The 576716-nt window shown below is 45.2% G+C and overlaps 2 protein-coding genes across 2 annotated transcripts; one reads left to right on the top strand and one right to left on the bottom strand.

The window, feature by feature from the left end:
- Positions 1–114466: 114466 nt before the first annotated feature.
- Positions 114467–556835, top strand: COL22A1 (collagen type XXII alpha 1 chain). The gene is made up of 65 exons (XM_088478826.1): positions 114467–114751; positions 152824–152970; positions 159016–159582; positions 228476–228550; positions 242633–242750; positions 255303–255426; positions 255579–255854; positions 258573–258653; positions 261583–261696; positions 263322–263357; positions 266485–266538; positions 272497–272535; positions 296816–296869; positions 298181–298234; positions 301389–301442; positions 303113–303166; positions 306893–306937; positions 327911–327964; positions 329550–329603; positions 333096–333140; positions 333329–333358; positions 334952–335005; positions 342586–342639; positions 350891–350944; positions 367430–367483; positions 382233–382286; positions 384244–384297; positions 387580–387633; positions 390234–390278; positions 391727–391789; positions 394984–395037; positions 397026–397067; positions 398832–398864; positions 404591–404644; positions 412101–412154; positions 424003–424056; positions 424665–424718; positions 428346–428399; positions 430413–430517; positions 431473–431517; positions 452844–452921; positions 454384–454419; positions 460180–460233; positions 463161–463205; positions 464690–464737; positions 467669–467782; positions 471883–471936; positions 485448–485501; positions 487394–487447; positions 491264–491317; positions 502096–502149; positions 504990–505043; positions 508868–508921; positions 523884–523928; positions 526452–526505; positions 528019–528072; positions 530854–530907; positions 533029–533100; positions 535772–535807; positions 539312–539356; positions 539642–539821; positions 542068–542134; positions 552383–552565; positions 553401–553478; positions 555153–556835. Exons 2-65 carry the CDS (start codon positions 152877–152879, stop codon positions 555338–555340), a joined length of 4866 nt encoding a protein of 1621 aa, XP_088334952.1. The 5' UTR covers positions 114467–114751; positions 152824–152876; the 3' UTR covers positions 555341–556835.
- Positions 406479–407754, bottom strand: LOC148517331 (uncharacterized). Its single transcript, XM_088478827.1, has one exon. It carries the CDS (start codon positions 407752–407754, stop codon positions 406504–406506), a length of 1251 nt encoding a protein of 416 aa, XP_088334953.1. The 3' UTR covers positions 406479–406503.
- Positions 556836–576716: the final 19881 nt, after the last annotated feature.

The following is a 576716-nucleotide window of genomic DNA, read 5'->3' as shown; positions in this document are numbered from 1 at the left end:
AGGAATTGTTAAACTCACCGTACAAGCCACAAATTTTTTATCTTCATTATAAAGATAATTATACTGTATTATCCTAGTTTTTTCTAAAGGGCATGGCATTAACTGACATTAAAAGTTTAGTATATCATCTTAAGTGTTGCATTTAAACTCCATGAAACTCTGTTTAATGTCCTTTTGTTGGACATCAGGAGATGGAGAAGAGCACGTTGGACGGATATACGCTCTCCGGGGTGCTGGGCCAGACGCTAAAACTGTACCATCTTAGCGGATTTACAGTACAGTAACTGACATAAAAAACAATAACAAAAGCTAACGATGTAAGGTAGAAGAACAATTAACTATATCTAAATGATTATTCCAAACCAGTAAACAGCAACAAAATAACACAATAAGGTACAGAACTATGATGTCACAGCGCTACCTCCGACCCGGCCAACCGAAATGCGCTACTGCGCATCTTGTCTGCGTGTCCTTTGGCTCCATTCTCCATTCTGGAAGGACTTGCTCCTGAGTGTCTCTCCTGTGCGGAACGTTGGCCTGATTCTACAGAGGACGCAGTTTTGCATCCTCACGCAGATTCCCAAGCAGCAGTAGGCGTCTCTATGCTCGGATATTTTCGCTATTGCGTTCTGTAAGAGACGGCAGCTGCGATGGCATTCAGGTCAATCTCGGAATTAGGCCCTTAATTAAATGATACTGTGTTTCCATCTTTCTCCTAAAATGCTGGTCCATGGAGAAAAATCCTCCTTTAAGATAAGCGCTTTGAATGTAACAAAAAAGCACCTGCAATCTACCCACAGACGCATTCCCCTGTGACACTGATAATTTTCGGTGCATTGTCATTATACCTGCTTAATTTTAATTGCCATAGCTAATGGACCATGGGCTGCTCCTTAAGTGTAGTGAATTCTATCATACAGAACCACCTTTGTAGATATCACAGTTGGGGGGTTCACAGGTCTTGCAGACAGAAAGCTGGTCCGAAGAGCCGTATGTCAGTGTATTGTTGTGGAAAGTGTTGCTGGGTCAGGGCGTAAGATGAAAGGGAGTGTACAGTAGAAGGGAATACTGGGGCAGAATCTTGGTCATGGGTGTATAACAAATATACTTCTTTGTACTAATTAAACTGTAGTGTTCAGAATACCTGTATATAGAACTTTTCAGAGGTATGTAGCAGCTGTGAAACCAATGTGGCTGGACCTTAACATATTGCATGCAATACATCCCGACATCATACATGCCAACATTTCACTCCCTCCTCCCGGGTCGCGGTGAAAAGGGGGTGTGGCCCGGCGGTGACGAGCATTTTGGGGCCGAGCATGGGGGCGTGGCATCACAATTGCATCATCGCGGCTCCACCCCCTCTTCACAATGCTGTTATTAATGGCATTGAGCGGCAGGGGGCGAGCCAAGATGACGCGATTCAGCGCGAATCGCGTCACCGGCCTCTCCGCTGCCGGGATTTTTATAGTAAGTGCTGGGGGGGGGGCAGACGGGTCGCTGGTGCCCGGGAGGCTTGCCTGCCTTCCCAGGAGGTCGGGAGCGGCACCCGATTTTCGAGAGGCTCCCGACCAAATCGGGAGGGTAGGCATATATAAGGGACACTTATTTAATTCAAACAAAAAATGCAAAGGACAGCTCTTCTGAAAACATCTGTGCTTTGCGTTTAGGGTAATTCCGAGTTTATGATCCGGGAGTCCTATTGCACATGTGCGGAAATCGACCTGCGTAAGTGCAAGCTGTGGGTAAGGGGCAGAAGGGGTCTTTCTAATTCCTCTCTGTGGATTTATGCGGAAAGAAGCTCATATAGATGGCGTTGCCTATCGGGCATAGCCTCTGGAAAGTTCCGCTTTCCTGAGCTTGGCGCAGACCAGCATATTGCAGTCTCTTAGAATTCTCCAATATCTGCTACAGACCACTGTAATGCATTTAGCAGGGGTTCCCAAACTTTCTCTGTTCGAGGCACCCTTAGGGTCTGCATAATTTTTCAAGGCACCCCTAAGCCAAAATAATTACAGAGAAGGTCCTGTTTTTTAAGTAGTTGGGTCAAAATAACGTAATAAGTATTTAAAAGAAAGATAAAAAAAGAGAAAGAAAAACAGTGCTATTCTTACTCATTGCCCCCTCCGGTGCTCCTATTGCCCCTCTATAACAGGATCGTTGTATCCTCATTATTCCTTTATACTGTTCCTTGGTTTATTCTGAAGCAACTCGCTCTTTACTCTATAAATCTTTCCCCACTTAGGGCCTGATTCAGATCCGCTCGGTAAGATGCATACTCTCGCTGCTGCCGATGTTATGCAGTGTGTATGGATCACAGCGAGCATGCGCATACCTTAGAGAAAGTTCACAGTGCACTCGCTTGCTGCGCATAGACAGCCCAGCAGAGTGAGTGACAGGGGAAGCCGTTTGTAGGTGGTAACAGGGGCTGGCCATTAAAAACGGGGGAGTGGAGGTGCAAACGCAGGCGTGCCTGAGCATCTCAATGGCGTTTTAGAGGTGTCCATAATTATAAGACAGCATCATAGTACACGTCACCTGGCTTGTTTTTACACTGAAGTGCTCACAGTACTTGCGGCAGGGTATGGTCAACCTCAGGCGCTGCGATACCATCTGATAATACCCAATGTACCGATGGTTGCATACACTTCCTGTACATGACGTGCACAAGTGGGCGTCTTAAGACAGGCTGGAGGGTGTCTGAATACACTATGTGATCACTCTCTAACAAATATTAGGCGTGCTAATGCATTGCTGTGCAATTTACATACACATCGTGCAAGCGATCACATCTAGCATGCGGCTCTGAATCAGGCCCTTAGTCCTTTCACCACAGAGTTCTCTGTATTATATTCACTTTATCAAAATAGGATCACACAGCACAAATGCTACAATAGCTACAAAACTATATATTCAATCACACATATAAAATGCAGTTTAAATATATATAAATATGTATATTCTAATTGTTCCATGTAAGCAATGTGATATAATAATAAGATACTTATTCACTTGGAGTTCATAGGCCTTAGTAGCTCTTCAGCGAACAGTCCCAACAAGTGTGTGCCCAAACTCACTGTTCATTACCTTATCTGGATATTAGGTGTAACTTGACTCACAGGAAGTGGGGGTAGTAATCTCCTGATCAAGTGTGTGTGTGTCTATGACCAGGTCTTTCATGTGTTAAATGAAAACAAGCAAAATTGGTTTCTACTCACAAAAGGTTAAGAAATGACCAGTATCTGTGAGAACCATACAAGATGTCTGCTACTCCTTAAATCAGGGGTTCCCAACCACGGTCCTCAAGGCACACTAACAGTCCAGGTTTTAAGGATAGCCATAATTGAGCACAGTCAACTTAATTAGTACCTCAGTTATTTTGATTAAACCATCTGTGCTTTAGCATGGATATCACTAAAACCAGGACTGTTAGTGTGCCTTGAGGACCGAGGTTGGGAATCACTGCCTTAAATGGTGAATAATAGAATTCTCCTATAACAAGTCCCCCTGATGGCAGTTGCCTGTTCTTAACCAATAAACTGACATCTGTATATTATGTATATGTCACCATTTTAGTGTGTGTATGTACATCTGTTCAAAGAAGATGAGTTATGACAATGTACTTTTTACATTTCAGAGTAAGAAGTAATAAAAGGGTTGAGAAGCAGAGTTTCTCTCAGTGTTTCTCTCCTACGCCATAGATAGATGGAAGCAACTTGTTTTTTTGTATTTATGCAAGGACAAAAAAAATCTTCCTATGTGAGCAGCAGGCCCTTTCCTAATGTCCTTCATCATTTGAAACTAAATGCTTGTAGTTGTTTCTTTGATATTAAATTCTTTGTCAAATGAGGTGGGGAGCATTTCTAGGGTGTAGTCACCTTTGGACATCCGGTTTGGGTCATCTGTGTCCTGGTCCTTCTGATCTGTGTTCCGTCCAATCATCTTAGGGTCTAGTGCCTGATCATCATTTAGTCATCAGCCAGAAATATAATCTGTCTACAGCTGGGCCTCCTCTTTGCCTAGGGCATTTGGAATGCCTAGGGGCATACATTCCAAGCCTAGGGCCAGCTCGCTCGACAGTGGGCAATTGTGGGATCGGGACCTACCGCAATCGGAGCTCTCAGCTCAGCTCTGGTCGGGTGGCAGCTCTCACAGAAAACAGTAGCGGAAGCGGGGAGCAGAGACAGTGGGGGCAGTGGGCAGTTACAACATTAGCCGCACATGCCCAGCTGCAGCAGCTCCTCCTCTCATGGGCCCTTGAGAAGTCCACCAGGCTGGGCCTGTCTGCAGGGAGACACACAGCGGGTGGGGGTGCCAATGCTCTTGCTGGCACAGGGCACCAAAATATCTAGTTACAGCTCTGTGGATGAGGATTGCAATGGGTGAGGGGTGATGGATGTTGATGGCTGCTGCTGTGATCTGTACTGCTGGCTGATGGGTGCTGTGCTGGGAGAGGGGTGTTGGGTCAGAGGTGGAACTAGCGACGGTGCTAGGAGGCACCACCCACAATCTTGCCTATGGCATCAAACTGGTTAGGCCAGCTCTGCTTTGCCCCCTCCATGTCTCTCCCTTTGCCACCCTCCATGTCTCTCCCTTTGCCCCCATTTATGTCTGTCCCTTTGCCCCCATTTATGTCTCTCGCTTTTACCCCTCCATGTCTCTCTCTTTTTCCCCCTCCATGTCTCTCCCTTTTTCCCCTCCATGTCTCTCCCTTTTTCCCCCTCCATGTCTCTCCCTTTTTCCCCCTCCATATCTCTCCCTTTTTCCCCTCCATGTCTCTCCCTTTTCCCCCCTCCATATCTCTCCCTTTTTCCCCCTCCATGTCCCTCCCTTTTTCCCCCTCCATGTCTCTCCCTTTTTCCCCTCCATGTCTCTCCCTTTTCCCCTCCATGTCTCTCCCTTTTCCCCCCTCCATGTCTCTCCCTTTTCCCCCCTTCATGACTGTTTGCCCGTCTCCATGTTTCCCCCCTTACTCACCTTTAGTTGTGATTGCCAGTGCTGTTCTCCAGCATCTCTCTGTCTGATCTCTCACAACGCACTGCATTGCAGGACCCCTTTCAGCAACAGGCCGCCTCAGGATTCACTGCCTGTTGCTTTACAGTAATAGCTCTCCCCCCACTCATAGCAAACCCCCCACCACCACCACCGCTCTGACAATCTCTCTCCCAGCATTACACAAAAAAATACTCTGACTTGCCTCTTTAGGCTACCGCAGCACCTAGGCCGCGGCGCACAGTTTGGGGACCACTGGCGCCACAAGGTGGGTGTGGGGGGTGCGGGCCGCACCCGGGTGTCACCAGCCGAGGGATGACGCCAAAGTGCTGGCTCCCCTTAGTGACAGGAGCCGGGTGCTGCTTTATGCACAGCACTCTACTCCTAGCACAGTAAGGGAGCTGGCACTTCACACAGGCCGGTCCGGAGGGGGGACAGCCTGCACGCCGGCACCCCTGGTGTGACAAAAAACGGGGTTTCGGGCCGCAAGGCCAAGACCCCACCCGCAAGGCCACGTTTATTTGCCAGCAGTACAAACTCCCCGCAGCGGGTGAAGACAGAGGTAGGGACGCCACTGTTGGGAACCAGAGCCGTAACTAGACTTTTTGGTGCCCTGTGCCAGAAGGAGCATTGTGCCCCCTCATTTTTCAAAGGGACGTAATGCACCCAAAAAAGGGCCATGGCCTCATGGGGAAGGGCCACGGAAGAGATAGGGGAGGCCAGGAGATGCAATAAGGGAAGCTACAGGTGAGAATGATAATAAACAGAAATTTGACAGGCCCAAACAGCTCCCCCTGACCTGTGGTGCCCTGTGCGATGGCACCGGCCGCACTACCCTAGCTACAGCCCTGTTGGGAACTACTGACATATGGGGTTAATACATCCCGCTGTAAGAATTTTAGAAAAAAAAATTACTAACAGCTTACAGTTTTACTGACACATTATCATGCTTTGTCAAACAGTTACAGAAATTAAAGAAAAGAGAGCCCTCAACTCAATTACAAACTTATTGGTCATACGCCATGTATTATTGTGGTGTCAGGAGTCGTTTTAGATTTTTGCTGATTTTTATTTTTTCCCTGACCTTGAAAATTATGCTTATTTTTTTACTGACTGTTAGTGCATTTACTGACGGTTGGCTCTGTATTGGTGTACCCACTGTAGAGCAGCAAATGAGATGGTATGCTACTTGATCAGGATGCGGCCAGCATGTTAACGGTCACAGAGTCGACATTCCTAATGTTGACAGTTATGATGTTGACATAATTGAAATGTTGACAGCTAACACGTCGACCTCTGCAAAATGCCAACATGTTCACAATGTCAATAAGTGAAGTGCCGACATTAGGTTTAGGGCTAGTTTTAGTGTTAGGGACATACCGTAGTTATTGCCACAACAGCAGTTTTGCATCATTATCCAGAACCTTCTGCCTTAGCTGCAGTCACTGGGATAGGGATAGGGTTCGGATTAAGGTTAGACTTAGGGTTAGAGTACTTCCCTCCGCAGCCGCGTCCGCTGGGCTGTGGAGCAGGCGCAGTGTGAAATCAGATGCATTGGAATTGTTTTTCTCTTTGTTGGTTTCAGTGGTCCGCAAAACAGATTTGCGCGTCACTCTTCCCCAGTTCCATTGGGAGTAACCTGGCTTCCTACATCAGTATAGAAGTATAGATTTGGAGAAGATGGGCCTGATTTAGAGGTGGACGCTAATGCAGGTGCGACTGCCTCTTTTTCAGCAGCGCGACTTTGCGTATTAAGACCTTTCACCCTTACACCAGCCCTATGGAGGCGCAGAATGTCCGTCTCAACATGGCCGCCAAAATCAGTGCAACTACGGAAAAGCTGCGGTCGCTGACTGCCACACACCCGCATCTGGCTAGCCGCCCACCTGTTACCTGCCAGGAACAACCCCTATGCAATTTCCTCTCTCTGCGACTAAATTTGTTCTGTGTACCCTGGTGGCAACAGGGACGCAGGCGCAGACTGAAAACATTGCCCGCTTCTGTCTGATGCCGCCTCTGAATCAGGCGCGGCGAGAGGAAATATGTTGTCCATTGGGAAAACACTTTCTGGCAGGAATTTTGGAAATGTAATGGTCATTCCCAGCTGTGACTGGGCGGTGGCTATTCGGACATATGGAGATGCATCGTCTTTTGGGCGTGTTATGGGAGCGTCGCAGAAGTGGTTGCAAGGTCAGACGCTTATTCGCTCACATTGGAGGTCGCACACTGACAGAGACGTTGTACATAGCGTGGGGCTGGTGCAGCTTTGGATGATGCATCTGATGGTGGCGTCTGAAGGAGAACAAAGTGTGCGTCTCAGTCCTTGCGGAGTCAGAGCAACACTTGTACACAGTGTTGGACTGGGGCACAAAGGGCCCACCAGGAAATACAATGGTAGGGGCCCAAGCTTAAGGGGTGCGGCCAGCCACCAAAGAGGGTGTGGCTAGCCACAACAGATGGACCTGGCCAACCATTATGCAAGAACAGGCCCCTTTATAAAAGAGGAGACTGGGGTATGTCAGCACCACCCACTTTGATTGGCAGGAGGGCTAATCTTAGTTTCCATAGAAACAAATCAAGCACCCACGTTCATCTATGACCCTGCTTCACCCCTAGAGGAGGGGGTGGGGCCCTCAGGCAGTAGGGCCCACTGGGGAATTCCCCTGTACCCCTGTGGGCCAGTCCGACCCTGCTTGTCCAACATGGGAAGGGCTGATACTAGCATTATTATAAAATTTCAGACATGACTACGAAAAATGACGTTGAAGTGGTCACAGCAGCGACTTTAGATTAGCCCCTATGCAGGGCCGGCTCCAGGGGGAACCGCGCCCTGTGCAGGACGGTAAGTCGTCACCCCTTACCTGAAAATGGGGGCGTGGCCTATGGTAATAAATTAAGTTATTTGGGGGCATGCCCGTATGGCACGCCTTCTGTTAACGTCAGGCTGGGAGCGGGCCCAGCACTACGTCAGTAGCCGGGCTGCCCCCGGCCCTCTTCCTGCACTGAATAGATGTCATGCACATGCACACGACATCCATTCCTCTTCTCCGGGGCTGGCACCGGGTGGAACAGCGGGGCAGTGCCTGAAAAATGGGACTGTCCCGCTGAAATCAGGAATGGCTGGGAGGTGTATGCCCTCTATGGGGTGGCGCTCATTTTTGCCGGCCTTGCCCCTATGGAACTGGAGCACGGATGAACGCAAGATCCGCAGGATTTAAATCATCAATTATTTTAAAGGCTGCGGGTCTGATTCAGAGATATATGTTCATCCAATGATGAACATACATCTCCGATTGTTAGGGGTCTGCTCCTGTGCAGAATGGGTCCTGCGATCTCACTCGCAGACCCCCTAAGCCGCAGAATAATTGACAGGCTGCAGTGCTCGGGGGGTGGTTCGGGAGCGTACCTGGTCACTGTTCCCCATTATCCGGGAGGGACAAGGGCAGGGTCTGCATCGACGGACGCAGATTTCTGGCCTTTAATGTTACCAGCTTCAGCTGCCGCAGCCTGACCAAAGCACAATCATCACGACCAATGGTTGCAATGTTGATCACAGCCTGCGACGTCGGCCGCAGTGTTGGGATCGCAAATGCAGCAAGCAGGTGTTTGACCCCATCTTCTGCATTTGCATCGGAGATGAACGGATTTCCGCAGCCACCTGTGTGCGGCTCTGCAAATCTGTCCATCACTGAATCATGCCCTGAGTCCGGCAGTTTACCTTTTAAAAAATATATATATATGAATTTAAGGGGTCTATTTACTAAGCAGTGTTAGGAGACAGAGTGAAAAGTGATAAGAAAGTGATAAGGTGCCAGCCAATCAGCTCTCAACTGTCAGTTTTCAAACACAGTCTGTGAGATGGCAGTTGGGAGCTGATTGGCTGGCACCTTGTCACTTTCTTATCACTTTTCACTCTGTCTCCTAACACTGCTTAGTAAATAGACCCCTTAATTCTCTTGCAAAAATCATGGCACATCCGCTATTTTTGACAAATCACACTTCATTGCATTTCCCCCCGAGTAATGTCAGTAACGTTCTTTTGGGGGCTTCACAGTTGTGATTAGTAAATATATCTCACTTACCGTAATCATTCTCCATGCTATATTATACATACTGTATATTATATACTGTAGTGTGACGTATGGTATATCTCCCTGATGACAGCACAAGGAGTTTCCATTCCTTTCCCCAGCGCTGTCTCTAGCCAGGAATTCCAGAAGCTTGATGCACAGGACCCCAATGCCTTTGGCATGTGAACATAGGACTTCTTAGCGCAATATCTGGGTGTAGACAGCTTTGCTCAATGTACCTGGATCAATATCAAACAATGTTACTCTAGGGAAAATTACACCCTTAGAAATTAATTTGTGTGAAATGAGAATGGAACATTTACAGGAATGTGCATTTATCAAACCTGTAACACGATGTTTTTATATTCTTCTGTCATGTTTTCACCTCGGGGTTCCCAGTCGTATCCATGTAAGTGCACTCAGGTGCCTACCTGTGAGAGCACACAGCTTGTCCTGGATCATCACTGCTTTGTACTTCAAAATAATATCCTCCCTCATTGCTCTGAGCCTGAATGTACGTCTTGCTGTATAGAAACTGTTAAGGGGTAAATTTACTAAAGGTCGATTTCAATCAATTTAGATTAAACTCGACCTTTAGTAATTTACTAAAGTGAGAGTTTTTAGGAGTGGAGCTGTTGCCCATAGAAACCAATCAGATTATACTTAACATTTAACTAGCACCTTCTAGAAGATAATAGCTAGAATCTGATTGGTTGCTATGGGCAACATCACTTCTAAAACTCACTGATAAAAACTCTCACTTTAGTAAATGTACCCCTTAGAGTCAGTATTTGTCTGTTCTTTGCATCAGAGAAGGACTAGAAAAGTGGGTCAGGGGGGCAATATAGCTTTTGCACTGGTTCCTCTTTTTGGGACAGTGTAATTTGTCATCTATTTCAGGGTAGGATATGAGTATAATCAGTGCTATTTTTCTGGAAAAAAAGGTGCAGCAACTGGGGGTGGTGATATAGAAAAACAATTATATATTTATTATATATATAATATATTATAAATACATAAATATATATATATATATATTATATATATATATTAGTTAGAAAAGAAGGCAATCAAAATGAACTTTAAAATAAAACTTATCTAATTGAAAATACATTTTGGCCCAGGACTTTACGTCATATTTAATGTGAGGTTCCTGCTTGCTTCTGCTGAAAAATAGCACTAAGTTGCCCATCTTGGCACATTCACTCCTGAAGAAGATCAAGGCCCTCATTCAGACCCGCTCGCAAGTGCTATGCGCTCGCAAGCGGGTCGATGGTGGGGCGCCGCGCGTGCGCAAGCCCCGTAGCGAGTGAGAAATTCACTCGCTCCGGGGCTCGCTACAAACGGGGCGGCTGTCAATGTTTATCGACAGCTCGCCCCGTTTTGTAGGCGGGGAGAGGGGGTGGCTGGACAAACGGAGGCGTTCCTAAAGGAACGCCTGCCATTTGTGGGCGGCCCTACTGACATCACTCGTGATGTCAGTAGTGGGCATCCTGCTCTATTTCAGCAGGAAGCCCACTGGGGCTTGCGGCAGATGAGACCCTACCATAAGGGTCTCGTCGCGACCATCACCTGGCCGCTCGCAAATGCTGTGGGTGGTCACCCACAGCTTAGCGAGCGGCCAGGAGGCCGGTTTAATAAAAAAAAGCGGCCGCCCTCATTCAGTGCGAGCACTCGCTTTTTGCGAGCACCTCTGAATGAGGTCCCAAGTACTGTATGGACAAAGCTCCACAGACATAGGCACCAGCTCTGTGGTCGCTTGTAAACCCCAAAAGTTGTGTCGCTGCTTAAGGAGACTTCTTTCTTTTCTGTCTTTTTTGATTCCTGGATGGCGGACAAGCATCCAATTACGGAGTTGCTGATATCAGTGTGAAACTCCTTAATTAGTCTCTGCTGCTGAGCACTGTCCCCTGGCAAGAGCAGTGTATATTCTCTGGCACATGGAATGAGGAGTGCAGGGCCCACAAGGGCCTGGGGATTAAAATGTTCAAGGGCCTATTGTGAGGGAGGCGGTGTGGTCAGTGCCATGTGGGTGTGTCTAGTGCTGTGTGGGTGTGACCAGTGCCACGTGGGCATGTACAGTACATCCCCTACACTATCAGCCCATTTGTCTCCCTAAATATATAAAAGTATAAAAGTTGCATCAATTTGTGAGGAAAAAAGAAATACAATTTTAATTCTTACGATTTATGTGGCCAACTGGTGGCCGGTCATCATCATGCTTTCATGATGATGGGCCTATTTTTATGTGGAGGCTAGGAGCAGGAGTCCCACCCACCCCATTGTTAATCTGGCCCTCTGGGAGCCTGTTCTCCTGGTTCCTGTGAGGAGGAGGGTGCACAGTTTGGCCCCTGGTACTCTCCATCACCCGGTAGGTGGAGTGTGTACTCTCTGACCACTGGTAGAAGGAATGTGTAAGCTCTGGCATCTGGTAGGAGGAGCAGGAACTCTCTAGCATCTGGTAGGAGGAGCATGTACTCTGGCCCCTGGTAGGAGAGGCATGTACTCTCTGGCTCCTGGTAGGAGGAGTGTGTGCTCTCTGGCTCCTGGTAGGAGGAGTGTGTGCTCTCTGGCCCTAGTAGGAGGAGTGTGTGCTCTCTGGCCCTAGTAGGAGGAGTGTGTGCTCTCTGGCCCTAGTAGGAGGAGTGTGTGCTCTCTGGCCCTAGTAGGAGGAGTGTGTACTCTCTGGCCCTAGTAGGAGAAGTGTGTTCTCTCTGGCTCTTATAGGAGGAGCATGTACTCTCTGGCCCTAGTAGGAGTAGTGTGTGCTCTCTGCCCTAGTAGGAGTGTGTACTCTCTGGCCCTAGTAGGAGAAGTGTGTTCTCTCTGCCTCTTATAGGAGGAGCATGTACTCTCTGGCCCTAGTAGGAGGAGTGTGTGCTCTCTGGCCCTAGTAGGAGGAGTGTGTGCTCTCTGGCCCTAGTAGGAGGAGTGTGTGCTCTCTGGCCCTAGTAGGAGGAGTGTGTACTCTCTGGCCCTAGTAGGAGAAGTGTGTTCTCTCTGGCTCTTATAGGAGGAGTGTGTACTCTCTGGCCCTAGTAGGAGGAGCGTGTACTCTCTGGTCCTAGTAGGAGGAGCATGTACTCTCTGGCCCTAGTAGGAGGAGTGTGTACTCTCTGCCCTAGTAGGAGGAGTGTGTACTCTCTGGCCCTAGTAGGAGAAGTGTGTTCTCTCTGGCTCTTATAGGAGGAGCATGTACTCTCTGGCCCTAGTAGGAGGAGCGTGTACTCTCTGGCCCTAGTAGGAGGAGCATGTACTCTCTGGCCCTAGTAGGAGGAGTGTGTACTCTCTGGCCCTAGTAGGAGGAGTGTGTGCTCTCTGGCCCTAGTAGGAGGAGTGTGCTCTCTGGCCCTAGTAGGAGGAGCATGTACTTTCTAGCCCTAGTAGGAGGAGCATGTACTCTCTTGCCCTAGTAGGAGGAGTATGTACACTCTGGCCTTAGTAGGAGCATGTACTCTCTGGCCCTAGTAGGAGGAGTGTGTGCTCTCTGGCCCTAGTAGGAGGAGCATGTACTCTCTGGCCCTAGTAGGAGGAGTATGTACTCTCTGGCCCTAGTAGGAGGAGCATGTACTCTCTGGCCCTAGTAGGAGGAGCATGTACTCTCTGGCCCTAATAGGAGGAGCATGTACTTTCTGGCCCTAGTAGGAGGAGTGTGTGCTCTCTTTCCCTAGTAGGAGGAGTATGTACTCTCTGGCCCTAGTAGGAGGAGTATGTACTCTCTGGCCCTAGTAGGAGGAGCGTGTACTCTCTGGCCCTAGTAGGAGGAGCATGTACTCTCTGGCCCTAGTAGGAGGAGCGTGTACTCTCTGGCCCTAGGAGGAGCGTGTACTCTCTGGCCCTAGTAGGAGGAGCATGTACTCTCTGGCCCTAGTAGGAGGAGTGTGTACTCTCTGGCCCTAGTAGGAGGAGTGTGTGCTCTCTGGCCCTAGTAGGAGGAGTGTGCTCTCTGGCCCTAGTAGGAGCATGTACTTTCTAGCCCTAGTAGGAGGAGCATGTACTCTCTGGCCCTAGTAGGAGGAGTATGTACACTCTGGCCCTAGTAGGAGGAGCATGTACTCTCTGGCCCTAGTAGGAGGAGTGTGTGCTCTCTGGCCCTAGTAGGAGGAGCATGTACTCTCTGGCCCTAGTAGGAGGAGTATGTACTCTCTGGCCCTAGTAGGAGGAGCATGTACTCTCTGGCCCTAGTAGGAGGAGCATGTACTCTCTGGCCCTAATAGGAGGAGCATGTACTCTCTGGCCCTAGTAGGAGGAGCATGTACTTTCTGGCCCTAGTAGGAGGAGTGTGTGCTCTCTTTCCCTAGTAGGAGGAGTATGTACTCTCTGGCCCTAGTAGGAGGAGTATGTACTCTCTGGCCCTAGTAGGAGGAGCGTGTACTCTCTGGCCCTAGTAGGAGGAGCATGTACTATCTGGCCCTAGTAGGAGGAGCGTGTACTCTCTGGCCCTAGTAGGAGGAGTGTGTACTCTCTGGCCCTAGTAGGAGGAGCATGTACTTTCTGGCCCTAGTAGGAAGAGTGTGTGCTCTCTTTCCCTAGTAGGAGGAGTGTGTGCTCTCTGGCCCCTGGTATGAAGAGTTTATACTTATCCTCATTACTTGCAGCTCTGTGTGACAGGCAGATACTGTAGTAACACAACAGAAAGGTTTCCCAGAGAGGAAATAACTTGACCTGTTCCTACAGCATTGACTGAAAAAAGAAGTAAGGTGTGTAAAGGAGAATAGCCTTTATGGCAAATAAAAGTCAGAGAGCAACTCTAAATTCATAGTGGAGTACCTTATGGGGGCGTCGTTGTGATAACTCAAGCATCCATTATCATATTGGCTCCTATGTCCTCTGCCAGTAGGACCATAAGGTCATATTTGATAGACTACATAGACACAGAAACACCACCAGCCATCATTTTGGACCATGGGAGGAAAGCGGAGCACCTGGAGGTCATCACAGGGAGAACACTTCAACTCCAAGTAGGTCAGACCGTGGTCAGCAAGTATGGAAATGCGGCCACATGGACCACTAGGACTCCAGTAGGCTGAGATAGAACAGAAGTCTAATTATGGCACCCCTGATATGATGTAAAGGGCATGATATATAATATAACGTAGGAATGAGGATAGACAGTGGAAAAAGTATTTGTTGATCAAAATAATTGAGAGGTTAGTTATTCCCGGAACACAACATACAGGAACTTTTCTTGCTGTGAAAATATTCCATCCATGTAAATTGCTTGTAAATGTTCCCTGTACAAGGTGCTCTCGTCCCCTCAAGCAGCAAAGAGATATATTATGGTTACTATTTATTGGCAATAAGAAACGCTGGGGAAGCAGAAAGTACAGAGTATGATCATGTTCTGGAGCTGCTGAGCAGAAGCCAGAGAATGATGTGTTTATTACATAGCTGGAAGATCTGCACGTTGACTCGCAGCTGCATAGGAACCACAAGGCACCATGGCTCCGAGGGGGTAATAATCTGCAGGAGACAAGAATGTTCTATTTCACCTAGATGTATCCATGGTTATCCCAACTGGATTTACTCTTGATATTAGGTTCTACTTAGAGTTAGAGCGTTACTGATTCAGAAATGGATGTTTATGCGATCGCAGCTGCGATATCGCACTGAATACAGCTGCGAGAATATGCTAATAGCTCCAACAGAGCCATAACTAGACTTTTTGGTGCCCTGTGCCAGAAAGAGCATTGGCGCCCCCTCATTTTTCAAAGGGACATAACGCACCCAAAAAAGGGGAATGGTCTCATGGGGAAGGGCCAGGGAAGAGATAGGAGAGGCCAGGAGATGCTGGGGATGAAATAAGAGGAAGCTACAAGCAAGAATGATAATAAACAGAAATTTGACAGGCCCAAACAGCGCCCACTGCCCTGTGGTGCCCTGTGCTATGGCACCAGCCGCACTACCCTAGCTACGGCCCTGAGCTCCAAAGCTTACCAGAGCATAAGGACGCCCACCACTACCTTCTCATCTGCATACGTCACTTACCTGCGTAAATATTGGTAACATCGGCGCACATCGATGTTACCATCTTGCCCTTGCAACAGGTCTGATCTGCCGCAGTTGGGTCAGCTCTCCTATTACACAGAGGGCTCTCGTGCTGCGTTTGTAAACGGCACGCCCATGTAACTGCGTTTAAACGGTCAGACACGCCTGTGTTTTTTTCTGACTACCCTTCTGTTACCACCCCCAAGCGCTGGCAACCTGTCACTCACTTTGTGATGGATCCTTCTGTGGGTCCGTAATCACAATAAGATTGATGCACACACACAGTGGGGCTTATACGCACAAGCAATGGCAAACCATCACTCCATCTGCGTAAAAATCGCCATTGCGTCCATCTCTGAATCAGGCCCACAGTCATTTAGACAAAGGTTTAAGTTTACTAAGCGGCACATTTCAAAGCCCCCGTGTCTTGCCCCTTTAAATCCAGTAGTAGAAAATGCGAAAGCTGTGAAACGAGCAGCTAAGTGAATAGACCCCAAAGACTTTTTGGATGCTTTACATGCAGTTTTATGTGTTTAATACTGGGAAGCCATATAGATTACAATAGTCTGAGATATGACGGCTTTCCATGGCCTGGGAGACTTTACTGAGCAAAGTGTCGCCAGTTACAAGTTTCCCCACAGACTGAACCAATCAGAGCTTTGGGAAATTCTGTATTTTTTCTATAACATGGGCTGAAATCACTACTTAGGACTAGAGACGTGCGGTTAGGTTTTTCAGAATTCCGAATCCACCCGAATTTTGTGAACTCGGGTAAATCCGAACCGCGGTTCTAATCTCCTGAGGAGATCCGGGTAAATCCGGGTCGCAGTTCCGATCTTTTTTTCGGTTCGGATTTTAAGTCTGAATTTCGGGTTTTGGATTGCATAAATTACATGATTTTAGCTATTTTTAAAACTTTTTATCTATTTTTTATTTTAAAAATCCAGATCCAAAACCAAAACACTTGAGGGAGGTTTGCAAAACCAAATCCAGATCCAAAACCTTGAAGGAGATACAGATCCAAAACCAAAACACGGGGGGTCGGCGCCAGGGGCGGATTGGGAATTGAAAGTGGCCCTGGAAAAAATCCGGAAAGTGGCCCTATGCGCGCACCTGAAAAAGTGGGTGTGGCCTTGCGGAAAGGGGTGTAGCCGCATGTTAAGTGCTATGCCTGCAAACTACTCCCCTTATTTCCATCATGCTGGGGGCATGCCAACCGCCCCGGGAGCTGATGGATATGCCCCCAGACCCACTCCCCAATGAATAATCACAGCATGTGAATAAATATTTTCTTACCTATATGATTTCTTTGCAACAGGGAACCTGGACAGGCAGTGTCTTGAGTCAGTATTCACTATTCATGCTGGAGATCACATGATCCGGAAGCCGCCTGTTCGCGTAAGAATAAAGCCAATGTCATCAACATGCAACAGAGGTTCTCATCAGTACCACCCCCTGTATCTCAACAGCACCATCCCCCTGTCACTCTCCAATACCATCCACCTGGGTCTCTCCAATACATTCCACTGTCCAGCTCCTTTTTGCCCCAGCACCATCTCCTCTGTGCCCCCAGCAAAACCCTCTGCCCTCACAGCACTCCACACAGCCCCCTTCAGCACCGTCTCCCTCATATGACAGCCCCCTTAACATCACAGCGCCTCACAGCACAGCTTCCCTCAACACAGCCCCTCGCAACACAGCCCTCCTCAGTACAATCTCCCTCATATGACAGCCCCCTTCACTGCTCAGCTCCTCACAGCACAGCTCTCTCAAGACTCCATCTCCCTATTATCAGCCCAGCCTGACCTGTCATGTCATGTCACCTGACAGCATGCATGCAGCACATGGTCTCCCAGTCCACCCAGCAGCCAGCCAAGCCCCATTGGCAATGGCTACTGCCATTGTTCTTCCCCAGCCAAATAAACCCCTGACCTCTGGTGGCTAGCCCCCTTACACAGCGTCCCCAGTTAGCAGCCCCCTTACACAGTGTCCCCAAGTAGCAGCCCCCTTACACAGTGTCCCCAAGTAGCAGCCCCCTTATACAGTGTCCCCAGGTAGCAGCCCCTTTACACAGTGTCCCCAGGTAGCAGCCCCCTTACACAGTGTCCCCAAGTAGCAGCCGCCTTATACAGTGTCCCCAGGTAGCAGCCCCCTTATACAGTGTCCCCAGGTAGCAGCCCCCTTATACAGTGCCCCCAGGTAGCAGCCCCCTTATACAGTGTCCCCAAGTAGCAGCCCCCTTACACAGTGTCCCCAAGTAGCAGCCCCCTCATACAGTGCTCCCAGGTAGCAGCCCCTTTATACAGTGCCCCCAGGAAAGCAGCCCCCTTATACAGTGCCCCCAGGTAGCAGCCCCCTTTATACAGTGTCCCCAGGTAGCAGCCCCCTTTATACAGTGTCCCCAGGTAGCAGCCCCCTTATACAGTGTCCCCAGGTGGCAGCCCCCTTATACAGTGTCCCCAGGTAGCAGCCCCCTTTATACAGTGTCCCCAGGTAGCAGCCCCCTTTATACAGTGTCCCTAGGTAGCAGCCCCCTTATACAGTGTCCCCAGGTAGCAGCCCCCTTTATACAGTGCCCCCAGGTAGCAGCTGACAGGCAGCACCACACAATACGTGGGCGGGACTTTTGGCAATTGGGCCTGTGTGTACGGGGGCCGGGGCGGCGATCGCCTTTATTGCCCGCCCCCCCTGGATCCGCCGGTGCTGAGGCCGCTGTCACCCGCAGCCCCATTGCCCGCCCCTGCTGCAGCTGCAAAGATTGTCTCCTCTCCGCTCTGCCCTCTCCCCAGGCTGTGAAATTAAACTTTACACTTCACAGCCTGGGGAGGGAAAAGTGGCGAGGAGACAATCAGGCTAACAGACTGCCTGGGCGGCCCCCAACTCCGCCGCAGCTTGCCTCCCTTGATGTCCCGCCCCTGGCCGCGGGTCCACGCCACCTTCCTCTTGAATCCTCCGCGACGTGTGACACCGACAGCATGTTGGGCGGGGTTTAAATAGGCTGCCGCTGGCCTCTCTTCTCGCGCGAGAGAGAGAGGCTAAGACAGGGGCCAGACAAAGCTTACAGGCAGCCGGGTTCCTGTGAAAGTCTGTGCAAGCCCGGCGGGTGACGTAAATAAGGGGGCGGGGCCTCACAGAAAAGCGGCCCCACGTCCATTCGGCCCACCGGGATTCTTCCCGCAAAAAATACCTGCCAATCCGCCCCTGGTCGGCGCACATCCCTACTTAGGACGCAGCTAGGAGTTGCCAGGTCAGGCACAAATGCTGCCCTGTAATTTTTAGCTCACATCATTTATTCAGGACAAAGAGAAAAATGTGATTTGATAGATTTGAAGATCTCTAGTGTTATAGGAAACATCTGTTCCACCCTTACAGTGGATAGATAACCAAACTACTAAATGTGTTCTATTGTTAGAAAGAGTTTTTAATCATAAGATGTTATGTTATTGTCAGCCCTTTTGTGGTGTACAGCCGTGCGTCTGAATTCGCAGGGACCGGGGCTCCCACTTTGTACGCTTTAGATGCAGTCATCGGACGCACCGTCAGGACTTGCACCATCCCGGTGCTATGGGGCTGATTCAGACCCGCTCGCAAGCGGGTCGATTGTTAGGCAGCGTGCATGCGCGAGCCCCGGAGCGAGCACACAAAGCACTCGCTCCGGCGCTCGCATCCAAAAGGGGCGGCTGTCGATGTTGATCGACAGTTCGCCCCGTTTGGAAGGCGGGGGCGGAGGGGTGGCTGAGCAAATGGAGGTGTTCCTGTCGTTTGTGGGCGGCCCTACTGACATCACTGGTGATGTCAGTAGGTGGACTTCCTGCTCTATTAGAACAGGAAGTCCACTGGGGCTTGCGGCAACGAAATCCTACCGCAAGGGTCTCGTCACAAGCCCGATGGTCGCGATGGTCTTGACCATCGCGACCATCACCTGGCCGCTCGCATAAGCTGTGGGTGGTAACCCACAGCTATGTGAGCGGCCAAGAGGCCGCAATTAAAATAAATAGCGCCCGCCCTGATTCAGAGTGAGCGTTTGCTTTTAGTGAGCGCCTCTGAATCAGGGCCTAAGTGCAGAATATCTATTATGGCCTCCAATAGACATGACCAAGCATGTGAGTCTATGCACAGTGAGCGGTTGCTCACTGTGCATAGACTGCTCGTTAGACTGAGTGACAGGACAAGCCATTTGTGGGTGGTAACAGGGGTTGGTCGATAGAAACGGGGGAGTGGAGATGCGAACACAGACGTGCCTGAGCGTCTCAACGTCGTTTAAGAGGCGTGCATAATTAACATAGACCGTCATAGTACACGTCACTTGATTGAAAATCACAGTGAATCACTCGCAGTGCTTGCGGTAGGGTATGGTCAGCCACAAGCGCTGCGATCGCATCCGATGGTGCTCGATGTTTCCGATTGTTGCATACACTTCCTGGAGATGACATGCCTTAGTGGGCGTCTTAAGACTGGCTGATGGGCATCTGCGTACAGAGGGCGATCGCACGTCAAGACATAGTGGGCGTGCTAATGCCATGCCGTGCGATCACCTGCCTTTGCTGAATTTGCATACGCTGGGTGCGAGCAATCGTATCTAGTGAGCGAGTCTGAATCGAGCCCTTAGTTCGAATCAGTACCCCAAAGTGATTCTGAACTTGGATTCGATTAGACTCAGAACCCCAAATTTCGGTTGTTGTCGGTTCTCTGAAAACCGGACCCACACATCTCTAGAGATAACACGCCCATCAGATGGGACGTTTAATGCATCTGTTTAGCTACTCCCAGTCGCTGCCCAGGAGCGATCAATACATTCCAGAGTCAGTGCGGCTCAATCTGTCCTGCGACTCCTCGGATGCATGCACTGTGTGACATTTTAAAGATATGGGGCCTATTTATCAACGAGTTTTATCATACATAACGAGTGATAAAACTCAATGTATATGATAATGTATTCTTTTTCCATTTACAATTCACTTTCAAATATTTGTTTCCATTCTTAAACATTTTTTTCTACTTTGCTAATTTTATTCAGCCCTGGAAGCCCGAGACAGAACTACCAGCACAGTGCATGTGTGTGATAAGCCAGGGCCGCAACTAGGGGGGGGCTAGAGGTGCACGTGCACCGGGTGGGGATTGCGGGGGTGTGTGAAAAAAGCTGACTCCTTACTGGACATCTAGTGTCTGACTCCTCCTTGGCGGCAGCCATTTTTGTATGGCCGTTTTCAGCAGATTCCATGCGGACTAGCCGTCCGCATGGACTCTGCTGAAAACGGCCATCCAAAAATGGCCACCGCCAAGGAAGAGACAGATGCTAGAGGTGCACACAGTGTTCCCGGAAGTGCCGGGAACGCTGCCGCTGCCGGGAGAAGATGCTGAAAGCTACATCTTCTCCCGTGAAATCCCCTGGCAACGAGCAGAAACCCACCTGGAAACGAGCATAAACCCCCCTGGAAACTAGCATAAACCTCACTGGAAACGAGCATGTAACCCCTGGCAACGAGCATGAAACCCCTGGCAATGAGCATGGCACCCCTGGTAATGAGCATAAACCCCCTGGCAATGAGCATGAAAACCCCTGGCAACGAGCATAAAACCCCATGGCAATGAGCATAAGACCCCATGGCAACAAGCATGTAACCCCATGGCAACGAGCATGTAACCCCCTGGCAACAAGCATGTAACCCCCTGGCAACAAGCATGTAACCCCCTGGCAACAAGCATGTAACCCCTGGCAATGAGCATGGCACTCCTGGCAACGAGCATAACTCCCCTGACAACGAGCATGAAACCCCCATGGCAATGAGCATGAAACCCCATGGCAAAGAGCATGTAACCCCTTGCAACGAGCATAAACCCCCGGGCAATGAGCAGGTAATTTTAAAGTAATTAGAAGCCTTACTGTGGGATATAAAATGGTGTCGGGCAAATATGTAAGTGGCACTTTGGTAATAGGCAATACAGTGTGTGGCATAATGTGTAATGGGCATTATGGTGTGTGGAATAATGTAAGTCACTATACCAGGGACGTCTGAGTTGTGCACTGCCTTATGGAGAAGCAAGGACAAAATCCAGGTACAGGAAGGGAGGGGGCGCAAAATTGCTGCCTTGCACCGGGTGACGGATATCCTAGTTTCGGCCCTGGATATGCCATGACCCGAGTCAAGTGTGTGCAGAAGAACCTTAACTCATTTCCCCAATATCCCTGCAGAGATTAGCATTACTAAGCTGCCCTTGTGACATATTAATCATAAATAGCAGAAATAGAAGGTTTTCTAATCCTGCAATAAAAAATGTCTTCAGTCGACACGTTTTGTTGAAAAAGACCCCTCATTTAGAGTCATTTTAAGGTATTTTGTCATTTCAGAACTTCTAAAATTGGTAGTATACAGTATACATGAATGTACCTGACTCCTGCCTGGCCCAACTTATCTGAGTTCGTTTGGGCTCCAGAGAACATATAAGTTGTTGTGGTGCATTGTGTTCTACTGGTTGACCAATTCTGTTTCATTGATAGGGAAACATAAGGTATACATAGGTGGCCTCAGCTGCATGAAGCACATCTAGGCCTGTCGTATACCGGCCCAAAAAAGTTTAAAATCTATACAACCTGGGGGGCTTTAACATGACCCCCAGCGCTACCCACCCATTGCCATTACCAGCATTAATGGACATAATTCATCTGCTTCAATGCACTCGGCAGGTCACTGATTGCTAGACTTCCAAATCAGAATCCTCAACAGAACCCAGGGCCTGATTCAGAGCCGGACACTAATAGCGGACGGTCGTTCCAAAAAAGGGGCCGGCTATTTAAATTGAGCGCTCGCTCTTTGCGGTCTGTTGACGCCTCTATGTCTGAGCGAGCGAACGAAACATGCGCCCGCTATTTCGTAAACACGCCCCTTGGCCGCTCACATCATACGTCATCTCCGCTATTTATTAGATTAATTGAGTACATCGAAAGGTGTATGAACTGCTCGCAATTCTTGTGGTAGCATTTTCCTACCGCAATCATGCGAGCAGTTCAGGCTAAAAGACAACCAAGTGACGTGGTCGATGACGCTGCTTTGTTAATTATGCACTCCCATTAAACGTCCGTTTTGACCGTTTGGCACGCCTGCGTTCGGATCTCCACTCCCCATTTTCAATCACCTTCCCCTGTTACCACCCACAAACGCCTCATTCTGTCACTCAAATTAGCAGGCATTCGCTATTTTGCGAGCACACGATTTACGACCGCACTGACTGGCTGGCGCATGCGCATTACAACCCATACGCATGTGCAGATGTGCGAAAATCCTTCGGAGCGAACTAGCGGCCGCTTACGAGTGGCTCTGAATCAGGCCCCCAGGCCTCAGGCTGTCACCACTAACCTCCAGCACTGATAACTCATGCAGGGAATTCTGCATCAGCCAGCCCCTTTGAAATCCTGCTCAGTGCCTGAGTATCTATTGTTTTTATATATGCTTCTGCTTCAGAACTATACTTTCTAGTATAGTTTGCTTCCAGTGTTGTTTCAACTCTGGTGTTCAGTCTCTTTAACTGCGGCACATCCATAGTACCCGCATTTCCATCTGTGGTGTTTATACACTGGGCCGCGACCTTGGTCCTTCACTGAGTCGGTGATACCCTCTTTCAGGGATCACTGGTGAAGTCTTAGACTTCGCACCAGTGTATTTGGCTGTGCCAATTTCACCTATGTGCATTTATGATCTATGTGCATGTGTGTAGTCTGATACACTCGCTGTCTGGTTTTGAGCTCCAGAATGAGTGCATATACTCTGTGTATCTCATTGCATGCTACATGCTGTTCCCACAGTGCTAACACATCTCTGCCTCTCATTGCACGCTATGCGCTATTCTCACAGTACCAACATATCCGTGCCTCTCATTGCATGTTACACACTGTTTTCTCTCAGTGCCAACACATCTCTGCCTCTCACAGCTTGCTACTCGCCGTTCCCACAGTGCCAACGCATTTGAGTATCTCATTGCACGCTAAGTGCTGTTCAAACAGTGCCAACACATCTGCGCCTCTCATTGGCTGAGATGTACTAACCATGCGGTGTACATCCCGCTAGTCACTGCAAAGACACTAATCACATATGGACTAATATATGCGATTAGTATCACAAAGGACAGCTCTTGTGATAAGAGCTGCCCTTTGCAAAGCTGCTGCCACCGCCGGGTGAGGGGGTCTTCAAGGTTCTCCTCCCCCTCCTAGCCTCGGGAGCTTCCTGCTGAAAAACCTGGCATTACCCTCTACATCGAAAGTCGGATGGACAGGGCTTAGTACATATGAAAATGTGGTAAAAACCCAGAAAACAGGGTTTTTACCGCACTTTTCTTTTAGTACATCCCGGCCATTGCATGCTATCCACTGTGCTCTCAGTGCTAACTCATCTGCGTTCCTTATTGCACACCACGAGCTTTAAAAAAAGTGCCAATGTATCCATGTACTGTATTGCATGCAACACCTCTTGGAGTATCACGGTTATACCCCATTCGGTGTGTTGCCCTGCAGAAACAAAATCCCAAGGCGGCACACCCATGCACTTATATATAGTAGAGATGTGCGCACACTCCCGTATTTTGGTTTTGGTTCTAAATCATCATCGTGTTTTGGTAAAACCACCCTGAAGTGTTTTGGGTTTGGTTTTCCTTTTGGTTTTGGATCTGTTTTTTTTTTTTTAAATTGAAAACAGCTGAAATCATTTTAATTAGAGCTGTTTCTGTAGTATTAACATCAATAACATTAATTTCCAATCAAGTCTGACCACCTCAGCATTTGTGGGAGGTAACGGGGGATGGTTAGAATACCGCAGGCATATGTGACCTTTTAACCACTGTTTTCAGGGCGCGCATAAACTAGCCGCTGTGTCCTTGCTGGCAGCAGGAGAGCCCTCTGCATGTCTGGAGAGATGCTCTGTCTGCGGCACCTTAGACTTACTCAGAAGACTAATGGCCCCCTAATCTGCGTTCTGTGTGCCTGATTCAGCAAGGGTCGCTGATGCAATCGCGGCAGCAAGCGCATATGCAGTTCTGCTGTGAAATTATGCAAATGACTGCGCTCGCAATGCCACCGCTGCAGCACATCATAAAGATGCTCACTTCCCTTTACTCATATCCGTAATACCTTGCAAGTCTGCAAAAACATCGGTACCATCGAATACCATCGGAGCCTCACCCGTCAACACCCACAGATGGCACTTCCTGTCAATCACTCTGCCATGGGTCTGCGTTCACACTGCCATCTCATTCCTAATCGCAGTGGCTAGTTCGTGCACGTGCACTGCCATGCATACGCATGCGCAGATCGCAAAATTCGCCCGACTTCGTGCGTCTTAGCACTTGTGACCATTGCTGAATCAAGCCCAATGTTTACGGTTTTATACGCGAACGGTGGCTGTGAGATGCTTTTGGTGAGCGTCTCTTTGCCGTGGTTGGCGAGTGGGTCATTAGAATATTTTTGGGATTTGCATGCAGATCTGAATCAGGCCCAATACTGTTTTCACCGATATTTGGCAAAGGCGGCAGCGAGCTGGCTGGCTAAAAAGCGAGAGAGCAGCGGCACGAACACGCGGCAGTGTAAAAGAATATATCAGATCTATGAAGAACAATTGTAAGTAAGAGCAGCTCACTTCAAATTCACTTCTAACAAACATACACAAGAGCCTGTTTGCACTGAATTGCAGGTGCTACCAGTGTCTGAAGGTGCCTACACACATAGCGATATTTTACACAATTTGCCCGATTCCGACCAATCGTGACGACAAATCATGTCAAATATGCCCAAATCGTGAGTAATCACTCACGATCACGATGCCAGTGCTCGTCCCCGCTGGTCGCACATCGCATCTGCAGATCTGCCATGCTGTAGGGCAGATCTGACAATCTGGGACACAATGCACTGAAAAAAAAGAAAGGATGCACGATAGATCATTTGTACATACAACAAATCATGTGCCAAATCGTGAGCAGGACTGCCGGGGAGCTGCCGGGGGAGTTTCAAGGGAAATCGTACACATCGTCGGATCGTGAGCACATCACTATGGCCCTCATTCAGAGGCGGTCGGAGGATTCAAGCGGTCGCTCAGAAACTGACCGGCCGCCTCTGTTTCGGTCGTTAGGCTGTGGGTTTACACCCACAGCTCTAACGACCGCTAGGGTGTTGGTCGTGATGGTCATAGACCATCGCGACCATCGGGGCTTACGACGAGACCCTAGGGTAGGGTCTCATTTGTCGTAAGCCCCGGAGAGCTTCTAGCTCTGTCAGAGCCGGAAGCTCTCCACTGACATCACTAGTGATGTCAGTGGGGCCTCCCCCAAATGGCAAGCGTTCCAATGGAATGCCTCCGTTTTGGCTGCCACCCCCCCCGGCCTGCCTTCCAAACGGGGCGAGCTGTCAATCAACATCGACAGCTCGCCCCCTTTGGAAAGAGACCAGCTACGACCAGCGCTGTCGGTCGTAGCGGGTCTCACGCATGCGCACGATGGAGCCGGCTCCCTCGTGCGCATGCGGACTGGACAAACATCGAGGCGGACGTGCGGTCGTAGACCGTACGGCCGCCTCCGAATGAAGCCCAATGTGTGTAGGCACCTTGACAAACATACACAGTGACAAAGATAGCTGCATTTTTTTTACATTTTTCCCACTTGTGGGTAAGTTCAGACGACCAATGGGAGACTGAGATGTTGTAAACAAGTATGATTTTTTTATTCCAAACAACAAAAATTATCAGACCGGCGCTGGTAAGCTAATTATGATTAACCAAAAACAAAAAAACAAACAGCTGCCCACACCTATGGGTCTGTGGGCCTGTGGGAGCACCGTCGTGCACATGCGCAGGACCCAAATAACGATGGGGTAGCCGTCGTTATGGGTCTCGCACCAAAGGGGGCGTACTGTCGATGGTGAGTGACAGCACGCCCCCTTTGGTGGGCGTGCCCGGGGGAGTGGCTGCCAGACGGAGGCGTTCCCATGGGAATGCCTACCGTCTGGGTCTGGCCCCACTGACATCACTAGTGATGTCAGTGGGAGTGCTTTTGGCTCTGATAGAGCCAAAAGCACTCCTGGGCTTGCGGCAGCGAGACCCTACCACAGGGTCTCATCGCAAACCTGATGGTCGCGATGGTCTTGAGGAATGGTCATCGCACTGAGGAATCTGTGGACCAAGGTCACTATGGCCATTACCAGGGTCTACAAAAAACACCTCTTGATCCTTCCATGCATTCTACAGGTTAACATGGTAAATCTGCCTACCGCTACGGTAGTCAGGTTAAGAGACTTCATAATTTACTTTGCCAACCTTTCTAATTACTTCAAATGCCCCTTGTCACTTTGCTAGCAATTTACTTCCCTGAGTAGGCAACAACAAAAGGACTTTAATCCCAGGTGACAAAACTCGAGTTCAGGAATTTACGGTTATAGAGAAGTTTTTGAGTCTCCTGTGCATTTGCCAATTGACATACTGTAGTAGGTCTATGCGATTATGCATCTGGACCACATATTGAAGGATGCTTTCACCCTCTCTTGGTTGTTCTTCTCATGCTTCCCGCAAAAGGTCGAGAACACCATGTGGCTTCCTCTCATAAAGAAGCTCAAAAGGGGCAAAGTCAGTAGAAGCCTGGGACACTTCTCTGATTGCAAATAACAAATAGAGTAAATAGTCTCTATAAACTTCTTTAACATAGACTTTAGGTTACGGTTGAATCTTTCGACAAAGCCATCCATTTGGGGATGATATACTGAGGTTCTGACAGATTTCATTTTCAACAACTTTAACACCCACTTCATTAACCTAAACATAAAGTTTGACCCTTGGTCGGTAAGATTTTTTTAGGTAATCCAACCCTGGAAAAGAGCCCTAATCACTACCTGTTTGGCTTTAGCGACCCTTAAGGGAAATGCCTCTGAATAACAGATGGCATAGTCAACCACAACTTAAATGAATTTATAGCCTTTAGACCAGGGGTCTTCAACTTTGGCCCTCCAGCTGCTGTGGAACTACACAACCCAGCATGCACTGCCATAGTTTTAGCATGCTGTTATATCAAAAAGGTGGCAGTGCATGCTGGGATGTGTCGTTCCACAGCAGCTGGAGGGCCAAGGTTGAAGACCCCTGCTTTAGACGGTGGTTCAATCAGACCCACTAAAACAACCTTTATGTTTTCAAAAAGCCCTACAATTGGGAGAGGGATCAGCGGGGCAGGAGATGGTTGGTTTACTGTTGCCTTTTGATACTTTGAACAAGCTGAACAGAACCTCAGCATAAACACCTGGCCAATAGAACTGGGAGGTTATTCTGTCCACCATCTTATCCCGTCCCAAATGACCACCCAAGGAACTTCATGGGCTAAAACCAGAACCTGCTTTCTGAAATGGCCCGGGACCACAGGTTGTCATATCACCTCCCCTGTTTGTTTGTGCTTATCTAGTCAATATAAAACCTCTCTAAGCAACACAAATTAGGGATATTTTACTTCTGTTACATGTGACAAGAGGACACCATCCGCTGAAAGAACACGTTCAAAGGCCCTTTTTAAAGCAGGATCTTCCCATTGGGCCTTTCTTAAATCAGGCTGAGGCGCAAGGGGAAGTGTTAAGACCTCTTCATTAATACTACTTAATTGACCCTCAGCATTATTCCCCGTGCTATGAGGATTAGGCAGGCTGCTAGACACAGTGTCCCTAGACCTCTCAACATTACCATGGACATCAGCATGTACAGGCACATTAGTAATGACAGGTTAATCAGAATTATCAGATACATTAACATGAACAGGAACATCAGCATTTACAGGCACACTGTGAGCAGTAGCATTATGGGAAGAGACCTTTTTTCCCAAAAAAACATCATGAGCAAGCCAGTCTCTGTGATCCCTTCTCCTTTGTTTCTTAGATTTAGGAGCCTTTACCCGAGAAAGAAACAAATCAGTGGAGAAGGGAAATGTCTCTCCAAGGGTTGCTGCAGGCAGAACGAGAGCTCAAAAATGAGGCCAATCATGACCTATTAGCACAGGGGCTGGAAACCAAGGACACATACCCACGCATAGTTTGGCAGTCTTTCCCCTGATTATCAAAGGGACCATGGCAACAGGAAAGGCCTGAACATCTCCATTTACACAATAGATACTGACTACGTAGTTTGTGGAGAAACAACAACTTTGGGGACAACAAATCCCTTTGTATCAGGGTAGTAGCAGAGTCCACCAAGCCCTCGACCAGTCTATTACCGACTTGCACACGTACCTGTATTCTAGGTGGAAAAGGGCCGGTCTCTATAGCTGTAAAGACACCAGAAAAAGAGCAATCCATCTGTGGACATGCCCATTCTTGATGCCCACCTTGGCCACATGAGGAACACACTTGAGCTGGAGTTATTGGGGAAGTCCTCCACTCTGGACCTCCAACTTCTGGGAAATGGGCAGCCATCACCTTCACCATAGAATGACTACTGGGCCAAAAACCCTCTTTAAGTGAAGAGAAAGGTGAAGCTGTGGACCTCAATTTCCCCAGAGGCATTGTTTGTGAGGAGTACTGGTGCCTATCCAAATCCATACATGGGGGCACCTTATCCAGAGAAAACACCTGCTGGGGAGACTCTGGCATAATTAAAGAACAAAGGTTCTCCATACAATCCTGCGTGAGCAAGGCATTTTCCACTAGCCGGACTGCGGAGTCCAAATCCTAACTCAGTGCAGCTGGACCCAGCAAGCAACTTGGGCAGGGAAAGGTGCAACAAACTGTTCTCAAGTGACCAACTCTACCAGCTGGGCGGAATTATGTAGGTCTGGCTGCAGCCATTTAACTGCGAGGTTGGACAGTTTCTTGGCCAGGACGCGTGGCCTTCCATCAGGATCATAAGACACAGACCTGAATTTCCGCTGGTACAATTCTGGAAAGAGGCCAAGCCTATCCACTATGGCAGCCTTCACTCGGTCATATATTTTTGCATCTTCCAGGGAGAGGGCTGCATATGCAGCTTGGGCCTTTCCCGTTAGCAGTGGGGCAATCCGTATGGCCCAGGAATCTTTGGGTCATGCTTTGCAAGGTACCAACCCTTTCAAAAGTGATGAGGTGGTCTCTTTAGGATCCCTAGCACAGGACCCATTTTATCCCACTCTGACATCACAATGTTGCGGGTAAGTTCAGACGACCAATGGGAGACTGAGATGTTGCAAACATGTTAGCTATTTATTCCAGGCTTGAAAAGACAGAGCCAGTGCAATGTCTTCTTACATAAAGCACACACAGTTCATGAACAATTATTCTGCTTACATGAGACAGCAGTTCAAATGAGCAGAGTATTCCCAGCACAGTCATGGTTCAGATTGTCCAGCATAGAGAGAGCTGCTGAAGGTGCAACATCTCCCTCACATTTCCACTGACTAACTAAACTTACCATGTCTTTATACTTTAGCTGGTCTTAATTGAGGTAAGGGTGTGATTCCTCCCTGGCTAAGGGAGGTTAACCCTTTCCTCAGAATGTGGGAGAGACCCACTCTGTCACACCCACCCACTTCATCTACCTACAACTCTCTCTATTGGCGACATGAACTACAGATCTCTATACACTCTAATCTGTGAAATGGCTCCTGAAATCAAGAGGGAGCACATGCAATCCGAAACACGCAAGATCCGTTTTTTGGGATCCAAGATCCTAAGTTGGACCCGATTCAGGACTCGGTTCTACTCGGAACCCCAAGGTGATCTGAGGCAGAACTTGGTTTGACTAGGAACCCCAAAGTTCGGTTGTGTTCGGTTTTCAGCTCATCTCTCTAATATAAAGCCATTCCCTTCCTGTTAGGGATACACATTTATCTATAACTGTTCCAGTCCTTCTCATATGCATCAATTGAATGATACTGTATGTAGGTTCTTTCAAACTACAGAGGCTTCCAAGTAACCTTCCAACCTCCCAATATCCTAACTGTATGCTGGTGTCAAGTCAGTGCTATCCCTGATACCTAATGAATTGTTGAGCAAGTAGAGCTGTATAATGTGATGATCGATTTTAGACCCAATATCAAATATGTCAATTGAGTTGGCTGTATGAAAGATAAACCAATTATTACTCCTTAATAAGTAGACTCCATGGGGTAGATTTGCCCATAGCAACCAATTAGATTGTACTGTAGCTATAATTTCTCTATTGCATACTAGAAAATGATAGATAGAATCTGATTGGTTGCTATGGACAACAGTTCCACCTGTCTGTTTTAGGATGAGTACACACTAGGATGATATCAAGATGATTTGCCATATTGGAACAACAAATCATCTACATCGTCTAGCGTGTGCCCTTAATTGTGCACTCCTGTGGACAACATATGATATTGCTTGACTGACCATGCTGCATGGTCAATCAAATGATATTGTGTGTTCAGAAGTGCATTGTAATGAAGAATAGAACGAGGTATCATTCCATCATTCATTACATTGTGTAGTGTGTACTGGCAATCTGTGATGGTCCAGGATGAAGGAAAATTGCCCCGACCACCTGCATGATTGCTGGTTGTTGTAATGTGTACCCAACCTTTGAAGCTTTGTAAATCTACCCCCTAGTAATGGCTTTGAGACTCCTCAATCTAGAGATGTGCGGTTTGGTTTTCCTGAAATATGGACACACACGAACTTAGATGTTCCGAGTTGATTCAAGTCACAATTTGTAATCACTTTGGGGATCCCATTAGAACTGAGAAGCTCATTCAGACCTGCTCGCTAGATGGGTTTGCTCGCACCCGGTGTATGCAAATTTGTGAAGGCAGGCGATCGCACGGCAAGGCATTAGTGTGGTAACCACTTTTTACTAACGACCCCAAGTGTGGTGTGATACAAAGGGTACCTTACCCATCTGGTTTATCCCTTGGTTCTTGTCAGTCATCAGGCGTTATTACAGGCAACAAAAGTATTTTACCATAGGAATTTACAGACAATGCAGGAATTTATTGTCAAATAAAGTAAGTATCAAGTTTTATGACAATTCTTATAGTTCAGCAATTAGAAATACAATTCTTATTATACACTTTGAACAAGCAAATGACCTTTGGATCCATAAAGTTTTATTTGAGCGGGAATGTGGGAACTTCAGATCATACTGCAAAACAAGGGGTTAAATGCAGGCGTACATATCACATAACATTCGCACATACTGGCAAGTGTGAAGCCAGAATAACCCTCAGTTAGTTTGTGTACAAACAAGGACAATGTTGCCTACCCTTCTGTTGCATGCAAGAGATTGTCTAAATAGAAGTCAATGGCCCTCATTCAGAGCCGTATGCTCTGAGCAGAGCGCACGCTCTGAATGAGGGCCGGGCTCCATTTTCATGGAGCGTCCTCCTGGACGCTCGTATAGCTGTGGGTCACCACCCACAGGCTATACGAGCGTGCATTGTGATGGTCGCGATGGTCGAGACCATCGCGACCATCGAATTTGCGAGCCGGAGCCTGCGGTTGAGCTTTTCAACCACAAGCTCCGGAGTGATTTTGGCTCTATCAGAGCCAAAATCACTCCCACTGACATCACTAGTGATGTCAGTGGGCCGGCTTCTGACGGGAGGCGTTCCCGTGGGAACGCCCCCGTCAGGGAGGCACGCCCACCAAAGGGGGCGTGCTGTCAATCAACATTGACAGCACGCCCCCTTTGATCGGACACAACGAGCGAAGGACTTTCCTTCGCTCGTCGCGTCTGGCGCATGCGCACGACGGAGCTCCCTCCATCGTGCGCATGCTCAGTCCATAACATCGACCCACTTGCGAGCGGACAGCCGCTCGCGAGTGGGTCTGAATCAGGCCCTATGTTTGCAAATGGTGCCCAGGATAATTACTGTGGTTGCAGGTATCAATTCTCCTAGCAGTGCTGCAATTGGACTGTACCAAGTGACCAAGTTCATGTCTTCTGTCTTTTATCTGTCCTTAATGGACTCAGTTGTAGATACTTGAATAAATGGCTGCTGTTTATTCCTGACTCCCTCCAAAAGTCTCACAGATGCTTTACACTGGATTGTGGGTTTGAAATGCTTGAACAGCAGCAAAAGATATGTACAGACTCTGTTTGTGCTGCTATGGGGAGGATGAGTTACTCACTGCAAGGCTTCATATCACCATTATAATCTCCATTGCCTGCAAGGTGTGGTGCAGGGTGCAGTGATCCAAGATTCTGACAGCCCTGCTCTACACTTCAGCCATCCGGATAGCAGGCTCAGACTCCTTCTAGTCCCTCCAGCTCTCCACACAGCTTTGTCTTCCCACCTAACAGGCTCCGTCTCCTCAGTTCACAGGTCAGGCTGCCTTCCTGCTCCTCTCTCACTCTGGGCTCTCATTAACTTAAACAGGAGGGAGTTCCCCCTAAAACTCAGTTGGAAGAGTCCTGATCACATGACCTCTCCTGCAAGTTTATTACACTAAGTTCCATGGAAAGTGCCATTATGTCCTTGTTTAAGGGGTAGTTAATTGTCATAAACACACAGCAGTAAAACACCATCACTGTACTATAATACCTAGATATCTATATATTAGGGGTGAGCGGGTTCGGATTTCTGAAATGCGAACTCCCCCGAGCCCACCCGATCCGAGGCCGGTCCGAGTCAGGCTCGACTTTTCCCGCCTGACTCGGATCTGAAATCGAGGCAAAACGTCATCATCCCGCCTTCCGGGTCTCGCGGGTTTTGGAACCTATATAAGGTACCCGCGTCGGCGCCATTTTCTCACTTGGCTGTGGACAGTGAAGAGGGAGGGTGGGAGTTAGGGCTGGCTGGGCTGTGTAGTGTAGTGTAGTGCAGAGCAGTGTTGTGCTGTGCTGCTGTTGTTAATAGGGGCTGTGTCCACTACTTCAAAGTCCATAGGGGCTGGCTGGACTGTGTTGTGCAGTCAGTTGTCCATAGGGGCTGTGTCCACTCCAAAGTCCTGTGCAGTGTCCCAGTCCTAAAGGGGTGCTGTAGTGTTGTCCAGGGGGTGCTCTGTCCGTCAGGGGTGCTCCCCCCAAGTGCTAAAAAAAAAAATATTTTTTCTGTGTTTGTGAATTGTGTGCACTGTGGCTGCACGTGTATCAACAAAGGAGCAGCGCCAAGCGTGCGCCTGTGTCCCATTAGTAAAGGGCCAGCTGGCTTGTCCATTAAAGGGTGCTGTAACCCCCAAAGTACACTCCAAACAAAAAAAATATATATTTTCTGTGTGTGTGAATTGTGTGCGCAGTAGCCGCACGTGCATCAACAAAGTAGTACCAAGCGTGCGCCTGTGTCATAAGTAAAGGGCCGGCTGGCTTGACCGTTAAAGAGTGCTGTAACCCCCAAAGTACACTCCAAACCAAATAAAAAAATATTTTTTGTGTTTGTGAATTGTGTGCGCAGTAGCCGCACGTGCATCAACAAAGTAGTGCCAAGCGTGCGCCTGTGTCCCATAAATAAAGGGCCGGCTGGATTGACCGCTAAAGGGTGCTGTAATCCCCAAAGGGCACTCCAAACAAAATAAAAAAAAGATTCTGTGTTTGTGAATTGTGTGCACTGTGGCTGCACGTGCATCAACAAAGGAGCAGCGCCAAGCGTGCGCCTGTGTCCCATAAGTAAAGGGCCGGCTGGCTCATTTCTTAAAGGGTGGTGTAACCCACAAAGTGCACTACTCTCCAGCAAAAATAAAAAAATATTTTCTGCGTTTGTGTGCGCCTTAGCCGCACGTATATGTCAATATAACATAAATGGAGGACCAAACTTTCTCCAATAAAAATAAAATAGGGAAAGATCAAGAACCACTTCCTCCTAGTGCTGTTGCTGCTGCTGGGAGTTGTTCATCATCCCAGAGAGGAAGTAGGAACACCACTACTTTTACTAAACAATTGACCCTCCAACAGTCCCTAGTGAGGAGGATGAAGTATGACAGCAGTCATCCTGAAGCAAAACGTATAACTGAGGCCTTGACTGCTATGTTGGTGTTAGACGTGCGTACGGTATCTGCCATTAGTGCAGTGGGATTTAGACAATTGATGGAGGTAGTGTGTCCCCGGTTCCAAATCCCGTCTAGATTCCACCTGCATCCTCAAAGCAGCAGCGACAAGCGTGCGTCTGTCTGTTAAAGGGTGGTGTAACCCTCAAAGTGCACTCCACAAACAATAAAAAAATTCTTCTTTTTTTTTCTGTCTTTGTGAAATGTGTGGGCTGTAGGCGCACCTGCATCCTTAAAGCAGCAGCGACAAGTGTGCGTCTGTCTGTTAAAGGGTGGTGTAACCCTCAAAGTGCGCTCCACAAACAATAAAAAAATTCTTTTTTTTTCTGTCTTTGTGAAATGTGTGGGCTGTAGCCGCACCTGCATCCTTAAAGCAGCAGCGACAAGCGTGCGTCTGTCTGTTAAAGGGTGGTGTAACCCTCAAAGTGCGCTCCACAAAAAATAAAAAATTCTTTTTTTTCTGTCTTTGTGAATTGTGTGGGCTGTAGCCGCACCTGCATCCTCAAAGCAGCAGCGACAAGCATGCGTCTGTCTGTTAAAGGATTACATCGGTGACAGCATCCAAGTAGGCATGTCAGACAGTCCGTACCTGTACTGGCAGGAAAAAGAGGCAATTTGGAGGTCCCTGTACAAACTGGCTCTATTTTACCTGAGTTTCCCCCCCTCCAGTGTGTACTCCGAAAGAGTGTTTAGTGCAGCCGGGAACCTTGTCAGCGAAAGGCGTAGGAGGTTGCTTCCACAAAATGTGGAGAAGATGATGTTCATAAAATGAATTATCAACTCTTCCAGGGAGACCAGCCTCCAGAACTTACAGAGGGACCTGTGGTTGTGGATTCCAGCGGGGAAGAATTAATACTCTGTGAGGATGAGGATGTACACAACACTGAAGAGGGTGAGGAATAGGTGGATGAGGAGGATGAGGATGACATCTTGCCTCCGTAGAGCCAGTTTGTGCAGTGACAGATTAATTGCCAGCTTGTTATGTGGGGGCCAAAACGAACCAATCATTTCAGCCACAGTCGTGTGGCAGACCCTGGCACTGAAATGTTTGGTTTGTTAAAGTGTGCATGTCCTGTTTATACAACATAAGGGTGGGTGGGAGGGCCCAAGGACAATTCCATCTTGCACCTCTTTTTTTCTTTGAATTATGTACTGTTTGGGGCCTAGTTTTTCAAACTGCCATCCTGTCTGCCACTGCAGTGTCACTCCTAGATGGACCACGTGTTTGTGCCGCCCACTCGTATCTCTTAGCACAGTCATCCAGCTACCTCGGTGCAACCTTTTGGACATAAAAACACTATTGTGAGGTGTGAGGTGTTCAGAATAGACTGGAAATGAGTGGAAATTAAGGTTATTGAGGTTAATAATAGCATAGGAGCAGAAAAACCTACAAATTCTGTGATTTTAGCTGTTTTTATGCTTTTTAAAAAAAAAATACAGATCCAAAACACAAAACCCAGAACCCAAAACACGGAAGGGTGGTTTTGGCAAAACCAATCCAGATCCAAAACACGAAGAAAGATCCAAAACCAAAACACAAAACACGAAAAGTGGCCGGTGCACACCCCTACTATATATATTCACAACAGTACTTATTTTCACCATTTAATATGTACATTATGAAGTTACATATAACCAATAACTAGTTAGGTGGAAGAAAGGGCTCTTTCTCCCTGTTTAAAGTAGGGGTGAGCGGGTTCGGATTTCTGAAATCCGAACCCCCCCGAGCCCCCCCGATCCGAGTCCGATCCGAGTCAGGCTCGACTTTTCCCGCCTGACTCGGATTCTGAAATCGAGGCAAAACGTCATCTTCCCGCCTTCCGAGTCTCGCGGGTATTGGATCCTATATAAGGTACCCACGTCGGCGCCATTTTCTCACTCGGCTGTGGACAGTGAAGAGGGAGGGTGGGAGTTAGGGCTGTGTAGTGTAGTGTAGTGTAGTGCTGCTGTTGTCCACTACTTCAAAGTCCATAGGGGCTGGCTGTGTTGTGCTGTGCTGCTGTTGTTAATAGGGGCTGTGTCCACTACTTCAAAGTCCATAGGGGCTGGCTGGACTGTGTTGTGCAGTCAGTTCTCCATAGGGGCTGTGTCCACTCCAAAGTCCTGTGCAGTGTCCCAGTCCTAAAGAGGTGCTGTAGTGTTGTCCAGGGGGTGCTCTGTCCATCAGGGGTGCTCCCCCCAAGTGCTAAAAATATAATATATTTTCTGTGTTTGTGAATTGTGTGCGCAGTAGTCGCACGTGCATCAACAAAGTAGTGCCAAGCGTGCGCCTGTGTCATAAGTAAAGGGCCGGCTGGCTTGACCGTTAAAGGGTGCTGTAACCCCCGAAAGTACACTCCAGTCCAAACCAAAAAAAAATTATTTTCTGTGTTTGTGAATTGTGTGCGCAGTAGCCGCACGTGCATCAACAAAGTAGTGCCAAGCGTGCGCCTGTGTCATAAGTAAAGGGCCGGCTGGCTTGACCGTTAAGGGTGCTGTAACCCCCGAAAGTACACTCCAGTCCAAACCAAAAAAAAAATTATTTTCTGTGTTTGTGAATTGTGTGCGCAGTAGCCGCACGTGCATCAACAAAGTAGTGCCAAGCGTGCGCCTGTGTCATAAGTAAAGGGCCGGCTGGCTTGACCGTTAAGGGTGCTGTAACCCCCGAAAGTACACTCCAGTCCAAACCAAAAAAAAAATTATTTTCTGTGTTTGTGAATTGTGTGCGCAGTAGCCGCACGTGCATCAACACAGTAGTGCCAAGCGTGCGCCTGTGTCATAAGTAAAGGGCCGGCTGGCTTGACCGTTAAGGGTGCTGTAACCCCCGAAAGTACACTCCAGTCCAAACCAAAAAAAAAATTATTTTCTGTGTTTGTGAATTGTGTGCGCAGTAGCCGCACGTGCATCAACAAAGTAGTGCCAAGCGTGCGCCTGTGTCATAAGTAAAGGGCCGGCTGGCTTGACCGTTAAAGGGTGCTGTAACCCCCGAAAGTACACTCCAGTCCAAACCAAAAAAAAATTATTTTCTGTGTTTGTGAATTGTGTGCGCAGTAGCCGCACGTGCATCAACAAAGTAGTGCCAAGCGTGCGCCTGTGTCATAAGTAAAGGGCCGGCTGGCTTGACCGTTAAGGGTGCTGTAACCCCCGAAAGTACACTCCAGTCCAAACCAAAAAAAAAATTATTTTCTGTGTTTGTGAATTGTGTGCGCAGTAGCCGCACGTGCATCAACAAAGTAGTGCCAAGCGTGCGCCTGTGTCATAAGTAAAGGGCCGGCTGGCTTGACCGTTAAAGGGTGCTGTAACCCCCAAAGTACACTCCAGTCCAAACCAAAAAAAAAATTATTTTCTGTGTTTATGAATTGTGTGCGCAGTAGCCGCACGTGCATCAACAAAGTAGTGCCAAGCGTGCGCCTGTGTCATAAGTAAAGGGCCGGCTGTCTTGACCGTTAAAGGGTGCTGTAACCCCCGAAAGTACACTCCAGTCCAAACCAAAAAAAAATTATTTTCTGTGTTTGTGAATTGTGTGCGCAGTAGCCGCACGTGCATCAACAAAGTAGTGCCAAGCGTGCGCCTGTGTCATAAGTAAAGGGCCGGCTGGCTTGACCGTTAAGGGTGCTGTAACCCCCGAAAGTACACTCCAGTCCAAACAAAAAAAAAATTATTTTCTGTGTTTGTGAATTGTGTGCGCAGTAGCCGCACGTGCATCAACAAAGTAGTGCCAAGCGTGCGCCTGTGTCATAAGTAAAGGGCTGGCTGGCTTGACCGTTAAAGGGTGCTGTAACCCCCGAAAGTACACTCCAGTCCAAACCGAAAAAAAATTATTTTCTGTGTTTGTGAATTGTGTGCGCAGTAGCCGCACGTGCATCAACAAAGTAGTGCCAAGCGTGCGCCTGTGTCATAAGTAAAGGGCCGGCTGGCTTGACCGTTAAAGGGTGCTGTAACCCACAAAGTACACTCCAGTCCAAACCCAAAAAAAAATTATTTTCTGTGTTTAGCCGCACGTATATATCAAATCGATATAACATAAATGGAGGACCAAACTTTCTCCGATAAAAATAAAATAGAGAAAGATCAAGAACCACTTCCTCCTAGTGCTGAAGCTGCTGCCACTAGTCATGACATAGACGATAACATGCCATCAACGTCGTCTGCCAAGGCCGATGCCCAATGTCATAGTAGAGGGCACATACAATCCCAAATGGCAAAGTTCAGGAAAATGACCTTGAAAAAGACATTTAAATCAGCTGAAGAGAAACGTAAACTTGCCAATATGCCATTTACGACACGGAGTGGCAAGGAACGGCTAAGGTCGATCCCTAGTATGTTCATGACTAGTGGTTCAGCTTCACATGACGATGGAAGCCCTCCTCCCACTAAAAAAATCAAAAGAGTTAAGCTGGCAAAAGCACAGCGAAGAACTGTGCTTTCTAAGAAGATATCACAAATCCCCAAGGAGAGTCCAAGTGTGGTGGTGGTTGCGATGCCTGACCTTCCCAGCACTGGACGGGAAGAGGTGGCTCTTTCCACCATTTGCACGCCCCCTGCAAGTGCTGAAAGGAGCACCCACAGTCCACTTGCTGATATGCAAATTGAAGATGTCACTGTTGAAGTACAACAGGATGAGGATACTGGTGTAGCTGGCGCTGAGGAGGAAGTTGGCGAGGAGGATTCTGATGGTGATGTGGTTTGTTTAAATCAGGCTCCGGGGGAGACAGTTGTTGTCCGTGGGATGAAAAAGCCCATCACGGTCATGCCTGGGCAGAAGACCAAACATTCCACCTCTTTGGTCTGGCAATATTTCTATCCAAATCCGGACAACAACTGTCTTGCCATATGTACCATATGTAAAGGTGAAATAAGTAGGGGTAGGGACGTCAACCACCTAGGAACATCCTCCCTTATACGGCACCTGCAGCGCGTTCATAAAAAGTTACTGTCAAGTTCAGAAACTTTGGCTAAGACCGTAAGCAGTCCAGGGACACCTAAATCCCGTTGTCCTGTTGTATCCAAGCGCCTGCAAACCACACCGTCAACTCCCTCCTCGTCAATTTCCTCCTTAGTTAGGATCGGAAGTAGTCCTGCAGGCCATGTCACTGGCATGACTGACTCTCCTATCCGGGATTCCTCCGGAGGATCCTGCATTGCTACGCCTACTGCTGCCGCTGCTGCTGTTGCTGCTGCTGGGAGTCGTTCATCATCCCAGAGAGGAAGTAGGAACACCACTACTTTTACTAAACAATTGACCCTCCAACAGTCCTTAGCGAGGAGGATGAAGTACGACAGCAGTCATCCTGAAGCAAAACGTATAACTGAGGCCTTGACTGCTATGTTGGTGTTAGACGTGCGTCCGGTATCCGCCATTAGTGCAGTGGGATTTAGACAATTGATGGAGGTAGTGTGTCCCCGGTTCCAAATCCCGTCTAGATTCCACTTCACTAGGCAGGCGATACCGAGACTGTACAGAAACGTCAGAAAAAGTGTCCTCAGTGTCCTGAAAAATGCTGTTGTACACAATGTCCACTTAACCACGGACATGTGGACAAGTGGAACAGGGCAGACTAAGGACTATATGACTGTGACAGCCCACTGGGTAGATGTATCACCTTACGCAGCAACAGCAGCAGCGTCACCAGTAGCAGCATCTCAGAAATGCCAGCTCGTTACAAGGCAGGCTACGCTGTGTATCACCAGTTTCAGTAAGAGGCACACCGCCGACAACCTCTTAGAGAAACTGAGGGAAATCATCGCCCAGTGGCTTACCCCACTTAGACTCTCCTGGGGATTTGTGATATCTGACAACGCCACCAATATTGTGCGGGCATTACATCTGGGCAAATTCCAGCACGTCCCATGTTTTGCTCACACAATAAACTTGGTGGTGCAGAATTTTCTGAAAAGCGACAGGGGCGTGCAGGAGACGCTTTGGGTGGCCCAAAAAATTTCTGGCCACTTTCGCCATTCAGCGACTGCGTGCCGAAGACTGGAGCGCCAGCAAACACTCTTGAACCTGCCCCGCCATCACCTGAAGCAAGAGGTTGTGACGCGGTGGAACTCAACCCTCTATATGCTTCAGAGGATGGAGGAGCAGCAAAAGGCCATACAAGCCTATACATCCACCTATGACATAGGCAAAGGAGGGGGTATGCACCTGACTCAAGCGCAGTGGAGAATGATTTCCGTGTTGTGCAAGGTTCTCCAGCCCTTCGAACTTGCCACACGTGAAGTCAGTTCAGACACTGCCAGCTTGAGTCAGGTCATTCCCCTCATCAGGCTTTTGCAGAAGCAGCTGGAGAAAGTGAAGGAGGAGCTAAGACGGAGCGATTCCGCTCGGCATGTGGGACTTGTGGATGAAGCCCTTCATTCGCTTTGCCAGGATTCCAGGGTGGTCAATCTGTTGAAATCAGACCACTACGTTTTGGCCACCGTGCTCGATCCTAGGTTTAAAGCCTATGTGGTGTCTCTCTTTCCGGCCGACACAAGCCTGCAGAGGTGCAAAGACCTGCTGGTGAACACACTGTCAGCTGAAGCGGAACGTGACACGTCAACGGCTCCTTCTTCACTTTCTCCTGCAACTGGGGCTGCCAGGAAAAAACTTAGGTATCCTAAGCAACCCGCTGGCGGTGATGCAGGGCAGGCAGGACCAAGTTTGGACATCTGGTCCGGACTGAAGGACCTGGCAACAATTTCTGACATGTCTACTGTCACTGCATATGATACTGTCACCATTGACAGAATGGTGGAGGATTACATCGGTGACAGCATCCAAGTAGGCATGGCAGACAGTCCATACCTGTACTGGCAGGAAAAAGAGGCAATTTGGAGGCCCCTGTACAAACTGGCTCTATTTTACCTGAGTTGCCCCCCCTCCAGTGTGTACTCCGAAAGAGTGTTTAGTGCAGCCGGGAACCTTGTCAGCGAAAGGCGTAGGAGGTTGCTTCCACAGAATGTGGAGAAGATGATGTTCATCAAAATGAATTATCAGCTCTTCCAGGGAGACCAGCCTCCAGAAGGTACAGAGGGACCTGTGGTGGTGGATTCAAGTGGGGACGAGTTAATACTTTGTGAGGATGAGGATGTACACACTGAAGAGGGTGAGGAATCGGTGGATGAGGAGGATGAGGATGACATCTTGCCTCCATAGAGCCAGTTTGTGCAGGGACACATTAATTGCCAGCTTGTTTTGTGGGGGCCCAAACGAACCAATCATTTCAGCCACAGTTGTGTGGCAGACCCTGGCGCTGAAATGATTGGTTTGTTAAAGTGTGCATGTCCTGTTTATACAACATAAGGGTGGGTGGGAGGGCCCAAGGACAATTCCATCTTGCACCTCTTTTTTTTCTTTGCATTATGTACAGTTTGGGGCCTAGTTTTTCAAACTGCCATCCTGTCTGCCACTGCAGTTTCACGCCTAGATGGGTCACGTGTTTGTGCCGCCTTTGTGCCGCCCACTCGTGTCGCTTAGCATAGTCATCCAGCTACCTCGGTGCAACGTTTTGGACATAAAAACACTATTGTGAGGTGTGAGGTGTTCAGAATAGACTGGAAATGAGTGGAAATTAAGGTTATTGAGGTTAATAATAGCATAGGAGCAGAAAAACCTACAAATTCTGTGATTTTAGCTGTTTTTATGCTTTTTTTAAAAAAAATACAGATCCAAAACACAAAACCCAGAACCCAAAACACGGAAGGGTGGTTTTGGCAAAACCAATCCAGATCCAAAACACGAAGAAAGATCCAGATCCAAAACCAAAACACAAAACACGAAAAGTGGCCGGTGCACACCCCTAGTTTAAAGACTGGGGTGCCACATTAGCATGCCCGCTATGTCTTGGCGTGCGATCGCTCTGTGTACGCAGACGCCCACCAGCCTATGTTAAGATGCCCACTTGTGCACGTCATCTCCAGGAAGTGTATGCAACCATTTGTACATCGGTTATCATCGGATGCGCTCGCAGGCCTTGTGGTTGACCATACCCTGCCGCAAGCACTGCGAGCACTTCAATGTAAAATCCAACCAGTTGACGTGTACAATGATGCTGCCTCTTAATTATGCACGCCTCTGAAAGGGTGTTAAGATGCTCAGGCACGCCTGCATTTACACCTCCACTCCCCCGTTTTTTAATGGCCAGCCCCTGTCACCACCCACAAACGGCTTCTTCTGTCACTCACTCTGCTGGGCTGTCTATGTGCAGCGATTGAACGCTTCCCGATCTCTCACAGTGGTTCGCGCACGTGCACTGCAATGTGTACGCATGCGCAGATTGCGAAAATTGGCCAGCTACGAGCGAGCGCATCCTAGCGAGCGGGTCTGAATCAGGTCCTGAGTCCCCAGGTCTGCTGTCAGTGCGAAACTCGGATTTAAAAACTGAACATGGTGATTGGATTGCATGTAAACAGTGATTTTAGTGTTTTTATTCTTTTTTTTTTATTGATTTTTATAGAATTTTAAGGAATCCAAAAATGAACCACATTTGAATCCAAACCAAAACACTGGAGGGTGGTTTTGCCAAAGCCAGTACCAAAACATGATAATGAATTAGAATCAAAACAAAAACACGGGGGTCCGTGCACATCTCTACCTTAAACATTGGTGGCTGTTCCATGTAAATATCCTCCCTGGGCTCACCATGCTGTCCCTGTAGGCAACATCCTGATTGTAGTGAGCTTGGCTACTCGAGCAATCGTCTCATTATAATTCTCTTCTTACTTTGCGAATATCCCTTGGCCACTAGTCTGGCTTCATACCCTTCAGCATGGCTATCTGTGCTTCCCATAACTTTGACTCACACGCTGCTGCGACCTCTTTAGCGTTATTTGCTCCAGCTGTGTCTACGACCTTATGCTACTGCTAGTATTAGTCCTTCCCCTGTTGTACAAGGGTGCGTCTGAGTGTACAAGGACTGGCACGCCCACATTTTCACCTACCCCATGCTATGCGCAGACTCTACTGTACATCAGAGTCTACTCACTTGTGCCGCTGGCTAAGCGAGGGGGCCCGGACGGAATCTGTGCGTGGACCCCCTGCTCACTTATTTATTTATTATTATTTATTAACAGTTTCTTATATAGCGCAGCATATTCTGTTGCGCTTTACAATTGGAAACATAAATTGAACAAAACTGGGTAGTAACACACAGATATATAGGTACTAAGGCCCTGCTCGTAAGCTTACAATCTATAGGGAAATAGGCATTGATACACAAGGATAGGTGCTATATATTGCAATTTTGGTCTGGCCAGAATGCAGAGTTTCTTGGTGGGCTGCATGATCCAGTTACACAGGAATGTTGGCCAAATATCAGGAGGATGTGAAAGAAAGACAATGTGTGAGGTTATGTGTGGACTGTGAAAGGGGAGGTAATTAGATATGGAAGCTATGAAGGTTATGTGGGCGGTTCTGGAATCTGATAAGCTTGCCTGAAGAGGTGAGTTTTCAGGGAACGCTTGAAGGATTGGAGACTTGAAGAAAGTCTTATTGTGCATGGTAAGGCATTCCATAGAGTGGGTGCAGCCCGAAGAAAGTCCTGTAACCGTGAGTGGGAGCAAGTATGCGTGGGGATGAGAGACGCAGATTTTGTGCTGAGCGGAGAAGTCGGGTTGGGAGATATTTTGAAATGAGTGAAGAGATGTATGTTGGTGTGGTTTGGTTAATAGACTTAATACGCCACTGGTTCTGTTCTTACTTTCAGCTACCACTTTTGCTCTGGTGTATACGGCAGAGTCTTTTGATGCTTTATGTCGTGTTATCTAAAGAAGTTCTACACTTTATGTCTTGTAAGTTTACCTCCATTGTAGCCTAAAAATGGGAATTGATTTCACTGAAACTTGCTTCTTGCCATTGTTACATTGTCCTGTAAGTTCACAAATGCTCTTTGCTCTTTATTAAATAGGCGACTGTATGCCTTGAGCTGTCATATGCGCCCACAGCCTCCTGGTGTTTTTAATTTCCTAGGATCACCCATGTCACAGGGTATGAGACTGCAAGCTCATCAGGCTCAGCTCCTACTTATTTTAGGAATTGTTGCTCCCATGGCTTTAGCTTTTATACAACAGTCGCACCTTATACAGTAATTGCTGGACAAGCTGATAGTACTGTATAAAAGTCAGGTCTGACACTTGCAGTGTGGTGTGCTTTCCAGGTGTATGAGCCCCAGGCTGCATATGAATGCCGTTATTGTGTCTGTCCTGTTCCTTTGCTGTGTTAAGACAATACAGGTGTTCATACACTTTTACTCTGGCTGTCACCTTTTTTTCATTCAGGATAATACACTTGTCAACTTAAGTGATAAGGTACCAGCCAATCAGCTCCCAACTGTCATTTTTCAAACACAGCCTGTGAGATGGCAGTTAGGAGCTGATTGGCTGGCACCTTATCACTTTTCTCTCTGTCTCCTAACACTGCTTAGTAAATAGAGCCCTGAGTATTTTAGCCTCCCAGGCTAGGTACATACAGCAAGTCCTTTACTGGTACTCTCAGATTGTTCCTTATTGTGTTGGAGCTCATGAGTAGAGTGTGACTGATTCTTTCAGAGGTGAAACCATACCACCCAACCGACCCAATTTCAGCAGGACAGTCCCACTTTTCAAACACCGTCCCGCTGTCCTACCTGTGGGCCGCAGTGTCCTGCAGACAGCCAGGAGGTAAGAGAAATCAGCAGCAGCGTGACAAGTAATGGGGGGTGACACGCCTCCAAAAGTCAGTGGGTGTGGCTTAGCATACACAAGGCCACACCCTCTTCTGCACGCACACCTTAGGTGCGTGCATAGAGTCCCGCTGCAGACTTTAGCAATGTTGGGAGGTACGGTGAAACAGTTTCCATCTGCCTGATCAATTATCGCTTTGTGATGCATTCAAGTTCAGTCATGAAGTTTCTATCATTGATCATGTAATTAGTTGGTTCCAAATTTATGTACGGTATCAACTATGCAACGTGAGAGCTTCAGTGACCTTCAAAGTTCTACTCCATTGATGTCTGTATGCATCAGTGAGTGTGGTACTAACCTTTCTGCTTGGACCCTTGTGAGAAAGTTTCTTCATTTGTCCCTACTTCTTGTATGTAAAACATTCTTCTGTGTGATTTTATATCTGCAGCATAATGCCCATTCCGGTGTCTCTTTTCATGTTATCATGTATTTTAATTTCTACAATGATGTTCATCTGTAAACCTGGTTTCCACAAAGTCTAGTGTTATTTTAGGGCTTGTTCACAGTGTGGTAATCAGTGTACTGTATGTGTCAGGTAGACTGCACAGACGCATGGCTAGTAAGTGGCTCTGAGCCATATGTCATTTTTCTGTTCTTTTTCTTTCTTTACTCCCTTTGAAATACAGTGTTGAATTGCTTACATGCAAACTGGATAATTCATCGGAAGTTTGGTTGTATCATTTTGTTGTAATGTGTCTGGGCCACCTGTTGCAGAATATTCATCTTTGTTCAAACATCAACACACAGGGCAGATTGTGAGATAAAGTTTACTGTGACCAGTACAGGTACATTTCATAACATAACATGGAGGATTAACATTAAGTAGGTATAATAGAGTACACTTTTGCTTGGGGTTCAATGCCACCTACTTTCCCTTCAGTAACACTCAGTAAAGTTGTTGCCATACTCCAACATGGTCCAGCAGGCCTCTGATGTCCCAAGGCTTCTACACATGGTGCTGTCAATGTGGCTTATCTAGTCATAATGACTAACACCAGTATCAACAGAAGCTTTTGGCCTTAAGCCCTGAAGTATCACAGTCGCTAAAAGGTTAGTTTCTGCCAAACAACAGGAGCACTGTTTGCCAGGGGGAGAAGGAGATACTGCAGAACTAAATACATTTGTGTTTTTGTGAGAAAAACTTTACTGTTAAGCACTTATTTTTACAATAAATCAAAGTATCTAATTTCATTAGGACAGGATCTCCTGCTTTTCCTAGATATTGACAAGTTAGAGGTGATGGAGATAGAACAACCTTTAGCCAATCAGATTGTTAAAATGTTGCCAGCACTCGATGTAGGAATGTGCTGATCTCATACATGTATTATTGTGGAGTGGGCTGCATATGACAGGGGAATGGATGCAGCAGGAAGAGTTATATAGTGCAAGAAGCAGGGTCCCCCTGCAGCACAGAGTATATCAGGAGATGAGTGATGTGTTAGTGAGGACAGGGCTACATGTGACAGGGGCAGTGACATGATGTGAGAAGGGAAAGGAGGGAGCAGAAAGCCACAGACTAAGAGTTATATAGTGGAAGGAGCAGGATCCCCCAGCAGTACAGAGTATATCAGAGGATGAGTGATGTGTTAGTGAGGACAGGGCTGCATGTGACAGGGGCAGTGACATGATGTGAGGAGGGGAATGGAGGCAGCAGGAAGCCACAGGTTGAGAGTTATATAGTGTAAGGAGCAGGGTCCCCAGCAGCACAGAGTATATCAGGAGATGAGTGATGTGTTAGTGAGGACAGGGCTGCATGTGACAGGGGCAGTGACATGATGTGAGAAGGGAAAGGAGGGAGCAGAAAGCCACATACTGAGGGTTATATAGTGGAAGGAGCAGGATCCCCCAGCAGTACAGAGTATATCAGGAGATGAGTGATGTGTTAGTGAGGACAGGGCTGCATGTGACAGGGGCAGTGACATGATGTGAGGAGGGGAATGGAGGCAGCAGGAAGCCACAGGTTGAGAGTTATATAGTGTAAGGAGCAGGGTCCCCAGCAGCACAGAGTATATCAGGAGATGAGTGATGTGTTAGTGAGGACAGGGCTGCATGTGACAGGGGCAGTGACATGATGTGAGGAGGGGAATGGAGGCAGCAGGGAGCCACAGACTAAGAGTTATATAGTGGAAGGAGCAGGATCCCCCAGCAGTACAGAGTATATCAGGAGATGAGTGATGTGTTAGTGAGGACAGGGCTGCATGTGACAGGGGCAGTGACATGATATGAGAAGGGAATGGAGGCAGCAGCAAGTCACAGACCGAGTTATAGAGTTGAAGAGGCAGGGTCAACCAGCAGCACAGAGTATATCAGAGGATTAATGATGTGAGTAGTGGGGATACTGCAGCAGTGTCATGAAGTGATGGAAATGGAGACATAGGCCAAATAATGATAATTAGACTTGAGGGTGATAGGCAACGTGGTGTGTAGCCTTCATTACATAAAAGGTACAAATTACCAGGGCTGCAAAAACTGTAAGTATTAAAGCAAAACTAAACATAATTGTATAGAATTTTAAGCTTTCAATATAAACCAGCTGTTAAGTGACTGTATGTGCAGCGTTAGGCTCTCCCCAGTGCATATAAATCAGACGAATTAGCAGAGATACAATGTGACAAGTTACTTTAACAACAGCACCGAAATCAGAAGATTCCAGCTGATACAGGCATCCAGACCAAGACTGCTGAGACATCCGGTGGGAACCGCTGCTGGGGGGGGGCATATCCAAATGGGGCATGGCTTCATCTTATTGGGTGGCTCTTGTATAAACTTTTGCGGTGGCAGTGTCACCAGGGATGGCCGGGCCGTGGCATCTTGGGGGCATGGTTGCACCTCCCCGGAAAGCTCCACCCCCTGTTCCTTGGCGACCCTGGTCCAGACACCACATTGGACTTTGCATTGATCACCATAGTAATTGTAGAGTTCATTCATGGCCTTTGAAGAAACCAAATAAAGAATGGATGCCATTTGCATTATTTAGATTTCTCTATGCCTCAGTGTGTACTGTGTGTGAATGTCCATGTGTGCAGACATACAGACAGATAGACAGACAGTCAGACTGACCGACAGACAGACAGACAGACTGATGAAGAAACAAAATGGATGCACACCACAAAACTCCATGGTTTTTGCACAAGTGCGTCAAGGTGGTCCGTACAGCGCTGCTAAAGTAACATGTCTACCCTCCGCTCTTGGGGGGTGATTCAGCAGAGGACATAACTGCTATCGCAGCTGCTAACATGGTAAGCGTCACACCTCCTGCATGCAGTACTGATGTGAGCTGCGTCCGTGAATGTAGCATTGGATAATCTGCGATCCCATAGGCCGGGTGACTGACCCATGGGTCACGCAAACCGACTACCAGCAGATGCAACAAAGAGGCCAGGAATTCTCCATCTGCCAACGGAGATCCTGGCCTCTTCCCTCCCCCCCAACGCCGGCGACACGCCTGTGTTTTTAGAAATAGAGGCCATCGCCGCCCCCTCTCATCTGACAGTCTGCTGCCACTCTGTGCGCGATCATGAAGGACCCGTTCTGCACACGCGCAGGTTCCCGACTGGGAATCTGTATGCAGTCACACATCTGTGTCCTCTGCTGAATCACCCCCTGGTGGACATCTACAGATACTACAAATGTGTAATGTATAAGGAAACATCTGTGGAGTCGCACTGTACAGTGTAAATGTCACATTAAAGACCCACCTCCTGCCACTGTAGAAACACTGTTTTCGCCCGGATATAAAACATTTCAAGTTTCTTTTAATAAATTACTTCTTGGTTTAGCCTAATTTATCATGAGTGGAGAATGGAAATGTGGATTTCTTTATTACATAGCTGGAAAGGTTAGTCTGCCTCATGAGCTAAAGTGTTATTTGCTGGGGCAGTGATAAACATAATGTAATAAAATGTGATGCTTGCAAAACAATGCAGCTGTGCAGTTACTGTATGTGCAGGGTAAGGCAGTAAGAAGAGACCTGCAGCCTTAGGCCATCCGGTGCTTAGCAGAGTGAGGAATGAGCAGAAATACAGAGAGTGACATGACAGTGTAACAACAGTACAGAAAGTGAAACATTCCAGGTAATAGAGGCATCCAGGCACCGGATCGCACAGTGCAGTGATCACATTTCTCATTCCTCAAGATCAGAACCCTGGCCTTACAATGCTACAGTAGCTGGAATGCTGTCTACGAACAACATCTGTTAACATGACACGGCAGCACAATAGTTAACATTGCTGCCATGCAGTGATGGGTTTATAGGTGAAGATTATGGGGCCCATTTATCAAGGATCGCTTTTGCAATGCGATCAGGACATGCCAGTAACGCCCCTGATCGCATTGCAAAAAGTGATCCTATCGGCCGGATGTATAATCCGGGACATGCAGGGACATGGACTTCCAGCGATGTCTCCGGAGACTGGCCGGCTAGTGCAGGGGGTGGTGCGCATGCACAGTCATGTGGACTGCACATGCACATCCGCCATAGCCGGGGAGGGTCCCTTTGGATCCCTCCGCTGGCTAATAGTGCACGGTGTAGCCCATAGGCTACAGCGGCTAACATCATCTTCAGATGGCGTTAGCTGCGGGGACCAATATATAGAATGCATCGCATTCCAGATATTGGTCAATTTAGCAGCATCGCATCCCCCATAGAAACCTATGGAGGAGACGGCTGCCAGCGGCAATGAATGGATCTCAGGAGGTATCAGAGATACCTGCTTTTCGGGGATTTTACCTCAAATAAACTTTGATTAATGGACCCCTATATGTGTTTGCCTGGGCTTCATCCCGGTACCCCTTTTTTCCTCTGACACATCAAACAAATGTAAACTCCTCTGGGGTAGGGGATGATGCGAATGATTACAGTGTATAGAGCTACGTAACAAAATAAAAAAAAACGGTGCCAAAATACCATTAAATAATGCAAGTCCATAACTAGGGGTGTGTGATCAGTGCCATTGCCCAGGGTGCAGGGCCCTGGGGTGGTGACTTCGCCGCCCTATGGCACCAGCATTTGGCTTGCCTGCTGCCTGTAATTTAACGCTGCTGGCAGAATGCTCTCAAAGCATGTTTACAGTTCTACAACTGACAGCGTTAAAATGCTTTCATTCGCATTTTCACGGGGTCGGCATACTGGTGCCAAGATTTTTGGTGCTGACAAGAACATTGACTGCAATGTTCTTGTCAACATAATGTACCAACACCCTTTTTTATTAAAAGCTTCATTAGCTTGAGAAGACAGATCTTTTGTACATGTGTCTCTATTGCACAATTGATCAGTTTTATTACATTAGTAGAATTGCTCCTGTGAATGTACTATGCCGAATAAAGCTTCAAAGTTGCCCCATTACAATTAAAGGCTCAGGGGTTTATTGACTAAGCGTGAACGGTAATGATTTTAATAGCAAAACACAACCCAAATAAATCCCTAAGACCCAGCTTCCTCTACATTCACATACAGTCCAAGTCCTTTTGCTGGGCGGATAAAGGTTCTTAGCTACTCACTATTCCACCCTCTCCACCACAATCTCTGATACACAAGTCTCCAGTTTGCATGTGGATGTAATAAGTAACTGGCACATGACTGAACTACTGTAAGCCTGCACTCAGCCAACCACCAGGAAAAAGATACATGAATATTAAACTATTGCACACCCTGCAGACACCACAATCCTGATGAGCTAATCTGTGAGTAACCTGTAAAAACAGGCCACTAACAAAAACAAATATATTTCTGACCTCAGGCACTTATGCAAAAGAAGCACCTATCATTAATATTGGGATATAGAGGGGCCTAATCATCACTTCATTTTTACAAAATCAGGTGAAAACTTTAATTTTCACCTACAATTGTAAATATTAAGCTTTCGAGCCATTCATCAAGAAGGTAAATCAGGAGATATCACAGATATCTCCTACTTACCTTTCTCTAATGGAATGGCCCGCTGTCCCCATACACTAGTATCACAGATATCTCCTGCTTACCTTCCTCTCCTGGAATGGCCCGCTGTCCCCATACACTAGTGTCACAGATATCTCCTACTTACCTTTCTCTCCCGGAATGGCCCTGCTGTCCCCATACACTAATATCACAGATATCTCCTGCTTACCTTCCTCTCCCGGAATGGCCGCAGTCCCCATACACTAGTATCACAGATATCTCCTGCTTACCTTTCTCTCCCGGAATGGCCCGCTGTCCCCATACACTAGTATCACAGATATCTCCTGCTTACCTTTCTCTCCCGGAATGGCCCGCTGTCCCCATACACTAGTATCACAGATATCTCCTGCTTACCTTTCTCTCCCGGAATGGCCCTGCTGTCCCCATACACTAATATCACAGATATCTCCTGCTTACCTTCCTCTCCCGGAATGGCCCGCTGTCCTCATACACTAGTATCACAGATATCTCCTACTTACCTTCCTCTCCCGGAATGGCCGCTGTCACCATACACTAATATCACAGATATCTCCTGCTTACCTTCCTCTCCCGGAATGGCCCGCTGTCCTCATACACTAGTATCACAGATATCTCCTACTTACCTTCCTCTCCTGGAATGGCCCGCTGTCCCTATACACTAGTATCATAGATATCTCCTGCTTACCTTTCTCTCCCGGAATGGGCTGCTGTCCCTATACACTAGTATCACAGATATCTCCTGCTTACCTTCATCTCCCGGAATGGCCTGCTGTCCCTATACACTAGTATCACAGATATCTCCTGCTTACCTTCATCTCCCGGAATGGCCTGCTGTCCCTATACACTAGTATCACAGATATCTCCTGCTTACCTTCATCTCCCGGAATGGCCTGCTGTCCCTATACACTAGTATCACAGATATCTCCTGCTTACCTTCCTCTCCCGGAATGGCCCGCTGTCCTCATACACTAGTATCACAGATATCTCCTACTTACCTTTCTCTCACGGAATGGCCCGCTGTCCCCATACACTAGTATAGAAAGAAGTTTTTTAGGCAAGTCCGCACAGAGTAAAAAACATAGGGCATTTCAAACATTCACCTAGATATATATTTTTTAAGTTCTCCCTAAACTAACCAAAAATGTATTAAAATTATAGTTGAAACAGAACCACCATCTAAAAAAACTTTTTTGTTGGTGGCAATCCTGTTTGGTCAGTGGTGCTCCCCAGAGCCATATATAATCTTTGAAGTAATAAAAGGAAGAAAAAAAGAGAAAACTCTGTGTGGGGGCACACTTATAGGGAGAAGATACATTTAAAACTTAACTTTTAATAAATATTACTGATAAAAAAGGAGTTAATAATAGAAAAATACAAAATCAACTATAGTTGATCACTGCTGCATTAAAGCGAAAATATTAACTAAATCAATTCATCAAACAGTATCATACTGTAATCTTGCTGCCGGTTATAAGTAATGCTCTTCAAATAGTCAAAAATATAGTCGGTAAAAATTCCTATATATAATATAATTTATCTCCCACCAGACCTGCTATTATATACCTTATTCAGCTGGTGTATTGTACAAGGTATATGCTCCTACCTAGATATTTAATATTGAATACATATATCTCCACAACATATTATAGGCCTATTGATAATAGCATAGATGGATTATCCACATAATAAAAATCATGCCGACTCTACATGTAGGCATAATATATAAAACTTCACTATTATCTCCCATATGACAATTAGAAATAAAAAAAACACAAAGAACAGAGAAAAGGAAAGAGAATAAAGATAAGACACACTGATATTCACAAAATATACACATTTCAAGGTGCTACTTTCTCAGAATATAGAGACAATTATCCACACATTGAAAAGATGTTAAATACCTGCAAACAATAAACTCATAAACAAGTATATATAATCCAAACAGATGAAACTAATACCTCTTAAAATAATCCATGACTTTACAACCATCAGATCTGTGCATAATATCTGCAGAGACAATATTTCAACTGATATCAACAGAATAACTAAATATCATGGGTGCACCCTCTATAGTAACTGCGAACAATTTTCTATAATGGACAACACCCTAATATAATGTTGTATATATCTTTTTAGTGGATTATCACATTATCTGCAGTATTGCAGTTTTAATGAGAGTAGAACCAGTTGGTAACTGTATTTGTAAGCAATGGTATGTATATTATTGCTTTTTAAATATTCCTTTTATTGGTCATCATTTCGTCTGCAATATTGCAGTATTTTAAAGGAGAGATATTTATGCACATAAATCCTATGATTGTTCCAGATAAATTCTGTGCTCAATCAATACATTGAAGTTTAGGAAGAAAGGATCCAATTAAATTCAAAGCGATATATTATTCGGTTAATGAGTAATCGTATGCATTCTCTGTTATGCCGGTATATGTATCCTCTGTAGGTCAGTCTTTTATTAGAATTTAAATCCAATTTGAGATATTATCAAGTGGATGTTAAATGTGTAGTCCAAGATTATATATAATCCCAAAAATTATCTTTAGGTATGTCCCAATGGATTCTTCATTAGTTTTGAAAAAACATATCCATATTTAAACAGACCTACCTTCTATTAGGATTAAAGTGTGATGTTCACAGTATATCCAAACCATCGATGTATATATTTGTTATATAATCCTGAATTAACAAGAATTTATAATTTAGTTTGATAGATAACTCTGATATCCATCAGGGAGAGATAAGTGCCGATGTCTGAATAACAAGTCCCCTTCTGCTGTTTACCATCATGGGATATACCGCAGAGGATAGAAACTGAGAGAGGGGACTGTTTGCATCGTGAAGAAAGTATGGAGAGCAGTGTGCAGGAAAGAATGGTGGCAGTCCGCCCAGTTACCCCTAAGGTAGCGCAGGGATGTCAACTCCACTTACCTAACCAGCGCTGCTGTCCTGAATGGCAAAGAGAAGGGAGAGAGGAAGTTGTGAGCAGCGTATCCCTGCAAAGTGGAGAGCCTCCCGGCTTGTAAGTCACATGGGCGCCCTGTCCGGCGCTGCTGTCCCTGGTGACAGAGGGAGGAAGGGAGCTTGTAAGCAGCATATCTGTAGGGAGATGGGAAAGCCTGCCGGCTTGTCGGTCACGTGTGCGCACCACGTGACCGCTTGGCTGTATACTGACACGCGTTTCGCTGTGCTTGATCACAGTGCAGCTTTAGTGTATCCAAGTCCAGGTTCTCCTGATATTGCCTGGCTCATTAAAAGAAACCAATCAGGACATCCATGTTTAGATTGACATCTAATGCAGCCAATACATTTACTTTATTATTTAACCAGTCATAGGTAGTCCTAGTCATGATTGAAATGTAACCGATCCAATCACAGAAATTGTTTGATTGGCTGACATTCAGTATAGCCAATCCATATATTATTATTCTGTCCATTTTTATGTCCTTTACTTTGTCAATCAATGCATTGTATTAATAAGATTATTATTCCATTTAATCCTTTAAGCCATTTTACTTATGTTTCATATGGTACTTGAACATTCCAACATGAAAAAATATGTATATAGCATCCACTATACAGATATCTCCTACTTACCTTCCTCTCCCGGAATGGCCCGCTGTCCTCATACACTAATATCACAGATATCTCCTGCTTACCTTCCTCTCCCGGAATGGCCGCAGTCCCCATACACTAGTATCACAGATATCTCCTGCTTACCTTTCTCTCCCGGAATGGCCCGCTGTCCCCATACACTAGTATCACAGATATCTCCTGCTTACCTTTCTCTCCCGGAATGGCCCGCTGTCCCCATACACTAGTATCACAGATATCTCCTGCTTACCTTTCTCTCCCGGAATGGCCCTGCTGTCCCCATACACTAATATCACAGATATCTCCTGCTTACCTTCCTCTCCCGGAAAGGCCCGCTGTCCTCATACACTAGTATCACAGATATCTCCTACTTACCTTCCTCTCCCGGAATGGCCGCTGTCACCATACACTAATATCACAGATATCTCCTGCTTACCTTCCTCTCCCGGAATGGCCCGCTGTCCTCATACACTAGTATCACAGATATCTCCTACTTACCTTCCTCTCCTGGAATGGCCCGCTGTCCCTATACACTAGTATCATAGATATCTCCTGCTTACCTTTCTCTCCCGGAATGGCCTGCTGTCCCTATACACTAGTATCACAGATATCTCCTGCTTACCTTCATCTCCCGGAATGGCCTGCTGTCCCTATACACTAGTATCACAGATATCTCCTGCTTACCTTCATCTCCCGGAATGGCCTGCTGTCCCTATACACTAGTATCACAGATATCTCCTGCTTACCTTCATCTCCCGGAATGGCCTGCTGTCCCTATACACTAGTATCACAGATATCTCCTGCTTACCTTCCTCTCCCGGAATGGCCCGCTGTCCTCATACACTAGTATCACAGATATCTCCTACTTACCTTTCTCTCACGGAATGGCCCGCTGTCCCCATACACTAGTATAGAAAGAAGTTTTTTAGGCAAGTCCGCACAGAGTAAAAAACATAGGGCATTTCAAACATTCACCTAGATATATATTTTTTAAGTTCTCCCTAAACTAACCAAAAATGTATTAAAATTATAGTTGAAACAGAACCACCATCTAAAAAAACTTTTTTGTTGGTGGCAATCCTGTTTGGTCAGTGGTGCTCCCCAGAGCCATATATAATCTTTGAAGTAATAAAAGGAAGAAAAAAAGAGAAAACTCTGTGTGGGGGCACACTTATAGGGAGAAGATACATTTAAAACTTAACTTTTAATAAATATTACTGATAAAAAAGGAGTTAATAATAGAAAAATACAAAATCAACTATAGTTGATCACTGCTGCATTAAAGCGAAAATATTAACTAAATCAATTCATCAAACAGTATCATACTGTAATCTTGCTGCCGGTTATAAGTAATGCTCTCCAAATAGTCAAAAATATAGTCGGTAAAAATTCCTATATATAATATAATTTATCTCCCACCAGACCTGCTATTATATACCTTATTCAGCTGGTGTATTGTACAAGGTATATGCTCCTACCTAGATATTTAATATTGAATACATATATCTCCACAACATATTATAGGCCTATTGATAATAGCATAGATGGATTATCCACATAATAAAAATCATGCCGACTCTACATGTAGGCATAATATATAAAACTTCACTATTATCTCCCATATGACAATTAGAAATAAAAAAAACACAAAGAACAGAGAAAAGGAAAGAGAATAAAGATAAGACACACTGATATTCACAAAATATACACATTTCAAGGTGCTACTTTCTCAGAATATAGAGACAATTATCCACACATTGAAAAGATGTTAAATACCTGCAAACAATAAACTCATAAACAAGTATATATAATCCAAACAGATGAAACTAATACCTCTTAAAATAATCCATGACTTTACAACCATCAGATCTGTGCATAATATCTGCAGAGACAATATTTCAACTGATATCAACAGAATAACTAAATATCATGGGTGCACCCTCTATAGTAACTGCGAACAATTTTCTATAATGGACAACACCCTAATATAATGTTGTATATATCTTTTTAGTGGATTATCACATTATCTGCAGTATTGCAGTTTTAATGAGAGTAGAACCAGTTGGTAACTGTATTTGTAAGCAATGGTATGTATATTATTGCTTTTTAAATATTCCTTTTATTGGTCATCATTTCGTCTGCAATATTGCAGTATTTTAAAGGAGAGATATTTATGCACATAAGTCCTATGATTGTTCCAGATAAATTCTGTGCTCAATCAATACATTGAAGTTTAGGAAGAAAGGATCCAATTAAATTCAAAGCGATATATTATTCGGTTAATGAGTAATCGTATGCATTCTCTGTTATGCCGGTATATGTATCCTCTGTAGGTCAGTCTTTTATTAGAATTTAAATCCAATTTGAGATATTATCAAGTGGATGTTAAATGTGTAATCCAAGATTATATATAATCCCAAAAATTATCTTTAGGTATGTCCCAATGGATTCTTCATTAGTTTTGAAAAAACATATCCATATTTAAACAGACCTACCTTCTATTAGGATTAAAGTGTGATGTTCACAGTATATCCAAACCATCGATGTATATGTTTGTTATATAATCCTGAATTAACAAGAATTTATAATTTAGTTTGATAGATAACTCTGATATCCATCAGGGAGAGATAAGTGCCGATGTCTGAATAACAAGTCCCCTTCTGCTGTTTACCATCATGGGATATACCGCAGAGGATAGAAACTGAGAGAGGGGACTGTTTGCATCGTGAAGAAAGTATGGAGAGCAGTGTGCAGGAAAGAATGGTGGCAGTCCGCCCAGTTACCCCTAAGGTAGCGCAGGGATGTCAACTCCACTTACCTAACCAGCGCTGCTGTCCTGAATGGCAAAGAGAAGGGAGAGAGGAAGTTGTGAGCAGCGTATCCCTGCAAAGTGGAGAGCCTCCCGGCTTGTAAGTCACATGGGCGCCCTGTCCGGCGCTGCTGTCCCTGGTGACAGAGGGAGGAAGGGAGCTTGTAAGCAGCGTATCTGTAGGGAGATGGGAAAGCCTGCCGGCTTGTCGGTCACGTGTGCGCACCACGTGACCGCTTGGCTGTATACTGACATGCGTTTCGCTGTGCTTGATCACAGTGCAGCTTCAGTGTATCCAAGTCCAGGTTCTCCTGATATTGCCTGGCTCATTAAAAGAAACCAATCAGGACATCCATGTTTAGATTGACATCTAATGCAGCCAATACATTTACTTTATTATTTAACCAGTCATAGGTAGTCCTAGTCATGATTGAAATGTAACCGATCCAATCACAGAAATTGTTTGATTGGCTGACATTCAGTATAGCCAATCCATATATTATTATTCTGTCCATTTTTATGTCCTTTACTTTGTCAATCAATGCATTGTATTAATAAGATTATTATTCCATTTAATCCTTTAAGCCATTTTACTTATGTTTCATATGGTACTTGAACATTCCAACATGAAAAAATATGTATATAGCATCCACTATACAGATATCTCCTACTTACCTTCCTCTCCCGGAATGGCCCGCTGTCCTCATACACTAGTATCACAGATATCTCCTGCTTACCTTCCTCTCCCGGAATGGTTCACTGTCCCCATACACTAGTATCTCAGATATCTCCTGCTTACCTTCCTCTCCTGGAATGGCCGGCTGTCCCCATACACTAGTATCACAGATATCTCCAGCTTACCTTCCTCCCCCGGAATGGCCTGCTGTCCCCATACATTAGTATCACAGATATCTCCTGCTTACCTTCCTCTCCTGGAATGGCCCGCTGTCCCCATACACTAGTATCACAGATATCTCCTGATTACCTTCCTCTCCCAGAATGGCCCGCTGTCCCCATACACTAGTATCACAGATATCTCCTGCTTAACTTCCTCTCCTGGAATGGCCCGCAGTCCCTATACACTAGTATCACAGATATCTCCTGCTTACCTTTCTCTCCTGGAATGGCCCGTTGTCCCCATACACTAGTATCACAGATATCTCCTGCTTACCTTCATCTCCTGGAATGGTCCGCTGTCCCCATACACTAGTATCACAGATATCTCCTGCTTACCTTCCTCTCCTGGAATGGCCCGCTGTCCCCATACACTAGTATCACAGATATCTCCTGCTTACCTTCATCTCCCGGAATGGACCGCTGTCCCCATACACTAGTATCACAGATATCTCCTACTTACCATCCTCTCGCAGAATGGCCTGCTGTCCCCATACACTAGTATCACAGATACCTCCTACTTACCTTTCTCTCCCGGAATGGCCCTGCTGTCCCCATACAGTAGTATCACAGATATCTCCTGCTTACCTTCCTCTCCCGGAATGGCCCATTGTCCCCATACACTAGTATCACAGATATCTCCTGCTTACCATCCTCTCGCAGAATGGCCTGCTGTCCCCATACACTAGTATCACAGATGTCTTCTACTTACCTTTCTCTCCAGGAATGGCCCGCTGTCCCCATACACTAGTATCACAGATATTTCCTGCTTACCTTCCTCTCCCGGAATGGCCCATTGTCCCCATACACTAGTATCACAGGTATCTCCTGCTTACCATCCTCTCGCAGAATGGCCTGCTGTCCCCATACACTAGTATCACAGATGTCTTCTACTTACCTTCCTCTCCCGGAATGGCCCGCTGTCCCCATACACTAGTATCACAGATATCTCCTGCTTACCTTCCTCTCCCGGAATGGCCTGCTGTCCCTATGCACTAGTATCACAGATATCTCCTACTTACCTTTCTCTCACGGATTGGCCCGCTGTCCTCATACACTAGTATCACAGATATCTCCTACTTACCTTCCTCTCCCGGAATGGCCGCTGTCACCATACACTAATATCACAGATATCTCCTGCTTACCTTCCTCTCCTGGAATGGCCCGCTGTCCTCATACACTAGTATCACAGATATCTCCTACTTACCTTCCTCTCCCGGAATGGCCCGCTGTCCCTATACACTAGTATCACAGATATCTCCTGCTTACCTTTCTCTCCCGGAATGGCCCTGCTGTCCCCATACACTAATATCACAGATATCTCCTGCTTACCTTCCTCTCCCGGAATGGCCCGCTGTCCTCATACACTAGTATCACAGATATCTCCTACTTACCTTCCTCTCCCGGAATGGCCGCTGTCACCATACACTAATATCACAGATATCTCCTGCTTACCTTCCTCTCCCGGAATGGCCCGCTGTCCTCATACACTAGTATCACAGATATCTCCTACTTACCTTCCTCTCCTGGAATGGCCCGCTGTCCCTATACACTAGTATCATAGATATCTCCTGCTTACCTTTCTCTCCCGGAATGGGCTGCTGTCCCTATACACTAGTATCACAGATATCTCCTGCTTACCTTCATCTCCCGGAATGGCCTGCTGTCCCTATACACTAGTATCACAGATATCTCCTGCTTACCTTCATCTCCCGGAATGGCCTGCTGTCCCTATACACTAGTATCACAGATATCTCCTGCTTACCTTCATCTCCCGGAATGGCCTGCTGTCCCTATACACTAGTATCACAGATATCTCCTGCTTACCTTCCTCTCCCGGAATGGCCCGCTGTCCTCATACACTAGTATCACAGATATCTCCTACTTACCTTTCTCTCACGGAATGGCCCGCTGTCCCCATACACTAGTATAGAAAGAAGTTTTTTAGGCAAGTCCGCACAGAGTAAAAAACATAGGGCATTTCAAACATTCACCTAGATATATATTTTTTAAGTTCTCCCTAAACTAACCAAAAATGTATTAAAATTATAGTTGAAACAGAACCACCATCTAAAAAAACTTTTTTGTTGGTGGCAATCCTGTTTGGTCAGTGGTGCTCCCCAGAGCCATATATAATCTTTGAAGTAATAAAAGGAAGAAAAAAAGAGAAAACTCTGTGTGGGGGCACACTTATAGGGAGAAGATACATTTAAAACTTAACTTTTAATAAATATTACTGATAAAAAAGGAGTTAATAATAGAAAAATACAAAATCAACTATAGTTGATCACTGCTGCATTAAAGCGAAAATATTAACTAAATCAATTCATCAAACAGTATCATACTGTAATCTTGCTGCCGGTTATAAGTAATGCTCTTCAAATAGTCAAAAATATAGTCGGTAAAAATTCCTATATATAATATAATTTATCTCCCACCAGACCTGCTATTATATACCTTATTCAGCTGGTGTATTGTACAAGGTATATGCTCCTACCTAGATATTTAATATTGAATACATATATCTCCACAACATATTATAGGCCTATTGATAATAGCATAGATGGATTATCCACATAATAAAAATCATGCCGACTCTACATGTAGGCATAATATATAAAACTTCACTATTATCTCCCATATGACAATTAGAAATAAAAAAAACACAAAGAACAGAGAAAAGGAAAGAGAATAAAGATAAGACACACTGATATTCACAAAATATACACATTTCAAGGTGCTACTTTCTCAGAATATAGAGACAATTATCCACACATTGAAAAGATGTTAAATACCTGCAAACAATAAACTCATAAACAAGTATATATAATCCAAACAGATGAAACTAATACCTCTTAAAATAATCCATGACTTTACAACCATCAGATCTGTGCATAATATCTGCAGAGACAATATTTCAACTGATATCAACAGAATAACTAAATATCATGGGTGCACCCTCTATAGTAACTGCGAACAATTTTCTATAATGGACAACACCCTAATATAATGTTGTATATATCTTTTTAGTGGATTATCACATTATCTGCAGTATTGCAGTTTTAATGAGAGTAGAACCAGTTGGTAACTGTATTTGTAAGCAATGGTATGTATATTATTGCTTTTTAAATATTCCTTTTATTGGTCATCATTTCGTCTGCAATATTGCAGTATTTTAAAGGAGAGATATTTATGCACATAAATCCTATGATTGTTCCAGATAAATTCTGTGCTCAATCAATACATTGAAGTTTAGGAAGAAAGGATCCAATTAAATTCAAAGCGATATATTATTCGGTTAATGAGTAATCGTATGCATTCTCTGTTATGCCGGTATATGTATCCTCTGTAGGTCAGTCTTTTATTAGAATTTAAATCCAATTTGAGATATTATCAAGTGGATGTTAAATGTGTAGTCCAAGATTATATATAATCCCAAAAATTATCTTTAGGTATGTCCCAATGGATTCTTCATTAGTTTTGAAAAAACATATCCATATTTAAACAGACCTACCTTCTATTAGGATTAAAGTGTGATGTTCACAGTATATCCAAACCATCGATGTATATATTTGTTATATAATCCTGAATTAACAAGAATTTATAATTTAGTTTGATAGATAACTCTGATATCCATCAGGGAGAGATAAGTGCCGATGTCTGAATAACAAGTCCCCTTCTGCTGTTTACCATCATGGGATATACCGCAGAGGATAGAAACTGAGAGAGGGGACTGTTTGCATCGTGAAGAAAGTATGGAGAGCAGTGTGCAGGAAAGAATGGTGGCAGTCCGCCCAGTTACCCCTAAGGTAGCGCAGGGATGTCAACTCCACTTACCTAACCAGCGCTGCTGTCCTGAATGGCAAAGAGAAGGGAGAGAGGAAGTTGTGAGCAGCGTATCCCTGCAAAGTGGAGAGCCTCCCGGCTTGTAAGTCACATGGGCGCCCTGTCCGGCGCTGCTGTCCCTGGTGACAGAGGGAGGAAGGGAGCTTGTAAGCAGCATATCTGTAGGGAGATGGGAAAGCCTGCCGGCTTGTCGGTCACGTGTGCGCACCACGTGACCGCTTGGCTGTATACTGACACGCGTTTCGCTGTGCTTGATCACAGTGCAGCTTTAGTGTATCCAAGTCCAGGTTCTCCTGATATTGCCTGGCTCATTAAAAGAAACCAATCAGGACATCCATGTTTAGATTGACATCTAATGCAGCCAATACATTTACTTTATTATTTAACCAGTCATAGGTAGTCCTAGTCATGATTGAAATGTAACCGATCCAATCACAGAAATTGTTTGATTGGCTGACATTCAGTATAGCCAATCCATATATTATTATTCTGTCCATTTTTATGTCCTTTACTTTGTCAATCAATGCATTGTATTAATAAGATTATTATTCCATTTAATCCTTTAAGCCATTTTACTTATGTTTCATATGGTACTTGAACATTCCAACATGAAAAAATATGTATATAGCATCCACTATACAGATATCTCCTACTTACCTTCCTCTCCCGGAATGGCCCGCTGTCCTCATACACTAATATCACAGATATCTCCTGCTTACCTTCCTCTCCCGGAATGGCCGCAGTCCCCATACACTAGTATCACAGATATCTCCTGCTTACCTTTCTCTCCCGGAATGGCCCGCTGTCCCCATACACTAGTATCACAGATATCTCCTGCTTACCTTTCTCTCCCGGAATGGCCCGCTGTCCCCATACACTAGTATCACAGATATCTCCTGCTTACCTTTCTCTCCCGGAATGGTTCACTGTCCCCATACACTAATATCACAGATATCTCCTGCTTACCTTCCTCTCCCGGAAAGGCCCGCTGTCCTCATACACTAGTATCACAGATATCTCCTACTTACCTTCCTCTCCCGGAATGGCCGCTGTCACCATACACTAATATCACAGATATCTCCTGCTTACCTTCCTCTCCCGGAATGGCCCGCTGTCCTCATACACTAGTATCACAGATATCTCCTACTTACCTTCCTCTCCTGGAATGGCCCGCTGTCCCTATACACTAGTATCATAGATATCTCCTGCTTACCTTTCTCTCCCGGAATGGCCTGCTGTCCCTATACACTAGTATCACAGATATCTCCTGCTTACCTTCATCTCCCGGAATGGCCTGCTGTCCCTATACACTAGTATCACAGATATCTCCTGCTTACCTTCATCTCCCGGAATGGCCTGCTGTCCCTATACACTAGTATCACAGATATCTCCTGCTTACCTTCATCTCCCGGAATGGCCTGCTGTCCCTATACACTAGTATCACAGATATCTCCTGCTTACCTTCCTCTCCCGGAATGGCCCGCTGTCCTCATACACTAGTATCACAGATATCTCCTACTTACCTTTCTCTCACGGAATGGCCCGCTGTCCCCATACACTAGTATAGAAAGAAGTTTTTTAGGCAAGTCCGCACAGAGTAAAAAACATAGGGCATTTCAAACATTCACCTAGATATATATTTTTTAAGTTCTCCCTAAACTAACCAAAAATGTATTAAAATTATAGTTGAAACAGAACCACCATCTAAAAAAACTTTTTTGTTGGTGGCAATCCTGTTTGGTCAGTGGTGCTCCCCAGAGCCATATATAATCTTTGAAGTAATAAAAGGAAGAAAAAAAGAGAAAACTCTGTGTGGGGGCACACTTATAGGGAGAAGATACATTTAAAACTTAACTTTTAATAAATATTACTGATAAAAAAGGAGTTAATAATAGAAAAATACAAAATCAACTATAGTTGATCACTGCTGCATTAAAGCGAAAATATTAACTAAATCAATTCATCAAACAGTATCATACTGTAATCTTGCTGCCAGTTATAAGTAATGCTCTCCAAATAGTCAAAAATATAGTCGGTAAAAATTCCTATATATAATATAATTTATCTCCCACCAGACCTGCTATTATATACCTTATTCAGCTGGTGTATTGTACAAGGTATATGCTCCTACCTAGATATTTAATATTGAATACATATATCTCCACAACATATTATAGGCCTATTGATAATAGCATAGATGGATTATCCACATAATAAAAATCATGCCGACTCTACATGTAGGCATAATATATAAAACTTCACTATTATCTCCCATATGACAATTAGAAATAAAAAAAACACAAAGAACAGAGAAAAGGAAAGAGAATAAAGATAAGACACACTGATATTCACAAAATATACACATTTCAAGGTGCTACTTTCTCAGAATATAGAGACAATTATCCACACATTGAAAAGATGTTAAATACCTGCAAACAATAAACTCATAAACAAGTATATATAATCCAAACAGATGAAACTAATACCTCTTAAAATAATCCATGACTTTACAACCATCAGATCTGTGCATAATATCTGCAGAGACAATATTTCAACTGATATCAACAGAATAACTAAATATCATGGGTGCACCCTCTATAGTAACTGCGAACAATTTTCTATAATGGACAACACCCTAATATAATGTTGTATATATCTTTTTAGTGGATTATCACATTATCTGCAGTATTGCAGTTTTAATGAGAGTAGAACCAGTTGGTAACTGTATTTGTAAGCAATGGTATGTATATTATTGCTTTTTAAATATTCCTTTTATTGGTCATCATTTCGTCTGCAATATTGCAGTATTTTAAAGGAGAGATATTTATGCACATAAGTCCTATGATTGTTCCAGATAAATTCTGTGCTCAATCAATACATTGAAGTTTAGGAAGAAAGGATCCAATTAAATTCAAAGCGATATATTATTCGGTTAATGAGTAATCGTATGCATTCTCTGTTATGCCGGTATATGTATCCTCTGTAGGTCAGTCTTTTATTAGAATTTAAATCCAATTTGAGATATTATCAAGTGGATGTTAAATGTGTAATCCAAGATTATATATAATCCCAAAAATTATCTTTAGGTATGTCCCAATGGATTCTTCATTAGTTTTGAAAAAACATATCCATATTTAAACAGACCTACCTTCTATTAGGATTAAAGTGTGATGTTCACAGTATATCCAAACCATCGATGTATATGTTTGTTATATAATCCTGAATTAACAAGAATTTATAATTTAGTTTGATAGATAACTCTGATATCCATCAGGGAGAGATAAGTGCCGATGTCTGAATAACAAGTCCCCTTCTGCTGTTTACCATCATGGGATATACCGCAGAGGATAGAAACTGAGAGAGGGGACTGTTTGCATCGTGAAGAAAGTATGGAGAGCAGTGTGCAGGAAAGAATGGTGGCAGTCCGCCCAGTTACCCCTAAGGTAGCGCAGGGATGTCAACTCCACTTACCTAACCAGCGCTGCTGTCCTGAATGGCAAAGAGAAGGGAGAGAGGAAGTTGTGAGCAGCGTATCCCTGCAAAGTGGAGAGCCTCCCGGCTTGTAAGTCACATGGGCGCCCTGTCCGGCGCTGCTGTCCCTGGTGACAGAGGGAGGAAGGGAGCTTGTAAGCAGCGTATCTGTAGGGAGATGGGAAAGCCTGCCGGCTTGTCGGTCACGTGTGCGCACCACGTGACCGCTTGGCTGTATACTGACACGCGTTTCGCTGTGCTTGATCACAGTGCAGCTTCAGTGTATCCAAGTCCAGGTTCTCCTGATATTGCCTGGCTCATTAAAAGAAACCAATCAGGACATCCATGTTTAGATTGACATCTAATGCAGCCAATACATTTACTTTATTATTTAACCAGTCATAGGTAGTCCTAGTCATGATTGAAATGTAACCGATCCAATCACAGAAATTGTTTGATTGGCTGACATTCAGTATAGCCAATCCATATATTATTATTCTGTCCATTTTTATGTCCTTTACTTTGTCAATCAATGCATTGTATTAATAAGATTATTATTCCATTTAATCCTTTAAGCCATTTTACTTATGTTTCATATGGTACTTGAACATTCCAACATGAAAAAATATGTATATAGCATCCACTATACAGATATCTCCTACTTACCTTCCTCTCCCGGAATGGCCCGCTGTCCTCATACACTAGTATCACAGATATCTCCTGCTTACCTTCCTCTCCCGGAATGGTTCACTGTCCCCATACACTAGTATCTCAGATATCTCCTGCTTACCTTCCTCTCCTGGAATGGCCGGCTGTCCCCATACACTAGTATCACAGATATCTCCAGCTTACCTTCCTCCCCCGGAATGGCCTGCTGTCCCCATACATTAGTATCACAGATATCTCCTGCTTACCTTCCTCTCCTGGAATGGCCCGCTGTCCCCATACACTAGTATCACAGATATCTCCTGATTACCTTCCTCTCCCAGAATGGCCCGCTGTCCCCATACACTAGTATCACAGATATCTCCTGCTTAACTTCCTCTCCTGGAATGGCCCGCAGTCCCTATACACTAGTATCACAGATATCTCCTGCTTACCTTTCTCTCCTGGAATGGCCCGTTGTCCCCATACACTAGTATCACAGATATCTCCTGCTTACCTTCATCTCCTGGAATGGTCCGCTGTCCCCATACACTAGTATCACAGATATCTCCTGCTTACCTTCCTCTCCTGGAATGGCCCGCTGTCCCCATACACTAGTATCACAGATATCTCCTGCTTACCTTCATCTCCCGGAATGGACCGCTGTCCCCATACACTAGTATCACAGATATCTCCTACTTACCATCCTCTCGCAGAATGGCCTGCTGTCCCCATACACTAGTATCACAGATACCTCCTACTTACCTTTCTCTCCCGGAATGGCCCTGCTGTCCCCATACAGTAGTATCACAGATATCTCCTGCTTACCTTCCTCTCCCGGAATGGCCCATTGTCCCCATACACTAGTATCACAGATATCTCCTGCTTACCATCCTCTCGCAGAATGGCCTGCTGTCCCCATACACTAGTATCACAGATGTCTTCTACTTACCTTTCTCTCCAGGAATGGCCCGCTGTCCCCATACACTAGTATCACAGATATTTCCTGCTTACCTTCCTCTCCCGGAATGGCCCATTGTCCCCATACACTAGTATCACAGGTATCTCCTGCTTACCATCCTCTCGCAGAATGGCCTGCTGTCCCCATACACTAGTATCACAGATGTCTTCTACTTACCTTCCTCTCCCGGAATGGCCCGCTGTCCCCATACACTAGTATCACAGATATCTCCTGCTTACCTTCCTCTCCCGGAATGGCCTGCTGTCCCTATGCACTAGTATCACAGATATCTCCTACTTACCTTTCTCTCACGGATTGGCCCGCTGTCCTCATACACTAGTATCACAGATATCTCCTACTTACCTTCCTCTCCTGGAATGGCCGCTGTCACCATACACTAATATCACAGATATCTCCTGCTTACCTTCCTCTCCCGGAATGGCCCGCTGTCCTCATACACTAGTATCACAGATATCTCCTACTTACCTTCCTCTCCCGGAATGGCCCGCTGTCCCTATACACTAGTATCATAGATATCTCCTGCTTACCTTTCTCTCCCGGAATGGCCTGCTGTCCCTATACACTAGTATCACAGATATCTCCTGCTTACCTTCATCTCCCGGAATGGCCTGCTGTCCCTATACACTAGTATCACAGATATCTCCTGCTTACCTTCATCTCCCGGAATGGACCGCTGTCCCCATACACTAGTATCACAGATATCTCCTACTTACCATCCTCTCGCAGAATGGCCTGCTGTCCCCATACACTAGTATCACAGATACCTCCTACTTACCTTTCTCTCCCGGAATGGCCCTGCTGTCCCCATACAGTAGTATCACAGATATCTCCTGCTTACCTTCCTCTCCCGGAATGGCCCATTGTCCCCATACACTAGTATCACAGATATCTCCTGCTTACCATCCTCTCGCAGAATGGCCTGCTGTCCCCATACACTAGTATCACAGATGTCTTCTACTTACCTTTCTCTCCAGGAATGGCCCGCTGTCCCCATACACTAGTATCACAGATATTTCCTGCTTACCTTCCTCTCCCGGAATGGCCCATTGTCCCCATACACTAGTATCACAGGTATCTCCTGCTTACCATCCTCTCGCAGAATGGCCTGCTGTCCCCATACACTAGTATCACAGATGTCTTCTACTTACCTTCCTCTCCCGGAATGGCCCGCTGTCCCCATACACTAGTATCACAGATATCTCCTGCTTACCTTCCTCTCCCGGAATGGCCTGCTGTCCCTATGCACTAGTATCACAGATATCTCCTACTTACCTTTCTCTCACGGATTGGCCCGCTGTCCTCATACACTAGTATCACAGATATCTCCTACTTACCTTCCTCTCCCGGAGTGGCCGCTGTCACCATACACTAATATCACAGATATCTCCTGCTTACCTTCCTCTCCCGGAATGGCCCGCTGTCCTCATACACTAGTATCACAGATATCTCCTACTTACCTTCCTCTCCCGGAATGGCCCGCTGTCCCTATACACTAGTATCATAGATATCTCCTGCTTACCTTTCTCTCCCGGAATGGCCTGCTGTCCCTATACACTAGTATCACAGATATCTCCTGCTTACCTTCATCTCCCGGAATGGCCTGCTGTCCCTATACACTAGTATCACAGATATCTCCTGCTTACCTTCATCTCCCGGAATGGCCTGCTGTCCCTATACACTAGTATCACAGATATCTCCTGCTTACCTTCCTCTCCCGGAATGGCCCGCTGTCCTCATACACTAGTATCACAGATATCTCCTACTTACCTTTCTCTCACGGAATGGCCCGCTGTCCCCATACACTAGTATAGAAAGAAGTTTTTTAGGCAAGTCCGCACAGAGTAAAAAACATAGGGCATTTCAAACATTCACCTAGATATATATTTTTTAAGTTCTCCCTAAACTAACCAAAAATGTATTAAAATTATAGTTGAAACAGAACCACCATCTAAAAAAACTTTTTTGTTGGTGGCAATCCTGTTTGGTCAGTGGTGCTCCCCAGAGCCATATATAATCTTTGAAGTAACAAAAGGAAGAAAAAAAGAGAAAACTCTGTGTGGGGGCACACTTATAGGGAGAAGATACATTTAAAACTTAACTTTTAATAAATATTACTGATAAAAAAGGAGTTAATAATAGAAAAATACAAAATCAACTATAGTTGATCACTGCTGCATTAAAGCGAAAATATTAACTAAATCAATTCATCAAACAGTATCATACTGTAATCTTGCTGCCGGTTATAAGTAATGCTCTCCAAATAGTCAAAAATATAGTCGGTAAAAATTCCTATATATAATATAATTTATCTCCCACCAGACCTGCTATTATATACCTTATTCAGCTGGTGTATTGTACAAGGTATATGCTCCTACCTAGATATTTAATATTGAATACATATATCTCCACAACATATTATAGGCCTATTGATAATAGCATAGATGGATTATCCACATAATAAAAATCATGCCGACTCTACATGTAGGCATAATATATAAAACTTCACTATTATCTCCCATATGACAATTAGAAATAAAAAAAACACAAAGAACAGAGAAAAGGAAAGAGAATAAAGATAAGACACACTGATATTCACAAAATATACACATTTCAAGGTGCTACTTTCTCAGAATATAGAGACAATTATCCACACATTGAAAAGATGTTAAATACCTGCAAACAATAAACTCATAAACAGGTATATATAATCCAAACAGATGAAACTAATACCTCTTAAAATAATCCATGACTTTACAACCATCAGATCTGTGCATAATATCTGCAGAGACAATATTTCAACTGATATCAACAGAATAACTAGATATCATGGGTGCACCCTCTATAGTAACTGCGAACAATTTTCTATAATGGACAACACCCTAATATAATGTTGTATATATCTTTTTAGTGGATTATCACATTATCTGCAGTATTGCAGTTTTAATGAGAGTAGAACCAGTTGGTAACTGTATTTGTAAGCAATGGTATGTATATTATTGCTTTTTAAATATTCCTTTTATTGGTCATCATTTCTTCTGCAATATTGCAGTATTTTAAAGGAGAGATATTTATGCACATAAGTCCTATGATTGTTCCAGATAAATTCTGTGCTCAATCAATACATTGAAGTTTAGGAAGAAAGGATCCAATTAAATTCAAAGCGATATATTATTCGGTTAATGAGTAATCGTATGCATTCTCTGTTATGCTGGTATATGTATCCTCTGTAGGTCAGTCTTTTATTAGAATTTAAATCCAATTTGAGATATTATCAAGTGGATGTTAAATGTGTAATCCAAGATTATATATAATCCCAAAAATTATCTTTAGGTATGTCCCAATGGATTCTTCATTAGTTTTGAAAAAACATATCAATATTTAAACAGACCTACCTTCTATTAGGATTAAAGTGTGATGTTCACAGTATATCCAAACCATCGATGTATATGTTTGTTATATAATCCTGAATTAACAAGAATTTATAATTTAGTTTGATAGATAACTCTGATATCCATCAGGGAGAGATAAGTGCCGATGTCTGAATAACAAGTCCCCTTCTGCTGTTTACCATCATGGGATATACCGCAGAGGATAGAAACTGAGAGAGGGGACTGTTTGCATCGTGAAGAAAGTATGGAGAGCAGTGTGCAGGAAAGAATGGTGGCAGTCCGCCCAGTTACCCCTAAGGTAGCGCAGGGATGTCAACTCCACTTACCTAACCAGCGCTGCTGTCCTGAATGGCAAAGAGAAGGGAGAGAGGAAGTTGTGAGCAGCGTATCCCTGCAAAGTGGAGAGCCTCCCGGCTTGTAAGTCACATGGGCGCCCTGTCCGGCGCTGCTGTCCCTGGTGACAGAGGGAGGAAGGGAGCTTGTAAGCAGCGTATCTGTAGGGAGATGGGAAAGCCTGCCGGCTTGTCGGTCACGTGTTCGCACCACGTGACCGCTTGGCTGTATACTGACACGCGTTTCGCTGTGCTTGATCACAGTGCAGCTTCAGTGTATCCAAGTCCAGGTTCTCCTGATATTGCCTGGCTCATTAAAAGAAACCAATCAGGACATCCATGTTTAGATTGACATCTAATGCAGCCAATACATTTACTTTATTATTTAACCAGTCATAGGTAGTCCTAGTCATGATTGAAATGTAACCGATCCAATCACAGAAATTGTTTGATTGGCTGACATTCAGTATAGCCAATCCATATATTATTATTCTGTCCATTTTTATGTCCTTTACTTTGTCAATCAATGCATTGTATTAATAAGATTATTATTCCATTTAATCCTTTAAGCCATTTTACTTATGTTTCATATGGTACTTGAACATTCCAACATGAAAAAATATGTATATAGCATCCACTATACAGATATCTCCTACTTACCTTCCTCTCCCGGAATGGCCCGCTGTCCTCATACACTAGTATCACAGATATCTCCTGCTTACCTTCCTCTCCCGGAATGGTTCACTGTCCCCATACACTAGTATCTCAGATATCTCCTGCTTACCTTCCTCTCCTGGAATGGCCGGCTGTCCCCATACACTAGTATCACAGATATCTCCAGCTTACCTTCCTCCCCCGGAATGGCCTGCTGTCCCCATACATTAGTATCACAGATATCTCCTGCTTACCTTCCTCTCCTGGAATGGCCCGCTGTCCCCATACACTAGTATCACAGATATCTCCTGATTACCTTCCTCTCCCAGAATGGCCCGCTGTCCCCATACACTAGTATCACAGATATCTCCTGCTTAACTTCCTCTCCTGGAATGGCCCGCAGTCCCTATACACTAGTATCACAGATATCTCCTGCTTACCTTTCTCTCCTGGAATGGCCCGTTGTCCCCATACACTAGTATCACAGATATCTCCTGCTTACCTTCATCTCCTGGAATGGCCCGCTGTCCCCATACACTAGTATCACAGATATCTCCTGCTTACCTTCCTCTCCTGGAATGGCCCGCTGTCCCCATACACTAGTATCACAGATATCTCCTGCTTACCTTCATCTCCCGGAATGGACCGCTGTCCCCATACACTAGTATCACAGATATCTCCTACTTACCATCCTCTCGCAGAATGGCCTGCTGTCCCCATACACTAGTATCACAGATACCTCCTACTTACCTTTCTCTCCCGGAATGGCCCTGCTGTCCCCATACAGTAGTATCACAGATATCTCCTGCTTACCTTCCTCTCCCGGAATGGCCCATTGTCCCCATACACTAGTATCACAGATATCTCCTGCTTACCATCCTCTCGCAGAATGGCCTGCTGTCCCCATACACTAGTATCACAGATGTCTTCTACTTACCTTTCTCTCCAGGAATGGCCCGCTGTCCCCATACACTAGTATCACAGATATTTCCTGCTTACCTTCCTCTCCCGGAATGGCCCATTGTCCCCATACACTAGTATCACAGGTATCTCCTGCTTACCATCCTCTCGCAGAATGGCCTGCTGTCCCCATACACTAGTATCACAGATGTCTTCTACTTACCTTCCTCTCCCGGAATGGCCCGCTGTCCCCATACACTAGTATCACAGATATCTCCTGCTTACCTTCCTCTCCCGGAATGGCCTGCTGTCCCTATGCACTAGTATCACAGATATCTCCTACTTACCTTTCTCTCACGGATTGGCCCGCTGTCCTCATACACTAGTATCACAGATATCTCCTACTTACCTTCCTCTCCCGGAATGGCCGCTGTCACCATACACTAATATCACAGATATCTCCTGCTTACCTTCCTCTCCCGGAATGGCCCGCTGTCCTCATACACTAGTATCACAGATATCTCCTACTTACCTTCCTCTCCCGGAATGGCCCGCTGTCCCTATACACTAGTATCATAGATATCTCCTGCTTACCTTTCTCTCCCGGAATGGCCTCCTGTCCCTATACACTAGTATCACAGATATCTCCTGCTTACCTTCATCTCCCGGAATGGCCTGCTGTCCCTATACACTAGTATCACAGATATCTCCTGCTTACCTTCATCTCCCGGAATGGCCTGCTGTCCCTATACACTAGTATCACAGATATCTCCTGCTTACCTTCCTCTCCCGGAATGGCCCGCTGTCCTCATACACTAGTATCACAGATATCTCCTACTTACCTTTCTCTCACGGAATGGCCCGCTGTCCCCATACACTAGTATAGAAAGAAGTTTTTTAGGCAAGTCCGCACAGAGTAAAAAACATAGGGCATTTCAAACATTCACCTAGATATATATTTTTTAAGTTCTCCCTAAACTAACCAAAAATGTATTAAAATTATAGTTGAAACAGAACCACCATCTAAAAAAACTTTTTTGTTGGTGGCAATCCTGTTTGGTCAGTGGTGCTCCCCAGAGCCATATATAATCTTTGAAGTAATAAAAGGAAGAAAAAAAGAGAAAACTCTGTGTGGGGGCACACTTATAGGGAGAAGATACATTTAAAACTTAACTTTTAATAAATATTACTGATAAAAAAGGAGTTAATAATAGAAAAATACAAAATCAACTATAGTTGATCACTGCTGCATTAAAGCGAAAATATTAACTAAATCAATTCATCAAACAGTATCATACTGTAATCTTGCTGCCGGTTATAAGTAATGCTCTCCAAATAGTCAAAAATATAGTCGGTAAAAATTCCTATATATAATATAATTTATCTCCCACCAGACCTGCTATTATATACCTTATTCAGCTGGTGTATTGTACAAGGTATATGCTCCTACCTAGATATTTAATATTGAATACATATATCTCCACAACATATTATAGGCCTATTGATAATAGCATAGATGGATTATCCACATAATAAAAATCATGCCGACTCTACATGTAGGCATAATATATAAAACTTCACTATTATCTCCCATATGACAATTAGAAATAAAAAAAACACAAAGAACAGAGAAAAGGAAAGAGAATAAAGATAAGACACACTGATATTCACAAAATATACACATTTCAAGGTGCTACTTTCTCAGAATATAGAGACAATTATCCACACATTGAAAAGATGTTAAATACCTGCAAACAATAAACTCATAAACAAGTATATATAATCCAAACAGATGAAACTAATACCTCTTAAAATAATCCATGACTTTACAACCATCAGATCTGTGCATAATATCTGCAGAGACAATATTTCAACTGATATCAACAGAATAACTAAATATCATGGGTGCACCCTCTATAGTAACTGCGAACAATTTTCTATAATGGACAACACCCTAATATAATGTTGTATATATCTTTTTAGTGGATTATCACATTATCTGCAGTATTGCAGTTTTAATGAGAGTAGAACCAGTTGGTAACTGTATTTGTAAGCAATGGTATGTATATTATTGCTTTTTAAATATTCCTTTTATTGGTCATCATTTCGTCTGCAATATTGCAGTATTTTAAAGGAGAGATATTTATGCACATAAGTCCTATGATTGTTCCAGATAAATTCTGTGCTCAATCAATACATTGAAGTTTAGGAAGAAAGGATCCAATTAAATTCAAAGCGATATATTATTCGGTTAATGAGTAATCGTATGCATTCTCTGTTATGCCGGTATATATATCCTCTGTAGGTCAGTCTTTTATTAGAATTTAAATCCAATTTGAGATATTATCAAGTGGATGTTAAATGTGTAATCCAAGATTATATATAATCCCAAAAATTATCTTTAGGTATGTCCCAATGGATTCTTCATTAGTTTTGAAAAAACATATCCATATTTAAACAGACCTACCTTCTATTAGGATTAAAGTGTGATGTTCACAGTATATCCAAACCATCGATGTATATGTTTGTTATATAATCCTGAATTAACAAGAATTTATAATTTAGTTTGATAGATAACTCTGATATCCATCAGGGAGAGATAAGTGCCGATGTCTGAATAACAAGTCCCCTTCTGCTGTTTACCATCATGGGATATACCGCAGAGGATAGAAACTGAGAGAGGGGACTGTTTGCATCGTGAAGAAAGTATGGAGAGCAGTGTGCAGGAAAGAATGGTGGCAGTCCGCCCAGTTACCCCTAAGGTAGCGCAGGGATGTCAACTCCACTTACCTAACCAGCGCTGCTGTCCTGAATGGCAAAGAGAAGGGAGAGAGGAAGTTGTGAGCAGCGTATCCCTGCAAAGTGGAGAGCCTCCCGGCTTGTAAGTCACATGGGCGCCCTGTCCGGCGCTGCTGTCCCTGGTGACAGAGGGAGGAAGGGAGCTTGTAAGCAGCGTATCTGTAGGGAGATGGGAAAGCCTGCCGGCTTGTCGGTCACGTGTTCGCACCACGTGACCGCTTGGCTGTATACTGACACGCGTTTCGCTGTGCTTGATCACAGTGCAGCTTCAGTGTATCCAAGTCCAGGTTCTCCTGATATTGCCTGGCTCATTAAAAGAAACCAATCAGGACATCCATGTTTAGATTGACATCTAATGCAGCCAATACATTTACTTTATTATTTAACCAGTCATAGGTAGTCCTAGTCATGATTGAAATGTAACCGATCCAATCACAGAAATTGTTTGATTGGCTGACATTCAGTATAGCCAATCCATATATTATTATTCTGTCCATTTTTATGTCCTTTACTTTGTCAATCAATGCATTGTATTAATAAGATTATTATTCCATTTAATCCTTTAAGCCATTTTACTTATGTTTCATATGGTACTTGAACATTCCAACATGAAAAAATATGTATATAGCATCCACTATACAGATATCTCCTACTTACCTTCCTCTCCCGGAATGGCCCGCTGTCCTCATACACTAGTATCACAGATATCTCCTGCTTACCTTCCTCTCCCGGAATGGTTCACTGTCCCCATACACTAGTATCTCAGATATCTCCTGCTTACCTTCCTCTCCTGGAATGGCCGGCTGTCCCCATACACTAGTATCACAGATATCTCCAGCTTACCTTCCTCCCCCGGAATGGCCTGCTGTCCCCATACATTAGTATCACAGATATCTCCTGCTTACCTTCCTCTCCTGGAATGGCCCGCTGTCCCCATACACTAGTATCACAGATATCTCCTGATTACCTTCCTCTCCCAGAATGGCCCGCTGTCCCCATACACTAGTATCACAGATATCTCCTGCTTAACTTCCTCTCCTGGAATGGCCCGCAGTCCCTATACACTAGTATCACAGATATCTCCTGCTTACCTTTCTCTCCTGGAATGGCCCGTTGTCCCCATACACTAGTATCACAGATATCTCCTGCTTACCTTCATCTCCTGGAATGGCCCGCTGTCCCCATACACTAGTATCACAGATATCTCCTGCTTACCTTCCTCTCCTGGAATGGCCCGCTGTCCCCATACACTAGTATCACAGATATCTCCTGCTTACCTTCATCTCCCGGAATGGACCGCTGTCCCCATACACTAGTATCACAGATATCTCCTACTTACCATCCTCTCGCAGAATGGCCTGCTGTCCCCATACACTAGTATCACAGATACCTCCTACTTACCTTTCTCTCCCGGAATGGCCCTGCTGTCCCCATACAGTAGTATCACAGATATCTCCTGCTTACCTTCCTCTCCCGGAATGGCCCATTGTCCCCATACACTAGTATCACAGATATCTCCTGCTTACCATCCTCTCGCAGAATGGCCTGCTGTCCCCATACACTAGTATCACAGATGTCTTCTACTTACCTTTCTCTCCAGGAATGGCCCGCTGTCCCCATACACTAGTATCACAGATATTTCCTGCTTACCTTCCTCTCCCGGAATGGCCCATTGTCCCCATACACTAGTATCACAGGTATCTCCTGCTTACCATCCTCTCGCAGAATGGCCTGCTGTCCCCATACACTAGTATCACAGATGTCTTCTACTTACCTTCCTCTCCCGGAATGGCCCGCTGTCCCCATACACTAGTATCACAGATATCTCCTGCTTACCTTCCTCTCCCGGAATGGCCTGCTGTCCCTATGCACTAGTATCACAGATATCTCCTACTTACCTTTCTCTCACGGATTGGCCCGCTGTCCTCATACACTAGTATCACAGATATCTCCTACTTACCTTCCTCTCCCGGAATGGCCGCTGTCACCATACACTAATATCACAGATATCTCCTGCTTACCTTCCTCTCCCGGAATGGCCCGCTGTCCTCATACACTAGTATCACAGATATCTCCTACTTACCTTCCTCTCCCGGAATGGCCCGCTGTCCCTATACACTAGTATCATAGATATCTCCTGCTTACCTTTCTCTCCCGGAATGGCCTGCTGTCCCTATACACTAGTATCACAGATATCTCCTGCTTACCTTCATCTCCCGGAATGGCCTGCTGTCCCTATACACTAGTATCACAGATATCTCCTGCTTACCTTCATCTCCCGGAATGGCCTGCTGTCCCTATACACTAGTATCACAGATATCTCCTGCTTACCTTCCTCTCCCGGAATGGCCCGCTGTCCTCATACACTAGTATCACAGATATCTCCTACTTACCTTTCTCTCACGGAATGGCCCGCTATCCCCATACACTAGTATAGAAAGAAGTTTTTTAGGCAAGTCCGCACAGAGTAAAAAACATAGGGCATTTCAAACATTCACCTAGATATATATTTTTTAAGTTCTCCCTAAACTAACCAAAAATGTATTAAAATTATAGTTGAAACAGAACCACCATCTAAAAAAACTTTTTTGTTGGTGGCAATCCTGTTTGGTCAGTGGTGCTCCCCAGAGCCATATATAATCTTTGAAGTAACAAAAGGAAGAAAAAAAGAGAAAACTCTGTGTGGGGGCACACTTATAGGGAGAAGATACATTTAAAACTTAACTTTTAATAAATATTACTGATAAAAAAGGAGTTAATAATAGAAAAATACAAAATCAACTATAGTTGATCACTGCTGCATTAAAGCGAAAATATTAACTAAATCAATTCATCAAACAGTATCATACTGTAATCTTGCTGCCGGTTATAAGTAATGCTCTCCAAATAGTCAAAAATATAGTCGGTAAAAATTCCTATATATAATATAATTTATCTCCCACCAGACCTGCTATTATATACCTTATTCAGCTGGTGTATTGTACAAGGTATATGCTCCTACCTAGATATTTAATATTGAATACATATATCTCCACAACATATTATAGGCCTATTGATAATAGCATAGATGGATTATCCACATAATAAAAATCATGCCGACTCTACATGTAGGCATAATATATAAAACTTCACTATTATCTCCCATATGACAATTAGAAATAAAAAAAACACAAAGAACAGAGAAAAGGAAAGAGAATAAAGATAAGACACACTGATATTCACAAAATATACACATTTCAAGGTGCTACTTTCTCAGAATATAGAGACAATTATCCACACATTGAAAAGATGTTAAATACCTGCAAACAATAAACTCATAAACAGGTGTATATATAATCCAAACAGATGAAACTAATACCTCTTAAAATAATCCATGACTTTACAACCATCATATCTGTGCATAATATCTGCAGAGACAATATTTCAACTGATATCAACAGAATAACTAGATATCATGGGTGCACCCTCTATAGTAACTGCGAACAATTTTCTATAATGGACAACACCCTAATATAATGTTGTATATATCTTTTTAGTGGATTATCACATTATCTGCAGTATTGCAGTTTTAATGAGAGTAGAACCAGTTGGTAACTGTATTTGTAAGCAATGGTATGTATATTATTGCTTTTTAAATATTCCTTTTATTGGTCATCATTTCTTCTGCAATATTGCAGTATTTTAAAGGAGAGATATTTATGCACATAAGTCCTATGATTGTTCCAGATAAATTCTGTGCTCAATCAATACATTGAAGTTTAGGAAGAATGGATCCAATTAAATTCAAAGCGATATATTATTCGGTTAATGAGTAATCGTATGCATTCTCTGTTATGCTGGTATATGTATCCTCTGTAGGTCAGTCTTTTATTAGAATTTAAATCCAATTTGAGATATTATCAAGTGGATGTTAAATGTGTAATCCAAGATTATATATAATCCCAAAAATTATCTTTAGGTATGTCCCAATGGATTCTTCATTAGTTTTGAAAAAACATATCAATATTTAAACAGACCTACCTTCTATTAGGATTAAAGTGTGATGTTCACAGTATATAGAAACCATCGATGTATATGTTTGTTATATAATCCTGAATTAACAAGAATTTATAATTTAGTTTGATAGATAACTCTGATATCCATCAGGGAGAGATAAGTGCCGATGTCTGAATAACAAGTCCCCTTCTGCTGTTTACCATCATGGGATATACCGCAGAGGATAGAAACTGAGAGAGGGGACTGTTTGCATCGTGAAGAAAGTATGGAGAGCAGTGTGCAGGAAAGAATGGTGGCAGTCCGCCCAGTTACCCCTAAGGTAGCGCAGGGATGTCAACTCCACTTACCTAACCAGCGCTGCTGTCCTGAATGGCAAAGAGAAGGGAGAGAGGAAGTTGTGAGCAGCGTATCCCTGCAAAGTGGAGAGCCTCCCGGCTTGTAAGTCACATGGGCGCCCTGTCCGGCGCTGCTTTCCCTGGTGACAGAGGGAGGAAGGGAGCTTGTAAGCAGCGTATCTGTAGGGAGATGGGAAAGCCTGCCGGCTTGTCGGTCACGTGTGCGCACCACGTGACCGCTTGGCTGTATACTGACACGCGTTTCGCTGTGCTTGATCACAGTGCAGCTTCAGTGTATCCAAGTACAGGTTCTCCTGATATTGCCTGGCTCATTAAAAGAAACCAATCAGGACATCCATGTTTAGATTGACATCTAATGCAGCCAATACATTTACTTTATTATTTAACCAGTCATAGGTAGTCCTAGTCATGATTGAAATTTAACCGATCCAATCACAGAAATTGTTTGATTGGCTGACATTCAGTATAGCCAATCCATATATTATTATTCTGTCCATTTTTATGTCCTTTACTTTGTCAATCAATGCATTGTATTAATAAGATTATTATTCCATTTAATCCTTTAAGCCATTTTACTTATGTTTCATATGGTACTTGAACATTCCAACATGAAAAAATATGTATATAGCATCCACTATACAGATATCTCCTACTTACCTTCCTCTCCCGGAATGGCCCGCTGTCCTCATACACTAGTATCACAGATATCTCCTGCTTACCTTCCTCTCCCGGAATGGTTCACTGTCCCCATACACTAGTATCTCAGATATCTCCTGCTTACCTTCCTCTCCTGGAATGGCCGGCTGTCCCCATACACTAGTATCACAGATATCTCCAGCTTACCTTCCTCCCCCGGAATGGCCTGCTGTCCCCATACATTAGTATCACAGATATCTCCTGCTTACCTTCCTCTCCTGGAATGGCCCGCTGTCCCCATACACTAGTATCACAGATATCTCCTGATTACCTTCCTCTCCCAGAATGGCCCGCTGTCCCCATACACTAGTATCACAGATATCTCCTGCTTAACTTCCTCTCCTGGAATGGCCCGCAGTCCCTATACACTAGTATCACAGATATCTCCTGCTTACCTTTCTCTCCTGGAATGGCCCGTTGTCCCCATACACTAGTATCACAGATATCTCCTGCTTACCTTCATCTCCTGGAATGGCCCGCTGTCCCCATACACTAGTATCACAGATATCTCCTGCTTACCTTCCTCTCCTGGAATGGCCCGCTGTCCCCATACACTAGTATCACAGATATCTCCTGCTTACCTTCATCTCCCGGAATGGACCGCTGTCCCCATACACTAGTATCACAGATATCTCCTACTTACCATCCTCTCGCAGAATGGCCTGCTGTCCCCATACACTAGTATCATAGATACCTCCTACTTACCTTTCTCTCCCGGAATGGCCCTGCTGTCCCCATACACTAGTATCACAGATATCTCCTGCTTACCTTCCTCTCCCGGAATGGCCCATTGTCCCCATACACTAGTATCACAGATATCTCCTGCTTACCATCCTCTCGCAGAATGGCCTGCTGTCCCCATACACTAGTATCACAGATGTCTTCTACTTACCTTTCTCTCCAGGAATGGCCCGCTGTCCCCATACACTAGTATCACAGATATTTCCTGCTTACCTTCCTCTCCCGGAATGGCCCATTGTCCCCATACACTAGTATCACAGGTATCTCCTGTTTACCATCCTCTCGCAGAATGGCCTGCTGTCCCCATACACTAGTATCACAGATGTCTTCTACTTACCTTCCTCTCCCGGAATGGCCCGCTGTCCCCATACACTAGTATCACAGATATCTCCTGCTTACCTTCCTCTCCCGGAATGGCCTGCTGTCCCTATGCACTAGTATCACAGATATCTCCTACTTACCTTTCTCTCACGGATTGGCCCGCTGTCCTCATACACTAGTATCACAGATATCTCCTACTTACCTTCCTCTCCCGGAATGGCCGCTGTCACCATACACTAATATCACAGATATCTCCTGCTTACCTTCCTCTCCCGGAATGGCCCGCTGTCCTCATACACTAGTATCACAGATATCTCCTACTTACCTTCCTCTCACGGAATGGCCCGCTGTCCCTATACACTAGTATCATAGATATCTCCTGCTTACCTTTCTCTCCCGGAATGGCCTGCTGTCCCTATACACTAGTATCACAGATATCTCCTGCTTACCTTCATCTCCCGGAATGGCCTGCTGTCCCTATACACTAGTATCACAGATATCTCCTGCTTACCTTCATCTCCCGGAATGGCCTGCTGTCCCTGTACACTAGTATCACAGATATCTCCTGCTTACCTTCCTCTCCCGGAATGGCCCGCTGTCCTCATACACTAGTATCACAGATATCTCCTACTTACCTTTCTCTCCCGGAATGGCCTGCTGTCCCCATACACTAGTATAGAAAGAAGTTTTTTAGGCAAGTCCGCACAGAGGAAAAAACATAGGGCATTTCAAACATTCACCTAGATATATATTTTTTAAGTTCTCCCTAAACTAACCAAAAATGTATTAAAATTATAGTTGAAACAGAACCACCATCTAAAAAAACTTTTTTGTTGGTGGCAATCCTGTTTGGTCAGTGGTGCTCCCCAGAGCCATATATAATCTTTGAAGTAACAAAAGGAAGAAAAAAAGAGAAAACTCTGTGTGGGGGCACACTTATAGGGAGAAGATACATTTAAAACTTAACTTTTAATAAATATTACTGATAAAAAAGGAGTTAATAATAGAAAAATACAAAATCAACTATAGTTGATCACTGCTGCATTAAAGCGAAAATATTAACTAAATCAATTCATCAAACAGTATCATACTGTAATCTTGCTGCCGGTTATAAGTAATGCTCTCCAAATAGTCAAAAATATAGTCGGTAAAAATTCCTATATATAATATAATTTATCTCCCACCAGACCTGCTATTATATACCTTATTCAGCTGGTGTATTGTACAAGGTATATGCTCCTACCTAGATATTTAATATTGAATACATATATCTCCACAACATATTATAGGCCTATTGATAATAGCATAGATGGATTATCCACATAATAAAAATCATGCCGACTCTACATGTAGGCATAATATATAAAACTTCACTATTATCTCCCATATGACAATTAGAAATAAAAAAAACACAAAGAACAGAGAAAAGGAAAGAGAATAAAGATAAGACACACTGATATTCACAAAATATACACATTTCAAGGTGCTACTTTCTCAGAATATAGAGACAATTATCCACACATTGAAAAGATGTTAAATACCTGCAAACAATAAACTCATAAACAGGTATATATAATCCAAACAGATGAAACTAATACCTCTTAAAATAATCCATGACTTTACAACCATCAGATCTGTGCATAATATCTGCAGAGACAATATTTCAACTGATATCAACAGAATAACTAAATATCATGGGTGCACCCTCTATAGTAACTGCGAACAATTTTCTATAATGGACAACACCCTAATATAATGTTGTATATATCTTTTTAGTGGATTATCACATTATCTGCAGTATTGCAGTTTTAATGAGAGTAGAACCAGTTGGTAACTGTATTTGTAAGCAATGGTATGTATATTATTGCTTTTTAAATATTCCTTTTATTGGTCATCATTTCGTCTGCAATATTGCAGTATTTTAAAGGAGAGATATTTATGCACATAAGTCCTATGATTGTTCCAGATAAATTCTGTGCTCAATCAATACATTGAAGTTTAGGAAGAAAGGATCCAATTAAATTCAAAGCGATATATTATTCGGTTAATGAGTAATCGTATGCATTCTCTGTTATGCCGGTATATGTATCCTCTGTAGGTCAGTCTTTTATTAGAATTTAAATCCAATTTGAGATATTATCAAGTGGATGTTAAATGTGTAATCCAAGATTATATATAATCCCAAAAATTATCTTTAGGTATGTCCCAATGGATTCTTCATTAGTTTTGAAAAAACATATCCATATTTAAACAGACCTACCTTCTATTAGGATTAAAGTGTGATGTTCACAGTATATCCAAACCATCGATGTATATGTTTGTTATATAATCCTGAATTAACAAGAATTTATAATTTAGTTTGATAGATAACTCTGATATCCATCAGGGAGAGATAAGTGCCGATGTCTGAATAACAAGTCCCCTTCTGCTGTTTACCATCATGGGATATACCGCAGGGGATAGAAACTGAGAGAGGGGACTGTTTGCATCGTGAAGAAAGTATGGAGAGCAGTGTGCAGGAAAGAATGGTGACAGTCCGCCCAGTTACCCCTAAGGTAGCGCAGGGATGTCAACTCCACTTACCTAACCAGCGCTGCTGTCCTGAATGGCAAAGAGAAGGGAGAGAGGAAGTTGTGAGCAGCGTATCCCTGCAAAGTGGAGAGCCTCCCGGCTTGTAAGTCACATGGGCGCCCTGTCCGGCGCTGCTGTCCCTGGTGACAGAGGGAGGAAGGGAGCTTGTAAGCAGCGTATCTGTAGGGAGATGGGAAAGCCTGCCGGCTTGTCGGTCACGTGTGCGCACCACGTGACCGCTTGGCTGTATACTGACACGCGTTTCGCTGTGCTTGATCACAGTGCAGCTTCAGTGTATCCAAGTCCAGGTTCTCCTGATATTGCCTGGCTCATTAAAAGAAACCAATCAGGACATCCATGTTTAGATTGACATCTAATGCAGCCAATACATTTACTTTATTATTTAACCAGTCATAGGTAGTCCTAGTCATGATTGAAATTTAACCGATCCAATCACAGAAATTGTTTGATTGGCTGACATTCAGTATAGCCAATCCATATATTATTATTCTGTCCATTTTTATGTCCTTTACTTTGTCAATCAATGCATTGTATTAATAAGATTATTATTCCATTTAATCCTTTAAGCCATTTTACTTATGTTTCATATGGTACTTGAACATTCCAACATAAAAAAATATGTATATAGCATCCACTATACAGATATCTCCTACTTACCTTCCTCTCCCGGAATGGCCCGCTGTCCTCATACACTAGTATCACAGATATCTCCTGCTTACCTTCCTCTCCCGGAATGGTTCACTGTCCCCATACACTAGTATCTCAGATATCTCCTGCTTACCTTCCTCTCCTGGAATGGCCGGCTGTCCCCATACACTAGTATCACAGATATCTCCAGCTTACCTTCCTCCCCCGGAATGGCCTGCTGTCCCCATACATTAGTATCACAGATATCTCCTGCTTACCTTCCTCTCCTGGAATGGCCCGCTGTCCCCATACACTAGTATCACAGATATCTCCTGATTACCTTCCTCTCCCAGAATGGCCCGCTGTCCCCATACACTAGTATCACAGATATCTCCTGCTTAACTTCCTCTCCTGGAATGGCCCGCAGTCCCTATACACTAGTATCACAGATATCTCCTGCTTACCTTTCTCTCCTGGAATGGCCCGTTGTCCCCATACACTAGTATCACAGATATCTCCTGCTTACCTTCATCTCCTGGAATGGCCCGCTGTCCCCATACACTAGTATCACAGATATCTCCTGCTTACCTTCCTCTCCTGGAATGGCCCGCTGTCCCCATACACTAGTATCACAGATATCTCCTGCTTACCTTCATCTCCCGGAATGGACCGCTGTCCCCATACACTAGTATCACAGATATCTCCTACTTACCATCCTCTCGCAGAATGGCCTGCTGTCCCCATACACTAGTATCACAGATACCTCCTACTTACCTTTCTCTCCCGGAATGGCCCTGCTGTCCCCATACAGTAGTATCACAGATATCTCCTGCTTACCTTCCTCTCCCGGAATGGCCCATTGTCCCCATACACTAGTATCACAGATATCTCCTGCTTACCATCCTCTCGCAGAATGGCCTGCTGTCCCCATACACTAGTATCACAGATGTCTTCTACTTACCTTTCTCTCCAGGAATGGCCCGCTGTCCCCATACACTAGTATCACAGATATTTCCTGCTTACCCTCCTCTCCCGGAATGGCCCATTTTCCCCATACACTAGTATCACAGTTATCTCCTGCTTACCATCCTCTCGCAGAATGGCCTGCTGTCCCCATACACTAGTATCACAGATGTCTTCTACTTACCTTCCTCTCCCGGAATGGCCCGCTGTCCCCATACACTAGTATCACAGATATCTCCTGCTTACCTTCCTCTCCCGGAATGGCCTGCTGTCCCTATGCACTAGTATCACAGATATCTCCTACTTACCTTTCTCTCACGGATTGGCCCGCTGTCCTCATACACTAGTATCACAGATATCTCCTACTTACCTTCCTCTCCCGGAATGGCCGCTGTCACCATACACTAATATCACAGATATCTCCTGCTTACCTTCCTCTCCCGGAATGGCCCGCTGTCCTCATACACTAGTATCACAGATATCTCCTACTTACCTTCCTCTCCCGGAATGGCCCGCTGTCCCTATACACTAGTATCATAGATATCTCCTGCTTACCTTTCTCTCCCGGAATGGCCTGCTGTCCCTATACACTAGTATCACAGATATCTCCTGCTTACCTTCATCTCCCGGAATGGCCTGCTGTCCCTATACACTAGTATCACAGATATCTCCTGCTTACCTTCATCTCCCGGAATGGCCTGCTGTCCCTATACACTAGTATCACAGATATCTCCTGCTTACCTTCCTCTCCCGGAATGGCCCGCTGTCCTCATACACTAGTATCACAGATATCTCCTACTTACCTTTCTCTCACGGAATGGCCCGCTGTCCCCATACACTAGTATAGAAAGAAGTTTTTTAGGCAAGTCCGCACAGAGTAAAAAACATAGGGCATTTCAAACATTCACCTAGATATATATTTTTTAAGTTCTCCCTAAACTAACCAAAAATGTATTAAAATTATAGTTGAAACAGAACCACCATCTAAAAAAACTTTTTTGTTGGTGACAATCCTGTTTGGTCAGTGGTGCTCCCCAGAGCCATATATAATCTTTGAAGTAACAAAAGGAAGAAAAAAAGAGAAAACTCTGTGTGGGGGCACACTTATAGGGAGAAGATACATTTAAAACTTAACTTTTAATAAATATTACTGATAAAAAAGGAGTTAATAATAGAAAAATACAAAATCAACTATAGTTGATCACTGCTGCATTAAAGCGAAAATATTAACTAAATCAATTCATCAAACAGTATCATACTGTAATCTTGCTGCCGGTTATAAGTAATGCTCTCCAAATAGTCAAAAATATAGTCGGTAAAAATTCCTATATATAATATAATTTATCTCCCACCAGACCTGCTATTATATACCTTATTCAGCTGGTGTATTGTACAAGGTATATGCTCCTACCTAGATATTTAATATTGAATACATATATCTCCACAACATATTATAGGCCTATTGATAATAGCATAGATGGATTATCCACATAATAAAAATCATGCCGACTCTACATGTAGGCATAATATATAAAACTTCACTATTATCTCCCATATGACAATTAGAAATAAAAAAAACACAAAGAACAGAGAAAAGGAAAGAGAATAAAGATAAGACACACTGATATTCACAAAATATACACATTTCAAGGTGCTACTTTCTCAGAATATAGAGACAATTATCCACACATTGAAAAGATGTTAAATACCTGCAAACAATAAACTCATAAACAGGTATATATAATCCAAACAGATGAAACTAATACCTCTTAAAATAATCCATGACTTTACAACCATCAGATCTGTGCATAATATCTGCAGAGACAATATTTCAACTGATATCAACAGAATAACTAGATATCATGGGTGCACCCTCTATAGTAACTGCGAACAATTTTCTATAATGGACAACACCCTAATATAATGTTGTATATATCTTTTTAGTGGATTATCACATTATCTGCAGTATTGCAGTTTTAATGAGAGTAGAACCAGTTGGTAACTGTATTTGTAAGCAATGGTATGTATATTATTGCTTTTTAAATATTCCTTTTATTGGTCATCATTTCTTCTGCAATATTGCAGTATTTTAAAGGAGAGATATTTATGCACATAAGTCCTATGATTGTTCCAGATAAATTCTGTGCTCAATCAATACATTGAAGTTTAGGAAGAAAGGATCCAATTAAATTCAAAGCGATATATTATTCGGTTAATGAGTAATCGTATGCATTCTCTGTTATGCTGGTATATGTATCCTCTGTAGGTCAGTCTTTTATTAGAATTTAAATCCAATTTGAGATATTATCAAGTGGATGTTAAATGTGTAATCCAAGATTATATATAATCCCAAAAATTATCTTTAGGTATGTCCCAATGGATTCTTCATTAGTTTTGAAAAAACATATCAATATTTAAACAGACCTACCTTCTATTAGGATTAAAGTGTGATGTTCACAGTATATCCAAACCATCGATGTATATGTTTGTTATATAATCCTGAATTAACAAGAATTTATAATTTAGTTTGATAGATAACTCTGATATCCATCAGGGAGAGATAAGTGCCGATGTCTGAATAACAAGTCCCCTTCTGCTGTTTACCATCATGGGATATACCGCAGAGGATAGAAACTGAGAGAGGGGACTGTTTGCATCGTGAAGAAAGTATGGAGAGCAGTGTGCAGGAAAGAATGGTGGCAGTCCGCCCAGTTACCCCTAAGGTAGCGCAGGGATGTCAACTCCACTTACCTAACCAGCGCTGCTGTCCTGAATGGCAAAGAGAAGGGAGAGAGGAAGTTGTGAGCAGCGTATCCCTGCAAAGTGGAGAGCCTCCCGGCTTGTAAGTCACATGGGCGCCCTGTCCGGCGCTGCTTTCCCTGGTGACAGAGGGAGGAAGGGAGCTTGTAAGCAGCGTATCTGTAGGGAGATGGGAAAGCCTGCCGGCTTGTCGGTCACGTGTGCGCACCACGTGACCGCTTGGCTGTATACTGACACGCGTTTCGCTGTGCTTGATCACAGTGCAGCTTCAGTGTATCCAAGTCCAGGTTCTCCTGATATTGCCTGGCTCATTAAAAGAAACCAATCAGGACATCCATGTTTAGATTGACATCTAATGCAGCCAATACATTTACTTTATTATTTAACCAGTCATAGGTAGTCCTAGTCATGATTGAAATTTAACCGATCCAATCACAGAAATTGTTTGATTGGCTGACATTCAGTATAGCCAATCCATATATTATTATTCTGTCCATTTTTATGTCCTTTACTTTGTCAATCAATGCATTGTATTAATAAGATTATTATTCCATTTAATCCTTTAAGCCATTTTACTTATGTTTCATATGGTACTTGAACATTCCAACATGAAAAAATATGTATATAGCATCCACTATACAGATATCTCCTACTTACCTTCCTCTCCCGGAATGGCCCGCTGTCCTCATACACTAGTATCACAGATATCTCCTGCTTACCTTCCTCTCCCGGAATGGTTCACTGTCCCCATACACTAGTATCTCAGATATCTCCTGCTTACCTTCCTCTCCTGGAATGGCCGGCTGTCCCCATACACTAGTATCACAGATATCTCCAGCTTACCTTCCTCCCCCGGAATGGCCTGCTGTCCCCATACATTAGTATCACAGATATCTCCTGCTTAACTTCCTCTCCTGGAATGGCCCGCTGTCCCCATACACTAGTATCACAGATATCTCCTGATTACCTTCCTCTCCCAGAATGGCCCGCTGTCCCCATACACTAGTATCACAGATATCTCCTGCTTAACTTCCTCTCCTGGAATGGCCCGCAGTCCCTATACACTAGTATCACAGATATCTCCTGCTTACCTTTCTCTCCTGGAATGGCCCGTTGTCCCCATACACTAGTATCACAGATATCTCCTGCTTACCTTCATCTCCTGGAATGGCCCGCTGTCCCCATACACTAGTATCACAGATATCTCCTGCTTACCTTCCTCTCCTGGAATGGCCCGCTGTCCCCATACACTAGTATCACAGATATCTCCTGCTTACCTTCATCTCCCGGAATGGACCGCTGTCCCCATACACTAGTATCACAGATATCTCCTACTTACCATCCTCTCGCAGAATGGCCTGCTGTCCCCATACACTAGTATCACAGATACCTCCTACTTACCTTTCTCTCCCGGAATGGCCCTGCTGTCCCCATACACTAGTATCACAGATATCTCCTGCTTACCTTCCTCTCCCGGAATGGCCCATTGTCCCCATACACTAGTATCACAGATATCTCCTGCTTACCATCCTCTCGCAGAATGGCCTGCTGTCCCCATACACTAGTATCACAGATGTCTTCTACTTACCTTTCTCTCCAGGAATGGCCCGCTGTCCCCATACACTAGTATCACAGATATTTCCTGCTTACCTTCCTCTCCCGGAATGGCCCATTGTCCCCATACACTAGTATCACAGGTATCTCCTGCTTACCATCCTCTCGCAGAATGGCCTGCTGTCCCCATACACTAGTATCACAGATGTCTTCTACTTACCTTCCTCTCCCGGAATGGCCCGCTGTCCCCATACACTAGTATCACAGATATCTCCTGCTTACCTTCCTCTCCCGGAATGGCCTGCTGTCCCTATGCACTAGTATCACAGATATCTCCTACTTACCTTTCTCTCACGGATTGGCCCGCTGTCCTCATACACTAGTATCACAGATATCTCCTACTTACCTTCCTCTCCCGGAATGGCCGCTGTCACCATACACTAATATCACAGATATCTCCTGCTTACCTTCCTCTCCCGGAATGGCCCGCTGTCCTCATACACTAGTATCACAGATATCTCCTACTTACCTTCCTCTCCCGGAATGGCCCGCTGTCCCTATACACTAGTATCATAGATATCTCCTGCTTACCTTTCTCTCCCAGAATGGCCTGCTGTCCCTATACACTAGTATCACAGATATCTCCTGCTTACCTTCATCTCCCGGAATGGCCTGCTGTCCCTATACACTAGTATCACAGATATCTCCTGCTTACCTTCATCTCCCGGAATGGCCTGCTGTCCCTGTACACTAGTATCACAGATATCTCCTGCTTACCTTCCTCTCCCGGAATGGCCCGCTGTCCTCATACACTAGTATCACAGATATCTCCTACTTACCTTTCTCTCCCGGAATGGCCTGCTGTCCCCATACACTAGTATAGAAAGAAGTTTTTTAGGCAAGTCCGCACAGAGGAAAAAACATAGGGCATTTCAAACATTCACCTAGATATATATTTTTTAAGTTCTCCCTAAACTAACCAAAAATGTATTAAAATTATAGTTGAAACAGAACCACCATCTAAAAAAACTTTTTTGTTGGTGGCAATCCTGTTTGGTCAGTGGTGCTCCCCAGAGCCATATATAATCTTTGAAGTAACAAAAGGAAGAAAAAAAGAGAAAACTCTGTGTGGGGGCACACTTATAGGGAGAAGATACATTTAAAACTTAACTTTTAATAAATATTACTGATAAAAAAGGAGTTAATAATAGAAAAATACAAAATCAACTATAGTTGATCACTGCTGCATTAAAGCGAAAATATTAACTAAATCAATTCATCAAACAGTATCATACTGTAATCTTGCTGCCGGTTATAAGTAATGCTCTCCAAATAGTCAAAAATATAGTCGGTAAAAATTCCTATATATAATATAATTTATCTCCCACCAGACCTGCTATTATATACCTTATTCAGCTGGTGTATTGTACAAGGTATATGCTCCTACCTAGATATTTAATATTGAATACATATATCTCCACAACATATTATAGGCCTATTGATAATAGCATAGATGGATTATCCACATAATAAAAATCATGCCGACTCTACATGTAGGCATAATATATAAAACTTCACTATTATCTCCCATATGACAATTAGAAATAAAAAAAACACAAAGAACAGAGAAAAGGAAAGAGAATAAAGATAAGACACACTGATATTCACAAAATATACACATTTCAAGGTGCTACTTTCTCAGAATATAGAGACAATTATCCACACATTGAAAAGATGTTAAATACCTGCAAACAATAAACTCATAAACAGGTATATATAATCCAAACAGATGAAACTAATACCTCTTAAAATAATCCATGACTTTACAACCATCAGATCTGTGCATAATATCTGCAGAGACAATATTTCAACTGATATCAACAGAATAACTAAATATCATGGGTGCACCCTCTATAGTAACTGCGAACAATTTTCTATAATGGACAACACCCTAATATAATGTTGTATATATCTTTTTAGTGGATTATCACATTATCTGCAGTATTGCAGTTTTAATGAGAGTAGAACCAGTTGGTAACTGTATTTGTAAGCAATGGTATGTATATTATTGCTTTTTAAATATTCCTTTTATTGGTCATCATTTCGTCTGCAATATTGCAGTATTTTAAAGGAGAGATATTTATGCACATAAGTCCTATGATTGTTCCAGATAAATTCTGTGCTCAATCAATACATTGAAGTTTAGGAAGAAAGGATCCAATTAAATTCAAAGCGATATATTATTCGGTTAATGAGTAATCGTATGCATTCTCTGTTATGCCGGTATATGTATCCTCTGTAGGTCAGTCTTTTATTAGAATTTAAATCCAATTTGAGATATTATCAAGTGGATGTTAAATGTGTAATCCAAGATTATATATAATCCCAAAAATTATCTTTAGGTATGTCCCAATGGATTCTTCATTAGTTTTGAAAAAACATATCCATATTTAAACAGACCTACCTTCTATTAGGATTAAAGTGTGATGTTCACAGTATATCCAAACCATCGATGTATATGTTTGTTATATAATCCTGAATTAACAAGAATTTATAATTTAGTTTGATAGATAACTCTGATATCCATCAGGGAGAGATAAGTGCCGATGTCTGAATAACAAGTCCCCTTCTGCTGTTTACCATCATGGGATATACCGCAGGGGATAGAAACTGAGAGAGGGGACTGTTTGCATTGTGAAGAAAGTATGGAGAGCAGTGTGCAGGAAAGAATGGTGACAGTCCGCCCAGTTACCCCTAAGGTAGCGCAGGGATGTCAACTCCACTTACCTAACCAGCGCTGCTGTCCTGAATGGCAAAGAGAAGGGAGAGAGGAAGTTGTGAGCAGCGTATCCCTGCAAAGTGGAGAGCCTCCCGGCTTGTAAGTCACATGGGCGCCCTGTCCGGCGCTGCTGTCCCTGGTGACAGAGGGAGGAAGGGAGCTTGTAAGCAGCGTATCTGTAGGGAGATGGGAAAGCCTGCCGGCTTGTCGGTCACGTGTGCGCACCACGTGACCGCTTGGCTGTATACTGACACGCGTTTCGCTGTGCTTGATCACAGTGCAGCTTCAGTGTATCCAAGTCCAGGTTCTCCTGATATTGCCTGGCTCATTAAAAGAAACCAATCAGGACATCCATGTTTAGATTGACATCTAATGCAGCCAATACATTTACTTTATTATTTAACCAGTCATAGGTAGTCCTAGTCATGATTGAAATTTAACCGATCCAATCACAGAAATTGTTTGATTGGCTGACATTCAGTATAGCCAATCCATATATTATTATTCTGTCCATTTTTATGTCCTTTACTTTGTCAATCAATGCATTGTATTAATAAGATTATTATTCCATTTAATCCTTTAAGCCATTTTACTTATGTTTCATATGGTACTTGAACATTCCAACATAAAAAAATATGTATATAGCATCCACTATACAGATATCTCCTACTTACCTTCCTCTCCCGGAATGGCCCGCTGTCCTCATACACTAGTATCACAGATATCTCCTGCTTACCTTCCTCTCCCGGAATGGTTCACTGTCCCCATACACTAGTATCTCAGATATCTCCTGCTTACCTTCCTCTCCTGGAATGGCCGGCTGTCCCCATACACTAGTATCACAGATATCTCCAGCTTACCTTGCTCCCCCGGAATGGCCTGCTGTCCCCATACATTAGTATCACAGATATCTCCTGCTTACCTTCCTCTCCTGGAATGGCCCGCTGTCCCCATACACTAGTATCACAGATATCTCCTGATTACCTTCCTCTCCCAGAATGGCCCGCTGTCCCCATACACTAGTATCACAGATATCTCCTGCTTAACTTCCTCTCCTGGAATGGCCCGCAGTCCCTATACACTAGTATCACAGATATCTCCTGTTTACCTTTCTCTCCTGGAATGGCCCGTTGTCCCCATACACTAGTATCACAGATATCTCCTGCTTACCTTCATCTCCTGGAATGGCCCGCTGTCCCCATACACTAGTATCACAGATATCTCCTGCTTACCTTCCTCTCCTGGAATGGCCCGCTGTCCCCATACACTAGTATCACAGATATCTCCTGCTTACCTTCATCTCCCGGAATGGACCGCTGTCCCCATACACTAGTATCACAGATATCTCCTACTTACCATCCTCTCGCAGAATGGCCTGCTGTCCCCATACACTAGTATCACAGATGTCTTCTACTTACCTTTCTCTCCAGGAATGGCCCGCTGTCCCCATACACTAGTATCACAGATATTTCCTGCTTAACTTCCTCTCCCGGAATGGCCCATTGTCCCCATACACTAGTATCACAGGTATCTCCTGCTTACCATCCTCTCGCAGAATGGCCTGCTGTCCCTATACACTAGTATCACAGATGTCTTCTACTTACCTTCCTCTCCCGGAATGGCCCGCTGTCCCCATACACTAGTATCACAGATATCTCCTGCTTACCTTCCTCTCCCGGAATGGCCTGCTGTCCCTATGCACTAGTATCACAGATATCTCCTACTTACCTTTCTCTCACGGAATGGCCTGCTGTCCTCATACACTAGTATAGAAAGAAGTTTTTTAGGCAAGTCCGCACAGAGGAAAAAACATAGGGCATTTCAAACATTCACCTAGATATATATATTTTAAGTTCTCCCTAAACTAACCAAAAATGTATTAAAATTATAGTTGAAACAGAACCACCATCTAAAAAAACTTTTTTGTTGGTGGCAATCCTGTTTGGTCAGTGGTGCTCCCCAGAGCCATATATAATCTTTGAAGTAACAAAAGGAAGAAAAAAAGAGAAAACTCTGTGTGGGGGCACACTTATAGGGAGAAGATACATTTAAAACTTAACTTTTAATAAATATTACTGATAAAAAAGGAGTTAATAATAGAAAAATACAAAATCAACTATAGTTGATCACTGCTGCATTAAAGCGAAAATATTAACTAAATCAATTCATCAAACAGTATCATACTGTAATCTTGCTGCCGGTTATAAGTAATGCTCTCCAAATAGTCAAAAATATAGTCGGTAAAAATTCCTATATATAATATAATTTATCTCCCACCAGACCTGCTATTATATACCTTATTCAGCTGGTGTATTGTACAAGGTATATGCTCCTACCTAGATATTTAATATTGAATACATATATCTCCACAACATATTATAGGCCTATTGATAATAGAATAGATGGATTATCCACATAATAAAAATCATGCCGACTCTACATGTAGGCATAATATATAAAACTTCACTATTATCTCCCATATGACAATTAGAAATAAAAAAAACACAAAGAACAGAGAAAAGGAAAGAGAATAAAGATAAGACACACTGATATTCACAAAATATACACATTTCAAGGTGCTACTTTCTCAGAATATAGAGACAATTATCCACACATTGAAAAGATGTTAAATACCTGCAAACAATAAACTCATAAACAGGTATATATAATCCAAACAGATGAAACTAATACCTCTTAAAATAATCCATGACTTTACAACCATCAGATCTGTGCATAATATCTGCAGAGACAATATTTCAACTGATATCAACAGAATAACTAAATATCATGGGTGCACCCTCTATAGTAACTGCGAACAATTTTCTATAATGGACAACACCCTAATATAATGTTGTATATATCTTTTTAGTGGATTATCACATTATCTGCAGTATTGCAGTTTTAATGAGAGTAGAACCAGTTGGTAACTGTATTTGTAAGCAATGGTATGAATATTATTGCTTTTTAAATATTCCTTTTATTGGTCATCATTTCTTCTGCAATATTGCAGTATTTTAAAGGAGAGATATTTATGCACATAAGTCCTATGATTGTTCCAGATAAATTCTGTGCTCAATCAATACATTGAAGTTTAGGAAGAAAGGATCCAATTAAATTCAAAGCGATATATTATTCGGTTAATGAGTAATCGTATGCATTCTCTGTTATGCCGGTATATGTATCCTCTGTAGGTCAGTCTTTTATTAGAATTTAAATCCAATTTGAGATATTATCAAGTGGATGTTAAATGTGTAATCCAAGATTATATATAATCCCAAAAATTATCTTTAGGTATGTCCCAATGGATTCTTCATTAGTTTTGAAAAAACATATCCATATTTAAACAGACCTACCTTCTATTAGGATTAAAGTGTGATGTTGACAGTATATCCAAACCATCGATGTATATGTTTGTTATATAATCCTGAATTAACAAGAATTAATAATTTAGTTTGATAGATAACCCTGATATCCATCAGGGAGAGATAAGTGCCGATGTCTGAATAACAAGTCCCCTTCTGCTGTTTACCATCATGGGATATACCACAGAGGATAGAAACTGAGAGAGGGGACTGTTTGCATCGTGAAGAAAGTATGGAGAGCAGTGTGCAGGAAAGAATGGTGGCAGTCCGCCCAGTTACCCCTAAGGTAGCAAAGGGATGTCAACTCCAATTACCTAACCAGAGCTGCTGTCCTGAATGGCAAAGAGAAGGGAGAGAGGAAGTTGTGAGCAGCGTATCCCTGCAAAGTGGAGAGCCTCCTGGCTTGTAAGTCACATGGGCGCCCTGTCCGGCGCTGCTGTCCCCGGTGACAGAGGGAGGAAGGGAGCTTGTAAGCAGCGTATCTGTAGGGAGACGGGAAAGCCTGCCGGCTTGACGGTCACGTGTGCGCACCACGTGACCGATTGGCTGTATACTGACACGCGTTTCGCTGTGCTTGATCACAGTGCAGCTTCAGTGTATCCAAGTCCAGGTTCTCCTGATATTGCCTGGCTCATTAAAAGAAACCAATCAGGACATCCATGTTTAGATTGACATCTAATGCAGCCAATACATATACTTTATTAATTAACCAGTCATAGGTAGTCCTAGTCTTGATTGAAATTTAACCGATCCAATCACAGAAATTGTTTGATTGGCTGACATTCAGTATAGCCAAGCCATATATTATTATTCTGTCCATTTTTAAGTCATTTACTTTGTCAATCAATGCATTGTATTAATAAGATTATTATTCTATTTAATCCTTTAAGCCATTTTACTTATGTTTCATATAGTACTTGAACATTCCAACATGAAAAAATATGTATATAGCATCCACTATACAGATATCTCCTGCTTACCTTCCTCTCCCGGAATGGCCCGCTATCCTCATACACTAGTATCACAGATATCTCCTGCTTTCCTTCCTCTCCCGGAATGGTCCACTGTCCCCATACACTAGTATCACAGATATCTCCTGCTTACCTTCCTCTCCCGGAATGGCCAGCTGTCCCCATACACTAGTATCACAGATATCTCCTGCATACCTTCCTCTCCCAGAATGGCCCGCTGTCCCCATACACTAGTATCACAGATATCTCCTGCTTACCTTCCTCTCCTGGAATGGCCCGCTGTCTCTATACACTAGTATCACAGATATCTCCTGCTTACCTTCCTCTCCCGGAATGGACCGCTGTCCCCATACACTAGTATCACAGCCATCTGCTACTTACCATCCTCTCGCAGAATGGCCTGCTGTCCCCATACACTAGTATCACAAATACCTCCTACTTACCTTTCTCTCCCGGAATGGCCCGCTATCCCCATACACTAGTATCGCAGATATCTCCTGCTTACCTTCCTCTCGCAGAATGGCCTACTGTCCCCATACACTAGTATCACAGATACCTCCTACTTACCTTCTCTCCCGGAATGGCCCGCTGTCCCCATACACTAGTATCACAGATATCTCCTGCTTACCTTTCTCTCACGGAATGGCCCGCTGTCCCCATACACTAGTATCACAGATACCTCCTACTTACCTTTCTCTCCCGAAATGGCCCGCTGTCCCCATACACTAGTAACACAGATATCTCCTGCTTACCTTCCTCGCACGGAATGGCCGGCTGTCCCCATACACTAGTATCACAGATATCTCCTACTTAGCTTCCTCTCGCGGAATGGCCCACTGTCCCCATAAACTAGTATCACAGATATCTCCTACTTACCTTCCATTTGCGGAATGGCCCGCTGTCCCCATACACTAGTATCACAGATATCTCCTGCTTACCTTCCTCGCACGGAATGGCCCGCTGTCCCCATACACTAGTATCACAGATATCTCCTGCTTACCTTCCTCGCACGGAATGGCCGGCTTTCCCCATACACTAGTATCACAGATATCTCCTACTTACCTTCCGTTTGCGGAATGGCCCGCTGTCCCCATACACTAGTATCACAGATATCTCCTACTTACCTTCCTCTCGCGGAATGGCCTGCTGTTCCCATACACTAGTATCACAGATATCTCCTGCTTACCTTCCATTTGCGGAATGTCCTGCTGTCCCCATACACTGGTATCACAGATATCTCCTGCTTACCTTCCTCTCCCGGAATGGCCCGCTGTCCCCATACACTAGTATCACAGATATCTCCTACTTACCTTCCTCTCCCGGAATGGTCGCTATCCCCATACACTAGTATCACAGATATCTCCTACTTACCTTGCTCTCCTGGAATGGCCCATTGTCCCCATACACTAGTATCACAGATATCTCCTGCTTACCTTCCTCGCACGGAATTGCCCGCTGTCCCCATACACTAGTATCACAGATATCTCCTACTTACCTTCCTCTCGCGGAATGGCCCACTGTCCCCATACACTAGTATCACAGATATCTCCTACTTACCTTTCTCTCCCGGAAAGTCCTGCTTTCCCCATACACTAGTATCACAGATATCTCTTGCTTACTGTACCTTCCTCGCACGGAATGGCCCGCTGTCCCCATACACTTTTATCACAGATATCTCCTGCTTACCTTCCTCGCACGGAATGGCCGGCTGTCCCCATACACTAGTATCACAGATATCTCCTACTTACCTTCCATTTGCGGAATGGCCCGCTGTCCCCATACACTAGTATCACAGATATCTCCTACTTACCTTCCTCTCACGGAATGGCCCACTGTCCCCATACACTAGTATCACAGATATCTCCTACTTACCTTCCATTTGCGGAATGGCCCGCTGTCCCCGTACACTAGTATCACAGATATCTCCTGCTTACCTTCCTCGCACAGAATGGCCCGCTGTCCCCATACACTAGTATCACACTCCTGCTTACCTTCCTCGTAAGGGATTGGCCGGCTGTCCCCATACACTAGTATCACAGATATCTCCTACTTACCTTCCGTTTGCGGAATGGCCCGCTGTCCCCATACACTAGTATCACAGATATCTCCTACTTACCTTCCTCTCGCGGAATGGCCTGCTGTTCCCATACACTAGTATCACAGATATCTCCTGCTTACCTTCCATTTGCGGAATGTCCTGCTGTCCCCATACACTGGTATCACAGATATCTCCTGCTTACCTTCCTCTTCCGGAATGGCCCGCTGTCCCCATACACTAGTATCACAGATATCTCCTACTTACCTTCCTCTCCCGGAATGGTCGCTATCCCCATACACTAGTATCACAGATATCTCCTACTTACCTTGCTCTCCTGGAATGGCCCATTGTCCCCATACACTAGTATCACAGATATCTCCTGCTTACCTTCCTCGCACGGAATTGCCCGCTGTCCCCATACACTAGTATCACAGATATCTCCTACTTACCTTCCTCTCGCGGAATGGCCCACTGTCCCCATACACTAGTATCACAGATATCTCCTACTTACCTTTCTCTCCCGGAAAGTCCTGCTTTCCCCATACACTAGTATCACAGATATCTCTTGCTTACTGTACCTTCCTCGCACGGAATGGCCCGCTGTCCCCATACACTTTTATCACAGATATCTCCTGCTTACCTTCCTCGCACGGAATGGCCGGCTGTCCCCATACACTAGTATCACAGATATCTCCTACTTACCTTCCATTTGCGGAATGGCCCGCTGTCCCCATACACTAGTATCACAGATATCTCCTACTTACCTTCCTCTCACGGAATGGCCCACTGTCCCCATACACTAGTATCACAGATATCTCCTACTTACCTTCCATTTGCGGAATGGCCCGCTGTCCCCGTACACTAGTATCACAGATATCTCCTGCTTACCTTCCTCGCACAGAATGGCCCGCTGTCCCCATACACTAGTATCACACTCCTGCTTACCTTCCTCGTAAGGGATTGGCCGGCTGTCCCCATACACTAGTATCACAGATATCTCCTACTTACCTTCCATTTGCGGAATGGCCCGCTGTCCCCATACACTAGTATCACAGATATCTCCTACTTAGCTTCCTCTCGCGGAATGGCCCGCTGTTCCCATACACTAGTATCACAGATATCTCCTGCTTACCTTCCTCTTCCGGAATGGCCTGCTGTCCCCATACACTAGTATCACAGATATCTCCTACTTACCTTCCTCTCCCGGAATGGTCGCTGTCCCCATACACTAGTATCACAGATATCTCCTACTTACCTTCCTCTCCTGGAATGGCCCATTGTCCCCATACACTAGTATCACAGATATCTCCTGCTTACCTTCCTCTCCCAGAATGGCCCGCTGTCCCCATACACTAGTATAACAGATATCTCCTGCTTACCTTCCTCTCCCAGAATGGCCCGCTGTCCCCATACACTAGTATCACAGATATTTCCTGCTTACCTACCTCTCCCAGAATGGACAGAATTCATCAAGCTCCGACAATATAATATTATTGGAGCTTGAGTACGGGAGCATTCGCCATCTTTAGATGGCGTATGCACCCACTTGTGGATTGCAACCCATTCCTTCCATACGGGAAGGCGTTCCAGGTTGCAAAGAGGGATCCTTTAGGATCCCTCCGCCTCTGTCTGGCTCCTTCCGCTGGCTGTCGGGGCTCTTGTGCGCATATGTGCCCTTTAGGATGGAGCAGTGAAGCCGCCCGCGGGGACAGCTGATTTCGCATCAGTTGTCACCGCGCCGGATCAATGATGAATTGCTCCGGATTCCGCGGCGAGTTAGGACCACAATAATTAACATCATGAATAGGCCCCATACTCTCCCTATTAGAGGCTGACATTCACACCTTTTTCAGAGGTATTGGGCCTGCTTCAGTAGTAGACGATGTCTGGGGATGGGCGAATTGCCCCAATCAATCGTTAGTGTATGGGGGCCTTTAGTCACCTAAATGGTAATATTAATAATAATAATAATATTAATAATAATAATAATAATAATAATAGTATGGACACAAAGGTCTCATTGTTGTGCTCAGGTTAACAATGACCTGAAGACTTGTTATATCATTTACATATATATTTTTAAAGAGCATTGAAATAAAAAAAAAATCAGTGATCAGCCTCCTTCAATACGTGTCAGTTGAGAAGTTGCTGGTCGCTAAACTTGCTGTACTTTTAATTAAATGTCAGTTCTCTAATTAAAGAATGGTTCATTCATATACAGCTTCCGTGCATGACTGTACATTTTCTGGTACCAAACTTTGGGACCATAGAAGCAAACAGGGGAGGATTGGCCGAATAATTTACCGGGAGGAATCCCGCTGGGCCGATGGGACTGTGGGCCCGGTCTGCCTGTTGCATGGCCCCACCCCCACTAGCGCATCATGCATATTCAAGCCAGGCTGCCTGTCAGCGGCCCGGGTACTCCCAGCCCACTCTAAACCAACGCTGAAGCACTTACGCGTGGTAGCGCTGGCGGAGTCCATGATCATTGGCTGGAAGTAGGGCCGGCTCCAGGCACATTCAGTGTCACAACTCCCGTATGGTTATGGATGCGGCCCGTATTAGGGAGTTGGCTAGACCTAAGCCTGAGGCGCTAGTCTAATGTGCCTGCGGTATTCACCAGGGACCCTCGCAAAAAGGTATGGGCTTGGCTGCGTCCGACACACAGGTCGCGGCCCTCAGGATAGGTTCCCTTATACAGGTGCTGGTAAACTCCGGATGAAGTGGAGAAGACATATAGCTTAGTCGACAGGCCGGGTCAGAACCAAACGGACATAGATGGTACCAGGGAGCAGGCGTAATCAGGTCACAGGAAATAGCCGAAGTCAAAACCAGATATCAGATGCAGTACCAGGGGTCAGGCGAAATCAGGGTCACAAATGAAGCCAAGGTCAGGAACAGGTAACGGAATATCACAGGAACGCTGGAGTCTGGTAAATGAGCCTGATAGCAGTGGTGGATTTCTGCACAAAGGAGCCACAGGTTAGAACTGAACTCTAGGAAGCAACACTTTGCTCTGGCACCAGAGGGAGTTCTCACAGGGGATATGACTCTGCTGCAAGTCCCCGATAGGCTGCTGAGGTCAGCTGAGGCAGGAGCACTCTCACTGGAAGAATGCTATCAGCTGACATAGTGCATGATGGTGATGTCACTGCATGGTTCCCCTACAAGGTCAGGCAGAAATCCTGACCTGCAGCAAATGGCGAGGTAAGTCACACAATTTGTGCAGAGTGTGACATTCAGTCTATGCAGCCGTGAGGAGGATATCCCCCCTCCACCCACCTGCAGTAGAGAAGAAGTTGTTATGGCCAGGGAGAGGGTGCACGCGGAGGAGAAGTACGGGATGGCACTGGGTGCAGAGGCACCTAGCACCAGCTGTGGTTGGAGGGAGCTGTACGCGTGCAGAAAGGGGCTGTGAGCAGGGTCTGCTGGTCTCCCAGGTCTCGGCAGCGGCTGGATCCGGAGTAGAGATGGGGGCTGATGAGCTCGTCACGGCTGCTGTGGGTTTGCTGGGCCAGGCATGCTGTCTACTCATACTGCAAGACAGGTTAGTGCTCTAAAGCCCCAAGCCCAGTAACCCCCTCTCCCCAGCCCTGTGCCCCCCATACAAATGACCCCACATCACAGTGTATCTCCTTTCTCCAGCCCAGTGAACCCCACCATCTCTGACCCGTCCAAACCATTGTCTCCCACCAAGCCAGCTCAGTGTCTCCCCCTTCCTAATGGCTTGCGGGCATGTCATGTCACATGAGGCCACTCCCCTTGCCACAAGACTACACCCGCTTTTTTGCACGCGCCGTAGGGCCACTTTTGGATTTTTTCCAGGGCCACTTTCATTTCCCAATCTGCCCCTGGAAGCAAAGGTAAATAATTGCAGTGGTTGCGCAAAATAATTAGCTGCTCAATAAATGGTAACTGAGAAAATAAACAAAGAGAGATGCTACTGACCCCTGAAAGGAAAAGCACAGAGCGCCCAAGCCGAAGTGACAGAGTGAAAACGCCTCCGCAGCACCACGAGACTACTCGCCCGAACAGCTGATTACAGACACCGGAGGGGCAGCATCTAGGGTAAGACTAGGGATAGTTTTTGCTGAAGCTCCCGCAATACCTTGATAGTAATATCATTCTATTTAATATGTAACAATTACATTGTAAATACATACACAAACGCTCTCTCTTATTTTGGGACCACAGAACATGAAAGTGTCTCATTGTTTATAAAAATCGTCTATTTATCAGACCTTAGACGTAAATGGGACTATATAAATATTACACAACAATATAATGTGACACTTAGCACCAGCTGGGTCTGCCCCCGTTCCTGACACCGATATACAATATATTACTGTGGGATTTCAAAGTTCAAAACTGTAGTTACCTATTAGCCACTTAGTGCGATCGCTATGATGTGTGATCTTATCTCCTGTAAAATATTACTGCAGACTCCAGTAATCTATGGAGCTCAATCACCAGAAAGGGCCTATTCCCAGACATAATGATGAATGATCTCCGCCTGATCATCCCTATCACTTCTACGTTACCATTCCGATCAGACTGGAATGCATTCCCATGATGAAAGAGTATAGGAAGACTACATTATCCAGTGCAAGTGTCAGTGCAAGCAGCATGTACTGTACTGTATATAGGGACCTCTCTAAGGCTGCACTGTCTACCACAGAGCAAAATGTTTTACTAAGACCCCCTCCCCCCTGATCCAGAGCCCGGGGGGCTGCTCTGTACAGATGTTTCGTTATAACAGGGCTCCTCCATTAGGGTTCAATTAGCCACAAGGTTCCACCTGCACACAGCGACATGGCACTCTGCGGGATATAAGTGTAGGAAAATCGTGTTTGTATTCGCTCTCACCCCACCGAGGTGCGAACAAAAATAAGTTATGTTTTACTAACTGCAACTCCCAGAACTGCGTCAGCCGCACATCACGCGAGGATGCGATCAGGGCCATCTCTTCCATTGGGCTTGTTGGGCAGTTGCCCAAGGGCCCGAAGCTTGTAGGGGCCCGCCAACCTCCCCCCCCCTGCAGCCGCGGACAGTTGGTAAATTTGTGATATTTTTATAAGCCGGCCGCCGGTGCACTGTATTTTGATCTAACCTCCCCCTCCCGGTGACGAGTACTCACCTCAGTCCCAGTTTAACTTCATTCGCCGGCTTCAGACCAGTCAGACAGAGGCCCTGATTCAGACCAGCTGAGCGCTCGCAAGCGGGTCGATGTTGGCCCAGTGCGCATGCGCATGAGGGAGCCGGCTCCGTCGTGCGCATGCGCGAGACCCGGATAGCGACGGCCAAGCCGTCGCTCCGGGTCTCACACCAAAGGGGACGTGCTGTCGATGGTGAGTGACAGCACGCCCCCTTAGGTGGGCGTGCCGGGGGCGTGGCTACCCAGACGGAGGCGTTCCCATGGGAACGCCTACCGTCTGGGGCCGGCCCAACTGACATCACTAGTGATGTCAGTGGGAGTGGTTTTGGCTCTGATAGAGCCAAAAGCACTCCAGGGCTTGCGGCAACGAGACCCTACAGGAAGGGTCTCGTTGCAAGCCCGATGGTCGCGATGGTCTTGACCATCGCGACCATCATTTTGGCCGCTCGCTATAGCTGTGGGTGGTCACCCACAGCTATGCGAGCGGCCAGGAGGCCGCTCTTATTTTCAGAGGGACGGCCCTGATTCAGAGCGAGCGCTCTGTCAGAGCGTCCGGCTCTGAATCAGGGCCAGAGTCTCTTTGCATGTGTGGGAGATCTGATGGGCATGCAGAAGGGTTTAATTTTATTGACCATTAAATTTTTTTTACAGAGAATGGGTGGGTAGGGGCCCCAGTGCATTGCTTTGCCCAGGGCCCACACTATTGTTAAGACAACCCTGGATGCGATGGAATCTTACAGCTAATTCATTGCACCCAAAGTGAGATAATGATCAGATTGATAAGGAAAATGCAGCCTAGGCATTCTAATAATACACAGACCCACATTCTCTTACGCAGTCCATCTTCCTGCAGCCACCATTTTTAACAAAACGGCCCGTTTCGCATTTTATATTATTGCCCCTTTAAATGCCGCTCTTGAAACCGCTGAAGAGGCGACTTCTTTGAGTAGCGCTGCATAGTAATTTTACCCCTATGACTTGGGGCTCTATTTACTACAATCCGCATTTGTAATGCAGATTGTAGTGTGATATTACCGACTGAATTCGCATTGCGAATCCCCTCCGGAGCCTTATCACGGTATTTTCGCAAAAAATACCGTGACAAGTGCCCCGTGCATGCGCTGACCGGCCGCCGCTGCTACCTCCCCTGTCAACCAAGCCCCGCCCCCATCACTAAGCCCTGCCCCCTGCGATCGCAGACCCCCCGCGAGCCCCCCATCTTTACCCCCGCGACCCCCCCTCCCTTAATTACACTTACCTGCAGTTATCGGGCCTCCGGTGATGTCCTCTGTCCGTGGCTCCGGTCAGCTGACATCCCATACTGCACTGGGACCCTGTCAGGTGATGACCGGGCCCCAGTGCAGCATGGGAGACCAGCTGACCAGAGAGAGGACATCACCAGAGCCCCGAACTCTGGTCCCTGGACTCAGGTAAGTTTGTTTGTTTTTCCTTTTTTTTACAGTGAATCAGTGAATCTGTTTAGACCACACAGCTGATCACTGGGGCCGGCTCCGGGCTCTGCTCTGCACGTTAGAGCGGAGCAGGAGTCCATTAACCAGGGGAGACCCTGGATAACGCCACCTCCAGGTGGCGTTATTATCACAGGGCTTTCCCTGTATTTTTTCACATTTTCACATTTTATTTTTAGTAACTTGCGCACAGATCGCATTTCCCATTACAATTATGGGAAATGCGATCTGATTACTATAAATAAGTGATACGAATGCTACTCCAATTGCCCTTTAGTAACTGTAGGTGATACTAAAATAATGTTAATTAATAGAGGCCTTGATCTTTAATCGGTTGTTACTTCAATCCCACTGTTCTGCTTTTCTTGAAGTGAACTACAGTAGTAGCCTCAGTGAGGGCCTGAATAAGAGGTGGGTACAGCAGCGATGTCGGACGCAAGAGGTCGATGTTTTAAGTCTGTGCATGCGTCCAGGTTGCACTGCGCAATTTTCCCGATGGTTACTGCCGGGGTATGCAGATGGAATTTGGATGCAGAGGGAAGCAATTTCAGTGAGTCGTAACAGGGTGCTGGCTATCCAGACGCGGACGCGTTGCCGTCAGCGACTGTGGCTTTTTCCACAGTCGCACTGATTTCGGCGCCCATGTTCAGACAGACATTCTGCGTCTCCATATGGCTGGTGCAATGTCCAATGGTGTGACCGATATCGGCTGCGGCATTAGCACAATGATGCAGTCGCGCTGCGTAAAAAGATGCAGTCACCGCCGCGGCATTAGCATTCACCTCTGAATCGAGCCCTGAATGTTCTGAATTATGTGAATATGAACAATGTGAACAAACTGAATTATTCCCAACCTTCTAATGCGGGGATGGGAAACCTCCAGCCCAGGGGCCGTATAAGGCCCTCAGAATAATTTTTCATGCCCTCTGAGTTTTTTTCTGCTAGCCTAGAATGGCACACTATAGCCAGAATCTATGCCGCAGTGCTGCCTGGAGTGTCCTTAGGGCGCTTCAGATGTCACACCGCTGCCCTTACATCTCCCCGGAGCATCCCCAGTATGATCCGGGTATTGCTGTAATCTGGCGATTGTGGCCCCGTCCTCCCCATGAAGGGGTCGTGGTCTGCACTGGCCCATAAATAATGTTATATATATCAAAATGGCCCTCGGCACAAAGAAGGTTCCCCACCCCTGCTCTAACTCCTCTCCACCTCAACATAGCCTAATCATGCATGGCAATGCTTTGAGAATTATATTTTATGCTTTCTGATATGCTTAACCCCATCCCGTCCTCCATTGGCACATGAATATCCAGTGCTGACTTTGTGCTGTGTGGATGTCAGTCTATATTTCCCCAGTTTCCCCAATATGGCGGTCGCACACTGCAGCGTGAGTTCCCAAAATCTGCACCAAGCAATAAATAACAGCATCAGGTAGCAGTGGCTGTGGCCAGGAGATGGCCACCAGATCACACAGTGGGTGCTCAATGGGGGAATGTGGGCTTACCCATTGTTTAAATGGAATCCTCTGACATCACAGTAGTGAGGTCACTAGGGATTCCCTCCAATGAGGGTTCTACAAAGGAGATCTGCTTTGATTATCAGCTCACATAACAAACCGACTTACCCATTGGCTGGTTCCACGTGGGTCCCAGCCAATGAGCGCAACATGTAAAGCGGCCGCTGATTGGCTAGCGGCCCGTTAGAAATTACAGATGATTTTGGTCATCTATTTCGCGAGGTGTAAATATATGTAACAGCATATACTTACTCATGTTCGGCGTGGTTCGGGTAAGTCGGTTTGTTGTTTTAATAAGACCCTGGATGCTACGGACAGCAGCGGCAGGATGGAGGTGAGCATAGGATCTTTTTGCAGGTCATTCCACACGGATTTTCTACATTGAAGAAGAGGACAGACCGGCTGGTACAGGTAAGTATGTGTGATTGAGGTATGTGTGTAATAAACTTGTACTATATACAGTGTGTGTGTTGTGTCTTTATTTAACTATTTACAGTGGAGATACGGGTGCCGGCCGCCTGCTGGCACTTGTAGTTCCACAAGTGCCAAAGGGCAGGCATGCTGGCACCTGTAGTTCCACTGTAAAATATAATAGTTTACTTCGATTTTACACTTTATTATCCCCGAACCCACAGCTCAGGGGTGTGGGAAGAGCCCCGGGCTTCAGACCAAGCCTGGGGTTTTGGGAGAGGGGGGACCCCTTTTTTCGTAGGTTCCCCACCTCCCCTAAGATCCCTGGCTTGGCCTGACCGGTTTGGGGTGAGAATGCTTTGGCCCTGGAGACCCGGTAATAGGGTCTCCTGGCTGTGGCATTACACCTCGGTCGGTTTGGGTCCGGTGCTGGTTTTAAATATAAGGGGACCCCTACGCTGGCCCTGCAGCCTGTTGCTGGTTCCTAAATTATGGTGGAACCCTACTCATTTTGTTCCCCCGTAATTTTTGGAACCAGTACTGGCTGACAAGTACGGGGCTGGTTATGCTTTTGGGGGGGACCCTACGTAATTTTTTTTATTAAAACTAACATTATTTTATCTATTTACAGCCAGAAACAGACACAAATCACAAAGTGCTGATATGGTAATGCGGGGGCATCGCGCCTCATGCTGCATTACATAACCGAGCTGCGTTGTCCAACGTAACATCGGATACTCTGTGGAACATCGGCCAGCTAAAGTGACCCATGGGGTTGCGCTGCTGGCCGTTGCAGCTGTGAGGAAGAGGCCAGGAAATTTCCATCAGCCGATGGAAATCTTGGCCTTTTCCCTTCCCCCCCAACGGTGGCGACAAGCCTCTGTTTTGGGTAATGGAGGCTGTCCCCACCCCCTCCCCGCCCCCAAACAGTCTGCTGCCAGTTTGCGTGCGGGCTCCCAGACCTGTTCTGCACATGCGCGGAACAGGTCTGGCGCCTGCCCAGTGGGCCTGATTCAGAGGCGCTCGCAAAAAGCGAGTGCTCGCTCTGAATCAGGGCGGGCGCTTGGTTTTTAAGTTGCGGCCTCTTGGCAGCTCGCATAGCTGTGGGTTACCACCCACAACTTATGCGAGCGGCCAGGATGATGGTCGCGATGGTAGGGTCTCGTGGCCGCAAGCCCCAGAGAGTTTTCGGCTCTAACAGGGCCGGAAGCTCTCTCACTGACATCACTAGTGATGTCAGTGAGGCCGCCCACAAACGACAGGCGTTCGCTTGGGAACGCCTCCGTTTGTGAAGCCACCCCCCGGCCACGCCTACAAAAGGGGTTGAGCTGTTGATCAACATCGACAGCCTCCCCTTTTGTAGAGAGTCCAGGAGCGAGCGCTTTTTGCGCTTGCTCCGGGGCTCGCGCACGCCGAGCGTGCGCACTGGCCCACTATCGACCCGGTTGCGAGCGCACAGCGCTTGCGACCGGGTTTGAATCAGGCCCAGATTCCACAACATCAGGAATCTGCGATCAGCAGTGCACTAGCTAAATCAGGCTGCCGGTCACCTAATACGTTTAGTTACAATGTAAGGACTGACACAGCGGAGCAGCAGAAGATCAGCCTAGCTGCTGCATTCATAAGAGATTGTAGGGGTGAAAGTCTGTTTTTGGGAAATACCAGTTAGGAGGCTATTGCAATAATTAATGTGGGCGATAATGAGCGTATGAATTAAATATGTAAATATATGGGTGTATTCTGGAATTGTTTTTTTTAGATGTATGCACGTAGAGATGAAACCAAAATCTGTAGGAGCTTATTAGTTTTCCAAGAGACAGTGTATAGAATAGAGAAGAGCAGGACACCTAGAACTGGACCTTGCGGGGGAGGAGGGGCGTGGTCTGATCACGGGAGGCGTGGTCACGCCTTCTTAGAAAAAAAAAAAACTATTTTGCAGTGTTGCATGTTGGGGAGGGGGGCAAGGGGGCGATCAGTGTGATCGTTCCGCCGACAGGCAGAGGAGAGTAGACTACTGCTGTTTCCTTGGTCTCCCACTGCAGCCCATCACACAATAGAAGGTGCTGGGCTGCTAACAGGTAAGAGGGAGGGCAGGTCAGCGTCGGACCCGGGCCCTCCAACAAGGCTGGGCTGGGTAATTAGTACTCACCTCCCCTCTCTGCGCCACCTGGTCACAGTGTCACATGCAGCAGAGAGATCTAGGAGAATTAGAAGGGAATAATGGACTTTAGATTCAGCAGTGATGAAATCATTCACCACCTTAGTCTGTGTGGAGTGTTAAAAATGAAAGCCGGACTGAAGAGGGTCCCATAAAGCCTCACAAGAAACAAGATCGACCTGGGCCCTGAGAGACTGGACAGTGACCAGAGATAGAGCTATGGTCAGAATAATTCATGCAGGTGTGACTAATCATGTACGATACCAGAGAGAGATTACAGATGTTAGTGACATCAGGATGAGTGCTAGAGACAGCAAACAGCTGATTTGTGAACTGACAGGGTGAATTATTTTCCGGGATGCTTTGCACCTACTGCATGATGTTGAGAGTCACCTGGAATAACAGGCATTGTCACCGCGCTGTGTTACAGTATAGAAGATTACACGTTGAAAGAGCCATTTGCTCATAAAGTCATTTGTTTTTCACTATTTACATCTAGTTACATATAGAGCTGAACGGCTCATCCTGCCTGTCCTCATATATCCGCATCCCCGCACAGAGGTTATAGGCTAATGATCAGGTATAAAGGAACATTAGGCTGTAATGGGATAAGATATATTTGGGGTCAGCTGGGGCGTATTTGTAAAGTCACAGGAGGTGTAAAGTGAAGACAGAAGACAGGCTCCTGGAACATGAATGAACACATCCTCAGAACATCGTGTCACATTCTTCAGGTTGGCCAAGATCAGCTCCCCGGGATTCACGTTTTATGTACATAAGAAATAATTAGAAATATCACAGTCACGGGGTCTAATCCAATCATCTGAGTTGTTACATTCTTCATATGTGACACTCCCGGTGCTGTCACCCTGAGTATCTGTAGTTTGTAAGGTTTATTATCCTATAGCCAAAGCATACTAGCCTACCTATGTTTTCTTCCTCCTAACCGGGAGAAGCCTGAAGAGGAGATGCAGGTAATCCCTCGGGGAGCAGGACCAGGCTCTTTGCATCATCAGTCCTGTCTCCATTAAGGCTTAATGCTGCTAATTCAGGGTCGGCTCTACCATTAGGCAACTTTAGGCAGCTGCCTATGGGCGCCTGCCACTAGAGGGCGCCGCTCGCTTCCCTATAGTTACTGAATGATAGACAGAGTAGTGACAGCAGTGTGTATACATTGTGAGCGGCGGCTTAAACCCAGCCGCCACAGCCATGGCCACCGCTCTGGCAGGGCAGGCACAGTCACAGACACGCCGCCCTGCAGGTGCCCACCCGGCGGCCGCGAAACTCATGAAGCTGGCCGTGGCCATCGCGCTATTGCTGTTCTCCACAGCAGTCCACTCCGGCGGCACTGGCAGCACAGTCACGTGATAAGACAGGCCGCCTTGTTGGTTGTGAATCCAGCAGCGGCAACCGGGCTATGTCACAGTAGGGAGTGGGACTGAGAGACAGACAGTGTGTAACTGCAGTCTGCAGTGTCCCAGCGCTGCACAGACACTGTCTGTCTCGTGTCTCCTCACTCCCTGGCCAGCCCCAAGCTCCAGCCGCAGCGTAGGGTTCAAGGCACCACTGGGCAGGCTGCCTGCCTACTTTGTCAAATTGTCAGTGACACTCACAATTTAGTTGGGTATCAGTGCTGCAGCCTGCCAGGCAGTGATGATGACATGACATAAAGTGTTGCTGCCAGGCTGCCGGCCAATCACCCGCCCCCTAGTAATTTTCCTTTATGCTCCTCAGGGTGCTGTCCGGGCAGAGAGCGATGTGTCTCGGTCTGACTATACGTAATGTAATAATCATCATCATTTATTATCATGACAATATTTATGTCATATATATTTAATATTTTATTAACAAGCAATGTATAATGTATATTGTGTATGTGTGTCAGTAAGTGTATTGGCACTGTATACAGTATATTATTATATACTGTCTACAGCACCATTACACTGACACATACACAACATACATACATTGCTTGTGCTGATAAATCAATAAATCTAACAGTAAACCTATTAATTTGTAAAGTCAAGTTTGTATTGGAGCAGCTGGAGGGAGGGTATTGGGGGAGGTTGGGGCGGTATTGTGTAGCTTTGCCTAGGGCGCCTAGAAACTTTGCACCGGACCTGTGCTAATGCTTGTCCGTGGGGAGGGGGCTGAGCTAAAAATGAAATTCCTTGTTTTACATCCCTACAATTCCCTTTATTTTCTCCCCATCCTGTCCACATCATTAGGAAGTGGGCAGGATGCAGGAGGAGATCCACCCACTCTTCCTGGGGTCCGGGTGGACTACCTGAAAAATCTGGAGTCTCCCGCATCTTCCTGGAGAGTGTGTAAGTATAAGCAATAGTAAATTGGGCCTGATTCATGGTGGGTGCTGCTGCACGGGCTCCGGCTCTTCGCTGTAATACCACCAGTGATTCACGTCACGCCACGACCGGAGCACCATCGACACACCAGCCCTATGGCACATGAAGTGTCTCCGTCTGGCTATGGCCTATGTGGCTGTGCATCTGAGAATGTAACCGCACTCACTGGCACTCCCATAGCACGCCCTTGAGACTTTTTATGCGTTCAGGTCACCTGCCAGTCACCCCTCAGGAACACCCGTCACTTTGTCGCCCCATTTCTGCTGCCGTCTATCCCGATGGCAACAACACCTCTCAGCGTACACTCAGCGAACTGTGGGCCCGATTCCGACCCGCTTGCTAGATGCGTATGCAAATTTGGCAAGGCAGGCGATCGCGCGGCAAGGCATTCGCACGCCCACTATGTCTTAGCGTGAGATCGCTCTGTGTATGCAGACGCTCACCAGCCTGTTTTAAGACGCCCACTTGCGCACGTCATCTCCAGGAAGTGTATTCTATGCAGCCATCGGTAACACCAAGTTCCATCAGAAGCGTTCGCAGCACTTGTGGTTTACCATTCCCTACCGCAACTACTGCGAGCGATTCAGAGTAAAATTCAGCCAAGTGACGTGTACTATGACGCTGCCTGTTAATTATGCACGCCTTTGAAATGGCGTTAGGACGCTCAGGCACGCCTGCGTTCGCACCTCCACTCCACCATTTCTAGCGGCCAGCCCATGTCACCACACACAAACGGCTTCTCCTGTCACTCATTCAGCCGGGCTGTCTACGCGCAACGAGTGAATCGCTCGCACTGGTTCGCGAACGCATCCTGGCGAGCGGGTCTGAATCGGGCCCTGTGTGTGAATGGTATGCGCCTCCGGATCAGGTCCTGAGTGTATCACATGCATCTTCATATCATAGAAATTGATGCAGCACAATTTAAGTTGATGCAGCGCTGATAATGATGAACAGGTGTAAGTTCTCCCAAACTACAGGGAAAGGGACCCCAACATTCCCACAATGGGGAGAGAGGTTTTAATGATGTCTTACATTTCACAGAGTGACAGAATATAGTGAGTGACACATTAGATGAAATATGACAGCGGCACCGAGCAACTTCTGACTAATCATCTACAGTATGATAAAAGATCTGTTCATCAGACTGTTACTGTCTGCAGCACAGTTCAGACTCTGACACAGGCCCGTATTCAATTTGAAGCAAAAAGCCACTTTTGCGTGTTTTTGGCGAAAACTTTTCGCCGATGACGTCATTTTTGCCTGTTTTGATTCCACTCCGTATTCAATTTGGAAGACTTTCCGCCTAGATGGAAAGTCAATGCAATGTAATAGGCGAAAAAGTTTTGCCTATGAATGCCAGGCAGAAAAAAGTGCAGAATTGGGATTTTGCGGTGCAACGTTGCGGGGACCCCCGTGCAGCCTTCAGACAGTCCCTCAAAGGTAAACTGTGTCAAATAAAAAAAAAAAAACACTTAAGAACACTCCAAAAAATGACTTTGAATTTGGGGGCATAAAAAAAAATGTTGGGGGACAAAGTTAAAAACTAGCAAACTTGACTCTGGGGGGGTCCCCAAGTATACCCCAGGTGGTTTTTTTATTGCAGGTGCTTGCGGCAGGTGGATTTTTCACGATTTTTCCAACTTAACTTTAGCAACTTTTAAATATGCTGACCCCCATTTTCAAGTACCCCAAATTTGCTGGGATAACTTATTGTCTTGAAAAAATACTCCTGAATACTATTCTGCACCACTTATACAAAAACGCTATTTAGCAGCTATTGAGCCCGTTTAAAAACACCAAATACCTTCAGCGAGCCAAATCGGGGGGTACCATAGCTAACCCCCATGTCAGAGCATCTTTTGGGGGGTGTTAGGCTGATTTCCACAAATCTGACAAATACTTTCCGCCTGTCCAAGTTTCGTCGGGTCCCGTTTTCGCGTACTTCCATATTGAATACGGGGTAAAGCGGACACGGACGAGATACCTTCCCGCTTACAAAAGACGCGATGTAGGCGAAAAGTCTGGGAGGCGGAAAGGTATCGCGGATCAGCTCAAATTGAATATGGCTCATAATCTGTCCCATTACAACATTCTAGATCTCATTCAGTAAAACAGAAACATAGTGATTACAATTGAATGCACTAAATATTATTCAATGTCCCCTAAATAACCACCAAATGGTTACTTTTACATATTGGAGCCAGCAGAGCAGACACCCCCATCTTCCTGAGCAGTAATAGTTTATTTAGACATAAATATCTGAATCCATAAATACACCTGATGGTTCATTCCTGCACCAGGTGATTACATTGTAACCAGCTGAAACACAATTCTTATTTCCAAATTTTATGATGTGGTGGGGGGATCAGTATACCCCCCTATGCTGGGGAATGTGGGGGTCACTATGACACAGTTTGCTTGTAAAACAAGTCTCTTTGAAGCCCCTATGAGGCTCAGGGTGGGATCAGGTGGCTTTAGCAGCTCCTGCACCCAAAATTACCAGCACAGAATCCCATAAACCCCCTCCCTTCATTCCTGTCTGTCCCTGTGTAGTTATTTCAGATGCTGCTGTAAGAGGACAGAAATACCCAGAAATTGTCTATAATTGGATGGAGAGTTGTCAGTCGGTGCTGGTTTCCCCCACTGTTCTCCCAGGGTGGCTCCTGAAACTCAATCCCAAGTCCCAGCCCCTCCTCTGTACAGTCCCAGCTCAGCCTCCCCTGTCTATCCCAGTGTAGCCGCTCAGACCTCCTCTCAGCAGCTCATTCCCTGCCTCTGTCCCCCTCTCCATCCCAGAATCATTGTCCCAGCAGCAACCACCAGCCAACTCTGGAATTTCATATATGCTACACAGCCCACCTGCCCACCTCTTCTGCACACTTGGATTTGGGATGTAGTTTGATCAACACTGTCCCCCTTATCTTGTGAGACATAGAGGGGTCTCCTGTACTGTCCCCATGCACATCCTGTGAGTGACAGTCTTACACTGGGGTCCTTGCACAGTCTGGGACTGGTCTTGTGGAGTAGGTGAGTTGCATTTATTCAATAACTTTCACCCGCTGCATACTGTGAATAATATATTTGCCTCCAGATATTTGGGCAGTGTAAGATACCCATATGTGCTGAACAGTCATTGCAGTAATTGCAAAATACTATCATACAGGGAGATATGTCACATTTTGTCTTTCGGACCTGCATTATTATACCTTAAAGTGACTTTATTAGCAGAACAATATCACATGAGTTTTAAGGGCAGTTGTTGAAATTCAATTGGAAAACTATTGCCGAGTTTTGGAATTGTTCAAGTTGATTTCTAAGGTTAGGACACAAGAAGCAGCTGCTGTCTGTGATTTATAAAAGTCACTTTTCAGTTTGCGAAAATTAATGTCGGGTTCGTCAAAATGAGATGAGCTGTAAAAATACATGAAGTTTAAAGTGTACCTGGAATTATTATCTAGAGTTTCCCCAGCCAGACTGTATTGAGAATCTGCTACAGTGTAACATGAGTACTAGACAAGGTCTGATAGGTATTGATTTGGTTTGTACTTGGAGAATTCACTCTGACAAATCCCTTCTGAAGTTTAAAGCAGAGTTTATCAGACACAGGGGGCCTGTTTCTACCGTACACAACTGTGAATGCAATAGCGATTACACACACAGTTCAACTGCGATAGTATGCTAATTAATTGCGGTCACAATGCCCTCGCAGGCGCAGTATAACATAAGGATGCCCACTTTACTTACCACACAACTGTAATGTTTAGCAAGACTTGCACAAGCTCTGATCTTACTCAGAAATTGCTAACTTCCACGCACGCTCTCAGGCTGCGTACAGCATCGCAGTGGATAATTTATGCATGCCTATGAAACGGCGTTCAAATGCACGGGCACACCTGCATTCGCCCGACCACTCCCTCGTCACCACCCACAAACGGCACTTCCTGTCAATCAATCGATGGGTCTAATCGTAATCGCAGTTGTGTACAATAGTGAGTCAGGCCCACAGATCATAGTATTGTCTCAGCCCTGTTTGTGCTTGTATCCAGTAGTTGGAAAATGATCATTACATATTTAATCGGATAAAACTCTTAAAGCAATGCCCTAAAGTGGATCTCACTATTCGCTTCCCCAAGTTTGCACCTGTTGCAGCATTTTATACCGTTGCCTTTGGGGCACAATATATTTAATAATGTAACTACTGTATTGCAGATACTGTATGACTGCTGTCACACTCTGTATAGTGTTTGTAAAGAGTGTTACACATGATAATTGTAACTGATTGAGAAGTGCTGATTGTGGGCCTGATTCAGAGAAGCTCGCTTGCGCTGTGCGTTCGCAAGCGGCCCGATGTTCTGCATATGCGAATGCACACACTTTGTTCTGCGCATGCGTGAACTACACACTGTGATCGCATCCCTCTCGCTCGCCCAGCAAAGGCAGCCCAGGGTAATGAGTGACAGGAGAGGCCGTTTGTGGGTGGTAACAGGGGCAGGACACTAATAACGGGAGGTTGGAGATGTGAACGCAGGTGTGCCTGAGTGTTTCAACGCCGTTTTAGAGGCGTGCATAATTAACAGGCAGCATCATAGTACACGTCATTTGCTTTTTTTTACACTGATTTCCTTGCAATGCTTGAGGTAGGGTAAAGCTACCTCAAGCGCTGCGTTCACATCCGATGGTCCTCGATGTACCAATGTTTTAATACACTTCCTGGAGATGACGTGGTGCTGTGAGCGGGTCTGAATCAGGCCCTGTGTGCTTTAACAATAAAGTGCTGATGTTGTGTAGAAAGTTCTCCTTAGAGAAAGTGTAATATGTACCTATGGTGGGTAGTTCATAAATAACAGGAGAAGGTTATGTTGGGGTCTTATTAACAAGGCCACAATATTGGTGGATATACAGTATGAAGAATAATAATCACACCTGTGATAAATGGCAATAATCTATAATGGCTACTACAGTACTTACGCTTTAAAAGAAAATATACCATGTAGTGAGTGTAATTTTTTGTGTATGAATGGCCTGTTATATAATAGCAAAGTACATGAAATAAGGCCGCAGGGGGGGTGTATTTTGCATGACTGAACCTCCGCTAAAATAGTTCATAACTTGTATGGAAAATACTTATATACTGTATGTTACAAGACGCAACAATGCAAAATAGAGAAATTATTTCTAATCCTAGGAGGACATTTATGAAGGGTAAAATGCTTTGCAGTGCAGAAGCAAGGTTTGACGGTCGCATTCCGCCATTTGCGCAAGTCCACAGAGGCGCATTGGTTTTACGCAACAAGATTGTGGCATTTGCTGGAGAAGAAAAGTGTGTAAAGGCTGAGGGCAGGACTGGGGGCTGTATTCAGAGGCGGCCGTACGGTCTACGACCGCACGGCGGCCTCGATGTTTGTCTAGTGCGCATGCGCACGAGGGAGCCGGCTCCTTCGTGCGCATGCGTGAGAGCCGCTACGACCGACAGCGAGGGTCGTAGCGGGTCTCTTTCCAAAGGGGGCGAGCTGTCGATGTTGATTGACAGCTCGCCCCGTTTGGAAGGCGGGCCGGGGGGGTGTCAGCCCAAACGGAGGCGTTCCCATGGGAACGCCTGCCGTTTGGGGGAGGCCCCAGTGATGTCAGTGGAGAGCTTCCGGCTCTGACAGAGCCAGAAGCTCTCCAGGGCTTACGACAAGTGAGACCCTACCCTAGGGTCTCGTCGTAAGCCCCGATGGTCGCGATGGTCTCTGACCATCGCGACCATCACCCGAGCGGTCGTTAGAGCTGTGGGTGTTAACCCACAGCCTAACGACCGCAACAGAGGCGGGCGGTCAGGGTGCAAGTGGTCGCCCAGTTTCTGAGCGACCGCTTGCATCCTCCGACCGCCTCTGAATGAGGCCCTGGGTGTTGGAGAGAGTATTCCTGGCATGGGGCCTGATTTAGGGATGTACGCTAATCTCCTCGCGACTTTGTCTTTTTATGCAGATACTGTGAGATAATATGCAAATTCCACAGCCGCTGGGATATGCATTGAGACGCCCACCAGCGACTTTGCCAATCCAAGAGGCTGAGTAATGGGTCACAGCATCTGCGTAAAAAGTTGCAGCATCGGTCGCAGACCAGACGATCATCGGCCTTCTGAGTATATATATATATAGCTACTCAGAATGAGTGATGGAAGACAGCGGCACCAGTGAAACTAAATGATAATAATAATAATAATAATAATAATAATAATAATAACGGCGTACAAACACTCAGTCGCTGGATCCAACATGCCTAAAAAAAATTTGCGACACATCGATGTTTTTCAACCACCCCTCCGTTACCACCCACAAACGCACTCTAAGGGGTAAAGTTACTAAAGTGAGAGTTTTTAGAAGTGGAGATGTTGCCCATAGCAACCAATCAGATTCTAGCTATTATCTTCTAGAAGGTGCTAGTTAGATGTTAAGTAGAATCTGATTGGTTGCTGTGGGCAGCATCTCCATATCTAAAAACTCTCACTTTAGTAAATATACCCCTAATTGTCAATTACTCTGCTTCTAAACCCTCTGTGCGAGCGACATCGCAGAGGCATTGGGATACTCGCAGAGACAGGCTGATACTCGCATTAGCGTAAATGAATTAGCAGGCTGCCGCGGCTGGATGAGAGAGCGGCCTTGCATGCGTCTGACTCAAAACCAGGGCCTTAGTGCATAGCTAACTGAGGGCCGGATTCAGAGATGCACGCTAACCCAATGGCTGGTGCACATCTCCGATGGTGGGAGGACTGCGCATGCGCAGGTTGTGTACTGCGCATGTGTAACCCTCCATCTGGGAGGCAGAGCGGGGAGCGTCCCTGGGCAGCGTTCCCGGAAACGGCGGCAAGTCCCTCCTCCCCTTTTTCCAGGAGGGACAAGGCCAGGGCCTTCATCGTGGACGCAGACTTCCTGGTTCTGCAAGCTGCCAGGACCACAGTCACCACCGACGAATGTTCCGTTGCTGATTCAAGGCCGCGACCTCGGTCGCAGCACTGGGATCACACAGATGCAGCGAGGAGGTGTCTGACACCTCCTTCTGCATTTTGCATTTTAAATGGAGGGAACTGCACTGCCGCGTGCGTACGGCTCTGCACTTCTGCCCATCTGTGAATCAGGCGGGGGGTACTTTAAGAAGATGAAAAGTCCCGGCAACGTTTTCGCAACTGGCAAATGAACTAAGCAGCACCATGGCGCACATGACCAAACAGACTGTCACATGATAATATGTGACATGGTCATGTGACAAACATACCCAAACCATACAATGGGGTAGATGTATGATAGCGGCACTTAACGTGCCACTATAACGCTTCCCGCTTCGCCTCTTTACCGAGGCGAAGCAGGAAGCACTACCGATGAGATGTAAGAACATCTTATCGGCCGGAGAGGGGGAGTGTTAACTCCCCCCCTCCGGCGCTACCCGCTAGAGACAGCAGCGCATCAGCCTAGTGCTGATGCCCTCTGTCTGTGTCCCGGCCGGCTCCACTGAGCATGCGCGGGATCTCGTAAGTATCGCGAGATCCCCACATGCAGCCTGGAACCAGCAGCCGCCGCAGCAGGGACAGCGCTGTCCCTGCTGTGGGGATAGGCTAGCGCCAGGCTGTAGCTGTCGATAACGACAGCTACAGCGGACCGAACGGTCAGGCGATCTGACCGTTCGTACATGGCCCTGCCGCTCGGCGCTGCTATCTTGTAGATAGCAGCACCGATAATGGCATTTACCACCAGACCCCCGATCATACATTGGGGGGAAGCGATATCAGCGCACATAACGTGCGCTGATACCGCTTCTAGGCTTCGTACATCTACCCCAATGCCCTTTATAACCAGGTACCAGGCTGCTGCTTAATCCCAAAGCCAATCACAATCCTACACAATACAGTCAAATACAGTCAAGCCAGGATTTCCATTCCCTTTGGACTACAGAAGTTATATATTTTATTAATGTCCTTTATTTCTATAAATATATAAGTAACGATTTTGTTTTTCAGAGGAATACATACATGGCAATAAGTTATGATAGAGCAAGTCTTATTCTGGCCAAATGACATAACACATAGCAGCCTGATATAAATACTGTATATACATTACACCCAGAGACTTACATTAGTGTCAGCTATCATAATTATCCTTTATGTAACCAGTACCAGATTATTAAGCAGCGCTTTGCAATTAGAGAATGTTTAATCATTCACAACATTAGTCCCTGCCAGAGGAATCTGCAGAGCGTAGAGAGATGTGCTGAGCGCTGTTTTTGTTTTGGATTTAGGCAAAAAAAAATAGAATATGTTTTTTAAAAAAACAGCTAAAATCATGTGATAATGTAATTTACGCAATCCAAAATCCGAAATTCGGATTTAAAATCCGAATTCCGAACCACATAAAGATCAGAACCGTGACTTGGATTTATCCGGATTCATGAAATTCGGGTGTATTCGGATTTTTGGAGAACCAAACCGCACATCTCTGCATCAAGTTCTCCATCCTACAGTATACAGATATGTTCACATACAGTACACCGATCTTAAAATCACGGCAAATAGCTCAATTTGGCACGCTGCGGATTTTGCGATTTAGTGGCACCGTGCTTCCAGCCAGGGGTTTTTCACAAAATAAGGGTTTTATTCGCATCACTAATGTGACCAATGTACAGGCTGTATTCTTTGTGATGTCAGTGTTTTATAATGAATTGGGAGGCTGTATTTTCTATGATGTCATTGGTTCATGATGAATCGGAGGCTGTATTTTCTGTGATGTCATTGGTTCATGATGAATTGGAGGCTGTATTCTCTGTGATATCGCTGGTTCCTGATGAATTGGAGGCTGTATTCTCTGTAATGTTGCTGCTACATTATGCATTGGAGGCTGTATTCTCTGGGATGTCATTGTTACCTAGTGAATTGGAGGCTGTATTCTCTGTTATGCTATTGTTACATTGTGAATTGGAGGCTGTATTTTCTGTGATGTCATTGGTTCATGATGAATTGGAGGCTGTATTCTCTGTGATACCGCTGGTTCATGATGAATTGGAGGCTGCATTATCTGTGATGTCACTGGTTGATGATGAATTGAAGGCTGTATTATATGTGATGTCACTGGTTGATGATTAATTGGAGGCTGTATTATCTGTGATGTCACTAGTTGATGATGAATTGCAGGCTGTATTCTATGTGATGTCATTGTTACATAGGGAATTAGAGACTTTAGGCCTGATTCAGACCCGCTTGCGAGCGCTGAGCGCTCGCAAGTGGGTCGATGGTGCCCAAGTGCGCATGCGCATGACGGAGGCGGCTCCGTCGTGCGTATGCGCGAGACCCAAATAACGACGGCCAAGCCGTCGTTATGGGTCTCGCACCAAAGGGGGCGTGCTGTCGATGTTGATTGACAGCACGCCCCCTTTGGTGGGCGTGCCGGGGGCGTGGCTGCCCAGACGGAGGCATTCCCATGGGAACGCCTACTGTCTGGGGCCGGCCCCACTGACATCACTAGTGATGTCAGTGGGAGTGCTTTTGGCTCTGATAGAGCCAAAAGCACTCCTGGGCTTGCGGCAGCGAGACCCTACCACAGGGTCTCGTCGTAAGCCCGATGGTCGCGATGGTCTTGACCATCGCGACCATCATTTTGCCCTCGCTATAGCTGTGGGTGGTCACCCACAGCTATGCGAGCGGCCAGGAGGCCGCTCCAAAAAGGAGCAGGGACGGCCCTGATTCAGAGCAAGCGCTCTGTCAGAGCGTCCGGCTCTGAATCAGGGCCTTTATCCTCTGTTATGTCACTGGTTTACGATTAATTAGAGGCTGTATGCTCTGTGATGTTACATAATGAATTGGAGGCTGTATACAGTGATATAAGGAGCTGAATTTGTGTAAAAGGGTTGGGTACAGGATGCCAGCATTTGGGATCCCGGCAGTCAGATTCCCGACACCGGCATACGACACCTGTTGGTAGGTATACCGACACCTGTTGGTAGGTATCTTAACCCTCCCCCTAACCTTTCCTCCCGCAGCCTAAGCCTAACCTCCCCCACACTGCAGCCTAAACTTAACCCTCCCCCCACTAGTACCTAACCCTCCCCCTAACCACACTACTTACCATAGAGATCCCGGCACCGGGATGCTTGTGGTCAGGATACTGGTGCCAGGATTCTGACTGGTGTCGGTATTCCGGCACTGGCAGTGACTACATCCCGCGTAAAATTGCATTTGTGTCAGTCATTAGTGTCTGTATTGGGGCATTAGATGTAGGTCTACATAACTGATGTGCATAATCCCAAAAGTCTGTATACTGTACTTCTCTATTGTCCATATTCATATAGATAGTATATCCATATAAGTAAGTAATTATTAATATGAATACTCCATCAGTCAGTTCCAAAAATTGTTTGGCCTATCAGCGTGAACCCTGGCGCCTGCGTGCAGCCTCACTAATGTCACGTGAAAGCAGCTGGTGAAATTTGGGGTATGGGTCAAATGAAAATCTGTAGATCATGATGACATCAGCAAAAGTTTTAAAGCATGACGAGAGACTTCGCTATGATAATATCGTAGTATAGTTATTCATTTACTATTTTATTAACTACATGTAGCATGAGATTGTGCGTCTTCACGGAGGAAATCGCTTCGTGCAAATCTCCGGTTTTCATGTAAACCTATAATTACCTGGCTTAGCGTAGCGCTGTGGTTAAGAGGAGGGACAGGCAAAGTCATTGGTGGAGGACACTCAGGGTCTGAATTTGATTAAAGCTACTTTGATGTATACAGCAGAATGGGCAAGGAGTGGATTATGCCGTGGAGAGAGAGGGATACACTGCACAACTTCATTCCTGCATTCCAGGGACAGAGATTATGCAAAGTCTGAAAGCAGATTATTGAAGGATCAGTTTGTTTAAGAAAATAAAAAAAAGGTCAAACGTATATTGCTGGCGTTAGTTATCGGAAAAGATGGCGGTTGTGTGCGGGTTACTTACAAAGTGCCGTTTGTGTTGACAATGAGTGAACCCATTTGTGTACATGTAAACATTATTTCATTAGTCTTATATTTATCATTGTCTGGTCAGGTAACCGGGTAAGTTTCATCAGCTTTACTCTGCTCTGATTTGTTTTTGTTAGTCAAATGGCTGATAGTCCAGTCGATCATCACAACTTTTAGGGATATTTCTGAGTATATCTTTAGGCATCTCCTGGTGGCTCCAGAGGTAAAGCTGCAGCACAGTCAAAAATTCAAATAGGGGAGCGACACCAACTGCCAGTGTATCCCGGCCGGCAATGTTTGGTGGCATGGGGTGGCAGTTGGGGAGCCACACCAACTGCCAGTGAGTCCCAGCCGGCGATGTTTGGCAGTGCTTGGGGTGGCAGTTGGGGACCCACACCAACTGCCAGTGAGTCCCGGCAGGCGATGGTTGGCAGCGCTTGGGGTGGCAGTTGGTGTGGCTCCCCTATTTGAATTTTTTATTGTTCTGTAGCCCCACCTGTGGAGCCACCACTGGCATAAAATATTGTCTGAGGTTCATTTGGCAAGGAGCACTTTTTCTTAACAATCAACTTCCCCTGATCAGTCGTTTGATCCCAGTCTTAATGTGGGCAGCAATAGAACTGGGAGCGGGCTGGACCTGTGTTTTGGGCTGGGATCTGACTGGTCGCGCAGTATTTGTTGCAGCCACGCATTACAGTCACACCACCTCCAATGAGAGCCCCAAAGGACCAATAGAATGATGGCTAGCAGGATAAACAGAGGTTTGCATGCAATACGATTCATAGTACAAACTAAGCAGATTTTAAAGTAGTTATTTTATTTCCGTGTCTGTCGCACACTAAGGGCTATTTGCGTGCGCTCGCTCTGAATCAGGGTGGTTTTTTTTTTTAAGTTTCGGCCTCCAGGCCGCTCGCACAGCTGTGGGTGACCACCCACAGCTTGTGCAAGCGGCCTGGCGATGGTCGCGATTTTTGCGACCATCGGCATTGTGAGTAGACCCTATGGTAGGCTCTCAGCACTCGCAATGCCGAGTGGACTTCCTGCTCTAATAGAGCAAGAAGTCCACTACTGACATCAGAAGTGATGTCAGTAGGGCCGCCCTCAAATGGCAGGCGTTCCTTCGGGAACGCCTCCGTTTGTGCAGCCACCCCCCCACACTTGCCTACAAAACGGGGCGAGCTGTCGATCAACATCGACAGCCGCCCCGTTTTGTTGTGAGAACTTCACTCGCTACGGGGTTTGCGCACACACGTGGCGCGCACCTCGCGTGCGCTCTGAGCCACCATCGACCCGCTTGCGAGCGCTTTGGTCTGAATCAGGCCCTAATGGTGCGTACACACTGGGCGATTAAAGTGGACGACTGAACGATAACGATATCGTTATCGTTCAGTCGTCCACTTAATCGTCCATTTTTAACACAAAAAAGATGAACGATGACGACGACGCGCGTTCCCGCGGGTCGTTCGTCATCCTCGTTCATCGGGCTGACATGCAGGCCAACCTGACGACCTCGTCAGGTTGCTGCATGTCAGGGAATGGGTGAGAGAGCCCGGCGCTGAACGATATCGCTAATGATATCGTTCAGCGGCTGTGCTCAATGTCATGAACGACATTGAGCACAGCCTGCCGGGGACACACTAGACGATATCGCTCAGGGAGCATATCGTCTAGTGTGTATGCACCTTAAGATCACTACTCAATGGCACTATACTAACGTAATCATATTACAGGCTGGATAATGTATCCAAGAAAGTTTTCCAGTGATTCATTAACATGTGCAACAAAGTAATCTTCTGCTGAACGCATCAAAGCATCCGCCAGATAGAGACAGACTGTAACATTTCTTATAATAGACATCATTTAACAGATTATGACATTTCTGTCTCTACTTTGCTGTAATGAAATGATCAATTCCTATATTATTTCTGTCACCAGCATCTCTAGGATGAAAATAATGAATGTATTTTATTTAGTTTTGCTTTTTTAATTATAAGTGCTTAGAATGACGAATGATGCCTGGAATATGTTAATCTTAATAAACCGCTAAATCACATGACATGATACCGTTGAAAAAAAAATCTTCGGATTTCCCCATTATTCTTGTACTGATAATAACTAGGATATAAACTGCCTGAGATACTTTAGAGGCTCCCAGCAAATTAAACTTTCAACAGCAGTAATCGGACCAAGAGCATACGCTAACTGGGATAACTTTCCTTTATTGGCTTGTACTGTATGTGCCTTCATTCAGTTTTAAAGTTTTAGTTGCTTTGTGTTTTTGTTATGACTTTATATCATTATCTTCTGACTATAACACAACACTGGATACAGAGGCTGTTTCATTACACATGCAATCGTCCGATTGTTGCGATCTGCAGTGCGTGTGCACAAAGACTCCACTGCGATTGGACGGTGATCGCAGTGTCTATGCAGACCCACCGCAGAGTGATTGACAGGAAGTGACCATTTGGGGGAGGTGATGGGGGGGTGGTTGGTGAAACACAGGCGTGCCAGTGCGTTTGAACGCCGTTACAGGGGCGTGCATAAATTATCCACTGTGATACCATATTTAGCCTGAGGACCACGTGCGATGTGGTTAGCAATTCCTAAGTAAGGTCAGAGCTTGTGCAAGTGTGCGTGAGGCTCCGATGGTACTCGATGTTACCGATTATTTGGTAGACTTGATAAGTTTTACAGATGTGTGTATGGTAAAGGAGGCGTCCTTATGTTAGGCTGAGACGGCATTGCGATTGCAATCATTAGCATATCTTCGCAGTGAGACTGCGTGAGTAACCGCTGCTGTGGTAGCAATAGCGATCCTTACTGAATCAGGCCCACAAATAAATTTGGAAACCACGTTTGTGACAACTATCAAAGATGTTTTCAATAAATTAAAGAAAACCACAGAAAGCGCAGAATCAGAAATCTCTTGGAAACGTGCTGGGCGTTCCTGAGTCGTGACTGCGAGGCGGCTAAACAGAGATGTGCGGAGATGGTCCATCTTTATGGGCGTGTTATGGGAGTAACGTAGGCGTGTCGCTAAAGTGTTACGTACATCCACGTTCAAACGTTCACTTTGGAGGCCATACTCAGATGGAGAAACTGGTCCCTCCAAAGGGCGAGTGCAAGTTTTGATAGTGGCATCTAAAGACACTGAACTTGTTCATCAGTACACTGCCTGCCTGTCCCCTGACCTTGTTCATCAGTACACTGCCTGCCTGTCCCCTGACCTTGTTCATCAGTACACTGCCTGCCTGTCCCCTGACCTTGTTCATCAGTACACTGCCTGCCTGTCCCCTGACCCTGATCATCAGTACACTGCCTGCCTGTCCCCTGACCCTGATCATCAGTACACTGCCTGCCTGTCCCCTGATCCTGTTCATCAGTACACTGCCTGCCTGTCCCCTGACCCTGATCATCAGTATACTGCCTGCCTGTCCCCTGACCTTGTTCATCAGTACACTGCCTGCCTGTCCCCTGACCCTGATCATCAATACACTGCCTGCCGGTCCCCTGACCCTGATCATCAGTACACTACCTGCCTGTCCCCTGACCATCAGTACACTGCCTGCCTGTCCCCTGACCTTGTTCATCAGTACACTGCCTGCCTGTCCCCTGATCATGTTGATCAGTACACTGCCTGCCTGTCACCTGATCATCAGTACACTGCCTGCCTGTCCCCTGACCCTGATCATCAGTACACTGCCTGCCTGTCCCCTGACCCTGATCATCAGTACACTGCCTGCCTGTCCCCTGATCCTGTTCATCAGTACACTGCCTGCCTGTCCCCTGACCCTGATCATCAGTACACTGCCCGCCTGTCCCCTGACCCTGATCATCAGTACACTGCCTGCCTGTCCCCTGACCCTGATCATCAGTACACTGCCTGCCTGTCCCCTGCCCTTGTTCATCAGTACACTGCCTGCCTGTCCCCTGACCCCTGATCATCAGTACACTACCTGCCTGTCCCCTGATCATCAGTACACTACCTGCCGGGAGGGTAGGCAAGCCTGGCGTACACCTCGGATTCAGGTGGATAATACAATACATGTGAACTGTAGATATTTGTCATATTTAAATTCTCAGAAGATCAATTTCTGTAGCTGAAATATGAAAAATCCGAACAATAATTTAAATGTGATGATCTGTCTGGAAGTGACATCACAGCACCTGACCTGTTCTCTGCCAATGATACCGTCTATATAACATAACAATATATAAAGCATCAATAACAACAACAACACAATAGTTTCTTACCTGAACACCACAAGGCAGCATACCTATAGTCTGTGCATGAATACATATCTAAAGTATTTCCTTAGCATGGAGGGCATGTGAGTGCATGTCCTGCACAGAGATAATTACCTGCAGCCTTCTCACTCTCAGAGATCACACGCATAGCCCCATTGTCCAACTTTGCTTTCAATCTTTCACTTTTACAGAGAAACATGATCTATGTTATAATAACACAGGATTGTCCAATCTGTGCTGCTTTATAAGTTGGTTAATCATATTCCTTACTAACTGGCCTATCATTTGTGGTAGGATTGCTCTGTACAGAGAGCTATTGTATATATTATATATAATATAAGTGCAGGGAAGAAAATGTACAGAGGCCCTGATTCAGAGCCGGACGCTCTGACAGAGCGCTCGCTCTGAATCAGGGCCCTCCTTCTGAATTTTTAGAGCGCTCGTATAGCTATAGCGAGCGGCCAGGAAGATGGTCGCGATGGTCAAGACCATCGCGACCATTGGGCTTGCGACGAGACCCTTGTGGTAGGGTCTCGTTGCCGCAAGCCCTGGAGTGCTTTCGGCTCTATCAGAGCCGAGAGCACTCCCACTGACATCACTTGTGATGTCAGTGGGGCCGGCCCCAGACGGTAGGCGTTCCCATGGGAACGCCTCCGTCTGACCAGCCACACCCCCGGGAAGCCCACCAAAGGGGGTGTGCTGTCACTCACCATCGACAGCACGCCCCCTTTGTAGCGAGACCCATAGCGAGAGCTTGCCCGGGTCTGAATTAGGCCCAGAGTGCTGAATATATTTTATAGGTGTAGGGAAGCAGGGCAGCCATCAGAAATTGGGATGCCCGGGACTAACAAAACCGGCAGGTCTGATCTGACTCAGAAATTGAACCTCTCGTCGTACCGCAGTGAGCACTCAAGCTGCGAATGATGTCGCCGAGGCTCATTTATGCACGCCCAGGAAACGGCGTTCAAATGGACAGGCACGCCTGCGTTTCTCCGACCACTCCCCCGTCCACACCCACAAAAACGCTGATGTCCCATCACTCATGCTGCGATGGCTTTGTATCTGCCTGCATGATCGCACTGCGATCGCAACTCCAACCTGCGCACGGGCACTGCGGTGCATACTCATGTGCAGTGCGCACCATAGACCGATCTGCAGACGAGGTTGCAATTGTGATCCGTGATGAATCAAGCACTATATCTATTATCTAGTAGGGAAGCACTATACAGAGAGTTATGTAAATATCATATAAATGTAGGGATGCATTGAACAAAGACTATATCTATTATATACAGTAGTTATAGGAAAGCACTGTACATCAGCGCGATGATGAATAGCCACGGGAGGGAGCTCCCGCAGTTATCCAATTCAATGCGCTGTGTGCCTTGTTGGGAAGCCGGTAAGTCAGAGAATGCTGGTTCCCGCGACTTAACCTGGGTGTTAAGGCGCGGTAACCGGCATTCTCCAACTAAAGTGCCACCGCGCGCGGCTGTTAGTGCTGCGCTAAGCCGGCAAACAGCTGCGTGCCCGGCACTTTTGGCGGATTTCTCCTCGCATCCCCAGGGAGGTGCGAGAAGAAATCCATTGCCCGCCCAAACAGCGCGTTGTATTGAATATTCTCCATTTCGCTGAATTGAATTCTCCCCATAGAGACATCAATCATCATTTGTTAGATACCACAGGTGATTTGATTGTACAGTCAAAGGCAGTGGTCCAATGGCTTACAATTCATTTAAATTTCACTACCGTATGTGCGGTCACGGTCTGCTCTTCTCTGTGCATGATCATGAAACATTACTGATTTTCTCACATTAGAAACCATTTACCATTGATAGAAATCCTTTAGATGAACAACCATACTGACTCTGTGACATCACCATCCAATCACACACTAACCTGCTACATACACTGTGTTACTGCACTGCGCTTATTGTATGACATCACCATCCAATCACACACTAACCTGCTACATACACTGTGTTACTGCACTGCGCTTATTGTATGACATCACCATCCAATCACACAATAGCCTGCTACATACACTGTGTTACTGCACTGCACTTATTGCATGACATCACCATCCAATCACACACTAACCTTCTACATACACTGTGTTACTGCACTGCGCTGATTGTATGACATCACCATCCAATCACACAATAGCCTGCTACATACACTGTGTTTATAGCACTGCGCTTATTGTATGACATCACCATCCAGTCACACAGTAGCCTGCTACATACACTGTGTTACTGCACTGCGCTTATTGTATGACATCACCATCCAATCACACACTAACCTAATACATAGACTGTGTTACTGCACTGTGCTTATTGTATGACATCACCATCCAATCACACACTAACCTAATACATAGACTGTGTGACTGCACTGCGCTCACTCTGTGACATCACAATCCAATCACACACTAACTTGCTACATAGACTGTGTGACTGCACTGTGCGCACTATGTGACATCACCATCCAATCACACACTAACCTGATACATAGACTGTGTGACTGCACTGCGCTCACTCTGTGACATCACTATCCAATCACACACTAACCTGCTACATAGAGTGTGACTGCACTGCGCTCACTCTGTGGCATCACCATCCAATCACACACTAACCTGCTACATAGACTGTGTGACTGCACTGTGCTCACTCTGTGACATCACAATCCAATCACACACTAACCTGCTACATAGATTGTGTGACTGCACTGCGCACACTCTGTGACATCACCATCCAATCACACACTAACCTGCTACATAGAGTGTGTGACTGCACTGCGCTTACTCTATGACATCACCATCCAATCACACACTAACCTGCTACATAGATTGTGTGACTGCACTGCATTCACTCTGTGACATCACCATCACATCACACACTAACCTGCTACATAGATTGTGTGACTGCACTGCGCTCACTCTGTGACATCACCATCCAATCACACACTAACCTGCTACATAGAGTGTGTGACTGCACTGCGCTCACTCTGTGACATCACAATCCAATCACACACTAACCTGCTACATAGATTGTGTGACTGCACTGCGTTCACTCTGTGACATCACCATCCAATCACACACTAACCTGCTACATAGATTGTGTGACAGCACTGCACTCACTCTGTGACATCACTATCCAATCACACACTAACCTGCTACATAGAGTGTGTGACTGCACTGCGCTCACTCTGTGACATCACCATCCAATCACACACTAACCTGCTACATAGACTGTGTGACTGCACTGCGCTCACTCTGTGACATCACCATCCAATCACACACTAACCTGCTACATAGAGTGTGACTGCACTGCGCTCACTCTGTGGCATCACCATCCAATCACACTAACCTGCTACATAGAGTGTGTGACTGCACTGTGCTCACTCTGTGACATCACAATCCAATCACACACTAACCTGCTACATAGATTGTGTGACTGCACTGCGCACACTCTGTGACATCACCATCCAATCACACACTAACCTGCTACATAGAGTGTGTGACTGCACTGCGCTTACTCTATGACATCACCATCCAATCACACACTAACCTGCTACATAGATTGTGTGACTGCACTGCATTCACTCTGTGACATCACCATCACATCACACACTAACCTGCTACATAGATTGTGTGACTGCACTGCGCTCACTCTGTGACATCACCATCCAATCACACACTAACCTGCTACATAGAGTGTGTGACTGCACTGCGCTCACTCTGTGACATCACAATCCAATCACACACTAACCTGCTACATAGATTGTGTGACTGCACTGCGTTCACTCTGTGACATCACCATCCAATCACACACTAACCTGCTACATAGATTGTGTGACAGCACTGCACTCACTCTGTGACATCACCATCCAATCACACACTAACCTGCTACATAGAGTGTGTGACTGCACTGCGCTCACTCTGTGACATCACAATCCAATCACACACTAACCTGCTACATAGATTGTGTGACTGCACTGCGCTCACTCTGTGACATCACCATCCAATCACACACTAACCTGCTACATAGATTGTGTGACTGCACTGCGCTCACTCTGTGACATCACCATCCAATCACACACTAACCTGCTACATAGACTGTGTGACTGCACTGCGCTCACTCTGTGACATCACCATCCAATCACACACTAACCTGCTACATAGACTGTGTGACTGCACTGCGCTCACTCTGTGACATCACTATCCAATCACACACTAACCTGCTACATAGACTGTGTGACTGCCCTGTGCTCACTCTGTGACATCATCATCCAATCACACACTAACCTGCTACATAGACTGTGTGACTGCACTGTGCTCACTCTGTGACATCACCATCCAATCACACTAACCTGCTACATAGAGTGTGTGACTGCACTGCGCTCACTCTGTGACATCACCATCCAATCACACACTAACCTGCTACATAGATTGTGTGACTGCACTGCGCTCACTCTGTGACATCACCATCCAATCACACACTAACCTGCTACATAGAGTGTGTGACTGTACTGCGCTCACATTGTGACATCACCATCCAATCACACACTAACCTGCTACATAGATTGTGTGACTGCACTGCGCTCTCTCTGTGACATCACCATCCAATCACACACTAACCTGCTACATAGATTGTGTGACTGCACTGCGCTCACTCTGTGACATCACCATCCAATCACACACTAACCTGGGACAATTTCTAAACTGAGCCGTCTTTGTAACATCTGTACTATCGAATTCTTCCGAGCTTTTTCTGACCAAGGCAGCTGGTGGGGGTTTCCTAAATTAGCGTAATCCAGTGAAATCCAGTGTAACAAATACAGATGCAGGAGTACATTACTCACATGTATGATGTTTTATATGCTTACCCTCTACACAGCTGTTTCTCAGACTGAGAGTTTAGGAAGTGCCTGTTTTGTGCCGTTTTTAATATATTTTATGTCACAGCTGTCAGAGCCGTCTTCCGTCGTGTTTTCAGGAGGACAAATCGAGTTCTTTGGCTGTGAGGAAGAATTTCATCTTTACATGACGTTAATGTATTGGTTTTCACACGCCCTCCGGCAACTTTTACAAAATACAAGTTCACACATCATATATAGCTATTCAAGGCCAACCAACGCACACAATGCTGTCTGGATGGTGTGAAGGCATTGATGAAAACACATAAGGGGGAGGAGGAATGTAAAGTAGTGCTATTCTGTCTACGGGTTCAAACTGGCTGCAAAATGCCGTTGGTTACGGCCTCCAAATATGTCCGGGGGTTTGTGACGGGCATGAATGGCAACAATTTGCGCCAAAATCTGTCAGAGGATGTCTCTGGCTGGCGATATCTGTCCGACTGGAATAAGAGGTACAATAAACATATGTATAAAGTTGTTAGTAATTAACACTTACGGAATTAAGGGGCCCCAGACAATGAATTAATTATATTTATGTTAATTTATTTAGGGCAGGATGCTCTTTCTTGATTATATAATGGGCCAATAATATGTTAATTGTAGCCATATTAACTTATTAATAATGGAGGCAGGTGCAACTTATTAATAATGGAGGCAGGTGCATGCAGGCACTTGTAGTGCCACGAGTGTACAATATAATTGGTGCTTCCAACTTTAATTACTAAGGGCCTGATTCAGAGCCGGACGCTCTGAAAGAGCGCTCGCTCTGAATCAGGGCCAGTCTTTTTTTTTTTAGAACGTCCTCCTGGCCGCTCGTATAGCTGTGGGTGACCACCCACAGCTATAGCAAGCGGCCAGGAAGATGGTCGCGATCGGGCTTGCGACGAGACTCTTGTGGTAGGCTAACAGAGCCGAAATCTCTCACGCTGACATCACTCGTGATGTCAGTGGGGCCTCCCCCAAACGGAGGCATTCACATGGGAACGCCTCCATTTGGGCAGCCACTCCCCCGGCCCGCCCACCAAAGGGGGCGTGCTGTCACTCAACATCGACAGCACGCCCCCTTTGGAGCAAGACCCGGAGCGACGGTTTGCCCGTCGCTATCCGGGTCTCGTGCATGCGTACAACGTAGCCGGCTCCGTCATGCGCACTGGGCCACCATTGACCTTCTTGCGAGCGCATAGCGCTCGTGAGCGGGTCTGAATCAGGCCCTAAAAGCGGCCCAACTTAACATAAAAATATTATTGGCCCGTTATGTTTTAGAAATAATATTGGCCCTTTACTATTTATTCTATATTATATCGTTTGTGCAATAAAAATGTTATCTATTTTATTTTTTAAATATTTATTAGGAATTGGCGGCAATTATTTTTCCATTAAATAATTGCGCCACACAAATATATTATGTAATTGTTTGTCCCCCTTAATGAACTGTTAATTAGACTAGTGACAATTAAATACACACGTGCAGTAAATTATGTTCCTTTATTATGTTGTGGCTGGACACAGGGGCGTATCTATAATGGGTGCAGGGTGTGCGGGGCACACAGGCCCCTGGCTCCAGGGGGGCTCCGCACCACACGCCCTGTACCCATAATATACTTACCTCTCAAGAGTCCCACGTCGGTGCGGGGGTCCGGCGCTGTAAAAACATCTGGAAAATGGACGCAGCGGCCATTTTCCCGTTGTTTGCGCATGCGCAGTACCGGGAAATGGCTGCCGCGGCCATTTTCCTGGTGACCTGCGCATGCACTATAGACTTTGGGCACACTCTAGTGCCCAGAGTCTATAACTCTGGCGCTGGCCGCGCACAGCTCAGAACGCTGCCGGCTGCCGAACGGAGAGGAAGGGACCCATGACGGAGACTGCACACGGGCCCCCGCCTCTCTAGAAACGCCCCTGACTGGATAGATAACTCATACTGTACTTCATGCAGTTTCAGCAATCTTTCCAAAAAGAGGCACCCCTAGCGTTTGGTGATATTTTTTTTTTTTTTGCCGGTGATTTGTGAACTCATTACATCTGACTGTTGGTAATCACAACACTGAAAAATCAACTTTTATCTAAACGAAGCCGACAGTTTGTAATATGGCTTTTACACCGCCGCTTCTGCTCGTGTTATTACCTGGTCATCCTGGGTCGCAGCGCAGTGTAATACCCCTTTCACACTTTCTCCAAAAATACGGGTTATTACCCGTGAACGCGCTACAAACCCAGTTTACAGTGCAGTGTGAAAGGGACAGGTTGAAATAAGTCGGGTCGAGTGAGCCTGCATTTCAAATCTGGTCACGAGAAGGGTTGAAAGTGTGTTCAACACGGCTCACGAGGCAGTGTGAATGGGTAACCAGGGTCGATGCAACCCGGCTCCCGTCCTCTGCATAGGAAGAGCTGGCGCTAAGCGCCAGCGCACCACGTGATGGCGGTGACGTCATTGGCCCAACATTAGTGCTGGGTCAGTTCGCCAGTCTGAAACGGGTCTCAGCCGGGGTACACCAGAGATATGCGGCATGAAACAAAAACCTGGGTGCTACATACAGATGTGAACGGGGTTATAAAGGGGCCAAGTTGGGATTCAAAATTGAGTGACCCGACGATCCAACCCAGGAATCTTGCAGGGTTTAACTCAGCAATGACCCGCATAACCCTGCAGTGTAATCGGGTAACTCGGGCCATCCGATCCGGATCCCGTATACTACTTGGGTAGATCCGGATTTTCTGGCGCTTGGAGGTGATGTCATCGATATACCTCAGAGAGTACTACCATTGCCAACCAGACAGCAAAACAATTTGCCCATAGTCTTGCCGAAAGTGACTACATATGTGTTGACAATGGCAGCCAGCGACCTATTTGGCCTTAATTGAACATACATTAATATTGACAATTGTGGAGGAAGGTGAGAAGCCCCGGGGAGCTTCCCATTCATCGACTAGGTTTTGAGTGAAATGATCCTTCAAGAACAAAAAGATAGTTTCCTTTAATGTACTTCTAATGAGTCTTTGTTATTAGAAAGTTCTTTATTCTCCGTGTTCTTTATGACAGACTATAGGATCTGGCTCCTGCTGGGCCCAGGATCACGCTCTACAAGTCTATGTGTTTGCTGAGTGTACCACTCGTGTGGTTTATTCACTGCCTGCTACAGATTTATACGGAGAGTCGCCTTTATTCTCTGTTCCTTATTGTGTCCTCTGCTGAATGTTGTGATTGTCTGCGCGTTTGAGGAGGTGCTATAAGCAGCAGCAGGTGCGGGACGAGTGTATATAATCATCTTTGCACTCTGCCATTTTCTTTGTTACGCGCACTTCTCAAGTAGTATTTGTCTTATGGATATAGGTTACTGTATTAACCCTTTCGCGGGTGCACATAAGAAGCAAAATTGCAGCATTTTCTGAATAAAACACACAAACCGGCTTATCTCTGTGATGCTACGACCCTTTATGAAAGGGGGAAATGTACTAAGCCTTGAAGAGAGATAAAGAGGTGAGAGATAAAGTACCAACCAATCAGCTCCTGTCACCGTACAGGCAGTGTTTAAAATAGTGATTTGTTGCATTTATGACGCAGAAGAACTACATTGCATCAAAGCATTCAGCAAGATACATTTGCTAAAATAAATACACAAATTAGGGGTGAGCAACATTGTCAGACCTGTTCCGTGAAGCTTTTGGGCGCAAAATTTGGCCTCTAGTGTCCCCTTTCCTACCCCAACAACGCCACAGAGTAGAGTGAACTGACCGTTGTTCCAGCAAGTAAGATGGACAATTTTAGTATATTTGCCCTGTGTACTTCTCCATGAAGATCAATCATCCATTTCCTAAGAGTTGTTACTTGTTAGGAGCTGTATTCTTTTCTTCCTATTGGGCTGTCTCTTTTTCTCTGTGGGGTCTATGCAGAGTCGTAACTAGACTTTTTGGTGCCCTGTGCCAGAAAGAGCATTGGCGCCCTCCCTCCCCCTATTTTTCAAATAGGGATATGAGATGTGCACCCGAAAAAGGGTCATGGCTTCATGGGGAAGGGCCAGGAAAGAGATGGGGGAGGCCAGGAGATGCCGGGGATAAATAGGGACATAATATAGTGCACCTGAGAGAGGGCCATGGCCTCATGGGGAAGGGCCAGGGAAGAGATAGGGGAGGCCAGGAGATGCTGGGGATAAATAGGGACATAATATAGTGCACCTGAGAGAGGGCCATGGCCTCATGGGGAAGGGCCAGGGAAGAGATAGGGGAGGCCAGGAGATGCTGGGGATAAATACGGACATAATATAGTGCACCTGAGAGAGGGCCATGGCCTCATGGGGAAGGGCCAGGAAAGAGATAGGGGAGGCCAGGAGATGCTGGGGATAAATAGGGACATAATATAGTGCACCTGAGAGAGGGCCATGGCCTCATGGGGAAGGGCCAGGGAAGAGATAGGGGAGGCCAGGAGATGCTGGGGATAAATAGGGACATAATATAGTGCAGCTGAGAGAGGGCCATGGCCTCATGGGGAAGGGCCAGGGAAGAGATAGGGGAGGCCAGGAGATGCTGGGGATAAAAGAAGAGGAAGCAACATGTCAGAATGATAATAAACAGAAAACTGACAGGCCCAAACAGTGCCCCCTGCCCTGCGGTGCCCTGTGCTATGGTACTGGTCACACTACCCTAGTTACGGCCCTGGGTCTATGTACTAAGATTGTAGAGACATAAAGTGGAAAGAGATAAAGTACCAACCAATCAGCTTCTAACTTTCATTTTGTTCTAGCACAGTCTGCAGAATGACAGTAAAGTTGGGTACACACAATCCGATGGTGTGTGCCGATCCGACATAGCGATTATCGGATTGGTGGAGACAGGGGCGTATCTATAAGGGGTGCAGAGTGTGCGGTGCCCACGGGCCCCTGGGTCCAGGGGAGGCCCGCACCACAGGCCCCGAACCCATATTTATTATACTTACCTCTCTGAAGTATCATGTCGGCTGTAGCAGTGCTACACAAAACCCTTGGAAAGTGGCTGCGGTGGCCATTTTCGGGCATTTTGCATATGCGCAACAGGGAAATCGCTGGGAAAATGGCTTCCGCGCAATTTTCCCAGTGACCTGCTCATGCGCAGTAGACTCGGCACAAATCCCCTACTAACTAGAGTAGGGGGCCCCGGACGGCGAATGAACACGGGCCCCCTCCTCTGATAATACGCCCCTGGGTGGGCACCTGTACACACTGAGCAATGTCTTGCCCATTGTGTGCTTTCTTTGATCTTTACAATGGAATTGTGAGGTCAGGAACAATATGGCGTGTGCAGCATACTCCTGTCCTCCCGATGTAGCCATCGCAGGAGCACTTACAGCAGTTTATTAACTATTGGTTGATCGGCCCGATACTTGGATAGTGTGCACCTGGCTTTAGAAGCTGATTGGTTGGTACTTTATCTCTCTCCAAGGCTTGATACAACTAACCCTGTGTAACTTTCCTAAACTCCCTAATGGTTAAAAGTTTGCAGATTTCATTGAAAATTTCAGCAACCTTAAATAATTTACCTCATGAATAAACACCTCAGACAACAGGATGTGGTGTTAGATTTTGATGACAATTATTTGACATAAATAATGTGGGATGTAGTTCCCATTCCGGCGGGACGCCGACGCTCAGAATATTGGCGCTGGAATCCCAACAGCAGTCGGAATCAGAAGTTTAGGGTTAGGCTGTGGGGGGGAGGGTTAGGCTGTGGGGGGATGGTTAGGCTGTGGGGGGAGGGTTAGGGTTAGGCTGTGGGGGGAGGGTTAGGGTTAGGCTGTGGGGGGGATGGTTAGGGTTAGGCTGTGGGGGGATGGTTAGGCTGTGGGGGGAGGGTTAGGCTGTGGGGGGATGGTTAGGCTGTGTGGGGGGAGGGTTAGGCTGTGGGGGGGATGGTTAGGGTTAAGCTGTGGGGGGGAGGGTTAGGCTGTGGGGGATGGTTAGGCTGTGTGGGGGGAGGGTTAGGGTTAGGCTGTGGGGGGGAGGGTTAGGGTTAGGCTGCGGGAAAAGTGGGTAATGGTTAGTGGGAGGGTTAGGGGTTAGGGTTAGGACATTTACCTAACTGGGTCGGGATTCTGACTGTTGGGATGTTGCTATAGGTTTTCTGATCCCCGGCATCCCGTACCCAACCCAATAATTTAAATTGCATCATTGAATTAGTGGTAGTATGGTGCAGCTTAAATGAATGGATCACAGGACAAACAAACACGTGGATACTGTACAATCTGAAGTGCTGTGTTCAACTCTCCTGGCAAAGCAGTCGGGCGGCTGCGTCATATCCCATATACAGTATAAGGAGAGCGCACCCAGCTTATAACAATAAGCAGCCAACTAAACTGCAGTTTTTTTCCGCCACGCAAACAAAGAACAATGAATAATAGGTATAACGAAAGGGACAGGAGGGAGAGATTTCCAGAAGCAAGAGGGGAGTGCTGCCAGCCTGCGGGCACTAATGTAACATTCATAGTCTCAACCTCTACACCCAATAGGCTACATTCAATTGATCAATGAATATAATCACAAAGGGGAGTTAACATTAATCTTAAAGGGACCCCGCTCTGGGGTTTAACCCTGCTCGGGCTCTGTATGGTGCCTTACGCTCTGCTTCTCACTCACTCCCTGCGCTGCTTCTTTCTCCCATTCCTCTGTGTTTCTCTCTGTCTCTCCTTCATTATCACTCACTCCCCAGTCCCCACCCAGTCCGGACACCCCTTTCGATATAGTGCTGTCCCAACGAAGAAGTGACTTTCGGGAGTCCTAATGCGCAAGCGCGGCCATGGGCTAGCAGATGCGCCAGCCGCAGGGGGCGGAGAAGGATCCTTCTGCTGGGAACCTTTATAATACATAAAGAGATCCATATGTATTGAGGTACACCCAGTGGCATCACTAGGGGGTGCGCACCACACCAGGTGTCACCCTGCAAGGGGGTGACACCAAAATCCTACCCTCCAACATGACCCATTCCATTAGGTACAAAACACTCTGCTCCTGGACTTCCCACCTAATGTATGATTGCAGTCACCTGTGTTGAACTGAGTAATAGATGAGACAGGTGTTCCAGCACAGGTGGCTGCAATCATAAATTAAGAGGGAAGTCCAGGAGCAGAGCATTGTGTACCTAATGGAACGGGTCATGTTGGAGGGTGTGCAAAATGCCAGCTCCTCCTCAAAATGCCAGCTCCTCCGGCACTGTGATTCATTGTGCAGCATCTGGCTCCCGATCACTAAGGAGGAGCCGAAGGTGCGGGGAGATTCCCGGGGGGGGGGGGGGGGGGAGCCCGGACCACAAGAATGATAAAACCAGGGATGTGCTGCGAGGTCACTCTCCTTCCCCTCAAGGCCATCACCCCTATACGGACTCGAAGGTTGGCTAATTGGCACACTGGGTGTCACCATCCCATTGACACCACTGGGGTACGACATGCAGTAAGGAAGCCGACGGTCAAAATGCCGACCGTAGGCTTCCCGACTGTCAAATCCCGGCAAGATACTAATGACAGGCGTCAAAATCCTGACGTCTGTCATCAAACTTACGCCGGGAGCCCAACACGCGGCATACCGCACAAAGGTAAGCCGGGCGCGGACAGCCGTGGAGGGGGGGTTAGGTTTTAGGGCTCCTGGGGGGACTTAGGGATAGCCCCCCCACCCCGGGATGATTAGGTGTAGGCTAGGGGAAGTGGGGGTTAGGGTTAGGCACCCCGGGGGGAGGTTAGGGTTAGGTACATCCCCCGGGAGACTTAGGTTTAAGATGCGGGGTAGGGGGGTTTAGGTTTAGGCACTTACAGAGGGGTTAGGCTAATATCGGGGGAGATTAGGGTTTGGCATTCCTAAAGTGGGTTGAAGGTAGGGGGTAGGGTTAGGGGTACTTACCAATATTAGCGATCAGGATTTTCACCCCTGCCGGACTTCCGGTGTCGGGATTAGAACATATGCGGCCTGCGGTATTACATATGATTCCCTGGGGTACACCACTGAAAATTACACTTTGAGTTTTTACCGCATTTTACGGCTTGATGCATCTCGCCCTATGTAGTACTACACGAGGATGGTTTTTTTTGGCCACCAGGAGAAATATATAGTATAGACATCTGTAATTTATAAGAATTCATCTCCAAGAACTGGAATAACACAAGACTCTTTCAGTAAGTAATACTTTACAAAACCCATAACAATGATTTTGAATAAATACAAAATAGCAATATTTCAAAATAAATTATATATATTTTTTTGCCATACAAATTCTTTTAGAAAGCAAAGCAGATTTGCAGAATGAGTCTAGCATGATGCCGTTTTTTTTGTTTTATTTTGGATTGTTCTTTGCGTTACACTCATTGAAAAGTGTCACATATAATGCACAATGACAACAAGTACCGATTACTGTTTCCCCTACATGAGAAGTACAGTGTGTACCCCCATGAATTGATACCGTGTAAAGAGCTAAAATGTTACCGTCAGCGTCTTTCTCTATAGCTCGCAAAGTGTTTTTGTGAGTTTTTTTTGCTCCTGAAAGAAAACAATGAAATCAGCGTGAGTCTTTGGTTCTCCGTGACATGTGTGACACGGGTGTACTGAAAACAGCTTTCTTCTGAGAACACGACTTCAGGGAGAGCCGGCTTCCCTTCCTATTCCTGCATAAGGTTCTGAGACGCATAATGAGATCCTGTATTGTGTATATATACTGTAATTTATCAAGGTGAACCGACACAATAGTAATCAGATGCACTGGAGATCATGTTCATTAACTATTCTGAAATGTTAAGGACAAAGGGGTATATTTACTAAGCAAAACACAAAATATTTGAAGATTTTGCCTGTCAAATTTTAAAAGGGGTAATAATAGGATATTCATAATCGGGCTTATTTTGTTTTAAATATTATTGCCCTTTTAAATTGAGGATTTTAATTGTACTAATTGTGGCTCTTCTTACCCCCAACTGCACTAACGGTCCATATACAGAGCCATTAAAAAAGTGATTGGGTGGTTCTGCTTTGGAACAATAGAGATAATTCCATGAGAGTTGCCTTTATAGACTGTCTTTGGTATACTGTAAAGCTGGGTATACACTAGACGATATTTGGAACTATTTGCCCAATGTATCTTCAGGTTGTCCCTACATGCAGCTCATTCGGTCAATCTCGTCAACAATTTACAGCAAATCGAGCAGTGTGTACTCTCAACCGAACGACCAGTCGATATGTTAACATTATATAGTTAACGATGAGACGATCGAACGTCGCACGGTATATTGTTTGGTCATTTGTTAAATTACACAGTGTGTATGTACTATATCGTTTGTCCGGGAGTTCAAGGGAAATCTGGACAACCATTGCGTCATTTGCTGGTTGTCTTATGTGTACCCAGCTATAAAGTTTGTCATATTTCATTTTGTTTTGCATCCTAATTACTAACAGAAATGTCTATACTCTGAAACAGAGGACCTCATTCAGAGTCGGTCGTAGCGGCCGCATGGTCGTACGCCACCGATGTTCGCTAAACTGCGCATGCGTAAAGTTCGCAATGCGCGTGCGCAAACTAACTGCTACGATCAGAAATTTCTCTCACAGTCAGGTCGGTAGTTTGAGTGACAGATGGAGGCGTTTGTGGGTGGTAACAGGGGAAGGTGCTTGAAAACGGTGGAGTGGAGATCCGAATGCAGGTGTGCCTAATTATGCGAACAGCGTTTTATGGGAGTGCATAATTAACAAAGTAGTGTCATGGCACATGTGACATGGGAGGTTTTTACACTGACATGATCGTAGAGCTTAAGAGAGGGTATGGTCAACCTTAAGCTCTACGACCAGTTCCGATGGTCTCGATTAATCCTTATATGCCCGGAGATGATGTGTAATGCGTACGAGAAGGGGGCGTATTTTTTGGTCTTCCGGCCGCTTCCTCCCCTTGATCGGCCAGCTACCGATCCGATCTAAAGGACGCAACTTGCGAGTGCATCATTTGCATATCCGGCCCCTTTTCCCGTACGACCATGCGGCCGCAACGACCGACTCTGAATGAGGTCCTGAGTCTCCAGTGGAAAAAGTGCTGAAATTTTGGCCCCATAGTTTGGCGTTGGGTAGGGGGGCTGCAGATTATTGTTAGGTGATAAAACGGATTTGCAATTTATTTTAATCTGCACAATATTTTGTTGACAACTTGACATATCTAATTTTGAGACAAAGTAAAAAAAAAAAAAAATATATATATATATATATATATATATATATATATATATTATACAGCCATGGCCAAAAGTTTTGAGATAAGTATTGGTTTTTACACAAAGTTTGTCGCTTCAGTGCTTTTAGACCTTTTTGTCAGATGTTACTATGGTATACTGCTGTAAAATTACAAGCATTTCATAAGTGTCAGAGGCTTTTATTGACAATTACATTAAGTTTATGCAAAGAGTCAATATTTGCAGTGCTGACCCTTCTTTCGCAAGACCTTTGCAATCCACCCTGGCATGTTGTCAATCAAATTCTGGGCCACATACTGACTGATGGCCGCCCATTCTTGCCTAATCAATGCTTGGAGTTTGTCAGAATTTGTGGGTTTTTGTGTTGTCCACCCGCCTCTTGAGGATTGATCACAAGTTCTCAATGGGATTAAGGTCTTGGGAGTTTTCTGGCCATGGACCCAAAATTTCAATGTTTTGTTCCCCGAGCCACTTAGTTATCACTTTTGCCTTATGGCAAGGTGCTCCATCACGTTGGAAAAGGCATTGCTCGTCACCAAACTGTTCTTGGATGGTTGGGAGAAGTTGCTCTTGGAGGATGTTTTGGTACCATTCTTTATTCATGGATATGTTCTTAGGCAAAATTGTGAGTGAGCCCACTCCCTTGGCTGAGAAGCAACCCCACAAATGAATGTTCTCAGGATGCTTTACCATTGGCATGACACAAGACTGATGGTAGCGCTCATCTTTCCTTTTCCAGACAAGCGTTTTTCCAGATGCCCCAAACAATCTGAAAGGGGATTAATTAGAGAAAATAACTTTACCCCAATCCTCAGCAGTCCAATCCCTGTACTTTTTGCAGAATATCAGTCTGTCCTTGATGTTTTTCCTGGAGAGTAGTGACTTCTTTGCTGCCCTTCTTGACACCAGGCCATCCTACATCTTTGCCTCAATGTGCGTGAAGATGCACTCACACCTGCCTTCTGCCATTCCTGAGCAAGCTCTACACTGATGGTGCCCCGATTCCGCAGGAGACAGTCCTGGTGCTTGCTGGACATTCTTGGGCGCCCTGAAGCCTTCTTCACAACTACTGAACCTCTCTCCTTAAAGCTCTTGATGATCCGATAAATTGTTGATTTAGGTGCAATCTTACTAGCAGCAATATCCTTGCCTGTCAAGCCCTTTTTGTGCAAAGCAATGATGACTGCACGTGTTTCCTTGCAGGTAACCATGGTTAACAGAGGAAGAACAATGATTTCAAGCTCCACCATCCTTTTAAAGCTTCCACTCTGTTATTCTAACTCAATCAGCATGACAGAGAGATCCCCAGCCTTGTCCTCTTCAACACTCTCACCTGTGTTAACGAGAGAATCACTGACATGATGTCAGCTGGTCCTTTTGTGGCAGGGCTGAAATGCAGTGGAAATGTTGTTTTGGGGATTAAGGGCCTGATTCAGAGCCGTTCGCTATTTGTGGTCGTTCGTTCAAAATCAAGGGGTGGCTATTCAAATGATCCGTTCGCAAATTGCAGTCTGTTCCCACCTCTAAGTCTGAACGAGCGAGCAAAACATACGCTCGTTTTTTTGATAAAAACGCCCCCTGGCCGCACGCACCATACGTCATGTCCGCTATTTATTAGATTAATCGAGTACATCGTACAGCGTATGAACTGCTCGCTATTCTTGTGGTTGGTGTTTTCAACCGCTATTTTGCGAGCAGTTCTGAGTTAAAAAAAACCCAAGTGACGTGGTCAATGACGCTGCTGTATTAATTATGCACTCCCTTAAAACGCCCGTTTTGACCTTTAAGCACGCCTGCGTTCGGATCTCCACTCCCCGTTTTCAAGCACCTTCCCCTGTTACCACCCACATACGCCTCATTCTGTCACTCAAAATAGCAGGCCCTCGCTATATTGCGTACCAACGATTTTCGGCCGCACTGACTGGTTCGCGCATGCGTACTAAAAACCGTACGCATGCGCAGATGTGCGAACATCGCTCGGAACGAGCGTACTGCCGCTAGCGAGTGGCTCTGAATGAGGGCCTAAGTACATTGTAATGGCAAAGATGGACTTTGCAATTACAGTAATTGCAATTCATATGATCACTCTTCGTAACATTCTGGAGTATATGCAAATTGCCATCATAAAAACAGAAGCCTCAGACTTTGTGAAAACCAATAAGGGCAACTAAAACGGTGCAAGGTCTACACCACAAACGTACCAGGAAAGACTAAAAGATCTTAATATGTATAGTTTGGAGCAGAGAAGGGAAAGGGGGGACATGATAGAAATGTTCAGATATATAAAGGGTTTTAACAAGGTAAAGGAAGGAGACATTCTTCAAAGAAAGAGAAGTATTAGAACAAGAGGACATGTTCTGAAACTGGAGGGTGGTAGGTCCAGGGGAAATCTGAGGAAAAATGACATCACAGAAAGGGTAGTGGACAAGTGGAATAGCCTCCCATCAGGGGTGGTAGAGGCTAAGACAGTAGAGCAATTTAAACATGCATGGGATAGGCATAAGGATATCGTTCAGAAGAAGTAAGGATCAATAAGGGTTGAGGTAACAATATGTTTAAAAATGGGGCAGACTAGATGGGCCAAGTGGTTCTTATCTGCTGTCAAATTCTATGTTTCTATGTTGCTATGTTTCAATACATTTGCAAATAAGTGTAATTAATAGAGACTGTCAGTTAGTTGGTTATTTTAGCAGCAGTCATATTCCCCTATACTCCCATCAGTTCTCAGTTCCTGTCATCACTACACTCTGCCTGTCAGAGATTTGTGCGCGCCTTCCTTGCACCCGGGATAAGTGTTTGAGAACTGGCAAAGTTGTAACATAATTTCCAGAGACACTTTTGCTGCTTCTAAGTACAGTATGTCAGATGCAGTGTGGTCTAAGACAACAAGTACAGCACATACTAATTATTACATGTTTAATGGACTTGTTTCCTAGGGATCTATTCATTATGTTAATTATCGGGGTCCTGCCGGACCCCTATAATTAACATTTCAACGCGTGGCGAGCGCTGGAGCTATTCATCATTGCTCCGACTCGGAGACAGCTGATCCAAAAATCACCTGTCTCCTGAATCCTTTCACTGCTCCTTTCTGAGAAGTGAAACTAGTGCGCCTGCATGAACTAGAGTTCACCCAGGTGCACAATAGTCGCGGCTAGGGAAGGAGCGGGTTGCGGGAGCAAACACCATCTGACGATGGTGAATGCTCCCGCAGTCAAGCTCCAAAAATATTAAATTTTCGGAGCTTGATGAATTAACTAGTGTATGGGGACAGCATGATGCTAGTGTATGGGGACAGAGGGCCATTCCAGGAGAGGAAGGTAAGCAGGAAATATCTGTGATACTAGTGTATGGGGACAGCGTGATGCTAGTGTATGGGGACAGAGGGCCATTCCAGGAGAGGAAGGTAAGCAGGAAATATCTGTGATACTAGTGTATGGGGACAGCGTGATGCTAATGTATGGGGACAGTGTGATACTAGTGTATGGGGACAGCGTGATACTAGTGTATGGGGACAGCGTGATGCTAGTGTATGGGGACAGTGGGCCATTCCGGGAGAGAAAGGTAAGCAGGAAATATCTGTGATACTAGTGTATGGGGACAGTGGGCCATTCCGGGAGAGAAAGGAAAGCAGGCGATATCTGTGATACTAGTGTATGGGGACACAGGGCCAGATTGTGAGAGAAAGGAAAGCAGGAGATATCTGTGATACTAGTGTATGGGGACACAGGGCCAGATTGTGAGAGAAAGGTAAGCAGGAGATATCTGTGATACTAGTGTATGGGGACAACGGGCCAATCCGGGAGAGAAAGGAAAGCAGGAGATATCTCTGATACTAGTGTATGGGGACAGAGGGCTAGATTGTGAGAGAAAGGTAAGCAGGAGATATCTGTGATACTAGTGTATGGGGACAGCGGGCCATTCCGGGAGAGAAAGGAAAGCAGGAGATATGTGATACTAGTGTATGGGGACAGAGGGCCAGATTGTGAGAGAAAGGTAAGTAGGAGATATCTGTGATACTAGTGTATGGGGACAGTGGACCATTCCGGGAGAGGAAGGTAAGCAGGAGATATCTGTGATACTAGTGTATGGGGACAGCAGGGCCATTCCGGGAGAGAAAGGTAAGCAGGATATATCTGTGATACTAGTGTATGGGGACAGCGGGCCATTCCGGGAGAGGAAGGTAAGCAGGAGATATCTGTGATACTAGTGTATGGGGACAGCGGGCCAATCCGGAAGAGGAAGGTAAGCATGAGATATCTGTGATACTAGTGTATGGGGACAGTGGGCCATTCCGGGAGAGGAAGGTAAGCAGGAGTTATCTGTGATACTAGTGTATGGGGACAGCAGGCCATTCCGGGAGAGGAAGGTAAGCAGGAGATATCTGTGATACTAGTGTATGAGGACAGCGGGCCATTTCGGGAGAGGAAGGTAAGAAGGAGATATCTGTGATACTAGTGTATGGGGACAGCGGGCCAATCCAGGAGAGAAAGGAAAGCAGGCGATATCTGTGATACTAGTGTATGGGGACAGCGGGCCAATCCAGGAGAGAAAGGAAAGCAGGCGATATCTGTGATACTAGTGTATGGGGACAGCGGGCCAATCCGGGAGAGAAAGGAAAACAGGAGATATCTGTGATACTAGTGTATGGGGACAGAGGGCCAGATTGTGAGAGAAAGTAAGCAGGAGATATCTGTGATACTAGTGTATGGGGACAACGGGCCAATCCGGGAGAGAAAGGAAAGCAGGAGATATCTTTGATACTAGTGTATGGGGACAGAGGGCTAGATTGTGAGAGAAAGGTAAGCAGGAGATATCTGTGATACTAGTGTATGGGGACAGCGGGCCAATCCGGGAGAGAAAGGAAAGCAGGAGATATCTGTGATACTAGTGTATGGGGACAACGGGCCAATCCGGGAGAGAAAGGAAAGCAGGAGATATCTGTGATACTAGTGTATGCGGACAGCGAGCCATTCCGGGAGAGGAAGGTAAGCAGGAGATATCTGTGATACTAGTGTATGGGGACAGCGGGCCATTCCGGGAGAGGAAGGTAAGCAGGAGATATCTGTGATACTAGTGTATGGGGACAGTGGGCCATTCCGGGAGAGGAAGGTAAGCAGGAGTTATCTGTGATACTAGTGTATGGGGACAGCAGGCCTTTCCGGGAGGGGAAGGTAAGCAGGAGATATCTGTGATACTAGTGTATGAGGACAGTGGGCCATTCCGGGAGAGGAAGGTAAGCAGGAGATATCTGTGATACTAGTGTATGGGGACAGTGGGCCATTCCGGGAGAAGAAGGTAAGCAGGAGATATCTGTGATACACAGTGGAATACTTGTCGCTGCTATTGTTGTTTTATGTTGGTTAATGATTTCATATGCGATTTGCTCCTAACTACACAATTACTGCATAATAATTATAGGAGCCTCATATCACTACTCTGTGCTGCTGGGGACCCTGCTACTCCCACTATATAACTCTAATTCTGTGGCTTCCTGCTCCTCCATTCCCCTCCTCACATCATGTCACTGCCCCTGTCACATGCAGCCCTGTCCTCACTAACACATCACTCATCCATACTTGCCTTCCCTCCCAATTTGGCCGGGAGCCTCCTGAAAATTGGGTGCCGTTCCCGGCGCCCCAGAAAGGCAGACAAACCTGGCAGCCGACGACTATCCGCTCCTTCCCCCCACCGGTTGCAATAAAAACAAAATCGCGTCATCGTGGCCTCGCCCCCTGCTTCACAATGCCAAAAATCTCGTAATTGTGCAGCGGGGATGGGGCCAAAATTATATGAATCTGTGTCAACGCCCCGCTCCCTCCCCCATTGCGGGGTAGTTTCCCCTGCCGTGCCTCTACCGTGCCATGCCCTCATGCTTGTCCTGCCTGGCTGCACCCTCCCAGATGGGGCTGTGAGAATGTCGGCAAGCCTGCACTCAAGACATTTGGGACGCCTACACCAAGTATTTAGGAGCTACTGTACAGTAATAATGAAACAGACATGTAAGTTACTGTAGACAGGAAGGTTTGGGGGCACCAGCATATACTGTAGAGAACATAGGGGGTCATTCAGACCCACTCGCGAGCGGCAGTACGCTCGCAAGTGGGTCGATGTTCCCCACTGCGCATGCGCACGACGGAGGGAGCTCCGTCGTCCGCATGCACGAGACCCGGGGAGCGACGGGCTTTCCATTGCTCCGGGTCTTGCACCAAAGGGGGCGTGCTGTCGATGTTGATTGACAGCACGCCCCCTTTGGTGGGCGTGCCGGGGGTGTGACGGTCAGATGGAGGCGTTCCCATGGGAACGCCTACCGTCTGAAGCCGGCCCCACTGACATCACTAGTGATGTCAGTGGGAGTGATTTTGGCTCTGATAGAGCCAAAATCACTCCAGGGCTTGTGGCAGGGAGACCCTACCGCAGGGTCTCCGTCGCAAGTCCGATGGTCGCGATGGTCAAGACCATCGCGACCATCTTTTTGGCCGCTCGCATATGCTGTGGGTGGTCACCCACAGCTATACGAGTGGCCAGGAGGCCACTCCATTTTCATGGAGGAGGGCCCTGATTCAGAGCGAGCGCTCTGGTCAGAGCGTTCAGCTCTGAATCAGGCCCATAGTTAGAAAAATTCTAACTGCAAAAACCAAATCAGTATTGTACTTTGTAAGCAGATTGGGCAGCGCTCACTTTGATCGTACTGATGAAAGGTAGCGTCCAGGACCCTAAGTTGATTTTGGCAGCAGGTCAGCTTGTACATTATATTAACATTTTTGAACCAGATGAATCATTCGTAAAACCATAGTTTTCAGCTGTAAATTAAGGGACGTTTTTCTATTGATGTGGGGTATTTGGACCTTGTGAAATGTTTCTACTATTTCAAGCTGTGGCATTACTCCGGTTACACATAGCTTTGCTGGGCCTACTGTCAACTTTAAATTAGAAGCTGGATCCTCTGAGGTCAGTGCTGCCATTGCCTTTGAAGATGAGCTCATGTTTTTTTTTTTTTTAAATGCTTTTACCTAAATATAACCGGGGTGATAATACAAGTGTCGGCACTGTGCGTCAGTGGTAGATGGCGGCTTTATCCCTTCCTCTTCTGGAGAGAACGTTGCCAGCTTCAATGTGGTGAGAGGCGAAACCCCAACTAGGACAAGACCCCAAAGAACCCGACACCCTTCTCAGGTATTAGATCTATATTGTGAGTTGGGGGCCAGCAGGGGAGGGTCATATTTCTTTACAGTTCACAATAAATACGTTGGCATCACAGTAATTAAATGTATCTACATAAGTGCAGAGCATTAATAAATTATCTAATGAATCAAAATAAAATATGAAATTATCTATTAATATAAGATTAAATGAAGAGATTATATTATGTAATTAAACTAAGCCATGCATTGTTCTAACAAGTTGAGCTAGCATCGCAGTATACAAAAGCAATATATTATCCTATAAACATGAACAAAATGATTGCAGACTGTATCACAGCACACGAAATGTTGTGAGGGGGCCACAGTACTTCGGCATTTCTAGATCATCTGGCTACCCCCGTCACCTTCTCCAGGTCCTACTGGGAATTCCCTAACATGCTACGCTGTCTTTTACTGTCTTACTATGATAATGTAAGCTCACGATCAGACCTCCTTTACCCTGTGTTCTCTTCTGAATTTATTTTGACATTTCAATTTATGCCTGTCCTGTGTAAGGCTCCTTACTAATCAGTTATTATAATGGTAATAGCTACCTCACACCATAAGCATTGATAGTTATAGTAAAATTAAATAGTAAAGAAAAGCTAGTTCACACCAAACCTGCTTTGTATTTAGGGCTCGATTTAGACCCACTAGATGCGTTCGCACGCAGCCAAAGTATGCAAATCCCGCGATCGCACGGCAAGGCATTAACATGCCCACTATGTCTTGGCGTGCGATCGCGGTATGTATGTAGACGCCCAGCAGCCTGTCTTAAGATTCCCACTTTCCCACGCCATCTCCAGGAAGTGTATGCAACAATCGGTAACAACGAGTTCCATCGGAACCATTCGCAGCACTTGTGGCTGACCATACCCTATGGCAAGCACTGCGAGTGCTTCAGTGTGTATTTCAACCATGTGACGTGTACTATGACGCTGCTTCTTAATTATGCACGCCTCTGAAACGGCGTTAAGACGCTCAGACACGCCTGCGTTCGCACCATCGCACCCCCATTTTCATCGACCATCCCCTGTCACCACCCATAAACGGCTCGTCCTGTCACTCATTCTAGCGAGCTGGCTATGCGCAGCGAGCGAACGCTTCCCGATCGCATGGACTAGTTTGTGCACGCGCAATGCGACTTATACGCATGCGCAGATTGCAAACAGATCAGTCTAAGAGGCCTGGCCAACATGTGACTCTCCAGCTGTAGTGAAACTACACATCCCAGCATGCCCTGCTAGCAAAACTGTGGCAGGGCATGCTGGGACTTGTAGTTTCACAGCAGCTGGAGAGCCACAGGTTGGCCAGGCTTGGATAATATACCTTTCTCCTTAGCTAATAATTCGCACCAGTGGGGAATAGTGTGTGGCATTTATGGTACTTGTTAATGTTTATCTCAGGCAAAGTGTCTCTGTTCTGCAAAGCTTACGTATATTTTGGCCTACGCTCTGCACCAGATCTGGTGAGCCAGGATGAGAACCACGACAAGCACAATTTAGAAAACATTATTATTCTAAAACTAACAATCTAGTCCACATTCTACAGTCTCAATCTGCTTCCCCTGCCCTTACTTCTGCTTTACCCCTCACCATGTGATTGTAAACTCTAACAAGCAGGGCCTCTCATCTCCTGTGTTCTTGTCCACTTTCTCCTCATTCTCCTTGGCTTTGTAACATTTTGCATCACGAATGACCTGTAATACACTTTATGTTACTTCTGTACCTTTCTTATGCCATCTTACATAGTATGCTTAATTGTTAGGTGTTATTGCATTTATGATTCTTGAATGTTTTTTTTTTTTTAATTGTTTTTTTCTGTTTTATACTTGTTGGACCTCTAAGTTTGTTGTACTATGGCCCTCATTCAGAGCCACTCGCTAGCGGCAGTACGCTCGTTCCGAGCGATGTTCGCACATCTGCGCATGCGTACGGTTTTTAATACGCATGCGCGAACCAGTCAGTGCGGCCGAAAATCGTTGGTACGCAATATAGCGAGGGCCTGCTATTTTGAGTGACAGAATGAGGCGTATGTGGGTGGTAACAGGGGAAGGTGCTTGAAAACGGGGAGTGGAGATCCGAACGCAGGCGTGCTTAAAGGTCAAAACGGGCGTTTTAAGGGAGTGCATAATTAATACAGCAGCGTCATTGACCACGTCACTTGGTTTTTTTTAACTCAGAACTGCTCGCAAAATAGCGGTTGAAAACACCAACCACAAGAATAGCGAGCAGTTCATACGCTGTGCGATGTACTCGATTAATCTAATAAATAGCGGACATGACGTATGGTGCGTGCGGCCAGGGGGCGTTTTTATCAAAAAAACGAGCGTATGTTTTGCTCGCTCGTTCAGACCTAGAGGTTTCAAACAGACTGCAATGTGCGAACGGATCATTTGAATAGCCACCCCTTGTTTTTGAACGAACGACCGCAAATAGCGAACGGCTCTGAATCAGGCCCTATGATCTGTTTCCCCTCTGTACTTATAACTGAACAATAATTACTTTTTAGGTCGGAAAAATATTTGTTTTCTCATTACTTTTGGGAAGATGTATCAAAGCTTGGAGAGAAATAAAGTGGAGAGAAACAAAGTACCAACCAATCAGCTCCTGTCATTTTTCTCACAGCCTGTAAAGTGACAGTTAGAAGCTGATTGGTTGGATTTATCTCTCTCCAAGGCTTTGTACATATACCCCATACAGGTGCGCCGAGAACGGGGGGGAAGCGGGTACTAATTACCCAGGCTCGGGCTTGCTGGAGAGGCCAGGCGAGGGCCCGGGTCCAGCGCCCCCCCCCTCCCTCTTATAGCAAAGCAGCCCAGCACACGCTGCTGTGTGCTGGGCTGCACTGGGAGACTGCTCGCGGTTGCTAAGTAGCAACCACAGCAGTCTCCTATGCCTGTGGGGAGAGCGATCACAATGATCGCGCCCCCTACTGGCTATGTCTTGGGCTGAGGGACTCACAGCGCTCCCCACCCTTCCCCCAGCGCGGCACTGAAAACATTTATTTTTTCCTCTAAGGGGGCGTGGCCACGCATTCAGTGATTAGGCCACGCCCCTTCTCGCCCCCTTGGGCTCGGCTGTCGGTGCCCCCGACCCCATATCTATCTCCACTTTATCTCTCCAAGCTTTGATACATGTCCCATCTATCTTTTTTTTATGCTTTCAACTTTTTTTCTTTCTTTTTAGTTTTATTTTAATGGTATCTTATCTTTTGAACTGTTTTCTGTTTCTTTCCACTTTTCTTGGATTTTTCTTTTCTAGAAACGCCATCCCATGATTGGAAATCCCCTTCTGCATTATACACAACCTTTCTTTGTTTTTTATACAGAGGTTATGACTTTGTTGGTTGAGGTCCTTTAAATATTTTTACGCTTGAACATTACTTTTTGACTTGGACAGTTTGGTTTTCACTGTTTGATAAGCAGGTGGAATAACTATTGGTGTTTGCTACATTATACTGTACACCAAGGATAAATGGATACTGTCATTTACTTACAGTATCTCTAAAACAAGACACTCATTTATACAGTGTAATCTCTAGCACAATGCAGCCAGTGACTAATTACTTGTGCAATGTTTTCTCATCACACAGGGGAATGTTTTAAATGAACCTGAACCCTTGTAAGGAGGATCCGGACTGGAACAATGTGGGCGGCCGCAGGGTATCGCACGCCCTACTTACTACTACTGACACTGGTCCTGGTGTTTGGTGGTGGGGACTCTCAGGCGCAGAGAGCCGGTATGTTATTTCACTCCGATTCGTGTGTCACCCTTTTTACCATAAAAGTCATTGTTTTTTCCCAAAATCCATAACGCACAATACTTACAGTCTATATAAATGAAGTAAGAGGGCGAGCTAGAATAGATCCCAGGACTGTTGTACCTCATTTGGAGCCTGAAAGGAAATACAGAGTAAGGGGAGATTTATGAAACCTTGGAGAGAGATAAAGTGGAGAGAGGTACAGTACCAACCAATCACTTCCTGTCATTTTTCAAACACAGCCTGTAACATGACAGGAGCTGATTGGTTGGTAATTTACCTCTCTTCACTTTATCTGTCTCTAAGCTTTGATAAATTTCCTCCATAACTTCTGCAAAACTCAGGTCACATAAGGCTCCTCATTTTTCATTTTAACATTATACTGCAGGAGCCGTAGGAGAATATGCCATTACCAATGCTCATACACTATTCATCTGTGGTTAAAGAATGTTCTTATTTAGCTGGATGATTCCATACAGCATAAAGAAGCACATTTTGGTATAAAAATATATAAAAATATCATCACTTTATTATAATAGCAATATAATCTGTCTGACACATATAAAATCAAAATCTTTCTTGCTGCCACCACTGAGAGGCAATATATATATATATGAACAAGGGGGGGGGGCGCAAGAGAGATGGCTCCCCCCCCCTCAAAAAAAACAGTTCAGAGGCGCCAGGGGAGACAGTCAGAATAGTCTGTACAGCCCCTGCACTGCACGGAGGAGGGGGAGGTGTAATATGTGGTCTTTAATTTAAAAGGCTGCACAATCATACCACTTCCTCTGTGCAGTGCAGGATCTGTGCAGGCTATTACTATAATGTACAGCTCTTGACTCCTGCTCCACTACCCTGCCGCCTATTCCTCCCTGGTGGTCCCACGCTCCCCTTCTTCTCTGGTGCCGGCCTCTTCCTCCCGCAAGTGCTACTGACCCACCTCCACCCAGCAACAGGTAAGTTGGAGGGAGGGTGGTGGGGTGGACTCCAAAATTTTATTATTTATTGCCCCCCCCCAAACATAAAATCGTTAGTGATAAACAGTTGCAACAATGCAAAATGTTGTAAATATTATCCCCAATCTATAAGGTGTTCATTCATTTATTGTGATCAAAAACATAATAACCTATTATGCTAAGCTTAACTTCTAAATGAAATAACCACACAGACAACGATAGCTTAGTTCAAATTAGGGGTGAGCGGGTTCGGTTTTACTCGGATCTTTTTATTGGCTATAGCCGAACACGTGTTTTGGGTAGCGAATGAAATCGAGCCGAAATTGCGGTAAAGTGGCGATAAGAACCGAGTAAAACCGAGTAAAACCGAACCCACTCACCCCTAGTTCAAATTAGAATTGGTATATTTATTAAACTGCAAATTTATTTTAATTAAAGAGGGTGGCAAAAGAAGGCGCTACCACTACCTAGCTCTAGCCCAAATAAATCTTAACATAAAAATTGGGGGACGACTAAAACGCCCCCACCTCTCAAATATGCGTAACCTGCGCTGTGCAAGTCTCGCCGCCCCTTACTTTGGCACAGTCCGGACACTTCCGCTAAGAATAGTGCCTGATTGTCCAACCCACATAGGTAGGACCCACTCGCCGTCCTTCAAAAGGGCAAATGCCTCACAACGACCGCTTACGCCACATGTGGCCGCTGGTTAGTAGCGCCTTCCCGCCCACTGATCTAAGAAACTTTAGTAAACACAAACAACACAAAGACAAACACACGGTTTTGGGTGGGGAGGGAGGGGTTTCCAACTGAAAAAGAGGCAGAACCTTATTCAAATTCCGCCTTAAATAGTACAGCCTAAAAGCACCCGCCCCCATCAACCGTAATTGGCTGACCCTAAACGATAACAAAAATACTTCACAAACTAGAATCTGCCTAGCAACAGCTTCTCTAGGCTACCCATCACAAAAAATGTAGAACTCTTAAATAGTCTCCGGCTTAGGCATCCCTCGTCTAGTCTTGAGAGATACTCATTCCTTTTAAGCTAGCTGTGCACGACCCTTATCAGCATCCGTAGTGTCATAAATTTTAACTGAGCAAATAATAGCTTAAAAGGGTTATTTTTTTGTACAAATAAATGGCAAAAGGAAGTACTGGGTAAAAGTTCTGATAGCTTATATTATAATATGAGTAACTTTGTAAAAAAAAAAAAAATCTAGATTTTGAGCAATTTTAAGTACCCCGTGTGACCGTTGATTCCAAACGATTCTGAAACTATATATAAGCCCCCAGCGAAAACAGAATGCGAATACGACTGCGTTCTGAACAGTACGCATCTGATTGCACTTCCTCAGCATTCTGGACCTCATTCAGAGTCGGTCGAAGCGGCCGCACGGTCGTACGCAACCGATGTTCGCTATACTGCGCATGCGTAAAGTTCGCAATGCGCGTGCGCAAACTAACTGCTACGATCAGAAATTTCTCTCTCCTTGAACACAGCCAGGTCGGTAGTTTGAGTGACATATTGAGGCGTTTGTGGGTGGTAACAGGGGAAGGTGCTTGAAAACGGGGGAGTGGAGATCCGAACGCAGGCGTGTCTAATTATGCGAACAGCGTTTTATGGGAGTGCATAATTAGCAAAGTAGCGTCATGGCACATGTGACATGGGAGGTTTTTACACTGACATGATCGTAGAGCTTAAGAGAGGGTATGGTCAACCTTAAGCTCTACGACCAGTTCCGATGGTTCTCTATGGTCTCGATTAATCCTTATATTCCCGGAGATGATGTGTAATGCGTACGAGAAGGGGGCGTATTTTTCTGTCTTCTGGCCGCTTCCTCCCCTTGGTCGGCCAGCAGCCGATCCGAACTTAGGGACGCAACTTGCGAGGGAATCATTTGCATATCCGGCCCCTTTTCCCGTACGACCGTGCGGCCGTTTCGACCGACTCTGAATGAGGTCCTCTGTCCGCAAGAACAACAATCATTGGCGCTTACTGCTACCCCATGCTAGGAGCAGGGAATGCTGCAGAAACAGGCGTCCACTCTATATACGGACGACTGTATATAGACGACTCAGATCAATGGCTGTGATCCATATGACCCAGAATCGCTAGTAGGTACTGAAAGATGCGTATTCAGCCCCACAACGCATGTGCAGTTTGCTAAAAGTCGCAGGAATGGCTCCTTTACAATTTGCTTATGACTCACAAACAGTCCCCAAATCCTACTTTGTACCCAAGGCCGAAACCTCTACTACAGGGGTCAGGGAACTTTTTTACCTTTTACCCCAAAATATATTTAGATACACCGACGTTACTCCCTTGATTTGAAAGGAAGGAAATCATATAGTAGTGCCCCCATATAATTCCCCTGTAGTAGTGTCCCCATAGTTATGCCCCTGTAGTAGTGCCCCCATATAATGCCCCTGTAGTAGTGCCCCCATATAATGCCCCTGTAGTGCCGCTTGCTCCTCGGAACTATGGGAGAGACGTCATGACGTCTCTCCCATAGTGTGCATGGAGAGAGGCGGAAGCTGTAGTTCAGAAGAGAACTCCAGCCTCCGGCTAACGCGGCGCTGCAGGGAAGGAGCCTGGCGCCCGCTGGTAATAACATCTCACGTCCGACTTAGAGCCTCCCTGCGGCACATTCTAGAATGATTCATATGCATGCCCGGCTGTCCGTCCATTACCCCTGGGAATTAAATTTTTACCCCATGTAGGGTAATTTACCCCTGTTCCCTGACCACTGCTCTACTGTGAGGCCCCAGCCCCAGCCCCAGCCCCAGCCTTGGCCTATTTATAATCTTCTCTAACTTTTGGATTCTTTCAGTTTAATAACATTCTGTTTTTATTCCCGAGATGCAATGTTAGTAAGGGATCTAAAAGTCCAGCCTGCATGATACAGGACTCACTACTGCATAGATCCATCTCTCCAAATCGTCAATGTTCTATGTTGTGAAACAGCAAGTCATAGGACGCTGGGACTTATAGTTCAACCACAGAGAGCCGCTGGTCTCCTAAGCCTGTGCTATAGAATCCACATATTATCAACCTGCTCATGTCTGTTTCCTACCGATATATCTGGATTCCTAAAGTTCTGCCCAATTCCAGCTTCTTTGAATGCTTGGCCAAACACGTGGGCGCCTTTCACAATGTGACGTGTCTGATAAAGGTCAGACAAAGATTTGACTTCCATCAGTGGCCTTTTCAATCTTTCTCCCAGACGCAGGAAACAAAGGGGGGATCAGAACAAAAACAGAATGAAAAGGAATCTCGGGGCAGGGGGAAGAGGCTCACTATAGATGCAGAGAGCGAACCAAACAACAAAAAGATTTTTGTTTGTGCAGAGCTTGAAATTGAAATAAATGTTGTTCAGTTTTCCTATTATTCAAATATGAAATTGCAGTGAACATTAGAAACGCGTATACTGAGGCGCAGGTCACGGTATTTGATCATTCCAAAGAAGAAATAAAAATCTAAAGTAATTATTTTGAATGATATTTATAAAACTCCCCATAATACATATGTTTATCTATTTATTATATGTATACAGTATGTGTCTAAATTTAGTAATTTACACAATGAAAAAGTAGCAGCAGTGAAGAAATCGTTGTGCTATAAGGACCTCATTCAGAGCCGCTCGTAAGTGGCCGCTCGTTCGTTCCGAGCGATGTTCGCACATCTGCGCATGCGTACGGATAGTAATACGCATGCGCGAACCAGTCAGTGCGGCCGAAAAACGTGTGCTCGCTAAATAGCGAATGCCTGCTAATATGAGTGACAGGAGGAGGCGTATGTGGGTGGTAACAGGGGAAGGTGCTTGAAAACGGGGAGTGGAGATCAGAACGCAGGCGTGCTTATAGGTCAAAACGGGCGTTTTATGGGTGTGCATAATTAATACAGCAGCGTCATCGACCACGTCACTTGGTTATTTTATAGTCAGAACTGCTCGCAAGATTGCGGTAGGAAAAACCAACCACAAGAACAGCGAGCAGTTCAGACGCCGTTCGATGTACTCGATTAATCTAATAAATAGCGGACATGACGTAGGATGCGAGCGGCCAGGGGGCGTTTTTTCCAAAATTACGACCACATGTTTTGTTCGCTCGTTCAGACATAGAGGCGTGAACAGACCGCAAAGAGCGAATGGTTCATTTAAATAGCCACCCCCTTTTTCTGAACGAGCGAGCGCAAATAGCGTCCGGCTCTGAATCAGACCCAAAGATTGAAATGCTCAGGAGAGGTTTTAATCTAGATATAGATTCAGAGACGGACGCTAATGCCGCCGCGGCTGTGCGAAAATAATGCGAAAGTCACAGCTGCCGGGATTTGTGTTGCGATCCTCACCGGCGGCTTCGCAAATCCACGTGACTGCTTCCAAAGACGCATCACAGTCGCAGATTAGCGGATCTTCGGAATTCTGAGTAACACTATGGTTGCGCAGAAGGGGGCACGGGAACTGAGACACCTTTCACTATAATGGTTCTATTAAGCAAAGTGTAGACTATATATACACTTTTATTAAATCACGGTGCTACATCTTTTTCAGGATGTTGACAGTTTTGCAGTACATCGTTGTCTCTGTTACAACAGATATCTATTTTGCCTGTGGTTGTCGGTTCTCCACCACATAACACAAATGAGAGATATACAGTAACCAAACAATTGAGATGTGCGGGTCATGATTTCTGAAATCCGAACCCACCCGGATTTAAGGGTTCCGAGTAGAACTGGGTCAAGGTTCGGATTCACTTCTGTTGCCGGTTCGGAACTCGGATTTATAAAACGAACTCAGGATTTGGATTTGGACATTTTAGCTATTTCTTTTTAATTTATTTTATCGATTTTCATCCGAATCCAAAACCAAAACACTTGAGGGTGATTTTCCAAAACCAAAACATAAAAATGAATCTGGATCCAAAAACGAAACACAGGGGTCGGTGCACATCTAAAATGAGCACCCTGCTAGGTGGTATAGGGTGGTGTTTCCATTATGAATGCTTTTATTGAAGTATATTGTATATAAAAAAAAAATCTCTGACCCTTCTGTGCAATAATTTTATTTTTCAGGTTGTAAGAACGTCCATTATGATTTGGTCTTTATCTTGGATACATCTTCAAGCGTAGGCAAGGAGGACTTTGAGAAGGTCCGTCAATGGGTTTCAAACTTGGTGGACACTTTTGAGATTGAACCCGACAAGACTCGAGTCGGAGTTGTACGGTACAGCGGCAAACCCTACACGGAATTTGACCTGGGGAGGTATCAGACTCGTGAGGATGTCAAAGAAGCAGCCAGGAACATTAAATATTATGGAGGGAACACCAACACGGGGGATGCCCTTCGATATATTACAACGTACAGTTTTTCTGGAGAGGCCGGTGGGAGGCCCACTGAACGAGCTATTAAAAAAGTTGCCATCCTTTTGACGGATGGAAAGAGCCAAGATCTGGTGTTGGATTCGGCCACGGCGGCACATAAAGCTGGAATTAGGATTTTTGCTGTAGGCGTTGGGGAAGCTCTCAAAGAAGAATTGGAGGAGATAGCATCGGAGCCTAAATCAGCTCACGTGTTCCACGTATCCGACTATAACGCCATTGATAAAATAAGAGGGATATTGAGAAGAAGATTGTGTGAAAGTAGGTGGCAATTTTATATTTCGGTTGATTTAAAAAATTTGCTTGTGTCCTACACCCCAATAACCAGACCTGTTTTACAATTCTCAGAATTATAGAAGTGTATTGCGTGAGACGACTGGAGCGACTACTGTCCGGCGTAGTTTTCCCTCAGTTTTACTACTTTTTCCTCAACTTTGCTACTTTTTTTTTTCATTGATCTTTTTCCTTAATTTTGTTCCATAGTTGGCATATGGTGTCCTATGTGCTTAGGATTCGTTTTCTTTATGTTGCAAAGGAATTGGATTAAAGTCGCAAATTACGCATAACGATGCATGTCACCAGTCATTCCCATGAGACCGGTATTTTGCCTGTTTAAATTGGATTGTGTTCATTATTCCTTCATTGTGCTACTTGTTTCAGCATCGTGTACACACATCGGCCAATAGGGCGTACTGCGCATGCATCGCAGTGCGTGTGCACAAGGTTAGCACTGCGATCGCACTGCGATCACGCACACAGATAGAAAGCCATCGCAGAGTGAGTGATGAGGTCAGCATTTGAGGGTGGTGACAGGGGGAGTGGTCAGAGAAACGCAGGCGTGCCTGTCCTTTTGAATGCTGTTACATGGGCGTGCATAAATTAGCCACTGCGACGGCATAAGCAGCTTGTGTACTCACTGCGTGGAACGAGGCTTGCCATTTCTGAGACAGGTCAGAGCTGTACCGATATATACGCAGGACTGCGAGGTATTACGGATGTGAGAGAGCGACAGTGGGTGTCTCTATGCTGGCTGAGCTGTGGCTGATGTTACAGATGTATACACAGGACTGTGAGGTATTACAGATGTGAGATAGCAGCAGTGGGCGTCTCTATGCTGGCTGTGCTGTGGCTGGTGTTACAGATGTATACACAGGGCTGCGAGGTATTACAGATGTGAGATAGCAGCAGTGGGCGTCTCTATGCTGGCTGTGCTGTGGCTGATGTTACAGATGTATACACAGGGCTGCGAGGTATTACAGATGTGAGATAGCAGTAGTGGGTGTCTCTATGCTGGCTGAGTTGTGGCTGATGTTACAGATGTATACACAGGACTGTGAGGTATTACAGATGTGAGATAGCAGTAGTGGGTGTCTCTATGCTGGCTGAGTTGTGGCTGATGTTACAGATGTATACACAGGACTGTGAGGTATTACAGATGTGAGATAGCAGTAGTGGGCTTCTCTATGCTGGCTGAGCTGTGGCTGATGTTACAGATGTATACACAGGACTGTGAGGTATTACAGATGTGAGATAGCAGTAGTGGGCTTTTCTATGCTGGCTGTGCTGTGGCTGATGTTACAGATGTATACACAGGACTGTGAGGTATTACAGATGTGAGATAGCAGTAGTGGGTGTCTCTATGCTGGCAGTGCTGTAGCTGATGTTACAGATGTATAGACAGGACTGAGGTATTACAGATGTGAGATAGCAGTAGTGGGTGTCTATGCTGGCTGAGCTGTGGCTGATGTTACAGATGTATACACAGGTCTGTGAGGCATTAAGGATGTGAGAAAGCAGTAGTGGGAGTCTCTATGCTGGCTGAGCTGTGGCTGATGTTACAGATGTATACACAGGACTGTGAGGTGTTACAGATGTGAGATAGCAGTAGTGGGTGTCTCTATGCTGGCTGTGCTGTGGCTGATGTTACAGATGTATACACAGGACTGTGAGGTATTACAGATGTGAGATAGCAGTAGTGGGTGTCTATGCTGGCTGAGCTGTGGCTGATGTTACAGATGTATACACAGGACTGAGGTATTACAGATGTGAGATAGCAGTAGTGGGTGTCTATGCTGGCTGAGCTGTGGCTGATGTTACAGATGTATACACAGGACTGTGAGGTATTTTTCGGATGTGAGAAAGCAGTAGTGGGTGTCTCTATGCTGGCTGTGCTGTGGCTGATGTTACAGATGTATACACAGGACTGTGAGGTATTACAGATGTGAGATAGCAGAAGTGGGTGTCTCTATGCTGGCTGAGCTGTGGCTGGTGTTACAGATGTATACACAGGACTGTGAGGTATTACAGATGTGAGATAGCAGTAGTGGGTGTCTCTATGCTGGCTGTGCTGTGGCTGATGTTACAGATGTATACACAGGACTGTGAGGTATTACAGATGTGAGGTAGCAGTAGTGGTTGTCTCTATGCTGGCTGAGTTGTGGCTAATGTTACAGATGTATACACAGGACTGTGAGGTATTACAGATGTGAGATAGCAGTAGTGGGTGTCTCTATGCTGGCTGAGTTGTGGCTGATGTTACAGATGTATACACAGGACTGTGAGGTATTACAGATGTGAGATAGCAGTAGTGGGCTTTTCTATGCTGGCTGAGCTGTGGCTGATGTTACAGATGTATACACAGGACTGTGAGGTATTACAGATGTGAGATAGCAGTAGTGGGTTTCTCTATGCTGGCTGTGCTGTGGCTGATGTTACAGATGTATACACATTACTGTGAGGTATTACAGATGTGAGATAGCAGTAGTGGGTGTCTCTATGCTGGCAGTGCTGTAGCTGATGTTACAGATGTATAGACAGGACTGAGGTATTACAGATGTGAGATAGCAGTAGTGGGTGTCTATGCTGGCTGAGCTGTGGCTGATGTTACAGATGTATACACAGGTCTGTGAGGCATTATGGATGTGAGAAAGCAGTAGTGGGAGTCTCTATGCTGGCTGAGCTGTGGCTGATGTTACAGATGTATACACAGGACTGTGAGGTATTACAGATGTGAGATAGCAGTAGTGGGTGTCTCTATGCTGGCTGTGCTGTGGCTGATGTTACAGATGTATACACAGGACTGTGAGGTATTACAGATGTGAGATAGCAGTAGTGGGTGTCTATGCTGGCTGAGCTGTGGCTGATGTTACAGATGTATAGACAGGACTGTGAGGTATTACAGATGTGAGAAAGCAGTAGTGGGTGTCTCTATGCTGGATGTGCTGTGGCTGATGTTACTGATGTATACACAGGACTGTGAGGTATTTCAGATGTGAGAAAGCAGTAGTGGGTGTCTCTATGCTGGCTGTGCTGTGGCTAATGTTACAGATGTATACACAGGACTGTGAGGTATTACAGATGTGAGATAGCAGAAATGGGTGTCTCTATGCTGGCTGAGCTGTGGCTGGTGTTACAGATGTATACACAGGTCTGTGAGGTATTACAGATGTGAGATAGCAGTAGTGGGTGTCTCTATGCTGGCTGAGCTGTGGCTGATGTTACAGATGTATACACAGGACTGTGAGGTATTACAGATGTGAGATAGCAGTAGTGGGTGTCTCTATGCTGGCTGAGCTGTGGCTGATGTTACAGATGTATACACAGGACTGAGGTATTACAGATGTGAGATAGCAGTAGTGGGTGTCTCTATGCTGGCTGTGCTGTGGCTGATGTTACAGATGTATACACAGGACTGTGAGGTATTACAGATGTGATATAGCAGAAATGGGTGTCTCTATGCTGGCTGAGCTGTGGCTGGTGTTACAGATGTATACACAGGTCTGTGAGGTATTACAGATGTGAGATAGCAGTAGTGGGTGTCTCTATGCTGGCTGAGCTGTGACTGATGTTTCAGATGTATACACAGGACTGTGAGGTAATACAGATGTGAGATAGCAGCAGCGGGCGTCTCTATGCTGGCTGAGCTGTGGCTGATGTTGCAGATGTATACACAGGACTGTGAGGTATTACAGATGTGAGATAGCAGTAGTGGGTGTCTCTATGCTGGCTGTGCTGTGGCTGATGTTACAGATGTATACACAGGGCTGTGAGGTATTACAGATGTGAGATAGCAGAAGTGGGTGTCTCTATGCTGGCTGAGCTGTGGCTGATGTCACCGATATATATGCAGGACTGCGAGGTATTACGGATGTGAGAGAGCTACAGTGGGCGTCTCTGTGCAAACATTAGCATATTTTCACAGCAGAACTGTGTGCGTAATCACTGCTGCAATAGCGATCCTTAGTGAATCAGGCCCTTAGCTCACAATAGTGTACCCGAAAATGGTCACGACACTCCTGCAATTCACTCCCCATAACGCGCCCCAAACGGTCCCTGGATGTCAAGCTCCTAAATTTGCTCCTAAATCTGAATCAGGAAAATCCAGAAATCTTTACATGCTCAGAAATTTGTTTTCATTAGTGTCTATTTCTCTACTATTGCAAGTGAGGATGTATTGTAATGTAACAGGTTATTTGTATTATGTTGCTAGTTGTGTTTCAATTGTGTGTGTGTTGAATGTAAAGTTTTGTACTTATGTGCTGGATAGTTACTGATAGACGCTGCAGCATTTCACTGGCTCTCTCACTCGTACTTTACAGTATCTCTGTTCTTATATGGTGATATGAGAGCTGCAGCCCATCCGTCTATCTGATATGGGAATCAGCTGAATGTGCCTTTGATGCTGTTGTGGGTTATCTTAGGTTATCGCTGTTTTCTCTCTCTCTTCTTTCTTCCTCCTCAGTACCAAAGAGTTAGGGGCACAAGCTCGGGATCAGAGGGATCCTGCACTGGTCTGTAAGAGACCAGGAAAACCGCTAAGAACATTTCATATTAACACGCGTCATTTCACGTAAATAGTAAAAAGTAATTACTTTTTGCTTCTGACAATCTTGGGAGAAATCACGATTGATTTGGCTTTTGTAAAAGTTACAGCATCATTAGACCCGTTGTAAAAACAACTTGTTAGAATAAACTGAGCCTCAATGTAAATATTGTGCAAAACAATTAAATCGATACATTTGTTGATAGTACTGTAAAACTCATGTGTTCAGTATAGTTTCTCTTGATCTCAACCTGGTCTTTCTAAGATTGGACTAAACTTTAGTGATTTCATATTTTATGAGGATTATTAGTGACAGGAGACATAGGGCATAAATCAGAGAGGACGCTATAGCACAGCAGCTGCGACGTTAGTACATAGCGGTTGTTCCATAATGCGGTAATGCCGCAGGAGGCATCTAGTGGAAAAAGACGCCTGCTGCCGGAAGTGCAGATCCAAGGGCAACCCTTAGTTTGCTCAGGATGGTCGATGTTTTCACACTGCTGAGGCCAGTGATGCTGTATCGGAAGGTGCAGACGCTGGCCTCAATACACCTCGACACACCCCAAAAACGGGCCCAACAGACCCCTGTTTTTGAGAACGTTGCCTGTCACTGCCCAGTCCCCGCCCCCAAACAGCTGCAGCATGTCATACTGCGGTTTAGAAGGGAGCGATCTCGCAATTTCACACTAATCGGAGATGTGCGCAAATCTGGTCTTGTGCTGTATATTTATATCATCAGAGGAGTTGTACATTATAATTGCCTTAACACAGGACATAGCTCTGCTGTACTCTGCATACTGGATACAGATGAACACAGAACAACTTTTTATCATTTATTTTTGTCATAAAGGTGACAAAAATAAACAGCTCTGTCTAATGGTGCAAAGAAGAGATCAATGAATAAAGCCAGAAAGTAAAGTTATCTGGTAAAAGTCATGAGTGAATGTACAGTACAAGATAATAAATGAAAGTTACCTGAACTCAGAAAACCCATTTAATAGGATAATGTTACGGAAATCACTTTTACTGTTTTCAGCTCTTAATTTGACAAATAATTATGTGAATATTTCATACTGCATGAAATGATTAAATGTAACTGTAGAAAATAAATCTTGTTTGTTCACCAATTGTGGATAGAATATTAAGAAAAATTGACACTGTACAGTGCGTGAACAGACATATCCATGTCTAATGCAATCGGAGGTGGAACTTCGACTGGGGAGGCCTATGCAACATTAATTAATACTACTTTCCAACTGCCTTAAGCTTGGAAGACAGCACTTAAACTAATTAACTTCTTTGCAGCGCTAATGCTGGGTACACACTATGCGATATGTCGTTCAATCAGCCAACGAACGACATATCACAGGGCATCGGTGGGTGTGGATGACGTAGTTTACAGACATATCACATCGGCCCTGCAGTACAGCCAATATATATATATCAGCACATCTGGCTGTGTGTACAGACAACTCGCCGCCCGCCCGTACACTTGCTGCAGGGACCTGCCGGTGACTGACATCTCAAATGGGTAGGCAAATTTAAATGCACGCCTAGTTGTAATGTCAGCACAGACACAATGAGCAGCAGGTTGGTGTGTATTGGCTTACCAATCGGCCGCTCGGTCTGCGGAAACCCTGGGTCAGCGGACAAGTCGCCCAGGTGTGTACCCAGCCTAAGGATTATCTGGTTTGGAACGTGCACCAACATTGTTGCAACAAAATAGCAATCAAACAGTCTACCAAATTATAGTGTAACTAATAGGAAAGGGTGGAGGGGGATGTGAGAGAGAGTACAGACTGGGATCTTTTTAATCTGAATTGGTATAAGTCAGCAGAAATCCCAGGCTTGCATGTATATAGGTAAGTAAGAGCTTTAATAAATGCTTATTTGTCTACCATAAGGGAACAGAAAAATGAAAAACAATAAATTGCTAATAATCTTATTATGGATCCATGCTTTGGATAATAAAAGGATCGCACGTACGTAGGCTGCTTTAACTCTGTCACATCACATTTGTATTTACTATCAATGTTCCAAGTCTCCTTATATGTTACATTCATAATTAAGAGAACATTTGATTTATGTCTCAACCTTGTCTAGTCTGTAAGCCAAGATACATATCTGTCTGATCTCGGTTGCTGGAACTGTTCAAATGCAGAAGCATTACGATTTCACAAGTTCAGGAAGAATGCTGGATTCTTGTATGTAAAACTTGTTCTCCTTGATCATTAAAGCCCAAAATGATTAATGGGACTAAACACATGTACAGACATAAGTGCGCCCTAACTTGTTCGGCAGAATAGAGCCTGGCCAAAGGATTTCGCCTCAACTAGTTTATAAAAATAACTGGTCTTTCAGCAGCATAAGTCTCAGGGACCCCACATGTTACTATAATTACTATTAATGGCGTTCAGCCACATGCAGGGTGTTTCACTATGAGACAACACACATTACATTATTACTTAACTGTTTACCTACAATAATTCGGAATTAATTACTGTGCCCATAAAATGTGCTCATTTTTTTTAATATAAATACTATATACTTACAGCTGCTCAAAACAGCGCATCAGATACAATGTGTGTTTTTTTTTTCATTCAAATATTTACAATACTGTAGTTCCCAGAACTATTGGCAACAATAGTTTTATTTCCACTAAATCAGTTTATGAATCTTTTATTCGTAAAGTTAATCAGTAATACCTTTTGTGTATAAAATAGTTGCGTTGGTGATAAAATGTTTCTTTAATCTGTGGTTGATACTTTAAAACAAAAATATTATTGTTAAAAAAATTTAATTGAAAACTACTTTGAGCAGTTTGCCATATCAATTATTCTTCATTGTAGCAATCCGATGAATTTGGATGCATCCCAGGTTTCTGTCCACGCGCGTCGCATTGGCTGTGATCGCGTGACATAACACGGCAAGAATAACCGTAAAATGGCATCTGGTGTCGTAAGGCAGATGCCGTGGCCCATCTGTGACACACTCAATCCTCGGTGAGCGTCGCCGTATTGTATAGTACATTCCCTGATGGTGGTTATGTTACTTGTGTCTGCTGACATCATTCTGTAGAACACTTTTATTTATAATCTGTCACCCACACACAGTGGAAGAAAGGCTGCTATTTTCTGTACAGCACTATTCCTCCTGTGGATGCAAACTCTCCATTTCCGGAATCGCTATGATTCCCCTAGCCTAAACCTAACCTCCCTGGAGCGTGCCTAATCCTAAGTCCCCCCGGGAACCCTAAACCTAACCCTCCCCCTCCCCCACGGCTATCCGCGCTCCATGCCCGTCGTCCCTTCGATCGGGATGCCGAGCGCCGGTCTCCTTATGTCGGTAAACGCCTTTCATTTAACCCTTACCGGGATTAAGCAGTCAGGAAGCCAGCTGTTGGGATTAGGTCCGCCGACTTCCGGACTGCATACCCCATTTCCTAGTACCCAGTGACATAGAATCACTGAACTCTGCTATTGTGCCGCCCATGTTGTCGGGAATACTAGTTCAGGCTGTAAAACGTCGCTCTGTTGCAGCAACAACTTTCTCAATTCATAGACGCTGAAATGGGAGGAGCCTACACTGACTGAAGTGGTACTTTGTCCTGAGCGGGAGTGGTTGGGTGGAAAGTTGGCATGTTTGCTTTAATATGGGCAGAGGTTGCACAGATCAGGCAAGGGGCTTATTTTTACCTGAACCTGCCTCTATAAATGTTGGGAGATAGACTTGTGAGTGCAGGGCCGGCTCTACCATTAGGCAGCTTTAGTCAGCTGCCTAGGGCGCCTTGATCTGTGAGACACCACTGAGTCACAGTTGTACATAATGCAGATGGCAAATGTGGAACTTATATGACTCCGCCTCCCTGAGGTGTCGGGAAGGCGGTGATGGTGGGAGGTAGTAGGCTAAAGTTTTGCCTAGGGTGCTAAAAAACCTTGGATTAGTTTGAATTTTCCCGCCAAGTTCGGATTTTTCCCGCCAAAAAAACGGGACTCGGAAACAGGCAAAACGTCATCTTTCATGGACAAACATCATCATTCCTGGACAAAAGTCCATGAAAGATGATGTTTGTCCATTAAAGATGATGTTTTTCCTTTTTCTGAGTCCCGTTTTTTTGGCGGCACCAAGCTCCTACTGACAGTGAGGGCAGAAATTTGATGGGCAGTGTCCCAGAACTAATAGACGAATGCAAGCTGTGAATTTCTGCCTTACACCTCAGAGCATTTTCCTACTCATGACTTACAGGAGACTCACAAATGTTGGCTAATTTTCCTGCACTCCTGGAAGGGGAGAGATAGCCATCGCAAAACCAATCATTGGCAACCATCAATGTTCCGGATCTGACGGTGTTATACTCTATAAATAAATAATAATAATAATAATCATAATAATAATTATAATAATAATAATAATAACCTCCCAAAACACTGGGGAAGTGGGCGGTATAGAGAATTGATTATGGCATTCACAGTTATTAAACCCCGCCCCACACTGTGTGATGCCATAACTCGCATTCGGCTGCAGAAGGCAGAGAAAATGACGGAACAGCTATGTTTTAGGCACACATTATACAACTGTCCTGATAACATGCATCATAAATCCGGTCTGGAATGTGAGCTGTAATAAATCAGTCTCAAACACAAGAACTTACCAAATGGGATCTGTCTGTACTAAGGAATGCAAACTGAGATCATCAGTGACAGCACTGTATACCTATGTCCGCAATAAATGTTTTCTGAAAATCCATTGTACACTCTGCTGGGAATTTTAAGTTTTTACAGTTTATTTAAATATCAACAGGAGACTAAAAAACTGACACATTAATTTTTTTTTAATGAGCATAAAATAGAAACTACAACAAAAGCAACATAAATAAAAGTAGGGTAGGTACAGTGTTGTTATACATTTGTTATATTAAGAATAACAGAAGCAATTAAAAAAAAATCATTTTAAAGAAAGAAAACTTAATTAAAATTAATCGACAGTACATTACTTTTGGAGAACAACAATCTGTGCATTTAATAATACTCGGGTAAGGGGATCATACAGTATGTCACCATTTAAGCATTATGCTTGTAGCGGCAACATGGAAAAAAGGTTTAAATACCTTCTAGGACTGACCTAGAACGGTGCTAACCTAATATTATGCATGTGGTGCTTGTCCTGGCTGGACTGAGTAACGGGATGGGGGGGGGGGGGCATTGAGAAGATATGAGGGCACATATTATTAATATTTGCAGCCAGTCCCCGATATTAAGGATTACAATTTGCGGCAATAAGGATTCTTTATCCACTTGAATGTATTTATTACTGAGACGCTGGCACAGGGACTCCGAAAGGAGCCCGTCCTGGCGATGAGTAAGTGAGTGATCACATACGCGACCACTTTGCTTCCTGCTTCGGGCGCATGCGTGGATATGTGTGCGAGCAGGCAGCACTGGGGAGGGATCCTGCACATCCCTCTCCCGGTAAATTCTGCAGAATGTACCCCTTAGGCTATAACAGGCGATCGGTGCCGCCTCCTAGGCCCAGCACCCGGGCAGTGGCACCAAACACACGGCCTTGCCTGGCACTCACATATAGCCAGGACCACAGTTATATTTGGGACATACCTGCCTGCCTACCTTCGCGGAACTGCCTGGAGGCTCCTGGGTCCTCAGCAGCGTTCACTACCCATCTTGGGCCTGATTCAGGGGTGCACGCTACTGCAGCCGCGAAAGCGTCATTTGCCGTTATGCTGCTGATGCTACCGATTGCTGCTTTTTACTGAGCCACCCACCAGCTGCGGCGCTTGGCATAAAGTGGCACGCCATCGAACACTACTCCTGCCTGGAGGCGCAGATTCTCCGTATGAACATGGCCGCCTGTGTCAGTGCCCACCTGCGTCTTTAGCCACACAGTTCCTGACGGCAACACACCCAAGATATGCCCGCATCTGGCCATCCACATCCAATGTTGCTTCCCTGGAATGCCCACTGAAATCAACAGGATACACATTTCTTCTGTGGCTCCCGGCGGTAACCATCAGGATGCATGCGCAGATGGATAACATTGGCCGTCTGTGTCCTACTCTGAACCAGGTCCTTTGTGGCACAGGCGACCAAACCTCTGCATTGGGGATGATGCTAAGTTGGGAGCAAAGCAAGAAAAAAGAAGCAAGTACTGTTGCACCTGGGTAACGCCAGGTGGGGCAGATATACAGGCAGGGCTGGCAACAGGAATCATGGGGCCCGGTATACCCATTTTTTTAGGGGCTCCCCATCCCAGACCAGTCGCTGGATAGTTCTGTCTTACCTATATGCGGTTTCTCTGGGGAATCTCTATGCCCTCAAGTTTCCCTTCATGCCCTCACAGTGTCCCTCCATGTCCTCAGTGTCCCTCCATGTTCTCACAGTGTCCCTCCATGTCCTCAGTGTCCCTCCATGTTCTCACAGTGTCCCTCCATGTCCTCAGTGTCCCTCCATGCCCTCACAGTGTCCCTCCATGCCCTCACAGTGTCCCTCCAAGTCCTCAGTGTCCCTCCATGTTCTGACAGTGTCCCTCCATGCCCTCACAGTGTCCCTCCAAGTCCTCAGTGTCCCTCCATGTCCTCACAGTGTCCCTCCATGCCCTCACAGTGTCCCTCCATGTCCTCAGTGTTCCTCCATGTCCTCACAGTGTTGCTCCATGCCCTCACAGTGTCCCTCCATGTCCTCAGTGTCCCTCCATGCCCTCAGTGTCCCTCCATGCCCTCACAGTGTCCCTCCATGTCCTCAGTGTCCCTCCATGCCCTCACAGTGTCCCTCCATGTCCTCACAGTGTCCTCCCATGCCCCACACTTACCTTAGTCTATGTTTGCTTGCCACAGCATCTCTGCTTGGGTGTCTTTTCTTTGGGTCAGTGCCACTCCTTAGCTCGCCAAGCACTAGATCCTCTCTTGCCTTTCAGTGCTGGCTTGACTCTGCCGACTACTTGATTCTCAACGGACTCAACCTAAGCAGCATGGGGGCTGGTATTATTATATATAAAGTATGTATACAGATCCAATGATTGGCACTCCCGTATAATGATTGGCACTCCCGTGGCTGTCATTTAACTTATATCAGACTCCTCAGATCACTGTATGAGAGATACGAGGAGTCATCAGACAGCCCCGCCCCCACCCCAGTGCTGACTGAGCAGCTTCTCCAAGCCCCACCCCCACCCCAGTGCTGACTGAGCAGCTTCTCCAAGCCCCACCCCCACCCCAGTGCTGACTGAGCAGCTTCTCCAAGCCCCGCCCCCACCTCAGTGCTGACTGAGCAGCTTCTCCAAGCCCTGCCCCCACTCCAGTGCTGACTGAGCAGCTTCTCCAAGCCCCTCCCCCACCCCAGTGCTGACTGAGCAGCTTCTCCAAGGCCCACCAGCCAGCACTGATTCAGACAGACTTCGTGAGTGACACAGACCAGCCGAGTTGCCAGCCCTACTGCCATGTGTATATGCAGCTTGCGGGGGTGACAGATGAGGTACTCTCCAGGGACATCGAGGCCTGGTACAGTTGTACTCTTGCCCCCCCCATGTCGCCGGGCCTGTATACAGGGCCTGATTCAGTGGTCGGTACAATGTCAAGGCCGCATACAGTTGCCAATGTGCATTTCAGTGGGCGTACCTGCATAAGATATAGTGGTCAATCCAATTAGGTGCGCACTGCGAGTAGCGAGTTTGTTCCATGAAACTCGACGACTTCACATGAATTGTCCAAATCAATAAAAAATTACTATTCGTGGTACTCGTAGCGGGGTTTGCGAATTGTCTGGCAAATGCGATGTGAGAAAAGTGTATGAAAAAGTGGGGAGACCCTCCTGGACTCCCCCAAATTGATAATTTTGTTAGCAGGCCCATATAGAAGGCTGTTAGTGGGCATTAGGAAAGTACTGAAGGTTTTTAAATGGTGTCAAATGGCTGATTTGTGCTTTTTTAAAACAAAAATGCAAAAAAATTATAAAAAGCAATCTTTTTTCATTTCATCTCAAACGATTTAAATGAAAAATTTTAAAAAAGGAAAAAAAAGGTGATTTTTTGGTACTTTGAGGGCACTTTGTAAAGAAAAATGATAAAAAAAACATTTTTTCAGTAAAAAAAATACTGTAATTAAATTTGGGGTGCCTAAAATAATAAGATAAGATGATAATTTAAGGGTAATTTGAGGCAATTTTTTTAACTCCAAACATTACATGTAATTATTGGACTACTTAAGCTAATTGGAAACTTCCAATTGCCTAATTTGTCATTAGAGGTGGTGTCCAAGAGAATCAGCATGGTGTCCCGACATTTTACCCTTAAAATAAAGATTTTCCTTTCCATCTCTCACCCTCAGGGAGGTGCGAATGGAAAAATGCAAAGTCACTCTGACTAATTCTGTGCGAGTTGCTAAATGGATTGCAAAGTAAATTTGCTACGAAAAAACAGCACCTTGCACCTCGCAATCTGCACCTAATTAGATTGACCCCATAGACGTGCGTCCGTCACAGAATTAGGCCCAAAATGTGCAGAGAGATTAGATTTGGGAGTGGCGTGTCCTAGCTCACGTCTAGATTGCAGTGTGACAATAAAGCTGTCCAGCATGTGTAGGCTACATGCAAGTGCAGACAATATTTATCCTGCATGCAAAAACAATAAATGTACCCCCCCCCCATTGCATTAATGTATGGTTTGTCCATGTGCACTGTTATCACTTGCTTTGTTTTGCTTTGCTCAGAGTTTAGTCTCAGCCCCATTGTGAGACCTGGACTGTGCGGGAAAATCAGGATTATAAAAGTTTATGGAAAAGGGAGAATTATTTGTATATCAAAACTAACCCTTTATAACTGTTAAGGACACAGACTTTAAGGCCTACTGTATGCATTAAACAGATCTGGCATGGACAGGACTTACATTGTAACACTTTTTAGCACCTAAGCTGCTACTTCTTTCTAATGTAACACCTTTTAACACCTAAACTGCTCTGTATCGCTTACTGGTGATGTTCTGGGGTGGTTTGGGTGTATTGGCCTGGAGGGTCCCAAGTTCTGGACTTGAACCTTAGGAAGGGACCCACCTAATGAGGACGCCATGACGTGGTAGGTGAGCTTGCATTTTTGCCCAAATATGCTAAGAATCTTATTTATACTCCATGTTGGATTTGTTGAGTTTATTATAATTGTCCTGATTATCAGTATTCTTAGTGCTTAGAGTATGCACCTACATCTTCCTTTTCTCTGTGTGTATCCATATGCTGCAAGGACCTTTCGTGATAGTTTGTTGCATTGACAATGCTTTTCTGGGCAGTCCACTATAGCTTCCATCTTTCTTTTCCATTGTGGAAGCTGGAGGATACAACAAGCCATCAGGTGACCTCCGGAGTTTTCATTATTATTGATCCAATAATGCTACAAACAGCCCTAGTTATTAATGGCTTAACAAAGTTGTCCTGACCAGACTGGAGATCATCTCACTTTATTTTGGAAGGCACCACTAAGTCCCTCGTTCCTGTCAGCATCTATCAGGTTACCGGCTGCTCATTGGGGCCCTGTTGCTGTATTTATGGCCTGCGGAATACCAGTCATGTCTGTGTAGATCAATTTCAGGGCAGAAAAAAAGGGACGTATTATAGGAAACCTCGCGGAGATCCAAACAGGTCTCCTTGTCACACTGACAACGCTTTTATCTAGAATGCGCAAAGCCAAAAATAACAGGAGATTGCAGCAGTATAAATAAAGGATTCTGGGATCATCTAAGGTTACAGCACATAGTGAGCTGCAACACTGGAACTATTCATAAAAATATTGCTGGAATGGAGAATTAAGCACAATTACAAAGACATGGAAATAGATTTTCACTTAAATTAGGTTAGGGTTAGCTTCCTTTAAATAAATGCAGTTTCTATGGCAACCTTAGTACATTTGTGCAACAGCATAATATGGCAACATCAAAGAGAATTGTAGTTTAATTAAATATTACCTGTACTGTACCTTATCCTTGCAACTACTGCAAGCATCAGATTGGCAGACCAGTCAAACAACATTTAAACACAATTTTCCCTTGGTGAGCCCTGGCTCTAATCTTACAGGCTCACCTTTCTATAAGACCAGGGGCGGGATGTACTAAAGGTGAAAATACGGTAAACCCCCCGAAAATGCAATTTTCAGGTGTTAAACCCGGAAGTGCCTCTGTCCGGGGGCATCATCGCAACGGACAGCTCCTATCGGGAGAGCTGTCCTTTGCGATATTCTTGGTACATACTGTGGTATGTACCCGAAGACAGGTGGGGTGTACCGCATTGCGGAAGCAATGCTTAGTACATCCCACCCCAGATAGCTTGTCCAGCATTGATTGCCCCGCCCACAGGAACCAGCACCTCTATAAACTGTAAACTCCCTCCCAGCATTAAAGTAGGAACAGAAATAATGACCAAACCAGGCAATTTTCTCATTTATTTCTGTTGCCGCTTTAAGGGCCCTATTTATCAATATTCTTTTTACTACAAAAAATTTGAAAAAGTGTGTTTTCACATTCTTTTCACATTATTTTAGTATCACATAAATGTATTAAAGGGCAATTGGAGTAGTTTTTGTGAAAAACTGATCTATGCCCATAAATTCGCATATATTTAGTATGCAGATCGCAGTCCCCATACTTGTAATGGGAAATGTGATCTGCATGAGATTTACTAAAAATAAATTGTAAAACAATAATGGCCGTATTCAATTTAAGCGGACACGCGATACTTTTCCACCTCCCGGACTTTTCGCCTACATTGCATGTTTTGGAGGCGGAAAAGTATTGCGCACGTGCCCGCATATCCCTGTATTCAATTTGAAAGTACGCAAAAACGGGACCCGGCGAAACTTAAACAAGCGGAAAGTACTGTCAGATTTGGGGAAATCAGCCTGACACCCCCCAAAAGATGCTCTGACATGGGGGTTCACTATGGTACCCCCCGATTTGGCTTGCTGAAGGTATTTGGTGTTTTTAAACGGGCTCAATAGCTGCTAAATAGTGTTTTTGTATAAGTGGTGAAGAATAGTATTCTGGAGCATTTTTTGCAGAAAATTACTTATCCCAGCAAATTTGGGGTACTTGAAAATGGGGGCCAGCATATTTGAAAGTTGCTAAAGTTAAGTTTAAAAAATTGTGAAAAATCTACCTGCCGCAAGCCCCTGCAATGTAAAAAACACCAGGGGCATACTTGGGGACCCCCCAGAGTCAAGTTCGCTAGTTTTTAACTTTGTCCCCCCAAATTTTTTTTTTCACCCCCAAATTCAAAGTGACTTTTTGGGGTGTTCTTAAGTGTTTTTGTAAAAATGTTTGATGCAGTTTACCTTTGGGGGACTGTCTGAAGGCTGCACAGGGGTTCCTGCAACGTTGCACCCCAAAACCCCAATTCTGCACTTTTTTCCGCCTCCTATTCATACGTGAAACTTTTCCGCCTATTACATTGCATTGGCTTTCCGCCTAGGCGGAAAGTCTTTCAAATTGAATATGGTGATACTTTTCCGCCTGGCAAACTGACGTCATTGGCAAAACTTTTCCGAGGATTCCGGCTTTTTGCCTCAAATTGAATACGGGCCTAAGTGGGAAAGCCCTGTGATAATAACGTCCCCCCCCCCCCTGGTTCTGACAGGCAGGGAGCAGAGCAGAGCTGAGAGCCGGCCACCGAGATTAGCTAATCACTGGGAAAAAAAAATGTTTAAAACATAAAAAAAATCTTACCTGATTCCAGGGGTCCAGTGATCGGAGATCTCTCTCCTCCGGTCAGCAAGTCTCCGGGCTCCTGCCCTGTGACCCCGGTCAGCTGTACTGTAAACCGGCATCTCAATTTACAGCATCTATTGACCGGGGTCACAATGCAGGAGTAGCCCAGAGACCAGATGACCGGAGGAGAGAGCTCACCGATCACTGGGCAGGTGTTAGCAGTGAGGCAAGGGGGTAGTGGGGAACCTGGGGTTAGGGGCGTAGCGCTAGCTGGTGGGCGTATGGGCAGAGACATCTCACCGCAATTAAATTGCAGATTTTTATAAATAGGGCCCTAAAGCCTTCAGCCCCCAATCATTGTTGTCTTTGATAATCGACGTTCAGTTAATCTACCTCCGGGTGTTGACCTACCTGCATTCAGGACCCTCTAAACACAAATGGTAAATTTTGTACTCTGCTCTCTCTCTCCCCCCTCTTTCTCTCTCTCTTTGTCTCACTTGCTACCTCTCTCACACTCCCTCCCTTTCTCTCCCTCTTTCCCTCTCTCTATCTCTTTCTCTCTCTCCCTTATTCTGTTTCTCTCCCCCTCTTTCTCTCTCTCTCTCACTCCCTCTCTGTTTCCCTTACTCTCTATCTCTACCTCCCTCTTTCTCTCTCTATCCCTCCCCTCCTCTCTCTTTCTCCCTCTCTCTCTTCCGCTCTGACTCCCTCTTTCTCTCATCCTTCCACCCTCTCTCTCTCTCTCACTCTCTCTCTCCCTTCATCTTTCTCTCTCTCCCTCCCCTCCTCTCTTTCCCCCTCTACAGGTATCTCTCCCCAACTCGCTTTCTCCCTCTCTCTCCTCCACTCTCACTCTCTCTCATCCTTCCACCCTCACTCTCTATCTCTCTCCCCACTCTCTCTCTTCCTCTCACTCTACCCCTCTCTCTCCCCTCCATCTCTCTATCTATCTTTCTCCCTCACACTCTCATTCCCGCTATCTCTCTCCCTCTCTCTTCCTCTCGCTCTACCACTCTCCCTCTTTTTCTTTCCCTTCTCTCTCCCCCTCCATCTCTCTCTCTATCTCTCTTTCTCCATCTCTCTCCCCACTCTCTCTCTTCATCTCGCTCTACCCCTCTCCCCCTCTTTTTTGCCTTCTCTCTCCCCCTCCATCTCTCTCTCTTTCTAGCTCTCTCTCTCGCCCCTCTCCCCTCTTTCTCTCTATAGGGCCCATTTATTATTGATCACTTTTGCAATGCGATCAAGGCATGCCAGTAACGCCCCTGATCGCATTGCAATTAGCGATACTATCGGCCGGATGTATCATCCGGGACATGCAGGGACACGGGCTTCCAGCGATGTGTCTGGAGACCGGCCGGCCACTGCAGGGGGTGGTGCGCAGACACAGTCCCATGGACTGCACATGCACATCCGCCATAGCTGGGGAGGGTTCCAGTGGAATCCGTCCACCGGCTAATAGTGTGCGGTGTAGCCCATAGGCTACAGGGGCTAATGTCATCTTCAGATGGTGATAGCTGCGGGGGCCAGTGTCGGGAATACATTGCATTCTGGATATTGGTAAATTTGGCAGCATCGCATCCTCCATAGAAACCTATGGGGGAGGCGGCTGCCAGCGGCAATGGAGGGATCACAGCAGGTATCGGAGATACCTGCTGAGGTCCCTCCTTAATACAATACGGGGGATACTTAGTATTTGGGGTAAACCCCAGAAAACAGGTGTTTTCGGGGATTTTACCTCAAATACACTTTGATAAATGGGCCCCTTTGGCAGGCAGAACACACTCAATACAGTAAACAGGAGTATATACACATATATAATAAAATAAGTGCTTATACTGTATTTGCTATTTGTGAGCTGTTGGTAGCTGAGAATGGGAGCGCTGTTTCTTACATAGATCTACTGAATAGTGGACAGTCTCAGGCTGTAAATGTGTCCCTGAAAATAACTCTATTTTTAATTTTGATTTACTGCTCAACGTAAATGCTCTGATTCTATATATAAGATGCAATTCTCACCGTTATCTTTCTCAAGGCGTCATAACATGCAGGGAAGTAAATTGTAACAATATAATGAAATGGCAAGATACACATATATATATATATATATATATATATATATATATACAGGGCTGCGGCCTTGAAACGTCAACCTGAAATATATGCTTTATCTGCTAAAAAAAACCCTCTGAGTGCCAGTTCATGTGGATTTGGTATTTTTTGCTTTCTGTGCACCGGAGGACATTTCTTCATTGATTGAGTGCCGGCAGTCGTTGGATTTGTATATATATATATATATATATATATATATATATATTGTGCTACTTGTGATTAATTAACTCGGTAGACTGGGGTCAGTGGTGCAGTGAGTAGGTGCAGAATTAGAGTCCACACACAGTAGCATTCCAGTTAAATAAACATAAGTGATGCTTTACTTCCAGCACGTGAAATCAGGAAACAGAAAACTAATAAATAACCTAGCCCTTGTTTAGGGCACTAGCTCACTTCTTGAACCCTCTCTACTGAAGCAGCTAATCTGCATGAAAGTCTCTCACAGTCTCTGAGATCTGTGGTCTTTCCTGCCACATGCAGGACTGGACACTGGCCTCCTGGCATGGTATAGCTTTCTCAGCTTGTTGGCTGCCGCCTCTCACAAGGACAGTGTCAGAGCTATAGGGATCTCCCTGCCTCCTTGCAGGTATGATCCTGACCAGCTGGTGTGCTTCACTCACACTGCAGCCCCACCTGGACTGTCTGGCTGTGTCCACCAGCAGCCTCATCCGGGCTCTGGTCATACAGCAGCCATTATACATCTTCCCACAATCCTTTTCTACTCTGTGTGGGCGGACCTGTCCTGCCCCACACAGAATCTGCTGTTCACCATGGCCACCTCTGGTGATACTGCCACAATATATATATATATATATATATATATATATATATATATAGACAAAAAGGGGGTGAGGGAGCGGCGCCTTCAGTGTGACAACTTTATAGCAGGGATATTAGGACCAAGTCCATGAGGTCCACACACAAAGTCTATCCTTGTAGTGTCTTCGTGTAAATCCCACGATGTAAATCTAAAAAAACCCAGAAAAATAAAACAAACATAGTGTAGTCTGCAATAATTTAATATAAATATACGTTCAGAAAGTGCTATCGTGCAAAAGTGGTGACATATAAACAGTAGCCGTGTGTTAGAAACAACAAAGCTCCAGCACCCCGAGTATATATAAAAAATAGCCTTGTACCAGCTGTTTACTTGTCTCATGTCAGGGTAATAGGTATCTTTCTTTTGGTCCTTTTCTAGGTCCAGGAACTAGGTCCAAATGCATATGCAAACATAGAGAAAAAAGGAAGGCCTCCAATAGTGTAATAAGTTTAACACATACACTTTAATGGAGAAAACAACAAAAAAGACTCGTACAATATAGCAAGATTAAAAGGGCTTATCTGTGAAAACAGTGTGGAGGTGTAGCAGGAGGTCCTACTAGGTGCTGATATTAGGACTTGGTCCTAATATCCCTGCTATAAAAGTTGTCACACTGAAGGCGCCACTTCTTCACCCCCTTTTTGTCTACATTATCTAAGTGATTTTTCTGAATAGATCACATATTGGAAAGTGCGGCAGCCACCTTAAATAGGGAGTGTGTTTGAGATATCCCATGTGGTTTTATTTTTTCACTATTTTTATTTCATATGTATTGTTTATGAGCTTTTGTGCGCCACTTATACCACTTTATATCATATATATATATATATATATATATATATATACTATATAGCATGGACATGATTTGTATAACAATAGGTCAGATTGGACGTGTATAATAACTACATGGTGACATTCCAGAGTCAAACAGTAAAGGGGCCTATTAGATGACTTTTTGAACGATCCGACCAAAACCAGGAGATATTGGTCGGAACGTTCAGAAAGTCGTCTAATGGATAGCCAGCAAGGACCAGCGATGCGCGTGCATGCTGGGTCCTTGCTGACCACTGACTATCTGTGGAACATGCAGGTCAGCCTGACAACGATTGTCAGGTTCCACATGTTCATAGATAAGAGGTCGGAATTCTGCACTGAGTGACGTTCAGTGATGCTGTTCAGTGCGAGCACCACACCCGGCGACCTTAAGGACTGAACGCCAGACGTTCAGTTTTTCAGGTCGCCTAATGGATAGGCCCCATAACAGTTATTGTTTCTTGTTGTCTGTTTGTTCTATGGGAAGAAAGGATGGGGGAGGGGGGTAAGGGCCTGGTCCTCTGCCAGGCTCTCAGGGCTCTCTCACCTGCCTTGACAAGTGCAGCATTCAGTCAATGACAATGGAAATGGTGAAGATGAAGGTGCTGGTAATTACCCGGCAGTCATAAAGCTATAGACTGTGTTAACACCTCCAGCCCTAAGTGGCCTGGGGACAATGAAAGCGGCTGTCAGCATGCAGCAAAACACTCCGAGTAAAAATAAGCCCCACTTATCTCAACAACTCCAACTTTTATCAGCCAGCGATGAAAAGTACAAACCTCCACAATCCTTCCCTCATTCAGCCAGATCCTGTCAGGCAGCTGCGGATTCTGTTCCAGCCGTCCAATTATAAGTACTTTATATTCAGATAATGTTGCTGTCCAAATGATTCTGCCGATTGGATAATCTCTTGTTAAGTGTTTAAACGCTCCATTTTGCTATCAGTCTAGACAGATAGATTACACAGAGGCCTCCCGGTGTAGGTATAATTATTATTATTACCAGTTATTTATTTAGCGCACACATATTCCGCAGCGCTTTCCAGAGAATATCTTACCATTCGCATCCGTCCCTGACCCAATGGAGCTTACACTCTATATTCCCTACCACATGCTCACACACATACACACTAGGGGTAATTTGTGTTGGGAGCCAATTAACCTACCAGTATATTTTTGGAGTGTAGGAGGAAACCAGAGCACCCGGAGGAAACCCACGCAAGCACAGGGAGAAGATACAAACTCCACACAGTTAGGACCGTAGTGGGTATAGAACACACGACCTCAGTCATAGTGGGTATCGAACCCACAACTGCTGTGTGGCAGTAATGCTAACCATTACACCGTCTGTGCTGCAAGGTTATGAAGATGCGTGAACTAATTGTGAAGCACGTGGTGGACAACTGGGAGGAGTTCTACATCATGCCCCACGAGAGCAAGGGAACAACTACACCAGCTCCATGGAGTACCTCCTTGACTAATATCCTAACCCTTTACATATGGTGGTTTATGTGAACTGGTGGCAGCTGGGCAACTGTTGGAGTTTGACTTCGAGGTTTACCGCAATGGTGAGCTCTGTGAGAGTTTCGGTGCTGAACATCACACCCAAGAGGAGGCTACACTTTACGCAGGATCTCTCTAGGGGCCATTGCGATGAGTACCTGTCATGTGGACCTCAAAAAGTGTGCGCCACACCACTGTTCCTCCAGCCTGACTCCACCTCACACTTCTCACTGGCATCACCTCTTCCTGTCGCCAAGAAGGCTCCTACCAAACGTCAGATACACCCACGCTAAAAGGAGGAAGCAACTTTAGAATTCGGCAATGTAATATGCACAGTTTAATCCTACTAGCACGCCCCTTTACACCAGAGGCATAAAATAAACTAAGTATATACAGTAAGTTAGGTTAAGATGGTACGAAGGAAATTAAAATATCTAATGTCTACCCAGGTAAAACCGGGTACGTCATCAACTATATACAGTGTTTATATAAATATAATATGTTTTTTTTACAACATAGCTTGATGTAAGATATTATAATTCTACTATGCACAGACTGAATGCTTCTAGAGTTCTAAGAATAAGTGACATGAGAGGTGCACATGTTCCCTGTACAATGCAGCTGCAGGCTACACTACTCAGGTATAGGAGCCCATGATGAAAATGCAAAAGTCAATGAATTGCCGCCCTCTGGGGCAGAGTTCTTGTGAAGAGTCACCACCAGGTCTCCTCCTTCCTAATTATATGGCAATAAATTATGGAGATCCCTCTAGAAGTGGCTGACCCAACTATCTGACCATCTTTACAGTCATGGGGCCACTGTTACTCATTATTCTCAGCAACAAGTCTGAGCAACAAGTCTGAGCAAATTGTTCTCAGAAGCAAATAACAGTTTGTGTAATATTACTATTGCAGTTTGTGCTGAGGGAAAGGGAGAGATTAGAAAGATATGAGAGATAGATAAATAGATATCACATAGATAGAAATCACATAGATAGATATGCAATAGATGAATAGATAGCTATGTGATAGATAGATAGATAGATAGATAGATAGATAGATAGATAGATAGATATGAAATAGATAGATAGATAGATAGATAGATAGATATGAAATAGATAGATAGATAGATATGAAATAGATAGATAGATAGATATGAGATAGATAGATAGAGATGAGATAGATAGATAGATAGATAGATAGATATGAAATAGATAGATAGATAGATAGATAGATAGATATGAGATAGATAGATAGATAGATAGATAGATAGGAGATATATAGATAGATAGATATGAGATAGATAGATAGATAGAAGATAGATAGATAGATAGATAGATAGATATGAGATAGATAGATAGATAGATATAAGATAGATAGATAGAAAGATAGATAGATAGATATGAGATAGATAAATAGATAGATAGATAGATATGAAATAGATAGATAGATAGATAGATAGATAGATATGAGATAGATAGATAGATAGATAGATAGATAGATAGATAGATAGGTAGATATATATGAAATAGATAGATAGATAGATAGATAGATAGATATGAAATAGATAGATAGATAGATATGAGATAGATAGATAGATAGGATATATATAGATAGATAGATAGATAGATAGATAGATAGATAGATATGAGATAGATAGATAGATAGATATAAGATAGATAGATAGATAGATAGAAGATAGATAGATAGATATGAGATAGATAGATTGATTGATAGATAAATAGATAGATAGATAAATATGAGATAAATAGATAGATAGATAGATAGATATAAGATAGATAGGAGATAGATAGATAGATTGATAGATAGATAGATAGATAGATAGATAGATAGATAGATAGATAGATAATCATACTGTACATAGGGAGGAGCAGTGGACTCTCACAGGAGAAATGAAGGATTTTTTAAATGCTTATTACAGCTGGGATGGGACTAGTCAGCTAGAGAAAAGAATCTGTAATAAGAATATGATTTATAATATATAGGGTTACAATTGATATTGTATATCAGTGCAATTGGCTGTTTTATACTTGTACACACAGTAAATATTACCTTTCCAGTAAAACTTTGATATAAGAGGAACCTATTCAATTTTATTCCTATTCAGGAACTAAAAATATTGTTCAGTAAAAATGACCCAAGTTGTCCAGGGTGCGGGAGACAGTTTGGTTTGGCCGGAGTTATTTTTATGTGAAATTACAGTTCTATGGTTACACGTCTCGCAGTGAGTACAAGGCAGGCTCTTCTTGGCAGAAGACTCTCTGCAGCTGAACTCCTGTAAAAAGTAAAAAGTTCAGGAAAGAAAAAGGCTGATTCACTTTCAAGTGCAGAATTACCTTCTGACCTGATGTCAGACACCTCAGGGCTCATTCCTTAATAGTTTAGTCACTACTACAAAATGTATCACGGTCTCTTCTGGAAAATATATTCCAGTATTGCAAAGTTACAGTACATACAGTACAGGCATTTATATATAAAACAGTGTATAGAATCTTACAGTTCACACTCTGCAGCTTTATCTCACTTCAGTAATGTAAATACTATATTATTAGATGACTTGGAAATAATTGTTGTTAGCAGTACCACTGACTTCAGTACAACTCAATCATCAGGATATGGCACAAACTACTACCAAACTACCCAACTTGTGTTCTGGTCCTCTTATCAGGGATAGCCTGCATATCAGTGATATTACTATTTCCTTGTGAATTAGTAAATTATAGGTTCCATTCTCAGTGATGGCAGTACTTCCTAGTGAATTAGTAAATTATAGGTTCCATTCTCAGTGATGGCACTACTTCCTAGTGAATTAGTAAATGATTGGCGCCATTCTCAGTGATGGCACTACTTTCTAGTGAATTAGTAAATGATAGGCTCTGTTTTCAGTGATGGCCCTACTTCCTAGTGAATTAGTAAATTAAATTATAGGCTCCATTTTCTGTGATGGCACTACTTCCTAGTGAATTAGTAAATGATTGGCTCCATTCTCAGTGATGGCACTACTTCCTAGTGAATTAGTAAGTGATAGGTTCCATTCTCAGTGATGTCACTACTGCCTAGTGAATTAGTAAGTGATAGGTTCCATTCTCAGTGATGGCACTACTTCCTAGTGAATTAGTAAATTAAATTATGGTTCCCTTTTCAGTGATGTCACTACTTCCTAGTGAATTAGTAAGTGATAGGTTCTGTTTTCAGTGATGGCAGTGCTTCCTAGTGAATTAGTAAATGATAGGTTCCATTCTCAGTAAAGGCACTACTTCCTAGTGAATTAGTAAATGATAGGTTCCATTCTCAGTGATGGCACTACTTCCTAGTGAATTAGTAAATGATAGGTTCCATTCTCAGTGATGGCACTACTTCTTAGTGAATTAGTAAATTATAGACTCCATTCTCAGTGATGTCACTACTTCCTAGTGAATTAGTAAATGATTGGTTCTGTTTTCAGTGATGGCAGTACTTCCTAGTGAATTAGTAAGTGATAGGTTCCATTCTCAGTTATGTCACTACTTCCTAGTGAATTAGTAAGTGATAGGTTCCATTCTCAGTGATGTCACTACTTCCTAGTGAATTAGTAAATGATAGGTTCCATTCTCAGTGATGTCACTACTTCCTAGTGAATTAGTAAATGATTGGTTCCATTCTCAGTGATGACACTACTTCCTAGTGAATTAGTAAGTGATAGGTTCCATTCTCAGTGATGACACTACTTCCTAGTGAATTAGTAAGTGATAGGTTCCATTCTCAGTGATGACACTACTTCCTAGTGAATTAGTAAGTGATAGGTTCCATTCTCAGTGATGACACTACTTCCTAGTGAATTAGTAAATGATTTGTTCCATTCTCAGTGATGTCACTACTTCATAGTGAATTAGTAGGTGATAGGTTCCATTCTCAGTGATGACACTACTTCCTAGTGAATTAGTAAGTGATAGGTTCCATTCTCAGTGATGACACTACTTCCTAGTGAATTAGTAAATGATTTGTTCCATTCTCAGTGATGTCACTACTTCCTAGTGAATTAGTAGGTGATAGGTTCCATTCTCAGTGATGACACTACTTCCTAGTGAATTAGTAAGTGATAGGTTCCATTCTCAGTGATGACACTACTTCCTAGTGAATTAGTAAATGATAGGTTCCATTCTCAGTGATGACACTACTTCCTAGTGAATTAGTAAATGATTTGTTCCATTCTCAGTGATGTCACTACTTCCTAGTGAATTAGTAGGTGATAGGTTCCATTCTCATTGATGACACTACTTCCTAGTGAATTAGTAAGTGATAGGTTCCATTCTCAGTGATGACACTACTTCCTAGTGAATTAGTAAGTGATAGGTTCCATTCTCAGTGATGACACTACTTCCTAGTGAATTAGTAAATGATAGGTTCCATTCTCAGTGATGACACTACTTCCTAATGAAATAATAGTCAGAATTTTAAGGAGTATTTGGTTTTAGCTCACAAAATAGTTGCCTGCAATGTGAGAGCATGGTACTGTAGGTCCACTGTAAATTAATATAAGCTGATAAACCCAAGCAAGCAGGTAATGGCATAGAGAATCTTATCACTGGCGGGGTCTACTCCAATATCAGAACCCCCATTTTCTATGGAGATAGGAATTTTCATTCTTTGAGAAATGAAATAGTATGTGAGATGTTTGTTACATTATATCATATCCCCCACTAGATACCTTATATACACAGTATCGCACACGCAAAACCCTCTGAGGAGCTGCCATTCTCTGATTTAGGGCCGCATTCACTGTAGAGAGTGAGACAAAGTTGCCTTTGTCTAAGAAAGAAAACATTTAATCCGTATGGGGAGACATCTGGGTGCTTAGAACCCGCACTACTTTCAGAATAGCTTTTTATTTGCCCCGCAACAGGTCAAATTAAAATGATGAGCTCCATTGTTTTGGGGCATTTTATCCATTAAGTCTTATTGGGCGTTTTTTTCACTTGTTTTTATTTTGTTTTGGGCATTGCGAATGCGTGCAAGTGGACAAGACTGACGTCATAACGTCTCGCCACCCCCCCATAGTGATGAGAGGGGCTGTCCAGCCTGTGAAAAGTGGCTGTGAAGAGAAGCAGCGTTCAAGTAAGTAGGAATGAAGTTTAGGGGTGAAGGAGAGGGGCACAGAATCAATCAAGCTATAATAAAGAGAGGAGGTCACAAAATGACTTAAAGCCTTAAAAAAAAAAAAGCCACAAAACTTTATAAAAGTAAATACTGGGAGTGGAACTTTAAAATATATTTGATCCTTTTTTTTTTCCTAAGTTCTTTTTTTTCGCCGCAAAACTGGAACATCCGGCCGCAAAGTGTCTCTAACTTTTGAGAATGTCCCAGTCAAAAAATAATAATAGGTGAATATCCCTGGTCTGCAAAACACAAGTGGATATGTTTAGAAACTGCTGTACTGTGTGACAGTATATGCAAATTCTCAACAGGCAGCCGAATAGTTTATAACAATTTATGCAAAAAAATCTGCAATTCATCTTATGTGCATCCAAGTGTGTATGATATATTTTATATAACCGTGTGGCTCAGTTGTAGTCATGTTTGTAGAATACTTTTAGGTGTTTGCTATTAATAAGGAAGCTTGTGGCCTCAGGGCCAGATTCAGAGGCGCTCGCAAAAAGCGAGCGCTCGCTCTGAATCAGGGCGGGCGCTGGTTTTTTAAGGAGCGGCCTCCTGGCCCCTCGCATCCCCTTTGGTGCGAGACCCGGAGCGACGGATTGCCCGTCGCTAGCCGGGTCTCGCGCATGCGCACGACGGGGCCGCCTCAGTCGTGCGCATGCGCTGTGGGCCACCATCGAACCAGGTTGCGGGCGCTCAGCGCTTGCAAACGGGTCTGAATCAGGCCCTCAGTCAGCTGTAAAATGAATGAAGGTTATGGCGAGCACGAAATTAAGGGCCGGCAACCTCGCGCATGCCAATTTATCTCTTAGGCGCTTAGTAGGCGAAATAGATTGTAAGCTTTGCAGAACAGAGACACTTTGCCTGAGATAAACATTCACATATGCCATAACTGTACAGAAGTAAACCCCAGCAGATTTATCTGGTCATGCTTTACCTAGTGTGGGACTTGTGAGTGTTAGGAATGTGTGGAAGATCTGTAATGGATAACAGCAGCACTCCCATTTCTCAGATTACCTGTGTCTGCTCAGGCCAGTGACTTGTCTTGTCTTGTTTACACTGCAATCTCTCCACATAGTGATATAGTAATGAGGAATGGACTAGTGAACAGCACAAATGATGTACTGCACAGGGCTAATTAATTATAGTGAGTGATTAGCGAGTCCCTGACTGATTCACAGGATTCCGTGCACTTCCTCATCACTTAGGGTTCTGTATATAAGTGTTTTAGGGTTCTATTCATTATCCCTTCACTTCTACAAAAGTAGGTGAAAGTTTCTACTTTTGTAGAAATTAAGTACGAGAGCCATTCATTATTTATTTATTACCAGTTATTTATATAGCGCACACATATTCCGCAGCGCTTTACAGAGAGTATTTGGCCACTCACATCAGTCCCTGCCCCAGTGGAGCTTACAATCTATATTCCCTACCACATGTACACACTGGGGTTAATTTGTGTTGGGAACCAATTAACCTACCAGTATATTTTTGGAGTGTGACAGGAAACCGGAGAACCTGGAGGAAACCCACGCAGGCACAGAGAGAATATACAAACTCCACACAGTTAGGGCCGTGGTGGGACTCGAACCCATTACCTCAGTGCTGTGAGGCAGTAATGCTAACCATTATAAAGGGTAACCCAGGGTATCGGATATCCCGGTGTACCTTTCAGTCCTGATCTGGCCCGTATTCGCCAAACTCCATCAAGCTCCAAAAATAATAAATTTTCAGAGCTTGACAGCGGGAAATTTCGCTAATTTCAGATGGCGTTTGTTCCTGGACCAGCACTCTGTGGGAAATAGGTCCGAAGTTGCAAAGAGGCATACGACTAGATCTCTCCGTCCCTGTTTGGCTCCTTCCAGTGGACCCAAATTCACGCATGCGCACTAACAAGTCAGACCGGCCAGTGGTCATTTTTTTTTACTGCTACAGAAGTCGCTGTGATATGGATCCCGGGGTCAGATGATTTCCAGATCAGCTGTCCCCACACCGTTTTATTAGCCACTGCTGAAACTCGCAGCGAGTTGGATACTTAATTATTGGGGACCACCCGGTCCCCTGATAATGGATAGGCCCCTAACAGTGTTATTTAACCATGAATTAAAATATCTGATATATCACCATCGAGCTACCCCAAAAGACTTTGCTCATCCCCCTTTCTTGTTAATGAGGCGTTCTTTCCAATCTATAGGCCACTTGCATGAAACTCAGACCCTAATCACAGTGATCCCGTGGTTGCACGCACTCAGTATGCGGCACGTCTAGCGACTTTCAGCAAAATGTGCATGCATTATAGCGAGCCTATGAATTTTTGCATATCCCCAAATCCTGGATGCTTCTCTCAGTACGTGAAATGGGAGTTACTGGGTGTCCACTGGGTGACAACTGGGCGTATGCATGGAAGAGGATCGCCTCATCGGAGTGTCGTGGGCGTGTAGCCAGGGTTGTGTTCTATTCTAAGTCATGTGTATGCCGGGGGAATTCCTATTTTACATGGATCCTTTGCACACAGCATGGGGTAGGTGTAAGTCTGGATACTATTGACAACAGCTGCGCCTGCAAGCAGAAAATGGTGGGGAGGCACGATACGTACACATGAAAACATGCATATAGTCACATTAGTAAGCATATGGAGTTATGTGTGACTCAAAATCAGGCCCTGTATGTACAATGACAAGCACAATGTAAACAGCAGATTTGCTAAATCGCGTATGGCCAATTTGCGCGCTCCTGCTATCGTTAGTGATATCTTCCGGTCGGCCGGGACGATATTGCATGCGGCGTATCTCCTCCCTGGCTGACTACCCCTCCATCTGGCCATCTCCCTAAGCACTTTCAATCACAACCTCTTTTATTTACACACATTTCAAAATACTTTCATACCTGGGACTCAAACCCATCACCTCTCACATGGCAGTCAGACGCATGGCTCCAGTGTGTACCCAGCTTTAGAGGAAGGGGCTCTTGTGCAGCTCCTCCCCTCAGCACAAATGCACAGATGTGTGAAGACTCTGGCACTGTGCCATACTGAGCTGCCCATTTGTGGGTCTCTGGGAACCATGGCGCCCGCGACAAGTTCCCAGTTTTCCCAGCTATAGGCACCAACTGTGATATGGGACTCTGGAGATGTAAGTACTGTATACTAAATGGGTGCAGAGTGTGCAGTGTGGGCTGTATTCAAGGGCCCATGTGCACCGCACACCATGCACTCATTATAGACACGCCACTGGGCCCAGTTTTCTTTGACACTCCCAAATGAATTGGACATATTGGGCCCTATTTTAGATTAAGGAGCAAATCTAAAAAAAGAACAATTTGCACCGTGGCAAAAGCATGTTGTGGGGCAGATGTCAAATGTGCAGAGAGATTCATAGTCGGGAAGGGGCGTGTCCTAGCTTCATTTCAGTGTAAAATTAACCCTATCCAGTGTTTGTTCGCTACGTGTAAAGCAGCCAATATTCACCCTGTATGCAAAGAATGAATACATTTGCACCCCTTGTATTGCAGCAATTACCCCAGGAGAAATTTTCCCTTTTAGCTCATTTTTTTTTTTTTTTTTAAATGTCCTTATTTCTACATCAGGCCACGTTGTCTACACTGGTTTGAAAAGATAGTTCATTGAAATATGTTGCAGCCTACTTTTTCCAAAAACAATTTGGGACCACATTAACAAAAGTGGAGTTAAACTATGTTACTAACTTTACTCACTACTTAACATATTAACAAAAACATAGGGGCATATTCAATTGGGTGTGAGAATAGCAAAAAAAACGCACCTAGGGGGTACCACCGGAACGTGCTCTGGCACCCCGGTGGTACCCCCCTGAGGACTAATTTCCAGTTAGCTTAATTAGTCCTTAATTACTTACCTTTGGCAGCGCTGTCTTCTGCATCTTGCGTCGGAAGCCGGCTCTTCTGCAGCAGGGTGATTATGTGAGTGTGTGTGAGTGTTTATTATTGTTTGCAAGTGTGTATGAATGAATGTGTGTGTGCTTGAGTATGTGTGTTCATTTAACCCCCAGTTTCTGTGGCCCCCCCAGTGTCTGTGTACCCTCCCCCGGAATGGGTCCTGGGAGAACTACATCTCCCAGCAGCCCTTGCCCCTCCCACCAGCGCCTGGAGCCTCCTAGCAGTCCCCGGAACTCCTAGCCGCCCCCGGGACTCCAGTGAGAAGATAGAGAGGAGGCCACTGGGAGCCGCAGAGACCACCGGAGACCCCGGGGCAGGTAAGTGCAGATTTATTTATTTTTACGCGGTGCAGGTTTGTCAGAGCTGTAAACCCCGCAACCACTTTTTTTCAAATGGATACCGTGGGTATCGGGAGCGTGCATACCCGCGGTAATCCAAAATTGGGCACGAGGCACAAGGTTTTTTACCTCGCTAAACCTCGCACCCCCATGTGAATATGCCCTATAAAGTGTATTTTATGACTGCAAAAGTGACAAATGATCTAAGTACGTTGCGTGATAAGTTTAACTTATGTAACCTCCATAATAAATGCCAACAGTAAATATGGTTTTTAAAAGCTAAGAATGAAGAATGTTAATGGCATATAATTAATGCTAGAATACTTTACATGCCTTACCATTATCTTCAGGTGCACAAAAGTATTCAGCAATGTTTAAAAATGTGTCTATAAATCTGTTACTTTTAACATGTTATTTGAAGACACATTTGAACATTTAGGGGTCAATTCATATAGGAGTAAGATGTGTCCTTTGAGCTGTTTTCATGGCGAACTTGCACCGCGAATTGCATTTGCAGTCTAATTCCAAACTCGCATTACACAGCAACTTTGCATTTTTGGGGGGCACACACGTCTGAGCCGGTGAGAAGGTAGGGAATATCTTTATGTTAAGGTAAAAATGCCAGGACACAGGAGTTTATTCAGACCCGTTCGCTAGGCAGCGAAACTATGCAAATGATGCGATCGCACACTAAGGTACAAGGACGCCTCCTATGTCTGAACGTGCGATCGCCAGGTGAAGTTAGATGCCCACCAGCCAGAAGTAAAGACGCCCACTTTCAGACGTCATCTCCAGGAAGTGCTTTAAAACATTGGTAGCATCGCTCGATATCGAACCACTGCGCAGTGCTTAAGGTAGACTCTAGGCTACCGCAAGCACTGCGATCTCCGCTGCCTTTATTTCTCTCGTATGACGCATAGCTACGTGTTAATTATTCACACCCTTAAGTTGTGGTAAAAACGCCCAGCCACGCCTGTGCTAGTGCAAGCACACCCCGTTTACACAGACCTGCCCCAGTCACCACCCACACACCCCCCTTTCTGCCACTCAAACTAGCGCTCTGGCAATATGCAGAGAGTGAATATCTCCCGAACGCAGTGACTGGTTTGCGCGTGCACACTGCGACTTATACGCATGCGCAGTTTGCAACAATCGTGCGGCTGCGATTGCTCGCAGCCTAGCGAACGTGTCTTAATCGGGCCCACAGTGCAGAACCCCCTATGAATAATCCTGTACTGGGAGGGTTTAAATACTATAATTTGGCCAACTTTCAGGGTTTCAGGTGAATTAATCAAAAAAGGTCAATTATAGGTTAAATGATGAGGGACAGTTGTGTGGAGGTGTAAATGATGTGGGACAGATATGTGGAGGTGTAAATGATGTGGGACAGGTATGTGGAGGTGTAAATGATGTGGGACAGGTGTGTGGAGGTGTAAATGATGTGGGACAGGTGTGTGGAGGTGTAAATGATGTGGGACAGGTGTGTGGAGGTGTAAATGATGTGGGACAGGTGTGTGGAGGTGTAAATGATGTGGGACAGGTATGTGGATGTGTAAATGATGTGGGACAGTTATGCGGAGGTGTAAATGATGTGGGACAGGCATGTGGAGGTGTAAATGATGTGGGACAGGTATGTGGAGGTGTAAATGATGCGGGACAGGTGTGTGGAGGTGTAAATGATGTGGGACAGGTATGTGGAGGTGTAAATGATGTGGGACAGATATGTGGAGGTGTAAATGATGTGGGACAGGTATGTGGAGGTGTAAATGATGTGGGACAGGTGTGTGGTGGTGTAAATGATGTGGGACAGATATGTGGAGGTGTAAATGATGTGGTACAGGTATGTGGAGGTGTAATGATATGGGACAGGTATGTGGAGGTGTAAATTATATGGGACAGGTATGTGGAGGTGTAAATGATGTGGGACAGGTATGTGGAGGTGTAAATGATGTGGGACAGGTGTGCGAAGCTGTAAATGATGTGGTACAGATATGTGGAGGTGTAAATGATGTGGTACAGGTATGTGGAGGTGTAAATTATGTGGGACAGGTATGTGGAGGTGGGACAGATATGTGGAGGTGTAAATTATGTGGGACAGGTATGTGGAGATTTAATGATGAGGGACAGGTATGTGGAGGTGTAAATTATGTGAGACATGTATGTGGAGGTGTAAATTATGTGGGACAGGTATAGTGAGGTGTAAATGATGTGGGACAGGTATGGTGAGGTGTAAATGATGTGGGATATGTATGTGGAGGTGTAAATGACGTGGGATATGTATGTGGAGGTGTAAATGACGTGGGATATGTATGTGGAGGTGTAAATGATGTGGGATATGTATGTGGAGGTGTAAATGATGTGGAATATGTATGTGGAAATGGAAATGATGGGGATTATGTATGTGGAAGTGTAAATGATGTGGGATATGTATGTGGAAGTGTAAATTATGTGGGACAGGTATGTGGAGGTGTAAATGATGTGGGACAGGTATGTGGAGGTGTAAATGATGTGAGACAGGTATGTGGAGGTGTAAATGATGTAGGACATATATGGTGAGGTGCAAATGATGTGGGACAGGTATGGTGAGGTGTAAATGATGTGGGAAAGATATGGTGAGGTGTAAATGATGTAGGACAGGTATGGTGAGGTGTAAATGATGTAGGACAGTTATGGTGAGGTGTAAATAATGTGGGACAGGTATGGTGAGGTATAAATGATGTAGGACAGGTATGGTGAGGTGTAAATGATGTGATACAGGTATGATGAGGTGTAAATAATGTGGGACACATATGTGGAGGTGTAAATGATGTGGGACAGGTATGTGGAGGTGTAAATGATGTGGGATATGTATGTGGAGGTGTAAATGATTTGGGATATGTAAGTGGAGGTGTAAATGATGTGGGACAGGTATGTGGAGGTGTAAATGATGTGGGATATGTATGTGGAGGTGTAAATTATGTGGGACAGGTATGTGGAGGTGTAAATGATGTGGGACAGATGTGTGGAGGTGTAAATGATGTGGGACAGGTATGTTGAGTTATAAATGATGTGGGACAGATGTGTGGAGGTGTAAATGATGTGGGACAGATGTGTGGAGGTGTAAATGATGTGGGACAGATGTGTGGAGGTGTAAATGATGTGGGACAGGTATGTGGAGGTGTAAGTGATGTGGGATATGTATGTGGAGGTGTAAATTATGTGGCATATGTATGTGGAAGTGTAAATGATGTGGGACAGGCATGTGGAGGTGTAAATGATGTGGTACAGGTATGTGGAGGTGTTAATGATGTGGGATATGTATGTGGAAGTGTAAATGATGTGGGATATGTATGTGGAAGTGTAAATGATGTGGGATATGTATGTGGAGGTGTAAATGATGTGGGACAGGTATGTGGAGGTGTAAATGATGTGGGACAGGAATGTGGAGGTGTAAATGATGTGGGACAGGAATGTGGAGGTGTAAATGATGTGGGACAGGTATGTGGAGGTGTAAATGATGTGGGATATGTATGTGGAGGTGTAAATTATGTGGGACAGGTATGTGGAGGTGTAAATGATGTGGGACAGATGTGTGGAGGTGTAAATGATGTGGGACAGGTATGTTGAGGTATAAATGATGTGGGACAGATGTGTGGAGGTGTAAATGATGTGGGACAGATGTGTGGAGGTGTAAATGATGTGGGACAGATGTGTGGAGGTGTAAATGATGTGGGACAGGTATGTGGAGGTGTAAATGATGTGGGACAGGTATGGTGAGGTGTAAATGATGTAGGACAGGTAGGGTGAGATGTAAATAATGTGGGACACATATGTGGAGGTGTAAATGATGTGGGACGGGTATGTGGAGGTGTAAATGATGTGGGACGGGTATGTGGAGGTGTAAATGATGTGGGACAGGTATGGTGAGGTGTAAATGATGTAGGACAGGTATGGTGAGGTGTAAATAATGTGGGACACATATGTGAAGGTGTAAATGATGTGGGACGGATATGTAGAGCTGTAAATGATGTGGGACAGGTATGTGGAGGTGTACATGATGTAGGACAGGTATGGTGAGGTGTAAATGATGTAGGACAGGTATGGTGAGGTGTAAATAATGTGGGACACATATGTGGAGGTGTAAATGATGTGGGACGGGTATGTGGAGGTGTAAATGATGTGAGACAGGTATGTGGAGGTGTAAATGATGAGGGACAGGTATGGTGAGGTGTAAATGATGTGAGACAGGTATGGTGAGGTATAAATGATGTAGGACAGGTATGGTGAGGTGTAAATAATGTGGGACACATATGTGGAGGTGTAAATGATGTGGGACGGGTATGTGGAGGTGTAAATTATGTGAGACAGGTATGTGGAGGTGTAAATTATGTGGGACAGGTATGGTGAGGTGTAAATGATGTAGGACAGGTATGGTGAGGTGTAAATGATGTAGGACAGGTATGTGGGGTTGTAAACTATGTGGGACAGGCACGGGCGGATTGGGTTGGAAAACCAGCCCGGGAAATTTCTGAAAGCAGCCCTAATGGGGGCGGATCTGTAGAGGAGGTGGGGTCTGTGGAGGAGACGGGACACTCCTCATCAGGCCCGATTGTGAGTCAAAGCAGTCGCGGCTTTCCTTGTGTCTATTGCTGCTGTTGAGTTTGGGACTTTAAGCTAATGCCGCTACAAAGCCTTTCGTGCACCTGAAGGTGTGAGGTCTGAGGCCCACTTTCAATGTCTACAGACGCTGCAATCATGCTTTGTGTATCTTTATACTCCATCATTGGTCAGTGAATCTTGCACAAGCCCATTGCTAGAAAAGTTAAAAAAGATTTAGAAGGATACTAGTGAAAATCTATTTATTGGTTAAACACACTGTTTACACAGATCAGTGCAGCGGTCTCCTCACTTGCTTCCGTGTTTGTGCCCGGTGGCAGCGGTCATGTGAATCAGACCGGATGATCACGTGACATGGGAGTGTTGGCAGTCGGAGGTGCGGTGTTGCCGTAGGGTCTGCTCCAATGCTTTTTGTATCCAAACGCATTTTCAGCCTTGCGGCCTTCCTCTGGGGTAGTGTACAGAGGAAGGCCGCAAGGCTGAAACAATCTGGTTCACATGACCGCAGCCACTGGGCGCAAACCCAGAAGCGAGTGAGGAGACTGCTGCACTGCAGGCAGCGGTCTTAAGCTGGCCACACATCTAAAGATTATCTGTCCAACCAGCCAACTAGTTGATTGGTTGGAATGAAAATCTGGTAACGTATGGGAGTAACTGATGATCAGCAATTTGCTCCTAAATGCCAGAAAACAGATGAAAATGACGTCAGACAAGTTTGTTAAACGTTTGATCTAAACAATGTGTTCAAACAACAGTTTTTGTCCATTTTCTGGCGGTTGGGAGCAAATTGCTGATTGTCATTTACTCCCATTCCTTACCAGATTTTCATTCCAACCAATCAACTAGTTGGCTGTTTGGACAGATAATCTTTAGATGTGTGGCCGGCTTTACACTGCCACACAGATCTACCATCGGGCAGGAAGGAGAGAAGGCGCTGCGACTCAGCCCACAACAGGCGACACCGCACAGCTCCAATCCAACCAGCAGGCACGCCAGCAAGAGTTGTCCAATCTCAACGGTCCAGCCACCCCAGGCAAAGCTTTTTAATTGCATCTCAAGCAAGGGAAGCCAGCACACCCTGTTAACTAGCAGGACTCCACCTCGCAGGCTCCATTAACGCAAGTCTACAGGTAACAAGTGTTGTCATCCAGCAAACCACGTCCAGACGATATTGGAAGCTGGTTCCTCGTTTCAAAACAGAACCACGGTACTTTCTACTGACAGGTTTGTACAGAGCCGTAATTAGAGTTTTTTGGTGCCCTGTGCCAGAGAGGGCATTGGTGCCTTCCACCCCATATTTTTAAAATAGGGACATAAGTGCATCCAAAAAAGGGCCATGGTGTCATGGGGAAGGGCCAGGGAAGAGATAGGGGAGGCCAGGAGATGCTGGGGATAAAAGAAGTGGAAGCTTCAAGTGAGAATGATAATAAAATTGACAGGCCCAAACCGCGGCCCCTGCCCTGCGGTGCCCTGTGCCATGGCACTGGTCGCGCCACCCTAGTTACGTCCCTTGGTTTGTATGCACCTGATATGCCAGTTCTTAACTTTTCTGATGTACATTTGATGATTCCTAAGTAAACTATTGTGCTTTTAGCATTCTACACTATCTGTGCCTAGTTTATTTTTGTCTTTGAGGTATATAGATATTGTCATTTTTACTGCCTTTGGGCCTGCTTCAGAGATGTACACTAATGCATCCGCAGCTGCAAATTTGTACGCAGCTACTGTGCAAAAATATGCAAATGGTGCTGCTGCCTAGATTTGTATTGAGACGTGTGCCGGAGGCTTTGCTAATCCCAGGAGCTAAATGGCCGAGGGGGACGTATGAAGATGCAGCATCTGTCGCAGATTAGTCGATGATCAAAGTTCTGAATAGCTATATAGTTGCGCAGCATGGCCACTGTATCTAAGATGCAGGTATTTTTGGTTCCACTGCCCGTTAACTCCCCCAAAAGGCCTCTGCCTGTCAATCACTTCACGATTAAGTCCTCACTACAACTGTTGTCACTAACTAATCGCTGCCCGTGTGCAGTATGACTGTGACGTATGCCCTGGGTCACTTCTGTATGATGCAGTCAGAACAGCAGTGCCAGCTGTACCTCACCTTCAGTGTTGCTGCTGGAGCCATGAGGAGTGACTCATGGAGCCGAGTGAAGGCCCTTTGGAGGAATTGCTGCTGCTAGGCACAGGGCCGGTGCTAAACTTCTAGGCACCCTAGGCAAAACTTCTGCATGTGCCCCCGCCCCCTTCCCCCCCCCCCCCGTACTTATTTAGCGCCTCAGCTGAAAATGACTTTGCATCGGTGGAGGGCGGATAAGTTTTGTGTTAAAAAAATATATATATATACAGTACTACATATACAAATAAATGAAACACAAAACTGATCCGCCATTCCACCTGTGCAAAGTTATTTTCACCTGAGGGGCTAAATGAGTACGAAGAGGGGGTGCCCCTTATGCAGTGCCCCCAGTAGTAATAATGCCCCCTGTAGTAATGCCCCAGTGGTAATAACGCCCCCATTGGCAATGCCTCTAAAAGTAATGCCCCCTGTAGTAGTGCCCCCAGTAGTAATAATGCCCCCTGTAGTAATGCCCCTAAAAGTAATGCCCCCTGTGGTAATGCCCCCTGTAGTGCCCCCAGTAGTATAGGCCCTTGTAGTGGCCCCAGTTGTAATGCCCTTGTAGTGCCCAAGTAGTAATACCCATTGAAGAGCCTCCAGTAGTAAGGCCCCCTGCAGTGCGTGCCCCCCCCCACACACACATAAAAAAAAAACAACACTTACCTCAAACCCCGCTCCAGTGCCTGCTGCCGTCCGTTCTCGACGCCCGCTCCTTGGAACTATGAGAGCGATGTCATGACGTCACTCCCATAGTGCACTGCGGTACACGGAAGACGGAGCTCAGGAGTGAGCTCCAGCCTCCGGCTGGCGCCGGGCGGCGGGATAGAACGGGAAGGGGGGGTAGGGAAGGAGCCGGGTGCCCGCTAGTAACACAATCTCAGCGGGCACCCGGGAAATGGGGAGGGTGTGATCGGAGGGCTGTGCGCCCTCTAGTGGCTGGTGCCCCTAGGAAGCTGCCTAAGCTTGCCTAGTGGAAGCACCAGCCCTGGCTAGGCAGGCGCAGCAGCTCCCCCTCACCCATTTCACTCATACTATACAATGAGTCGGAACAAGCGGCTGATGGGCTGCTGGGGAGTGGTACCATTTCAGGCCAGTTTACGCAATGGCGGGGATCCACCCTCTTTAATTATTTTAGTCAGATTTTCTAGCGGGCTGTGGCCCAGGAGCACCGCTTTTGCTGCCACTGAGCCTTCAATTACAATTCTAATTCAATTTAATACATTTTCGGCTGTGACCTCTTTAAATCCATATACTGTATGCCTCCCAGTGTTTATTTCTAGTTATTTGTTAAGAGTAGAGCGAAACGTTTTACTAAAATAATATAATAATACCGCTGATTATTCCGCCTCTGCCTGCATTGAGCTTCTCCTGCACATGCTGCCCAATAGCAGCTGTGTTCTAATAGCAGTAATTGTGAATCGGCCGCGGAGCGGCAAGGGGGAGGAGAGGGGTGAGGATGGGATCAGACCAGCCCAGTCCTGAGCGGCCCAGCGGGAAATGTCCAGACTTCCCGGTGGCCCAATCCGCTCCTGGGGACAGGTGTGATAAGGGTTTGTATGGATGGGAAAGTGCTTTATCTACATGTAGGGGTGAGCTAATCGTGTTGTTTCAAACGTTTTACAAAATGTATAAAAAGCCCTGAAAAATTCCAAAAATACTGTAAAGCTGCATACATACACAACGATATTTTGAACGATCGTTTAACGATAATCGTTTGAAGAAATTGTTCACTTTCTGAGTCAAACGATGAACGGTTATCGTTCATGCGGGTTCACGTTTGTAGTTCGTAGTTCAGTCAGACTTGTCAACTCAACGATTTTCATTAAGGGAATATGCAAAAATCGTTTGTAGTTCAAAAAAATCGTTCATTACAAAAAATCGTTGGTAACAAAATCGTTGTGTGTGTATGCAGCTTAAGACTTTCATGTGATGAACAACACTTGCTGGCTATAATTTTCCTCCACCATGCAAATATCAGTCATTTGACACCTTTTAAAACTTCCGCTACTTTCCTTATGGCCACTAATAGTCTTCTACTTGGTCCTGCTAATTAGATGACACTATTTGGGGGTCCAGGATGAATTCCCCACTTTTTCACGCACTTCTCCCTGGTCGCACCTTGTAGAATAATCACGCGACACCGCTATTTCTGATTGAATCTCTCAGTGTGCGTGTATTGCCTCCATGTATGATTTTCATGATGCGAGTTTGCTTTCACAAACTCACATCTGACTGAGTTGATAGGTTTTATTGTATGGTAAATTTGGGCCATCTTTTGTTAAGGCCACACTGAGTTTGAATTGAGGGACCTGGGTTTAATTACATGATATTTGTATAAAAGTCACTTACAGTACACGTCACACACAATTCTAAAAAGCCAAACCCCCCCAAAAAACCTGCAAGAGCAGTAATTAGTTTGTACAATTATTGGTTCAATTATTGGTTAGTGATGGTGAAAACACAATTGCTGGTTTGGCCAGAGATTTTGCCTCCTGTTCAAAGGCAGGAAATGTCTGAGGCGATGATATTACAGGCAGCACTAACTACAGTCGCTCCGTGATTGTACGGCTTGAGTTAACGCCATTGTTGGGTACTGACCGTTTATCTATTTTTATCGTCGTAGGTGGTTATTTCTGGGGTACAGCTTGAAATTATAGGACTTGTAGAAAACCTGCTGTTATAAAGTTTGTAGTGGAATTTCACAGTGTGAGGTACGCGGCATGGAGCGCTGACTGGCAACTTTCTTACAAGCGAGAGAAGGTGCCTGAAAGTTCAAAGTGACTTTTCCTTTGCTTGTTAGCTGGGAAATTCAGCTGTTACCATTAGAGGAGATCGGGCATCCTCTGGCATTGAGACAAACATAAGCAAGTGGCCCAGGCTAGCAGCAATGGAAAAATGGCAGTGATAAAAACTATGCAAGCTACTTTTAACTCATGTCGCTGTGACAGAAGAGTGCAGCGGCACAATTTATAACAGCCCCCCGGTTATTTCACCTTTGCTTCTAGGTAGAGAAGACTGATGCAGCTTCCCAGCTACTGGCTCAGCCCCAACTATAGCAGCCCAAGGGTTATAACAGCCCAGGTGTGGTCCCGCACACCTCTAACTACAGCTAACTATAATAACTTAAATTAGCACTAGTGCATGAAATTGTATGTTGAAAACCAAGAAAGACACTGGGGCGTATTCAATTAGGCTGCGAAAAGGCGATGTCATTTTCGCATGCTTCAATTATCCCCGTATTAAATTTCAATGACTTTTTTGCTGGTTCGAAAAAGTCGGGGATGTTTTCACCAGCCTTTAGCTGGCGAAAAAAAGTGCAGAATTGGGGTTTAGGGGTGCAGGCTTTAAAAAAAATAGCCTGCACCCTTGGAAATGACCCCAAAAAACATTCTGTGTTAAAAAAATAAAAATAAAAAATCGGGACACCCCTAAAAATTTTTTAAATTGTTGGGGTAAAAAAAAAAAAAAAAAGTGGGAACAAATCCTAAAGTACCGTAATAGATTCCAGAGGGGTTCGGAAATATGCGGCAGGTGTTTTCTTCATTGTAGGGACTAGCAGCAGGTGCATTTTTGCTGAATTTTTTTAAATAACTTCAGGGACTTAAAAATATGCTTACCCCCATTTTCATGTATCCCAAATTTGATAGGAATAGTTATTTTAACAACAAAAAAAAACAACGAAGTGCTCTTCTTCACCCCTTCTTCATAGCCGCAAATATGCACCTGCCGCGGCTATTACAAACCCCGACTTCCATCAGCAGGCAAAAATGGCAGTAGCCATAGTGATCCCCCATGTCTGGACATCTTTGGGGGGTCCTAGGTACATTTCCCAAAAATTCCCGATTTTTTTTGTAGATGGTGCGAAAAGTGAATGTAAAAAAACAGGGATAATTTTTCACTTGCCTTTAGCAGCCGAAAAAAAGTGCAGAATTGGGGTTTAGGGGTGCAGGTTTCAAAAAATTAGCCTGCATCCTTAGGAATGCCCCCTTTAAAACTAAATGTGCAAAAAAAATGTCAACAAAAAAATCGGGACACCCCAAAAAATTTATTTAAATTGTGGGGTGAAAAAAGAAAAAAAAAGGCGAACAGTGTTTAAAAATAGCCAAATAGGTTCAGGGGTATTCTGTAAGTATGCGACAGGTGTTTTCTAGAATAGGCTATTAGCAGCAGGTGTTTTTTTGCAGAAGTTTTAAAAAATTTCTTTAGGGACTTAAAAATATGCTAGTACCCATTTTCATGTACCCTAAATTTGATGTGACCACTTTTAAAAACGAAAAAAAAAAGCTAAGTGCTCTTCTGCATCACTTCAATGTCGGGGAAGAAAACACCTGCCGCGACTTTGTTTGGCAGGCAAAAACGGGGGTACCCATGATCCCCCAGGTCTGGACATCTTTAGGGGGGGATCCTACAATTATTTCCCGAAAATTCCCGTATTTTTTCGCCGATCAAAGTTTCGCCTGTTTCCGATTTCGCCTACATTGGAATTTAATACGGGGAATAGCAGGCATGTGCGCAATACTTTTCCCCCTGGAAAACAGGCGAAGGAGGCGAAAAGTCCAGCAGGTGAAATTGAATACAGACCATTGTTGTTGCTATTTGACAGATACTGTAGGTCAAAATGCAACACCTACTAAAAGCAAAATATGTAACTATGGAAATAAAGAATCGGCTGAACCAATGTCAGACTGGAGCATTAAGGGCCCACAGGAGGGGGGGGGGAGAAGAAGGGGCCCATGCTTAAGGAGTGTGGTCAGCCACCACAGAGACTTGGCTAACCATTAGAGCAGTGGCTTCCAACCTCGGCCCTCAAGGCACACTAACAGTTCATGTCTTAAGGATATCCATGCCGATGCTTAAATCAAAGTAACTGTGGGTACTAATCACCTGTGCTCAAGTATGGCTAACCCTAAAACTTGGACTGTTAGTGTGCGTGAGGACCAAGGTTAGGAAACACTGCAATAGAGAATGTATGGTCTGGGCCCCTTTATAAATATATATAGTAATGCTGCATGCATGATAAAGTACCAGAGTGATAACAGCAATGCACTTTAGTGAATAAACCACTGTCCAGGGAACGCAAAGTAATGTAACATATGTATATACTTAAGCACATGATGGTGGACCTGTCTATACATACCACATTAATGCGCTGTACATGTGATAAGAGACCCCACCACATACATGCCTACTCTCCCGGGAATCGCGGGAGGCTCCCGATTTTTCGGGTAACCCCCCGCGATCCCGGAAGAGTAGGCATATCTCCCGCATCCCGCCCACTTCCTAGTGAAGTGGGCAGGATGGGGAGATTTTACCTGAAATTATCGGGTCCGTCGGGAAGGGGCGGGGCTAAATTAGGCAAATAGCGCCATTTAGCCCCGCCCCTCCTCACGGACCCGCGAATCATGGGGGTTTTCTGTAAAGGGGGCGGAGCCTAATGCAGTCTATCGTCTGGCCCCGCCCCCCGAAGAGGAGGGCAGCAGGTCCCCTCCTGCTGCTCCCGGAAAGCTGCCCAGCAAAGTAGGTAAGTATGCCCCACCAATGACTGGACAGTGTTTAAACTTCAATGAGAACTGCATTTGGTCCAGTGGCAGACTTTACATGCAGCCCCCCTCCCAGTAAAATCTGCCATCCCCAAATGAGTCCATGCACCGGCTTCCATTGGCAGCGCTACCTTCCAATCACACACAGGACAGGTAGTCTCAGAGAGAGGTGTTTTCTCCCCCTGGAACTGCCTGTCCGGGCTGTGAGTTACAAAGAGAGTGCTTCCAATAGGAAACCACTCCCCGGCCTATTGGGTAGCCCTACACGGGCTTCTAGGGGCTGCAGGCGATGCAGAGGACAGTGGGGCCATCGGTAAATCCCCTGATGTTTCTATGGTTACAGATGGTTCTAAGCAGCGATGTAACAAGGCTAAGATTCGCCCTTTGCCAGTCCCGTCTCCTAAACACCCGACATAATTACGTTATGCGCATGACGTTATTATTACGTCACGCAGAGAGGGAAGCGCAGCACGGTAGAGAGGATGCTCTGAATGGCTGCACAGACTGCAGCTAGAGGACGCTCCGGTGGGCACTGCCGTAAAGATCCTGGCTGCAAGATGTGTTTTAGGCATCCTGTTAGCCAGAAGCAAGGGCCGTGGGGCGGCGACGGTGCCATTCACGGAGCCCTGTGCTATGTGCGGCAGAACCGGTCGCAAACCATTAGTTACGGCCCTGGTTCATCTATTCAAACATCTGTCCAAAGGCAGCAACAGCGTCTCCGTCAATTGTAAACAGGCAATTTCCCAGGTCTTACATCACAGCAGAGTTTCTCGGATGGCGTCCTGAAGCACTAAAATGACAGGGAAAATATTTGGTCCAGGCCAGAGTTGCACACAAGTCAGCAGCAATGACACCAGCATCGCACGCACTAAACTATATTGGGATATTTGCCTGCATGCTCAGTTGTACGTAGCTATGCGACCTTACCGCCCCTAGCCATATGATTGGTTTCATAGTCATCATTAGTATTAGTGCACACTTGCAACAGCCCTATCCTTGGTGCAAGAGGATGCTTCTGAAATCAGACGGGTCCCTGGGTACGCACAAGTCAGCATAAGCCACAACAGAAGGTTTGCTAAATTCCCCCCTAAGTCATTCATGCAGCTGTGTTTCAGACATGGTAAACATGTAATCATAGCTGGCTCCGAGGACTAGGGCTGCGCAACATTGATCTATATCAAACGTGGTCACCAGAGCACCCAGGGACAACATGTGGCCCTCAGTATGAATCACATGTGGCTGCCCTATTTGTTCCTCTTCCCACTGATATTGACATTTAGCACAGCGCAGTCACCCAGTCTATCTAACTGGATGGTGATGTCACATTGTGAGCACTGTGCAGTCATAGGGCGGAATTCAATTGTTTCCTGCCCCCATCGCGCCCGACAGTGCTATTCAATTGTCACTCCTGTCGGGCGCGATTAGCTATCAGCGCTCCATTTCAGCTCTCAGCCCCGGGGGGGGGGGGAGAGCTGAAATGTGCGAAAAGTGACCTGTTTGGGCACCCAAACATCACTTTTCGTGGTCGCGCCCAGCACTTTGGTCTGGAGTAGCTGCTTAGCGCGAAAAATGGCAGCAATTGAATAGCGGCCCGCGATCTCCTGTCACTTTAGACGGGAGATCCGGACCGCGTAAACAATTGAATTCCGCCCATACAGTCTATTTAGCAGGTTAGTGTATGATTGGATGGTGATATCACAGAGTGAGCACAGTGCAGTCACACGGTCTATGTAGCAGGTTAGTGTGTGACTGACTGGTGATGTCACAGAGCGAGCACAGTGCAGTCACAAAGTGTATGTAGCAGGTTAGTGTGTGATTGGATGGTGATGTCACAGAGTGAGCACAGTGCAGTCACACGGTCTATGTAGCAGGTTAGTGTGTGACTGGCTGGTGATGTCACAGAGCGAGCACAGTGCAGTCACACAGTCTATGTAGCAGGTTAGTGTGTGATTGGATGATGATGTCACAGAGTGAGCCCAGTGCAGTCACACAGTCTATGTAGCAGGTTAGTGTGTGATAGGATGATGATGTCACAGACTGATCGCAGTGAAGTCACACATTCTATGTAGTAGGTTAGTGTGTGATTGGCTGGCCCTTAATATAACATATTAATGACAGTATAATATTGGCAGGTCTGCTCTTATTTCCAAACATTTTCTCAAACTTTTTGACAACAAATATTTAAAAGTCAATCATGAAAATGAAATGAACTGCAGTGAAGCCAGTCTTGTAACAGAATAATAAACAGATTTCTGGGTCGCGGGCCTGTGCCCAAGTGTAAGATACGCAACTTCGCGTTGGGCTCTCAGGACCGAACACATCAAAAATGTGCTTTAAAACTGCAATGCTTAGGAGACATTTTTTGCCTGTTGCTAAGGTGTTAGTCATCGTCATATTTCCAGTCAGCTGGGGGCAAGGATCACTGATGCATTCCTAATTTTACCATATGAGCTGAACATCCCCTCAAGTAGCTCACACAGGCGTTTGTCTAAGAGCCACATTTTCCCCTATTAGACGTCTAATAAAGACCCAGGAGCCAGGCAGATTATTTCTGCTAACTATTTGCTAAAGGTCACGCTTTTGTTTTGTACATCTTTCTCTGATGATAATCATTAAAGCACTCGGCTGCTCTGAGCTGTGTACAGACATATGTCCCTGGCCTGCTTACTTATTCTGGTCTGGGAATAAAGGCCACAAGGAGAAAGTTATTAAATTAACTTGAAGATGTACGTAGCTGGATGCAGGGGAAAGGCAATCAAATGCCATCCAGTTTCTTAATGCAGATTATGATGTGGTATTAAATAGACTTTACTCTGAAAGTCCAGTTCATCCTAAAGTGTGTGTCATATGCGCCAAGTGTTGGTAGTAACTAGGAAGCCATTCACTCACCTAGGGGTATATCATACTTGCCGACATTCAGCTCCCTCCTTCTGGGAGGGAGCTGAATGCCTGCAAACAGCGGGGGGCATGGCCGTGCAATGTGTCCTTTTGGGGGCAGGGCCAGGGGTGGGGCCACACGATTGCATCATAGTGGCCCCACCCCCTCCTCGCAATGCCGATAATAAAGGCATTGTGAAGCAGGGGGCGGAGCCACGATGACGTGATTCAGAGCGAATCGCGTCATCGGGTCCCCCCGCTGCGGGTGTTTCTAGTAGGTAGTCGGGGGAACAGGCAGGAGCCGGGAGGCTTGCCTGCCTATACGGGGGGTCAGGAGCTGCACCCGATATTCGGGAGGCTCCCAACCAATTTGGGAGGGTAGGCAAGCCTGTATATACACCCCCTATACACTTGCGAATCATGGCATTATGCAGTAAGGGGGCGGGGCTGTGATCTCAGTCCATCAGAGGAGGGAGGGGGGAGTGTCCTGAGTAATTGGAAAAACCGCTGCACCTGCATGTGACACTGCCCTGGGTCCAGGAGGGCCCACACTGCTCACCCTGCATCCATAGACTATACTTACCTCTTGGCTGACACTGCAGAAATTAACTGGCAAATGACTCCTGGACCATTTTCCAAGAACTATGCACAGTAGAGAAGTCACAGAGAAAATGATGCCGGTGCCCTGTTCCCAGAGATATGTGCATTCACAGGGCCTGATTCAGAGCCGGACGCTATTTACGAGCGGCTCTGAATCAGGCCCTCAGTGTCTACAGCCCAGTTTCCCAACTGCGGTCCTCAAGTAACCCTGCCAGTGTATGTTTTACAGATCTCAGTATCACTACTGAAATAATCAGCATCGCCTGGGAATCTTTCAAAAGTGTCACCTGTGCACCAACTAGGTGATCTGTAAAACATGTACTGTTAGGGGTCCCTGAGGGCTGGAGTTGGAAAACACTGGTCTACTGAGTCCACTCGGCAGAAGAGGGGGGTCCGTACGGAGACTGTACATGGGCCCCCTCCTTTCTTAAAACACCCATGGCATTTGACACTATGGGCCACTATGTCATGCATTAATAATCTGCAGACATATGGGGGAGATGTACTAAGCTCTGGAAAGTGATAAATTGGAGAGTAATAAACTACCAGCCACTCAGTTCCTAACTGCCATGTTATCGGCTGTGTTTGATAAATGGCAGTTAGGAGCTGATTGGTTGGTACTTTATCACTCTCCAATGTATCACTTTCAAGAGCTTAGTACACCTGTCGCATTGATTTATGTGTTAGTTTTGCAAAGAAAATCGTAACATCAGGTGCAAATTCAGGGTCTAATTCAGAGATGGCTGGTGATGCAGCCGCACACGCAGCCATTCTCGCAATAGCTGTTGCGGGAATATGAAAATGCTGATCTCAGCCTTCCCTTTGTGCGGGATGGTACGATGGAGTGTATGAGGACTGAGGGCCTGATTCAGCAAGGATGGCATTTGCATAGCTGCACGCAGGCAGCACTCAGGCAGCACACAGGCAGCACTCAGGTAACACACAGGCAGCACGTAGGCAGCACACAGGCAGCACTCAGGTAACACAAAGGCAGCACACAGGCAGCACTCAGGCAGCACGCAGGCAGCACTCAGGTAACACACAGGCAGCACGCAGGCAGCACACAGGCAGCACTCAGGTAACACACAGGCAGCACTCAGGTAGCACACAGGCAGCACACAGGCAGCACACAGGTAGCACGCAGACAGCTTTCAGGCAGCACGCAGGCAGCATTTGACAGAGGTCACAGGCTGGGCTCACCATCGCAACCATCGGTGGTAAATGGTGCCGGGCCTCAGCTTACTCAGGCTGGCCGGCTTGTGAGCCCCGGACACTGCGTGAATGGGAGTCTTCTTACGTGCACTGCTGAATCAGACCCTGAGACACCACTTTCAGGCTGCACGGTCTGTGCATTTGCGATGGAGTTTGCAAACACTCCAACATCGACGCAACATCGGTCGCACCATCGCCATTTGCTGTAACCTAGGGTCTACTCTAGCTACTCAACTAAACATGAAGAATTGGACTTGAGATTGGCAATTCAGCAGCGCTCCCAGCCACGCCAGTGACACTCTCATAACTCGCCCATGAAACGGACCCTTTTTGCAATCACTTTAGGTCACCTCACAGTCTCCACCCTGATACACCCAGAGATCGCAGACCCCTCTTTAAGTGTTAGCGATTCTGTACACTTGGGTTCGCGTATGCGCAGTAAGGGATTCCTGGACTTTCGCTCATGCACACTAGCAAAACATTGTGGGAACATTGGAATAGCATTCGCCTCTGAATCAGGCCTTCAATTATAAATGTCAAGTTTTGGGTATTGCACATTAACCCTGCAGTGCCTGGTCTATGTGAAGTACACAAAAAAGTGGGGAAATCCTGAACCCAAAAATGTGGTATATAAGATAGCAGACGGCCATTACAACAGTGGAGGAGGCTGGTAGTGGCCATAAGGACAGTGTAGGAGGCTGGTAGTGGCCATAAGGATAGTGTAGGAGGCTGGTAGTGGCCATAAGGACAGTGTAGGAGGCTGGTAGTGGCCACAAGGATAGTGTAGGAGGCTGATAGTGGCAATAAGGATAGTGTAGGAGGCTGTTAGTGACCATAAGGACAGTGGAGGAGGCTGATAGTGGCCATTAGGACAGTGTAGGAGGCTATTAGAAGCCATAAGGACAGTGTAGAAGGCTGTTAGAAGCCATTAGGACAGTGTAAGAGGCTATTAGAAGCCATAAGGACAGTGTAGGAGGCTATTAGAAGCCATTAGGACAGTGTAGAAGGCTGTTAGAAGCCATTAGGACAGTGTAGGAGGCTATTAGAAGCCATAAGGGCAGTGTAGAAGGCTGTTAGAAGCCATAAGGACAATGTAGGAGGGTGGTAGTGGCCATAAGGATAGTGTAGGAGGCTGGTAGTGGTCATAACTACAGTGTAGAAGGCTGCAAGTGGCCATAAGAATAGTGTGGGAGGCTGCAAGTGGCCATAAGAATAGTGTGGGAGGCAAGTAGTGGCCATAAGGAGGAGGAGGCTGATATTGGCCATAAGGAAAGTGTAGGAGGCTATTAGAAGCCATTAGGACAGTGTAGGAGGCTACTAGAAGCCATAAAGACAGTGTAGAAGGCTGTTAGAAACCATAAGGACAGTGTAGTAGGCTGTTAGAAGCCATAAGAACAGTGTAGGAGGCTGCTAGTGGTCATAACTACAGTGTAGGAGGCTGTTAGAAGCCATAAGGACAATGTAGGAGGCTGTTAGTGGCCATGAGGACAGTGTAGGAGGCTACTAGTGACTATAAGGACAGTGTAGGAGGCTGGTAGTGGTCATAACTAGAGTGTAGGAGGCTGCAAGTGGCCATGAGAATAGTCTAGGAGGCTGGTAGGGGCCATAAGGACAATGTAGGAGGCTGCTAGTGACCATAAGGACAGTGTAGGAGGCTGCTAGTGACCATAAGGACAGTGTAGGAGACTGCTAGTGACCATAAGGACAGTGTAGGAGGCTGGTAGTGGCCATAAGGACAGTGTAGGAGGCTGGTAGTGGCCATAAGAATAGTGTAGGAGGCTGGTAGGGGCCATAAGGACAGTGTAGGAGGCTGCTAGTGACCATAAGGACAGTGTAGGAGACTGCTAGTGACCATAAGGACAGTGTAGGAGGCTGGTAGTGGCCATAAGGACAGTGTAGAAGACTGAAAGTGGCCATAAGGACAGTGTACAAGGCTGGTAGTGGCCATAAGGACAGTGTAGGAGGCTGGTAATTGAGTAATGCTGGGGTCTTGAGTTTGATTAGGACCAGGATGTTATCTGCATGCGTGTAAGTTCTGTCTATGTTCGGGTGACTTTTTTCCCACAATATAAACAGATAATGTTAAGTTAATTAGCTGATGACTAAATTATTTGTAGAGTTTATGTGCCTGTGTTATGGTACTGTAAATAAATTGTAATCAGGACCTGATGTACCTGAGTAACGTCTTATTATTGTATCATGCTGTGGTTCTCCAGGTTCCATTTATAAACTGTAATTTAAGTTTGTACAATAACATCATCCTTATGACATTGCAAAAAATCTGCATCAGTGAAATATATGAAAAAACTGTAGGCTGTAGTCAAAAGCAACACAGCCTAGTCTAAACTATGGGTTAGATTTTTGAGTCAATACAGAGAGCATTCTAGTGACTAATTTACAAAACAGAGAGCACTCTGTTGACCCATATACAATACTGAGAGAATTTGTGACCCATACTGTATATAATATAGGGAGCATATGAGTGGCCCATATACAATAGAGAGTGCATTCAAGTGATCCATATGCAATGTAGAGAACATTGACTAATATAAAATATATTTCTAGTATCTTTCAATACAGAGAGCATTCTAGTGACCCATATACACTACATCGAGCATGTACAATACAGAGAGTATTCTAGTCACCCATATATACTACATCGAGCATGTACAATACAGAGAGCATTCTAGTGACCCATATACACTACATTGAGCATGTACAATACAGACACTATTCTATTAACCCATATAGATCACAGAGAGCATTCTGCTGACTCATATACAATACAGGGAACATTCTAGTGATCCATATACATTAAACAGAGCATTCTGGTGACATATACAATTCATATAACAATATAATGACCTATATACAACAAATAGAGCATTCTATTGACCCATACACAAAGCTAAGCGCATTCCAGTGACCCATTAACAGTAAAAAATATTCTAATGATAATGACCACTATACAATAGATAATAATTACAGTATCATGATAAATATATGACACAAAGATCAGTCTTGTGAAGCATATCCAATACACAGGGCATTTTAATACAATACAGAGATCATTATGACTAATAAACAATATAGACAGAATTATGGTGACAGAAACACAATATGAAGAGCATTCTGGTAACCACTATAAAATAACAGTACATTGAATGTTGGATCTGCTCTAGAGGCCACTATACAATGCACGCCAGCAAATCTCTGCTGTCAGACTCTCCCCCCCGCCCCTACGCATATGTGACATCAAAAAGAGGCGACCGGGACCAGGATGCCGAGCAGATTTCTAGGCTGCAGGGTTCATTCCAGTAAAAGTATTGTCCTGTCCCTCCTTCCCCAAATCTTTGGAGGCAATATAGTGTAGGCCCAGGAAGATATAAAAGGCAGAAGCACCAAGGAAGCTGTACAAGGGGAAACCACCAAATCTCAGCTGACTATAAGACGTATATCTGGGTCTGTATTAGCTATCTAATGCAGACCCCATTTTTTGTAGCTGATTTTAATCAAGTCCATGTCCCCATGGGGTGCCTAACCCTAACCCCCCCCTTCCCCTAGCCTAAACCTAACCTCCCGGAGGGTGCCTAACCCTAAGTCCCCCCCAGGAACCCTAAACCTAACACTCCCACCCCACGGCTATCCGCGCTCGGCGCCCGACGTTCCTTCGATCGGGAAGCCGGGCGTCGGGCTCCCGGCGTATGTCTAATGACAGGCGTCGGCATATCAACGCCTGTCTTTAGGCACTTGCTGGGATATGACCGTCGGGAAACCGGCTGTCGGGATTAGGTCCACCGGCTTCCCGACTGCATACCCTGAGAGAGGAACAGGTTACATAGTTGTCCAGAAGGATACATTGTAGACCAGAATAATAGGACTGTATAAGGTGTACACAATGTTTCTTTACCGTTATGAGATTTTTGAAACTTTTGCGGCTTTGGCATTTGTAGCTTCCTGCTATTGTGCTGTCTTCAGTTTTGCTTTTGTGGTGTTTTATCTCTCTCACAGCATCAGCACATGAAAGGAAACACGATTCCGCATGTTTCTATATGAAAGAGAATTTATTTTGCTTTATCTCATCCAGAAGAAAGTTGTGTTACATAAACAATGTTATGATGATGACAAAAATGTACATTCCTGCGTCCCGTTCACACTTATCCTTCTACACCTGTGACGGTTGTGGTTTATCTAGATATCTGTAAGGAAACATTTATGGTATTCTCTCTTATGTTCACACATGACACTAAAAAAAGGAAGATCATATTATGGGGAATAGCTGCTGCAATCAGGGGTGCTGAGAGAGAGGGTACAATAATGCCCTCTCTAGTGCCGCGGCATCTGCGTATTCACCACGGACCCGCTTGCCTTCTCTAAGTATCTGGTCCCAATATTTTTCTTCCCAACCCTGGCAGCAATAAGCACTGATCATGAATGTCATCTGAACCTGTTGCATGTTTGCTGTGGGGCCCATTAATTGCATGCCTACCCGTTATACCACTAGGTATCACGGTATACAATTGGGAAACCGGCTGCCTTAATACCGGCAGCCGGCTTTCCGACTGTCATATCCCGGCGAGGGTGAAATGCCGGGCGTCTAGATGACATTTCCCCGACGCCGGGCACCGTGAGCAGACAGCCGCGGGGGGGAGGGTTAGGTTTAGGGCACCCGGGGGGGGACTTAGGGATAGGCACCCCCCGGGAGGGTTAGGGTGAGGCAATGGGAGGGAGGGTTAGGCACCACTGGGGGGGACTTAGGGTGAGACCCCCGCCCCCGGGGGACTTAGGTTTAGGCAGCGGGGAAGGGGGGGTTAGGGTTAGGCACTTAGAGGGGGGGATTAGGGTTAGGCACTTGGGGGGAGGTTAGGGTTAGGCACCCCTAAGGAGGGTTAGGGGGTTAGGTTAGGTTAGTTTATACTTACCTTAGGGACGATCGGGATTTCCAGCGCTGTCGGGCTTCCGCTGCCGGGCTCTGCTCATCTGTCGGCCAAGCTGCCGGGAATCATGGCCGGCGGTATCTCATACCGATTCCAGTACCACATCTGTTATAGGGTCCAATTGACAAGTCCAAATGGTATGGCAACGCATTTTGCATCTTCATGGCTCTGCCTCTGCAGCGTAATGCCATGAATTGTGGCATCTCACCACAAGGATGGGGCCAGAAAGTAAGGATGACACTGGTCAGGGAGGACTCCCCAAAAATAAGGAGTTTCGTACAATGCCTGGGATAGTAGTCAAATATGGCCCAATCGTCAAATGGCCTAATTTGGTCATCCACCTTAGTAACAGCTTGGTCAAGTGGTGTAATAACAAACTAACTCCATGACTGCATTAGTTGGCAAATTGTCTGTTTAAATTTCAATGTAAGATATTTGTAAGACAATGAGATTGTGGACCTGTACACTGAGGGGTTCCACGAAACAAACCGCAGGAAGCTCTTTACAGCGTATAAGGAATTGTCTTGATAACTTTGGGGTTAAATCTGTTCACTAAGCAGATATAGGGCTGAGGATACGGGGCTCTCTCAATCACCCAGACACCGAGCAGATGAAACCAAAGTGATGGTTTAATTTTCCACAGCACACAGAAGTAGATAATATGTATGGACAAGCGGTAAGTACAGTGAACAGGCAATAAACAGGTAGCAGTCCAGACAGAGGCAGTCCCAGTAAAGTACAACGTCCCAGAACAAATCCACAAAATAGCTAGAGACCCTCAGTCCCCACAGTAGAAACTATCACTGATCACACTTGCAGTGAACAGCGCAAAAGTCCACTCAATCGTTTCCAGAACCCCACACGTAGAAACTATCAGAGATCACACAGCAGTGATAGTCCCTGGGTCAAACCAAGCGTTTCCTGGATCCCATCCAGTAGAAGGTAATCACAGAACACACAGCAATGAATAGCGTATAGGTCCTTGCAGAGTTTCCAAAGTATAATCCACAGAACTGGTGATGCGTTCCACTAGCTCCTTGGCAGAGCGAGGCCTCTTAGCCAAAGTCAGCGACTAACATGTGGAGCTTCCTTTGGTGACCTGTTTTGAAATCTTCCAATTTCCCAAGATATTGTGACCACCCAGGGGGTATTGCACCGTTTGCTGATTGGTGCGCGTCCCTTATGCTGTCACTTTCTCCTACCTCCTCTGGGTATTCCCTGATGAACACCTGCTGGGATGGTTCCGTTCCGTCTACCAGATTCAAGTGAGGCACAAAACAGGCAAATGGAAGGAGGAGTAAATCCTGAGCGTTCCCTGGGGAGGTGGGAATTAACTTAGAGGGTCTTTTGTTCTGGGAGGTGTCACCTTGCTTTAGTGGTTACGAATAACACAGACATATGGACCAGGCTAACATCAAGGCTTATCCAGTATTAAACATTACAATTATTTACATTATTACAGTACATGATATACATGCTAATGGAAATGTGTGTCCTAAGAATGATCACACATACACTAGGAGACGGGAAGGGGAACACAAAGGACTAAAAAGTAAATTGATCTCTTCAAGGACTGAGATGCTGTCAGTACATTTGTAACACACATCTCATGTCCTCACAAGGGCCATGTTCAATTAGCTGTGAAAAGTCGGAATCCGTGGAAAAGTATCGCGGATGACGTAATTTTGCCAGGTGGAAACTTTTCGCCGTATTCAATTGCAAAGACTTTTCGCGTACGCGAAAGGTGAAAAAGATACACCTCTGAATAGCAGGTGGAAAAGAGTGCAGAATTGCGGGTTTGGGGTGCTAAGGTGCGGAAACCACACTGCACCCTTGGGACAGCCCCCCAAAGGATAACTGCGTAAAAAAAAAGCTTAAAAAAAAACCGAGGAAAACCCCAAAAAATAACAGGGTCTCTCCGGGGGACTTAGGGCTAGACACTAATCCCCCCCCCGGGAGGGTTAGGCTAGGGGTATGGGGGATTTGGGTTAGGCACCCCTGCGGGACACTTATGTTTAGACTGCGGGGAAGGGGGGATTAGGTTTAGGCACTTATAGGTGGCTTTAGGGTTAGGCACTTGGAGGGGAGGTTAGGGTTAGGCACCCCTTAATGGAGGGTTAGGGTTAGGGGGGGTTAGGTTAGTGGATAGGTAAATACTTACCTGATTAGAACCGCCGGTCTTCCAGCATCGGGACATGCGTCTGGCGGTATTTCATACCGATCCCAATTTTAGGTTTAATCTGCAACAATAGGAATTATCACTGTTTGATACATTTTCCCCAAAGTGAAAGTCACAATATTCCAATTGTCACTTAAAAGCAGACATTCTGCAGCGAGGAGGCAGCTGGTTCTGCATTGAAAGTTATTGTCCTCATTCAGGTACAGTAGTAATAATCTGCCCACAGAAGGGTGCACTGTACTTTAAAAGCAGAGGCTGCAGCTGCTTTTTAAAAATATCCCTGAAAGGCAAATTCTCTGTTTAGGACGCTGCATGTTAAACATAGTATTTATACTATATTATAAATAACCCCGTCAGAGGGCAAGAGGGATTTCTGTTTCGCCAGCTGTTCTGCTGTCAGACAGATTGTCCAGCACAGTGAAAGTCTCCTTTCCTCTGTGTAATGTGAGATGTTTAAACTCTTTCCATGTTGTTCTATCATCTTTTACAACAATTGTTTTCCAGGGGACACTCGTATGGGTAATTGATGACACTGCTGGGTTAATTCATAGCCAGATTATCCTTTAGCCAAGATAGGTTCCAGCCTAGGAACCAAATGGTACCCAGGGGCACAGATTACTGCAGTTTATTTTGATGTTTAGCAATTGGTAATGGGTAAGTTGGCCCAAACCATTTTATTGTCTGTGGGTTTTAACCCGGCTCTGGGTTCATCTTTGAAGTCGACAGCCAATAAGTTTTTTTTAAATGTGTCTGGCTGTTACTGAAGTCACCCCCTCTGAGATATATGGATGCACCTAAGGGACATGTAAAAATCAAATCATTCTGCCGGGGAGAACAAATCTTTTTCTACTTGGTAATCTTCTCCTCTTCAGCCCCAAATTTGATGCAGTAATTCCAGCTACAGGAGCAAACGCACAAATATACGTAGGTGCATAAAAACTTGAAACAAACCAAAAGTTATTTGTGCAGAAGACGTGAGTTTCTTGTGCAATATATTTGTGAGTTAAGAGCCTGATTCCGAGATTTACACAATGACAATATTTTCATAGATGCAGCGATTGTTAGCCATTGCGTGTGCGCTATTGCCACACTGCACACACGCAGCGATTGTATCGCGAATAGCCTAATACACAGGGCTGGATGAAGGCTTATGAGGGCCCTGGAGCAACTAAGTTGTGGGGGCCCCCTCCAAAGCCACACGGCGCCTGTGCCTACCCTACCCTCTACCCCTGTAACCACAAGGCGCCTGTGACTGTCCTGTCCAGCACCCCCCTCCAGCCCCATATGGAGCCTCTCTTACCTTATGTGTCCTGGCCGGTAGAGTTGCTCCTGGTTTCCCTCCTCAGCATGATGGACGTGTGTCATATGACGCTGAAATTAAATTAATATCAATCCACAAAAAAACATTTTTTTTTTTGTGTGTATGCATTAGCAACTTAGCTGCACTATTATTGTATGGTGACACTGCCGCAGTTTATCATCCACATATTTGTGTGCAGGTGGTCTGTCTGCATTTGTCAAGGGTGCTTTGTTGTCCATAAAAAAGGGGTGCTGTCTGTGTTGTTCATCAAGGGGCTGCTGCCTCATTCAGGGGTGCTCTTCCCCAGTGTAAAAAAAATATTGTTCAGTGACACTGCCGGTCAGACCGCAGTGTAAGTTTGTTGATATGGAGGACGATCAAATGAGAGGAGAGCAGGAACCACATACCAGTCTTGCAGCTGCTGCCAGCAGTCATGATGACAATGCAAGGCCGTCTACTTCATCTACGAAGGCCGTTGCCCAAGGGCTTAAGTCAAAATCAAACAAGCAATGTTTTACAGTGTTAAAGAAAAAAAAAATAAAAGCTAAGTTAGCTGCAGAGAAACAAAGAATTGGCAATATGCCATTTACTACACGAAGTGTCAAGGAAAGGATAAGGCCTTCGCCTTTATTTATGACTGGTGGTTCTGCATCTTATGACGATGTAAGCCCTTTTCCCTATAGAAGTGCCAAAAAAATTAAAATCGCTAAGGCACATGAACCAACTGTGTGCTCAGAAAATTCACAGATCCCCGAGGAGAGTCCAAGTGTGTCCGTGGTTGCCATGTGTGAGCCTGACCTTTGGATCCTCCTTCCACCATTTGTGTGCCCTCTGCAAATGTGGGGATGAGCAGCACAAGTCAAAATTCTGATGTAGAAATTGAGGATGCTCCTGTCAAATTGCACCATGAGGATGAGGAGGATATTTCTGTATTTGGCACTAGCAAGGATGATGAGGATGTTGATGCCAAGGTTGTTGTTTGTGTAACTCAGGCAACAGTTGTCACCCATGGTATGAAAAAGCCCATTGTTGTCATGCCAGGGCAAAAGACAAAAAAATCCACTTCTCATGTGTGGAATTATTTCTACCCAAATTCGGACAACAGTTGTCAAGCCATCTGTATCGTTTGCCAGGCAAGAGTGAGTAAAGGTAAGGACCTTAACCATCTATGAACTTCCTCCCTGTTACGTCATTTGCAGCACATTCATCAAATTCAAAGTGTTTTTCAAATTCAGAAACTTTGGCTAAAAACATAACAATCAGTCCAGTGTCTCCTAGCTGCTCCCTTCTCTCCCTTCTGCAATCTCCACCACCAACACCTGCATCATCATCAACATACTCAATCATGATCGGAAGTAGTCCTGCATCCAATTTCATAAGAATTACTGACTCCTCTCCTAGCAGTGATTCCACAGAAGGATCCTTGAGTGCTATGCCTGTTGCTGCTGCTGCTACTGTGAGTGGATCTTCATCCCAGAAAGGGACCAGGAAGAAGACTACTTTTAGAAGTTTAACAGAACTATTAACTGTCAAACAATCCTTTGCAATGGGGAACAAGTATGACAGCAGTCACCCAGTTGCACATCGGATTACTGACGCCATAACAGCTATGCTGATATTAGATGTGCGTCCAGTATCCATCATTAATACAGTGGGTTTTAGATAGTTAATTGAGTTCCTGTGTCCCCGCTACCATGTTCCTTCTAGATTCCACTTCACTAGAACAGCAATTCCCAGTCTGTACAAGGACATTAAAAAAAAACCTTATTATTGTCCTCCGAAATGCCATTGTGCCCACTGTCCACTTAACCACAGATATGTGGAGAAGTGGGACAGGGCAAACTAAAGATTATATGACTGTGACAGCCTACAGGGTAGGTAAATTGTCTTCAACAGTGCAAACAGCAACAGCAGCAGCAGCATCTAACAAATGCCAGCTCATTCAGAGGCAGACTACTCTGTGTATCATCAGTTTCACTCAACTCAGGGAAATCTTTGCAAAATGGCATAGCTCGCATGGACTCTACTCGGAATTTGTAATTTCTGACAATGCCACCAATATTGTGCGAGCATTACATCTGTGCGAACGTCCCATGTTTTTCTCACACAATTAATTTGGTGGTGCAACATTTTTTTAAAAATGACAGGGGCATGCAGGAGATGCTCTTGGTGGCCCGAAAGATTTTGGGACATTTTCGACATTCAGCAACTGCGTATCGAAGATTGCAACACCAGCAAGCACTGAAGACTTTGCCCTGCCATCAGCTGGTAGTAACTAGGTGGAATTCTACCCTCTATATGCTTCAGCAGATGGATGAGCAGCAAAAGGCCATCTAAGGCTACACAATGGCCTATGACATAGGTAAAGGAGCAGGAATGCACTTTAGTCAAGCGCAGTGGATAATAATTTATTGTGCAAGGTTCTCAAACCCTTTGAAATTGCCACATGTGAACTTAGTTTAGACACTGCCAGCTTGAGTCAGGTCATTCCCCTAATCAGACTTTTGCAAAAGCAGCTGGAGAAACTGAAGGAGCAGCTGAAATGGAGTGATTCCGCTAAGTATGTCGAACTTATACATCAAACCCTTCATTTGCTTCGCAAGGATCCAAGGGTCATCAATCTCTTGAAATCAGATCACTATATTTTGGCGACCATACTTGATCCTAGGTTTAAATCATACCTTGTGTCTTTCTTTCTGATGGACATAAATCTGAAATGATGGAAAGAGCTGTTGGCTAAAAAATTGTCAGCTCAAGCGGCATGTGACACGGCATAATCTCCTCCTTCAGTTTCTGCAGCTACCAGGAAAAACTAAATTTTCCTAAGAGACCCACTGCTGGTGGTGATGCAGATCAGTCACCAAAAACTAATGACATCTGGTTGGGTCTGAAAGAACTGCCTACAATGAGTGACATGTCTACCGTGACTTTGCCTGATACGGTCACCATTCAGAGAATGGTGGATGAATACTTTAGGGATAGCATCCAAATACTAGGCATGTCACACAGTCCGTTTCACTACTGGCAGGAAAAAGAGACAATTTGGAGTCCCTTACACAAAGTAGCTTTGCTTTACTGAAGTTGCCCACCCTCCAGTGTGTATTCTGAAAAAGTTTTCAGCGCAGTCGAGAACCTTGTCAGTGATCGGCGTAGGAGGTTACTTCCCCAAAATGTGGAAAAGATTATGTTCATCAAAATGAATTACAAATTCCACGAGGAAGACCTTTACCAGCAATTAAGTAAAAAAAAATACAGAGGCGCTTGTAATGGTGGATTCCAGTGGGGACGGATTCATATTGTGTGAAGAAGAGGATGTACACACTGATGGGGATGACGATGACGACATTTGATCTTAACTATGTTGTAAAGCCAGTTTGTGTATGGGATCATTGCCACCAATATCCACTGCGCATTGGCAACTTGTTTTGTGGGGGTCCAAACAAACCAATCATTTCAGCCACAAGTGGCAGTCCCTGTCGCTGAAGTGATTGGTTTGTTAAACTGTGAATGTCCTGTTTCATATATACAACATAAGGGTGTGGGGGAGGGCCCAAGGACAATTCCATCGTGCACCTCTTTTCTTTGCATTATTTGCTGTTTGGGGCATTGCTGTCTGACATTTTTAATTTTATGGTTTATGAATGTCCAAAACTGTAATAGCCACAGACAGCATCTCCTGTATGCCCCTTTCATTAGAAAAAAAAAACTCTGAACCAACAAGTTGATGGGGTGGATCTTCCTGCCAGGATGTGTGCAATAAAATGCAAATACGTTTAATACAAAAATTACTTTATATTGGTCACATACATACATATTATTTACATGGTACATACAGAACGTAAAGCAGGCTAACCTGAAGCACACCACCTGTTGTTGACAAATAACTTCCAATAGGCCCAGCAAAAATCCCAGGTGCTGTGAGTTCTAGTTCAGCTGGAGAACTACAGGCTGCTTTCCTCTTATGTAAACAGCAAGTCTTGGTCCCATTATCCCTAACAACCTCCCTGAGTACAAAATAAGCATCTGTTTACAGTATGTTCTAGCAGAACCTCCACAAGCAAGGCTACATAATTTCTATTAGATGTATACAAAATTAAAACACCTCCTCCAGATGAAAGATGTCTTTTAGGAACTGAAAAACTTGATCCTAGATTGATCCTCCCTCCTACATTTTTTTTAGGAATCAAAACATTAAAATAAATAAATTAAAAACTAATAAATCCTTCCGTCCTTTCCTTGTCTTCAGTCCATAAACAAATTCCAACTCCGTTGGACCTCTGACCTAGTTAAGGAAAATTTTCTTGTTTTTTAAAATTCCTAGGGGGTCGTATAGTTTATTAAACTGCCATCCTGTCTACCATTGCATTGCCACTCTGTGCCATGTTGGCAGTTGAACTGCCACATGTTAGTGTCACCCACTGCTGTCGCTTAACTTAGGCTTAACTTAGTCAACCAGCTATCTGGATGCAACCTTTTGGCCCTAAACTAGATGAAGAAATCAATATTGTGAGCTGTAAGGTGGTCAAAATTGACTGGAAATGACTGGGAATAAATGTTATTGAGGTTAATAATACTGTAGGAACAAAAACATGCCCAAATTATGTGATCTTAGCTGTTTTTATGATTTAAAAAAAAAAAACAGATCCAAAACCAAAACACGCAAGGGGCGGTTTTGGCCAAACAAAATCCAGATTCAAAACACAAGGAGATACAGATCCAAAACCAAAACACGGGGTTGGCACACAACCCTAGTTTGTTCCATGCACATCGGTCAACCCTAAGGTTGCTCAAAATGGCCGCCACATCTTTGCCGACGAGGCCAGTAAATCTGCACTGGAAGACGTTGACACTGGTCTCGGCACTCCCACAAAACGGAGGCTAATTCCCATCTTGATAAAGTGTTAATAAATGATCACTAATCTCTGAATGACATAATGGGCCAAATGTAATAGAGAGTTTAGAAAATGTGAGCGTTTTCTCACACTTTTTAAACTCAGCCAATGTAACAGAGTCCGAGAACATGAAAACTTGCTTGTTTTTCAGACTCAAAAACACTCACGATTTAAACTCTCATCCAGATGTTTTCCCATTTTGAAGATAAAACTCGACCAATGTATTAGTGTGAGAGTTTTACTGCTAAACTTTCACATTTTCTAAACTCTCACCCTATTACATTTGGCCCAATGTATTTCAATAGTCACAAAACATGTATATTAGTGATACATGAAAACCTATTTCACAGCATAGAAACAGCATCATGACAGATTATATATTTTATTACAGCATTATACTTTATTCCTGCTCTGTATATATGGTTTTCAGACTCCTGGCTTCCCTGGTAGAAGAATGTTTTCCCTCCTCCCAGCCTGTCATTATGTAACGCAATGTGACATATCTGTGACAATACAAGAGATTAAGCCTTGACAAGACGCCTTCCTAGAAAGCGAAATATCCTTCTGACAACTCGCCCGCCTCTATGTGCACAAAGGAAACTATTTGGGATGAGAACCGGTGCACAAAAGGGGGAAGGTTGAACCAAATATTCTTTTGTCCATGTTCTTTGTTTTGATCAGAAGGATTTTGTTGTTAGTTCACATTTAATAGATGGATTAGGAAGCTGAATATCCCACGAGAGAGCCCAAAGATACATTCAGTCTTCTTCCCATCGCACAAGAGGTGTCCTCCAATTCCCATATTGAATTCTTTTAGAAGTTGTTTCATGCGTGCACAGTAGAACTGAATGCCCAGGCTTTTATTCAGTTGGCGAATAACCCCTTATATCTATCTCCATCTCACGATATCCCACTGATGAAAAAACTTTATTTTATTTTATTTTATGTTTTTTAACCCTGGTTGGTCCATTCATGAGGATTCTTCTGAAATAGCCATGGGAGGCTGTCTCTGGGGAAATCCAACAAATAGTTTCTCCCGTGGGGTCTTTTGCCTACTAAAGCCAGTGGTAACCATTGCATGTATTGGCACAGGCCCTAACTCCAGACAAAACAGATGTTCAAATGTCCATAGCCAGCCGATACCAGTCACCATATATATCTCCCAGTCCTGCCAGCCTGTACCACTTAGCTACACCTACAGAATTGTATTAATACATTGCAGTAATAACTAATATTCATATCACAATAAGCTGTGTTATTGCTGCGTCTTCATAAACAGACCATTGACGCACGCAGGGGGGGTTTCTGAGTACCTGGAAACCCCAGCTAATGGGACGATTTTGTCCCTGAGACCCACATATCTGTTCACATGGAGAAGAGAGACCAGACAAATGGGAGATTTAAAAAATAAAAAATGACAGGACTCGGAAATATGTAGTGAAGTCAGTTGCCAAGGCATGCTGAAGATTGTAGTTCTACTGCATCTGAAGAGCCACCAACTGCCTACCATTGGTTTCTAAATTGGGCACCATGAGGTTGATTCTCGAGCGCTGCCACATGTGTGCGTCATTTGCCGGTGTAGCAGGTGTGACCGCAGCAAGCCCTTCCCTGGTGTACAACCGTGCGTCTGCCTGTTGAAGGACTGAGACGCCCACTTCGAACGACTTTATATGCAATCATTGGATGCACCATCAAAGCTTGCACACGCCTCGTGCTAGGTGCGCAATCACCGTCAGAGTACGGCCTCCATTGTCAGCGATTAAGTGTCTGAGTTCACGACCAGATGAGCATCACGCCCGCGACTATCCATAACACGCCCATAAGACTGTAATTCTTCATTCGTCTGAATAGCCACCTCCAAGTCACTGTCTGGCATATTTACAAGATGCTTCGGATATAGTGCGTCTCTTTCGCAACTGCGCCTCTGCGTATACACACCGTGGGGTGAATACTCCTTTGTAGCCTATGGACTACATTCCACAAAAAGTACTGGGACAGGGATCCAGTGGATCCCTCTCCAGCACTCCCCGCTCGCACATGCACAGTCAGCAGTAGCGCACCAGGGTCCAAAAATTTTAATTAAAGTGATGGCATTAGCAATTATTGATAAATATAGCACTATGTTTTAAAGCAACAAAATCACAAATCCTTTCATGTGTTGGCATTATATATATAATTTAAAAATTATATATATATATATATATATATATATATATAATAGGATAGAGATGGCAAATCATTGCTATTCGTCTATAAATGCTGGATCATCAGTCAGCATCGTTGCAGAATTCCTTCTTCTGTAGAAGTTTGGTTGCTTAGGATTGGAGCTGATTGTGGATGGGTTCATTATACGGAGCTGAGGAATACAGGGACATGACACATTGTTGCAGTGACACCTGCTGGTCAGATACAGCTTGCCTTCAGCACTCAATCCTGCAGATGTGTCTTTTTTTGTGTATGTACTCAGGGCCTGATTCAGAGCCGCTCGTAAGCGGCCGCTCGTTCGCTCCGAGCGATGTTCGCACATCTGTGCATGCGTATGGGTTTTAGTACGCATGCGCCAACCAGTCAGTGCGGTCGGAAATTGTGTGCTCGCAAAATAGCGAATGCCTGCTAATTTGAGTGACAGGATGAGGCGTTTGTGGGTGGTAACAGGGGAAGGTGCTTGAAAACGGGGAGTGGAGATCCGAACGCAGGCGTGCCAAACGGTCAAAACGGGCGTTTTAAGGGTGTGCATAATTAACAAAGCAGCGTCATCGACCACGTCAGTCGGTTGTCTTTTAGCCTGAACTGCTCGCATGATTGCGGTAGAAAAATGCTACCACAAGAATAGCGAGCAGTTCATACACCTTTCGATGTACTCGATTAATCTAATAAATAGCGGAGATGACGTATGATGCGAGCGGCCAGGGGGCGTCTTTTCAAAATAGCGAGCGCATGTTTCGTTCGCTCGCTCAGACATAGAGGCGTCAACAGACCGCAAAGAGCGAGCGCTCAATTTAAATAGCCGGCCCCTTTTTCTGAACGAGCGAACGCAAATAGCGTCCGGCTCTGAATCAGGCCCTCAGAGCTATCTCTTTCTGAGTCCCACAGCTACCTGTAGACGTACAATGTTGCACCTGAGGGACTTTATAAACCCAGCAACAAAATAAAAGCAGCTGCAGACAGACCTATTGGCTGAGAATTGTTAAACTTTAGCATCAATGAAAAATTCTAAAAGGTAAAGCGGGAATGAGTGAATAATTCTAGCAGAGTTTGTTTTAATCTCAGTGTCGCACAGGGGTCTAGTAATCCAGTAATGAAGCTGAGAAAAGCCCCTTTTTCTGGAATTATCACAGGGGAAGGTTTCTTTCTCACCATTTCTCAAAGAGATTAGCATCAGAGATATGATAGATTTCTTTGATGAGGTGCGAGGGAACATTTGGGATGTCGGCCCTAATGTAATGTGGGTATTCCCCTGATTTTGCACCATGTAGATAGTTACAGTACTGTACAGTAGGTGCCCTTCGTATTTGTTCCCCCATTTATCTACGAAGGTAACACCAGCAGAATTTTTTGTTTAGTATCACTGTGATACAAACAAAAAATTCCCCTGGTATTTACCAATACTTACCCTTCCGGCGAGGTCCAGCGAAATCCAGCGAAGGTCTCCTCGTCTGCGGGGTCCTCCACTGGACTGAACGATGCTGTGACAAGCAGCGGTAATCAGAATCCAGAAAGGAAGTGATGGCCCATTTAGAGAGCACCAAAGGGGTTATGCTGCATTGATAAATAAAGCCCTTAATGTTTGTTTTCCAAGACGAACAATAGAGCCCGGTGTTGCCATTTAATTTATTACCGTGTTAAATCGGCAGCCGAGATCACCAGAATTGCGCTGCTGCTGATAACTGAAAAGAAATTAGAGGGCAAGAGAAAGGAGTTTCGTACTAATAAGATACATTATACTAAACAGAGTATCTAGCCATTTATATTAGACAGGTAAGTAATGTTTCCTTGGAAGAAAAAAAGTTAGATCTTCTACATTGACATATTTATAAAAAAAAGATATAGGCAAAGATTTTACACAAAGATATACCCTTTAAGGGAATCGGTATGATTTACCGCCGGCGGCATGTCCGGCGGTTGGAATCCCGACACCAGCATCCCGGCAGTAGTGGAAATCCCGGTCGTCCTCAGGTAAGTATTAGCTAACCTAATTCTACCCCCTAACCCTCCCTTAGGGGTGCCTAACCCTAACCTCCCCCCCAGTACCTAACCATAATCCCCCCTCTAAGAGCCTAAACCCTTCCCAACTGCCTAAACCTAAGTCCCCCGGGGGAATGCCTAACCCTAACCTCCCCCAAGGGGTGCCTAACGCTAACCCCCCCTTCCCCTAGCCTAAACCTAACCTCCCGAGGGGGGTGCCTAACCCTAAGTCCCCCCCGGGAACTATAAACCAAACTCTCCCCCCCCGCGGCTATCCGCGCTAGGCTCCCGGCGTATGTCTAATGACAGGCGTCGGCATATCGACGCCTGTCTTTAGACCCTTGCTGGGATATGACAGTCGGGAAGCCGGTTGTCGGGATTAGCTCCGCTGGCTTCCCGACTGCATACCCCTTTAAGTTGGGGAGTACATATTACAACATTTGAGGAGGGGGGCAGGCACTAATTACCTAGCCCTGTTGGAGGGCCCTGGCGGGGATCCGGGTTCGCCGCCTCGCTTACCTGTCAGCGCCAATGCTGATCTCAGCAATGTAGCAGTCTCCTCTGCCTGGACTTGATGTGATGGGGATGGGAGGTAGCGATCGGGCTGATCACAAGCCCCCACTCCCCTGGATCTGCTCTCGGCTGAGGGGACCATGGGGCCTCAATTATTATTTTTTCATACCTTTTTTGTTTGTTTGGGGCATGGCCACATCCCGCACAATTAAGCCACGCCATCTACAGTACTCGGGGCTCACCGCCACTCTCTACAGCCCTGCTTATGGTCAATATCAATACTGGCCTGACATTAGGGGGTTTATGTATTAATAATCGTGGTACTGCTGCGATTATTATGTGCCTAACATTTTCATTTTTATTAAAAAATATCACAGCTATGTACTACGGGGAACTCGCAGTACTATGGGGAACTCGCAAGGACAGCGGTTGCGGTAACCGCTGTCCCCGTGAGTTATATTTCCGCCTTTTAGAAGTCTTCACAGAAGTGATAGACTTCCCCGGGGGAAGCTGACACTGCGCACAAGCACATCGTCAGCTTCTGGAACTGGCCGGGGGCTGCGAGGTAGAGATTAAAAGATCTCTCTCCTGCCTCTGGAGCCCCCATAGACTTTCAGCAGTTTATACCATCTGAAGATGATGTAAACTTCCGGGGCTAATCTCCTGAAAAGCTTTGCTTTTTGGAGTTTAGTACATAGGGGGTCAGATCGTAGTCCCCATTGATAATAATGCAATCTGCAGCGAAAACTCCGGCATTATGCTTTTAGTACATAGGTACAATACATAAAATTACGCAGTTTCTGCATAATTTTATGTAAAAAACGGCTTGATACATAGACAGTAAAGTTCTTAATTGTCTGCATAATGATGTAGGTGTTGTGTCAAGCATGGGATAATACTGGGTTAGTCACTATAAAAGGGTTAGTCACAATAAAATAACACATAGGGGTAAATTTACTAAAGTGAGAGTTTTTAGAAGAGAGTTTTAAAAGTGATGTTGCCCATAGCAACCAATCAGATTCTAGCTATTATCTTCTAGAAGGTGCTAGTTAAATGTTAAGTAGAATCTGACTGGTTGCTATGGGCAACATCACTTTTAAAACTCACTTCTAAAAACTCTCACTTTAGTAAATTTACCCCATAAAGTGGACATAGATAAGTGGTTCAGTTTTGGCTCTTATCTTCCTGCCAAGTTCGGATCTCAGATTGAGGCAGAGCGTCATCATTCACGGACAAAGATGAAGTGTTACCTCGCTCATCTCAAACGTAAACCTCTGCATTCTCTTACTGTATACTTTGGTGCTTTGGGCCATTGTCCTGTTCATGCCCCCCTGATGTAAGACGCAGAGCCGTTACTAGATTTTTTGGTGCCCTATGCCAGAAAGAGCATTGGTGCCCCCCTCATTTTTCAAAGGGACATAATGCACCCAAAAAAGGGCCATGGCCTCATTGGGAAGGGCCAGGGAAGAGATAGGAGAGGCCAGGAGATGCTGGGGATAAATAGGGACATAATATAGTGCATCTGAGAGAGGGCCATGGCCTCATGGGGAAGGGCCAGGGAAGAGATAGGGGAGGCCAGGAGATGCTGGGGATAAATAGGGACATAATATAGTGCACCTGAGAGAGGGCCATGGCCTCATGGGGAAGGGCCAGGGAAGAGATAGGGGAGGCCAGGAGATGCTGGGGATAAATAGGGACATAATATAGTGCACCTGAGAGAGGGCCATGGCCTCATGGGGAAGAGCCAGGGAAGAGATAGGAGAGGCCAGGAGATGCTGGGGATAAATAGGGACATAATATAGTGCACCTGAGAGAGGACCATGGCCTCATGGGGAAGGGCCAGGGAAGAGATAGGGGAGGCCAGGAGATGCTGGGGATAAATAGGGACATAATATAATGCACCCAAAAAAGGGCCATGGCTTCATGGGGAAGGGCCAGGGAAGAGATAGGGGAGGCTGGGAGATGCTGGGGATAAATAGGGACATAATATAGAGCACCTGAGAGAGGGCCATGGCCTCATGGGGAAGGGCCAGGGAAGAGATAGGGGAGGCCAGGAGATGCTGGGGATAAATAGGGACATAATATAGTGCACCTGAGAGAGGGCCATGGCCTCATGGGGAAGGGCCAGGGAAGAGATAGGGGAGGCCAGGAGATGCTGGGGATAAATAGGGACATATATAGTGCACCTGAGAGAGGGCCATGGCCTCATGGGGAAGGGCCAGGGAAGAGATAGAAGAGGCCAGGAGATGCTGGGGATAAATAGGGACATAATATAGTGCACCTGAGAGAGGGCCATGGCCTCATGGGGAAGGGCCAGGGAAGAGATAGGAGAGGCCAGGAGATGCTGGGGATAAATAGGGACATAATATAGTGCACCTGAGAGAGGGCCATGGCCTCATGGGGAAGGGCCAGGGAAGAGATAGGGGAGGTCAGGAGATGCTGGGGATGAAATAAGAGGAAGCTACAAGCAAGAATGATAATAAACAGAAGTTTGACAGGCCCAAACAGCGCCCCCTGGCCTGTGGTGCCCTGTGCGATGGCACCGGCCGCACTACCCTAGCTATGGCCCTGCATTCATTAATCACTGGCAAAGGGAGCCAGTTTACCCTCAAAATATATTTTTTTTAAATCTACATTGACTCTGTGTTAGATGTCTCCATTACTACAGTCAGGTTGCCTCTTCCCCCATAGCTTACACTTTTGATGCTTGTTACAGAGTTACTTCATGATGAGAGTTTTTGCATTTGGGAGGGAGTGACTTATCCTGGTTGTATTTGCCTGAAACACTCTAGGAAGAAAAAAATGCAATTACAGTATAGTACGCGCTAAAGTAGCCGCCCCCCAGATGCGTCTCACTTAACACGTATGATCATGGACGTGTGTGTGAATTATACAGGAGTAAGACATGGAATACACGTGTAACTGCAGGAAATAAGTCTCGATTTTGACATAACCCATACTGTATGCCTGTAACTATCGCCCGTTGTCTCAGAGGGTTTTAAGTTACACTTCATATAAACTCTAGTTTCTCTGCTTTCTTTCAGATGTTCTTTGCCCCAATGTCCGAGTTGAGGGTGACCGGTTTAAACACAGGAATGGGGAAAGAGATGAAATCCCAGGTATGTTAATTAACCCCTAAATGACCGTGGGGCTTTGCTTCTTCTTGGTTAGACACATTTTTTTTTGCTACTGTAAGTGCTGGTTAAATGACAATGGCCGGATTAAAATAGCCTGAGAGTCGCGGGCAGCGGCAGTATATTTTTAAATGCTGTTTTAAATCTCATCGTATAAAACTTTTAAATTACAAAGATAAATAATCTTTTCATTTGTTAAGGTTTTAAGAGGTAAATGCCACAAACATATTAAATCAAAATACGCTTCTCCGCGATTATACTTTCAGACGATTAATGTGACTATTTTTGGTGGCCGCTTCTGATATATCCTCTCGTTTGCGTTAACTTTTAACTCATCGGAAACGAAGACGTTTTAGTTTTAATCTTTGCACCATGAGCTAACTTGGGTCTCTCTGTCCTATGTGATCACTGTAGGGATATAGGGGTCTATGTACTAAGCCCTGGAGAGAGATAAAGTGAATGGAGATAAAGTACCAACCAATCAGCTCCTAACTGACATTTTTCAAACACAGCCTATAAAGTGACAGATCAGATCTGAATTAGTACGTAGACCCCATTGGGCCTGATTCTGAGTCACACACAAAGTCTATTGGAGGACGTCCATCTGCGAGTTTACGCGAAGCATAGGCAAACAGGGTTTCCAGGTTGCCTGGAAACCCCTCTCCCTAGCCTACACCATGACCACAATAGAATTTTACTAGTGCTGCATGTTCTTCTAAGTGTCACAAATGAAATAATTAGCACCACCTGTGGATCTTTTAACATGTGTCAGCCGGTAATAAATACACCTGTGAACCAACTAGGAGATCTGGAAAACATGCACTGTTAGGGGTGCACTGCTATATGCCATCAATGGGATTAATTATTAATATTGTATAATAATACACTATCCAGTGCATAAGGAGACCGATATGTACATATATGTCCAGGGCAGTGCTAGGTTCTTCTGCTGCTCCTTCCAGACTCCCGGACTTGCTCCCATTCAGAGCCGTAACTAGACTTTTTGGTGCCCTGTGCCAGAAAGAGCATTGGCACCCCCCTCATTTTTCAAAGGGACATAATGCACCCAAAAAAGATCCATGGCTTCATGGGGAAGGGCCATGGAAGAGATAGGAGAGGTCAGGAGATGCTGGGGATGAAATAAGAGGAAGCTATAAGTGAGAATGATAATAAACAGAAATTTGACAGGCCCAAACAGCACCCCCTGCCCTGCGGTGCCCTGTGCGATGGCACCGGCCGCACTACCCTAGCTATGGCCCTGCTCCCATGCTCTGGAATGATGCCCACATCTGAAATAAAAACATTCAGCTCAGGCAGGATGGCCCTACTGCCGCATCTAATGGCTTAATGTGATCGCTGGGTCTGTATATGCTGGAAATATGACACACAATACACTATGTATGACACGTATTAATGCTGCATAAGTGCTTAGGCTCTCCTCATGGACTGGCCACACTCGCTCTAAAATCAGGCATTTGGAAACCCTCCCTCTAGAAATCCTGCGTTTGCCACTGCAAAGCGCCTGCAAACTTCTTCCCTGTGGCCGCTGAGATGCCCAATTTTAGCGCCTACGCCACCATGAATGATTGAACCAGCCCTATTGCAGTTTTCTCCATCTGACCACAGCCTCCTATGCCTGTGACTGTGCGCCTGGGAACGCAGCCCCTTGCATTGACACCCCTGCGACACTCCCATAATACGCCCACTGAACAGCCTATTGTTGCTTACACTACTAGCCACCGCACCAGGAACGCCCATCGCTTTTCCGACACATTTCTGATACCATAGCGGTTATGAGAACTCTTGTGGTATACGCAGTTGCAAATGATCACTCGATGAACATCGGAAATCAGATTCAGGCCCATAGGATGCATATACACCCATGCATAAAGACATGATCACCCAGTGGAGAAATGTTCATGGTGGTTTAAGACCCTCTGTCTAGTCCGCATGACTCCAGACCTCCTATTGAGACAGTCAGATGGTTAAGGGCCCATGTCAAAGATGACTGCTGGTTGTTAAGGAGTAACCAGGGCTGGCTCGAGGCACGTTTGACCAGTGTGGTAAAACAGGGGTGCCCCTATAGAGAGCGCACCCCTCCCAACCATCCAAATTTCAGCGGTACAGGTCCGTTTTTCGGACACTGCCCCGCTGTTCCACCCATGGGCCGAAGTGTCTCGCAGGCAGTCGGGAGGTAGGGCACCCCAGTGCCATAGCTGTGTGGTGGTGCAGGAACCTGGAAAAGCTGAATGGATGGCGCGCGCATGCGGTTACCTGGCGCCGCAGTCCATACCATGCACAGGGCGTGGCAGACCTGGGAGTAACCATCCCTAAAAACACACACAGTATATTGGAAACCCCTTGAAATCCTCATGATGAATGTAGCATGGGGGATCTTGGGGGAAGGTTACGTCAGATCGGCTAATATTTCATAATTGCTGGGACACTTCATCCTCGTTTTGCCCAATATATTTGTGAAACAAGAACTAACGATTCAACTGCTCTCTTGCACCATGGAAACATAGAAGCCTATTTATAAAATTGTTTTCCCCCAAAATTCATCATAAATAACTAGCATTCAGGTGCCAGGTGTGTTACACAAGATATTTCTCACATATCTCCTGTCATAAACTAATATATGAACGTCGTGTCTACTTTACCAAGCCCCGAAAAAGCTTAAGTATTCTGAGCTTGGCTCCGATAATGCTACTTATTTTATGGCGCGAGCAGATCTTTCTCTAGACTCCTTCCGATTATCTTGTGCGCATCTACTCCCAGAATAGCGGCAATAAGATATGTTATGTGAAGGCTCCTAAATAGGCCCCCGGAGTGGGACCGGTCTCTCCATTACAAGAGAAGCTGCAGACATCAGCTGCACTGTCACAAAACCGGGACTTAGTCACTCTTACCCCGTCCGGTGGTCCTTCATAAAGGTGTCCCAGATCGCTGTCACTTTAATCTTCTTGGGTGCAGCCATGTTGACTCTGATCAAGTGACTACCAGTATTCAGTCTTTACTCGTCTCATTCACTAATATGACCGCCTCATCCTTTCCCTGACAAGAGCGCCCTATTTAAGCCTACACCTGACACTAGCACCGTGTCGGAACAATTTGTAGTTCAATACTCCTGTATGGTTCCCAGAGATCTCACTCACTAGTGAGTACTACATCCAATCCACTGCCTGAACCTGCGCTATTGGATTCCTACAAGCTGCTGACTCTGAGTCGGCTTCGTCCACTCTGCTGTTTCTTGCTTCCAGCCTGCACCTATCAGTCTGTCCTAGCACCAGTCCCAGTCCAGCTCAGCTACTGTCACCTCTGGTCCCAATCCGGTTCAAGCCTGCGGTTCCACTTTGGCTGACTGCAATCCTTTCAGGTTCCATTCCTGGTCAAGTCTGCGGTTCTACTCTGGCTGTTCATTCCGGTTCCATTCCAGTTCAAACCTTCGGTACCACTCCGGCTGGCTACTGTCCTCTCCGGTCCCATTTCGGTTCAAGTCTGCGGTTCCACTCCGGTTCGCTGCTATCCCTTCTGATTCCATTCCAGTTCAAGCCTGTGGTTCCACTCCAGCTCAGTGGCTGTTACCAGTGGTCATAGGGGTCTATTTACTTAGCAGTGTGAGTGAAAAGAGATAAGGGGCCTGATTCAGAGCCGGTCGCTATTTGCGCTCGCTCGTCCAAAAAATAGGGGTGGCTATTCAAATGAACCGTTCGCTGTTTGCGGTCTGTTCACGCCTCTAGGTCTGAACGAGCGAACAAAACTTGCATTCGTTTTTTGGGAAACTACGCCCCCTGGCTGCTCGCATCCTACGTCATGTTCGCTATTTATTAGATTAATCGAGTACATCGAACAGGGTATGAACTGCTCGCTATTCTTGTGGTTGGTTTTTGCTACCACAATTTTGCGAGCAGTTCTGGCTAAAAAAAACCCCAGTGACGTTGTCAATGACGCTGATGTTTTAAATATGCACACCCATAAAACGCCCGTTTTGACCTTTAAGCACGCCTGCGATCGGATCTCCACTCCCTGTTTTCAAGCACCTTCCACTGTTACCACCCACATACGCCTCATTCTGTCACTCAAAATAGCAGGCCTTCGCTATTTTGCGAGCACACGATTTTCAGCTGCACTGACTGGTTCGCGCATGCGTATTACGAACCGCACGCATGCGCAGTTGGGCAAACATCGCTCGGAGCGAACGAGCAGCCACTTGCGTCCGGCTCTGAATCAGGCCCTAGGTGCCAGCCAATCAGCTCCTAACTGCAATCTCACAGGCTGTGTTTGAAAAATGACAGTTGGGAGCTGATTGGATGGCACCTTATCACTTTTCACTCTGTCTCCTAACACTGCTTAGTAAATAGACCCCCTAGTCTGGTTCAATTCTCTGGATCCAATCCGGTTCCACGTCTGCTACCTCCAGTCCCAATCTAGTAAGTAAGGTCCAAGCCTGTGTCTTGCTACTATTTCCAGCCTGCATTGTAGTCTGAAGTCTCCTGGGCATCTAAAGACTTTCCTAGTGCAGCCAAGTCTACTGTTTACAGTGATCCTGGCTTCAAGCAAGTCCCCTGGGTACAACTCCCTTGCTCATTGCGGGTTCAAGTTGACTATACTTTCACTGTACTTCAGATTACCTTTCTGCTCTGCACTTTACATTGCTTACTCTTAGCATCGCTGCTCCTGACCTACTCTGAGTCCCTCTATTCACTATACCATCGCTACCTCTATCAATGGTGGTTATTGTACTGGGTGTCCTCTCTTAGAGTGCTAGGGTTCGTGCTGAGTTTCTGCTCCAGTGTTCACAGTTGCTGGGGACTGGGTACTAGATCTAGATTCCACTTTGAGGGTCTAAGCTCCAGTGACCCAGCTCTGGTAATCAGTTTGTAGCATCTGCTAGCAGATTCCAGACGGGCTACCGATTACCTTTTTTCTTCGCTGTTCTGTTCCCTGACCTCTCGATCTCTGGCTCTGGCCCCTTATCCCTGTATTCAGGGTGAATGGTTGAATTTCACTCCAGGAGCAAACAGGGAGCCTTTCAGGTGTCCCTGACCTCTCTGAAGGCACCAGGCATTTACCGCATAGGTCTCCACTCCATTAGTCGACCTCTGATTCAACTCAGGGGCAGAACTATGGAAGACAATGGAGCCGCCTGCTGGATCTCAAAACCCCAAATGTGACATGCACTGCTTGCTCATTTGACCCCCTTGCGACCCGATCTCAACCAAGACTTTATGGGGCTGCAAACAAAAATGTGCGTGTACGGAGGTACCGTAAGTGCAGCACACAGCCACATTTACTTGTTGGCGGGTTCGAGTGACTCACACCTAATTGGATTGAGATCTAAAGTTGCATACACACACAACGATTTTGTTACCAACGATTTTATGAACGATTTTCTGTCAGATTATCTGTCAGATTTTTTAAAGTGTAATGAACGATTTTTTTTGAACTACAATCGATTTTTGCATATTCCCTTACTGAAAATCGTTCAGTTGACAAGTCTGACTGAACTACAAATTACAAACATGAATGCGCATGAACGATAATCGTTCATCATTTGACTCAGAAAGTGAACGATTTTTTCAAACGATTATCGTTAAACGATATCGTTTAACGATAATCGTTCAAAAAATCGTTGTGTGTGTATGCAGCTTAAGAATAATAGATTCAAAATCTAGCCATTTCCTATCAATGCCCATGATCAGGGAAAACACAGTGCTACAATTAGGGCAGGATGATTAACAGCACCCGACGTAATTTCCCTGCAGATGTAACCAACAGGTTCTCTTTAAACCTGAATCTAATTAAATAAATGATAGTTTCCCTTTAAAAGTTGTTTTGTTACTGATGACCAACTTTCTTATTGATTACTAATATGAACAGACATTAGTACAACTGTAAAATCTACATAGTCATGTTATTGACTCCTTAGAAGTTTCCTCCATTTGCTAATGTTTTTATAAGATAAAATATTAGCTGCAAAGTTATCACTAAATGTATCCAGGTCACTCAGAGACTAATTCTAATAATAATAGTTCTCAGTGACATCTCCCATTTTTTTTTAGTCATTAAAAATATATTAAAGAAAGCAAAATAACCGAACCAACGTTATCCTGGTCTGTTACCCCTAAAGACACATGTAATCTGTCTGAGGATACACGATACGCAGTGAGTCACTGAGAGATTGGATGGTTTCATTATGGTCAATATCACAAAGCAAATAATGTAATGGGACTCTGGGGGCCCTAATCGTGACTTCTCACAAATTCAATTATGTACCTCTCAGCAGCTCTCACATTAAATGTATGGCTGAGGGTTATTTCTAGAATCATTGAACGGAAAGAAGAAATAAAAGGACAACATGTTACCAGTTCTAGGATTATAAATAGTCCACTAAAAAAACAACTGGACTGGTTTAAAATCACCATCTTTCTGTCTGCACTATTTGTGCTATGAAAATAGACGTCATACTTTGCTACGACCATTTACTGCGAATTGAATTGTGATTTCAGGTGCTAAAAACATACAGAAGTAAGCAATAAATATAAAAGAATGTAGTAGAGATGTGCGAGTTCGGATTTACTCGGTTCTTTTCGCCAAAATGATCACAAGTTCGGATTTATTTTATTGGCTATCCAAAACACGTGATAGTCGATAGCCAATAAAATTCCATTATTGAGATCCGAACATATCCGAGTAAATCCGAAACCCTTTTAATTATAGAGCAGTGATATCATTACAACTGCAGTTATCACATCATTATACAGTGAGGATTTAGGACCTCATTCAGAGTCGGTCGTAAGCGGCTGCTCGGTTGTACGCATCCGATGTTTGCAAACCACGCATGCGCATGGTTAGTTGTGCGCATGTCCATACGAGACATTGCGATCCAAAATGCTGTCGATCATACGGCTTACGAGCAGGAAGTGGCTTCCGAGAGTTGATTGACATGAAAAGCCGTTTGTGGGTGTTTACAGGAGTGGTGGTCTAAAAACGCAGGCGTGCCTCAGCGTTTTGAGGGCGTTTTAGGGGCTTACATAATTTACCTGCTACGACCGACATAGAAGGCCGGAAGTAGTAAAACATCGCTCTGCGAGCAGGTTAGAGGCCTGGCTGATCGTACAGCTTGAGGTTGCGTATGTGCTCTCTCAAGCCCCAGAGTACAATCGATACTATCGAACGTTATTGATGTTAGGATTGATGTTTCTATTTTGAGTCACACAATGCAAGCAGCTAATAATCGTTTGTTGAAGCTAATAACACTGCTCATTGGCTTGTAATTGATTCAGCTGCATTAGCATTAGCGAATTATAAGAATAAATAAATTTCATGGGGATGGCTTATTCTATGCGTTTTTTTGTTAATTTTAACATGCATTTAACAACAACACAACATTATTATTCCATAATCCGGGTTTAAAATATTTTTTATTTACAAACGCACTACCAGTAAAACATCAGGATGAACTAAATGACATTTGAACAATACAACACAAGCGGCCGCAACCATCAAAAGAAAATTAACATACAGCGACTGACAACGATTGACTCGATCGATAGCTTCTATCACTCGCTAGCTAGAGGAGGTGCATTGTTCACGTATGGGTGTCACTTTGGTTGCGACCGACCGGCCGTGCGATTGCTTCCTCTTTCAGTTTCTCGGTCGTTAGGCGTACGACCGAGCGGCCGCTTACGACCGACTCTGAATGAGGTCCTTACTTTGAGCTAGATGTTGTCCTCAGCACAGCCTTGTTTTTTTTCTCTCTCTTTAATTCCTGCCTGTCTATTCACCTCTCTCTCTCTTTTAGTGCCCCCCTCCCCAATTTTCCTTCTACTCTAGCTCCCCCTTTTACTCCATCTCCCTCTTTCCCCTCAACGGTCTATGGCCTTTATTCAGAGGCGGCCGTACGGTCTACGACTAGGCACCCCCCCCCGGGAGGGTTAGGCACCCGCGGGGACTTAGGTTTAGGCGGCGGGGAAGGGGGGGTTAGGTTTAGGCACTTAAAGCGGTGATTAGGGTTAGGCACAGGGGGAGGTGTTTTGGGTTAGGCACCCTAAAGGAGGGTTAGGATTAGGGGGTAGAATTAGATTAGTTTATACTTACCTTTAGGACGATCGGTATTTCCTCCTCTGTTGGGCTGCCGTTGACATGCGGCCAGCAGTAAATCATACCGAATGCATTTGGGATGTCTGCTGCGGTCACTCCATCTTAAATCCTGGTGATCCCTAGATTTTGCGAGGCTCTTTCTCTTAATTTCAACTTAAAAATATCCCCTTTAGTCTCTTTCTATAAATGTTTGGAGACTGTGTGTTATTCTGGAACTTTCTGGAAGTAAGATCACTGACACTAATGGGAGGGGTCAGAGCACAGACCCACTGTCATTACATGCCATTTATATCAGCAGTCGATTTTATTATATAGATTTAAATTTTTGGCAATAACATTTTATAAATGTTTGCACTTCGATCAAGTGGATCAGAGAGTACCTTAAATCTTTTATATGTGATAGTCAAGTTTTTCCTCATTCAGAGTAGGTTCTTCTCTTACAAATGGGGCATTTTCAGCTCCTTGCCACCTACATTAGGGTCTCTTTTATAAATCACTTCCCAGCTTCACTTTGTATTAAAACATCTTGATAGATCCCCATGGCATATCCCTAGATCCTTATGTCATCTTCTGCGTCAGAATGTGGCCTCCTTTGCAAGCAATTAAGGCCCTCATTCAGAGCCACTCGCTATTTGCGGTCGTTCGTTCTAAAACAAGGGGTGGCTATTCAAATGAACCGTTCGCTCTTTGCGGTCTGTTCACGCCTCTATGTCTGAACGAGCGAACAAAACTTGCGTTCGTTTTTTGGAAAAATACGCCCCCTGGCCGCTCGCATCCTACGTCATGTCCGCTATTTATTAGATTAATCGAGTACATCGACAAGGGTATGAACTGCTCGCTATTCTTGGGGTTGGTGTTTGCTACCACAATTTTGCGAGCAGTTCTGACTATAAAATAACCCAGTGACGTGGTCAATGACGCTGCTGTTTTAAATATGCACACCCATAAAACGCCCGTTTTGACCTTTAAGCACGCCTGCGATCGGATCTCCACTCCCCATTTTCAAGCACCTTCCCCTGTTACCACCCACATACGCCTACTCCTGTCACTCAAATTATCAGGCATTCGCTATTTTGCGAGCACATGAATTTCGGACGCACTGACTGGTTAGCGCATGCGTATGACGATACGTACGCATGCGCAGTTGGGCTAACATCGCTCGGAACGAACGAGCGGCCGCTTACGAGCGGCTCTGAATCAGGCCCTAAGTTCCAATACATTGCTGAGACCTGCGTCTCAATCACTATTGCAACTCTGTGTCCACACACCATGGGAGGCGTGCGCTGAACGACTTTCTAGCTACTTAGACGCACGCGCACTTGAAAAACATCAACCGTACATGCGAATAACGTCATTACCTCCAACTCAGAATTCAGGCCCTTACTGTCTAGCACAATAATCATCTACAGATGTTTCAGCTTCTTCTCACACCTAAGTACACTTCCAGTTACCGGAGGCGGCTCCTGAGAGCACTGAGTAGGTCTGCTAATTAGTGTGTGCTGTGGGGACCCTATAAGCTCCCTGGCACAAACGAAAGGCCTGATGTAGCGCGCTTGGGTTGCATAAATGAGCCCCTCTGTGTCGGAAATATGCCATATGGATATTTTTCTTATGTAGCTCAGGTTGTAGATGGGAGCACAGATTGCTTTTGTGCTGCTAGCAGGATTCAGTGAATGATTGTGTAGGAGGAAGCCTCCCTATGCACTGGCTCAGGTCATGCTCTGAATATCCAATGGGCAAACCACCACCGCGGCCATGTAAGTGGTGTTTTACAGAAGTCTGAGTTCCACATATGCGGAAATTGCCTCAGTAAATCAACACTTGGCACATGGGAAAATATAAATGTGCACATTGTCATAAGTACTCTGAATGAGTAGAACGCTACATTTGATTTTCCAGTGCATGGTACAGTAGGAATGAATATAACAGGAACTGTCAGTAAGTAACCTTCCTCCTCCGTACATGACACTGGTATGATAGAACCGACAGTAATAATCAACATTGTCGTTAGCGACTCATATTGTAAAAGTAACTTGAAACATACTTGCCTCCTCTCCCGGGACTGTTGGGAGCCTCCCGAAAATCGGGTGTCGCTCCCGAAACACCCCGCAAGACTCGGCAAGTCCCCCGGAATGGCTTGCCGCCACCCCGTAAAACCCCCACGCCAGCTGCAAAAGTGGGCGGTCCGGGGGAGCGATGACCCGATTCACGCTGAATCGCCTCATCGTAGCGCCGCCCCCTGCCTTATAGTGCCAGTAATATTGGCATTATAAAGCGGGGGGTGGGGCCACTATGACGCGATCGCGTCGGCATGGCCCCGCTCTGCCTACTTGAACCACCCCCACCCTCCCAGCTGGACGGACCTGCCAGCCCCCTCCCGTCCCCCTGCAGAAATGTCAGCAAGTATGAGTAGAAATATATATATATATTTTTATGTACATTTCCCAAGGTGAGAGACCGCAACGTCACCCTATCCATCAATCTGACTGTATATACTCAATTTCCCCACAGGCTCCATGATATGACATCATTCATTCATAAAAGGATGCAGTGTCGGACTGGGGCATGAAGGGTCCGCCAGGGAATGCAATGGAAGGGGCCCAGGCTTAAGGAGTGTGGCTACTGACCAGCGAGGGTGTGGCCAGTAAAACAGAAGGACTTGGACAACCATTAGACAGGACATGCAAAGGATAGGGCCCCTTTATTAAAAAAAAAAGAGGATAGGGGTGTGTAAGCACCACCCACTTTGATTGGCAGGAGGACTAATCTTAGTGTAGTTTCCATAGAAACAAATCAAGCACCCAAGTTCATCCATGATCCTGCTCCACCCATAGAGAAGGGGGTGGGGCCCTCAGGAAGTGGGGCCCACCGGGGATCTCCCCTGTACCCTTGTGGGCGAGTCCGACCCTGAAAGGATGACATCCCCAGCATCACAGGATGATGACCACCAGTATTAATTTCCTCTATAGTGTATTTACCTTTGGGGAACACTATGGGCCTCATTCAGTGGTGCCAGCAGCCACGTCAGCATATTTATGCTAATCCCATGACCGGTGATCTTCCTACTGAGACGCCTACAGGCAGTGGCGCTAAGACGTCTGAACATGCCATCCTGAGCCAGAGCTATTGCGGATATAGCTGTCAGCGACATGCCCGTATCTGGCTAGCCACCCCATTACCTAGCAGGAGCGCACACTGAAATCCACAGCTCTTGCATCCAAATTCTTTCTGCATCTCCGTGCGGTAACGATCAGGACTCATGTGCAGTACTTCCAACATCGGCCAACTGCGTCCGTATCGCTATTGCGTGCACTTAGCGTGCACCTCTGAATAAAGCCCTATAATCAGGCCGTATAGTCAGGCCATATTGCTTAGACTCAGTCGACTTTTACTGGATAATTGTTACTAGAGATGTGCAGGTTTGGTCCCCAGAGAACCGACAACAACGGATACTAGGGTCAAACCGAGTTCTGGTTCGGATTTTCCTGCGGTTTCGGAACTCGGATTTAAAACCGAAGTCGGGTTTTGCATTGCATGTAAACATGTAAAAAAAAAATTTATTTAAAAAAAAAAAAGAGTACAGGACTTCATTCAGACCAGCTCGCTCGATGCGTTCGCTTGCTCGATGCGTATGCAAATTTGGGAAAGCAGGCGAGCGCACGGCGAGACAATAGCATGCCCACTATGTCTTGGCGTGCGATCGCTTTGTCTATGCAGACGCCCACCAGCCTGTCTTAACATGCCCACTTTTGTACGTCATCTCCAGGAAGTGTATGCAACCATCGGTACCATCGAATACCATCGGATGCGATCGCAGCGCTTGAGGCTGACCATACCCTACCGCAAGCACTGCGAGCACTTGAGTGTAAAATCCAGCCAGGTGACGTGTACTATGACGTTGCCTCCTAATTATGCACGCCTCTGAAATGGTGTTGAGACGTTCGCACACCTGCATTTGTACCTCCCTTCCCCCGTTTTTAGTGGCCAGCCCCTGTCACCACCCACAAACTGCTTCTCCTGTCACTCACTCTGCTGGGCAGTCTATTCGCAGCGAGCGAACGCTTCCCAATTTCTCGCAGTGGTTCCCGCATGCGCACCGCAATGCGTACGCATGCGCACAATGCCAACCATCGGCAGCTACGAGTGAACGCTTCTTAGTGAGCGGGTATGAATCAGATCCACAGATCCAAAACCAAAGCACGTGAGGGTGATTTTGCAAAAATAAAACTAAAACACAAAGATGAATGCGGATCCAATACCAAAACACGGGGGTCAGCGTACATCTCTAGTTTTTACCTTTATTGGGGCAAACACACATTCATCGCAGTCACCGCGTTTCTAGAGAGGAGGGGCCCCATGTGCAGTCTCCGACACGGGCCCCCTCCTCTCTGCCCGGCGGCCGTCAGCGCACTGAGCTGTACATGGAAACGACGGGAGAAGGGCCACCGCGGCCAGTTTCCCGTCGTTTTACAGCGCCGGACCCCCACGCCGACGTGGGACTCCAAAGAGGTAAGTAATATTATGGGTGCAGGGTGTGCAGTGCGGTGCGGGGCCCCCCTGGACCCCGGGGCCCGTGTTCCCCGCACACCGTACACCCATTATAGATATGCCCCTGATTCACCGTAATCCACAGCCACCAATTGGATTTTACTTTTCTAACTAATTTACCATAGACTGCTAAAAGCTGTAGTCTGATTGGGTGCCGTGAATGACGTTTGCTCTTTTATTAAATAAGCCCATTTGTGTTTTTAGTGGTTTTCTCCTATGACTGTCTCGGACGTATGTAAGAGATATATATTATTTCACTTATAAATCTAAGTATCTCATTACATTACTTTTCCATTATCTAAGCACCATGCAGAGGTAAACATATTAATAACGTTGAACATGTCTGTGATTCAGATATATATTATAACTTAGAAGGACCTGAATTCTGCTTGGCGTGAACCACTATTTTAATAGTAATTATTTTGTACTAGACCACCAAACGTATTTAAATAAGATCTCTTTGTTTCCTATGCGAAAGCCTAATATTTCAATGATTAATGTGTAGACCCATTGCTTGCATAAAATTTCAGCTAATGGTACACTTCAGGGGAATGAGTAATACACATATTCATTCTGCGACGTGACCTTTATATGAGTGCAGAGGTCGCGATCTCTGATTCGTTTCCCAGAGACATAATTGCCCCCGGGGCCACCATACATCGAGGTAACAAATAATTGTTCTGTTGCAAACATTGCCATCAGCATCTGACGCTATACATTAATAATGCTCCTTTTTTTTTTTTACTTACATTTTTTTTATTAAGATTTCTGCAAAAACTGTATCCGAGAAAATAAATATCAACCAACAAAATGTACATTTTTATTATTAAAAAAAAAAAAAAAAAAGAACCCCAGAAAAATAATATTTTAGCATTATTGAGGCCGGAAGGATAACAGAGTCTGTGATTTATTTAAATTGTCTTTAACAAGATAGTTATAGTGATAGTTCTCTTGTATTGATCTTCTTGGGTGTTCCCAGAACTTGTAGGTAATAATATATTATACTTGTCATAGGTCCTAAATCCATATATATTCAAGAGGCTGTTCTGATGTGTCAAATGGGTAGTTCGTTCCAGCATTTGACTTCCTAGTAAGTCATAGGCAGACTCGTCATGGTGTCCTAGGAAGACCCTTATTTTAAAGTGGGGACCCCTCTCTTTAATTGAGTTGCTAATAGATCCCTGGTTAAAAAAAAAAAAAGTAAAAAATAAAATGCAATTAAGCAAACAAAGGTAATATTGCGTTCTTATTACTAACCTCTACATAGGCCAAGCAAGATGTAATAAGGAATCTAAACAGAATAGAGATATGCACATTTGTTTCCATGTTATATTTGTTATTAGTATAATGCTGTGGTCACGTTGCTCATAGTCATCTAATCTTTTGTTATTGCTCTTATTTATCATCTTACGACAGGTTTCGACCTCATGGAGTTATTCAACATAAAAGACGTAGTTGGACTCGGAGCGAAAGAGAGCGGCGTTCAGAGCTCCTATGTACGTCTCGGAACATTCCCCATCGTCCAGAGAACTGAGTGAGTACAACCTGTATGATTAATGCACAAACCAAACGGAAAATGAGTCACAGCAAGCCCAGATGGAGGCTTGTGGGGGCCACAGGGCAACTCATTTGTGGGGTCCCCTTCCATTAAAGTTGTCAAAATATACTGGCGGTGTTCTTACAAGTATAACATGTAAATACTTCCAGCACCAAAACTTTGTGGAAAACACTGTAGTGCCCCAGGTCACATTATGCCACAGTGCCTCTAGTTCACATTGTACCACAGTGCCTCTAGTTCACATGATACCACAGTGCCTCTAGTTCACATGATACCACAGTGCCTCTAGTTCACATGATACCACAGTGCCTCTAGTTCACATTATGCCACAGTGCCTCTAGTTCACATTATGCCACAGTGCCTCTAGTTCACATTATGCCACAGTGCCTCTAGTTCACATGATACCACAGTGCATCTAGTTCACATGATACCACAGTGCCTCTAGTTCACATGATACCACAGTGCCTCTAGTTCACATTATGCCACAGTGCCTCTAGTTCACATTATGCCACAGTGCCTCTAGTTCACATTATACCACAGTGCCTCTAGTTCACATTATGCCACAGTGCCCCAGTTCACATTATACCACAGTGCCTCTAGTTCACATTATGCCACAGTGCCTCTAGTTCACATTATGCCACAGTGTACCAGTTCACATTATACCACAGTGCCTCTAGTTCACATTATGCCACAGTGCCTCTAGTTTACATTATGCCACAGTGCCTCTAGTTCACATTATACCACAGTGCCCCAGTTCACATTATACCACAGTGACTCTAGTTCACATTCTGCCACAGTGCCCCAGTTCACATTATACCACAGTGCCTCTAGTTCACATTATGCCAACACAATGACCACAGTTCAAATTATGTCAGTTTCCCCAGTTCACATTATGCCACAGTGACCCCAGTTACAATTATGCCACACAGTTTCCCCAGTTCACATTATGCCACACAGTGCCCCTAGTTCACATTATGCCACACAGTGCCCCTAGTTTACATTATGCCAGTGACTCTAGCTCACATTATGCCACACAGTGCACCCAGTTCACATTATGGTACACACAGTGCCCCAGTTCACATTATACCACACAGTGCCCCCGGTCCACATTATACCACAGATACCCCAGTTAAAACTATGTCACACAGTTTCCCCAGGTCACATTATGCCACACAGTACCCTAGTTCACATTATGCCACTCAGTAACCTAATTCACATAATGCCACCCAGTGACCACAGTTCACATTATGTAACCCGACTACTATCCCGATATACTATGTCAAAATTGTTATGCTCTGTTTCTGCAAATGTGTTAAGCAATGTACAGTGCTGTGGGCCCCAATAATGATAATTTTGAAATTCAAAAATTTTTCTGCATGAGGTTAATGTCTACAAAAGTGAAAAAAATATTGCATGAAAATACTGCCTATTATTATGCTTAGATTACATCATAATTCACCTGAGCCTCGCATTTACTCACCCTACTATTAATGGTTTTACCCTTTTGTGTAGCTAAATAACTATGACAGTAAGGTGACATCAATAAGTTGTACGAGACAGAACTGAGCATTTATTCTTATTTCTATCCTCTATTCTGCATGGAACGCCCCAACCTATCCATACTCACCAATGTACACCCATTATTGAGTCTTGTTTTGTAAATTTTTTTACCACTTTCATTGGGAGTCAATAAAAGTGCAATTAAATGACAATTAAAGTACAGATGTGTAATGACCCCCGTGTTTTGGTTTTGGTTTTGGATCTGGATTAATCTTTATGTTTTGCAAAACCATTCTCAAGTGTTTTGGTTTGGGTTTTGGTTTTGGATCTGGGTTAAAAAGAAAAAAAAATGAATAAAATTTTTTTTAAAACAGCTAAAATCATGTCATTTTTGCAATCCAAAACCTGAAATTCGGATTTAAACTCCGAATTCCGAACCGTGGGAAGATCAGAACCGCAACTTAGATCTGTCCGGATCACCTCAGGAGATCAGAACCACAACTCTGATCTGTCCGTATTCACAAAATGCAGACGGATTCGGATTTCTGGAGAACCAAACCGCACAACTCTACATTAAACACTTCCATACATTGACAGAATTTCAGGCATTATTATTTAAATCTGTAATGCAGCTAAGTGCAAGCTGTTGCTCTCTGTTATCAGTCTTTAACCACTTGCCTGGCGCGGTCGCATAATTTGTGACCACGCCAGGCTGTGCGTTACCTGAGATGGTCGCAAACTATCCAACCAACCGGAAACACCCACTGGGTAGCTGACGAAAAATATTCTTCCAGCAGCCGCCAATAGCAGAGAGACCTCCCGGCCCCTTTTCATTCCTGCACCCTCCCACAGCATCTGCCGTGCTACCGATTACTGCTGATAGGGCAGCCCGGCAGTACCCCCCCACCTGGCGGTTGCAGAGAGGGAAATGTAACTTTGTGTTGTCACGATGGTCCGAAGATTGATATTCCAATATGTAGCCTATTAATATTTAAAAAACTCTATATTAATGTTATGTATTTTTTTTTTTATTAAATCTTTTTTTTTTTATAAAATCGTGTTGGATACATTTTAAATAGATGTTATTGATCTAATTCAATTATAAAAAAACACTGGTATTTCTGAGTGATTTTTTGGAAAAAAATATTAGCCAGTTAAGTGGTTAAGGCAGAGGATCCCAAACACAGTCCACAAGGCACCCCAACAGTCCAGGTTTTAGGAATATTCATGGTTGAGATTAGGTGGTTAAATCGAATTGAATGAGGTATTAATTAAGTCAGCTGTGGTCAAGTATGGATATCCGTAAAACTTGGAGTCTTAGGGGTAAATTTACTAAGAATCGAGAATGGTTGAGATGCCAATCTCGGGGGAGTTCAGGCATGTTTTTCAACTCTCAAATTTACTAAAGGCAAAGTCGGGTGAGTTAGAGACAGATTTCTCTCTTCTCACTCGTAAAACTCGGGTGAGATCGCAAGCTCAAATCAACTCACCATCGGGCCAACTCGGAAGTACTTTTCACCTAAAAGATACATCTCACAAATTTACCAGGAATCGAGATGACAATCTCAGGTGAGATGACAGCAAACTCTCTGCCAAATTTAAGTTTTAAACACTCACCTCCAGAGCTGCGAGTTTGGCTGAAACATACACAAATCATTGTGATTTGTGTATGTTTCTGGTTGTAAATAGTTTAAATAGGGGATATTTAAAAAAAAAAAAAAATGATGTTAGGTCCCCCCAAATGGCTAACCATCCCCGGACTTGCCAGCCTGTCCTGGTACCTAAAATTACGGGGAACAAAACAAGTAGGGTTCCACCATAAATTAGGTAACAGCACCAGGCTGCAGGGTCAGTCCTGGTTTTAATTATAGGGGGGAAAAACATTGTGCAGGGGTCCCCCTATAATTAAAACCAGCCCTTTCTAGTGGGGGGGCTGATACCACAGCCAGGTGACACCTTTCACCAGGCCCCCCATGCCGCAGCATCAGTCCTGACCGCTAGTCAGCCCAGGTCCTCAACTCTCCAGATCCCTGGGGAGTTGAGGACCCCCCCAATAAAAGGGTCCCCCTCTCCAGGGCACCCCTGGCCTAGTCTGATAGCCCGGGTCTATCCCCACCACCCCTAGGTGGTGGGTGGCGGATTGATAGTGTATGTAGTGTGTAAAAAAATAGAAATATCAACATTGTCTTTACAGTGGAACTACAGGTCCCAGCAAGCATCCCCCGCATGCTGGTACTTGGAGGACCACAAGTACCAGCATGTGGGGCATTAAAGGCCCGCTGGTACCTGTAGTTCACCTGTACAGAAATGTGTAAAAAAACACACAACACACACACCGTGAAAGTACAGTTTTATTACTCTCTCTGGCTGCCATGACAATAATAGGCCCCGGGAAAGAGTTACAGTAAATTAGTAAGTCCCCCCAGGCTGATCACTGTAGACCAGGGGTGGGCTATAAGTGTCCCCCCAGCTGTTGTAGAACTACGCATCCCTGCATGCCCTGCCACAGGTTTGCTATTTAGCCATGCTAAAACTGTTGCAGGGCATGCAGGGATGTGTAGTTCAACAGCAGCTGGAGGGCCCACAATTACTTTAGACCCTAAGATCAGAGCCATTACAGGGCACAGTTTCACACTGTGCCGGCTCTGTCCCCTCAGCATGTGATGTCATGACGTTGCACGCATGATGTCATTATGACGCATAGAAGGAGGCGTGATCGGCAACTCAGACAAGTGCAGCGCTGATCAGGCATCCTCAGCATGCCCGACTGGCTGCATTAACTGTGCAGGGATCATCCATGAGACGCTCCGCGCGTGCTGCAGCAGCAGCCCTGACTGCAGGGTGTCATTACAGGAACCTTGCTAGCCAGGAGCAAGGACCTTGGGGCGGCGACGGTTCCGACCCACAGATGCTCTACTCTCTGTGGGCAGCTATAGCTAGTTACGGCCCTGCCTAAGATGCTAGAAATATTATATCAGTACATGGAATAATGTAACTCCTAACCTGTTGTCAATGATATGTTATATGTTATTTACAGCTTGCCCCCAATTAGCATATTAATAATTGGGCTTTCTTGCCCCCCCGGTGTAGAAGTCCTACTACAGTAGTTTATGTTGCTGTGCTTCTATCCACATGCATTCCTGACACAACGGCTCTTTCAGTCCTGCGGCCCCTATACCAAAGGTCTAAGGTGCATTATTCTCCAGTGATTCATTTTATCAAGTTACATTGAGAACGATGTTTCCATTTGTAATCATACTACAGTGACAACTACATCATTCTGCCTTTTTCTTGACTTTGTTTTGTGGCCCTTTTGAAAGACATAGGACCTCATTCAGAGCCGATCGCAAAATGCGAGCGCTCGCTCTGAATGAGGGCGGCCGCTTTTCTTTTGAAAGGCGGCCTCCTGGCCGCTCGCTAAGCTGTTACCACCCACAGCTTTAGCGAGTGACTAGGTGATGGTCGCGATGGTCGAGACCATCGGGGCTTGCGACGAAACCCTTGCGTTAGTCTCGTCTACCGCAAGCCCCAGGTTGCTTCCTGCTCTAACAGAGCAGGAAGCACCCTACTGACATCACTGGTGATGTCAGTAGGGCCACCTACAAACGGCAGGCGTTCCATCAGGAACTCCTCCGTTTTTCCGGCCACCCCCCCACCCCGCCTACAAAAAAGGGCGACAGCCGCCCCTTTTGTAGCCGCCCCTGCACGTGCGCAGGCCCTCACCATCGACCCGCTTGCGAGCGCATAGCACTTGCGAGTGGGTCTGAATGAGGTCCATGGTTTGTAGAACTAGAGACTGAGATATTTTGTGGGCAGGATTAGGAGATGGCGATGCCTGCGCCATTGTTCTTTTCACTTTGCTTACTCAATTTTGTTGCACCTTCCCGAATGTGTTCACCCCAACTGTCCCAAATCAGGCAGGAAATTCCCGATGAGGACAGTTTTGTCCTGTGGGTCAGAAAGTTGGGAAGAATGACATGTTCACTGGAGTGGTGGTCATTCTTTGTCTTCTGCCTTCATAGGACAACAAGGAGTAGGGTTAGATGACGGTGGCCCATCATTTTAATGGCCCTTTATGGGTGTTACGGATCTGGGCATCAAACAGATCTCCCTCCGCTCTCCGACCACCAATATAACCCATTTACAGATTAAAATGACACATTTTTATGTCTTCCCATGAAAGTTATAGAGCAGGTTCTCTTCTCTCTGTCTTGTACAATACACGACAACTGCCGGTGATTCATATAAATTATTATCGGAGCAGCCACTGTGAGATTCCATCACACCCACCTAGTTCCTCTTTGGGAAATACCGATGATGCTTTATTTATTGTATGAACACAAGAAGCGCAGTGTAAAAAGGCCAAATGTTAATAATACAGTATATTTAAAGGCGAAGACGCAGAACTGATCTAAGAGAAGGTGGAAAGTGTTTTATTCTTCCCAGGAAACACATTTTATCATGATTTATTTTTTGTCATTCGCACCTGTTTGATCAGTTCTGAATTTGATAAAACTGTGTCGATTTTTCTATTTTTAAGAACTGTGAAACCCACTATTATGCATCACATTACGGGGGGAGATATATCAAAGGTTGGAGAGAGAACAAGTGGAGAGCGATAAAGGGTCTGATTCAGATATGTACAGTATTCCAGGGAATCGGCTGCATAATACCGTACTACTAATATGCTAATGACTGCAGGCGGCGGACAGAGGGGAAAAGACGCCTCCTGCCGACATCACAGGTTTGAGTTCTACGTCTGAAGATGCAGCATCGGATAAACTAGGGATGGCCATCGACGTTTTAAAACTTTCATGGTTCCTGGACAATGTCAACTAGTTTTGTCATTGATGGCAGAGAACCAATGGCGTTTTTGTTTTTTTTCTCTATACATGATGGAGCCTAGCCCAACCCCCGGCGGCCGCTAAGCCCCGTCCCCATTTGATTGGCCCACAGCCCGGCAACTCCCGGCAGTTGTGGCCATCGAGGGGGTGCAAACCATTAATGGTTCACCATAGACGATTTGTGCGCCATCCGTAGGATCAACATCGCGACCATCCTCCAATGCAGAACCTGGCCTCAGCACTCCCAGGAAACAAGGGTGACGCCCCCATTTCCGGGATCGCAGGCCAGCGATTCGCCATCCCCTTCCACAAGCGGCTGCAACATGTCAATTATGGTGCAGCTATAGGACACACCATAATTTAGTTCGTACTATCGGAGATGTACGTAAACCATGGGGTTTAATATGGAAGGCCATTATATATAATGCAGTAAAGGTCTTTGTATTACATATGGTATTTTTATCCTCATAGTTAATTTATAATTTTATCACAGAACAAAGGAGTAAAGGATTGAGGCTTCCCCTGAGCATTCTGGGTAGAGATATGCAAATTGTTCCCTACCTTTTATTTTTACATTGAATTGCTTTAATTTGATGCCAGATGAAACTTACTTACATTAATGCATTCCTGCGTGACTTTCCTTACAAATGATACAGCTCTCATTATATTATACTGGTTTGTCTCTTTATGATCGTCAGTACAGGATTAGATTGTCTGCCTGCTTTGGTGTTCTCCTAAGTTATTAAGGCACCTTTTTATTTTGGTGTTCATTGAAGACCACATTCAAATGGCAAATAAATAATTTCTGTGCCTACAAAAAAAAAAGTCACTCCTGTGTTACATTTCTTTAAACAGAAAAAAAAAATAACCTGAATAATAAATTTAATTTAGAAGATATTGGCTCTGATTTTCTGATTTGTAAAAATGTGATCGTCATGAGAGGGGACACAGAACGGCGCCCTGTACTCTGAGATATTGAACATCAGGTGGCTCATGAACATCTGATAATCTTTTAATGTGTCTAATCAGCACACTTGTCACAATCTGCTCTCTGGGAGTTATATCAGGGGCACTGCCATGTATAAGAGATGATATATCTGTGAATCATTCCTCCCAGAGGTAAACATGTCCTTTGTATTGCTCCAAAAATAGACACCATAGCAAGATGCACACTCTTATCAATAGCAAGTAATCTATATATATATTATATATATATATATATATATTAGGGGTGTGCACTGGCCACTTTTCGTGTTTTGTGTTTTGGTTTTGGATCTGGATCTTTCTTCGTGTTTTGGATCTGGATTGGTTTTGCCAAAACCACCCTTCGGTGTTTTGGGTTCTGGGTTTTGTGTTTTGGATCTGTATTTTTTTTAAAAAAAGCATAAAAACAGCTTAAATCACAGAATTTGTGGGTTTTTCTGCTCCTATGCTATTATTAACCTCAATAACCTTCATTTCCACTCATTTCCAGTCTATTCTGAACACCTCACACCTCACAATAGTGTTTTTATGGCCAAAAGGTTGCACCGAGGTAGCTGGATGACTATGCTAAGCGACACGAGTGGGCGGCACAAACACGTGACCCATCTAGCAGTGACACTGCAGTGGCAGACAGGATGGCATTGAAAAACTAGGCCCCAAACTGTACATAATGCAAAGAAAAAAAAGAGGTGCAAGATGGAATTGTCTTTGGGCCCTCCCACCCACCCTTATGTTGTATAAATAGGACATGCACACTTTAACAAACCAATCATTTCAGCGCCAGGGTCTGCCACATGACTGTGGCTGAAATGATTGGTTCGTTTGGGCCCCCACAAAACAAGCTGGCAATTAATGTGTCCCTGCACAAACTGGCTCTACGGAGGCAAGATGTCGTCCTCATCCTCCTCATCCACCGATTCCTTGGATAAAACAGGAAAAAGGGATTTAGGTGTCCCTGGACTGCTTACGGTCTTAGCCAAAGTTTCTGAACTTGACAGTAACTTTTTATGAACGCGCTGCAGGTGCCGTATAAGGGAGGATGTTCCTAGGTGGTTAACGTCCCTACCACTACTTATTTCACCTTTACATATGGTACATATGGCAAGACAGTTGTTGTCCGGATTTGGATAGAAATATTGCCAGACCAAAGAGGTGGAATGTTTGGTCTTCTGCCCAGGCTTGACCGTGATGGGCTTTTTCATCCCACGGACAACAACTGTCTCCCCCGGAGCCTGATTTAAACAAACCACATCACCATCAGAATCCTCCTTGCCAACTTCCTCCTCAGTGCGAGCTACACCAGTATCCTCATCCTGTTGTACTTCAACAGTGACATCTTCAATTTGCATATCAGCAAGTGGACTGTGGGTGCTCCTTTCAGCACTTGCAGGGGGCGTGCAAATGGTGGAAAGAGCCACCTCTTCCCGTCCAGTGCTGGGAAGGTCAGGCATCGCAACCGCCACCACACTTGGACTCTCCTTGGGGATTTGTGATATCTTCTTAGAATGCACAGTTCTTCGCTGTGCTTTGCCAGCTTAACTCGTTTGATGTTTTTAGCGGGAGGAGGGCTTCCATCGTCATGTGAAGCTGAACCACTAGTCATGAACATAGGGAAAGATCTTAGCCGTTCCTTGCCACTCCGTGTCGTAAATGGCATATTGGCAAGTTTACGTTTCTCTTCAGAAGATTTAAATGTTTTTTTCAAGGTCATTTTCCTGAACTTTGTCATTTGGGATTGTATGTGCCCTCTACTATGACATTGGGCATCGGCCTTGGCAGACGACGTTGATGGCATGTTATCGTCTATGTCATGACTAGTGGCAGCAGCTTCAGCACTAGGAGGAAGTGGTTCTTGATCTTTCCCTATTTTATTTTTGTCAGAGAAAGTTTGGTCCTCCATTTATGTTATATTGATATATACGTGCGGCTAAGGCGCACACAAACACAGAAAATAATGTTTTATTTTTGTTGGAGACTAGTGCACTTTGTGGGTTACACCACCCTTTAAGAAATGAGCCAGCCGGCCCTTTACTTATGGGACACAGGCGCACGCTTGGCGCTGCTCCTTTGTTGATGCACGTGCAGCTACAGCCCACACAATTCACAAACACAGAAAATATTTTTTTATTTTGTTTGGAGTGCCCTTTGGGGGTCACAGCACCCTTTAACGGACAAGCCAGCCGGCCTTTTACTTATGGGACACAGGCGCACGCTTGGCGCTGCTCCTTCTTTGATGCACGTGCAGCCACAGTGCACACAATTCACAAACACAGAAAAAATATTTTTTTTTTAGCACTTGGGGGGAGCACCCCTGATGGACAGAGCACCCCCTGGACAACACTACAGCACCCCTTTAGGACTGGGACACTGCACAGGACTTTGGAGTGGACACAGCCCCTATGGATAACTGACTGCACAACACAGTCCAGCCAGCCCCTATGGACTTTGAAGTAGTGGACACAGCCCCTATGGACAACAGCAGCACGGCGCAGCACAGCACAGCACAACACTACACTACACTACAACACTACACTACACAGCCCAGCCAGCCCTAACTCCCACCCTCCCTCTTCACTGTCCATAGCCGAGTGAGAAAATGGCGCCGACGCGGGTACCTTATATAGGATCCAAAACCCGCAAGACCCGGAAGGCGGGATGATGACGTTTTGCCTCAATTTCAGATCCAAGTCAGGCGGGAAAAGTCGAGCCTGACTCGGATCGGCCTCGGATCGGGGGGGCTCGGGGGTGTTCGGATTTCAGAAATCCGAACCCGCTCACCCCTAATATATATATATATATATATATATATATATATATATATTTGCACACATCACACACACAAACACACAGAAGGGGAGCATAGGCAAGTACAGCAGGGGAGGGGTGGGGTCCGGTAGCCTTGAAACCCCCTTCCCCAACCCACGCCATGACCACAATGGAAATAGTAATATAATAGAATGTTACTAGTGCTGCATGTTCTTCTCAGTATCTCAAATGAAATAATTATCACCACCTGTGGATCTTTTAACATGTGTCAGCCAGTAATAAATACACCTGTATACCAACTAGGAGATCTAGAAAACATGCACTATTATAGACAATCAATAGGGTTAATTATTAATACTGTATTAATAATACACTATCCAGTGCATAATGAGACCAATATGTACATACATGTCCAGGGCAGTGCTAAGTTCTTCTGCTACTTCCCCAGCCTCCCGGACTTGCTCCATACTCAGGAATGGTGCCCGCATCTGAAACAAAACCATTCAGCTCAGGCAGGATGGCCGTAATGCCACATTTAATTGCACTGATCCTGTATTTGCTGGAGAGAGAAGGAGAGACTTTGGGGCCTAGTTATCAAGGACTATTTGTGGCATAACGGGTATATTCAGGGGTGTCCGCAAATATGAAGTACCCGCTAATATCTGAGATATCTTCTGCAATTACGCCAGTATGCATGAAGAAAAATGCAAAGGACAGCTCTCTCGGTTAGAGCTGTCCTTTGCGAATGAGGGTCGTCCGGGTCTATGACCCAGAAGTCCCTCTGGCGTCATTCTGCGTATGCACAGAATAACACATGCACAGTGAGGCTTCTATAGGGTAACGCCATCTGAAGATGGCGTTATCCACTGCTCCCGAGCGGGCTTGGTGCACATGAAAAATGTGGTCAAACCCCCAAAAGCAGCATTCCCAGGTGTTTGTCCGCACCTCTCCCAATGCTGCATCCTGCACACTGTGAGTGTGTGTGGGGGGGAGGGGGAGGGGAGGCTCTCTTTGGGATCCCCAGATCAGGCTTGACGTCTTTCTGGCTGCCCCTTCTGGGAGGGAGCAGCCAGATCAACATGACAGGGGGCATGGCCAGCTCAAGGAGGCGGGGCCGGCCAGGCTGTGAGTATTTGTGGGTGGTGCGGGGGCAGAGCCACACAATCGCGTCATTTTGGCCCCACCCCCTGCTTCACGATGCCGGTAATATAGGCATTGTGCAGCAGGGGCGGGGCCAAAATGACGTGATTCAGTGCGAATCGTGTCACCTGCCCCCCCGCTACGGGGGATCAGAGGTAATTGCAGGGGGGATAGGAGGGGTGGGCGGCAGCCGGGAGTATTGCCTGCCTTCCCGGGAGGTCGGGAGCGGCACCCGATTTTCGGGAGGCTCCCAACCAAATCGGGAGGGTAGGCAAGTATGCCCTTGATGGACCACCCCCCTTCCTTGAAAGCGGCGTTAACTCTGTTATATCTCACCCTTACTGCTTCTTGCCATGGCAGAAGGGATATGGGAGTATTATGAGAAGAATTATGGAGAATGAAAGGTTGGAAAGTTACAGATTGTTACTATACCGGCACGGCGTAAAAAGCAAAATACAAAAAAAAAGATTTAAAAAAAAATTGTCAGTACAATAATTTACAGATTTAGGCACGATCAGACCTTCCCTAATAATATTATTATAAATAATGCAGTAAAGGTCTTCGTAGTACAAATGTTATTTTTATCCTCATAGCTAATTTATAATTTCACACAGAACAAAGGAGTAAAGGATTGAGGTTTCCCCTGAGCATTCTGGGTAGAGAGATGCAAATTGTTCCCTACCTTTTATTTTTACATAAAATTTCTTTAATTTGATGCATGATGAAACTCACTTACATTAATGCATTCCTGCATGACTTTCCTTACAAATGATACAGCTCTCATTATACTGGTTGTCTCTTTATGCTCTTCATCAGTACAGGATTAGATTGTCCGCCTGCTTGGCATCGCAGCATGGATGGCGCAACTAGTGTGCCCGAGTCTATGGCATTGCGCGTGCTAATGCAAACGCACACCATAGACTTCAATGAGGCAAACACCGGCTGCCAGTGCTCGCAGCCTGGCGAATGCTGTGCTATGCCGCGATGCGTACAGACGCATCGCGTCAAAGATGAGCGTGGCTACATCTGTACATGAGGTGGCGGAATAATAGTTGCAGCTGCTTGTGAGGGCACATGTTCATAGATAAAGACACTGCACTCATTGTTTTGTTCACATTTAAATCATTGCTCCTTGGCCACTGCGAATAATTATCTATAAGCACATAATTGCTGAATCATTGTCCGTTTAGTAAATAATAGCAATCTGCCGGTAACTATTACACTGTACATAATAATGAATGTGGAACGTTGGAAGAGTAGACACAGACATCCATTCTCCTTGTTTGTTTCCCAGGGATATCTTCATACAAGGATTGCCAGATGAGTACGCGTTTGTAACAACATTCAGATTCAGGAAAGCGTCCAGGAGGGAGGATTGGTACATCTGGCAGATCATTGACAAGTACGGAATCCCGCAGGTAACGTTCATACATTACACAATGTCCCTCATTGGCCTAGAGCTGAACGGTGTTAGGACTCTGATAATTTGTCATGATTACCCTCAGACCTTATCCTATTATATAATAAAAAAAGCAAATCACTGCATTAATGGATGTCGTTGGTGCACTAGGTGTCGCTGCGGTTGGATGGCGAGAACAAAGCCCTGGAGTACAGCTCGGTGGGAGTTATAAAGGACGCGGTCAGAGCAAGCTTCCGCAGTGCACAAGTCAACGAACTGTTCGATCGGAACTGGCACAAGATCGCCCTCAGCGTTCAGGCGAAGACGGTGACCCTGTACATTGACTGCAGACTGGTCATGACTTTGCCCATTGAGGAACGAGAAAATATTGACATCCAGGGGAAGACCGTGATTGGCAAGCGTCTATATGACAGCGTTCCTGTTGACGTAAGTAAGAGTGTCCCGGCAGTAAATAATGGTGCAGATTTAAAGGACGATTTAAACGATAACAATATCATTTGATCGTTTAAATCGTCCTTTTTTTGCCCCCTCAAACGACCAAACGATGCGCGGGCACGGATGGTCGATATCGATCTCGACCATCAACCGTGCATGCATTCCAACCTGGTCGATATCGACCAGGTTAGCCTGGTTACTATAGGGACCCTCGATCGTTGATCGAGGGTCGTTATAGTAGTTGGGGGAATGGTGCATGTGCTGGATGTTCGATAATGATCATCCAGCACATGTAGGACAATCAGACAACGATATCTGATCACTGTCTGATCTGACCGTGTGTATGGTCCATTAGACTTATTTGCATAGTTGTGAATGATGCACTCTTAGGGGGTCTGAATTCTACATCCCAATAAAAGTGTTCACCTCACAAACAGCTGCCCTGAAGTTCTGGCTTAACTGGACATGAGCAGAAGTTTTTATGCTGATAAATACAGTATATGGCACTGTCATTTTCACATATCAGTGTGAGAACGCTATAGTTCTCTGTTTCACTGATTTGGAATCTTTGTGCGAGAAGGTCCCATGTTTGCCTACAATAGCGGCCGGTCTCATTCCTGCTGTATTTACCCGAATAGCTGGTCTCAGGCTTCCTTGGCACTGGATACTGAAGTGTCTTGCACACACTGCAGTAATATCGGGCCATGGGCCCCAATACCAGACCGATAACTAAAATCTGATTCGGGGGTAGATGTAAAAACCTGTGGAGAGAGATAAAGTACCAACCAATCAGCTCCTAACTGTCATTTTTCAAACACAGCCTGTAATGTGACGGTTAGGAGATGATTGGATGGTACTATCCACTGTATCGCTCTTCAAGGCTTAGTACATCTCTCCCTAGGTGTGTTGGTAAATGTGGCTGGAAGGTGATCGGTATTGACCTGTTCGTGCCGGCTACTTCCATGAAACCAAAATAAATATCACTGCTTGGGTTGTGCAGCCGCCAGCTGGCTCTCACCCAAGATGGACATTAACTTGTCGCTCAGTGCCCAGATGAACGGGTGGGATTGGTTGGTGTGAAAAAATACAACTTGTTTTATATAAGCTACAGTATATGGAGTTGATGGCTTTAAACCCAAGCACTGAAACCTTTTTTGGCTAAACTATTGTTTAAACGTACTTAAACCTAGAAATAAGGACACATACTGTAGTACTGTATTTGGAAAGCTGAGGTAACAGCATTAATAACAATCAAATGCCAATTTTATGAATTTTGGGTGGCAAGAAGGCACTGAACACCGGTAACAGCCAATCTGTAATTACTATATAAATATAACAGGGGCAATACTATAACAGCCCCTGCCGCAACCTGGGTTACCAAGGAACCATCTTCCTTACTTGGCCAGTAATAACCCTGCACCTGACACAGATGCCAGGGCCACTCCTCAGGTATAGACCTTCTCACCATGAGCAAAGGGGAAATGCCCACCAACCACACTTGAACACAATATGGCCACCGGCGAGCAGTGTCTTCCGGCCTATCTGCGTCTCCTCTGAATGAGCTTATGATGATTAAGGACAAACAACACAGAACACATAACACGTAACGTACAAAACACAAAGGGAGGAAGGATGGGGATTCCAGGATTCCAAAATGGAGAGAGGTCAATTTCTTGTCAGTGAGAAAACTTATGTAAAACTAAAGTCCGCACTTTAAACTTACTCTAATTGGCTCAACAAACAACAGGAACAACAACAAACAAAAGATCAGCCAATCAGCGCTGTCAGTACCTAACAATTACCAGCCACAAACTAATGATGCTTATTTTCGCTTTGCGCCTAAGCGCCCCTCACTCACTTTAAGAGTTACAGATAACATTCACAAATATATACGTGCAGTATACAGTAGCTAAAGTTTCCATCCCTTGACAGAACTTGGGGTCTGCAAACATTGGGTAAAAGTGGTTTACAATGAGATTATTGTATGAAAATATCTCTTTCTAAAGACAAAACTTTATCACAAATACCTTCAGTGTCTGCTACATTATCACTTTCCAGTTTAAAGTTTGCTGGAGTGGGTGTTAAGCTGGGTACATGCTTGCCGATGTACCCAGCCATGCAACGCCCGACCGCGCAATATATATCAGGCGGTCAATACACAATGCACGATGTGGTGACCGATCGTCCGATATATGTCGGGCACTGGCTCCATCCAAAAATGCCGGCGTTGTCATCTGGGTCGTTACATCGGTCCTACATGTAGGCTGACGGAACGACCCCGATGGACTACCCATGGGAGCGCGCATGGTTGCGCATAGTGGGTACACACTGGGTGATGTGGACTATAGATCAGCCCGATCCGCAGGATTGGGCGACATAACGTCTAGTGTGTACCCACTTTCAGTCCCTTAACGAATAGCCCCCCAAAAAATGTCTCTATCACCTCCAATTGCTACAACATGGAATGCTCATTTTCAGGGCCACACAGCAGCACCATTATTAATAAATAGGCCCTAAATCTGGGTTTGTTACTGGCGATAGACGCATCAAGGGTTACATATACTAGTAACTGAAATATAAAGCCACATAAATGTTCTATAAGTGATTATTTCACATTGCTGTGTTCGCTGGGCACAACCTGGCCTGGACAGATGCCGGATTCACCCCCCGCCTGCTGTTATTTATCTGTAAACGTCTTTGTTTTTGCAGTTCGATCTCCAGCGCATTGTAATATACTGTGATTCACGGCACGCCGAACTCGAGACCTGTTGTGATATTCCTAATGGACCGGTAAGAAGTTCTATTTATACTTGGCTATGAGATAATGATATTTTCAGTTACTGAGTAAACAGGATACAAAATACAGCAGCTATAATATTCTCTGCATATGATATTACCCACTGCTGTACATACCTAAACCCTCTACAAAAGGGAATAATAATCTACATCATCACAGCGTACGCAGTCATGCAGTGACAACAGAATCGCAAGGAGTAAAATGTTTCCTAGAGACATGGTCTGACCATCATTTTTATCACTTAATATGCAAAACAGGGCAATGCTGTGACCACTCTCCAGCAAATACATATAAGATAAAATGCATTAGTTACATCCCTCGAGATATTTGATGAGATATTTGATGTGTATGAAAGTCAGTTGTACTCATATTATAATCAGGCATGTTTATACCTCCCAACATCCCGGATCCAAGAATCCAGAAATATTTATGGCGATATCATAACGGGGTCATGAGCACATCGGGCAGGCCTAGCGCTCACAGAAGGCTGCCACGTAGTCGATTTCCCCAGCCCTGGAAACAGCCATCGGCACCTAGTACTGGGTGATGCAGGGCACCAGTGTTACCTCCCACTTTTCTCACCATGGGGCAGTCATATCCGCAGATGGGACTGCAGGACTGAGACCTCAGTTTGGACAGTTGGGGGGTATGCATGCTGGGAAATGTGGTAGGAATATCATTAATGTTATGCTGCATGAGCAGTCATCTTCCGCTGTCGGCTGTCTAGGCCTTGTCTTCAACTTCTCCCTCTCTTTCAAACCCAACATTCAGTCCCTCTAACGTATATGACGCTTCCCCCTTTGTAATATCTATAGGATAAGGCCTTTTCTCACCCTGGAGGCAACGAAGATCCTCATCCACTCACTGGTCATCGCAACCTCTTCTTATAACCTTCCTGTCTCCCGCCTCTCTCCACTCCATCCTAAACCCTGCTGCTCAGCTCATCATTTTCTCCAACCACTCTGTCTCCTCTCTCTGCCAGGTCCTACACTCAGGGTCGGACTGGCCCACAGGGGTACAGGGGAAATCCCTGGTGGGCCCCACTGACTGAGCATCCTGTTGGGGTCAGGTTCTTGATTGTGCACTTAAATTACATAAATCAGAAATTGGGTGCTTGGTTCGATATTATCCCTCCTGTTAATTAAAGTGGGCGTTTCTGACACATCCTTGTCTCCTTCTTCATAAAGGGGCCCTGTGTTTTGCAGACTAACTATATCCTCTCTAATGGTTGGTCAAGTCCCTCTGTGGTGGCTGGCAACACCCCCTCTGGAGACTGGTCACACCGCTTAAGCATGGGCCCCTACCACTGCTTTTCCTGGTGGGCTCTTCATGACCCAGTCCGACACACCCCTTCGCAACAGAGTCACTCCAGTCCTCACACACCTATAAAGCCCTCTCCCCCTACATCTCTGTCCTCATCTCCCGCCCACCCATTCTGCTCTGCCAATGACCTCCGCCTTTCCTTCCAACTGATAACCTCCTCCCACTCTTGCCAGAAGGATGCGCTGCTCTCCACCACTGGAACTCACTTCCTTTCCCTATCAGACTCTCCACCTCTCTGCAAAGCTTCCAACGGTCTCAAACCCCATTTTTTTATCTGTCTAATGGCTGTTTTTATAACCCACCCTTTTTTTGCCCTTGCAGACAGCCTGCCTGTCTGACCCTACCCTATAGATTGTAAGCTCTCACGAGCAGGGCCCTCTTCCCTTGTGTATTCTTCCTCTCTTCCTTTCCTTACTTATGCCATCATCTGCTCCCCATTGCTAACAGTGACACTGAATCTGTCTGCTGTGCCCATTAATTTGGGTACATGTTCACGCAATGCTTTGGTCTTGTGGTTATGGTGACTGTATATAAATAAATGTTAGTTACTGCCTACCATGTTTATATTGTTTGTATCCTGCCATGCTCTGCTTTGTTTGTACTGTCATTGTTATGTCATTTACGTCCTGTTATGTGTACACAGTGTCCCTCATTCAGAGCCGCTCGCAAAAAGTGAGCGATTGCTCTGAATGAGAGTGGCCGCTTTTGTTTTAAAAGCCGGCCTCCTGGCTGCTCGCTAAGCTGTGGGTGACCACCCACAGCTTTAGCGAGTGACCAGGTGATGGTCGCGATGGTCGAGACCATTGCGATCATCGGGGCTTGTGACGAGACCCTTGCATTAGGGTCTCGTCTACCGCAAGCCCCAGGTAGCTTCCTGCTCTAACAGAACAGGAAGCTCCCTACTGACATCACTGGTGATGTCAGTAGGGCCGCCTACAAATGGCAGGCGTTCCATCAGGAACGCCTCCGTTTGTCCGGCCACCTCCCCACCCCGCCTACAAAATGGGGCGAGCTGTCGATCAACGTCGACAGCCGCCCCGTTTGTAGTGAGCCCCGGAGCGAGTGAATTTGTCACTCGCTCCGGGGTTTGCGCACGCGCACTGCGAGCACTGTACGTGCGCAGGCCCTCACCATCGACCCGCTTGCGAGCGGGTCTGAATGAGGGTGAGTATCTACATTGCACTTTGTGAAGCACAATTTGTGAATCCTGTGCCCTAAAAAATAAAGGATAGTCCACATAATAATCCTATATGATCAGCACCTTGCACAATGGTTAGCCGCAGGTGCTGGTTCTCACGGCTGCAACAAACGGACATGACAAACTTGCAGGGCTGGGGGAACCTGGCGTACAATGGGACTAAATTACTACTAATAATAATCTTCCAAGTGCACTAACAGGCTCTAGTGATGCCGGAGTAGATTGTCAGCTGAAAAGTTGTATTTCTTCATCTAATATGTCCATTCAGCTCCCAGTGACTGTATCCACCAGTGCGTAGTCAGTATTCGGCTACTTGTATGCATACACAAAGGGTACGATATGACGGAATGGGGTATACTTTGGCCGAACCTCTTAACATCCTGTTTCATTTTTCTTTTTAGTGTGTGGTTACTGTAATCACTGAGCTGCCTCCTGTTGTACCAACACCCACCGGGCTGGAACAGAGGGGCACTGAGAATGCCATTAACTGCTCACACTGTCCGTTTGGGGAGAAGGTATGTTACTGTATTGAAAAGATTTACCTCAATGAGTTTTTTATACTGTACAGTATACGATTGCCACAGTTACACTGGCTACAAATAAAAATATAAAAAAATAATTAATGATCACAATCAATATACTTGTACTTGATACAGGAGTTAGGTCTCTGAAACGTTGACCTCAAGCTGCGTGTCAGTCTTCTTTCTTTGGTACATGTTCCCTGAGTGCCGTCCAACCTGCCATATATATATATATATATATATATATATATATAGCAGATACAAAGAACCAGCACATCCAGTAAATTAATGCAAAAAAAAATCTGTATTCAGATAGCAGCAAAGAGCGGCAGCATGAGTGATAACAGTCACTGATAGAGTCCAAACAGGGTGAAGTATAATTAAATGGTATACTTAATAGAAACCAGGGTGGTCACCAAACTGTCAGTATGCACCTCACCGGACCCTAGAGCAGCAAGCCTAATCTGTTTGCTGCTCTAGGGTCCGGTGAGGTGCATACTGACAGTTTGGTGACCACCCTGGTTTCTATTAAGTATACCATTTAATTATACTTCACCCTGTTTGGACTCTATCAGTGACTGTTATCACTCATGCTGCCGCTCTTTGCTGCTATCTGAATACAGATTTTTTTTTGCATTAATTTACTGGATGTGCTGGTTCTTTGTATCTGCTATCCACCACCACCATATGTACCGTGCACTCCCTCAATGACTCTTTTAATGAGTGCTACTGGGATTTGAACTCATATATATATATATATATATATATATATATATATATTTACACACACACTATACTGACTACTACACAAACTATGGGCAGAAAATCAGAAATGTATTCAGGATTTATATTGATACAAATGAAAAGAATAGTTCAGGTTCTCTAGTAGACAGTAGACAGCTCACAGAATTGGTGACAGTTGCTTCTTTTAAATGGATGAAGGAACGTGTATCGTGTTCTCCCTCCATGAACTGAAACTGTTTAACAGCATTACTGTTACATTGTACATACTGTCTGGGTCATAGATTTGAAGCCTTGAATAAACATAGATATTAAATGTTAGATCCTTCCCAACCCAAATATATCATTTTAACTTTATTTGGGAGAACTACTGTAAGTGGCCATAAACCCAAGAAATAAACATAATGCTATTTGAATCCCATGTATCAGGCACTTTCTCTCTCATACATTGAATTGGCCAAGATTGTATTTTATACAGATTTACATCAGTTCCACAGTGTCGGTGTCATTCTGTCAGCTGCCATTACCGATGTCTCTGACACCCGGATACAGTCTAGCACCTGCATCACCCTGTGTTGCTGCATATACTGAGAGCAAGGACATTTGTTTTGTTTTTTCAAAAATTGTCTTAGAGAACCAGCAAATTATGGAGCTGTTATTGGTCTATCATACATTGCTGTTAATTTATTTATCCGAATCAGTGACCACAGATGGAGAATAGACTTTCCAAGAAATATGGTAGCGAGTTTCTGTCAACTGTGCAATTATATTTAAAAAAAGAAATCTAATCTGGTAGTAATGGGACAGTAATGCCATGTACATTGTTATGTATGATAACTCAAGTAAAGTGTTTCAATTCGTATCTTCTGTCTGTTTAGGGTGAAATTGGTCTTCCTGGTCCTGTGGGTCCAAAGGTGAGAATTAGTTGTACAGTATGAACAGTATTTTAAATTATTTTCTTTCAATGTTTTCACTTTTGTTAGATATGTACCAACCAAACATCATATAAACCATATACAGTATATACTCTGAGTGACCTATTTATTATGGCTACCAGGTGAATAATGCAGAGTAGCTATTATTCCATACATAATAAAGGCAAAGCTATGCAGAGACTAATGAAGTGTATGGCTCATGATATTGGGCGATATAATGGACTTTGAACCTGGAACGATTGTTGGCGCTGCCGGAGCAGTGTGAGCAGCTGCACTGGTGAATTGTTTGAGGGCGGCAGTTGTTAAAGTGCACACAGAGTGGACCAGCAGACAGAACTCAGTATGAGTTCAAGGGGATGTAATCAGGATGCCGGCAGTCGAAATGCCGACCGCCAGAATCCCGACAATGAAAGCCCGGCATGGGACTAAAGATAGGTGTCTAAATACAGATGCCTATCATTAGCGCCACGTCGAAATCCCGACACCCGGCATACCGAATGTAGATTTGCCGGGCATCGCGACGTGTTAGGGTTAGGATTTGGCAAGGGGAAGAGGGGGTTAGGGTTAGGCACCACCAGGGGGAGGTTAGGGTTAGGTACCCCCCGGGAGGGTTAGGTTTAGGGTGCGGGGAGTGGGGTTAGGGTTAGGCACCACAGGGGGGGGGGCTTAGGCACCACCCCCTGAGTCTTAGGGCTAGGCACCCCCAAGGGAGGGTTAGGGGGGGAAAGGGAAGGGGTAAAGATACTTACGAGACAACGTCAGGATTTTGATCTGTTGGGCTTCTCTCGTCGGGATTTGAACCGGCGGCTTGTAAGCCATCGGTATTTCATACCCAACCCAGTGCAAGGCCTTTGGTTGTAAACGGTTACTGGGTGCTCGAGCGGAACAGAGAGCAGAGAGTGGGCAGACTTGTTCAGTCCCATAAATGGGCAACAGTGCATCAAATTAGGCATAATTTGAATCAGGGAGCAATTCATACGGCCTCTCGATGAACAGTACCCCGCACATTACATGGCACGGGCTTCAGCAGAAGGCTTGTCCCTGCGTCATTGCTGTCTGCTGCAAACATGGTGAGACGCCTCTAGTTTGCCCAGGGACACAGTTAATGATTGGAAAGGGGTCATGCGATCTGACGAATCACGTTATCTGTTACGCCATGCAGATGGTAGAGTGAGGGTATGGAGACAACAGCAGGAAAGCATGGACCCTTCCTGCACCATCATGGCTCTTCAGGCTAACGGAGGCAATGTGATGGAGACGCAGCTCACCGCATTTGGCCTAATATGTCCATTAAAATATACAGAAAGTTAGTAGAAGCCTTGAAGAAGTCAAGATGTATTAAGGGCAAAAGATGGCCCAGCAGGGTTTAAATCTGATGGTCATAATAATTTGGTCACTCAGTGTAAATGGAAGGGAAGCACATTCTGTACGGGCCCATGTATAAGGTTAGGTATTAGCTTCTGTCATAGTCTCTCCTGAGACAAGTGGCAGAAATAAAAGCATTGAAAGGAGCGATGGCTGCGGTAGTTCTGACACTGCCTGCGCCAACTATGCACAGCTGGAACGGGATCAAATCCCGACAGCGGAAGCCCAGCACTGAGATCGCGACGGGTATTTTTTTCTATTTACTAACCTAACCTCCCCCCCTAACCCTAAGCCTCCCTTAGGGGTGCCTAACCCTAACCTCCCCCCAAGTGCCTAACCCCCTTCTAAGTGCCTAAACCTAACCCCCCTTCCCCGCTGCCTAACGCTAAGTCTCCTGGGGGGGTGCCCAACCCTAACCTCCCCCCTGGAGGTAAGCCGGGTGTCGGGGTCCCGGCGTAGGACTAATGACAGGCGTCGGGATCTCGACGCCGATCATTAGACAGTTGCTGGAATTAAACAGTCGGGATGCCGACGGTCGGCATTTAGACCGTCGGTCTCCCGCCTGCATCCAGCTGGAACACACATGCCCAAGGGGCCTATTCATTATTACCACCTGGTGGCCCCACATAAATTACAATATGTTTCCGGCGCGCAGTGATTTGTGGTACCAGGATAAATGCTGGGAAAAGCAGCTTTCCTGCGAGCTCTACCATTGCTACGTTCAGGTTTACACTGCCAGGCTGTGTCAATGCGCTAGTTCACGCAAGCGCACAGCAGGGGGAGACGGATAGATCCGAATGGATCCCTCTTCGCCCCCCGGATCTCCTTACAATGAGAAGGAGCAGGGATTAGCGGGCCAACACAATCTGAAGATGGCGTCATTTCCTGAAGTCAAGCTCCAAATTGATGAATGGATGACAGCCACATTCTGACTGCAATGGTGAATGGATGGAGTACAGTTTACGTATGTTTAACAGACCCATTGACCTTGATGAATAGGCTCCCAATACAGCAGAGTTATGAGGCCGGAGATTGAGGTTCCACCACTGCCTGAGATAGTTGGAATTAGACGACTGTTGGGCAATAGCTTGAGTTCCAAATTCCATTCCCTGTTCTGGTCTGATCCTAGCTATGTCTTTGTGGGGAAATACAGGAATGGAGTTATCTATACTATAGAAGTGGTAACAGGCGAGAGCTTTCCGAGCAGCAGAAAACCAGTTGGGAAAAGTTGTGTCTGAGCGATTTTCCTGCTCGCAGGAAGAACCTCTCCCAGAGAAGTGCCAGAATTAGATTTTTTGCAGCCATTTTTGCAGGTTACCAACATTAATGTGTATGAAGGACTTCTTTTTTATCCACTGTTTTTTCATCTACCTCTATGTGGTACTTGTAGCTGTTTAATAGCTATCAGAGAATGGAATCTGCTCCATGTGACACCCTTTGGGCAAAAGAATGTTCATTTCATTTGGACAGGATGGTAAGAAAGGAAAATACTGAATTTTTCTGCTCCAAGAACCCAGCGTTTATCCTTTACTGGTGCCTGCCGACCACTGTAGACAGCATTCATAGAGCATATCCAGTTGTGTGGCAGTTGGCGGGCAAAGGAAGTGTCGGGTGGCTGTAGCAGTTGAATGCTGGTTACATGAAGTGCCTGTCTGATAACAGCTTAAGCAAAGGGAAGAATGATGTAATGGTGAGTGAATGAGGCACAATTATCATTAAACTTTTGTTCCTTTTCGTTTAGGGTGAAAGTGGCAACGTTGGACCCCTGGGCCCAAAAGGAGAGAAAGGGGAACCTGTGAGTATTATCATTTAGGCTGTTGACATGTCCTAATTATTACTGTATTGTATATTTTCATTGCATAAGCGAGATGAGGTTACGTTTTTTTAGTGTCTGCAAATCATTATTTGGTTTATGTTAATAGCTCCTATCAAATTGTAATGATATTACCCTGTTTCTCTATATTTGATAGGTGTTTTCTGCACAAAGACAGTGACATAGAAACAGGGATGAATCCTGATTTGAGGAGAATAATGAAAAAAAAAATCAATTAGACTAATTCGTATTTTGCACCTAAAATTAAGTATAAACAATTTTTGCTAATTTATTAAGAAGACACTACTTTTATGGAGTTATACCAATTACTCCCCAGTGCATTTCCACTAGTAAAGATTATAGAGATGTGTCCAGATGCATCTTTGACGATTGCGCTACAAACGTGTGCACGCATCGCGGCATGCGATTACCCGCAGCAGGATACGCTACTGTATCAATGAAAATAGTAGATGTGTGTGGAGCTCGACCTATTGATGGCTGAAATGTGTACCTCTTGATCCCCCTAAATGAGTCAAAGATATTTCATGCAATGTGGATGGGTATAATATCTTTACTGTAAAATTAGTGCCTTATGCTATACAGAATATACAGCAATAAAGACTATAAGGAATGCTAAGCAGGTAAGTATAAATGCTGTATTAACACAAAATATTACACACAGACATACAGTGGAGCCAATAAGTATTTGGACAGCCACCAATTGTGCAAGTTGTTGCACTGTAAAAGATGAGAGAGGTCTGTAATTTCCATCATACGTACACTTCAACTGTGAGAGAGAATCAGAACAAAAAATTCCGGAAATCACATTGTATGATTTTTAAACAATTTATTTGTATATTCTTGCGGAAAATAAATATTTGGACAATCAAAAAGTTTAACTCAATACTTTGTAAAGTAACCTCGGTTGGCAATTACAGAGGTCAAACGTTTCCTGCAGTTCTTGACCAGGTTTGCACACACTGCAGCAGGTATTTTGTCCCACTCTTCAATGCAGATCTTCTCTAGATGTGTCATGTTTTGGGGCTGTCGCCGGGCAACACGGACTTTCAACTCCCTCCACAGATTTTCTATTGGGTTGAGGTCCGGAGGCTGGCTAGGCTAATCCTGGACCTTGACATGCTTCTTACGGAGCCACTCCTTAGTTGCCGGGCGGTGTGTTTGGGGTCATTGTCATGCTGGAAGACCCAGCCACGTTGCATCTTCAATGCTCTTACTGAGGGAAGGAGGTTTTTCCCCAAAATGTCACGATACATGGCCCCATTCATCCTCTCCGTAATACGTATCAGTCGTCCTGTCCCGTATGCAGAAAAGCATCCCCAAAGCATGATGTTTCCACCCCCATGCTTCACAGTGGGTATGGTGTTTTTGGGATGCCACTCATCATTCTTCTCCCTCCAAACACAGCGTGTAGAGTTTATACCAAAAAGTTCTATTTTGGTCTTATCTGACCACATGACATTCTCCCAATCCTCCTCTGGATCATCCAGATGGTCACGGGCAAACTTTAGATGGGCCTGGACATGTGCTGGCTTAAGCAGGGGGACCTTTCGGGCGCTGCAGGATTTGAATCCATGACGACGTAGTGTGTTACTAATGGTAACCTTTGTGACTGTGGTCCCAGCTCTCTTGAGGTCATTGACCAGGTCCCCCCGTGTATTCTGAGCTGATCCCTCACCGTTCTCAAGATCATTGATACCCCACGAGGTGAGATCTTGCATGGAGCCCCTGGTCGAGGGAGATTCAGTGATCTTGTATTTCTTCCATTTTTTAATAATTGTGCCAACAGTTGATCTCTTCTCACCAAGCTGCTTGCCTATTGTCGAGTAGCTCATCCCAGCCTTGTGCAGGTCTACAATTTTGTCCCTGGTGTCCTTAGACAGCTCTCTGGTCTTGGCGATGGTGGGGAGGTTGCAGTGTGACTGTTTGAGGGTGTGGACAGGTGTCTTTTATACAGTTAACCAGTTCAAACAGGTGCCATTAATACAGGTAATGAGTGGAGGATAGATGAGCTTCCTAAAGAAGAAGTAACAGGTCTGTGAAAGCCAGAATTCTTGCTGGTTGGTAGGTGTCCAAATATTTATTTTCCGCAAGAATATACAAATAAATTGTTTAAAAATCATACAATGTGATTTCTGGAATTTTTTGTTCTGATTCTGTCTCTCACAGTTGAAGTGTACGTATGATGGAAATTACAGTCCTCCGTCATCTTTTAAAGTGCAACAACTTTCAAAATCGGTGGCTGTCCAAATACTTTTTTGCCCCACTGTATATGCATAGAAAAACAATAGGAATTGATAATTATTGAAAAAGTACAGTCTAAAGTCTCAATCTTTGGTTGTTGACTGGATAAGGAAAAAAAACTGAAGGGGAAAAGTTCAAGAGCTGAGATATTAACTAATGGGGGAGCTCATTGAGATGTCAGTGTACAGCAATGTAGGTATTGAACACACTGCAGCGTCCCGCTGGTCTGTTCAGTGCTTGTGAATGTCCGTGCACATACCGTTGCAGCTGACGATGTTTGCAGTGACGGGAGACAACCTCCTTCTCGATAGGACCCTGGATTATGGAGCTCTTGGCCATGACTGAACCCCCTCAGACCTTAGCCGGCCAGCTGTAGAGTCAAGGTCCCGGTATTAGGCCTGTGACCAGGCCTAGTGCAGTGGCTGGACCTACGGCTATGCCCGGCTTGGACCGTAGCACCTATCACCATCCATAATCCAGGGTCCTATCGAGAAGGAGGTCATCTCCCATCACTGCAAACATCGTCAGCTGCAACGGTATGTGCACGGACATTCACAAGCACTGAACAGACCAGGGGGACGCTGCAGTGTGTTCAATACCTACATTGCTGTACACTGACATCTCAATGAGCTCCCCCATTAGTTAATATCTCAGCTCCTGAACTTTTCCCCTTCATTTTTTTTCCTTATCCAATCAACAACCAAAGATTGAGACTTTAGACTGTACTTTTTCAATAATTATCAATTCCTATTGTTTTTCTATGCATAAATGTCTGTGTGTAATATTTTGTGTTAATACAGCATTTATACTTACCTGCTTAGCATTCCTTAAAGTCTTTATTGCTGTATATTCTGTATAGCATAAGGCACTAATTTTACAGTAAAGATATTATACCCATCCACATTGCATGAAATATCTTTGACTCATTTAGGGGGATCAAGAGGTACACATTTCAGCCATCAATAGGTCGAGCGCCACACACATCTACTATTTTCATTGAATCTTTATCTGTAGGCAGAGGGTAGCCTACAATTGTGAGCAGCTCACCATTTATCTACTTACTCAGTGCGCAGAAACGACCAGTATTTATCAATACGCTACGGTATGCTATGGCGTGCGCTGCGATCGCCAACATGTAATCCTATGGAGGCGTGGGTGCAATAGCAGTGCGCGTATCCAATCGCGGGCGCACGCCAAGCGCTATGCATGGCGCGATTTGCTGCATACGCAGCAACGATGTAGCTGGACACATCTGTATAACTCAAAGAAAAAGATATAGAACTTCTATTTATAATGGAGCGAAATTAGGATCTCACTGACTATGATGCTGAAAAATGCTGTCACTCAATGGTCACGTGCAGTGGATATCCAGTGATACATTTATTTATCATACTGTCATTTGTTTGTGTTTTTTTGCCTCGATAGTGGATTTGGCTTTGCTATAGTTCAGGATTTTGCGAGCACATTGTTTTTTTTCCCCCCACAAATGTTAAACATCATTGTTAAATAACTTTTCACTGTTGTATGAATAGCTCGTGGAAACAAAGAACATGAGAAAGTCAATGATAAAATGTAAAAACACTGTCTGATTGTCTTAGCTGTTTCCTACTGAGATGAAGGCTATAGATTATATGGAAGATAACTGATCTCCTGTGGGATGTGGTACATACTTTGAGCTGGCCCTTGAACTTGCTAAAGACTCATATTATATAATATTATGTTATATTATGAGTTTTACAACTGTTGGTACACTTAGGGGGCAATTCAATTAGGTGCAGGTTTGTCCCATTTTCACAGCAAACTTTAACCACAAATTGCATTTCCAATTCAATTCCAAACTCAAATTGTGTTTTTGTGGACCCCCTAAGTAGGGGAAAAAGCTTTATTCTAAAGTAAAAAGTTCAAAACACAGTGCAGAACCTTTGGTACATCCTTCCCAATGAATAATCGTGCACTTGGAAGTGTTTAAATAGTATAATTTGGCCAATAAAGACATGTCAGTTTTCAGGTGAATGTCCCTAAATAGCCCAATAATGGTTAAAATGATGTGGGACAGGTATGCAGAGGTGTAAATGATGTGGGACAGGTTTGCAGAGGTGTAAATGATGTGGGACAGGTATGTGGAGGTGTAAATTATGTTGGACAGGTTTGCAGAGGTGTAAATGATGTGGGACAGGTTTGTGGAGGTGTAAATGATGTGGGACAGGTTTGTGGAGGTGTAAATGATGTGGGACAAGTATGTAGAGGTGTAAATGATGTGGGACAGGTATGTGGAGGTGTAAATAATGTGGGACAGGTATGTGGAGGTGTAAATGATGTGGGACAGGTATGTGGAGGTATAAATGATGTGGGACAGGTATCTGGAGGTGTAAATGGTGTGGGACAGGTATGTGGAGGTGTAAATGATGTGGGACAGCTGTGTGGAGGTGTAAATTATGTGGGGACAGGTATGGTGAGGTGTAAATGATGTGGGACAGGTACGTGAAGGTGTAAATGATGTGGAACAGGTATGTGGAGTTGTAAATGATGTGGGAGTGGTATATAGAGGTGTAAATGATGTGGGAGTGGTATATAGAGGTGTAAATGATGTGGGAGAGGTATATAAAGGTGTAAATGATGTGGTACAGGAAAATTGAGGTGTTGAAGTGATGGGAGAGGGGTTTTTGAAATTGCAGATGAGAGGTTAAAGAGTTTATTCCAACGTTTTACAAACTTGTATAAAAATAACACTGAAAAACTACACTACACACATTTTTCTGTACCACAACATGTTGGAAAGACTTTAATTTGCTAAAAAAACAAACACTTGCTTGCTATCATTTTTCCACCATTAATAATAAAACAACAGCCATTTCAAACCTTTTAAGTACATTGAGTACTTTCCTTTTGGCCACTAACAGCTTTCTATATGGCCCTGCCATCTCAGTTGCCACTTTTTTTTTGGGTCCAAGATGGTTTCCCCACTTTTTTATGCACTTTCTCCAGGTCGCTTTTTAACTGCGAAACTCTGCAGTGCATACAGAAAATTTGTATTGCTAATTGAATCTCGCATTTCTTGGGTGAGCGCATTTACGCGATGTATGTGACTTTCATGATACAAACTTGCTTTCACAAACTTGCTACCTAATTGAATTGACTCCTTAGTTCCTGCTTATCAATTCCCAACAAGTGTTAGTGTAACTAAAACCCCTTTTACACCAGAGCAAAAACCTGGGTTTTTGCTGGGTCTACCCAGGTTGCAGCTCAGTGTAAAAGGGTCCCTGAAAAATAACCTGGGTCAAGTGACCCTGCAATCCAACCCAGGTAGCTACCAGGGTTGGACCCAGGAGATGGACCCAGGTAATGGTGCAGTGTAAACGGTGCAACCCGGGTTATCTGACCTGGATCATGCCTAAAATGAGCGGATTGGTGGTTGTGGAGCATTCACCTCCCACTTTTTATGACCTCACAGGTTTAGCAGGGCAGACCTGAGTTCAGTGTGAACAGGGCTGACCTGGGAGTAACCCAGATCAAAGGTGCAGTGTAAATGGGTCTGACCTGGGTCTGACCAGGGTTGGAACCATGTCCAAAAACCCAGGTCGGACCTGGGTTTTTGGTGTAAAAGAGGTATAAGAATAAGGAGTTGTATATAACCTGATAGTACTTGTATACTAAACTCTCCATATCGCTCTTTTACAGGTAAGAGTCATCGCAACAAAAGGGGAGAAAGGAGACCAGGTGAGGCAATTACTGTAATGAAATAAGCGAGGGTCATTTAACTGCAGCTGAACGTCTGTAACAGCACATCTACTGCGTCTACTATACTGGTCCATACCTGCAACCGTGCTGACCTCCAATGCACAAGTACAGGGCCTATTTGTGAAACACATGTGCACCATCAGTGCAGTGTTACATCTCTGTTGCCCAACCATTGACAATGACTCTTTTATTTTTAGCCAATTGATAATTAGTTTTCACTGTGAGACAATGAATACAGAGAAAGGTCACACCTACAGCATATGAGGACAGTACATTCAGGTGGGGGTGTTGCAGGTGGTGCACACACAGGACATGTAATCACACGAGACAATGACACAATGAAGGAGGGGGGGGAAGAAAAAGGGGCCGTCACAGGACACAGGACAACGTTGGACAATAACAAACTGGAGATGGCACTAGCAGAGTCACATAAAAACCAAAGGGCCACGTGTTACAATCGCGTGGGGACACAGCAAATAAATACACACTCTAATAAGAGTAATACACACAAAAAATACAAGACTCAATACAGCTGGAGTCAGTGCAATAAAGTATCTATAATGGGCCCCTGAGTCATGGGGGACCAGCACCACCCATCCTGCACCCATTGCAATGTTTCACTCAGCAGTCACCTGCGATGGCGCCGTACAGGTATTTACAAAGAAATCACAGTAACTATAGGGCATGCGCAGCAGGTAGTTAGTATTCTGGTCCTGCTCAGTTGTGTCACTCAGCTTAGTGGTACTAGAGTTGGTTGTATCTCCCAGCATACTGTAGTGGTACTAGAAGTTGTAGCATCATTTGGAATAGAGGTACAAGGGTCATTTGTGTCACTCAGCATAGTAGTAAAAGAATTTGTAGCACCATTTGGAATAGCGGTACAAGGGTCAGTTGTGTCACTCAGCATAGTGGTACTAGAGTTTGTGGCATCATTTGGAATAGTGGTACAAGGTCAGTTGTGTCACTCAGCATAGTGGTACTAGAGTTTGTTGCGTAATTTGGAATAGTGGTACAAGGGACAGTTGTGTCACTCAGCATAGTCGTACAAGAGATTGTTGCGTCATTTAGAATAGTGGTACAAGGTCAGTTGTGTCACTCAGCATAGTGGTACTAGAGTTGTTTGTACAGTATCTCCCAGCATACTGTAGTGGTACTAGAATTTGTAGCATCATTTGGAATAGAGGTATAAGGGTCAGTTGTGTCACTCAGCATAGTGGTACTAGAGTTTGTGGCATCATTTGGAATAGTGGTACAAGGTCAGTTGTGTCACTCAGCATAGTGGTACTAGAGTTTGTGGCATCATTTGGAATAGTGGTACAAGGGTCAGTTGTGTCACTCAGCATAGTGGTACTAGAGTTTGTGACATCATTTGGAATAGTGGTACAAGGTCAGTTGTGTCGCTCAGCATAGTGGTACTAGAGTTTGTGGCATCATTTGGAATAGTGGTACAAGGGTCATTTGTGTCACTCAGCATAGTGGTACTAGAGTTTGTGGCATCATTTGGAATAGTGGTACAAGGGTCAGTTGTGTCACTCAGCATAGTGGTATTAGAGATTGTTGCGTCATTTGGAATAGTGGTACAAGGTCAGTTGTGTCACTCAGCATAGTGGTATTAGAGATTGTTGCGTCATTTGGAATAGGGGTACAAGGTCAGTTGTGTCACTCAGCATAGTGGTACTAGAGTTTATTACGTCATTTGGAATAGCGGTACAAGGGTCATTTGTGTCACTCAGCATAGTGGTACTAGAGTTTATTGCGTCATTTGGAATAGTGGTACAAGGGTCATTTGTGTCACTCAGCATAGTGGTACTAGAGTTTATTGCGTCATTTGGCATAGTGGTACAAGGTCAGTTGTGTCACTCGGCATAGTGGTACTAGAGTTTATTGCGTCATTTGGCATAGTGGTACAAGGGTCAGTTGTGTCACTCAGCATAGTGGTACTAGAGCCTTTATTACCTTCTGGGCATGTATCATACAGTGGGTGAGAGGGGACCCAAAGAGCTGCACACGGGACCTCTCATGTCTTGAAACACGCCTGAGTCAGGTACACAAGATGGGGCAAGAGGAGTAAACATCAGAGAAATTAGACGAGTGATGCGATGTGTGTGCGATATTGTGTGTATGATGGGAGTTAGCGAAGGCTGGGTTTTTTGACATGGGCAGGGTGGGGACATCTGAAATGTTACATTAGCACTATAATAAAGGGTAAAACTTATATATTAATTTGAAACTTTTGTTGTAAACTGTATACTGCGTGCCTTCAAGGGCTTAAGATAAGAGTTAGCACAACAGGGATGGTCCAGTGGTAGAAACACTTTTGTTTGAATGTCTACACAGTGGTGGATTTCCCATGAAGCACATGCTTGTTAGGAGCACCACCTGCTGGGGGCAGCACAGAAGGCCACTCGCCCCTCACATCAGAGCCGCTGATCCTTTTTTATGTAGCACCAGTGGGGGAGGGGTGGCGGATGCCGATTTGTGTGCAGAAGGTGTGTGGGAGAGGTTTGTGCTACCCGCCTTACTGCTGTCTGCCAGGAAGTGGAGCCTGAGCCAGCAGTGATAGTGACAACTATTGTGATTATTATTATTATTATTATCGTTTATTTATATGGCGCCACAAGTGTTCCGCAGCGCCTTACAAAGTACATAATGTCTTTGCTGAGCCGCTTGTCAATGCTGCTAGGTGTCTCTGCAGCTATGCTGAACTGTCGTGACCGCAGAGACTGAGGGAGGGGGGGGGGTGACCTGACCCCTAAATATGCCTCTTTGTCTACATCAAATAAAGATGAACTAATCATGTAATTAAGTAATAAAAACTTATACCCATATTTGTCTACTTGTAGTAGTCCTCTCTGGGAGATCCCGGTGGACAGGTCCAAGTAAAAGCTTTCAGGGAGCATGGCACTGTCAATCTCATAATTGTGGCCCAGCACCCCGCTGCGTAATCCTGTGATCCAAGCAGGGGGAGGAGCCACGGTGAAGCATTTCTTCGGGGTAAGTGCGCGTTTTTAGATGTGGAGTGGTTGCTCATAGCAACCAATCAGATTCTAGCTATTAACTTCTAGAAGGTGCTAGATAACTGATATGTAGAATCTGATTGGTTGCTATGGGCAACATCTCCACTTCTAAAAACTCTCACTTTAGTAAATATACCTCTTACAATCTGGAAAGCTGTCTACTCTCTCGGTAATTCAGTGGTCTCCTGGCCACCCTGAGAGAGTAAGCCAGTATACGTATACCAATAACTTTTTGTTTTTGCTTCATTCAGAACAGGCCCCCTTTCCTTTAACATGTATTAAAAACATTTTATTTCTTAAGCTGCGTACACGAGAGTGGGATGACTGTACGATTACAACATTGTAATCGTTCATCATCCTGTGTAGTGGATAATGGGCCTGATTCAGACCCGCTCGCTGCCGCAGGCAGCTCACAGGGTCTGTGGGCGTGTTTTTTTTTCCTCTGGCTGCTTGCAAAGCTGTGGGAGACCTCCCACAGCTTGTGCGAGTGGCCAAGAGGCCGTCGCGATAATCGAGACCATCGGCCTTGCGATGAGACCCTGTGGTAGGGTCTCGGCTACAGTAAGGCTGAGTGGACTTCCTGCTCTAATAGAGCATTTTACTGAACAATGAACGATAACGATGTCGTAATCGTTCAGTCGCTCATTTTTCTCATCTAGTGGATACGCGCCTTTATACTAGGTTCAATCCATCCAGCAGATCTGTTCCTGCAATTACTAAGTTGCACTGTACTCATTTGTGCACCTTACATTGAAGTTTGCAGCAGAACGGCTTAAATGACCTCTGAAGTGCTGTATGTAGCTCTTTGGTTTAATTTCTGTCTGGCGTTTTTTAGGAATGCAGTTCCTGCCATAAACCCCTCACTGGCTCATGAGCTTATCTTACACTTTATAAACCAGAAGAATAAATGACATCCGAAACAGTAGAAATTATTACTTGTCTGACAATCGCTAAATCTGTCTTCCGCTCCATGGCGACCACTGCAATTTAATGCTGGATAAACTGTACGTGTTGCTGGATAAAGTTATTTAAGTGTGTAAAAGAGAAGCCAGTACAATTGTAAATGTATAACTTGATTCTTTAAAGGCATGTTTTACTAGACAAATTGTCATACACTTGTAGGCAATGGGCTACAGATTTGTACGCTATTACACTCGCAGATGCGATTTCTCGCACAGCCAATGAGAGAAAATATGCAAATATCTGCCAACGTACTCCCCACCTGAACTAAGGTGCAACGGACAGCGCAAATGCTGCTACCCCCAATTTCTTTATCTGCGGTGTGTGTAGATCCTCAAGGGGTTGAGAACACACCACCATCGACGCAACATTGGATGCACATCGATTCCTCAAGTAAGTTCTGGACTGTGCAGATTCAGGGACATCTCTCTGTCTAAATGTGGCCTCTGAGACTGTGGTTCTGCGATTGGGGGCACAGACTTTGGAACTCTCATAACACGCCCACAAACTGGCCTCTTTTTGTGAATACTTTTGGCCACCTCCCTGACACCCAGTAACGCTAGTGGATCGCAGTGGTCATCTCGGGATGTTGCGATTACGGATACTTTGCGAATGGCGTCTCAAGCTTCAACTCGCGGGCGCAGTAAAGGCTCATACACACTAGACGATGTGTGTGATGAGCGATATTGGTGAAAGATTTCCCTTGAACTTTCTGTAGTGCAGAACAAACGATATTGGGTGTACACACTGAATGATATCATTAACGATATCGTTCAGTGACGTCATCCTGCCACATCTCTGAACAGGCACTTTCTGACGATATCGTCAGATTGGCCTGTATTTTTGCATGACAGCAAACTTCGTTACCGACTTGCGGAGCGCGCATCGTTGGTCGTTCACTGCATACACACTGAATGATATGAATGGTATATCGTTGAAATATATCGTTACCGTCCATATCGTTCAAAAAAATCATCTAGTATGTATGCGGCTTAAGACTTTCCTGTGAGTTTTGCGCATGTGCAGTTGCAAAACTTCGGCATTGCGTACAACTCTGAGACCCAATGTTCCTCTAGTTTACATGGTCAAAAAAAAAGAACTGAAGATTTTATACACAAACAATATATTTTACCCGCAAACATTAAGCAACCCCATGATGTATAAAAGAGGGTCTCTATTTCGATAGCAAAAGCAGCCCCCATAGGTTTCCATGGGCTCAGCTAAATGGTCAAATTGGTTTCCATGGGGTCTGCTAAATGGTCAAAGTGGTTTTCATGGGGTCTGCTAAATGGTCCAAGTGGTTTTCATGGGGTCTGCTAAGTGGTCAAATTGGTTTCCATGGGGTCTGCTAAATGGTCAAATTGGTTTTCATGGGGTCTGCTAAATGGTCAAATCGGTTTTCATGGGGTCTGCAAAATGGTCAAAGTGGTTTCCATGGGCTCTGCTAAATGGTCAAAGTGGTTTCCATGGGCTCTGCTAAATGGTCTAATTGGTTTCCATGGGCTCAGCTAAATGGTCAAATTGGTTTCCATGGGCTCTGCTAAATGGTCAAAGTGGTTTTCATGGGGTCTGCTAAATGGTCAAATTGGTTTCCATGGGCTCTGCTAAATGGTCAAATTGGTTTCCATGGGCTCTGCTAATTGGTCAAATTGGTTTCCATGAGCTCTGCTAAATGGTCAAATTGGTTTCCATGGGCTCGGCTAAATGGTCAAAGTGGTTTTCATGGAGTCTGGTAAATGGTCAAATTGGTTTCCATGGAGTCTGCTAAATGGTCAGATTTACCAAGCTCTGCATTGAGAAGCTCCGATCGCAGATCCTGTCCCTAGATGTATATAATAGTAAATACAGGCGACCAATCATTTCTTATTGATACTATAAGCAGCGATTATAAATTACAATTATCAGTACTAAATTCCGATAACTGATAAATATGTCCTTAGAAGCCTTGAAAAACAAACCTATGGCTTACCTGTATACTCACACATTTCATTAAAAAACCCAATTTAGTTTCTAAAAAAAGAAAACACAACCCAAACGCCCAGCTCTCTTTTCTGTAGTCTATTAATTGTTACATTTATTTTGTATCTTATTTTTTTGAAAATGCAAATATAAAGCACATTGGGCATGACTCTGATGCACACGCCGTGACAATATGTGCCAACAGCGCCTGCGTCGTACGATGTTTGCACACAGAGAGCCTGATTCAGAGCCGCTCGCTCACGCTGTGCGTTCGCAAGCGGCCCGATGTTCTGCGTACACGCATGCGCACGCTTTGTTCTGCGCGTGCGCAAACTACTCACTGCGAACACATCCCTCTCGCTCGACCAGCAAAGGCAGCCCAGGGTAATGAGTGACAGGAGAGGCCGTTTGTGGGTGGTAACAGGGGCAGGACACTAATAACGGGGGGTTGGAGATGTGAACGCAGGCGTGCCTGGGTGTTTCAACACCATTTTAGAGGCGTGCTAATTAACAGGCAGCGTCATAGTACACGTCACATGCCATTTTTTTACACTGATTTCCTCGCAATGCTTGTGGTAGGGTAAAGCAACAGCAAGCACTGCATTAGCATCCGATGGTGCTCGATGTACCAATGTTTTAATACACTTCCTGGAGATGACGTGTTGCTAGTGGGCGGCTCTGTCTGTGCGATTTGGCATACGCATACACAAAGTGGCCGCTCGCTAAGACATGGTGGGCGTGCTTATACCTTGGCGAGCATTCGCTTCCCGTGGCGTCACTTTGACAAATTTGCATACGCATCCAGCGAGCGTACGCAGATAGCGACCGGGTTTGAATCAGGCCCAGAGTCGCAGTAATGATTAACACGCATGGTATCCAAAATGTAGCAGTAATGTATTGTGTGTTCCCGGGTGGTGCCTGGGAGGTGGCTATTATTCAGACGCACGGAGATGCATCGCTTGAGGGGCGTGTTATGGTAGTGTTGCGGGTGTGTAAGGGAATGTTCCGGGCGTGTTATGGGAGTGTTGTGGGCCTGTAAGGGAATGTTGTGGGCGTGTTAAGGTGCCCATCCACTAGACGATTAAGTTGAGCGATTGAACGATAACTATCATTCAATCGTTTGCAAAAATGTCTAAAACGACAAGCGATGCGCATGCCCGCTGGTCGTTTAGACATCTATCATCGTGCAAACATGCTGGTCAGGTAACGATAACGTCAGGTTGAGCAGGTTTGCAGATGATTGATGAGCCTGCACTGAACGACTGCAGGCTCATCACAGACTGACAAACGACTGCACGATTACAATGTCGTAATCGTGCAGTCATTTTCATTTCTGCTAGTGGATGGGCACCATTATGGGAGTGTTGCGGGTGTGTAAGGGAATGTTGTGGGTGTGTTACGGGAGTGTTGCGGGCGTGTAAGGGAATGTTGCGGGCGTGTTATGGGAGTGTTGCGGGCATGTTATGGTAGTGTTGCGGGCATGTAAGGGAATGTTGTGGGTGTGTAAGGGAATGTTGCAGACGTGTTATGGGAGTGTTGCAGGTGTGTAGGGGAGTATTATGAGAGTGTTGTGGGCGTGTTATGGGAGTGTTATGGGCATGTTATGGGAGTGTTGTGGGCGTGTTATGGGAATGTTGTGGGCGTGTTGCAGGAGTGATTTGGGCGTGTTGTGGGCGTGTTGTGGGAGTGTTGTGGGAGTGATTTGGGCGTGTTGTGGGCGTGTTGTGGGAGTGTTGTGGGAGTGTTGTGGGCGTGTTGTGGGCGTGTTGTGGGAGTGTTGTGGGAGTGTTGTGGGTGTGTAAGGGAATGTTGTGGGCGTGTTATGGGAATGTTGTGGGCGTGTTATGGGAGTGTGAGGGAATGTTGCAGACGTGTTATGGGAGTGTTGCAGGTGTGTAAGGGAGTGTTATGAGAGTGTTGTGGGCATGTTATGGGAGTGTTGTGGGCATGTTGTGGGCATGTTGCAGGAGTGATTTGGGAGTGATTTGGGAGTGTTGCGGGAGTGTAAGGGAATGTTGCGGGCGTGTAAGGGAATGTTGCGGGCGTGTAAGGGAATATTGTGGGCGTGTTATGGGAATGTTGCGTGCAAGGCATTAGCATGCCCACTATGTCTTGGCATGCAATCACTTTGTGTATGCAGATGCCCACCAGCCATTCATTAGATGCCCACTTGCGCACGTCATCTCCTGGAAGTGCATGTAACCATTGGTACATCGAGCACCATCGGAAGTGAACGCAGCGCTTGAGGTTGACTATACCCTGCCGCAAGCACTGCGATCACTTCAGTGTGAAATACAGCCAGGTGACGTGTCCTATGATGCTGCCTGTTAATTATGCACGCCTCTGAAACAGCGTTGAGACACTCAGGCACGCCTGCGTTCGCACCTCCACTCCCCCATTTCTAGTGGCCTGCCCGTTTCCACCCACAAACGGCCTCTCCTGTCACTCATTCCACTGGGCTGTCTATGCGCAATGAGCAAACGCTTCACGATCTTTCACAGTGGTTTGCGCACGCGCAATGTGTTGCACACGCATGCGAAGATTGCAAATATGGGCCAGCTACGAGTGAACGCATCCTAGCGAGAGGGTCTGAATGAGCTCCTCAATGCTTGATTCAGAGGTGGACACCAATGCCGCTGCAGCTGTGATTGTGTATGCAGCGGCTGTGCGAATAATGCAAATGTCGCAGCCTTCGGCTTTATATGGAGATGCCCATCAGTGGCTTCGCAAATCCAAGCAATTGCGTACAAGGGATGCAACTTGGCCGCAGATCAGTTGATTATTGGACTCATGAGTATCCCTATAATCGTGCAGAATGGCCGCCTAAAATGAGACGCCAAAACCGTCCTCACTGTATGTGGGATCACAGTCGCAGACAGAGACACTCCATGGAAATGCTGCGTATGAGTCTCCACCCCCCTGTTGCCACCCACAAATGGTCCCTCTGTCAATCACTTGGTGCGAGATTCAGTGGTGAAACCGATTGTTGTGTCTGAAGATGCACCATGTGGGCGTCTGAGTCCTTGCACATTCAGGCGCGTGTTTGTGCACCAGGGAAAGGGCTGATGGCAGCATTAGCATAAAGTTGCAGGTGCGACTAAGGCAAAAAGGCACAAAAATGGTTGCAGCATTGCGGATTTCTGAGTCAGCCTCTTTGCCTGCCTTGATAGGTGAGATGCTCCGGATGTATCCCGTACTGCTCAGTCTTGTGGAGAGACTGAGGGTGAAATATAGCTGCTACCACTGGAACTGGCCTACCTGCCACAGTTCCATAATTATACGCGTCCATCCGTAAGCCCTGCTTATCTCTTGAGGCGCATTCATGGTAGCCTAGTTCATACTTGCCTACCCTCCCGATTATACCCGGGAGCTTCCCGAAAATAGGGTGCCACTCCTGGTCCCCTGGGAAGGCAGGCAAGCCTCCCGGCGGCCGCCAACCCGCCTGACCCTCCCGCAGTAACACTAGAACACTAGGATTGGCTGGGCGGTGACGCATTTCGCACTGAATTGCGTCATCATGGCCCCAACCCCTGCTTCACAATGTCGTTAATATCGGCAATGTGAGGAGGGGGCAGAACCACATTGACACGATCACGCAGTCATGCCCCATGCTCCCCCCCCTGCTCCACCACCTGCATCATCGCAGCAACATGCCGCCTTTTTGCCACGACACGAGCCCCCCGCCATGGAAGCCAGGCAGCTCCCTCCCGGAAGGAGGAAGCTGAAAGTCGGCAGCTGTGGCGTAGTTATTGCTTTCAGTTCCAAAACCAGAAATCCTACAAATGTAATAATGCAAATGTCTAGACACAGAAGTAGATTTAAAGTAAAGATGAGGGGCTCCGTTCTGCTGAAACTGAGCCCAGCCCAACTTGGGGATTCCTAGTTAAACCAAGTGGCGGCTCGGATCACTTTGGGGTTTCCGTGTAGAACCAAGTCACAACTCAGATCTAAAAAACGTATCTCCAGTAATTTGGGTTACATGTCCCTCCTTTGTGACTTCAGGTGCTATGAGGTGGTCAAAATTGAATGGAAATGACTGGAAAATAAATGTTTGGAAATTAATGTTATTGATGTTAATAATACTACAGGAACCAATACAGGTCCAATTTACATGATTTTAGCTGTTTTTAACGATTTTTTAAGGAGTCTAAGGGCATGATTCAGAGCTGAACGCTCCGACCAGAGCGCTCGTTCTGAATCAGGGCCCTCCTACCTTTTTTTGGAGCGTCCTCATGGACGCTCACATAGCTGTGGGTTACCACCCACAGCTATAGCGAGCGTCCATGATGATGGTCGCGATAGTCTTGTCCATCGCGACCATCGGGCTTGCGACGGAGACCCTGCGGTAGGGTCTCGCTGCCGCAAGCCCTGGAGTGAATTTGGCTCTATCAGAGCCAAAATCACTCCCACTGACATCACTAGTGATGTCAGTGGGGCCGGCTTGACACGGTAGACGTTCCCATGGGAACGCCTCCGTCTGGCAGGCACGCCCCTGGCACGCCCACCAAAGGGGGCGTGCTGTCAATCAACATCGACAGCACGCCCCCTTTGGTGCGAGACCCGGAGCGATGGAGAGCCCGTCGCTCTCCGGGTCTCGCGCATGCGCACGACGGAGCTCCCACCGTCGTGCGCATGCGCAGTGGGGGACATCGACCCGCTTGCGAGCGTACTGCCGCTCACGAGCGGGTCTGAATGACCCCCTAAAATCAAAACCGAAACAAGACACTTGAGGGTGGTTTTGCTAAAATTAAAACATGGGGGTCCACGCACAGCTCTAATTTAATGATAACCCTAAAGGTGGGTACACACCTGACAGATATATCTGCAGATGATGGTCGTTCATACACACTGAACGGCCATCATCTGCTTGTGCCCTCGGGTCCCGGCGGCCGGGAGAAGGGGACCACTGGAGGTAATATAGGTGAGTATTGTGTGAGTGTGTATGTATGTATGTATTAAAGTTATACTTTGTAAGGTGTGTGTGTGTTTCTTGGGACATTTCTTTACAGGTGAACTACAAGTCCCAGTGGCCCTTAATGCCGCACATACTGAAACTTGTGGTTCTCCAAGTACCAGCATGCGGGGGAGGCTTGCTGGGACCTGCAGTTCTACTGGACATACAATGTTTATATATATCTCATTTTACACCACACCTACACAATCAACCCGCCACCCACCACCCAGGGGTGGCGGGGATAGCCCCGGGCTATCAGCCCAGGCTAGGGGTGCCCTGGAGAGGGAGACCACTTTTTTTGAAGGGGTCTCCAACTCCCCAGGGATCCCTGGCCTGGGCTGACTAACGGTCAGGGCTGATGCTGCGGCTGGGGGGCCCGGTGATAGGGCTCCCCTGGCTGTGGTATCAGCCCCCCATTAGAAAGGGTCCAGGGCTGGTTCTGGATCTTACAGGGAGACCCTAGGCAATTTTTCCCAGTAAATCCAGAACCAGCTCTGCTTCCCATAGCCCAGTGCTGGTTGTACTAAGTACAGGGAGACCCTACGTCATTTTTTCCCTGAACTTAGTCAACCGGAACTGGGTTTCAGTAGTCCGGGGCTGGTTATGATTTAGGGGGGACCTCACATCATTTTTTTTCAAAATTTAACACTTTCCTTGGCTTTTACAGCCAGATACATGCAGGAATCTCACAGATGTATGCATGTATCTGTGTCAATCTGACCTGCTCATGCTCAAATCGAAAGCATGAAGCAGGTCTATTGTACTGGGGATTTGAAGTTCGATTTGAAGTCCGATTTTGAGGTCTATTTCAAATCGAATGATAGTAAATAAGGATTTCGATGGTTAGCCCAGCGCACGCGCAGCGGCAAGACTGTGCGTGCGCAAACTCTCTCGCTCCGGAGGTCTCTACAAAAGGGGCGGCTGTCGATGTTGATCGTCAGCTTGCCCCGTTTTCTAGGCGGGGTCGGGGGAGTGGTTTCACAAACGGAGGCGTTCCTGCCGTTTTGTGGGCGGCTGCACTGACATCATCAGTGATGTCAGTGGGGAGCTTCCTGCTCGATCAGAGCAGGAAGCTCCCTGGGGCTTGCGGCTGCCGAGACCCAACCTTAGGGTCTCGTTGCAAACCCCGATGGTCGCGATGGTGTTCACCATCGCGACCATCAACCTGGTCGGTCGTTAAGCTGTGGGTGGTAACCCACAGCTTAGCTAACGACTAGGAGGCCGCACTTCAAAAATGAAGGGGCTGCCCTCATTCAGAGATCGGTCGCTTCTTGCGACCGCATCTGAATGAGCGCCTTTGTGTGTTGGGCTATGTAAAAGTACCAATGTTTTTCCGATGGTCGATTTGAGGGCGAATTGAGTCCAAATTCGATTTGAAGTCCGATTTTAAATGCGATTTGGCCTTTAGTAAATACTCAAAAGCAAAATCGAAGCCAAATCGAATGAAAATCGAACCTCAAATCACTCAAAATGCCAAATCGACCTTTAGTAAATTTACTCCTGGCCTTTTATACAATGGGGAAAGTTTTGATGATTGTGGAGATTACAAGCAGAACAATTGGCTGCTTTTATGTTACAGCTGTGAGACATAATTGGCAGTTTCTTGGGATATATTGATTCTGCTAGGATGTTAATGCATCCCACCCTTGGTTGTATATTTACGAAAGGTCAGTTTTAATCGATCTTAAATTTAATGCGTTTCTGGGGCTAATTCACACATTTACTAATACTTATAAAAACAAATAAAAATTGTCTGTTATGTCATGTGTGATTTAACCCCAGAAACACATCAATTTTGAATTAAAATCGATCTTTAGTATATATACCCCTTGGAGAGAAATACAGTCAAGATATTGCTTAAAGCAACCAATCAGCTTCTGTCAGTTCAAATAATGTGCTAGCTAAATGAGTTAGATGCTGATTGGTCGCTGTGGGCAACTGATCCACTTTCTCTTTCTCCAAGGCTTGATACCTCTCCCCCACTCTCTTTATGTTTCTCCCTTATTTGTAAAAACGGTAAGGCCTGGGGGGACATTTGCCCCTCCTTAATAGCAGACCGTTCCACCATCCGATCGGCCAATTGGTTAGCTAATGCTATACACACTTGCCAATCATACGATAGATATGTCTGGGCTGACATCACAACTGGACGGGTCGCCGATACACACGTACAGATGGCATCGGCTGTGCTGCGGGGCCGACCTGATATGTCGGGATGTAGTTGGCTGGCGTGCGGGATGCCGACGGTCCAAATACCGGCGCCAAAATCCCAACAGGTCGGGATCCTGGCACCAGTATCCTGACCATCGGCAACCTGAAGGTAAGTATCGGGGTGTTAGGGAGTGGTTAGTGGGGTTAGGGTTAGGCATTAGGGGGAGGGTTAGGGTTAGGCACCGGGGAGGGAGTGTTAGGATTAGGGTGCAGGTGCGGGGAGGGGAAGGTTAGGTTTAGGCACTAGGGGGGAGGTTAGATTTAGGCACCAGGAAGGGGGTCTTAGGTTTAGGTTATGGGGAGGGGTAGGTTAGGTTTAGGCACTAGGAAGGGGGGGATTAGGCTTAGGCACCGGGGAGAAAGATTTAGGGTTCAGGTAGGGGTAGGGAAAATACTTATGTGCCTTCCTATGGGTGTTGGGATTATGGCTGTCAGGATGCCACTGTCGGTATTTGCGGGGGGCGCGGCTTATCGCAGGGGGCGGGGCTTAGCACCAAGGGGGGTGGCAGCGGTGGCCGGTCGGCGCATGCGCGGGCACTTTGTCAGGGTATTTTTTGAGAAAATACCGTGACTAGTGTGCGGAGGGGATTTGCAGGGACAGAGCTTTATCGCAAGCTCTGTCCCTGCAAGAGATTTGTAGTAAATCCCTGTGATATTGCCTGAATTCGCAATGCAAATTCAGTCGGTAATATCACACTACAATCTGCATTACAAATGCGGATTGTAGAAAGTAGAGCCCATCATGATCGATTGAAAGAACGATATATCATTTGTCGATTGAAAGAACGATATATCGCCAAGTGTGTACCCAGCATTACTTTATGTTCAGCTACTTATTGCACCTGCACAAATCTCTTTAATGACAAAAATGGCAGAATTTCTTTCTCTTTATCTTTTCTTCAGCCTGCGCCCCTCATTCTATGTGTTAGCAATGTGACGAAGGGTACGTACAGTGGAACCACTTACTTTTCAGCCCTCCCGTAATCTCAAATACATTCATTTTTTTTTTTTTTTCTGTCCATTTACAATCAGCATTTTATGAGATAAGAGGCCTAATTGGTGCTTACGTCGCGTATCATAATAAGCGTAACGTTACAAAGTCATTTATTTGGGAAAGAAAAACGGTGATTGATGTGCCGGCAGCCAGGGAAACAAGCGCTACATAATGTTGGCTCAGATTCGATACAACATGAGTCATGTTTCAGATTTTCATTTACAAATAGGACCCAGGGGAAATCAGAAAAAGCGCAACACAATAAAGTGTACGACATGCTCAGATCAAAAGATTGTAAATAATCCGTTTGTGAGACATCTCTGCAGGATGTGATCAGCCCAAGATGTTCCCAGCGCCACACAGTCAGCTGTTCATGTGTTTGGAAGATGTTTACAGAGCTTTAGTGTTACACAGTTATTTAGAAGTCAGGTCTATATACAGAGCCGTAACTAGGGATGTGCCAATGGTGATGCTGCCCAGGGCGCAAGGCTGAGGGGGGTGGCACTGCCGATGCCCTACTGGCACCTGAGACACCACCCTGCAGTCTGCAGAGCAACCCCTCAGCTTCCCGATCTCTGCCCCCTCTTCTGTCATGACCGGCCCAGGAAGCACTATGCCCGGCTATGACACTCTCCATCCCATTCAGTTTTTAGACGTGTAGAAGCCCATAGCAACGGAATCGGTATGTAATACCAACAGACGGGATACAGGCGGTCAGAATCCCGACACCTGGATCCCTACTGGGTTAACATACCGACACTTGGTGGTCGGTATGCTAACCCACCCCCCTCTCCCTACCCTAACCTTCCCTCCCTGGTGCTTGAACCTATCCTCCCCTCCTAGTGCCTAAACCTAACCTCCCCCTATCTGCACCCTAAACCTAGCCCTCCCCCTTAGTGCCTAACCCTAACCCTCCCCCCCAGTGCCTAACCCTTAAACCTAACCCTCCCCCCCACCTTGCTACTTACCTGGATTCTGACCGGCGTCAGTATTCTGGCACCGGTAAGGTAAGTGTCGGCTTCCAGACCGCCGGGATGCCGAACGCATACCCATAGCAACCAATCAAATTGTAATCATTTATCTAGCACCTTCTAGAACAGTGATTCCCAATCTCGGTCCTCAAGGCACACTAACAGTCCTGGTTTTGGTGATATCCATGTTAAAGCACAGATGGTTAAATCAAAATAATTGAGGTACTACTTAAGTTGCCTGTGCTCAAGTATGGTTATACTTAAAACCTGAACTGTTAGTGTGCCTTGAGGACCGTGGTTGGGAACCCCTGTTCTAGAAGATAATAGCTAGAATCGGATTGGTTGCTATGGGCAACATCTCCACTTCTAAAAACCCGCACTTTAGTAAATATACCCCCCAGGATGAATGTGAATGTCATCCAGCCCCAATATTGGTGTCACCGTTAGTGTATTCGGCCTTTGCACACTTTATATAAAATTACTATATGTTTTAAACATATAAATTATGCAGAATATTATAGTAATATACAGTAATACTAACATATTGAAATATTTAAAGACCAAAGAAGCACAATTTTATGTCCGTGAGACTATATTGGATTTTTACATCAATCATCTAAATGATTCTCATTTTTTCCCCCAATTTCTGATTTATTCATAAGATGTTTTCAAAATAAATAATAATAAAGTTGTACAATGTATCACGTTCTATTTTCTTATTACTGTTACTGCATTTTATACAATTTTGCCTATAAAATATTTTGCTAAGAGGAAACGTCCTCCGATTCGATTCACAAGTTTATAGGAGACCTGGAAACCAACCAATACAGTACAGTATGCATCAAACACAGAACTGTGCCAAATAATCCCAAACTATTATAAACCAATGTGTGATTAGGATATTGCTACAACAGGTCTATTCATAAAGAACATGAAGTGGCTCATGATAAACATCATTATATATCGCATCACATCGATGTGATATTTAGTGATGTTTAATAGCCATTCATGTATACTTACCTGTCCTGCGTCTTCGGGCGGTGTCCGGCCCCTCGGCGATCCCTGTACGCAATGAGAATACAGACAATTCAGGAGCCCGATATGTCTGTATTCTTGCTGCACATTCGCCGGCGTCCGAGAGCAGTAGTAGGTCGGGGGGGGGGGGGGTGGCTGGACAAACGGAGGCGTTCCCAAAGGAACGCCTGCAATTTGAAGGCGGCCATACTGACATCACTAGTGATGTCAGTAGTGAGCTTTCAGCTCTATTAGAGCCGGTAGCTCACTGGGGCTTATGGCAGACGAAACCCTGCCACAAGGGTCTCGTCGCAAGCCCGATGGTCGCGACCATCGTGACCATCACCTTGCCGCTCGCTAAAGCTATGGGTGGTCACCCACAGCTTAGTGAGCGGCCAGAAGGCCGGCTCCAAAAAAAAAAATACGCCCTGATTCAGAGCAAGCGCTCTGAAAGAGCGTCCGGCTCTGAATCAGGGCCTTTGTTCAATCATAAGATGGCATTGCGCTAATGTATTCCATATACTCTTACTCCATCTACACCATATCTGCTTCACTTGCTGATAAATCTGCATAGTCTTCTGGATGGGATAGAGCACCCGATTCAGAGCCGCTCTCTGAGTGACTGAGCCCCGCTGAGTGACTGAAGTTCAGTCGATGCGGGGCTCGCAACAAGACGGGGGGGCTGTCGATGTTGATTGACAGCTCGCCCCGTTTTGTGGGCGGGTAGGGGGGATGGCCGGACAAACGCAGGCGTTCCCTTAGGAATGCCTGGCGTTTGTTGGGAGGGGTCAGTAGTGGACTTCCTGCTCTATTAGAGCAGGAAGTCCACTCGGGCTTGTGGAAGCTAGACCCTACCCCAGGGTCTCGTTGCAAGCTCGATGGTCGCGATAATCACTACTGTCTCCAGCCCGCTCACACAAGCTGTGGGTGGTCACCCACAACTTTTGCGAGCGGCCGGAGACAAAAAAAAACAAAAACGCCCAGATTCAGAGCAAGCGCCCGTCAGCAGCGAGCGGCTCTGAATCAGGGCCAGAGTCTGATCTATTGTTAAGGGTTTATTTAAGACATTATAGGAGTGGATTATATCACCCTACCACCAGACAAACAGGTTTACATTTAGACAAAGGATCATCCTTAACTGGGTAGGTTATACATACTTAGGAGTCTATTTACTAAGCCTTGGATGGAGATGAAGTGAACGGAGAAAAAGTCCCAACCAATCAGCTCCTACCTGCCATGCCACAGGGGGTATTTGAAAAATGAGTTAGGAGCTGATTGGCTGGTACTTTATCTCCATCCAAGGATTAGTAAATAGACCCCTTAGGGCCTGATTCAGAGGTGGACGAAATGCCGATACTTGTGCAGCTGAGCAATTATTTGCTACTGCGCATAAGAGTGAGGTCCTGTAAACCCCTACAGCGAATGCATTCTCCTGAGTGGACGCAGAGTCCTCTGTTGTGTATGGATACATTCGAACCGGCAAGGCAAAACCAAGGGCGGTGTATGGGAATTGGCCTGAAGTCAGCACAAAAAAACGCTGTCTCACGAGCGTGTTATGGGAGTGTCACGGCATCAGCGAGCGCGGCTGCTCTCGCAAACGCATAGCCGCAGCCACAGAGACCATGTTTAGCTGGAGTTCCAAAGGAGACACTGCGCCAACCATAGACTGGTGTAAGTGTCGATGGTGGAGGCGATGATGCTCCAGTGGTGGAGTGTTCGGAAGTACCGGCGGAGTCACACTATCCACGGACATTGAAAGTGGGCGCCTCAGGGCCTGCACAGTCTGGCGCACACTAGACTACAAGGCTGAAACTAGCATTTGCATACAGTATTGCCGTCACTGTGTCTCCGCAAAAAAATTGCAACAGCGGCTGCAACCGCGTTCACCTCTAAATAACGCCTTTAGAGAGCAAAGTAAAAATTAGCGGACGACAAAAATATGTGTTTATCTCTGGCGTTGTGGATGTACGGGAATAGCATTTATACAGCACTGGCAGTTCTTTAGGTGAGGTAATTTAGCAGGAAAAAAATGCTATGGATACAAATGACTCTTGTGTCTGACTTGCCTGCAGCTGAGGAATGTGTCTCGTACAGCAGCGAGACAGACAGATGGCGCTCTGCTCTGTATTCAGTGTTACAGCACCACAACAGATGCCTGACTACTGGGAATACTGTACTGCAGGGATTAGTTGTCAGTGTAGAACACAAATCGCTGGAAAAATAAAAGTTTATTTAAGGCTAAATAGAAATTGCATTCATAGCCTATGAAATTAACATAATTATAATCTTTGCACTTGTATATTCTTAAAAACATGTCCCAAAACGTATAAAGTAGTTTACAAACAATTTTATGAACTTTTCTACAACATGACAGCCGTATAAAATTAATTAGCACAGCGAAAGAACAAGACGCCATTTAGTGAACTGAACCAATATTCATGCTAACCGGTCACATGTTTGGGCATTGAATGTATGGATTGGTGGGAGGGGGGACTCTCCCAGCATCCCAACAGAGTTGACCCATCTAACAGTGCTACCACTTCCCAACCAAAGTGGGCTGCTGGGAGCTTAGATTACGTGATTTGCATTGAATTATGTCATCCAGCCACCCCCTAAGGTGGGGGATTTTGTTGGCATGAAAGTCAGCAACAACCTCCATGCTGCCAAATCCAAAGGCCACAACTCTCTGCTCATTCTCCTTGACCTCTCTGCTGCTTTTGACACTGTGGACCACCCTCTCCTACTGCAAATTCTTCACTCCCTTGGTCTACGTGACACTGCCCTCTCCTGGCTGTCCTCCTACCTCTCTGACCGATCCTTCTCTGTTTCCTCTCATGACTCCTCCTCCCCCCCACAGCCTCTTACTGTAGGTGTTCCCCAAGGTTCTGTTCTTGGATCTTTCCTATTCTCCCTGTGTACCTCCTCATTAGGAGAACTAATCAGCTCTTTTGACTTCTATTATCATCTTTATGCTGATGAAATTCAGATCTACCTTTCCTCCCCTGATCTCTCCCCCTCTCTACTGACTCATATCTCCAACTGTCTCTCTGCTATACCTTCCTGGATGTTCCAGCAATTTCTTAAACTTAATATGTCTAAGACTGAGCTGATCATCTTTCCACCCTCCCGCATAACCTTACTCCCCACTATTTATTTTTCAATTGATGACACAACTATGTCATCTAGCCCCAAAGAGCGATGCCTTGGAGTTATCCGGGACTCATCCTTCTCCTTCAAACTACATATCCAGAACCTCTCATAGTCTTGTCATTTCCATCTCCAAAATATTTACAAGATCAGACCCTTTCTCACCCAGGATGCTACTAAAACCCTCATACACTCACTGGTCATCTCCAGATTGGATTACTGTAATGTCTTCCTATCTGGCCTCCCCAACTCACATCTCTATCCTCTCCAGTCTGTGCTCAATGCTGCTGATTGGCTCATCTTACTCTCCAAACACTCTGCATCTACCTTCCCCCTCCTACAAGCCCTCTGTCAGGTTGCGGCCTAGGATCGGCCGTTACTCACCTTTGCGCCAGCTTCCCCTCGTCTTCTGTGAGGTCAGACGTCAGGTGCAGCGGAGAGAGATGTGCTGAGTATTCTACCTAGGGCCATGTGAACAGTCTGGGACTGCTCCGTGCCTGGTTTCTGCAGTTGCCATCATGGATGCGGCCATGACAGTTTGCATCACCTGATGACTCCATACCCAGTGGTAGCATGACGGTGGTCAGCTGACGCTGTCCACCAATGATCTGCTACTGCAGGGGATAAAGCCAGACTGCAGACCATAGGAAGTTGCCTGAGCAATGTTGGCGTTTTCCAGTGTCTGCTGATGCTACATCATTCCAGGTCTGTCCTTGTGTTACTCCTGTGACCAGTGCTGACTCTTGTGCTCCAGTGTGTTCAAAATATCTATCCTGTGCTTGCAGCAATTACCTAATCATATTCCTGTGAGTACAAGTTACCTGACCAGAGGACTGCGACCTGCCAGCTGGGTGCAGCTAAACTCATACCCCGCTTGGAGGAGTCACTGGTGAACACCTACTGGCTGGTTAGACTCCGCACATTGGTCAGGTCTTGTCAACGACTGGGATTCGTGGATGAGGAGACCTTGTGTACAGGCCCCACGTCTCAGACTTCCTCTAGCCCTGAACCTCAGCTTGCTCAGGTATGGGATTTCATACAGCCGATCTTGACACCCTCCACTGGCTCCCCTTCCTTTTCAGAACCCAATTCAAGGTTCTCACGCTCACTTGCAAAGCCCTCACCCTCTCATCTCCCATTGACATCTCTGATCTCTTATCTCCCTTCACTCTCCTGTCCGCCCTCTTCGTTCAACAAATGCCCGCCACCTCTCATACCAACAGATTACTTCCTCCCACTCCCACCTCCAAGATTTTGCTGCTCCCGCCCTCTGGAACTCTCTCCCTCTCCCCATCAGACTCTCCACCTCTCTACAATCATTCAAACGGGCTCACAAGACCCACTACTTCATTAATGCCTTCCAGCTCTCATCCTACCTCGTTGCTACTACATGCTCCCTCCTCCCTGTCTTCCCCATCTGTGTCACCCCTGTTTGTATGACCCACCCTTTTAGAATGTAAGCTCTTACGAGCAGGGCACTCTACCCTCTTGTGCTTCTCCTCACATTACTTTCATCTACTTCGTAGTCCCCACTAGGGCACCTAACACTTGGTTGCTTATGCTCTGCTGCTTATGTGGGTGTTATGGTCGCTAATGTAGCAATGTATAGTATCCATGTCCTTGTCCTGCATTGTATTGTATTGTACAGTAAGTCACTGGTCAACTTTTTGTTTATGTACTGTGTAAGGCGCTGTGGTACACTGGTGGCGCCATATAAATAAATGATAATAATAGTAATAATTATAATAATAAAGATGGAGGTAGGGATTCAAAACAGAATAATAACAGCGTCTGATGTACAAGTATTGACACACAAAATAACACATACATATAATAAAAACTTTCTAAATCCTCACACTTACATGACTTATATGTTTATTTATTTAAGCCATGAATAAGAATAATCTTAGCGGTACAGTATTTTAGGACAGAGAATCTTGAAGTCCCTTGGGCAAAGCATCCATACAAACCAGATGCTGTTCCAAGTGTCCTCCATTTATTCAGAATGAGACGTATTTTTCTTCATAGTCTAGAGCAGGGGTTCCCAACCACGGCCCTCAAGGCACACTAACAGTCCAGGTTTTAGGGATAGCCATACTTGAGCACAAGTGACTTAATTAGTGCCTCAGTTATTTTGATTTAACCATCTATGCACAATCATGGATATCACTAAAAACAGGACTGTTAGTGTGCCATGAGGACCGAGGTTGGGAATCACTGGTCTAGAGCACAGGTTCTCAAACTCGGTCCTCAGGACCCTAAACAGTACATGTTTTCCAGGTCTCCTCACAGCATCGCAAGTGGAATAATTAGCACCACCTGTGGATCTTTTAAAATGTGTCAGTGAGTAATGAATACACCTGCTCCTGCTGGGTAACCTGGAAAAAGTGCACTGTGTGGGGTCCTGAGGACCGAGTTTGAGAACCACTGGTCTAGGGGGTCATCCCCAAAAATAGTGGCCTCTATTCTGTAAAGGTAATGGCTTCACAATAAAATAAGTGCCCCATTACTTACATAGCATGCACAGTGTGCACTGGACCACAGAAACCAACCAACAAATAGCTCTTATGTGATTAGTGTAAATTAGACAATGAACTCAGGTTCCTGATTGGTTGCTGTGATCCACTATACCCACTGTGTTCATATATATTCCTACACTTGGCTTTTCTGTTGAACCATGCAAGCCCCAATCCAATGCTGAGTGTCATTGCTGGACGCATTTGTAATTGGGATGGAATAATTGGAGGATGTATGCTTTACTTACTGTATATAAAATGGAGCCCTACATGTAAATAGCGTATGGTTCCTCTTTATCACAAAGTGTCAATCCTGTAAGTCAGAGTTTCCTAAACTCCGCCATTGCAGTCCAGGTTTTAAGGATATCCATGCTTTAGTCCAGATGGTTAAATCTAATTGACTAGTCAAAGTTTATCATGCGCTCCCAAAGTGCTTTGAGCAGCTTTCTATTTAAAAAGGTTAGATCCCTGACCAGTTTAGTGACTGGAAATTGTGTTAATAGAAGTGCTTGTATAATGTTCAGGTGGTAAATGATGGTTCAATATATGTATCAGCAAATTTGATACAATGGTGTTGTAGACATGCTATATAATAATGGTGTTGTAGACATGCTATATAATAATGGTGTTGTAGACATGCTATATAATAATGGTGTTGTAGACATGCTATATAATAATGTGGTATACAAATCTTTTAAAAGACCAGCATTGTTAAAACACAGACAAACAATCAAACATATAACATGGATAATGAATATTTACAGCACTTTCCGTGAGTTGGTGGATATAGTATATAAAAAGATTCCCCCGTTTCAGCCGTTTGGACGAGTAAAGGTACAGAGGAACTCATTCAGAGGCAGTCGTTAGAGGCAAGCGGTCGCACAGAATAAGGGCGGCCGCTTGCATCCTGAACGGCCGCCTCCTTGTTGATCGTTACCACCCACAGCTTAACGACCGACCGGGTTGATGGTGGTGATGGTGATCACCAATGCGACCATTGGGGCTTACGACCAGACCCTAGGGTACGGTCTGGGCACTCATAAGCCCCAGGGAGCTTTCTGCTCTGATGGAGCAGGAAGCTCCCCACTGACATCACTGATGATGTCAGTGCGGCCGCCCACAAAACAGTAGGCGTTCGTAAAGGAACGCCTCCGTTTTGGAAACCAGCCCCTTGGCCCGCCTACCAAACGGGGGCAGCTGTCGATCAACATCGACAGCCGCCCCTTTGGTAACGAGAGAAACTCTGTCGCTCCGGGGCTTGCGCGCGCGCAGTGCGGCCGCTGCACGTGCGCAGGCCAAACCATCGAGCCGGTTATGAGCGCATCGGCGCTCGCGACCGACTCTGAATGAGGTCCAGAGTGTGTGAACCCTACCTTTCCCATATGCGGCGGCCTCATGATAAGCTGTTGCTGCTGGGTTTATTTAGCCGCACGCTGCCTCCGTTTGCCGCCTTTGGATTGGCAGCCCGCCGGGTGAGCGTGTTCCTGTGCAGTCTTACTAAGGATGCCGCTTAGTTTCCAAGTCCCGTTCCTCGTGCTTGTTCAGCGGTGGCGTCAATAGGGGGGGTCAGTACACCCACGCGTTTCATCAATTAAGACTTTGTCAAGGTGTATCCGTGTTTGAGCTCTTTTTCCTTTTAACCCTGCGGGGCTGTGACAATTGGTTAATTGCTTCTGTCACTCAAACAAGCTGTTTGTCCCGCTTAGTTTTCAATAGGGTTTTAGAACAGAGACTTGACATTTAAAATAGAAGACTCGCATATATGGGTAAATGGAATAAAAAGAATATGAGGAAAAAGAAGAAAAGGGGAAAACGTCCAAAAGTTTTAATATATAAGGTATAAAAAAAATAAAAATAATCACCAACACACGGATTGTTACAAACAAACATTATTGTAATGTTATCAGCAGAGTGCTCTACTATGTTTCAATTAATGCTGGAAGCCTGTCCTGAGATGGAAACAAAATGTGTGTATAGGAAAACAAACGCTTTTTTTGAATGCAATATGAGAGATGGTATTGATTACTATTAATTAATTAATGAAGTCACCTGTGCTCCCACTTGGATATCCTTAAAACCTGGACTGTAGTGGCGGAATTTGGGAAACTCTGCTGTAAGTAGCCAAACTCTCTCCCCCTACCCAGCCGTCTCTTTTGAAAGCTGGAGTGTAGGTGCTCTACGCATTGGGTCTAGTCTAGAGGAGTCTCCTTCACTGTAAATAACCCTATTATGATGCTGGTGGGGCTTCCAGTGGAGGTATAATGTGTATGATGGCATTTATAGGCTAAGCCGGATATTTATCAAACCATCTAAAGGACGAATGAAGTGCTAGCCATAGCTACCAATCAAATTGTAGCTGTCATTTCTCTAGGACATTTTATATATGCTAGGTACAATCTGATTGGTTACTGCCACTCCTCTTTAGAAACGTTGATAAGTCTGCCCCTTGATGTGATGATATATTAATATGTACTGTATCCACTTTTAATGTAATTGCTGTTGTTTTTATACCTTAGGGAGAGACGGGAAAAGCAGGTGTATCGGGCATTAGAGGCGAAAAAGGAGAGAAGGTAATCCCGATATAAACTGTCTATCAATTTCATTTTTTATTATTATTATTTTAAAGACTATTATAATTGATTATGTTGCTGTGCTCTCACGTCTGCACTAAGGCCCTGATTCAGACAATTGTAAGCGGCCGCTCGTTCATTATGACCGATGTTCGCACATCTGCGCATGCGTACGGATTTTAATACGCATGCGCGAACCAGTCAGTGCGGCCGAAAATCATTTGTTCGCTAAATAGCGAATGGCTGCTATTTTGAGTGACAGGAGGAGGCGTATGTGGGTGGTAACAGGGGAAGGTGCTTGAAAACGGGGAGTGGAAATCAGAACGCAGGCGTGCTTAAAGGTCAAAACGGGCGTTTTATGGGTGTGCATAATTAATACAGCAGCGTCATTGACCACGCCACTTGGTTTTTTTATAGCCAGAACTGCTCGCAAGATTGCGGTTGAAAAAACCAACCACAAGAATAGCGAGCAGTTCATACGCTGTTCGATGTACTCGATTTATCTATTAAATAGCGGACAGGACGTATGGTGCGAGCGGCCAGGGGGCGTCTTTTTCAAAACTACGACCGCAAGTTTTGTTAGCTCGTTCAGACATAGAGGCGTGAACAGACCGCAAAGTGCGAACGGTTCATTTGAATAGCCACCCCGTTTTAATGAACGAGCGAGCGCAAATAGCGTCCGGCTCTGAATCAGGGCCACAGTTGTACATGGGAAGATGAAACCATTGTCTGGCCAAATGTTCATCGCTCCTGAAATGTATATTTAGTCAGAATGTACAGTGTAAGTAAATGAATGGTAATTGTGAAGAGGCTGCGTGATAACGATTGTCTGTGATAATAGCTTGTGGCTTCCCCAGCAGCTGATTGCTATTGTGCAGCGTTGCTTGTATTACATAATGACCCATTATGTTTTACTTAATAAACACAGTATATGGGTGATAAGGAACACTCATTTGTTATTGATGCGATTAGAAAAGACTTTGATGTCTATGTACTAAGCCTTGGGGGGCCTATTCATCATCGCATAATTATCATTAGTGATAATTATGTTTTGAACTCGCGAGTTCAAAGTAACATTGAGAGATAAAATATACGGAAATTAAGTACCTTCATTTTTCAAACACAGCCTGTAACATGGCAGTTAGGAGCTGATTGGCTGGTAATTTATCTCCGTCCACTTTCTCTCTCTCCAATACTTAGTACATAGACCCCTTTATGATGATGAAGCTGTCGTACAGATAAGTTACACATGATACTGTAGTATATGTAATAATTAACAATTAATACATCATTTACTATTTCTTTTCTTAGGGATCTTTTGGCCCCCCTGGTTCTTTTGGGAGAGAAGGAGCCAAGGGAGAGAGGGTAATTACCTTATTATATAAGTTATATAAAGCTCAGGGGTTAAGACATTATAGTGGGAATATTATAACCACTACTGTAACATCTATGGATATTGCCAAGGAGCCCAGGAACTATGTGAAATCAAATCCCTACAGATATGTCCTCTGGCATCTTTGCTGCGTACACGGCATGGCGCTAGGCATGCACCCTCGAGCAGAAACGTTCGCTGCATTCGCACCTGCATTGCATGGTGCGATCGCAGTGCGCGCCATAGCATACCGTAGCGTACGCTGCTGCGGGTAATCTCATGGCGCGATGCGTACACATGTTTGAGTAGCATGATCGGTAAGGATGTAAGAGGACACACCTGTATATAACTAAGTACCTGTCTGTGTTACCTGAGACGGTCTAATGGGCTGGGACTCCGAGCTCAGTCTGAGACAGAGGCTGCATCAGTAGCTGCAGACGGGATGTAGTCAGGATACCAGCTGCCGCCGAAATCACAACACTAAAAGCCCGCCATGGGACTAAAGATAGGCACCGAAATCCCAACACTAAAAGCCTGCCATGGGACTAAAGATAGGCGCCGAAATCCCAACACTAAAAGCCCGCCATGGGACTAAAGACAGGCGTCGAAATCCTAACGCCTATTATTAGCCCCACAATGAAATCCCGACACCTAGCAAACCGAACGAAGGTAAGCCGGGTGACTTAGGTTATAGCCGCGGGGGGGAGGGTTAGCATTAGGATCCCCAAGGGGGACTTAGGGTTAGGCACCACCCCGGGAGGGTTAGGTTTAGGGTGCGGTAAGGGGGGGTTAGGTTTAGGCACCAACAGGGGGGGAGGTTAGGGTTAGGCACTAAGGGGGGAGGTTAGGTCTAGGCACCACTAAGGGTGGGTTAGGGTTAATCCTATAGATTGTAAGCTTACAAGCAGGGCCCTCTTACCTCTATGTCTGTCTGTTATTACCCTGTTTTGTTCTATCAATGTTTCCAATTGTAAAGCGCAACGGAATATGCTGCGCTATATAAGAAACTGTTAATAAATAAATAAATAAATAAGGGAGGGCTAGGGTACTTACCACCCCCATTGGGATTTCGAACCTTCGCTCTTCTGTTGTCGGTATTTGATCCGGCGGCTATTCAGCCGCCGGCATTACATACCGATTCCGCCAAAGACCAGGAGGACTGCACCCAGTATGCTGAGATCTCCTCGCTCACACTCAGGGGGAGATGTACCAAAACCATACAGAGAGACTAAGGCGGGTACATATCAAGCTATACATTGGACGATTGTGCTGACGCGGATCAGAATGATATATCATCCAAAGCGCTCAGGGGGTTACCCTCAATCACAGGTTCACGTGCGTCTTCAGCGGGGTTGTCCCATCCGATGTGCTGCAGGTCAGATGGAATGACGCCACTGACGACGGCATGCAGGTGGTTGCGGGATGGAAGGGTATATCGCACAGTCGTACACCGGATCGGGCGCCGGGTCGGCTGGGATACACAATGTTTTTATGTGTACCTAGCCTGGTGGAGAAGTGGAGAAGTTGCCCACAGCAACCAATCCTCTGTGCTAGATAGAGGATAGCTAGAAGCTGGTTGCTACGAGGCAACTTCACTTTGTGTCTCTCGACGGTTTGATACATCTCCCCCTCAGCCAGGTAAAAGGTGACAGACAGTCATCCTGTAGGTGGTATCAGATGACATACAGCCAGCAGCAGCACCCAGAAGCCCCTCTGGCGTCCTTCTCACAACGCTCTCCCGATAGACGCCCATAGACTTCTATAGGGTAACGCCAATCAGGAGATGGCGTTACCCACCGCAACCGATGCATTTCGGGGCTTGGTGCATATGAGAAATGCGGTGAGACATGCATTTTCGGGGTTTGACCGTATTCCTGCCTTTGCTGCATCCCGCTCCAGGTTTTAAGGATATCCTATGCTTGACCAAAGGTGACTTAATTAGTGCCACAGTCAATTTGATTTAACCATCTGTGCTCAACCACGGATATCTTTAAACCTGAACTGTTGGGGAGCCTTGAGCAGACGCGCCGAGAGGGGGGGGAGCAGGTACAAATTACCCGGGCCTGGGTTTCCTGAGGGGCCCGACGGGGGCCCGGGTCCAACGCCCCCCCCCTCCCTCACAGCAGCTCAGCACACAGCGTGTGCTGAGCTGCAGTGGGGTCTGCTCGTGGCTGCTGAGCAGCAGCCACAGCGGTCTCCTATGAATGTGGGGGAGAGCGATCACACTGATCGTGCCCCCCCTGGCTTTGCGCCGGGCTGAGGGGGCTCAGAGCGCCCCCCTCGCCAGCGCGGCGGCGCTGAAAATCTTTTTTTTTTTCCTGAAGGGGGCGTGGCCATGCCTCCCTCGATTAGGCCACGCCCTCTGTTAACTGGGCCCGCCACGGCTCTTGGCGGGCCTGGCCTTGAGGGCCACATTTGGGAACCTCTGTCCTACACCAATGGCTTTCCAGAACGGGATCGGTATGAAATACACGCCGGAAGACCGGCAACAGAAGATCCCGACAGGTGAGTATTTACTATTACTAACCCTAGCCCCCCCTAACCCTCCCTTAGGGATGCCTAACCATAACCTCCCCCCCAAGTGCCTAACCCTAACCCCCCCCTGTAAGTACCTAAACCTAAACCCCCCCTTCCCCGCAGCCTAAACCTAACCCTCCCGGGTGGGGGGTGCCTAACCCAAACCCCCCATTCCCCTAGCCTAACCCTAACCTCCACCTCGGGGGTGCCTAACCATAGCACCCCCCTTCCCCTAGCCTAACCCTAACCCTCCCGGGGGGATGCCTAACCCTAAGTCCCCCCCGGGAGCCCCTAACCTAATACCCCCCTCCCCCGGGCAGTCTGCGCCCGCCACCTGGCTTACCTTCATTCGATATGCCGGGCGTCGGGCTCCCGGCGTAGAGATAGTGATAGGCATCAGGATTTCAACACCTATCATTAGACCCTTGCCGGGATTAGACAGTCGGGAAGCCGGCGGTCGGTATTTTGACCGTCGGCTTCCTGACTGCATCCCTCTAGAACTACAGTACAGTTGAGTCAATGACCTGAAGAGCTTACAGTCCAATTTGGTTGTGAAAGACAGGCAGGCAGAGTCCTGTAACACATGCTGGTGACCAATACTAACTGTTATATTCCAATGTTCTTATACAGGGTGACAGAGGGGAAAGGGGTGAGTTGGGTGTCGCAGGCCCACCTGGACCACAGGTAAAATTGTCACTATTAATTGTTCTATTTTAATTAAGAAAACATAGAATAAAAAGAGCTCTGTAATATCATTTTATGGCGTAATCATAAACGCACGTGAATTGGATCTGATTTATTAAATCTAAGTGCCAGGTGATATGCAACACAACAGCACATACTGGACCTATTCCAATATCGTGTTTGTATGTAATTGATGCCATCATTTCTACATGAGCGCCACGTACAGTGCCCACTGGCATTTAACAATTACAGTAGCACAGTAGAGTAATTTATTTTGTGTTTAGTGAAAGTGAAAATCGTACATAATATGGACTAATGTTACTCTAACAAGTATGTAGAGATATTTTTTCCTAATGATTATACTGTAACATTTATCTGGACTAAGGTGGTGAATGAAAGTCCTTTAATCCTTGTGAATTACCTGTAAATCTGCATCAATTTGACGTAAAATGTGAAATCCTATGAATAAATTTGGTGAAACAAATACCAGACACAACGTTTTTAACTTCTTCATGTTATTATCAGACATTTGAGTCCACTATTCACTCAGTGGGGCCAATGTGCTGATTTTCCAGCTGGATTTAAAGTAGCAATTATTTTAAAGGCAGGACCAGGATGGCATTACCGCTTAAAAACAGATCGCTGTTTTAAATCCCGTTATAAAAACCAGCGCTCATGCTAATCGGTTATTATAACATGTAAATGTTTTTTTCAATGTAAAACACATCATACTAAATACTCAAAGGGGTATAGTTACTAAAGTGCGGGTTTTTAGAAGTGTTGCCCATAGCAACCAATCAGATTCTACTTATCTAACATATTCTAGAAGATAATAGCTAGAATCTGATTGGTTGCTATGGGCAACATCTACACTTCTAAAAACTAACACTTTAGTAAATATACCCCACACAGTTAAGCCGGCCAAGTTTTAGCTTTATTTGTTTAATCCATGAATCTAAGGACCTCATTCAGAGGCGGTCGTTAGTTGCAAGCGGTCGCACTGAATCAGGGCGGCCCGCTTGCATCCTGAACGATCGCCTCCTTGTCGATCACTAAGCTGTGGGTTAACACCCACAGCTCTAGCGACTGACATGGGTGATGGTCGCGATGGTCAAGACCATCGCGACCATTGGGGCTTACGACCAGACCCTAAGGTTGGGTCTGAGCACTCGTAAGCCCCAGGGAGCTTCCTGTTCTGATCGAGCAGGAAGCTCCCCACTGACATCAGCAATGATGTCAGTGGAGCCACCCCCAAACGGCAATCGTTTCGGAGGGAACGCCTCCGTTTGGGCAGGCACGCCCCCTGCCCGCCTCCCAAACGGGGCGAGCTGTCACTCACCATCGCCAGCTCGACCCGTCTGCTGCGAGACTCCTAGCGACGGAGCGTCCGTTGCTAGCCAGGTCTCGCGCATGCGCACAACGGAGCCAGCTCCATCGTGCGCATGCCCAGTGGGGCAACATCGAGTCGGTTGCGAGCGCTCAGCGCTTGCGACCGACTCTGAATGACCCCCTAAGTGTATCGTTGATAATTACCACAACTGTTCTAAAACTTTTTTCATTTTTCCTAAATAAACAAGTCTATTAAAAAAAATAACATTTTATCTTTGTATAATAATATAGATTGATTTACATTATATAATATATAATGTGTTCTCTTGTTTTATTTAAAGGGCTTAGAGGGTCCCCGAGGGCCTCCAGGATCTCTCGGACCAGTGGGTTTCCCGGTAAGTTGTCATTTAGAACTTCGGGCCTGATTCAGCGATGTACGATAATGCCTCCGCGACTGCATCTTCATACGCAGTGGGTGTGCGAATATATGCAAATGTCGCTGCTGGCAGGAATTGTATTGGGAGGCCCAAAGGCGGCATCGCTAATCCAAGCGGCTGCGCACAGCATTGGTTGCAGATCCTTAAAAAATCGACCTTCTGAGTAGTTTTATTGCATACAGGAACGCAGGCGCGGGATGTGGCATGCCCCGAAAACAAGCGCGACACACCTGCATTTTTGCTGCCACTCCCCCGTTGCCTTCCACAAATGATCCCCAACTGTCAATAGCGCTGCGGGTACAAAATCACTGCGAGTGCCAGCGGTAATGTACCTTGACGCATGTTCAATGCTCTGACTTATGCCCGTATTCAATTAGAGGCGAAAAGCCGTGTTCAGCTAAAGGTTTTCACCTATGCGCAGTTTTTGCCTGTTCCCGAAGTGTCGCCCTATTCAATTCCAGGACGTTGTCATCTAGGCGAAAGCTCCATAGGCGAAAGCAGGTGAAAAAGTTTCTCCACCCAGAGGCGGGAGAAAAGATGAGCAAAATCCATGTTTTGGGGTAAAAATTTGGGGACTTGGTTCAGAACCCTTTGGACACCCCCCTAATTACTAATTAGGCAAAAACATTTTTAAATGATCTTAATTGACCCCAAAAAAGACATGTAATTTTTGGGCCGAAAATGCAAAAAGTGTTGGAAAATGGGTGTAAAGTATTGGACAGGTATTTCGGGGTGCTCTGTGGATGGGACAGGTGTTTTTAGGATTGCAAGAGGCTGCAGCCATTTTTTCCTAAAGTTTTTAAAAATGCACTTTATTAACAGACTGATTTCCCCCCAAAAATAAGTCTTTTTAGTTAGTTTCACCATTCGCGGCATTCGCATGTCCGTGTTTTCACCTGTTTTGCAACTGAATAGGACAATAAGCGGGAGCCCGCAAAGTGAAAGTATGCGATAACTTCGCTTCAAAACAGGCGAATGAGGCGAAAACATTGTGCTTATCGCCGATCGCAGCTTTTCGCCGATCGCTGCTTTTCGCCTCTAATTGAATATGGGCCTTAGATGCATGCACAGTTTACCGTTATTCGCTCAACTGTGTAAATATCCCATAGCGTACACATCTCAGAATCAGGACTTTGTGCTGCAGGAATTTAATATTGGAAATATGTCAATATGTGATCTCTCCCGATGTCTTACAGTAACATATATCTTTGATGTTTTTCTAACACCTGTATATGGTACTTTATTTTGTACTTGTATGTATTATCCATATGTCCCACTCATTAGCTATAGTAGTGTCCTACATATAGAAAGTGCGCTATATATTATACAGGGTTGCATTTAGTTTAGCTGCAACCTATGTGCAAGCTACTGAACTCTTTTTGGCTGCTACAGCTTTGAGTATTGCCTTAATTGATGGGTTTAAAATAAAAAATGTTTAAAAACTCCCCAAAATGGGTGAATTGCAGTACTAGTGTTGCCCCAGAGGTGGCGCTGCACTACTCATGGCCCCCAAGATATTTGCCCATTGTGGTAAATACTCAATACATATCTGTCTATTCTCTCTTCTCAGAGAGTCATGTGGGACTATTTTTTGATCAGTGGCCCTGATTCAGAGCAGAACGCTCGCTCTCAATCAGGGCCGTCCTATTTAAATGCGGAGCGGCCTTATGGACGCTCGCATAGCTGTGGGTTACCACCCACAGCTTATGCGAGCGTCCATGATGATGGTCGCGATGGTCAAGACCACCGCGACCATCGGGCTTGCAACGAGACCCTTGCGGTAGGGTCTCGCTGCCGCAAGCCTAGGAGTGATTTTGGCTCTATCAGAGCCAAAGTCACTCCCACTGACATCATTACTGATGTCAGTGGGGCCGGACTCAGACGGTAGGCGTTCCCATGGGAACTCCTCCATCTGGCCGCCACGCCCCCGGCACGCGCACCAAAGGGGGCGTGCTGTCAGTCACCGTCGACACCACGCCCCCTTTGGTGCGAGACCCCGAGCGACGTATTTCTCGTCGCTCGCCGGGTCTCGCGCATGCGCACGACGGAGCTCCCTCCGCCGTGCGCATGCGCAGTCTCACAACATCGACCCGCTTGCGAGCGAACTTTGCTCGCGAGCGGGTCTGAATGACCCCCAGTCTTTTTTATTGTTATTTATTTTTGTGATGCATTTGATAAGCAAAAACTCATCCAAGGATTGTGTGTCCTCCTGTTTTCCGTGCTTTCAAATTTAGATTTGTTCTTTAGATCTACTGAGTCTCAGGTGAAAGAACAGTAATGGATTAACTTTTAATAAACAATTTCCTGCTCTACCTCTTTTATAAGCCCTGCTGTTGATCGTCTTTTTCCCCATATGGGAGTACCATCTTATCTTGACCCATCTAAAGCTGTAATGTTGCATCAACTAGTGTAACGCGTTATGGTCTCAGTGACTGGGGACAATCTGCTCTGTCATCTGCTCACCACGATAATAGGCTGAAGTTAGGTCTCATCTGATTTGGATACCTGTGTATGGTCAATGTAAATGAAGACTGTGGGGTCTAGTTACTAAGCAGTGTTAGGAGACAGAGTGAAAAGTGATAAGGTGCCAGCCAATCAGCTCCCAACTGTCATCTCACAGGCTGTATTTGAAAAATGACAGTTGGGAGCTGATTGGCTGGCACCTTATCACTAACACTGCTTAGTAAATAGACCTCTGTGTCCTTCAACTCCCTTGTGTGGTCACCTTTAGCCTAATTACATCATGTAATTAATGCACCTTATTTCAAAGACATATCATGAGTCATTGCTTTGGGATAACTATGGGCCTGATTCATGGGAGAATGCCCCCCCCCCCCCTGCTGTGGTGCGAAAATATGACAAATTGGCAGACGCCAAAGACTGTACTCTGACGCCTACCGGCATGCATTTGCATACAAGGACGCAACATCGGTCACAGAACCTTTGATTATCGAGCTCTTGTGTAACCCTATGGTTGCGAGGAATGGGCACGGGAACTGGGGCGCCGGAGCTAATTATACTGCGGAAAAAGTAGCAATCGCTGGCTCCGACACACTAACAAAACGGTTGCGCCACGCCCCCGCGTTCTTCTAACCGCCCCTCCATTATTACCCACAAACGGTCCCTATCTATCAATCATTATGCGTCTAGATCCTCTCTGCGAGCGACATCACAGAGGCATCGGGATGCATGCACCGTGCGTCTCAGATACAAGCGCAGTAATCAAAGCATCGGCCAACTGCATAAGTATCGGCATAGTGTACATGTCTGATTGCCTGAAATGATAACATTGTGAAATGTGCTCACGTGTTTCCCAACAAGCACAGGATGCCGCTTGTCCCCATCTACTCTTTATTCTCACCCCATCCCATTCTGCCCTGCGTCACCCCAATGCCCTGAGCCACCCCAATACCCTGAGTCACCCTGATCTCCATGTCCGCAGCTGCAACACCCGGCCACAGCTAGCTCGCCTGCCCATAGTGACTGTGCTGCTAGAATAGTTTGCTGTTGGTGTTAATAATGTATATTGCATGGATTATTTATGCCCATTTATATGTTATATAATTGCATATAGGTACACCTGGCACAAAGTCTATGTGTATACTGACCAGCTGTGTATAGAAAAGGATGATCGTAGAAAAAAAAACTTACTAAAATATACAACTTATCTAATTTTTGTTCAAGGGTTTGCAAGGAGAACGAGGTGAAAAGGGCACCAGAGGGGAGAAGGTAAGAAACCCCGAAACAGTGCACATTTTTATACTAAAATCTTGGATTAGATATTCTGCTTTGCAGAGGGGAGATGTACCAAGCCTTGGGAGAGATAAGCTGGTCAATTTGCCCAAAGCGACCAATCAGCTTCTTACTGTCATTTCATAGACTGTGCTACATAGATGACAGAAGCTGATTGGGTGCTATGGGCAACTTCTCTCACTTCTCCCCCCAAGACTTGGTACATCTCCCCCTAGGTATCAGGCAGAAGTTTGAAACCATTAGATGTGTATTGTTGCTTTACAGGTTTCAAGTGCTATAACCAAACATTGCACCACTGTTCCTTTGCGTAGAGTCATCTCCACTTAGTAGCTTTCTGTACTGTAGTTCCTCCTTAGAGCCTCGTTGATGTCAACCCTTGTCTGCAGGAATATCGTTTTGCCATCAGCCTTAGATAAAAATACAATATTCTACCCTTTGAATATCTACACGGCCCAACAATCACCTCAGTAAGGTCTATGGTTGTACACTTGGCTTAGTGATGTAACATGCAGCCCCAAATTCTACTCCAGAACTTGTATCAGGCTGCAAGCCCGTAGACAATAGTACAGGTCTGATCGTATGTTATTACAGTTAGACTATGTAGGATGTACAGAAATCTCTGGTATAGTGATATTATTATTATTATTATTATTATTATTATTATTATTATTATTATTATTATTAAAGCACCAACACTACATACACTGCAAAGCATGATATAAAATGACATACAATGACATGAAACAGAAGGTAATGATGGAATTGCCCATATGAGCTTACAATCTAAGAGGTGTGGTGTACACTTCATACATAAGGTAATGGGATAATAACTATAGTTACTTGTAAGGATCCATGTTGATGAATACTGTGCTACTGTCTGGCTCAAAGCAGCCGATAATTACTGGTACATTGCTATCTTTGCCTTGTGAGCAGTCTTTATAGAAATATGCTACATTGTTAAATGTTAATAAATTGAATGTAACATTTACTAAATAATGGTTCTCGATCATACTTGCCTGCTGTCCTGGAAAGCCCGGGAGACATCTGGATTTCCAGCTAGGCTCCGGGGAGTTAGGATCACGTAGGGCTAGGATACAGTATAAAGACGTCATTTATACAGTGCTATTCACATGGTGACATCAATTCATGGGAAAATTTGGAGATGCTGGGGAACCGTATTCTACATGGAACACAGTAATGGCTGCACATCCCCGAGAACTGAATATCCCTGTATGGCGGTCATGGCAAGGATGAGATGAATAGTATTTGTTTTTTATATTTGTATATTTCACCAAGAGATCTTGGGATTAGCATATCTATCTATCTATGTATCTATCTATCTGTCTGTCTATCTATCTATCTATCTATCTATCTATCTATCTATCTATCTATCTATCTCATATCTATTTATCTATCTATCTCACATCTATCTATCTATCTATCTATCTATCTATCTATCTATCTATCTATCTATCTATCTATCTATCTATCTATCTATCTATCATCTATTTATCTATCTATCTCATATCTATCTATCTATCTATCTATCTATCTATCTATCTATCTATCATCTATCTACCTCATATCTGTCTATCTCATATCTATCTGTCTATCTCGTATCTGTCTGTCTGTCCATCCATCCATCTATCCATCCATCCCAGGGCCTGACTGGCCATAGGGCACTTCTGGCATTTGCCAGAAGGGCCGATGGCCTAAGGACCAGTTCTAGGAAAGGGGGAAGGAAGAGACACCCACCCAACGGCTCCGGAATCATTAAGATATCACAGAGACGGAAGGGGTGGAGGCGTGTATGGTCCGGCAGCGACTGTGCTGGGCCGGAAAGAGACGGGGGCTTGCCGTGAGGCCAGCCCCCAAGACTCGCGACACGTCCCCTTGTATTAACCACACCCCCTTCACACGCAAGTGCAGGGTGGACTGCCAGGGCTGATATACAGCCCCAGTCCGTCCCTGATCTATCCCATATCTATCTATCTAGCTATAATCTATCTATCTGTACGACCTGCAGGAGGTTGCTATAATAGCCCATCAGAGTAATCACTTGTAATCAGATGTGATCCCTGAAATCCGGAGATCTATGCTCAGAGACAGCTGGAAGGATTTCCTTTCTCTGCTCTGAGACCTGACATCCCCCAGACTTAATTACACCGGAACACCTCACACCCGCCATAGAAATTATGATGAAGCTGCCGGGACGCGATTAATGAGAAAATGCATTAGTAGAACATGTTATAAAACAGTGCGTTTGGTTAGTCCTCATCTGCATTGCAGCACTGCAGCGCCCTCACATTCCACACAAACACATTCATTTCTCATTAAACAGTATGAGTGGAAACAGCCCCAAGTACATCTGCACCTTCATCCATTTTAATAAAGCTAAGTATAGACCATTATCATAGAAGAGATTATAAATAGCGAGCTTCAAACACCGGCCCCCCTGCCGTGCGCCGTACACCTGGGAAATAATACTGTACAAATAGAATTATGAGCGGTTGGTAAATTAATACAATTTATTCTAAGTATTATTGGCTTATATGTATTCATTAGAGAGCACGATGGACGGGCTGAACTAGGGAAACCATAAGTGTGGTGGATGGAAATTGTTTCTGCAAATGATTAATGAGTTATATACAGTATATAATGTTATCGAACATTGTAAATTAGCATGGAGCCTCACGCGGTAAAGAGGCTTTAAAGGAAGATGATTTGTGCAAATGTAATTGGCCCTAAATGAAGGAACACAATGTACCAGCCATGAGCCATGAGGAATGTACATAACATAAATTAATTATTCCATGTGCTAATGTCACAAACTGTCCAATTGCTTCATTTCTGGGCTGTCAGTGCCACGGTATATCTTATACCCCTTTTATACCTAAATTCCGGGTCGGAACCGGTGGTTGGAACAGGGTTCCAAACTGGATAACACCCGGAGCCGACCCAGGAAATTCCAGAGTCAGCGCCGTTCACACCGGAGCCGAGTCTGCAGTGACCCGGCTCTTCCGGCGTGGAAGTGGACGCTTGGAGATGATGTCATCTCCAAGCGCCACTGAAGCCGGGATGCGGCGCACTCCAGGTCAACGTGAACCTGATTGTGCCGTTTACACTGCAGAGTTTCATGGGTTATTCCTGTGTTAAACCCTGCAAGCAGGGGTCTATCTAGGGGTCCAAGCGCCCCTGGCAAAGTAAGGGACCGGCGCCCCTCCCTGTTGGCAGTTAGTAAACAGACAGCGTGCGGCAATCGCCCCCACCACCACCACCTCCCCTCCCTTGTAATCCTGCGCTAATGCTTCTGACTTAGAGACCAGCAGCAGCCCAGACATTTAACAGACAGACAGAGCTGTAACTAGACATTTTGGTGCCCTATGCCAGATAAAGTATCAGCGCTCTCCCCTCCCCATTTTAAAAAAAAAAGGGACATTAGTCACATTCTATAGATGCGCACCAGGCTCTCCCCCGCACTAATCCCTCTATACAGCCTGCATCTTATAACCTGTACCCCATATACAGCCTGCATCTCTCCCTCTACCCCCAAATACAGCCTAGCACAGGAGACACTGATATCACTCCGCCATCCACACCCCCATCCACAGCATTACTGTCCTCCTGTATCCCCCATATACAGCCTTCATCTCCCTTGCACTGCCATATACAGCCTTCATCTCCCTTGCACTGCCATATACAGCCTGCCCCCCCATATTTGTATATACATACTATACTGTACATTTATTGATTTAATTCACCATATACTGTATGTATATAACAGGTTAGCCCCTTACCAGGATAAACAGCAGCAGGTAGCTGAGATAATGGGGAGTGCTGGGGTCCAATGAGAATTAGATGTATCTGCCCGAGAATGCCCCATCCCTGGGTAACACACTGGCTGTGGCCGGGCAATGCACTCTTTGCAAGACAGACTGCCGGGGGGAGGGACTGTCGGTGGCACCACTACTTCCCTCACTCTGGGTGCCCAGGAGCTCGTGGTGCACTGCATGCTGGGAATTGTTGTCTGCTGGGAGCCCTGCACTATGAAGCATGACAGCCTCAGCAACTACATATCCCGAGGGGCTGTGCTGCTTGCTGCAGTGCTGCATAGCTGTACCACTGCTACAGAGGAGCCTGGAGATAAATGGTGAGGAGCCGGGCACACCGCTAGCATAACAGCGCATCAGGCGCCTGGCAATATAGTTTGCAACAGCGGGGGGTGAGATCGGTGGGTTCCGGCCGTGGAGGATGCGACGGTGCCCACCCCCAGTTACAGTCCTGCAGACAGATCTGGCCGCGGGTGGCACTGCCGGGCAGTGCCGGCGCCCCCCAACCAGCCGGCATCCCTGGCGAGTGCCATCCTGGCCAATAGGAAGATACGCCCCTGCCTGCAAGTTACCTGGGTTGGATTGCTGGGTCACTCGACCCGGAAATCCAACCCTGTCCCCTTTTACACCAAGGAGCTACCTGAATTAACCCTGTAATAACCCGGGTTTTAGCTCTGGTGTAAAACGGGTATAATAGAGCACAGGTTCTCAAACTCTGTCCTCAGGACCCCAAACAGTGCATGTTTTCCAGGTCTCTTCACAGAATCACAGGAAAACATTATAATCGGCGTTGTCGGCAATGTAGTCATTCACCAAAGAGTATGTGTAATATATACGATTATGTTCCCAGTCCCACCCCAAGCACACCTCACGGCATAGTCAATAGACTATCGTCATCCTGGCTCTGGCCGCTGAATGTAGATCTATGTATACAGAGTGGAAGAGCCCTCGGTGAAGCAGCTGAGCGCATGCATTGTTCAGGGATGTTACCACCGGAACGTCACACTGTATAGGCCTATTTTGCAGAGAATCTTTTTGGTGGGAAATTTTGACACAATTTCATTCATCTCTATTTTTTACTGATTGCACAATATCAATCTGCAGATTGAATGTAATCATACATTAATGATATTAAGATATCTTATATTTAAGCAGTCAAATATAATTAATTATTAATCTTTAGTATACTGAATAAACATTAAAAAAAGACATAAAAAAGTCTTAGTAAGATGTGAAGATTACTGCTGCCCTCTGCTGCAAACCTGGAATATTGCTGGAATTTTCACGGGATTATAGAAGTGGAAATGTGGAAATGTTGCCCATAGCAACCAATCAGACTCTAGCTATTATCTTCTGGAAGGTGCTAGATAAATGATAAGTAGAATTTGATTGGTTGCTATGGGCAACATCTCCACTTCTATAGTATAAAACCCACACATACCCCTAGGTGTTCTCTTATTGCATACTCGACCATTATGTCACAGTATAGAATATTTGGTGGCATGTGAGTGATGTAGACACGGGAGAGATGTATCAAGACTCCTAACGAGCGGAAAAACTGAGAAGTTGCCCATATCAACCAATCAGCTTCTACCTATCATTTTATAGAATGCACTTGATAAATGCTAGCTAGTAGCTCATTGGTTGCCCCTGCTCCCCCCCCCCAAAAAAAATTATCCTAAGGTGCCCATATATGATATAACTTCAAAGGCCAATAAAGCTTTATTATATCTAATTGTCTACAAATCACTGCAGGTATTGGCACAAAAAGCCAACTGATCCCAATTCATATTTGATAGGTGGCCATTAGATTAAATGATGACCACATTTTCCTGCAACGGCTCACGGTGCTAAGGTAGGGATCATTACCCCAGGGTCCTAATTATTATTACTGTTTACCTATATCATGCCCACTTGTTACCCTGCGCTGTGCAGAGAGTTTCACTGACACACTTGCACAACTTTACCAATAGCCTATGAACAAACATGGGAATATATTTTCCTTAGCAAGACTTATATATTGCATTATTTGTTACTATCAACTACTTGCAAAATACAGATGTGTCCTCATGCAGCTAGCCTCCGCACACCCCGGGCTGTAGAGCTGTGCTGGGCCTGGGTAATTTCAGGGGGCGTGGTCCTGCGAAACTGCGTAGAGTGCTCCACAGGGGGACACCGTATGCCTCTCAGCCAGGAGCAAATCCACAGGAACCCCTCACAGCCAGAGGAGACTGCTGCTGCTAGTCATCAGCAGCAGTCACCCTGGTCCCACCACAGCCCAGCACACAGCAGTGTGTGCTGGTCTTGGGAGACACTGGTTGCTGCCGCTGACAGGTAAGGGAGAGAGGCAGGTGGCGGATCCTCCATCATTCCCGGGATACCTGGCGTGCAGAGAGGGGCTGTTTGGCGCGACTGAAGCCACAGTGTATGATTGCACATCTTTAAGTCCAAGTATTCAGCGCCATCTCTTGTACGTCTCCAAAATCCAAAGTACATTTGTTCTACACGAGGATATTGTGACTTTAAGCCAAATGCAATGAGTTGGAGAAGCACTTCTATGTTTCCCATTGTTTGGCACTAGGCAGAAGTTCCTGAGAGAGGTGGACGGACTGTAACACGATGCATTGTGCCGGCTAACGCAGGATTACATTTCAACAACCTCTATTATTCGGTTTCTCTCAGAAGTTTATCATCGCGCCTGCGAGCCATATCTTTCATCTTCTCCCACACCCCAAAGCCTTAAGTGGAACACAATGATTCAGTCTAGCCATGGCGTCAGTCCATTCCTTCCAGCAGCGTTGTGCCCTATCTTTGAGGGCAACTCAGTCCCAGAGGATAATTACTAATCCAGAGGCCGTAGTAAGAGATGTGGTGGGCGGCAAAGGGACTTTAATGAAACATCAATTGCAAAGCAAAGGGTCTCATATTCCTTCATAGCACAATCACCGCACATTTTACTTCTGCGGGATAGAAATCCAGTTTCTTGTGATAAAAGGGAGATAAATTAAATATATATATAATGCATGGGTTGTATAAGTATTACTAAAATAACAAAAAATGTAAATACCATATTTCAAGGGTCATTTCCTAATAATGAGATATAGGGGTAAATTTACCAAGATGGGAGTTCTATTTAAGAAGTGATGTTGCCCATAGCAACCAATCGGATTCTACTTCTCATTTATCTACACCTTCTAGAAGATATAATACCTGGAATCTGATTGGTTGCTATGGGCAACATCACTTCTTAAATAGAACTCCCATCTTGGTAAATTTACCCCATAGTGTAGCTGCACGCTGCTAAAAATAAAATACAGTGAGACGCCCATTATCACCGATTCATTATTTACCAAAGGCAGTTGGAGGGCGAACATCTGCACCAAATGAATCATAAGAAAGTGAAACTAAAGCTGCATACACACACAACGATTTTTTGAACGATTATCGTTAAACGATGTCGTTTAACGATAATCGTTTGAAAAAAATTGTTCACTTTCTGAGTCAAACGTTGAACGATTATCGTTCATGCGCGTTCACATTTGCAGTTTGCAGTTCAGTCAGACTAATCAACTGAACAATTTTCATTAAGGGAATATTCAAAAATCGTTTGTAGTTCAAAAAAATCGTTCATTACACTTTAAAAAATCTGACAGATAAGCTGACAGAAAATCGTTTATAAAATCGTTCATAAAATCGTTGGTAACAAAATCGTTGTGTGTGTATGCAGCTTTAATTACCTTCAAATAATCTGCTTGACCTACTGTAAACAAACAAATAAAAATAACCGCAATGTAGATCTTAAACATACTCATAAATTTTGACTTGGGGAAAAAAAAAAGAGATTTTGTGCAATATGCAGAGATGCAGTAATCTGTAAATGCCAGCGACCAGTCATAGCAAGTAACGTATATTTCTGTACGAAGTGCCGAAAGTGTAAGATACAGTAAAAGCATATCAGGAGCAAGTGGCCAATAACTTCTATGCATTACCAAAGGGATTTCCCTTGGAAAGACCTCAGACCGTGCTATGGGCCTAATTGAGAGATGTACAGTATGTAAATCCGATGTTTGTGTCCATTTCCGATGTTTTTAGACCTACGCATGTCCAGGAGCCGCACTGCACATGAGCAGACCTGGGGCTGCGATGTCGCTCGCACAAAAATGCTGCGGTCACGATGTTTGCAGCAACGGCTTCCCGAACTCCACTGCTGAGGGTCTGCGTCGGAAAACCCAGATACTGGCCCCAGCAGTCCCACAAAAAACACACCTCTGTTTCGTGAAACTAAGCCAATCGCTGCCGCCTCCTTACCCACAAATGGCTGCAGAATGTCACTCACCTAATGTCCGCAGCTGCACTGAACGGGTCCTGCGTATAGACGATCCCCCGGCCACTGGACTTGTATGCAAACCAATGGGTTTACGCACAAGTCTGAATAATATATAAATAGATAGAGTATATTGTTTCTTCCTCATTCGCTTTCTGGCTCCGTCTGGATCAAGTTCTCATTAGGCAATGATTGTTTTGGATTTTTGAAGCATGGATGTACTGTAGGGCAATTTTTAAAAGCCGCACTATAGGTCTCAGCAGACCCTGGAATTTAGGGTAAGCACCGGCATACCCAAATACTAAGGTGGTCATGGCATGCTGGGATGAGTAGCACTCTATTTAAAAATGTTTATTTTAACATTCACTTTATTATTTCTTTTAAATACCCACAGCCACCATACCAGGGATGTAGGAAAAGCACCTTTGAATCAGGCCCCCAGGGCTTTCATCATGGGGCTGGTTCGTCCTAGGTGGAGGGCGACCATATTTGTTTTTGTAGGCCTGACCACCCTTAGGGAATTCAGCACTCTGCTGACTGGTCTAGGACTGGTTGGACCTACAGTATGGCAAGGAGACCTTGCTATAGTGCCAACTGACCTGGCCGGCATAACCTCGTACTGTTACTGGCATATTCAGAGGAACTCGGTGCTTTTTGTCTTGCCGACTTTGCCAATACCAGCCTAGGCTAGTAGCACATGGGTTTTTTTGGGGGGAGATATTTTTGATTTAAATATTGCAAGGTCCATGTGGCTGCTTCCACCCCTCGTAGTATCTAAGGTCAGCGACATGCCATTACTATACGTGTGCTCGATTAGCCAACTCCATCCCTCCCAGTGCCTGCCCCTTCTCCCAGTGTCCACCTCTTTCATCGTACGGCCCCACACAGACAGCGGGCATTATGTAAATCAGCTGCGCATGGCCATCCTATCGAGAACAACCTAGCCTAAACTTGTTGCTATGTGCGCATTGAAAGTTTTTAGTCACAGGGTAAATTTCTTGAAAAATAACAGCGAGTTTTTTAGGCTGTTTAAAGGTAGACTAATATGCTAACATAAATCTGCCGTAACACATACTTAAATAAAATGTTCTTTCCTAAGTTACTACTTTGTGAAGCTTATTTATATTTTATTTACAATGTCAATTTTAGCATTAATAATAAATTGCTGACTCATTGCCAGTTGCAGGATCTTTTCAATTAAAATGACTAAAACTTATAATGTTTTATTCTCCGTAAATATGAGTCAGTATTCCACACACAGCCATACCTTCTTTCATTTTTTTCTGTGACGTTTTCTTCCTTTCTGACACAAAATAATCCCATTTTCAAATGAAGCAGAATTATGAGCACACAACTATTTCTAGAATACAATGACAGCTTGAGAAATAAAATGGAGAAACGCGTTGACCGATATTGTCATTGAATGTTTAACCACTCTACCAGCGATGCACAAACACCGGGGCAAATATAATCAAAGGCCAATTAACTTCATCTCTGTCCCATGGAGAAAGCCGAAAAACAAAGGGGAAGAACATACAAACTCCACACAGACTTGTATTATAGCGCCAGCACCACGTGGCAACTCACTGTTGAGCTGTGTGCTTGACATATGTTTAGATATGTTTTGCCATCTACTGACTGTAATGCTTGGAACATTTTTACCGCAAGCTATGTAATACAAATGGGAAATTGTTTTTATAATAAAGTGTGAGCATCTACATACACATACTGGGGGCATTATATAAGCCAATATTATTTTTCTAAGAAATGATCTTATCAGTTTATTGTAACCAGTGACAACATTGATGAGAATGCAGCCGATCATTCTGTGACATCACTGATCTACAAGGCACCTCAGCGAGGTCACTTGTTGTTAGTGATACTAATTAAACTGTGACTGTATCAGCAAGTTCCTAAAAATCCATGAGTTCTGTGATACTGTATGTAGAAACTAGAGATGTGCGGGTCCGGTTCCCAGAGAACCGACAACAACCAAATTTAGGGGTTCCGAGTGCTTGTTCAGTTCTGCAGTTAGTTCTGAACTTGGATTTATAAACTGAACTTTAATTTTTTTTTTTCAAATACAGATCCAAAACCAAAACATACATATAGTATCTTACTTATAAAATAAATTGGTCTGTTTGCTTGTTGGTTTGTCTGTCTACCCGGTAATGCATTTAGACACCCCTGCACCAATTGGAATGAAACCAACACGAGGTGGTCCATTTGGATCCTGGCCAAGTTTTAGTGGGGTTAGGGTCCAGGTTGGACCTCCCGTTGGTGTACGTTGGGCAGAACTTTAACCTGGGGAGCCTGTTCTGAGCCTTCCACTGGATGGATTTGGATAAAAACGTCACAGAATGGCAACATTGGATCTCAGAAGACATACTAGGATGTTGAGGTCCTGGTTGGTGTTCCTGGTTGGTGTTCTGGGCCTTCCACTGGATGGATTTGGATGAAAACTTCACACAGGGGTGGTAATTGGTCTGGGATGCCTAACTTGGTGTATGCTGGGCAGAACTTTGACCCGGGAAGCCTGTTCTGGGCCTTCTACTGAATGGATTTGAATGAAACATTGATTTGGAATGCCTAACTTAATAACCTGAAGATTTAAACCAGGGCAATGCCGGGTACTTCAGCTAGTATTACATACAATTGTTTCCTTTATTAGTGCAATCACATCTAAACAAATGATTGTTTTTTTTTTAGTTTTTTCTTTGCACAAAATACAGAAATAGATATAAATAAAATACATTTATTTCCACATATCTCATAGGAACTCTGGGCAGGAAAATAAATAGCTACAAAACTTTGCTGGGGAAAGAGTTTCAGAGGCAACTACAGAAGTCGCTGCACTCCCTACCCTCTCCACTAATTCACATGTCAGGAAGTGTCGCCAGCTGAGTCCCAGCTTCAATCACGATTTCAATGATCTGCAGGACACCTCAACCAAAGAGTGTAAGGCTCCCTCTGTTACTTGATGGGATACGACTGCAAGGACTGATCTATTTCCTTTTATTCTGCTATCACACATAACTGGGCTCTGAGATTAGTTTTCGCCTTTGATGCATTGAGAATGGAACCTTGACATTACTACATATTACATTTGTCACTTTATGTAACTTTACCTGGCAGAAAGAATTCACTTGTAATTTAACTCCTTCCTGGGTCACTGCTCTGGTTGTCACACAAGACTGTAAACTATACATACAGATGTGTATTCATACACCAAGCCTCAAATCACCATACGGCGCAAGACGCCCGACGCTTCTGAGCCGTGATGAGCGGTGTAGTGCTTTGACTGTTTCTTTAAATTTTGCACCTTAATCACTTCGCAGGTGCAACGGAACTCCACTCAGTGCACTACAGATGCTGTTCCGTGGCTTTAACCGCACAGGAATTAGTTTTAAACTTGTACAAAGTTGCAAATGAAGCACAACGTGACTTGGAGTGGAGAAAAGCCGCGACATCAGCTTCCTATACAGGTTCAGACTTTTTTTCCAGGAACAGTGGCCAGGCAAACTCCAGCTTCGCCCTCCCAAATGCCGCAGCCTGTCAATCAGCATCGCCGTATGTACTGATATTGTGGGATTTGCTAAAATGGCGTTGTGCGGCCATTCGCAAAATGACGTCGTGCAGATTTTAATTTTAACAGATTCTGTCTCAGCCAATTATCCGGCTTCGACATGCGCTAACCATGGGGTTAGCGTATATCTCTAAATCAGGCCCTAAATCATACTTTATATGAAATATAGGTGCACTGACAGGACAGATATATACTACTGAAGTAACGAGCCGCTCACACAGCAGGTGCTGTTCCTGCTACACAATATAGAACACAAGAATGGATGTGGACTGCTGGTTAAATCAGATGACCACACTAGTACATATAAATGGTTTAATGAAAGATATTAAAAACAGATAAATGCATGAACCACAAAAAGTGAGATTAACGAGTGAACATCAATTCAAATGATCAAGGACCATTAATCAGTTCTCTTTTACGTAATAATTCACCAAAGTGATGTAGAATAAATATCCCCCTCTGAATGGCAAATATCCCTCTAGAATGCTGTGAATTGTATGAGTGCGTCCACAATGAGGAGATGATTAATCAGTTGCCAGGCTGAGTTCAACAGTGTTAGGTAAGTTGCAGTGATAGTTAGTCGCGGCTGTGGATGAAAGCCGTCTGGTGCACAACCTGTCTGGTCTCTGTGTGGGGCTGTGTCCTCACCGGCAATAACGAACCGGGGTGCTGTGAGAGGCTCGAGGAAGCTGCGGTGTGATGAGAGGCTGGTGAACCTCCAGTGCTGCAATATACAGGAGTGGTGAATGAAAGTCCTTAGCACAGAATGTCTCGGCAATGGGCCCCTTGACGCGTTTCTCCGGGCTGACTGTGTTCCCGGTTTCCTCAGAACATCCAGGGTTTATCATAGAACCGATGCTGGGGGGGATCGCCGGTGGCCGGGAGGCTTGCCTGCCTTTCTGGGGGGCTGGGAGCGGCACCCGATTTTCGGGAGGCTCCCGTCCAAATCGGGAGGTTAGGCAAGTATGGTCCTAAATTATTAATTAATATTTTGTGTGTATTCCACAGCGCCACACTTCAGATACAGCTTGGAGGCTGAAACCTAAAACCACATCCAATGTCTTGTAGTATAGAAGCCCCTAAACCACATATGGGTCAGGCAAAACTGAATGGTAAAGCCGGACATAAACCAAACAATTGTAACCCTTTCCGTTTTCTGCAAGTCGTCTGTTATCAGAGCCTGCGTCCCAGTACCCTAGCTGGGGACCTGAAAAAATACCAGATCCCCGCAACTAACACAATGCTAAGTATTAGGGTCCACTAGTGTTCACTGTAGCTCCGGTGGCAGGCAGGGCACCGGAGCTAGCGAAGGCACTTCTGCGCACGCCCCTGAAAAGGGTGCATGACCATTGAAAAGGGGGCATGTCTATAAGACGTGTCACCCTTTTCGTAACTCTTGGGGGCGTGCCCGGCACTTACGGACATGCCGGGCAGCCCCCAAGCACTGCTGACAGGGAGAATAGACCCGCGGGTGAAGACGGCACCTGCAGGCTGTGAGGGCAGGGCGCTTTTTGCCCTCCAGAAGGAGGGCAGGGTGCCGCACCGCGCCCCGCTAAAACAGCCTAGCGGGAACGCTGTCCACTGTGGCACTACGAGAGCCAGCATGCTCTACTTCACCTTTCAGGACCATGTCTGTAGTTTTCTGTGGAGGCTTGAAGTACAGTTTTGCAGACCACAGCTTAATACATTGCATGGTTTGTATAATTGGCATTCGGGAAAAAAAATTGGGATGGCAGTTTCAAAGAATGCAATTATATCTGCGTTTGCCTTTTAGTAAATGTTGCCAAACCGCACAAACAATTTATCAATAAATGTGGGGATTTACAAAACCGCATTTTAGTAAATGTACCCTAATATGTGGCAATACTTCATTTATTTGTATTGCTCAGGTGCATAGAAATAACACTCAAAATATGAACAGAACAATCTTTGCCCCCTGCACCTTGCTCTGATTCCCTACAAATGGCAGATGTAGGGCCTAATTTATCAACGAGTGTTATCACTCACAACGAGTGATCAAACTCATTGCGTAGGATAAATGGTGCTCCAGCCAATCAGCTCCCAACTGTCATTTTTGAAACAGTTGACAGTTGGGGGCTGATTGGCTGGAGCACAATTATCATATACGCAACAAGTTTTATCACTCATTGAATGTCATTGAACTTGATAAATGAGGCCCTGAGGTGAGGCAGCAACTGGATCATTTTCAGTTCGCCTCAGACAGCAAAACGCGTCGGTGGAATACTGAGATGTGTCTTAATGAGTTCCCTGTTAACATGGCTGTATATATGGAAAGGAATCAAATTGGATATTATCTTGGCTATTAACCAGATGGAAGCAAATCTCAAAGAAAGGGGAATAGGAATCCACGTACCTCCCAACATGACCCTCTCCAGGAGGGACACAATGTTCTGGTCCTGGGCTTCCCTGGTAAGAGGTGGGGCTGCAGCACAGTTCAAAATTCAAATAGGGGAATCACACCAACTGTCATTTCACACACTGCCAAATATCACTGGCTGGGACTCACTGGCAGTTGGTGTGACTCCCCTATTTGAATTTTGGACTGTGCTGCAGCCCCACCCCTGGAGCCGCCACCAATCATAAATGACCAGGGAAGTCCAGGACCAGAGCACTGTGTCCCTCCTGGAGAGGGTCATGTTGGGAGGTATGAATCCATGTGAACAGGGGAACTTTTTGCACATGTTTTGGACACAGTAGTTAATGTTCTAAGAAAATACATATATTTATCTCCCAATATATTTTTAATTTATACTTAGCAAGTGTCTTACAAGGTGTACTAGCAGACTGGTATGAATAGAGAGCTTGTCATTGAGATTCATGGCTGCACTGAGTGGAAGTTAGTGGAGTTGGGCAGCAGTCACACAAAGACCTATTCATCAAGGGTCAAAAAGTACCATGAGAATGGGTGTCAGCAATAACATTGGCAGGGCTGGCTCCAGGGTTCGGAACACCCTGTGCCAGCTCTTTAAATTGCGCCTTCTCACCAAAAATGGGTGTGTGGCCTAATTACCATAGGCCACACCCTCTGTGACATTATTTGGAGGCGTGACTGCACGGAACGCACAGCTACGGCGGTGGGGGTCCCCAACCTCCCGATTTCACCACCCGCGGGCCACTTCGGCCCACGGGTGGAACAGCAGGACAGTACTGTCTTGCTGAAATCGGGATGTTGGGGAGGGGTGCGCCCTCTATGGGTGGCGCCCCTGTTCGACCGCACTGGTCGAACACGCCTAGAGCCGGCCCTGGGGGGGTGGGAGTGATGGCTACATCCATTTAGGATTAAAAAGCAAGGATCGGTCTTGTTGAAGCAATAGTGTCTGATAAGACTTCTTCCTCGCAGTAGGCCTCGCGTCGGAGTACAGCGCAGTGTAATATATTCGTGCTTTATAAATAAAGGATAATAAAACTAATAATAATCGCCCCATTACTGTAAGTTGTTACTAAAGATGTGCATTTCGGTTCCTGTAATATGAACACACCCAAATGTAAGTGTTCCGAGTCGATTTGAGTCCCGATTTGGTTCTGCAGTCAGTTCGGAACTCTAATACCCCTTTTACACCAAAATCCCGGGTCCGACCCAGGAATTTGAACACTGGTCAATCCCGGGTCGAACTCGGCTTCAGACCCCGTTTACACTGCGACTTGACCCAGGTTATTCCCGGGTTTGCCCCGTTCACACTGAACCCGGGTAATCCCTGCTTTTCTCTATAGAAGTCATTAAAAATGGTCTGTTTTAAGGTCTGACAAAGATGGTCACAAAAGGCAACAAAAGAAAGGGTTGGGGACTGATTACAGCATTGCTACAGGGTGCTGTTCTGGCTGTGGCAGGCTGTGTATCAGCCAGCATTTGTGGCTGCTGGTCAGGTTGTGGTGCAGGCTGCAGTTCTGGCTATGGCAGGCTGTGTGCCTGCCTGCTTTTGTGGCTGCTGTGGTGCAGGAGGTTAGGCAGGCAAGCGATGGCTTCATGTGCGTCTCTCTCTGCAGGGCACTGACAAATTACATCATCTGCCAGTGCCCCAGAAGCTCCAATCAGCATCTTTCAGAGCTTGCCGGGTCAAATAAGCAGGGTAGCACCCGTTCACACTGCCGCATGACACGGGAACAACCCGTGTTCAACCCTGCTCTCAACCCGAGTAAGATTCCCGGGTAAGTCAACCCGGGAAATTTTTCTGGGAGCCGTTCACACAGAGCATCGACCCGGGTCGACCTGGCAATAACCCGGGTTATTCGGTTGGTGTAAAAGAGGTATAATTTAAATACCAAACTCGGGTTTTGGATTGCATGTAAACAGGGTCCAAATGACACGATTTTAGCAGTTTGATCTTTTTTTTTTTTTTATGGATCTTAAAAACTGATTTTCATCCACTTTGTAAGGGATCCAAAACCGAACCATAAATGAATCTGAACCAGAACACTTGAGGGTGGTTTTGCCAAAACCAAAACATAAAGATGAAATACAACCAAAACACGTGGGTCGGCGCCAGGGCCGGATTAACAATGGGGCGGGTGGAGCTACAGCTCCAGGCCTCCCATTGAAAATAGGCCCACATACACTGGCTGCGGTGGAGACAGGAAAAAAAAATAAGACTTTTTTCTTTTTTCCTGTCACCACCAGCCCAGCTAACTCTTCCCCCGGCCGCCAGCAGCTAAGTTTATCCCTCTCCCACACCCCCTTGCCCACCTTCCATCCCTTCTCCCTCGGCCGGTGGACGGACCGGCCGGCCGTAGCCCCGCCCACCTCCGATCCGCCGAAGCTCCGCCCACTGACCATCCTGTTCCCACCATCCTGTCACCTAGCTCAGGAAACAGGAAGGAAGGCAGCCCAGCAGGTCCATATTAACTTCCTGCTACAGGTCTGTGTAATGTCTGGCCCCAGAGTATTTATTTATATATACATATATATATATATATATATATATATATATATATATATATGTGCATGTATGTGTATATATATATATATGTGTGTGTGTATGTATATATATATATATATATATATATATATAGATATATAAAGTGTGTGTATATTATATATATATATATATATATATATATATATATACAGTCAGGTGCATACATATTGGGACATTGACAGAATTTTCAGATTTTGTCCTCTATTCACCACCACAATGGCTTTGAAATGAAACAAACAAGATGTGCTTTACCTGCAGACTTTCAGATTTAATTTGAGGGTAATTACATCCAAATCAGGTGAACGGTGTAGGAATTACAACAGTTTCTATATGTGCCTCCCACTTTTTAAGGGGCCAAAAGTAATGGGACTATCAACTCAAAAGCTAATTCTTGGACAGGTGTGGGCTATTCCCTCGTTATTTCATTATCAATTAAGCAGATAAAAGGTCCCATAGTGCTTTGCGGGACCCGGAAGCGGAGATCAGGAGTGAGCTCCGTTCCTCCAGCTACCGCCGGGGGGAAAGAAGGAGCCGGGCGCCCGCTGGTAACACATTCAGACGTGCCCGGCCAATAGGGGATGTGACCGCACACCCCCCGTATTGACGCCACTGGACGTGGAGCGCCGATCAGCGGCGCTCCATCTCCATAGCAGTGCCCGGAGCTGCCCGGGGGACAATTTAGCCAGGGGTCCCCTTAAGGGCTGTAGCCCGGCGGCAAATTACTCCATTGTCTCCGGGAGTTCCGCCACTGCTGAGGCATATTTATAATGGGTACAGGGTGTGCGGTGCACACAGACCCCTGGGTCCAGGAGGGGCCCGTACCGCACACCCTGCACCCATATTATACTTACCACGCAGGAGTCCCACGTCAGCGCCAGTGTCAGCACTGTAAAAAATGATTGGAAAAAAACCACCGTGGCCATTTTCCCAATGTTTTGCGCATGCTCAGTACAGGGGAAAGTCGCCACGGACATTTTCTTGGTGACCCGTGCATGCACTATAGACTCTGGACACACTCCAGTGCCCAAAGTCTTATCAGTGCGGCACTGCGCTTAATGGACTCGATTCAATTAAATGCAAAGTGCATAGCATCGGGAATGAGCTCCAGGCGCTATTCAATTCAGCGTGCTGTTAGGTCGGGGAATGGCCATTTTCACACCTTGAACAGGGTGTTTAGATGCGAGAACGGGCATTCTCCAACTGAACTTCCCGGCGCGATGCTGCTTTCCCGGCGCTAAGGGCAGAAAACAGCATCGCGTCTGGACTTTTGTCGGATTTCTGCTCGCATCCCAGGAGGGATGCGAGAATAGATCCTTAGTCGGGCTTAGCAGCGCGATGAATTGAATAGCTCCAGCAGCTGATTCCCTGCGCTATTCACTTCGCGTTTAATAGAATTGAGCCCAGGTGTATATATAATGTGTATATGTAAATTGAGAGTGGTGTTTGGAGGGAAGGACAGAGAGTGGCGGATTTCCAACAGTGGCCGCTTAGTTTTAAGGTAGGCGCCAGCAATACCTTCCATGGAACTAAACACACCCACAGCACAGGCCACACCCCTATGTAAACCACACCTACACCACATAGGTCATGACCCCACATCACCAGTCACACTGCTGCGGCACTTGTCACACCCCCAACAGCGGCACACAATAGGCCCCTCATGAATTTCAGCTCCAGGCCCATGTGGACGTTAACCTGGCACTGGTCGGCGCACATCTCTAGTTGTTACAGTTACATTAAGTCACCTCGGATCTCCCATATTATTTTTAGTAAGGAGTATTGTATACGGTTTATAATCTTGCTAAAGTGGGAACTGTTTCAGAAATCTGTATAGTACACTTGTGCACGTTGCAGAATATTTTATTACACTGCACAGGAATAGAATCGTATAATTACTTTTAGTTAAACGACTGCTAATAATATTTTCATATTAAATGGAAAGTTGTTTGATCTACTATACTACTAAGGCTTATAAAAAAATATTTAAAAGAATTGTTGCTTTAGTTACAATAAATATACAGCATGTATTTATGGGATGTCAGTAGCAAATGTTACAAATAAATAGTCCAAACAAGTGAAAATACATCTTCTAAAAACAACATTTGTGCTCTTAAGGTGCATTTTATGAAGACACAGACTGAGAGTTATATAGTGGGAGGAGCAGGGTCCCCAGCAGCACAGAGTATATCAGGAGATGAGTGATGTGGTAGTGAGGACAGGGCTGCATGTGACAGGGGCAGTGACAGGATGTGAGGAGGGGAATGGAGGCAGCAGAAAGCCACAGACTAAGAACTATATAGTGGGATGAGCAAGGTCCCCCAGCAGCACAGAGTATATCAGGAGATGAGTGATGTGTCAGTGAGGACAGGGCTACATGTGACAGGGGCAGTGACATGATGTGAGGAGGGGAATGGAGGCAGCAGAAAGCCACAGACTAAGAACTATATAGTGGGATGAGCAAGGTCCCCCAGCAGCACAGAGTATATCAGGAGATGAGTGATGTGTCAGTGAGCACAGGGCTGCATGTGACAGGGGCAGTGACATGATGTGAGGAGCAGAATGGAATGAAACAGAAATCCACAGACTTAGCATTGGATAGTGGAAGGAGCAGGGTTCCCAGCAGCACAGAGTATATCAGTATATGATATGTCAGTGAGGACAGGGCTGCATGTGACAGGAGCAGTGACAGGATGTGAGCAGCAGAATGGAAGGAAACAGAAATCCACAGACTTAGCATTGGATAGTGGAAGGAGCAGGGTACAGGGATTCAGGGAGCAGGGATTGGTTATGTGACATTTTTATCAAACTTATGGGGAAGATTGTTTTGTTACCTCTGTAAATTTCAAGGTTCATTCTTTTGACTCTATTTTAGTTACTTACTTTTTACTATAAAATGCATCGAATTATATACACACAGTGCAGATAATTTACAAACACAGATTACCAGACTGGTTTAAAATCTAGTTTTTTTTCTAAATCATTTTAAAAAAAAATAGCTTTAATAAAAAAAAAAAACCCTGAAAAAAATGTAATCCTTCTAAGAATAGGTGTTCAATGTAGAATGCAAATGCACAGACTACGTATGGAACTGGTGGGTCTCTTGCAAGTTTATCAGTGTCATCCATAATTCCTAATCTTTACATTCCCCCATGAGGAAGATTTCACAATGGGGCAGGACTTTGGAGGCTTCATAGTCTATGTTGCCATGGTGTTCAGCAAGGCATTACCTCTGCATGTTCTTGCATTGACTTTAAATAAATGAATATTATCATAATTTAAAATACAGGTTGAGTCTCCCATATCCAAATATTCCGAAATACGGAATATTCCGAATTACAGAATATTTTTAGCATGACTGAGATAGTGAAACCTTTGATTTTTGATGGTTCAATGTACACAAACTTTGTTTAAAGTAGGGATGTGCAGGCTCGGTTCTACTCGGTTCCGTTCGGTTCTTTTTACCGAATCTTATTGGCTATCCAAAACTCGTGACAGCTGAAACCCAATAAGATCCGGTAAAAAGAACCGAACGGAACCGAGTAGAACCGAGCCTGCACATCCCTAGTTTAAAGCACAAATTATTAAATATATAGTATAAAATAACCTTCAGGCTATGTGTATAAGGTATATATGAAACATAAATGAAATTCATGTATGTACACAAACTTTGTTTGAGCCACAAAATTATTAAAACTATTGTATAAAATTACCTTCAGGCTGTGTCTATAAGGTGTATATGAACCATAAATGCATTCTGTGTTAAGATTTGGGCCCTATTCCTAAAACATTTCAATATGGTATGCAAATATTCCAAAATACGGAATATTCCGATATCCAAAATACCCCTGGTCCCAAGCATTTTGGATATGGGAGACTCCACCTGTACTTTTAAAAATACCTATCAATATGGGTGCAGGTCTCTCATAGGAATGGTGATTCTATACACACATATATATATATATATATTTATTTATACAATATAATAACTGACAACTTATCTAGAACACTGGTTCTCAAGCTCGGTCCTCAGGACCTCAAACAGTGCATGTTTTCCAGGTCTCCTCACAGAATCGCAAGTGAAATAATTAGCTCCATCTGTGTTTTTTTTTTAAATGTGTCAGTGAGTAATGAATGCACCTGTGTACCTGCTGGGTGACCTGTGTGGGGTTCTGAGGACCGAGTTTGAGAACCACTGATCTAGAATACATGAGTTACTTGGTTGAATTCAGGTATTCTTTATCTTTATCTAACTGCTGGTATGTCTGTATCTTGCAGGGTGATAGAGGTATAGACGGATTTCCTGGAAAGCTAGGTCCTGAAGGAAAAGAGGTAAGTGATCACATCGGAACCAGCGGCTGATCACGTTCTAGTCACGTAAGGTCGACAAAATACGGAACACAAGGTGAACAGGAATAGATCTAGGTCTAAGCTAATAACCATTAAAAAACAGCAAAAGGTATATGAACAAAATGGACCTCGATGTCCTAATCAGAACCTATTCCAGGCCCTTGCTAAATAACAGGCCTGGTCCTATATGTAAGCACACTAAGGGGTATGTTTACTAAAGTGCAGGTTTTTAGAAGGGGAGATGTTGCCCATAGCAACCAATCAGATTCTACTTAACATTTATCTAGCACCTTCTAGAGTAGGGGTGGGCTGTAGGCGGCACCCCAGCTGTTGCAGAACTAAACATCCCAGCATGCCTTGCTACAGTTTTGCTATTTGGCCATGTTAAAACTGTTGCAAGGCATGCTGGGAATTGTAGTTCAACCATATCTGGAGGTCCTCTTATTGCCCACCCCTGTTCTAGTGGATAATAGCAAGAATTTGATTAGTTGCTATGGACAACAAATCCACTTCTAAAAGCCTGCACTTTGGTAAATATACCCCAAGTATCCATGTTGGTGCACTGCACTATTTTCAGGTGCACCAACACGATCACACTAACTGCCTCTCTGGGGCGGATTCAATTAGCTGCAAACTAACGATGGCAGTTTGCACTGCCCATTTATACACCTATTACTATAGGCAGATTCTCCTCTTCCCTCCAAAGCCTACGAGCAGAATCTGCTTTCTTAAGTTAATGCGCAGAAGCCTCCAGGAACCGTTCTGACGGCTCCTGTATCTATTTGAATCTGTCCCTATGTGCGTTAGATACAGTACAGTACATATCCATCTCTCTTCAAATATTCAACAAGTTTTTTTTTTAATGAAAGATGATGCCCGTATACTGGTACATTTTCTGTGCATTCCTACATGTAGCACATTCTTATCCCCTGTAGAAAGATGCTGTGCACAGTATTTATGGCCTGGGTTGGGTGAGCATAATAGGTACTTCTGAACTGTAGCAGAAACCACCTGCAGTATTGTGGAGTTACTCAGCACCGTGAAGTTAAAGGATAATGTTACTTTAGGTAAACATTTTCTATAACATCAAACCCCCCAAATAAGAAGAGATGGATTGTCCCAACGCAAAGACCCTGCAATTCAGAAGAACCCAATCCCACGCCAGCTAAGGAAAGGCTTCTTGTCCCTACGTTGACAATCAAGAACATTTAGCCCGGCTCTGTACGTTGCTAGCCCAAGCTTTGATTGGGCGCAGCCTTAGCTCTGTCATATCAGCGTTAGGAGATGAAGTAGATCAGTCTGTGACTCCTCTTTTCCTGGGTGCCAACATGAACATTGGAGAAAGATGGGACAGTATCACGACGTGAGGAGAGGAACAGAGGGAAGGGAATATCTTCCCTGCATGAAAAAGGAAATTGCATTAGTCCCTCCTTTGTATAGGTTCCCCGTTATCTGGAGTTACTCCTTACTCTAAACGAGGCCCATTATTTCAGCTTTACGTTGCTTAACGATTTTATTACAGCAATATATAATTGAATGTACATTTCTTTATTTCTTTTACTAACAGGGCCTTAAAGGCAGCATTGGCTTACCGGGTCTGAAAGGCCTTAAAGGAGACAGCGTAAGTGTGACCCTATCAGCGCAGCGCAAATGTGTTTAATGACTGCACTTGAGAAACTTTACTTTTAAGTAGGGAAACTTGTGACTTACACGTCAAACAAAAATGTCATAAATCAATTTTATTTGCAATGTTATAATAAAATTAATGCAGTTTCCTTTCCTAGAGGTTTGAACACTGGGCCTGATTCAGAGCCGGACGCTATATGCGCTCGCTCGTTCAGAAAAAGGGGCCGGATATTTAAATAGAGAGCTCGCTCTTTGCGGTCTGTTGACACCTCTATGTGTGAACGAGTGAACGAAACATGCGCTCGCTATTTTTTAAAAAACGCCCCCTGGCCGCTCGCATCCTACGTCATCTCCGCTATTTTATTAGATTAATCGAGTACATCGAAAGGCTTATGAACTGCTCGCACTGCTTGTGGTAGGATTTTCCTACCGCAATCATGCGAGCAGTTCAGGCTAAAAGACAACCAAGTGACGTGGTCGATGACGCTGCTTTGTTAATTATGCACACCCTTAAAACGCCCGTTTTGACCATTTGGCACGCCTGCGTTCGGATCTCCACTCCCCGTTTTCAAGCACCTTCCCCTGTTACCACCCACAAATGCCTCATTCTGTCACTCAAATTAGCAGGCACTCGCTATTTTGCGAGCACACAATTTCCGACCGCAATGACTGGTTCGCGCATGCGTATTACAACCCATATGCATGCGCAGTTGTGCGAACATCGCTCGGAGCGAACATGCGGTCGCTTACGAGCGGCTCGGAATCAGGCCCACTTTCCCTAATTATTAAGACCGATCAGCGGCTCATGTCTATTTAATCTGCTGTAGATATTAGTTCACTGAAAAGATTCCAGGTACACTAGATTGGCACGAGAACCCTGTATCCTGCCATGTTGCACCGTTCTATACTTATTCATACTGTACGGAGCCTCACAGTGCCGCTCAGCCTCATGACCCATAGAGGTGTTAGAGCCTGTCCTGTCAGTTTTACACATTTACCTACGGATCCACCTTTCATATATACCTGGTTGTCTCAGATTTTTAGAGGTAAATTTACTAAGAATCGTGTCGAGATTGCAATCTCGGGTGAGTTTAACCATTTTCAGCAACTCGGAAATTTAGTAAACGCAAATATGGGAAAGATTTCTCTAGACAGAAAATCTCGGGTGAGAATGCAATCTCGATTCAATACACCATCGGCCAAACTCGCAAGTACTTTCCGTGGAAAATATACCACTTGGGAATTTACCAAGAATTGTGATTATAATCACGGGTGTAATTTAAGCAAACTCGGTCCTGAGTAGAAGTTTTAAATGGACTACCCCTTGAGCTGCGAGTTTGGCAGATCTGTGTATGTTTCTGCCTGTAATTACTGTCTAAAGGGTTAATGTACAAAAGAAAAAAAAATGACGTAGGGTTCCCCCCAAAAGCATAACCAGCTCCGAACTTTTTTATAGTGGGAGTACGGGTAGCTGGTCGCCTGCTGGCACTTGTAGTTCCACAAGTGCCAAAGCGCAGGCATACTGGCTCCTGCAGAACTACTGTAAAAAACAATAGTATTAATCTATTCTTCACACTATTACCCCTGCACCCACCGGCCAGGGGTGCAGGGAAGTGCCCCGGGCTTCAGTGTAAGCCTGGGGTGCTCAGGAGAGAGGGACCCCTTTATTGGGGAGGGGTTTTCCCATCCCCCTAAGATCCCCGGCTTGTGCTGACTAGCTTGGGGTGTTAAAGCTTTGGCCGGGGAGACCCGGTGAAAGGGTCCCCTGGCTGTAGAATCACACCCCGGCTAGATTTTAGTCCGGTGCTGGTTTTAAAAATAGGGAGAGCTCTAAGCCATATCTTCCCCCTATTTTTAAAACCAGCACTGGCTATGGGTGACCAGTGCTGGTTCATAAAATACCGGGGGAACCCTACTCGGTTTTTTTCCGGTATTTTAGAACCAGGACTGGCTCAGGAGCCCGAGGCTGGTTATGCTTTTTTGGGGGTAACCCTACATTTTTTTTTTTTTACATTAACCCTTTATTTCTTTTTTAAACTCACAAGCAGCCTGCACATAGCTCACTGACATGTGCAGGCTGCTTGTTCGGGTGAGTTTGGATGCGGTCAGACTCAGGGAACTCGGCAGAGAAATCTCGATCACATACACTATCAGAAAACACGATTTCGGAAAATCCCAATTCTTCCGAATATTTGAGAGTATTAGCAGGCAAAAATCACCTGAGTTTCAGCGATGCAAATCGAGTTTCAACTCAGGCAATCTCGACAAGTTACAGTACATGGCAAGTGTCCCAGACAGCAAATGATTGTCCTCCTGGACCAGACTACATAAGGTGGAAAAATCAGTGAAATATAAGAAATGCTAGATAATGCTTCTTGTACAAGGATATAGTTGCTGATATCCTGAGCATAACATCTTGTTCTGTTTTATGACATTACAGACCTATATATATATATATATATATATATATATATATATATATATATATATATAGCGGCCTATGTATCAAGCTGTTTTTTTTACATAAAATTATGCAAAAACTGCAGTTTCTGCATAATTTTCTGCATTGTAGTTATGTACTGAAAACACAATGCAGGGGATTTCACAGAAATCTCCAGCAGAGCTTTAATTAGCACTTCAGATCGCAGTCCCCATTATTAAAAATATTGTGACTACGATCTGGCCCCTATGTACTAAACTCCAAAAAGCAAAGTTTTTTGGTGTTTAGCCCCAGTAGTTTACACCATCTACAGATGGTGTTAACTGCTGTAGGCCTATGGGCGCTCCAGGGGCAGGAGAGAGATCTTTCAATCTCTCTCTCGCAGGCCCCGGGCCGACTCCGGAAGCTGACATTGTGCACATGCAGGTTCCCCCAGGAGAAGTCTTTCATTTCTGTGAAAGACTTACACAATTTGCCGGGGATATAACTAACAGGATCAGCGGTTATCGCAGCCACTGTCCCTGCGAGTTCCCCTTGGTACATAACGGGGATATTTTAATTAAAAATGAAAATATCCCCTACCATATGGATAGATAATCATTTTGGCGGTGCCGCGATTATTTGTAAATAGACCCCATAGTCTTAGTTACTGTCCGCCAGGCATAGCACAATATTCCTGATTTGTTTGCTTGAATAATTAAACTTAATAGATACACCAAAGGTATTATAAAGCGTTAGCTACAATATATAGAGAATACTACTATTTAATATGGTCCAGCAATAGGTTCCCTTAATTCCATCCCAAATAAAAAATACATGGGTGTAGTGTCCAAATGGAGGGATAGGTGACATGAAATGCCAGTCCGGTTTGGGTCTGCAAAATCCTGAAATGTATGCACTTAAAACTGTGCCATATAAAGCGACTCTTATATGGCTAAATATAAATACTTCCTAGCGTGTGTAATATTAGATATATTGTGTACTGTAACAATGACTGTAACTAAGTCATCTGTTCTCTGAATGACTTGTTTTGCTTCCTTTTTGAAGGGTGAGAAGGGAGAAATCGGGACACCCGGATTACCTGGCAGTGCCGTAAGGAATATTTACTTGTATCTGTTGTTGTTGTTGTTGTTGTTGTTGTTGTTGTTGTTGTTGTTGTTGCATTGCTGCAGATGTTGCATTTTATTTACTTTTTTTGACTGTTGAAGAATAAAAAATAAAATTAATATCGAACAGGAAACTTTTTGTATGTGTAAGTTAACTGACTTCTTATCTCCTAGGTTCAGCTGGAAGGACTGAAGGGAGAACAAGTGAGATTTCCTAATTTTCTTTTCTTTTACTTTATATTATGTTTTTACTATAACTGGAAAAATGACTTTTTTCACGGGTCAAAAAATAACAGCCCCAGAAATGACGAATGTATAACTGTAAACTAAACACGGAAGAAATATTGGCATCTGATCTCCGGATAGAAAGGTAATGACTAAATATTGTTCTTCCCCTGACTCCGCTACACGGCCATGTGTTTCCATAATCCCAATATTATTATCACTTACACTGGTAAGGACAGAAGTACATTACTCCATATACTTTGTATATAACCAAACTTGTCAATGTACAGTAACAATCACATGGTTTATTTAATAATAGCAATTGCGAAGAATCTAACACACTGGGCGAAATGTAATTGCTTGCACGGAGCAGGCATCAGCGAGTTTGCCCGATGATTTAAAGGGGCAATCATTTAAAAGGCAAAACAAACCTGGTTTTGCCTTTTAAATTAGTGCCCCTTTAAAATATGGGGTAGACTCGCCGGTAACACGCCGCTGTGTGCATGGTGCAATCTATTACATTTACCCCAATATGTGTTTACAATTCTATTCCTATTTAATAAAGTTTTCATCTTTTTTTATTGCGTTTTTATAGAAGTATCAGCCAGATACTTGTACAGTGTATTTGCGCGACCAACTACAACTCATCTGTCTGTCAGTCATGCTGAATCACCTGGCATGTTCCGACAGATGTGATCATTTCTGAGCTGCATGTTGGCCGCAGTGAACAGTGTATGTGCTGCCGCGGGCCGTCGACATTGCCCCTGTCTCTTCACAGGGGAGGAATGCGGAAATGTCTCCTCCACAGGGGAGGAACCCAGAACCATGATATTGTGTGACCAATCTGACGATACACTGTGAAAAAAATAAAAATAAAAATATATATATATATATATATATATCATACTTGCCAACTTTTTCGGGGCACTGCGTGGCAGAGATGGGCGGGTCCAGAGGCGTGATGAAGCGATTGTGTCATGGTAACCCCGCCCCCAGCTATACAATGCCACGAGTATCGGCATTGTAAAGAGGTGACACGGTGACGCGATTCAATGTGAATTGCGTCATTGGACACCTGTACCGCCCACTTCACTCGTGAAGTGAGCGACTGCGGCCAGATGGCCTCTGCCCCCAGGAGACTTGCCCACTTTTCTGGGCGGCTGGGAGCGCCAAACGATTTTTGGGAGCCCCTTACCATTCCGGCTGGATGGGCAATAATGGTGTATGTATGGTCATCATATCTGCTGGGTGTCAGGCTGGTCTGACAGACATTTTATCTGACAGCGTATGCCCAGCATAAATCAAGGGTTCTCAACTCAAGTCCTCAACTACCACCAACAGGCCATGTTTTGTGGATTTCTGTAATCATGCACAGGTGAGTTTATCTGTTTTTCTGGGTCAGTAATTATCCCACCTGCTCCCACAGGGAGAAACCCTCAAAATGTGACCTGTTGGGAAAATGTGAGGGTTGAGGCTGAGAAGAACCACTGCTCTAAGTTAATACAACTTTGTTTTTCCTTCATTTATTCAGTGTAATATTCATTCCCTAATACCCATTTTTTGTTATCTCAGGGGATACCGGGGCCACGGGGGCCACAAGGGTTTGCGGGACCACCTGGACCAGCAGTAAGTCACTAATAAAAGCTGTATTCAAAGGGAGGAACTGTCCATTAAAAGAATGTAAATTGATTTTGTTGCAGTGAATTCATCTCTGATCTAGCCAGCGTCATGGATGCGGAATTACACTTATTTATAGAAAAGTATCTTTGAACATTAGTAAAACCTATTTGATTTAAGTAAATAAATACACAGAGAAAACAATATTAACATTTTAGGCATATTTTGGAACTGTGGATCTCAACAGCGCTGTTACTAATGTCCCGATTCCCATATAAAATGTCTATACAGGGAATATTCAATAAAGGAGAGAAAAAAATCACTTCTCACAATTCAATCCACAATCCACCCATCTCTGGGCCAGATACATTAGCGATCGCAACTGCAATTACGCATGCAACCGGCAGATTGTTATGCACTGAGCGTGCACGAAGACTCCACTGCGATTGGGCCTGCTACTGCAGTGACTACGCAGACCATCGCAGAGTGATTGACAGGAAGTGAGTGTTTGGGTGTGGTGATGGGGGGATGGTCCGCGAAACGCAGGCGTGCCAGTGCATTTGAACGCCGTTACAGTGGCGTGCATAAATTAGCCATTGCGATGCCATACGCAGCTTGAGCTTTCACTGCGTGCGATGAAGTTACCAATTCCTGAGTAAGGTCCGAGCTCTTGCAAGTGTGCACGAGGCTCCGATTGTATTCGATATTACCGATGGTTTTGCAGACTTGCTAAGTATTACGGATGTGTGTAAGGTAAAGTGGGAGTCCTTATGTTAGGCTGCGACGGCATAGCAATTGCAATCATTAGAATATTATTCACAGTGAGACTGCGTGCGTAATCGCAGTTGCGGTCGTTAATGAATCAGGCCCTCTGTTACTGTGTATATTTTCATGTGACTAGTTACTCCAGAAATACATTGTTTCTTATTGCAATCAATAAAAGTACAGCCTCTCCATCTTTCACAGTGTAGGGGCTATACAGTGTAGAGGCTATACAGTGCAGAGGCTATACAGTGCAGAGGCTATACAGTGCAGAGGCTATACAGTGCAGAGGCTATACAGTGCAGAGGCTATACAGTGCAGAGGCTATACAGTGCAGAGGCTATACAGTGCAGAGGCTATATAGTGTAGAGGCTATATAGTGTAGAGGCTATACAGTGCAGAGGCTATACAGTGCAGAGGCTATACAGTGTAGAGGCTTTACAGTGCAGAGGCTATGCTTTTATTGATGGTGAGAAGTGTTTTTTTTTTTCTCTCCTTTACTGAATATTCCCTGAAAATACATTTTTAAAGGAATCTGAACATTAGTAGCAGCGCTGTTGAGATCCACATTGATATTGCTCATATCCATGTTTGGAGCAGTGGGTTGATTTGCTTTTCTTTGTGGGAGACAGAGCATGGGTGTAATAACTTCAGTGTTGCTGTTTGCAAAACTGGATAATGAGTGTCAGTCTCAGATATAAATTATGTATCCAATAATGTGTAGCAAAAGCTTAGGTACAAATTTAATCTTCCACAGTTGGTGAGTGAATCACAAATAAACTGGAATAATAATCCTTAATAGGAAAAATGATGGAAGCTGTGCAAAGGAGTAGTCCCTTGGTACTCACTGAATTGTAGTCCTCTTTGTCAGACTCCGGTCTGAGGGTTCTATTTACTAAGCAGTGTTAGGAGACAGAGTGAAAAGTAATAAGAATCCAGTTTTGCAAACAGCAACACTGAAGTTATTACACCGGAATGGGTATGAGTGCGAAGCAGCGGAAGCCCGACAGCGCTGGAAATCCCGATCGTGGATAGGTAAGTATCCACTAACCTAACCTAACCCCCCTAACCCTAACCCTCCATAGGGGTGCCTAACCCTAACTTTCCCCCCAAGTGCCTAACCCTAACCACCCCCTTCCCCGCTGCCTAAACCTAAGTCCCCCGGGGGGGTGCCTAACCCTAAGTCCCCCCCCGGGGGTGCCTAACCCTAACCCTCCCTCCCCCTAGCCTAACCCTAACCCTCCCGGGGGAGTGCCTACCCCTAAGTCTCCCCCGGGAGCCCTAAACCTAACCCCCCCCCCCCCGCGGCTGTCCGCTCGCGGCGCCCGGCATCACTACGATCGTGATGCCGGGCGCCGGTCTCCAGGCGTCGGGGAAATGCGGGCGTCTACATCTAGACGCCCGGCATTTCACCCTTGCCGGGATAAGACAGGCGGGAAGCCAGCTGCCGGTATTTAGGCAGTCGGCTTCCCGATTGCTTCCCATTACACCCTAGCTCTGCTATTATAATCATTGGACATTTGGTTCCTATTTCAGATTGATATTCCAATTTCGGTTTTTGTTCTAGCAGTGCTGAGGTTCTTGTTTAAGTCCACTCTGTTATTAACCTACTAGTTACTAAACTAATTAACTATGTTATGTCTATTTTATTACATTTGTATTTTTACTATATTTTCTGTTGCTCATGGTGTTTTAAAGCGCCATTGCAGTATATTTCTGTTTCATCTCTCTTTTTGCATTGGAGACAATTCTGCAATTTGGCAGCTACACCCTCTTAGCTCACACACTACAGGTCCCCATCAGGCGCCAGGGTATTTTGTGACTGTCTCTTTGTGGGAGACGGCTGTAGCTTGGAAGCGCCCTGATTGGAGTTTTTTTTTATTATATTTTGGAACTTTCGGTATTGTTTTGTCCATGACAATAGTCATTTATTTTTGCAATATATGTTTATTGTTTTTGTAAAATACATTAGCAGGGACTTTTTACAGGTTGCCAGTGGGCCAGAATATAAGTTAAGGAGCCAAAAGGAGGGGTCAGAGGGAGTTTCCTTGCCCGCTATAGACTTAGCAATAGAAATTACTTGGTCCCAGAAGGGGCGTAGGAGACTGTACTCCCACCAAATGTGCAGCGGGGAGCCTGTCTCCATGTCATAATGGCAACATTTATCAGGTAGTCCAGGAAACATCTTTGCTAGCATAAGAAGGCATCTGTACCAGCGTGACAGAACCTTAAATTGTGCCTCAGTCACAGAGTAAATAACGGAACAAGCAAACGTATTTTGAAAACTTCTCTTCCAGTCACAATCCTCTAAATCAAGGTGTAAATCTCGCTCCCAGTCTTTAGCGTACTTGGGGGGGGGGGGAGGTGTGGCAGAGTACATATGTTCAATCAGGAGTGCGTAGCACCCGAGAGAGAGAACGCGCCGGGGCACAAAGGGGCCAGGCACATGTCCTCAAAGGTAGTTAAGGGTCTGATACTAGCCGCGCGAACATCACGCCTTTGTATAAAATGCTTCAATTGTAAATATCTCCAAATCTCAGTTGGGGGAAGATCCCACTTAGCCTACAGAGCAGAGAGGGAAGACACGCTCCCCCCCATTCACCAACTGGCCAACTCGCTGCCCTCCATGATGCCTCTATACGGTAAACACAGAACCGGCGACACCCGGGGGAAAGTCATGACTACTAAAAAGAGAGGTCAGAGGGGAGAATATGGAGGACACGCATGTTAGTTTCCGAACTCTATTCCAACGGGCCAGTGTGGGGCCAATGGTGGCATAAGAGACAACAGGAACTTTGGACCTCCAGGGGTACTGCACCATATGTATGGGAAGAAAGTGATTCTCAGGGTGAATCCACTGCTTAATGTCAGCTGTCTATGACCACTCCATTAACCTACCCAACACAACAGTGTCATAATAAGCTGAGCAATGCGGCCACTGGAGTCCCCTCATGTGTCTCCGTCTAAAGAGGATTGCGTGATGATACCGAGGTCTTTTGTTTCACCATACAAAGTCTCTAACATATTACGTAACTCCCAAAACCAAAAAAAAAAAACCCTATGAAGGACATTCATTTTAATTACACTGATTCTACCGAACCACAAGAGCCGCTTGGTACACCAGTCTCTAAGTTCAGAGCGGACTGTAAGGAGTAAAGGTTTAAATTTAACATCAAGCAAACGGGAAGAGTCAGTATGTAGGGTGACTCCGAGGTACTTGAGGCTAGAGGCATGCCAGATAAATGGGAAGGAGTGTTTGAGCCTTTCAGTAGAGTGGGGGGGGGAAGCAGCCGACACATTCACTGTTATAGATTTAGAAATATTCACTTTAAAATTAGATAGTGTATCAAATTGCTGACACTCGGACATCAGGTTAGGGATTGAAACAACTGGGTTTGACAAGACAGCAGGTCGTCTACAAACAATGCTAATTAGTAGAGATGAGTGGGTTCGGTTTTACTTGGTTCTTTTCTCCACAATAGCGCAAGTTTGGATTAGTTCGGATTTATCTTATTGGCTGTCCGGCTCTCTCGTGTTTTGGATAGCCAATAAGATAAAACTGAACTAATTCGAACTTGCGCTAATGTGGCAAAAAGAACCGAGTGAAACACGGAAAAACCTCCAAACATAATATAAAAATTATAGGGGGAAAGGGGACATCTCTACCTAGTGCCATTTTTAATCTGGACTGGGTCCGAAAGGGGCCTATTAATTCTAATCTGAGCAGTGAGGAAACGATAAAGTGCCATTATCCAATGAAGGCCTACAGAACCTAGACCCAGGTGTCTCAAAACCCCTTCCATAAATATCCAGCTGATCCTATCGAATGCCTTCTCGGCATCACTTGAAATCATCACCACTGGGACGGAGCCAACAGAAGCCAGATGAATTAGATCTATAGCTTTAGTGGTATTATCCCATGCCTCCGTCCCAGGTACAAAACCCACCTGGTCCGAGTGTATAAGGCTAGGAAGCAGAGTTTTAAGTAATTCGTTTTGCAAACACTTTAGCGTCGGTATTAAGAAGGGATATTGGCCGGTAGCTAGCACACTGAGCCAGATCTTTACCTGCCTTGGGGATGACAGTAATGTAAGCCTCCAAAAGGGAGAAGGGAGAGTCTAACCAGGCACTTTCCTCCTCTGACAACTTGGGGAGGCCAGATTTGCGGAGGTACTGCGCCACAAGTTCCTGAGAAGAGGCAAGTAACTCAGTAGACAATAGGTCCCAGAGATTATATAATTTGGTATAATAGGAGTGGAATGTGTTGCACCCCTACAGAATCTCTCACTATTTGAATGTACAAAGTGGCTCTCTGGGAACGCAGAGCTCTCGCTAATAATCTACCCGGCTTATTACCCCACTGAAAAAAGCGGTTTCTACAAAGTCGGTAGTCTTTTTTTAATATTGTCAAAGAGCAAAGCATTGAGGGTAGACCTAGTCTCAATCAGATCAGATAGGACCTGAGGGGAAGGGGAAGACTTAAGTGCAATTTCCAAAACTCTCAATTGATGGAGCAGGGTGAGTTTCCTAATCACTTTCTCATGTTTAATCATTGAGCCTAGCTGGATAAGTTTCCCACGTAACACGCATTTGTGAGCCTCCCACACTGTGACCCTAGAGACCTCAGGTGTCGTTAATCGTCTCAGCCAATCGAGACTTACAGCACGGCTCAGCCAAAATGTGTTCGTTGAGATGCCACGTGCACTGCTTAAAAAAGGGGCCGGAGATCTCAAGGGTCAGAGAGATGGGAGCGTGGTCTGACCAGGTAATAAGGCCTATAGTAGTGGATTGAATGAAATGTAAAAATCTATGTGGGTGTAAGAAATAGTGTAACCTGGATCAAAGTCCCTCAGACCCTGATGAAATATTGACCAGAGAGACGAAACACAGAGCAGTGCTGGATCTATTTCCTCTAGGAACAAACACTATACATTGTTACAAAATAATAATACAATGCACAATAAATCACAGTGGTGGCCATTAACTAGGATCAATGCTTAGTACACACACAGACTGGTCGGATCATTTAGTGCATTTGCCATGAGTTAATACCTTACTTTAGATATATATATGCATATATATATTATATGTATATACTTTATATATTCACAGAAAAGTTGTACTATTGAATTCCAAAAAGGACTCTTTTGCTATTCCTGTGTACTGAGAAGTTTAGTCACCAAATGGGTTTTATAGAGAAAAAAAATCTAGCGCTGACATCTGCTGGTTAAAATAAATAATTACACTCTATTACATTAGAGTACATTTCATTAAGTAAGTAATATGATCCAAAGGTATTTTTTCTAATGAAATAAATACATTATAGTTTATGGTATTATATTTTAATAGGACCAAACTAAAACTCTAATTAAAATATCTCTGTGCTGGGTTTAACTGTTTAAACTCAATACACCGCTAGTGAGTTTCAACAATTAAACCCAGCACACAGATGTTTGAATTACAGTTTTAATTCAGTGCTATCAAAATATAATACCATAAAACATAATATATTTATTTCATTAGAAAACATACCTTTAGATCATACAGTATAACTTATTTAATGAAATGTACTATAATGTGATGGAGTGTAATTATGTATTTTAACCAGCAGGTGTCAGCACTAGATTTTTATTCTCAACCCATTTGATGACTAGACTTCTAGAGGATTTACTCAATGTTACCTGCATCACTAAATAAACCGCGTACAGTACCATATAATAATGAAATAATGACACAGAGCTGGCGTTTTAAAAATGTATGTAAATTTTATTTTTGGCCACTTGGTGATCGAAAAATTGAGAAGATAAATTGTTGGCGCCATTTGAAGAACGAACATGGCAAACATTCAACCACACTGACCAAACATGGGTGTTCCACTCTCCAAATAACAGAACCCACCATCCAGGTGGTGTAGCCATGTCCTGCCCAGGCCGATTGGCCTATATACTGTAGCTTGTGTTGTAAGCAGGAGATTGCACCCATTAAAAATGTTGTTTTACTTAAGTGATTGCTATGTTATTTTCTGTTATAAATTATCATTTGAGACGTGTCTGGGCCCCCCGTGTTTTGATTTTGGGTCTAATTAATCATTGTGTTTAGGGTTTGACAAAACCACCCCCAATTGTTTTGGTTAGAGATGTGTGCGTACTCCCGTGTTTTGGTTTCGGATCTGGATTCATCTTAGTGTTTTGGTTTTGGTTTTGGATTCGGATACAAATCAATAAAAACAGCTAAAATAATCCGTATCCAAAACCCACGTTCGTTTTTTAAATCCGAGTTCCGAACCAGCAACAGTTCTGAACTGGGTGTGGGTTCTAACCGGAACACAAAAGTGAATCCAAACCTTGACCTGGTTCTACTCTGAACCCCTAAATTCGGATTTCAGAATTCCGGACCCACCCATCTCTAGTTTTGGTTCGGATATGGTTTTGGATTCCTTTAATATTGATAAAAACAGCTACAATCATGTAATTTGTAAATGTTTACATGCAATCCAAAACCCGAGTTTGTTTTTTGAATCCGAGTTCCCAACTTACAGCCCCACTCGGAACCTCAAAGTGGTTCCGAACTAGGACTTGATTAGACTCGGAACCCCTAAGTTAGGGTGCGTTCCTTTATCAGGAAAACCAAACCGCACATCTCTAGTTATAATAATACCACAACCTTAGACATGAATGGGGGATACAAAAAAATCATTCATGTTCGACCCTTTGATGATACATTCCCTTTATATATCTCTTACATTTCAAGTGGTTTAAAGGGGCCTAATCCCTGAGTTCTGAAAATGTGTGATTGCAGCCTTAAATAATGCAAATCTCCCCCTTAAGGGACTGGAGGGCCCAAAAGGCAGCCACGGACTTCCGGGAGCCAAAGGAGAGCAGGTGAGAACAAGTAACTAGTTTTTGTTGATTTATATTAGGTATAGTTCAAATGAATTGATAAGTTTTGCACTGTTATCGGACTCGCATTTTCCCTGACGTGTTATCAAAATCCTGCTAGAATGTAATATGGTTTGTTGATTATTGGTGGAGGTGGTTGCCGAACTGGAACAGTCTCTATGCTGCCATCTATAATGTAGGGAGCGGCACGAGCAAGGCAAAAACAGCCTTCCAAAATAAACTATTTGCAGGGTTAGGTCCCAGCTCTGTTATTTATTACTCGGCTTCAGAACTTGGAATGAAGATCACTGACTGCTGCCCCATTACGGAGCCCCTAGCAATCCCAGATGCTGCACTCCAAACGCTCTTCCTGTTGTTACTGGGCAGCGCATCTTCTCCCATCAGTGACCCTGGCACTTCCTAACTAGGGTTGAATTCTGATCCAAGTCTACTGTATGGGATCGCTGAGCCATGGACTGGCTGGTGGATAAACTCAGAGGAAGCTTTAACATGGCCATGGTGAGATCTCCCGATTCAGCCAGGATTCCAATAGGTCTAAAAAGTACAGAGTTACTGTACTTTAATTGTCTGCTGTACCCCCGCTAATGGGGTCTGATTCTGAGTTGGTGGGAAAGCGGACCAATGGGCATGTGCGAAAGAAAGAACCCTGCCCATGCGCCAAATCAGTCTCACACTAACTGACGGAGATCGCTTGGGCGGATTGATCGGTCGTTTGATGGACCACACTTTCTGTGAAATGTGCACTTCTTAATGTTCATTGATGGACGACCATGTTATCGCGAGAAGTGTCATGGGCAATTATTTCAACTTCCATGTGTTATGCAGACGGAGATAGGACGTCTGTTGCAGATGGACCTTTTGAACCTAGCATGGTGTTGGTGCAAAACCAGATACCAACGTTTCAGCTCGGGAATCAGGGCCACGTCAGAACAGGGGTCTGGATGTGTCATGTTGGCACTCGTGAAATGCTATGTTGCCCCTTAGCCAACACCCCTCCAAACACCCATTCATTGGCGAGCACTCATGCACACCTATGCAAAGCACACATTTATTTCCAGTTCCCGGCAGTCACGTACAGTATGCTCCATAGATCCCAGCATCTTGTGACAAGTGTACAATACAGAGTCTAGAGGTATAATATATTGCACAGGCAATTATGGCTAAGGGGCTTATTCATGATCTGTTATAGCACATTACACATGCGTTAATGATAGTTTCTGCATGTTTTTTGTAATGGGCCCATTCGTTATTGGGTGTCCGATAGGGGTGGCTAATATTCAGCAAACTCCGAAAATGTAACGTTTTCAGTGTTAACGTGTGGTAACCGAAGCTATCTTCAGATGGCGTTTGTTCCCGGAGCCTCCCACGATTAGGCCACGCCCCATTCACCTGAGCCCGGCGCAGCTGTAGGCACGCCTGAGAAGGAGTGCCGGCTTGCAATGACTGGCGCCCATGCAATGCATGCCCTGCTTATGCGTGAACTCAGGTCACGCATGTGTAGTGAGCCAGATCGGAGGGGTTACACTGTAACCACGGTAGCAGTGTTAGAGATGGTTAAGATAGCTGCTTTCTGCAACAGCTGTCCCCACACCAGGGCAATACTGACGTGCTCCGATAGTTAAGCATCCATTGCCGCAACTCACGGCAAGATGAATATTTAATCATCGGCCCCCAATAATGAATATGCCTCTTAGGGGTCTATTTATTAACATTATTTTTACTAAAATAAAGTGATAAAGGGCTCTATTTACTACAATCCGCATATTGAATGCGGATTGTAGTGTGATATTACCGAGTGAATTCGCATTGCGAATTCAGGCAATATCACAGGGATTTACTATAAATCCCTTGCAGGGACAGAGCTTGCGATAAAGCTCTGTCCCTGCGGATCCCATCCGCACTCTAGTCGTGGTATTTTCGGAAAAAATACCGCGACTAAGAGCCCACGCATGCGCCGACCGACCACCGCTACTACCCCCACCGACGCTAAGCCCCGCCCCCGGTGCTAAGCCCCGCCCCCCGCGATCACGGACCCCCACGACCCCCCCTCCCTTCATTAGACTTACCTGCATCCTCCTGGCCTCCGGTGATCTTCTCCGGGCTTCCCGATCAGGTGATCTCCCATACTGCACTGGGGCCCGATCACCTGATGACCGGGCCCCAGTGCACTGTGGGAGACCAGCTGACCGGAGTGGAGCCATCACCGGAGGCCCGATCACCGGTCCCTGGATTCAGGTAAGTAAAAAAAAAAATGTTTAATTTTTTTTTTTCTTTTTTTACAGCAATCAGCTTGCGGTCTGTTTAGACCACACAGCTGATTACTGGGACCGACTCCCGGCTCTGCTCTCCCCGTTAGAGCAGAGTGGGAGCCCGGTAACCAGGGGAGACCCTGGATAACGCCACCTCCAGGTGGCGTTATTATCACAGGGCTTTCCCCGGTATTTTTTTACAATTTATTTTTAGTAACTGTGGTCGGATCACATTTCCCATTACAGTTACGGGAAATGCGATCTGCTTTACTAAAAATAAGTGATACTGGGGGTTGGAGTAGAATTTTACTAATTCTACTCCAATTGCCCTGTAATAACTACAGGTGAAACTAAAATAATGTGAAAAGGGTGTGAAAACACAAAACAGCCTTTATCACTTTATTTTAGTAAAAATAATGTTAATAAATAGAGCCCATAGGCTGTTTTGTGTTTTCACACCCTTTTCACATTATTTTAGTTTCACCTGTAGTTATTACAGGGCAATTGGAGTAGAATTAGTAAAATTCTACTCCAACCCCCAGTATCACGTATTTTTAGTAAGCAGATCGCATTTCCCATAATTGTAATGGGATATGTGATCCGACCAGAGTTACTAAAAATAAATTGTTAAAAAACATCGGGGAAAGCCCTGTGATAATAACGCCACCTGGAGGTGGTGTTATCTAGGGTCTCCCCCGGTTACCGGACTCCTGCTCTGCTCTAACGGGGAGAGCAGAGGCGGGAGTCGGTCCCAGTAATCAGCTGTGTGGTCTAAACAGACCGCAAGCTGATTACTGTAAAAAAAATAAAAAAAAATTGTAAAAAAATCTTGTTTACTTACCTGACTCCAGGGACCGGTGATTGGGCCTCCGGTGATGTCTCCCCTCCGGTCAGCTGGTCTCCCATAGTGCACTGCGGCCCGGTCATCAGGTGATCTGGTCCCAGTGCAGTATGGGAAATCACCTGACTGGAGGCATGGAGGACATCACCGGAGGCACGGATCATGCAGGTAAGTGTAATTAAGGGAGAGGGGGGGTCACAGGGGGGGTGAGGGGGGTCGCGGGGGGTCTGCAATCACGGGGGCAGGGCTTAGCACTGGGGGGGCGGAGCTTAGCGCCGGGGGTGTAGCAGCGGCGGCCGGTCGGCGCATGTGCGGGCACTTTGTCACGATTTTTTTTGCGAAAATACCATGACTGGTGTGCGGAGGGGATTCGCAGGGACAGAGCTTTATCGCAAGCTCTGTCCCTGCAAGAGATTTGTAGTAAATCCCTGTGATATTGCCTGAATTCGCAATGCGAATTCAGTCGATAATATCACACTACAATCCGCATTCAATATGCGGATTGTAGTGAATAGAGCCCTTAGTGTGATATAATGGGGGAGATGTAAGAAGCCCAGAAGCGGTAAAAGCGCACGTTAGGTGCGCTGATACCACTTCTCCCCGATGTATGATCGGGGGTCTGGCTGGTAAATGACAGTGGTGCTATGCACCCCGTCATTATCGGCGCTGCTATCTACAAGATAGCAGCGCCGATAGCCTGGGCTATGTACGAACGGTCATATAGCCTGACCGTTCGGCCGGCTGTAGCTGTTGCTATCGACAGCTACAGCCTGGCGCTAGCCTATCCCCACAGCAGCTCCAGGCTGCACGCGGGGATCTCGCGATACTTGTGAGATCCCGCGCATGCTCAGTGGAGCCGGCCTGGACAGAGACACAGGGCATCAGCAGTAGGCTGATGCGCTGCTGTCTCTAGCGGGGTAGCGCCGGAGGGGGGAGTTATCGCTCCCCCTCTCCAGCCAATGAGATGTTCTTACATCTCATCGGTAGTGCTTCCTGCTTTGCCTCGGTAAAGAGGTGAAGCAGGAAGCGTTATAGCGGCACGTTGAGTGCCGCTATCATACATCTACCCCAATGAGCCCAATCCCTTGCGGCCCGTGTAAAATACAGAACACATGCTCTCAGGGCCAGGAGTGCCACATACTACCCAGGCTCTGCTGGCTAATTGTGCCACATAGAGCCTTAGTTCCTGGTACCCATTTGGACAATACAGTATATGGTCTTATCTCTTGGCCAACTCTTGACTGATAGTTTTAAAATGCCGGCGGGCAGGGATAGAGGTCAAATTTGGGAATCTCACATAGAAAACAACTTTGCACTATAATAAGACATAATAGCCAGGCTGATTGCTATATATATATTGTTATAAGTTTAGTAGCCAATCAGACAAAAAATTAGACTGATTTAGAATGTCCCACTATGGAGACTTGCCAAACAAAGGGGTAACATAACTAATTTCACCCAAAAATATTACATTGATAAGTGCAGGGGAAGTTATTTCTTTTTTTATTGCTGCAAAAAGCATCAATACAGAAACAAAATCTGATTTATCTGGCCGTCCAAGGTATAATAATAATTAGGCCCCAAATGTCATAACTTTAAGCGAAACTCCAATAGCACCTGATCCGTCTTTGGTAATTAAGGCTCTCCTCTTTTATATCACTTTGGCTGGAAAAAATGTCCAGTATCCAAAAGATAAGACAAATTAATCTCAGTGCAGCTATTCAAGTGGAAACCGAGTCCTGGCTCTTGACTGGAAAGTTGCTGTACAGTATAACACATTATCCGTCTTAGAAGTTTCCTGTGCGTATAATGATGTTTTCCGAGCTAGGCTGGTAATGGGGCATACCACTTCATCCAGATTTCATCTGCTTTTTGGCGTTCTGGTAATGAATGTCATTACAGGATAGATTACAACATTCCTAATGAGGACTTTTAGCACAAAATAAGAATTTCAATTTTGCCCCATCTGTGTACGTCTGGGGCCTGGCAGCACTTTAAGGACCTTTCTTCGTGTTTACAATTTAATTAAAATCTTATTAAATGTCTGAGTCACCAGATAATGAAAAGATATTGGAAAGTACTTTTTTGTTTCATTGTTTCCTACAAAAAAAAAATATATTTTTTTATCCATTATCTGAAAATACTGTATACCTGTGTTATTGCGACTTTATTCCTGAACCATAAATTATATGGATAAACGATTCTAGGGGCACAACTGTTTAGGTCTATTAAGGAGGCACTAGTTTTACTGTGGGTTAGTGGGAGATTCATCTAATACATTCACGATTTAGACCACGATAGCAAGGGTTGGGTATGAAATATCTGTACTGATAATGCCGGCGGTCCGAATTCCGGCAGCGTAATCCTGACGGTGGAAATCCCGATGCATGCGGGTAAGTATTCTAATCCTTCCCCTAATTCTACCCCTATCCCTAATCCAACTTCCCCACAGCCTAATCCCAAACCCCCCGCAACCTAACCCTATCCGCACCCTCCCACAGCCAAACCCTAGCCCTCCCCCCAGCAGCCTAACCCTAACCTTCCCCTCCCGCAGCCTAACCCTAACCTTCCCCTCCCACAGCCTAACGCTAACCTTCCCCTCTCGCAGCCTAACCCTAATTTTCCCCTCCCGCAGCCTAACTCTAAACTTCCCCTCCTGCAGCCTAACCCTAACTTTCCCCTCCCGCAATCTAACCCTAACCTTCCCCTCCTGCAGCCTAACCCTAACCTTCCCCTCCCACAGCCTAACTCTAAACTTCCCCTCCTGCAGCCTAACCCTAACTTTCCCCTCCCTCAGCCTAACCCTAACTGTCCCCTCCCGCAGCCTAACCCTAACCTTCCCCTCCTGCAGCCTAACCCTAACTGTCCCCTCTCACAGCCTAACCCTAACTTTCCCCTCTCGGAGCCTAACCCTAACTTTCCCCTCTCGGAGCCTAACCCTAACTTTCCCCTCTCGGAGCCTAACCCTAACTTTCCCCTCCAGCAGCCTAACCCTAACCTTCCCCTCCAGCAGCCTAACTCTAACCTTCACCTCCCGCAACCTAACCCTAACTGTCCCCTCCCACAGCCTAACCCTAACCTTCCCCTCTCACAGCCTAACCCTCCCCTCCCCTCCTGCAGCCTAACCCCAACCTTCCCCTCCCGCAGCCTAACCCTAACCTTCCCCTCCCACAGCCTAACCCTAACCTTCTCCTCCTGCAGCCTAACCCTAACTTTCCCCTCTTGGAGCCTAACCCTAACCTTCCCCTCCCGCAGCCTAACTCTAAACTTCCCCTCCTGCAGCCTAACCCTAACTTTCCCCTCCCGCAATCTAACCCTAACCTTCCCCTCCTGCAGCCTAACCCTAACCTTCCCCTCCCGCAGCCTAAGTCTAAACTTCCCCTCCTGCAGCCTAGCCCTAACTTTCCCCTCCCGCAATCTAACCCTAACCTTCCCCTCCTGCAGCCTAACCCTTACCTTCCCCTCCCACAGCCTAACTCTAACTTTCCCCTCTCGGAGCCTAACCCTAACTTTCCCCTCTCGGAGCCTAACCCTAACCTTCCCCTCCCGCAGCCTAACTCTAAACTTCCCCTCCCGCAGCCTAACCCTAACCTTCCCCTCCCGCAGCCTAACCCTAACCTTCCCCTCTCGGAGCCTAACCCTAACCTTCTCCTCCCGCAGCCTAACTCTAAACTTCCCCTCCCGCAGCCTAACCCTAACCTTCCCCTCCCGCAGCCTAACCCTAACCTTCCCCTCCCGCAGCCTAACTCTAAACTTCCCCTCCCGCAGCCTAACCCTAACCTTCCCCTCCCACAGCCTAACCCTAACCTTCCCCTCTCACAGCCTAACCCTAACTTTCCCCTCTCGGAGCCTAACCCTAACCTTCCCCTCCAGCAGCCTAACCCTAACCTTCCACTCCTGCAGCCTAACTCTAACCTTCCCCTCCCGCAACCTAACCCTAACAGTCCCCTCCCACAGCCTAACCCTAACCTTCCCCTCTCACAGCCTAACCCTCCCCTCCCCTCCTGCAGCCTAACCCTAACCTTCCCCTCCCGCAGCCTAACCCTAACCTTCCCCTCCCAACAGCCTAACCCTAAAATTCTCCTCCTGCAGCCTAACCCTAACTTTCCCCTCTTGGAGCCTAACCCTAACCTTCCCCTCCCGCAGCCTAACTCTAAACTTCCCCTCCTGCAGCCTAACCCTAACTTTCCCCTCCCGCAATCTAACCCTAACCTTCCCCTCCTGCAGCCTAACCCTAACCTTCCCCTCTCGCAGCCTAAGTCTAAACTTCCCCTCCCGCAGCCTAACCCTAACCTTCCCCTCTCACAGCCTAACCCTAACTTTCCCCTCTCGGAGCCTAACTCTAACCTTCCCCTCCTGCAGCCTAACCCTAACCTTCCCCTCCCGCAACCTAACCCTAACTGTCCCCTCCCCGTTGGCAGACAGAGATTTCCTGGTCTCTTCCTCTAAACTCCGGCGGCCGGCTGCATGATCCCATGGGTCAAATTTGCCGGCCGATGTTGCGCAGATTATCCGATGCTGCGTTGCACAACGCAGCTCGGATAAGTAGTACAGCAGGAGGCTGAATCGGGCTCTGAGTTGGAAACAAGTTCTGAGTTCGCAACCAGTTCTGCGACACACTCACGATACTCCCATAACACGCTAATCAGACACTGCATCTGAATGCGTCTGAATAGTCACCGCCCAGCAACGATAAATACATTTCTGAAACCGTACGGATCGCTACTGCGACTCTACCTATACACACATGGGAGACATGCGCTGCGCAACTCTTTATCTACATGCGCAGTTGAAAAGCATCAACCATTTGCATGGAAATAGGCTGCACGGCCCCTGCACTGTACGGAGGAGGAGGTGTAATGTGCGGTGTTTAAAGACTGGAAATTACACCTCCTCCTCCGTGCGGTGCAAGAGTCGTGCAGCCTATTGCGGTGAAGCACAGCCCCTGACCGTCCGTGGCCACCGTACATTTCAAATGTTTTTTTTAGTGGGGCGAGCAGTCCCCCTGCCCCCCCCCCCCCCTGCTCCGACGCCCATGCCTGTGGGTGATAAGGGTGTCACAATTCAACTTAAAAATTCCAATTTGGATATGGATGTTTTATACATAAATAAATAACTGTAACATTCCCTTATTCTTACACAGGGAACTAAAGGAGAAGGTGGATTCCCTGCAGTGGACGGTGCTACGGGGCCGGAGGTGAGATGTGAAAGTAAAAATAAATATACGTTTTAATAAAATACGCTGTAACTGCATTGTAATTTGGGTTTTTCCTGTATTATCTCAGAATTGTTTCTATAAGGGACCGCAGCAGAATCTCATGGAGGGTGGGATGTATCAATAAATAAGTAAATGTGGTCAACCCTGCGAAAACAGTCATTTTCTGAGGTTTGCCGTAATACATATGGTTCCCCGTATATATCAAAATGGACATATCCGCTGTGGACGGCCATCACAGCAGTCCCCATAGAATTCTATGAGGCTGCCATGTGCCCAAATGTATCAAGCTCTGGGAATCGCAACTTTCAGGAGCTGTTGCCTATAGGAACCTATTGGATTCTTCCCATGACGCATCCCCGGGTGTGAAGGATCCCTTAATCAGGGACTTGGGCATGATACAGGCCGAGGGCCGCACTTGTGCGATAGGACAGCCGAGCCTTAAACACGAAAGTCAGCACTTCACCAAGACAGCCCTACTTTGAAAGAGCAGTTCTGGAAGTTTACAGTATGACGTGCTGGTGTACATGAAATAGGGGGCGGGATGTATTACACAGTATATATAAGACACTTGATACATCCCTCTCTGAATCACACAGTATACAGTACTGCTACTACTGCAGCGTCATCTCACCGATCACACAGTATACAGTACAGAGTACTACTGCAGCATCATCTCACTTACCACACACAGTATACACAGTACAGAGTGCTACTACTGCAGCATCATCTCACCGATCACACAGTATACACAGTACAGAGTGCTACTACTGCAGCATTATCTCACTTACCACACAGTATACACAGTACAGAGTGCTACTACTGCAGCATCATCTCACCGATCACACAGTATACAGTACAGAGTGCTACTACTGCAGCGTCATCTCACCGATCACACAGTATACAGTACAGAGTGCTACTACTGCAGCATCATCTCACCGATCACACAGTATGTACAGTACAGAGTGCTACTACTGCAGCATCATCTCACTTACCACACACAGTATACAGTACAGAGTGCTACTACTGCAGCGTCATCTCACCGATCACACAGTATACAGTACAGAGTGCTACTACTGCAGCGTCATCTCACCGATCACTCAGTATACAGTACAGAGTGCTACTACTGCAGCATCATCTCACCGATCACACAGTATACACAGTACAGAGTGCTACTACTGCAGCATCATCTCACTTACCACACAGTATACAGTACAGAGTGCTACTACTACAACATCATCTCACCGATCACACAGTATACACAGTACAGAGTGCTACTACTGCAGCGTCATCTCACCGATCACACAGTATACACAGTACAGAGTGCTACTACTGCAGCATCATCTCACTTACCACACACAGTATACAGTACAGAGTGCTACTACTACAACATCATCTCACCGATCACACAGTATACAGTACAGAGTTCTACTACTGCAGCATAATCTCACAGATCACACAGTATACAGTACAGAGTTCTACTACTGCAGCATCATCTCACCGATCACACAGTATACAGTACAGCGTGCTACTACTGCAGCATCATCTCACCTATCACACAGTATACAGTACAGAGTGCTACTACTGCAGCATCATCTCACCGATCACACAGTATACAGTACAGAGTTCTACTACTGCAGCATCATCTCACCGATCACACAGTATACAGTACAGCGTGCTACTACTGCAGCATCATCTCACCTATCACACAGTATACAGTACAGAGTGCTACTACTACAACATCATCTCACCGATCACACAGTATACAGTACAGAGTGCTACCACTGCAGCATCATCTCACTTACCACACACAGTATACAGTACAGAGTGCTACTACTACAACATCATCTCACCGATCACACAGTATACAGTACAGAGTGCTACTGCTGCAGCGTCATCTCACCGATCACACAGTATACAGTACAGAGTGCTACTACTGCAGCATCATTTCAGCTATCACACAGTATACAGTACAGAGTGCTACTACTACAACATCATCTCACCGATCACACAGTATACAGTACAGCGTGCTACTACTGCAGCATCATCTCACCTATCACAAAGTATACACAGTACAGAGTGCCACTACTGCAGCGTGATCTCACCGATCACACAGTATACAGTACAGAGTGCTACTACTGCAGCATCATCTCTCCGATCACACACTATACAGTACAGAGTGCTACTACTGCAGCATCATCTCAACGATCACACAGTATACAGTACAGAGTGCTACTACTGCAGCGTCATCTCACCGATCACACAATATACAGTACAGAGTGCTATCACTGCAGCATCATCTCACCGATCACACAGTATACAGTACTGAGTGCTACTACTGCAGCATCATCTCACCGATCACACAGTATACACAGTACAGAGTGCTAATACTGCAGCATCATCTCACCGATCACACAGTATACAGTACAGAGTGCTACTACTGCAGCATCATCTCACCGATCACACAGTATACACAGTACAGAGTGCTAATACTGCAGCATCATTTCACCGTTCACACAGTATACAGTACTGAGTGCTACTACTGCAGCATCATCTCACCGATCACACAGTATACACAGTACAGAGTGTTACTACTGCAGCGTCATCTCACCAATCACACAGTATACAGTACAGAGTGCTACTACTGCAGCGTCATCTCACCGATCACACAGTATACAGTACAGAGTGCTACTACTACTGCAGCATCATCTCACTGATCACACAGTATACAGTACAGAGTTCTACTACTGCAGCATCATCTCACCGATCACACAGTATACAGTACAGCGTGCTACTACTGCAGCATCATCTCACCTATCACACAGTATACAGTACAGAGTGCTACTACTGCAGCATCATCTCACCGATCACACAGTATACAGTACAGAGCGCTACTACTACAACATCATCTCACCGATCACACAGTATACAGTACAGAGTTCTACTACTGCAGCATAATCTCACAGATCACACAGTATACAGTACAGAGTTCTACTACTGCAGCATCATCTCACCGATCACACAGTATACAGTACAGCGTGCTACTACTGCAGCATCATCTCACCTATCACACAGTATACAGTACAGAGTGCTACTACTGCAGCATCATCTCACCGATCACACAGTATACAGTACAGAGTTCTACTACTGCAGCATCATCTCACCGATCACACAGTATACAGTACAGCGTGCTACTACTGCAGCATCATCTCAACTATCACACAGTATACAGTACAGAGTGCTACTACTACAACATCATCTCACCGATCACACAGTATACAGTACAGAGTGCTACCACTGCAGCATCATCTCACTTACCACACACAGTATACAGTACAGAGTGCTACTACTACAACATCATCTCACCGATCACACAGTATACAGTACAGAGTGCTACTGCTGCAGCATCATCTCACCGATCACACAGTATACAGTACAGAGTGCTACTACTGCAGCATCATTTCACCTATCACACAGTATACAGTACAGAGTGCTACTACTGCAGCATCATCTCACTGATCACACATTATACAGTACAAAGTGCTACTACTGCAGCATCATCTCACTGATCACACAGTATACAGTACAAAGTGCTACTACTGCAGCGTCATCTCACCGATCACACAGTATACAGTACAGAGTGCTACCACTGCAGTATCATCTCACCGATCACACAGTATACACAGTACAGAGTGCTACTACTGCAGCATCATATCACCGATCACACAGTATACACTGTACAGATTGCTACTACTGCAGCATCATCTCACCAATCACACAGTATACAGTACAGAGTGCTACTACTGCAGCATCATCTCACTGATCACACAGTATACAGTACAGAGTGCTACTACTGCAGCGTCATCTCACCATTCACACAGTATACAGTACAGAGAGCTACTACTGCAGCATCATCTCACTGATCACACAGTATACAGTACAGAGTGCTACTACTGGCATCATTTCACCGATCACACAGTGTACAGTACAGAGTGCTACTACTGCAGCCTCATCTCACCGCTCACACAGTATACAGTACAGAGTGCTACTACTGCAGTATCATCTCACCGATCACACAGTATACACAGTACAGAGTGCTACTATTGCAGCATCATCTCACCGATCACACAGTATACAGTACAGAGTGCTACTACTGCAGCATCATCTCACCGATCACACAGTATACACAGTACAGAGTGCTACTACTGCAGCATCATCTCACCAATCACACAGTATACAGTACAGAGTGCTACTACTGCAGCATCATCTCACCAATCACACAGTATACAGTACAGAGTGCTACTACTGCAACATCATCTCACTGATCACACAGTATACAGTACAGAGTGCTACTACTGCAGCGTCATCTCACCATTCACACAGTATACAGTACAGAGAGCTACTACTGCAGCATCATCTCACTGATCACACAGTATACAGTACAGAGTGCTACTACTGGCATCATTTCACCGATCACACAGTGTACAGTACAGAGTGCTACTACTGCAGCATCATCTCACCTATCACACAGTATACAGTACAGAGTGCTACTACTGCAGCATCATCTCACCGATCACACAGTATACAGTACAGAGTTCTACTACTGCAGCATCATCTCACCGATCACACAGTATACAGTACAGCGTGCTACTACTGCAGCATCATCTCACCTATCACACAGTATACAGTACAGAGTGCTACTACTACAACATCATCTCACCGATCACTCAGTATACAGTACAGAGTGCTACCACTGCAGCATCATCTCACTTACCACACACAGTATACAGAACAGAGTGCTACTACTACAACATCATCTCACCGATCACACAGTATACAGTACAGAGTGCTACTGCTGCAGCGTCATCTCACCGATCACACAGTATACAGTACAGAGTGCTACTACTGCAGCATCATTTCAGCTATCACACAGTATACAGTACAGAGTGCTACTACTACAACATCATCTCACCGATCACACAGTATACAGTACAGCGTGCTACTACTGCAGCATCATCTCACCTATCACAAAGTATACACAGTACAGAGTGCCACTACTGCAGCGTGATCTCACCGATCACACAGTATACAGTACAGAGTGCTACTACTGCAGCATCATCTCTCCGATCACACACTATACAGTACAGAGTGCTACTACTGCAGCATCATCTCACCGATCACACAATATACAGTACAGAGTGCTATCACTGCAGCATCATCTCACCGATCACACAGTATACAGTACTGAGTGCTACTAATGCAGCATCATCTCACCGATCACACAGTATACACAGTACAGAGTGCTAATACTGCAGCATCATCTCACCGATCACACAGTATACAGTACAGAGTGCTACTACTGCAGCATCATCTCACCGATCACACAGTATTTACAGTACAGAGTGCTAATACTGCAGCATCATTTCACCGTTCACACAGTATACAGTACTGAGTGCTAATACTGCAGCATCATCTCACCGATCACACAGTATACAGTACAGAGTGCTACTACTGCAGCATCATCTCACCGATCACACAGTATTTACAGTACAGAGTGCTAATACTGCAGCATCATTTCACCGTTCACACAGTATACAGTACTGAGTGCTACTACTGCAGCATCATCTCACCGATCACACAGTATACACAGTACAGAGTGTTACTACTGCAGCGTCATCTCACCAATCACACAGTATACAGTACAGAGTGCTACTACTACTGCAGCATCATCTCACTGATCACACAGTATACAGTACAGAGTGCTACTACTGCAGCGTCATCTCACTGATCACACAGTATACACTACAGAGTGCTACTACTGCAGCATCATCTCACCAATCACACAGTATACAGTACAGAGTGCTACTACTGCAGCATCATCTCACTGATCACACAGTATACACAGTACAGAGTGCTACTACTGCAGCATCATCTCACTGATCACACAGTATACAGTACAGAGTGCTACTACTGCAGCGTCATCTCACTGATCACACAGTATACAGTACAGAGTGCTACTACTGCAGCATCATCTTACTGATCACACAGTATACAGTACAGAGTGCTACTACTGCAGCATCATCTCACTGATCACACAGTATACAGTACAGAGTGCTACTACTGCAGCATCATCTCACCGATCACACAGTATACACAGGACAGAGTGCTACTGCTGCAGCATCATCTCACCAATCACACAGTATACACAGGACAGAGTGCTACTGCTGCAGCATCATCTCACCGATCACACAGTATACAGTACAGAGTGCTACTGCTGCAGCGTCATCTCACCGATCACACATTGTACAGTACAGAGTGCTTCTACTGCAGCATCATCTCACTGATCACACAGTATACAGTACAGAGTGCTACTACTGCAGCATCATCTCACCGATCACACAGTATACACAGGACAGAGTGCTACTGCTGCAGCATCATCTCACCGATCACACAGTATACACAGGACAGAGTGCTACTGCTGCAGCATCATCTCACCGATCACTCAGTATACAGTACAGAGTGCTACTACTGCAGTATCATTTCACCTAGCACACAGTATACAGTACAGAGTGCTACTACTGCAGCATCATCTCACCGATCACACATTATACAGTACAGAGTGCTACTACTGCAGCATCATCTCACTGATCACACAGTATACAGTACAGAGTGCTACTACTGCAGCATCATCTCACCGATCACACAGTATACACAGGACAGAGTGCTACTGCTGCAGCATCATCTCACCGATCACACAGTGTACACAGGACAGAGTGCTACTGCTGCAGCATCATCTCACCGATCACACAGTATACAGTACAGAGTGCTACTACTGCAGCATCATTTCACCTATCACACAGTATACAGTACAGAGTGCTACTACTGCAGCATCATCTCACTGATCACACATTATACAGTACAAAGTGCTACTACTGCAGCATCATCTCACTGATCACACAGTATACAGTACAAACTGCTACTACTGCAGCGTCATCTCACCGATCACACAGTATACAGTACAGAGTGCTACTACTGCAGCATCATCTCACTGATCACACATTATACAGTACAAAGTGCTACTACTGCAGCATCATCTCACTGATCACCAGTATACAGTACAAAGTGCTACTACTGCAGCGTCATCTCACCGATCACACAGTATACAGTACAGAGTGCTACTACTGCAGCATCATCTCACCGCTCACACAGTATACAGTACAGAGTGCTACCACTGCAGTATCATCTCACCGATCACACAGTATACACAGTACAGAGTGCTACTACTGCAGCATCATCTCACCGATCACACAGTATACACTGTACAGATTGCTACTACTGCAGCATCATCTCACCAATCACACAGTATACAGTACAGAGTGCTACTACTGCAGCATCATCTCACTGATCACACAGTATACAGTACAGAGTGCTACTACTGCAGCGTAATCTCACCATTCACACAGTATACAGTACAGAGAGCTACTACTGCAGCATCATCTCACTGATCACACAGTATACAGTACAGAGTGCTACTACTGGCATCATTTCACCGATCACACAGTGTACAGTACAGAGTGCTACTACTGCAGCATCATCTCACCGCTCACACAGTATACAGTACAGAGTGCTACTACTGCAGTATCATCTCACCGATCACACAGTATACACAGTACAGAGTGCTACTATTGCAGCATCATCTCACCGATCACACAGTATACAGTACAGAGTGCTACTACTGCAGCATCATCTCACCGATCACACAGTATACACAGTACAGAGTGCTACTACTGCAGCATCATCTCACCAATCACACAGTATACAGTACAGAGTGCTACTACTGCAGCATCATCTCACTGATCACACAGTATACAGTACAGAGTGCTACTACTGCAGCGTCATCTCACCGATCACACAGTATACAGTACAGAGCGCTACTACTGCAGCGTCCTCTCACCATTCACACAGTATACAGTACAGAGTGCTACTACTGCAGCATCATCTCACTGATCACACAGTATACAGTGCAGAGTGCTACTACTGCAGCATCATCTCACCGATCACACAGTATACACAGTACAGAGAGCTACTACTGCAGCGTCATCTCACCGATCACACAGTATACAGTACAATGTGCTACTACTTCAGCATCATCTCACCGATCACACAGTATACAGTACAGAATGCTACTACTGCAGCATCATCTCACCGATCACACAGTATACAGTACAGAGTGCTACTACTACAGCATCATCTCACCGATCACACAGTATACAGTACAGAGTGCTACTACTGCAGCATCATCTCCCCGATCACACAGTATACAGTACAGAGTGCTAATACTGCAGCATCATCTCACCGATCACACAGTATACACAGTACAGAGTGCTAATACTGCAGCATCATCTCACCGATCACACAGTATACAGTACAGAGTGCTACTACTGCAGCATCATCTCACCGATCACACAGTATACACAGTACAGAGTGCTACTACTGCAGCATCTTCTCACCAATCACACAGTATACACAGTACAGAGTGCTACTACTGCAGCATCATCTCACCTATCACACAGTATACACAGTACAGAGAGCTACTACTGCAGCATCATCTCACCTATCACACAGTATACACAGTACAGAGTGCTACTACTGCAGCATCATCTCACCTATCACACAGTATACACAGTACAGAGTGCTACTACTGCAGCGTCTTCTCACCGATCACACAGTATACACAGTACAGAGAGCTACTACTGCAGCATCATCTCACCTATCACACAGTATACACAGTACAGAGTGCTACTACTGCAGCATCATCTCACCTATCACACAGTATACACGGTACAGAGTGCTACTACTGCAGCGTCTTCTCACCGATCACACAGTATACACAGTACAGAGTGCTACTACTGCAGCATCATCTCACCGATCACACAGTATACAGTACAGAGTGCATGATTCACAATGGATCACTATTACGAACGCAGTTACGATTAACCACGCAGATCTGCTGCGAAAATATGCTAATGTTTGCAATCGCAAATGCCAGCATAGAGAAGCCCACTACCGCTCTCTCACATCCTTAAGACCTCGTAGACCTGCGTATACATCGGTACCATCAAGTAACATCGGACCTTCATGCAGAATTACAGCAGGTCTCACGTCGCATGCAGTGAGTACACAAGCTGCGTTTGCCGTCGCAGTGGCTGATTAATGCACGCCTAGGAAACGGTATTCAAACGGACAGGCACGCCTGCGTTTTCCCAACCACTCCTCTGGCACCACCCCAGAACGCTGACGTCCCATCCCTGGATCTGTGATGGCTTTGTATCTGCATAAGTGACCGCAGTGCGATCTCAGTGCTGACTCACGCACGCGCACTGCAGAGCATACGCACCATCGGTCTATCTGCGTACACTGTTGCAATTGTGATCTGTAATGAATCAGGCCTGAGTGCCAGCTTTGTAGCGTCATCCCACTAAAGTGCATGATATACAGTACAATTTGCTCTGCTTCATTCCCACACAATGGACCTCATTCAGAGTCGATCGCTTGCTGCAAGCGATCGCTCTGAATGAGGGCGGCCACTTACTTTTTTAAGTCCTGCCTTCTGGTCGATCACTAGGCTGTTGGTTACCACCCACAGCTCTAGCGACCGACCAGGATGATGGTCGCGATGGTCACTATCGCGACCATCGGGGCTTACGACCAGACCCTAAGGTTGGATCTGGGCTCTCGAAAGCCCCAGGGAACTCCCTGCTCTGTTTGAGCAGGAAGTTCCCCACTGACATCATCTATGATGTCAGTGGGGCCGCCCCTAAACGGCAAGCGTTCCAACTGGAACGCCTCCGTTTGGCCGGGCACGCCCCCAGCCCGTCCAGCACACGGGGCGAGTTGTCACTCGACATCGACAGCTCGCCCCGTCTGCTACGAGACCCCTAGCGACGGATCGCCCGTCGCTAGCCGGGTCTCGTGCTTGTGCACGCTTCGGCGCTTGCAACCATGTCTGAATGAGACCTAATGTCTTTATATTTCATGTTTATAAGAGGGAGCACATGGACACATATTTATATTACTGTGTCACTCTGTGACATGTATCTATTCTGTCCCTTGTTAGATACTAAGGCCCGTATTCAGTTTGAGGTGAACAGTCTAGACTTTTTGCCTGCTGGACTTTTCGCCTCCTTCGCCTGTTTTCCAGGCGGAAAAGTATCGCGCGCGTGCCTGCTATTCCCCGTATTCAATTCTAAAGTAGGCGAAAACGGGAACAGGCGAAACTTGGATCAGCAAAAAATATGGGAATTTTTGGGAAATAATTGTAGGACCCCCTAAAAATGTCCAGACCTGGGGGATCACTATGGGTACCCCCGTTTTTGCCTGCAGAAGAAAGTCGGGTTTTTAAATAGCAGCGGCAGGTGATTTTTTCCCGACATTGAGGAAGTGATGCAGAAGAGCACTTATCTATTTTAATTAGTTTTTAAAAGTGGTCCCATCAATTTTGGTGTACTTGAATATGGGTACTAGCATATTTTTAAGTCCCTAAACTTATTTTTTTAAAATTCTGCAAAATGCACCTGCCGCTACTCTGTGCAATGAAGAAAACACCTGCCGTATTTAAGGGAAACCGTGTGGATTTAATTTGTCTATTTTAGAAGTGGTTTTTAGTTTTGTCTTTTTCACCCCCCCCCCCCCAAAAAAAATAATTTTTTTGGGGTGTCCCGATTTTTTTTTTTTTTTGTTGTTGTTGTACATTTCATTTTAAGGGGGCATTCCCAAGGGTGCAGGCTATTTTTTTAAAGCCTGCATCCCTAAACCCCAAATCTGCACTTTTTTTTTACCAGCAAAATGCTGGTGAAAATTTATCCCCGTTTTTTTATCATTGACTTTTCGCATCGGCGAAAAGTCAATGTAATTGAATACGAGGATAATTCAAAGAGGTGAAATTGACGTCATCAAATTTATCGCCGATTCCGACATTTCGCCTCAAATTGAATACGTCCATAAGCTTTTAATTGTTTCTTAAGAATTGAGAATAAACTTTTTCTTGCTCTTGTGCTCCACCTAGTGGTATAACAGAAGTATGCCTATTTTTATGTACAGGGCTGAGGAAGAGAATTGTGTGTATTTATTTATTTCATGTAATTTCACAATTTAAATTTGGATTTTGCATTAGTCATATTTTTACAATATTGTAATTTTTTACTTATTACAATTCCTATGAAATTAGTTTTGCAGGGCTGTTATTTAAGCCATACTTGCCAACTTTTGATTTCTCTTTTCCTGGCGGATTCGTGGGGCGGGGCCAGGCTACAGCTGAAATTAGGCCCCGCCTCCTTTGCTGAGGGCGGTACTAAATGACGCGATTTGCCACTAGGAAGTGAGCGGCATGCGGGACATATGCCTACTCTTTCGGGGGTGCGCGGAGGGGAGTTAGCCTCCCGCAACTCCCGTGAGAGTAGGCATGTATGATTTAAGCATTACATGTAACCATTTTAGGACTGCAGGTATTTGCAGTCACATGATGCAATGGGATGCAGTCAATATCTCAACCGCAAGATTCCAGAAGGTAAGTAGCGGAGTTAGTATTAGGGGTTAGGGTTAGGCACTAGGGGGAGGGGTTAGGATTAGGCACAAAGAGGGGAGGGTTAGGTTTAGGCATTAGGGGGGAGGTTAGGTTCAGGCACTGGAGAGGTGGGTTAGGGTAGGCAGAGGGGGAGGATTAAGATACCGACTGACAATGATTATACAGTTTGGGTGAGCAACCTTTGGCACCCAAGCTGCTGTGGAACTAATCATCCCAGCATGCCTTGCCACAGTAACCACATTACCTACCAGCAAACTATTGACAGGGCATGCTGGGAGGTATAGTTCCACAGTAGCTGGAGTGTGACAGGTTGCCTCCCCCTGCTGTACATCATGGATCATATTACAGAGGCTGTAGTAGGTATAATTTATTTAGTACCACAATGAAATCCGCATCAGGGCTTATACACTGAAGTGCCAAAAGTCATGGGATAGCAGTATGCAAAGGTAATGTTAGGTGTGGTCACCGTACACTGACATCATGGAAATGCCCAGACCTGCATAACTTTGGAATCTGACATCTTGTGAGTCAGTTTGAACACCTACAGCTTGGCTGTTCATGTCAAGGCGACGGAGTTAGAATAGAGCATGATAGTGGGTGCCCACTATCAAGTAGTGCGGACATTCAATATTCGTGGTGTCACGTGTATACCAGGAATACCTCATGGAAGGCCATACCACCCTCTATGGACAGCACAGTGGCCGACCACGGGTGCTTAATGATCGATTCCAGCAGTGTCTGGCCAGAATTGTCAGTGGGAGCAGACATGCAACACTGGCTCGAATCACATCCACACTCAATGCAGGAGGTACCAGAGGGGATGTAGTCGGCATAGCAACAGTCAGAATCCAGACGCTCAAAACCTTGACAGATCATAACGCCGACAACTTCTAACGGCAAGTATGAGTGATATGGTTAGGCTACAAGATGGGAGGGTTAGGGTTAGGCTGCGGGATGGGAGGGTTAGGGTCAGTCTAGGGGAGGGGAGCGTTAGTGTTAGGCTGCAGGAAGGGAGTGTTAGGCTATGGGAGGGGCGTGTTAAGGTCAGGTTGCTGGAGGTGATGGTTAGGCTGAAGGATAGGAGGGTCAGAGTTAGGCTATGGGAGGGGAGTATTATTGTTAGGCTGCAGGAAGGGAGGGTTAGGGTTAGGCTATGGGAGGGGCGTGCTAATGTCAGGTTACTGGAGGGGATGGTTAGGCTGCGGGATGGGAGGGTTAGAGTTAGGCTACGGGAGGGGAGTATTAGGGTTAGGCTGCAGGAAAGGAGGGTTAGGCTACGGGAGGGGCGTGTTAAGGTCAGGTTGTTGGAGGGGATGGTTAGGCTGCGGGAGGGAAGGGTTAGGATTAGGGTAAGGGTTAGCCTGAAATACTTACCAAAATTTGCTGGCATTCTTACTGCCGGGATGCCGTACCCTGGGCCGCCATCAGGGGGGACTGACGGGCCCGTAGTCCCGGGCCTGGAAAGAGCGGTGGCCTAGCCGGGTGGCAACGGTGCAGAGCCAGATATGCACCAGCGCCCAGGGAAACACAGCACCACCGCAAGGGCAGCACTTAAAAAATGGCACCGGCCACAAGCGCATCACAGTTGCCGTGATCGCTCCTTATTGGCTGCCGGTCTGCGAGTTGTGATTGACTCGAGACCGGTGCCATACTTGAAGTGCCACCAGTGCTTTCTAGCTGGCTGCCGGTGTTTAACTGCACTGCTGGTGCTGCGCTGCCACCTGGCCCCCCTCTCTCTCCTACTCCTAACAGCCTTCCCTGCACTGTGCCTCTCTCCTACTCCTAACAGCCTTCCCTGCCCTGTGCCTCTCTCCTACTCCTAACAGCCCTCCCTCCCCTAGTGCTCCCCCTCTGCTCCAGCCTTCCCTGCCCTGCCCCCCCCCCAATAAGGTTCAGCCTTCCCTGCCCTATGCACCCCCAAGGGGGCCCCTGCCTATTTTATTGGTACCGGGCCCAACAATCTCTGGTGGCAGCCCTGGCCGTCCCCAACCTGAACCAGGTGCATATCCAACAGGTCAGTGCAGCGTTCTAAAGACTCCGTTGGATAAGGGAGCAGAAGACGCACCAGAGTGCCCCTGTTAACACTATGACACTGGACTCAGTACTTCACCTGGGCTTGTGGTGTCTATAATTGGACCCTGGAGAACTGGCAACATGTGGCGTGGTCCGATGAGTCACGGTGCCAGTTGTTTTGGGCTCATGGTAGCGTTCGGGTGTGGCGCAGACCCAAGTCGTCAACAAGGCATTGTGCAGTTTGGTGGTGGTTCCACAATGGTGTGGGATGTGTTCACGTTGCATGGGTTGGGTCTGCTGGTCTGCCTATACACGTCATTGACCGGTAACCGATACATTGCATAGCTTGATGACTATGTGCAGCCCTTCATGGACTTCATGTATCCCCACAATGACGGAATATTCCAGCAGGATAATGCTCCATGTCATCGGTCCCAAGTTGTCCAGAATTGGTGCAAGGAGCATTCTGGAGAGTTTCGTCGAATAGTGTGGCCACCACGTTCACCTGACATAAACCTAATCAAGCATTTCTGGGACGTGGTGGAGAGGTCCATTCACACCCAAGATCCTGTGCCTACAAATATCAGGGAGCTGTGGGATGCTATCCAGATGGGTCACCATCTCTCCAGAGGTCTTCCGTCTACTTGTGGAATCAATGCACGTCGTGTTGCTGCACTTTGCCGGGCTACAGGGGGTCCTACACAATACTAGTCATCTATCCCATGACTTTTGGAACTTTAGTGTATGCTAACACTGAATTCAGAAGCTCAGCATTGAATTAGCAATTATATAATGCATATTAGACAATAAAAATTCGCCTGCTTGGTGGTTGTTCAATGAAAATAAAGACTAAAGACATGCACAAAAAAGACATTGAGATAATTGGGTATTCATACTATGTGCAGAGAATCAAAGACATGGACAAAGAACTTACAGTCACCTGATGAGCATCGTGCAAATAAATTCCAACTACACTAAAGCATGTGCTCAGTGATTGACAGTCTGCTGGCATTTGTGGATGGGGAGGGGGTGGCGATGGCCTCCGTTTCCCGAAGCGGAGGCATATCGCCGCCATTGGGGGGGGAGGGAAGAGGCCAGGGGTCTCCGTCGGCTGACAAAGGTTTCCTGGCTTCTTACTCTAATCTGCGGCGGCCGGCTGCGGGACCACATGGGTCATGCAGCAGGCCGATGGTCTGCAGAGTAGGCAGCAGTTGGCGTGATGCCTGATGCTGCGTTACCATGATTGCCTGCGTGCAGCTTTGCCATTGCGGTCCTTGCTGAATCAGACCCACAGTTCCTTCAGTCTCACATATAGGGATAAAGTTACTAAAAGTCTATCTATCATCTGTCGGGTTTCAGCATAGAAGCCACGTCGATGTCAGTCGGATTTCGCAGCTCTAAATGCTGTCAGATTTGATCTTTCAGGTCAAAACCAATAGCAAATAGAAGTAAATAAATGACGGCACACAGTATGATCGGTGTAGACTTGTTTAGGTTACATTTAAAAATAAAAAATGTGTGGGATGCCCCCTAGATCAGTAACTGCCCCAGACCTCTCAGCCTTGGCTGGTATTGGATAATAGGGGGAAAGAACATCGTGGGGTTCTCCCTTTTCTCCAGTAACCAGTACCAGGTTGAACGAGCCGGGGGGCCATAGCAGGGGGACAAACAGGGTGGTTAGGTACCAAGGGGAGGGTTAGGGTGAAGATTAGGGCAAAATAATAGTAATCATGCGTCAACCAATTTTGTGTCGATCATTTTCATGTTGACCTTTTGACCCCGTCAACCATTTATACCCGTCGACCTTCTTACATGTCGACCTTTAGTGTGTTAACAGATTGTCCCTGTCGACCTTTTGTCTCAGTCGACCTATTGACTGTCTAACATCTGGTCTCTATCTAGACACTGTTGGCCTTTTTACTGTCTATCTGTTAATCCACACCCCTCTTATGCTGGAGGTATTCTGGCCCTCATTCAGAGGCGGTCGGAGGATGCAAGCGGTCGCTCAGAAACTGGCCGGTCGCTTGCATCCTGACCGGCCGCCTCTGTTTCGGTCATTAGGCTGTGGGTTTACACCCACAGCTCTAACGACCGCTAGGGTGATGGTCGCGATGGTCTATGGTCATCGGGGCTTACGACGAGACCCTAGGGTAGGGTCTCACTTGTCGTAAGCCCCGGAGAGCTTCTGGCTCTGTCAGAGCCGGAAGCTCTCCACTGACATCACTAGCGATGTCAGTGGGGCCTCCCCCAAACGGCAGGCGTTCCCATGGGAACGCCTCCGTTTGTTTGCCACCCTCCCGGCCCGCCTTCCAAACGGGGCGAGCTGTCAATCAACATCGACAGCTCGCCCCCTTTGGAAAGAGACACACTACGACCGGCACTGTCGGTCGTAGCGGGTCTCACGCATGCGCACGAAGGAGCCGGCTCCCTCGTGAGAATGCGCACTGGACAAACATCGAGGCGGCCGTGCGGTCGTAGATCGTATGGCCGCCTCTGAATGAAGCCCACTATGCAGAAAAAATAATTAAGGGAACAAACTCGGTAGAAAATTTGCAGTATAAAAAGAGAAAAAGGCCCGTGGTATTGTACTGTAGTTTTGGGGGCAGAGATGTCATTGTTTAGATCTAGGAGTTCCTGTTGGCAGGAACCCAGCGTAGGCAATAAGGGTGCCACCATTTGCGAACTGGAAACTTATTTTTCAAATCATACCTGATTTATTCTTGTCTTTTTTTTTTTTGGAGGGGAGGGGTGATACAAAATAGTTATATACAACCTGATATAGCGTTAAAGAGATAACAATGTTGCAAAGTCCTGACAAGATCATTTCATTTAGGTTCCTGCAGTAATTACTTTGTCTGCATTTCTTTCAGGGACCCCCCGGACCAGCGGGCGTTGCTGGACCCCCAGGAGAGCCAGGCCTTCAGGTATATATTTATATATGAATTCTTACTATAAGAAATAAGGACATGTGTTACTCAGTAGATCGTGTTATGTGGATGAACTAAAATAATAAGATGTAGCCAAATGAGATGTATGTACACAAATGATTTATCTCCTCCCTGCATTGGAGAAGGCAAAACAGCTTTAGCAAGATCTGTATTTCCACCAGAAGTGGAAGCATGGCTGTGATGCACTGGAGTAGATTGCCGACACTGACAAGTCTCACAGTGCAACACTGAGCACATTTACACTCTGCTAATGAGAGCTCTGTATGCTGCAGAAAATGATTTATCCGAGAGCTTTATAACCCAATGCTTTTCCATTGTATGCATGTCTGAATGCTATGATGAGACTGTCTACGTTCACGAAGTTGACAGCAGAAGGTCGACATTGATGATGTCTACATGGTTAACATTTCAACATTACCTTCAAAATGTTGCCCATTAGAGAATGTAGACACCTGAAAGGTTGACATTGTCATAATGTCAACATTTCCATTAGTATAAGCGATATTACAGTCAGGGTTAGCGTTAGGGTTCGGGTTGCCATTAGGGTAAGGGGTTTGAGTTAAGGGTTAGGGATAGCGTTGGGGTTACACTTAGTGTTAGCATCAGGGTTGCAATTAGAGCATACATGCCTACCCTCCCGGAATTTGCGGGAGGCTCCCTATTTTTTGGGGGTAAACCCCGCATCCATGGAAGAGTAGTGAAGTAGGCAGAATAGGGAGACTATTAGCGGCGATCATCGGATGGGGGGCAGGGTTTAATGATGGGATTCTATAAGAATCGCATCATTTAGCCCCGCCCCCTAATTAAAATATGCAAAGTTGTGTAAAATTCCCCTGAGGGGGGCGTGGCTTAATGACACATTTCCATCCTGCCTCGCCCCCAACTCCGCCCATCTGCTTCTCCTCTCTGGGCTTCTCCCAGGGAGGAGAAATACATCGGCGGCAAGTATGAATTAGAGTTAGGGATAGGGGTTAGAGTTAGCATTAAAATCACTGTTTGGGTAAACAGTTACCGTTAGGGTTTCTATAAGGGTTAAGGGTTTGAGTTAAGGTTTAGCATTATGGTTACAATTAGTGTTAGCATTAGGTTTGTTGTTAAGGTTGCAGTTAGAGTTAGGGGTTAGGGTTAGGTTTAAAGTCACAGCTTGGGTTAGGGTAAGGGGCTTGAGTTAAGTGTTAGGTCAGGGCCATAACTAGGGTAGTGCGACCCTTTCTGGCTTGTAGCTAACTCTTATTTTATCCCCAGCATCTCCTGGCCTCCCCTATCTCTTCCCTGGCCCTTCCCCTTGAGGCCATGGCCCTTTTTCGGGTGTTATCTCCCTATTTAAAAAATAGGGGGGGGGGGGGGGCGGTGCCAATGCTCTTTCTGGCATAGGGCACCAAAAAGTCTAGTTACGGCTCTGGAGTTAGCATTAGGGTTACGCTTAGGGCCGTATTCAATTAGGTGCGAAAAGTTGCATTTGGCAATAAGCGTTCGCATGGCGAAAGTTATCACCGCATTCGCCAGTTTTGAAGAGATCTTTTATCATACTTTATTTTCATCCTATCCAATTGCAAAACACACGAAAACGCATATGTGCGATAAATGCACATGGCAAAACTAGCGAAAAGTACAGCACATTTTGGGGAAATGAGTCTATACCCCATAAAAAGCCTAAATTACACTGGAAATCAATATAGAAGTGTATTAATAGCCCTAATTATAAATAAAAGTATTTTGGGTTCTTAAATTGAGTCTAATGGATATAAAGAGCACTTTTTAAAAATGTTAAAAAATACACCTGCTACAGCCACCTGTAATCCTAAAAACACCGGTCCCATCCATACAGCCCCCCAAAACTATCTGACCCAGTGCTTTAAACCAACACTTTTTACATTTTCACCCCAAAAATTACATGTCATTATTAGGGGATATAAGCTAATTTTAAATAATTTTTTTGTTTAATTAGTCATTGGAGAGGTGTCCAAACGGTTATGAACCAAGGGCCTGATTCAGAGCCGCTCGCTCTAAATCAGGGCGGGTTTTTTTTCTCCAGCCCGCTCGCAAAGCTGTGGGTGACCACCCACAACTTGTTTGAGTGGCCTGGAGTCCGTCACAATTATCGCGCCCATCGGGCTTGCGACGAGACCCTGTGGTAGGGTCTCGGCTCCCTCAAGCCCGAGTGGACTTCCTAGTGATGTCAGTAGGGCCGCCCACAAACGGCAGGCGTTCCTAAGGGAACGCCTGCGTTTGTGCAGCCACCCCCCCTTCCCGCCTACAAAAGGGGGCGAGTTGTCACTCACCATCGACAGCCGCCTCATCTTGTCGTGAGACCCATAGCGACTGAGCTGCAGTCACAGGACGGGTGTCGCGCGTGCGCACGCCGGAGGCGGCGCATGCGCAGTGAGGGACCATCGACCTGCTTGTGAGCGCTGTGCGCTTGCGAGCGGGTCTGAATCACGCCCCAAGTCCCCACATTTTTAGTCAAAAATAGAGATTCGCAACATTTTATCACCTGCTCTGAGATGGTGAAAACTTTTCGCCGGTTTCTGCATATGAAGTTTTCGCACATGCAAAAACTCCAGCAATTGAAAAGTTCACATCGGCGAACACTTTTCGCCACACGCGACTTTTCGCACCTAATTGAATACGGCCCTTAGTGTTAGCATTATGGTTACCATTAAGGTTAATATTAGGGTTGCCATTAGAATTTGGGTAGCAATTAGAGTTAGGGATAAGGGTTAGGGTTAGCGTTAGAGTCACAGTTTGGGTTAGAGTGAGGGTTACCGTTAGAGTCAGGGGTTGGCAGATCACAGTGAATCACGTAATAGGATAAGCTCTATTCATTTGACAGTATCAGCTTGTGAAAGCCCTGATTGATTAAATCTTTGTCCATAACAGTACCAATTGCAGATGTCCATATCCAGAACATGTGTGTGTGTGCATATTGTGTATATATATATATATATATATATTTTTTTTTTTTTTTCCATAGACAAATAACCTTACGGTTTCACATGTCCCATTAAGGCTTCTTAGACATGATCTGAAATTTCACAAAACCTATTGAATTTCTGCCAATCAAACTTAAAAAAGCAATGAAATTACAATCATTTGTTCTTTGCGGAATACAGATATGGTATGCCATCACACCCTGTTGTTAACTGCAGATTCAGAACTCTCACAGAGTGAGAATGCTATCACTCACAAAATGGTGGAGCTGCTAATTCACAGAATTGTGTACTCATTGAAATACACACATGCAGTATATGTAACTGAGTTCTGAGCAGAAGATAGAGCTGTGCAGATGATGTAAGAGTGGTGTGGATGGGGGGAGGAGACAGAGTGGCATGGATGAGTGAGACATAAAGGCATGTAGAGGGGAGAAGATTAAGCAGTACAGAGGGGGGGATGGAGCCAAAGTGATGCAGATGGGTGAAAAACAGTGGTGTGGATAGGGGGGAGGAACAGAGTGATGCAGGTGGGTGGTTAACAAAGGTGTGGATGGGGGAGAAACAGAATGGCACGGTTTGGGGGGGACAGAGCGACCTGGATGGGAGGTACAGAGTGGCATGAACATGGGAAGACAGAGCAGTGCAGATGGGTAAAGACAGATTGGTGTGGATAAGTGAATACAGACTAGCACAAATGGGAGAACACACAACAGTAGGAATTGGGGAAGACAGATTAGTGCAGATGGGGAGTAAGACAGAATGGTGCAGGTGGGGGGGACAGAGTTACAGGCAGGGCTGTAACTAGGGTAGTGCGACCAATGCCATGGCACAAGGCACTGCAGGGCAGGGGGCACTGTTTGGGCCTGTCAATTTTCTGTTTATTATCATTCTCACTGGTAGCTTCCTCTTATTTTATCCCCAGAATATCCTGGCTTCCCCTATCTCTTAGTATGGGGAAGAAGAAGAAAACTCTCTTGTTGGGGGCACTCGAATGTAAAGGTTATAATAAGAATAATATATAAAAAATAACTTTTATTAGATATATTTTAAAATACCAAAAACAAGTCTGAGCCTGTTACATATTGGCATTACTGTTGGAATAACAGCTATAAATTATCACAAGCAGAACACGAACATTCATAGAACATAAGACAACATATAATACAATACTTATCACAATTGTGTGAAGCTAAGTGAAATATTACAAATAGGTCTATAATTCTCTGTCTCATACAATATTGAGACCTATATAAAACATATACTAGTTCAATGACCTCATAATGTCGTCATAGCACAATGGCTAATCAGAATTATGGCAGAAGCATACAAGCAAATCTTCTAAAAAAGAATGTGATAATAACCATACAATATTCAATATAGGTTACGTGAGATATCACAGCACAATAACACTGAACAGTAATCAGAGAAATACAATGATAAGGAGGTCAGATGAAATAATAGCTGACCCTGCAAATATCAAAATGAATATAAGTAAATCACAGGTTGTAATGAGAGGCAGATCACACGTAGGTCGCCTGTGATGCCACCCAGGTACTTGTAGACAGTAAAGTTATAGGAAAAAGTAAAGCTACTCCTTTATGTGGAGTTTACAAAATAGCAGCTGCTGCATGCCATTGTATAGCCATTGAATGGCATGTGAGCGTACTATAAAGGTACTCCCAGGGTAGGGAATAAGTACAATGAGTATCTGCTGTTGGACTGCGTTAAAAAGAAGGTCCTGGTGTAAACATTGCAGGAACCTCTAATAGGCGCACCCCAATGAGAGTACTCATAGAGACAATAGTTATCGTAATGAAATAACACAGCATAGGTTTGCGATCTGTGCTGCTGCCAGTCATATACCAAAGGTAGTGGTGAGTGGTGGGAAACCCAGATCGCATATGCAGTGATAGGAAGAAAGAGTATGAGTGTAGCTGCACTATGGCTAGTACAGGACAAGTGGAGCTCTGTTGCCCTAAAGGTATTGCAGGGTCACAAACTTGTCTCTGTTATATAAAGCCACTCAGTGCGCTAAAGAAAGTGTAGTATGAAAAGTACCTGAGCGCTCACCTCCAGGGAGCCGGTGTGTAGTATAGAAAATCTGCCACTAGAAGAGCCTGTCAGTATGCTGCCATGACGAATCCCGCCTGTACACAGCCGGATTCGCGGGTCTGAGACGCGCGTTTCACTGTCGCTTCCTCAGTCAGATGCATGTGGACTGTGATACACAGGTGATCTTTAACCTGCGTTGTGACCAATGGGAGAGCAGGTGCTGTGTGTTGCAGATGCAATACCCTTGTCAATAGGTCCAAGTGTTAACTCCCTCTATTGGTCCACAGCAACAGGAGGGAGTGAGTCATAGGAGGGGGGAGTGTTTGGGTTAGATGAAGCTCATAACGATCAGGCTAACAGGCTAAGGTGGAAAACCTGACTAGTAGCTAAAGTGTCTGTCTTGCAGCAAAAATAGTTATGCAAAAATGCTAATACCAAACATACAGATATATAAATAGTAGATATAAATAAGTGTGTATAAAGTGATTAGAATAAAGAAAATGTCACTTCCTCAGTCAGATGCATGTGGACTGTGATACACAGGTGATCTTTAACCTGCATTGTGACCAATGGGAGAGCAGCTGCTGTGTGTTGCAGATGCAATACCCTTGTCAATAGGTCCAAGTGTTGACTCCCTCTATTGGTCCACAGCAACAGGAGGGAGTGAGTCATAGGAAGGGGGAGTGTTTGGGTTAGATGAAGCTCATAACGATCAGGCTAACAGGCTAAGGTGGAAAACCTGACTAGTAGCTGAAGTGTCTGTCTTGCAGCAAAAATAGTTATGCAAAAATGCTAATACCAAACATACAGATATATAAATAGTAGATATAAATAAGTGTGTATAAAGTGATTAGAATAAAGAAAATGATACCAAAATAAAAATAAAAAAAAATAAAAATTAAAAATATTAAAAATAAAAATAAAAATAAAGATAATAAAAAAATAAAAAAAAAATAACAATAATAATAATAATAATAACAACAATAATAATAATAATAATGAGTAGATAATAAATAATTAATAAATATATGAATATGAATGGTGATGTGACGACAGTGATATATTCTAGAAAAGTGTATACAAATGTGAATACAGATTGTGTGCAGAAATACCTTGACATAAGTTGACATGAAGTATAAGGTAAATACCAAAAGAATATGTTGGATGTATAGAGTGATCAGGAATTAAGGTTATAAAATTGATGAAACATCAAAGTGATGAGAACATGGCTAAGATAAACAAATGAGAAGACAAATGAAAACAGTGTGGGGTAATGAGTATTCAATAATAATGCTGAGATATGTATTTATACATAGAGAATAAGTGTATGTGGAGATGGTGGGAGAGAAAAAAGTGTAAAAAAATGTAAAAAAATATATATTAAGAAATATGTGAAATATCAAGTTTAAGAATTGGTCACTAAAATACTAAAATGATGTCTGTGTTGGAGTTAAGCTTCCAATGATCGTCCATTGCTGCTTGCATATAAAAATTAGTCAGACATGACATAAGTTTTAATGAAAAAAGACCTCTCAGAGAAAGATACTGTAGTTGATCATTTCATTGAGTCCATTAGGGCTCACAGTATTGAGTCTAAAGGTCCAGTTGCTTTCCCTCTGTAGTAATATTTTTGTCAGGTTGCCACCTCTTATGCCCAATCTAATATGTTCTAGCCCAAAGGCTTTCAGATCTTGTGTTGTTCCATTGTGGTATTTTAAGAAGTGTCTGGCGACAGATGTCAGTTTCTTCATTTTAGTGAGGTCGCTTCTTGCATTTTTGATATTTCCCACGTGTTCTAAGATTCTCTGTTTAAAGATGCGACTTGTCATGCCTATGTACCTAAGGTTGCAACTGCACTCCAAGCAGTATATAACCCCCATAGCATCACAGTTGATAAATTGTGTTAGCATGATAGTCTGGCCATATCTATCGATAACGTTATCTTTTTTGGTGATATAGCCACAGGCTTTACACTTACCACATGGGTAAGTACCTTTTAATTTCATCTGCCTTCTGGGATTTCCTACAAAATGGCTCTTTACCAGTCTATCCCTGAGATTTGGGGATCTTCGCCAGCTAAAGGTGGGTTTACTCTCCAGAGAATTTCTCAGATCATCATCCATGAGTAAGACATGCCAATGTCGTGTGACGATTTCCTGCAATTCTCGCCACTCATTACAGTAATTTGTAATGAAACGTACTTGGTTTTTTGTTTCACTAGATTTGTTGTTGGAGAAGATCAGGGTCTGTCTATCCATTTTGAGAGCCTGGTATTGGGCACTCTTAATCATTTTCCTACTATAACCTCTGCTTAGGAGGCGTTCAGAAAGATCTTGACTTTTGCGCAGAAAGGTCTCATCAGTTGTGCAATTTCTTCTGAGTCTCAGAAACTCACCCTTAGGTAAGTTTTTGATAGTAGGTGGAAAGTGAGCACTACTGCAATGAAGAAGACTATTCGTAGCTGTTTCTTTTCTGAATAGTTCTGTTTGTAGGTATCCATTCTCATTAGTAAAGAGGTGAAGATCAAGAAAGGTGGCATTATCTCTGCTAAAGGTATATGTAAGTTTCAAATTTATTGAGTTTTTGTTCAACTCCTGGATAAAGGTAAGTAGGTCGTTCACATCTCCCTGCCATATCATAAAGATATCATCAATATATCTTAGCCAGGTGGTTATATGTCTGGTAAATCGTTCATTCGACTCTTTGAAGACAATTTCCCTCTCCCACCAACCGAGGAACAGGTTGGCATATGTCGGTGCACATGCTGCACCCATCGCCGTTCCTCGGATTTGGAGGAAGAATTTGTCATCAAATGTAAAGAAATTTTTGTAAAGGATGAACTCCAATAAATCCAGTAAGAACTCTTTAAACTCGTCCATCCCCTCCATCTGTAGGAAATATCGAATTGCTGAGATGCCGATGTCATGTTGGATACTCGTGTACAAAGATTCCACATCTAAAGTGACCAATAATTGGTTTTCTTCAAGTTGTACATCATGTATCTTTTTGAGGACATCCCTAGTATCTTGGACATAGGATGGTAAGGTATCGACGTGATGTCGTAAGTGTTGGTCTAAAAAGATACTGGCTTGTTCGGATAGTCCCCCAATTCCCGAGACAATTGGTCGTCCTGGAGCCATAGTGCAGCTACACTCATACTCTTTCTTCCTATCACTGCATATGCGATCTGGGTTTCCCACCACTCACCACTACCTTTGGTATATGACTGGCAGCAGCACAGATCGCAAACCTATGCTGTGTTATTTCATTACGATAACTATTGTCTCTATGAGTACTCTCATTGGGGTGCGCCTATTAGAGGTTCCTGCAATGTTTACACCAGGACCTTCTTTTTAACGCAGTCCAACAGCAGATACTCATTGTACTTATTCCCTACCCTGGGAGTACCTTTATAGTACGCTCACATGCCATTCAATGGCTATACAATGGCATGCAGCAGCTGCTATTTTGTAAACTCCACATAAAGGATTAGCTTTACTTTTTCCTATAACTTTACTGTCTACAAGTACCTGGGTGGCATCACAGGCGACCTACGTGTGATCTGCCTCTCATTACAACCTGTGATTTACTTATATTCATTTTGATATTTGCAGGGTCAGCTATTATTTCATCTGACCCCCTTATCATTGTATTTCTCTGATTACTGTTCAGTGTTATTGTGCTGTGATATCTCACATAACCTATATTGAATATTGTATGGTTATTATCACATTCTTTTCTAGAAGATTTGCTTGTATGCTTCTGCCGTAATTCTGATTAGCCATTGTGCTATGACAACATTATGAGGTCATTGAACTAGTATATGTTTTATATAGGTCTCAATATTGTATGAGACAGAGAATTATAGACCTATTTGTAATATTTCACTTAGCTTCACACAATTGTGATAAGTATTGTATTATATGTTGTCTTATGTTCTATGTATGTTCGTGTTCTGCTTGTGATAATTTATAGCTGTTATTCCAACAGTAATGCCAATAAGTAACAGGCTCAGACTTGTTTTTGGTATTTTAAAATATATCTAATAAAAGTTATTTTTTATATATTATTCTTATTATAACCTTTACATTCGAGTGCCCCCAACAAGAGAGTTTTCTTCATCTTCCCCATACTACGTTTATCTATACTCTCATGGGGAGCACCTCCACACTTTACAATATTTTTGCTTGACACCTATACTAGGGTTTGATATTTATAATTGTGGATTTTCATTATTCTTTTGACTAATTATATCCAATATATTATATCCTGTGCTCAAACTATATCCCCCTATTCCCCCCTTCCCTGGTCATTTATGTTTCCCCTATCTCTTCCCTTAATGATCGTAATTTCATTGCTTTTTTAAGTTATATTGGCAGAAATTCAATAGGTTTTGTAAATTTTCAGATCATGTCTAAGAAGCCTTAATGGGACATGTGAAATAATAAGGTTTTTTATCTATGGAATTTCATTGCTTTTTTATAATTTAATAATCTTCAGGGAATGGAGCAGCAAACCGGGCCACCTGCAGGGGAGAAGGGCAACAAGATGGTACACTAGCACAGGTGGTGGAGGGGACAGCACACAGGAGGTGTTTCTGGGGGGCAGAGGGAGAGACGGCTGAGGGGGCAGGGAGCAGGCATGTGGGGCAGTTGGGCAGTGCACAGGGGCAGCAGCAAGGGGACAGAATGGCTCAGTGACGCTGATAGTCCCAGCCCTGAACTGCTTCTTAAGGCCCCTACACATGAAACGATGTGCTCACAATGCGATATTGTGAACGATTTCCCTTGAACACTCCCCGGGACTCCAGGACACAATATGGTGCTTAAACAGCACATTTTGACTTGGGAAATGTCTAATGTCGTGCAAGATCTAAAGATAGCTGACTGCATACACAGATCAGTGAGATCCGTGATGCAGGCATCTGTGTAAAATAAACAATTCAGATGCATGCATGGATTAGTGCGATCTGTGTGGCTTGCATCTGAAGAAATAAAAAATAAATAAGTCCATGCATTGGTGTTAAAAAAATTAATAAAAGTATATTTTAAAAAAAAAACAACCCTGTGCCTCCCCTCCCAAGGAACAACCAGCATCGGGCTCTGGAGAGCCAGTACTGGTTGTGCTAAATACAGGGGACAAACAACATAGGGGTCCCTCGTATGAGGCACAACCAGCTCCGGGCTTTCAGAACCAGTCCTGGTTGCCAAAATACTGGGGACAAACGACATAGGGGTCCCCTGTATTAAGCACAACCAGCACTGGGCTCTGAGTCGGTCCTAGTTCTGGAAATACAGTGAAGCAAATGTGTAGGGTCCCCCTGTATTAACCAGCGCCAGACTTTTTCTAGCGGGGGAGTAATGCCACAGCCAGGGGAGCCCTATCACCGGGTCTCCCAGCTGAAGCATCACCCCTGACCGCTAGTCAGCTCAGGGTGAGGATCCCTGGGGAGTTGGGGACCCCTCCACAAAGTGGTCCCCCTCTCCAGGGCACCCCAGGCCTGGACTGATGGCCCGGGGCTATCCCTGGCACCCCTGGCCGGTGGGTGCCGGGTTGATAGTGTAGTGTGGTGCATATGAAAGTAAATATATTGTCTTTTGCAGTAGGACTACAGGTCTCAGCAGGCCTTCCCCACATGCTGGTACTTGGAGAACCACAAGTACCAGAAAGCAGGTGCTTACGGGCCCGCTGGTACTGGGTCTGTAAAATAAATATTAAAATAAAACAAGGACACAATTTGTTTTAATATTTTATTTTCCTGCACCTTCACCTGGGGGCAGCAGCCTTTAAGCTATTTTGCATGGCTGCCGCCTCACCCAGGACATCCATGGTGTCTTCACCAGGAGGGCAGCGGCCTTTAAGCTCTTGTGCATGGCCGCCACCCAACCAGGACTTCCCTGGTGTCTTCTCTCTTCGACAGCTCTTCTCTGCTGCCTCCCGGCCAACAGACTGCCGTGCTGTGTCCTCGCGCTGGCTTATATAAGGGGGCGGGGCGATGGCGTCGCAAGCCGTGATTGGCTCGCAGTGGCCATCTTTACATTTTTGTGCCATTTTTTAAATGGGCATTGCGGTTCTTACCATTGAAGTCAATGATGAGAACCGCTAATTGGCTGAGAGGCGGTAGGCTCGCCTCTCTCAGACAATGAGCGTTCTGCACCGGGATTTCTATAGTGAAATCCCACTGTGAAGCTGTCATTCGGGTAGTACTGTCCTTAGAGGACAGTACTAATGTCCATGGGTCCGCGTATTTTTTTTTGCCAGCCCGGGGATGCTTACATGGAACGAAGAGAACCTGATCTACGCTTAGGAGGAGGTGAGTATGGATTTTTTATTGCAGGTACACCATTGGATTTTCTACATGGAGAAGTGGATGTGATTGACTTCAGGGATACATAGGTGAGTATGTGAGATAGTTTGTGTACATGTGTATGTGCATGTATGTGTTAATAAACTTTTACTTTCAACGGTGTGTCTTGTGTTTATTTTAATATTTCTTTTGCTGTGGAACTACAGGTACCAGCAGGCCCGTATTGCTCCACATGTTGGTACTTGTGGTTCTCCAAGTACCAGCTTGCGGAGGAGGCTTGCTGGGAACTGTAATTCCACAGCAAAAGTCAATATTTTTAACTCTTTACTCACATCACACTATTCACAATCAACCCGGCACCCACCGGCCAGAGATGCCGGGGATAGCCCCGGGCTATCTGCCTGGGCCTGGGGTGGCCTGGAGTGGGAGTTCCCTATATTGGGGGGGTCACCAGCTCCTCAGAGATCCCCAGCCAGGGCTGACTAGCGGTCAGGGGTGATGCTTCGGCTGGGGGGCCCGGTAATTGGGCTCGCCTGGCTGTAGAATAACTCCCCCCCCCAGGGTCCGGTACTGGTCCTGGATAATACAGGGGGACCCTACACATTTTTTCTCCCTGTATTTCCAGAACCAGGTCTGGCTCAGAGCCCAGTGCTGGTTGCGCTGAATACAGGGGACCCCCACATCATTTGTCCCCCATATTTTGGCAACCAGGACTGGTTCTGAATAGCCCAGTGCTGGTTGTGCTTAAAGCGGGGGACCCCTACGTTGTGTCCCCTGTATTTAGCACCACCGACTGGGTCTGCAAAGCCTGGTGGGGGGTGGGGGAATGCCATGTTTAAAAAAATAATGTAACACTAATTTTTTTTAAACACAGCAGAACAGATGGAACTCAGTGAGCCCATCCGTGCATCTGTGTTTATATTTATCACACACAGATGCAGGCATCACGGATCTCCCTGATCCGTGCATGCTGCATCTGTCTGCCGCCTGCACCGCTGCCGCGTCCCGCAGCCCTCACCGGCGACCACACACTGCCACTAATCTGTCTGCTGCTACAACTCCGCCCCTCCCCACCCGGCTGCAGCTAACGGCTGGTTCTTTCCCCCGGATCCCGGCCCCTGCTACCGCCCACACTGGCAAGCCATCTTGCTGCACCCAAATGTAGACACAGTGAGTACACCTGCTGAAGGCACCTACTGAGGCTACGCAACAAATTGAAGCTTCATATCTCTATAATGGCGCAATTGTGAGGTAATAGTTTAAAAACTGTAACTTTCTCATCTACTTTGAACCTCAAAAGGCCCTACCCTGGAAAAAGAGATACTTAATAAAACAAACCCCAAGTCTAAATTCGCCCTCTACCCAAGTTATGCCTTCCCAAAAATCCCCCACAGAGAACAGCAGAAAGTGGTACTGACTGAGGCCCTGATTCAGAGCCGGACGCTATTTGCGCTCGCTCCTTCATTAAAAAGGGGTGGCTATTCAAATGAACCATTCGCACTTTGCGGTCTGTTCACGCCTCTATGTCTGAACGAGCGAACAAAACTTGCGGTCATAATTTTGAAAAAGACGCCCCCCTGGCCGCTCGCACCATACGTCATGTCCGCTATTTAATAGATTAATCGAGTACATCGAACAGCGTATGAACTGCTCGCTATTCTTGTGGTTGGTTTTTCCTACTGCATTCATGCGAGCAGTTCTGACTATAAATCAACCAAGTGACGTGGTCAATGACGCTGCTGTATTAATTATGCACACCCATAAAACGCCCGTTTTGACCTTTAAGCACGCCTGCGTTCTGTTCTCCACTACCCGTTTTCAAGCACCTTCCCCTGTTACCACCCACATACGCCTCCTCCTGTCACTCAAAAATAGCAGGCATTCGCTATATAGCGAACAAACGATTTTCGGCCACACTGACTGGTTCGCGCATACATATTAAAATCGGTACGCATGCGCAGATGTGCGAACATCGCTCATAACGAACGAGCGGCCGCTTACGAGCGGCTCTGAATGAGGGCCAGAGAGTGTCAGAAAAAACTGACAGCTGGAGCTTTAGATTACTCCCAAATCCTCATTTTTAATTTTTTTTTGCCTGAAATTTGGCATGCAGCATCGAGCGACAGTTCTACCCACCCGTGCCAAATTTTAGCTCAGTAGCTATTGAGGTGTAGCCTCTTGAGCACCATGCCGCCCCCCCCTCCGGAATTCTCTATGGAGTTTTCAGGTTTTTTTTATTCAGCCTTAATATAAGGGCACGACTGTGCCTTTATTATATACAGTATATATATATATATATATATATCATAAATTCAAACTAAAACATTACTATATTACTATAAGGGGTATATTTACTAAAGGGGCACATCCACTAGGCGATATTAATGAGCGATTGCACGATTGCAACATCGTAATCGTGCAATCGCATATTAATTTTGCACAAGTCGTGCACTATAATGTTGGAAATGACCAGCGATGCGCACTCCCGCTGGTCATTTCCAACATCAATCAACGCCCGAACATGTCGGTCAATCCGCCGATAACGACAGATTGGCCATGTTCGGGGATGATGGAGGGTGCTACACTGAACGACTGATCATTCAGTGTAGGCACTGCAGGGGATGGGGGAACAACGGTAAGATTACGATGTTGTAATCGTACTGTCTTTCCCTAGTCGGCAGGTTGATGAGCACCTTATAGGTTGATTTTAATCGATTTTGATCGATTTAAAATCAGTAAAAATCGATCAACATCGATGTTGTGTTCCTGGGGCAAAATCACACGTTTACTAACAGACTATTTTTTTATTTATTTTTTAAGTATGAGTAAATGTGTGATACAGCCCCAGAAACACATTGATGTTGATCAATTTTCATCAATTTGAAATCGATCCCTATCGACCTATAGTAAATATACCCCTCAGCGTTAACAATCTCTGTTTGTGAAGTCTCCATCTCTCCCCCACTGCTCCACTGTTTCATTTGTATTAAATAATAGAGGACACAGGGAGCTGGGGTTCCGTGCTGTCAATATAATGAGAAACGTGGAAGTTTAAACATTGACGTATAGGATCCATTGAGATGGTGTATAATGAGCCGGCTCTCTGCCGTCTCTGGATGTAGATATATGAATACATTACAGCTGTCGCTGTGCCACCGCCCACGGTAGTGAATCATACAATAGATTATTCTCTGTACGTGTGGGCACTAGGATACACCTCGTGGTACGTGTGTGGGATTAAGAGCTGCGACCTGAATGTATAGTTCCGCATAGCATTGGACCTTTCACATGAAATTGACATACAAATCTAATGACATGTTTTATTAAAGCCTTTTCTATAACAGATGCTATGGTAGTGAATTATTCTGCTATAATGGCAGCAATCATGTTATCTTAGATGCAATATAATACAGTGACGTTGATCTCTCCGTAGGGGTTGCCGGGAGAAATAGGATTTCCTGGAAAGCCGGGGAAGATGGGACCTCCTGTAAGTACAACACAGATGCGGAATTATTGCTTGTTGCAGTCTAATTACCTTATAGATTATACCTCATGTAAAAGATATCTCTTTATTACATTTTAGGGTAGTATGTATTATTAACACAATCTATCTGAAAGTGCTTAGTGCTCTATATTGCTTTCCTATTTGCTCTTTCACTATTACACTTTAATTTACAGTGTAGCGTTGTACATGTTTTACACATTTTTTGGTTTTGATTGGTTTTCCTTTCTCGGTTTTGAAAAATACTTACCTTGGGGGAGATGTATCAAACTTTCGAAAGATAAAGTGGAGACGTTCCCCATAGCAACCAATCAACTTCTAACTGTCGGTTCATAGACTGTGCTAGATAAATGACAGATGGAAGCTGGTTGCTATGGGCAACATCTCCAGTTTATATCTCCCCTCCAATGTTATACAGTACTGTCATTTGCCAATAGACTTTGCCCAGCAGGCCTTTTGTAATGAGATTATAGAGCAGTATTCAAATTATAATGGACAGGGATCCCTTACTCACCTGCCTATTATACCAAAGGTTTACAGTAAAAAAACAAACAATAATGTTCCAATAAAAATAATACAAATCTGTAAATTAACTAATACTAACCCCCTAAAATATATCCAATGGTGAGACAACATGTTGCTTCCTTATAAGACTTCTGAACCACACTGATAGTATATATAAAATACTGTTAATAAATAAATAATAGGGGGTAAATTAACTATGCGGTGCTCTACAAAGTTGCAGCGACTTTGCCAGTTTAAGGCAGTGAATCTATTGGGGCTATGATATTAAGGGGTTTTTGTATTAACAGTGAAAAGCTTGGAGAAGTGGACCAGTGAAGTTGCCCATAGCAACCAATCAGCTCCTACCTATTATTTTATAGAATGTACTTGATAAATGCTACTACAAAGCTAATTGGTTGCTATGGGCAACTTCTCCACAGATCAACTTCTCCACACTTTTCACTGCTTGATATATAAACCCCTAAATAAAAACACAACTAGTTTTTGGTTTAAATAAAGTGGCCGAAGGCTTCCGGTCCCTCTGCTTGCCTGTATCCTTGCCCAGTGTCTGCCATGCATCCGATCACTGCTGCTCGGTCAGCATAACAGTACCCCCCACCCAGCGGCTGCAGCCGCTGGGAAAAGGTAAAGTAGCTCCCCTTCACCCCCTAAAGTGGTGCCTAAACCTGGTGCCTGAAGCCACTGTAAGATGGAAAGTCGTGATGGTCCCGATGTTCCGATGGTGGTGATCCGATGTTTCAAAAACCAATAATTTTTTTACAATATTAAAAAAAAAATTTTTTTTTAATTAAATCATTTTGGATAAGTTGAAAAAAAAAAAAAAAGCTTTTATAAAAAAAATATCATCACAATAATGGGTCAATTTTTTCATGTCTCTCATTTGATTAATACTAATAAATATTTGTTTTATTTATTAATATGTGAATGGGTCTCTGGGGTGGCATAGTCATAACATATAATTCACAATAGTTCTGTGGCAGTGAAACGCGTCATCCATGCATTTCCCAGAACACTTCATCAGGGGGAGGGTGCCCTACTGAATCTAGGATCTTGTGAGAGCTGCCTGAAATTTGTTAGTCTCCCGGACATACCGGAAAGTAAGCAACAGACCAAGGCATACTGTGGTGCTTATTGGGAACAATTTGTAAATTACCTCCAGAGTACTGTACATAATATTCATAACATGAATAAATGTTCCAAAAATCCTGAAGCACTTTTTTTTAAAATTTTCAAAAATTGTAGAACTATAACTTTATCATTAATGTTCACGCTGCTAATTAATATCCAGCATGCTGGGTTAGTCTCTTGGTATCTGCTGGCAGTTGGCAGCTTAGTTAAAAAAAAAAATAACAACGTTTTATAGCTTTTTAATTGTATAAAATACTTTTAAGCTGTTATATTTAATGTATCTATCTAGGGAGCGCCTGGAAAGGAAGGAACAGATGGGCTGGATGGAAAACCTGGTTCAAAGGTAATTTTTATGCATGGTTATAGATAAACCAAATAAATAAAAAAAATAAGACCATAGGAATAATTCCTATTTTTTTTTAAAGAAAATTATTTTTTTGTCATGCTCATATTATATTAAGTCCAGCTTCTTAGTTGCCGAAACTGGTGGGGAAAGTTGTCCTACACTTTGCAAATGAAGTAAGATTATGCGATTGTTTTACTTTAATTTCAAGCCGGCTCCGTTAACTTTGAAAACTAGTTTGAAGTTATTAAAAAGTTTATTTTTTTTGTTTCTCATTCACTGTTTAAGCAAATCAGTCTTTCAGCAAAGGCCACTCTGCAACGCCCTGATGAATTCTAAAAAAAAAAATGACAAATTTTTATTCCATCAAATAAAACTTTTCATCAAAGTGGAGAATTGGCCAGTCCAGCTTTACATCGGATATACCAGCAGCATAGAAAATGTAATACTGGTATTGTACAAGGAGGAGAGATTGGCAGGGTAACAATCTACCACTGCCCAAACAGAAACGTTCAAAGAAACGAGAAATGAGCCCCGTGCTTCTAGCAGATCCATCCGATGAGTAGCTTCCTCCCTTTTGAATCACTGTGTGCAGATTTTTGATAGGAATGTGCAGAAGATAGCAATAACTCTAGCGCAGTGCCGTAATCTTTATTTTCATCTGTACATGCACGGGTGCCGGCAACGCCATATTTCCAGTGGTTTCTCCAAGCACCATATTTCCAAAGGAATCCCCTGGAATAATGGTGTCAGCAACCTCAGAGTACTGTAAGTCATTGCAGTGGGTGCAGGGAATAGTGCACTAGGTGGCTCCTTGACTCAAGGTTCCGTGTGCACCCATTATAGTTTGAACCCTCTAGCGTCACTTTTATGTAACAACACCAGTATGCTGTAGTTTGATATTACATTTATATTCGGTCACTAACTAGTTCTTTGACCTTAAACTGATCTTCCTGTGGTCCAGCAGCTGTGGAGGGAGGGGGGACAATATTGCAGCTATTCCCATCGCACTCTTGCAGTTATAGTTATGGTGACTCTTACACTCTGCGTCCTAATTTTAGCCGCCACCATTCACTAGAGCACAGGTTCTCAAACTCGGTCCTCAGGACCCCAAACAGTGCTTGTTTTCCAGGTCTCCTCACAGAATCGCAAGTGAAATAATTAGCTCCACCTGTGAATCTTGTAAAATGTGTCAGTGAGTAATGAGTACACCTGTGCAGCTGCTGGGTGACATGCAAAACATGACCTGTGTGGGGTCCTGAGGACCGAGTTTGAGAACCACAGCGCTAGAGGCATAGTTGCTCCGCATCTGGACTTCTCATGGCTCAGTATTTGTTTATTCAATAAGCTTATACTGTAATACACGTTATTACTTTTTGCTTATTTTTGTTATTGTACCCTATATGTGGATACCTTTTCCCTATATAATGCATAACTGTAAAACGATAAAAATCAGGCTCTTCAGAGTATCCCTGTGTACAGCAGAAAAGACGTGAACGGGCTGAAGCCCAGGTAGACACGCGCCAGTTCATGTAGCGTAAAATACATAAAATAGTTGTGCACATGCCCATAAAACAAGCGGCAGGCACGTACGCCTAAGCAGATTTGCCACATTCTGACACCTGTGCCCTATTGAGACTGGAGAGACAGGACGGGAGGCTTTAATATAAAGAGGGGTATTCAATATGAAACGTTAACTTCGCTAGCGAGGTTTTCGCCGCACATCGGAGGTTTTTTACGGTGAAAAAGTTTTGCGCGCGCTCCCGATATCCCCGTATTCAATATGAAATCGTCGAAAACGACACCCGGCGAAACTGAAATCAGCGATAACTTCGCTGATTTTCGGGAAAAAGACCCTAACACCCCCAAAAAGTTGTTTTGACATGGGGGATCACTCTCGATACCCCCGATTAGCCCTTCTGAAATTTTTGGGGGTCTTTAAACGGGCTAAATAGCTGATATTTGGGGGATTTAGGAAGGTGATGAAGAATAGTATTTATAAGTTTTTTTAGCTGAAAATAAGTAGTCCCAGCAAATTTGGGGTACTTGAAAATGGGGGTGAGCATATTTAAAAGTTGCTAAAGTGAAGTTTTAAAAAATGTGAAAAATCCACCTGCTGCAAACACCTGCAATGATAAAAACACCTGGGCCATACTTGGGGAGCCCCCTAGATTGTAGTTCGCTAGTTTTTAACTTTGTACCCCCACATTTTTTTTTTCGCCCTCAAAATGAAAGTGCTTTTTTTGGGGTCCTCTGAGGTATTTTTTTTTTAATTTTTGACACAGTTTACCTTTGGGGGACTGTCTGAAGGGTGCAGGGTGGTTTCCGAAATGTTGCACCCCAAAACCCCAATTCTGCATATTTTTTCGCCACCCATTCCTTGGTGACACTTTTTCGCAGGGTCGAATGCAAGATACTTTTCGCACCGGCGAAAAGTCTTCAAATTGAATACGGTGTAAAAGTAAAACCGACGAAAATGACGTCATCCGAGCAAAAACCTCCCAGAAACTGAGTTTTCGCTCCATATTGAATACCCCTGTTAATGGAGACCCTCGAGAAACACATGTAATCCTGTCAAAGCTGGGTCAATTGCAATTGCCCAGAGTGTAGGCACAAATGCAGGTGGATGAAACGGACGGTCGCCATTACTCGCTAACATTGGCTGATTGCAGAGTCACTTCTGAAGCTCATACTGTAGGTGCTTTTTTTTTGTACTGGTTGTACCTATATTATATATCATTTTGTGAGCATATTTTAGCAATTGTTTTTCTTTTTAAATTTGTACGCGAGAAGCTGAGTTGTACCTGCAGCATATGGGAAGTTTTGTTTATTTTTTACACATAATAGTCAGACCTGGCAAAATTTTGGAGTCCGGAATTGGGACGGGGAGCGTGACCGGTGCTCAGCGGTGCATTTCCGCACCATAGCGGGGGGGTGGCCACACCTGTGATTGCCGTTTTTAGCACACAAAAACAAGATTGTAGTGGAGTTTTTGCAACTTTGCATTTGCACGTATTTGGAGTTTTTTTTAGTGAGTGTGTTTTATATCTACGATTTCGATTTAGGAAGGAATGCATTTACACTAAGCTTCAGCCTAGTTGTGTATAAGAAAAATATAAAATAAATTGACACAGATTTATAACATATACATTGTACCCTGTTAAGCTTTATAATGTGATACCTGTATTCTCATTCTAAACAAAAAAAAATATTTGTGTACTTTTTAAATTGTAATGTGCCCTGTTTAGCCAACAATAATTCTTACATTCTCGCTAATCGCAGGGTGAACAAGCAGAACGAGGCTTGGATGGGATTCCTGGACAAACTGGTCCAAGGGTAATATATGTATTTGTATAGAGTATATGGTACATGTGATTTATATTGTTATATCCACTGTAACTGGATGACTAGTAATTATTATGTTTGGTCTGTTATGATACACCTGAATTAATTGCATAAACCCTCTAGAAACACACTACATAGGTCTTCTGCTTAAAACAAACACCCCTTTCCCATTGAGAGAGATGCTCTCACCAGTACTGAGATAATAAACTCAGTGATTGTTGTGTAACAGTCAAATGGCCCCTGAAGAAGCTGTCTAATGACAGGGAAACGCGTTAGCCACTACAGCAGTGTTGCCAAGGGTGAATCCCCTGTTGCTTTCTTTTGCCATTTGGACAATTTTATTTGGAATATCTGGTATTCGGCAATTACAAGGTTAGTACACCCTAAAATTCTGGGAAAGCTCTATCCAGCCCCACCTGCACCAAGCTGCAATCCAAGACACAGACTGCTGGTAACTTTATGGACATGGTTTATCCTGCATTAAGTTGCATTTGAAATACCCTCACTACTGAGAAAAATCCCAGTGGACTCTGGTAAATATAATTTGTAGCTGATTGTGGCCATTTGACTTTTTCACAACAATCACTAAGGTAATATTACCAAGAAGCAACAATACAGATACAATATAGATCATCTTCCCACCCTCTTCCACTACCTCACTTCCCACAATTTCATTATCTATTGATGGCACAACTATCTCCCAAAGTGCGCTGTCTTTCACCTAAAAACTATCTCCAGAATTAGACCCTTCCTCACTCAGGATGCCACTAAAACCCTCATCCACTCACTGGTCATCTCCAGATTGGACAACTGTAACCTTCTTGTAACTGGCCTCCCAGTCTCGCACGTCTCTCCACTACAATCGGTTCTCAATGCTGCTTCTCGGCTCATCTTCCTCTCCAGACGTTCTACGTCTGCTTCCCCTCTCCTTCAAGCCCTACACTGGCTCCCCTTCCCCTTCAGATGCCAATTCAAGGTTCTTACACTCGCCTACAAAACCCTCACCAAATCCTCTCCCACATACATTTCTGACCTTCTCTCCCTTCACACTCCCGCCCGTCCACTTCGCTCAACTAATGCATGCCACCTCTCTTGCCAACTGATTACTTCCTCCCACTCCCGCATCCAAGATTTTGCCCGTTCTGCTCCCTACTTTGGGAATGCTCTCCCTCTCCCTATCAGACTCTCCACCTCACTGCAGATCTTCAAATGGGCTCTCAAGACCCACTACTTCATCAAGGCCTTCCAGCACTCATCCTAACCCACCTCATGCTCCTTCCTCCCTATCTTCCCCTTCTGTGTCACGCCTGTCTGTCTGCCCCTCCCCTTCTGTGTCACGCCTGTCTGTCTGCCCCTCCCTTTCTGTGTCACGCCTGTCTGTCTGCCCCTCCCTTTCTGTGTCACGCCTGTCTGTCTGCCCCTCCCCTTCTGTGTCACGCCTGTCTGTCTGCCCCTCCCCTTCTGTGTCACGCCTGTCTGCCCCTCCCCTTCTGTGTCACGCCTGTCTGTCTGCCCCTCCCCTTCTGTGTCACGCCTGTCTGTCTGCCCCTCCCCTTCTGTGTCATGCCTGTCTGTCTGCCCCTCCCTTTCTGTGTCACGCCTGTCTGTCTGCCCCTCCCCTTCTGTGTCATGCCTGTCTGTCTGCCCCTCCCCTTCTGTGTCATGCCTGTCTGTCTGCCCCTCCCCTTCTGTGTCATGCCTGTCTGTCTGCCCCTCCCCTTCTGTGTCACGCCTGTCTGTCTGCCCCTCCCTTTAGAATGTAAGCTCTCACAAGCAGGGACCTCTTCCCTCATGTGCTTCTCTTTACATTTTCTTCTACTCTTTACTCCCCATAATGGCACCTAACACGGGACTGATAACTCCCGGCTGCTTACTGTGAGTGCTTTAATCGCTATTGCAGCAATGTATATAAATCGTGTCCTTGTCCTGCACTGTAATGTACTGTAAGTTACTTGTTTCTTGTTCACTTATTAGTTCTATGTACAATGTAAGGGGTGCTGTGGAACACTTGTGGTGCCATATTAATAAAGGATAATAATAATAATAATAACAATTTATTATTGTTCTGGCAACCAACTGTTGAAAATGTCCGTTCCCACAATATAAGCAATTGCAATGAATTGTTTATGCTATTATGTTTTAATGTATTTTAGTTTGTGATGTCATTTGTTTTAGATATATAAGAATAAATTGTCTATAATTTTATATTGCAAAAGCCACACGGCTCTTTTAGTATGTTATATGTGTAATACATATATTTTTCCATATATGGTATTGAGATTGATTTTTCTATAAGGTTTAAAGAAAGGTTATATCGTAAAGCGCCGCTCACTTACCTTTTATTTAGTATATTTATGTAACTGCTGATGGCTGCTTTTTGTTTATTAAAGTAACTTCTATTGTGCCAAAACGTCTTACTGTCATAATGTCATTAACCAGCAGAGGGCAGCAAACATCATGCTTTTGTCCTGTCTGATACTATTCCTGTTGTTATTTTTTTGTATTACTATTCTTATTAGTATACTGTAAGTTCCATGTGGCATTCCAATTTACAGTGATTTGCTCATTATATGTGCACTTTTTTTTTACAGGGACAACCTGGTGAGCAAGGCCTGGCCGGCCCACCTGGAGTAAAGGTAAAATAAAAGGCTTTCTTTCTCCCAGTTCATACAGTATATATATATTTCCTGATCACTGACTGCGTACTGGGGCTCTGTTCTGCAGAACACTACACAATACACATATATACAACATCTACTGTCACTAACCCGATGTACAGTATTTCAAATAATATATACATAAAATTGACCTTAGTAAGCAACATTTCCCATTGCCATAATGCTGTCACTGCTTCCCTTAGACTGATGTCCAATATGATATAGTTAGTGGTTATGGCCCTGGATAGGCCCATTGGTTATTACCATCGATATCACACAAACCATCTATGGCTAACCATCGATGGTTTGCACCCCCTTGATGGTCATCTCTGCTGTGGGCATGCCGGGCTGCGGGCCAATCATCAATGGCAAGAGTAGTTGACACCGGCCAGCAACCATCAATGTTTTGAAAACATCGATGGCCATCCCTAATTTGCACCTGCCTCTGGGGTCTGAGCAATATGTAAAAGCTGGTTTAAAAACACAGGAACCAACTGTCCCTATTCTTCTCCAGGACCAGCACAGTCTTGGAGCAAATTCCAGGCCTTTTCTAATTCTTTGATATCATAAATCTGAACTAGTACAGCTCCTGCCTGCAAGAAGATACTTCACCTCCTGTGGCAATTTCTTTACTTAAATAGAAAGGGGCTGATGTTTGTCTTAGTTTGTCGCTGGGTCTTCTGAATAATTCATTGTAACATATCTCTTAAAACATCATCAGTGGGTTACCGCAGGCCCTAACTCCGGAGATAATCATTTTGGATTTGCGCTGGAAATCTGGGTCCCAGACGCGCCCATTTGCCGATGAAGCTGTTAATTAACCCCTTCCTCTCCTGGCCTGTATTGCTGGACACCGATTACATTTCATCTGTTAAATTGCTGTGATAAGTGATTTTTTTTAAATATATATTTGCTGCAATTACAAATCAGCCGCAATCATAGTTGTGCGGATAAATAGGCCCCTTAGTCACTATCAATAGTATTTATATATATATATATTATCAGAAAACTGCTGCGTTACTAGAGACCTTACAGTGTTATTGTTCATTCACCGAATGCTGCGTTCAAAGCAAAATAACCAAAACCAAAACACGGGGGTCATCGGCAGCGCACATCTCTACACTTCTATTTTTTCCTCCAGTCATGTTTGGGTCCTTGGATTAGTCCTATTGTATATACATAATAAAATATTACACTAGAATCCAACAGTATTTTTAATTTGAAACAATCAATGATCAGTGTTCCCCAATTCATTTTGTCCCTGATTAAAATATCTCTAAAAAGATGTCGTTTTTTATATAGGACGGCGAACTGTGATAATATAATGAACAGAATATACTGAATAATATTGATATATCGATGATGCTTGTTATATCTACTGTACAAGATTGATAGCGCAATTTTGAACCAATAACATCTTCTTTTAGGGTGAAGCCGGACCCCCAGGGTTGTCAGGAGGAGATGGACGGAGAGGAGAGAGGGGAAATCAGGTACTGGGAGAGGTTTTCATTTTAAGAATTATTGTGACTTTTTTAGTGGAAGAAAATAGTCTGTAGCCGGCGCAGGGATCAATATCCGCCATGTAAGCTGTTTAGGGGCCACACCGCAGAGGGTGTAGTCAGTGATCTTTATAGGGCATTAATCTCATATTGGGAACGCCCAGCAGAGGGTGTAGTCAGTGATCATTATCCGGCATTAATGTCATATTGGGAACGCCCAGCAGAGGGTGTAGTCAGTGATCATTATCTGGCATTAATGTCATATTGGGAACGCCCAGCAGAGGGTGTAGTCAGTGATCATTATCTGGCATTAATGTTATATTGGGAGCGCCCAGCAGAGGGTGTAGTCTGTGATCATTATCTGGCAATAATGTCATATTGGGAACGCCCAGCAGAGCATGTAGTCAGTGATAATTATCCGGCATTAATGTCATATTGGGAACGCCCAGCAGAGGGTGTAGTCCGTGATCATTATCTGGCATTAATGTTATATAGGGAACGCCCAGCAGAGGGTGTAGTCTGTGATCATTATCTGGCAATAATGTCATTTTGGGAACGCCCAGCAGAGGGTGTAGTCTGTGATCATTATCTGGCAATAATGTCATATTGGGAACGCCCAGCAGAGGGTGTAGTCAGTGATCATTATCCGGCATTAATGTCATATTGGGAACGCCCAGCAGAGGGTGTAGTCAGTGATCATTATCTGGCATTAATGTTATATAGGGAACACCCAGCAGAGGGTGTAGTCTGTGATCATTATCTGGCAATAATGTCATTTTGGGAACGCCCAGCAGAGGGTGTAGTCTGTGATCATTATCTGGCATTAATGTTATATTGGGAACACCCAGCAGAGGGTGTAGTCAGTGATCATTATCCAGCATTAATGTCATATTGGGAACGCCCAGCAGAGGGTGTAGTCTGTGATCATTATCCGGCATTAATGTTATATTGGGAACGCCCAGCAGAGGGTGTAGTCAGTGATCATTATCCGGCATTAATGTTATATTGGGAACGCCCAGCAGAGGGTGTAGTCTGTGATCATTATCCGGCATTAATGTTATATTGGGAACGCCCAGCAGAGGGTGTAGTCAGTGATCATTATCCGGCATTAATGTTATATTGGGAACGCCCAGCAGAGGGTGTAGTCAGTGATCATTATCTGGCATTAATGTCATATTGGGAACGCCCAGCAGAGGGTGTAGTCAGTGATCATTATCCGGCATTAATGTCATATTGGGTACGCCCAGCAGAGAGTGTAGTCAGTGATCATTATCCGGCATTAATGTCATATTGGGAACGCCCAGCAGAGGGTGTAGTCTGTGATCATTATCTGGCATTAATGTCATATTGGGAACGCCCAGCAGAGAGTGTAGTCAGTGATTATTATCCGGCATTAATGTCATATTGGGAACGCCCAGCAGAGGGTGTAGTCTGTGATCATTATCTGGCAATAATGTCATATTGGGAACGCCCAGCAGAGGGTGTAGTTTGTGATCATTATCCGGCATTAATGTTATATTGGGAACGCCCAGCAGAGGGTGTAGTCAGTGATCATTATCCAGCATTAATGTCATATTGGGAATGCCCAGCAGAGGGTGTAGTCTGTGATTACTACCTGGCATTAATGTTATATTGGGAACGCCCAGCAGAGGGTGTAGTCAGTGATCATTATCTGGCAATAATGTTATATTGGAAACGCCCAGCGGAGGGTTTAGTCAGTGATCATTATCCATCATATTGGGAACGCCCAGCAAAGGATGTAGTCGGTGTTCATTATCTGGCAATAATGTCATATTGGGAACGCCCAGCAGAGGGTGTAGTCAGTGATCATTATCTGGCAATAATGTCATATTGGGAACGCCCAGCAGTGGGTGTAGTCGGTGATCATTATCCAGCATTAATGTTATATTGGGAACCCCCAGCAGAGGGTGTAGTCAATGATCATTATCTGGCATTAATGTCATATTGGGAACGCCCATCAGAGGGTGTAGTCAGTGATCATTACCCGGCATTAATGTTATATAGGGAACGCCCAGCAGAGGGTGAAGTCAGTGATCATTATCTGGCATTAATGTTATATTGGGAACACCCAGCAGAGGGTGTAGTCAGTGATCATTACCCGGAATTAATATTATATTGGGAACGCCCAGCAGAGGGTGTAGTCAGTGATCATTACCCGGCATTAATGTTATATTGGGAACGCCCAGCAGAGGGTGTAGTCAGTGATCATTATCTGGCATTAATGTCATATTGGGAACGCCCAGCAGAGGGTGTAGTCAGTGATCATTATCCGCCATTAATGTTATATTCGGAACGTCCAGCAGAGGGTGTAGTCAGTGATCATTATCTGGCATTAATGTTATATTGGGAACGCCCAGCAGAGGGTGTAGTCAGTGATCTTTATAGGGCATTAATGGCATATTGGGAACGCCCAGCAGAGGGTGTAGTCAGTGATCATTATCCGACATTAATGTCATATTGGGAACGCCCAGCAGAGGGTGTAGTCAGTGATCATTATCCGGCATTAATGGCATATTGGGAACGCCCAGCAGAGGGTGTAGTCAGTGATGATTATCCGGCATTAATGGCATATTGGGAACGCCCAGCAGAGGGTGTAGTCAGTGATCATTATCCGGCATTAATGGAATATTGGGAACGTCCAGCAGAGGGTGTAGTCAGTGATCATTATCTGGCATTAATGTTATATTGGGAACGCCCAGCAGAGGGTGTAGTCAGTGATCTTTATAGGGCATTAATGGCATATTGGGAACGCCCAGCAGAGGGTGTAGTCAGTGATCATTATCCGACATTAATGTCATATTGGGAACGCCCAGCAGAGGGTGTAGTCAGTGATCATTATCCGGCATTAATGGCATATTGGGAACGCCCAGCAGAGGGTGTAGTCAGTGATGATTATCCGGCATTAATGGCATATTGGGAACGCCCAGCAGAGGGTGTAGTCAGTGATCATTATCCGGCATTAATGGCATATTGGGAACGCCCAGCAGAGGGTGTAGTCAGTGATCATTATCCGGCATTAATGTTATATTGGGAACGCCCAGCAGAGGGTGTAGTCAGTGATCATTATCCAGCATTATTGTTATATTGGGAATGCCCAGCAGAGTATGGTTACAGTTAGTGTTTTGGACAAAGCAATGTAAAAATGTGGTGTTTCATTTTTAAAGGGAGAAAAAGGAACAATCGGACCATCAGGACCTAAAGGAGATAAAGGTGACGGGGTATGTAATCATGACCGAGCAATGATTATAGCGTGTTATAGTGGAATATCACAAATGTTGTCATAGGCGCTGATTAAGCACAGGACAAAGCCGCACACAAGCAGTTTTGCAATTCCGTCCTTGCAAATATACAAATGCAGCAAGAAGTGTCTGATACCCCCCCACCCCCCCCGCTGTATTAGTGATCCCAGCACTGCGACCTACATCGCAGCCTGGGAACCTGGGATAACTATTGCAACCATCGGCCACGAGTAAGCTTCAGCTTGTGCAGGCTGGCCGGCTCGTGAGGCCAAGAAACTGCGTCTGTGGACACAGATCCTGACTCCTGGCATTGCTGAATCAGGCCCATCGTCTTCTCTGATGTGACGGTAGTACCCCCAGAGGCCCCTGGTCTGCTTATCTTCTGAGAGGATAAGGGAAGCAGATCATTGGGGCCTCTCCAAATTGTATTATGACTGTTATGCCCCAGATGATCCCTTTTGTTTTGTAGTTTTTTTTTTTGAAGATTTTAGTTTTGGGTGCAGAGCATAACAAAGACACAGGGGCCTATTTACTAAGCCTTGGAAGGAGATAAAGCACCAGCCAACCAGCTCCTAACTGTCATATTTCAAACACAGCCTGTGACATGGCAGTTAGGAGCTGATTGGCTGGTACCTTGTCTCCGTTCACTTTATCTCCTTGGGTGCAGGGTGTGCGGGGAACACGGGCCTCTGTGTCCAGGGGGGGCCCGCACCACACACCCTGCACCCATATTATACTTACCTCTCCGGAGTCCAACATCTCCTGGTGGCCCGGTCTCTGCGCTGTAAAAAACGGCTGGAAGATGGCCACCGCAGCCATTTTCCCATCGTTTGCACGTGCGCAGTACAAGGAAAATGGCCACCGCGCCCATTTTCCCGGTGACCTGCGCATGCGCTATAGACTCTGGGCACACTCTAGTGCCCAGAGTCTATAAATGCGGCGTTGGGCGCGAATCACCCAGTGTGCTGCCGACCGCCGGGGCGGAGAGGAGGGGGGCCTGTGACGGGGATTGCACATGGGCCCCCTCCTCTCTAGTAACGCCCCTGAGCAGACGATCACTATTATTCCCATCCCAACTTTATCCTGTCTTCTATTATTTATTTTTCTCCATGACACTTTCATTTGGCCACCTGATTCATCTCCCCCATCGCCTTTCCCAGCTGCAGAATAGGTCATTACACCCTAACCTTCCTCACATGCTTTTGTTTTTAAATGGTTTTTGTCACTGGTGTGTAGCGTATTGCAATGAGCCGATATTCACATTATCACCGCAGTTTATGTTGTAGTTTGATCATTTGTAGGTGAACAGTGGACCTCATTCAGAGCCGCTCGTAAGCGGCCGCTCGTTCGTTATGAGCGATGTTCGCACATCTGCGCATACGTACGGATTGTAATACGCATGCGCGAACCAGTCAGTGCGGTCGAAAATCGTTTGTTCGCTAAATAGCGAATGCCTGCTATTTTGAGTGACAGGAGGAGGCGTATGTGGGTGGTAACAGGGGAAGGTGCTTGAAAACGGGGAGTGGAGATCAGAACGCAGGCGTGCTTAAAGGTCAAAACGGGCGTTTTAAGGGTGTGCATAATTAAAACAGCAGCATCATTGACCACGTCACTTGGTTGTTTTATAGTCACAACTGCTTGCAAGATAGCGGTAGGAAAAACCAACCACAAGAATAGCGAGCAGTTCATACGCTGTTTGATGTACTCGATTAATCTATTAAATAGCGGACATGACGTAAGGTGCGAGCGGCCAGGGGGCGTATTTTTCAAAATTACGACCGCAAGTTTTGTTCTCTCGTTCAGACATAGAGGCGTGCACAGACCGCAAAGAGCGAACGGTTCATTTGAATAGCCACCCCTTTTTTCTGAACGAGCGAGCGCAAATAGCGTCCGGTTCTAAATCAGGGCCAGTGTTTTGTGGACTATCTAAGTATTTGATTGAAACCTTTGTTTTTTTTGTTAATCAGGGATCGGTTGGACCGCCTGGTTTACCAGGTACACCGGGAAAAGTAAGTAATAGTCCCACGTGGATTTTAAGTTCCTCCATGAAAAAACTGATTACCCTGTGAGTAGAACCATGCTGGGGGGCAAACAAGTCGATTCGATGTAAAGTACCGAGACCCCTGTGTACACAGCTTGTAGATGGTGTATAATCTGGTGCCCCGAAATTTTGAGCTCCCTGTGATGCCATTTGTGGAAAGGGCCACAGCTTACAGTACATTGTAATTTAATTATTGTTTTTTTAAAATCAGCCGTGAAAAGCTTATACTTTACTAATTACTATAGCGCTTGTGTAGTTTTTACCGCACTAGTTTTATTTATTAGCTGATAGATCAGGGTTGCCGACATTCTTAAGGTGCATATACACGGTCAGATTTTTCTTCAGATCTGAACGATAATGATTTAAAAAATCATTCAATCGTTCATTTCTGAATGAAAAGCTGACATATCTGTCAGATCTGTCAGTTGAACGATGCGCGTTCCCGATGGTCAGATAACGATATCTGACATCTGATGTGTTTGCAGACAGACTTGGACGATTCCATTCATTTTAATGCAGTCAAAAATCGTTCAAATCGTTCAAATCGTTGGTAAAATCGTTCAAATCTTTCATCTGACAGATCTGACAAATCTGACCGTGTGTATGCCCCATTAGTATAATTTCCCTGCATTGGGTATAAGGCATAATGATCCCTATGGCTACATGTATTTTCTGAGAAATATCAGTGTGTTTTCATCAACTAGTAGATATTACTGACTGCATTGGGCTCATTTACATTTGGATGTAAGTCACTTTTATGACACGCCTCTCAGATGTAGCAGTACACGTCCATCACATGTATGACACGCCTCTCAGATGTAGCAGTACACGCCCATCACATGTATGACACGCCTCTCAGATGTAGCAGTACACGCCCATCACATGTATGACACGCCTCTCAGATGTAGCAGTACACGCCCATCACATGTATGACACGCCTCTCAGATGTAGCAGTACACGCCCATCACATGTATGACACGCCTCTCAGATGTAGCAGTACACGCCCATCACATGTATGACACGCCTCTCAGATGTAGCAGTACACGCCCACTTTACAGCCACGCTCATAGGTGCTGCTTTCACAATCTCCCTGAAATGCTTTTTCAAAAGTAGACAAACTATGGATGATGGTCACTGTGCTCCCTGCAGGAAGGTGACACAAATTTGTTCTCAAAGTAAAAAAAAACAAAATAAAAAGTAATTTGTTTGTTTCAGCTCTAGCAAAGCTGTATTAACTCCTAACATGTCAGCTCCTGTAGAGCAATTACACAGTTCCTTTAAATATTAAAATATATTTGTAATGCCAGTCCTAACCTACAGGGGACATTCTAGAAAAATATATGTATATTTATTATATTTTGTAGTAGTAATAATAATAAAAATACACACATATTAAGCACGAAAATAAATCTTTTATACTGTAAAACACTTCAAGACAGGATCCATATGTGATGTCGACACGACTATGTCGGCGCTGGTATCACTACACGGTTGTAATGCTACTTAAGGCCTTTTAACTGTGTGTGCATTATAACTTTTAACATGCCGCTTTACTAACATGTTTAAAGTTTCAATACCCTCACGGTGTAAATGCTTTAAGTAGTATTGCAACCATGACGGGATACTAGCACCGGCATTGTCGTGTTGACATAGTGACCGCCGACATAATGACTACATACAGTTGTCACTTTATAGAGATAGCTAGATCTGAGATATATCTGTTTTCTTTCAGACGGAGACTGTAGTCGGAGAGCCTGGGATTTCCGTAAGTAATAAAGAAACCCACTGCCCCATTCTATATCCTAGGAGCTGACGTTATAGATACATATCATGACAGGGTTACTTGAAGGCGGCAATTATCTGTAGCAGCGACAACCTCTGCAGCAGTTTTCATGGAAACCGATATGTCATCTTTAATGTGATGCATTGGTCTGTGAATAAGATAATCCTGGCAGCATTTAATGAAGCAGGGACAGGAAAGGTAAACAAACAGTTTAATTAGGCCAAGGCTGAATGGACACCGGTTCTGTTTTTACATCCTAACCATCCATCAGCCCATCTTCATGTTGCACACGTCCTTGTTTATTAAGACTGGAGATAATAAATCCACCTAATAGGAGAACAAGCCAGAGCATATATCCTTGTAACAAAGTCTTAAAGCTACATCGTCTGCATTGTTTATATCGTTGTTTTGCTGTATAGAGGAAGTGTTAGAATAGCACAGTGGTTCTCAAATTCGGTCCTCAGGACCCCACACAGGTCACATTTTGCAGGTCACCCAACAGGTGCATAGGTGTAATCATTACTCACTGACACATTTTAAAAGGTCCACAGGTGGAGCTAATTATTTCACTTGATTCAGTGTGGAGACATGGAAAACATGCACTGTTTGGGGTCCTGAGGACCGAGTTTGAGAACCTGTGGAATAGCATACAAATAAAAGTTGCCATAGATAAATAACTCAAGCCGGGCAACCTACGTTCTAGGCAACTAGAATACGGGTGTCTATGTACTAAGCCTTGGAGAGAGATAAAGTACCAACCAATCAGCTCCTAACTGTCACTTTACAGGCTGTGTTTGAAAGTGACAGTTAGGAACTGATTGGTTGGTACTTTATCTCCGCCCACTTTATCTCTCTCACCAAGGCTTAGTACATAGACCCCTATAGATGACCAGTGCACTGCAACTCCACCTTTTTTCCACTAGATGGTGATCAAAACATTCTTCCTACATCTTGGCAATGAATTGTACAGTATGTACAGTACACAGAAAATTGAAAACCCAAAAAATCTAATATATAAGTAGCCTTGAAAATGTAAACAAACACTTTCAAGACTACTCTATTCTTTGCGACTGTAAAAAAAAATAGTAATATAGAATAGATGGTTCATGTCTATGTTATTTCCAATAGAAAGCATAAGGCAAGCAGAAAAAAAAATCTATTTAAAAAATAGTATGTGAAAAAAATAACATCTTATTATTATTTTTATATTATTGTCGCCTGAATCTGCTTGACCGCACTTGAGTAGGTGAAAAGATACAGGAATGAGGGATTCGAGCACTGGGGTGCTTTAACCTCTAAAGTAGTCCATAATTATTGTTTATTTTACTTTACAAAAAAAATGTCAAACTGTACTAATTATAGAAAGTTTTAAAAAAAACCTCATACAGCTGCTTGCTACGAATGCAATCTGCTATTATCGCCAGTGATACTTGCTCTGTTAACGCCAATGGCCTTAATAGTAGAGGGCAATAACAAATGATTATTTATTAAATAGATTATTATTTTTTAGATGTTCACAACTGGAGTTGCATTTTTATAAAAAAAAAAAAAAATTGCAAGTATAACCCTAGTGTAAAATCACACATAAATACATCTAGACACATATAAACACTTATTCCTGTGGTTAGTATTCACTGTACATGGTTACATGGGTGTGTATAGTATGTGTAACCATAGACAAGCGTCATAGAGCTTTTCCCAATAATATCAATATCTCCTTCAAATTGAATTCCCAGAGTGTAGAACCCCCATCAAAATGAATGGGCTATTAAAGTAATATAATTCAGGTGACATCCAGCGGCAGATGGAATTGGCAAACAATTGTGTTGCATTTTAACGTATTTATCTTTCATATTAACTAAGAAAGACAGCAGAATTTTCCATTAGATTATGATGAAGAACAAATAGAGGTCATGTACTGTATATTTTAATTACGTGGTGAAACTGGGTTTAAGTTGTGTTTATTTCAAGTACATTTCATTTTTGTTTGATGTTGTGGAACTACATGTCCCAGAATGTACTGGCAGCCATTGAGTGGCAGGGCGTGCTGGTGCTTTGATATTACAGTAGCTGGCAGTAGCTCATCAATATTTGAGGCATTAGCTGGCAGTAGCTCCTGAATATTTGAGACATTTGCTGGCAGTAGCTCCTCAATATTTGAGGCATTAGCTGGCAGTGGCTCCTCAATATCTGAGGCATTAGCTGGCAGTAGCTCCTCAATATTTGAGGCATTAGCTCTCAGTAGCTCCTCAATATTTGATGCATTAGCTGACAGTTGCTCCTCAATATTTGAGGCATAAACTGGCAGTAGCTCCTCAATATTTGAGGCATTAGCTGCAGTACCTCGTCAATATTTGAGGCATTACTGGCAGTAGCTCCTCAATATTTGATGCATTAGCTGGTAGTAGCTCTTCAATATTTGAGGCATTAGTTGGCAGTAGCACCTCAATATTTGAGGCATTAGCTCTCAGTAGCTCCTCAATATTTGATGCATTAGCTGACAGTAGCTCCTCAATATTTGAGGCATAAGCTGGCAGTAGCTCCTCAATATTTGAGGCATTAGCTGACAGTAGCTCCTCAATATTTGAGGCATAAGCTGGCAGTAGCTCCTCAATATTTGATGCATTAGCTGGTAGTAGCTCTTCAATATTTGAGGCATTAGCTGGCAGTAGCTCCTCAATATTTGATGCATTAGCTGGCAGTAGCTCCTCCATATCTGAGGCATTAGCTGGCAGTAGCTCCTCAATATTTGAGACATTAGCTGGCAGTAGCTCCTCGATATTTGAGGTATTAGCTGGCAGTAGCTCCTCAATATTTGAGGGATTAGCTGGCAGTGGCTCCTCAATATCTGAGGCATTAGCTGGCAGTAGCTCCTCAATATTTGATGTATTAGCTGACAGTAGCTCCTCAATATTTGAGGCATAAGCTGGCAGTAGCTCCTCAATATCTGAGGCATTAGCTGCAGTACCTCCTCAATATTTGAGGCATTACTGACAGTAGCTCCTCAATATTTGATGCATTAGCTGCAGTACCTCCTCAATATTTGAGGCATTACTGGCAGTAGCTCCTCAATATTTGATGCATTAGCTGGCAGTAGCTCTTCAATATTTGAGGCATTAGCTGGCAGTAGCTCCTCAATATTTGATGCATTAGCTGGCAGTAGCTCCTCAATATTTGAGGCATTAACTGGCAGTAGCTCCTCAATATCTGAGACATTAGCTGGCAGTAGCTCCTCAATATTTGATGCATTAACTGGCAGTAGCTCCTCAATATTTGAGGCATTAACTGGCAGTAGCTCCTCAATATCTGAGACATTAGCTGGCAGTAGCTCCTCAATATTTGATGCATTAACTGGCAGTAGCTCCTCAATATTTGAGGCATTAGCTGGCAGTAGCTCCTCAATATTTGATGCATTAGCTGGCAGTAGCTCCTCAATATTTGAGGCATTAACTGGCAGTAGCTCCTCAATATCTGAGACATTAGCTGGCAGTAGCTCCTCAATATTTGAGGCATTAGCTGGCAGTAGCTCCTCGATATTTGATACATTAGCTGGTAGTAGCTCCTCAATATTTGAGGCATTAGCTGGCAGTAGCTCCTCGATATTTGATACAGTAGCTGGTAGTAGCACCTTAATATTTGAGCCATTAGCTGCAATACCTCTTCAATATTTGAGGCATTAGTTGGCAGTAGATCCTCAATATTTGATGCATTAGCTGCAGTACCTCCTAAATATTTGAGGCATTAGCTGGCAGTAGCTTCTCAATATTTGAGGCATTAGCTGCAGTACCTCCTCAATATTTGAGGCATTAGCTGGCAGTAGCTCCTCAATATTTGAGGCATTAGCTGGCAGTAGCTTCTCAATATTTGAGGCATTAGCTGGCAGTAGCTCCTCAATATTTGAGGCATTAGCTGGCAGTAGATCCTCAATATTTGAGGCATTAGCTGGCAGTAGCTCCTCAATATTTGAGGCATTAGCTGGCAGTAGCTCCTCGATATGTGATATATTAGCTGGTAGTAGCACCTCAATATTTGAGCCATTAGCTGGCAGTAGCTCCTCAAAATTTACTGTTTTATTTATCACCATTTAAAAATAAAGCAAAAAGAAACATAGGGCCTGATTCAGACCCACTCTCAAGCGGCTGTCCGCTCGCAAGTGGGTCGATGTTGTGCACTGCGCATGCGCACGACGGCAGGAGATCCGTCGTGCGCATGCGCCAGACGCGATGAGCGAAGGACTTTCCTTCGCTCGTTGTGTCTGATCAAAGGGGGCGTGCTGTCGATGTTGATTGACAGCACGCCCCCTTTGGTGGGCGTGCCAGGGGCGTGCCTCCCAGACAGGGGCATTCCCAAGGGAATGCCTACCGTCAGAAGCCGGCCCACTGACATCACTAGTGATGTCAGTGGGAGTGATTTTGGCTCTGATAGAGCCAAAATCACTCCGGGCCTTTCGGTTGAAAAACTCAACCGCAGGCTTCTGTACGCAGTGGCGATGGTCGCGATGGTCAAGACCATCGCGGCCATCAAACTGCACGCTCGTATAGGCTGTGGGTGGTGACCCACAGCTATACGAGCGTCCTGGAGGACGCTCCATAATTATGGAGGGCGGCCCTCATTCAGAGCGTGCGCTCTGCTCAGAACGTACGGCTCTGAATGAGGGCCATAATTCAACAATTGTGACAATACATAAAGGGAGCATATGGGACCTTTCCTGTATTAAATGCTGGGAAAAGGTTGAAAGATGGGGAATCTTTAAAGGGCCCCAAATTGCAGGTACAATTTTCATTAATTATAAATGCAGCAGTACATTAGCATACAGTATGTGCCCTGTTTATGCCAGGCATACGTAACGTAAACTTATGTCCCACTTGTGCCCATGTTTGTAACCATTTATTTTATTTGCAACAAACACATTTACTATTAATACCTCTCTACTACAGTGGATACAATTCATGTATGCAAACTAAAATCCCTAAACGCATCAACTATAGCATAATAAATGTAATAAATGCCTGAGTAACAAGGAAATCACCAATCAGAGCCAGCGGGCCATTCGTAATTAGCCAATAACAAGTGGTTCCCTAGTGCTGTGGAGACGGCATAATCAGCGCTATCTGCGTCTGCCCCTGGCCGGCCACCCGCATATAATACCGTAAAGGTGCCTACACACTAGACGACTCGCAAAAGCTGCAATATCATCAACGATTTCCTTTGAACTCCCCGACACTCCCAGACAAACGATATCTTACATAAACTGTCCAATCTGATAAACGATCTTACCAACGACCTTTATCTCGTTAACGCGATTGACAAATCTTCCCTGCGGTAGGTAAGATTGGAAGATACGACGTACGACCCACGGGTACGCACATCGGCATCATTGTCGTGAGTGGACACTCATGATTTGGACATATTTAACACGCTTTGTCGTTCCGATGCGTCGAAATCAGGCAGATCGTGCAAAATATCGTCTAGTGTTTACGCGCCTTATCATGTGTATGTATCTTTGTCCTGTTCTGCAACTAGTCGCAAGTGCGCAAATACACCTTTATCCAATGCCATACCACATCTGTCCAGGTGGCAGAAATCCGCAGGGATTCCAGGGATTTCTCAGCTCTCTAACCTGAAACATTGTTATGGGATTTTTTTATTTTTTTTTATTGATTCTTTAAGAAGATTTGTTTAATGCTTTTATTCTCGCACTATCCCAGGGACTGGACGGAGAGAAAGGAGAAAAGGGAGAGCAAGGAGATACCGGAGACCCAGTGAGTGACAATTAGGGTTCTGTCACCTGCTGTGGCATCATCTGTCTTATCCGTCATATGTTCTAAGTACAATTGCGCAGGCCGCTCTGTCATTATAAACCTGTTATTCCATAGGACTGTGGAACAGTGAGTTACAGCAATGTACAGACAGGTGCTCAGAGGCCACAAAACACTGCTTAGTAAATGTGATTTCAGCATTACACTAATAATGAATCAAATGATTGAATGCCTGTCTAACAGTCTGCCTTATGGAGGGCTAACTTCATTCTGGCATGTCCGATAATGAACAGAGGGCTCGATTCAGACCCGCTCGCTAGATGCGTTCGCTCGCTAGATGCGTATGCAAATCCGGCAAGGAAGGCGATCACACGGCAAGGTATTAGCACGCCCACTATGTCTTGGCATACGATTGCTCTGTGTATGCAGACGCCCACCAGCCTGTCTTAAGACACCCACTTGCGCACGTCATCTCTAGGAAGTGTATGCAGTGGCGTAACTAGGGTATTTGGAGCCCAGGGCAAATTTGAAAAGGGAGCACCCCCCCCTGATGTGCGCGCGCCAAAGGCGCGCTCAGTGAAAAAATGGGCGCGGTCACTTAAAAATGGGGCATGTCAACATGACACACCCCTTTATTTTCACACTGAACATTCCTATCCATATGCACCTTAACCCCAGTAGTACCCCTTATACAGTACCCCCAGTATAGAGTTGTGGTCCCTCTTATGCAGGCCCATAGTAGTGCCCCTTATACAGTATCCCCAGTAGTGGTCCCCCCAAATGCAGTGGCCCATGTAGTGTTCCCCCTTATGCAGTGCCCCCAGTAGCAGTCCCCACAATGCAGTGTGCCCAGTAGCGGTATCCCCTTATGCAGTGCCCTTTATATGGTGCCCCCAGCAGTAGTCCCCCCCATGCAGTTTTCCCAGTAGTGGTCCCCTTATGCAGGCACCCAGTAGTGATCCCCCCTATCCAGTGCCCCCTGTAGTGGCCCTTCCTATTATTGCCCCCAGTAGTGGTCCCCCGAGTGCAGTGCATCTACTAGTAGGCCCCTTTTATAATGCCCCCAGTGGTAGTTCCCCCCCAAGTAGTAGTCCCCAGTAGAGGTTCCCCCTCCCAATTAAGTGCCCCCAGTAGTAGCCCCCCCCAGTAGAGGTCCTCCCAATAATGGTGCCCCCACCCCCAGTAGAGGTCCTCCCAGTAGTAGCCACCCCCCCTCCCCCGTTCTGAAGATAGGTTAAAAAAAATATATATGTATATATATATCGTTCGAATGGCGGCACTCCGTAAAAAACAGCACACAAGTCAGTGCATAGTATAAACAACGTTTCAGCGCTTTATTTCGCGCTTTTGTCAAGCCAACATAACATACAGAGACACATTACACTTGCCACTATAAATACAAGACAAACCCATCAGCGACGACGACTCGCGGTCCCGAAACCGGAAGTGACGGAGACCGGAAGTGACGTCACATACCCCCGTTGTTATAGAAACCCACAATAGAGACAAAACAACATTACAAATAACACGTGACAACGATAACACAATAACATAGTCGCAATGTGACTGCATGGAATTATCAGGAACTGTATCACTGTTTAACAAACAATCGATAGTTAAATAGATACCATCGATACCTTTAAAGGGGCACAAATAAATTAACATGATCAAACTACATGGTAAAGACTGCCGATAACAATCAAAACCAAATGTAGATATATGTGAAATATAAACATTGTCAATCAGTGCAACAAACTGTGCCTTGCATGATAACCGATCTAATGAATAAGAGGTATACTGCTAACATACTAGAATAATGGATATAACATAACCCAATTGTCAGTTAAATGCATAGAAAATCACTAAATAAAACAATGTAAACCCAGAGTCTCATTCAAACCACGTGGGGAAAGAGAGTCCAATCGCATAATCCACTGAGATTCACATTGCAGTAATCTACGTGCTCTGTCACCCCCCCTCACTAGGGGAGGTACGTGATCAATGATACGATAGCGCAAAGTTGAAAGATTATGATGTTCTGCAGCAAAATGCCTGGCCACAGGCTGCTCGCTAGTGCCCGTAACAAGTGCTGCACGAATGGCAGAACGATGCTGCGCCATCCTTTCTCTGAGGGTACATTCTGTCTTACCTACATAAACTTTGGAGCACGGGCATGTGATAACATAAACTATAAACTTAGTTGTGCATGTCAAAAAATAGCGAATATTGTACTTCTTACCAGTATAAGGATGAAAAAATAATGAGCCTGTCTGTAAAGAACGACAGGTGGTACAATTAAGACACTTAAAACACCCCAATTTTGGAGTGCCCAAAAATGTACTGCCTTTGATGTTAGTTTTACCCAAAGATGTTACATCGTTATGTACCAGAAAGTCCCTCAGATTCTTACCTCTACGGTAACAGGTCATAATCTTAGTATTATGCAATGGTTTTAAATCGTTGTCAGTTGAAATAATAGGCCATAACATGTTGGCCTGTTTGTTGATAACAGGACTCATATTATTGAATTGATTCACCCACAAGTGTTTGTTGCTCAGATTGCTTTCTTTTTTAGGATTGAACAACAACAATCTATCGATTGGTATAGCCAAAGCTTTCGCCTTGGCACAATTAAGAATAGTTGTAGTATACCCTCTCTCTAAAAATTTGTCATACATAGCATCCAGCTGACTAATACCTTCCTCTCTATTCCTTGCGATTCTCAATGCACGTAAAAACTGAGAAAAAGGAAGAGCATTCTTAAGAGGGATGGGATGCGCACTCTGAGCCAACAGTATGTTATTTCTATCTGTGGATTTTACAAACAGTGAAGGAACTAAATTGCCTCCACTATTCGTGATGGTGACATCCAAAAAATTCACAGACTTTGTGTCAGTCGTGTATGTAAACTTGACAGGGTTATTTAACCTATTATGGTTCTCAATTAAATCTACAAAAGTTTGTTGAGGACCTCTCCATACAATAAATAAATCGTCTATATAGCGAAAGAAAGCTCTAATGTTACTAGCTACGAGGGAGTCAGAAAAAAACACATCCTGTTCTATAGCGAACATAAAAGCGTTAGCGTACGATGGGGCCACATTGGACCCCATCGCACAGCCCGACACCTGTAAATAGTACGACCCATCAAATGTAAAGTAGTTACGTGTCAACACCAACTCTAAAAGCTCCAAAAACAACTCAATGGAAGGACCTTTGTAGTGTGGATTATTCGTAATCAGCATTTTGGTGGCCTTGAGACCATCACAATGGGGGATACATGTGTATAAACTGCATACGTCAACTGAGCACAGAATGCAATCCGTAGGTAACCCCGTCAATGAAGTTAATGCAATTAAAAGGCTGTTAGTATCCTTCAAATAGGTAGGTCTGGCTTGAACACATGGTTGCAAAATGGCATCAAGATAGGTGGACACGGTCTGAAACAAAGAACCACGGGCTGCGATGATCGGTCTGCCCGGAGGCTTAACCGGATCTTTGTGAATTTTGGGGATTAGATATAAAAGAGGTCTAATAGGAAATTTGACCTCCAAAGCTTTTTTAATCGATGGTGAGATTAAACCCTGTGAACAAGCCAGAGACAACACACTATCCAGCTCTCTTTTAAATTCACACGTAGGATCTTGTGACAATTTCTTATAAGTGGTGACATCTCTGAGCTGTCGCATAGCCTCCTCCTTATAATCACACAAATTCAACACTACAATGGCCCTGCCTTTGTCTGCTTGGCGGAAAACCACATCATCGTACCCTGATAAATTCTTTAAGGCAATTAGCTCATCTTTATTTAAATTCCAATATTTAGGTTTATGACAATTAGGATTGTCCAGTACGGCTCTGTCCAATAGACGTGAAAAAGTTTTTATGGACGCATTATTACTGACTGGATCAAAAGCGGATCTTTCCTGCAATCTGAGAAGTTGTGGAGGCAAATCAGGCACCCTAGAAACCTTGTCTGAGAAATGCTCTTTGATCTTAATACTCCTATTCAACATATAAGACTCTTTTTTCCACTGTATTTTATCAAAGGGTACCGTCGGAACGAATGATAAGCCCCTACTCAAAACTGAAAATTCACAGTCAGTCAATGTCCTATTGGACAAATTAAAGACTAGATCCTGCGACCGCTGGGTGGTCTTCCTCTCCCTTTGGTTCTGCTTACTTCGGCGGGTACGATGGGGCCAAGATCTAAAAAACGCGCTTTAGCGCGTTTACCCACTGTAGCTTCACCACGACCTTTAGATCGAGATCTTGTGGCGGCATCTGTATCGCTTTCAGTCGTAACTGTATCATCTGAGGTGTCAAATCTTGATCTATCAAGAGTGCGTCTAAACAAAGGACGTTTGTCAGATTTAGAATAAGCTCCAGTTAGCCAGTTATACACCCTCTGGTGCTCGTAATCGAGATCCACCTTCTTTTTCTTCTCGCTCTTAAATCTGATAAGATCATTTTTATATAAATCTAATTGGGAAGCTAATTTAGCTAGCCAATCACATTGATTATCACTCGTTAAAGTTGACAAATGAATATTTTCAAATAAAGTGATTTTTTCTTTAGCCACATCAATCTCCCTTTTAGATTCCTCGATCACCAATAACAGTAGGTCGAACGAACATTTGTTCAAAATCGATGTCCATTTCTTACAAAAATCAACATTATTCCGTCCAATCGTGGGAATATTCTTTACTCTAAAACCACGGGGGATTTTTTTCTCCTTGTAATAATTAGACAGTGTCAACCCATGATAAAAGAAATCAATCTCACGTTTCTTTAACCGTACCAGATCATTAAATAAATCCTGTATTGAAGGAGCTGGAATGTGGTCGCTTGGATTATCAGTGAACAAAATACTTTCAGCCTCAGACTCAGAGTAACTGTGAACAGAGCCCCGTTCTAACACAATTCACACTTGTGGGTGAATCAATTCAATAATATGAGTCCTGTTATCAACAAACAGGCCAACATGTTATGGCCTATTATTTCAACTGACAACGATTTAAAACCATTGCATAATACTAAGATTATGACCTGTTACCGTAGAGGTAAGAATCTGAGGGACTTTCTGGTACATAACGATGTAACATCTTTGGGTAAAACTAACATCAAAGGCAGTACATTTTTGGGCACTCCAAAATTGGGGTGTTTTAAGTGTCTTAATTGTACCACCTGTCGTTCTTTACAGACAGGCTCATTATTTTTTCATCCTTATACTGGTAAGAAGTACAATATTCGCTATTTTTTGACATGCACAACTAAGTTTATAGTTTATGTTATCACATGCCCGTGCTCCAAAGTTTATGTAGGTAAGACAGAATGTACCCTCAGAGAAAGGATGGCACAGCATCGTTCTGCCATTCGTGCAGCACTTGTTACGGGCACTAGCGAGCAGCCTGTGGCCAGGCATTTTGCTGCAGAACATCATAATCTTTCAACTTTGCGCTATCGTATCATTGATCACGTACCTCCCCTAGTGAGGGGGGGTGACAGAGCACGTAGATTACTGCAATGTGAATCTCAGTGGATTATGCGATTGGACTCTCTTTCCCCACGTGGTTTGAATGAGACTCTGGGTTTACATTGTTTTATTTAGTGATTTTCTATGCATTTAACTGACAATTGGGTTATGTTATATCCATTATACTAGTATGTTAGCAGTATACCTCTTATTCATTAGATCGGTTATCATGCAAGGCACAGTTTGTTGCACTGATTGACAATGTTTATATTTCACATATATCTACATTTGGTTTTGATTGTTATCGGCAGTCTTTACCATGTAGTTTGATCATGTTAATTTATTTGTGCCCCTTTAAAGGTATCGATGGTATCTATTTAACTATCGATTGTTTGTTAAACAGTGATACAGTTCCTGATAATTCCATGCAGTCACATTGCGACTATGTTATTGTGTTATCGTTGTCACGTGTTATTTGTAATGTTGTTTTGTCTCTATTGTGGGTTTCTATAACAACGGGGGTATGTGACGTCACTTCCGGTCTCCGTCACTTCCGGTTTCGGGACCGCGAGTCGTCGTCGCTGATGGGTTTGTCTTGTATTTATAGTGGTAAGTGTAATGTGTCTCTGTATGTTATGTTGGCTTGACAAAAGCGCGAAATAAAGCGCTGAAACGTTGTTTATACTATGCACTGACTTGTGTGCTGTTTTTTACGGAGTGCCGCCATTCGAACGATATATACAGCTTCCCTCATTTATTTGCGGTAAGACTGAGGAGGGCACCCGGCAAGTATACATCTTTATGACTTGAGTGCCGGATCTTTGGACTACTGTATGTATATATATATATATATAAAAACATACTTACCTGCTGCTCCGGTCCGCGCCGCCGCTCCCGCCGCCGCCCGCCAGTCCTCCCGGGCTGGCGCGCTCAGCATTATGGGAGAGACGTCATGATGTCATGACGTCAGTCCCATTACCCACTGCAGGAGCCGGACGGAAGTCCGGCTCTTGCAGTGGGTGCTGCAGCAGTCGATGAGAGTCTATCTGACTCTCATTGGCTGCTGTTTAACACACGCATCACCGCCAGCGCTGGCGGCGATGCGTGTGTTATGCACAGCCTGAGCCCGCCTCCTAGCGCTATTGGGCAAGCGCTGAGGGGGAGGGAACGGGCACAGGTGTGCAGCACAGGACTGGCGCTGGAAGCCTAGCGCCGGTCCTGTGTAAATGTGTAGCGCCGACCACAATCACTGCGGTCGGCGCTACACTTGTGGCTAACTAGGGCGGGCCGGACCATGGCCGGCGGCACCCCCCCTGCGCCGCCGGTCCCACGGTGCCCAGGGCATGCACCCTGCCCGACCCCCCTAGTTACGCCACTGAGTGTATGCAGCCATCGGTAACATCGAGTACCATCGGAAGTGAACACAGCGCTTGTGGCTGACCGTACCCTACCGCAAGCACTGCGAGCGCTTCAGTGTATAATTCAGCTAAGTGATGTGTACTATGACGCTGCCTCTTAATTATGCACGCCTCTGCAGCGGCGTTAGGACGCTCAGACACGCCTGCGTTCGCACCTCCCCTCCCCCGTTTCCAGCGGCCAGCCCTTGTCACCACCCACAAACGGCTTCTCCTGTCACTCATTCAGCCGGGCTGTCTATGCGCAGCGAGCAAACGCTTCGCGATCGCTCGTACTGGTTCGTGCACGTGCACTGCAATGCGTTCGCATGCTCAGAATGCATCCTAGCGAGCGGGTCTGAATCGGGCCCAGAGTACGATGATCTGTTATAGTGCAGCTGTGGTCAGCAAGGCCTTCCAAATCCAGTTTCATCATAGTATTATATTTTAATGATATGTTCAACTTATTGTCCCTGATTATAAAGCACTGCTGCTGCTTCCACTAATGATGATGATAATAATAATTATAATAATAATAATATATGCCTATGCTTGTGTGAGATACTGAAATGTCCACACTGTCTTTCAGGGATCACAAGGACTAACGGGAGGCGTGGGCCCTATTGGACCAGCAGGGTCGCAGGTGTGTAAATTCGGTCTATTGCCTATATTTCCTAGTGACCTTTCTCCAGCACAGACCGATCAGTGTCCATAATAGGATACAGCCTATCCACCTAATAGGAGCCCTCACTGAGGCGCGAGGCACGTCTGTGGGACAGGACTTGCATAAAAAAAAACACTTCCAGAGTAATGAGCGTTCTGCATTTTACTTTACAAACTAACTCACCCCCCCCCAAAAAAAGTTTAAGTTGTGGCTAATTATGAAAGAAACAGCTGTAGCAATTTGTGGCGCTTGCTTAGTTTTAATGAATTGCGGTTATATTTATTGGGTGCACAAATTCGTTCTAATCTAAAGTGTTACACTGAAAACTATCCTCACAAAGGTTTAACCCAATTTATATGCTGAGCACCTAAGAGACAGCAGCTTTCCCGGCCAAGATGTGCGCAAATCAAGTTTTGCAGCAGAATCGGCCGCTTCGCAGAGGCGCAAAGTCCCAGGGATATCATCTATATGTCCTAACACTATGCCTGAGTTTCCCAAACTCCACCATCACAGTGCATGTTTTAAGGATATCCATGCTTGAGCCCAGGTGGTTCAATCAAATCGACTAAGTTACTATTTAAGTCACCTGTGCTCAAACATGGATATACTTAAAACCGGGACTGTAATGGTGGAGTTCGGAAACCTCTGCACTTTGCCATAGTACAAATTCAAAACCAGAGAAGGTGACGCTGTATACCCACTTTGACCACATGGTGGCAGGAGCGGGCACAATGGATCCACAGATCCCTTCCCAGCTCTCCTTTGATGTTTTATGTAACAATTATTCTGGGCTCCGTCCTTAATGTTTTATTTAACCATTATTATTTTAGAGCCATTCATACTGTTAAGATAAGGTTGCACTTCCCCTACATGTTCTGCACTGAGCCTGGTCACAGAAGGAAATAAGATGCATGGAATAAAGCAGCACAAGTGTTTATGGCAATGTGCGAAGGTGTTATATTCATCACGTTGTATAACGGCTGCATCTCAGCTAAACATTCTCTGTATTAAAGTTTCCTGCTCTAAGTGGCTCGTGACGGCCTCAAGGGAGGGAGATAAATAAGTCAGTGGATTTAAAAGCTGGGAACCTGTCAGATCCATACGTCCAATTTACCTGTCCTGGTTATTGCCAGGATGAGAGAAAGCTTTCATCAGCCTGTCTCACCGTCTCTGGGGGCCTGGTAACACCTGGACAGCGGAGGTGTTGTGTGTGTGAGTATGTGTGTGTGTGAGTATGTGTGTGTGTGTGTGAGTATGTGTGTGCGATTGTGTGTGTGAGTATGTGTGTGTGATTGCTTGTGTATGCGATGATCATTGATGTGTGTATATTATTATGTATCTGTGTGTGTGTGCCGGTCAAATGTTATTATGTCTGGGCAGCACAGACGGTGTAATGGTTAGCATTACTGCCTCACAGCACTGAGGTCGTTGGTTCGATACCCACTACGGCCCTACCTGTGTGGAGTTTGTATATTCTCCCTGTGCTTGCGTGGGTTTCCTCCGGGAACTCTGGTTTCCTCCCACACTCCAAAAATATACTGGTAGGTTAATTGGCTCTTAGCAAAATTACCCTAGGGTGTATGTGAGCATGTGGTAGGGAATATAGAGTGTAAGCTCCACTGGGGCTGGGACGGATGTGAATGGCCGAATATAAGTGTTGCGGAATATGTGTGCACTATATAAATAACTGGTAATAATAATATCTGTAATTTTACATAGCGACTCAGTAACCCATAGGCACAGTGATCGCTTCATCGCAGTCCTGTCCCTGCTATACAATGCTGCGATGACCGGCGTTGTAAAACGGGGGATTCTAGGTACTGCTAATACTAGTACTTCATCCGCAGATGGTAGTGAGCAAGTGGTGGTGTAAGAAATCCGAAACAGCTGCAAGTACCCAGGACCCTGGCTGTGTAGGGCTTCGGATATCAGTAAGACAATCTTGAAACAGATTTGCCATATTACCGGCAGTCAGTGTAGAGAAGGGAGAAGCCGTGTTATAGGGCTGGTTAGGTGACAGCCTAGACCCTGCCTCACCGGGTGTGGTACAAAAGATCGACAATGTACTGTAAAGGTCAACACCAGACGGTCGACATGCAACAAAAGGTCGACATGTGCAAAATGTCGACAGGTCAAAAGGACGACAAGTTAACATGGTCGACATAGAAATGGTTGATACATTTTTTTTTTGTCATTTAACCCTAATCCTAACCCACCCATAGTGTCTAACCCTAACCCACCCCAGTGTCTCCTAACCCACCCTAACCGTCTCCTTAGACAGCCTAACCCTAACACTCCCCCAAGTGCCTAACCCTAACCTTAAACATTTTGAAAAACCATAATAAACATGTGTTGACCATTTTTGTGTCGACCATATGAGTGTCAACCATTTCAACATGTCAACCTTTTAACCCTGTTGACTGTCACAACTCTCAGATGGCAAATGGACGCAACCCGTATTTGGGGATTGGCGTGACCTATTTCTGAGGCGCAGAGTCTAATGTGCCGGCGGTGTTCACCAGGGACCCTCGCAAGAGGCTTGTCTACATCCGACACACAGGTCGCGGCCCTCAGAATAGGTTCCCCTATACAGGTGCTGGGTAACTCTGGATGAAGCGGAGAAGACTTTCAGCGTAGTGAACAGGCCGGGTCAGAACCAAACGGATAACAAGGTACCAGGGAGCAGACGTGTGCAGGTCGCAGAGGGCAGCCAAGGTCAGAACCAGATAACCAAACGCAGCACCAGGGATTAGACAGAAGCAGGTCAGACACAAAGCCAGGGTCAGGAACAGACTAGCAGGCTGATTGCAGGAATCCGCTAATCGAGTGGTCGGGGAACAGGGGTAAATTACTCCACATGAGGTAAAAATGAAATCCCTGGAGGTAATGGATGGACAGCCGGACATGCATATGAATCATTCTATATAGAATGATTCATATGCATGCCCGGCTGTGCCGCAGGGAGGCTCTAAGCTGGATGCCCGCTGAGATGTTATTACCAGCGGGCGCCCGCCTCCTTCCCTGCAGCGCCGCGTTAGCCGGAGGCTGGAGTCCTCTTCTGAACTCCAGCTTCCGCCTCTCTCCATGCGCACTATGGGTGAGATGTCATGACGTCTCTCCTATAGTTCCGAGGAGCAGCCGGGCGGACAGGACGGCGGCCAATGCACGAGCGGGGATTAAGGTAAGTGGTTTTTTTTGTACAAGCGGCACTACAGGGGCATTATATGGGGGCACTACTACAGGGGCATTATATGGGGGTACTACTACAGGGGCATAACTATGAGGGCACTACTACAGGGGCATTATATGGGGGCACTACTACAGGGGCATAACTATGGGGGCACTACTACAGGGGCATAACTATGGGGGCACTACTACAGGGGCATTATATGGGTACACTACTACAGGGGCATTATATGGGGGCACTACTACAGGGGCATTATATGGGGGCATTACTACAGCGGCATTATATAGGGGCACTACTATATGATTTCCTTTCTTTCAAATCAAGGGGGTAACGTCGGCGTATCTAAATATATTTTGGGGTAAAAGGTAGAAAAGTTCCCTGACCCCTGATCTAATCAGTGCAGCTGGTGATTGCAGTGAGCTGGATGACAGGCTGCAACTGATGTTTGCTGAGTAAATTCACTGGAACAGTTTGTGATTCCTAAACTGGAGTACAGCCGCACACAGATCAGGACACATAACCTGTAGATATAGAGCCAGATAGCAGTGATGGTTTTCTGCACAAAGGAGCCACAGGATAGAATTTAACACTGGGAAGCAACTCTCTGCTCTGGTACCAGTGGGAGTTCTCACAGGGGATATGAATCTGCTGCCAGTCCCTGATAGGCTGCTGAGGTCTGCTGAGGCAGGAGCACTCCCACTGGTAGAATGCTAGCAGCTGACATAGTGCATGATGGTGATGTCAGTGCATGGTTCTCGAACAAGGTCAGGCAGAAATCCTGACCAGCAGCAAATGGTAATATAAGTCACACAATTTGAGCAGAGTGTGACATTGACCTTCTGAACTGTCGGCCTTTGGTTAGTCGACCTATTGATTATTGACCATCAGGTGTTGACCCATTGACTTTCAACCTTTACTCTATCGATATTCTGTCCAGATACCGCCTAACCACCATAGGGGGCCACTTCATGGGTTAAAGATAAGGCACAGTCTTGTGCCCAGAATCATACAGTAGGGGCCTAAGAAGTAGAGAAGACTTCGGTCTAAAGTCCATAGATATGGAGCATAGCGCCTGATTCAGAGTTGGGAATAGAGAGAGATCTCTCTCAACTGATCATCTTGGTGACACCATGCTGCACTGCAGGGGGGGGCAGATTTATAATGTGCATAGAGATTTAGATTTGGGAGGGAGGTGTCCAAACTGACATCTAATTTGTAGAGTAATAATAAAGCTGTGCAGTATTTGTGGGCTACATGCAAAAGCAGCCAGTATTTACCCCACATGTAAATTTTTTTTTATGTATTTACACCCCTTGCATTGCAATACGGTTTGCCCAGGTTCACTGTTAAGTGCTATCTCTCTCTCTATTCCCAACTCTGAATCAGACCCATGGTCCGGTTGCACAATAATGAGGCACTAGAGGGAGCTTAGGGAGGTAGGTCAAATGCCTAATTATAATAGGCACATGGGGGGGCTTTTAGCTCTAGTACATTGGTGGCCAGTGCAGCCTCTAAAATAGTGAGTGCACCACCAGGGTCTTGCCTGTTCCTGGCGCCGGGGCTGCTATTCCTCCAGGTCAGGAACCTTTTGTATTCTTGGGCCCTTTGTCTTCAACCAGGTTACGGAGGGCACGTTGAGCACGTTCACTACAATCCCTCCACTAGTCCAGGCCTTCTCTCTCTTCTTTGGTCTTTCCTTGCCAGTGCTCGCCTGAACAAAATGTAGTCAGCTCTTTTGCAAAGAGCCATCTTATCCTCAGGACTTTGCCATCATCTGTGCTTGACGCGCCATCTTGTGTCTTCCCAGCAGCGCCTCTTCTACTCTGCACAAGGCACCTTGGGCCTCATTCAGAGGCGGTCGTTAGATGCAAGCGGTCGCTCTGAATCAGGGCAGCCGCTTGCATCCTGAGCGGCCGCTTCCATGTCGGTCGTTAGGCTGTGGGTTAACACCCACAGCTCTAACGACCGACAAGGGTGATGGTCGCGATGGTCAAGACCATCATGACCATCGGGGCTTACGATGAGACCCTAAGGTAGGGTCTCGTCAACCTTAAGCCCCAGGGAGCTTCTTGCTCTGATCGAGCAGGAAGCTCCCCACTGACATCACTGATGATGTCAGTGGGGCTGCCCCCAAACGGCAAGCGTTCCTACTGGAACGCTTCTGTTTGGCCAGGCACGCCCCCGGCCCGCCCAGCAAATGGGGCAAGCTGTCACTCAACATCGACAGCTCGCCCCGTCTGCAACGAGACCCCTAACGACGGAGCACCCGTCGTTAGCCGGGTCTCGCGCATGCGCTGTGGGGCAACAACGAGTCAGTCGTGAGCGCTCAGCGCTCACGATCGACTCTGACTGAGCTCCCTTGTCTCTTCAGTCTTTGGGAGCACTTCTGTTCTTTCTCTCCACCAGAGCTGTGATTGGTTTGGCTTGAGTATTTAGATATTCGAATAATACTACAAATACTATATTGAGCCATCAACGAGAGGAATTTTGTAGGAGAACAAATGATACTGTATTACCTTTGGTTGTTGGCGCTCACTTTAAACAAACCGTTAATCCTGTCGGTAGACATCTTTCAATTTAGAGAGGAGAGAGGGGGATTGGTGACTTTAACAATATTGCTAGACACATTACCAGGATGGCGCTAAACATGCTCCTCTGGCGGCACAATGCACTGCAGTGCGCGGTATCTCTCTCCAACTTTCCCGAGTGTACTCTCTAATGAAATGTGCGCTCGTATCCAAAAGGGGCGGCTGTCGTTGTTGTTCGACAGCTCGTCCCGTTTGGTAGGCGGGTCGGGGGGGTTGGCTTGCCAAACGGAGGCGTTTCCGAAGGGACGCCTGCCGTTTGGGGGAGGCCTCACGAGTGATGTCAGTGGTGAGATTCCGGCTCTATTAGAGCTAGAAGCTCACTGGGGCTTGCGGGAACGAGACACTACCACAAGGGTCTCGTCGCAAGCCCGATGGTCGCGACCATCGCGACCATCACCTGGCCGCTCGCAAAAGCTGGAGGAGTCCGGATTTAAAAAAACATGCGGCTGTCCTGATTCAGAGTGAGCGCACGCTTTTTGCGTGCGGCTCTGAATCAGACCCACTGGACGCAGTCTGGTGGAATTTGGGACTCACCAAGAGATATTTAGTAGCCAGGAACTATAAAGACGTTATTACTTACAAAATGCAAACTTCGAAAAATACAGTATCAAATCTGATATTTGTTTTGAATGTACTTAGGAATTACAAAAACAAGAGATTAGGCGCTAATGAAAAAAATATATACAGTATGTATATATTGTGATAGGATCATTGGTAAAGTGGTCTGTGGCAGGTACATTTGTCCCAGATTCCTGTCTTATGTGTTTTAAACCCCCAGGAGAAAGTCTGCAGTGTAGCAGGCTTGAGTTTCGGCTTTTTGAAAAGCCGGTTTGGGACCTGGAGGTTGTGGGTGAGAGGAGAGGGAGGGCTCCACCCACGGCCACTCCAGGTTTTGGTTCTCGCAGCCTGGTAACAGGCTTGTTAGGGTTTCCACCTGAGACTGGCCAATATAAGCCTAATTTGGATAAGGCTGATTCTCTCACCTGGGAGAGCAGGCAGGGAGTTTGCTCAGAGAGACTTGGATACCTAACTGTGAGTGTTGTCCTGTGCTTTTGTTGCTGGCGAGGGCATTAGGCCCTGCCAGGTTCTGGTAGTGAGGGAACTACCTGTGAAGTTAGTGCCCCGACAGGGCTAGGATTTATATTTATGTTTTCTTTATATTTCTGACATTGTACAATAAAGACTGGCGCCGACCAGCTTGTACTTGCATCCAGACTGGTGTGCTGCTTCCCTGCTGCTGTGTGTGTGTGTAAGGAAGGAGTCCCCTACCCAGGAGAGGGACCCCCTAACCTAACTGTGTCACAATATCTATATATTTTTTCTGTCTAATGAACAAAATATTTTTAGTTAATAGCAGCAAAATGACATGTGTGCTTGTGAAAACACACCTACACCATCACAAAATATGGTGTAACTACGACATGCAAAGAGAAAAATCTATTTGCGCTAATAAGACATTTTATTATAAAAAAATAAATCATAATCAGGGGGTATAATGTTCACTAAACAACACATATAAATCTAATAATATATTTTATATGCAATGTATATTTATTCAGACTAAAATACGACTAGCCATGTATGTAAACATATATATATAAACATAACACATACATAAATACCAACAAATGCTGTATATACTGTAAATATAGTGCAACAAATTCCGTCGCGCTTTACAATTTGAATTAACATTATACTGGGTTGTAAAAGACATACATACATACATAAAAGACATACATACATAAAAGACATACATAAGGGTAAGATGATAATGATCACAATAATTACATGTGAATACCACTGTGCTTTTTAAAAGGACTCAGGGCCTGAGTCAGACCCGCTGGTCCCCCACTGCGCATGCGCAAGCCCCATCGAGCTACGGCAGCTCCGTTGCTCCTGGGCTCACTACAAGACGGGGCGGCTGTCGATATTGATTGACAGCTCGCCCCGTTTTGTAGGTGGGGAGGGGGGGTGGCTGTGCAGACGGAGGCGTTCCCGAGGGAACGCCTGCCGTTTGGGGGCGGCCCTACTGACATCACCATTGATGTCAGTAGTGAGCTTCCGGCTCTATTAGAGCTGGAAGCTCACTGGGGCTTGCGGCAGACGAGACCCTACCACAAGGGTCTCGTAGCAAGCTTGCCGCAAGCCCCAGTGAGCTTCCAGCTCTAACAGAGCCGGAAGCTCACTAATGACATCACTGGTGAGCGGCCAGGAGTCAGGCACCAATAAAAAAAAAACGCCAGTGGCCTCTATATTCCAGATGGTATGGAGGATTCCTCAAGTGGACAGCGACTCGCAGGAGTTTCCTCAGCGGCTGGAAGTCGCACCCTATTACATAAGCCTCCCTTGTCTTTTGGGGTGAGGGATTGATCTACGGAGATTTTTTTTCACCAAAAATGTGCTGTAACCCCTAACAACGAGCTGCAGTCTGGTTCTTCTAGATCAGTTTAAGGACTGAAAACAAATATCTAAATGGTTCTTGCAGGTTTTTTATGTGAACTGTGCAACGGCTGCCATTATTGCATATGATTGTGTAACACATTCATCATGGCGCGTTTGCAGTGATTTGTTGTTTTACATGAACTGAGATCACATTTCCTATGCGTATTGCTCCGGCAATCCCCAGGGTAATGAATACAGTTCCGCACAGACCCTTGCACCAATGTACCTGTACTGTGGTAATTCAGTGGTTCTGCAGGAAATATTAATAGATCTGTAAACATGGATCCTGCAGTGAGGATACCGTGGAACCATTAGCAAACGTATTTATTATCGCAGTGTGGAGAACTCTGCATAGTACCATTAAGCTCCACAGTTATGTTACTGAGCTGCTCACCCTCCGGGTGCAGTATATTGTCTCAGCATTAGACTATGCGTTTTTACAGTTTTAAGGGAATGGCTGCATGTGTTTTATCTACAGATTTGTCCTTCCTTGCATATCTTTGCTGGAGTCGCGCCAAAAATCCCCTCTCGGCGCACCAGGACCGGTGAGACTTTGCTGGCGCCGGACGTCTGTTTTGCATCTTTTGGTTTGCCAAAAATGAATCTAAGTCGCAATGTGTTGCGACTAGGATGCGCCAGGGGGTGTAGTAGGTATTACCGCCGGATGTTCAAATCCCGACAGCGGCAGCCCGGCAAGGGTGAAAATCCCGATCGTCCCTAAGGTAAGTATCGCTAATCTAATTCTACCCCCTAACCCTCCCTTATGGGTGCCTAACCCTAACCTCCCCCCAAGTGCCTATCCCTAATCCCCCCTCTAAGTGCCTAAACCTAACCCCCCCTTCCCCGCTGCCTAAACCTAAGTCCCCCAGGAACCCTAAACCTAAACCCCCCCCCTCCGCGGCTGCCGGGCGCGCAGAGGGGTGGTTAGGTTTAGGGCTCGTTCGGTATGCCGGGCGTCGGTCTTCCGGCATCTGGTTTACGCCTGTCATTAGTACCACGCCGGGATTAGAAAGTCTGGAAGGTGGAGGTCGGCATTTAGACCGTCGGCTTCCAAACTACATCCCGCGCCAGGAGACTGTGCTGATTCATTTGATAGCTCTTTTCATTCCAAGTTCCGTTGTGCTTCATATACACACAGATATCCAAGTGCCGCATATCTAATTAATCAGCGCAGTCTGCTGCTGCGGCTCACTCACTCTTGGCAAGTCGCACTGTGTGGCATATCGAGGCTAGATGTATGAGGACACATCTGTAGAGCTGAGGAAGCGCAATACTTCTAGGGCCTGCACCTGAGTCCGAAGCAGCACCTCATACGGCCGCAAATTGTACGTTTCAGCACACTGCCCATGCGCAGAAGCGGAATCGCACGTTCTTGTGCATCTAGTTTGGCCGGATCTTTGTTTGCGTGAAATGGGCGTTTCAGAGAGGAAACTGGGCGGTAACACAATAAAAGATCGGTCTCATGCAGCTGAGAATCCTCACCCTGGCCTGGTGACGGTCCCGGCACCTGCTGCGTAATCGATCCGACAGGCGCCAGGACCTGCGCATGCGCATTAGCGGACGGGGCTATGCTCCATGAATGCACATATCACCGGTTTCCAAAGGGCTGCATCGTCTGCAACCCCTAGGAGCCGGGTAGGGCTATTGGAAAAGCAGAGAAGCTGCTTCCTACTGGAAGCTGCTCTCTACTAATAGCAACCCGGACTGGCAGTCCCAGGGGGAGGAGACACCAGGGGGAGGAGACACCAGGGGGAGGAGACACCAGGGGGAGGAGACACCAGGGGGAGGAGACAACAGGGGGAGGAGACACCAAGGGGAGGAGACACCTCCCCCTGAGACTGCCTGTTGTATATGTGACTGGCAGGTGGCGCTTCCAATAGGAAGCCACTGTCAGTCACAGTGTAGCCAGTGCAGTTACTACACTGAGGTGGCGGATTTTACTGGGGGGGGGGCCCTAGGCAAAATCTGCCACTGGTCTCATGTGAGTGTTATGGGAGTGTGGTACTGCAGGCAGGTAGCTAGAGTTTGGGGAAAGGAAGCCTGTTTCTGATGGGTCTCTTGAACCAGTGTGAGGCTGGTGAACGTGCCAATACTAAGATGATGGGGGCGGCCTTGGAGGGAAAAAAGTGGGCTGAGTGAGTGGCATTAGCCCTACGGATACTGGCCTTTGCGTAAGGCAGTAAATCTGGCTCCGGTAGCATCATACAAATATAGCCACTTTGCTCCTGACTTAGAATAAACCCCTTAATGTTATCATTATGCAACAGTTACTGCATCACTAGACCTACAAAATTAAATGTTTACTATATGAAGCATTGTGTAGGGTTAGCCGGATTCTACAGCAGCTCTGTTAAAAGATTATGGGTCCATTTACTAAGATGTGGTAGGAGAAAAAGTGAACGGTGATAAGGTACCAGCCAATCAGCTCCTAACTGCCATGTCACAGGCTGTGTTTGAAAAATGACAGTTAGGAGCTGATTGGCTGGTACCTTATCTCCCTTCACTTTATCTCCTAACACAGCTTAGTAAATAGACCCCTAAGCCCCATTCTTTCATCAGTGAGACTAACTTCCACCCCTCCTTCCCCAAACTCCCCCCCTTTGCTCCATCTTCCCTCCTATTATTATAAAAATAAAAATGACAGTCCACTGCTATTTGAAAACCTTATAATGTACAGATATCTTCCATACGGATCTTTAGAGTGTTGTTTCAATTATATTTCATCTGTTCTGTCACTTAATAAAATAGTTTTTCGTTGTTGTTGTTTTGTTTTTTTAAATCCCAATGGGGTTTCCTAGAGGTCAAAACCAAAATTTCCCTGCTCCAGTGTATGGGCACGCAAATTCTGCTCATACTTGCCTCTCTCCTCCTGGACTACCAAGGTCCGTCCCACCCATACTGTCTGATGTCACCTACCCTGGCACTGAACAGTTCGGGGGCAGGGTTCATGATGCCATGAGTCATGCTGACCCACCCTTTGTACTTGCCATTTGAATCCCCTTCTGAGATCCCCTTTAGTACAGATGAGGGAGGTAGGTACGTATGATTCTACTGGCTGAGATAGAGAAGCACCACCCTCCTAACATTGCAATCTGATGTAAAAGTGAAAAACAGCAAGATAAACATGTATTGTAAGGACACTACTGTTATTGCAGGTGTATTATTCAGCTCAGTGGAAAAAAAAAGTAATTTATTTTAATATCAAATGCAGTTGTGCCAAGCAGTTATTTTTATACCTCTGCTGCCCATATTCTGGAGCTGAGGTATGGAAAGTAGGTAAGTGTGCTGTTACTGTGTAGCCCGCAGCATTATAGGTGACCTGTGGTTCCATAGCTGTTTTGAGACTACAAGTGTGTGGCTGGGATTCCTCAAGCACCAAATACAGAGAGGCGTCATTATCATATGGTTCTAAGTCAGTGATGGCATACTTTCACTGGGGCACCAATTGAACTTATGCCAATGGGTGAATTAAAGTCTTCAACTATACAGGATACAAGGCAACTGCCCCATTTGATTATAAGCAAGGCTGCTTGATGCTAAGGCAAGATGTCACTACTGTACGCATCATTATTTATTTTGAATATCTGTATTTTTTTTTTTTTAAATACAGGGCTCAAAGGGGCAGGACGGAGCCAAAGGAGAACGTGGACCAAAAGGAGATATTGTAAGTATAAAGTACAGTATGTCGTCACATTAATACAATGGTGAACTCGGCATCCCCTGAATACCCCAGTAGATCCAAGGTGAAAAGTGACACCACCGGATGAAGTCGGAAAGGAACCATTTTACCCACTGTCCCGACTCCTCTGATGTATCTCTCTGTACTATGTGATTATATCAGACACAGAGCATGAATGACCCACTTATCTAAGGGGCAAAGGGATGAGCCAATGACTAATAACTCAGCAAATCACGTGACACTACTTTTTAGTTATTGAAGTTATTTATATAGCTCACGTGCATATTAGTGTTTAGTCATTCACATCAGTCTTAGGTCAATAGAGCCAAGTAACCCCCCTCGAGGATGACATGTGAGACATGACCAATAGGTGTGGCTACCAATCACAAGGCATGTAACGAGCGGAGAAAACATTTCCTCATTAATAAGTATTTATTGCGCCCCCATTAGTCTAATCTGCGATGAGATGGCTGCGTTTGCCTTGCAATCTTTTACTTTCGCAGTACGCAAATGACCATTATTGTGCTAATAGCCCCATGCCTACCTCCCAGCCAGTTTAGCTTAACGTAACCTTCCTAATCTTTTCTTTTTAGGGTCCACCGGGCCTAGCCGGTCAGCCCGGAGCCCGAGGACTACCGGGGAATGTGGTAAGTGATTCCTTATTGTAAAGAGTCAGAGTACATTGCATTCCATGTATATGTATGTGTTTAGCAGTGCAAACGTTAATAATGATCCATAATCGAAAACATCAATGGTGCCATTTTGTTTAATGTTAAATGAACGTGATACATAGCAGGTAACACTTAAAAATATAATTATTCTGGAACTTTACCTCTGAAATTGTAAGTATCACATGTATTTCCATCAGATTTCTCTTCCCTGATATTTCTTTGTACTGTCTGCAGAATGTTTATGGTTTAACCCCTTAAGACAGATATATTCTAATATGGCGCATTACCATTACATCACTGCACGTGTACCAATAGCCTGATTCCAAGTTGCAGGGAACGCTGCCAAAATTCCATATGTAAGCTTTTTTTGGCATACCCCTGAACGTCACTGCAAGTACCTCCCCCACCCATCCCCCCAGATCAGAGGTAGAGCAATGGAATCGCCGCTGCCCAGGGGTCCCAGTGGCTCTATTGTATCCCCAAAGTTTTGAGCATCGGGGCTATTTGGTTCCTTTTCTCTCTCTGTGACCGCAGTTTTGTTCGCATTACGTACAATTTATGATCAGACCCTAATATAGTAAATAATTAATTATTGCACATTGTGGGCCTGATCCACTACAGATGGCAACAGCGATCACAGCCGCGATTACGCACGCAGTCTGGCTGTGACGATATGCTAATCCATTGCGGTCGCTATGCCATCGCAGCACTACATAAGGACGCCCACCTTACCATACACACATCAGTATTGTTTAGCAAGACTGCGAAACCATCGGTGGCATCGAGTACCATCGCAGCCTCACGCACACTTGCACAAGGTCTGACCTTACTCGGGAATTGCTAACCTCATCGCACGCAGCGAGCACTCGAGCTGCGTATGGCATCGCAGTGGATAATTTGTGCACTCCCCTGTAACTGCGTTCAAATGCACTGGCACGCCTGCGTTTTGCCAACCCCCCCCCCCCGCCACCTCCCCTGAGCAGCACTTCCTGTCAGTCACTCTGCAATGGGTCTGCGTTGTATCTGCGATCGCAGTGACTAGTTTGCGCACGCGCACTGCTATGCAAACGCTTGCGCAGATCGCAACAATCGGCCGATGGCATGCGTAATCGCAGTTGTGTTCGGTAATGAATCGGGCCCTGTGTACAGTACATTGCGGTGTATGTATAAACAATCTGTATTGTGGCCTCTGTACAGTTGGTGTTGGTGCAGATCACTCTAATACTTAGGAGTAAATTTACTAAAGTGAGAGTTTTAGAAATTAGTTTTAGAAGAGATGTTGCCCATAGCAACCAGTCAGATTCTAGCTATTATCTTCTAGAAGGTGCTAGTTAAATGTTAAGTAGAATCTGATTGGTGGCTATGGGCAACTTCTCCACTTCTAGGGGTAAATTTACTAAAGTGAGAGTTTTTAGAAGTGAGTTTTAGAAGAGATGTTGCCCATAGCAACCAATCAGATTCTACTTAACATTTAACAAGCACCTTCTAGAAGATAATAGCTAGAATCTGAATCGTTGCTATGGGCAACATCTCTTCTAAAACTCACTTCTTAAAACTCTCACTTTAGTAAATTTACCCCATACAGTAGTAAAGAATTTACAGTGACAACATAATATATTATTCATTCATTATATAGTAATATATCATAATTTATTATATACAGATCATTCTGTTCACGTTCATTCCTTACTTACCCTTAATAAAAAGCTTCCCGAAATATATTGCAAAACACAGGCGCAGTTTTTCTGTCTGCCCAAAGGAGCTTAGAAGACATTTGGTTCTCTTTACTAAAAATACACTATGAGCCAAGATCCAAAGTGACTACATGGATAAAATATTAATATATTTTAAAAAAAAATGTGTCATTAATTCAGCACATATCAGGAGCCCTTCGCTGTTACATACATCAGCATTACAGACGTGTTAAGGTGCGGAGCTGGAATCGAGGTCATGCTATGAAGCTGCAGGATGAGGCGAGGTTATTCTATAGGAAGGGTATATTTAGAACATAATGCATTCAAATGAAAAAGCCGCTGGCTGGATGAATAAGCGAGTGAAAGTTGCTGTGACGGCGCACAGATTCATACCGTAAAAGACAGCATTATTCTGTGAGCCCATGTGCTATAGAACTCAATGGTGCATAACTGTTATTTATGTACACTATGTAGGCAAAAGTGATTGGACACCGCTGTGTAAGCGAAATGCATACCATTGTACACAGGGGCGTTCCTAAAGAGGAGGGGTCCCGTGTGCAGTCTCCGACACGGGCCCCCTCCTCTCCGCCCGGTGGCCGGCAGCGCACTGAGCTGTGCGCAGCCAGCGCAGGAGTTATAGATTCTGGGCATTAGAGTGTGCCCAGAGTCTATAATGTATGCACAGGTCACCGGGAAAATGGCTGCGGCGGTCATTTTCCCTATACCGCGCATGCGCAAACGACGGGAAAATTGCATTTTTCAGTCGTTTTACAGCGCCGGACCCCCGCGCCGATGTGGGACTCCGGAGAGGTAAGTAATATTATGTGTGCAGGGTGTACGGTGCCGGGCCCGTTCTCCCCGCACACCCTGCACTTATTATAGACACGCCCCTGATTGGTCACTAATGCATAGTTGCCTACCTTTGCTGTCTCTTCCCCGGGAGAAGCCCTGGGAGGAGAGGCAGGTGGGTGGCGACGGGGGTGCAGGGGGTTACCCGAAAAATCACGAGCCTCCCGCGAAAACCGGGAGGGTAGGCATGTATGCACTAATGTGGTGGTTTTGACAAGAACACTTGGTAGGTAGGCCCATGCACTCGCAGTTCTATGGAAACAACAATGTCACCTGTCATGTTTCCAGGGTGACGCTGGACTGGTATACAGTATATTCGGTAACCCGGATGGACTGGCCAGCTCAGAGTCCAGATATTAACCCCATTGAGAACCTCTGGGATGAATTGGAGCGACGGGTGCGTTCTAGGCCGACCCGACCGTCCTCAGTGCCACAGTTGGTCACTGTACTGGAGGCGGATTGGCAGAACATACCGCTTGCTGTTATCCAGGAACTTGTGGACAGTTTGCCAATAAGGGCGTCTGCAGTAATCTCTGCACGTGGTGGACCTACAAAGTACTGACGTCAATAACATCTCACTGATCTATTTGCTGTCAGTGTCCAATCACTTTTATCTACATAGTGTATATATACATACAAACATGCTACTGCCACTTACACCATCACGGCTTTGCCAATTCTGATAATTCCCAAGTTAGCAACAGTCCCGAAATGCCAGAATTAACATGTCTCTTGTTTCTTTTGCTAGTCCGAGGAAAATTAAGCTATGTGATTGTATATATTATATATTTTTTTGGTAGAGATATGACAGTCAATCACCGCATACATTCATTCTTTTTTTTTGCACGTTTTATAAATCAGTCAATTAGGGGCAGAAATACCTTGCTTGCCACAGTTTACAACGCATGTGCACACACAATATATATATTTCCTATATAAATATTATATATATTATCTATCATATGCTGTTTCTGTGTTATCATGATGGATACTGTGGAGACCTCCAGAAAACCCGTCTCCGTATTATTATTAATTCATTCTAACATGGTTTGGTTTTCAGGGAAGCCCAGGAGACGCCGGTTTGGCGGGAAAAGCCGGTCAGAACGGTGAAAAGGTGATTATATGGGGATTATATTCTGTAAAAAGAGTTTGGAAGATGGGGATTCTGTGAAGCACATGAAGCAGAGTACGTGGGTAGCTGGATGATTCTCCCTCTGTGCGCCGTCTGCCTAATCTCCTGATATTTGTACGAAAATCAAAACTGAAAAGTGCATCAAATCAGAAGGTGCACAATTATGTTCCTCCATCTGTTTCCTGCATAGCAGGGAATTAGGGACTCAGATGCTGAGTGTATATATTTTACAGCAAGACTGGCAGGTGCAGAACACAGAGAACAAAATGGCCGTTTCATGGTATGAGAGGAGTCTCTGTCATGGTATTGTACATACATGGTGGGCTCAACCAATCACGATGCAGCCTCTAGGAACTAGAGACATCACTGAGGCGAGAGGCACTTTATATCTGTGACTTATTCTACTCCCAATGCAGAGCAGTAGAAGGGCGATAATGCTCGCTGTGCCACCCCTGCCCCAGGACGTGATGGCATGAAGAGTGGGCCGAGCAGCCTCCGGGTACAGCAAGCCGGTAGATCTGCAGTGTGCCGGTTCAGACACTCTGCAAGCCAAATACAGATGTCAGGGGGCAGCGACGGTGCCCCTCCCCCCACCCCTCAGCCTTGTACCATGTTTCAGCAGGAAATTTAAAGCGGCAATACTCTTATTAGCGTAAATAGTAAAAATTTTAGCCATTTTAAATTCCTTGCTTAAACGCGACAAGAACCGGCGGCATCTGCAAGCTGCTACTAAGCAATTGTATCCCCTAATATTAATCGCTTCATTTTGCAAAATATGTTGTAGGAAAATGTATGAAAAGATGGAGGGATTCATTAGTGGCCGAAATTGCAAAGCTGCACGAGACGCAGGAGGTGTCTGACATCCGCTGCGGCATTTGCGATCCCAGCACTGATGTCGCAGGCTGGGATAACCATCACAACCATCGGTCGCGATGGTGGACGGTGCCGGGCCGACGGCCATCTGAGAATATCTTCGCTTGCGCAGGCCAGTAAACTGCGTCCATGCAGCCCCTGGCCTTGCCACTCCCAGAAAACGGGGCCAACTCGCCCCCAGTTTCAGGCAACGCTGGCTGCCCCCGCACCGCCCCTTAAATGTCTCTACCTGTCAATCGGGAAGAGGTATAGCAGGGGCTGAGTGCAATTAGACAGGACGCGTTCTATACTTGCACAGAATGTGTCCTGCGCCCACACAGAGTCCCAATATTTGAGAATCTGCGTTCAGCAGCTAAATCAGCCCCTAGAGGTATAAAGATCAGAAGGATGTGCTACAGTATGTATAACAACTGAAAAGATATTTGCTTTCATTCAAGTACAGATGTGTCCTCATACACCAATCGTTTTTGCGCCATTTAGATACGGGTAGCGATTCCCGTATTTATTTCTGAATTTAGCTAAATCGCTTATAGTGTCCTGGGAATTTAGGTTTAGTCTTTTTGTCGCAATGGAGTAGGTATCGAGTCGCAGATTAAGCACAAGGCGTGACGTGATGCATGGCGCTGCTCACTCATGTAGGTCCTCCGTCTTTTGCCTTTTTTACGCAAGTCAGCCTTCAAGTCGCACACAGCAGCTGCATGCACTGCCAGTGTTAGTCTCCAGGGTACCCCTGCATTGTCCTGTTGTCACATCAGTGAGGCGAATAAGACTCACATTCAGTGCAAACCTACGTGGCCGCAGCTTAGACGCAAAGTCCGGGGCTATTTGGTGTGATTTGAGGATTGGTGTATGTGGACACATCTGTAAAAACTTACGAGCTTTTGGCTGCTGTGGATGTCGCAACTTTTTTCATATGCACCAGCGTTCATACTTGTGCCCCATGCTTTGTAATGCCACGTACTGTACTAGAGCATTAGTGGGCTATAGCAGATATGTTTGGGGCTACAGCCTGGGACCCGCAGATTCTCCAGCTGAGGTACAGAAACAGGTATACGCTGTAGACTGTATAAGAAGAGCAGCCGGAGTGCAGCACTAAACCCTACATTTTGTGTACTTTTTTAGGGGGAGCCTGGTAAAGACGGAAAAGTCGGCCCTCCCGGCCCTCAAGGAGAAGCCGGTCTTGCTGGTTTGCCAGGATTACCAGGAAGAGGCAAGGACGGAGAACGGGTAAGCTCAGATATGCCAACATGACATGATGTAAAACATTTTCCTATACACTGACATAACTGCTGATGTCAGTGCGGCCACCCACAAAACGGCATGCGTTCCTTAAGGAATGCCTCCATTTGTGAAACCACCCCCCCACCACGCCTACAAAACGGGGCGAGCTGTCGATCACCATCGACAGCCACCCCTTTTGTAGTGAGCTCCGGAGCGAGAGAATTTCTCTCTCTCTCCGGGGCTTGCGCACGCGCAGTGCGGCCGCTGCGTGTGCGCATGGCCTAAACATCGACCCGGTTGTGAGCGCTCAGTGCTTGCGAGCAGGTCTGAATGAGGACCTATATCTCTGTCAAACCGACAGAAAGTTTCTGAGCTTTATACATATGAACGATACATGAATCAAGAGCAGGAACATAAAGGCTCTTTATTTTTGTCCCCGGTGGAACATCCAATCCAAATTGCAGTGTCCCGCAGCTTGAGCGCTGTGAAATTAGAGATTGTAGATTGTTGACCCCTGGGGCGAATGCGATGTCGGTACACACTGCCACAAACGCTTGGCAGAGCCTGATTGCAGCGCACAGGAAATTGCCAATGTATACTGACATCTAGTTCTCCGTAGAGATAATCTTCCACTTCATAGACGTTCCAGCTGCTCGATGTAATCGTTCCACAAACACTGAAAAAGCAACTCTGTCTATCTGCCCCGAGCCTCACTCTGGGGGAGATGTATCAAACATTCCAGAAAGATAAAGTAGAGAAGTTGCCCAACCAATCAGCTTCTTACTGTCAATTTATAGACAGTGCTGGATGGTAGATCGTTAGGAGCTGATTGGTTGCTATGGGCAACTTCTCCACTGTATCTTTTTGGTGCTATGATACATCTCCCCCACTGAATTTATTGTAGTCATTAGGCAACTAGAACCTTTTTATAGCTCGTACTTGTTATTTATGATTTCTGTAGGGAGAACGCGGACCGCCTGGACCTCTAGGACAACATGGCTCTAAGGTAAGCAACATACATTGGCCTGGATGCGCTGACTTCTCTTATTGAAGGAAACCTTAATGGGATAGTAATACCTAAATGGACTCCTCAACACCAAGAGATTATATTTTAGCCCCAATATAGGTAACGCACAAAAGACACCTATAGGATAAAAGGGTGCAAATGATCATAGGCGCATGCAAGTATGGGCAATACAGATTTGTACGCAGTTTAAACGCATTTACACTTACAGAGATGCAGAGCTGCAGTGTGACAGGGCATTCATACATGGGCCGTATTCAATTAGCGGCAAAAATATAGTTGAAAATTATAGAAAGCAATTATTTCCCAGGAAATCACTGTCCCACGTAAACTGAGGGTACGTTAAAATGGGTGCAAGTATATTTTCGTGTCGTAAAAAACGCCATTTTAAAAATTGTAAAAAAAAACGCCTTCTGCAACCTCGTGCAATGTTTAAAACACTTGACGAATCCATACAGCATCCCTGAAAAATCAGACCCAATTCGTTAAAACCATTTTCAACAATGTTTTTTTTGTTCCACCAAAATTTGCGCGGTCGTTTTTCGCCAAAGTACTTACGAAAAAAATTTGGTGTCATTTGTCATTAGGGGGTGTCCAAAGGGTTCTGAAGGAAATCCCCATATTTTTAGCCAAAAATAGGGATTTTGCCTTTTTTTTCTCCTGCTCTGGGATGGAGAAAACTTTTCTCCAGTTTTTTTCTCCATTTTCGCCAGTTTGCTGTTTTTGCAGTAATTTTTGGCGGCAGAGTTCGGGTTGCGGCCTACAAAGACCTGGCTGTGAGAGATTGAAGGCGTATCTTTAGCACCTAGTATAGGGCAGGTATAAATACTCGCTGACGACGATGGACAGGCTCATACTATATGCTACACACAGCTGTGGGCAGGGATGGACTGGGGACAAGAATCTGCCCCGGCATTTGTAGTGCATTGGGATAATGAGCGTGGCTATGAATCATGGGGCGTGGCCATGCAGCACTCACTTGTTTTAGCATGCAGAGTGCCGGGAGGCGGAGCTGCCTGGTTAGGCCTTCAAGCTGCCTGATCGGGTCATAAGGCCATCAGCCCTTCTGGCATTTGCCAAGGTGGCCAGTCCACCCTTGGATGTGGGCACACGTGGGCGAATTTACACTGTTATGATGGCACGGTTCTTTGCATCAGGCCCAATAGCTTTCACTACGTCGGCCATTTTACGGCGCCCTCTTCCTTGCCAAAGAGTGACAAATATCATAGACAGATATTCTCTCTCCTTCATTCTTCTCCGTACCTCAATCAGACATGGCACAGAACCAGGTAACCACAGAGCACATCTGAGATTCAGGCTCAGCCTTGTACAGAGACCTGTCACACATCACCTCACAGCCAACAGGCCAACAGCGTTCCTTTATCTCATCAGAAACAATGCAGAGCACTTTATTAAACACAAAACTAAATGCATCACAGTGTTATTTCAAATAACTAAATGCTTTCCTTTCTTTGGGGGAGATGTATCAAGCTTTGGGGTACATTTATTGAGGGTCAGCTTTGGTCTAAAAAAACCCCCACTATTTACTATGCATCGGTTGTGGCTGTCATTTAAAATCCGATGTCGATATCTGTCAAATTTCAAACCCTCTATTCCGCAAGCAGATCCGACGGCAAATCTGGCGCCAACCAGCTGCAGAGTGGAAGCACTGCACAGATCACTGAGGTCTGTGCAGGCTTCATTATAGTATAAAGTGTATTAAAGGTTACAAATTGTTTTTTTAAAATGCAGAAGTTCCAGCAAATCAGTAACCATCCCCAGGCCTCTGAGCCTAGGCTGGTAGTGCATATTAGGGGATAATAAAAAAGATCGATATTGGGTCCCCCTCTATTTTCCAATAACCAGTTGGGGGGGGTCTGATGCTATAGCAGGGGGATACACAGCATGGGGTCCCCCTGCCATAACGCCAGCCAGCCCCAAACTGGTCCGCCCCGGGCTGAAATTCCTAGGGAAGTGTGATCCCCTCTTCCTAAGGACAACGAGCTCTGGGGGTCATTCAGACCCGCTCGCGAGCGCAGGACGCTCGCAAGTGGGTCGATGTTACCCCAATACGCATGCGCGTCGTGCGCATGCGCGAGACCCGGACAGTGACAGCCAAGCTGTCGCTCCGGGTCTCGCACCAAAGGGGGCGTGCTGTCGATGGTGATTGACAGCACGCCCCCTTTGGTGGGCATGCCGGGGGCGTGGCTGCCAGACGGAGGCGTTCACATGGGAACGCCTACCGTCTGGGGCCGGCCCCACTGACATCACTAGTGATGTCAGTGGGAGTGATTTTGGCTCTGAGCCAAAATCACTCCAGGGCTTGCGGTCACCGAGACCCTACCGCAGGGTCTCGTTGCAAGCCCGATGGTCGCGATGGTCTTGACCATCGTGCCCATCTTTTTGGCCGCTCGCATATGCCGTGGGTGGTCACCCACAGCTATGCGAGCGGCCAGGAGGCCGCTCCATTTTTAGGTTGGAGGGCACTGATTCAGAGCGAGCGCTCTGGTCAGAGCGTCCGGCTCTGAAACAGGCCCTCTTTCCCTTGGGCTCTCTTACGTACCCCCTGTGGTTTGGGTGCGGAGGTAATAGTAATAATAAATAGTTCAATAATTTTTTTCACAGGTGGACTACAGATCCCAGCAAGCCCGCTTCAGCATGATGGCACTTGTCATACCAGCAGGTCTGGACATTAGGGGACCGCTGGCATCTGTAATCCACCTGTAAAAAAAAGTTAAACAAGAGATAGCAATCAGCTCCAATGGCAACACTTCACCTGTAGATATTTTGAGAAGGTTGACACTTTGCCTGTCGACATTTTAACACTGTTGATATCATAGCTTTCAACATTGTCATTGTCGACTTTTTGACTACATCCTCCTATGTCATTTGCTTATGGTGAGATATTTGCAGCCTATGCAGCAATTTACATAATCATGTACACTACAGATGTGTCCTCTTGCGTCTTTGCTGATCGCACTGCAAACATGCGCACGCATCCAGCCATGTGATTAGCCGCGTGCCCCACGCTACACCATGCCACGCCTGCATTCGCACCATGCAATCCTATGGTGTCACGGGTGTAACCGTTCACGAGCGCATGACTAGCGCCAATACATGGCATGGTTTCCCGCACAAGTGGCAAAGATGCCAGAGGACACATCTGTATATTTCAGGTACATATCCAGAAATATGGGGCCATTTATCTCCGCCGATCTCAGGTGACAGAAAGTCTTTTATGGGCCGGGCTCTCATACAGAATACTGGACAGTGGCAATCAGCATAGACTCACCGTGTCATCAGCCAGTCTGGATCTCATCTGCACATACGTGAGCCAGGTTCAATTAGGATCCCATCTGCACATACGTGAGCCAGGTTCCAGTTGGGATCCCACCTGCACATACGTGAGCCAGGTTCCAGTTGGGATCTCATCTGCACATACATGATCCAAGTTCCAGTTGGGATTCCATCTGCACATATGTGATCCGGATTCAAGTAGGGATCCCATTTGCACATAGGTGAGCCAGGTTCCAGTTGGGATCCCACCTGCACATACGTGAGCCAGGTTCCAGTTGGGAATCCATCTGCACATATGTGATCCAGGTTCCAGTTGGGATTCTATCTGCACATACGTGATCCAGGTTCCAGTTGGGATTCCTTCTACACATACGTGAGCCAGGTTCCAGTTGGGATCCCACCTGCACATACGTGAGCCAGGTTCCAGTTGGGAATCCATCTGCACATACGTGATCCAGGTTGCAGTTGGGATTCCATCTGCACATACGTGATGCAGGTTCCAGTTGGGATTCCTTCTGCACATACGTGAGCCAGGTTCCAGTCGGGATTCCACCTGCACATACGTGAGTCAGGTTCCAGTTGGGATCCCATCTGCACATACGTGAGCCAGGTTCCAGTTGTGATCCCATCTGCACATACATGATTCAAGTTCCAGTTGGGATTCCATCTGCACATACGTGAGCCAGGTTCCACTTGGGAATCCATCTGCACATACGTGATCCAGGTTCCAGTTGGGATTCCATCTGCACATACGTGAGCCAGGTTCCAGTCGGGATTCCACCTGCACATACGTGAGTCAGGTTCCAGTTGGGATCCCATCTGCACATACATGATCCAAGTTCCAGTTGGGATTCCATCTGCACATACGTGAGCCAGGTTCCAGTCAGGATTCCACCTGCACATACGTGAGTCAGGTTCCAGTTGGGATCCCATCTGCACATACGTGAGCCAGGTTCCAGTTGTGATCCCATCTGCACATACATGATCCAAGTTCCAGTTGGGATTCCATCTGCACATACGTGAGCCAGGTTCCACTTGGGAATCCATCTGCACATACGTGATCCAGGTTCCACTTGGGATTCCATCTGCACATACGTGAGCCAGGTTCCAGTCGGGATTCCACCTGCACATACGTGAGTCACGTTCCAGTTGGGATCCCACCTGCACATACGTGAGTCAGGTTCCAGTCGGGATCCCATCTGCACATACGTGAGCCAGGTCACACAATGTTTTATTTAGTTTTAGCAATACAGCAGTTTTGTCACAATTGGATGAACCAAGCTGTCCTTGGTAAATAGCACTCTCTCTTCAGCATGCTAAGCATGGAGAAACTATTGCAGGATATGGCTACTGCTGGCAATGATCAGCGTAGCCAGTCCTTGACAAATAGCAGAAAGCACTAAAATAAACTTTTTGCATGAGCTAGGGTTTTTAGGGGTCTAATCAACAGACCCCCTAAACTCTCCTTAAAACAATACACTACATCAATGGTTCCCAAACTCAGGGCCTGATGGTCGGGAATCTGCACAGACGCAGGACCCGTACTGCGCAAGTGCAGTACAGGCCCTACGTGTTGGCACGCAGTCCGGCAGCAGGCTGTCAGTGATTGACAGTCTGCTGCCATTTGTGGGCGGAAGTTTTCCGAAATTGAGGTGCGTTGCCATCGTTGGGGGGAGGGAAGAGGCCAGGATCTCCGTCAGCTGACGAAGATTTCTTGGCCTTTTTCTCTCATCTGCAGTGGAAGGGCTTGCGTGACCCCATGGGTCACTTAGCCGGCCGATGTTCTTGCAGATGATCCAACGCTGCGTTGTACAACGCAGCTCGGATAAGTAATGCATGCAGGAGGTATGATGCTTCCTGCTGCTTTACCATAATTGCAAGGACGGAATTGCAAAGCTTGCACGCAGCTTCGCAATTCTGTCCTGTGCTGAATCAGGCCCTCAGTCCTCAAGGCACCTCAACAGTCAAAGTTTTAAATATACCCATTCTTGAGCACAGCAGGGACGTGTAGTCAGGGTAGGCAGGGAGATGAGAGATGAGGCAGCAACAGCTCAGCCTCGCTTCTGTATAGTCAGACAGAGCTGGGGGCGGGGCCACACAATTGGGCTTTAAGCTGCATAGAAAGAGAGCTAATAGAGGCATGTCTCTGAGTATGGGGGGCGTGCCTTGAGCACTGATGGACACCTTGAAAGTGTCATGTGACTAGGAAGTGCACTGCAGTGTTTAGAGATCGGAGCTCAGTCAGCAGAAGCAAGAGAAAATAGAGTGTTGCAGGTAGAAAAGTCAATGGACACTGAAGTAGTGAGGGGAGATTTACAGTGAGTAGGGGGTGAGGTAGGCTCCCAGCACTCAGACCCATCTCTATGTGTGTCTCCCCCAGCTATTGACCTCAATGCACGTCACTGGAGCACAGATGGTTAAACCAAATTCACGAGGATACAATTAGGGTTCCTTGAGGACAGAGTTTAGGAATCTCTGCTCTACAGAATGAACCCATTGTCTTCCTCTGAGCATTGTTCCCCTTACATTTGAGGACAGAATACAGAAGATGAATTTCGGCTGCAGAATAGGAAAGTGTGTAAGTGTGCAGGTCACATACTGTTCTCTCCAGGGGGGTTTCATGCACTGACAGCACGTTAGGGGAAGGAATGAGAGATACAGATGAGAAAGAGAAAAGCATAAGTAAGAAGCACAGGCTGCAGCATTAATAGCCGAGATATATACAGAAATATCAGAGAATGATTTATTCTACCAACAGGAGTAAGGACAAGTAGAAAACAAACTTGGGTAATTTCTGTCTGATACAATACATTCATTTTCTTCCCTAATTGCTCCCTACAGCATTCATTAAAAAGGTATTTAGTTCATCATACCAAGCAGTGCTTGCTCCAATCTGTCTGTGCCGGATCTTCTAGCTAGAGTCGGTTAGAGACTCTCAATTAAATGGATTATTTGTATTATTCAGACAAATGTCAATTATTTTGTTTGTAACAATTATATTGTGAGTGTAATAACGCAGTTTCACAGGGCTTGAGTCCTAATGGAAGCACCTAAACCTTTCCTCCACCATGGCTCACCTGATGATGAATCCTTGCTGCCCATCCACAGCTATTTAGTTACGTCTCACAGCTTTTAGTGTTCTATTGTGGTCATTTTGCTGGGATGGATATAGTGAATGGATGCCAGACAATTTATGGTGTAACAGCCACCTGGCAAGCCAAACACTGCTACCGTCCCTATTACCACTAAACGCAGGAATTTATATCATCAAGAGGAATTGGGTTCTGGCAAAAACTCTGGTGTATACAGGGCCATAACTAGGGGTGTGCCAGCGGTGCTGTCACACAGGGCGCAGTGCCCTGGGTGCGGCACTGTCGCTGCCCCACAACACTTGCAAGTGGCTTGCAGGGTGCCTGGAAAGAAGTTTCTCCTCATAGGTGACGGCTGCTGTGGGCTGAGCTATGTCATCCGCAGGAGGCAAGGGCACTTACTGCAGATCACATAGCCCTGCCCACAGCAGTCGGCACCTATAGGGAGAGACCTCCTCCTGAGTGCCTCCGCCCTCACGTCCCATCCTACCTGCTGTCTGGTGCCTGCAGCAGCTGCGCGACTGCCTGAGAACCTTGTGTGGCGCCGCACATAATGGTTTTTTGCATTTTTTCCAGAGGGGTCGTGGCCACACCTCCCGCAACTGGCCACGGCCCCTCTCAGTAATGGGGCCTGTGAATGCCCTGAAGAAGTATCAAGTCTGCTATGGAGTGTAGAAATTGCCCATGACACAACCATTCAGCTTCTAACTACCATTTTATAGAATGCACAGGGCTAGCTAGTACTGTAGCCATGGCCGCCCCCAGCCCAAATTTTTTGGTAAGCGAGTAGGTTTTTGGCGCCCCCCCTATGCAGTGCCCACGGTAGTGGTCCCCCCTGTGCAGTGCCCCTTGTGCCCCCATTAGTAAGCTTATACAGTGCCCCCAGTAGTAGTCCCCCCTCTTGTAGTGCCCCTAGTAGTCCCCCCTTGTAGTAGTCCCCCCATTGTTGTGCCCCCAGTGGAGGTTTCCCCCCCATGTAGTGCCCCCAGTAGTAGTCCCCCCCAGTAGTAATCCTCCCTTCAAGTGCCCCCAGTAGTAGCCCCCCTTCAAGTGCCCCAATAGTAATCCCCCCTTCAAGTGCCCCCAGTAGTCCCCCCTTCAAGTACCCCCAGTAGTAATCCCCCCATCAAATGCCCCAGTAGTAATCCCCCCTTCCTGTGCCCCCAGTAGTAATCTCCCCTTCAAGTGCCCCCAGTAGTAATCCCCCCTTCCTGTGCTCCCAGTAGTAATCCCCCCCTTCAAGTGCCCCCAGTAGTAATCCCCCTTCAAGTGCCCCAGTAGTAATCCTCCCTTCTAGTGCCCCCTGTAATCCCCCTTCAAGTACCCCCAGTAGTAATCCCCCCCTTCAAGTGCCCCCAGTAGTAATCCCCCCTTCAAGTGCCCCCAGTAGTAATCCCCCCTTGTAGCTCCCCCCCAGTAGAGACACACGTTATAAAAAACAAAACAAAAAAAAAACACTTACCTGCTCCCGCCGCCGATATCCGCTACTCCCGACCATTCTGCAGGGCCGCTTTGCATTATGGGAGAGACGTCGTCATGACGACGTACTCCCATTACCCACTGCGGGAGCCGGAAGATGGTTCCCGCAGTGGGAGCTACAGCAGCCGATGAGAGTCTGGCAGACTCTCATCAGCTGCTGAAACAAACACACAGTTGCCGGCTCCGGCGGCTGTGTGTTTGGCACTGTGTAGCGCTGACCGAACTCCGTCCGGTCAGCGCTACACGCGCGGTGCAGCTGTGTCACAGAGACACAGTCTGCACCGCGGTAATTCTGCATGGCCGCGGCGCCCTTCACTACGTGGCGCCTTACGTGGCCGCGTACCATGCGTAACCATAGAACCGGCCCTGACTGTAGCTAATCGGTTGCTATGGGCGACTTTTCCACTTGGCCTCTTTGGGTGGCTTGATAAATCTCCCCCAGTGTTATTAACATGTTTTTGTGCTATGAAATCGGATCTAATGAGTTAAGCGGCGATACAGTAAAGCTGGCCACACACTAGACCAACTTACATCCATCCAGCCAACTAATTGATTGGTTGGAATGAAAATCTGGTAAGGAATGGAATCAGCAATTTGCTCCCAAACGCTGGAAAATGGACCAAAACTGGTATTTGAACATATTGTTTAGATCAAACATTTAACAGACTTGTCTGAACGACAATTTCCATCTGTTTTCTCTGCATTTAGGAGCAAATTGCTGATCATCATTTACTCCCATTCCTTACCAGATTTTCATTCCAACCAATCAACAAGTTGGCTGGTTGGATGTAAGTTGGTCTAGTGTGTGGCCAGCTTAAGTCTCTTAGTGCAGAGATAAGTACATTTTTGGTTCATCTTCTCCTGTGCACTTTGACATGTGAGGTCATTAAGATAAGCAGTGATACAAGATGTCTCCTGATAGCTGATAATCTCCTCAGTCTGTGTATATCGCGCGTCTAAAAAGTGGGCGTGGTCACCACTGCTAAATAGGGGTGTGTCAACAGGACACACCACCATTTGTCATCACTCTGGGAACATTCCTTTCCAATCCATATGCACTTTAATGCCCCCAGTAGTAGTGCCCCTTGTGCAATGCCCACTGTAGTAGTGCCCCTTATACAATGTCCCCAGTAGCAGTGCCCCTTATACAATGCCCCCAGTAATACACCCTTATGCAGTGCTCCCAGTAGTTCCCCTTATGTAGTGCCCCTTACGCAGTGCCTCTTATACAGTGCCCCCAGTAGTGCCACTTATGCAGTGCCCCCAGTAATGCCCCTTATAAGTGCTGATAGTAGTGGTCTCTCTATGCAGTGCCCCCAGTAGTGCCCTTTATACAGTGCCCCCAGTAGTGGTCCCACCTATGCAGTGCTCCCCAGCAGTGCCCCATATATAGTGCCCTCAGTAGTGGCCCCCCCTATGCAGTGCTCCCAGTAGTGCCCCTTATACAATGTTCTCAGTAGTGCTCCCCCCTATGCATACCTCCCAACATTCACAGTCCCAGAGTCGGGATCTCCATGCGCGCGCCTGAAAAGGGGGCATAGCCTGATCGTAAAGGGGTCGTGGTCTGATGACACGCCCCCATTTATATATCACTAATGCGGCGTTCCCAGCATCTCCCCATACTGTGAATAGATGCTGTTTTGCAGCACCTGATTGGCTGCTGGTCCACAAGCTGTGATTGGCTCACGGCCTGGCACTATATTTGAAATACCTTGCAGCATTTTATATCCATTCTCCCTGCCATCCCTGCACCTTGGCTGCTGGTGCAGCACCCCTGCCACCCAGGCCTCCATCTCCCTCCATATTGAAAAGCATTTATTCTACCAGGCTTTCTGCACCAGCGCAGCCAGCTGAACAAACCACTAAACAAGGTAATCCCTAACCTTCACATGTGCTCCCCACCCCTGCTCCACTCAGACTTCCCTGCTTTATGCCTCCCCCCCCTGTTACAGCCTTATCTGTCCTGTCCCCCCCACTAGTCCAGCCAGCCAGACTTCCCTCCCCTCTAGTATAGTCCTGGTCCCTCCTATGCAGTGCCCCTTATATAGAGCCCCCAGTAGTAGTCCCTCCTATGCAGTGTCCCTTATACAGTTGCCCTAGTAGTCCCCCCTATGCAGTGTCCCTTATATAGAGCCTCCAGTAGTAGTCCCTCCTATGCAGTGCCCCTTATTTGTTGCCCTAGTAGTCCCCCCTATGCAGTGTCCCTTATATAGAGCCCCCAGTAGTAGTCCCTCCTATGCAGTGCCCCTTATATAGTTGCCCTAGTAGTCCCCCCTGTGCAGTGCCCCTTATATAGGGCACCCAGGGCACACGCCCTGCTCAACACCACCTAGTTATGCCACTGCCAGCCAGGGCCGGCAACAGAAATCTCTGGGCACAGTACACTGATGTCTCTGGGGACCCCACCTTCTCACCACCACCCCTGATCCCGCACATCCCTCCCCTGCATGTGTGATATGTTGCACATGAGAATGTTAACTATAAGATATGCCAGCCTTTACATACAGTAATAATACACTATAACTTACCTCACTGTCTCTCTGTCACTGGTGATGCAGGGTGTAGTTATTACCACGCTGTCTCTCTGACACTGATGGTGCAGGCTGTAGTTATTACCACGCTGTCTCTCTGACACTGATGGTGCAGGCTGTAGTTATTACCACGCTGTCTCTCTGACACTGATGGTGCAGGCTGTAGTTATTACCACGCTGTCTCTCTGACACTGATGGTGCAGGCTGTAGTTCTTCTCTGATGTCTCTTGCAAGGTCTTCTTGATGTCAGTACTGTGGATGCCTCAGGGGTAGGAGGGATGGTGTCTGCAGCCAGCCATCCTTAGTCGTCAGCCCCTCATTACCTTCCTCAAATTCAGTTTCTCATTATTATCCTCAGCTCAGGATCACCCCATCACCTCTCTCACCCCCATCGTCAGTCCCCAGGCCCTATCACCTTCTGCCCCCAGCCCCCCATTACCTCCTCCATTCCCAGCCCCATCACCTTCCACTGGGTCCAGCCCCTGTCACTTCCTCGGATTCAGTTTCTTATTATTATCCTCAGCTCAGGATCCCCCCATCACCTCTCTCTGTTCCCAGCCCCCAGCCCCAACACCTTAAGCCCTCAGCCCCCCATCACCTTCCCCCATCCCCAGCCCTCATCATCTTCCTCCGTCCCCAATCACCTTCCTCCGTCCCCAATCACCATTAGCTTACTCTGCGTCCAGCCCGTCACCTTCTGCCCCCAGCCCCCATCACCTTCATCTGCCCCAGCCCCCTTCATCTTCCTCTGCCCTCTTCACCTTCCTCCATCCACAGTTCCATCCCAATCGGCAGCCTCAACTCCTTGGTCCCGCATCGGCACAGCCTGTCTGACGAATGGCCGGTGATCTATCCACTTTCTCCCGGGCAGAGAAGACGTGCGGTGACATCACCTATGACGTCACGCCGCCACATTGCAGAGTTAAAGGTCATGCCCGGCCCGGGCCGCAGCTGAGCCACCTGGAAGAGCCCAACGCTGCCCGGGCTCAGCTACAAGGTAGTTGGGACTGGGTTGCTGCTATTAGTGCCGGCAGCCATGGGTGGAACAGTGAGTCCGCCGTCTGCGGCCCTGTTTTGTGCCCATCTGGACCTCGGAGCCCACGACGGGTGTCCCCTTAGTCCCCCCCCTGTCGCCGGGTCTGCTGCCAGCAGTATAAATAGTATTAACTACATCATGCCAGCAGTATACACAGTATATTATCCCTTCATGCCAGCAGTATACACAGTATATTATCCCTTCATGCCAGCAGTATACACAGTATATTATCCCTTCATGCCAGCAGTATACACAGTATATTATCCCTTCATGCCAGCAGTATACACAGTATATTATCCCTTCATGCCAGCAGTATACACAGTATATTATCCCCTCACGCAAGCAGTATACACAATATTATTCCCTCTTACCAGCAGTATACACAATATTATTCCCTCTTACCAGCAGTATACACAATATTATTCCCTCTTACCAGCAGTATACACAATATTATTCCCTCTTACCAGCAGTATACACAGTATTAGCCTCCTTATTATTTATTTATTTATTCTTAGATAGCTGCTTATATAGCGCAGCATATTCCATTGCGCTTTACAATTGGAAACATTTATAGAACAAAACGGGGTCATAACAGACAGACAAAGGCCCGTATTCAATTTGAGCCGAGCCGCGATACTTTTTCGCGGCCCAGACTTTTTGCCTACTTCGCCTGTTTTGTAGGTGGAAAAGTTTCGCTCGCGTGCCCGCTTTACCCTGTATTCAATTTGAAAGTACGCTAAAACAGGACCCAACGAAACTTGAACAGGCGGAAAGTACTGTCAGATTTGGGGATATCAGCCTGACACCCCCCAAAAGATGCTCTTACATGGGGGTTCCCTATGGTACCCCCCGATTTGGCTTGCTGAAGGTATTTGGGGTTTTTAAACGGGCTCAATAGCTGCTAAATAGCGTTTTTCTATAAGTGGTGCTGAATAGTATTCAGGAGTATTTTTTCCAGAAAATAACTTATCCCAGCAAATTTGGGGTACTTGAAAATGGGGGTCAGCATAATTAAAAGTTGCTAAAGTGAAGTTGAAAAAAACGTGAAAAATCCACCTGCCGCAAGCATCTGCAATGAAAAAAACACCTGGGGCATACTTGGGGACCCCCCCAGAGTCAAGTTCTCTAGGTTTTAACTTTGTACCCCAACTTTTTTTTTTCGCCCCCTTTTTCAAAGTCATTTTTTGGGGTGTCCTTAAGTGTTTTTTTTTTTATTTTTTGACACAGTTTACCTTTGGGGGACTGACTGAAGGCTGCACGGGGGTTCCCTCAATGTTGCACCCCAAAACCCCAATTCTGCACTTTTTTCCGCCTGCTATTCATAGGCCAAACTTTTTCGCCTAGTAAATTGCATTGACTTTCCGCCTAGGCTAGTGGTTCTCAAACTCGGTCCTCAGGACCCCACACAGTTCACTTTTTGCAGGTCACCCAGCAGGTGCACAGGTGTATTCATTTCTCACTAACACATTTTAAAATATCTACAGGTGCAGCTAACTATTTCACTAGTAGTTATGTGAGGAGACCTGCAAAACATGCACTGTTTGGGGTCCTGAGGACCGAGTTTGAGAACCTATGGCCTAGGCGGAAAGTCTTCAAATTCAATATGGGGTAAAAGCAAAACAGGCGAAAATGACGTCATCGGCGAAAAAGTATCGCGGATCCGGACTTTTCTCCTCAAATTTAATACAGACCTTAGAGGTAAGAGGGCCCTGCTTGCAAGCTTACAATCTATAGGATGCCAGTAGTGTACAAAGTGTTAACTGAACAAATCACATCACAAATGATATACAGATAAACATTGAAATATACATTAGGCTAATAGGTGCAGTGAAAGTAGATTGCCCTTGACTCTATGGGGTCTATGTACTTAGTAATCGCATCTATGGGGTCTATGTACTAATAATCGTGGACCAGCCATGATTATTATGTATCTAACTCGCTGGGGATGTTTTCATTTTTAATGAAAATATCCCTGGTACAGTATATACAAAGGGGACCTCACAGGGACAGCGGTTGCGGTTACCGCTGTCCCTGCGAGTTATAACCCCGGCATTCAGGCAAAGTCTTTCACAGACGAATGAGTTTGGGAAACACCGATCTAGGGTAAACAATTTTGTATATAGGGTAAAGTTTATAAGCATTTCTAAATGGTGTGCAGACTTAGGGGTCTATTTACTAAGCTGTTTTAGGAGATAACATGAACAGTGATAAGGTACCAGCCAATCAGCTCCTAACTGCCATGTCACAGGCTGTGTTTGAAAAATGGGAGTTAGGAGCTGACTGGCTGGTACCTTATCACCGTTCACTTTATCTCCTAACACAGCTTAGTAAATAGACCCCTCTAACTATAAAATTATAAAGAAGCAGTAAGCAATGCATGTACTTACAGTAGGTATATCCACGTCCCTTATTGATTACCCATATTACCATAAATATCACACAGCATTAACCCCCTCATGCTAACAATATACACAGTATTAATCCCTCACGCCATGCCCAATAGCTAATTCACTTGAAGTAATGGAAGGCAGAGACAGTCCGAGGTGTTTCCATTGCATGCTCTACACGGGCAGGTTTAAGGCAATATTTCAGCAGGGGTTGGAAGAAGGCCGCCCATTGCGCTTACAGTACAGGTTCTCAAACTCGGTCCACAGGAGCCCACACAGTGCATGTTTGCTAGGTCTCCTCACAGAGGGCGGGATGTACGGGATGCAGTTAAATGACCGAAGGCCGGAATGCTGGCCGATGGAAGGCCGACCCGGGACTATAGACAGGCATCAAAATGCTGACACCTATCTTTAGCCCCACACCGAAATCCCGACGTCCGCATCCCGAACGAGGTAAGTTGGGGAGGGTTACCCCCCGGGGGCCTTAGGGTTAGCCACCCCCCTGGGAGGGTTAGGGTTAGGTATCGGCAGTGGTCAGGGAACAGATGTAAATTACCCCACATGGGGTAAAAATGAAATTCCTGGGGGTAATGGACAGACAGCCGAATGATTCATATGCATGCCCGGCTGTGCAGCAGGGAGGTTCTAAGCCGGATGCCCGCTGAGATGTTATTACCAGCGGGCGCCCGGCTTCTTCCCTGCAGCGCCGCGTTAGACCGGAGGATGGAGTTCTCTTCTGAACTCCAGCTTCTGGCTCTCTCCATGCGCACTATGGGAGAGATGGCATGACGTCTCTCCCATAGTTCCGAGGAGCAGCCGGGCGGACAGGACGGTGGCGGATGCAGGAGCGGGGATTAAGGTAAGTGTTTTTTTGGGGGAGGTTTTGTACAAGCGGCACTACAGGGGCATTATATGGGGGCACTACAACAGGGACATTATATGGGCGCACTACTACAGGGGCATAACTATGGGGGCACTACTACATGGGCATTATATGGGGGCACTACTATATGATTTCCTTCCTTTCAAATCAAGGGGGTAACGTCAGCGTATCTAAATATATTTTGGGGTAAAAGGTAAAAAAGTTCCCTGACCCATGGGCTAGGGGAAGAGGGGGTTTATGGTTAGACACCCCTGGGAGGGTTAGGTTTAGGGTGCCTGAAGGGGGTTTAGGTTTAGGCACCCCCGGGGGGACTCAGGGTTAGAGACCACTGGGGGGTGGTTAGGGTAAGGCACCCCTAAGGGAGGGGAGGGTTAGAGTACTTACTGGATGCTGTCGGAACCTCCTCCCTTCGGGCCTCCGGCGTCGATATGAGAACCGTCGGCTATTCAGCCCTCAGTATTTCTTACCGATTTCGGATGTACTTAGCATTGCATCAGCGATGTAGTACATCCCCCCTGTTTTCGGTACATACATGATTACCGCACTATATACCTAGGATATCGCAAAGGACAGTTCTCCAGATAAAATCTGTCCTTTGCGATGGCTCTGGACAGAGGGATTTACATGTTTAACACTCATAAGTCCTTCTGGCTTCTATTGGGTAAAGCCACCTGAAGTTGGCTTTACCCACCGGGACGAAGCTTTGTACATACGGGGAAATGCGGTAAAACCCCCGAAAACTAAATTTTCGGGGTTTTACTGCATTTTCCTCTTTAGTACATCTCCACCAGTATCACAAGTGAAATAATTAGCTTCATCTGTGGACCATTAAAGTGTGTCAGTGAGTAATGACTACACCTGTGCAGCTGCCGGGTGAGCTGGAAAACGTGACCTGTGTGGGGTGCTGAGGACCGAGTTTGAGACAGGACTGCAGTATATTACAGCCAGTCTGTGAGCAGCCATACAATTACCAGCGTTCCTTCATCAGCGAACTCATGTCTGCTATTCCCAGTACTTTCCTGAGAGGCAGTGGTTTGGAAAGCTGCCCAGAATTAAAACTCTGAAGAAACTAACATGATAAATTAGAACTTAAAAAAAAAAATCCTGTCAAGACTGGAGTCCAATTTCCATATTACTGTCTGAATTAAAACAGGGTTTTTGATCTTATTGAAGCGAAGCTGCTGAAATCTGCTCTATCTGCGGGTTCCTCCAGCTTTACTGATTTTGAAAAATAAGGCATCAGGGGATGAGCAGAGTTTTGCATAAAATGACTTTGTGTTCATTATAGAAGAATAAGATGTACGTCAGTGTCTTAGCTAATGCGCCATTGGTTCTGAACGCCAGTGAGTTATCACAGTTTTCTGCTCTCTCTTGCTTATTAAAATGTTACTTCATTGTCTTCCTTCAGGGATTAATGTACTGACAGAGTGTAACATAGTTTATAGATAAAAACTTAAGTGCAGATAAGGACACGTTCATCAAAACCACTATGTATATATATATATATATATTTATATATATATATATATAAAATCCAAGTTAGGGCGGCACTCCCATATAAATACAATGTCCTGGTGCCTTCCATAGATGCCAGGATCCCTATCACTAGTCACCCCGGGCCTATAACCTGGACGACTAATTCACCATCAGGATCATTGTGGATTTGCACTGACACAACTTTAAAGACAGATAACTGGTGCTGCTAATTTGCCCTGCTTGTGGCTTACAACTGATCCCAGGAAAACCTGGACTGGATCTCATTACCATGCAGTTTATTGCTCCATCTCTGCACAAACCTACTGCTCCACATCATGTTAAATCATGCTGTCCTTGTCATAATATATTGTATTATAGATAGATATGTTATTATTCACTTTTGTTGTAACCAGCAATGCAACAGTTTTCACCCAATACTTAATAATATCTTTTTTTTCCTGTCAAGTCTCTGTGCCTCTGGCTGATCTCTGAAGTCATACTGTACTTGTAGTGCGCCTTTTTAAAAAAAAAAACTTTCACATGAGAGAGGCTTCACCAGATACACATTCCTGCAATATCTAAGCAACCTGCCTAGTGTACAGTATAAGAGTTTTGATATATTTTACAGCAGCATCATAAAAAGACATTATTCTCCAATGGGTTACACTGGACTTCTTACTATTTTTAAAGTGTTTTTAGATATAGTAAAAATACCTTTATGCTCTCAGTCTTCCTCTGGTGAGTTGTGTAGCGTGTGGGTATAGGATAACTTGAAGCCAATGAGATTGTTGGAATCTACAGTGATCTGTTCACTTGTGTGATCATGTCAGTTAGGACAGAAAGGCAGTGACGGACAGGCGTCTGTCACAGTAAGGCTGAAGACTGGGAGGCCGTGTAACAAAGTACATACAGTATACAGCAGACTAAACTAGGTGATAAATATAGATTATAGATCATGTACATTTAAAGATTTAAAGATTTCTGGGTCAGCTTATTGCAAGTAAAGTTTTGCGACGGACCATTTTTTGCTGGTTTTGGTTTTGCCAAAACGCCGTGATTTGTTTTGGTTTCGTATTCTTTTCCCAAAAATGTACAAAAAATTATATAATTTGAGCCTTTGTTTGCACCTACAGTATTATTAACCTCAATAACATTAATTTCCAGTCATTTCCAGTCAATTTTGACCACCTCACAGCTCGCAATATTGTTTTCATCCAGTTTACACCAAAAGGTTGCACCGAGCTAGCTGGCTGACTAAGCTAAGCGACAGCAGTAGGCGGCACAAACGCATGTCAGTTCAACTTTAAACATGGCACATGGCTCACACTGCGCTGAGTCAGATCGCTTTTATGCACACGCTCTGGGGTACTACAGCGTACTGGAGTGCAGTGCACAGAACAGTAGAAATACAACAATTTAACATTTTTATTTATTTATATTTTTACTTTTTTTTTATTTTTTTTACTTTTTTTGCTGACAAATATGGAGTCACACTGTGAATCACAGCCTGGCAGGAACACCCAAGTCAGGGCTCGGATTTGATTTGGATCCCCAAGTTCGGAGCGGTCCGGATTTAAGGAAATCCGAACCGCTTATTTCTAATTGCAAGGTGAAAATTCTGTCACCGGTGTGAGTGTACAGTATGTATTGGCACTGACTATAGGGCATGTTTGGGGACTTAAGGTACCAGTACCCAGCTAAACTCAGCTCCGGCTTGCGGAAGCTCCTGTGACCGGGTAAGTGTCTCCTTGCTCTAAACTAACTTTTTGGCTGCATAAACCAATACACAGCTACCAAGTAGCATGTCTCTTATCAACTGTGTTCAGGTGTCTTAGCAATCAGCTGCCGATACCCAATCCTGTGTCGTTCCACAAGACTTCTCCAATTCTCTAATGACAAACGTACCCTTTGTTTGAGGCCAATCGCATACTGCGTACAGCTGTCAAACTGAAGCTTATATGACACCTGCGGCACAACGAGTATTTAGCATTTTGAGAACTTCCGGTTTAAGACCTGGGAGTCCTACTGTCTGTCGGTCTGCACATGTGCAAGTTGTGGGGGCGGTGGGGGGTCAGAGAGGGATCCATCTGATACCTCTATGTGGAGCTTTACGGTAAGAGGCCTATAGGCAACTATAGATGGCGTTACCTATTGGGCACAAGCTCCGATAAGTTTTGCTTTCTGGAGCTTGGAGCATAATAGCACATCGCAGGCTGCTGGTCTCAATCGGGAAACCGGCTGATGTAAGCCCGATAGCCGGCTTCCCGGTTGCTTTATCACGGCGAGGGTTAAATGACAGGCATATAAATCTAGATGCCTGTCATTTTTCTGATGGCGGGAGACCGACGCCCGGCATCCCGATCGAAGGGATGCCGGGCGCCGCGAGCGGACAGCCGCGGAGGGGGGAGGGTTATGTTTAGGGCACCCGGGGGGGACATAGGGCTAGGCTCCCCCCCGGGAGGGTTAGGGTTAGGCACTTAGAGGGGGGATTAGGGTTAGGCATAGGGGGGAGGTTAGGGTTAGGCACCCCTAAGGAGGGTTAGGGTTAGGGGGGTTAGGTTAGTTTGTACTTACCTAGGGACGATCGGGATTTCCAGCGCTGTCGGGCTGCCACTCCAGGGATCTCTGCATCTGTCGGGCTGACCCTGCCCGGGAATCGAACTGCCAGCCTTGCGTCAGCCGATATTTCATACCAAATGCGGTCATTCTATGGGGACTGCAGTACTGGGGACTGCAGCAGATATCTCTGAACCACTTTTAAGCATAAAAGGATTGCACCAGGCCTCCGAAAACTGCAACTTTTGGAGATTTACGAATTTTTGGCTTTGATACATCCCGCCCAAGGAGAGATGCGACGGCTTTTGGACTTGTGTGCAACTCAGAAGCTGGTCCATTGTTTGCTGCGGGTTAGAGCCCTGTGATGCGTGATAAGATTCAGAATACATATTTTTTTTTTTATGGAATATATCCAGAGAAGGTTTGATTGCCCTCTAATCTGATGTCTGCCAGGCTCCCTCCAGCTACACATCACATTTTCATTGTGCTGAGTGAGACAAAATGTGTTTAAATTAATCACAGCGGAGCGGTAGAAATCTAATCACGCAGAGCTTTAACTCCATGAGTTCGTTTTAAAAAACATAATTATCTTAAGTGGTTTTGGCGCCTGTAACCTGATGGATATAAGAAAATTTCAGCAAAATAGTATTAACTTCTGGGTCTAATTAAAGTGCAACTAACCCCCAAAAAGGAAAACTCTTCAGCGAATAACACATATGCTGTGATGTGACAGCTGATGACAGCATTAGATCCAGTGACCACAAAGTAAGTGGTTGATCCTGTTGAAATTGACATGACCACATTTCTTGACCAATTGGGAGAATGGAGATGGAAGAGATCTTGGGGTGTCTGTTCAATATAACTAAAGCATCTGTTACACATGCGGAAATGTGTTATTATGAGGTCCATAATGTAGCTGATTAATATTCAGCAAACTGTGAAAACTGAAACTCTCTGGAGTTTGCCTGCGGAAGCCTACACAATCTACTTGGTTCCCGGAGCCCCACTCCTTCTTAAGAGAAAGAGCGCTGGGTGGCGAGGAGTGACTGCTCGTGCTGGCGCCCTCTGTGCACATGTGGGAACGTAGATCACATGTGCATACTAACATTGCCTGATCAAACCCGCTAAATTAGTTGTTAGGGCTTGTGGGGACTTCCTGTGAAATATGACAAACGCTGCTGACAACAGGTGAATAATGCCGGAGTCCAACCCTGTCTCTGGGGTGCCGGTGGCCTTGGACCCTAATGTGCCCAAGTGACAATAACTTTTATAGTGGACATGTTACTGAATCTAGTGGTGCTTATGGATATGGTTAACACTCCTGGCAACATTAAGAACTTTGAAATGTTAAACATTTAAAGCCTGCAAAGCAGCTGACATAACCTAAATAAGTACTGATAAGAGGGGTGATACCAAGTGTGCATAACCTTTATTTTCCGATTACCTGGCACAGTTGAGCAGATGGGGCAGAGTTTATTGATTTGATTCAGGGAGTAGTTTAGACAGATTGTCCAAAGCAGAGGGATCTTCCCTGTTTTCACATTGCACATGATACAGAGATAGATGTATGCAACTACGAGTGATTGTAAGCAACTCAGTCATATCCCCTCTTGCAGTTGGAAGGGTGTAACTGGGTAGTAACAAGGCATTCGGACACAGGCTATGGCGTATATTCAGTAAAGGTTGATTTTATTTGATTTTGACCGATTGCTGTGTTTCTTGAGCCTAAATCACACATTTACTAACAGACAATATTTAATTTGTTTATTTTTTTTAAGTATTAGTAAATGTGTGTTTTAGCCCTGGACACACAACATAGATGTTGATAGATTTTCATTGATTTTAAATAGTTCAAAATTTATTAAAATGGACCTTTAGTAAATATGTGTGGCAATAGTGTGTGGAGGGCATGCTGACAGTATTGCTTGTTAGTCCGCGTTGAGCATACGCCGTTTTCTCTAGCAGTAAGGATAAGGCTGGCACATGTGCACACTGACACTGATGGCTCTATGAACCCAAATGTACGGATAGCGGCGTTGCAGTCACATATACATGTACTCTGCATACGGTCAAACATCCATACATTTTCCAAAGCGGGTGTAATTACGCCCATTGCGAGTTCATCTCTGAACCGGCCCCATTGTACTTGGGGCTTATATTGTCACGATTTGCATTTTTAATATTGGGGGATATTTGTGTTAACCAATTCTAGGATTTAAATAAGGACATAAACTGTAAAAATGGTCCACCCGCACAACATATACCAGCTATGGACTCTATTACTATGGTGATAGATGCTATAGACTATAAACTAGCTCCTGAATGACTTTCTTTAAACCATATCTGTCACAGAGTGAAGGCAGCCATTTTGTGGATACTTAGCTTAACAGTTACAAGGAACTAGTGACATCACTTGTACCTCATGCCTTAGTGATGTCACTAGTTCCTCATGAATTGCATTTTCCTATGATTTAGCTCACTTTTTAAAATAGAATTATTACATTGTGTTATTGTGTAATAAAGTATCCGCTCTTGGTGACACTATGGTATTGACCTGACTCTTGTTTATTTTAGGGGGACAGAGGATCTCCAGGTCTCCCCGGTCAGCCTGGAGCCAGAGGACCCCCAGGAATAGCCATTGACGGTACTCCAGTAAGTCAGTGTTAGAATCTGACATTGATTGTGCTTTCGCTATCTCACTTTATTTTTAAATCCAAACCCTCAAACATACATAGCACTAAAGGGGGAAATGCTGTAAAACCCCAGAAAATTCAGTTTTCTGGGGTTTCACCGCATACCCCATCTTTGTCCCGGTGATCTTCGTTCTGGGACGCTCTTATTGAGCCCCCCCCGTGCGGCTGGCGTCCTTCTGCACATGCGCTGAAGGCTTCTGTATAAAAAGGAAGAGGGGAAACAAAGAGAAAAAACAGTGTCACAGGAGTATATATAGCTTATACCAGGGACGGGGAACCTCAGGCCCGGGGGCCATATAAGGCCCCCAGAATCATTTGGTCTGGCCCTCTGAGCTTTCTTCTGCTAGCTTCATCTGGCTAGCAGGGTGCCTAGAATAGAACCCTGCAGTCAGAATCTATGCAGCAGTGCCTCCTGGAGCATCTTTAGGATGCTTCAGATGGTCACACTGTTGCCCTTACAGCTTCCTGGAGCATCCTCAAGATGATCCGGGCATTGCTGTAATCACCGGCAATTGTTGCCCCGCCCCTGATTGACATCACACGGAGGGGACATGGTCTGCACCGGGCCCGCAAATAAAGTTATATATATCAAAATGGCCCTCGGCAGAAAAAAGGTTCCCCACACCTGGCATAGACAAAGGTCACAAATAGGGATGTAAAGAAAACCAGGGGTGCTCCCTAGAGTAAATGATAATTTTGAGGACAAGCATATAGAGAAAGACTCTTTGTATGAGGCACACCCCAGATAGTAGAGAAGAGGAGGAGAAAGGACATAAGATGAGTATGATAGTATTAAAAAGTTATATGCCTGACATTAACCAACAAAACATAGCATAATGAATCAAAAAAACAGTAGACAATTATTATGAAGACAGCACATGGTAAGCAATAATATATATGATACAGCTGACATCACTTGTCTCGGCTAGCCATCAAGCTCCACATTAATTACAATCAAAGGTTGATAAAGCAGCTCGTATTACTAGAAGCAGCGCTTGTATCCACATCAATCCCAAATAGTTCTCATAGTGGATACGAGATCGTTTATAAAGGGGGCACTAAATGTGAATATATAGTACATCACAGGCTTGTAATCCCAATGCACAAAGAAATACTCAAATATCAACCGGTGACAGATGGCGTGACATAAATAATAGACAAGTGAGGTTTAATTGGTAATTATTTAAAATAAATGATCATAGAGGATGTAATCCTCATGTACGAAATCAAGGCGATAATAAGACAAAACATATATCACATAACAATGTGACCAAAATACACAACAATATTAAAATATGTTTGTGTTTTTTTCCCCCCCGAATGAATACCTTTATAATGGCATCAGGTTTTGCAAATGACATTCATCATATCAGACCTAATTTTCAACTGATTGGTAAAGTGTTTTTGTCCTGTGTGTGCAGGGCCCCGCTGGACCTTCAGGAGATAAAGGGGAACAGGTAAAATCAAAAACTGTGATATGTGTTTAGAAACAAAATGTTAGCATAAGATGATCATTCTGTGTTTCATATAACAATACCTTATAGATGAACAGGTTTATAGGTATACATTAAATCTTTTTTTAGAATAGCTGGAAAAATCAACATAGGATAGGTGGAAGCGCCAAGGGGGTAAACTGCCCTGTGCCTACACCGCCCCTAAACATGTGACATCATAATGTCCCAACGACCAAAACATAGCGCCCGTGGCAGCGGTACCGCTCGCCCACTCATAGTGATGACCCATAGAAACTCTGTGCAGAGGTGAAAGTATATTAAGGTTGGGTTTCGGAGTTCTCTAGAAGTTGTATTCAGGTAATATTTAAAGGTTATCGCAGTTGTTCAAGAGATTTACAGTTCCAGAGCTAATAAGGCGACAGAAATAAGGGTGAGATAGAGAAAGGAGGAGGATGCAGGAAGAATCAGCTTTGGAACGAGTAACTTACAGTACTATAATTACTCTGAGTATAGAGAGGGAAAGTGTGCTTCTTTTATCTGCTATTTTTTCCCATTGCTCCCTTTATCTAAACACATAGAACGTTTACTGTATCTGTATGTCCAGTTCTAGCTGTAAATGTGAAATATTCCACAGTACAACTCATGGTCACATTTATGAGCCAAGCAGAAGACTGTTTTCTTGTACTACTTAACCTACTAAACCTTTGTCGATCAGACTCATTAAAAACAATCAGAAGCTCTTTTTCAATCACCCAGTTTTATTATATACATGTTTTTCTTTTGTCAGAATATGGAGTTTTTGTGATTAAGGGTCTGAGGGGCTTATTCATCATCCGATAAATGGCCCGGTAACCATTCAGAAACGCTAGTTTCCACATATTTAGGTTACCAGGCCATTCATAATCAGGGGTCCAAATAGGACACCTGATATTCAGCAAACTCCGAAAACTGGACGAAAGAATGTGGCTCTCCCCATTTTGTAAACGGGTCACTAAACCCATGTTACCCATTTACACCGATCCTTACCTGGGTCCTTCCCGGAATAAGCCCTGCGCGCTAGCAGGGTTGTTTTCCCGGTTGCCTGGACCCGGGGAGATCCGTTTCCACTGACAAAAATCCCAGGTTGATTTTTAGGTCCTGATCTAAAGTAACTCTAAAAAATTAGAGATAATTTAATTACTATTTGTTTAATTAAAAATCAGTGCACCTGTCCTATACACTTTTTTAAAACCACTTACATATAGATAAGTGTTGAAATGGGCAGGGTAGAGACTTCTGGTGTCTATGTACTAAGCCTTGGAGAGAGATAAAGTGGATGGATATAAAGTACCAACCAATCAGCTCATAATTGTCATTTTTCAAACACAGTAGCCTGTAAACTGACAGTTAGAGGATGATTAGTTGGTACTTTATATCCACAATTGATGCAAAGAAAAAAAGGAGAATCAGCCATAGATTGGGTGCACTCAATCCCCCATAACAAATAATAAAATTACATCTTTATTGGGTGTACTTTAAAAACACAGGCCGTCTAATTCATAATAAGGGTGCTATTTACTGCTCTCTCTTTTACAATATTTGTATATTATTAACATATGCCCTTAAAATAGGGTCACATAAAGCAAAATATTAAATGAGTAGATATGACAAAGGTATAAAGTGATAAAGAATGAAATTAATGTGAAAGAAATAAAATTTAAAAACAAAGCTGTGCGCTATCCTTATGCATAGATATATAATATACAATTCTCTGAATTATGTGCGTTTTAATCACAAAGAAAACTGGCAATCCTGAGTGTTAATATCACAGTTTACTTATCATGAGATTCTACTCTGTGGTATTGTTACATAGAGTGTAAACAGTATCTACTAAATTATCCACTGATAGATATTAATACAATTGTTGCCAAATCTTACATATAGAGTAAAGACCAGCTATCCCTGATCATAGGAATGAGGGTTTATATTCAACCTCATATAATTATGCAGTGAAATAAACTACTGCACACTAAAACCAATTATTAGATTTTATTAATCATTTTCAGGATACCACACAGATATCATAGCTGGGTTTCAGTTCTATTATAATATAGTGGGTTTATTTGCTGTATAATGCAGATCAATGTTTAGTTGTTCAAATTTCAGACTTCGTCCACTGTGGATAATTAAACTGCATACTTATAGTCCAATGGGGGAGATGTATGAAGCCCAGAAGCGGTATAAGCGCACGTTAGGTGCGTTGGTACCGCTTCTCCCCCCGATGTATGATCGGGGATCTGGGCGGTAAATGACAGGGGCGCTATGCGTCCCTGTCATTATCGCCGCTGCTATCTACAAGATAGCAGCGCCGATAGCCTGGGCCATGTACGAACGGTTATATCGCCTGACCGTTCGGCCCGCTTTAGCTGTCGTTATCGACAGCTACAGCCTGGCGCTGTCCTATCCCCACACAGCTGCCGGCTCCAGGCTGCACGCGGGGATCTCGCGATACTTGTGAGATCCTGCGCATGCTCAGTGGAGCCGGCCGGGACTGAGACACAGCGCATCAGCACTAGGCTGATGCGCTGTGGTCTCTTGCGGGTAGCGCAGGAGGGGGGAGTTATCTCTCCGGCCGAAGAGGCGAAGCGGGAAGCGTTATAGCGGCATGTTAAGTGTCGCTATCATACATCTACCCCAATGTATATAAGATGGCATAAATAATCATGTGGACTTTATATTTAAGTTTCATTCAGTCATTAATTATAATATACCGATTAGCACAGTGTCTGTGCAATGTGAGGTTTCCACATAATTCAAATCAGATGTATATTGGATAATGACATGTTGTAATTAGTATCAGCGTATGATCGGGTCTGTATTACCCCGCATTAGCGGCTGATATCCCTTCAATATTGCCTGTCTCATAGACTAAGTATTACTATAAACACATAGTTGTTATGCAGGTAACGTGCCCCTCAGACACTGCTGCTGGTTTTCCTTCAGTAGAGACAGACGGCACTGTGAGATTACCGGTGCGCTGTCTAATCACTATAGAATAGGAATACATTACATGCATGTGGTCTTGTATGAATATATGTGTCTCATTAATTTGGTATAAAAGCATAGGCAGCACTGGAGGAATACCAGCAGCAGTGTCTGAGGTGCACGTTACCTGCATAACAACAACTGAAAACACATCAGGGGTATATGTGCAAATCACACATTGTGATGGTATAACCTGCACTCTGCTACGTGTGATGTATAATCCAATGTGCTTATAGTAATACTCAGTCTATTACTGCTGTTATATCTAAATTTCCGGTCTGACCCGGAGGTTGGAACAGGGTTCCCAACCTGATCAGACCCGGAATTTAGTCGGCGCCGACCCAGGAAACTCCCGAGTTGGCGACGTTCACACCGGAGCCAGGTCTGCAGTGACCCCGCTCTTCCAGCGTGGAAGTGGATGCTTGGAGATGACGTCATCTCCAAGCGCCACTGAAGCTGGCCCATCGGCCGAGATGCGGCACGCTCCAGGTCATCGTGACTCGGATAGCGCCGTTTACACTGCAGGATTTCACAGCTTATTCCTGTATTAAACCCTGCAAGTTACCTGGGTTGGATTGCTGGGTCACTTCACCCGGGAAACCAACGCTCTCCCCTTTTACACCAAGGAGCTACCCGGGTTAACCCAGCAATAACCCGGGTTTTAGCTCTGGTTTAAAACGGGTATTAGAGACAGGCAATATTGAAGGGATATCAGCCGCTAATGCGGGGTAATACAGACCCGATCATACGCTGATACTAATTACAACATGTCATTGTCCAATATACATCTGATTTGAATTATGTGGAAACCTCACATTGCACAGACACTGTGCTAATCGGTATATTATAATTAATGACTGAATGAAACTTAAATATAAAGTCCACATGATTATTGGATATTTATGCCATCTTATATACATTGGACCATAAGTATGCAGTTTAATTATCCACAGCGGATGAAGTCTGAAATTTGAACAACTAAACATTGATCTGCATTATACAGCTAATAAACCCACTATATTATAATAGAACTGAAACCCAGCTATGATATCTGTGTGGTATCCTGAAAATGATGAATAAAATCTAATAATTGGTTTTAGTGTGCAGTAGTTTATTTCACTGCATAATTATATGAGGTTGAATATAAACCCTCATTCCTATGATCAGGGATAGCTGGTCTTTACTCTATATGTAAGATTTAGCAACAATTGTATTAATATCTATCAGTGGATAATTTAGTAGATACTGTTTACACTCTATGTAACAATACCACAGAGTAGAATCTCATGATAAGGAAACTGTGATATTAACACCCAGGATTGACAGTTTTCTTTGTGATTAAAACGCACATAATTCAAAGAACCATATTATATATTTATTTTTTTCACATTAATTTAATTCTTTATCACTTTATACCTTTGTAATATATACTCATTTAATATTTCACTTTATGTGACCCTATTTTAAGGGCATATGTTAATAATATACAAATATTGTAAAAGAGAGAGCAGTAAATAGCACCCTTATAATGAATTAGACGGCCTGTGTTTTTAAAGTATACCCAATAAAGATTTCATTTTATTGTTAGTTATGAGGGAATGAGTGCACCCAAACTATGGCTGATTCTATAGGGAAAAACTAAGGGAATACATTCCTCATGTGTAAACGTTATTTACTCTTAGTAACTTGGTGCGGGATGTTCACTTTCTATTGATAAATTTGGTAATTTAATCCGTCCACTTTCGCTCTCTCCAAGACTTAGGGGTCTACTCTATTTACCAAGCCTTGGTTGGAGATAAGGTACCAGCCAATCAGATCCTAACTGCCATGTCACAGGCTCTGTTTGAAAAATGACAGGAGCTGGTTGGTTGGTACTTTATAGCTGTCCACTTTACCTCCATCCAAGGCTTAGTAAATAACAACCCTTAGTACATAGACCCCTCTGTCTCCTATCAGAGCTTTAGAATGTTAACCGTGGCACAGAGTGTTTCAGTTCATAGTAGCAAGTATGAAGTTGGTAGGACGGGATGTAGTTATGAGACCGTCGGCCGTGATGCTTACTTATCCGACCCCTGATGGGATACCAACCATCGGGATGCCGCTGGTGGTATTCTGACAGGAGGCATCGCGACAGCCGGCATCACATACCCATTCCGGTAGGACTAGTGTAATGCCGCATACACACTAGACGATAAGTTGGACGATATGAATGATAACTATATCGTTATCATTCATCGCATTCAATATCATCCGGTGTGTATGCAAGACATCGTTAATGATTCGCGCGCTCCCATGGATCGTTAACGATGTCTTTCATCGCCCGTACTTACAGGGCAACCCTGACAATATCGTCAGGTTCTGCAAGTTCGGGGATGAGGGAGGGTGCCGTCACTGAACGATATCGTTAATGATATCGTTCATTGTTTATCCTCAATGTCGTTAACGACATTGAGCCCGGCAGTGCAGGGGAAACACTTAACGATATCGCTCATGGAGCATATCGTTAAGTGTGTATGCGGCTTAACTGTAAATACTAATTATATGATGTTCCTGTGTTAGGACGCTGTAAGGTGATTGTGGTGAAGTTCATACTACTGAAAACTTCCAGATAGTAGAACAGATTTTACTTTGAAGATTCTAGTTTGACACATTATTGTTTTTTTTTTTTTAAATACATTTGTAATAAAAAAGGTATTTAAAGACAACTTAACTAACACAATTTTTTTGCCGTTTTTGCAGGGCGTTAGGGGTCTGGTTGGCCTGCCAGGTCCCCAGGGACCCCCTGGACAAGATGTAAGTAATTAGACTTTAGGTTTTCCGGCTAATCTCTGTATGAGGCTGGGTCAGGACCAATATCTAATGTAATATGTGTCACTGGACGAATTGTGGTATCATACAAGCGTTTACGTTCCCAGCTTGTCTGTCAGCGATGGCAAACTCAGTTATACAATGATACTAAATCAATTGCCTGACACTAAGTATATCATACCTACCAACATTGGGAGTCTCCAAATCAGGACTGGGGTGTGGTCTCGGCACATTGGGGGTGTGGCTATCCCCTGGGTAGGTGTTGCCTTACCCTGACGGCTGATGTTTACCAGAAAACTGAACATTTTTAATGCAGGGAGGTGTAGTATATACATACAGTACATATCCTATACCAGACATGGAGAATTACACACCATCATATAATCATACACCATTATATACAGTATAACATGCCAGGGCCAGATAGGATGAGCGACTTTATCTTAATGCATTTCATGTGCAAAAAATACATGTTTATACCAAGTCTTTGGATGCCCTTTATAAAACTAGAGCTAATATGGAGACACGTGATCACAGAATGTCTCTCAGTCGCCATCGATGGTTGCTGAGTTGGATCTGAGCTATTCAATTCAGTGCGCTGTGTGGTCGGAGAATGCCGGTTCTCGCGCCTTAAGAAGGGTGTTAAGGCATGGCAACCAGCATTCTCTGACCACAGTGCCGGGCGCGCGGCTGTTAGTGCCGCGCTAAGCAGAAACACAGCTGTGCGCCCGGCACTTTGGTCGGATTTCTCCTCGCATCCCCGGGGGGGTGCGTGAAGAAATCCTTAGCCCGCCCAAACAGCGCGTTGTATTGAATAGCTTCAGGAGCTCCCTCCCGCCGCTGTTCAACATCGCGTTGAATTGGATCGCCCCCATAGTGATAAATAATCTCTTTGTTCTTAGCACTACCAGATTCTGGCAGCCATAAACTACTTGGGTGTTCTTACAATTGTGAAACTACAATATAACTGCCAGCATTACCACGACTGCCACAGCCTGTTGGTAATGAACTTGTAGAACTACAAGCACCAGCAAGCTGTGGTATTTAGGACCTCCTGGGTCCAGTAGTGCAACACACACAAAAAAATGTATAATTAAAATATGCAGACATTGTGAGAAAATGTTTTCTTAACATTTTTCGATAACCCTTTTTTACCTACAGTATGTACTATTCACCTAAATTCACAATGGGGTCCTTGTCTGTGTACTGACATTTACTTCATAAGGGAAAAAAACAAACAAACACCTACAGTAGGTAACATATACAGAAATCGTCCAATGTCTGAATCAACTAAGCTCCCTTAATATAAACAACACAGAATATTGAGGTAAAGTACCAACCAGTCAGCTCCTAATTTGTCAAACACAGCTTGTAAAGTGACAGCTAGGTGCTGATTGGTTGGTACTTTATCTCTCATCACCTTATCTTTCTCCCAGGCTTAGTACATTGGGGGTTATTCAGAGTCGGTCGCAAGCGCTGAGCGCTCACAACCGACTCGATGTTGCCCCACTGGGCATGCGCATGACGGAGCCAGCTCCGTCGTGCGCATGTGCGAGACCAGGCTAGCGACGGACGCTCCATTGCTAGGGGTCTCGCAGCAGATGGGGCGAGCTGTCGATGGTGAGTGACAGCTCGCCCGTTTGGGAGGCGGGCAGGGGACATGTGCATGACGGAGCTGGCTCCATTGTGCGCATGTGCGAGACCCGGCTAGAGACGGACGCTCCGTTGCTAGGGGTCTCGCAGCAGACGGGCGAGCTGTCGATGGTGAGTGACAGCTCGCCCGTTTGGGAGGCGGGCAGGGGGCATGCCTGCCCAAACGGAGGCGTTCCCACTGGAACGCTTGCCGTTTGGGGGCGGCCAAACTGACATCATTGCTGATGTCAGTGGGGAGCTTCCTGCTCGATCAGAGCAGGAAGCTCCCTGGGGCTTACGAGTGCCCAGACCCAACCTTAGGGTCTGGTTGTAAGCCTCGATGGTCGCGATGGTCTTGACCATCACGACCATCACCCATAGAGCTGTGGGTGTTAACCCGCAGCTTAGCGATCGACAAGGAGGCGGTCGTTCAGGATGCAAGCTGCCGCCCTGATTCAGGGCGACCGCTTGCAACTAACGACCGCCTCTGAATGAGGTCCATAGACCCCTTACTTCATGAGGGTAAAAACAAAAATGTGCCGTAGATGACATATACTACACCTTGTATAGCCGCATTGTGAATTACAGGCTAGGAGGTCTATAAACTGTGAGGTTTCCATGATTTAGCTGCTGGATTTAAAACGGCAATCATTTAAAAGGGCAACACCAACCTGGTTTTACCTCTTAAATTTTTGCCTCTATTAATCTAGCAGCTAAATCGTCAAAATCTGACAGGTGCCTGCAACCCCCAGGCTGTTACATTAACCCCCCCGAGCCTCACCTTCTGGTCTTATTATTTCACCCCATTACAATGTATAAAAATATTGACTGTATGAGCGATAGAACACAATTTCTCACGTTGAACTTCTATGAAAAAAGCGAGAAAAAAAAAAACTTTAATATACACTGAAAATAGAACGGCTGAAGGTAAGCCGCCCGAAGACCTTTTTTCTGCAATGTTAACACTCTGAATTATCCTGTCAGTCGCCCTTTTATCTGCGGGTTCAGAGCGAACGCTCAGAGCAAAAACAAACTGACTTCACTAATTAGGTAGAAAAAGCAGAAATATCTGCAAAGAAGTGAATTTTGCAGCATCATAATTTGTGCCTAAGTTTACTTAAGAAAGTGGTTTTGCATTTAGTCCCTGGTGGTGATAATTCTTCAAAACTAATAAGGAAATCTGCAATTTTCACATCAAACGTGTCGAACTGTAAATACAATAATGAAATCGCTGTGATCTGAAGTCTCCATTAATGTGATTATTCTTAATTTGCCGCCAGGGTTTTCCAGGAAATCCAGGAGAGAGAGGGCTCCCGGGTGAACCAGTAAGTCTACTTTTCATTGTAATACTGTACATCCTGCTTATCAGTCTATTTTTCTTAAGAAATTACTATTTGTATTCATTTTATTAACTTGGTGTAACTGTGCAGTAACCCCAGGACTGGATTAAAGGCCACATGTGTCTGGGGCTGAAAATGATGAAGGTCCTATTGGGGGAGATGTACTAAGCCCTGAAAAGTGATACATTGGACAGTGATAAACCACCAGCCACTCCAGCTCCAAACTGTCATGTTACAGGCTGTGTTTGAAAAATGACAGCTGGGAGCTGATTGGCCGGTGGTTTATCACTCTCCACTCTATCACTTTTCAGAGCTTAGTCCATCTGGTCCATTGTGAGAAGCGAAGCAGCTGTGATGAGTGGGTGTGGCCAGTGCTGTGTGGGTGTGGCCAGTGCTGTGTGGGTGTGGCCAGTGCTGTGTGGGTGTGGCCAGTTTCATGAGATAATCATACTGATGGGGTAATTATTTGGCGGATCGACTTTCTCTTTAGAACGGGTAGTTTTGCTGAGGCACGGTGTTCGGAATATACAATCCCAGAGTTCCGCTTTGGCACTCTGCACAGTTCCATTCCACACTGGGGCACACAATTTGCGCTGAGTGTACCTTTAAAGACTCTGATGCAGAATTTTTTTTTTTATCCATGTGCGTTGAGTTGCAGAAATCTCAAGATATGAACACCTCAAAAGCGGCAGCATAGCAAAACGCTGCGACCTGACTGTGCTAGTAATAAATGTGACAGTGACAGTCTCCTATTTGCACACAATATAATAATGATGTGTGATATACACGAGAGAGACGTGTCTTTATGGTGTTAGTAACAAATGTGATGTTGTATGACATACAGATGTGTCCTCATACCTCTAGCCTCCTTGCGCGTTAAACAGCCCTTCTAGTTGCGCCATGCTGTAGCGCAGAGCGTCTGTGGGTGTATCTGCATGCGAAATCCTACGTTACATTGTTACAGCTGCTGACACTGTAACGTAGCATAGCATTTCCCATGCACATACACCCGCAGTCGCACACAGAACATAGGCATGCCGCGTATCATTTTAATTAGCAGAAGCTGCTTGTGCTGTGTAAATAAGATGCATTTGAAGGTAAAGAGTTGCATGAAAAAAGACGCTTGGCGCTAAAGAGTCACATGACGCTCACGCGACTTGTAGCGCACGGAGGATAAATGTATGTGGTCACATCTGTAATAGAGGACGTGGTTACGCCTCCCCTGGCACCTAAGTAGGTACTATGCCGGGTTTTGGCCTTGTGCCCTTGGTGGCGGCACCGGTGGCACACCCCTCCCTACAGCCATGAGGGGCACAAGCACATCTAAATATGTGGGATCTCCTTGCTATGTGAATATGCTCTTACTGTACTCATGATTACCCCCCCTCCAAATCCTCCCCTCCAGGTGTAATATCTGCTATAGAAGTGCTGTCAATTTAAATATATGTGTTGTATTTTACCTTTTCTAGGGTCATGCCTCAGTGCTCTCCCCAGGGGACTTACAGCACCTCTTTAAGGTAAGAACAATTACATCCGCCATCACCCTGTGCAGCAGGTATGCTTAAAGACAGCAGATGCAGCATGATGAGAGTTGTAGTTCACCACCCGACCACTTTATGTCATTCACCTTATGACTAAGTGAAAAAGGTAACCGGAAAATTATGTGAATGATAATAAATGTCTTAGGAAGAGCAATTCATGTAACTAGAGTGATTGGGGCATATTTTTAAAACAGCTTTAAATCTGTACTTAAATCACGCACCCTCCTTAGACTCCTTAACTCCATTACCCAATTTAGTGTCACGATGCCGTTTAGCCGGTGCTATCCAACCATGAGTCTCTTCAATGCATTTTCATTTACTCTCTCGTACCTAGAGCAGCAGACCAAAGTCCTGCTGAGTCTACAGAACCAAGTTCACCTTCATCGATCAATCTCTTTCCAAATTCAACTCTTTCCCCGGCCTCCAAAATAGAACCATAGATCAAGGAGCTGAGACTTGTGCTTTATTATCTATATATAAAGAGATGAAGTCCATCCAATTCACCTGTCTGTTACCGACTAGTTCTGGGGCTCTGATGATCAAGAGTACGGCAGGCTGACTCCTAATCAGGCTCCAAGCAAAGGCTCTGGGTCAGCGCAATGCGGATTTCTGCTATAGGTCATGCAAACCAGTTATATAACTGTAAGACTATTGATGTCGCCTCCTGTCGGGGGGATCTGTCACTTCTATAGCGCTATTACACATAATTGCAAAAAAAAACAAACAGTATTTTTTTTTTTTAAATCCAAGAACCTGTTTTTTGGAAAAACTAAATAAGGTTGTGTGGACGTGACCCCTTCTAAATTATTCCTGCCTTATTATTATTACAATTTATAGCTATTCTACTTGCCAATTGACTTGACATTTCTGCGCTTAGGGCCTGATTCAGCAATTGACGCTAATACGATGCAATCTTGCAGGGAACGCAGCTGCGAAAATAGGCTAATACTTGCCAAAGCACAGCCAGCACAAAGACGCCCATTGTTGCCTTCTCATATCCATCCAGTGTCACACTCCTGCGTACACATCTGTACCATCGGTGCACATCAAGCAGTCACGCAGCATGGGAAGTCTGACCAGCCGCCTGCACTTCAGCGAACCTCGCACGCAGATCGCTCATGTTACGAATGCAATGGCAAAGGCTAATTTATGCACGACCATGGGATGGCATTTAAATGGTCAGACACGCCTGCGTTCATCTAACCACCCTCCCATTACCTCCCCCAAATACTGACAACATGACTATCTCTTTGCGAATGGGTCCTATGTGCGTACGTCATCACAAAGAAGTCGTGACGCTTTCGCAGCGCAACTTACACGTATGTGCAATGGCAAGTAATCACCTGCTCACTCCCCCATCTCTAGTTGCGCAACAAAGGCTGCGTCCTCTCCACTCTGCAATCCTCTGGTACCATGTGAAACCTTAGAGAACCTTTCAAGATTTAGGGTTCTATTTAATAAACGAAATATATGTTTTTTCTCCAGCATTTTAGCCATACTTTTGTTTTCTAGTGCAGAGAAATCACTGATTTCTCCACTATTTCATTTCTCTTGTCACATTCCTGCGGCCCTCATTGGATATAATTGGGGCTGTGCAGGAACGGTATTTATATAGATAAGAGAAGTAATATCTAGATGCTGTTAGGTGTCTCCTTACCTGCACAAACAGAGGAAAGCAGGGAAGAGACCGTCTCTCGGGTACTAATTATACGGGCCAGGGCTGCTAGAGGGGCCTGGCGCCACCCCACCTCCCCCTTAAGTTACAGCAGCCCAGCACACACTGATGTGTGCTGGGCTGCAGTGGGAGATTGTTCGCGGCTTCTGAGAAGCAGCCATAGCAGTCTCCTATGCCTGTGGGAGGGGGAGCGATCACACTGTACACACATCCCCCCCCACTTTGCTCCAGGCTGAGGGGCTCACAGCGCCCCCTACCCCAGCTCGCCACTGCAAAAATATATATATATATTTTAAATCCTAAAGGGGCGTGGCCACGTCTCCTGCGATTAGGCAACTGTCTCCCTTCTCTCTCTATGCCCCTGGCTATCGGCTGTCACGTGTTTTGGATAGCCAATAAGAAAAATTCCGAACTTGCGCTAATTTGGCAAAAAAATAACTGAGTAGAACCAAACCGGCACATCTCTACCTTACATACACTGTAATTCCTTTTTAGGGCAGCAGGTGATCAGTCTGTCAGAGGCATTTAGTTTAACTTTACAGCCAAAAAACATGGCCGCATTAGTCCTCATTCCCACCTACTGTATGTAATGAAACTGCATGGAAAATAAAACCATTCCCTACCTACGTCCGTGTTCCTGCCTTTGGGTTGTAGTCGGCATCCCGACGCATAGGATTCCGATGGTCTAAATACCGACTCCGAAATCCCGACAGCGTAAGTATCGGCAGTTAGGGGAGGATTAGGGCTAAGGTGCGGGGTTAGGGTTAGGCAGTAGGGGGTGGGTTAGGGTTAGGCATCGGGGTGGTAGGGTTAGGTTTAGAGTGTGGGGAGTGGGAGGTTAGGTTTAGGCACTAGGGGGGAGGTTGGGTTTAGGCACTGGGGAAGGAGGGTTAGTGCTAGCATACTTCCCTATGGGTGTCGGGATTCTGACCGGCATCATCCCAACCGCCGACAATCCATACCTAACCCCTGGCTCTACAATGCATTTGATTTTTTTTTAAATGATTTATTTCTGTGTCCAAAGTATACCAAAGATCTTGTCATACTCTCTCATTTAATGTGAAGTACTGGGCACTTCATGATTCTGTCATCAGCCTGTTGGTTGGCCAATCAGTTCTGTGCATTTCCCAGTAATAAGGTTCTCAGAGCCCCAAATACCCATCTTATGCAATTATTTTTACATCTAAAGTGTTACTTTGTATCCACTGAAATATTTGTGCTTAATTATGAAGGACGGGTGCAGAGACTGTCCAGAGGGGCCACCAGGACTGGCAGGAATCCCAGGAATTAAGGGAGATAAAGGTCTCCGTGGCTCTACGGGAAAGGATGGCATGGATGGTAAAAAGGTACGGTACAATCCTTCCATGTACTATGGAATCACAATGTTTATGCTGGAGGGAAAGGACATAGAAAAAGTAATGCAAGTAGAAGTGTTAAATTTTGGGCTTAAGATTGATGAAGTAGTAACATTGTAACTGGTAAATTTCTTAGCACCAAAATAATTAACTTAAAAGCAACAAAAATGTCTGGATTTTTTTGTCACTATGGCCCGTATTCAATTTGAGGCGAAAAGCCTTTTTCGCGTGTTTTTGGCGGAAACTTTTTGTCGATGATGTAATTTTCACCTGTTTTGACTTTACTCCATATTCAATTTGGAAGACTTTTCACCTAGGCGGAAAGTCAATGCAATGTAATAGGTGGAAAAGTTTCGCCTATGAATAGCAGGCGGAAAAAAGTGCAGAATTGGGGTTTTGGGGTGCAACGTTGCGGGATCCCCTGTGCAGCCTTCAGACAGTCCCCCAAAGGTAAACTGTGTCAAAATATTTTTAAAAAAAGAGTTAAGAACACCCCAAAAAAATCACTTTGAATTTGGGGGCGAAAAAAAAAATGTTGGGGGACAATGTTAAAAACTAGCAAAATTGACTCTGGGTCCGTCCCCAAGTATGCCCCAGGTGTTTTTTTCATTGCAGGTGCTTGCGGAAGGTGGATTTTTCATGTTTTTTTTTAACTTAGATTTAGCAACTTTAAAATATGCTGACCCCCATTTTCAAGTACCCAAATTTGCTGGGATATGTTATTTTCTGCAAAAAACCCTCCAGAATACTATTCTGCACCACGTATAGAAAAACGCTATTTAGCAGCTATTGAGCCCGTTTAAAAACACCATATACCTTCAGCAAGCCAAATCGGGGGGTACCATAGGGAACCCCCATGTCAGAGCATCTTTTGGGGGGTGTCAGACTGATTTCCCCAAATCTGACATGACTTTCCGCTTGTTTATGTTTCGCTGGGTCCCGCTCTCGCCTACTTTCAAATTGAATACGGCAATGCACGGCCACGGGCGCAATACTTTTCTGCCTGCAAAACACGCGATGTAGGCGAAAAGTCCGGGAGATGGAAAAAGTATCGCGGCTCAGCTCAAATTGAATACGGGCCTATGTTGCAATTGGTGTAGGGGGTGGACACTCTATAGGGTTGTCATTTTCTCAAGGCCCCCCACATATAGCGGTTGATCCGACGGATTGGAACGATATCGCAGCTATATCGTGTGTGGGCATGATATCGGCCACTGCGCGCTCCCCTGAGGTCGTCCGTCTCTCCTCTAGATCTTTTTGTCTGCACAACAGATCTGGAGAATCGACGGATGATCTCATGCTAGTCTGTGCGGGGGGGGTCCGGCATATCGGGCGGTCGGGCAGCGGATCACTCCGTGTGTAGGGACCGCCCAATATGTCGGCCGTCGGAACGTGCATTGCATCGCTTGGTGCACATTACACCGTATATGGGCCCTTTAGACTAATCTGTCTAGGCCAGGTAACTACAGTAATTACAACAGCTAATTTAGGCATTAGGTTGTGAATCATTGATCTTGATCACATCACGTCTGCGAATGATAAATAATGGTCATTTACCTACCACAGTACAAAGATGCCTTTCTTTGTGCCAATGTGCTACTTTATAAAGGAGAAACGCGTGGAGTTTTGAGCAAATATAGTGCGCTTCTGTGGGGAGTTGGGAAATTTACAATATTCGCCAACATGAAAAAAATGAGATTGTGGTTTGTGGGACAAGATCATTTGTATTGTGATCAAGGTGGGAGATGGAACAATTACAGGGGTACTCCTCTCTAGCGAAGGCTGAGCAAAGCATTTTTCTCAGTCTGCTCTTTTCCACAAAGTCTTGGTCTATGCGTTCAATGGAACATACATTTTAACACATCGAGACACTTTTTAGGGGGATTTCAATTAGACGCGAAAAAGCAAGAAACTTAACGTTGGAGAAGTTTTCGCACACATTGGACCTCATTCAGAGTCGGTCGTTGCGGCCACACGGTCGTACGCCACCGATGTTCGCTAAACTGTGCATGCGTAAAATTCGCAACGCGTGTGCGCAAATTAGCTGTTACGACCGGAAATATCTCTCTCCTTGAACTTGGCCAGGTCGTTAGTTTGAGTGACAGGATGAGGCGTTTGTGGGTGGTAACAGGGGAAGGTGCTTGTGAACGGGGGAGTGGAGATCCGAACGCAGGCGTGCCTGACTTTGCAAACGGCGTCAACCCTAAGGTCTACGACCAGTTCCGATGGTTCCCGATGGTCGCGATTAATCCTTATATGCCCGGAGATGACGTGTAATGCGTACGAGAAGGGGGCGTATTTTTTTGTCTTACGGCCGCATCCTCCCCTTGGTCGTCCAGCTAACGATCCGATCTTAACGACGCAACTTGCGAGTGCATCATTTGCATATGCGGCCCCTTTTCCCTTACGACTGTGCGGCCGCAACGACCGACTCTGAATGAGGTCCTTTGTGTGTTTTGGTGCAACATTTTCTCGTGTTCCCATTTTTCGCACTATTCATTAAAAAAAACATGCGAAAACGTATTAGCATGAAAATTGTTCGTTAACTAACCTGCGAAAAGTACAGATTAATTTGAGGAAATCTGTCTGTACCCCTTAAAATAGGTAACTGACATAGGTAATCAATTTATTAGTGTCCCTAATAAAAGTTTTTAGGGTTCTTAAATTGTGTCGAATGGCTGTTAAATGCACATTTGTATAAGTGTGGAAAAATGATAAGCTATTTTTGGGGGGGGAGAAAATAAATAGTGCAGTTAAATTAGGGGTACATTAAAATGGGTGCAAGTATATTTTTTAGCCCAAAAAAGTACTTTAAACCCATTTTCCAACCCTTTTAGTTTTTTCACCCCTAAATTGACATGCCATTATTGGCCAAATTAAGCTAATTAAGAATTATTTTAGGCTAATTTGTCATTAGGGAGGGGATGTCCAAGGGATTCTGAAGTCCCCACATTTTAAAGCAAAATTAGAGATTTTGCACAACTTTTCACCTGCTCTGAGATGGTGAAAACAGTTCGCCGCTTTTTGTCTATGGGGAATTGGCACGTTCGAAAACTTCTACAATAGGATTGCACGATATGCATCTTTGTGAGAAAAGTTCGCATGTACGAAAACTTTCCACCAAACCGCTTCTTTTTGTGACTAATTGAATCCATACCCATCAAGTGTACCGATTAAGGTGGGACCTTTAGGTTTGAGGACTCTGCCCACCTTTGTCCCATGGATCAGAAGTTTGGGAGGTATTTCCTCAGAGCCAAATCTATATTGGGTGCAGAGTGCGTCGTGCACGTGTCCATGAGTCAAGGCTATCTTCGCACTGCACCCCCTGCACCCAGAACCAACTCTCTCACTGATAATGAGCTGCTGGCAGCCGCCATCTCTCTGGTGATGTCTTCAGAAAGATGGCGCTGGCACTGCAGATAGCAGAGCCTCTTTTGTAAATTTTGCAACAAGCCCCCTCAGTTGTCAAACCGCCTCTCTATTTCCCAGTCACTACTGCCCTTCGTAGCAATGAAAGGGCATTTTGAGGGAAGTAGAGGATGGTAAGGGGCAGCCTAGCACTATCAATGCCCTATCCCAGCCCCTCTTTGTGTGCATGCCCATAGAAGACCGCTCTGTGGATACAGGGGTGCTTGGTCATCCCCAATACTTGTGATGCCCCTATCCATGTCTATGCTTGCCATTTCTCAGTCATACTATATGAGGGGCACTCAGACCCATTTGGGAAAGTTGGCTCTTCTTTGACATGGCAAAGCCCCCCCAATACTAATGGGGCAATGCCCACTTTTGAAGAATGTCCTGATTGGAAAGTCTACAGTGGTTATGCTGATGTGTTTACCTAGACACATATTGTCCACATCCTTGTGTTGTGGAATATAGATCCACTGCTAAGTGCTTGGGCTGGATCTTGCCATGTACATTGGGAACCTTTAGGCATTTCCAGCAATTTATTTGATACATTATTTGGATAGAACCTTGGAAACCTGCACACACTGTATGGGCAGGATTACTGTATTGCTAAAGGTAATTATACCACAATATTGTTGCCTGTCATTTGTATATCATGATGTGTTTATGTATTTTTTTTGTAGGGGGAACCGGGACTCATGGGTCCTCCTGGACCTACAGGTGTGGATGGCATGAAGGTGAGTTACATTATTAAAAATAAGCAATAATTATGTACAATGACCCAGTATATTTTGACGTGTTGGGTATGATAGGTCGATATGGTCATAATGTTGATGTTGACCTTGACGACATTCATCGTGTAGACACTACAGTAGACAGTGATGAAATTTCAACATGTTAGAATGTCAACATATCATCCCTGATGGCCCAGGGTGTGACTTACCTACTCCTAGCAGCTTCATCGGCTCTATTAGTGGCTTGCGGATCCTGGTGGTCATGTGACTGTGACTTCCGGGTCACACCTCCGATCCTCCAGGATTTGGGGGAGTATTTCTCCCCTATCCCTAACCCATAATGCTCCCTTAAGTGCCAAACCCTAACCTACCCACCTCTGCAGCCTGCCCCTCCTGTCCGCAGCCTAACCATAATGTCTACCTTTTTACTACATCCCTATTTTGGCTATATGCATTTCACCCTGACTGCAGGAATATTTAATGAAATAATGCTTGTGTAATGTCTGTGCAATGTCTGTACAATGTCTGTGTACTGTCTGTGTAATGTACAAGGTCTGTGTACTGTCCGTGTAATGTCTGCTGGGCCGCCATCAGGGGGGGACTGCCGGGACTGGAGTCCCGGGCCCGGCCTCTGGATGAACGTGGGGGGGTCCGCCCACTACTACCACCTCTGCAGAGCCTGCAGCCAGCTGAAGTACCCCCTTGTGGTGAGGAAAGGGAGCCCGGTCGCCGCTGCTGCTGCCCGCCGACCTGGTCACTGTTGCCGCCATTAGTAAATCATCATCAGAGCTGGAGGAGTCAGCCAGGGCCCTCTCAGGCCACCTCCTCAGCTGACAGTGACTGTCTGACTGAGCACGCGTGACGTCATTATGTCACGGCGAACCAGTGTAGGGCGCACCGCGGAGGAAGAGGAGCGCGTCTGCAGTACTGGTGGACCGTGGAGGAAGTAGCCGTTGCCGGATCCATAAGGTAAATGGGGGAATGTCTGGTCAGCAGGGGGGTGGGGGAGAGTGAGGTAATAAAAATGCAGGGCCTGCCGCTCACAGACTTCACTACATTAACTAACGGGGGGGGAGGGGAGGTAATAAAAATAAAAATGCAGGGCCTGCTGCGCACAGACTATATTGACTAACGAGGGGGGGCGGGGGGGTTGGTGAGGTGATGAAAAGGCAAGGCCTGCTGCACACACACTACATTCAATAAGGGGGGGGCCCTGCCTATTCTGTCAGTCCCGGGCCCCACAATTTCTGATGGCAGCCCTGAATGTCTGTGTACTGTCTGTGTAATGTACAATGTCTGTGTACTGTCTGTGTAATGTACAATGTCTGTGTACTGTCTGTGTAATGTACAATGTCTGTGTACTGTCCGCGTAATGAACAATGTCTGTGTACTGTCCGCGTAATGAACAATGTCTGTGTAATGTCTGTGTAATGTCTGTACAATGTCTGTGTACTGTCTGTGTAATGTACAATGTCTGTGTACTGTCTGTGTAATGTACAATGTCTGTGTACTGTCCGCGTAATGTACAATGTCTGTGTACTGTCCGCGTAATGAACAATGTCTGTGTACTGTCCGCGTAATGAACAATGTCTGTGTAATGTCTGTGTAATGTCTGTGTAATGTCTGTACAATGTCTGTGTAATGTCTGTGTAATGTCTGTGTAATGTCTGTGTACTGTCCGCGTAATGAACAATGTCTGTGTACTGTCCACGTAATGAACAATGTCTGTGTAATGTCTGTGTAATGTCTGTACAATGTCTGTGTAATGTCTGCACAATGTCTGTACAATTTATGTATACTGTCTGTATAATGTCTGTGTAATGTCTGTACAATGTATATGTAATGTATGTACAATGTCTGTGTAATGTCTGTACAATGTATGTGTAATGTATGTACACTGTCTGTATAATGTCTGTGTACTGTCTGTACAATGTCTGTGTAATGTCTGTACAATGTATGTGTAATGTATGTACAATGTCTGTACAATGTATGTGTAATGTCTGTACAATGTATGTGTAATGTATGTACAATGTCTGTGTACTGTCTGTATAATGTCTGTGTACTGTCTGTACAATGTCTGTGTAATGTCTGTACAATGTCTGTGTAATGTCTGTGTAATGTCTGTACAATGTCTGTGTAATGTATGTACAATGTCTGTGTAATGTATGTGTAATGTCTGTACAATGTCTGTGTACTGTCTGTACAAGGGCCCTCATTCAGAGCCGTACGCTCTGAGCAGAGCGCACGCTCTGAATGAGGGCCGTCCTCCATAACTATGGAGCGTGCAGTTTGATGGCCATCGCGACCATCGAAACTGCGAGCCGGAGCCTGCGGTTGAGGTTTTCAACCGCAAGGCCCGGAGTGATTTTGGCTCTATCAGAGCCAAAATCACTCCCACTGACATCACTAGTGATGTCAGTGGGCCGGCTTCTGACGGTAGGCGTTCCCTTAGGAACGGCCCCGCCAGGGAGGCACGCCCCTGGCACGCCCACCAAAGGGGGCGTGCTGTCAATCAACATCGACAGCATGCCCCCTTTGATCAGACACAACGAGCGAAGGAAAGTCCTTCGCTTGTTGCGTCTGGCGCATGCTCACGATGTAGCTCCCTCCGTCGTGCGCATGCTCAGTGCAGAACATCGACCCACTTGCGAGCGGACAGCCGCTCGCGAGTGGGTCTGAATCAGGCCCAATGTCTGTGTACTGTCTGTACAATGTCTGTGTAATGTCTGTGTAATGTTTGTACAATGTCTGTGTAATGTCTGTGTAATGTTTGTACAATGTCTGTGTACTGTCTGTACAATGTCTGTGTACTGTCTGTACAATGTCTTTGTAATGTATGTGTAATGTCTGTGTAATGTCTGTACAATGTCTGTGTAATGTATGTACAATGTCTGTGTACTGTCTGTACAATGTCTGTGTAATGTCTGTACAATGTCTGTGTACTGTCTGTGTACTGTCTGTACAATGTCTGTGTACTGTCTGTACAATGTCTGTGTACTGTCTGTACAATGTCTGTGTAATGTCTGTACAATGTCTGTGTACTGTCTGTACAATGTCTGTACAATGTCTGTGTAATGTATGTACATTGTCTGTGTAATGTATGTGTAATGTCTGTGTAATGTCTGTACAATGTCTGTGTAATGTATGTACAATGTCTGTGTACTGTCTGTACAATGTCTTTGTAATGTATGTGTAATGTCTGTGTAAGGTCTGTACAATGTCTGTGTAATATATGTACAATGTCTGTGTACTGTCTGTACAATGTCTGTGTAATGTATGTACAATGTCTGTGTACTGTCTGTACAATGTCTGTGTAATGTATGTACAATGTCTGTGTACTGTCTGTACCATGTATGTACAATGTCTGTGTAATGTCTGTACAATGGCCCTGATTCAGAGCTGGACGCTATTTGCGGTCATTCGTTCAGAAAAAGGGGGTGGCTATTCAAATGAACCGTTTGCTCCTTGCGGTCTGTTGACGCCTCCATGTCTGAATGAGTGAACAAAACATGCGAACGTTTATTTGAAAAATACGCCCCCTGGCCGCTCACCATACGTCATGTCCGCTATTTAATAGATTAATCGAGTACATCGAACAGCGTATGAACTGCTCGCTATTCTTGTGGCTGGTTTTTCCTACTGCTATATTGCGAGCAGTTCAGACTTTAAAACAACCAAGTGACGTGGTCAATGACGCTGCTGTATTAATTATGCACACCCATAAAACGCCCGTTTTGACCTTTAAGCACGCCTGCGTTCTGATCTCCACTTCCCGTTTTCAAGCACCTTCCCCTGTTACCACCCACATACGCCTCCTCCTGTCACTCAAAATAGCAGGCATTCGCTATCTAACGAACAAACGTTTTTCGGCCGCACTGACTGGTTCGCGCATGCGTATTACAAACCGTACGCATGCGCAGATGTGCGAACATCGCTCGGAACGAGCGAACAGCCGCTTACGAGCGGCTCTGAATGAGGGCCCATTTCTGTACATTGTCTGTGTAATGTCTGTACAATGTCTGTGTAATGTCTGTACAATGTCTGTGTAATGTCTGTACAATGTCTGTGTAATGTATGCACAATGTCTATGTAATGTCTGTACAATGTCTGTGTAATGTCTGTACAATGTCTGTGTAATGTATGTGTAATGTCTGTACAATGTCTGTGTACTGTCTGTACAATGTCTGTGTACTGTCTGTACAATGTCTGTGTAATGTCTGTGTAATGTTTGTACAATGTCTGTGTAATGTCTGTGTAATGTTTGTACAATGTCTGTGTACTGTCTGTACAATGTCTGTGTACTGTCTGTACAATGTCTTTGTAATGTATGTGTAATGTCTGTGTAATGTCTGTACAATGTCTGTGTAATGTATGTACAATGTCTGTGTACTGTCTGTACAATGTCTGTGTAATGTCTGTACAATGTCTGTGTAATGTCTGTACAATGTCTGTGTACTGTCTGTGTACTGTCTGTACAATGTCTGTGTACTGTCTGTACAATGTCTGTGTAATGTCTGTACAATGTCTGTGTAATGTATGTGTAATGTCTGTACAATGTCTGTGTACTGTCTGTACAATGTCTGTGTAATGTATGTGTAATGTCTGTACAATGTTTGTGTAATGTCTGTACAATGTCTGTGTACTGTCTGTGTAATGTCTGTTTACTGTCTGTACAATGTCTGTGTAATGTCTGTACAATGTCTGTGTAATGTCTGTACAATGTCTGTGTACTGTCTGTGTACTGTCTGTACAATGTCTGTGTACTGTCTGTACAATGTCTGTGTACTGTCTGTACAATGTCTGTGTACTGTCTGTACAATGTCTGTGTAATGTCTGTACAATGTCTGTGTAATGTATGTGTAATGTCTGTACAATGTCTGTGTACTGTCTGTACAATGTCTGTGTACTGTCTGTGTACTGTCTGTACAATGTCTGTGTACTGTCTGTGTAATGTCTGTGTACTGTCTGTACAATGTCTGTGTAATGTCTGTACAATGTCTGTGTAATGTCTGTGTACTGTCTGTACAATGTCTGTGTACTGTCTGTACAATGTCTGTGTACTGTCTGTACAATGTCTGTGTAATGTATGTGTAATGTCTGTACAATGTCTGTGTACTGTCTGTACAATGTCTGTGTAATGTATGTACAATGTCTGTGTAATGTCTGTGTACTGTCTGTACAATGTCTGTGTACTGTCTGTACAATGTCTGTGTACTGTCTGTACAATGTCTGTACAATGTCTGTGTACTGTCTGTACAATGTCTGTGTACTGTCTGTACAATGTCTGTGTACTGTCTGTGTAATGCCTGTACAATGTCTGTGTAATGTCTGTACAATGTCTGTGTACTGTCTGTACAATGTCTGTGTAATGTCTGTGTAATGTCTGTGTAATGTCTGTACAATGTCTGTGTACTGTCTGTACAATGTCTGTGTACTGTCTGTACAATGTCTTTGTAATGTATGTGTAATGTCTGTGTAATGTCTGTACAATGTCTGTGTAATGTATGCACAATGTCTGTGTAATGTCTGTACAATGTCTGTGTACTGTCTGTACAATGTCTGTGTAATGTATGTGTATTGTCTGTACAATGTCTGTGTACTGTCTGTACAATGTCTGTACAATGTCTGTGTACTGTCTGTACAATGTCTGTGTACTGTCTGTGTAATGTACAATGTCTGTGTACTGTCTGTGTAATGTACAATGTCTGTGTACTGTCCGCGTAATTAACAATGTCTGTGTACTGTCCGCGTAATGAACAATGTCTGTGTAATGTCTGTGTAATGTCTGTACAATGTCTGTGTACTGTCTGTGTAATGTACAATGTCTGTGTACTGTCCGCGTAATGTACAATGTCTGTGTACTGTCCGCGTAATGAACAATGTCTGTGTACTGTCCGCGTAATGAACAATGTCTGTGTAATGTCTGTGTATTGTCTGTACAATGTCTGTGTAATGTCTGTGTAATGTCTGTGTAATGTCTGTACAATGTCTGTGTACTGTCCTCGTAATGAACAATGTCTGTGTACTGTCCACGTAATGAACAATGTCTGTGTAATGTCTGTGTAATGTCTGTACAATGTCTGTGTAATGTCTGCACAATGTCTGTACAATTTATGTATACTGTCTGTATAATGTCTGTGTAATGTCTGTACAATGTATATGTAATGTATGTACAATGTCTGTACAATGTATGTGTAATGCATGTACACTGTCTGTACAATGTCTGTGTAATGTCTGTGTAATGTTTGTACAATGTCTGTGTACTGTCTGTACAATGTCTGTGCACTGTCTGTACAATGTCTTTGTAATGTATGTATAATGTCTGTGTAATGTCTGTACAATGTCTGTGTAATGTCTGTGTAATGTCTGTGTAATGTCTGTGTAATGTATGTGTAATGTCTGTGTAATGTGTGTACAATGTCTTTGTAATGTATGTGTAATGTCTGTACAATGTCTGTGTACTGTCTGTACAATGTCTGTGTACTGTCTGTACAATGTCTGTGTAATGTCTGTACAATGTCTGTGTACTGTCTGTACAATGTCTGTGTAATGTATGTACAATGTCTGTGTAATGTATGGGTAATGTCTGTACAATGTCTGTGTACTGTCTGTGTACTGTCTGTACAAGGGCCCTCATTCAGAGCCGTACGCTCTGAGCAGAGCGCACGCTCTGAATGAGGGCCGTCCTCCATAACTATGGAGCGTGCAGTTTGATGGCCTTCGCGACCATCGAAACTGCGAGCCGGAGCCTGCGGTTGAGGTTTTCAACCGCAAGGCCCGGAGTGATTTTGGCTCTATCAGAGCCAAAATCACTCCCACTGACATCACTAGTGATGTCAGTGGGCCGGCTTCTGACGGTAGGCGTTCCCTTAGGAACGGCCCCGCCAGGGAGGCACGCCCCCGGCACGCCCACCAAAGGGGGCGTGCTGTCAATCAACATCGACAGCACGCCCCCTTTGATCAGACACAACGAGCGAAGGAAAGTCCTTCGCTTGTCGCGTCTGGCGCATGCGCACGACGGAGCTCCCTCCGTCGTGCGCATGCTCAGTGCAGAACATCGACCCACTTGCGAGCGGACAGCCGCTCGCGAGTGGGTCTGAATCAGGCCCAATGTCTGTGTACTGTCTGTACAATGTCTGTGTAATGTCTGTGTAATGTTTGTACAATGTCTGTGTAATGTCTGTGTAATGTTTGTACAATATCTGTGTACTGTCTGTACAATGTCTTTGTAATGTATGTGTAATGTCTGTGTACTTTCTGTACAATGTCTGTGTAATGTCTGTACAATGTCTGTGTACTGTTTGTGTACTGTCTGTACAATGTCTGTGTACTGTCTGTACAATGTCTGTGTACTGTCTGTACAATGTCTGTGTAATGTCTGTACAATGTCTGTGTACTGTCTGTGTACTGTCTGTACAATGTCTGTGTAATGTATGTACAATGTCTGTGTAATGTCTGTGTAATGTCTGTACAATGTCTGTGTAATGTATGTACAATGTCTGTGTACTGTCTGTACAATGTCTGTGTACTGTCTGTACAATGTCTTTGTAATGTATGTGTAATGTCTGTGTAATGTCTGTACAATGTCTGTGTAATGTATGTACAATGTCTGTGTACTTTCTGTACAATGTCTGTGTAATGTATGTACAATGTCTGTGTACTGTCTGTACAATGTCTGTGTAATGTATGTACAATGTCTGTGTAATGTATGTACAATGTCTGTGTAATGTCTGTACAATGGCCCTGATTCAGAGCTGGACGCTATTTGCGGTCATTCGTTCAGAAAAAGGGGGTGGCTATTCAAATGAACCGTTCGCTCCTTGCGGTCTGTTGACGCCTCCATGTCTGAATGAGCGAACAAAACATGCGGACGTTTATTTGAAAAATACGCCCCCTGGCCGCTCGCACCATACGTCATGTCCGCTATTTAATAGATTAATCGAGTACATCGAACAGCGTATGAACTGCTCGCTATTCTTGTGGCTGGTTTTTCCTACTGCTATATTGCGAGCTGTTCAGACTTTAAAACAACCAAGTGACGTGGTGAATGACGCTGCTGTATTAATTATGCACACCCATAAAACGCCCGTTTTGACCTTTAAGCACGCCTGCGTTCTGATCTCCACTTCCCGTTTTCAAGCACCTTCCCCTGTTACCACCCACATACGCCTCCTCCTGTCACTCAAAATAGCAGGCATTCGCTATCTAACGAACAAACGTTTTTCGGCCGCACTGACTGGTTCGCGCATGCGTATTACAAACCGTAGGCTTGCGCAGATGTGCGAACATCGCTCGTAACGAGCGAACAGCCGCTTACGAGCTGCTCTGAATGAGGGCCCATGTCTGTACATTGTCTGTGTAATGTATGTACAATGTCTGTGTAATGTCTGTACAATGTCTGTGTAATGTCTGTACAATGTCTGTGTAATGTATGCACAATGTCTGTGTAATGTCTGTACAATGTCTGTGTAATGTCTGTACAATGTCTGTGTAATGTATGTGTAATGTCTGTACAATGTCTGTGTACTGTCTGTACAATGTCTGTGTACTGTCTGTACAATGTCTGTGTAATGTATGTACAATGTCTGTGTAATGTCTGTGTACTGTCTGTACAATGTCTGTGTACTGTCTGTACAATGTCTGTGTAATGTCTGTGTAATGTCTGTACAATGTCTGTGTAATGTCTGTACAATGTCTGTGTACTGTCTGTGTAATGTCTGTGTACTGTCTGTACAATGTCTGTGTAATGTCTGTACAATGTCTGTGTAATGTCTGTGTAATGTCTGTGTACTGTCTGTACAATGTCTGTGTACTGTCTGTACAATGTCTGTGTACTGTCTGTACAATGTCTGTGTAATGTATGTGTAATGTCTGTACAATGTCTGTGTACTATCTGTACAATGTCTGTGTAATGTATGTACAATGTCTGTGTAATGTCTGTGTACTGTCTGTACAATGTCTGTGTACTGTCTGTACAATGTCTGTGTACTGTCTGTACAATGTCTGTACAATGTCTGTGTACTGTCTGTACAATGTCTGTGTACTGTCTGTACAATGTCTGTGTACTGTCTGTACAATGTCTGTGTAATGTCTGTACAATGTCTGTGTACTGTCTGTACAATGTCTGTGCAATGTCTGTGTAATGTATGTGTAATGTCTGTGTAATGTCTGTACAATGTCTGTGTACTGTCTGTACAATGTCTGTGTACTGTCTGTACAATGTCTTTGTAATGTATGTGTAATGTCTGTGTAATGTCTGTACAATGTCTGTGTAATGTATGTACAATGTCTGTGTGATGTCTGTACAATGTCTGTGTACTGTCTGTACAATGTCTGTGTAATGTATGTGTATTGTCTGTACAATGTCTGTGTAATGTATGTGTATTGTCTGTACAATGTCTGTGTACTGTCTGTACAATGTCTGTACAATGTCTGTGTACTGTCTGTACAATGTCTGTGTACTGTCTGTGTAATGTACAATGTCTGTATACTGTCTGTGTAATGTACAATGTCTGTGTACTGTCCGCGTAATGAACAATGTCTGTGTACTGTCCGCGTAATGAACAATGTCTGTGTAATGTCTGTGTAATGTCTGTACAATGTCTGTGTACTGTCTGTGTAATGTACAATGTCTGTGTACTGTCTGTGTAATGTACAATGTCTGTGTACTGTCCGCGTAATGTACAATGTCTGTGTACTGTCCGCGTAATGAACAATGTCTGTGTACTGTCCGCGTAATGAACAATGTCTGTGTAATGTCTGTGTAATGTCTGTACAATATCTGTGTAATGTCTGTGTAATGTCTATGTAATGTCTGTACAATGTCTGTGTACTGTCCTCGTAATGAACAATGTCTGTGTACTGTCCACGTAATGAACAATGTCTGTGTAATTTCTGTGTAATGTCTGTACAATGTCTGTGTAATGTCTGCACAATGTCTGTACAATTTATGTATACTGTCTGTATAATGTCTGTGTAATGTCTGTACAATGTATATGTAATGTATGTACATTGTCTGTGTAATGTCTGTACAATGTATGTGTAATGTATGTACACTGTCTGTACAATGTCTGTGTAATGTCTGTGTAATGTTTGTACAATGTCTGTGTACTGTCTGTACAATGTCTGTGCACTGTCTGTACAATGTCTTTGTAATGTATGTGTAATGTCTGTGTAATGTCTGTACAATGTCTGTGTACTGTCTGTGTACTGTCTGTACAATGTCTGTGTACTGTCTGTACAATGTCTGTGTACTGTCTGTACAATGTCTGTGTAATGTCTGTACAATGTCTGTGTACTGTCTGTGTACTGTCTGTACAATGTCTGTGTAATGTATGTACAATGTCTGTGTAATGTATGGGTAATGTCTGTACAATGTCTGTGTACTGTCTGTGTACTGTCTGTACAAGGGCCCTCATTCAGAGCCGTACGCTCTGAGCAGAGCGCACACTCTGAATGAGGGCCGTCCTCCATAACTATGGAGCGTGCAGTTTGATGGCCATCGCGACCATCGAAACTGCGAGCCGGAGCCTGCGGTTGAGGTTTTCAACCGCAAGGCCCGGAGTGATTTTGGCTCTATCAGAGCCAAAATCACTCCCACTGACATCACTAGTGATGTCAGTGGGCCGGCTTCTGACGGTAGGCGTTCCCTTAGGAAAGGCCCCGCCAGGGAGGCACGCCCCCGGCACGCCCACCAAAGGGGGCGTGCTGTCAATCAACATCGACAGCACGCCCCCTTTGATCAGACACAACAAGCGAAGGAAAGTCCTTCGCTTGTCGCGTCTGGCGCATGCGCACGACGGAGCTCCCTCCGTCGTGCGCATGCTCAGTGCAGAACATCGACCCACTTGCGAGCGGACAGCCGCTCGCGAGTGGGTCTGAATCAGGCCCAATGTCTGTGTACTGTCTGTACAATGTCTGTGTAATGTCTGTGTAATGTTTGTACAATGTCTGTGTAATGTCTGTGTAATGTTTGTACAATGTCTGTGTACTGTCTGTGTACTGTCTGTACAATGTCTTTGTAATGTATGTGTAATGTCTGTGTAATGTCTGTACAATGTCTGTGTAATGTATGTACAATGTCTGTGTACTGTCTGTACAATGTCTGTGTAATGTCTGTACAATGTCTGTGTACTGTCTGTGTACTGTCTGTACAATGTCTGTGTACTGTCTGTACAATGTCTGTGTACTGTCTGTACAATGTCTGTGTAATGTCTGTACAATGTCTGTGTACTGTCTGTGTACTGTCTGTACAATGTCTGTGTAATGTATGTACAATGTCTGTGTAATGTCTGTACAATGTCTGTGTAATGTATGTACAATGTCTGTGTACTGTCTGTACAATGTCTGTGTAATGTATGTACAATGTCTGTGTACTGTCTGTACAATGTCTTTGTAATGTATGTGTAATGTCTGTGTAATGTCTGTACAATGTCTGTGTAATGTATGTACAATGTCTGTGTACTGTCTGTACAATGTCTGTGTAATGTATGTACAATGTCTGTGTACTGTCTGTACAATGTCTGTGTAATGTATGTACAATGTCTGTGTAATGTCTGTACAATGGCCCTGATTCAGAGCTGGACGCTATTTGCGGTCATTCGTTCAGAAAAAGGGGGTGGCTATTCAAATGAACCGTTCGCTCCTTGCGGTCTGTTGACGCCTCCATGTCTGAATGAGCGAACAAAACATGCGGACGTTTATTTGAAAAATACGCCCCCTGGCCGCTCACCATACGTCATGTCCGCTATTTAATAGATTAATCGAGTACATCGAACAGCGTATGAACTGCTCGCTATTCTTGTGGCTGGTTTTTCCTACTGCTATATTGCGAGCTGTTCAGACTTTAAAACAACCAAGTGATGTGGTCAATGACGCTGCTGTATTAATTATGCACACCCATAAAACGCCCGTTTTGACCTTTAAGCACGCCTGCGTTCTGATCTCCACTCCCCGTTTTCAAGCACCTTCCCCTGTTACCACCCACATACGCCTCCTCCTGTCACTCAAAATAGCAGGCATTCGCTATCTAACGAACAAACGTTTTTCGGCCGCACTGACTGGTTCGCGCATGCGTATTACAAACCGTACGCATGCGCAGATGTGCGAACATCGCTCGGAACGAGCGAACGGCCGCTTACGAGCGGCTCTGAATGAGGTCCCATGTCTGTACAATGTCTGTGTAATGTCTGTACAATGTCTGTACAATGTCTGTGTAATGTCTGTACAATGTCTGTGTAATGTCTGTGTACTGTCTGTACAATGTCTGTGTACTGTCTGTACAATGTCTGTGTACTGTCTGTACAATGTCTGTGTACTGTCTGTACAATGTCTTTACAATGTCTGTGTAATGTCTGTACAATGTCTGTACAATGTCTGTGTAATTTCTGTGTAATGTATGTACAATGTCTGTGTACTGTCTGTACAATGTCTGTAAAATGTCTGTGTAATGTCTGTACAATGTCTGTACAATGTCTGTGTAATGTCTGTACAATGTCTGTGTAATGTCTGTACAATGTCTGTGTAATGTATGTGTAATGTCTGTACAATGTCTGTGTAATGTATGTGTAATGTCTGTACAATGTCTGTGTAATGTCTGTACAATGTCTGTACAATGTATGTGTAATGTCTGTACAATGTCTGTGTAATGTAGGTGTAATGTTGGTACAATGCTAGTGTACTGTCTGTGTAATGCCAGTGTACTGTCTGTGTAATGCCAGTGTACTGTCTGTGTAATGCCAGTGTAATGTGAGGGTGAACAGCATATGATGTACAAGATAAATGTGACCATGAGTCCTGGCCCAGTACTCCCATCCGGCAATACAGTACAGTATGTAGTTATTGTGATTTCTGTAACTCTCTGGCTTCTCCTGTATCATTGTGATGCAAATAAATAAATATAACTCTGGGCTAGATAAAGTAGATGAGCATACAGTGCATTATACGGGATGGGTACGGGATGCTGGTGCTCAGCATCCCGACGGTCAGAATCCCGACACTGTCATCCCGACAGGGTTATAATACTGACACCTGCCGGTAAGTATCCTAACCCTCCCCCTAAACCTACCCTCCCTCCCTGCAGCCTAAACCTAACCTACCCCCGCAGCCTAAACCTAACCCTCTCCCCCTAGTGCCTAACCCTCTCCCCATAGTGCCTAACCCTAACCCTCTCCCCCTAGTGCCTAAACCTAACCTTCTCCCCCTAGTGCCTAACCCTAACCCTCTCCCCATAGTGCCTAACCCTAACCCCACTACTTACCGTTGGGACGCCAGCGGTCGGGAAGCTGGTGCCAGGATTCTGACTGGTGGCAGGATTCCGGTGCCAGCATTGTGGGCGCCGGCAACCCAACAGCCGGGATTTGAACTCCATCCCCTGTAGTCAGTGCTTATGTTGTACAATTGTCCAGTTACAAAACAAATAGTTACAAAACTGATACTTCCCATGTAATAATGACAGATGGTTTTATACATTGTATTATTCCAATGACTGAGAATATTTTTGTCTTCTCTTACAGGGCAGCAGAGGGGACCGCGGGGAACTCGGAGAGCCTGGACCCAAAGGTGAACAGGTAAAATGTATTTGGACTTGTACAAATTGCAAGCACGAAAATAAATATTTAAAATCTATTAAATATATCAATGGCATTGGGCCTGATTTATAGATGTACATTATTGCGGCTGTGTGATAATATGGTAACGCCGCAGGAGGCGCCGCGTGTAAATAAACGCCTCCTGCCGGCTTCTGTGATCCTCTGCTGTGCCCGGGGACGCAGCCATCGGATCGCTTGTACGAGCATCGGCCATCTCGGTGACCCTCAGATTACTCAGGATGGTCGTGAAATTCACGCAGCCGGAGCCAGTGACGCCGAGTTGGAAGACAGAGACACCACTGGCCTCGGCATATTCTCTCAAATCGGTGGCTTACAGGGCTCAGGGGACACTGCGACCGTTGTCGCAGACTCTGATCGGCACATGCGCAGTACAGATCCGATACTATGAACATCTTATCTAACTGACAGCTGTAAAAACGTATATATGACCTAATATGACACTCAGACATTTACGTTACTGTGGGGGTTCCCTCCTTATTCTTGCACATTATTGCTGCTCTCCTATCTACACAAGTCTCATGCAGCTGTTGGGTTACCTAATGCTCACTATGTGGGCACGGTGGAAGAAATCAGAGAGCTATTAAGTGCAAACAGAGATTATAGCTGTGCACAGTGGCTCTGATTCAGAGCCGGACGCTCTGATAGAGCGCTCGCTCTGAATCAGGGTTTTTTTTTTTTTTTGTTATGCGACCTCCTGGCCGCTCGCATAGCTGTGGGTGACCACCCACAGCTATAGCGAGTGGCCAGGTTGATGGTCGCGATGGTCAAGACCATCGCGACCATCGGGCTTGCGACGAGACCCTTGTGGTATTTTCTCGTGGCCGCAAGCCCCAGAGAGCTTTCGGCTCAAACAGAGCCGAAATCTCTCCCACTGACATCACTCTTGATGTCAGTGGGGCTGCCCCCAAACGGTAGGCGTTCTCATGGGAACGCCTCCGTCTGGGCAGCCACCCCCTGCCCGCCCACCAAAGGGGGCGTGCTGTCACTCAACATCGACAGCACCACCACTTATGTTTATTTGGCATTTTAGCATCCCTCTATCACACATGGGCTATTTCTGAGTTGGGAGCAATGTAAAGAATAAAAGCAAGTACTGTAACTTTGCCCCTGGATAAACCATGCTACACTGCACGGGGTTCAAGTACTAGTATTTCCTAGTTTTGCATGCAGGATAAATACCGGCTGCTTCTGCATGTAGCCCACAGATGCTGGGCAGCTTTATTGTTACACTGCAATTTAGATGTGAGTTTGGACTCGCCCCTCCCAAATCTAATACCCTCTGCACATTGTATATCTGCCCCCCCTGCAGTGCAACATGGTGTTACCCAGGTACAATATTACTTTTGTTTTTTTTCAGAATCAGCCTTGAACTTAGGATAACTCCAATGACCAATGACATCACAATCGTGTTTCACATTCAATTTGTTATTTTTTTTCAAACTGTTATGGTTAATTCACACTTTGGGCCAAATGTAATAGGGTGAGAGTTTAGAAAAGTGAGAGTTTCTGACACTTTTTAAGCTTTGCCAATGTAATAGAGTCCAAAAACAAAGTAACAGAGCGAACTTGCATGTTTTTTTAGACTTAAAAAACTCTCATGATTTAAAATCTCATTCAGATGTTTTCCCATTTTGAAGATAAAACTCAACCAATGTGAGAGTTTACTGCTAAACTCTAACATTTTCTAAACTCTCACCCTATTACATTTGGCCCTTTGTATGTTAGCATGTAAACTGCATTGTGTATTCTACTGTAGAGGAACAATGTACCAGTTATTTTGACAGCAATGATGCAGACGCCCCGCAAGTCTTCTATAAACCCCTACTTAATTATTTCCTTTTCTGTTCCAGGGTACCCAAGGAATGCCGGGATTTGTCGGATCACCCGGCAATGCGGGGCCACCTGTAAGCTGTGTTTTCGAATCATTTGTGATTTCTTGAAAAGGAAATACTTAGGGGCTTGAATATTAATTTCAAAACCAGGCGTTTCTTATCTAATATCATTGTGCCTATAAATACAGCTTCCGAAACTGCCAAAAAATCCTGCAAAGTAACTTTACTCCTTGGGCCATATTCAATATGAGGCAAAAAGTCTGGACTTTTCGCTTGCTGGACTTCTCTCCTCCTTCGCCTGTTTTCCAGGTGGAAAAGTATCGCGCGCGTGCCAGATATTCCCCATATTCAATTTCAAAGGACGCGAAAACGGGAACCGGTAAAACTTGGAGCGGCGAAAAAATTATGGAATTTTCTGGAAATCATTTTAGAACCCCCCTAAAGATGTCCAGACATGAGGATCACTATGGGTACCCCCATTTTTGCATGCAGAAGGGAAGTTGGGTTTTTAAATAGCCGCTGCAGGTGCATAAATGCGGCTTTGAAGAAGGTGATGCAGAAGAGCATTTAGCAATTTATTTTTTTTTGGGGGGGGGGGAAATTACTATGCCCATCAAATGTGGGGTATATGAAAATGGGTGCAAGCATATGTTTAAGTCCCTAAAATGATTTTTCAAGATTCTTCAAAAATGCACCTGCTGCTACTCCCCCAATGAAGAAAACACCTGCCGCATATAAGGGAACCCCTCTGGAATCAATTTAGCTATTTTTGAAGTGTGTTCCTTTTTTTGTTTTTTTAACCCTAAAATATTTTTTTGGGGTGTCCCTATTTTTTAAAAACTTTTTTTGACACACATTGTTTTTAGGGGGCATTCCCAGGGGTGCAAACAAAAAGTATGGTGGTCGCTCACATCAGCTTAATGACATTGCACAGGTGCTTGTAAAGGGCGGGGTTTACACTGAACTACAGAAAAAAAAGGGATTTTCCCTCCAGCATACTGCAGCAAAATCAGCAAAAATTTCTGGAACTTGCATAATAATAGAATTCAGAGGTATTAGTTACATACATTTGCAAATATATGAATAAGCGCCGGGCCAACGTCAAGGCTCCTCTATACCCTCATCCCTAACATTATGGGGTTCACGTCTGAGGCGCAGGGAACCCCAAAAGAATCTAGCCAAGGACCATCCCCAGGGCATCACACAAAAAAGGGAAAAAAGGTGATAGTGAAGTGTAAAGTATAGATGTGTAAAGATAATCAATAAGTGTTAATATAATGAGAACGTTAAAATTACATATATAATAGACAAACAAATATAAAAGTGATAAAAAAATATATATGTGAATTAAGTGGTGATGCCCTGAAAAAGGTCCAGCCAGAGCAACTCCGGGGGCCCAAACGCTCACCCCAAAATAATTGTTGCTACCTAATAGTAGCACCCACTTTGGGTCATATAATTACAAATTAATGTACTGCATGATAACTTATTGATTTATTTTTACACATCTATAATTTACACTTCACTATCACCTTTGTTCCCTTTTTCATGTGATGCCCTGGGGATGGTCCTTGGCTATAAGATTTTTGGGTTCCCTGCACCTTGGACGTGAACCCCATAATGTTAGGGACGCAGGCATAGAGGAGCCTTAACGTTGGCCCGGCGCTTATTCATATATTTGCAAATATATGTAACTAATACCTCTGAATTTCTATTATTATGTAGGATTCAAGTATTTTTGCTGATATTGCTGCAGTGTGAACCCCTAAACCCCAATTCTGCACTTTTTTTCGCCAGCTAAAGGCTGGAGAAAAATTATCCCCATTTTTTGTACACTGCTTTTTTGCATCGATTGAATAGGGGGATAATTCAAACAGACGAAAAGATGAAAAGGACATCATCAGCAATAAATTATCGCCGATAACGACTTTTCACTTCAAACTGAATACTGCCCTTAGTCATTTAAGTCATAGGGACATTCTGATTTTATATATGTCTTTAGGCTGTGTGCACTGGCTCGCTTATAGGCAGTACTGTACATATATTACAGCGAACAAGGCAAACAAAAATACCTCCCCACATAGTTCTCCTTTTGCCCTAATTCTAAATTGAAAGTGGAGCAATTGCTGTACAATGAGATTGATCTGGATGTATTGTATGAAAAAGACATTTAGATCCTGGGGTAAAATAGTTTTTAGAGAACCTTATGGAGCGTCAAACAGGTATTACAGTTGCACAAGCACAGATGTGATTCCCCTACCGCTTTTACACTATACGGTGTGAGACGCATGTCACGACTTAGACTCCGCACCCCGGATAGCTAGTTTCAGACTTCTGCAGTTTAGTGTGGTTTTTTTTGCACTGCTTAGCGACTTTTTCCATTGCAACGGCTCAGTCATATTGATCCCCGGTTTCTTGCCTTTTTTCTCAGATTAGCGTACTTGTCACACGGCTATAGCACGTAGATCCACTAGTGGTGTACAGAATATACATACTATTGTTTTGTGCTTCTTAAAGCACAGACACAAATTCATTAAAAAATACTGAGCGACGGACTCTTATCCCACTTTGATGTGCCACACAAATGTAACTATTTGGTGCAATTTCAGGATACTGTAAGTTATGTCTCTGCAATGCTTGCTAAATATCCTTCCCCATGTATAGGCAAGGTCATCCGCGACAATGGCAGTGTTATTGCCAGCAGTAAACTTGTGATTTATAAGGCAACATCTAACAAAAACCCCTATGGGACAGTATATACCAGCGGTGGCCAACCTGTGGCTCTTGAGCCACATGCTGCTCTTCCATTGTCCTGATGCGGCTGTCCTGCCTGACACTGACTGCTGGAGTGACACATGGAGAGGCTGCTGCTGTGACACATCAGGGGCTGCTGGAGTGACACATGGAGAGGCTGCTGCTGTGACACATCAGGGGTTGCTGGAGTGACACATGGAGAGGCTGCTGCTGTGACACATCAGGGGCTGCTGGAGTGCACATGGAGAGGCTGCTGCTGTGACACATCTGGGGCTGCTGGAGTGACACATGGAGAGGCTGCTGTTGTGACACATCAGGGGCCGCTGGAGTGACACATGGAGAGGCTGCTGTTGTGACACATCAGGGGCTGCTGGAGTGACACATGGAGAGGCTGCTGCTGTGACACATTAAGGGCTGCTGGAGTGACACATGGAGAGGCTGCTGCTGTGACACATCAGGGGCCGCTGGAGTTAGAACCTGTTTTTTCCAATGTATTTTTTGTGGAAGTGGCTTTTTCAGTCTATTTTATTTATGTTTTTTCAATGTTTTTTTATATTGTTCTGGCTTTTACTTTCCCTTTAACAGTTACCTCCACGGTGATTGTGTGCATGCGCTTTTACATACTCCTACAAAAATCAAGGCCACACCCCTTTTTGCATGTGTGCCTACGGTGCACGCATGATCTCGGCTCTTTGACATACCTACAGATATTTTGGGCTCTTTGAATCTGACTGGTTGGCCACCCCTGGTATGTACTCTATAGGTGAAGAAAAACAGCACTAGCTAAAAGCAGAGCCAAAACCTGGCATATTTCTTGCTTTAACAGAACGTTGATTTCTTAACACATCTCCAGGTGTCCCTGCCACATAGTGTACTAGTGGTGAATGAGCGCTCCCATAATACTCAATTGTCTGTTATAGAGCTAATCCTTCTATACACTGCAGACATTGGTGACACTGACACAAAGCACACAGCGAGCGTGTGTGTACAGGGCCATTCACTTGCATTGGTTTTTTCAGCTCTGCATCAACTTTCAGCATCAAATTGCAATATAGGGCTCTAATAACGCACATTAGACACCTATACGCTGCTTAAATCTCCTCGTCTGACCCTAATCTGTTTCATGTCTGTCAGGGACCTGATGGTTTACCTGGAGCAATTGGTTCTTCTGGACCGAAAGGAGAAAGTGTAAGTTGTATATACACCTATATTTGCCCCCCCTGCTCTGCATAAAATCATGCTAAATACAGTCATTATTTTAGTGTGAGAGGGCCTTTTGTGCTTACTGTGTATTAATCGTCTTGATACATTGTAGAATGTTAGGTTTGTTAAAGTGAAACTAAGATGCTACAGTAACTAATTAAAAAAATTACTGTTGAGTTTAGGTTTATTACTAAAATCCTAAATATTCGCATTTAATCATTATTTAATGTCACTTATATGCACTCACACATCTTAGCACAGACATGCTGTGTACTGTTCAAATGATGTCTTTTTTTTTTCTATTTGTGTTAAACAATAACTGGTGGAAAAAATATGTTGCTGTAATAAATCTATACTGTACATTTTGTGATAATTATCATTGAAAGTACAGGTTGAGTCTCCCATATCCAAACTGCTTGGGACCAGCTGTATTTTGGATATCGGAATATTCCGTATTTTGGAATATTTGCATATCATAATGAGATATTTTTTTGAATGGGACCCAAATCTAAACACAGAATGCATTTATGTGTTATATAGACCTTATACACACAGCCTGCAGGTCATTTTATACAATATTTGCAATAATTTTGTGGCTGAAACAAAGTTTGTGTACATGCATGAAATTCATTTATGTTTCAAATACACCTAATACACACAGCCTATAGGTAATTTTATACTTTATTTTTAATAATTTTGTGCCTTAAACAAAGTTTGTGTACATTGACCCATCAAAAAGCAAAAGGGTCACTATCTCAGACATGCTAAAAAATTCTGTATTTTGGAATATTTGGATACGGGAGACTCAAGCTGTAATGTATAGCCTACATCTTTTATCTTCCTATTGTGAAGTTATTAGGCTCTCTATAGCATTGACAGGCAACTGGTGGCGCTCTGTCCTAATTACAGCAGACCGGAGATTCTCCAAGACTCTGGGCACTGCTGCAGTTTCAGGTGTGGGGGGGGGTGGCAGTGCGCACCCCCCCCCCCATGCAGGATATCAGTGCAAAGGGAGCATGGCTGGCACAGGGCACCCAGAGCCCTTGTTACCGCTCTGCCATGAAGTGTACCAGGTTGTCTATCAGTGCTCTAGTGCAGGCCTGGCCAACCTGAAGCTGTTGTGTAACTACAGGTCCCAGCATGCATTAACAGCTGTTTGGTGTGTGGGTATGCAGGGACTCGTAGTTTCACGACAGCTGGAGAGCCACAGGTTAACCAGGCCTGCTCTAGGGGATTATTACACTGTCAGTGACCATGCGTGTTACATTTAGCAGGGTCTGGCATGTTAATGGGATATCCTTTTTTTATATTGATTTTTTTTACTTTTAAACACTATTTAAGTTTGGGGGGCATATTTATTGCCAAACTGATTTTCAATGCGGCTGTGATGTCCTATTTATACCCCAACTCCCAATGCGGTAATGAAAATGTGGAAAACTGCCGCATTTACCATTCTTTAGATGCCAGGACAGAGTTTCCGAAAAAGCATTACCCTGGCGAATGGTTAGAAGCCAAGTGCTAGCTACCAGCTGGTGCACTGCGTATGTGCAGACACTTTGGGTGGTGACAGCAAAGAGAAATGCTCTGATCCCTCTTTGAAATAATAAGCAAAAGAGTTGCCCAATAGGCTACTATGTGCCAATGCCAGCTGAAGATGGCGTTGGATGGCGTTAGCTGTCAGGGCCAAGCTCCAGAATGCAATGGGAAATGGACGGAACTTCTGCTCCACGGGAGCTGTCTGTCCTCCATGGGCTGGCCTTAGGGTGCCTGTGTTACCGTTTGACAAGTGTACCAACCCAGTCAAACACCCCACCTGCCACTGTCCACACGGACTTGCAGACTTGATACCTCCACGGGTGTTTTTTTTGCAGAAGGCTGGGAGGCCGACCATGTATTTATTTATAGGTGGAGCTATCTGCCGTGGTCCCTCCTTATTACATCCAGGGGATACGTACCTTTTCTGGGGGTCCCCCAAAATAGCTGTTTTTAAGGAGATTTCCCATAAAATAACTTTAATAAACATTTCCCTTGAAGGTCTATTTATCAAGCTGTATTTTTATTGGCAAATATGGGGCATTATCGCTGCTTCCTGCTATAAATCAAATGGGTTACGTCAGAGAAATCATTGGTGTCTCATGCTGTCCCTTTCCTTCCAGACCTCGCTGCGCCCCCTTAGCCTGTTATGGGCACAACGGTGTGCTTGTAATTGACCAAACTGTAAAAACCTTAGGGGGAGATATGTCAATACTTGGAGAGAGATAAAGTGGAGAAGTGGCCTATAGCGACCAATCAGCATCTGTCATTCTCCAACACGCTGTGCTAGCAATCTGACAGCAGCTGATTGGTTGTTATGGGCAACTTCTGATGAAATATTGCACAATTTACCCATCTCATTCTACCTGACAAAAATGTGGTATAAAATAGTCCACTCCCCTGATTTGACAAGCCACGCCCATATGACGAAGGCCACTCCCATGTGAGTAAGGCCACGCCCATATGAATAAGGACACACACACACACACATCACAATATGAGGACCTACTACATTCTAGCCTTATGCATATTGTATTTTAGGAATGGGGCTTGAGCTATTGATACCAATATTTTAGAAAATAAGAGTTTTACTGCATAAAATAAAGTTTCTTTTAGAATGGATCTGTCTAACGTACCCTGCGGCATAATCCAATTAAGGATCAAGGAGCGCTATTTTCAATCCAAAGTAAATTGAGCACTTCCAACAAAAGGAAATCACGCGAATGGCCCAACCTAATCTAAATTGTCTCATATCCACTTAATCTAAATAGTTGTGATGAAACATTTCTGCGGTCTAAACCTCACTTTTATTACGACAGCAAAGAACATATTTTATAAAGTCATTATTAATGACTTCTATTTTCAAATAAATTGAAACCTCAATCATGTTTAAATCGTTTTAATATACATTTTTACAAGTAATAATTGGATTGGCCCAGGGGTCAGACCTCAGTGACAACGCTAATTACAAAGTTTCATTTGAAATCAGAATTGGAATCCCCCCTTCTCATGAAGACTGTTAAATGGGAGCAAAATACTGTAAAGTAAGAAAGAAAGGAAATCTAAAATAGCTAGCGCACTTTTGTTAGACAATGGGAAACCTTTAATTATCGATTATAACAAAATATGTAAATAATATCTGTTTAAAATGTATTTATCAGTTATTTATATAGCACACACATATTCTGCAGAGCTTTACAGAGAATATCTTATCATTCACATCAGTCCCAGCACCAGTGGAGCTTACACTCTATATTCCCTATCACATGCTCACACACACATACACACTAGGGTTATGTGTTGGTGCTGGGAGCCAATTAACCTACCAGTATATTTTTGGAATGTGGGAGGAACCTGGAGCACCTGGAGGAAACCTACGCAAGCACAGGGAGAATATACAAACTCCACACAGTTAGGACCGTAGTGGGAATCGAACCCATGACCTCAGTGCTGTTAGGCAGTAACGCTAACCATTACACCGTCTGTGCTGTTATTTAATAATAACATTATCCTTCCCGACCCTTATTACATATTCCCAGCCAGCGCTGCAGTCAGACTGGTCCCTGGGGCACTCCACATTTCCGGGACCCCCTGGAGTGACTAAAACAGGGGTGTGGGCTGCGATGCCACACACCCTTTTTTTGACGGTGCGCGGCGAAGCACTTCAAGCCCACCCACCCCTATCTGCACCGGCCGGGTGTCACAAGAGGTAGGGATGCCACTGCATATTCCCTTCAATCTTATGGCTTTGATACTACTGTACTTGTAGAATGACCCCTCCTCACATGATCCCAGTGGCCATACATTATTATCCCTCCCATCAGAGTGGGTGCCATGTTCCCAGTAGACACTGGCGCAATGGCATCATCATTGTGTATTGTAGCTTCGCCTTCCAGTGTCTACAAGAAATATACCTCCTAAAAGGTGTATCTGGGAAATGCGGCCACATCTAATCATGTCGCAATTATTGGACATTAAGCAAAAATCTATATAAGGACATTTTTGCATTGGCATATCTATAACGGGTGCAGCTTGTGCAGTGCCCACGCCGCACACTCTGGGACCGAATTATATTATATTGATCCTCACCAGAGTCCCGCATCAGCTGGTGCTGCCGACAGAAGTCACGGGGAAAACGGCGCAGTAGCAATTTTCCCGGGCATTTGTGCATGCGCAATAGAGAAGACTACGGAAAACCTAGCCGGGCGCCATGTCCCCGGAGACCTTCAAATGAGCAGTAGACTCTGGCGCAGAGCCAGAGTCTGCTGTGCTGCAGGAGAGCAGGGGGCCGGCATGGAGTCCTGGCTATTTGACGTGACTGAAGCAACAGTAAGAATGAAACACAACTCTGTATACACTTTGTTGTATGGTTTAACCCTATGCACTGCGCTGGCGAGATATATATAATATATTATAATGACATTGGTCGGCCCTCTGAAAACGACGAGAGATGTGCGTGTGCTATGTACAGTCTACTAGAGAATGTATATAACAAACGGTTATAGGCAACTTAGAGTCTATTGTGTACATTTAACTTTCATAAGACAAATTAATATACAGTAGATACTTTGTGAGAATACTGTAAATGCATTCTCCCCCTCCTATTGTGTCTGACATGTTTATATTGTAATACAATGGTTCCCCTGCTAGTTACTTTCACACTTCCCAGACGGTACAGCTTCGCCCCCGCTGTGTACACTGACGGGAGAAAGGTAATTTGCAGAACCAAAAGAGACAAGTTCATAACTGGCTCCTTGTCACTGCGGGAAGCAGCTGAGCCCTGATTGCATCCTAAGACTGAACTAATGTAGCAGCATATTCAGGATGACCTAGGAAGTAAAACTATGTGACAAATGTCTCTGCTACAAGTTTTTTTTTTCTACTGCAACATAAATTTAGAGAAATGATTCCAAAAGTCACAAACAAACTCTGCCAGCCGCCTGTTACATTCTGCATAGTGAATGAGTCAGTGTGAGGTGAGAACACGGGTCTGTGGAATCTCAGTAATTAGCCTTTTCAGTCATCATTTATAAAGTCTGGGTCGCATTAGGATATAGAAACATGGAAACATAGAATTTGACGGCAGATAAGAACCACTTGGCCAATCTGTGTTTGCCCCATTTTTAAACATATTATTACCTCAACCCTTATTGATCCTTACTTCTTCTGAAGGATATCCTTATGTCTATCCCATGCATGTTTAAATTGCTCTACTGTCTCTGATGCGAGACTATTCCACTTGTCCACTACCCTTTCTGTGAAGTAATTTTTCCTCAAATTTCCCCTGAACCTACCCCCCTCCAGTTTCACAATACATCCTCTTGTTCTAATACTTCTCTTTCTTTGAAGAATGTCTCCTTCCATTACCTTGTTAAAACCCTTTATATATCTGAACGTTTCTATCATGTCCCCCCTTTCCCTTCTCTGCTCCAAACTATACATATTAAGATCTTTTAGTCTTTCCTGGTACGTTTTGTGGTGTAGACCTTGCACCATTTTAGTTGCCCTTCTTTGTACAGTCACTAATGTATTAATATCCTTCTGGAGATATGGCCTCCAGAACTGAACACAGTATTGGAGATGAGGACATACCAATGACCTATACAGTGGTATTATCACTTCTTTCTAAATATGCTTTATTTCCACCATAAGGCATCAGGAACTGGGACAGGGCATCCGGGAAAGCCCTGTCCGGACTAAAGGTTAGAAGGACGAAGGGTTAGAAGCGTAGTGATAGCTGCGTTAGGACCAGGCCGGCCTAGTATGCATGCGTAACTGTCAGGCTGCGCTTGCGTGAGTCCTGATTGGAGGGAGGGATCCGGAGGATCCCTTTCCGAAAAAAAAACATGTGCTACAGTAGCCACAGGCTACAATGGGATAACATCATCTGAAGATGCTGTTACATTACAGGGCCAAGCTCCAGAATGCTTAGCTTTACCGAACGTAGTAAATCTGACAATTCAGCAGCCCCACAGAGAAACGGGGCTGATTTTGCAATCTAAAAGGGGGAGCGCAGCAAGTGGCTGTTTTGGGGTGATATCCTGCAAATTTTCCTTGATATGCCCCTAAATATAATACTGCGTCCTTTTACTTTTACAGACTCCAGTTACCTACTGACATAGGGCTTCATTTATGAATGACACTAAAAAAGGGATATGTACTTTGTACAGTATTTAGCAAGCAGTGGTATGCTTAGCTTACTGCTGTTTATTACCGTAGTACCACTAATGCCATCTAATGGGGACCTTAAGCTTTACGGTCCCCATTGTCACTAATAAGGACCCAGCAAAGTCAGGTTGAACCACAATCCGCATTAGTCATTTGTCCGTCGCCGGCAGTGTTAGAATGGCGGCAACACCAGAAAATGCCGCATAGGAGGAGGAATCTGCTGGACCTCACTGGACAGGTAAGTATGTTAAATACAGGTGGTACTACTGTAGTGTGATTATTAAGTGGAGCCCATAGTTAGAAAACACTGAGAAACAAACTTGTGCTTCCTTCAGACGATTATACCCATTTCTTTTCTCATTTATCCAAGACCTTGGCAGAATTTTTGGAGTTGTCTGAGGAAGAGAGTTACACTTCAGTTCTGAGGAAGAGAGTTACACCTCAGTTCTGAGGAAGAGAGTTACACCTCAGTTCTGAGGAAGAGAGTTACACCTCAGTTCTGAGGAAGAGAGTTACACCTCAGTTCTGAGGAAGAGCGTTACACCTCAGTTCTGAGGAAGAGCGTTACACCTCGGTTCTGAGGAAGAGCGTTACACCTCAGTTCTGAGGAAGAGAACGTTACACCTCAGTTCTGAGGAAGAGAACGTTACACCTCAGTTCTGAGGAAGAGAGTTACACCTCAGTTCTGAGGAAGAGCGTTACACCTCAGTTCTGAGGAAGAGCGTTACACCTCAGTTCTGAGGAAGAGCGTTACACCTCAGTTCTGAGGAAGAGCGTTACACCTCAGTTCTGAGGAAGAGAGTTACACCTCAGTTCTGAGGAAGAGAGTTACACCTCAGTTCTGAGGAAGAGAGTTACACCTCAGTTCTATAGAAGAGAGTTACACCTCAGTTCTGAGGAAAAGAGTTACACCTCAGTTCTGAGGAAGAGAGTTACACCTCAGTTCTGAGGAAGAGAGTTACACCTCAGTTCTGAGGAAGAGAGTTACACCTCAGTTCTGAGGAAGAGAGTTACACCTCAGTTCTGAGGAAGAGAGTTACACCTCAGTTCTGAGGAAGAGAGTTACACCTCAGTTCTGAGGAAGAGAGTTACACCTCAGTTCTGAGGAAGAGAGTTACACCTCAGTTTTGAGGAAGAGAGTTACACCTCAGTTTTGAGGAAGAGAGTTACACCTCAGTTCTGAGGAAGAGAGTTACACCTCAGTTCTGAGGAAGAGAGTTTGCACCTCAGTTCTGAGGAAGAGAGTTTGCACCTCAGTTCTGAGGAAAAGAGTTACACCTCAGTTCTGAGGAAGAGAGTTACACCTCAGTTCTGAGGAAGTGAGTTACACCTCAGTTCATTAGTCTACCTGCACTTCTTTGGCAGGAAATCAGAGAACACAGAGTAAACCCATGTGCACACATGGAGAACATACAAACTGTATAGGTGTAAGTGGGGTGCAGTGAGTGTTGCCGGTGATCCGGTGGCTTACCTTACGCCGCACCCCCCCACGTTCAGGTTGTTAGGTGACCGTCAGCCCTGGTATGCTGTTCGTTCACAAACACGAAGGAGGAGGTCTTGAAGGAAGGAAAGGAGGTGAGAACTATCCTCCTCAAGCCACCCCAACATGCCCTGCCAAACCGAGAATCACCCCAATGAGAGGAGGAATTCAGGATAAAGTGAAGATCATCATTGGCTCTTTTGGCCTCAGATTCCGAGTTTCACCTATAGGTACTCATGCACCAGGAGAAGACTCGACCTTGGACCCGAGCGCAAGGTCAACTGTACACCCTGAAGGAAGATAGCCAGAAAGGGAATAGACAGACACAGAGGTTCTCACCAGTGGTACTCTCGGGCTTCGTCCCGCTTGATCCCACACAGGTCCCTGTAGGGAGAGAAGAATAACGCCGTGCAGTGCCCTATCCGTATCTAACAGTGTGTCACACTATTGCTCTAACTAAAGTCTGTATTAACAACGGTCCTAACTCACTGGCCCGACAAGTTATATGTGTAGTGTAACAAAACCTACGAAATGCAACAAATACTGTAGCAAGTGCTAAATACATTTTCCCTGCACAGCACAATAAGCATAACCAGGGCCGAAGCGGCGCTGCGCACTGGGAGGGGAGCGCTGTGAGCCTCTGAGCCCAACGCACAGCCAATGGGGGGCGTGATCAGTGTGATCGCTCCCCCCATAGGCATAGGAGACTACTCCAGCTGCTGCTTAGCAGCTGCGAGCAGTCTCCCACTGCAGCCCAGCACGCAGCAGCGTGTGCTGGGATGCTGAGATGTAGAAGGGATGGGGGGCGTGCCGGACCCTACCCGCTCCTCCCCCCCCCCTCTCGTCGCGCCTGAGCATAACAGGGACAGTTATACCATTCAAAAGTGACTAAAGACGATTTAATCCTTTAATCATATAGAATGTGGTAAAGCACTTCTAATGTGTAACCAAGGCAGCTTTCTTAAACAAAATAAATTGTCTTAAATTATGTGTGGTACCAGAAAGCGGCTACATTTAGTGTAATAAATACAATAAATATGCCTAAAATTATAGCAAATAAATAAATAAAATAAAAATACATTAAAAAAGTAATAAATAAATAAAATATATAAATTAAAAAAAATAATAAATTAAAAATAAATAAATATATATATATATAATAAATTTATAATAAAAATGGATCTGCAGCGTGTAATAAGTTAATAGGGCATTCATAAAATGCACACTTAAAAAATGTTTATAGCCCCTTTTGTATGAATGTGGTGATTAACCTCTCAGGTTCCGGCACTATAAGTACTGAAAAACTTTCCCTGTCTTACCCTACTGAGTGATCTTCTGTTCACAGTCAGTGCAGCTAGCCGACGTGCTGTCAGCAGTGTTTTTGGCAAGCGGCTGCACGATCAGTCCAGGGGAGTCTCCACGAGAGAGTAAAATCACTGTTGCTGGGTGCCTTCCTTCACCAACATGTTTCATTACAATGAAACAGTGATTTTACTCTCACGTGGAGCCTAGCACCCAGGTCACCCAAACCTAACTGGGGCACTATTGATCTACAGGCCCTAGTGCCCTCTACAGAGCCGAGGTCTAGTGCCCGCCTAATTCCCCACAGGCCTAGTGCCTGACTGAGCCATGGGCCTAGTGCCAACTACCCTGCTGGTCCAGTGGAAATTACAAACAGGTGGTGGTACGGGCCGCCGACCCGTATCGCTGGAAGAGGCTGCAGGGTGGTGCTTCGTTAAGCACTTTGCATCCCACCACAGCAATCCTCTCTGGTCCTCAGTCAAAGCTCCAGCTGCCGCCATCCTCAAGGCTCAGCTGTCGCATTTCCGTCTTCAATGGCCGCGCATCGTTGTCTTCTGGCTTGATCCCGCTGTCTTCTGGCTTCTTCTGCGGCCGCTAGAACTCTTTCAGGGAGATCCTTTTTCTTCTCTCTCCGCCGATGGACTGAGCTCTCCTGCCTGGCAGCATTTAATATAAGACGCCATTGGTGGGCAGGGCTATGACATGGTGAGCCCTGATTGGCTCACCGCGGCCGCTTCCTATTGGCTGCCAGTCCGCAGTTGGAGCCAAGCTTGCCTAAATGCTGGACTGGCGCTGGGAGCCAACAGTCGGTCCCAGCGCCGGACTCCTGCCGCGCCCACACTTCCGTTGCTTGGAGGGACCGGGCGGTCCCAGCACCAGATACCCTCCTCTAACGCTGGGATCAGTCCCAGTGTCATCCCCCAAGGCAAAAGGGGTCCAGGGCAGCTTTTAACACAGGGATAGTTCCCAGGTTGGAATCTGACCCATGGCCCCAGTGCTATGAAGCAATAATGCTAACCACTGTGCCACCATACCCCCACCCTGCCCCCCCAAAATAAAAATCCAAAAACTTCCAACATGATCTTCCAAAAATATTAACTGGATGTCCCTTTTTATTAGCTGATATCAGTCCATGCTGTTTTATTACTGAAGAATAAAATTGGGATGGGAACGGCAACCCGGCGGTCAGAATCCCGACACTGGCATCTCGAAAGGGTTAGAGTACCGACACTTGTTGGACAGTATTCTAACCCTCCCCCTCTCCCTACCCTAACCCTTCCTCCCCGGTGCCTGACCCTAACCTCCCCCCCTAGTGCCTAAATTTGACCTCCCCCTCCCTGCATCCTAAAACTAAACCTCCTCCCTTAGTGCCAAACCTTAACCCTCCCCCTAGTGCTTAACCTAAACCCTAATGCTAACCCTCCCCCCAACCCCGCTACTTACCTTTGGGATTCCGGCAGCCAGGATATTGACCGCATCTCGAATAAAACTTATAGCAGCTAGCTATATTTGTGTATCATATAAAATGAGAAGTGAATGTGGGTGGGGCCTATTTCTGGAGTACAGAAGGACATGTAGAAAGATTAGAATAACCCGATAGTGTTTCTTAGCATTGGTAAACTCTTCCTACACTCTGAGACCGCAGTACTTTTGATTTTTTTTGTATTAACTCACCAATGTCGTTACTTTTTGTTTTGTTTGTGCTTTTATTTTGCACCGTTCATGGTTGAGTGTTTAGTTTTTAATGATACAGTAACATGAGTATATATGTTTATTTCAGGGGAAGGAGGGTCCTCTAGGACCACAAGGACCATCTGGGCTACCAGGACTGCCGGTAAGTATCACCCCAGAAATAAAAGTGTTGGCTAAAAACAAGTTTTGATAATTACTGTAAATCAGCGCTTCTCAACTCCAGTCCTCAACAGGTCATTTTTTCCAGATTTCTTTAATCATGCACAGGTGAGTTATACTGTTTTGCTGGGTCAGTAATAATCTCACCTGTTTCCACGCATATAAATCCTGATAACATGAACTGTTGAGGGTACTTGAGGACTGGAGTTTAGAACCTCTGCCATAGCAATATCTAATAGATAGTGATACAGTACCTGTATGTGACTGGAGACACCTCATCTGCAATATCCATAATCTACCATAATCCATAAACGACTGTGGTAAAAAATGTGGTTTTGTCTTTTTTTTGGTCACTTTCCTGGTCCAATTTAGCAGAGAGAGCAAATGTCTGATTGGTTGCTGTCATGTCTCCTTTTCTGTGGAACACTTTTGATAAGTTGCTCCAAGGAGTTGGGGTTTGGTTGTACTAAGTATCGCATACATGATGTGGTACATCCCGCCTCTTATCGGGTACAAACCGTGGTTGATTACCGCAGTATGTACTTAGAAGTCTGATTTATATTGCAAAGGACAACTCTCCTGATAAGAGCTGTACTTTGCAATGTCCTAGGATAGAGGGACTTCTCACGTCCTTCTGCGCATTCAGGGGGCATCCTGATAAGAAGGCCATAGGCTTCTATTGGGTAACGCCAAGAGGCATTCCCCACCGGGACAATGTATTTAAATATGGGAAATGTGGTAAAACCTCCAAAAAACTAAATTTTGGGGGTTTTCCCATATTTTTCACTTTAGTAGATCCCGTTCTTAGGGGCCTATTCATCATCGAACTCGCAGCGGGGGAAAACTATAGCTCAGGTGTGGGGACAGCTGCTCCAAAAAGCAGCTGTCTTCTCGGTTAGTATCGCAGCTCTTCCCTGTCGTCCCAGCTACGCATGCGTGACCCGAGGCCATGTATGCGCAAAGCCGCTGGGGAGGTAGTGAGGAGGCGGTAGAGGGATCCCTCTTTACATCCCCGGAATTCCTTCCCATAGGATGGAGCGGGAATCCGAGAACAAGCACCGTCTGAAGATGACGTTTGTTCTCGGATGCAAACTCCGAAAACTTTCAGTTTTCGGAGTTTGCTGAATATCGGGGGGTCCATTTGGGACCCCTGATGATGAATAGCCCGGAAGCTAGCATTTGCACATGGTTACCGGCCCATTTATCGATGATGAATAGGCCACCTAACGCGTCTGCAATACAGGAGAGAATAGTGCTGAACGCTGCCTTACGTGCAAAGAATAAATCACAAGCACATTTTCAGTATTGCTCCTTATTGTATATTTTAAATTGTATCTAATATAAAACACTTTGGGTCTGATCATGAGCCGCACGCAATGCTAATATTCGCGTAAAGGTTGATGTTTTTTCAAGCAGGCATGCCTCTGTGTCACTAAATAGTCGCACAGCGCATGCGCTCCCCACGGTGGCTACGCACAGAGGCGCAGTAGTGATTGAGACGCACAGTATCTGTAGTGTCTTGGTAATGAGCCGATTATTCCTGGTAGGTGGCTATTCAGACGTGCGGAGATGGTCCGCCTTATGGGCGAGTTATGGGCGCATCGCAGACATATCACAGAGCTGTCTGCATACTCGGGAACTTAATCACTTACATTGGAGGCCATACCCTGATGGAGATTGTGCACCTAACCTGGGGCTGGTGCAAATTTGGATGGTGCGTCCGGTGGTGGCATCTATAGATGCACCAAGCGGTATGTGAGCATCCGAAGACGCTGGCAGTGGGAGTCTCAGGATCTCATTCAGAGTCGGTCGTTGCGGCCGCACGGTCGTACACCACCGATGTTCGCTGAACTGCGCATGCGTAAAGTTCACAATGCGCATGCGCAAGCTTGCTGCTACGATCAGAAATTTCTCTCTCCTTAAGCACAGCCAGGTCGGTAGTTAGAGTGACAGATTGAGGCGTTTGTGGGTGGTAACAGGGAAAGGTGCTTGAAAACGGGGGAGTGGAGATCTGAACGCAGGCGTGCCTAATTATGCGAACGGCGTTTTATGGGAGTGCATACGGTTTATGAGAGTGTATAAATAACAAAGTAGTGTCATGGCACACGTGACATGGGTGGTTTTTACACTGACATGATCGTATAGCTTAAGAGAGGGTATAGTCAACCTTAAGCTCTACGACCAGTTCCGATGGTTCTCGATGGTCTCGATTAATCCTTATATGCCCGGAGATGACGTGTAATGCGTACGAGAAGGGGGCGTATTTTTTGTCTTCCGGCCGCTTCCTCCCCTTGGTCGGCCAGCTACCGATCCGAACTTAGGGACGCAACTTGCGAGGGAATAATTTGCATATCCAGCCCCTTTTCCCGTACGACCGTGCGGCCGCAATGACCGACTCTGAATGAGGTCCTCAGTCCCTGCACATTCATATGCACAGATGTGCACCAGGGAAGGGCTAGTAGTGGTTTTAGCATAAAGTCGCAGATACAAGACTGGGCGCTGCAGCGTCAGACTGCGAATGAGGCCCTTTATATAGTTTTATTATGAATTTATTTGTTATGGATAATTATATACAGAGCGTTAGTTATCCCCAAATAAGTAAGCCTGGGATAACGTCATCTCTGTGTGGGGTGTGTATCGCAAATCAATACACACACCTGCCCAAGAGTGTATAGTCCGGTATCATGCTATAATCAGTGGTATATATTCCATAGGCAGCAGTGACTGTAATGCGGTGTATATGAGTAATTGTGTCAGTTACGTACATTCTGTAAGTGCTGTGACTCTCGTTCCATGCTGTATTTTATCTCCACTTTGTCACAGGGCATCGCTGGAAAAGATGGAAAGGACGGGAAGCCGGGCGCCCCAGGAGAAGCAGTATGTCTTTTTTATTAAGTAACACCGCACTGGCAGGCGTATTAACAAACACTTGGGTTGATTTATAGAACCAGTCGAAATGTCACCCCTCTACTGTGTTCCCATTAGTTCGACATTCACACACCTGGGATTGCTGGGGCTGGCTGTGCTGCTCGGTTACAGGAGAATTACTGCAGGATACTGTGTAATAGCAAATATATATTTCTTCTATGTACAGTATATATATGTGCTGGCCCTTAACATTAGAACATTAAATAGAAATAGTTCTGATGAGTCGGATGTAAGAGCCCTTTCCTCTTTAGTACACTTCCCGTTTGGGTGGCAGCTTATCCTTCAATATACTGATTAGGTGCATCAGTCAGGAAAATCGAAAATGGTAGAGAAAGGACATTTATGTATATGATATTGCTCGTACCATAAAGAATAATGAGTGATGTTTATCTGTCAAAGGATTCTGGGATTAGTAAATACCTTACAATGGTCCGCCTGGCATGTGTCTCATTTGGACATGGATGATGTCATCACTGTTCCGGTTCCGGTATATCAATACAATATGAAAGAAAACACTTACAATAGTGTAATAAGATCAGAGATGGTGGGACAGGCAGTGGGACAGAGTGCTAATAAAGTGCCCGGTGTTGTTATAGACGACAAGTCTGCGTAGTGCATACCAAATGGTATTTCTTTACAGCTTTCCTGTGTTATCTTTTATATATAGCTGCCGCCTTAGTACTAGGTCCGGTGTGACTATCAAACACATGTACAATAGATGACATCATCGTGTTCTCAGGACCCCAGTATTGCCGCATATCGTCACCATAGTGTAAAACTGCACAGCTATGGGTTAAGTGGTATGGATAAAATGCAAATATAATAGATAAAGGGCCGGGTTTAACACCCAGAAGTCCCTCTGCCGTCCATCTGTGCATGCATAGAAGGCCGTGGGCCGCTGGGGGGGTGATGGGAGGGATCCGGAGGGATCCCTCCCAAGGAAGAGCATTCCAATAAGAAGCCCATAGGCTCCTATAGGGTAACACCACCTGAAGGTGGCGTTACCCATCGGGACGAAGCACTGGCGCTTTGTGCATATGGGGAATGTGGTAAAACCCCCGAAAACACCATTTTTAAGGGTTCTATCGCATTTTCACCCTTAGTACATCCCGCCCAAAGTGTTTTGTGTTGTGTTAGCAGTAATATCTGCGTACCAGATAGTAAAGCTTTAAGTGAGAAGGTTGGTTAAGTAAGTAAGAAAGTTGGGACCCTACGCGTTTCGTTCCATCTGGGGACTTCAGAGTTTCTTTTCTCTCTGCATGCCATTTCGACAATTTGTCCACCAACTCAATTCAAGGTAGACACTCACTTTGTGGTGCTCAGAACTGGAATCTGCTCCTAGCTTTGTGCTTCTACGTACCTGTCTCTTTTGCACAAATAAATAAGCCTTGCAGGCTCTCTCTTCTGTGGTTCTTAAATGAGCTGATTTCTTCCCTTCCCTCTGTCAGTGCTCTTATTAATTCACGGAGTGCACTGGAGCACAGGACGGGGTTATTTATCAGGGATCCATGAATGAAGTCACCCAACACAACCACCTCCAGGAGTTATTGATTGAGAATTTCTCCTGCCTTACATACTGAAGCCGTCTCTGGCATTCGGCTTCGTTGTGGGTTTGAATCTAAAAACTCTTGATAAATAATTCTCATATTATTTATTTTACACCGAGCAGCTTTCATGCGGAGCGGGCAGTGACCGGCATATTATTAGCAATGGTCTGGAAATAATCATTTGCATTTGAAGACCAGAATGTGGTGGGATATGCCCCATGGAGTTGTGTGCAGGGTTGTGCTGCATTCTAATTACCTGCGTCTCCGTCTGTCCTCGTCCTCCTTTACTTACTTACCAAGCAGCCTCATCCCTAATGTCAGCGGCACTAGATGAAAAGTTTAAATATTCTGCATGTTGTTCAGTAATGTAAAACAGTTTACAGATTTGGGTGAACCATGATCACGGTATGCAGTCGGGAAACCGGCTACCTTAATACTGAGAGCTGGCTTCCCGGCTGCTTTATCCCGGCGTGGGATAAAAGACTGGCATCTATATCTAGACGCCTGTCTTTTACCCGGTGCCGGAGACCGGCGCCCGGCATCCCGATCGAAGGGATGCTGGGCGCTGCGAGCAGACAGCCGCGGGGGGGAGGGTTAGGTTTAGGGCACCCGGGGGGGACTTAGGGATATGGCACCCCCACCCAGGAGGGTTAGGCTAGGGGAAGGGGGGTTAGGGTTTGGCACCCCCCCGGGGGATTTAGGTTTAGGCAATGGGAAGGGGGGGTTAGGGTTAGGCACATAGAGGGGGGATTAGGGTTAAGCACTTGGGGGGGAGGTTAGGGTTAGACACCCCTAAGGAGGGTTAGGTTAGTTTATACTTACCTTAGGGACGATCAGGATTTCCAGCGCTGTCAGGCTTCCGCTGCCGGGCTCTGCTGATCTGTCGGGCTGCTGCTGCCGGGAATCGAACTGCCGGACAGTTTTACTTTTGAAGTACTATGGACAGGTGCAGATTTAGGGGTCAAGGCTCCCCCAGGCACTACAGTATTGGCCGCCCCTCTCCCACCACCACACAGTTATATAATTTTCATTGTATGGTCATGAGCCATTAGCTATGACATTTCATTCTGTTTTTGATTATGTATACATCAGTGACGTGCGGTGAGGTACTGTAAATGGCTGGGGAGGCACTGGCTAGTATCAGAGCCAGATTTAAAGATACATGTACAAAGCTGCAGCAGTAAATAGTGCTGGAAATTTGGTGAGTTTTGATCAGGGATGTATGTAGACAGGGGAGGCAGTGCCTCACCTGCCATCAGTGTTGGACTGGGACAAGAAGGGGGAATGCAGTTCTAGGGCCCCATGCTTAAGGGTTGTGGTCTCCCACCAGTGGGGGTGAGGCCAGCCACCACAGATTCATGGCTCACCAATAGGCAACACTTGGTGTAGTTTCTATAAAAGGGAACCAAGCCCCCAAGCTGATCAGTGGTCCTGCTCCACCAGGTGACTGACTGTCTAGTAGAGTAACAGTCTATAATTTGAGGTCTGAAACCTGACACCTAGTGGAGGGCGGTTGGCCCACAGGCAGTGGGGCCCACCAGGGATTTCCCCTGTACCCATGTGGGCCAGTCCAACCCAGCCTGCCATACACTTTTCACTCCGGAGTTTTGACTATAAAAATGATTAGAATAATACAAAGAAGATAAGTATAATATTTTGTTTCATTTTTTCTTATAGTTTTTATAGTAAAAACTGTGGAGTATACCTAAGTATGACAGGGAAGGCTCTGCCTCACCTGACCGCACGTCACTGTAGTATACATAGTTACTAAGTAGGGCAGTATACAGGGGCAGTCTGCACGTCTTACCCACCCACACTCCACTCAAGATGGCATAGGGCACAGTACAGTGGTAATGTTTTTTTACCATCATTCTGAAATTTCCCAGTTACAACAAAATAAGCATCCGAGTGCCACCACAGGATATGGCGCCCCTAGGCACTTGTCTCCTGTGCCTAATTGGAAAATTTACCAATGAAAGTGGACTGGAGTTAAAATGTGAATACATTTTGTACTAGATGTTTTCAGGCTAAGTGAAGGCATTAATATTACTACTGTCGTATTTTATCATTTTCGTTATGCTCATATTTTATTTTTTATTATTAAAATGTATTGTTTAACTTTTTATTATGCAGTTTTAAGTTTTTTCATTTTATCTTTCCATTTACATAAATATTAATCCACTTATACTCTATTTCTATGTTACTAATATATACTCTTTTCTGTAGGGGAAACCAGGAGAAATTGGTTCACCAGGCAGGGAAGGGACTCAAGGCCTGCCGGTAAGTATGCTGCCATTATGGGAAACAGGGACAACTGTATAATTAGGATACAATAAAAAATACCATAGTCAGTCAAGGAGCAACGGAACAGTATTCCTGAGGGGTAAGAGGGCCGTAGTCTATATACTATGCTAATAAGCCACACCAGTGCATTTATACTATATACAGAGGTCTGTTGAGATATTGAGGGTAATGTACATCGTTCATAGGTGCAGACATGACGGGTTGGGTATGATATTCCGACGGGTTTCGGCAGTCGGCATCCCGTCCGTCGGTCAATTGACCGCATCCTGCCATGACAACCAATCCGATACATGCTTTCATTGGACAACCTGCACTAGTTTATATACAAGCTACAAGTATTTGCTGCTTGATTGCTCTGGGTTACTGCACATTAGAGTACTATTAGTAAATAAAAATAAAAACATATATTTTTTTAATAAGATTGTGATCCGCGAATGCTCTTCTTTATTGTGCATATGGTTTCAGCTTTCTGTTCAATCTTTCTAAAAAATATTATATATATATATATATATATATATACACCAACGTAAGGCGGCACTCGTGGGATTTATCAGAAAACTGAGTCATCAACACATTGTGTTGTTGACTCATTTTTGCTGATAAATCCCACAAGTGCCGCCTTACGTTGGTATATGCATTTTGACATTTGAGTGGCCCTAGGAGGGCACCAGGGTTAAAGTGTTTTTTCTTTGAGTGGAGTGCCAGCATTGTTGCATATATATATGTATATCTATATATATATATATATATCTATATATATATATATATATATATATATATGTATGTATTAACAGCTTCTTATATAGCGCAGCAAATTCTGTTGCGGTTTACAATTTGAATTGACATTATACTGGGTTGTAAAAGACACTCATACATAAAATACATACATAAGGGTAAGAGGGCCCCGCTCGCAAGTTTACAATCTATAGTATATATACAAAAGCATACGGTACGTACTGTATAATATTTATTTCATTATACATTTGGCCTGTTTTTTTTTCTCTCTCCTTGGGAAATATATAATTTCTGGACGTGAGGCAATAGACCCATTCATTTTAAAAAACAAGACCTAAACTCATTATTATTTACAGTAATCGAGGGTTTTTAGTGCTGTCTTTTTGATAACGTCAGTAAAAGGTGCTTGATACACAGAGACCTCTCCATGGTCAAACATTTGCAGGTAAAAGCAGGGGACACTTGACGTCAGCAGTAGAGGCGTTATCTCTGCTGGTAATGCCTGACATGCGTAGGATGAAGCATAATGAACTTGTTTTCGTCAGCAATACAGTCCTTAACATGAAGCCCCCATCACAGATCTAAAGTGGAAATGAGTATGAAGAACTGCTGCACTTTGCAACCAAAGTTCCAAAGAAAAGGTCATCACCGATGTACTAGTCTCAAATATGGTTAAATCAGTTGCAACCTAAACCCCGTTCTACCTGCGCAAAAAAACCTCCATAATAAATAAAAACCCTTTCAGCTCCAGCATAGTCCTGAAAATGATTAATGTTTTTTACTGAACTCAGTCCTCGCAGTTTCCAAATCACTTTATCTTTTGCTTTCCATTAAAAATAACGTTTACTGGCTCAGAAAAGACGGTTTATCATCCATTATCAGATGCTCCTAGTTATTTCCAGGGAAGCTTCATAGACATTGCACGCACAAATCTCCCAAAATGTCATCATGGATTTCTCTGGCTGACAAACACATCTCTATTACATTATCGCTTGTGACGTGTTGCAGAAAAGTGTTAAAAAACTATAAGGTTTGTCAGCCAAAAATGCTCCAGCTTCCAAAAGCTCTATGGCCCTCATTCAGAGCCGCACGTTAACAACAGTACGCTCGCTGCGTTCCGATGTTGACTAACCGCGCATGCGTCGGTGTTACACTGCGCATGTGCGTACGGCAGATTGCGATTTTTTTTTCTCTCGTTCCTAAAATAGCGTACAGGAAGTGACATGTCAAATGTGATTGACAGAACAGGGCGTTTTTGGGTGTTGACGGGGGTGGAGATGAAAAAACGCAGGCGTGGCGAGGCGTTTTTGGGGCGTACATACATTAGCAGATGCGAACGTCAAATGTGTTCGGACCGTCTCATACGTCACTGGAACATCCGCTTTCCCTTCAAAATGCTCGCACAGCTTAGGGTCAGGATTACTCGACCACATTGGCGATGGCCTTCTCCTCCGTCCCGGGACTCAAGGATGGTGCTGCGATTAATCGCGGCTGGTCAGTAAAGTAATTAGTGTTGGATTGAAAACCGGCTTGGTATGTGTTTGGAAAGCAGTTTATTGGGATAGCACAAAAGCGTACGCAGGTGGAAATCAGAGCTGCTAATGTCATGATTACACAATCAATTAGCGTACATTTTTGGTGTTTTATTTTGGCCACAATTTGTTGGTTATGGCCTATTGTAACAATAATGTCATCATGTTTTAATTAGCTCCCCTTTTTTTTGGTTTACTGTGGAATTTGCATCGCTATGTGATTTTTAAAACGTTCCTTAAAGAGGCCTTTTTTTTTTTTTTAAGAGGGTCAGTTTTTGCCTTTAGGGCCAGGATTAAATGTAACCCATTTGTACAATAATGTCACAATACAATGTCAGTTTTTAGTTTAAAATTTATTGTTTAAACACAAACAAATTGGCCTAATATTTTGTTGCCTTTTTTTTGTGGCAAAGATATTTGTTAAAAAAAAAAAAAAAGCCATAACTGGTAACATAAACGTAAATACCAAATTTAAAAAAATTTCACAAGAAAGGAGAGGGAAGTTTTGACCAGAAAGGAATATGAGCCAAGCACAGAAGGAGTGTGGGAAAAGTCGCCATTGCTGTCACCGTTTTCTCGCCCGTTTGGCTGGGTGAGGGTGGGCGCCAGACCGGGTCCGGGATGCCATCGGGCTGGCCTGTCCAGAGGCAGATGTTGTGGCCTCTGGACTAGGCACAGGGCTAGGCACATTTGGAGGATTGGCTGATGTTGTGCCAGAGGTGGAGGATCCGGATGTTCCGGCAGGAAGGGAGGTCGGCTCCACCATGTGCTGGCGAACGAGCTGCTCCAGGGCATCGGCGATGCGGATGTTGGCCCTGGTATTTTCCGCCAGGGCCTGAGCAATGGTCACGTTGGCCGCAGCATTTTTCTCCAGGGCCTCAGCCACCCGTATCAGACTGGCGTCCATCCTCTGCAGAATCTCCGTATGGAAATCCGATTTAAAATTGAGTTCTGTGAGGAGGCCCACTGCCTGCGAGGGGGCATGCCCTGGACTGGCTTCTGCAGGGTCCTCAGCCGGATGTACTGGTTCCTCCCCTGCAGAGCCAGCAGAAATTCTGCGGCCAAGGCTCCCCTCTGGAGCAGACTCATCCGCCTCTGTCTCTGTTAGGAAAAATGCAAAAAGACTCACATTAGAATCTACATATTGGCACAATAGCATTTCAGAGTTGGTGACATCACAAGACTTACCTTGGCCAACATGAGGAGCCGCAAAGTCTGGCATGTCCGTATCCATGTTGGACACGCCAAACACCTCCACAGCCTGCACACACCCCTGTGCCAGCTCTTCTAAGTCTGTCAACTCCAATGACACAGGGGCGGGACCCCCACCTGTCCCCCTTGCATGCCTAGCCCTGTCGGCAAGTTTTTGCTTGAGACGATATTTGAAGTCTGCCCATCTGTGGAATGAAATTGGAACCATTATCCTTTTTTTTACAATGGGGTTTGTTTATAGGATGGGAAAGTGTTTACTTACCGCCGTTTGACATCCCGGGCTAGACGGACATAATCACCCACCCTATTGACAGCAACGGCGACCTCCTCCCACATTCTCCACTTCTGGCTTTGGCTCATATTCCTGGCTGCCTGGGGCAGGATGTCAACGCACTTCTGGATCAAAACCTCCATCTCCTTGCTTGTGAAATGTGGCTGCCTTTTTTTTTTGGCAGCTTTGGCGGGTTGACTGGGGCCAGCAGTCTCTTCCATGTCATCCTCCTCACCTATTTGGGTAAATATGCAGATTTAGCCACTTCACAACTTGCACAATATTATGTTTTAAAAGAATCATTGAGACAAAATGCATGAAGGCCTTACCGCCGGATTTTTGGCCATTGTGTCCCTGGTCTGAAGCCATGTCTCTGCTTCCAGAATGAAATCAACCAGAAATTAAATGTGATTTCGTGACGTATTTATACATGCGTCCTTAGTTTGCGGCCGCATCATTGATTGTGCGTCCCTATGATTCATCCTTAATTTGTGCGGGAAAATAAACACTATTTATGGCTTGGTGTGTGTGGAGTCGAGGTTGCGTTGTTGGATTGTTGGCGGTTAAGTTGGTTGGATTTGGTTGTTTGCGGTTGGAGGATTTGGCGGTGTTTGTATTTTTTTTGTTTTGCTACAGTTGTTTTGGTTTTCCGTTCGCATTTTTTTGGTTTATTTTTTGCCATCGTTTCCTGATTTGGTAAGTTTTGTGCAGTCTAATTTGTGGCCAATTGGTTTTTTGTTTTATATATTTTTTTTTACACTAATTTCATCTATTTTAGTTTGTTTTGGCTTTCGGACCCAAAGACCTTTTTGTTGGAAATCTTATATATTCGATTTTGGTAAGTCCATTATTTTTCTTGCATTTGCGAACAAATTAACGCATTTTTGACTGTTGGTGTAGTGACTTGCATTTGCGAACTAATTAACGCATTTTTGACTGTTGGTGTAGTGACTTGCATTTGCGAACTAATTAACACATTTTTGACTGTTGGTGTAGTGACTTGCATTTGCGAACTAATTAACGCATTTTTGACTGTTGGTGTAGTGACTTGCATTTGCGAACTAATTAACGCATTTTTGACTGTTGGTGTAGTGACTTGCATTTGCGAACTAATTAACGCATTTTTGACTGTTGGTGTAGTGACTTGCATTTGCGAACTAATTAACGCATTTTTGACTGTTGGTGTAGTGACTTGCATTTGCGAACTAATTAACGCATTTTTGACTGTTGGTGTAGTGACTTGCATTTGCGAACTAATTGACGCATTTTTCGAGGCTTATTCATCATGTAAACCAGTTTTTCTTTTCCCTTTTCCATTTTTGGGGTCCATTTGACCCCTATTTGACGTACGGTGTGCAATGTCGTTTTCATCGATGGCCAAATGTGTGTTTCGCCTATTTTATGTGTTGGCTTGCACCAATTTGACAAACATAAAATCACCCTCTAAATTTTTGATGTCTCATTTTTGGCTTTTTTACAGTTTATACGTATCATGACAATACCCCGGCATGTAAGCAGCTATGGATGGTATCATAAAGCTAAGTTGTTTTATGTTACTTTTGGGGTGGCTCAAAAGCCTTACATTGTAAACTTTGAATTTCAGGTAGATCTGGGGCGAATTGTTCTTGCCCTGCTCCCGGAAGACGACCAACCTCAAACTCGTCCCAGGCGTAGGCATCGTAGGCATGCAAGGCCCCAGATATTTCGAACACGTGTCACCCTTTTTGGAATGCCCGATGATGAGGTTTTAAGACGCTACCGTCTACCTCCCAAAATCATCATAGACACTCTCTCATTAATAGAAAGTGATCTTGAGCGGCAAATTGACAGTCCAACAGCAATACCACCACTGACGCAATTTATGGCGGTGTTACATTTCTGTGCCTCAGGATCGTTTCAAACAACGGTGGGAATAGTGGCGGGCATCTCCCAATCCTCCTTTTCCCGGATCCTGAGGGCAGTGATGGAGGCACTTTTCAAGCACCTCCATCATTTTATTAAAATGCCTTTGGATATGGGTGCCCTTAGTGTGCCCAAGGCCAATTTTTACCAAATAGCTGGCTTCCCACACATCATAGGGGTTGTGGATGGTACTCACATACCACTTCAGCCTCCAGCACGGCTGGAGGCAATATTTAGAAACCGTAAACACTATCACTCCCTGAATGTAATGGTGGTATGTGATGCCTCCCTCCAGATCCTGTCCCTGAATGCTAAATTACCAGGAAGTGCTCATGACTCCTTCGTCATCCGGCAATCAGGGATATGGCAGAAATTAACCAACCTACAAGCTGGTGATGCGTGGCTTCTGGGTAAGTGGAGACCTTTAGTACATAACAATGTTAAGCTTGATACACAGTGTTCCTGATGTTGTCTATTTTTTTTCACAGGAGACAGTGGATACCCTTGCATGTCCTGGCTGCTCACTCCTTATTTGGCTCCCACACCAGGGCCACAAAGTGCGTATAATTCCGCACTTACAGCCACCAGGCAAGTGGTGGAGCGCTGTATCGGCCTTTTAAAAGGCCGATTCAGATGCCTCCACCGCTCTGGTGGCGAGCTCATGTATGTGCCGGATATGGTGTCTAAAATTGTGGTCCTGTGTGGGATATTTCACAACATTGCCATAAGGAGTGGTGTCCCAATGCAGCCAGAGGATGCCTTACCTGAGGATGGCCCCCCCGAGGTTGGTCGGAGGTCAGTATGTGGGGGGGCCATACGCGATGATGTGGTGGCCAGATTTTTGTAGGTAAGTTGTAACAAAACTACAGTGTTTATACCTAATGTGTTTGTGTTTGTTTGCGAACATCTAATTTTGTGTTTTTTTTCTCACCATCTTCTGTTTGTTCACATAATCTTTGGCACTCCAACGCTCACTACTTCCTGCTACCCTTACCAAACCTGGATCTGGTCCTTTTGGGCATATATTCTGGAACCCATATTGCAACGCCATGTTTGTGGAATCATGTTGGCATGGTCCTTCGTCAACCAGTTCTTGATTTTTTGTTTTTATTTAATTATTTCTTGGTATGTGTTGTATTTGAATTTATCACTGTGTTCTTTTTTTGGGAGTGACCACTTTGTTTTCTCTGTTATGTTGTGAATAAATGTTTGGAGAGTGAAATGGTCTTCCTTTTTTGGGACGTTATCAGCAAGTGTAACCAGGTTAACACAAGTTACATTTGACTAAGGGGTAATCCAGTACTGACGCCAGTTGAGCTAAACTGAAATATGTTTTCAGCTTCCCAACCCACACCAAAAGGAAGCCTGGCCCAACCTTGGGATTTGTAAGATTGGCCTAAGCAGCTTGCGCACCAACTAGGAACCTGTAAAATGTAGAAATATGTAATTGACACTACACCCAAAAAGGGAAATGACATTGTTACTGTTATGTGTTTCTTGTGTCTGTTTGACATACAAAGACAAAACACAATCTAACTTTTAAAAAAGGGAAATCCTTGCAGGAACAGTCTACTTATGTCATGCTAAACTATCTTGGTTTTGGATGTAAAAAATGAGCCAGAACGTATATTTGTCTGAATAAATTTATTTTGAAACGTTAACAAAAATAAAAAAACTACTGGCGAAGGAGGCCAGACAGCCGGTCGAGAGCCACCAGAATGCCAATTACATGTTGGCGCATCTGGCCAACACAATCCGCCACCTCTTGCCGACGCCTCTGTTCCTCTGTGGGTGAGAAAAGTGTGTGGGTTAATACAACAATAGGGAATCCACATTAAAAAAACAAAAACACAACGAAATCACTCCTAAACCTAAAAAAAAAAAAAAAAAAGGCGGTGCTGCCAAAAATACAAGGCCTATGTACAAATTCCCACAGGTGTGATATGTGTATGTTGAAATCACCAGGAAGAGGTAAAGGCAAACTGCAAAATCACCAAAAGTCAAGCCACAAAAACACGAAGAAAGGCACGACACATGATTACATACAAACAGTTTGTGCTTTAAAAAAAAACAAAATAAAAACATACCGGGAGCCAAAACGGGAGCTCCGGAAATGCCTCCATGATCCTCCTCGGAGGATCCGTCATTCCCCAAAGAATGGGGAGGAGTTATGATGGACTCCGGGGAGGGGGTAATTGGAAGAGGGGTGGGTGGAGGAGAGGGGGAAGTGGGACGGAGGGGAAGGAGGCCCGATATTTCCGGGAGAGGGTCTGGGAAGGATGGGGAGGAGTGGGGAATAGGGGAAAGATTTGGGGTGGAGTGTTGGCTGGGGGTTGGGGATAGTGGGCGAGAACGCCGTCTGGACGGACGGTGACGGCGGAGTCTTGGCTGTCCCCCTAAAATATGTCAAAGAAATTGCGGTTAGTTTATGGACAAATCCGGGGACCAAAACTAAAAAAAAAAAAAAAAACCAAAAAAGAAGCCAAATAGGAGTAGAATGAATAAATCAGAAATAGAGGGAAAACATGCACACGCAGATATGAGTACAAATAAGAAATAGGACAGACAGGAAAACATGCACACGCAGATATGAGTACAAATAAGAAATAGGACAGACAGGAAAACATGCACACGCAGATATGAGTACAAATAATAAATAGGACAGACAGGAAAACATGCACACGCAGATATGAGTACAAATAAGAAATAGGACAGACAGGAAAACATGCACATGCAGTTTGCCCCACAAACACAAACATTAAAACCACAATACATAACACTTACTTTCCAGGATCTGCATGTGAAAGCATGCCAGCAAGCGGGGCGTTCGCCGTTGCAGGTCGGACCACCTGCGCTCCAGCTGCCCGATGTTTCGGCGTGAGCCGAAGGACCGCAGGCGGGACCGTGCCTCCGCATACGCGGAGCGCTTCTGCCGGTTGGTCATGGGTTGAGGTTGGCTGGTGATCCGGCGATCCATGACCTCCGTAAGCACCAGCAGCTCGCGCCTGGTGAATGCGGAGGCTCTCATGATGGCAATGGTGTTTTTCTTAAAAATCATTTTTGATAAAGTGTGTAAAAATTTTCTGATTGGCTAATGTATTTTGGAAATTAACAGGAGCAATTTTATTGGTTAGTGTATGAGTCATGTGTTCGACAGGGCCAGAAATCTCTTGAGAGTTATGATAGGCTTGATGCAGTGACATGCGTAAGCAAATTTAAATAAAGAAATGAACCCAGGGAAATATGCGGGGATCCACAGCAATAGAACAATTGATTAATTGTGGTTCACATGTTTTTTGAACAATAAAAGCGAATGTTTCATCCGTACGTATTCTGCGGGTAAACACAAACACGGACAAGAGTAAAGTTTCTTGCATTGTGTTGAAAAAAAACAAACAATTAAGCTAATTGATACATTGATTGGCATGATACGATTGATGGAGGTAGGCAGAATAAAGGAGCAGGTAATCGACATCTGACAAGGCCACTTCCTGTTTATACTTGTGCGTGCGTTCCTTTCAAGCCATTTCGGGGATGTACGCTCGCTATTTCGTACGCTCGTTAGTTAGAGGAGGGGTCGTCAGAGTTTAGGGAGGAATTTTAGATGCGAACGAAAATACGAGCGAGCCATTGAATTTAAATATTTTTGTACGTACTCCTAACGTACGTGCGCCCGCTTGCGAGTGGGTCTGAATGAGGGCCTATGTCCTGATAAATGCTTGTTACTCTTTGGTCGCTATGAGGAACCATTGATGAATGGTCATCAGCACAGTGCGCTGAGCGAGCGAGCAGGAAAGAAACATCATGTGATAAATAAACATAATAAATACATATAACATGATCAGAACCTCCAGCATAAAATTACTTATTTTACACTGTTGCTGCTGCTGCTGCTACTCTCATTTCATTAATCAGCACTAATTAACACTGCATGCAAATGATGAATGACTTACTGAAATAACAAGTAAAAGTGCAACATACACTATATAAGAGCTGCTTCTTCAACAAGCAATTAAGGCCCTCATTCAGAGCCGTACGCTCTGAGCAGAGCGCACGCTCTGAATGAGGGCCGGCCTCCATGAAAATGGAGCGTCCTCCTGGACGCTCGTATAGCTGTGGGTCACCACCCACAGGCTATACGAGCGTGCATTTTGATGGCCGCGATGGTCGTGACCATCGCGACCATCGAAACTGCGAGCCGGAGCCTGCGGTTGAGGTTTTCAACCGCTAGCTCCGGAGTGATTTTGGCTCTATCAGAGCCAAAATCACTCCCACTGACATCACTAGTGATGTCAGTGGGCCAGCTTCTGACGGGAGGCGTTCCCGTGGGAACGCCCCCGTCAGGGTGGCACGCCCCCGGCACGCCTACCAAAGGGGGCGTGCTGTCAATCAACATCAACAGCACGCCCCCTTTGATCAGACACAACGAGTGAAGGACTTTCCTTCGCTCGTCGCGTCTGGCGCATGCGCACGACGGAGCTCCCTCCGTCGTGCGCATGCTCAGTCCAGAACATCGACCCACTTGCGAGCGGACAGCCGCTCGTGAGTGGGTCTGAATCAGGCCCTTAGTTTTGTATTTTCATTAAACAGAAGGTAGCGCACATAAAAAAAACAACTAAAAAAAATTAAAATTCTCACTTAAAGGGCAGATCAACCTGAGATAGCAACACTTGGCGCTATTTGCACAAGGGATTTCAAGCCCACTACCAGAGCTGGATTAAGACAGGGGGGAGGAAGGCACGGTGCCCTGGGCCCCCATCTCTCAGGCGTCTCTCTCTCTCGGCCAGACCAGACGAGTGAAGTGGGTTGGACGATGAGTGGGGTTGGTGCTGACAAAAGGGGGAGGGCCGGAGGAGTGGAGGTGGACCCCCTTTCCTTAAGTGCTCCAAGCCCCCCAAAGGCTTAATCCTGCCATGCCTACTACACTCAGCCCACCTAAAGAAAAAGACTTGTATAAAAGTTACCTGTTAGATATGAACTACTATAGAGTGTATCTAACCAACAATTAAAGACTTGTTTACAAAATAGATGGTTTACCTATTTAAGTATTTATGAGGAGATATATATATATATATATCACTTCATATAGGCCCTTTTTTGAGATCTCTGCATCCAGAAATGGCTGATACAGTAGCACAATACAACCAAATAAGCAGAGCCATGTATACAATTTATAGACAGATTTCTCAACCTTCTTGGGTCTCATCAGCGCAAATTATCGAATAAAAAGTTTAGGGATTGCGTATTGGGATTGCGGATAGAGACATGCTAGTGGCTACATAAATGTCTCTTTGGCTAACTCAACCTTCATTTCTCCTTCATTTTTGGGGGACAATGGAATACACTAGGGTAAAGACGGAGGTGTGTGGAGCCTGACACTTTAAATCAGTGCCCATTGGAGCTGGGCTGTGTTTTTCAGGCTGCCGGTTAGCCTACCTTATTTATTAATCTTTGGAAGCTCTGCCTTTTTCTGGCAAGAACCTGTTTGGCCAGGAGTTGGACAAGCTAATTGCTATGGCAATAGGGGGAAAGAGTACCTTCTTTCCCTCCACTCCAACTACTCCTTGACCCTGATCCAATTCCGGGCCATCCTTCCGTTCCTATTGGACCTCAGCTAAACCGCACTTTTGGGGGTCCAGGGGACATGCATCCTCCTCCAGGGGCGGTAAGGCAAAAGGCCAATAGTACTGGCCTTCCCATTACCAAGATCCCAAGCCAGCAGACAAGCAGTCCACATGACGGGTTACTCACCCACTTGGGGGATTCCAGGATGGTGGTGTCACCACCTTAATTTTTAACACATTTGTTTTCAGACATGTTCCGATGCTTGGGTGAGGCGTGGTCCTCTCTGTGTGGTACAAGTTGGAAATTTTCTGGCTACCTTCTCCCAGATTTATCACCACTGGTCTCCCAGTGTTGTGCCACGTGTGGGTGGCCCTGAAGAAGGAGATTAGAAACTTCTTGTCTCCAGGGTTGTTGTACCTGTTCCAAAGGGTCAGAGATCTTAGGGGTTTTTTTCAAACCTGTTTGTGGTACCAAAACAAGACGGTTCAGTATTTCCCATCCTCAATCTCAAGTCCCTCAACTTGCACATTCAGTTTTGCGGGTTCAAAATGGAGTCTCTCTGCTCAGTGATTGCGAGCAAGGAGGCAACCACACCCAGCCCTCCTTTGATTCACAATTCAGGATGTCCACCTTCAATTCAGAAGGAGAGCCCTTCGTTTTGGCCTCTCCTTGGCCTCTTTAGTTTTTACCAATGTTATAGTGGCTAGTGTCCCATGGGTGGATAGTCAACTCAAGAAGTCTCACTTGCTTCCATCTCAGATGTTACTCTTTCTGTGGATTTCTCACTCAGGAAAAGATTATGGCAGTCTAGTTGTTAGTCCGGTTGGTTCTCAGGAGGCGGCGGGTGTCTATTCATCTAAGCATGCACCTCTTGGGGAAGATAGTCTTCTCCTTCGAGGCCACTCAGTTTGGCAGGTTTCATTTTCGTGAATCTCAGTTGGACCTCCTGTCCAAGTGGGACAGCTCTCGTCCTCCACCTGTCCAGGACCATTTGTCTATCCCCTCAGTTCTGCCTGTCCCTCCTGTGGTGGTTGAAATCAGACCACCTTCAAGTTGGTGGTCCATTCTCGGTATGGTATTGGTGGCTGATCAGCAACATCAGTTTAAGAACTAGTGGACATGGCGGGAAGCCTCACTTCCTGTCAACGTCCTGGAACTTCAGACTATTTTCAAAATGTTAATGGTGGCACGTCACCTGCTTCAGGGATGCCCAGTAAAGGTCCAGTTGGACATCGCTATGTGTGTAGCGTACAAAAAATTATCAAGGCGATAGAAAGAGCAGACTCACCATGAAAGAGATGGCTCACGTTCTTTGGTGGGCAGAGCGACATGTTCCGGCTGTCTTCATTCCCATGGTGGACAATTGGGAGGTAGACTATGTAAGTTGTCAGAACCTTCACCCTGAGGAGTGGGCTCTTCATCCACAAATTTTCCAGGAGATAGTGGAATGATGGGGTCTTCTGGAGGTGGATCTGATGGCTTTTTGTTTAAACTACCAGGTACCAGGTTCCCCTTTACTGCTCCAGGATGAGGGACCTAGCAGCTCTGACAGTGGACGCTCTCACTCTGCCATGGTCCTTTCATCTGGTTTATCTCTTTCCTCTATTTCCTCTTCTTCCAAGAGTATCAAACGCATCAAGCAAAAATGAGTCTTCGCAAACCTCGTGGCTCCTCATTGGCCTCATCGAGCATTGTTCTCCGATCTTCATTTGTCTCTTGGCAGTTGACCCATGTCCCCTTCCTCTTCGGCCAGACCTTCTGCAACCGGGTCCATTCTCCTATCCCTCCTTACCTCAGCTATTTTTAATGGCATGGTTGTTGAGACCGCTATCCTTAAGGGAATTCTGAATCCTTCACCCCAACGATAATGGGTGCTCACAAGCCAGTCTCAGCTGCTCACTATCACTGCATTTGGAAGGCTTACGTAGTTTGGTGTGAAATACGAGGTTTCTCACTGTTGTCTTTCCGGCTGTTCCTTTTCCTGCAGACAAGTTTAGAGGCAGATCTGCTTCTTGGAACTCTAAAGGTGCTGATTTCGGCATTGTTGATTTTTTTTTCCAATGACGCTTGTTCTTTTTTCCAATTTCCTGCTGTACAGACTTTCATGCAGCAATTTCTTCAGTTCAACCCCTATATCTTCTTCCCACTGTTTCGTAGGACCTGAATCTGGTTTTACAGTTTCTACAGTCGAATCGGTTTAAACCTCTTGACTCGGTTGATCTCAATTTTTTAACTTGGAAAACTGTGTTTCTCCTTACTATTTCCTCGACAAGGAGGGTATTGGAACTCATTATCATGGTGTCCCCCGTTTTTGGTTTCCATGATGATAGGGCAAAGCTTTGAACGTCTCCTTTAATTTTGTAGATGGTTGTCACAAAGTGTCACACTAACCAGCCTATTGTGGTTCCTGCTCTCCCCAGTGGGGATGCTTCCATGCAGTCTTTGGATGTGGTGTGTGCCCTTCGTTTGTATGTTACCCGTACATCCACATTGCGGAAGACAGATGCATTGTTTGTTGTTCACACAAGAAGAATTGTCCGGTTTCTAAACAGACGATTGCTTTTGGGATCCATGAGGTAATTTGTCAGGCTTATGTTTGCCAGTCTTCTGGTGCCTACCAGAGTTTTGGCTCATTCTACTTGGTCAGTGGGTGCCTTTTGGGCGGCGAAACATGGGGCTTCTGCGACTCAACTTTAAAGGGCTGCCACCTGATCTTCTGTGCATACTCTTGTAAAGTTATATTGTTTCAATACTTTTGCATCCGCAGAGGCTAGTTTTGGGCGTAGGGTGCTTCGTACATCCACAGTGCGCTCCCTCACATAGGAACTGCTTAGGGACATCCCAAGTGTATTCCAGTGTTTTTGTACTTACCAGTAAAATCCCTTCCTACGAATCCACGGGGGGCACTAGACTCCCTCCCTCTGCCTCTGTGTTGAGTGTTCTTTTGGTTGTGTTTGGGTTTGGTTGTTGTCTGACTGTTGGGTGCCTGTTGGCCACATTGTCCTAGGGGCTTGTTCTTCTTCCTTTTCCTTCTCTCTGTTCTCCTTCTGTCTCTACTTGGTTTTGTAAGGTTAGGGGACATCAGGTGGGGTATATAGGGTATAGAGGGGGAGGAGCCTAGCCCAGAGATCAAAGGATTTAAAGTGCCAGGCTCCACATACCACCGTGTATTCCAGTGTCGCCCATGGATTCGTAGAAAGGGATTTTACTGGTAAGTACAAAAATCCTGTTTTCTGATTGGTTTGTATTACTGTACATAAACATTTGATATATTCAACAGCTGATACGTGGGAGCAAAATAATAACCGATAAAGAGGGAACTTTACAAAAAAGATTTTAAGTGGAAATTTTTGGTAAATTTGTACACAGCAATTATGACCACAATTTTGTTTCTGCACCTTCTATTCCATGTTATTGTGATGAAGTGAAAGATGTCAGAATAGTGTAAACTCTTTGTTAATTTGCTGAAAGCGCCCAAGACCAGGTGTTTGCTGATGAGCAGTAAAACCGCTTTCTTCTTCCTGTGATAATTCGGCCAGTAAAATGTGTTTGTTACACGAGGTGGAGGCGGCCATTTTGTGCACTGTGCAATACATTAAAGGCAGCTAAGATTTAAATGGTTGCTAGCAAAAATCGTCACACTGAATAAATGTTTGTTACTGGGTTAATGTTGGCCTATGATTCAGATATTATTGCAGAGTTAATTTGTATTATCTTCCAGGGTTTCAAGGGCCATAGAGGAGACACAGGGCTACCTGGCATCAGAGTAAGTCATTTACACGTCTTTTCACTCTTCTGGCTAATAACTATGCATTTCTAAACCTATTTAAATACAAATCATTGGCCCCTGTTGTTTAAATTGTTGGACTCTTCTCAGGGATAGACTTCCCCTGCAAATTTAGAGTCCCATATCGTATGTACTGTAAATGGCTTCCATAACTAAGATCCAAAGATCCCAAATTTGCCCTCACTGCCACTGTCCCAAATAAGGCAGAACAGTATCCATTCTGGGGAAGTGTCCTGGAAACCTGACAGTGGTGTATTTTGGGCCCTAACACTGCAGAGGTGTTCATTACATCACACTGGGGGACAGAGCTGTAACTAGACTTTTTGGTGCCCTGTGCCAGAGAGAGCATTGGCGCCCCCCACCATTTTTTAAATGGGGACATAAGATAGTGCACCTGAGAGAGGGCCATGGCCTCATGGGGAAGGGCGAGGGAAGAGATAGGGGAGGCCAGGAGATGCTGGGGATAAATAGGGACATAATATAGTGCACCTGAGAGAGGGCCATGGCCTCATGGGGAAGGGCCAGGGAAGAGATAGGGGAGGCCAGGAGATGCTGGGGATAAATAGGGACATAATATAGTGCACCTGAGAGAGGACCATGGCCTCATGGGGAAGGGCCAGGGAAGAGATAGGGGAGGCTGGGAGATGCTGGGGATAAATAGGGACATAAGATGATGCACCTGAGAGAGGACCATGGCCTCATGGGGAAGGGCCAGGGAAGAGATAGGGGAGGCCAGGAGATGCTGGGGATAAACAGGGACATAATATAGTGCACCTGAGAGAGGGCCATGGCCTCATGGGGAAGGGCCAGGGAAGAGATAGGGGAGGCCAGGAGATGCTGGGGATAAATAGGGACATAAGAGAGTGCACTTGAAAAAGGGCCATGGCCTCATGGGGAAGGGCCAGGGAAGAGATAGGAGAGGCCAGGAGATGCTGGGGATAAATAGGGACATAATATAGTGCACCTGAGAGAGGGCCATGGCCTCATGGGGAAGGGCCAGGGAAGAGATAGGGGAGGCCAGGAGATGCTGGGGATAAATAGGGACATAAGAGAGTGCACTTGAAAAAGGGCCATGGCCTCATGGGGAAGGGCCAGGGAAGAGATAGGAGAGGCCAGGAGATGCTGGGGATAAAAGAAGAGGAAGCTACAAGTGAGAATGATAATAAACAGGAAACTTGACAGGCCCAAACAGCGCCCCCTGCCCTGTGGTGCCCTGTGCCATGGCACAGGTCCAGGAGTTTCCTTAGAGAGGAGGGGGGCCGTGTGCATCCCCCGACACGGGCCCCCTCCTCTCACTCCGGTGGCCAGCAGCCGACTGACGCAACTGTCCAGCCACCACAGAATCAATAGACTCTGGGCACTAGAGTGTGCCCGGGGTCTATTATGCATGCGCAGATTGCTGGGGAAATGTCGTGGCCGTCATTTTCCCGGCTATTCCCTCACAGCGCATGAGCAAAACGCCGGAAAAATGGCTGCGGTGGCCATTTTCAGGTGTTTGAACAGTGCTAGGAGGCCCGACGCGGGACTTCGGAGAGGTAAGTAACACAAAGTATGGGTGCAGGGTGTGCGGTATGGGCCCACCTGGACCCAGGGCACCACACACCCTGCACCCATTATAGGTAAGCCCCCTGCACAGGGCGCACCACCCTAGCAAGGGACACAGTCGCTTATATGCACGCAATTGATCGATTAATTCGCACTGCGTATGCATCGCAGTGCGCGAGCCACATGGTGCGATCGGGAAAGCGATCACAGAGGATACGCAGACCCATGGCTCAGAGTGATTGACAGGAAGTGCCATTTGTGGGGGGTGACAGGGGGGTGGTCGGACGAACGCAGGCGTGCCAGTGCGTTTCAACAGCGTTGCATACACGTGCATAAATTAACCACTGCGATACCAGCCTGTGGTCTCATAGCGTGCGCTATGACCTGCCTTACCTGTGCGTATGGGTCTGATGGTACTCGATGTTACTGATGGTTTCGATATGTTGCCCAAGTATATGGATGTGAGTAAGGGGAAGTAGGCGTTCTTATGTTAGGCTGCGATTGCAATGTGAATGCAAACATTTACATATCACCGCTGATATTAGCACCTGCGTTGCGTGCGTATAAACAGAATGGCGATCCTTGCTGAATCAGGCCCACCATCATAAAACTGCACCCCCCCCTCCCCATGGTGAGTTAGCCACAGCCCTCTCTCTCTCCCTGTGTTACACTTCCAAAGATCAGGATCTGGGAAGGGTTAGTCACCAGTGTCTCTAAAGCAGTGCTGAGACTTTGAAGCGCAATAATATAGTTGGGGAATTCATTGTACTAAGATTTTTTTTAAAACGTGGAATTAACCGGGTGATATTTTATATAGCATTGAAATGCATAGTATAAGGCAACAGGAATTCTACTTTACTTTGTGCTATATATACTGTAGTATTAACTTGTTACTGTTTACTACCATGGTTAAATTGTACACGCACTTGTCACGCAAAGTAATTATTATCCTCCTAGGGGGAGACAGGTATTCCAGGACCACCAGGGCGGGAAGGCACCCCAGGAAAAGAGGTAAGTGATGGTATAATCTGTTGGGCACACACACACATATATGTGAAAATCAGCAGCACTTGAGGTCTTAATCCATCAATAAAAAATGTATTGCAAACGTTTCAGGGCTCTTCCACCCTTTTATCAAGGTAACGATGGTAAAAGGGTGGAAGAGCCCTGAAACGTTGGCGATAAATTTTTTATTGATGGATTAAGACCTCAAGTGCCGCTGATTTTCACCTCTAGTTACAACCATTGCAGAGAGCACGGAGGCGACTTCATATTGATGTCAGCAGTGACAGACCATTTGGACTCTTACATATAGCGGGAGGTCCCACCGGGACCCTATCGCCCCTAAAACCTGGCCTGGATCCAACTGGACCAGCTCGCATTGGTTTCATCCCAATCGGGGCAGGGGTGTTCGAATGTATACCCGGACAGACAGACAGACAGACAGACAGACCAATGAATTCTATATATAAGATAGAAACTGTATTTAATATAGCCACCAGGGGCAGCCATTTTTCTTTCTACTGTGTGTAATAATTATGGCAGACTGCACCCTCTGTTTCTGTCCAAAACAGTAAATTACATTACAAATAATGACAAACAAGGCTGCCACAGCTGTACGAGGAACCTGGGTGTGGGCACTCACCACAAGCTTGGCCACTACCCCCCACCCTAAAATACAAGGTCCAAAATTTCCTTATGTCTGCCCTAATGATCAAATTTGGAACCCATGACACCCACTCATCATGGCGAGCGGGAAAATACCTCAGAGCTGGGACAAGCGTACTGACCGCAAGATGGCGTGGCAGTCCCGATTCACGGAATTGGGACCAGTAAGGGCTATGGAACTATACAAATATACTGACTAATATATCAAACTGAAACTAATTATCCTCCGCAACACTGGTGCTGACCAATCAGGCTAGACCTGTCAGTTACATCAGTCAGACGTTAACTCTCTGATTGCTGGGCTGATCTGTATTTAGGAATTACCGTCTTTATAAATATTATTAGTTTTTATAAAATTCCAGCTAGAACCTCTTTAGTTTATAGACGGTTTTAGCTGCTACTTAATTAAGCAAAAAAAAATAAATAATAATAATTATAATGGTGAATTTGTTGTGTCACAGCGTTATGAATGTTTTATAACAGAGGGCTTGTTTAGACTGTAATGTTTACGTGAATATTGTGAATTCATGCGAGAAAATAATGAAATGAGCTGACTAAATACATTATAGATAAGTTCTGCATGAGCTTGTGCTTTCATTATGAGTTAGAAAGTTCTGCGTTAGGCAGATAAGTTAATAAATGAGCTGTGGATATCTCCACTAAGTGTCCTTTTTTATGGCTATGTTATGCTAATGGATGGAGATGTGTTTAATTATGCAGCCTCCAGTTCCTGTGTCTCACTATAATTAGCATGAGGATATTCTCCTTGTTACTCGCAGTCCCAAGCCCAACAAAAATACATTATTTGTGCTTAAACATTTGTTTCTTTTGCTGATCTTTCTTTCCATTTTATTAGGGAGATCCCGGACCACCAGGCCACCAGGGGCCGAGAGGGATTCGAGGACCATCTGTAAGTCTACTGTGAATCAAGGCTATATTAAGATTTGTAGGGACACCCGGGAAAGTGACCCCCATTTAATATCAGTGCAAAAAACACTCTCTGCATGGTCAAAACCAAGCGTAGAATTATTATTATTAATATTATTACAAATAAATTAGAATCTATATAATATAACTGACCGCTGCTAAAAATGTATTTATCATGATGGCCTGTGCATGCATATTGGTTCCTACATGTATAGCGTGTGTGCACTTCACTCAGCTTTACTTTTTGAAAATAAAAAAATCACCCGCGCTATGCGCTGCCGCTGTATATATCACAGACACGCACAACTTCCCAACACAGTAGTAGTCGCTGCTACTGACAATGATCGCTGTTCCTCGACTCCATAGGGGTTTTGTGCCAGTCAGGGGATCCTGTGGAAACACAAAGTTTAGGGTTACAAGACCGGTTGGGTAAATCCAGACCCATGAATTACAGATGCTGCCTTTAGTTACTGCAGTTATTATTCTTCGGCAAGGGGTGGTAAATTATGTAGACATTCAGAATGTCAACAGCATAATAACATGCTCTGAATATCCACATGATCAGTAGACATGTCAAACGTCGACTTTGTGATAGTCGACATTTTACATGTCAACATTGTCAGGTCAATAATGGGATATATTGTTACATTTCATTGTAAGACTAACCATACCCCTAATCTTAAATGTACCCTAACTCTAACTGTAGCTTATCCATAAATCTATCCCAGATTGTAGCCTAACCATAACCTAACCCTAATTGTAGCCTAACCATAACCCTAATTGTAGCCTAACCATAACCTAACCCTAATCATAGCCTAACCATAACCCTAATTGTAGCCTAACCATAACCTAACCCTAATCATAGCCTAACCATAACCTAACCCTAATTATAGCCTAACCATAACCCTAATTGTAGCCTAACCATAACCTAACCCTAATCATAGCCTAACTATAACCCTAATTGTAGCCTAACCATAACCTAACCCTAATCATAGCCTAACCATAACCCTAATTGTAACCTAACCATAACCTAACCCTAATCATAGCCTAACCATAACCCTAATTGTAACCTAACCATAACCTAACCCTAATCATAGCCTAACCATAACCCTAATTGTAACCTAACCATAACCTAACCCTAATCATAGCCTAACCATAACCCTAATTGTAGCCTAACCATAACCTAACCCTAATCATAGCCTAACCATAACCCTAATTGTAACCTAACCATAACCTAACCCTAATCATAGCCTAACCATAACCCTAATTGTAGCCTAACCATAACCTAACCCTAATCATAGCCTAACCATAACCTAACCCTAATTATAGCCTAACCATAACCCTAATTGTAGCCTAACCATAACCTAACCCTAATCATAGCCTAACTATAACCCTAATCATAGCCTAACCATAACCTAACCCTAATCATAGCCTAACCATAACCTAACCCTAATCATAGCCTAACCATAACCCTAATTGTAGCCTAACCATAACCTAACCCTAATCATAGCCTAACCATAACCCTAATTGTAGCCTAACCATAACCTAACCCTAAAGCTGCATATACACACAACGATTTTGTAAATTAACGATTTTAGTAAACGATTTTCGTTCATTTTTTCAAGGGAACGATTTTTTGGAACTACAAACGATTTTTGCATATTCCCTTACTGAAAATTGTTGAGTTGGTCAGTCTGACTGAACTACAAACTACAAATGTGAATGCGCATGAACGATAATCGTTCATCGTTTTAACTCAGAAAGTGAACGATTGAACGATAAACAATATCGTTAACGATAATCGTTCAAAAAATTGTTGTGTGTCTATGCACCCTAATTGTAGCCTAAACCTAATTGTAACCTAACCCTAATTGTAGCCTAACCCTAACCCTATTTGCAGCCTAACAAAACCCTAACCTTAATTGTAGACTAACCATAACCCTAACCCTAATTACAGCCTAACCCTAATTGTAGCTCAACTATAACACTAACCTTAATTGTAGTCTAATCCTTACTGTAGCCATACCCTAACCCTATTTGTAGCCTAGCCATCACCCTAACCTTAATTGTAGCCTAACCCTATTTGTAGCCTAACAATAACCCTAATCCGAATTACAGCCAAACCCTAACCATAATTGATGCCTAACCCTAACCTTAACCCTAAAACCATGTGTCGACATATGTGTGTCGACATTCTGGCTAATAACACTTACAAAATCAACACTCTTACATCCTGAATGCCGACAGGCATTTAGTTCAGGCCTCCATGTATACTCTTTGCAGATCAGCCAGTGCAGTAACAGTAACTCACGTGTGTCTGCTATTATGTGACCAATATGATAAGTCCAGGTTAGTTTCACTAATGAAGTCAACATTAATTATCTGTAGGTCCCTGTGAAGGGTGATTGAGGTGGCTGATGATTAATAAAGGGCGACCTGTGTCACTGCAGCCAGTCTGGTGAATATGTTCTATTAAGTTAATTGCAAAATGTATCTATGTGTTCAGGACGAATCTTAATGCACAGGTATAAGGCACGTACACGACAAGCATCTATCAAACTCACTGTGCATTCTCTGTCATCAGCATCAGCCAGGGAACCTAAGGTGACATAACCTTTCCAGTGAGTAATCTGCGGTAGACATAATTGATCCCTAAACAAAGCCTCATCTGTTATGACGCATCGCCCTCTTCAGCAGTTGCAAAGGTCTGCCGCTGTGTGCCTTTCATTCTGCTAACCACTGTCTTTGCTGTTTATTTTATTAGGGTAAAAACGGGCATGTCGGCCCTCCAGGGAACATAGGACCTCCCGGTGTGATGGTAAGTGCAGCCAAATGTTAAAGCATCATCACTTGTAAATCCTTATACAGTACTTAGAGAATTTTAAAAAGCAAGTTACTAGAATTATGTTTGAGAAGAGTGAGACTGGATAAAGTTTCTACCACAATATATATATATATATATATATATATGCTTATACATATATATATATATATGCTTATACATATATATATATATATATATATATATATATATATATATAGTTGATGTCATAATGGGAAATGGTGTGTGTGCAGGTGTTTAAATTGGTGAGTTATATAGGCACACACCAGCAGATTACTCAAGCTATGACCAGCCCCGTTATTTAAGCAGTTGTGTTAGTTTGGTGAAGTATAGTAGGTACAGCTGTACTCACTGTTATATGTACACTGGTGATGGAGCTGAACAGGGTTCTATAAAGCTTACCAGCCAGTGAGCGTGAATGTTGCAAACGGGTACTGGTGCAAGAATGCTGGAACGATTTTATGCAGGTATACACTCAGGTCTCTCATTTGGAGCTAAGCAGGAGACTTTGTATCCCACAGTGTCACTCACACACAGTACTAAGCTGGCTGCAGTCATGTGTGCAGAAGCACATCAGGTTTAAGGTCCCTGCAGACTCTGGGTCCTAGTGCCCAGCATGTATGCACAGCGGGGAGCGCACTGCTTTTTAACAGTAATGTGTGTCAGTTTCTAAGCCTACCATCTCCTGCCTTGTGCTATGTCCCTTTGGTTTATGCTCTAAGCTAGAAATATTTGCGTCATTCCACACTCAGCTGAAAGATGTCACCCACGAGTTTAAGCTCAGCTGTTCCCATTCCAACAGATTCTATGGCGGCTATACATCGCAACCTGTGGCAGGAGGAATAACCGTGGCCGCTGGAATGGGAACCTTTTTTACACAGATTTGTGACTTAGTCGCACACAGAAGCACAAGTACCGCAAGCCCCAGTGCTCAGCGTACACTGGCAATGTCGCTTTGAAGCTTCTTGCCTCTTTCGTGGTATGAATGAATTTGAATGAATATGAATGAATTTCGTGGAAAATCTTAAGGGAAAAAAAGGCGCTTGTCCCAGATAAGTCGCAAAGTCCGTGGTGCCCCAAGTGGGGTGATTTGGTGCGACTACTACATAGGTGTATGAGGACAGATTGGTAAATAAGAAGTTCACATACTGTACAACATAATAAAAATACTTTTAGGTGGCAGAAACCATTAGCGATAACGGGCTGATACGTAGCTTCTCTGCTGCCGATCAGTTCAAAGTCAACGCACAGCTTGTTAGAGGCTCTGTCATCCAGCCTTAGGACTCTCCTTTCATCGCTCTGAAGGTCGCTGTGATTAAAAAGAAAATAAAGGATTAAAGAAAGTGAAGTCATTAGATAAATCACCTCATTCCATACCTGTTACTGCAATGCATGGTATGTATAAACTATACAGCGACACGGAGCAACACCTTCAGCCAATACAAAATATAAAACACCACAGTACTGTGGAAATATAAGGAAATGATAAGGATATTAAACCTCACATAGGCGTTCCATGCGGTATGCAGTCGGGATGCCGACGGTCTAAATGCCGACCGTCGGCATCCCGACTGTCTAATCCCGGCAAGGGTCTAATGACAGGCGTCGACATCTCGACACCTGTCATTTCACCTATGCTGGGAGCCCGACGCCCGGCATCCCGATCAAGAGTAAGTTGGGCGCCGGGCGCGGACAGCCGCGGTAGGGGGGAGGGTTAGGTTAGGGGCTCCCGGGGGGCACTTAGGGTTAGGTACCCCCCGGGAGGCTTAAAGTAAGGCACCCCCCCCCCGGGAGACTTAGAGTTAGGCTTACGCACTTGGGGGGGAGGTTAGGGTTAGGCACCCAAAAGGGAGGGTTAGGGGGTGGTTAGGTTAGTAAATAGGAAAAATACTTACCTGTCGGGATCTTCTCTGCCGGTCTTCCAGCGACGGGATTCGAACCGCCGGACATGCGATCCCATTCCATGCATATACTGCGATCCCATTCCATGCATATACAGTATGTAAGCACAAGCCTGTAGATTTGGTATCTGTCTATTTACACTCTTACTGACTATACAATAAATATTACACTGTGCTCCCTTTTTCTGCAATTTAGGGACTTAAAGGAAGCAAAGGAGATGCGGGAAGTGTAGGAATGCCGGGGTTTCAAGGACAAAAAGGACCTCAGGTAAGTAAATAAGTCCTGTAATTCTATATACAGATGTGTCCACCTACATCTAGCCTCCTTGCTCAGACAACTTCTCGCTGACATCAGGCAGCCAGGAGGAGTTGCCGTTGGTTGCTGCATTGACTGGTGTCTGGTACCTCAGTGTAATCTCTAGCAGAGCATGATTGGACAGATAGTTATTTAAGTGACAGCAGCAAAGGCCACTGATGGAAGCATCTAAACACACACAACCTCTGATGTTAACGAAAAGCGTGTGTGCAATAGAAGTGTGTGCAATAGAGACCCCAAAACAGCACAACCATAGGTAGGGGGGCAAAAGAGTTGTATTGGAAATACTTATTTTATCTGGTCTAATCACACCATGTATTGAGCATAGTCTAGCCTGCAAGTGCGCTCTCTTGGAGTTATCCTTGATTCCTCCCTCTCCTTCAAACAATACATTCAGTACCTGTCGCAGTCCTGCCGTTTCCATCTCAGGAATATCTCCAGGATCAGACCCTTTCTCACCTTGGATGCATGAAGACCCTCATACACTCACTGGTCATCTCCTGACTGGTCTACTGTAACCTCCTCCTATCTGGCCTCCCTGAATCCCACCCATACATGCCTACTCTCCAGGAAGTCGCGGGAGGCTCACGATTTTTTGGGTAACCCCCCCGCACCCCCGATAGTGTAGGCACTTCACCCACATTCCTGCCCACTTCCTAGTGAAGTGGGCAGCATTTCCACTGAGATTGGGGGTCCCTGAGTAGGGGCGTGGCTTAATGAGATTTGTCCCCGCCCCTATATAATTATGTGCTATTCGCGGCAATATTCCTTGTTTTTATATATTTGCTACATATGACCCTATCTAAGGACATACAGATATGATTGATTTGAATATTTAGACTATTGAGCAGTAATTAGCACTCCCATTACTACATGTGGATAAGGATACCTGTGTTTTAATGTATATCTAATAAAGAAATGGTTTTAAAAGAATTACACATTTATAGTGGGGACATGAGTGCACCTATTTGAAACTGATTCCCTATTTTTCTTTTGGATTTTTCTGTTTTTCTTTTGGATTTTTTAAATAAAATAAATGTATGCTTGTTAGAGATTGGTACGTTTGGTGGTTCCCCCAGTATCTGTTAAAGTCAGAGCAAGATCTTTCCCCCCCCCCCCCCGGTTCCAGTGGACCTTGCTCAAGGTTGTCAATGCCCCGCCCACGTGAATGCACCGCCCACAGGATCTTCTCATTCACTTTAATGATGTAAACAATGGCCGTCCCAGGAGGAGAGAGATTACCCTGATCAGACCGCCAGATGCACAAAGGGTAATGCTGCTTTGCCAGATCCATTGGGTGCAAATAAGTAACATTTATATTCAATACAACTAATAACACACAAAGTAAGTTGTTGGTTTATTGCTGGTGTAGATGGAGACTTCCCTGTCTAATAATAACATATCAAAGCTGACTTCCCTGTCTAATAATAACATATCAAAGCTGACTTCCCTGTCTAATAATAACATATCATAGCTGACTTCCCTGTCTAATAATAACATATCAAAGCTGACTTCACTGTCGAGCAGATTAAGATGGCTCAAGATAAAATGAACACACCTGGGATAACTATTGCTGCATCCATATAGTTTCCTTTAGTTATCGCTGTTTCTCCAACCATTACTCCTTACTTGGTATAGACAGTTAGAGCTTGATTCTGAAATAATTGATAGAAACTATATTTTTCTTACTTTTTATTCTTACTGAAGTTACTTCGATTGGAATTAGAAAATCCTAAGTGTAATATATAATATGCAGCTGTAAGAGATAAGCAAGATAAATATATTTTCTAATTAGTAATTATCCAGATACAGGACCTGATTCACTACGGAACGCAACTGCGATTGTAATAGCGATTACGCACGCAGTTCAACTGCGATCGTATGCTAATTAACTGCGATCGCAATGCCGCCGCAGCACTACATAAGGACGCCCGCTTTACCTTACACACATCAGTACTGTTTAGCAAGACTGAGAAACCATCGGTACAATCGAGTACCATCGCAGCCTCACGCACACTTGCACAACGTCTGTCCTTACTCGGGAATTGCTAACTTCAGCGCACGCTATCAGGCCTCAGGCTGCGTATGGCATCACAGTGGCTAATTTATGCACACCCCTGCAACGGCGTTCAAATGCACTAGCACGCCTGCGTTACCCTGACCACCCCCGCCCCGTCACCTCCCCCAAGCGGCACTTCCTGTCAATCACTATGCGATGGGTCTGCGTAGTCACTGCGTTCGCAATCCCGATCGCAGTGGCTAGTTCGCGCACCCACACTGCGATGCATGGGCAGTACGCAAGAATCGGCTGACTGTGTGCGTATTAGCAACTGCGTGCCTCGCTGAATCAGGCCCAGAGCTCACTCCCAGGCAGATATTACCTTGTTCATATTGGCAGCCCTTGTTATTGTGATGCAACAAATAAACACAATGATACAATTCTATTACACATTACGCTTTGATACATTACTGTACATACTCCAGTGTGAACCTACTGTAGATTCTGGATGTGAAAAATGTTTAAAATCAAATAAAACAGTCAGAAAAATTCCCAAATAAATAGAATGTGACTATTATGCTCATTCATAACCCCCATACAGAATGAATGTTTTTGTTTTTTAAGGGACAACCTGGAGACACTGGTTCACCCGGGAAAGAGGTACGAATTATTGTTTTTGTTATTTATTTTCATTTTAGCACTTATTGAAAGCAATACACAGTCTATGCACTATACATTGTATCACAGTCTATGCACTATACAATGCTTAGACTGTACTTGCTTCAGGTTATGAATTCAAAGGTTAACTTAAAAAAAATTGTCATTGATCATTAGATTTGATCGTTGTGTTCTCCAGATAAGTAAAGTGTAAATTAATATTTATGAGAAAGATACGTATCAGTTCTATAGAACCAGTCTCATCACTCCACCAGTGCCTCTCACTCTCAGGACAGTATTTTAGGAGGAAAACATAAACGTGGATACAAATGATGGGGATATTTTTATAAGCAGACTTTGATTTTAGGTTTTTGCAAATTGTTGTGATCAGAGACGTGACACTTATCTCACAGCAAGATGGCAGCATCCACTGGCCACGATGTAAAGGGCGGGTCTATTCTCACGTTTATAAGGAGGTCGCAGTGTCTCTCTCATATACCGTGACAATGATACAGGTTTCCTTTTAGTTCCATCATAATTAAATTATTCTGCTTTGCTGTATTTATTAATATTTTTTCTCAACACATCAGCTGTATGGAATGGCCATAAGACCTGACCGAATGATCTGTAGCAAGTTACAGCTAATTAGCGGACACAGGGATCTATAAGCTGCAGTAGTCGCAGTAATGGAGTGACTGGAACTTACTGTAATTGCTGCACTGGACTTTTGCAGTGATATCTAGAGGCGTATCTATAATGGGTTGAGGGTGTGTGATGCCCGGGTCCAGGGGGGGCCCACACCGCACACACGGGCCCCTGGGTCCAGGGGGCCCCGCACCACACACCCTGCTCCCATGTTATGTAAAACTTTCCTCTCCGAGGTCCCGTGTTGGGTCTCCCAGCGCTGCTGAAATGCCAGAAAATGGCCGCCGTGGCCATTTTTCCGGGTTTTTTTACGCATGTGCTGAGAGGATATGAGAGGATAATGGCAGCCGTGCTATTTCCCCGGCGATCTACGCATGCGCAATAGACTCCGGGCACACTCTAGTGCCCAGAGTGTATTGATTCTGCGGTGGAGGGCCAGCTGCGTCAGTCGGCTGAGGGTCGCTGGAGTGAGAGGAGGGGGCCCGAGAGACGCTCCTGGTGATATCGTTGAATTTTATTATTTATAATATTGATTGCAGCAAACCCACATTTTTGCATAGATATGGAGAGATAAACAACGCTAATGCCATTTAAATAATACTTATATCAATGGAATGGATTGTGCATATGAAAATATTTAATAAAAATGGATACATATAAATTCTAAATATGTATATGCACACAGTTATCTATGCCTGTTTAACATCAATAAAAAGAAATATAGGCAAATAACATCATATGTATAGAGAAATAGTCCCAATGTGTCAGGAGTACTCTATACTGGGCTTCCTTTGGCATTGGGACTTTTTATCAGCACTTTTGAACACCTGGACTAAGTCATGGATCCTCTTTCAATATCTGGACTTATTGCGGCTGTCACCTATCATCTCTGCAGCAACACTAACCAAAGAGGTCTAAGCGTTACATGGGACTAGGGGCCTGATTCAGAGCCGGACGCAATTAGCGCTCGCTCGTCCAGAAAATAGGGGTGGCTATTCAAATGAACCGTTCGCTCTTTGCGGTCTGTTCACGCCTCTAGGTCTCAACGAGCGAACAAAACTTGCGGTCGTTTTTTGGAAAAATACGCCCCCTGGCCGCTCGCATCCTACGTCATGTCCGCTATTTATTAGATTAATTGAGTACATCAACCAGCGTATGAACTGCTCGCTATTCTTGTGGTTGGTTTTTGCTACCACAATCTTGCGAGCAGTTCTGGCTATAAAATAACCCAGTGACGTGGTCAATGACGCTCCTGTATTAATTATGCACACCCTTAAAACGCCCGTTTTGACCTTTAAGCTCGCCTGCGTTCTGATCTCCACTCCCCGTTTTCAAGCACCTTCCCCTGTTACCACCCACATACGCCTCATTCTGTCACTCAAAATAGCAGGCATTCGCTGTTTAGCGAACAAACGAATTTCGGCCGCACTGACTGGTTCGCGCATGCGTATAACGATCCATACGCATGCGCAGTTGGGCAAACATCGCTCGGAGCGAACGAGCGGCCGCTTACGAGCGGCTCTGAATCAGGCCCTAACAACATGCTAAAGAACCCTACATCACTGAACCAAAGTGGTAACTCTTTGAGACTGTCTGATACTATACATACGACACCAGCCAACAGACTCTGGGCCTGATTCAGAGGCGCTCGCTGTTTGCGAGCGCTCGTTCTGAATCAGGGCATTTTTTTTTTGTTGTTTCGGCCTCCAGGCCGCTCGCAAAGCTGTGGGTGACCACCCACAGCTAATGCGAGTGGCCTGGCGATGGTCAGCCACCCTGCCTACAAAACAGGGTGAGCTGTCAATCAACATCGACAGCCGCCCCATCTTGTAGTGAGCCCCGGAGCGATGGAGCTGTCGTCGCTCGCTGGGGCTCGCGCATGTGCACAACGGAGGTGGCCCATGCGCAGTGGGGGAACATCGACCCGCTTGCGAGTGCTCTGCGCTCGCGAGCGGGTCTGAATCGGGCCTTCTATTCCTACTAGGCTATAATAGGAACAGGTGGTTTGTGCATTATACCGTAAATGTCCCAGACGCTTAATATCAACTGATTGTTTAATAATGTTTTTAAAAATATTTATACATATGATGTTATTTGTCTATATTTCTTTTTATTGAAGTTAAACAGACATAGATAACTGTGTGCATATACATATTTAGAATTTATTTTTATCCGTTTTTATTAAATATTTTCATATACACAATGCATTCCATTGGTATAAGTATTATTTAAATTGTATTTAAATGATATTAGCGCTGTTTATCTCTCCATATCTATGCATTTATCTGCCTAAGGTTGTCTAGCCTTAATTTTTACAGCTGCTTTTGAATCACTACCCCCCGCAGCGCCCGAGTAGAACCTCTTGGTAGCTCTTTTTTGTACAAACCCACATTTTTGCTTGGAATACAACAACAAATAATACTTTTCAATCATGTCATCACTCTGATCTTTACAAGATGATGGCACTCTGAGATTACCTTTACTGGAATTATGGAAGACAAAGGCTGAGGGTAGAATTTTCATAGAATTAACATTTAATTAAATTTTTCCTCCTGGATGGTCTAAAGGCGACGGATTGCCGCAATGTCCCGTTCTGCTGACCCCGGGGATTCGATCATATTCAACATGTTGAAAGATCTCGCTTCCCCGACTCCAACCCAAAAATGGTCGGAATCAGCAAGCAGAGGATTTTTAACATGTAAACTTTCCCCGAGCGGTCGTCCACAGAGCGGTGTTTTTTTTCACCGATTCGCGGAACGGGTCAGTATAATGAGGAATCGCGGCTCAGGTGTATGGGTTCCTTAACATAACAATATTTCACACTGCAAATAATACATATTTTCAATTCTGTTTTGTCTACAGGGTCCTACGGGGAAGCCGGGCGATCCGGGACCTAAAGGAGAACGAGTAAGTTATGTTGTTGCTACACAGTTCCTGAAATGCAATTATTATTACTGTACTGTGTGCTCTTATATAGCGTATATACTGTAGGTGCGTGAAGTGAAGTACACAGAAATTTTCTGCCAGATTTTACCTATGACATCACCCCGTGTTGGGTACGATTGGCCGAAGGTTATCATGGCGACATTCATTTCAGTGCAGTCTGTAATATTCTTTTGCTGTATGTCTTTCTCTGCTGTGATAGTCAAAAATACAAACTTTTATTCTGATGTATTGAATTATTATTGATAGGGCGATCCAGGTACCAAAGGGGACAAAGGCATGCAGGGGGAGAAAGGACAGCCTGGAAAACCCGGTACCCCAGGACATAAGGGCCACACCGGATTAATGGGCCCCGCTGGACCTACCGGGGAGCGAGGAGATTTAGGACACCCAGGCCCACCCGGAGCTCCAGGACTGACTGGCCCAAGGGTAATTTATGTCTAGATCTTTTCAGTTCATGCTCGTGCTTTACTAATACAGAAAGTCAGCTGAAGGTTTTCCTGTATCATTACAGGGACATACGGTGACAACTTGCTGTAGGAAATGTCAAACATTAAAATGACAAAGTAATAAAAGTCACAGCTTTGAGTTTAATGGTCTTTAATGACCGTTTTACAGCCAGACAAATGGAATCCAAAATGATGTAACTCTTCTTCCTTTCCCTATTACTTAGTATCATCACCACGGAATCTGTCCATAACACTTGCTTTATCTGAGACCTGGTTGTGATGTTACAGTATAGTACATAAGTAGCTTTGCTGATATGCTTTCATTTATTATTTTACTATATATCCATAAAATTTATCCAACTAAGGTCTGTAACGTATGGACTGCACTATATGCCACAATTGCATCCCCATTAATGTCTTAGCTCATCATTCCTCTCCAGTGTTACATATAACAAGGTGTGTTGGGGGGCAGCATCGGAATACTGCGCCATCGGGAACAAAGCTCTTTGCAGCCAACTTGGAAATTCGGCAACATTTTTAAAATTTGCAACCAGCTAATTTGTGAATTTTTCCCGATTCACCAAAATGTGATGACACTACTGGATAATAAGGGCAACCAGTCCCCATTTATAAAGCATCAGTGACCATTAATATCCTATAGCTGGGACAGTGATGCTCTACGACTATTTGTTACGTGCACTGGTCTTGTTAATGCTAATCCCCCTCCTTAGATTTCAATGCCTGCTTTCGCATGGTACGGTCGCCATTCCTCTCTTCCCGGTTGGTTTCCATTAAAACAGCAAGAGCACAGCCTGGGGTATAACTGCGATAGTATATAGATTGTAGCATAAATCACCCCCAGGTTGGTCAGCTCAGAGCAGCAAGTTTCAGGCTTCTCCCCAAATGCCCCAGGGCGAACAGCTCTGCGCACAAATCCACAGTGGGCTGTGGATGCTGGGGAAATTACCAGGACTGGTACCCCTGCAGTGGCAACTTTGCCATCCCACCAGTAAGAGTATAAAGCAGTGATTTTCAACCTTTTCAACTTGAGGCACACTATACAAGAATTTAAGATTGCCAAGGCACACTATCCGGCTATGTGATGTGCGTGACCAATAGAAAAAACATACACATTGGCTCCCACATAAAAATATACACACATATTGGCCTCCACAGGAATAAAACACACTACAGTGGCCTCATCAGGAATAAAATACACTACAGTACTAGTGCGCACACTTGACAACCGCTCGCGGCACACTAGTGTGCCATGGCACAGTGGTTGAAAAACGCTGGTATAATGGATGGGTGTCCCATAGACCTAGTTAGAATATATTACAGACTATGTCAATCCTGCTGTAGAATGTGATATAGGTTGATAAATAGAGAATGTAAGCATCAAATATTTCCATTTACTGCTCACATGTCATAATGCTGCAGGGTTTGACTGGCCCACAGGTGTAATGGGGAAATTCCCAGTGGGCCCCACTGCTTGAGACACCCTCCCCCCTCCTCTTGGGGTCAGATTTTAGATTGTGTGCTTAAAGTGTAAATTGTTACTCTACTGGAGGGCTAGAACTTGGGTGCTTGGTTCATTTCCATGGCAACAACATAAAAATTAGCCCTCTTGCCAAAAAAAGTGGTTGTTCCTGACACACCCCTCTCCCCTCCTTTATAAAGGGCCTTGTTCTTTGCATGTCCTCTTTAATAGTTAGCCAAGTCCCTCTTTGGTAGCTGGCCACACCCCCTCTAGAGGCTGGCTGCACCTCTAAAGCTTGGGCCCCTACCACTGCATTCCCAGGTGGGACCTTCTTACCCCAGTCCACACTGTAGTGGTACTTTTTTATTTACTCTAGGGGGTAAATTTACTAAAGTGAGAGTTTTTAGAAGTGAGTTGTAAAAGTGAAGTTGCCCATAGCAACCAATCAGATTCTAGCTATTATCTTCAAGGAGGTGCTAGTTAAATGTTAAGTAGAATCTGATTGGTTGCTATGGGCAACATCTCTTTTAAAAGTCACTTCTAAAAACTCTCACTTTAGTAAATTGACCCCTAGATGTTATCTACTTTTTACTGTCTAGAGAGGAATGCAAACAACTATTACTGTATCTCTTCTGAAACCTATTAATCTTGCAATTTATTGACACCCTAAGGATTACATGTACAGTATACAATAAACTAAAGAAACCTGGATAGTACTGTAAAGTGTTATACTTCGTTCTATGCAGGGAGAAGCACCGTCCATTGAGACTCTCCGGAGACTAATTCAAGAAGAGCTGGGAAAGCAACTGGACTGTAAGAGATACAACAGTGATATTTTGTTACTACACGTGAGCTGCCCATCCACTACAAGATGCAGGGACGACTGCACGATTACGACATCATAATCACGCCATCGTCCCCCTAGGGGTGAAGTATATACACTGGACGTTCAGACGTTCAGTGTATGCAGATCAATCATCCCCGAACATGGCAACCTGACGGCGGTCGTCGGGTTGACCACCATGTTTGGATCGATGATAGATGTTTTAAAAACGACCAACGGGCGCGAGCATCGCTGGTCGTTTTTGGACGTTTTACTGCCCGATTTGCGGACGATTTGCAAGCGATTGCACGATAGCGAGGTCGTTATCGTGCAATCGCCTGTCAAAATCGCCTAGTGGATGTGCAGCATTACAGTATTGGTGATCATTGGGCTGGAACATTATGAGGGACAACCCTGGAACCATCGGAAGGTTGTTATAAATATGTTTATTTTGCAAATTTAATGTATTTTTTTGTCTCCAGATTTATGGTTAATGTTTATCTTGCAGATGACTTTCTAAAAATATTTTCATATTATTTTAATTTCTTATGTTATTATTTACTAGATGTTATTTTCATTACTATTTTGGACACATATTATATTGCCAAAAAGGGTACACGACATCATGGGCCTGTCAGAGGTGGACGCACAGACGCGGCTGCGTCTATTGGTGGTCACCCATCTGCGACTTATGCGAATGTCGCTACAAAACCCTTCCCTTGTGTACATCTGTGCGTCCAAACACGCCAGAGACATTCCCATGAGGCGAACCACCTCCGCGCGTCTGTTTCCCCACTTCCCAGCACCGCCAAGCGCTAGTAATGATATCGCGCGTCTCGATATCTCAGCAGCTACTTTGTGTGTACACTCCGTGTAACGCATGCGCTGAACGGTATGCAGACGGGAAGCCGGCGGACCTAATCCCGACAGCCGGCTTCCTGATTGTCATATCCCGGCAAGGGTCTAAAGACAGTTGTCGATATGCCGACGCCTGTCATTAGACATACGCCGGGAGCCCGACGCCCGGCATCCCGATCGAAGGGACAACCGGCGGCGAGCGCGGATAGCCTTATGGGGGCGTAGGGTTACGTTTAGGGTTCCCGGGGGGGGACAGGGTTAGGCACCCCCCCAGGAGGTTAGGTTTAGGCTAGGGGAGGGGGGGTAGCGTTAGGCACCCCTGGTGAGGACTTAGGGTTAGGCACCCTCCCGGGGGACTTAGGTTTAGGCGGTGGGGAAGGGGGGGTTAGGTTTAGGCACTTAGAGGGGGGATTAGGGTTAGGCACTGGGGGGGGAAGGTTAGGGTTAGGCACCCCTAAGGGAGGTTTAGGGTGTAGAAATAGGTTAGTATATACTTACCTTTGACGATCGGGATTTCCTCCTCTGCCAGGATGGCGCTGTCGGGATTCCAACCGCCGGGCATGGGTCCGGTGGTAAATCATTCCGATACCTGCTGAACAAGTATTTAGGGATTTACACACATGCACAGTAGCAAAAAATCAATTAACATCGGTTGCGACTCTAAAGCAGGCCCTATGTTTCCTTTAAAAAAAATTAATATGCCAAAGGGGATACTAAGATGGTTTGCTCAATATTGTTAGTAACTTTTCAGCATCCTCCTGGTTATACATTAATATTGTTTCTAATCTACAACCTTGTGAGCTAGAGATTTCAAGAGACATGTATGAAATGGTTTTGAAAGTAGCCTGAGCTCTCTCTTCCTTCATTACTTTGATAGAATCTGGCATGTAGCCAGGACGCCCGTTTATCTTGTTGACTCAATATTGAGGCGGTCGGCAAATCACTTAACCTTTCCTGTTGAAGATTAGCTGGTAATGCTGTATTTCCTTGGGCAGGAGACAAATAAAAATGTTTTGCTAATCCTCTCTGTTTCGCTGGATGAATTTTTGAGTGAGCTTTTCAGCTCTTCCATCCTGGACCTCTCTAAGAAATATTGTATTTATTTTAGGGGTGTGCACCGGCCACTTTTCGTGTTTTGTGTTTTGGTTTTGGATCTGGATCTTTCTTCGTGTTTTGGATCTGGATTGGTTTTGCCAAAACCACCCTTCCGTGTTTTGGGTTCTGGGTTTTGTGTTTTGGATCTGTATTTTTTTGAAAAAAAGCATAAAAACAGCTAAAATCACAGAATTTGTAGGTTTTTCTGCTCCTATGCTATTATTAACCTCAATAACCTTAATTTCCACTCATTTCCAGTCTATTCTGAACACCTCACACCTCACAATAGTGTTTTTATGTCCAAAAGGTTGCACCGAGGTAGCTGGATGACTATGCTAAGCGACACGAGTGGGCGGCACAAACACGTGACCCATCTAGGAGTGACACTGCAGTGGCAGACAGGATGGCAGTTAGAAAAACTAGGCCCCAAACTGTACATAATGCAAAGAAAAAAAGAGGTGCAAGATGGAATTGTCCTTGGGCCCTCCCACCCACCCTTATGTTGTATAAACAGGACATGCACACTTTAACAAATCAATCATTTCAGCGCCAGGGTCTGCCACACAACTGTGGCTGAAATGATTGGTTCGTTTGGGCCCCCACAAAACAAGCTGGCAATTAATGTGTCCCTGCACAAACTGGCTCTACGGAGGCAAGATGTCATCCTCATCCTCCTCATCCACCGATTCCTCACCCTCTTCAGTGTGTACATCCTCATCCTCACAAAGTATTAACTCGTCCCCACTTGAATCCACCACCACAGGTCCCTCTGTACGTTCTGGAGGCTGGTCTCCCTGGAAGAGCTGATAATTCATTTTGATGAACATCATCTTCTCCACATTCTGTGGAAGCAACCTCCTACGCCTTTCGCTGACAAGGTTCCCGGCTGCACTAAACACTCTTTCGGAGTACACACTGGAGGGGGGGCAACTCAGGTAAAATAGAGCCAGTTTGTACAGGGGCCTCCAAATTGCCTCTTTTTCCTGCCAGTACAGGTATGGACTGTCTGACATGCCTACTTGGATGCTGTCACCGATGTAATCCTCCACCATTCTGTCAATGGTGACAGTATCATATGCAGTGACAGTAGACATGTCAGAAATTGTTGCCAGGTCCTTCAGTCCGGACCAGATGTCCAAACTTGGTCCTGCCTGCCCTGCATCACCGCCAGCGGGTTGCTTAGGATACCTAAGTTTTTTCCTGGCAGCCCCAGTTGCGGGAGAAAATGAAGAAGGAGCCGTTGACGTGTCACGTTCCGCTTCAGCTGACAGTGTGTTCACCAGCAGGTCTTTGCACCTCTGCAGACTTGTGTCGGCCGGAAAGAGAGACACCACATAGGCTTTAAACCTAGGATCGAGCACGGTGGCCAAAATGTAGTGGTCTGATTTCAACAGATTGACCACCCTGGAATCCTGGCAAAGCGAATGAAGGGCTTCATCCACAAGTCCCACATGCCGAGCGGAATCGCTCCGTCTTAGCTCCTCCTTCACTTTCTCCAGCTGCTTCTGCAAAAGCCTGATGAGGGGAATGACCTGACTCAAGCTGGCAGTGTCTGAACTGACTTCACGTGTGGCAAGTTCGAAGGGCTGAAGAACCTTGCACAACACGGAAATCATTCTCCACTGCGCTTGAGTCAGGTGCATACCCCCTCCTTTGCCTATGTCATAGGTGGATGTATAGGCTTGTATGGCCTTTTGCTGCTCCTCCATCCTCTGAAGCATATAGAGGGTTGAGTTCCACCACGTCACAACCTCTTGCTTCAGGTGATGGCGGGGCAGGTTCAAGAGTGTTTGCTGGCGCTCCAGTCTTCGGCACGCAGTCGCTGAATGGCGAAAGTGGCCAGAAATTTTTCGGGCCACCCAAAGCGTCTCCTGCACGCCCCTGTCGCTTTTCAGAAAATTCTGCACCACCAAGTTTATTGTGTGAGCAAAACATGGGACGTGCTGGAATTTGCCCAGATGTAATGCCCGCACAATATTGGTGGCGTTGTCAGATATCACAAATCCCCAGGAGAGTCTAAGTGGGGTAAGCCACTGGGCGATGATTTCCCTCAGTTTCTCTAAGAGGTTGTCGGCGGTGTGCCTCTTACTGAAACCGGTGATACACAGCGTAGCCTGCCTTGTAACGAGCTGGCGTTTCTGAGATGCTGCTACTGGTGACGCTGCTGCTGTTGCTGCGTAAGGTGATACATCTACCCAGTGGGCTGTCACAGTCATATAGTCCTTAGTCTGCCCTGTTCCACTTGTCCACATGTCCGTGGTTAAGTGGACATTGTGTACAACGGCATTTTTCAGGACACTGAGGACACTTTTTCTGACGTTTCTGTACAGTCTCGGTATCGCCTGCCTAGTGAAGTGGAATCTAGACGGGATTTGGAACCGGGGACACACTACCTCCATCAATTGTCTAAATCCCACTGCACTAATGGCGGATACCGGACGCACGTCTAACACCAACATAGCAGTCAAGGCCTCAGTTATACGTTTTGCTTCAGGATGACTGCTGTCGTACTTCATCCTCCTCGCTAAGGACTGTTGGAGGGTCAATTGTTTAGTAAAAGTAGTGGTGTTCCTACTTCCTCTCTGGGATGATGAACGACTCCCAGCAGCAGCAGCAACAGCAGCAGCGGCAGCAGTAGGCGTAGCAATGCAGGATCCTCCGGAGGAATCCCGGATAGGAGAGTCAGTCATGCCAGTGATATGGCCTGCAGGACTACTTCCGATCCTGACTAAGGAGGAAATTGACGAGGAGGGAGTTGACGGTGTGGTTTGCAGGCGCTTGGATACAACAGGACAACGGGATTTAGGTGTCCCTGGACTGCTTACGGTCTGAGCCAAAGTTTCTGAACTTGACAGTAACTTTTTATGAACGCGCTGCAGGTGCCGTATAAGGGAGGATGTTCCTAGGTGGTTGACGTCCCTACCCCTACTTATTTCACCTTTACATATGGTACATATGGCAAGACAGTTGTTGTCCGGATTTGGATAGAAATATTGCCAGACCAAAGAGGTGGAATGTTTGGTCTTCTGCCCAGGCATGACCGTGATGGGCTTTTTCATCCCACGGACAACAACTGTCTCCCCCGGAGCCTGATTTAAACAAACCACATCACCATCAGAATCCTCCTCGCCAACTTCCTCCTCAGCGCCAGCTACACCAGTATCCTCATCCTGTTGTACTTCAACAGTGACATCTTCAATTTGCATATCAGCAAGTGGACTGTGGGTGCTCCTTTCAGCACTTGCAGGGGGCGTGCAAATGGTGGAAAGAGCCACCTCTTCCCGTCCAGTGCTGGGAAGGTCAGGCATCGCAACCACCACCACACTTGGACTCTCCTTGGGGATTTGTGATATCTTCTTAGAAAGCACAGTTCTTCGCTGTGCTTTTGCCAGCTTAACTCTTTTGATTTTTTTAGTGGGAGGAGGGCTTCCATCGTCATGTGAAGCTGAACCACTAGTCATGAACATACTAGGGATCGACCTTAGCCGTTCCTTGCCACTCCGTGTCGTAAATGGCATATTGGCAAGTTTACGTTTCTCTTCAGCTGATTTAAATGTCTTTTTCAAGGTCATTTTCCTGAACTTTGCCATTTGGGATTGTATGTGCCCTCTACTATGACATTGGGCATCGGCCTTGGCAGACGACGTTGATGGCATGTTATCGTCTATGTCATGACTAGTGGCAGCAGCTTCAGCACTAGGAGGAAGTGGTTCTTGATCTTTCTCTATTTTATTTTTATCGGAGAAAGTTTGGTCCTCCATTTATGTTATATCGATTTGATATATACGTGCGGCTAAACACAGAAAATAATTTTTTTTTTGGTTTGGACTGGAGTGTACTTTGTGGGTTACAGCACCCTTTAACGGTCAAGCCAGCCGGCCCTTTACTTATGACACAGGCGCACTCTTGGCACTACTTTGTTGATGCACGTGCGGCTACTGCGCACACAATTCACAAACACAGAAAATAATTTTTTTTTGGTTTGGACTGGAGTGTACTTTGGGGGTTACAGCACCCTTTAACGGTCAAGCCAGCCGGCCCTTTACTTATGACACAGGCGCACGCTTGGCACTACTTTGTTGATGCACGTGCGGCTACTGCGCACACAATTCACAAACACAGAAAATAATTTTTTTTTGGTTTGGACTGGAGTGTACTTTCGGGGGTTACAGCACCCTTTAACGGTCAAGCCAGCCGGCCCTTTACTTATGACACAGGCGCACGCTTGGCACTACTTTGTTGATGCACGTGCGGCTACTGCGCACACAATTCACAAACACAGAAAATAATTTTTTTTTGGTTTGGACTGGAGTGTACTTTCGGGGGTTACAGCACCCTTTAACGGTCAAGCCAGCCGGCCCTTTACTTATGACACAGGCGCACGCTTGGCACTACTTTGTTGATGCACGTGCGACTACTGCGCACACAATTCACAAACACAGAAAATAATTTTTTTTTGGGTTTGGACTGGAGTGTACTTTCGGGGGTTACAGCACCCTTAACGGTCAAGCCAGCCGGCCCTTTACTTATGACACAGGCGCACGTTTGGCACTACTTTGTTGATGCACGTGCGGCTACTGCGCACACAATTCACAAACACAGAAAATAATTTTTTTTTTGGTTTGGACTGGAGTGTACTTTCGGGGGTTACAGCACCCTTAACGATCAAGCCAGCCGGCCCTTTACTTATGACACAGGCGCACGCTTGGCACTACTTTGTTGATGCACGTGCGGCTACTGCGCACACAATTCACAAACACAGAAAATAATTTTTTTTTTGGTTTGGACTGGAGTGTACTTTCGGGGGTTACAGCACCCTTAACGGTCAAGCCAGCCGGCCCTTTACTTATGACACAGGCGCACGTTTGGCACTACTTTGTTGATGCACGTGCGGCTACTGCGCACACAATTCACAAACACAGAAAATAATTTTTTTTTTGGTTTGGACTGGAGTGTACTTTCGGGGGTTACAGCACCCTTAACGATCAAGCCAGCCGGCCCTTTACTTATGACACAGGCGCACGCTTGGCACTACTTTGTTGATGCACGTGCGGCTACTGCGCACACAATTCACAAACACAGAAAATAATTTTTTTTTGGTTTGCACTGGAGTGTACTTTCGGGGGTTACAGCACCCTTTAACGGTCAAGCCAGCCGGCCCTTTACTTATGACACAGGCGCACGCTTGGCACTACTTTGTTGATGCACGTGCGGCTACTGCGCACACAATTCACAAACACAGAAAATAATTTTTTTTTGGTTTGGACTGGAGTGTACTTTCGGGGGTTACAGCACCCTTTAACGGTCAAGCCAGCCGGCCCTTTACTTATGACACAGGCGCACGCTTGGCACTACTTTGTTGATGCACGTGCGGCTACTGCGCACACAATTCACAAACACAGAAAATAATTTTTTTTTGGTTTGGACTGGAGTGTACTTTCGGGGGTTACAGCACCCTTTAACGGTCAAGCCAGCCGGCCCTTTACTTATGACACAGGCGCACGCTTGGCACTACTTTGTTGATGCACGTGCGGCTACTGCGCACACAATTCACAAACACAGAAAATAATTTTTTTTTTGGTTTGGACTGGAGTGTACTTTCGGGGGTTACAGCACCCTTAACGGTCAAGCCAGCCGGCCCTTTACTTATGACACAGGCGCACGCTTGGCACTACTTTGTTGATGCACGTGCGGCTACTGCGCACACAATTCACAAACACAGAAAATAATTTTTTTTTGGGTTTGGACTGGAGTGTACTTTCGGGGGTTACAGCACCCTTAACGGTCAAGCCAGCCGGCCCTTTACTTATGACACAGGCGCACGCTTGGCACTACTTTGTTGATGCACGTGCGGCTACTGCGCACACAATTCACAAACACAGAAAATAATTTTTTTTTGGGTTTGGACTGGAGTGTACTTTCGGGGGTTACAGCACCCTTAACGGTCAAGCCAGCCGGCCCTTTACTTATGACACAGGCGCACGTTTGGCACTACTTTGTTGATGCACGTGCGGCTACTGCGCACACAATTCACAAACACAGAAAATAATTTTTTTTTTGGTTTGGACTGGAGTGTACTTTCGGGGGTTACAGCACCCTTAACGGTCAAGCCAGCCGGCCCTTTACTTATGACACAGGCGCACGCTTGGCACTACTTTGTTGATGCACGTGCGGCTACTGCGCACACAATTCACAAACACAGAAAATAATTTTTTTTTGGGTTTGGACTGGAGTGTACTTTCGGGGGTTACAGCACCCTTAACGGTCAAGCCAGCCGGCCCTTTACTTATGACACAGGCGCACGTTTGGCACTACTTTGTTGATGCACGTGCGGCTACTGCGCACACAATTCACAAACACAGAAAATAATTTTTTTTTTGGTTTGGACTGGAGTGTACTTTCGGGGGTTACAGCACCCTTAACGATCAAGCCAGCCGGCCCTTTACTTATGACACAGGCGCACGCTTGGCACTACTTTGTTGATGCACGTGCGGCTACTGCGCACACAATTCACAAACACAGAAAATAATTTTTTTTTGGTTTGGACTGGAGTGTACTTTCGGGGGTTACAGCACCCTTTAACGGTCAAGCCAGCCGGCCCTTTACTTATGACACAGGCGCACGCTTGGCACTACTTTGTTGATGCACGTGCGGCTACTGCGCACACAATTCACAAACACAGAAAATATATTATTTTTTTAGCACTTGGGGGGAGCACCCCTGATGGACAGAGCACCCCCTGGACAACACTACAGCACCCCTTTAGGACTGGGACACTGCACAGGACTTTGGAGTGGACACAGCCCCTATGGAGAACTGACTGCACAACACAGTCCAGCCAGCCCCTATGGACTTTGAAGTAGTGGACACAGCCCCTATTAACAACAGCAGCACAGCACAACACAGCCAGCCCCTATGGACTTTGAAGTAGTGGACAACAGCAGCACTACACTACACTACACTACACAGCACTAACTCCCACCCTCCCTCTTCACTGTCCACAGCCGAGTGAGAAAATGGCGCCGACGCGGGTACCTTATATAGGATCCAAAACCCGCGAGACTCGGAAGGCGGGATGATGACGTTTTGCCTCGATGTCAGATCCGAGTCAGGCGGGAAAAGTCGAGCCTGACTCGGATCGGACTCGGATCGGGGGGGCTCGGGGGGGTTCGGATTTCAGAAATCCGAACCCGCTCACCCCTAATTTATTTACATATATTTATATAAGGGTTGTGGTGGGTTCTCTGCCTACTGTATGTACCAGGAAATTAATGTCATGAGGAGAAAACCAGAAGAGACTCTAGTAGAAGGCAATAGGAATATATTTTTGATTCATGCCACTTTTACAGCTTGTGCATTAGAGATGTGCGGTTCAGTCCTCCAGAAATCCGAATCCACCCGAATTTCATGAATCCGGGCAGATCCGAGTCATGATTCTGATCTCCCCGCAGTTCGGAATTCTGATTTTATATCAGCATTTTGGTTTTGGATTGCAAAAATTACATGACTTTAGCTGTTTTTAAAAACTTTTAATCATTTAAAAAAAAAAAAAAAAAACCCCAAAACCAAAACAGTTGAGTGTTATTTTGCAAAACCAAAACCCGAAGATGAATCCAGATCCAAAACCAAAACACGGGGGTCAGCACACGTCTCTATTGTGAATTTCTTTCTAATACCCCTTTCACATCTGAATGCTGGATCGTACCCCAGGTGCGAAACCCGGCTTTCAGACAGGTGGCCCGACTCGGCAATAATGCCGGGTCTATGATGTCACCGCCATCACGTTCTGAGATGGGACTTGGAGATGATCTCATCTCCCAGTGCCGGCACTTCCTATGCAGAGAACAGGTCCTGAGGCGCATCGACCCGGGTTAACCATTCACACTGCTTCACAAGGCGGGTTGAGCCCATGTTCAGCCCTTCTTGTGACCAGGGTTGAAATGCCAGGTAACACCCGGCTTATTTCAACCTGGCCCTTTCACACTGCACCTTCACGTGCAATATTATTGTTATTGGAGCAAGTGTGAAAGGGGTATAAATGAGAATTAGACAATCAAGGGTTTTGCAAACTGGAAAAGGGGAAGAGACAGAAATGTGATCATCACAAAGAGTTAAATGCTTTATGAGAGCTCAGCAATGTATTTATTCATCTATGTAAATAGCTTACAGATAATGTCCCATGCCAATGTTTGTATGTTTGATTGTTGGACCAAGTTAGGCAACTACAGAAACATTACGAAGAACGTCCGGAGAGTGAGATCTTGTCTGTCTTATTTCTCCCCCAGCCAAGTTATCCTACCTCATATCTCAGATGCAGCCAGCACACATCAAATCCGAGCAGGGCCGGCCAGGGCCCCCAGGAAATCCCGGGAAAGATGGGATTAATGGAAGACCAGGCCCAGTAGGAGAATCAGGACTGCCTGGGCGAATGGGACCAGAAGGACCTGTAGGACCCATGGGCCCAAAAGGTCAGTGTATTCAGATATCGATATAACATTGTGGGGTTGTTCCTATTACTTACAAACGGTTTTTACGGCATGTATTATGGCAGAGAGACCACTACTCTACCTACATCTGAAATGACGAATAACATTCATCCATAGAGCTCTGGTGGCATCTAACATACGATGGACAGGCGGTGACAAAGTGACCCCTGTCTTCTCCATAAGGTAATATATAGCAGATGATACCGTGCAGAGATGTAACTAGACTTTTTGGTGCCCTCTGCCAGAAAGAGCATTGGCGCCCCCCTCATTTTTCAAAGGGACATAATGCACCCAAAAAAGGGCCATGGCCTCATGGGGAAGGGCCAGGGAAGAGATTGGGGAGGCCAGGAGATGCTGGGGATGAAATAAGAGGAAGCTACAAGCAAGATTGATAATAAACAGAAATTTGACAGGCCCAAACAGCGCCTCCTGCCCTGTGGTGCCCTGTGCGATGGCACCAGCCACACTACCCTAGCTACGGCCCTGATACCGTGATGAAGATGACAATTTGTATAATCTGATGTACACAGATCACAGTTAGAACATGACTAATGTACATACAAATAACTAAGCTTTTCCTTCCAATAGCTGCATATCTGTTCCAAACATGCATACATGCTTTGTCCATTATTATTATACAAATGCCCTTTTCTTAAACATATATTAGTGTTTTAGTATTTTGAAAATATTTATCAAAAACGTATTTGCAGCTTATTGGGTGAACTGTTGCTTCTCTCCTTCATGTCACCAGACCTAAGTAAATCTATAAGGTTGTTTGGTAATGTTTTGTTGATCTATAATGTGATGTATTTCACAGGTGAGAGAGGATCTAAAGGAGACAGAGGGGAATATGGAGTTGGCCAGAGGGGCGAAATCGGCCCTCCCGGAATTCCAGGTATTTAGCTCGTGGTCTTTATAGTCATTGCGTGTGTGTATCCATGTTTTTGTTATAAAAATATGGGTCTTAGGGCCTGATCCAGAGCCGGACGCTATTTACGCTCGCTCGTTCAGAAAAAGGGGCTGGCTATTTAAATTGAGCGATCGCTCTTTGCGGTCTGTTGACGCCTCTATGTCTGAGCGAGTATCCGAAACATGCGCTCGCTATTTTGTAAAGACGCCCCTTGGCCGCTCGCATCATACGTCATCTCCGCTATTTATTAGATTAATCGAGTACATCAAAAGGCGTATGAACTGCTCGCTATTCTTGTGGTAGCATTTTCCTACCGCAATCATGCGAGCAGTTCAGGCTAAAAGACAACCAAGTGACGTGGTCGATGACGCTGCTTTGTTAATTATGCACACCCTTAAAACGCCCGTTTTGACCGTTTGGCACGCCTGCGTTCGGACCTCCACTCCCCGTTTTCAAGCAACTTCCCCTGTTACCACCCACAAACGCCTCATCCTGTCACTCAAATTAGCAGGCATTCACTATTTTGCGAGCACACGATTTCCGACCGCACTGACTGGTTGGCGCATGCGCATTACAACCCATACGCATGCGCAGATGTGCGAACATCGCTCGGAGCGAACGAGCGGCTCTGAATCAGGCCCTTAGTTATAACTAAAACTTGCCCCAATACATGAGTACATTGATGGGGTTCAGGTACCAATGCAAAACTGCTTGTTTCATTATCTATTCTCACCGATGAGCCAATGAAATATGACGTGGTGGTGTTGGCCGGAAGTATGCAGAGAGGTGTATAAACGTAGCCCCCTGAATAGCAGGCAAGCTCAGTGCAGGTACCTGTTAGATACACTCTAGCAGGTATCTAACCGACGATAATATTTTGAATAGGAATGATATTTACACAATAAACCCTCTAGATTAATTATGCCATTTTTAGTGTTAAAGTCCACAGAGATAGATTCATCCTCTAATATTTTTATTTTATTCTCCCTATTTCTTCCCCTTTCTAGAGCATCACGTATTAATAATAGACATTAACCATACTGGCTTCATAACAGCAACCCAGCACGAGCTGCTGCCTCTGAACCTTTGCTGGTTATAATGCGCATTACTGTTATATACAGTGGTACTGTAGCATTATTAATGGTAACACCCTTAGAAATGTGGTGAGTTGGAGTATCGATGATACAACAGAGTGATACCCAATTCCATAGTGCCGAAGTACATTAGAACCCGATTATTCATGATCATAATAACTGTGGTGCGGATTACTGTACCTGGGCACCTACAATATATATTTATTTAATCCTCCCTGATTGTACTGTATATAAATTCTGCACAGTAAATACTGTACAGTATTCCAAGTTAGGCCAAGTATGGTCATTTCCGGTACGCACCCCTACACCCCGGTGTTTGACGTTCCACTTTGGGGGGAGGCATGGCGTGGCTTAGTCGCTAACTCTATAGCACACCATATGGGGCTATTTGGTGCGATTTGAGGATACGTGTATGTTGTGGACACATCTGTACTACCACTTTAATCCTACAACATAAGTAAACTTAATTTTATAGTGACAATTTTAGGTGTACATCATATCTTTTGTTAAAAAAATAATAATAGCTTGATAAACATTATAACTAGAAAGATGTCTTTGTGTCTAGGTGTTTCTGGAGAACCCGGATATGCTAAAGATGGACTTCCAGGCTCAACAGGTCCTCCAGGAGAATCTGGCTTACCAGGACTTACTGGACCTCAAGGACCTCCTGGTGCTAATGGACAGTGTGACCCAACACAATGTGCCTACTATGCGAGTCTAGGATCCAGGCCCGGTAGTGTCAAAGGACATTAAATAACATCTGAGACCCAGGAGGACTCTTTGCTGAAACTTGAATTTATTGCTGGTTTTAAAACCTTCCGAAATGAAGGGTACCGACATGCGCCACAAACCCCGGGGAGGTTCCGGCTTGGGGAAGGGAGCGATTCAGTTTCTATACATTTCTCATCTGTTTTCTATTTAATAGATGAAATTGATGATTACTGCCGGTCGGTCAAGGCTTTTGTGTTCTTCAATTACGTGTGTCATCAGTGGGTTTTTTTTTGTTTCTTGTTTTATGTTTTTTTTTTAAAGAAGGAATTGTACTTTGAAAGTGCAGAACATTGTACAGAGACATTTGAAAGCAGACTGTACGATGGAGTTCATTTACAATATCGATGCTAGTAGGGGTGGTGTGCTCTCCTGGCAGTAGACTAGTCTGGGACAAAGATTCTCAGCCCTCTTCACAAGTATTCACAACCACAGGCCCGGATTTGGCCAGCTAGACCTGGCCATGGGGCAGAAGATGTACAGGGCACCAGGCAAAATTTACTTCTTGTAACCATCTGACAATGGTTTGGAGTCATCTCAATATAACCAACTTGAAAAATTCGGACAAATTTCATCCATGTCCCTATTCCACGGACGGCCTTGGCCATGTCACAAAACATACATTTTCCAGTTCATATTTAATAGTAATAGAATTAATTAATTTATGGTATATATATAGAGAGAGGTTGAGACAATGTTTCTTCGAGGTCTTCAGAAGAGAGGCCTACCAAGGTGGTTTAGTTGGCACAACAGGCTTTCCATGAGTTAAGTAGCGTAATTAACGGCAACAATTGGATTCATGTTCTGTAAGAATGACTTGTTAAGAGGGCTGATAAACTCTGGTTTTGATTGGTTTACTTGTACTTGCTGACATTGGTGGTTTTAGACCAGGCTTTGGTACCTTGTGAATCTCCATCTGCTTTGAAACCACTAATCCCCTTATTCATATATAGCTTGTGGAGAGCCACCGTTTGCCTACATGTAATATTGATATTTCTGTCACTTCCATCCTTCTAGTCAAACTCGAAATACTGTAGTTGTAGTCCGTTGTATCCTCTTCCAAATAGCAATCATTGTTTGTATTATATTTTTAGAAGTCCTTAAACCTGAAGAGTATTAGAAGGCAATCATAGAGGCATGAGATGCCAGGCACTGGTATAATTTTCATTCTGACCTGAATGAGCTGATATCTCGTATGTTTCTATAGAGAAAGAATTGTACTGTGCAGAAGATAAGTTATTTGTTCATGTGTTGATCTAATAAGTTCTGTCGGATGGGCGATCCTTCATCCAAAATTATGGTGCTCGTAAATTTTCCTCCAGTGGGGCGTTTTAGGATTTACTTGTAACCACCGCACTGTCCTCTTGCATAATGCGTGGGGCTCATTGCTGTCATGAAAATTCTGTGACTGTCTCATCAAGAAAGCTTTATGTATTCATCGTGTATTGTATTGACATAAAATACGTTTGAGTTCAATTTATATTTTTTATTGATTTTTTTTTTTGATTGTGATTAGCTGCCGCCATGTTTTTGGCCTCATATTGTTTTGCTTTCAAATATATATTTGCAATAGGAAATAAAGGAAGGTGCAGCGAGAAAAAGGAGGCACCGGCTGTGGACACCATCTCCATGATAAGTCGCTCATGCGTGTGCCTCTACAGTGATTTGTCATGGTAGGAAAATGTTAAACAGAGGGAAGGTTGATGGGAGAAGTTTGTTTCTTGGGGGGGTCTATGTACTAAACCTTGGATAAAGATAAAGTGGATGGAGATAAAGGGCTCGAATCAGACCCGCTCGCTAGATGCGCTCGCACGCACCCAGCGTATGCAAATCCGGCACACACCCAGCAAGGCAGGCGATCGCACGGCAAGGCATTAGCACACCCGCTATGTCTTGGCGTGCGATCGCTTTGGGTATGCAGACGCCCACCAGCCTGTCTTAAGACGGCCACTTGCGCACGTCATCTCCAGGAAGTGTATGCAACCATCGGTACCATCGGATGCGATCGTAGCACTTGTGGTTGCCCATACACTGCCGCATGCACTGCGAGCGCTTCAGTGTAAAATTCAGCCAAGTGACGTGTACTATGACGTTGCCTCTTAATTATACACGCTGAAACGGCGTTGAAAGGCTCAGGCATGCCTGCGTTCGCACCTACACTCCCCTGTTTCTAGTGGCCAGCCCCTGTCAGCACCCACGAACGGCTTCTCCTGTCACTCACTCTACTGGGCTGTCTATGCTCAGCGAGCGAACGCTTCCCGATCGCTCGGACTGGTTCGCGCACTGCGATGCATATGCATGCACAGAAATGCAAACATCGGCTGCCTGCGTGCGAACGCTTCCTAGTGAGCAGGTCTGAATCGGGCCCATAGTACCAACTGATCAGCTCCTAACTGTCACTTTACAGGCTGTGGCCCTGATTCAGAGCCGGACGCTCTGACAGAGCGCTCGCTCTGAATCAGGGCTGTCCTTCTTAATTTTTAGAGTGGCCTCCTGGCCGCTCGCATAGCTGTGGGTGACCACCCACAGCTATAGCGAGCGGCCAAAAAGATGGTCGTGATGGTCTTGACCATCGCGACCATCGGGCTTGCGACGAGACCCTTGCGATAGGGTCTCGTTGCCGCAAGCCCTGGAGTGCTTTTGGCTCTATCAGAGCCGAGAGCACTCCCACTGACATCACTTGTGATGTCAGTGGGGCCGGCCCCAGACGGTAGGCGTTCGCATGGGAATGCCTCCGTCTGGGCAGCCACACCCCCGGCACACCCACCAAAGGGGGCGTGCTGTCACTCACCATCGACAGCATGCCCCCTTTGTAGCGAGACCCATAGCGACGGCTTGTACTAGCTATCCGGGTCTCGCGCATGCGCACGATGGAGCCGGCTCCCTCGTGCGCATGCGCACTGGGCCAACATCGACCCGCTTGCGAGCGCTCGCGAGCGGGTCTGAATTAGGCCCTGTGTTTGAAAAATGAGGAGCTGATTGGTCGGTACTTTATCTCCGTCCTCTTTATCTCTCCCCAGAGCATAGCACCTAGACCCCTTGACCTGTTAGAAGCAGAAATACCGGTGTTTTATTAAATTCCCTGGCGCTGACCTCGCCTAATTACACATCAAGCTGTATTTCATTTAAATTATTGCAATAAATTGTTAATGCAGCCAATGACGATAAAGTTTTCCCTTCTGGTCAGTCCCTGCACTGACTCAGGAAAACACTAGAGAAAACTCCTCCCCCTGGGACTGCTAGGCCAGGCTGCGATTAGCAGGGAGAACACCTTCCATAGTAAGCCACCCATCTGCCTTGCCGTCAGCCCTACCCGGCTCCTAGCAGCTGCAACTGGTGCAGTCCCTAGAAGTCGGTACTTGGGTGCATGTGCTGTTCCCTCCACTGTTCGGGTGCATGTGCCAGTCCCGCACCTGCCAGATCCGTTACGAAGGCACCAGGGCAGTTTCTCAGTCTGGACTGCAGCACGGGCAGCCCCCCTCGTCGAATAGGGTACTGCCATTGACAAAGACTGTGCTTCTTTCATGCGTCTGTTAGCGACCTCACACTCCGGCAAGGTCCACTTACTTTTGACTGTACAATGACTTGACAAACCAGATGATGTTCTCAGGACTGTCACTCCCTGTCTCATTTCTTTGCCCCTCCATGGTTTAAAGCTTCTCACTCACTGACAGTGGGGCACATGGGCTCATATCTTCATCCATAACTTCCAAAGTGTCTCTTAGGGAGAACACACATGCTCACAGTAGTCATCTCACATACAGCATTCAGAATAGTGGCCTCCTTGTCCCTGATCCCACTCTTCCAACTTGTCACCAGTCTCTCTTTCTCTCTCCCCCCCCTCAGGCATCCAAGCACTTGCAACTACTCGATAGCTCAGCCTTGGATATACAGGTACACAGAAGTTGGGTTTATTCGACTTGCTAGGTTTGTAGAAGAGCCAGACCCAGAATTTAGCCCATCACTTCCCTCTTCAACCGAGTCGGGTGCAGCTGGGTATGGTACTTTTTGGATATTTCTTTTCCAAGCCAGGTCTGGTTGGGATCGGGGATCTTTTGATTTTCCTTTCAGAGTACCAAAGAGTCTTTTTAAACACTTGGGTCCTATGAAAGCTCTCAAGACCTAGTAGAAAAACTAACTTTGCACGCTACATGGTTTACTCATTAATGTTAGTTATTTTTATTAAAAAAAACATTCACTTTTCTGTAAAAACATTTCCACTTTTGATGTCTTTTTCTGAATGGATTTATTTTATTTACATGAAACTGATGACGCCTAGGGTCTTCCTTCACTTCTGTCTTCTGATGTCCATGTCATTTAGAGCAGCATCATTTCCCTGTGAATCCTTTAAAAAGTATCAACTCAACTTTTGCGAAAGCACTATTTTTTTTTTTTTTTTCAAAAAATTGCACCAATCACTTTATTTCATATATCTCACTAACCACCTCCCAATTAGAAGACTGGTAGCCTATGGTAGCGCATCTCAGCATGTAGGAAGCCACTGGTGATATCAACCAAACTATTTGTGGAACTGTACAAACCAATCATCTTTGCCTCACAGTTCTACAAGGGGTATAGAGTATCTACTAAAGATCGATTTTGGATTCCGTTTGATTTGCCATTCAATTTCGGGGCCTGATTCAGACCCACTCACAAGCGGCTGTCCGCTCGCAAGTGGGTCGATGTTCTGCACTGAGCATGCGCACGACGGAGGGAGCGCCGTCGTGCGCATGCGCCAGACGCGACAAGCGAAGGACTTACCTTCGCTCGTTGTGTCTGATCAAAGGGGGCGTGCTGTCGATGTTGATTGACAGCACGCCCCCTTTAGTGGGCGTGCCTCCCTGATGGGGGCGTTCCTAAGGGAACGCCTCCCGTCAGAAGCCGGCCCACTGACATCACTAGTGATGTCAGTGGGAGTGATTTTGGCTCTGATAGAGCCAAAATCACTCAGGGCCTTGCGGTTGAAAACCTCAACCGCAGGCTCCGGCTCGCAGTTTTGATGGTCGCGATGGTCAAGACCATCGCGGCCATCAAACTGCACGCTCGTATAGGCTGTGGGTGGTGACCCACAGCTATACGAGCGTCCAGGAGGACGCTCCATAGTTATGGAGGCCGGCCCTCATTCAGAGCGTGCGCTCTGCTCAGAGCGTACGGCTCTGAATGAGGGCCTTGGTTCGATATCCATTCGATTTTGATATTGGAGATTTACTAAAGCCAAAATCGAATTTCAAACCAAACAGAAAACGGAATTTCACTCAAAACATCAATGTTTTCCCAAAGTCAAATATAGGATCCCTTCATTTACTAACATTCAATTTGCAAATTGAATGTACTGTAAATCGAACTATAAAAATTGAACTTCAAATCCACAAATGAATAGAATAATGAGCTACTAAAGACCATTCTTTTAGCTGGAAACTGATTGTGATGCCTATAAAAGTTTCCAAAAGCATGTGGGGCAGTCTGGCTATAGGAATAATGGGGGTCATTCAGACCCACTCGCGAGCGGCAGTACACTCGCAAGCGGGTCGATGTTCCCCACTGCGCATGCGCACGACGGAGGGAGCTCCGTCGTGCGCATGCGCGAGACCCGACAAACGACGGGCTTTCCATCGCTCCGGGTCTCGCACCAAAGGGGGCGTGCTGTCGATGTTGATTGACAGCACGCCCCCTTTGGTGGGCGTGCCGGGGGCGTGCCTGCCAGACGGAGGCGTTCCCATGGGAACGCCTACCGTCTGAAGCCGGCCCCACTGACATCACTAGTGATGTCAGTGGGAGTGATTTTGGCTCTGATAGAGCCAAAATCACTCCAGGGCTTGTTGCAGGGAGACCCTACCGCAGGGTCTCCATCGCAAGTCCGATGGTCGCTATGGTCAAGACCATCGCGACCATCTTTTTGGCCGCTCGCATATGCTGTGGGTGGTCACCCACAGCTATGCGAGCGGCAAGGAGGCCGCTCCATTTTCCTGGAGGAGGGCCCTGATTCAGAGCGAGCGTTCTGCTCAGAGCGTTCAGCTCTGAATCAGGGCCAATGTCTGCTATGCTGTGCACCTACCTGCGGTATCAGGGGCATAACTAGCTCTTTGGGGGTCCCATAGCTAAGGTGCACACAGCCCACCCCAGTGGTGGGGTTCAGCCGACATAGCCAGGCAAACAAGAAAAACATTTTATTTTTAAATTATATGTATATACATGTACTGTATACTGTGAATATATCCACATAAATATATATATACATTTTTTTAGATGAGAATATTATATCTATGAAGAAATTATAAATCACTTTTCTAGAGTGTGCACAAGTGTTCCAATTTTTTCCCCATTAATTAGTGTGCATGTGATACATTTGTCCCAATAGGAAGTAATGAGGAAGTTGATTTCGATTTTCCATTCGATTTTAACGGGGATTTGAAGTTCGATTTTGGAAGAGATTTCTTAAACTAAACACAAAGGACCTCATTCAGAGGCGGTCGTTAGTTGCAAGCGGTCGCACTGAATCAGTGCGGCCGCTTGCATCCTGAATGCCCGCCTCCTTGTCGATCGCTAAGCTGTGGGTTACCACCCACAGCTTAACGACTGACCAGGTTGATGGTCGCGATGGTGAACACCATTGCGACCATCGGGGCTTACGACCAGACCCTAAGGTTGGGTCTGGGCACTCGTAAGCCCCAGGGAGCTTCCTGCTCTGAAAGAGCAGGAAACTCCCCACTGACATCACTGATGATGTCAGTGCGACCGCCCACAAAATGGTAGGCGTTCGTTAAGGAATGCCTCCGTTTTGGAAAGGCCCCCCCCCGGCCCACCTCCAAGACCTGGCAAGCTGTCGATCAACATCGACAGCCGCCACTTTTGTAGAGAGCTCCGGAGCGAGAGTTTCTCTCTCACTCCGGGGCTTGCGCACGCGCAGTGCTTCCGCTGCGCATGTGCAGGGCTAACCATCGACCCAGTTGCGAGCGCATCGGCGTTTGGACCGGGTCTGAATGAGACCCAAAATCCCTTCTTAAAATCAACCAAAATCGAATTCGATTTGAAAATCGAATGCAAAATCGAATATTAGTAAATGAGGGATTTTACAGTTCGATTTAATTTCAGTCGATTTTATAGCCTCATAAAATCGAATACCAAATCGAACTTTAGCAAATTTATCCCCAGGTTTGGTTGAATAAAAAAATCAAGAAGTTACATTGGGAGAAATACGGGGATTCCATGATTGAGGATAATTCTGTTCGTAGCTATGTGTATGAAAATAAGTAATGCTTCTCCCTTAAAACATGCAGATGTACAGTACTGAATTACCACCTACTGTAGCCTTCCATGGCCAAGGGCATCAATATCTTGTTTTTTTATTTTTTAATACCATTTTCCAATAAGCCGGCCCTGGTTAGGATACCAGCTGATCATCCTGTCCTGGCATGCCCTCTTCTGCCAGGCATTCCCCGCTCCCGTGAAGACCTCTGGCCAATTGCCATCTACTTTGATCAGTTGTAAGTTTTCACCAATCACCATTTCTATTTTCTATAACTACAACTTCAAAATGTCTTGAAAATGTGGATATTTCAGTCATTTGGTGCAGAAATATTATGTTTTAGATTTCCGTATTTGTGTATAAATGCTGAAAAACAAAAAAAGGTTCCCCACAAATACCTAAAATATATATTTGTTAAGTTATTTGGAAACTAAGTTGTAATGTAAATAAAACGTATTATGGAACTTCATTTTTATTTTGTATGAGTGACAGCTGATGTGAATAAAGAGTTAATATTTGAACTTTCATGCATCATTTCGATACTTGATACATTCATGTGTTCCCCACTTTAAGAGAATTATTTTTGGTTTCGTCAGGTAGATACAGTACCAAATCCATCATTCTGAATCCTATCAGATGGTAAATATTTTAATTAAAGATTCTGCAACAAAAGCGATGCAACGATTAAATAAATAATGAGCTAAATCCTGCATTTGGTACGTCCCGTTTTCACTACAGGCGTCCCAAAGTGAAATATTCTCCAAATGGCACTTGGCGTATGCTTGGGTACAATGTGAAATGTTGAATATAAAGTAGACATGAGCAGTTCGAAATTTATTTAGTTCTTTTTGCCAAAATTAGGGCAAGTTCGGATATATCTTATTACCTATCCAAAACATGTGAGAACCGGACACCAATAAGAATCGGTTTTCAGATCTGAACATGCAGTAACTGAGCCAAAACCGAATCGCTCATCGGCAATACAAAGCAACCAATCAGATTCTAGCTATTACCTTCTAGAAGGTGCTAGATAAATGTTAAGTAGAATCTGATTGGTTGCTATGGGCAACAAAACCACTTCTAAAAACCCGCACCTTGGTAAATATACCCCATAGTATCAATAAGTACGTTGTGCATCTTTTGTATCAAGCAGAAGGGAAATAGAAAAGGTGCTATCAGTCCCTGATTTTATATAGAGGTCCTCAACGCAGGTCTCAGATCACGCAGTACGTCTCCTATATCTGATGTAGCTAAAAAGCCCTGAACAATATATTCCTGGTTCTGAGTTGTACAGAAAGAGGCTGTGTTTGAACAATGACTCAGCAGCCTGAATTTCTACCTTATGCTAGTGCCAGCTTCCGTAGGGCTAATGGGAGGATCTGAGCGTATTAAAGCCGCTCAGCCCATTGTTTTTCAGTCCACAGCTGAAGGCGTCATCATTGGTATTGGCACGTGCACCAAGCCCCAAGCTGAGCGCAAGAAATCAGTCTAAAACAGACTCCCCTATTCCCTACGCAGGACTCAGAACACCGTACCACAGAACTCTGGCTACAAGCCCATGACATCCCCACAAAACAGAACAGTTCCACGCGATTGCATTGCCCCAGTGTCGACCTGGGGCATGATAGGCCCACCGGAGGAATGCAGTGGCACTAGCTCATGTTCAACAAGGGGTGTGGCCAGTCTCCAGATGCTTGACCAACCATTAGAGAGGATAGGGATGTGTTGAAGCTGCCAAGATTGGTTGGCAAGAGGGTGAATCTTGGTATAGTTCCCATAGAAATGAACCAAGCATATATTAGAGTCAGGAGTATCCATTTCTGGAAATAGGTTATTTAGGGGGACTGTTATTTAGGTCCGGGGAGTATAAATATTGGATCATGTGCATCTTCTCATGCTTTGAGGAAGATACTTTATGAACTGAAACGCATTGGTGAGGAGAAGACCTGGGAGTGCAGTGAACCTTACTTTGGCTGGGGGACGTTGAGTGCGGGGACGCCTGGTATTCTATATCCCTGCCTGTTTGTCTACCTCTATACTATGTAGACTATACCAGCTGGTGAGCTCCCATCTGCATTTTCTCATTTTATGTTATCAATTGGATAATTGTATGTAGTGCATAGATTAATAAAACAGTGTTATATTACTGGGAGCATTTCTCTTTCATATGCATTACGGGAGAATATAGGAAAAAGCACTATTTATGCCATATAGGACAGAGCCCTTTCCAATAAAAAGCAAATTTGTCTACTAAATCTGGTAGACACATCATTCTGGTACAAGCAAATTTACTCTATGATATAAGGAATGTACCTATACGGTCACACGGTTTTTCTCTTCTTTTTCGAGTGTCTAATTGAAGATTACGTCTGGAGGAGACTCGTTATTTCTATACCATCCATTTGGAAGTCAACCATCATATTGATTACAACCATAGTAGCGCCTGTTGGACCGAGTGGTGAACTTTTATATTTTGATTGTATTATGGTGGATTTTAGGTGATACCACTTTGTATCACTGGGTCGACTGGAGCAGCTGTATAGGGTGCACTTACCTACACCATTGTTTATTGTCTACAGAATGTCAACATGGACCATTAGGTCGGCAACCAATATGTCAACAAACAATTAGGTTGACATGGTTAAAATATCGATGCATTCATAATGTCAACATTTAATATGTCGACATCAAAATGTTTGGGGTATGCTTTTTTACCTATTTAAGCCTAACCACTAATCCTAACTCTAAAAGTAACCCTAAACCTAAGACTAACCCTAACCACGAATCCTAGCTCTAAAATTATCCCTAAGCCTAACCCTAACCACTAATCCTAACCACTAATCCTAACTCTAAAATTAACCCTAAACCTAAGACTAACCCTAACCACTAATCCTAACTCTAAAATTAACCCTAAGCCTAACCCTAACCAGTAATTCTAACTCTAAAATTAACCCTAAACCTAAGCCTAACCCTAACCACTAATTCTAACTCTAAAATTAAACCTAAACCTAACCACTAATCCTAACCCTAACCACTAATCCTAACTCTAAAATTAACCTTAATCCTAAAACTAACCCTAACCACGAATCCTAACTCTAAACTTAACCCTAAACCTAAGCCTAACCCTAACCACTAATTCTAACTCTAAAATTATCCCTAAACCTAAGCCTAACCCTAACCACTAATCCTAACTCTAAAATTAACCCTAAGCCTAACCCTAACCCCTAATTCTAACTCTAAAATTAACCCTAAGCCTAACCCTAACCAGTAATTCTAACTCTAAAATTAACCCTAAACCTAAGACTAACCCTAACCACTAATCCTAACTCTAAAATGAACCCTAAACCTAAGCCTAACCCTAACCAGTAATTCTAACTCTAAAATTAACCCTGACATTCTGAATGTCTACCTTCTGAATGTTTAGGTTTAATTTTAGAGTTAGAATTACTGGTTAGGGTTAGGCTTAGGTTTACTAAGCCTAACCCTAACCACTAATTCTAACTCTAAAATTAAACCTAAACCTAACCCTAACCACTAATCTTAACTCTAAAATTAACCCTAAACCTAACCACTAATCCTAACCCTAACCACTAATCCTAACTCTAAAATTAACCCTAAACCTAAGACTAACCCTAACCACGAATCCTAACTCTAAAATTAACCCTAAGCCTAAGCCTAACCCTAACCACTATTTTCTAACTCTAAAATTATCCCTAAACCTAAGCCTAACCCTAACCACTAATCCTAAATCTAAAATTAACCCTAAGCCTAACCCTAACCCTAACCACTAATTCTAACTCTAAAATTAACCCTAAGCCTAACCCTAACCACTAATTCTAACTCTAAAATTAACCCTAAACCTAAGCCTAACCCTAACCACTAATCTTAACTCTAAAATTAACCCTAAACCTAACCACTAATCCTAACTCTAAAATTAACCCTAAACCTAAGCTTATCACTAACCACTAATCCTAACCTTTAACCTAACCCTAAACATCAACAACAAAAACATACAGTATGTGTACATTTTAGCCATGTCGACATATTGGTTGTTGACCTAATTTCTATTCCAACATTCTGTTGACATTCTGATGTTGACATTCTGAATGTCTACCTTCTGAATGTTGACTATCTGTCCGGATACCCGCTAAGCTTGTTATCGGTAGCGCAGTGTTATATACGTCTTATGGTGCCAGTTTTGTCCAATGCAGTTATACAGATGCTGAGTTTCTCAAATCCATTCCACTAAGAGCCCTGTCAGTGCATCTTTTCCATGTATCCTTGCTGGAGTACAGGTGTGTTCATTACTGACTTCACATTTTAAAATATCCGCAGATGGTACTAATTATGTCACTTACGATTTTGTGAGGAGACCCGGAAAACATGCACTGCTAGGGTGCCCTGAGGACTGGACTTGAGAAATGCTGCCGACACCTATACCTTATACTATTCTAGTAAACTAAATATATATACAGGTTGAGTCTCCCATATCCAAATATTCCGAAATACGGAATTTTTTGAGCATGACTAAGATAGTAAAACCTTTTGTTTTTTGATGGTTTAATGTACACAAACTTTGTTTAAAGTACAAAATTATCAAAAATATTGCATACAAATTCCTTCAGGCTTTGTGTATAAGGTGTATCTGAAACATATATGAATTTCATGTACGTACACAAAATTAGTTCGAGCCACAGAATTATTGAAGATATTGTATAAAATTAACTGCAGGCTGGGTGTACAAGGGGCCTGATTCAGACCCGCTCGCACAGCGCTCGCAAGTGGGTCAATGGTCCCCCACTGCGAATGCGCACGCCAAAGCCGGCTCCGACGTGCACATGCGCGAGACCCGGCCAGCGACTGGCACTCCGTCGCTACGGGTCTCGCACCAAAACGGGGCGGCTGTCGATTGTGATTGACAGCTCGCCCCGTTTTGGAGGCGGGCAGGGGGGGGTGGCTGGCCAAACGGAGGTGTTCCCAAAGGAATGCCTGCCATTTGGGGGCAGCATCAGTAGTGAGCTTCTGGCTGTATTAGAGCCGGAAGCTCACTGGGGCTTGCGATGGATGAGACCCTACCACAAGGGTCTCGTCGCAAGCCCGATGGTCGCGACCATCACCTGGCCGCTCGCAAAAGCTGTGGGTGGTAACCCACAGCTTAGCGAGCGGCCAGGAGGTCGGCTCTCAAAAAAAAAATACCGCCCTGATTCAGAGCAAGCACTCTGAAAGAGCGTCCGCCTCGGAATCAGGCCCAAGGTGTGTATAAAACATAAATGTATTCTGTGTTTAGATTTGGGTCCCATTCCCAAGATATTTCATTATGGTATGCAAATATTCCAAATTACGGAATATTCCTCTCTCTCTCTCTATATATATATATATATATATATATATATATATATATATATATATACACATATATATATAAACACAAACACAATTTTAAGATAAAGTTTATTTGAATATCATGATTATTCTCACTTTTATTAACATAGACCCAAATTAATTACAAGAAGGAAAATGTCTTAAATTATTCTAAACAGTAGAACCAGACCCATCGATCTGCCCATCCCTAGTATGGTGCATACACACGGTCAGATTTGTTGTCAAATATGGACGATAACGATTGTAAAAATCGTTCATATCGTTGACGTGTAGGGCATGCATCGACCAACAATGCGCGTTCCTGCATGTCAGATAACGATATCTGACATCGGCTGTGTTTGCAGACAGATTTGGACGATTTCATTCATTTTAATACTATCAGAAATCGTTCATCATTGATGAAATCGTTCAAATCATTCATCGTTATCGATAAACTGACAAATCTGACTGTGTGTATGCACCATAAGTGATGCTGAGCTAGGAATGGGCATTGAAATCCAATGTTTGGCAACCATCGATGATTTTGATCCAATGTAGAAGTTTTTTTCCATTCAGTGTCCTGAGTATTATGGTGCTGTTCAATGCGCATAAGCACTAGCATACCATCGATGGTTATTCCATTGATTGTTTAACAGGTGATGGCTACATGTCATCTAAAGGTGTGATGTGATGGCAGCAATTTGTTGCAACTTGTAGGCCCCTCTCCAAAGGCTGCCCGGAAACTAGAAATTAATTATACAGTATAATGTTCTATTTTTCACTTACTAAATGAAGCCAATTCTAATATATTTAACATTGTTTTGTGAATGGTCCCAAACGTGTGACTCTCATTTGAAGACTGTGTGCTATGGACATCAGTCAGTGGGACTGAGGGGAGGGGGGTCTCCGAGCCTTGAATCTCATGCAGTGTATTGATATGTATTCCCAGAACAATAAATAACTGTTACTGTATGTGCCAGCCACTCTGCAGGCGGTATAGTCTCCCTAACATGGAGTGTTATTAGCTGCCTATCATCAGAGGAAGTGACTTCTAAGATATAAAATAATAAAATAAAAATATATAAATCCAGAAAACCACACTGTACTGTATATCTGATTCCAAATGAAATCCAAAAGCAAGACAGATGATCTCTAATGCACCTCACAGTAACCAATCCCCAGATTACTGTAGATACAGCGGCGATGGATATAGTAAATGCTCTTGTGCTGACCCAGAGACCTAGGAGGGATGTACAGTACCTTTATACATGTTCTGTCCTCAGCATTGCAGGGACATTACTCACACGTATAAAAGCCGCCTCTTGGTTAATAGCTCTGCAGTGCTAAAATGTAATTTCCTGTGAGAACTGTTTTAGCTGGATAACAGGTGTCGTTCTGGTTACACTACAAGACACCAATGAGGCAGCTCAGGAACACTGTCACGTTGTTACATTTCCCCAAGCTCAGCTCCTGATTCGAGAGAATAGTCACCGGGTTACGTTCATTTCCCACAAAGTACGAATTGATAGGAGATGCAAAATATCAGTTATTCTGTGAAAATGACACAAAAGTAACACAACAACGACACATAACACAACAATGACACAAAGTAACACAACAACGACACAATAACACAACAATGACACAGCTTTAATGCATCTTGTAGCTTCACTGCACAGTGTAACCTATCCTTGAGAACTCCCAATAGAACTCCTTAGTTAGCCAATCATTTATGAACTCGGAAGTCAACATTGAAACTGGCGCAGACCGCGGGCCTGGGTCAGACGCAGCGGCGATGTAGGAAACAACGCAGCGACTTTTTACCTCTTTACTCATTTATTATTAATCACATTTGCAGTGCGATCTGGGCATGATATTAGCACCAATGATCGCATTGCGGACCGTGATTACATTGCCGGGTTGTATTATAGAGCGCCTGCAAAGACAGGGAAAAGGGAGCGTCCCTGCAATGTGCTCCAAGTACTACCAAAGCTGCTGCATATGCACAGCCCCGCTGACTGCACATGCACAGCGCCCATTTCCAGAGAGGGTCCCGGGGAAACCCTCTGCCAGCTCCACAGCGAGCGAGAAATCAGTCGCTGCGGGACTCACTACAAGACGGGGCGGCTGTCGATGTTGATCGACAGCTCGCCCGGTTTTGTAGGCGGAGAGGGGGGGTGGCTGGCCAAACGGAGGCATTCCCGAAGGAATGCCTGCCGTTTGGGGGCGGCCGTACTGACATCATGAGTGATGTCAGTAGTGAGCTTCCTGCTCTATTAGTGCAGGAAGCTCACTGGGGCTTGCGGGAACGAGACCCTACCACAAGAGACTCGTCAACAGTCCGAAGGTCGCGACCATCGCAACCATCACATGGCCGCTCACAGCTTAGCGAGTGACCAGGAGGCAGGCTCAAAAAAAAAAACTGCCCTGATTCTGAGCGAGCGCTGTGAAAGAGCGTCCGACTCTGAATCAGGGCCTTGGGCTTTACGTCAGGGAAGGGCTTTGTAGCAGCATTTGCATAAAGTCGCAGACGTGTGTGTGGGAGTTCCTATCACTTGGCCTGATTCAGCTGAGGACGAAATTGCAGAGCCGCACACAAGCAGCTTCTCAGTTCCATCCTTGCTAAATAGTCTGGGTCACAGCCTGGGGTCACCATCGTGACTATCTGTTTTGATGTTGGACGGCACCGACCAGCTGAGTAAGCCTCGGGTTATGCAGTCCAGGATTCTGCGTCCATGGTCGCAGCGCCTGGCCTTGCCCCTCCCGGATAACGGGGGGCGACATACCCCCGTTTCTAGGAACGCCATCCGTCCACAGCCCTGCACCGCCCCGTAAAAGCCTCTGCCTGTCAATCAGGCAGAGGTATACGGGGGCCTGCGTGTAATCACGTCGGACCCATTCTGCGCATGCACAGAACAGGTCCTGCGCATGATATCGGAAATCTGCGTTCAGGCCCAATGACATCATCACCTCGGGTTCAGCAGGTTTTAAATTTCATTTAAGAGTTGGCTAAACCTGTGCAGTGTTCTAGGCAGAAAACATGCAGGTTGTATTCAATAACTGGTGGTTCTATGATCAGAGAAGATGGGGGTGTCCTGTAACTTTAGCACAATGCACCTCTTCAGGAATTTCCCCATCCTCACACCTTGAGGTAATTCTCATTTGCTGAGGCCGCCTCCTGAGAGCGAAGAACATGCAGCTGTGTACACAAGCGCTAAACCGAGCGGTTACAGAACATGTACCTGGGGATCGATCTTTGTTGCTGTAAAGACATCGCACTTATTCTTGTTAGGAAACAAGGTGGTTGTCACAGTTCCTGAAAATATTGCACATTTAGCAAAAGAACAAGGAAAAGTAATTTCTCTGTGGGAAAAAAGACTTATTGATGTGATAAGTGGTGGGAACGTTCACCCCATAACAGGTCTGTACAGGTTCTCTAAAACACAGCCTCCCGGGGGCTGCCCAAGTGGTTATCGCTGCAACACTCATGGGCAGGAACATGAGCTGAGCATGATGGGTAAAAATATCACTTAATTTGCTGAATTACAATGTAGACGATGACGGAAAACTGACAGATTTACAGAAATACAGAAACTCGGATTTGAAGAGCTGATTTAAAAAAGAAAAGAAAAATATACAGTACTATGACAAATGTAAACGCTGCTTTAAAACCGGCTGCATACAGCTGCCCTCCGACACCTGTAGCGCTAACCTGCTTTTTTTGGAGAGAGATAAAGTGAAGAGGAAAAAAAGTACCAGTGAATCAGCTCCTAAGTACCATTTTTCAAACAGAGCCTGTAAAGTGACAGGAGCTGATTTGTTGGTACTTTATCTCTTTCTACTTTATCTCTCTCCAAACTTAGGGCCTGATTCAGACCCACTCACAAGCGGCTGTCCGCTCGCAAGTGGGTCGATGTTCTGGACTGAGCATGCGCACGACGGAGGGAGCTCCGTCGTGCGCATGCGCCAGACGCGACGAGCGAAGGAAAGTCCTTCGCTCGTTGTGTCTGATCAAAGGGGGCGTGCTGTCGATGTTGATTGACAGCACGCCCCCTTTGGCAGGCGTGCCGGGGGCGTGCCTCCCTGACGGGGGCGTTCCCACGGGAACGCCTCCCGTCAGAAGCCGGCCCACTGACATCACTAGTGATGTCAGTGGGAGTGATTTTGGCTCTGATAGAGCCAAAATCACTCCGGAGCTTGCGGTTGAAAACCTCAACCGCAGGCTCCGGCTCGCAGTTTCGATGGTCGCGATGATCGCGGCCATCAAACTGCACGCTCGTATAGCCTGTGGGTGGTGACCCACAGCTATACGAGCGTCCAGGAGGATGCTCCATTTTCATGGAGGGCGGCCCTCATTCAGAGCGTGCGCTCTGCTCAGAGCGTACGGCTCTGAATGAGGGCCTTAGTACATCTCCCCATCAGTCTCAGTCACACACAGATATACAAGTGTCGCATACTGTATCAAACTAATCCGTGCACTCTCTTGGTGCCTCCTAGTCATATCGAATCGCATCTTCGAGTGAAAAAGACACAAAATAGATGCTCAGCGCAATGATGGTCGCACAGGACCTGGCGCGCCGAGAGCGGCTATTTCCTGCGACTTGAGCGACATATCTGTACTCTTCTTTTTGTTCTAACATTTAACATGAACTACTCTTTTCTTCATTGTGTATTGTATGATTCATTTCAGAGCAGACAATTTTACACCCTCCGTTATAAGCATAATTATATTCATAATATCAGTACGTATATCAGACACGGTTTGTTAATTTTCAAATTGATTTTAGCAGTATTTATTTTTGCAATGCCCGGCTTATGTTATGAGTGACTTGTAAATGTTGTATGTAAAAGATCCCTCTATTAATATGCAGCCAAGGCGCTGTTTAAGGCCGTTGTTACTGTTAATTAAGTAGGATTAATAAAATATTTATGAAGAGCCTGTGGTGCAGCATGTCTAATGGCGATGTTTGTGCCTTTGATCAAGTCGCCCATTTACAATAATGAAAATTGTTACCGCAGCGGGCGCATGTATTATGGAGGGAGAAATGACACAAAAGGGTTAGTCTGTGATCACGGCTGAACTGTGGAGATTAAATATTGATCATCTTAGAAGGATTTTGGTCTCCCGAGCAGCAAGACATTTGGCTATTGGTTGTATTTTCTGCTTTAGTAGGGACATTTTTAAATGAGTGAGTATTATTGTATATTACGGGCGCTTTAAACAGATCAGCTGAAACATCAGTATCAAGGATTGTTAAAGAATTCCCTGGGATCCTTGGAGTGAAGCTTACCTCCCACTAGCACTACAGTACAATTAGTCATCTCCACCAGCAACTACTGCAGTGAAAAAATTAAATTAGGGACATAATTAAATCATAGCATCCTATTAACTAGGTATTTCACCTGCAGCACGTTCTACAGAAAAATGCTATTTTCCATAGATGGGGGTCAGAATACAGATGGAGGCTCCTACGTTTGCATGGGGGTGTGACCTCTTTCAGTCTATTGCCCCCCTTAGTAGTTATTATAACCAGACAATGACTAAGGGCCTGATTCATAGATGGACGGAATTGCAGAGCCGTACACAAGCCATACACAACCGTACACAAGCGGCTGCGCTATTCCGTTCATCTCAAATGCTAATGCAGCAGTAGGTATCTGTAGGAAACAGACACCACCTTGCTGCATCTGTGATCCCAGCGCTGCGAGGTCGCAGTCTGGGATAACCATTGCAACCATAGCGGCCGATTGTCGCAATGGTTGCTCCTTTGGCCAGGCTGTGGTAGCTGAAGCTTACCGCAGCCTGGCCAGTTCCTGGTCTCTTGCGAGGCCGGGAAATCTGTGCAGACCCTGTTCTCATCCCTCCGGGAAAGCGGGGGTGACTCTGGGGCCTATTCATCATTGAAGGCCTTCGATGATGAAGTTTTGAACTCCTTATGAGGGAAAGCGTGACACCGGAGCAATTCATCATTGCTCCGGTGAGGGGACCATTGCTCCAAAAAGCAGTTGTCCCCGTGGAAAGTATTGCAGCTACTTCTGTGCTGCATTACTTACCTGTTCCTCGTCATCCCGGCTACGCACGTGTGAACCGAGGTCATGCATGCGCAATGCCGGCAGGGAGGGAGTGAGAAGGCGGCGGAGGGATCCGCTCGGATCCCTCTTCGCATCCCCGGAACTCCTTCCCATAACTCCGGAACTCCTTCCCTCCGTCTGAAGATGGCGCTTGTTCTCGCAAGCAAACTCCGAAAACTTTCAGTTTTCGGAGTTTGCTGAATACTGGGGGGGCCTATCGGACCCCTAATGATGAATAGCCCGGTAACCTAAATATGGTTTCCACATAGTTACCCGGCCATTTATCGTAAGATGAATGCGTCCAGCTCACAGAGGTGGTCCTACTTCGACGGTGAAACTGCATCTGCCTTAGGGCTGATGCAATTTTGCTATGGTGTGAGCGATGGCGGGCGTCTAAATAGGCGCAGTGATGGAAACGCACTGACTTAAGATGATGCTCGCCAGCGTATCAGTTGTTTGAAAATGGGATGCGCCATTAGCATAAGGCGCACATGTGACTACATCCATAGCCATCTCTGAAACAGGTCCCAGAGTCCGGCTTTTTATAAATTTGGAGAGGTGGATTAATGCCAAAGCGAGATTATGTAAGTATTTCTATGAGCTATTTATAATAGAAAAAAAAAGACATTTGCTTTTAATTAACTTTCTTGAAATTTTAATTAAAAAAAAAAGACATCTAAAGCCGTTTTGGTAAAATTTTAATGAACGTATTAGAAGATGCACAATGGTATCTGAAAGTTCAAAGTCTTATTGATGTTGGGATGTGACGAGCGCAAACGTCGGGAAAACTTCCATGAGCTTTATTGTGATAAAGGGGCCGGTTTAGAGACAGGTGCAGGACTTGGAGCTGAACGGATGAGGTGTAAATACAAATACTGTATTACTTTTATACCTAGGGCATATACTGTAGTGCATTCTCATGCTCTGTTATAGTGTATAACAGAGTTAGCACCCCGTGCGAGAATTTTTGGAACGAACCGCCCATTCCAATTACACCCCCACACTGACATAAAACACACACAGCGAAGCAGGGTGTCTTACGCTGAATTGAACTAAATAGAAAGTCACCGGAGGGCTGTTACGATGTTACCATAGGTCACCTCTCTGGCTACGGTATCCGGTCTATAGATCTACAGTAAGTAGGTAAACAATGTCTAGATAGATACCAGATGTTCAACGGGCAATAGGTAGACAGGGACAAAAGGTCGACAGGGACAATAGGTGGACACACTAAAGGATGACATGTAAGAAGGCCGACAGGTACAAATGGTCAACAGGGTCAAAAGGTCGACATGCAAATGGTCGACGTGAAAACGGTCAACACATGATTTATTTTTTTATGTTTAGAGTTAGGGTTAGGCACTAGAAGGGACGGTTAGGGTCAGGCACCGCCGGTTAGGGTTAGGTACCAGGAGGGAGGGTTAAGGTTAGGCACCAAGGGGAGGGTTAGGGTGAAGATTAAGGTTAGAAAAAAAAATTATACATTGACCATTTTCATGTCGACCATATGCATGTCAACCTTGATCCTGTCGACCATTTGTACCTGTTGACCTTCTTACATGTCTACCTTTAGTGTGTCAACCTATTGTCCCTGTCAACCTTTTGTCCATGTCGACCTATTGCCTGTCTAACATCTGGTATCTATCTAGACATTGTGTACCTTTTTACTGTAGATCTATCAATCTATAACCCTGGCTACTGACTCTTTTCCCTGCCTGTATCACCTTAGCCTAGCACTGATACAGTATGGAATGGGTCAGGGTGGGCAAACATGAGGTCTCGAAAAAATTGTAAAATCTCATTCTGGACCGATGGCGTCATTAGATGGCAGCGGTACTGGTAAATAAAATATAGCGCCATCCGCAGATGGTGCTCTGGGCATAATTATAACAGATGCTAAAGGCGCTGATTTCTCCACGGTCTGATTTATAATAACCCCTTTTATATTCTGGGTTTGATTCATTTGTATTATAGAGGATACAGTATGTGAACTTTTATACAGTATATTTATTTAGATTATTTAAATACATGGGGAAGTGCCAGACATTGGATTTCCAATTTTGTTTTATACATTCTAAAAACATATATGTGTCATACTCGCCAACTCTCCCTCATTGTCAGGGAGACTCCCTGAAATAGCAGAAATCTCCCTGTCTCCCTGAAGACTATAGTAATCTCCCTCATTTCACCTTACCCCCATTACGAAGCTGTTATATAAAAGAAAAAACAGAGATATATATACAGTCAAATGGGATCATTAGTATAATTTCCCTGCATTGGGTATAAGGCACAATGATCCCTATGGCTACATACATTGTCTGAGAAGTATCAGAGTGTTTTCAGCAACAAGTAGATCTTACTGACTGCTTTTGGGCTCATTTACATTTGGATGTAAGTCAGGTTTATGACACGCCTCCCAGATATAGCAGTACACGCCCATCACATGTATGACACTCCCCTCAGATGTAGCAGTACACGCCCACTTTACCGCCGCACTCATAGATGGTGCTTTCACAATCTCCCTGACATGCTTTTTCAAAAGTAGGCAAGTATGATGTGTGTGTATTCGTACAGTATATACACACGCGCAGGAAAATACTGCCTGGTCACTTGTTTGTGGGGGCCCTCCATGTGTGGGGTTCCCGGGGACGACCGTCCCAGCCGCCTGCCAGTAATCCAGCA

The sequence above is a fragment of the Taudactylus pleione genome, unplaced genomic scaffold (genome assembly GCF_031769625.1).
Source record: "Taudactylus pleione unplaced genomic scaffold, aTauple2 ptg000219l, whole genome shotgun sequence".
NCBI classification, from domain to species: Eukaryota; Metazoa; Chordata; class Amphibia; order Anura; family Myobatrachidae; genus Taudactylus; species Taudactylus pleione.
The sequence above is the reverse complement of the archived record's forward strand: the minus strand, read 5'-3'. Positions and strand labels throughout refer to the sequence as shown.

Coding starts and splice junctions, on each gene's coding strand:
- COL22A1 (XM_088478826.1), top strand. CDS start 152,877: ATGTGGGCGGCCGCAGGGTATCGCACGCCCTACTTACTACTACTGACA. Junction 526,506..528,018: donor AAGGCACCCCAGGAAAAGAG/GTAAGTGATGGT, acceptor CCATTTTATTAG/GGAGATCCCGGACCACCAGG. Junction 539,822..542,067: donor CAGGACTGACTGGCCCAAGG/GTAATTTATGTC, acceptor CGTTCTATGCAG/GGAGAAGCACCGTCCATTGA.
- LOC148517331 (XM_088478827.1), bottom strand. CDS start 407,754: ATGGGGTCCAATGTGGCCCCATCGTACGCTAACGCTTTTATGTTCGCT.